General features: G+C 42.8%; 6 protein-coding genes, 2 non-coding genes and 1 pseudogene across 27 annotated transcripts; 2 read left to right on the plus strand and 7 right to left on the minus strand.

Annotated features, from left to right (window-relative positions):
• Positions 1 to 9762: 9762 nt before the first annotated feature.
• On the plus strand, positions 9763 to 76183 carry NFX1 (nuclear transcription factor, X-box binding 1). Of its 4 annotated transcripts, none has more exons than XM_019966408.2 (24): positions 9763 to 9914; positions 13428 to 14426; positions 24397 to 24555; positions 26224 to 26301; positions 29884 to 29989; positions 33102 to 33173; positions 34686 to 34825; positions 38294 to 38393; positions 38477 to 38694; positions 44185 to 44282; positions 48767 to 48839; positions 53197 to 53279; positions 54296 to 54404; positions 59180 to 59299; positions 61523 to 61602; positions 63856 to 64086; positions 64954 to 65027; positions 65823 to 65924; positions 66657 to 66698; positions 71715 to 71813; positions 72473 to 72539; positions 73948 to 74093; positions 74764 to 74865; positions 75907 to 76183. In XM_019966408.2, exons 1-24 carry the CDS (start codon positions 9890 to 9892, stop codon positions 75977 to 75979), a joined length of 3396 nt encoding a protein of 1131 aa, XP_019821967.2. In that variant the 5' UTR covers positions 9763 to 9889; the 3' UTR covers positions 75980 to 76183. The 4 variants fall into 4 exon arrangements, with proteins under 4 accessions (XP_019821967.2, XP_019821966.2, XP_070651087.1 ...); XM_019966407.2 differs by having other exon boundaries at positions 53200 to 53279; XM_070794986.1 differs by having other exon boundaries at positions 48767 to 48797.
• Positions 55532 to 58785, minus strand: LOC139184480 (heterogeneous nuclear ribonucleoprotein A1-like; annotated as a pseudogene).
• An 11477-nt stretch (positions 76184 to 87660) lies between the features above and the next one.
• AQP7 (aquaporin 7) lies at positions 87661 to 106099 on the minus strand. Of its 6 annotated transcripts, none has more exons than XM_019966411.2 (8): positions 105841 to 106099; positions 104623 to 104671; positions 99693 to 99797; positions 91430 to 91553; positions 90927 to 91064; positions 90601 to 90719; positions 90176 to 90393; positions 87661 to 89787 (listed from the first exon to the last, which is right to left on the minus strand). In XM_019966411.2, the coding sequence occupies exons 3-8, from the start codon at positions 99738 to 99740 to the stop codon at positions 89538 to 89540; spliced, it is 897 nt and encodes a 298-aa protein (XP_019821970.1). In that variant the 5' UTR covers positions 99741 to 99797; positions 104623 to 104671; positions 105841 to 106099; the 3' UTR covers positions 87661 to 89537. The 6 variants fall into 6 exon arrangements, with proteins under 6 accessions (XP_019821970.1, XP_070651093.1, XP_019821968.1 ...); XM_070794992.1 differs by having other exon boundaries at positions 105825 to 106099; XM_019966409.2 differs by having other exon boundaries at positions 99680 to 99797; positions 105841 to 106098.
• Positions 106100 to 146416: 40317 nt separating this feature from the next.
• On the minus strand, positions 146417 to 152396 carry AQP3 (aquaporin 3 (Gill blood group)). 2 transcript variants are annotated; one of them, XM_019966412.2, is made up of 6 exons: positions 152231 to 152396; positions 148913 to 149039; positions 148414 to 148551; positions 147956 to 148074; positions 147515 to 147732; positions 146417 to 147427 (listed from the first exon to the last, which is right to left on the minus strand). In XM_019966412.2, the coding sequence occupies exons 1-6, from the start codon at positions 152336 to 152338 to the stop codon at positions 147259 to 147261; spliced, it is 879 nt and encodes a 292-aa protein (XP_019821971.2). In that variant the 5' UTR covers positions 152339 to 152396; the 3' UTR covers positions 146417 to 147258. The 2 variants fall into 2 exon arrangements, with proteins under 2 accessions (XP_019821971.2, XP_070651095.1); XM_070794994.1 differs by lacking the exon at positions 147515 to 147732.
• Positions 152397 to 161682: 9286 nt separating this feature from the next.
• NOL6 (nucleolar protein 6) lies at positions 161683 to 190273 on the minus strand. Of its 2 annotated transcripts, none has more exons than XM_070794995.1 (26): positions 189956 to 190273; positions 172364 to 172570; positions 172160 to 172276; positions 170372 to 170551; positions 169878 to 170046; positions 169502 to 169636; positions 169251 to 169414; positions 169042 to 169162; positions 168778 to 168836; positions 168370 to 168471; positions 168063 to 168178; positions 167711 to 167888; positions 167431 to 167553; positions 167111 to 167259; positions 166886 to 166961; positions 166498 to 166638; positions 166270 to 166387; positions 166033 to 166187; positions 165778 to 165941; positions 165211 to 165363; positions 164888 to 164985; positions 164032 to 164156; positions 163819 to 163908; positions 163254 to 163448; positions 163037 to 163138; positions 161683 to 162859 (listed from the first exon to the last, which is right to left on the minus strand). In XM_070794995.1, exons 1-26 carry the CDS (start codon positions 190124 to 190126, stop codon positions 162710 to 162712), a joined length of 3558 nt encoding a protein of 1185 aa, XP_070651096.1. In that variant the 5' UTR covers positions 190127 to 190273; the 3' UTR covers positions 161683 to 162709. The 2 variants fall into 2 exon arrangements, with proteins under 2 accessions (XP_070651096.1, XP_019821973.2); XM_019966414.2 differs by lacking the exon at positions 189956 to 190273 and adding an exon at positions 173629 to 173847.
• On the plus strand, positions 188679 to 286116 carry UBE2R2 (ubiquitin conjugating enzyme E2 R2). The gene is made up of 5 exons (XM_019966415.2): positions 188679 to 189477; positions 258906 to 258992; positions 269251 to 269348; positions 279825 to 279959; positions 282888 to 286116. Exons 1-5 carry the CDS (start codon positions 189301 to 189303, stop codon positions 283105 to 283107), a joined length of 717 nt encoding a protein of 238 aa, XP_019821974.1. The 5' UTR covers positions 188679 to 189300; the 3' UTR covers positions 283108 to 286116.
• Positions 286117 to 287311: 1195 nt separating this feature from the next.
• On the minus strand, positions 287312 to 406577 carry UBAP2 (ubiquitin associated protein 2). Of its 10 annotated transcripts, none has more exons than XM_070794998.1 (29): positions 406459 to 406577; positions 374613 to 374752; positions 351658 to 351735; positions 349059 to 349169; positions 344329 to 344482; positions 342457 to 342534; positions 334108 to 334162; positions 332224 to 332327; positions 327067 to 327132; positions 323814 to 323866; positions 320675 to 320742; positions 318306 to 318495; positions 315276 to 315489; positions 307802 to 308082; positions 307031 to 307200; positions 304802 to 305015; positions 300837 to 300876; positions 298553 to 298736; positions 297596 to 297665; positions 293138 to 293333; positions 292485 to 292576; positions 292175 to 292222; positions 289802 to 289880; positions 289384 to 289589; positions 289016 to 289115; positions 288826 to 288933; positions 288600 to 288667; positions 288326 to 288517; positions 287312 to 288229 (listed from the first exon to the last, which is right to left on the minus strand). In XM_070794998.1, the coding sequence occupies exons 2-29, from the start codon at positions 374709 to 374711 to the stop codon at positions 288134 to 288136; spliced, it is 3414 nt and encodes a 1137-aa protein (XP_070651099.1). In that variant the 5' UTR covers positions 374712 to 374752; positions 406459 to 406577; the 3' UTR covers positions 287312 to 288133. The 10 variants fall into 10 exon arrangements, with proteins under 10 accessions (XP_070651099.1, XP_070651100.1, XP_070651097.1 ...); XM_070794999.1 differs by lacking the exon at positions 406459 to 406577 and adding an exon at positions 406264 to 406283; XM_070794996.1 differs by lacking the exon at positions 406459 to 406577 and adding an exon at positions 405935 to 406075.
• On the minus strand, positions 299398 to 299481 carry LOC139184719 (small nucleolar RNA SNORD121A). Its single transcript, XR_011568283.1, has one exon. It is a non-coding gene; the product is annotated as a small nucleolar RNA SNORD121A (small nucleolar RNA).
• LOC139184718 (small nucleolar RNA SNORD121A) lies at positions 318104 to 318184 on the minus strand. Its single transcript, XR_011568282.1, has one exon. It is a non-coding gene; the product is annotated as a small nucleolar RNA SNORD121A (small nucleolar RNA).
• Positions 406578 to 407654: the final 1077 nt, after the last annotated feature.

The raw sequence follows: 407654 nt of genomic DNA on the forward strand, positions 1-407654 counted from the left end.
ATGTTACCCTTTCCCACCCCCACCAACCTCACACTTGCAGAAACCTTCCAGTGGCACAGACATTACACTATTCATCATTACCTTCTTGAAACCTTCCTTGGCTTCCTGACTGAGAAGTTCTCACTCAGCCCTTTAAATATTTCTTCCATTGTCATTCCTGTCTTGGGCTTCTTAGTCTTCATAGTTTCCCTGAGATACCTCATGCCCATGATTTTAACTATTACCTATGAACTAATGACTGAAAATAACTCACTAACTTCAACCCCTTTACTTATTCTTATTTTCAATTCTGGGTATTCCTAATTAAATGTTCTACCACTACCTAGAACCTAACATCCAAGTTAAGCTCATTACTTTGAGCTCACACTCAGTCCGCATTCCTGCTGTATTGCTTATCTTGCCACTGTTCAATCTCTGACCCATATATTGCCAGTTTTAATGAGTGATATTTAGTCCTCCAGCTAGACTTCTTTAGTACATTGGATACCAGTGAACAATCATTCTATCAAAATCACTCTTCCCTTGGCTTTTGTGATGGTACTCTCTCTGGTTCTCCTGTTCTGACTATTCCACTATTCCTTCCAAGACTGCTGTCTGAAATCCTCAGCTTTCCAGCCCTGTAATGTTAGTGTTCCTCAGGAGTCTAGCCTTTATCCACCATACTTGTCTGCTCACTTATATTTAATAATAATCTCAACTATTCTCATGGCTTTAACTGTGGACTTAGAAGGCTATACAAATCTATACTTGTATCCCTGGTCTTGCCCCGGAGTTTCAGAATCCTATTTATATCCAGCTATCGCCTGACAGTTATTTGGATGTTCTAGAAGCCCACAGACACTTTACATTCAAATGGCCAAGACACCCATGGTCTCTCCCCCGAGACCTGACTCTCCCGTTTTGTGTGCCTCAACTAATGGAACCATTATCCTCCATCATTCAAAACAGAAAGCTCTTGAGTTGTCCTTGATGCCTACATTTTGCCTCATCCTACATATTCGATTATAATTATTAAACCCTGCTTTTAACCCCTTAAGTGAAAGTGAAGTCGCTCAGTCGTGTCCGACTCTTTGCCACCCCATGGACTGGGGCCTATCAGGGTCCTCCGTCCATGGGATTTTCCAGGCAAGAGTACTGGAGTGGATTGCCATTTCCTTCTCCAGGGGATTTTCCCGACCCAGGAATCGAACCTGGGTCTCCCACATTGCAGGCAGACGCTTTACTGTCTGAGCCACCAGGGAAGCCTATGTTTCTCAAATCCAATCCCTCCTTTCCTCTCACAGCTGTCTTTGGCTTGGACACCCCTCACGTAGTCTTTCCAAATAAATGACCTGCTTTCTCCTCTTGCATAATTTCACTTCCTGAGTCCATTCATCACACATAGCTGTACTGATCTTTCTAAAATACAAATCTGACCATATCATTCTCTTACTTAAAGTCATGGTTCCTGACACCTCCAACAAGACATAAAAAGCTGCCTATGAGTTGGCCCCTGTCTCTCAGTAATGGTTTATTGCGTAGTCTCTTCAGAACAGAATTCTCTTTCATATAGAGTAGCAGTCCCCAACCTTTTTGGCACCAGAAACCAGTTTGATGGAAGACAATTTTTTTTTTTTCCCCATGGACAGCATGGGGTAGGGGGGATGATTCAAGTCCATTACATTTATTTTTCACTTTATTCCTATTATTATTACATCAGCTCCACCTCAGATCATCAGGCATTATATCCCAAAGGTTGGGGACCCCTGATTTAAAGAACTGCCTCCCTGATTACAAATGAGTGATTATTGTGAAAATACCAATTAGAGTAGCCCTACTTTTATTTCTCTCCTATGGGAGTGTGCCGGGAGCCAGCATGAGGAACTCCACCCATGGCAAAGGTCATGAGGAAGGAGGCTTGGCATATGCAAAGGCGGGATCAAGCCTCAGGAGTCCCCCTGGAAATTCTCGAGCATCTACCCCCAAAACCAGAGTCTGCCTACTTTACTGCTTTGTGCTCTTACCTACTCCTCTGACAGTCACGGGGAGGGGGTCTGGGGGCAGCGGGGGGCTATCCCCAACCACCTTTTCTCTGAAGGAAATCAACTTAGATCTCTAGCTAATTAGCCTCCTGGGCATAATAGGAGTGTTTCAATCCAAACCCCTCAGATGGCTCTCTAACTTGCCTGACAGGCTTACCCAGACTCCTACAGCTATGCATATGATTGTTTACAGTCTCCCAACCGCAAGAGGCACAGGAAGCTTAAGATATTCAAATAGTATAGAGCCTCTGGGAGAGTTAGAAATTGTCAGAATATAACTAATAGAAGATTTCATGGTTGAGCCAATGCTTGCTGCCAAGTTTCCACATCCCCTGTTTTGTATCCTTGGAAGTGTGTTAATTAATATAGTTGGTATGTAGAAAAAATAAGTAGTGGCCTTGGTGTTAACAACTTTAGACCCTTAAGATAATAAATTCTTTCCTTTGTTGTAATCCCACTGCACCTTTGCCCTATAAGAATGCAACTTTGTCTAACACCTTCGGAGGATGGCGCCAAACTTTAAATAATTACTCTTAGAGAAAATAAGTCTTATGGTTGACAAACCTTTGTCAGAGTCATAAAATGTTAACAGGCCTTCTGGCCAGAAGATGATGTAAATCACCTAAACCATTTGTATATGATAAATTTGCAGAAAAGAAAGCCTGGTTTCGATAAGAATCAAAGACTGCTGACTCTGCAAGATTTCACACCCCCTATTATCCTCTATGTGCAACTTAGGGTATAAAAGCCCCTGTTGAAAATAAAGCTATGGGCCTTGCTCACCGAAGCTTGGTCTCCCCATGTCGTTCTTTTTCTCACCTTCTGGCTGAATTCCCATCTGGAGCGTGGAGGCTCGCCAAACCTACTAATTTTGCCTGGGCTTCTAAGATCTGACCGGGGAGGCTTTAGTGTCTCCTCTCCTTCAGGAGAACGGGAGGACGCCTGCAGCCTACATAGGTGGCACAAATTCCTTGTCTTGGGATTTTACTGGTTTTCCACGTAAACCAAGTTATTCAGCCTCTTTTCTCCACTGAATTTTCTCACTGAGCTATCCCTATTTAATCACTCTTTATATTTCTAGTTAATACTTAATCAAGCTATTAATTCCTGATTGCCGACGCCATGCCCCCTTCGAATTCCCTGGATCCACCAGGGCTGGACCCTGGTAGGAGTGGTCTTGTAACCAGGCTCTGCCTATTGAAGTTCATCTCCCAAATTTTATAAATGGAAACTAGGGGAAATGCTTACTTTTAAATCTATCTGTCTACCTACCTACCTATATATATATATCAATCTGATAAGTTTGAGATATTGAGTCTAGAGAGTAGCCAAGAGGCAGAATGAAAGAATCCTCATGCCACTGAGCCCTGACTTCTGATCCTTGAGATTCTCAGATGGCTTCAAGTCTCTGCAGCTCTTCCTTTAGTTCTGTGAGCTGAGAATTCTGCCAACAAACCCCCTTTTCTGTTTAAACTGATTGGACATGGGTTCCTGTCACTTGCTAGTAAGAGTCCTGAAAATTTTCTCTGTAGCATCTGCTTGTTATGCTCTTAATAACTGTTTCTAGTTCCCCTGAATCTGCCATACAGTCATGATTCCCTACCTCTGCTGATATAGTTTCCCCTCCCTGGAGCTGTATGTGAGCAATGGGCTCATGTGCCCTTGGCACAGAAAGTCAAACTGACAGCAGGTATTGGCAGCAAAATCAGGGTTTATTGCAGGGCCAAGCAAGGGAGTGGGAGACAAGCCTCAGATCCATTCCAGCTTGATCTTTGAGTTCCTTTTTAAGGGAGAAGAACAAAGAAGCTGGGGTTAGTCATCATTTTGTGACATTTTTTTGGCTGTGCTGCATAGCATGTGGGATCTAGGAAGCATGATCTTAAGCACTGGACCACCAGGGAAGTCCCTTGTGACAGGTCTTAACTGTAGTTTCAAAAGTCAGGATACCTATGGTTTATGAGTCTCTGGTCTGGTGGTCCATGACCTGGTGGGGTGGGGGCGGTGGGGTCTATTGGCTCATTTTGCCCTGGAAAAACAACCTGAGTCTGTATGTTAATGATGTTATCGACAACATCAATTTTAGTCATCTGACTCTGGTTGAATAGTGTTCAGTTAGCACAGGATTGAGGTCAAAGGGAACAATACAGAAACAAGGTTTTGGATAGAGAGGTTAATCATAAACTCAGTAGGGGAACTGGAGTCGGTTTCAGAGGTTCCTTAACACCTTTGTCATTCTCCTAATTCTTGCAGTACTGGAAAAGACCAAAAGCAAGGCCCTGGTCTTTGTCAATCCCAGTGAATTTATCTAAGTGGAGAGGATGAATGCTGTGGTAGAGGGCCCTCTGGTGGTCACTGCTGTAGTTCCCACCAATTAGCATCACTGTCAGTATCTTACCTGTTAACCATTACAAGCAGAATTGAGGGCAGATGGTCTCCTTACATTGTAATCTAGTAGCTCTGGGAGTTTAACAATGGTGGAGGAGATTGGAAGATCCAATAGAGAGAAGTTTGGCACTTCTACCCTTATTATCCATATCCCTTAGTTTTCTTTTTATACATTCTCTTATCACTTAAGGCAGGCTTCCATGGTGGCTCAGTGGTAAAGGGTCCGCTTGGCAAGCAGGAGACTCGGGTTCAGGCCCTGGGTTGGGAAGATCCCCTGGAGAAGGAAATGGCAACCCGCTCCAGTATTCTTGCCTGGAGAATTCCATGGACAGAGGATCCTGGCAGACTATAGTCTGTAGGGTTGCAAAGAATCAGACATAACAGCGAGTAAACAGCAGCAGCAGCATATCACCTATGGCAGCGGTCCCCAACCTTTTTGGCACCAGGGACTGGTTTTATGGGAGACAGTTTTTCCGGGGAGGGGGGTAGGGGGAGGTGGAATAGTTTTGGTTTTAACCTGCTGCTACTTCCTGCTGTGTGGCCTGGTTCCTGACAGGCCATGGACTAGTGGTGACCGGGGATCCAACCTAGGGAGCTTGTCTGTATGTTTGTTTTATTGCTGCCTGAGTCCTATCCCACAGGACATGTATCATGTAATACATCTAGATACAGTGTAGGCACCTGAAGTTTTAAAAGCTCCCCAGGTGTTCTTGTGTGTAGTCAGTGAACCACTGCCCAAGGGTGCCTGATTAGGCAGAACCTGTTTTCAGCAGTCTGATGCCATAAATTTCTGCAACAAAGAGATAGGCAGTAAATGATTGCCCTAAGGCAGAGTTTTCATCCAGAGGATGAGTTGGGAAGTATTATGTTCTCCTCTGTTCTTTGGAAGAGTTTTTGAAGGATTGGTGTCAATTTTTTTAACATTTGATAGAATTTACCCCAGAAGCTATCTGGGGATAGCTTTTGTGGGACATTTTTAAAATTATTACCAACTCAGTCTCTACTTGTTATAGGTATCTTTAGATTTTTTATTTATTTTGAGTCTGTTTTGATAGTTTGTGTATTTCTAGGAATTTTTCTGTTTCATCTAGGTGATCTGATTAGCTAGCATGTGTGTGTGTGTGTGTGTGTGTGTGTGACACAATTGTGTTTCTGTCAGTGGGGTTCCCAGGCAAGACTACTGGAGTGGGTAGCCATTCCCTTCTCCCAGGGTTCTTCCCCACCCAGGGATCAAACCTGGGTCTCCTGCATTACAGGTGGATTCTTGACCATCTGAGCCACAAGGGAAGCCCATTAGCTAGCATACACTTGTTCATAGTATTACCTATGCTTCTTTTTACTTTCATAAGCTGGGGAATAATGTCCCTTCTTTTATTCCTAATTTTAGTAATTTGAATTTTCTCTTTTTTTGTTTTTCTTGGTCAGTCTAGCTAAAAGTTGATCAATTTTTATGGTTTTGGTTAATGAGTCAACTTTGTTGATTTTTTGCTGTTGTTTTTTTTTATTTATTTCATTAATTCCTGCTCTTTTATTATTTCTTTCCTTGTACTTGTTTTGGTTTGGTTTGCTCTTCTTTTTCTAGATCCTTAAGGTAGAAGATTAGGCTTCTGATTTGAGATCTAATTTATTAATAAATTTTTTCAGAGCAGTTTAGGTTCACAACAGAATTGAGCAGGGAGTATGGACAGTTCCAGTATATGCCCCTGTCCCCACACACGCACAACCCCCCTACTATAGACATCCTGCACCAGAGTGGTACATTTGTTACCACCCATGAACCTACATTGACTCATCACCCTCAGTCCATGGTTTACATTAGTTTACTTTTGGTGTTGTACCCTCTATTGGTTTTGACAATGTATCCACTATTATAGTACCATGCAGAATTATTTCTCTTCCCTAAACATTCTCTGTGCTCTGTCTCTTCATCCTTTCCTGCCCTCTAATACCTGGAAACCACTGCTTTTTTTTTTTCCCACTGTCTCCATAGTTTTGCCTTTTCCAGAATGTCATATGTAATCGTGGAAAACATACAGTATGTGCTTTTTCACATTGCCTTCTTTCACTTATTATTTGCATTTAAGTTTCCTCTATGTGTTTTTCATGGCATGATTACTCGTTTCTATTTAGTGCAGAGTAATTTCCCATTGTTTGGATATCTTTTTTAATGTAAGTATTTATAGCTATAAATTTCCATCTGAGTATTGCTTTCGTTGCTTGTCCTAACTTTGTATGTTGTGCGAAGCAGTGTCTGTATAGGAAAGGCAAGATAAATGCTTGCTTACTTCCATTTGTTTACGAGTTTGGGGAATAATGAGTGGGTTCTCTAGTATGCCAGTTATGAACTATTGACCTTCAGTTCCAAATTTATCTTTTTTGCCTGCTCTGTGGAATGGATTTTGGCACTTTAAATATTTATCCTTTACCAGCTGGCAGGTATTAAGCTTTGTCAGTAGAGGGAAATAGAGAGAGAGGGTTGGACAGGCTAAGGTGCTGTGGGCAGCTTCCCCAGCGTCTGGTTCCTGTACCTGGTTCTTCAGTGTATAGTGGTCAAAAGCCAGCAACTTCTCCTGGCACCCTCCTCAAGTGGTTTCTAGGAGAGTGCCTCTTGTGAAACACCTCCCCATGAATGGCTTTCCCCAGCACCATATAAGGTAGATTTCTGACCACTTCCATGCAGCACCACAGCAGCTTCCCTATCTAGGCATCACAGGCACATCCCTTCTAACCAAGTCTGCACCTCAGCTCTGGGATGATTTTCACTGGACAAAGTCTTCAAAAAAAATTAAATGAAACCTTCCCTGATCAAATTACTGTATGATTCCTTCCTTCTACCTGACTTGGACTAATACAACTGGTAATTTCTGTAGGGGACAGTAAGGTTTTTGATGAACTGTCAAAATTAAGGATTTATGTTCAATAAAGGAATAAATTAATGGATGTAAGAGAAGGCAATTGAAATGTCTAAAACCGACAAAACATACAAGTCTTGTATATCTACAAAGTACAGAAAACCATCAGCAAGAAAAATACAGCAACCCCAACAGAGAAACGGCAAAGGATGTGACTAAGCAATCTAAAAAGAGAAACTCAAAAAGTCACTAAGAAATGTTCGGACTCAGTAATCAGATAAACTCAAATTAACAATAAGATAGCACATCATGACTTTTGGTTTAGAAAACATTTGGAAGCTGGATGAAGGTTGTCTCAAATATATCTTAGATCTGCTCTCTCCTCTCAATCACATTTGCTGTCGCTCTAGTTCAAAGCCACCATCATCTTCCATATTAGCATAATAGAAAAATGTAAATTTTCTCCCCACTTCTATTTTTGCTCCCCTACAATTCACTCTTCCCCTGGGAGTATGAGAAATCTTTAAGGGTAATTCAGATACTGAAACTGAGTGCCCCTAAAACCAAGTTCCCTTACCCAGTTTATGATTAATCTCTCTATCCAAAACTTTATTCAATTTCTTGTGTCCCCTCTGACCTCAATCCTGTGCTAACTGAACACTAATCAACCAGAATCAGAGGACTAAAATTGCTGTTGTCAATAACATTGTTAATGTACTAAAATTACTATTATATATCATTAAATACAAACTCAGGACAAGCTTAGCTCCCCAAGCCGTGGGCCACCGAGCCAGACACTTGTAAACCAGAAATGTTTTGACTCTGGAAACTATGATTAGGAAATGTCACAAGATGATGATTAATTCCAGCTTCTTTTATCTTTCCCTTTAAAAAACAAAAACTAACTCAAAGACCAAGTTGGAGTGGATCTAAGGCTTGTCTCTCACACTCTTGCTTGGCGCCCTGAAGTAAGCACTGTACTTCACCAAAGCCTGGTGTCAGTGGACCAACTTTGCTTTGCATTGCATTGCATGAGCAGACCTGTGTTCAGTTTGTTAACAGTACCATTCTTTGCTTAGAACCTTTTAACTTCCTGTTGCTCTTGGAATAAAATCCATTATCACGTGATCTAATTACCTTCCTCCAGTTTCATATTGTGCCACTCTCCTTGCTCATTGCTCTCCAGCAAATATTTCAATAACTTTAACACTTCGAGCCCTTTCCTTCCTCCATAGCTTCTGCACCTGCTTCCTTCTGCTATTCCCTCTGAATCTTCACATAGTTGATCATTCTCATCTATCCTTCTACTCAAAGAAGGCTGGCCACCTTTTCTGGAGCGGAACCTAGTAAGTCACTGTTACCCTGCTTATTTCTTTGACAACCCAAATCACCAGTTTGTAAATAAACTTAGTTTCAAAATATTTTTTATAATTATTTTTGGCCACAGGGCCGTCTTTCCTTCCTGCACCTTCCATTGCTACACCTGGGCTTTCTGTTTGGGGGAGGGTGGGGCTGCTCTCTTACTTCATTTGCTTGGGCTTCTCATTGCAGTGGCTTCTCTAGTTGCAGAGCACAGGCGACTAGGGCACACCAGCTTCAGTGGGTGCAGAACTCTGGTTCAGTAGTTGTGGTGCATCAGCTTAGTAGCCCAGAAGCATGTGGGATCTTCCTAGACCAGGGATCAAACCCATGTCCCCTGTGTTGGCAGGTGGATACTTAACCACTGAACCACCAGGGAAGTCCCACATTACTTAGATTTAACGTTCCCTACTAGTCAATGCACTTCATTGAAGGCAGGGACTTGTTTGTCTTTTTCACATTAACCTCCAGCAGTTAAAGCAATGCCTAAAAGTATACATTAGACTGTGAATGAATGACTCTTATTTTGTGTTCTTGGGGAAGTCTGGAGCAGTGAATTACTTTACAAATGCAGATGCTTAACACTTAAGTACTGTGTTCTCTTTAGTAGAGCAACAGCAAAACACACAAATGAAAAAATTCCACACACTGAAAACATTTTGTACTTAAAAAATAATCAGTACCCCCAAACCTACCCCCTCTCACATTGAGTCCCTCTGTAACTACTTTAGTATTGTCATCTGCCCTTTCAAGTCCTTTATCATTTCTAATAAATGGGTTTTTGTTTCTAAACTGATTTGTAAGAGCCTTTTATCGTTTGTTTTGCAGACATTTTTTCCCCTTTCTGCCTTTTGACTACTTCGTCTTTGTTTTAATCCTAAATCTGATCCACGCTAGTAAATAGGTGCGGTCTGTCCTGACTCCAGAAAATCAGGCGAGGCTGGTTGGGTGGGAGGGTTAAAGGACACGGTAGCAGTAGAGAACAGTGACTCTCAAAAGGAAAACAACTATTGATTGTGCAAGACCGGGCATGCTTACCCTCCCGGGATCTTGGCTACCTACAGCTACTAGTACCCTGCTTCAGCCCGGCGCCGGGCGCGTCTGTTTGACGTCACCGACGCTCCGCATAGTTGACTCAGGCCGCGCAAACTCCGTGGCCGTCTACCGCGCGCGCAGAAGCGAGTTTTCTCGCGGCGCCGGAAGTCCAGAGCACATGACCGGGTGACAGCGCTCGCTGGGCTGCAGGGCTCGCTTTAGGTGTTGCGGCAAGGGATGGCGGAGGCGCCTCCTGTCTCAGGTACTGTACCGGCCCTCGCAGGACTGGGCCCCTTTCGGGGAACGGAAATTGAGTCAGTGACGAGTCCTAGGGCACCGGCCATTCGTATCGCGAGAGTGGCACGTACAGGGGTTGGGGATAGTGGCTCGGAAGGGCCAAGCCACGCGCGTCGTGCGTCCGAGGTCTTAACCATCCTTGGTTGGTGATGAAGCCCGGCAGCTGGGTTTCCTAGGAGAGTCGGTTTGTCCCGCTGAGTCGATGCGGGTGTCCCGCCCTCTCCAGGGCTTTTCCCGGCCTTCCTGGGGCAGTGATATCCCACAGGCGGGCGTCGGCCCGTGACGGCGGCTAGCTCTCGACGCGCGGCGGGATTGCTCGCTGTGCTTGATATGCATTCGTGCGTCCTGGGGCAGCAGCGCGGGCGCGAGCCGAACACTCGTGGTTTCCAGTCTCAGCTTGCCATGAGCTCGCAATGTGAAGTCTCGTTTTCTTCATCTGTGATTTGGGAGTAAATAAGTCAATTAGTCTGAAGGTTCCCGCCGCTACTGTACGTGTTACACAATTGTTAGCTTACTTCTCCTCCCAGAGTTGTCTCAATGTGTAGAGACAGCCTCATATGGCTGTTAATGTAACACGATTTCCAGTTACTTCAGGGTACCTTAGATCTTTGTTTTCCCAACTCTTTGGACAGTGACGGAAAAGGAGCATTTTACATAGTGATCTCAGCGCACACAAATATAAAAACGAACCAAAAATTTCAGGAAGCAGTGGTTTTCCTTATTATCTCCAATACACTCTATACTACATATTTCGTTTGAAAAAATTCTTGTCACAACCCACTACATAATTTGATTTCATGATCCACTCTTTCGGAAAAACAGGGCAGCAATTTGCAGCATGAGGTTCGTGAACAGTCATTAATTTGAGTCTCAGTTCTGCTACCTACCAGCCTGTTGGGGCACCGAGAAACCTATATATGTATTTGTGTACTTGGTGGCAGGTAAAATATATTTGTTACCATGGATCTTGGTCAAAAACGTTGGCTAACACGCTGCATACCCTAGTCCATTTTTTGTTTGTTTACCCTAGTCCTGATTTAGGTATTAATTCATCTTGGAGAGTGGGGACCACGTTTAGCCTGGTGTTTTGTATTTCTCCCACTCATTCTTTTCCCAGATCCCCTGAATTGGATCCCTTGGTCTTCCTATCCTTAGGCTCATATCTGGCCCATTTCTGCACCATTCAGTGTTTGAAGCAGAAACGAATGAGTGGGGCTAGTTGTGAATCTTATTTTTGGCCTCTGGTGTTGCTCTCCAGGTTACAACCTCTGTCTCATCTATTGAGGCAAAGTCGGGTAATCCAAAGACCTCCCCACTTTGTCTCCTCTGCCTTAGTTCGCTTTGGCCTTAGTTCCTATTCCATGTTCTTATTTCAGCATTATCTCTAGCCCACACCTCCATCCTCACTCCAGTGTAATTCTCTTACCTGCTGTTTTCCTGAAACACCAAGGGGTGTCTTTCTACCCACGGATAGACTCTCCAGTGCCAATTTTGTCTCTGGACTTTATAATCTGCAGTTGGATTTTCCCCTTACTCTGCTCCACCCACCTGTAGGTCACCCACCATGGTGTTGTCTTGGATCTCTAGTACCACTTGCACTATAGCCAAGCCTTGGGGATGAGATATCCTATTTAGTAACTTCAGCTGCTCAAAATAGTGAAAAAATAAAGGTGTCTCAGATTTTTGAGTCCAGTTTCCTGTGCCCTTTTCCCCTTCCTCGTATCCGTGAATGATCTGAGGGCTTTGTCCACTACTTCACATTTGGTGGAACACATACTTTATATGAATAGATGCTGCTCTGTCTAGATTCTCAAGTTGAGTCAACCCTTTGCTGGTTAACATGAAACACCCTTTGTATCCTTTAACCTGGCTATTCTGGACTACTTTACTGACCTTTTTTCTGCCCCTCTTACAACCTTGCTTCTTAAAGCAGGAGAAAACTACACAATACCTACTTGGTCTAATTTACCCATTCCCCCTTAAGTTCTCTCTTATGTATCTGGAACACCTTCTCTGCCACCTTCTGAATTTGTCTAATCCTCTTGCCGTTTTGTAAGGCCCTCCAACCCCATCCTTAGAATCCTGCCTGTGTGAAAGCTTTCAGGACGAATCCTGGATTGAGTGAGAGGTTACCTTTATGATCTCGCTCAGTTCTTAAGTATATGTTTCTATGGTACCTGCTACTCAACTTCTGTCAATGGAGTGTAATTTAAGAGCATGGTCTCTAGGGTCACATGGCCTGAATCCTGAATCTGCTCTGGAATACCCCTGTGGCCTTGGGGAAGTTACTCTTTACCGAGTCTCAGTTTTCTCATCAGGAATGTAAGGATTAAATAAATTAACGTATGCAGAGTGTTTAGAATAGTGCCTGGCATGTGTTAAGTACCTAATAAATGTTAGGGCTTATTATTAAACCTGAAACTCGCAGGCTGTGCACTGCAGCCTTTTGCGGTCAGGTCTGTTTCAGATAGTCTGTAATCTTAACGGCAACAATAAAGCACTATTTTAACCACTTTATACTTGTTACTAACCTTGCTTTAATCTTCATAGCAACTCTTTGATGTAGGGATTCTTACTATTCCATTACTGGGATTAAATAACTTGCATAAAGACACAAGTGATGGACAGGGACTTAAATCCATCTCCCAGGCCCTGCTGATTCAGAGAATATTCTATACACTGCTCATAGTCTGACTTTGCTACTATCTGGTTTTGTGTCCTTAGGCGAATTGTTTTATCTTTGGACTTCAGGGACAAAGTTGACTACAAAGAAGCATGTGGCTGATGGAGGTGGGGGATGGATGAGTAGGTTGAAGGGGCATAGGCCTAATTTTTGAGACTCTGGGATTCTGACTGTATTAACAGAGGTTATGTATGGAAAACCTAAAATACATTCCAGGGGGGATGAGATGGGATGTATTCTTCCTGCTAAGTACGTCTATGTGAAGTCTTCACTTAAATTCCACAATGACCCTTTGAAATAGTATTATCAGCTTTTGTCATGTATGTGGAAACTCAGGCTAAAAGCAATCAAATGATTTTCCTGAGCTAATACTATAAACTGGAGGGTCAGGCTTTAAACTGATTTGGGCTGACTCCAAAGCCTGTTAACTTAATATTACACAATGCTACCGTAGAGTTTTGAAAGACCACACGGAACCTGCCGATTGATGTCTCATCCCTGAACTGTTCGCTGACCTTACATTTCTCAATAGAAATAAACACATTTATAACTAATGCCTGATAGCCCAGGTGAACGGTTTTACTTGGCAGTTCAGCAGTGGCTGTTGGTAAGGCTGCCAATCAGTCTTCCACAAGCAACTTGAACCCACCACCTTCACAGAAAACAGGCCTTGTGCGGAGACTATTTTATACAAAGTCCTTAGGAAGATAACTCTTAGGTCTGGCGTACAGTCTTTGGGGCTTCATGAGTGACCAATTAATTTCTTTACTTACGTGTCTATTTCTTATGTCCTAGGTGCTTTTAAGTTCAATACGGATGCTGCTGAGTTCATTCCTCAGGAGAGAAAAAATTCTGGTCTGTACTGTGGGAGTCAAAGGAGACTAGATTCTAATAGAATTGGTAGAAGAAATTACAGTTCACCACCTCCGTGTCACCTTTCCAGGCAAATCTCTTATGATGACATCTCTGCTGTTCATCAGCACAGTTTTTATCCTTCAGGAAGCAAACCTAAGAGTCAGCAGACTTCTTTCCAGTCCTCTGTTACTAACAAATCTCTCAAGAACCATGGCCTTCAGAATCAACCTTGGCAGAAATTGAGGAGTGAAAAGCAGCATATCAGAGTCAAGAGAGCACAGGGCCTCATTGACCAGACCTCAGATGCACCTGGCCTAGAAAACGTGGCCAAGTCAGAGAGTGGGACAAACCTCAGAGAGCACAGTCCTTCCGAGAGTGAGAAGGAAATTGTCGGTGCAGATCCAAGGGGAGCAAAACCCAAGAAAGCAACCCAATTTATATACAGCTATGGGAGAGGACCAAAAGTCAAGGGGAAACTCAAAAGTGAGTGGGGTCACAGAATGACTCCCAAACCTGAGGAGGCAGGACCTGAAAACACCAAACCAGCAGGGGTTATCCACCCTGACTCTTCAGATGCTTCCTCTAGAAAAGTGGTAGCAGATGGGGCCAGACGCGGCGAGCAGAGAAGACACCCACAGAAAAGGTCTCCCTGGGAAGTGGAGGGAGCCAGGCCACGACCAGGCAGGAACCCACCAAAACAGGAGGGCCAACGGCATACAAACGCAGGGTCCAGAGACAACATGGCCTCCATTCCAAAGGATGATCTTAATGAGAGGCCAGCAAAATCCACCTGTGACAGTGGGAACTTGGCAGTCGTCAGCAGGTCTTCTAGAAGGGCTGACCCGGAGAAATGTGCTGTAAGGAGGCAGGATCCCCAGGTAGCATCTTTTCCCCGAGGCAAACAGAACCACATGCTAAAGAATGTGGAAACACACACAGGTAAGCCTACCTAAATGGTTGGAAATGTTTTCTTTCTTCCTTTTTTTTTTTTAAAAATTTTAATTTCTGAATTGGTAATACACTCACACAATTTAGAAATCAGAAAATATAAAAAGGTACCAGTAGAAAGTCTTTCTGTTCTTGTTCATCCTCTGCTTGGGTCCTGCCACCACCTGCTCCTCTTCCCAGGAGATGTCCACTGACTTAGTTTTTATCTATCATAAAAGTGAAAGTGTTAGTTACTCCATTGTGTCCAACTCTTTGTGACCCCATGGATTGTAGCCTGCCAGGCTCCTCTGTCCATGGGATCACCCAGGCAAGAATACTGGAGTGGATTACCATTTCTTTCTCCATTATATATTATAAGCAAATACAAATAAGGAAAGTTTTTCTTAACAAATAAGGAAATTAGTAAGGGTTTTAAAAAGCACAGATACGGGTGATACAGATGTTTGGCTACAAGATTTTTTTGAGTTGTCAAAAAACACAAGTAGGGATGGTAACATCTCTACTACTTCTAGTTCCAGCCTGTGCATCATCTCTTGTCTCCTTGGTCGCAACAGTTCCTGACTAATCTTGCCATCTCCAGTTTCTCTCTTTTAGTTCACTTCTTACATTAGCATCAGAAGGTGGTATTTCTGGGACTTCCCTGTTGGTCCAGTGGTTAAGACTTTGAGTTTCCACTGCAGGGGGCATGGGTTTGCTCCCTGGTTAGGGAACTAAGATCCTGGATGCCATGCTACACAGTCCCCGCCAAAAGTGATATTTCTAAAACACTTATGGACCTGTGTCACTCCCTTGCTTGATTCTGTTCACTTTTTCTCATCACCTACAGATTCTGCCTTACACAACAGCCTCATCTGCTGCTGCTTCAGCCCCCACCACATTTTACTCCCTGGACTCTGGTACTGTCATCTTTCCACATGGTCACATATGTGGTCCCTTCTGTCTACACTAGCTACTAACTACTCAGCTCACTGGTGAATTCTTACTCATTGTTGCTCTATTGATTTATGGCTGTCCTGGGTCTTTGCTGCTGCTCAGGCTTTTCTCTAGTTGTGGAGAGCTGGGCTACTGCCTAGTCGCAGTGCTCGGGCTTCTCGTTGCGGTGGCTTCTCTTGTTGCAGAGCGCAGGCCCTAAGGTGTGCAGGCTTCACTAATTGCAGCTTCTGAGCTCTAGAGCACAGGCTCAACAGTTGTGGCACCTGGGCTTAGATGCTCCAAGGCATGTGATATCTTCCCAGACCAGGGATTGAACCCATGTCTCCTGCATTGACAGGTGGATTCTTTACCACTGAGCCATCAGGGAAGCCCCATACTCATTTTTCAAAAGCTATAGTTTAGTTACATGTCCAGAAAACCTTTTCTCACCCCCACAGATAGCACTGATCTTTGCTCGCCCTGTGATATGTCTTCCCCATCCACATACATGCTTCTCTTGTAGCACTTAGCTTCACCACTGGAAACCATCATTTGTTCACGTGTCAGTGCCCTCCACCAGTTGACATGTTCCTTGAAGGCAAAGAATGTACCTTTCCTTTCATTTTTATATCTCTCTTGCCTAACACAGGTCTTAGAACACAGTAGTTGCTCAGCTCTGACTGTTAGAGAGTTCTTCTTTGCATTAAACTGAAAACTTCTTTCTGGTAAATGCTTCCTATCCCCTCGTTTAGGTTCTGTCCTCTGGAGCTACACAGCAACTAGTCTCTCTCCTCTCCGCTTCCCTCCCACTTATGGCAAGTCAGCTCTTTGCAGTATTGAAGATACTTCTCATTTGCCCGGAGTATATATTTTTATCCAGGATCAGTAGGTTCATTCCTCCAGCTCTTCCTCATGGACCATCCTGGTCTCCCTCCAGTTTAATGTAACATACAGCCTAACACACGAAGCCACCACCTGCCCAGGCCTGTTTTTACACAAGCCTAGTGATGTAGTTCTTGTCTGCTTCATCAGGCACTCCTTGGGACTTTGAGTGTGAACCAAGGCAGTATTATACCAGATTTGTTTTTGAATTCTCAAGGCTGGTTAATAGTTTCCTATTGCTTCATAACGAATTGCCACAAATGTAATGGCCTAAGGTAACACAACTTTACTGTGTCACAGTTTCCATGGGTCAGAAGTCTGGATACGGGTTAGCTGAGTTTCTACTCAGGGTCTTAGAGGACTGCAGTTTGGCTAGGGACAGTGTTACCTGAGGGATGGGGTCTTCTTTGATGCTCACTGGTTGTTGATAGGATTTAGTTCTTTTTTTATATATATATATATATTTTTTTTATTTGACTGCATATGTCTCAGTTGCAGCACATGGGATCTAGTTCCCTAAACAGGGATCAAACCCCAGCCCCCTGCACTGGGAGTGTGGTATCTTAGCCCCTGGACCACAAGGGAAGTCCTGGTAGGATTTAGTTCTTCATGGGTGCAGGGTTGAGGTCCCCATTTCTTTTTTTTTTTTTGGCAGCACCACGTGGCATGCAGGATCTTAGTTCCCTAACCAGGGATCAAATCTGTGCCCCCTTCAGTGGAAGTACAGAGTCTTAATGCTGGACTGCCAGGGAAGTCCCAAGGTCCCCATTTTCTTGCTGGCTGTTGGCTGGGGGGTCACTCTGAGCTCTGAGGGCCGACCTGCAGTTCCTTACCATGTGGTTCTTTTCACATGGTAGTTTATTTCTTCAGGGCCTGCAGGAAGCCATCTGTTCCAGATTCTTTACATGACTTCTGTCTTTGATCACCAGACTCTTTAAAAAGCACTCAGTTGATTAGATCAGTTCCTCCCGTACTCAAGGGGTGATTATCCAGGGCATGCAAACCAGGGCTGGGAGTCTTGGAGGCCATCTCAGTTCTGCCTAATGAATCTCTCGTGGCGTCACATACCGTCATTTTCTTGAGACCTCTTTATTCATTTTTATTGAGTAAATGCTTTGTGCTAAGCACTGTTCTAGGTACTAGGAATACAGCACTAATGGCATTTACATTCCTGGCAGGGAAGACAGGCAGAAAGCACTTAAATATTCAGTCAGTCAGGTGATGATAAGAAATAAAATACAAGGCAGATAAAGAGGACAGAATAACAGGGGTGCCAGTTTACATAGGTCGGTCTCTTTGATGAGGAGGCATTTGAACAGAGACCGGAAGGAAGTGCAGAAGTGCGCCACATGGCTTTCTGGAGAAGAACATTTCAAGCAGAGAGAGAAGCAAGTGTAGATTGGGGTGGGAGGGACAGCGTTGTGAGCAGTGAAGAGGTGGGTAGGAGAGGAGGTCAGAGAAACTGCAGAGGCAGGGTTGTGTGAGGCTCTTAGATTTGGTTCTGAGTCAGAAGATGAGAAGCAGCTAGGAGGCTGGGAGGCTTTTTGGGGAAGAGATGATCTAAAATGATCACCCAGCCTGCTGTATAGGGAGTAGGCTCTAAGGATGCAAACTGGCGAGTTACGAGGCTTTTGCAGCAATTCAGGTACTTGATGGAGATGTGAATTAAGGTAATAGTGGTAGAAGAGGTCAGAATTGCTTAGTTTCTGGGTGTGTTTGGAAGATGAAGTGGACAGAATTTATAGATAGATTGGTTGTTGGATTGAGAAAAACGAGAGGAGTCCAGGATGTTGTGTCTGAGCAGCACAGAAGGCGAGATACCACTCACTGCGGTGGTAATGCTTGGGGAGAGAAAGCGGTGTTTTTTTTAAAGTTTTTAGTTTGGAATAATTATAGACCTATAGAAAGATTGCAAAGGTAGTAGAGAGAATTCCCATATATCCTTCACCTAGCTTCCTCTAATGTTAACATCTTTGTCGAAACTAAGAAATTAACACTAGTACCATGGTGTTAACTAAACTTCACACTTGGTGGGTTGTTTTTTTTTCTTTGCAAGGCTTGCAGGAGCTTAGTTCTCCAACCAGGGATTGGACCCAACCCTTAGGCAGTGAAGGCAGAGAGTCTTAACCACTGGACTGCCAAGGATTCCCCCAGACTTTATTTGGATTCACCAGTTTTTCCTTTAATATCCTTTTTCTGCTCCAGGATCCAATCCAGGATACCACATTGCACTTAATCAGGATGTGTCCTTTGCCTCCTCCAATCTATGACAATTTCTTGTTGGAAAAGGTGTTTTTGTATATCTCTTGTTTTGTCTCCTCCTTTTTCAGGAAAGATAAAGAATTTGGTTAAATTTGTTAGAATTAAATTGTCTACTGGACAATAGATCTGTTAGAGAGTCAGATATAAAATTCAGGGAAGAGATATGGACTAGAGACTTAAATTTGGGCATTGTCAGTGTACAGATGGTGTTTAATGGACTAGAGGAGGTCACCTAAGGTGTGAGTGCAGTTAGAAAAAGAGTGAGGATGGAGCCTACTTCATCCTGGCTGTAAAATGAGCATCCAGTAAAGGAAGTTGTAAAAGAGTAAACTGAACTAGGAGGTGAAACGTTCTAAACACCAAATAAACTCAAAGAGGAGGGAGTGATCAGTTGTGCGGAATGCTGTTGATCAGCACAGAAGGAAGACTGCATACTGACCGTTGTATTTGGCAATCTGAAGGGTGTTGGTCTTGCTAAGAGCAGTTTTAGTGGAGTAGTAGAGATGAAAGCTTGATTGGAATGGAAAGAGAGGCTCACCCCAGATATGCCTCCACGGCTCTTTGAGAGCCGCCTTTGTTCACTCTCACTCTGCTGAGAGAGCCCAGCACTGCCTAGTCCTCCCAGCTGTCTGGATCCCTCATTGCGGTAACGAAATCCCCTGTGTCCTTAAATTGTTTTAGCTGTGCCCCCTCTTAAATGACCCGTGGCCTCCTCTCTGGTGACGCCTTTCCTTACAACTTTAGAGCCTGCTCTTTTCACTTATCCCACTCGCCTTAGTTTCTGGAAGATAGGAAGAGCACACTCCTTCCCCAGGGTCATTTCTACACTATTTTTGTTCTACCTTTGTATCATTTGAAGCTAATGCTACAGAACCTTTTCTCTCCATCACCTTCCATGTCTCATCTTTGTCATCTATTAGCCTCTAAACCTCCCAACCCTCATTTATTAATGCATCCAGCCTCTATCTTTTCTCTGCCCCAGTGGTTTTCAAGGTATACTCCAGATCAGCAGCCATCAGCAACACCTGGGAACTTGTTAGAAATGCACATTTTTAGACCTCAGACTTAGTAAACAGAAATTGTGGGTGTGGGGCCCAATAATCTCTTCTTTTGAGAAGCCTCCAGGAGATTCTCATGCACTTTCGAGTTTGAGAACTACTGATGTACCATAAATCCTGCTGTTGTTCTGAGTGGCTTCAGTGGTCATGTGGGTTTTCTGATCTTGTCAGCTGAAGTGACCTGCACATCCGTTCCTCCTCCACATCCACCACCAGGGAAGTGACCCTGGGGATGCCCCGTCTCTGCAATCCCAAAGTCCTGTGTGCTGCCTTCTGACCACAGCCTCCTGTGCTTTTGGCTCTCCCAGTCTCTTCCACCCACTACCAGTTCTGCCAGTTTCCTCTCCTCCTTCATTCCCCTCTTCAGGCTGGACCTTACTGTATGCCATTTGAAGTGCTAACCCTTCGGCCAAGACATTTTGAGGAATCCCGACCCTGGCTGGTTGCTGCATCCAGCTTTTCTACCCTGTTTGGATGACAGAACGCTATTCCAGGAAATCGTGTAACAGCACAGACTTGGTGTTCAGTCACCCTCTGAGTGAAGCCTTTATTTCAAACTCTTGATACTGCCCCCACCCGCCTCTCGCTAATCTCTTTTCCTGGCTTATTTTTCTCCGTAGCACTTGTCACTATTTGATGATACTGCTCATTTTCAATATTTATTTGTTTATTGGCTGCCTTCCACCACAAGATGGTAAACTTCACGAGGGGAGAAGACTCTTTTCTGTTTTGTGCACTGTATATCCTTAGTGTCTAGTATTGGGTTGGCCAAAAAGTTCATTTGGGTTTTTCATAAGATGTTACAGAAAAACCCAAACAAACTTTTTGGCCACCCCAGTACATCGTTGGTTCTCAGTGAATATTTTTAAATAGTGGTCTCCAGCTTGGGCTTCCCCTGGTGGCTTGGTGGTAAAGAATTCATCTGCAGTGTGGCAGCCACAGGAGATGTGGGTTCCATCCCTGGGTCGGGAAGATCCCCTGTAGGAGGGCACAGCAATCCACTGCAGTACTCTTGCCTCGAGAATCCCATAGACAGAGGAGCCTTGCGGGCTACAGTCCATTTGGTTGCAAAGAGTCAGACACCAGTGAAGTGAAGGAGCACGCATGTACGCTCGCTCACTCCATCCAGCTCAGTTGGCTTTCATTGCCCACTTCCCCTTAAGTGACCTTGGGCAGCTGTCCTTTCCGTTTTCATTTAAGACTACTACAAACCCTTCCCACACTTATTCAGACCTCCCTGACATTCACTGATCTCCCGACCTCAGCGGACCTCCTTGCCTCTTTTACTTCGCTGAGGAAGGGGAGGTCATCACTTTAGAAAAGGCATACTTTTCTCAACGTTTTGCAACTTCAGAGACATCTGTGCCTGTTCTTCTTTTTCTTTCATTCTGAGATCTCCTTATTTCCTTTCATCAACCTTTGTACATCTGCTCCTCCAAGTTCTCTGCCTGAAGCTCTTCCCGAGTCTGGGGAGATTCCAAGGGAATCTTCGCGACCCAGCAATCGAACCCACATCTCCTGCATTAGTGCGCAGATTCTTTATCACTGAGCCACCTGGGAAGCCCGCCTCTGTGCTGTACTGACTTAAAAACCTTTACCTGCAGCCCCTAAACTCTGCCACAAGCCTTAGACTGACACAGATAAACGTGATTTCTGACATATGCTTCAGACTCAGCAAGACCATCATAAACACATTGATCATGCTTAACATTGTATCAGCTTTTTAAAAACAGCTGCTTTAAATAAGATGGCTTACTAAAGTTGATAGGTAAGTAATTTTACCTTTCTTTCCACCATCCAGATGTAATCAGCTCTGATCTTTTAATCTGTTTCCTTAAAGAATTTTTCAGTGCTCAGTTGTACATAGTTGAAACCATATAACGTAAGTTTTATCCTTTTTTGCTTATTATAATGTAGTATTTCCCACTCATTAAGAAATTTTGGTAAACTTTAACGTATATATGCCATAAATAGGTATGCATTAATATTTAAACAGTCTCCCTCCTTTTTTCTGATATATTTTAAACTAAATTCCAGATATCAGATTATTTCACCTTCATGTATTTTAGGTTACATCTGTTTTAATAATATAGCCATTTTCTTACTTAATCACAGTGCCATTATTGTGCTTAACAAAGTTAGTGATAATTCCTTGAAATCATATAATACCCAGTCTACAACTGAATTTCCCTGTTTGCCTCAAAAAAATGCCTTTTTACAATTGGATTTTTCAGGTTAGGATTGTTTTAGGTATTTTGTTTTTAATAATTTATTGGTGTATCTGAAAAGTTTGTAGTCACTTCTACAGAGAGGTCTCTGTTCTTCTGATTATTTCACTGGGCTGTCACTCTCTTTACTGACTTGCTGTCAAAGAATAAGTATAAAGTAGACACAGTCATGACTGAGGAATGGTGGAGAAGCCCTAGTGGGAGAGGGTTTAGGAGTGAAGAAGATCCAGTGGTCAGGATAGGGCTGCACCCAGCCTGGACAAGAGTCTTACACCTGAAATGTGACAGTTCACTGGCACAGAGCTATTCTTGGTTAGTGCCTTGTTTTACATATGTTACACATTTTGATAAAACTGAAATGTTGATGAAAGAATTGTACTGTCTCCCTTTCTAGTGTCTTTCTAGAACCTTTTACTGTCATTTATTACTTTTATTCATACAGCAAGTATTATTGAGTGCCTTCTATGCATAGAGTTAGGAAATAAGGTAAAATAAGTAAAATATATGATATTAGACCTAAGTGATATGAAGGAAGCTGAGAGAGATATGGAATGCTTAGGGGAGCGGGCTCCAGTTATGAAAGTGTGGCCAGAGACTGCCCTGTTGAGAAGATCATAGTTTGAGTAGACACCTGCAGGGGCTGAGGAACTGAGTTGTGCAAATGTCGGGGGAAAGTGTTCTCTAGGCAGAGGGAAGGACAAATTGTAAAAATCTCCCTGCAGGAATCTGCCTGCCAGTTTTGGGCTAGGAAGGAGGCTGATGTTGTCTCAGAGTAGTGGCCTGAGGAAAGAGGAGTCACAGGTGAGGACTGGAAGATGGTGAAGGGCATTGTAAAGATTTTGGCTTCCAGAGGCACGTGATGGAGGAACCTTTGACAAGTTCTGAACAGAAGAGTGTATCTTCTAATTTTTCATTTGATGGGCTCCCTCTGGTGGCTGTGGTGAGAATAGCCTGAAGTGGGCAAGGGCAGAATAGCCTGAAGTGGGAGGCCATTGTGATAATCCAGGTGAATGGATAGTGGCTTAGACCAGAGTGTTAGCAGCAGAGATTGGATTCTGGATCCGTTTTGAAGGTAGAACCAGCAGGATTTGTGAACATACTGAACATGGAATGAAACAGACATGGGAAAGGCTGGGATATGTAGGATATTCAAAGTCGACAACCGTCACCACGTAACTAAATGTTTGTGCATCCTAGTGGTCAGATTTCACTGTGACTGGACTTAGAAGCATCACAGTAGTGATTTCTTAACAAGCAATAAATTTAATGAATAAGAGAAACAGTAAAATAAAAAGACAGTCTTCAGGGTGAAAACTGTAGTGTTCTCAGGTATGCTCCATACTTCACTTAACCTTTCTGTGTGCTTTAATTCTAACTCAGCGCTGTTCTGGAATGGTCAGTAGGCATTTTCTATAAAATTCACCCTAAGTGTAAGTCTCACTGACCATTCCTCTGCCCCAATCAGCTTCATATATAAATGTCTCAAACTTAAATCTCGCTCTCTTATGGGCTTCCTCTTACCTCCAGAATCTTCCAAATGTAGCATGGTAACTGGTAGGAAATATAATTAACTTTGTTATTCAGAAATGTTAACCTATGCAAGGTAGGGTATCCCTACTTTTAAGAAAGAATCTGATTCCTTGGTTTTTATAATAGAATTCAGTTTTATAATGTATCCATCTGTGTCTAGAGCAGATCAATTTCCCTTTCATCAGTCAATCGCAGTATCTTCATTCCGGCTTTCTCCAGAGGAAAAGCGCTATCTCAGAAACTTTACTAAACTTTACTAAAGCCTAAAACTTTGCAAGGAGAGAAGTTATGAAACAGACTGGATGATACTCATTTATTCTTTGAGTCGTTCATTGAGAAGTATCCCTGAGCACCTGGCATGGGCCTGGGAGTACTACAGTCATCAGGGCCCTGGTCCTGCCTCCGGAGCTGACAGCGTTGTGTTCTGTGTTTAGAAAGATTTCACTGAAATCGTGTTCGAGGCAAAAGTCTGGAAGTGGGAGGATTCTTATGACATCAGACCCTGGTTTCTCTCATAGATGCTGAGCTTCTGGAACCAGAGACTGTGTCTCCTTCAGTCTAGTAACCCTACCGTGGCGCTTGTGGTAGGCACCAAGCCTGTCTTTGTTGAGTGAACAACGAAAGACTTCCAGGGTATCTACTAGAACTGTCTCACGACCATGGGTTGTTGAAACCTGTCTAGGTTTAGTTTTCTTGCACCCGACCACTGCAGCTTCGTGAGCCCCTCCCTAACGTAAATTCATGGATATGGTAAATTCAAAGAGGGCAAGGCATGGTGCCAGGAGTCTGTCCTATGAACTCTCTAGCCGTGTGTTAGGAGGAGATACTGGTGGGATCCTGGGCAGTTTCTGGGGAATGTTTCCTCAGATGTGTGAATCCCTTCCTGAGTCCCAGACCTGCTTCCTGAGTCCTCCATCTCAGCATACCCCTGCCCCTTCCCAGCCTGACACTCTGAACAACCACCTTGCTCAGAGCCAGACCTCCCTTAAAGTCTGTGTTTGCATTCTTCTCTCAGATGCCTTTCTGATCCTTGGTTGACTAAGGAATGTTTTTCTGTGTTTGAGTTTATCTGTTTTGTGTTTTAAACAGGCTCTCTGATTGAACAGCTCACCACAGAAAAATACGAGTGCATGGTGTGCTGTGAATTGGTTCGTGTCACAGCCCCAGTGTGGAGTTGTCAGAGCTGTTACCATGTGTTTCATTTGAACTGCATAAAGAAATGGGCCAGGTCTCCAGCATCTCAAGCAGGTCAGTCATTTCTGTCTTCTGAGTAGTTTTTCTCATCCATTTGGTATGTTCAGGTTTAATTCTCCTTGAGTATTTTATCTGCAGGGAGAGTATGTTGTCTTGACCACATATTTTGGATGACCATTATTAAGCTATAAATCTTAAACCAGCTAAACATAACACATTAAACAATAACCCTGTGTACGAGACAGCAAAAGAGACACTGATGTATAGATCAGTCTTATGGACTCTGTGGGAGAGGGAGAGGGTGGGGAGATTTGGGAGAATGGCATCGAAACATGTATAATATCATGTATGAAACGAGTCACCAGTCCAGGTTCGATGCATGATACTGGATGCTTGGGGCTGGTGCACTGGGACGACCCAGAGGGAGGGTATGGGGAGGGAGGAGGGAGGAGGGTTCAGGATGGGGAACACAGGTATACCTGTGGCAGATTCATTTCGATATTTGGCAAAACTAATACAATATTGTAAAAATAATAAAATATACTTAAGGTACAACATAATCAGTGACTTTTACTGAAAATGGTTGTTTTATCCAAATAGCAACTATAGAGAACAGCTTTTTAAAAATTGAGGTACAGTTTATGTACAATGTAACGTAACTTTCAGGTGTACAGCATAGCTATTCAGAATTTTCAAAGGTTATATTCTGTTTATAGTTACTATGAAATATTAGTATATTTCTTGTGTTGTACTGTAGATTCTTGTTTTGTACTATAGATCCTTGTAGCTTATTCATTAGAAACGATTTCTTGTATAGTTTGCTTTAGAAAATTTATAGAAAGAAATATTTAATTTACTTTTAGGATTTTGAGTTTGCTATAGCTTTAACAGATCTTCTCCATAGTATTTTGTGGGCTTTTCCTGAAGTTATAGTAATATTTAGGGATAATGCAAATATTATTAATTATATATGCTTTCTGAACTTTGGCTCTCCTAATTTAAAATATTTGGGTTTTCTTGCATGTACTCAAGTGTTTGGGGGCTTCCCTGGTAGCTCAGCTGGTAAAGAATCATCTAAAATGCAGGAGATCCCAGTTTGATTTCCTGGGTCAGGAAGATCCCCTGGAGAAGGGATAGGCTACCCACTCTAGTATTCTTGGGCAGGATAATGCAAGTATTATTAATAATATATGCTTTCTGAACTTGGGCACTTCTAATTGAAAACATTTGGGTTTTCCTGCATGTACTCAAGTATTTTATCCTACCTTTTTTTTCAAACCAAGGTTCAGATGATTACTTTGATATTAAAAGTAATAGAACATTCTCCCACAAAATAAAAAGTTAATTTTATGAAATGGTGGAAATGTTAACTAAGACTGTGGCGATAATCATACTGTAATATTTAAATGTGTCACATCAACGTGCTGTGCACCTTAAACTCACACAATGTTATGTGCTGATTTGATCTCAATTTTAAAAAGTAGGATGAAATGCATACCTACTTTATTCACAGTATCTGAAGTCCTTATAAATATAAGCCTAAATCCAGTATTTAAGCAAAGCATTCAGTATTGTGAACTCGTTTCTTTTAAGTCTGATCCTTAACATGGAAACTACTGCCACTGCTTAGGTATTAATGGCTTCCTATAGATTTAAAATGTTTTAAATTACACGTGCTTTTGTAAGGAAAGTATTTTGATTTCCTCTCATTTTTCTTGACAGATGGCCAGAGTGGTTGGAGGTGCCCCGCATGTCAGAATGTTTCTGCACATGTTCCTAATACCTATACTTGTTTCTGTGGTGAGTTTGTTTTACATACACTGGTGTGTGCTGCTTTCGCTCTGTGCATTGTGCCTTGTTTCCCAGCACAGGAGAGGCGGTGTGCTGGGCGTGCTTTAGAAGTTACTAACGAGACTTCAGAGCTACAGTGTCTGAGACATCACATGCATGTGGTGTGTACACAGCTAGAGTCACAGGCCTTGGTCTTCTCTTTAGAGCAGAGCTAATCAGATGGCAGAAGTGGGCACAGGCTGCTTCTCACCTCTAACTGTAACTCACTTTGAAATTCCAGATTTGGATAACGTGAGTGAAGGGTAGTGTGAAGTGTACTTTATTTAATTCAAGAAATCAGTCATTGGCCTTTATAATAAAGAGAGATTTTCTGTAAACCAGCATTACAAACTGTATCCTTGTGCTCTTCCTCTTTATGGAATACTGCTTCCTGTTTAGAAATAGCTTGGTTCTTCCATGTGTTAGGAAAAACGCTTTTTGTGATCCAGATGCTTGTATCTGTTGCTAACATATTTCCTACATGTCTTTTCTCTCTCTCTGTTTCCTGCCTGTCTTTAATGGCTAGACTTTACCACCTGATGGATAGGGAAGCCTGGTGTGCTGCAGTCCATGGGGTCGCAAAGAGTCATACACAACTGAACGACTGAACTGAACTTACCATCTGGCTGTTGATTTCTCAGATTATATTTCTTAACCATTTTTCTCCCTCCTTAAATTACTTCATTTTTACTCTGTCCTCATTACCTCTCTGAAACTGTATTCAGAAGTCATCGATGACTCCCTTCCTAACCAAATTCAGGGCTGATTTTATAAATTCTTAAATTTTTTGGCCACTCAGCAGCCCTTATTACTTTTGACCATTCGCTTCTTGAAATGACTAGCTCTGTTTCTTTTCTGCTTGCTGTCCTTTTTCTAACTAATTTGCTCACATTTCTCCTTTCTTGTTATTTAACTGCCAGCTTCCACCAAGAGTTGGTCACTGACCATCAACAGTTTTTAACTTCTAGACTCAACCTCTTTGTGAACTCAACTATCTTCTTTTCTTTAAATCCTCATCCATTGTTTCATTCAAGATCTTACCCCAACCGTCCTCTTCCAAAGAAAACTTCCCTTTCTTATCTCCACTCCCACTTTGGCCACTCTTATCCAAACTCTGCTGGTCTCATATGTTTCATTGCAGAAGTCTGAGGCTTAGTAGATACTGAATTAGTATTAGTTGAAGGAATGAATATTCTTGAATGTACTACTGAAAAGGCAGCAAGATATCAATTGTAAATTGGACAATAAGACCAATACCAAGGCTTAATTATTTTAAAGGATTTTTAAACATGAAGCACCATAATGAAATTTAAAATCTTGTTAAAGCCTTCACTGACAAACTGTATGTGAGAACCTAAGAAGGTAAAAGAATCTGGGGGTGAAGGTCAAGATGCTTGAGTGAGGTAGAGTGATGTGGCAGTGCGAATAATGGCCTTGTTGTACCTGAGGACTTTGCCCTACTCTGCTCTTCAGGGAGACCATAGGTTTAATGTACTTTATTGAGAACTTATTAATGTACCAGGCACCATGAAGAAACAGAGGAATGAGACTATTAATTGACTTCCCAGAGGTTAGAGGCTAAGATTTAAGACACAATTAAGTTGCTGTTCTACTTGAAGTACAGAGCCTGTGACTTCTGGCTGGATGATAAAAGGGGCCTTCATGAAGGAGGTGAAATTGAAATGGACTTGGAAACTAGGTTTAAAACCAATAAGGCTTAGAGTCTGTTGTGAGGAGTCATCCGGTTATGGAGCCCAGGGCCTATGAAGGTGGAGGAGTAAGAGATGACTGGAAAGATAGGGGTGACTTCTTCATGCCAGGCCTAGATGTTGGGACTTCATTTGTCAGGCTGTGGGAAGCCACTGAGGACATCAAAGTGATTCTTTATGAAGATCAGTCTGGCAGCAATGAGTAAAGTATTTTGGGACCTAAAGAGTTTGGGGACTTAGAGTAACTCAGGTGAAGAATACTGAAAGTCTGGAATGGGTTTTAGAGTAGGACAGAAAGGTAAGAGTGTAAAATTTCAAAGGTAAACAGGAATTAACAACAGTGGGAAAGGAAGGAACCCAAACGTGGCTCCAGAGTTCCACGCTTTTGGAAATGGTGATACCAAGAACAGAAATGGGCAGGTCAAGAGAACCAGGTTTGATGGAAACAAGTGAATTCAGTTTAGAAATGTTGAGTTGGAGGAGTAAGACAACCAGTGAAAGATGTTCTACAGGAAGTGAGGAATATTTGAAGAAAGATCAGGATTTAGAGATGATAGTCGCAGTTGAGAGCAATAGATGAGAGACGCTAGTAGGTGAAAGGGTAATGAGGGAAAAGAAGTCGATACTGCAGAACCCTGGCAGGTGAAGGGGAAAGAACCACCTTTTAGAGTCAGGGAAGGAGGTGGGGCCACTGAAAGATGGTAGGAGAAAACCTGGGCACCATGTTGAAGCAAGAGAGCAGAGTCAGGGAGGTTTTTCTGATAGTGTGGAGATGAGGTTCTGGCCAGTAGAGGAAGAGCAGGAGCTGAGGTGGAGGGAGACAAGGTGTGAGGTACACTATGTAGGAAAATTGACAAGATTTGGTGATTAAACAGAATATAGAAGAAAAAGGAGGATGACTCTAGTTTTTGAGTTTGTGAGACTCGACAGTGATGGTATCACTAACAGAAACAGGGAACCCTGAAGAAGCTGGGGCCTAAGAAAAAAGATGCTAACTTAATAGATACATAGGCAATTTGAAGTGGCTGAAACCTCAAGCACAGATGTTCAGCAGACAGTTAGACATGTGGGACTGAAACTGAGGGTTCAGGGCAATGTAGAAAATAAAGATTTAGGACTCATTGGCCTTTAGGTGTATGGAACCTCACAGAAATGAACAAGATTTCTGAAAGAGACAGGCAAGAGAGAAAAGCAGAGGCCAAGGATCAGGAATTGGCTTCATTTAGGGTGTAAATTGCCCGAGTGAGAATGAATTCCTCAAGGTTGAGGGGCAGTCCCATGCTCTCAGTTTTACTCTTCCTGCCCATGCACTGAGTTCATGAAGGAGGCTTACTAAAGATTTTTTGAGTGACTTGATTATAAAACTGTAACCCTTTTATGCCTATATTACAACTTTAGAGTAGGCAAGTTCCTACTATGCTGGGGAGCCTCTGTTCTTTCCATCACTGCTGCCTCCCCGCCAGTGCTGTCTTCGCTTATTTCCTCTATCTGGTTCTTAGATATTCCCCTGTCAATTCAAAGACCCATTTATAGAAGGACTTATTTTAAAGGATTATTTTTAAAATCTTAGATTAAATTAGTGAAAGTGACATTTTTGTAAGTAAAAATGACTAGTTTGTCTTTTCCAGGTAATCCCAACTTTATCATACTCGGTAAAGCTTTTGACAAGTAGCATTACATTCAACTTTTTATTTGAGGATAATGTGTTTATTGAACTAATGAAAACCTCACTTGTGTTTCATACTGTCTGGTTATATTGTATGATTTCACTGAAGTCTACGGGATAACAGTTGAAATTATTTAATTAATAAATTAATAACATCTCTGATCTAATATGTTTTAGGCAAGGTAAAGAATCCTGAATGGAGCAGAAATGAAATTCCACATAGTTGTGGTGAGGTCTGTAGAAGGAAACAGCCTGGCCAGGACTGCCCACATTCCTGTAACCTGTAAGTTGGAACCCTGGACTCCGGGGGATTCCTGGTGAACATGCTTTGCTTGTGGCTCTCAGTGCGCATATTTGGTTAGTGTGTAACAGGCCTGGGAGAAGGACAGCGTGGTATCATTCACTGAGCACTTGCTGTGTGCCAGGTACTCTACAAAAGTTGACTCGCTGAATCCCAACCACAGTCCGGTGATGTATAGGTATTTATCATCTCCATTTTACAGATGAGGAAAGAAATGAACCATAATAAACAGTTGATCAGTTACAAATAAATTTCTACAGACTGACTTCAGACATAGGTTTAATTCCTGTGTTCATCACTTAACAGTTATGTGATGTTGGACAAATTACTTCTCTGAGCCTCAGTGTCTGAACCTGCAAGGTAATAATGATATGATCAAAACTAGTTGCAGAATTCTACGAATATTAAATTAACACACTTAAGAGACTTGGCCCAGAGCCTGGCACATGGTAAGTGGTCAAAAAATGGTAATACTTGCTTTTATTACCCAAATCTAAGAGTAATACAGACACCAGAATGTTATAGTTGCTTCTGCTGTTATCTAGTTTCTGTTGCAGGAGCAGGAGTCGGATCAGAGGTCTTGTGATCAGCATGTGGGGGTGGTGCTGGGGACCGTCAGTGGGAGAGCTGTTCAGACTGGGCTAAACAGCATGGTCTGCCATCTGCTGGGCAGTCAGCCCCTCCTCTTCCTTTGACTGCTTTCATAGATCAGAATCCAGAAACTCATCTATTCCTTCCCTCAATTGGCATTTTGAGTAAATTCAGTAATAAGAAATTAACCCTTGCATGAGTTATCTTTCCGAAGCCTTCAATAGAAATGGGCCCCTGTTGTGACTATCAGAGGACACCAGCAGTGATGCAGACCAGATGGTCAGTCACTGAAGGAGCATTTTAAAACACAAGCGCCCAGTCACTGCCTCAGAGCAGTTAAATCAGAATTTCCTGCGGTTGGGTCTAAGCTTTGTAGTGTTTTTTTTTGTTTGTTTTTTAAAATTTTTATTTATTTTTAATTGAAGGATCGTTGCTTTACAGTATTGTGTTGGTTTCTGCCATACATCACCATGACTCAGTCATAGGTGTACATATGTCCCCTCCCCCTTGAACCTCCCTTCCTCCTCCCAACCCATCTGACCCCTCTAGATTGTCGGAGAGCACTGGTGTGAGCTCCCTGGGTCATACAGCAGATTCCCGCTGGCTGTCTGTTTCACTTGTGGTAGCGTATATATTTCCATGTTACCCTATCCATTTGTTCCACCCTCCCCTTCCTGCTCTGTCCACAAGTCTGGTCTCTGCATCTCCATTGCTGCCCTTGAAATAGATTCGTCAGTACCATCTTTCTAGATTCCATATATGCATTAATATACAGTATTTGTTTATCTCTCTCTAACTTACTTCACTCTGTGTAATAGGCTCTAGGGTCATCCATCTCACTGGAACTAACTCAAATGCATTCTAAGCATTGTAATTGTAAAAGCTTTCCAAGTGATTCTGATACATAGCAGTGTTGTGAATCATTACTCATTAAGTCCAGGTCTCAGGGATGTTTGAAATAACCTGGAATCATCCACACCTGACCAACAGTTTGTCTCTCAGTCTAAAGTTATTTAACTGTCCAGCCATGAAAATAATTTCTTCTGAAAGTGTTGAGGCGTGTCATATGGAATGTAGCTATTGAATAATGATACTCATCCTTAAAGAAGCACGCTTAATCTTAGTCTTCTGTGGGTCAGTCTGTCACATGGGTCACCTTAGGAGATTGGACACATGTTTCTAGATTGTTTTCAGTGTTTAAAACTGATTTAGTAATTATTATTACTAATTTAGGAGTTACATAAAAAAATCCACACAGGCACACCTGATGTTTATAGCAAATTCTGATACCTATTTGATGAATTCAACTCATCCCTGATTGGCTTGTAACTCCCAAAGGATTGTGATTTGCCATCACGCAGATGCTACCTCCCCCCGCCTCCCCCACCAAGTTCCCAAAATGTTTTAAATAGTGATATTTCTGTGTAATTACCAGGGGTGTCTGCTTTGAAGAGGGTAGTATTTGTTTAAATATATCCATTTTGTTATTTTTTTCCTTTGGTCTCTTTTTATCATAGCTCCTATAAAAAAAGTTCTGTTCAGAGGCCTGATTCTGACCTACAGCGTATCATTGAGCCCAGTCCTTTCCATGAGTTCCTCTTCCCTTTGTTACTCACCAGCATGCCTCCCCTCACCCCCGCCTTCTTTTCACTGTTCGAGTTGTTAGCCCATCACCTGTTAGCACTTCATTAGCAGATGAGAACATGTCTGTACTTCTCATGGACCTAGCAGATTTGAGGTCTGTTACACTGAACAGGGAAGCCTGGCATGCTGCAGTCCGTGGGGCCACAAAGAGTTGGACACGACTGAGTGACTGAACTGAACTGAACATTGATTGAGTTCTGATCTGCTGCTGCTGCTGCTGCTGCTGCTAAGTTGCTTCAGTCGTGTCCGACTCTGTGTGACCCCATAGACGGCAACCCACCAGGCTCCCCCATCCCTGGGATTCTCCAGGTAAGAGTACTGGAATGGGTTGCCATTTCCTTCTCCAATGCATGAAAGTGAAAAGTGAAAGTGAAGTCGCTCAGTCGTGCCCGACTCTTAGCAACCCCATGGACTGCAGCCTACTAGGCTTCTCCATCCATGGGATTTTCCAGGCAAGAGTACTGGAGTGGGTTGCTATTGCCTTCTCCTCTGATCTGCTAAAGGACTCTATTGACCATCCTGAGTGGCAACCTCTTTATCCCTACGCACTGCACTAAGTGGGCCAAGACCATATTTAGAAATGCTTTCTTTGACTGGTCAGACCCAAATAAGACCAGTATTTTGACTTGGGCTTTTCTTTTCTAGTTAAATATTCTAAAATGGTACTGCTATCAATCCTTTCTATATAAAAACATTATTGGTATCTTTGTTTAAATAGTTAATCAACTTTAGATAAATACTAAAACATGTCATAGTAAGTTTATTTGCTGCCATATTCACAGTCGGGGTCAGTTGGGACAGCTTTGTTCAGGTTTGGATACATAAATATGTTTTATTCATCAAAACTTTTCTTTTTTAGTCTGTGCCATCCAGGACCTTGCCCACCCTGCCCTGCCTTTATGACTAAAACATGTGAATGTGGACGGACCAGGTAAAGTTAGACTTGTACTCCAAAAGAGGCTTCAGTTTCCACATTGATGGTTTATGTATGAATTTCTAAAATGAAAGATTAGTAGGTAGGTGCAAATAGTATTTATTTACTGTCATTAATACATGGTAGGTATAAATAGTACTTTTCTGTAAATAGTAAATCCTGTGCTGCCTTAATCCTGTTTTGCAATCTTTTAAGTGATTAAAACGTTATAAAAAGTGAGATTATTGTGTTAGGTGAAATACTATGGGACTTTTTTCTTAACATGTCCAGTGGATGAAAGAACCAGGAGTTGAACCCCAGCCTGCTAAGGTTCGGGAAGCAAGGATCATTTATCTGTGCCTAGCGTAGTATCTGGTGTCTAGGAGGTTTTCAGTGAATATTGTTGAAAGAAAGAATAAGTGGCCCCCAGAGCCCGCCCTCTTTTCATAACAGTGCAAGTTATGCTTTATCAGTGCAGGGACCATTGGTAGCTGCAAAGCTGTGGAGTGCTTCTGAGGTCCAGTGAAAACCATACAGTGATTCCTGAACCACAAGACAAGATGAAATAGTGCAGATTTTTCAATGATAAACATTTTTTAAGTGTTTACTGAACTTACAAGAGTAGCAGTGTAGCCTGAGAATCACATGCAAGGCCTTCTGGTCAGAAAGCCCAGGTCACATTTGGGCTCTGCCACTAACTAGTTGTTGACCTGGGCAAGTTGCTTTCTCCTGCTGAGCCTCATTTTTCTTATCTTCTTATGGTAGAAATAATAATGTCTTCCTCAAGGGGTTGATATTAGCTGTGATGCTTAGCACTGGAAACTGATCATCTATGTATGTAACAGTGACTTTTTAAAACAAAATACACAGCTGAAGTGAGAGTAGTGGAATAGAGCAGAATTTTTTGTGGGAGAGTAGACTGCAAGCTCTAAACCATTACCCTGGAAAGAAACCTGAAGACAATTATGTAAGAGCAGTGGCCTCATATCCTTCTCTGGCTAATAGGTCAGCGAAATCAGGATGTTTATTAGAACAAAGCCAGAATTATTTCCCTTCCTGAATCAAAGTCACATACAGTATGTTCTTAAGTACAATATTATAGCTACCGAAAATGCCAGAGTGCAGGGTCCCAGGAGAATGCCATTGTGCTTTCATTGCAGGAATATTCATTAGAACTACATCTTCCAACTTCTCCACCCAGATCTGTAAGATACTGTGGGAGCTCCAGGCTCTTTACCCTCCTGCATGCTGCTTCAGCTCAGGGGAGAAATCACAGTGTAACAAATACTTAGGCCCTCAGTTCCTTTCTGGCCAGAAAATGGGGGACAGAGAAGCAAAGGAGGAAAAAGAAGAGTGGAGAAAGGAAGAGTAATTGAGGGAGTGATTGGAGGAGGGAAACAGAGAAGAAGTAGGAGAAATGGGGCCTAGAGAGGTTTAGTAGGTTTTGGGGAAGGGTTAGTTTAGCTGTCAAACAGGACCTCAATGTCCAACATTAGGCTAATGCCGTCTTTATGTTTTCTCTTTTTATAGGCACACAGTTCGCTGCGGTCAGGCTGTCTCAGTTCACTGTTCGAACCCTTGTGACAATATTTTGAATTGTGGTCAGCACCACTGTGCTGAGCTGTGCCATGGGGGTCCATGCCAACCTTGTCGGGTCATACTGAACCAGGGTAAGTGGTGAGCACACCAGCCAGCCCTACTTAGGGACTTTTTTGGAACCTTATTTACAGTTGTATTGATGACATGGATTTTTCTCAAGCCTGTATTCACAAAGACTCTATTAGGTCTGTTATCTTGGGTAGAAGAGCTGGAGATATATGAATGATTGGATGGTTTTCATTATTTTGGTCACATAATACCAATATAGGTCATTGTCCTATAGAATTTGGACAGTAGGGGTTTTTTTAATGCTGTTTAAAAGTAACTGCTTGGGAAATCTTTTTGCAGTGACTACTTGAAAAGGGCGCAGAAAAGGCCAAAGCAATCTTGAAGGAGAACAAATTTGAAAGACCTGATTTTAAGGCTTATAAAGTAATAGTAATCATGACATGTGGTTATCGGTATAAAGGTAGACTAGTAGATTCTAACAACAGAGTCCAGAAATGGACCTTGGTATATTGCAGTCAGTTTATTTCAGCCAAGATATTAAGTTAATTCAGTGGGGAAAGGAGTCTTTTTACAAATAGTCCTAGAACAACTGGATGTTTATATGGGAAAAAAGTGACCCTCAACCCCTGTCTCACTCTTTACACAAACATTAGTTCTATATGGATCTTGGACTTAAATGTAAAACCCAGGAACAGTTTCCAGAAGAAACTATAAAAGAATATTTTCATGACTTTGGGATCAGGCAAAGATTTCATAGAGCAACAAAAAATGTTAAATTGAACTTTATCACATTAAGAAATTTCTGTTCAACAAAAGACAACATTAAGAAAATGAATAGATAAATCACAGATTGTATGCAGAATATTTAAAATACTCCTTCTAAAGAAAAACAGAAAGATAGTCTCCTACAAATCAACTTGAAGAGGTACTTCACAAAAGAAAATCATTATAAATGGTCAATAAACACATAGAAGATGCTTGACACCTTTAAACACTAGAAAACTGTAAATTAAAGGCACAGTAAGAATAGAATAGTGTAACAGTCTAAGGACTCTTGCTGGTGGCCTGGTGGTTAGGATTCTGCGCTTTCACTGCCGTGGCCCAGGTTTAGTCCCTGGTCAGGGAACCTAGGTCTCACAAGCTGTGTGGTGCAGCCAAAAGGAAAAAGAAGATAGTGTAGTAGTTCCTTCTAAGGTTAAACATAGAGTTGCCATGTGACTGTGGTTCTACTCTTCGGCATATACCCAACAGAAGCTTCTAAATGGATGTTCATAGCAGCATTATTCGTAATAGTCAAAATGTGGCAATAACGCAAATACCTATCAACTGATAAAGGGAATAACGTGATATATCCATAAAAAGGTGTATTATTCAGCCGTGAAAAGGAATGCAATATTGATACATGCTATGAAGTGGATGAACCTCCAAAATATTATACTAAGTGAAAGAAGTGAGTCTCAAAAGACCACTTACTGTATGCTTTCTCTGTTTTTATGGCTGTCTTTAATCTGCAGAGATCCTGGGCTGCAATGCATTGGTCCTATAGTTTTAGTTTATTAAATTTTACTTTGATGTGATACTGTTGATCTATGTTGTCACTTAAAATAAGAAATAGCCCTATGAAATGTTTTGTGGTGTGCACTATAAGGATGTTACATAGGGAATTGTGCTGTATATTATTTAGTGTTTTGTTAATGGGTCCTCTGACAAGAAGGTCCTGTTTGTTCTTAGTTCCAAGAATAGTTGTTTTTCCTCAAAGATAATATCTTAGGAAGCTGATATAACTGACCTGATATAATGTCCATCTTTATAGTGTGTACTTTTTAGCTATGATTCATTCTGTATCCTTACCATTATTTTCCTTTTTATTTTCACATCTTTTATGTTCTCTTCATTTGTCTCATATATCCTTATATGCTGCATTAAACCTATTTTGAGATAAGGCAGGAGTAAATCTCTACTGGCAGTTTGGTCTTAGCAGTATAGATTGTCTTTGATCTGGACCATTTTTAGCTCTTGATTTATATTGGACTAAATGACACTTTTTTGTCAGATTTGTATGGATCCCAGTCTCTTCCTTTCTATTTTTGGGTATGTAGCTGATTTTTTCAAACCCAATTAAAGACTTTTTGTTTGTCCATATTATATATCTAGCAAAGTATTTAGGCCATCAGTATCAACTGAGTATCAATTAGGCTGTATCAACTTATATTCCCACCAACAGTGTAGATGGGTTCCATTTTCTCCACACCCTCTCCAGCATTTGTTTGTAGACTTTTTGTCTCAAGGTGTTTTTTAGTTTCTGTTTTGTTGAGGTTTGTTTTGTTCCCTAGTATTGTCATCAGTCCTAGAGAATGTTCGTGTGTACTTGAAAAGAATTGTCAATTTTCTGACCCTTGATTCTTTGGTTCATAGCTATCTTATACCTCTGGAAAAAAAAGAAGTCTGTTCTATTTGAGCAGACAGTAAAAAAAAAAAAAAGCCTGCTTGCACAGTCTGCCTGTTGCTAGGATTTTGTTTACCAATTTGTTGATTCTGCCAATCTTGATTGCATATCCTGCACCTATCATTCATCTAATAAGTAAATCTTTATTTAATGAGTTTTAGAATAGGGAATGAAACTGCCCATGTATTTATTGGGAGAGTAAATGTATATTTTAAAAAAATCAAGCATCTTGGTTAATATCTTAATTGACAAAAAAGTTTTCATTATAAACTAAAAATGTAAAGTGGCCCTTATCAGAAAAATTACCTAAATTGATGAAATTTAGTCCTTACCAGACTTTGTTACATATTAGTCAGAAACCAACTCTTTTCTTGTTTGCTTTGAAAATAACTCCTTAAGTGCAGCACATAAAGCAACCCATTATTTCTTCAACCCACAGAAAAATCTATAGATATTAGACTGAATTCTCTGTATAGTCAATAAAAGTCTCAAGTTCTTTGAAACACTTTTTACTCAGTGTCAAGACTCAGACATGATTACTTCAAATTTAACAATAGTAGAATACAAATTAATAAGGATTTTATATTGTATCTATCTTAAATTTTCTTTTAGCAGCAGACACTTTTCCTAAGCACTTTATGTGAACCCCAAGATACGAAGTATTACATCTATGCTGCTTGGTTGAAATGAGGGTGGAATCCAATCATCAGTGCCTCCATAATTACCCCGTTTAGCTTCCGTCTTGTGTGGCATCTCCATAGGACCCCAGGGAGCCTCATGATCCATGGTTTCCAACCATGGCCTTATGGACCAGAGACTAGTCTGTTTCACTTTAATGCTCACGTTGAGGTGTGCTGCAGGGGTACCATGAGATGTGTTAAAATTAACAAAACCTTCTAAATTTTTTTCCTATGGTAGAGCTCTTAGGTGGGGCTTAGAGCTGCTGTATATGCCACATTTATTTCTGTGCTGGGTCTGATCAACAGTGGTGAATAGGATTTTGTGTCTTCTTATAGATTGCCTAGAGTATTTTAAGCACTTGTGCAGATTACTAATCTTTCATTTTTGAAATTGTGTCTTCAAGTATGCTACTGTGGCAGCACCTCCCGAGATGTGTTATGTGGAACAGACATAGGAAAGTCTGATGGATTTGGGGACTTTGGCTGTTTAAAGATATGTGGCAAGTAAGGTTTTATGTTTTTCTCAGTTAGAATAAAGCTGTATTTAATGCAACAATTATGTAATAGTGTGTTGTTTTTCTTAACAGGGACTTGAAATGTGGGAACCATACGTGTTCTCAAGTGTGTCACCCTCAGCCCTGCCAGCCGTGCCCACGGCTTCCCCAGCTGGTGCGCTATTGCCCTTGTGGGCAAACTCCTCTCAGCCAGTTGCTGGAACTTGGAAGTAGTGGTCGGAAGACATGCATGGATCCTGTGCCTTCATGTGGAAAAGTGTGTGGCAAGCCTCTGCCATGTGGTTCCCTAGGTAACTAGTGGGCGGAAAGTTGTCTTTAAAAAAGTAAACGTAAATATTTGGCAGCAATGACTACTTAAACAAAATAGTATTTAATTCCAGTTACAGTATCAGAGGTTTTTCTAAATAATATGATCAGATTTGTGTGGTTACTTTTTCTTTCTTCTTAAAATATACCTGTGAAAGCTCACATTTGCCCGAATGATCTTTCTATTAGTAATTCAGGTATTGCCAAGTCAGTTGTGGTTAGATACTGTTTTGTTGGGGCGGGGCGGAGGGGAGAGGTTGTGGTGTTTATGATTTCTCTTAGCAGCCTATACTAGTATGAATGCCAGGTATCCTTTTAGTAATTTAGGGTTCGGCAAGTGTTTAGAAGCATTTTCGTATAATAGAAACATTTTAACTGGGTGAGGCATTTTAAGAACTGAAATTTTTTTTTTTTAATTTTATTTTATTTTTAAACTTTACAATACTGTATTAGTTTTGCCAAATATCAAAATGAATCCGCCACAGGTATACCTGTGTTCCCCCATCCTGAACCCTCCTCCCTCCTCCCTCCCCATACCCTCCCTCTGGGTCGTCCCAGTGCACCAGCCCCAAGCATCCAGTATCGTACATCGAACCTGGACTGGCGACTCGTTTCATACATGATATTATACATGTTTCAGTGCCATTCTCCCAAATGTCCCCACCCTCTCCCTCTAAGAACTGAAATTTTAAGTGCACTTAAACTTTATTCATTTGAACCACTCAAGAAACATCTTTCTCTTCAGATAGGTTTCCCATCTAACTGAGAATAACACCTCCTGAAAATCATTTTGAAGAGACATTTTTCAAAATTTACATTACCTTCTTTCTTTGAATAGAGGTTACCGAAGATAATTTCTTACCCCTTATTTGACTGAGAGTCATCATTTCCCTGAACCTCAGTTATTGTATTCTACTGAATACACTGATTCCCTCTGGGCTTGCTGAGTTTTCTCAGGTATTTCCCCATAGCAAGGTGCAGTTTGACTATTTTACTTATTTGTTAAACATTTTGGTTGTTTAATTTTCTTGTGAATGCTTTCAGTATGCCCATCTGCCTACCTTTAGTGACTCTCCTTTTCTTCTGACTTGTGGGCTTCTGATTACTTGGATATAGAAACCAGAAAAGTTTTGTTGAGATTAGCTGTAAAGCAATAGTCTGAGCTTCTGACTGATACTTTCTGAGGCAGTCCTTGGGATATGTGCATGTACAGTTTTACAGTGAGTTGGCAGAAAGCTGCATATTTAGAAAAATGAAACTGAGCAATTGGGTCTGTATAAAAGAGGTGTTCCTATAACTATCTGTGGTAAAGATAGACTCTTTTAAGTTTGGTTTCCATTTTTTCAAGCAGAAAGATTTCACATTTCTTCCAAGTACCAGTAGGAGCACCCTACCTAATTCCTTTTCTCAGTCTGACTTTAAAATTATGTAGAGAGAAGAAATGCCCTTTTCTCTTATTTTAATACATTTCAACCTCGTCAGGAAAATCGGTTGTCTGTTGCTTCTCTGTGCCTACCAGGAAAATGTATCTTCAGATAAGCCCTGTGAAACAGAGATCAAATGACTTGCAAATCCAGAGAGACAGTAAAGATCTTCCCATTTCAGAAAGCACATGGGTCAGTTTCGTAAGAGCTTCGTATATGACTAGATATACTGCTCTGATGCTCACGTAGCTCATTGGCATGGAGAGAAAGAGGAAATGTGAAATGGGTTACTGCAGAGGGCCTTGAGCAAGAGAAGGACAGTAGCTGTCAGTATGAACAGACCTCGGGATGGGACAAGACCTGCTCAGGAGTTTAAAGAGTAACTGCTATACTTCAGCAGAGTTTTAATCATGGAAAGCTTTTAAGGAGCTAAGGTGAGTTGGATTGAGAAGCTCAAAGAAAAGCCCATAACTAGCAGTAACAGTGGATCTCATGTTTATTCAGACCTGGCTTATCTATAGAAATCTTGTTTAGGTCCATTAGTATCTTACCCAGTAAGAAATTTCCATCCTAGTCACATAGCTTTAGTACAAAAGACTAGGTGGTATTCTGCTTTCGGGATGGTAGCCTGAGGAGCAAAACAAGCAAAGCTAGGGAAATCTATAAAAAAAAAAAGCAAGCAACCATTTAAAGTCTCTGGAAAGTGTCCTACACACATAACTCCAATGCAGAAATTTATATTGAAAAACCTACTAAAACTGAGTTAAGAACAGCAAGAGTCTGTGTTGTTTGAGTCACAACCTACTCCCTCCTTCCCTGCCCCTTCCCAAATCAGCTCAACTAAAGGATGGATGTGCCCAAGAAATCGGGGCTTCATCCACCCTCAGTTCCCAGTCGAGGGTTACTTGCTAGGAGGAGCAGACCATCAGCATTTCTTATCCCCCCAGTTCCAAGTTGAAAAGGCTAAATTTCTGGTAAGCACTACTGCCGGGTTTGGGGTTCCCTTCCTCCATACTGGTCACACATGGATTGGAGGCCCTGTTCCAGTCACAGCAGGCAGGAGTGCTGGGGCCTCAGTCACCCTCACCCCAGTTCACTTGTAGGGCAGAGGTTTCACAATGTGAGACATGAGCCAAGAAAACTAGAGGCTGTGGTCCCACCTAGCACCCAGTGACTGAGTGACCTTTTCCAGTGGGGAGAGACAGTCCATAAGGAAAGAGAGCTCCAAAATATTCCCTAAAGGAACTGAGTTTAATTTGAAAGAGAGTGTGGAGAAGTCAGACCTAAGGGCCCTTTAGAAAACAATAGTTCCTCTTAATTAAGAGCAACAAGCTAAACTATAGGCCACCTGGTTCACCAGAGAGAACCAGGGAAGGAAATACCAAGAGGAACCATCCTGGGATCAGAACAAACTTCATAGAGTTGCCTCAAAGACCTCTGCCCAAATTTTATTAGATCAGACTGCTGAGCAATTTATGCCCCAGGACGCTGCAGTCAACCAGCAATTAGTGAAGCCTCAGGACTGAATGTAATACTAAGAGAGGCAGACGACTTATCAGAAGGATCAGGGAAAGACAAAGAGTCCTGCTGACACCTTTGTCTTCCCAAGGTGACAGTGCACATGCTTAGGGTTGTGCCATCAAAAGAATGGCACCAGTGTCTTTGTACTGTGACAGAAATAGACTTCACTAAAATAGCCTAGTGAGCAACCAGACAGGCTGTGAGAGGAGGAAGCAGTATCCAGTTACTGCCAACAGCAGATTGCCAAAAATGTTCAGTTTCCAACAAAAAAATTACAAAGTATGCAAACAGAAAAAAAAACCCATGGGTAACAGAAACTTTCAGTTTTCTGTGACAGTGATCAGTGTCAGATTTAAAGCTGTCAAGGAAGCTGTTATGAATAGATTCAAAGAACTAAAGGAAACCATGCTTGAAGAGTTAAAGGAAGGTACAAAGGCAGTGTTTCATCAAATAGAGTATCAGTAAAGAGATAGAAATTATAAAAATAGAACCCAAAGGAAAATATGGAGTTGAAAAGTCCAGTAATTAAAATTAAAGATTCATCAAAGGTACTCAACAGTAAATTTGAGCTGGCAGAAGAAAGGATCAATAAATGTGAAGATAGATCTGTGTTATAGAGATAATATAATCCCCAAAACATAGAGAAAATGAAGTGAAAAAAAATGAATAGTGCCTCAGAGAAACATGGGACACCTTTAAACACATCAGGAGAATGGTGGAGCACCAGGAGAGGAGAAAGGAGCAGACAAATATTCAAATACTGGTGGGAAACATTTCACATTTATTGAAAGACATTAATTTGCACATCCAAGAAACTCAGAAACTCCATACGATAAATTCCAAGGCACATAGTAAAAGTGCTGAAGGCCAAAGACAAGGACAAAATTTGAAAGCAGCAAGAGAAAAATGACACATTACATACTAGGGAACCCCTATAAGACTCCCAGGTGACTGCTCATCAGAAACAGTGGAGAACACGATCACAAGAGGGAGACAGTGAGATGCCCTATCCAAAGTGCTGAAAGAAAAAATTACCAACCAGGAATCTTACATGCAGCAAGGCTTTCAAAAATGAAAAAATCAAGAGTTCTCTGCTAGCAGATCTACTTGACAGTAAATACTAAAGAGAGGTCTTCTGGCTGATACATGTAAATCCACAAGAAAAAACAAAGAGGAAAGTTAATTACATAATCATAAAAGAAAGTATAAGTGCATATTTCTTCATTCTCAACTGATTTAAAAAGTGATAGTATAAAATAATATAATTGTGTCGTTAGGCCTATAATATATAGAAATATATCTGACAGTAACAGCACAAAGGGAGTAGGTGGAATTAAGGTTGTATTGCAGTTAAAGAAGTGATATCAGATGGTAACTCAGATCTTCAGGAACAAATGAAGAAAACCAGTAACAGTAAATAAGATAAATATAACAAATTATGTTGTATACTTGCTCTCCTTTCTTTTTTCAGCTTCTTTAATAGGCATAACATTATATAAAGCAATAATTTTAACATTGTAGTGTTAAATTCGTAGCACATTTAGATGTAATATATATAACAGTAATAGCACAAAAGAGAAGAGAAAATAGAGCTGTATGGGTATAAGGCTTCTATATATCACAGGAATTGTTTGTACATATCTGAAGTCCACTCAGATGTGTACCACTGATAAGCTCTAGAGCAACCATTAAGAAGATAACTCAAAATATAGTGGAAAATGGTACTATTGGGGGAAAATGTTAACCGTGGAGAATATTCACTTAATGTAAAAGAAAACAATGAAGGAAGATTATATTAACAAAAAAGCCATGAGACATAAAACTAAAAGTAAAATGGCAGATATATATCCAACTATATCAATAACAACATTTATGTGAATGGATTAAACAATTAGACAAAAAGCAGAGATTATCAAAATGAATTTAAAAAGAAGCAACTATAATGCCATCTTCAGTTAGGCTGAAGGTAAAGGGATGGAAAAAAAGCATCATGTAAACAGCAGCCATGGAGAGAGACTATGGATGATCCCTGGGGAGTCCACGAAACAGGACTTGTTCTAAAACCTAGCTTAACAGAACAAGTGGCAGGCCACCTATCACCAGACATTCATCGAACTTAGTGAGATTATGGATCGTGGTTTCTGGTTATTGATGATCCCTAGATGATTTTGACTCCCTGGAGTCACGAGTACTTTAGTAAGTCACCCATGGCTACAATTTTAAGGAGATCCAAGTCTAATTTGGAGACTTGAGGTCTAATAAAGAGTCAGAAGATCTTTTCTTTGAGTACCTTGTGCCCCAAAGCATATTCCTGTGACTAATGCTGGGGCCTTTCCTTGCTGGAAAAGGCCCAGCTGGCCAGATGAGGGGAAGATAAAGCAAGAGACATTAACAGCATCCGTCTTCCCTCAGCTCTGGTGACGGAGTTACAGGACACAGAGGTGGAGAACCATTGTGGCTAGTGAATTTGGGAATCTGAAAATGAGTAGTTGCAATTTTCATCCCCAGCTCTTTTCATTTTTATTAAAGATTTCATTCATACCTGTGAAAAGCTCTGTCATGAAGGAGACTGTGGACCATGCTCTCGCACATCAGTTATTTCCTGCAGATGCTCTTTCAGAACAAAGGTAAATCCTTCACGATGCTAGAGTTGTTGCCACCAGTGCTTTTTGTTGATCAGTTGGTGATGATGGGAGGGAAGGAATCAAAATAACCTCAGGCTTATTCCTGTTCTATTGTGTATGATTCATTCAATCCAACCAGTATATACCGACACCTACTGTGGATCAGTTTTAGAATCGGTATGAAGGGGTCCAGCGTGCAAGACTCAGAGGCCACTGACAGGCTCAGGGCCCATATACAAGTAGCTCGACTAAATACAAGTGTGACAGTGCTAGATGCCAGAAGAGAAGAACATTAGCACCACTGAAAGCACTTAGCTCACTAAGAAGTTAAAGGGGACACAGTCCACAAGGTCTCCCTCACTTCTGACACGTTGTAGGAGTTTAGACAACTGCTGAATTAGTCCACATGACCACCTTCACCTCTGATACCGGCTGCAGTCCAGTGGTCCCCAAGGCTACCCTCAAGGTTTATTTGCTGCAAGAACTCACAGAACTCATTGAAAACTGCTATATGCTTGATTACAGTTTACTGCAGGGAAAGATTACAGATTAACATCAATCAAAGGAAGAAGTATGTAGGGCTGAATGCAAGACAGCACCAAATATGAAGCTTCCAGTTGTCCTCTCCCCATGGAGTTGGAACAGTGTTACTTTGTCACCACCAGTGTGTGACTGTATGTGTGGAGTATTGCCAACCAAGGAAGCTCACCCACCCAAGCATGGGTGTTCAGTTTTTACTGGGGCTCCATCATGTAGGTATGGTTGACTGTCCATGTAGCTAGTTTCAGCCTCCAGTCCCTCCAGAAGTCTGCTAACACTGTATGGCCAGCCTGCACCCTAACTCTTATCAGACTTTGTGGGGACCCAAGGCCCCAGGCAAACAGTGAGACTCCTATCAAGCATGATATTCCAAGATTATCTCCCAGAAGCCAGTAACAAAAGCCAAACCTCTCTTCAGGTAATGTTAATTCTTCACCATACAACTGTTTTGTCAATTTCTGCTTTCTGCCTGGGGCAACCTTGATTGGATCATGTGTTATAAAAAAGTCATCTTACCGTTTTGGAATTGATGCGTGTTTCTGTTTGTGTAACCAGAAGAGGCAGGAAACTTTCTGTGGAAATCTTTGGGTACTTTTACTCATGGAACATACTGAGTGTTGATCTGCCCGGATCTCTGACATACTTCTGGTCATTTCAGTGCATAATTAGCACCTGTCCCAGCAGAGCACAGGCTGGAGTAGAGACAGAATTCTGAGTCATTGATACTATTTGTTAAATACAGCCCACGGTCTGGATAGCAGCTGACCTGCAAATTGATTCTGAGGATATTGGCCATAAATTAGGAGCTAGCTTAATAGGTAAGCTTCAGAATTAAAGGAAAGAATGTCAGAGTAATTAGTGTAGTTTATATGAGACTAAAGTTGTGTGAAGATGCATGGGGTTTTCTTCTGAATGAAATCATATAATACATAGGATAGTAAAGATATGTTGAATGTCAGGTACAGGACCACTTTATGCTTTGTAGATACCAGCTTGAAGGCTGTGAGATACTTTGATTTAGGAATCATAAATTTAGTAATGCCTTGGAGATGCTCTTTGTGACCAAGAGTTACAAACAGGATGGGGATACACGAACTAGACATGACTCCTGTCAGTTTGCTTTTCTCCCAGCAATCTCTTTCTCTCTGTGCTTTTTAGCTTCTCATTCACTCTGTGACCTCACTCCCTCGAATAGTGGACCCCATGGCAGTGAGTGTACTTTTGAAAGTTTTGTGTAAATTAAATTTTTGCAAATAAAAGTCTTATTCTAAAATTGCTGGAGGAGCTCATCTGTTAAACAGTTTATTTAACAAAGTGAAAGATCTCTTGAATAATCACCTCATTGTTCAGCCAGATTTTTCCTGAAATGTCTTTTTTTTTTTTTTTAAACTTTACATAATTGTATTAGTTTTGCCAAATATCAAAATGAATCTGCCACAGGTATACATGTGTTCCCCATCCTGAACCCTCCTCCCTCCTCCCTCCCCATACCATCCCTCTGGGTCGTCCCAGTGCACCAGCCCCAAGCATCCAGTATCGTGTATCGTCCAGTATCGTGTATCGAACCTGGACTGGCAACTCGTTTCTTACATGATATTTTACATGTTTCAATGTCATTCTCCCAAATCTTCCCACCCTCTCCCTCTCCCACAGAGTCCATAAGACTGTTCTATACATCAGTGTCTCTTTTGCTGTCTCGTACACTGGGTTATTGTTACCATCTTTCTAAATTCCATATATATGCGTTAGTATACTGTATTTATGTTTTTCCTTCTGGCTTACTTCACTCTGTATAATAAGCTCCAGTTTCATCCACCTCATTAGAACTGATTCAAATGTATTCTTTTTAATGGCTGAGTAATACTCCATTGTGTATATGTACCACAGCTTTCTTATCCATTCATCTGCTGATGGACATCTAGGTTGCTTCCATGTCCTGGCTATTATAAACAGTGCTGCGATGAACATTGGGGTACACGTGTCTCTTTCCCTTCTGGTTTCCTCAGTGTGTATGCCCAGCAGTGGGATTGCTGGATCATAAGGCAGTTCTATTTCCAGTTTTTTAAGGAATCTCCACACTGTTCTCCATAGTGGCTGTACTAGTTTGCATTCCCACCAACAGTGTAAGAGGGTTCCCTTTTCTCCACACCCTCTCCAGCATTTATTATTTGTAGACTTTTGGATCGCAGCCATTCTGACTGGTGTGAAATGGTACTTCATAGTGGTTAAAGTTGCAGGATATAAAATCAACACACAGAAATCCCTTGCATTCCTATACACTAATAATGAGAAAACAGAAAGAGAAATTAAGGAAACAATTCCATTCACCATTGCAACGGAAAGAATAAAATACTTAGGAATATATCTACCTAAAGAAACTAAAGACCTATATATAGAAAACTATGAAATGTCTTTTGTAATGGAATGGGCTTTTCCATGGAAGTGAGTTTTCTAGGTAAATAAAAACTTAATTTCTTAAAGCTTCAAAGGTGGTTCTCTTTTAACCCCTTTGGTAGGAGTCTTTAAGAAATGTATGCTGTATCTTATTACCTCTTAACAAAGAATGCTGTATTTAAGTTTTTATTGAAATTCATACATATTGTAGGGAATTGTGGGAGCTCTGCTTTTCCCTACAGGTGTAGATACCACTCCAGCATATCATTTCTTTTTTTTCTCTCAGCTCTAAAGAGCCTCATGTCTTGGGGCGGCTGGCACCTGTCAGGGAGAATCCCTTCCCATTCCTTGGAATGACTCAGCTCTGGCAGCTGCTGGAGTCTCAGGGTGGGGGCTACCTCTGGCCAGGGTCATCGCACACCAGCACAGACTCCTAGGCCAGCTTCACCAAAATTGTTACCAAACACAAAGTCACGTCCCTGAGGCACAGTGAGACCAAACAATGAAACTAAGCACTTTGGAGCAGAGGGAGGTTTATTGTAGGGTCAAGCAAGAAGGATGGCCTGTGCTCAAAAACCCCAGACTCCTACCATGTCATTTCTTACGTTTTTCAGTGTTCATGTTAACTAAAGCACTCGCTCAAGCAGTTTCCTGAGTCATCTTTGCTTTATATCTCTAGAGAGCGTATGAGGAGTTTCTTCCTATCTTAGAACCCAGCCAACTCACTAATTTATTGAAAACGTTTTTCTAGCCAAGAAGCTTCAGTTTCTTAGACAGCTTCATGTCTGTTATCAACTCTAGCAGCTGCTCCTTTTTTTCGGGGTCATTTTCACAAAGAAGAAATGTTTTTATCATGTAACTTATTTCTGAGTATATAGCAGCCTGTCCATGACATTGAAGCCAAATTTGGACAGAGATGCTGGGCAGCCGGCCAGACACCCTGTCTCCCAAGTGACTGACTCGCTCTTCACACAGCAGCCTCACCATGCATGTTATTCAGGAACATGCATCAGTAAAATTACATGTGATAGACTTTTGAGGCTGTTCACACATAATTCAAACCAGGGTAATAAAATTTTGAATGGCCAAGGAGTTCTGCATTCCACTTTGTTAGAGTTCAGCAGCATTGCTGTGGTACTCCTGAGTGTGTAGAGCTGGTTGCCCCTGCATCATATGGTACTAATTGTTACATATTTTCAATTCTTATATCTTCTTTTTCTGTCTATACCCTTGCCAGACAGTTATTTCTCTTTGCTTTGCATACCCTTAGTAGTTTTTGTTTGCATTCAGATTTTATAATATGTAATCTACTGTGAGTTTGGAGGTCAGACCACAAAGAATGTTATAATTATATTTGCATGAAAAGTTGTTAGACCTGGGGACCTATTGTGAGTAAAGAATACAGGGACTGGGCTGACCCAGCTCCAGATAGTGACTGCCAGAGGGGTCCTGGGTATTTGGGGATATGCATGTTACATTCAGCATTGTACTGCAGTTGTGTTGTTTCATTTATTCCTAAAATAGTTACTATTCCCTTTTCTTTTTTTTTGTAGGAGCTTCCCTGTACCAGTCTCAAAAGTGAAGGTATGACTGGGAAGGGGTGTGATGGAACTTCTTGGGGTGAAGGTAATTTTTGCATCTTGACAGGGAGATGGGTTATGTGTTTGTTAGAATTCAGTGAAGGTACTTTGTACATGTGTGTAACTTGTTGTTGTTTAGTCACTAAATCTTGTGGGACTCTTTGCAACTCCATGGACTATAGCCCGCCAGGCTTATCTGTCCATGGGATTTCCCAAGCAAGAATACTGGGTTGAGTTGCCATTTCTTTCTCTAAGAGATCTTCCCAACCCAGGGATTGAACCTGCGTCTCCTGCTTGGCAGGCACATATCCTTACCACTGAGCCACCAGGGAAGCCATGTAACTTTTATCTCAAAAAAAACCAACAACAAACAAACATGAATTCTAGTTAAAGAAATGCTATAAAATATAAGGGAAATATATTCATGTATGTAGCTTGCTTTGAAAAACATCCAAAATTAAGATAAACTAATAGTTGAAGAATGAATGTGGAAAACTACGTGTAACTACTGGTAGAATCTAGGTAATAGGCATATGTATAGGTGTTCACTATAAATTTGTTTCAACTTTCTTATATGTTTGAAAGTTTTCATAATAAATTGTTGGTATAGGAAGAGAAGGTAAATAGCATCTAATGAAGCAAGCTTTGTAAAAACTGACTCCGATGCTTGATCTCCTTGTGGTTTGATAGGCCTGTTGGATACTTAGAACAGGGTGACTCAGCCAACAGCCTTCTCAGCCTTCAGACCTAGAATATTGTTTCTCCCTTTGTCTTTGATCCTGATATTCCACTTTATTATGGTTCTACCCTTGTTTTACTAACCATCATGTAATTTTTGTTTAAACCACCTTAGAACTGTTCTGGAAAAGTGATAGAAGATAAACTTACACAGAATAAAAGCTATTTTTCTGGTCAAGAAGAAAGCTGTACTGGTTAGGGTGCTCCTGGCTATAGGTATCATAAAACCCAAGGAAAAATGACTTTAGCTCTAAGGAGGTTTTACTGTTCCCCGTAATAGGAAGTGTACAGGCAGAACAAGTCCAAGGTTGGTTAAATCCAAACGCAATGATTCTAGGTCTCCAGTTCAGCTTCCTATGATTTTCTCGGTTTTGCCCTCATAGGTATAAGTGAGCTACAGCAATTTCATACATTATGTCCTCTCCCAATGCATCTAAAGGAAAGAAAGAGAGATTCTTAACCTTCTTTTCCTTCTTGAGAGCAAAGAAGACAGCCCTGAAAGACCCTCAGTGCACTTTATCATATGTTTCTGCCTAAACCCTTAGGTCACAAAGGGAATGGAATTACCATGATAGGCTAGACTATTCAGTATAATGGGGGAACACATGGGTGCCTAGTTTCTGAACAAAATGAAGTATCTGTTAGCCTGGGGAAGGTGGACAAGGGCTGAATATCTGCTTCAAATATCTGAATACTTGAAGTAACTAAAAGTAACTTCCTCAAAACCACAGTCAAAATTTTGGTGATTAAAAGGCATAATTTGAAAACTTACTATATTAGTACACTTTTTAGTAATTTAAAAAATTTAATAAGATGTTAAATATATGAAGTAAAAATACACCCTCACCCCCATTTTCCCCTCCTAGTTCTACTCCCCTGATAAAACTACCTCATTAATTTGTCAAGGATGAGTTCAGATCTTTTCTGTATTCATACCAATGTATACATGTGTTGGTATGGTTTTATTTTTTCCCTAAACTTAAGTTCTTAGTAAACATACTGTCTGGAACTTGCTCTTTTCCCCCTGCACAATGTTTCAAAGATATTCTTCCATGTCAGTATGTACAGCTCTCCCTCTTGAGGGCATTCTCTATGAGGATAAGCCATTTAAACACTTGAGCGCCTTCAACACCTTCACAAAGCATACAATGAAACATTTTAAAGTGTATTATACAATTCAGTGGCATTTAGTGCCTTCACAGTGTTGTAAAACCGTCATCTCTATCAATTCTAAAGTATGTTCAGCATCCTGAAAGGAAACCCTTTGTTTATTTCACTCCCCCTTACCCCAACTCCAGCCCCAGGCAACTGCTAATCTGCTTCCTATCTCTGGATTTAATTCTGAATTTTTGATACAATATGTAACCTTTACATATTGTCTCTAGCTTCTTTCACTTAGCGTGTTTTTTAGGTTCATCTGCCTTGTAGCACATATCAATGCTTCATTCCTCTTTATGACTGAATAATATTCTGTTGTATGTATATACCATAGTTTGTTTATCCATTCATCTGTTAATGGATGTTTAATTTTGTTTCCTTCTTTTTTTTATTTTATTTTTTAACTGTTTTCCTTCTTTTGACTATTGCGACTAGTACCACTATGAACATTGGTACATAAACTTTTATTTGAGTTGTTATTGTTGTTCAGTCACTAAGTCTTTGCGACCTCACGGACTACAGCACGCCAGGCTGCTCTGTCCTCCACTCTCTCCCAGAGTTTGCTCAAATTCATGTTCATTGAGTCGGTGATGCTATCTAACCATCTCTTTCTCTGCTACCTCCTTTACTTGAGTACCTGTTGTAAATTCTTTTGGGTATGTACCTAGGAGTGGAATTGCTGGGTTATGTGTTGATTAGAGGTAGAATTTTTAAAAGAACTGCCATCACACTATTTCACATTCCCACCAGTAATGTTTGAGGGTTTGTTTCTCCACATCCTCTCCAACACTTGGTATTTTCTGGGTTTTTTTTTTACTATTATTGTTATTACTGTTACTGTCATCCTAAGTGGGTATGAAATGATAAACCATTGTGGTTCTGATTTACATTCCCTAATAACTAATGATGTTGGACATCATTTCATGTATTTGGCCATTGATATGTCTTCTTTGGAAAAGTCTGTTCCTTTATTCCCTTTTTTATTGAGTTGTCTTTTTGTTATTGAGTTGAAAGAGTTCTTGATACATTTTGGACCCTAGACCCTTATGAGATAACTGATTTGCAAATATTTTTTCCCATTATTGTTGTTGTCTTTCCTTGATGGTGTCTTCTGATGCACAATAGCTTTTAATTTTGGTCAAGTTTAATTTATTTTTCTTTTGTTGCTTGTGCTTTTGGTGTCCTAGCTGCTTTCAGAAGTGTGTCTGTAGGGAGGACTCCTTAAAATGGAATTACCACTTTAAATTTTTTTTGGCTGAACCCAGCGGCCTGTGGGATCTGACCAGGAATTGAACCTGTGCCCCCTGCAGTGGAAGCCAGAGTCTTAACCACTGGACCACCAGGGAAGTCCCACCACTTAAATTTTTAATAGATACATATGTAGTCCAAAAGTTTATTCTCCCATCCACTGAGTGTACCTTTTCTCTACATCTTCACCCAGTCTTCCTAATTCCTTTTTTTCTTCCAGTTTTATTAAGATACAATTGATGTATAGCACTGTATAAATTTTAAGTATACAGCATAATAATTTGACTTACATACCTCATGAAATGATTATAATAAGTTTAATGAATATTCATCATCTCATATAGTTGCAAAATGAAAGAAATAGAAAACATTTTTTGTCTATGATGAGAACTCTTAGGGTTTACCCTTTAACAACTTTCGTATATAATATACAGTGGTGTTAATTCTGTTTATCATGTTGTACATCACATCCCTAATACTTAATGTATCTTGTAACTGGCAGTTTGTACCTTTTGACTCCCTTCATCCAGTTCCACCTCCCTCACCTCCTGCCTCTGATAACCACAAATAGGATCTCTTTTATGAGTTTGTTTTTGAAATATAATTTACCTACAACACTGTATTAGTGCCCATTACACACAATGTAGTGTTTTTTCTATACATTTCAAAAGGATTGCCACAATAAGATTAGTTTCAGTGTGCCCCCATACAAAGATATCACTTAGTTATTGACCATATTCCCTACACTATACATTTAATACCCATGAATCATTGGTTTTGTAACTGGAAGTTTCTCTTAATCTCACTCGCCTATTTTCTTTCTTCCCTCTACCCTTCTCTTGCAACCATCTGTTTTCTCTCTGTATCTATATTATTTCTGTTTTGTTATGTTTGTTCATTAGTTTCCACATATAAGTGAAATCATACAGTATTTGTCTTATTTCACCTAGTATAACTGTGTTCTAGAATCATCCATGTTGTCAAAAATGGCAAGATTTTTTTAATGACTGAGTAATATTCCACTGCATATATTCCACATCTTCTTTATCCATTCATCTATCAATGGACACTTGAATAGTCTTCCTGTTTTCTATTTTTTTGACTGACAAGTGAAAAATGATCTTATTTAAATATGCACTTTCACCATAACTAATTTGTTTACCTTGTTACATTTGTATTTCTTCAGCTTGTAGTCACACAGATACTTGTTGAATGAATGTTCATATCCTTTGACTTTTTTTCTTCTTAATTGTTCATAGCAGATGCTACATTTATGTGCGACAAGAGGTGTAACAAGAAGCGGTTATGTGGACGGCATAAATGTAATGAGATATGCTGTGTGGTAAGTGGATCGATCATTAGGTACAGTCAGATTGCATTCATCTAGGGACTGGGCTTCTGGAAGCCTTAGCCATCTAAGAATGCAGCCCAGATTTGGAAATCACTGGGAGAGGCCCCTGAGCAACAGTCAGAATGCTGCCAGAGGCACAGGCTGGGCCTTTTTAGTCCTCAGCCCGGTCAGGAAGTCGGCCTATGGCACCATGAAGGAAGAAGAAAGAGGGCCTCAGGCCCCAGAGCCCAAGACCGCTGGATGAGTGTGTAGTCATCTGCAAGAGACTGAGTACTGTCGCCGCACACAGACTCACCTGGTCTTAGTAACTCAGGATTCAAGTTTTGTATGTTCCTTGGGTCAGATCAGCGGGCACAGTGAGAGTGGCAGTTTTTAAAGGAACAAGTTTCAGTTATCTGAAATATTCACGTCTGTGAAACTAAATAGAGGAAGCATTACCTGGCAGTGGGTGCTGTGTTATTGTGGGTGTATGAACAAGGTAACACAGTTTACTAATAGTAAAGTACATATATATATACGCATATGTATATATATGTAATACACAATTGTTATTTTTGGCGTTTATATTGACAGTGTGAAGCGTGATAAAGACCTATTTATAAGCCAGTGTTTGAAAGTTTAAAGACTTCTTATTGAATACTCCAGACATATATAAAAGCTGAGAGAAGTATGTGTCATATATGCCCAACATCTGTCTTCAGTAGTGATCAGCTTATGACTAATCTTGTTTCATCCACATCCCCACCTACTGCCCCTCCCCTGATTATTTTGAAGCTAATTGCAGACCTCATGCAATCTTTAATTGTGGAGAGCTTCTTTGTTAATCTTGTTTATGGAAAATATAAAATGGAGATAATTTTGTAAGCAAGTATAAATAAATCTCTTAGGAATTCCCTGGCAGTCTAGTGGTTAGGACTCCACTGCAGGGGGCACAGGTTCTATCCCTGGTCTAGGAACTAAGATTCCAGCTTGCAAAAAAATATGTATGTATAAACCTCTTTTCCTAGGATAAGGAGCACAAGTGTCCTTTGATTTGTGGGAGGAAACTCCGCTGTGGCCTTCATAGATGTGAAGAACCTTGTCATCGTGGAAACTGCCAGACGTGCTGGCAAGCTAGTGAGTGTCTTCACTGTATACTTTATCATAAGAGTTTTCTAGAAAGTCAGGCATAATAGATCCTGGGCAGTCGACTTTCTTAGATTCTGAATTAATAAGCCTTAGTATTTCAGGTATACTGAGACCTTGGCTTTTTTTAAAAAAGAGTATTAAATCTTTTATTGATTACACATGATAATGGATGATACACAAGTTCATTCCCATCTAGAACTATCTGGTGCCATAATTCAGTTTAGACATACTACATTGGATGTGCCAACAATCATATTAATAACAAAAAAACTCCATTACTAACTCCAGGTCACAAAACAGTAACTGTCAGTTCACCTATACCAAGGTTTCTGAAGATAGTGGCTTCTCCACCCAAGCCAGTTATAAATAAATTTCTAATGGAACCTGGCATCACCCTAAAGGAATTCTAACTTCACGCTGTTTGGGTAGTTTACCAAAATGGCTTCAGAATAGACTAACTTTACACACACCATATTTTTTAAAAAGACATTTATTCAGCATCACAATCAGACTGTTAAATTTAGCAATCAACAGCATGGGTGCAAAAAAAAAAAATCTGCATTAAAATCCTTTGTTGGGGAAAAAAATATCCTTTGTTGGGATGCTTTACAGTTTCCACAGAACAGAAACTAAAATAACCTGTTATACAATTAGTCACAAATACAGTCCTTGGAGGTTTTTGCCCATATACATGAGTAGTATCTAAAATATGTTTTCTTTGTTGCAGCTAGGCCCTGTCACCACTGTGCTTGGCTGAGCTCACAAATCTGTTGTAACTTGTAGCTTTCCTGTCACTTCTCTGGCTCTGGCTCTCCTCCCCTGCTAAGGTTTGTTTCCTGGCAGTAATTAAAACCTCCTGCCACTGCAATGGCACCCCACTCCAGTACTCTTGCCTGGAAAATCCCATGGATGGAGGAGCCTGGTGGTCCGCAGTCCATGGGGTCCTTAAGAGTCGGACAAGACTCAGCGACTTCACTTTCACTTTTCACTTTCCTGCATTGGAGAAGGAAATGGCAACCCACTCCAGTGTTCTTGCCTGGAGAATCCCAGGGATGGGGGAGCCTCATGGGCTGCCGTCTATGGGGTCGCACAGAGTCGGACACGACTGAAGCGACTTAGCAGCAGCAGCAGCAGCCACTGTTATAGCTCCTGCTGCTGTTGAAACCACCATAGCCACCTTGGTTTCATGGTTTGGCTAGGTATTGGCTGCCACCACCACAGGGGCCAGAACTTCTGCCTCCAAAGTTTCCTTCTTTCATGGGTCCAAACTTTGAAGATTGATTCTTGTAATTGCCAAAATCACTGTAGCCTCTGCCACCTCCAGAATTGCTTCCATCATTATCAAATCTATTATAGCCATCCCCACTGCCACCATATCCACCACCAACATGGCTGCCACCAAAGCCACCTCCAGCACTAAAGTTTCCTCCATGACCAGAGTTGTTCCTACCAAAACTGTCTCCAAAACCACCACCAAAGGCTCCAGAACCACATCAACCTTTGACTGGATGAAACACTAGCCATCTCTTGCTTAGATAGGGCTTTCCATACTTCACAGATGTGACCATTCACAGTGTAGTATTTCTGAATGACTGTCTTGTCTACAGAGTCCTGGTTATCAAAGGTTATGAACGCAAAGCCTCTCTTTTTGCCACTGCCTCGGTCAGTCATGATTTCAGTCACTTCAGTTTTCCCATACTGTTCAAAATAATCTCTCAGGTAATGTTCTTCAATGTCTTCTTTAATGCCACCAACAAAAATCTTTTTCACAGTTGAGTGGGCACCAGGTCTTTGAGAATCTTCTCTCGAGACGGCCCTCTTGGGTTCCACAGCTCATCCATCCACCTTGTGCGGCCTTGCACTCATGGCTGCATCCACCCCCTCCGCAGGCATATGTGACAAACCAAAGCCTCTGGAGCACTTGGTATTTGGATCCCTCATTACCACACAGTCTGTGAGCATTCCCTGTTGCTCAGAATGGCTCCTCAGTCATTGGTTGTTTTAGTGCTCAAACCTCCAATGAAGAGCTTCCACAGCTGTTCAGGCTCTTTGGGAGACTCTGAGACATGATGGCAGTAGAAAGAGGAGACTTCAACAGTGCTTACTCGTGGAATCTATGGGCAGAAAAGCTGTTGAGACTTCAAAACAAGTAATTGCTCAGTTGTCCCTTAGTCTTGGGTTGTAGGCAGTGATTCTAAGATGGGTCTGTTTGTGTTATATTAAAAATTCACATCCCTTAATATACTACCAATCCCATCAGAAAAGTCTTAGGAAAAGTATTAGGAAGTTGTCAAGCTCTTAGTGGTAGTGCATATTTTCCAAAATTCTGTTTCCACTTGAAAGCTTGAATGTTATCATTGGCAACAGAGTTGGTTTTCTTGAAATGACAGGCTCACTGTTAATTTTTGATGAAGTATCTGCCAAAATAACCAAGTCTAAATAATCATAGTTTGTTTGTTACTTTTTCAGGAAAAATGGTGTGTTATGAAAAAAAGTTAATTCAGCTCAGAACTCAAAAAAGTGCAATTCTTTAAAACAAACAGTGGTCAGACAGCTGTCTATCTGTGGGCTCCACATCCATAGACTCAACCAACCATGGGTTGAAAACATTCAAGGGGAAAAAATTCTAGAATGTTCCAAAAATAAAACTTGAATGTGTTTTCTTCTGGCAGCTGTTTACATAGCATTTATATTGTATTGGATATTATAAGTAACCTAGAGATGATTTAAAATATACAGGGGAGCCATTATGCAACCTAAAAACGTAAGTGTTAATATGAATTTCATCTGCCTGTTTACACTTGGCTATCCTGTGCTTTCTCCTGGAGAAAACTGGTTGAACATTTAAATAGCTTGATAGTAGTAGTTTCTACACTACTGTAGAAAACCATATATGTCATTATTCTGACATGTGTGTGTAAGTCAAAAGCAGTATATGATCCAATTGTGCTTATGTTGAAATCCATAAAAATAATTCTGTTTATCTAGTCTTATAGGACATTTCTATTCAACATTATATTTTAAGATGCATCCATATTTTTGTAAATAGCTGGGTTTCATACATCTTCACTGCATTGTAATATTTGATTCAGTAAATATAATATCATTTATTGATCTGTTCCTTTGTCAAAGGACATTTGTATAGTTTCCAGCATTTTTTTACTGTTGGTGTTGCTGTTATGAACCTTTTACATGTGTCTTCTTGTACACTTATGTAATAATTTTTCTAAAATTTGTTCATAAGGGTAGAATTTTTGCTTTTCAGGGCATGTAGGCATCTAACTTTACAAGATAATGTCAACAGCTTTTCTGAAATAAATCCAAAATTATAGCCACCCAAAAAAAGTACACAGGAGGATGTGCATAGGTCATATGCAAATACTATGCCATATTATATAAGGGACTTGAGCATTCTTAGGTTTTGGTATCCATGGGAGTCCTGGAACCAGCCCCCTTCCCCACCCAGGACACTGAGGGATGACTGCATTTTTGTGTGCAACAAAAGTGCTTTAAGCAGATATCCTCCTTTGTTACACAGAATATTAGAAAGACATGTATTTAAGGGTTAAGATTTTTTTACTTCTTCAAGGACTTAAGTGAACCTTGCATTTTTTGTCTACTATAAAGTGGTTACAGTTTGGTGCTACTGCCTTGATTTGCATGAATGCCTTTGGCAGTATTTCCAACAGTTGCTTTTGTACCATCAGTGCAAATGTCAGCACAGTGAAAAAAGCAAATAGTATCTAAGTATTATGAAAACAGCTGACCTCCTGGACTCCCTGAAAGGATCTCAGGGAGTCGTAGGGGTCAACAGAACACACTTAGAGAACTGCTCCATTAAAAGATCAGCCTGGATCACGGTTCCCCAACATACTTTCTCAGGAAAATACTAGATCTACCATATTTTAAAAAGGAGTTGAGTCAGTGCTTTGTTATAAATCCCACACATGGAGTTCCATAAAGATATGTAGCCTCTTACTCTTTACCTAGCTGTTTCACATATTTTAGCCCTTGCCCACAATATGCTTTCCAAGTAGGTAGGTCAAAGTTTGGTATCCCCTTTTGACCAAAAGGAAGAAATCTCAGAGGTGTTAAGTTACCTACCTACAGTCCTTGTGTAAGTGAGAAGTAGGTTCAGGTCTAAAAGCCTCAATTTCCCACTGTATTTACAGGACCCTTTCCATCACATTATATAGCCTCTGTTTGTTGGAAGTACTGACTGGAGAAAAGCATTGAATGGAGGAGTCCTGGAGGGCCTGGGCTTCTGACTCTTGGTTCCTAATTGAGAACCATGGCCAAAGACCCAGCCTCCAACTTGGACCAGAGTTGAACTAACTTCCCTATGGGTCTGAGGGTTGGGAGAGCTCATGACACAGTCAGCTGCTTGTTGTCAGTCCCCTGTGAGTTTGCTGAACTTAACTATCTGTGGCTTTCATAATCTGTATCCATTTTCCTAACCAAAAGGATCTGTATCTCTGGTGGAAGTCTTCTGTTCTGTAGGTCATTTGTTTATAAAATACATGTAAAACTGTCTGGGATTACTCATGGACTTAAAAGATTGTTGCAAGTAAAAATCGAATGCTTCACTACCAGACAACTTTAATAAAATAAAAACCTTTTTTTTTTTTCTCCAGAAAAGGTGGCCCCTAAAAATTAGCCTCTAAAAATAGAAGTCCCCCCACCCAAAAAAAAAAGTGTGTTTGTAGTTATCTGTGTGCGAATCTCAAACTCATGAAGGTTTGTTTTACCTGCTGCTTCACCAGGTTTTGATGAATTAACCTGCCACTGTGGTGCATCAGTGATCTACCCTCCAGTTCCCTGTGGCACCAGGCCCCCTGAGTGTACCCAGACCTGTGCCAGAGTCCATGAATGTGACCATCCAGGTGGGTCCCATCTGCTTGCCTGCACACCTCACAGCCTGCTCACACTGTATCATTTAGGATGTTGCATGATGGTCTTCAGGGCTTCCCTGGTGGCTCAGCAGTAAAGAGTCTATCTGCAATGCAGGAGCCATGGGTTCGATCCCTGGGTGGGGAAGATTCCCTGGAGGAGAGCATGGCAACCCACTCCAGTATTCTTGCCTGGAGAATCCCATAGAAGAGCCTGGCGGGCTACAGTCCCTGGGGTCGCAGAGTCAGACATGACTGAGCGACTTAGCACAGCACGTGATAGTTTTCACTGCTTTCAGGTCACACTGTCATGGCTGCTCCTTGTTCCCTGTGCTCAGGACTGCTTCTGTGAAGATGGGTCTGTGATCTGGGCCACAGCTGGGAATGACAGTGCTTTTCATTGCTTTACCCTGTGGGTGTCAAACACACCCAGAATGTCGGGAGAAGCCCCAGCTGGTCTTGTCTTCCTTTTTGTGGCCTCCACTTTTGGTGCATATTTCAAAGTTAAGCATCTTTTTATAAAATTAAAAGTAACTTCAGTTTTGTTGTAGATGCAACATATATAAAAAGAAAGAAAAGTAAAATCAAAAGATTGAAATTAAATCTTATGTAACCTTTTAAGAATTATGCCTTCCTGTGTATTTTTCGGACTTCCTGGTGGCTCAGGTGGTGAAGAATCTGCAGTGCGGTAAATCCACCTGCAGTGCGGGAGACCTGGGTTCAGTCTCTGGGTCGGGATCTTCTCCAGGGAAGATCCCCTGGAGAAAAGGCATAGCAATCCACTCTAGTGTTCTTGCCTGGTGATTTTTCAGGGCCTTTTTCCATGGGTAAAAATATATATTTCCTTTTTTTCCCTAAAATAAAAGTGGAATTTTATTGAACTTATTTTAAGTAATAGATTTTTTTCTCTAATTACTATAATTTTAATCTGTCTCCTTATCAATAAATATTTTTTTAGATGATAGTGGGGTGTCCTGTTACATGGATAGGCCATAAGTGATTCAGTCAGTCTCATATTGCTGGACGTTGGTTTCCAGTTTTCCTGTGATAGACTGCTGTAGACACCAGACCAGTAGCTACTTGACATCACCCACTTGCCATCCAGTCTAGTCACTGGCTTTCCCCTCAGACTGTATCTAGCCCATCATTTCCTTTTTTGTCATGTCCCAGAGGCAAACCTGACATAACTTAAGTCATCAGATTTGATACTTACAGTAAATCTGGCCATATGATTGAGACTGACGAAACAACCAGTTCTTAATTTTTTTAAGAGTGAAGAAGAATTAAGTAAATTCCTTATGAAGTGAGAAGTCCCTCCTTCCCTGGAGACCTTAAGATGACCCTCCCAGCTTAGCCTGTGAGTGATGTCCATGCCACTGTGAAGTTAATATTCAAGCAGACACTCAGCACACTCGCTCGCACTCACTTCTTTCACCTGCAGATGTTAAGATGAAGTCCAGATCCTGCTGATGAATGTCCATAGTGAGAACTTAGCCATTTGTGATTTATTTTAGCCTGCTTTCATTCAGCATTAACTTTTCTTGAGCAATTGTTGTATATCCAGCATGGTATCAGACATAGAGGGAGGTTCAGAGGAAGAAAACAATAACCCAGGACCTGGAGGGGGCTCTGTTGTTTCTGGGAGGAAGAAGATGGGAGTTGAGTACATTTGCCAAAACCAGCGATTGCCTGAAGATGGGGCAGATAGCATGGCAACAAGCCTTCTGCCTCAGAACCAAGAGGTCAGGGAGAGCAAGAGAGCTCAGGGCAGGGAGGGGTCAGCCAAGGAAGGCTTCGTTTAGGGGATGAGTTTGAATGAACTGCGAGTAAAGAAATTGAAAGGAGGCAGAGGAAGCATGTTAGATGAGGTAAGTAACCAAGATGTCTGAACAGAGGGGAGCTGTGTACGGTAGGACCACAAGCATGACTGAGTAACGTGCACAGACCATGTGGCCATGCCTCAGGAGATGGGGTGGACCAGCTGCCCCCTTCTCTGCTTCTGTGTCTCTCCCCCCTCAGCTGGGTTTCTTTTTCTCATGCTCATCTTTCAGCCCTTTAATATAAAGCCAACTACTTTTACTTTCCAGTGACCATTTTAAAAAGTACTTTTAGCTCCTAAATTTAGAAGTTCCATGTCAAATGCTATTATAATATGTATAATAGTTTGTGTGGTATTATTTGAACATAATTCCAGATTTTGCCTTTCTCTTCCTCCAGTGTATCATTCATGTCATAGTGAGGACAAGTGCCCTCCTTGTACTTTCCTCACTCAGAAGTGGTGCATGGGCAAACACGAGGTAAGCTTTCTCTCAAGTGGTTCATCGTTCCAACCAGAGATTTATGGTTGGATTTCGTTAAGAGGATTAGCCTCATTGTTTCTCAAAGTAAATATGCTCCAAAGAAGCAGAGATTTGCTATTGCCACTTTTTTTTCCTTTTTTTAATCATTGAGGTATAGTTTGCATAAAATAAAATTTACTCTTTTTAGCATGCAAATCTATGAGTTTTGACACAAGCAGTCATACAGTCATGTCACCACCACCACAGTCAAGATGTGGAACAGGTCATTCATCCCCACATACTCCTTCATGTCCCTTCAGAATTACTCTCCACTTTCCTCCAGCGCCGGTAACCAGTTATCTGTTGCCTGTCCTAACAAAGTCTGTTGCCTTTTCCTGAGGTCACATAAACGGAACCATTCAGTCAGTAGCATTCTTAGACTGTTCTGCTCTCATTTTTAATCTGGTTACAATGAGGTGAGACTCAGCCAGTAGCCCCTGAGAACATGAGCTGTGTTCAGAGACAGCGTCCAGGTTAGCTAGCATGGGGAGGGCTTGCCAGTCTGGGAAAAGTGTTACAGTGAGAACATCCCAAGAGTGCAGGCGGGCTCCCTGCCAGTTACCACCAATCCTTCTCTCTACTCCCTTCACAGATTTCCATCCTGCTGATGGGCCAAACGCCTTCCTCCCCACTAACCTGCCCCTCCCCACTGCCACTACCATGAAGGATTTTCATCCTTATTCTTAGCATCTAAGCTGTATTTGGCACTGCTGATTATAGACCCTTTGAAACAATTTTAAAGTTTCTTTAATTTTAAAAAGGCATATTCATTGTAGACTGTTAATGTAGTTTTGCTACCCAAAAAGAAATACTCTTAAACATTCTGGTGTGTAGACTTCAGGCATGTGTATTACATATTCTCCTCTACTCTATGAAGATTATACTGTTTTGTAACCTGCTTTTTTTACTTCATAACATGTTGGCCAACATTTCTTGAAACTCTTGACAACTGTGACAACATGCTTTCAGCATTCTTATCTTGATGGACATTATTTCCTGTCAGAGGTTCTCAAGTCATAATCCTTAGTATTTATTCTTCCTCTGAAAACTCTTACTTCCTTTGAGAGTAACCATTCTGAGAGATCCATGTGTTATCCATATGTTGGACTTCAGTCAGCAAATATTTACTGCATGCCTGCTCTGTACCAGGTAACTGGCTGGGTTCAAGTGATTGAGAAATGAACCACAGGGGCTGGCCCTGCCCTGGTGGAGCCTTCACTGGGGCAGAAAGCAGATGAATGAGCAGTCGATTATAGGTACAACCGTGTGGGAAGTACAGAGCACTGAAGGGACCCCTGCCCAGGGAAGGTGTTCTTAAAGGAAGTAACATAAGTAACCTCCTGAAGGACGATGAGAAGATAGTAGGCAGATAATGTGGGCGGGAGCAGCACAGGGCACAGCGTGTGCACGAATTATCCCGGTGGTAATGGAGTGTTTAGTGACTGGGGATACCTTCCACTAAAATACCAAATCCAAAGCAGGTATGTACTAGACTCTGGGGCCCTCTTCAAGATTACAGGTTATGCCTCATCAGAGTCCAAGTATACTCCTCTCTTTGAGGGTTCTTAAAAGACTTTGAGTGGGTACATGAGAGTAATCTTTGGTCCCACAAAAGTAAAATCCCAGCATCTTTTTCCTAGAGTGAGGAATCCTGGATGAAGGCAATTTCTCAAGAAAAAATGGCGGTTCCATGGACTGTTGCTTCTAAATTTTTTTTAATGACAGAGCTATCTAAAATATGGAGACCAGAGGTTGGGAGATGTGAGGAGAGCTGAGTAATTACATAAAACTGCCCTGCCAGCAGTCCGGAAACCATGAGCCAAGGGTGCCCCCACCCCCGGGGTTTCTGTCAATTCAGTGCCCTAGCTGTTTGCAGACGTAGAAGATCCCCTGACCCTCCCAGTTAGTCATAGCATTTTCAGATACTCCCTAGTTATCTGGTTTCACATGCCTGTTACTCACCTTGTTTGTTGCAAGTCACACTCGGCTACTAAAACAAATCCTTTCAAACTGTAACAAGCATTGTTAAATAAAGCTCAGGTTTGTTTTCTTTTCAAACTAACCTTTCAGACTTCGAAAATCAGCCTGATTTTAAAAAAAAAAATTTTTTTTTAATATACTGATCGTGAACGTTCAGAAATGTTTAAGTAGGAAGTTAAAACCCACCCCAGATCCTGAATGGAGATGAGAACCCGGCTACTTCTCTCCTAGTTACGAAGCAACATTCCCTGTCACCTGGTTGATATCTCTTGTGGATTACCCTGTGGTGCCACGCTACCATGTGGGATGCACAAGTGTCAGAGGCTCTGTCACAAAGGAGAATGTCTGGGGGACGAGATCTGCAAGCAGCCCTGCACCACCTCCAGAGCCAACTGTGGCCACCCGTGTATGGCACCCTGCCACCTCAGCTTGCCCTGCCCAGTGACCACCTGCAAGGCCAAGGTACGTAGTCCTGGCTCCGGGTGGGGTGTTGGCTGTGGTCCTGGTGCTGCTAATGAGTCTAGAACTGTCTGCAGTGGCACCTTGGCACACATCCTAGTTGGGGGTCGTTGGTTACAAGGAACTTCAGGTTAACAGAGAGAAAGGTGGACTTCTGTCTGCCAAGCTTGAGATGGTCTTTTAGTTCAGAAAGTACCCACTGCCACCTGACCAGTCTCTGTCTCCCTTTGATCGAATTCTCAAGAGACTCTGATTGCCCACTCCATTCATCCAACAAGTATTTAAGTGTCTGTTTTGTATAAGATGTTATGCTGTATTGATGCTGGAGCTCTACCAGTGGACAGGAGACACATGGTTCCATTAATCAGATGGACAGATACTAACTGGTTACTCAGGTAATTACCCGTGACTCTGCTAAGGATTGTGAAGTAGTTACACCCTTGCAGGGGTTCCACGGGAACATGTGAGTGGGGGACTTAACTGTTCTGAGGGATGAAGCAAGGTCTCCCCCAAGGAGGTGAAAGTGGAGGGATGAAGTGGAGTCGATTAGACTTTGGCTGGTTCTGGGTCAAGTGTCTACCTCTGGTTTGGTGGTAGAAACTTCATTCTAGGCCTGCCCCTTCAGGCAGGATTAAGGACAGGAATAATTCCCAATAAGGGGCACTGTAAACCTGGCACTTCCATCCTAGCATGTCAGCCACCACGTTGTCAGTTTGCATGTGTGGTTAGCTCCCCCATCTTGGAGAGGAGCCTTTCCCTGTCTCTCTGTTCTCTGCCAAGGTTTGATTTGAGAGAGGCTTTAAAAATGAAACCTGCCCATTCACATGTTTTCCCTGGGCTGAACGCTGCTCCGTGTTCATCTTATTTCAGATAGAGCTGCAGTGTGAATGTGGACGAAGAAAAGAAATCATGGTTTGCTCAGAAGCATCCAGTACTTATCAAAGGTTAGTGCTACTTAAATGTTAACAATTGGTAGGTCTAGGTAAAGGATATACAGAAGTTTATTATAGGATCTTTTCAACTTTTAAGGAAAGTTTTTAAAATAAATTTTGAGTCTAGTTTTTCAGGTTCAAAGAAAAAGCACTGCTTTATGTACCTTATTACTTTCCCTAACCTTAATTTGTAAACCATTTTATTTCTCCTCCTTTCTCTCTCTCTACCTCTGGTCTTATTTCACCATGAGATCAGAAGGGAAGATGTCCTGAGGTTGCATGAATTGCTTTCATGTCCCACCATTTGTGGTGGCACAGCCAGGCCCTGTGCTCCTACTGGAGTGTGGGGGTTTCTGGCTGTTCTGTGGGTTGTCTTTACAGACTCCTGAAATCTTGGGACCTGTGTGGTTACATGGGGATCTGAGTACAGGAGTGGAGATGTTAGGATGGATGGACGAATAGATTCAGAGATAACATCTTGGAGATGCAGAGATGCTTAGATGTGTCATAGAGGTGGGACTTCAGGAGTATGCAACATCAGATTGACTGTGAATACCCACTGAGTGCCAGGCATTAGCCCAGATGTTCAAGGGAGTGCTAAGGAATTGATTACCTCATTTCCTATGGAGCTGTTTAGACTAATTGAGATACCTCGTAAATGTGTGATAGTTACAGTAAATGGGCTTCCAAGGCTACACAGATTGTCAAGAGGTAGATTTTTCTTGAAAGACATATTTTGTGTGCCTGGTGCGAGGAGATTCTTGTGAAACTGCAGTGCCTTTCTTCCCTTTCTTTTTTGTACTTCAGAATAGCTGCTATTTCCATGGCCTCCAAAATAACAGACATGCAGCTTGGAGATTCAGTGGAGATCAGCAAGTTGATTACCAAGAAGGAAATTCACCAAGCCAGGTAATTTAAAAAATGTGTAGCTGTGCCTTCTTTCCCGCATTAGACTTAATTTCCAGAGGGCAGGAACCATTCACTTGTGTCAGTCCCCAATAGTAAAGCCTTACACACACAGTATTCAACAGACCTCTGACATTAAGAGGCCACACCCACTCCAGTGCAGTGAATCCTACTCAGGACACAGCTAAGACCAGAGGAAGCATTTCTGGGCCTCACTCCAGATAGTAGCCAGAGAAAGCAGAGACCTGGGTATGTACTTTTAACCTGCAAGAGAACAGAGAGGTGGCTGTGTCAAGAGAGGGAGATGGGGCTGTCAGAGGGCTGCTGGGAGCATTTGGGGGGCTGAGCAGCCTTGGGACACTCTGAAGTCCTTCGAAGGCCTGCCCACCTGTCCTTGAGAGGGACCTCATCCAGCCATTGTCTGGCAAGAGTATGCTCAATCTCTAGGGTGACCATCCAAGAACTTATTGCTGAGTGGTGATGGTGGTTTAGTCACTAAGTCGTGTCTGACTCTTGTGACCCCATGGACTGTAGCCTGCCAGGCTCCTCTGTCCTTGGGAGTCACCAGGCAAGAATACTGGAGTGGGTTGCCATTTCCTTCTCCAGGGGATCTTTCTGACCCAGGAATCGAACCCCGGTCTCCTGCATTGCAGGCAGATTCTTTACCAACTGAGCTGCTCAGAGTAGGAGCTGTGAAACCTGCATTCTCACTTAATTTTTTCTTTGTTTCTCAAGGCTGGAGTGTGATGAGGAATGTTCAGCCTTGGAAAGGAAAAAGTAAGTAGTTTGAACTACGATTTATGTGATTGTCTTTGAGCTCTGTGAAGTTAGTGGGAGGGGGCAACCCTTCAAGCATTCATTCAGCACCTGCTCTGAGTCTTCTGCTGCTATTGGAGAGCAGAAGAAATTCAGTCATCAAGAATTGAAGTGCCTAAGGATAAACCAGTTAGGTGATCTCAGCATGTTTCTGAAACATGAGCTTAAGTGGTTTGGGGCAAGTATAAACATTACATGCCCCACAGCATACTAATTCGGGGACTGGCAGACTTCCTAATTCCAATGGAGATAAGAGGCTTAAAATTCTTTTAATGAACTTTTATGTTGAAGTATAACATACATATAGATCAAAACTATAGATCAGTGAGTCATCACAAATTGAATACATTGGTGTAATCAGCAATGAGGTCAAGATACAGAAAGTTTCCAGAAGCTGTTCTTACACTCCACTGAGATAACCTGTATCCTGACTTCTGACAGTTTAGATTATTTTGTCTGTTTTTGGACTTTAATGAAATCATGTGGGTGGTATTTTTGTCTGGTTTCTTTCATTATATTTGTGATACTCCTTTTGGTGCATGTGGCAGTATTTTGTTTATTTTCATTCCTGAACAATACTTATTTTATTTTAATGTATCATTACTTATCTATTCTATAGTTAATAGATTACATGTGTTGTTATTGGTATTGGGCTGTTACAAATAATGCTCTGTAAAGAACATCCTTGTACTAGCTTTGCTATATATATGTACTCATTCCTATTGGATAATAAACTCAGGAGTAGAATTGCTGATTAATAAGGTATGCGTATTTTCAGCTTCTGTTGATTCTGCCAGTGTTCAAAATGGTTGTACCAAGTTATACTCTTTAAACTTTAATCCATTTTTGTAGATGTATAACTGGATATCACTGAGCTTTTAATTTATGTTTCTCTGATGACTGGTGAGGTTGAACACCTTTTCGTATGTTTATTGGCCATTTGGATATCCTCTTTTGTGAAGTACCAGTTCAAGTCTTTGCTTATTTTTTCATTGTATCATCTGTCTTTTTCATATTGATTACTAGGAATTCTTTATATATTTTGGGAGTCCTTGGATATGAGTCCTTTGTTTTATTTGAGAAGGAAATGGCAACCCTCTCCAGTATTCTTGCTTGGGAAATCCCATGGACAGAGGATCCTGGTGGGCTACAGTCCATGGGGTCGCAAGAGTCAGTCATGACTTAGCAACTAAACCACCACCTTTATATATATATATATTTTTTTTTTTTTAATACATTTATTCTCCTTTAAAAAGATTTATTTATTTTTGGTTGTGCTGGGTCTTCATTGTTGCTTGTGAGCGTTGAGCTGTGGCCAGGAGGGGCTACTCTACATTGAATAAGAATAAGTTTGTTGCAGTGCATGTATTTCTCATTGCACAACTTCTCTTGTTGTGGATCACAGGCTCTAGGCACATGGTTTCAGTAGTTGCAGCTCACAGGCTCTAGAGCACAGGCTTGGTAATTGTGGCTCAAGGGCTTATCTGCTCTGAGGCATGTGGAATCTTTCCAGACCAAGGATTGAACCCATGTCCCCTGCATTGGCAGGCAGATTGCTATCTACTGTACCACCAGGGAAGTCCTGCTGTGTGGACTGTTGTTGCTCACATTCTGTGCATTCACTTTTCACTCTCCAAACGGTGTCTTAATAAACAAAAATTTCTAATTTTAATGTAGTTCAGTTTATCAGTCTTTTCCTTAGTTAATAGTACATTTTATAGCTTGTTTAAGAAGTATTTGTCTATCCTGAGGTCATAATGGTATTCTGTGTTATTGTCTAGGAACCTTATTTTACATTTCACATTTAGAACTATAGTTGACTTGGACCGATTTTTTTTTTTAAATCATAATATAAGGAGGGTTCATGATTCCATTATTTTTTTTTTTCCAAACAAATGTTCACTCGACCAGTATCATTTATCAAGAAATCCTTTTCTCAGTTCGCTGCAGTGCCACCTTTGTCTTAAAGCAAGTAGTCATGTTGCGTATGGGTTATTTCTGAGTTCATTCTGTTCCATCGTGTTAATATCACATTATCTGAATTACTGTACCTTTATAACAAGTCTTAAAAAGTGGTAGCATATCTCTTCAAACATGGTCCTTCTTTAAGACTGTCTTGGCTATTCTTGGCCATTTGCATTTCCATTTAAATTTTAGAAATAGGTTATCAATATCTGCAAAAAAAAAAACAAACTGGGATTTTGATTGAGCTAGTATTTATAGATCAGTCTGGGAAGATTTGATACTTTGTAATATTGAGGCTTCTCCTCCTTGAGCAAAGTATATCCTTATATTTAGTCATGTTTTCTTTTAATGATATTTTTTATAGTTTTCTGTATATAGATTTTGTACATCTTTAAGTAAATTTGTTCTTTGCTGTTTGATGTTTTTTGATGCTATTATAAATGGTATTTTTTTCTTGTTATCACTTTAAAATTTTAATTCTCTAATTGCTTGTTGCTGGCATGTAGGAATACAATTGATATTTGTTGACCAGTATTTACAACCTTGCTAAATTACTTATTTCTAATAGTTTATCTGTAGCTTCTTTTGGATTTTGCATGTACACAATCATGTCCCCTTCTAATTTATTTCTAATTCTTAACTTTTTTCTTTTTCTTGGCAAATCGCACTGGCTAGGCCTCCAGTACAGTATTGAATAGAAGGTAGTGATAATGGATATTTCACTACTGTCTGTGACGTTTGTTGTAAGTTATTTGAGTATATTCTTTATCAGATTAAGGGGCATTTATTCAGTGCCTGACAGACTTTCTAGTTCCAACAGAGATTAAAGGTATAGTTGTGTGAAAATGTTTATATTTGGAGAATTTGGGTGAAGAGTGTGTAGGAGCTTATTGTAATTTGTTTTTCGGCTGCACTGGGTCTTCGTTCTGTCTGTGGCCTTTCTCCAGTTGTGGCAAGCAGTGGCCTCTCTTGTTGCGGAGCACGGACTCTAGAGTGTGCAGGCTTCAGTAGTTGTGGGCCACAAGCTTAGCTGCCCGCAATGGCATCTTCCCGGACCAGCTTCGAAGCTGCTCTGGACCACTAAGGAAGTCCCATTGTAATATTCTTGTAACTTAACCGTTCTTTGAAATTTTTTCAAGATAGAGTTAAACAGAAACAGATACATGCAGACAAGTGCAGTTTTGTTTTACCTAGAAGTGCAACTTTGAACAATTGTTAACAATACCTTTTTAGGTGACTAAATGTGTAGATGGTAATATGATTAATAGCACTGCCCAAATTTCCTTTGGTTTGACTCTTATGGTAACTTTGTAATAATTGCTATTCAAAACTCTTGTCCTTTAAGAACTGTTGTCACGTTGTTCTCTGCCGCAGTCCAGAGATTCTAGAAATGCTGTAGTGAATGCGTAGAAGGCCTCCAGAACGTGGAAGTGCACCTTTGTGTAGTTGAGACAGTACTGTACAGCAGTTAGAGCCAGCCATAGCTCTAGAGTTAGATTGCTCGGAATTGAATCTTAGCTTCACTCACATAGCTGTGTGACCTTGGACAATACACATTATCCCTCTAAGCTTTAATTTTCCCACGTATCTGTGAATAGTGAGTGATAATAATAGTATCTACCTCCCTGAGTTGTTATAGGGTTAATACATTAAAACTAACCATACTATACGTAAAACTCTTGGCACAAGCCTAACACATAGTAGATGCTCAGTAAATTAAAGTTATTGATTAGAACTAGCTATTTCTGAAAGCCTTTTGAATTTCTCCTCAATATTTGAACAATGACATAATGACCCTCACTATATAAGGATTCTTTCTTACTCACAGACCTGAAAAAAAAAAAAAAAGACATGTGAATTTGAAAAGGAAAATGCCATCTAAAGTTGCAAATACATGCTCCATTGCAGAAATGGAAAACTGACAGACCAAATGCATCCCACAGTTATGTTTTATTGATGTGTACGTTTGAATTAGTGGCCAGCTAATCAAAACATCAAAAGATCTCCCCCTCTAGGAATTCTCTTGAAAATTTGAAAACTAAACTGCTGGTAAAAAATTAGAAAACCTAGCAACAATAAACCAAATTCTTATGGGCATTAAGCTTGTAAGAGATCCCTGTCTCCTTGTAAAGGAAAACTATAAATGCTAAACTGAATTTTAACTATCTTTAAAAAAAAAAAGACATAACCAGGTGTTGGTGAGATGCCACGAGACTCATACAGCTGCCGGTCAAAGCATAAACAGCATTGTGGAACCCTTAGACCATGATGATCTGGGTCTCAGGTCCATACTATTTAATGCAGTTATTGCCACACCTGGAGACATTTTCCAGAGAAATAATCTTAAAAGGTTTTTGCTCAGAGATATTGTGTTACTTATCATATTGAAAAACTGGGAGACTGTTACAGGAACCTAAATGGGGCATGCTTATGTAAGTTGTGGGACATATAAAATTAGAAGATTATGCAACTGTTAATACAGGGAGTGTGAAAATCAAACAGTAGTATGAGAAATGCTAAAAAAAAGATTCAGAGTTTCATGTACTACTTAAAATTACAGAAGAAAAGTATGAAAGGAAGTGCATTAAAATTAACACAGCGCTTATGTTGTTAATGGAGTTCTTCATTTTGTAGACTTTCTGTAGAGTGACGTTAATTTTAGTATTATCCTTCTACTTTATTCATCTGATGTTTGGGTGAAACCTCAGAGGAAATCCTTCCCACTGACCATCCCCAGTGCACGCCCTCCTCAGCCTTCTCTTCAGACAATCTGAGTCTCCAGTGTCAGCCTACAGCTTGCTCAGAACCATCTAGATGTATCTTACTTATTTTGTTCTGTGAAGACAATTCAATATCTTGTCCCAAGTTGTTCTTATTCTCCTGAATAATCAGGTTTACTGAAATGAGATGATTAATGTATAAAAAACGTAGAACCTGGTGGGCACTCTGTTACTATGAGATAATTTTCCTCCCCCTTCTTTCCTTTCATTTACATACTTTACTCTCTTTCAGGAGGTTAGCAGAGGCATTTCATATCAGTGATGATTCTGATCCTTTCAACGTACGTTCTTCAGGGTCAAAATTCAGTGACAGTTTGAAAGAAGATGCTAGGTATGTGACTTGATACCTACTTTCTTAAGTGTGGCTTACCAGATATTTGCTCTTTTAAGATATGCAGTCCTCTGTGGTTGAGTCAGTTTTTATATATATCTATATCTATCTATATATCTATATATCTATATCTATATCTATTATAAGAAATTATATGGTATTTAATAAGTCATTCTCTTGGTTTCTCAAAACTGTCCCATTGAAGAGTTGAACTTTGGAAGTGTGAGTGTGTGTGTGTGTGTGTGTGTGTGTGTGTGTGTGTGTGTTTAGTCCCTGTGATAGGAGCTGGGGCCCTTCAAGGGTTGGACTGGCTTGCAGTGAAGGGTCTCTGGCCATGTTCCACCTCTGCCCATCCAGGTCTCTGTCACATGGGTGGTCCTCACTTGGGTGGTAACAGGTCTTATTTTCCTCTTGTCTCCTGGCCCTCTGATGACTGTTTCTCTTTCTGTCTTCTCTCTTCTCATAATTGTTTTCTTATTACTTTCTCTTCCTTTGTTCTGTCACATTCAGCCTTCTGTTATCTGACAGTTCCTGCCTGGCCTCTGCAATTTTCCTGCCCACATTGTCCATTCTCTGCACTGTATAGGCAGAGGGTGGATGGAAAGGATCTCAAAAGAGCAGAAACAAACGCAATTAACTGTGGCTATTTCTCATTTCAGGAAGGACTTAAGGTTTGTCAGCGACATTGAGAAGGAAATGGAAGCCCTTGTGGAGGCTGTGAATAAGGTTGAAATCAAAATATCCAACTCTACATGTTTCTAAGGCCAACTTGATTAAAAAAAAAAAAAATCAAGTCCCAGAAACACTATCAGTGTAAAGTAGTTGTAGGAAAAAGTCAGAGCTGCCTTGAGGATCCTTACCTTTCTCCAGAGCCCAGCCATTATAGCTTCATGGAAGCTCTAGCCTGGCTCAAGAAAGATATCTGCAGTAATATTAAATGTAAATACACATCCTAGCCCTGTGCCCAAGAATGGGAGGAAACACTCTCGATGAAGGGGATTCAGTAGGGATACTTAGGAAGACATGCCAACTCCTCAGATCTCTGATGAGCTTCCCTGGTGGCTCAGTGGTAAAGAACCCGCCTGCCAATGCAGGAGATGGAGGTTCTCCCTGGGTCAGGCAGAACCCCTGGAGGAGGAAATGGCAACCCATTTTATTCTTGCCTGGGAAATCCTAGGGACTGAGGAGCCTGGTGGGCTACAGTCCATGGGGTTACAAAAGAGTCAGACATGACTGAGTGACTGAGTACGCACATACAGAGATCTCTGAAGGACTGTTGTATGATTGGACTCACTGGTTCTTATTACCCCAAAGGCAGGAAAGAATATGTTGGGCAAAGATATAAAGTTGAATGAGTAGAGTTGAACAGTAATGGTATCAGTTCCTTCAAGAGAGGGAAGCCTGTCCTGGAGGCAGCGGAGATGTCGAGGAGGTGGCTTTAATCAAAAAAGCCTCTCATGTAGTCAGCAATAGCCAGCCCTGCGGCGACTCCCTCTTCATTCAGAGGGCATGTGAGTGAGGGAGAGATGGCTCCTTTGGCTCCACATCTAATGAAAATAGGTTTCCTTCCTGCTGTCTACTCACCCTCTGCCCTGCCTCCCTTCTGTTCCTGCTTCCCAGCAGGATACTAGCACAAAGAAGAAAATGGAATCATTGTTCCCCTCCTAATTAGGAAACCTGAGCAGATGTAGTTCTCTGCTAGCCTGTCTCTATAAATTCACAATTTTTAGTGTGGAGTGTACAAGTGAGATTTTCTTGTTTTGTAACTCTTCAGTTTATTTAGTCATTTCTTAAAAACATCACTCACTCCCCAGTTAGAGGCCCTGTGGGAGCGACCATTGCAGTATCCACGTCAGGCTCAGTTCACTTGCCCACGGTCCCCCTGGCCCCAGCCAGCTGCTGCCACATGGCTCACAGAGGAGATGCAGGAAGTACATCCCATGCCCTTCCCCACGCCCCCCCACGCCCCGACCCTTGCCCCGCAGGCAGAGAGTTGCCATGCACCATGGGCCTCCCAAACTCCGTCACCTCTTTATTGACCCAGGCTGTTCCAGGAGAGTGGGAAGGACCTCTATAGGCATAGCCTTTTTTCAAAATGATGTTTACCAGTCAGTCTTCTTTTCCTTCCATACAGGGGAAAAGTAGTAAGAAGAGCCACTGCTTCCCTCCCATGAACAGAGACCACCGCCGGATCATCCACGATCTGGCCCAGGTGTACGGCCTGGAGAGCGTGAGCTATGACAGTGAGCCAAAGCGCAACGTCGTGGTCACTGCGGTCAGGTGGGTGCATCTTGCTGTCAGAGGGGAAACTGCTCGGTGAGGCACACTGGACCTGAGAAGCTGGGCTGGCCAGTGGCTAGTGCAGGAGCGCTGCACTAGTCGTTGGTGCTTCCTTGGGCCTGGCCTTGGGCTGTTGTTTTTCTTACTTCCTTCTTTGGAAGATTAGGTGAAGAGTCTGCCTCTGGGCCAGCCATTCTGACTGATCTAAGGCTCTGAACCAGAAAGTAAAGCCCATGCCTCAGACCTCAGAGCAGACACACCTAAAGCATATTTCACATCAGATCCATCCCTTGTCCCCTTGTGTCCTCCTGGCATCATGGAAACAGTGCTGGCCTGGGACTCAGGGCATCCTCTGTGAAGAGTGTTTGCCATTAGAGGAGACTGAAGCAGGAGTATGAGCGAGGAGGGGACTGCAAGACCTAGGATCACTATCCGAATCTGGGGGAATTGGAAGAACCTCCCAACAAAGAAGACTCAAGTGAGTTTAGAGGAAGAAGGTAGTGGGCTCAGCAGAGGTAGATGAAAGGGATGAGGATTAATCAAAGGTGACAGGTCATATCAGAGAGTGCCCTGCAGCATCACGTTAAGAGTCATGGACTGGATTTCCAGCTGTCTGCCTGTCTCCACAAACAGTTCTCACTTTTCAATACTTTGTGTTCTGACTTCACAGAGGGAAGTCCATTTGTCCTTCTACCACACTGACAGGTGTACTCGAAAAGGAGAATCAGTCACGGCCTCCGCCACCGATTGCTCATCACAGACAGACAGACAAGTAAGGATTCTTTAGCTGCTTCCCAAAGGGCCATGTCTGTTCGGAGATGCCACCGAGGAGTAAATTGCCCTGGGCTGCACTAGTCATTGGCACCTCATTGGGTCTGGCCTTGGGGTGTTGCATTCAGATATATGATGTTTGACTGAGATGCTGGACACACATTTGTTCATGCCAGAGGGGTCCCAGGTTTGCTGTTTGTAATGCCTACTTGCCCTCCAGGGAGCAAAGTCACTAGCCGTAATTTCCATGGTATAGATGGTGACACTGGGAAATGGATTCAGTCTGCCACACCAGGTGATGTGGGAACATCTCACAGTTCACAGCAGTTACTCTGGAGACAGAAGTGGGATTCTAGGCGGGCATTGGCAGTGAAGGGGGAAACTTGCGTGTTTTGCTCTGCTTACATATGGTTTGAATCATTTTTCCATATGCTAGTGATTAAAGAGGAAAGAAAATAGCACAAGCAAGCAGCAGGTCTGGCAGGTGTTTTCTCAGCCAGGAGCAGAGAGGGGTCGTCATCCTGCCTTCCCTTCCCAGGAGGGGACCAGCTGCCCTACAGAGCAAGGCCACCTAGCTGGAAGCTGTTGGGAACCCAGTGGGGTCTCTCCTCCTGCTCTGGCCTTCCACACAGAAGCTCTCCAGAGCCTCCTACACCTCTGGGAGGGTGGGTAGGGAAGTGTACAAGGTCACCAGGAGGGTCCTAGCCATCTCTGTTCCCTTGGAACTGGACGGGACAGATCAGTGTTGCCCACTGGGCACAGCGTCAGCCAGGAGCTCCTGGGGCCAAGTAGCTCTCAGGACCAGCCCCAGTCCTGCCCTGGGGAAGGTCTTTATTTTGGAAAAATTTTAGAATAGAATAGTGTTAATATAGACTCCTGTGTGCCCTTCACCAAATTCCAGCAGTTACTTGCTCGTGTGGACTGCACTGTCTTAGCAGAATCTCACACACAGTAAAGAAGCTGACCCTTCACTTTCTGAAACCTGCCTGAATCGGTTTCCCCCAAGCAAGAAAAGATTGCTCATTCTGTGTTTGCTTTTCAGGAATCCTGGGAGCAGCAATTTACAGAAGATAGCGAAGGAGCCCGTAATTGACTACTTTGATGTCCAGGACTGAGGAGATCATGACACACTTAGGAAAAAAAATCATTGGGTGTGATGGAGATTTTTTCCCCGCAGATAAATCATGCTTGTTCCCGACTGCCTGGTGGACTCACAGCTCACCTACTGTCTTGACCTTGATACTTGCAAACCACGATTGTGTCAGAAATCCCCTTGTCCGCTCTGCTGTGTGTAAAGTGTCTCACTGTGTCTCACTATTGCCATGTCTCTGACTGAATGATCACTAGTGATTCAGTTGAATTTGCACAGACTCCTCACACCATCACCATGATTGCTTTGAGGGTTGGGGGAACGTAGGACTTGATTTTAGTCAAACCGGAATTTTAACCTGAAAATGTCACTTAGGCATGGCCTCAGATGTCCATCCAGTTACCCATCCTCCTCCTGACAATGCCTTGCATTCTTAATCCAAAGTGATCACTATCTTCGGAAAGACAAAGGCTAAAACTTCGCAGTCCAAAGTCCCAAACAACGGCTTGGTACACCGTATCTGAAGTCAGGTGTGCGGTTAAACCCAGCTGTCTTTGCTGAGTCTTTTGCCAAAAGCTCTGCCTGGTCTACCTAGCTAAACTTATCTGAGTGGTCTTCAGTAGCATCAGTGCAGACCTAGGAGAGGGTTTGGGGGACCTGTCTTCCAGAATCCACAGAGGGCCTCTTAGCATTGATCCTGTGTGGTGACAGGTTCCCTCTCCACCATGATGATGGAGGACATAGCATGAGCTCCTCCTCCCACTGGTTCACACTGCGGCCTCTGTGCACTGACATGTGCAGGCATAACCCCTCCTGTCTGGTTGAGAAGGAGTCTCCTGGGCGCCTGCCTTTCCCATGTCACTTTCTTCCAGGCCTGCAGCAACCGTATTGGCTTTCCCTATCTCTGAGCTCTGGACTTCTGTTTGCATATTCAGAAAACCATGTGAACGGTCCAGGGCTTACGCCAGCACGCCCCCGAGGTATTCTTCAGGCTCCTGTAAGGCAGGTGCGGCTGCAGTCACATTAGTTCAGCCCTCTGCGTTGGTACCTCTTCAACATGGAGGCCAGACTTCAGCAACTTCGTTCTGCTCCAGAAAAGCCACAAACCCCAGAGCAACAGAAGGAGAAATGAGAAGTGATGTCACAAAACTGGCACTTAGTTTTACCAGGAAAAGCAGGGCTGCCCTTTGGTCCTGACCCAGGCACTCTGCCTCGAAAGACATCAGGTCCAGCAGGACGGGTGGGAGGGTGGGGACAGGTGACTGGAGGGAGGAGACAGAGCCACCTCTCCCGAGCCCGTTTAGCAGAGGGTCAGTGGCCCCACACCCGATAGGGGCCTCAAGCATCTGTTTCATCTTTGAAGCAGTGGGTTGAGTGGGTGAGCTGTACTGCGAGAGCCTCTCCACACCAGCAGGAGGTGGAGACCTGATCTTAGCTTCCAGCTCTGCCATGGGACACTCTGCAGCTGCCTGATGGAGTGGAGCTACCACCTTCCTCACCAGAGTCCTGAGGATTAAATGAGATAATGTACATGGAGGTGCCTGAACTGTTACACGTGCTGAAACTTGACAGCATTCGGAAAATATGTAGGCCTCTCTCTCCGTCATTCCCGCCAAGTAAAGGATTAGAATGCTAACCAGCCACTTATGGTGAACACGTGTGTCCCTGCCCGTGCTGGGCTGTGCTTGGCTGTGGGGAACAGACATGGCCTGCTCTTTTGCAGTTAGTAATCCAGAGCGGGGAACATACCAGAACAAATAGAGTGAGAGTGTTTGGTCTGGCACAGATAGGTCATCAGTCTGTTTATTAAAAGCTGAGGAGCCATACAAGGAGTTTTTTGTGGCATGCTGGGAGGGAGTCAGCCCTCATGCCTGGGGGAGCTACCCCTGGATGGGGAAGGAAAACAAGCATTTGAGCTGAGTCTTGAGATGGCAGACTGCCATTTGGAGGAGCGAGGCATTCCAAGTGAACGGCCTGAGACAAGCCCAGGGCTATGGTCTGTGGGAGTTTTGAGGAAGGATTGGTTGTCCGGAGTGGGCAGACAACTGGAGGGACAGGTGATGAAGCTGGAGAGGTAGACAGGAATCACTTTGTCGGGAGCCATAGAGGGTTTCTCAGCAGAGCATCACAGCTGGACTTAAAACAGGGCAGGAGGCGGCAGAGGTCTTTGTAGAGGCCCGGATACTGTAGGCTTTGTGAGTTTCTGGTGTGGCTACCCCAGGTCTACCCCTTTTGTGTGGACTAGCCCCAGACAATAAATACGGGCATGAGTGTGGCTCTCGTCTTGACACTTCATAGACCCTAAATCAGAACTTGATAGAATTCCAATGTGTCAGAAAATATTTTTATATTTTTCCAACCATTTAGAAATGAGAGAACTATTAACTCGTGGGTTGTATTCGGTATAGAAGTAGGCAGCAGGCTGGTTTTGGCCAGGACCTTAGTTTGCCCACCCTGTTCTGGAGTAGCCACTCAGAGGGTGTCAAAGGGTTGAGAGGGCTAACTGAGGCAAGAAAGCAGCCCAAAGCTGCCAGAGTGATGCAGATGAGAGGAGGAGGTGGTGGGAGCTGGTGCTGCAAAGGGGAGAGGTCAGGAGATCTAGGAGGGAGCACAGGCTGCTGGTCAGAAGGGAGCCAGACCCCCTCAGCAAAGGGGGGCTGGTTCTCATGGGTTTGGTGGATTCCCCACTAAACAGTGCCCTTAGACCAAACCTTGCAAATCTAAGTACATTACACTGTGTGTGGGCTAAAAGGAAAAACACCTCTACCTCTTACATGGAGGGGGCCTGTGGGTATCAGGACCCCACTTTTGCTCCCTGAGAATCCAGTGGTATCTTCCTGCCCCTCCAGCTCCAGTCTCCAATGGGAGTTTACTCTTGGGACCAGAGCTTTCCAGAGGCCACGTTCTGAACTCTGGAATTCCCTCTGGCTTGTCTGGCAGGGCTAGTTCCACTCAGCAGTGGTACCACTCTGGTGTGCTGTGAGAGGCTGTGTGCAGAATGGAGATGAAAGCCGTCCTCCTGATTGCGGGGTCTGGGGTTGCTCCTGGCCATGCCAGTGGTGGACAGGCCAGGGGAAGAAGGAATGTCAGTCCTAGGGATGCTGCTGCTGCTGCTAAGTCGCCTCAGTCGTGTCCGACTCTGTGCGACCCCATAGACAGCAACCCACCAGGCACCCCCGTCCCTGGGATTCTCCAGGCAAGAACACAAGTGGATTGCCATTTCTTTTTCCAATGCATGGGGGAGGCTCAAACAGTGGCCCTGAGGTTTAGGTTTGGGGGGTCCTTCCCAAGTGGTACCAGTGTTGCTTCATGCCTGGAGACCGTGTTCTCTAAGGAAAACCTGCCAGTTTGCCCTCTTCCAGAACTGGTGGGGCAAGGAGGGACAGGCCAGAACTGCTTCACTGTCACAGACCTGCCTTCCTTCCTCAGTCCCTCACGCGCCCTGCCACACCCATTGGGAAAGTTCCACAGATGTCCCATAGTATCTCCCGTGGCCTTTTAGCACTCACATATCCCAGGGTGTTCTCCAAGCCAGACCCACCCCAGTCTGAAAAGACCCAGCCAGAAGGGACAGGGCTCCAAGGGCTGTGTGCCAGACCAAGACAGGCCTGGGGTTCCCCAAGCTAGGCCAGCAGAGGGGGCTGGTTCTCAGAAAAAGAGGATCTGTTTTCCCGGAACAGAGTTCCTGTGGAGTCCTGCCCTCAGCCCCAGCTTCACGCGCACAGCCTCCCGGGACACCCACTGCAGAGAACTCGGCTGGACAGCCGGGCCCGATTGTCTCCCTCCGCTCACTCTGTTCCTGGGCAGTTTGCTTCCAGTGTCCAGGCACTGACTTTCCCACCTGTCAGCTGAGTAGTAGTAGTTCCTGCCTGTGTACTGCCCTGGGCCTTTGGAAGAAGAGTGGGTTGGCAGGGTCTGAGGGGTCAGGAGGGTCTCCCAGTGTCATGTGGCAGCTCAACATGGTCAAGCCTCTGGAGCCTGTCCTGGGACTGTCTCTCGGGCATAGGGAGGGAAGGGACAGCCGTCGTGAGGCTGCTCTGGCAAGGGCTGGGGTTTTCAGTCACCTGCCCCCTTACACCACTACCACCACTTGCCACATGGGTGAGGGAATCAGGAGTCTTTACCTACCCACACTTTCCCAAGACTCTCTTCTAATAGTGAAGAACTATTAGCTTCTAATAGCGGAAGCTTCTAAGTGAAAGCTGCTAGTAGCTATTGAGCACTTCTAATAGCTTTCAAGCACTTTTGATACACCAGGCACTGTGCTCGTATCTTTTACTCCCCAAAGCCCCATGAAGTGTGTATCGTTATTTTCTGTTTTACCTATGAGGAAACTGAAGGTTGGAGAAGTTAGGTCACTTGCCCAAGATCACTCAGTGAATTGGAGATCTGAAATCCCTACTAGCTCTGACTCCAAAACCTGTGTCTGCCAGCTCCACAGACAGAGCAGCAGCTGTTCACACAGCTCATTCTGAAGTCCCTGAGCCTGCACAGCCCAGCAGGTCAGGACAAGTGGGAGGGAAGCTTAGACCACGTCCCGGTGAGGCCTTTTTGTGCACTGGCCATGAGGGGGCAGTGTGTATCCCCAAACCAGGGCCAGGGGATTACTTACACTTTGCCTTAGGAAAACACTAAAACTTTTTAGATGAGTTTATAACCGGTATCTTTTAAGTTAATCACCTTTTCGTTTCCTTTTTTTTTTTTAATGCTGTTTCTCTCTGCTTATTGGTATACATAATATAAGCACAGGAGAAAAAACATCTAAAGTTTCAAACACCTGAAGGGAGACCCTCCCACACAGAACAGCCAAGGCAAATGCTCAGTGGTAGAAATATGCCATGTACCTTGAAGGGAACAGCAGAGCCACCAGGTAGTAGCGGGATGAGTAAAGGAGAGAGTAGCAGGGGCCTTTAAGTCACTGGAAACAGGGCTGAGGAGTGAATGATAAGATCTGTTTCGTTTCTGGAAAATGTCATACCAGCTGCTGTTTTAAGACTATACTGTATGAATGTTCATAGTCGCTCAGTCGTGTCCGACTCTTTCCAACCCCATGGACTGTACCCCGTCAGGCTCCTCAGTCCATAGAATTTTCCAGGCAAGAGTACTGGAGTGGGTTGCCATTTCCTACTCCAGGAGAATCTTCCTGACACAGGGATTGAACCCATGTCTCCTGCATCTCCTGCATTGGCCTTGGGATTCTTTACCACTGCTCCACACACAAGCTGGAATCAAGATTGCCGGGAGAAATATCAATAACCTCAGATATGCAGATGACACCACCCTTATGGCAGAAAGTGAAGAGGAACTAAAAAGCCTCTTGATGAGGGTGAAAGTGGAGAGTGAAAAAGTTGGCTTAAAGCTCAACATTTCAGAAAATGAAGATTATGGCATCCGGTCCCATCACTTCATGGGAAATAGATGGGGAAACAGTGGAAACAGTGTCAGACTTTATTTTTCTGGGCTCCAAAATCACTACAGATGGTGACTGCAGCCATGAAATTAAAAGACGCTTACTCCTTGGAAGGAAAGTTATGACCAACCTAGATAGCATATTCAAAAGCAGAGACATTACTTTGCCAACAAAGGTTCGTCTAGTCAAGGCTATGGTTTTTCCTGTGGTCATGTATGAATGTGAGAGTTGGACTGTGAAGAAGGCTGAGCGCCGAAGAATTGATGCTTTTGAACTGTGGTGTTGGAGAAGACTCTTGAGAATCCCTTGGACTGCAAGGAGATCCAACCAGTCCATTCTGAAGGAGATCAGCCCTGGGATTACTTTGGAAGGAATGATGCTAAAGCTGAAACTCCAGTACTTTGGCCACCTCATGTGAAGAGTTGACTCATTGGAAAAGACTCTGATGCTGGGAGGGATTGGGGGCAGGAGGAGAAGGGGACGACAGAGGATGAGATGGCTGGATGGCATCACTGACTCGATGGACGTGAGTCTGGGTGAACTCCGGGAGTTGGTGATGGACAGGGAGGCCTGGCGTGCTGCGATTCATGGGGTCGCAAAGAGTCTGACACAACTGAGCAACTGATCTGATATGATCTGATCTGACCACTGCGCCACCTGGGACTTGGAGAAGGCAACGGCAACCCACTCCAGTACTCTTGCCTGGAAAATCCCACGGACGGAGGAGCCTGGTAGGCTGCAGTCCATGGGGTTGCTAAGAGTCAGACGTGACTGAGTGACTTCACTCTCACTTTTCACTTTCCTGCATTGGAGAAGGATATGGCAACCCACTCCAGTGTTCTTGCCTGGAGAATCCCAGGGACGGGGGAGCCTGGTGGGCTGCCATCTATGGGGTCACACAGAGTCGGACACGACTGAAGCGACTTAGCAGCAGCAGCAGCACCTGGGACTAGACTGTAGGGCTGAGTCAGAACCAAAGAAGAGGCTGGGAAAAGTCAGAAGGCCACTGCTGTAATCCAAGAGCAAGGTGACAGTGACTCAAACCAAGGACTCTGAGAAGTCGTTGGATTCTAGACACAATTTGCAAATCATACCTAAAGGGTCTGTGGACAGATGGGATGTGGAGTGTGAGAGGAGGAGCCGAGATGACTTCAAAGTTTGGGGCCTGAGAAATGGGAAGATTGAATGTGCCTTTTACTGGGATAGGAAAATCTAGGAGGAGCAAGCTTGTGAGAGGAAAATCTGACCGGCAGGCAGTTGTCCATGAGACTCTGAAATCTGGAGACAGGATTGAGCTGGAGATCTAATTTGGGGAGCTGTTGGCATCCAGTGGTATTTAAAAAGCCGGTGAAGTCATATTGGGAGGGAAGGTGAAAGAGAAAAGTCCAAGGATTTTGCCATGGGCACTCTGTCATCTGGAGGGCAGGGAAATGAGGACAGGGCGAGTAGCAGAGACTGCCAGAGCCAGAGCTGGGCCCGAGCTGTGTGACTCAGTGCTACAGGGCAGTCCTGTAAGGCGAGCGTCTCTGGGGCATTTTTACACATTGCCGAGGAAGGTATGGGCTTCCCTCATTTGCCCTTACTTGTTTGAACCGCCTGAGGGAAGGGACTGGCCCCAAAACACAAGTTAGGTAAGGCCCCATAGAGTTCAGGTTCCTGGAGTCAGGGGAGATCACAGACCTTGGCTGCCTGCTCCCCTTCAGCCATCCCTGAAACACCGTTTTCAGAGGGGCTCCACCGTCTCTCCCTGGGCCACCTCGTCCACCTGCAAGCTCTTAACTGCCTCCCTCGGCTTAAAAGCTCCTTCTCTAGCCTGGGACCAGGCCTTTCCCTAGATAGCCCTCAAGTACCTCTAATTCAACACACCCAACCTCCAGACTGCCCCCTGGTGTCTCCACCAGCCAGTCTACCCGAGCCAGTCTCCCCTGCCCTGGGGCTGGGCCTCCATTAGGAGTTCATCTTCCTGTTAATGTCCCCTGACCTGGGACCAGAGGAACCAGGGCATACGTGGAGGAATGTGGGGGGCAGCAAGGGCAAGAACACGTCCTTGCAACAGGAACCCCCGTCTGAGGAATACTCTTTATCAGCCAGCAAGGGTTTTGCTTGGTCCCTGGAGTACTCAGCTCAGCGGTTAAAGCGTCTGCCCGCAATGCGGGAGACCTGGGTTCGATCCCCCGCTTGGGAAGATCCCCTGGAGAAGGAAATGGCAACCCACTCCAGTATTCTTGCCTGGAGAATCCCATGGACGGAGGAGCCTGGTGGGCTATAGTCCACGGGGTCGCAAAGAGTCGGACACGACTTCACTTTCACTTTCACTTTCACTTTGGAGGACTCAAAGGCTCAGCCTTGGACATATGACCTCAGCTGTGTGCCTGGGTGTACCTGCCTCTAAACTGTATGTCTCAGCCTCTGAGCATCCCCTCACACACCCTCTGGTATCCGCCCACTGCCACCCTGGCTTCTGAACACATACACAAGGGGAGACCATGAACTCTGGTAAACTCTGCCCAGCCTTGCTCCATCAATGCCAGTGGCAAACCTGAAACCTAAAGCACCTCACTCCTCTGGGCCACATGACCCCCATTCTGCAGATAAGGAAACTGAGACCCAGAGAGTTTCAATAACCTGCCAGAGCTGGGTCAGGGTACTTGAATGTTTGGGCTTTTCACTTATATAGAGTGTACTTATTTGTTTTTTGGTGTTTCACTGTTATTTTAACTGTGTTTTAAAAATAATTTCATTTTTGGCTGTCTGGGTCTTCATTGCTGCTCGGGCTTTTCTCTAGTCGCGGTGAGCGGGGACTACTCTCGAGTTGTGATGGCATGCTTCTCATCGTGGTGGCTTCTCTTGTGGCTCCCGGGCTCCAGAGCACAGGAACTCAATAGTTGGGGCTCACAGGCTTAGCTCCCCTGCAGCATGTGGGATCTTCCCAGATCAGGCATCTAACCCATGTTTCTTGCGTTGGCAGGCAGATTCTTGACCACTGAGCCACCAGGGAAGCCCTTAACTGTATGTTCTATTCACACAGAATATATATACAGAATATATCAGAATATATACAGAATATATTTCACAGTTTAAAGACCAAATAAAACCCAGTAGAGATCATATCAGCAAAGAACTAGAATCCCTACTCTGTACCCCTTGCTGAGCCAGCCTCCCCAGGCCCCAGATTCCTTGGGTGTCAGATGGGTGTGATGACATGAGGACCACGAGACAGTGTGGAGTGGTGACAGGATGCTCCCTCCCCACGTGCCAGGCTGAGCTCATTCCGTCATCCCAGCAGCCTGGGAGGTGAGTGCTGTTACGTCCTGACCTACCTAAGCTCATACAGCCCGTGAGTGGCAGAGCAGCTGTTTGAACCAGGAGGGCTGGCCTCATTGTCTGTGTTCGTAGATGCCATGGTTATGAGTCCTGCACATGGGAGGGTGGGTACAGAGCTCTAGACCTGCTCTGGGTTCAGCACAAGGGTGGGTACAGAGCCAGAGCAGGCTGTGTGGCCACAGCCTTCTCCCTCTGCAGTTGCCAGCATCAAGGTTCAGCCCAAGATGGCTCCTCCCACCTCTCCCAGATCTGCAGAACCTCATCTGAGGAGGAGACAGTGAGACCAGGCAGACCGAGGTGCCACCTGAGTGCAAGTGGGAGAGCGGCAGGCCAGGCAAGGAGTAAGAAGAGCCCTTCCCAAAGCCAGGACCACCAAACTGAGGACCAGGCCTTCATTGGCAAAGCCCTGGAGAAGCTTGGCCTGGAGCTGACGGTGTTGGGGGGGGTCCTTCTTGTCCCATCCGTGTCCCCATCTCAAACAGAGCCTCAGCCAGCCTGAGGCAGGGGGCAGTAATGAGGTTGTGATATGAAGCTTTGAAGTGCTGCAAGAAGTCAGAGCAGGTAGGCTCCTCAGATGCCAAGAGGTCCCAGCCTCACTCTACAGATAGGGAAGCTGAGGCCCAGAGCAGGGAAGGGTCATGTGTGGGTCACACAGCCAGTCCATGCCAGCCTAGGACTAGAAGAATGGGAGAGGAGCTAGGACTCCTATAGCTCACATCCCAGCCTGGCTCCCAGAGCTGAACAGATGTCCCTCAGGAGTCCAGCCAGGGAATACTTACAGGAGGGGCTGTGTGTGTGAGCAAAGCCAAGAGCAGGGATAAGGCACCATGACACCTGCCCCACCTCATCTTCCTGCTTCCCTTCCTGCCTCCCTCCCTTCTTTCCCTCCTGCCGTGTCACCTGCCTCTCTCCTCCAGAGACCTTCCTCACCTCTGGCACAAGCCTTGGCCTCACCTCTCTCCAGGCAGGGGCAATTCACCCTCCACTCACTTCTCTGACCTTGTCTTCTGCTGCTCCCCCACTCTTGCCATCCCAGCAAAGGCCTTTGCACTGGCCATTCCCTCAGCCTGGCACGCTCTTCCCCATGTCCGCATGGCTCACTCCTTCACCATCTTCAAGTCTTTACTCATTTACCTCCAGTCTTCACACCCACACACACTTCCTATCCTCCTCTTCCGCTTTTCCTGCTTAGCATGTATCACAAACACATGTTTTGCACAGAATATCGGCTCCAGGAGAACAAAGACTTTTTAAATGCTTATATCCTTAGCTCTAGGATGGTGTCTGGTTCTCTGCCAAGAGAATGAAGGGGTCTGCGCCGTGAGCCCAGAAGTGCTGTGACCAGGTCACCTGAGCCTGACACTGGGCTCAGCCTCAGCAGGAGGTTCCAGGCAGTGGGACGACTATAGGTCTGAGGCGTAGCTCCAGACAGCTGGAGGGGTTCTGGGTGGACCCCGTGGCTGGCCTGCCTCCAAAGCCACCTCCCTGGCACCTGAGGATGCCAGAAGCCTGCAGTGGTCAGTGGGGCAGAGGAGGGTCTGTATATGCCCCTCTCATCAATGACTGAGGTCTTAGGGTCACACTGCTCTGCAAGGAACACCAGGGAAGAAAGTGGCCACCCTCCTTGTGTTCACAGGGTCGCCGAGGCTGAGAGGGGAAGGGATGGGTCCAGGGTCACAGAGGGAGGCAGCTGACTGACACTTACAGCTGTGGGCGGCTCCCTAGACGCGCCCAGACCCAGGCCCTGGCTAGGTTCCTCCCACGTGGGATGTCAGACTCACTCACGTCTCTCCTCCCCCCTGTGCCCCCAGCCCACTAATCTCAGTGAGCCGCATCCCTGGCACTCTTCCCATCACCTGTTCTCATGCTATTGCTATTTCTTCTTCATCTTTTAAAATAAATGATACCTTTGAATGAATATGTATCACAGTTGTATAAGCACAATCACATAATGAACCCCCAAATTTTCCCCAACCCCAAAACTGGAAAATCATTACTAGCTTACCCTATGCCCATGCTCCTCCCCATCTTAGCACTGTCTCTGTCTCCATGAAGGAAGTATGCCTTTTTTTTTTTTAGTGAAAAGTTGGTCCCTTCTCTCAAGGAGTTTACTATCTTTTTTCAAATTTTTGGCTGTGCTGGGTCTTCGTTGCTGCATGTAGGCGTTCTGTAGTTGCGGCGAGCAGGACCACTCTCTAGTTGCAGCGTGCGGGCTTCTCTTTGCGACGGCTTCTAGAGCTTGGGCTCTAGGGCGCTCGGGTTTCAGTAGTTGCCTGCCGAAGGGCTTAGTTACCCTGCAGCATTCGGAATCTTCTTGAACCAGGGATTGAACCCATGTTCTCTGCATTGGCAGGTGGATCCTCAACCATTGGCCCATCAGGAAAGTCCCCCCCCCCTTTTTTTTTTAAGTAGTTTCATCACATGCGTGCATGCTCAGTCACTCAGTTGTGTCTGACTCTTTGAGACCCCATTAACTGTAGCCCACCAGGCTCCTCTGTTCATGGGATTCTCCAGGCAAGAACACTGGAGTAGGTTGCCATTCCCTTCTCCGGTGGATCTTCCCAACCCAGGGATCAAACCTGGGAGTTTTATCACATATGTACACCCAAAGAATATATTGCTGTTTGCTTGTTTTTAATGGTATAATGTACGACATCACTCTTTATGCCTGCACACTTTCTCCGTGTCATTACAGGTAGCTCTTGTACCTCACTTTTCACTGATGTATTGTATTCTGCCCTATGTGACTGGACTGAAATGTAAGTATGTCCCCTGTTGAGGGACATCTGGGGTGTTTCCTGTGTCCCCTGACCTTGTGCCCCTCATCAGCCAAACCTCTTGAGAGGCCCATTCCACCTCATCAGGACCCTGCTCGTTGGCCCTTCCTTCCCTCTTCCTCTGCCCCAGCTCTGTCCACACAACTGCAGTCTCCCCAGTCTCTATTTCAACTCTTCTGAGCTCTAGACCACACGAAAGGCATAATCATTTATTGAGCACTGACTCTGTGCCAAGCACCATCCTCAGCATTGTACATGTTTTGTTTCATCTAATCACATCAACACAAAAGGTAGGTATTTTGATACTTTACAAATGAGAAAACCGAGGCCCAGCAAGTCAGAGTAACTTGCCCAGGACTCTACACACCTATTGCCCAAGTCCCATAGGCAACTCAAAGTCGATGTGTCTTCAGTATAAATTATCATCTTCCTCTTCAAACCAGTGCCTTTCCCATTCTTCATGTTCAGTGGGGACATCTCCAATACTCCAGGCCCAAGCCAGCAACTGGAAGGCAGCCTTGGCCCCTGGCCCATCCTCACCCACTCCTCCCTCCAGTCTGAACCTAGCCTGAGGCTTTTACCTCCTTGGTGTCAGGCGAATCCTTTCTCTTCTGTCCACCCTCCAGCACTGACCTGTGAGCTGTCCTGCTGCCCCACCTGGAACAGCCTTGCCCCACACTTCCTTACAGGCCCCAGTCTCCCCCTTTTCCAGCATCCTGCAAACTGCAGCTCATGTGGGCTTTCTAAACCTCATCTCACCAGGTCCCCACCTCCAGAAGGAAAACCAGCGTCCTCTACCCACCCCCCACCCTGCCCTGTCTCCTCAAACCATGAAGTTCGGCATCCAGCCCCAGAAAGGACCACCCCACCACCCTTTGCTCTGTCTCATCCTCTAGGAAGCCATCTGTGGCCTCAGCTCAAGACTGAGCTGTGAGCCCCCTCTGAGCCCCACACGCAGCTCCTTCTTCACTCCTCAGCTCTTTCCTTGTGATCACCTGTCCTGAGTAGGGACTGTGCTCCTTGAAGACAGAGACCCAACCTTACCCGCAGAGCCTGTACACCGGAGGTGCTCAATGGCTGCTGAAAGGCTAAAAGCAGAAGCAGGGACAGAAGCCATGGGTGATGCTGCCTTCTGAGTCCCAGAAGCAGGATGATCCTCCCAGCCTGGGATCGGTGGACCCTGGCTGCCCCGGCTCTGCACCTGTTCCCCAAAACCTCATGAGACCATTTCCTGCCCCCTGCCTTTTGACAGGATTTTCCTCTCTGCTTCTTCCTTTCCAACTCTGGAATTCCCCACGGTGGGAGAGCTCTGCCCCCACGAAGAAGGCAGAGCCTGCCTCTTACCTCCTCTCATTCTACTTCAGGCATTTTCAAGGATGGGGTGATTATGCTCCCATGGGTGAAAAAATTGGATCCTTGAAAGGGAGAGATTTTTTAAAATCTTACTTTTTTTGTATAAAGCAAAGATATATGTACAGTACACAAACAGATATACGGTATATCTGTGGTATTAAAATATCATGCAATTAAGGGGAAAAAGTGCCTAAAAGGCTCCTGAGGAGGGGAGACTAAAGAAAACAAAAATGTTGAGAAACTCTGATCCACACACTGGGGTCTTGCCTTGCCTGGTCCAAGGACTGGCCAGGATTGAAGGAGAGTCCAGAGTCTTCTCCCAAGGCAGCTCAAGGTTCCTCCAGGGCTGAGCCCCCACCTGCCAGCTGGAATCCCTCCCCCATGCCATCCCCTCCCTGCCCTGTGCCTGGCAGCCCACCCTTCCATGTCCGGGCTCTTCTAATCTAGTCCTGTCTTAATGAGGCCACTGATCGGCCCTTCCACTTGCTCCCCTGGGGGCCACCCAGCTCCCAGGGCCGGCAGGAGTTGGAGGCCCCGCAGCTCCTGCCCAGCCTTGGGCTACAGCATAACCTGGGAGCTTCTGAGAGAACCCAGGAGGTAAGCCCCACCACAGGAGGCCCCCAAGAAGCGGGGTTGCCACTGTGGGACAAGGCTTTCTTTATTGGGGTGGATGTAGGGTCACAAATAGTCTTAGAGGGGCTCTAGGCAGATGGAGTCACTTAAGGGTGGTACAAGGCTGAGGGTCTATCTTCGGGGTACACGGAAACAGGGGTGAGGGAAGCGACCCCATGCTGGTGAGACGTGGTCTTGGGCAACACAGATATTTTGTGGTCTTCAAACGCCAAGGGATTCTCCAGGACCTGGGGCTCCTGTCGTTTGTTGGAGCCAATGAAGAACAAGTAGATGATGGCACCACAGTAGGCACCCAGGGGTGGTGCCACCACCGGCACCCACCACCAGTCCTTGGTTCTGCAGGCAAAAGGCAGAGACCTGCTTAGGGGGCCAGCACCCAGCATGGCACCTGCGTCTACCCCAGGCCAAGATGGGAGGAGGGGTGGCAGGGAGTGGAGAGTAGAGGGGGAACCCCCATCCTAGCCCGGGAGCTGGCCCTGAGCCTGGGACACTGATCAGCTTCAGCCTGATTCAGGGACAGCAGCGGGTCTGGGGCAGGGCTGACATTCAATCTAGGAGCAGGGTCTGGAGAAAGGTCAGGACCCATTCCTGCCTCCCAGGCCACTGCAAGGGGTGGCAGGGCAGTGGAGGGGGCGGATCTGCGGGGTGCTCCCGCAGCTTTTCCACCCTCCACATGCAGGGAACCCACAGGAAACTCCCAGGAGTGGGCTGGACCACGCAGTACCTGAAGACTTGTGAGCCCCAGCCAGCGAGGAAGGTGAAGAAGCGGGGAGGCAGGTCCCGGGATGGGTTGATGGCATATCCTGAGTTCATGCCCAGGGATATTCCGATGATGACAACAAGGATGCCAGTCACAATGGCCTGCGTCCCCAACAGTGTTGGGTTGTTCCCCTTGTCTGCGATGGCTAAGAGACACAGCTGAAGCATCCCAGTCACCACCACCTGGGGAGAGACACCGTGGCAGCACCTGGGGCCCCCGTTCGAGCCCAAGGGCCTCAGTAGCGCCCCCCACCCCTACCCGTGGCAGAGCCATGACTCTGTACTGTCCCATCCAGGGTTCTTGTCCACTCCACCACAGGGGGCTGCCTGCTGGCCCCTTCTTGAGTGGGGGAGGGCCTAAGGAGGGCCACCCGTGCCTGGACCACTGACCTCATCCAGGAAGCCCCTCCACAGTGTCATGTGGTCAGGAAGGTAGGTGGCAAAAATGTTAGCAGTGGCTGTGGGGCCGGTCGTCATCAGCTTTCCCCCCGAGAAGTCGATAATAGCGTCTGTGGGAATACAGACTGAGTGTGAACCTGCCCCCTGACTGAACCCCACCGCTATCCCAGAGATGAGGCGGTAGGATGGAGGGCAGGGAGCGCCTCCAAGACTCTTCTATCCCAGCGTGTTCACAGGCGAGGACACACTCAGATCTGCCCACATTTCAGGGGAGGAGGCGGAGGCTGGAGGTGGGCCGCCAGGGGCAGGACACTCACTGTAGAAGAGGCCGTAGATGGTGGCCGCCGCCACGAAGGAGCCCAGGAACTGACCCAGAACGTACACGGGAAACTTCTTCCAGGACATGCGGCCTAGCGCACAGCTGGTGAAGGTCAAGGCCGCATTCATATGGGCCCCTGCAGGGAGGGTCAAGGGTGTCGGCAAACAAACAATCAGTAATACCAAGAGCAATGACAGCAGCGATGATAATAGCGAGCATCTGTGAAGGGGCAGTCCTCACAGGGACCCTGCGAGGCAGAAACCACTGTCTCCATCTCCCCATGAAGCAAAGCAATGGGTGGAGAGTTCAGTCGCTTGCCTGAGAGAACCCAGCTTGTAAAAACGGTGGGTCAAGGGGGCTTGTGAAGTGTCTGGGCAGAGGAAAGTGGCCCGTGAGGGCAAGACACCAGCTGACTTGGAGAAGGGGCTGGCTGGAAGGGGGCTGGAGGAGCCCATGGGGGACACCCGGCCGGGCTTGTCGGCTGGGGCCCGGCCTACTCACCAGAGATGTTCCCCGCCATGTGCACACCTATGGTGACTCCGAAGCCAAAACCCAAATTGACAGCGAGGTAGCTCCCCATTTTACCTCCTAGAACCATGTGGGCCACGGCGCCGAGACCGAACACCTGTAGGAGAGGGCCTCTGAGGGGACTGCCCACCCAGACAGCCCAGCCTCAGAGGAGGGCTTGGAGCTCAGCTGGGGCTCCGTGCCTCCACACGCTAGGTCTCCCTGCATTGCCCTTGGGTACCCCCTTCTGCCGTACCCTCCTCCTCCAGAGACATGCCTCCTCGTGACCTCATCCCGTTGCCTCTGCCAAGGCCTGTCACAACTGACCAGTGGAAGCTGGGTGCGTGCTAAAGAAGGAGTCGGGTGAGGAGGGAGAGTCAGGCTCCCATGGACCTAGCCAGGTGCCTAGACTCCAAGTCCACCCGAAGGGCTTCCAGAAGGACAGGGCTGGTGTGGATTGGACCCCTCAGAGCTTCTCACTCGTCAGCATAGTCCAAAGGAAATTTCTTCAGGGACTCTGCAAACTTCCTTCTGGACTCTGCCAGGACGCACCACCAACCCTCATCATCTCCACACGCATCAGCCCTGGAAGCCCACCCTCAGGCATCACCTCTTAACTTCTCACCCATCCCTAACAACCAGATCTCATCAGATGACTCTCCCCACTGAGCCCGTTCACAGGGAGGTTAGAGACCTAAATGAAGGCCCTTACTCAACCTCCCCCTGGCCACTAACACCCCTCCCACTTGCGTCTGTACTGCCTTCCCCTCTTGTCTGTGTCTTCTACCCTCCCCTTGACTGGCTCCCACAGACTTGGGTCTCTTCCTTCTTTAAAGTAGAGCTTCCACCTCATCCCGGCCTCCCTGACCAGCTGTGGACTCCTGGATGCCTCCTCCCATGTGAGTCAGGCTCTAGGAAGGACCCATTCAGTTTCAGCTTAGTTGCTAAATCGTGTCCGACTCTTTGCAACCCCACAGACTGCAGCCACCAGGCTTCCCTGGCCTTCACCATATCCCGGAGTTGACTCATACTCATGTCCGTTGACTTGGTGATGCCATCCCACAGTCTCAGGCCCTTTTCCCCTTCCCTGTCCTCCCTCCCAGCCCGGCTTCTGCTTCCCCCGTCACAGACACCAGTTCCCTTGTCCAAGGGCTCCAGCCTCTGGATTTCCCAGTGGTCCCTTCAGACATGATCTCACGTGAGTGTGCTGACTTTCTCTCTCCTCACCACTCTGCTTCCAGAAAGGACCTCCTCGTTGGCTTCCGTGACATGTCTCTCTCCTGGTTTCCCTCTTTGCTCTGTAGCCTTTCCCTCTACACAGCTCCTTCCCACATTCTTCTTCATTCATCTGCCTCATAAATACAGATGATCCCTGTGTTCTATCCCTGGCCTTTTTCATAACCCACCTCAGTCACTCCTGGGTTTTCTTACCAGCTTCAGATAAGCCTGATGGATTAATTCCCAAAACCTGCACTTGAGAGCCAGATCTCTTTTTCCAAATACCTCCGAGAAGTCTCCAGGGTGTTCCACAGGCATCTCCAGCTCTAAAGCTCACCATCTCTCAGAAAATGTGATCTTCATTCCATGTTCCCCCATCCCAGCCAAGTCAGAAACTTGTATGTTCTCCACCGCACATGGTCAACTCTGGTTATAGTCTCCCCAGATCCTACCCAGTCTCCTTGCAGCCAGAGTGACCTAACACAAAAATCTGACCCTGTCTGTCTGCCTTTGGTCCAAACATTCCTGGCTCCCTTCCATTTCTAGGATAAAGTCCAAACTCAGTAAGTCACCATTTAAGATCCTTGATTTTCATGCCTTCTGCCTCTCAGTTTCATATTGGGTCTAGTATTCTCTATGTTGAACACTAATATTACCAATAATAGCATTATATGTGTTCTCAGTCACTCAGTGATGTCCGATTCTTTGCGACCCCATGGACCACAGCCTGCCAGGCTCCTCTGTCCATGGAATTTTTCAGACAAAAATACTGGAGCAAGTTGCCATTTCCTACTCCAGGGGATCTTCCCTATCCAGGGATTGAATCTGCATCTCTTGAGCCTCTTGCATTGGCAGGCAGATTCTTTACCACTGTGCCACCTGGGAAGTCAAATAACATTACTACTATTAAAGATAATAACCATTTTGGCTTCCTTGGTCCAGTGGTTAAGACTCCACACTTCCATGGCAGGGGGTGTGGGTTCCATCCTTGGTCAGAGAACTAAGGTCCCACATGTCACATGGTGGGCCAAAAACAAACAAACTTAAAGTAAAAAAGAATAATAACCATTTATTGAGCACTTACTATGTGCCAGGCACTGGTAAGCAAGTTCTACCTCTTACCTTCTTTAACCCTTAAACCTGTTTATGCATTAGGTATTATTATTCTCCCCATTTGACAGATGGGCAACCAGAGGTTTAGAGAAGTTGAGTGGCTTGTCTCAAGTACACATCTTGGGGCTTCCCTGGTGGTCTAGTGGTTAGGAATCCACCTGTCAATGCAGGGGACAGGGATTCGATCCCTGGGTTGGGAATATCCCACATGCTGCAGAGCAACTAAGCCCATGGGCTACAACTACTGAGCCCACACGCAGCAACTACCAAAGCCCATGTGCCTTAGAGTCTGCTCCACAATGAGAACACCTTTGCCTTCACCAGAGAGAGCAATGAGGACTCAGTGCACCAAAAATAATAAATAAATAAATAAATCTTTTAGAAACAAAACAAAACCTAAAGAAACAAACACATCTTGCACATGGTAAGCCAGTTTTTTAATCTAGGCAGTTGCGTAAGGCAGTCTCAGAGAAAACGACCGGATCGCTCCCTTCATGCCTTGCTTTCTCATGCCTCGGTGTTTTGCATATGCCTCTCCCTCCCTCTGGAGTACCTGATCCTAGGTCCTGAAAAACGAATACTCTACTTTAAGGCCACGTTCAGATGGCACCTCCTCTGAATACTCTCTGTTTTGGATGTATTGCCTCTGAGAGACCTCTAGGTGTCCAGACTGCTGGAAATCAGAGTCTAGATCTACCATCCAATATGATGGCCGTGAGCCACACATGGCTATTATGAACTTGAACTGAGATCTGTAAGTGTAAGGTACACAGCAGATTTCAAAGGCTTAGGAGGAAAAAGAAAATGTAAATCTTAAGTAATTATACATTGATTACATGTTGAGCTGGTAACATTATGGACATGTGGGTTAAATGACTTCCCTGGTGGCTCAGATGGTAAAGTGTCTGCCTACAATACAGGGGACCCGGGTTCCATCCCTGGGTCGGGAAAATCCCCTGGAGAAGGAAATGGCAACCCACTCCAGTATTCTTGCCTGGAAAATCCCATGGACAGAGGAGCCTGGTTGGCTACTGTTCATGGGGTCGCAAAGAGTAGGACACAACTGAGCAACTTCACTATCTATCTATTAAAACTAATTTCACCTGTCACTTTTTACCTTTTTAATGTGGCTACTAGAAAAATTTTACATTACATTTGTGACTCATATTGTATTTCCCTTGAAGAGTTCTGGAGGTTTTGAAAAAAGAAATATCTGAAGAATTGTGGACGTGAGTTGAAGCCATCAGGGAGGATATGAAGACCCCTGGGAGAGGATGAACCTAGGGCTGAACGTCAGCCCTCAGGGGTGGGCGTTAGAAACCCCAGCCAGAGCCACCGTTGAAATGGAAGAACAAGACTTCCCTGCTGGCACAGCGGATAGGAATCCGCCTGCCAATGCAGGGGACAGGAGTTCGACCCTGGTCCAGGAAGATTCTACATGCCTTGGGGCAACTAAGCCCATGCCCCACAACTACGGAGCCCGTTTGCTGCAATTACTGAGTCCAAGCGCCTAGAGCCCATGTTCTGCAACAAGAGAAGTCTCTGCAATGAGAAGCCTGTTCACCACAACTAGAGAAAGCCCACATACAGCAACAAAGACCCAGCACAATAAAAAATTAATAAATTTAAAAAAAATTAAGAAATGGAAGAACAAAGAGAGAATGTGCCCTATACCCCAGAAAGAAGCAGTTTCCCAAGGAGGGTGTGGCCCACATGGTCACGAGCTGCCTCTGGGTCAAGCGTGAGAAGGCCTGGAAAGCATCCCATTGGATGTGACAACCCAGGGTTCTTGAGTAGGTGGGGAACACTGTCTTATCAGGGCATGGGGTCAGAAGTCAGGTCCAGAGAGCGGGAGGGGAGGAGGTGGTAAGGAACAATTGAAGAGACCAGTGGAGACATCTCTTTGGGAACTTGCCTGAGAAGGGAGGGGGACTAAGTGTGATAAATGAAGCGGCTCACAGAGAGAAGGGAGGCGTGTTCTATGTTCTGCTGTTTTAGGGAGTCTTGAGTGTGCTAAGGTTGAGAGAGGGAGGGGCTGGAGATACAGAAGAGAGAAAAGAAGAAGCAAAGTGCCAGAGGAGCCTGGGGCAGGGGGTGGATGAAAAGGAGTGGAGGCTCCTGCCTAGGGGAGGGGGCATTTGTGGACTCACAGGGAGGGGAGTGTGATGGGTGAGGAGCCAGACACACCTGACAGTTCTCTGTCAGACTGGAGACCAAGCCATTTGCTGATGAAAAATGGCCGGTGAGTACACTAGATTTGGGACAGTCTGAGAACCAGTGCATTAGCCTGGAGAGCGGAGGGGAGAGGCCGCTGAGCAGGGCCTGCTGGGTCCCGCAGGAGCCCAGGACAGGTGCAGAGGAGCCCAGACACAGGCTGGCTTGGGGCCAAGGGTGGGGTGAGGATGAGAGGACAGGGGCAGAGGGGGCATGGGAGTGGGGAGTGAAGCCAGGCCAGGCTGACAGATTCGGAGTAAAGAGATGCAGGGACTGGAGCAGGCATGGAGGGTTTGAAGAGCAAGGTTCCCATTTCCAAGTAGGAGCTCAAAACCATTTACTAAAAACAATGAATGAGTGAGTAAACCCCCTCTGCGCCCCTGTGTGTCAGGGTTGCCAGCTGGCAGTCCCTGGACCTCATCTGTTCAGCACACGTTTTGTTTGATTCATTTGGTTTTGATGCACAGAAGTTTCAGCTTCTCTTGCAAAATCAGAATCTCTGATTCTGATGCAGAAAGCAGCCTGCATTCCAGGTGATGTGGCGACAGTCAGCCAGAGTGGTGGCAGCCATGTCCTCACAGGTCAGCACTCCGCCGTTAGCCACAGTCCCCACCTCCCTCGGTGATTCTCTCAGGGCCCGACAAGGTGAGTTTTGCAGCCCCTGCCCTGTTGCTCACAACCCCAGCTGGGTTTCCAGGGCACTGATAGCCCAGCTCCTCCCCTCCCTGGCCAGTGAACATGGCCCAGCCTGTCCAGGTGCTTCCAATAGCCACAGGCCCAGCCTGGAGGACAACACCCCCGGAGGCTAGAGTGGAACTGAGTAGAACAGTCTGCTTCCTTCAAGTTGCTGCAATAAATGGGGCCCAAGGTCACTCTAGCTTTTCTGGCGAAACCTTCACGCTGATGACTCATTGAGTTTCCTATCACCTGAGAAAGCCCCCACTTCTTGGCACAGGTCTGACACCTAAAAATAACAACACAATGTCCCCTGTGAGCTTACATCTCACAAAGTTCTTTTACACGTTACTTCCCTTCAATCCTCACGGCAACTGAGTGGCAAATGTTTCTGCTCCCAGGGAAAACCAAGGCCTGGAGAGGGGTCTTGAACTTTCCAAAGCCTGGACCTGAGGGCCTTCCCTCGGCTGGGAGAGAGTTAGAAATCCAGCTAAGGTAAGGGACAGAGCATGGAGATCAAGGGTCAAGATTAGGATATTAGGCTAGACTGGATTTAATCCTTAACTTAAAATGTGACTTTGTCTCACAAAGCCTTGGTTTCCCCATCTGTGAAATGGGGATAATAATAGCATCTCCCTTATAGGGCTGTTATGAGGATTTGGGAAGAAGGTGCACAGGAGGGCTTAGCATTATAGTGCCTGATATGCAGTAGTGTTCAATAACAACCTCAATAAAGGGAGGAGAACCGCCAACATGGGTAGTGGGCAGGCAGGAATGCATGTGGGTGGTGCCTGCTTTCCCTAGGATCTCCCAGGAGGCACCCTCCCACCTCCACAGTGCCAAGGTCTAACAACCCTCATGGGGCTGGAATGTCTTGTCAGCAATTAATTACTTTGCCCTGGATTAAGGCAAGAGAGGGTCCAGATGCTGTCTTCATGGCTCAGGAGGGCAGGTAATGGAGGAGAGGGAGACGGTGAGAGGCAGGGAGGGGAGAGCAGCTGAGAGAGTTTGTCAGCTTGAGAATCAACCAACACATATGAGCCACGTGTATGCTGGGTGTCCAGCTCCAAACCTTCTTCACACAAGTCAGCCAGCTCAATATTAGCATCGCACTCACCACTGAGAAAGCTCAAGTTCTTAACAGTTAAGATATTTATGTAAGATCATACAGCTAGAAGAGAGCAGAGCCAGCATTCACCCAGCTCCAAAGCTCATGGAGGCCCAGTTTCACACTGTTAATAATGTCTGGGGCCAGACTGGACATCAATCCAGTCAATCCTAAAGGAAATCAACCCTGAATATTCATGGGAAGGACTGATGCTGAAGCTGAAGCTCCAGTATTTTGGCCACCTGATGCGAAGAGCTGACTCACTGGAAATGACCCTGATGCTGGGAATGAGTGTGTGGAAGGCAGGAGAAGAGGGCGACAGAGGATGAGATGGTTGGATGGTATCACCGAAGCAATGGACATGAATTTGAGCAAACTCTGGGAGATGGTGAAGGCCAGGGAAGCCTGGCGTGCTGCAGTCCATGTGTCGCAAAGAGTCAGACACAACTGAGAGACCAAACAACAACAATAATAATGTCTGAGAAGACAGGCTCTGAGCACAGAGAGACCTGCCCAAGGCCAGCTGATGACTCAGTGGCAGAATGATCAGGATAAGAACCCAGGTGTCCAGAGTCCCCGGGGCAATTTGGGTCCCACTATCTCTCCTACACTGTGACTCAGTGCACAGACACTCACACGCGCGCACACACACTCATCCTCTCCCCTCCCCCCACCACCACCTCTGTTGTGCCCCTGAAGCCATTGTTCCCCTCCCCAGAGGCTAACCCTTCTTGTCACGGACCCGGGCCTTCATAAGGTACAAGCAAGAGTGGCCACAGCTTAAGGCAGAGGCTAGATGGGTGAGTGACTGGGCTGAGGCAGGACAGGGAGTCCCCAAGAAACCCCACATCCCACTTGCATCTGGATTCTCCCCTGTGATCCCCTTAAAGAGCCCTCCCCAGGTCCCCCAGGACCTCCCAGGTTGCCATACCCTACTACTCCGGGCTGTCCACAGCCCCCCACACTGCTGACTGCTCCCCTTTCTTCTGTAACCTGGTGTCCCCCCACCTTCCCCCTACCCCAGTCACCCAGTCCCTTCTGTGTGCTCTCTTCATTCTTCAGGCTCTGTCCTCAACTCAGTTCATTTTTCTTTCTATACGTTCTTATTGTACAAATTCCATAACCACTATTCATGTTCTGATGAAGTCTAAGTGTTTGTGTCAGCCCAGACCACGTTGCAGAGTTCCAGGCCTCTATACCCAGCCATCCCCACCCCTGAGATTCCCCCCACCCTCAGCAGCTCACCTGAACACAGGAAAGCTGACCTCACGCTGAAATGGCCCCCTCAGCATTTACCCCACATCTGTTGCTTGCAGTCTCCTTTGTTCTGTCTTCTCTAATTCCCCCGGATGTGTGCTTTCTTCTCCATCCCTGGACCAGACTGACCCTGGACCTCCCCACACTCTCTCTCTGTCCTAGGCCATCCCAACAGCTTCTTCTTGGGCTCCCCTCCCATCAGCATTGCCCACTCTGCTTAGGCACCACACGGAGCCCAGAATTTCTTCCTAAAACCCACATCTGGCCATATCACTCCCCTCCTGGAAAACCTTCAGTGTCTCTGCATCACCCTCAGGATTAATTCTCAAAGCCTCCACATCCTCTCCAATCTCTTTACTCTTTGTTTCCCTTCTCCTCACTCCCAGTCATGCCCACAATGCACCCACCCACCTGTAACTCAGGATTTCATTTCACCCACATATCGTGAGCCCTTTCTCTCCCAAAAAGACTTGGTGAGAAAGACAAGTCCTTGTTTTCCTATGCTTCTCCCTCAGAGGCTGGGGAAGGGACAGTGTGATCCAGGGCCCAGAGGTGGGGAGCAGGTCATGGGTTGCCCTTACGGAGCCCCGCCTTTCTGAGGCCCTTTCCTGAGACCCCTTCCTCAGAGTCTGCTCACCCTGTACCCCCCGCCCACTCACCATCATGACATACGTGCTGATGAACTCCGCCAGGAACTCTCGAACATTCTCGTTCTGCCATATGACTTGCATCTTTGTTGCTGTAGGTGTCGAGACCACCTTGGACACGCGGGTGGACCTGAAGCAGCAGCCGGAGGGCCCCATGGGCAGAAATGAGATCAGGTGAACTTACTGTCATGGCTGAGTTAATGGGTAACCCAGTGGCCTCTCCACACATGCCTGCTCTTGCCCAGGGCAGCTGGTACCTCGGGGGTCAGAGGCACATGAGAGCCCAGGGACGTGGAGAGGGACTGGGGTTGGACATCCAGGTCACGTCCCTTCTTCCTCCTGTGCCAGAGACTAGACCACTGGGAAGGTGCACCCATGAGGTCAGGGTGCAGAGGGGGCAGTTGGGGAGCCTGTAAGTGCCGTCTGTGGTGCCAAAGAGCCTTGCGGGAGAAGCAGGTGGGAGAGAGCAGGGGGAGAGTAGAGCTCAGCTGTCTGCCTGCCTGCCTGTCTGTCTGCCTGTCTGTCTGCCTGTTTGCTGGGGTCAGAGTTCTGGGGACACAGGTAAGGCATCAGGCAAGATCTGGCAACTGCGAGGCTCTGCAAACAGCACAGGGTGTGGCAGAGTTAGCTCCCGGGCTCTGTGAACAGCACTGAGGCCCAAAGCACACACCAGGTTCTGTCTTTGCAGCAAGGTCCGCATGAACAGATGCTTGTATGTGAATGAGTGAGTGAATGAGTGAGTGAATGAATGAACCAATGACAGGGAAGGAGGGAGGAGAAGATGGACTGTGTCTTACTCCCCAGTGTATTCTCAGTGTCCAGCATAGTGCCGGGCACGTAGTAGATGTGCAGAGTACACTCAAATGAAAAAACTGAGACGTCATCTGTTCAGTTCAGTTCAGTTCAGTTCAGCTGCTTAGTCACGTCCGACTCTTTGTGACCCCATGAACCGCAGGAGGCCTGTAACTCTCCCCTAGATCCCCAGCACTCCCACAGTGCCTGACACACGGTAGAACATTGATAAACATTTGTCTGGTAAATGGATGATTGGATGGACAAATGAAAGAGTGAGTTAGAGGCTCTATCTTCTGTTGGGGCTGGGGGGACAAGACTTGAGTTTGGGGAAGGAGACAGCCGGAGGTTCTGGAGGAGGAGGAGGAGATACCTGCTTGCAGCCTTAGTGCTTATTCAGACTGGTGACCCTCCCCTCTCCCATGCTGCCTATCCCTCGACTTCCTCACCCTGCTGGGGACTGCCACAGCACCCCCACCCCGCCACAGATTCCTGACTTTCCCCAGCCTCACAGCAGCAAAGAGTGAGCCCTGAGAGTGAGAAATGTAAGCCGGGCATGGATAAAGCACAATCTACGTTTCTGGCTGAGAACCCAAGTTCATTTCTCACCCACCCTAGTCCTTGTTCTGTCCTTACTTCAGGGAAACAAACCCAGGACTGAGCATATAGAGGGGGATGTAGCGCTGCCTGGACAGTCAGTCCAGTAGCGCCCACCCAACTGCCGCTGCCATGCAGCATCCCATAGGTGTTCCCATGCCCCTGTGACTGGCCTCCTTGGCGCTGAGGAAGAGCCTGAGGCAGCAGGAATTCAAGAACAGTCCTGGGGGCTTCCCTGATGGCTCAGAGGTAAAGAATCCACCTGCCAATGCAGAAGGCACAGGTTTGATCCCTGGTCCAGAAGATCCCATGTGCTGCTGAGCAACTAAGCCCATGTGTCACAGCTACTGATCCTGTGCTGTAGAGCCCAGGAGCCGCAACTGCTGAAGGCTTTGTATCGTAGAGCCCGTGCTCTGCAGCAAGAGAAGGCACCACCACGAGAAGCCCACAGACTGCAACTAGAGAAGAGCCTGTGCAGCCACAAAGACCCAGCACAACCAAAAGTGAGTAAATAAACAAATACTATTTTTAAAAGATAGAAGAACAGTCCCAGAAGGTTACACAGAGGCAGAGGAGAGGCAGACAAAGCAGGAAGTCAATGACACCAAGGGAGCCCTGGAACCCTGGCCCCTTCCTCCTCACCACACAGCAAGCAGGATTCAGTAAGTGACAACCACCAACAAACCAATGAACCAAAGATGTATTGAATGCCTAGACTGCCAACTGTGTTCAGTGCATGCGTGCTCAGTCGCTCACTCTTGTCCAACTCTGCAACCCCATGGACTGTTACCCATCAGACTCTTCTATCCATGGGATTTTCCAGGCAGGAACATGGGATTGGGTTGCCATTTCCTCCTCCAATGTGTTTGGGGACTGTAGTAAAGAACATTGGCATGATCCCTGCTCTTAGAAAGATGAACAATTTACTAAGCAATTACTTACAGTGTAAGGAGTGTTGCAATGCAAGGAGGACAGAGGAGCCTGGTGGGCTACAGTCCATGTGGTCACAAAGAGCTGGACATGACTTAGCAGCTGAACAACAACAAGGAGTGCTGCCCCAAGTGAATGCTGGATGCTATGGGGCTGCAGGGAGGAAGCAAATGACCCAGCAGAGGGAGGAGGAGGCTCTCCCAGAGGAAGGGAGATTTAGGTCGAGAATAGATGGATGGTCAGATGAAGGAGCATCAGGGAGGTCAGGGAAAGTCCTGGGCATTGGAATGGTTTGGACAAAGGCTTACAGTGACGACAATGTGTGAAGTGTAGAGGAATTCTGCAAGGACGGGCTGCAGAGAGAGGAGGCAAAGCGGCATGAGAGGGGCAGAGAGGGCAGATGGCCTCATAGCCCACGCTAAGGGGTCTGATCCCACAGGTGGAGGAGTTAGGCAGGAGCACTGCCTCCTGCTTGGAGGCAGAAATGTGGGAGCAGGAGTGGAGGATGTGTGAGCAATCACACGTTCAGCCCAGACAGGCTGAACGATAATGGCAGCCAGAGCCAAGAAGGTGCGTGGAGGTGGCCAGAGGAAGGCAGTCCTACGAACAGATGTGTGTCTCATTAGAGAGGAGGATGGAAAGGGGAGAGTCCGGGATGCCCCGGCTCTGGATGGAGCAGCACAATGGTGTGTGAGGCGCATGAGAGAAGCGGCAGGCCTAGGCAGAGGATGGAGTCACCTCTGGGTGTGCTGAGTTTGAGGAGCCCACTAGACAGCTAAGTGGAGGTGACCAGAAAGGAGCCTGCTGGTAACGTGGTCTGGTTTAGAGATACCCATTTGGAGGTCACCCAATCAGAGATGGTCATATCATCCAGGGGCAAAAATGAGAGAGCTCACAGAAGGGGAGTCAAAGAACACTTATCCTACAAACCAAGAAACCAACCATCAACCAGGTAACTACCTAAATACATGCATGCTCAGTTGCTTCAGTCATGTCCAACTCTTGGGATCCTATGGACTGTAGCCCACCAGACTCCTCTGTCCATGGGATTCTCCAAGCAAGAATACTGGAGTGGGTTGCCATGCCCTCCTCCAGAGGATTTTCCCAACCCAGGGATTGAACCGCATCTTTTATGTCTCTTGCATTGGCAGGCGGGTTCTTTATCACTCTGGGAAGCCCCAATTACCTAGTTCCTTGCTAATTAAGGAACTAAATATCTGACCACTTAGCAACCAACTCTTTGACTAATCAACCTAGCAACTTAACCAACTAACTGGTTCTCCTATTAGCCAACTCATTTAATTATCTAAGCAACCAACCAGCTGCAAACTACTCAATTAACCTCAAGCCAACCATTCAAGCTGCTAACTTGTATTCATCCATTTAACAAACATTTGTTGAGCATCTACTTAGGAGTCAGGCACAAGGGGTACAAATAAACCCTGCCCTCGGATGGGTTCTTCCATAAGGAGATGGGTAACTCCCTCAGAGCAAGCAGCCCCTGGGGGTGGGAGGAGGGCAGGTCAGCAGAGACTTTGGGAGAATGGGCACATGGTGGCTGTGAGGGAATAGGGAGGTGGAAGTGAGCACCTCTTATACTTTTTAGGAGAATGGTGGTTAGATGTGAGGCATGGGGGACAGACTTGTAAGGACAAGGCTGTGACTTCTGGCTGGAGCGCTGGGGGAGACGGGGATCCTTGACTGAGCTGAGACCACAGGAGGCAGGGGGGTTGGCAGGAAGAAGCCTGTCCTCAACTGGGGATAAGCTGTCTGGGCCACTAGAGGGTCTTGGCAAACAGGGTCCAAAGCCCTGGGAGAGTCTTGAGTGGGCACAGTGACGTTGACAGCACAGAGGCGACCCATGCATTCTGTCTATCCTGGAGCACACAAGCAGACCAACACCCATGCTCATGTGGAGCCGGCAGGCAGCAAGGAAAGGAAGCAAGTAGCACATACATTAGTGTGGTATTGAGATGTTCTACCTACTGTCCTACCTACATACCGGGAGCTAGAGCAGGGAAAAGGGAGAGGAAGGTCTTGGAACGGGCAGCCAGGTCCCTTCATTGAGAAAGAGGCATTTGAGCCAAGACAGGAAGGAGGTGAGGGAGCAAGCCACACGGGAAACTGCGGGGAGAATGTTCACGTAGAGGGGACGGTCACTGAAGGACTCTGAGCATGTTTGAAGGGAAGGAAAGGAGGGGAGAGTGGGTGGGTAGGATGAGGGAAGGTCAGAGAGGAAATAAGCACTGAATAGGCAGGGCCTTAGCCATTGCAAGGACTTTGGGTTTCATTTCACCTCGAAGAGACCTGAGCCTGAGCAGGTGGGAAGTAGTGAATTCAGTTCAGTTGAGCACAACCTGCGTAGGGGCAGCTGGAACCCCCTGCCCAGCCCCTTGACCCTCATCTGGGTCTTTCTGAGCCTCCCCTCACCCCAGGGCCCAGCCCATGCTTGGCTATGGGTGCAGGTGGGAGAAGCTCTTCTTCAGGGCCCCATGGCTGGAGCAGGGTGGGAAGGAGGGAGTCTTGGTGCATCAGCTGCCATGAGGGAGGAGCTAGGATGGGTCAGGGAGGGCCCTGGGGGTGTGTTGGGTGCCGGACCAGGAGGGCTGAGGTAGGGGAACATGTGGGATGCTTACCGCCTCTTCCTGTCTGACTGAGTCATACTGTCTTTGAGATTTTTAGATGCTGTAAAGCCAAAGAGAGGTCACTGGGGCTGGGGGCCACAGAACTTGGCCCCTCATTCCCATCAGACCTCAGTCCCCCAGGGGAGAAGCCACAGGGACAGCTCCTGCCAGTGCCAACACCTCAACCCAGCCAAGCTGGCAAGAAGGGAGAATGAGGGGTGTGTGTGCTTCAGCCAATAGGGAGAGGCCCTGGAGCCCCACCCCCACCCCTGCTGGCCTCAGGACCCCTGGCCCCCTAGGCCAGGGCCCTGCCAAGGTCCTCCTGACCTTCCCAAGCCTGCAGCCTAGCTCTGGACAATGGAGATGCCCCCAGGCTCCCTGCAGCCTTTCCACCCTCGCACAGGCAGGTATTACTGCCTTCAGTTGAACCTCAAACCCTCCTGTTGCTGACTTTCCAGGGCCTTATCTGCCTCCTCCTTGCACACACACACACACACACACACACACACGGGGACACACACACACACACGGGCATACACACACACGCACGCGCACATACACCCCACATAGTATGAGGTCCTGAAAATTCACTTAGTCCGTATCCCCACCTCAGAACAAAGTCTACCCTCTCACCTTTCCTGAAGACACCCACCCCTTTTATTCCCATTTTCCTTGAAAATGTCAGCACGAAGGTGAACCTGGACCTCCCTATCTTGCATGCTCCCTATTCTCCAGCCCCATTTCTTCCAACTGCCGTGCAAGCTCCCGCACCTCACCCTAACTGCAGAAACCCTCAGCCCTGGCCCAGGAGGGGCTCCAGAGGGAGAAACCACCCCAGCAAAGCCAGGAATCCACCCCCTACTCTGATCCACATTCCTCCCGCTTTGGTCCCTTGCCGCCAGTCTCTATTCGCTCCCCACCCCCACCCCACCCCAGGCCCTCCTGGCAGCCTAGCCCCACGCATGCTCCCAATCTCTGCTCCACCACTGGTCATCCCAACAGTCAATTTACAGGTAAGGAAGCCCAGAAAGAAAGTGTGACGTGCCTGTATGAGGCAGCAACTCAGGACTAAACCAGAACAAATATCCAGGCCTTCAACTCCTAGCTGGGTTCCTTCCCCAGCCACTCCCAAGGTCGTCCCGTGCCCATATGGTCCCCAGGAATGGCATCCCCGAAGCCTGAGTCCCAGGGGAGGCCCCCTGTCCCAGCCCTACCTGGGGCCCAACTCACTCTGCTGAAAGGCCTTATGCTCCCAGTTGCCTGCCTTGGGGCCTCTCAGTCACAGCAGCCCCTGGACAGCTTCCTCCATGACCGTCTCAGGCTCTGGCTGCAGCCCCTGCCAGGGCTCTGTGGTCCCTATGTCCCCAGCCAGAGCCCGCCTCTCAGCCCTCCTCAGGGCGACCCGAGTGCTGCTCTGCTCTGCTCCTCCAGGGAAGAGGTCAGTGGAGCAGGGGTTTGGCCCTTGTCACTCGAGCCAAGTGCAGACACACTGCCCAAAATAGCACCCCTTCTCCTGCCAACAGTGCCGTGGAGACGGGGTTCTGAGGCAGCCCTTGTGAGGTCAGAGGCGGAGCTCCCGGTGGGCACTCTGGGCCTCTCGGTTTCAGAAGAAGGGCCTGTTGTACCAAGCCAAGTGTCCAGCACAGAGCCAGAGGAAGTACCCCCCTGGGTCGTGGAGCTGGGGGAGACTCCGGAGGCCCCTGAATCCCCCTCTGTGGGCAGAACTGCACAGAATGGGGATTTGAGGTGGAAGATTCTGAAGATCAACAGCCAGGTGGAAGGGCTGGGAAGAAGACCCTGAGTCAGTCCTAAGGAAGCCTCCATCCCAAAGGAGGAAGAGGAGACTCAGGCCCTGGACTCTGAGGGGAAGAGACTAAAGCCATATTTGCAGGAAAACCTCAGTCCAAGAGGGGAGGTGGAAGCCAGCCTGGTTCTCTGGAGGCTCTTAGTCTGGTAGGGAGGAGAAAAAGCCTGGGCCTCGTCCTCTGGGAGCCCCCATTTTATTTTAGAGGGGAAAGCGGAAAGCTAGGCCCAGCCCTCAGGAAAACACCTCCCATGGGAACAGTAAGCAAGGCCTCTGGGAAGGAGCCAGGCTGGACCAGAGGGCATGCCCGAGGGTGGGTGGCCAAGGTAGGTCAGGAGCCAGCCAGGGGACCAGCCACCGTCTATGAGAGGACCTCCGGAGCCGGGGCATGCTGCTAAGTCTCTTCGGTCATGTCCGACTCTGTGCAACCCCATAGACGGCAGCCCACCAGGCTCCCCCGTCCCTGGGATTCTCCAGGCAAGAACACGAGTGAGTTGCCATTTCCTTCTCCAATGCATGAAAGTGAAAAGTGAAAGTGAAGTCTCTCAGTCGTGTCCGACTCTTCACGACCCCATGGACTGCAGCCTACCAGGCTCCTCTGTCCATGGGATTTTCCAGGCAAGAGTACTGGAGCCGGAGCATGGGAGCCTCCAAAGACAGGCAGTCTGGGATCTGAGCAGATGACTTGGTGCTGAGAAACAAGGGAGGGGTTGCTGGTCTGCAGACTGTAAAGAGACCTGCCAGGTGGAGTCGTGGAGGGTGGGCAGTGGGTCCAGAAGGTTCTGAGGCTGGCAGCCTCTTGTGGAGAGGGAGTGTAGGGTTCGGTTGCAAAGCCAACTCAGGTAATAGAACTGTCCTCTAGAGGGTGCCAATAGAACGAGTCTGGTCTGGAACTTGCCTTGCCCAGCCAAGCCACAACTACCCCCACCCCCCACCCCCTGCTCCCTGGCCCCTCACCCCCACCCCCACCCTGCTTCTGCCACTTTGGTTCAGTGGGTTAAAAATCTGCCTGCAATGCAGGAAATGCAGAAAATGCAGGTTCAAACCCTGGGTAGGCAAGATCCCCTGGAGGAGGGCATGGCTACTCACTCAAGTATTCCTAGAGAATCCCATGGACAGAAGAGCCTGACAGTCTACAGTCCATGGGGTCACAGAGTCAAACATGACTGAGTCGACTTAGCATGCACTTGCCCACACACCACCTCTCCTAGACCAGCAGGTCACTCACTCTGTAAGGAGCGACAGAGGTAGGCTGCCCAGTCAGAGACCATCGTTAAGGAGTGAACTCTACCACAGCAGCCCTGTGGCTGAGGCTCTGCCCCTCACCGCCTCTGCAGACTTGAATCCTTCCTTCAGGGAGGTAGAGATGCACCCCTCTACCTCCGAGATAGTGGCGATAGGACCGAGATAGTGGCGGATATCTGCCTTTTTTTTTTTAATAGAGTTTATTTATTTCATTTTTTGGTTGCACTGGGTCTTCGTTGCTGAGAGCAGGCTTTCTCTAGTTGCAGCTAGCAGGGACTAGTCTTCATTGCTGCGTGCGGGCTTCTCATTGTGGTGGCTTCTCTTGCTGCGAAGCACAGGCTCTAGGCACAGGAGCTTCAGTCGCTGTGGCGCACGGGCTTAGTTGTTCCACAAAGCATGTGGGATCTTCCCTGACCAGGGATTGAACCCTTGTCCCCTGTATGGGCAGGCATATTCCTATCCACTGTACCACCAGGGAAGTCTGACACCTGCCTTTATTCTTGTGTGTGCTATTGAGGCCAGGGTGAGGTTAAGAGTCAAAAGTGGAGCTCTGGGGTCTTGGATGAGATCGGGAACATGGGCAGAGTTGGAGTGGGCTGGGGTAGGGCTGGTGAGGGAGGGAGACCAGGATCCATCCTGGAGTCAGGGATCAAGCCCTGGGCTCATTTACTGGGCTGTTTGCTGAGACAGATAAATGGCAGGTGACTTAGGATACACCGTGTAAAGTGGAGGGAATACAGGAACCACTAAGCCAGACTGGAGGTGGGCAAGAATCTTCCAGAAGACATAAGATGGACACTGAGTCCTCTGAGGAAGGATGGGGCAGTCGTGGTCCTATTAAGTCATTTGAAGCCCAGTGGGACCGTGAGAAAACCTAACACATTCTGGAAATTGTCAGTGGTTTACAGAGGGCTGGAGAAGTGAGCAGGGACAGACCATGAGTTCTGTCTGCCAGGGCATGCAGTCAGACTTTATTCCAAGGGCCTGAGGCCCTCAGTGGGTTCTTTTCCTTGTGTACTTAGTCATGTCCGACTCTTTGAAATCCTTTGGACTGTAGCCCACCAGGTTCCTCCGTCCATGGGATCTTTCAGGCAAGAATACTGAAATGGGTTGCCATTTCCTTCTCCAGGGGATCTTCCCAACCCAGGTATCGAACCAGGGTTTCCTGTATCTCCTGTGTTGCAGGTGGATTCTTACCTGCTGAGCCCTCTGGGAAGCCCCTCCAAGGCTTCTAAGCAAAAAGAAGCATGAAGTAGTCAGTCTGGGGTCCCTGAGGCCTCGGGGCCACCAGCAGGCAGGGGCATGATTGGGCCCGGGCTCAGGCTGGAGAGAGAGAACCGACATCAGCCCCTGGGCATCTACTTTGGGGTCCATGAGATTGTCGGGAAGCACGAGGGTTGGGGTAAGGCCCAGGGCAGGATGCCGGGGACAGGAGGGTGACTGAGAAGGAGCAGGTGGGAGGAGGAGGGAGGAGATAGAAGCCCAGACACCAGCCTACCAAGAGAACGCACAAAGCTTGAGGAGGCTATGGCCCCAGAGGCAGGTGGAGGAGAAGCCAGCCTCGATGAACTGGTGGATGGAGGATGGCCACAGCTGAAGAGATGGGCTGAGGTGGCAGAAAGTTCAACTGTGGAGGGAACAGAGGCAGGAACGGGGGCTCTGAGGCTGAGCAAACTCTTTTTGCAAACTCTGATGTATCTTTGAGCATTTAGTCCCTCTTTCAGAAATTGTTCTGATATTCTAATTTTGCCTGCAGTACAGTACTTTTGCAGAATTATGAATCAGTGAATTATATATCACTATTAGCTGGGAAAGGTTGAGGGCAAGAGGACAAGGGGGCGACAGAGGATGAGATGGTTGGATGGTATCACTGACTCAATGGACATAGTTTGAGCAAACTCCAGGAGATAGTGAAGGACAGGGAGGCCTGGTGTGCTGCAGTTTATGGAGTCACAAAGAGTCAGACATGACTTAGTGACTGAACAACAATTAATGTTAAGGTTGGAAATAACCCAGTGCTCATCAGCCTCCCATTTCTCACTCATTACACTAAAAAGCTTTCAGTGTAAACTAGTAAGTGGGGACATTAATGTTCAACCTAACTGGAAATTTAAATATTTATGAACACATAGCCAAGCAAGTCAAGCAAATATAATTGTCCAACGTTGGAGTGGAAATTTTTAAAAAATAGAAAGCAAATAAAAAAATCTCAGCTCCTTTTAAGTTTTTTATTACCTAAAATACAAATAAGTCAAAAGAACATTTTTTCCCTCCATGACAACTACTGCAAACATTTTGGTAGGGTTCTTTCTAATCCTTTTTTTTTTTTTTAATGTGCACACATATACACATCCACCCCAATTTGTCAATAATAAGTAGAATGAAACTTGTATAAAATTTTGTAAAGTACTTTCTTCACTCAAATATTAAGAATTATCTTTTCCATGCCAGTAAGTCGATATCCATGTCACATATGTGGCTGGACAGCAGAGAATTGTCTCCAATTTTAAATGTATCCAACTATTCCCTATTATGAATAGCACGGGGCAGGCACAACTGGCTGAAACCTAGTTAGGAATAAAAACACAAATAGAAACTTTTTAAAATCAAAATGAAGAAAGAAAAATGCCCGAATATACTAAAACTAATCTGAACTTCCAAGTGCCCTCAAAGTACTGATGTGTAAAAAAATGAATCAACTATTTATTTCCACTGACATGTTATTTGATTAATGTATCATGTAAACTGCTTTCAATCAAATTGTTTTCCAGACTTTTTTTTTAATGGTGCCAAGCAGCATGTGGGAACTTAGTTCTCCAACCAGGGATCAAACCTGTGCCCCCTTGCACTGGAAGCATGGAATCCAAACTCTCTTGAGCCACAGAATCCTTTGTATAAACTCAGGTGTGCCATGGTATCAATCAGTAAGAAATGAGCAGCTTTGGTTGAGAGAGTAAAGAGGGGAGTTGGAGAACAGTATAGGTACCTCGATGAACCCTGGTCTCTGAAATCTCAGACTGCTCAAAAAAGAAAAGACCTTCCTCCCAAAAAAAGACCCTTAAGACTCACCCAGGTGAGTGTCCCTTTTCAAACTCATTTTTTAAGTAGGGAAACTGAGATTCAGAGCTAGGAAGCAACTTGCTTAAGATCACCCAGGCCTAGAACATCTGGATCTTCCCAGGAGACCAGGGACCCAAGCTAGGAGAACTGGGGTTCTAGTAGGTGGCTAGAACCTAGCAAGTGGCTGGGCTGGGGAGGGCTGGGGACACATGCAGGAGCCAGGATGGTCTTTAACCCTGACACTCTGTAGTGACCAGATCTCCCAGCAGCCCAAGCTTTCATCCTTCCTTCCCAGAGTCATAGGTGGACCTCCAGAAAAGAGTGAACAGAGCCTGAAGCAGACAGGGTCCAGAGGCACTGACGTTAGCCCAAGGGCAAACATCCTGTAAGTCATGGAACCAGAATTCAAACCCAGGTCTACTCCACTCTAAAACCTTCATCAGGCTGCCTAACTTGGCATCAGAAATCAGGCATGGAGCTCAGACCTGTCACTTTGTAGTATGAGCTGGATCTATCAGGTCCTGGAGGATGGTGTCTCATTGACAGAAAGAAGTTGGGAGATGACGCTGAAGAAATCTGCTTGTGTGAGAATCATTTATGTATATGTATGTGTGTATATGTGTTTGTATATTGTGTGTATGTATACAGATTTGTGTACATGAATGTGTGTATGTATGTGAATGTACATGTGAATGAGCTGATGTGTGTGCTCACGTCTGTGTCTCGTCTTGAATGTAAAAATCTCTCTGTGGACACTTTCTCTGTCTCTTTCACACACACATACACACGCACAGAATCACTGCACACATGAGCATGTGCCCATTCCTCTGGGTTAATATTTTCCTGCCTGCGTCAGCATGATGCCTGTCGGCAGGCAGCTCACTGAAGATACGTGCTTTATCTGATCTGGAACAGGGGCTCAGGGTGGGCAAAGAGCCCATCTCAGCAATCCTAGGGCAAGCTACTCTCTCTCCACTCTTGCTCAACCTGAAAAGGGAGGCACACCCAGAGGCCCTGGCAACCCCATGTGATGTGACTACTCGTCTCCCCACTCACTCTAGAGGCTTCCCAAATGGCGAAGGCTCCCCGCCTCCCTCCAGATGGGCAAGGTCAGTTGCTCCCAGAGGTATCTCCTCACTTCCAACATCGCTGCCCAAATCCTGAGTGCCCCAACACATATACCTTTCACTGAGGAGAAACGGAATAGAGGCCCTGAGGAAATGCTCACAAAGCACCCCTCTTCAGCAGGAAAGCAGCTTTGAAATGACCCGTGCTAGCCTGCGGGAAGGTGGGGTCTGATTTACAGCCTTCCAGGTACACAGTTTTAGCCCACGGGGCCAGTGCAGAGGTCTCCGTGGGCAGGGACTTGGGTCCAGGCAGCCATAGGCATTGAGCCCGGGAAGGCTTGATGGAACACAGGGGTTCCCCTGGTGGGATGGGTCATCCTTAGTTCCTGGGCCTCTCCCAGAATCAAAGAAGGGTCTGCCCATGCCCATGCTGGCCCCCTGGGGGGCAGGCTGAGCCAGACTGGACTGAGCAGGCAGACACAGTCTCTTCTGCTGTTGGCATAGCCCAGGGTTCAGGGTGAGTCAAGTCCAGATGTCCTGGCTCCTTGCCCAGCCTGAGGATGCCCTAACGCATCTCTGCATGGGAGAGACAAGGATGGGGAGACAAGGATGGAAGACCACCCCCAGCAGTGTTATTCCCCTCGATGCAGAATTAGCAGTGCTCACTGCAGGAGGGGTTGTTTGATAAGATGATGGCTGACTTTGCCATCGGATGGAACTGCAGGAAGGAAATGAGGACATGTCTATGGGGTCGCATAGCATCAGACACAACTGAAGTTACTTAGCAGCAGCAGCAGGTGCGTAAATTTAGAAGAGTCAGCAGAGGTTGGGGAGAGACCTTCCCGAGACAAACTACAGCTTGCTCAGCTCTGTTGATTGTCTAGGTATCTCTGTTGCCCTATCCCACACCAAGGAGGGAACCCAGAGAGCTGGCCTCACCTTCTGTGCCCCTTCTCATCTCATCTGGCTGGGGGCAGGAGCTCCGCCTTCACCTTCCCACCCCAATGCAACAGGACCAGGGCCTACCCCCCCCTTATGCCCACAACTCTGAGCTCTCCTCTTGATATCCCTCAGTCCCAAGACTGGACATCATTGGACAAGTTTCCATGGCAGGAGAGACGAGGATGGAGGTCAGGAAGGCTTCACTGATTACAGAGAGTAGAGCTGAAAGAGGGGCCACCTATGCCCGGTGAGGCTGACCCAGAGGGCCATTTCGAGGACAACACACTGTATTTCAGTTCGAAACAAGGCTTCCCACCAGCTACTCGGATGTCAGAGAAGCTGAGATGGAGGCACTAGACTGGACAGAGATGAATTTCCAGCTGTCAGACCAGCTCAGATACCCAACCTCAACATTTGGAGACAGGCTCCATACCCCTTTAAAGCATTTTAAATGAAAATTTCAAACATTACCAAAGTAGTATATGACCCTCCATATAACCATCATGCCATAAAATCATCAACCTTTTGGCACTCTGGTGTCACAGACTTTTTTTTTTCTTTTTTATGAAGTCTTTTAAAACATATTCCAGCTGGTATGTCATTTCACGTCTGCATTCTTCAGTATTCATCTCTAAAACCTAGAAACGTTTTCTTACATAATCACAATTCCATGCCTAACAAAATGAACAATTCCATGGAATTATCAAGTACCCACATTGTTTCCAAATGTCTTAATTTGTTGGTTTGTTTGAGTCAGGCTCCAAACAAGATCATGTGGCACTGGGGTAAATGTCATCCTAAACATGAGCAGTTCCCCTTTGTTTTGTTCACACTCTGTTCCCATCGCTGTCCCTGTTGAGTTAATATGGTTCAATAGGAAGTCACAGTTGAGGGTTTGTGTTTGCTTCCTTGTGGTGTCATTTAGCTCTTTCTCTTCTCTGTATTTTTTTTTTTTAAGAATATATAGGAAGCTCCATATTGTGTGATTTTATTTAGGATCAATTTAGCAGGGATTGACTCCTTTGTGGACAGTGCCATGTGGTACCCACTGTACCTCATCCAGAGGCATGTAATGTCTAGTTGTCCCAAGTTCACTGATGCTGACCAGTCAGTGGGTTTAGAGGGTGGCAGCTTGGTCCCACCACTGTTAAGTTCCCCATTTGCCTTCTGGTTCCATCCTTTAATTTCTACTTGAGTCAATATCAAAATCCTTTTACACTAAAGCATTTAAAAGGAGAAGCTCGGAGCAGCAAATTCTTAATCCACAGAAAACAAGAGTCTTAATTAATGTTGGTGGCTCAGTTACTGAGTTAATCAGAGCAAAGAGGGGAGTCAGAAAGAGGGACACTTCATGAGAAGATGAAAGAGTGAGGTGGTGGCAGAACAAGGCAGTGAAAAACCCAGGGACCTCCTGGCCAAGAGTCTGAGCATGGGGCTGGTGTGGGCTTTGGCTGTTCAGGGGTGGCTCCCCCTATCCACCTGGTGAGTTGTGATTCATAACTCAGACTTTATAGCCAGCAGTCCTGAGCTTGTATCCAGTTTGGCTTCTTAATTGGTACTGGGTGCTTCTGAGCAAGATATTTAATTGGGTGTCTTCCTCTGTATGATGAAGTTACCCGTCCTTACCTAGAAGGGTGGCTGGGAGAATAGACTGAGTTGGTGGTGAGTCCCTGCTGGGGAGTAAACACTCTGTGGGTGGTGGAGAGGATGTCTCTTTGAGGAAAGGGACCCTACACCCCACCCCTTCTGCCCTTATTGACTCTTGTCTGACTCCAGGGCCAAAGCCTGCAGAGCTATGGGCATGGGGATGGGATGGAGAAGGATACTATGCTCATTCTGCAGGCAGACAATAAGACCAAAGCCCACAGACTTCCACCCAGATCTCAAGTTGCTCCATCCAGCTCTTCCCATTAAATCTCGGCCTCTCAGCTCTCAACCAGGACTTGACTTCCTGGTTGCCAGCCCCCATTTCTCAACCCAGGGGAGGGATCGGGACTTGCCCCAGGCACTCGGCAATCGGCAATCGCTGGCTGGATCTACAGACAGCCATCTCTCTGAGAAGAGGGGGATGCAGGGGTGAGAGGTCTTGGGCAGGCAGCCTTCTGGGGATGCCCCAGCCTGCATAGCGTGCCCCGCAGAACAGGTGCACAATAAATGTACATCGAGGGAACAGAGCTCCCCCTGCCCCGAGTGGAAGAGAAATTAGGCTGTCAGGGAAGGTGACTATGCCTATGGGTGGAGTGGGATGAGGGGATGTCTTGGGCATCCCCAGGAATTCATGGCTCCAAGACCCCGAGCCCCGGGCCAAACAGCCAGGCAAGGCAAACAGCCAGGAGCTTCTCACTCCGGCTCCAGTGCCAGCCTATTCCACTCCTGCTCCACCCACAGCCCTGGCCCCCAGTTAGCCTCTAAGCTGCTTTCCACAGCAGCTGCAGCAGCCTAGCCTAGGCTTCAGTGGGGTTGGGTGGAGGGGGGGGCGGTATCTAACTCTGTCCCCCTCCCAATCACACGCTTTTAACGGGATTCATGAGACATGGCACTAACGGCCCTTGCTGGCGGCCTAAGCTAATTCCTTGGGCCTGAGTCCACTCGGGGTGCCACCCTGGAGCCCCCTCCTTCCACACCCAAGAGAGACTGGCTGGGCCAGCCTTAGCCCCAGGGTCTTGCTCTTAGGAGAGACACACGGCTCACTCCAGCTCAGCCCACACACCTTTATTGTGGCTTCCAAGTTTTCTTTTCCACCTCACCTGTGATGCTTCCTTTCTTGTTTTGTTGACTTTATGCTGTTTGCTGTGGCTAAGCCCCAGGATGAAAAGGTCCCGAGTTTGAGCCTGAAAGACACCAAGCTGGGAGTGGGTGGGGTGGGGTGGGGTGGGGGGATGGAGGGGAGAGGGGAGGGCTGTGAGCCTGTTCCCAGCCTCAGTCTGGGGGAATCTGCTGTTCATCCCCCCACCCCCTACCCCAGCTGGCAAGCAGGGCTGGGAGGGGCAAGGATGAGTAGACAGACATTCCCAGCCTCACCACAGGCAGGTCTTGGCCTGTAACATTAATTTGTTTTGAAGTTCAGCCCCAGAACTCTAAACATCTCACTTCTTTAAGAGGTTTGAATACCCCCTTTAAAGGCGGAAGGCAATTTCTCTGGAAATTGCTCCCTGCCTTCCACCTCTGGTCAATCAATTGAGTATTCCCCTTGTGAAGCCCCTAGAACCAAACCTTCCTGACCTCCCAAACACCTCCCTGAGAATCTTTCACTCTACAGCCTGTGAGGGGGCACCATAGGGATTATGGCCCCTCCACCTTTTACAAAGGACAACTTGAGCCCCAGAGAGAATAAAGGGACCTCTCCAGTCACTAAGAGCACTTGGGGTAGAACGCAGGCTTCCTGGCTCCCAGCCCAGGCTCCTTGCCTCACTTCAAGCATCTCTCAGATCGTGGAACTCAATGGGAAGGTGGCACTAGGCTCCAGGTGCCAGGACAGGGCCAGCACACCCAGACGTGGATACACACGCACGCTGCGTGCCAGTGCACACAGAACCACACACACGTGGGGCACGGGCAACCTGGGGTCGCTGTGCTTTCCCCACACCCCAGCAGACCAGACATCACTGGGATCTTCATGTCTCCCTCCCACATCAGGGGGGAGAGGAAGCCCCAGCTGGATGCTCACACTACCTGCCTCTTGCCTGCCTGTCGTCTGTGGAGGAGGGGTGTGTGCCCTCTTGGGGTTAGGATGGGGGAACCACCCTGGCCTGCAGTGAGGAGCTTAATGGATAAGCTCAGGGAAGCCACCACCATCATCACAGACTTAGAGTGCCTGGTGTCATCATCTAGCCCAGCCAGGCCATCCTCATGGGTGATGAGCCATTGCCTGGGAGCTTCCTCGCCTGCCACCACCCAGGCCACCTCCTCCAATGGCTCACCAGCCTCCAAAGATGCACCACCACCTGCACCCATGCTCATGTACTCTTGGAAGAGCTGTGTGTTCACCACCACCACCCCCCAACCTTCAAGGCACATCCTCTGCCCCTGTGGCCCACATCTTTGGACAGCCCACATGGCCTGGGTGCACCATCGGCCAGGACCACACACCTCAGACTCATGTACCCCCACGTGGATAAATACACAGTTCCATTTCACATACCCCCCCCACCCACCTCTACCAGGGTCATGTTAAGGTGAGGGTGAGTCACCTGTCACCCTGTGGGACCTGCTGAGCCAGCATGATGGGGAGCCCCTAGCTGACAATTGTGGCCTCAAGGAAGCAACACCCCATGTGGGGCCCGCCCTGACACCAACCTATAGTACCCCCCCAACACTCCACTGCCACCCTTTTTACCTCCTGCCCACACCCTGAGCCAGAACTCTTGCCAGGAAGACACCTCTAGGCCTTTGAAATGTGTGTATCTGCAGCTGAATTGGCTGTGTATCAAGGGCTCCATCAAACTCCTGCTGTTAAATACAGATGTCCAAGGAGAAAAACCACAATGGCAACAGGACCCATCTCCCCTCTCCATCCAAATCCCAAGCCACCTCCATGGAAGCCCTTCCTGCTGATGATAATTCACACCTCTTACTCCTCTGAGCTTGAGTACACTGGAGCCAAGAACCCCACTCTAGGCCCATTCAGGCTCTGTCCCACATGTGTGTGCCTGTCCAGAAATCTGTCCCTGAGACTGGGGGCTCCCTGAGGACAGAGGGAGGAACAGGAGGTCAGAGCAGCCCCAGTCAGTGTACTGTCCATGGGATGAAGGGAGCTGATAAGGTCCACTGACTCTGGCTCCTCATACCCCATTATCAGCAAGTCAAGTCTTGCTGGGTCTGAAGAATTTCCTCAAGTTCCTCCTATCTGCCAAGCATATCTGTAAATATTTATCAACTTTGTACATGCATTAAGAAACATCACTCCGAGTCTTGCTGTCTTTCTTGTCTGAACATATGTAGTGACTAAGATTGCGGGCTCTGAAATCAGACTCCTGGTTCAAATCTCAACTCTGCCACTTACTAGTTATTTAATCTCTCTGGGCCTCAGTTTCCTCATCTGGGAAAGGGAGGTAATAACACATACGAAGTGCTCGAGAGAGGGCCTGGTGTATAGTAAGTGCTGAGACTTTGCTGCTACTGTTCGCCCTCCCTCCACGAATCCAATGCCTTGAAAGCTGTCCCTAACATTCCAGTCTTCACACAGCTGATCAACATGATCTAAACACAAATCCAGTGGGATCTCTCTTGCACTCAAACTCTTTCTGTGGCTCCTCAAATGCCTCAGGATGGTGTCTGGCTCCCGAGCCCTGCTCACAAAGCCCCGCACATCTATCCCAGTGCTCGAGCCTCACCATCTCCCCTCTCATTCTGCCCTGAGCACCTGGTCTCCCTTGGACCTTTTCTGCCTGAACTCTCTGTCCCACCGTGTGCTGGTAAATGCCTAACACCTGGCTTTCTAAAAATAATGTGTATGTCTATATATGTACACAAATCTATTACAAATTTTATTGGTACAAAGTTATAAAATAGTACAAGACTTACATACTATTAAAGTATGCAGTGTTCTTTATTGAAAATTCTACAGCATCAATTGCTCGATAGAATGCTCTCTTTGATTTTTACCAACCCTCTATCTGTAGCTAACCTGTGGTTGCAATTCATTCAGGATCTGACAAAATCAGATCAGGAACAAAGGCTTGATTACAATTCAATTCTGCAAAAAGTCATTCACATCATTGACTAAGGAGCACAGTTTCATCATAAGTGTTGGTTGATAATTTTCATTTACATTAAAGAGAAGGACAAAAGTAAAAGAATAAAGATGTATTGAAGCATCAGTCATTCACCAGTGACATATGATCTTTTTTGCTGAATTGGATGGTGGTTTTCAGATACTGGAAGAATATATCCCTAGGATTTTGTGCTATTCACAACATAATGGCTTAGGACATGACAAACTTTCATGTTTCATCTGCATTAATGTTTTTTCTATCACTTTCTTAAGTCTAGACAAGGGATCAATAAACATTTTTGTTAAGGGTCAAATGATGAATATTTTAGGTTTTCTGGGTCGTACAATCCCTGTTCTACTACTCAGCTCTGCCATGACAGTGTGAAAACAGCCACGTATGCAAACAAATGCACGAGGCTGTGTTCCAACACAACTTCGTTTGTGACCACTGCAATTTGAATTTTCTCATGTTTCAAAATATTCTTAACCATCAAACAATATAAAAACCATTATTAGCTCACAGGATGGATTTGACCTGCAAGCTGCAGTGTGTTAACCTCTGGTCCATATAATCAACAAAATCGCAGATTAAGCCCTGCTGTATAGTGTCATTCAGTTTCAATGATGCAAGGAATCACCTGTTGGTCCAGTGGTTAGGGCTCCTTGTTCTCATTGCCAAGGACCCAGGTTCAATCCCTGGTTGGGGAACTAAGATCCCATAGGCTGCATGGTGTAGCCAAAGAATAAAAGTAAAATATTTTTTCAATGATGCAAATACTACGACCATGGCTGTTATCAAACTACTAATGTAGAGATGAGCAGCAGTACACCATTATGTAGCTCCTCCACTTTAAATATTCAACAGATATAAATAACCTCAAGAGCATAAAATGTGGACTTCTTTGATGGTGCAGTGGTTAAGAATCCACCTACCAAAGCAGGAACAGAGATTCAATCCCTGGTCCTGGAAAATCCCACATGCCACAGGGCAACTAAACTACTGAGCCTGTGCTCTAGAGCCCATGTACCACAACTACTGAAGTCCATGCACCCTGGAGCCGATGTTCTGCAACTTGAGAAGCCACTGCAATGAAAAACCTGAGCACTGCAACTGGAGAGTAGACCCCACTCCCCGCAACCTGAGAGAAGCCCTTGCATGGCAATGGAGACCCAGCGCAGGTTAAAAAAAAGGAAGAAGAAAAAAGTAAGATGTAATAATGATTAGTGTCATGCAAGTGTTATGTTCCTCGGCTCTTTGTCTCGTCACAACAAAGATTTGGAGTGACGGACATTAAAGCCCCCTCGGCGTGTCACAGCTCTCGGGTCTTGGATAGACCGTGTTATAGCTCTCAGGTCTCAAAAGGACCATGTTATAGCTCTTAGACAAATCGGTGTTACAGCTCAGTGTTACAGCTCTATTTTATTTAGAAGATAGCAGGAAAATCCATCTTCGAGGCGTGAGGGCATGTCGATCCAAAGACACGAGGAGAAGAGCGCCCCAGTGCGGGAGAGAGAGAGAGAGCTAGATTTGGCTCCTCTGTTTATATGTTTATCTCTCCCTGGGCCTGTCCTATGTAAATTGGGCCAGCCAGGAGTGTTGTTTGTTTTACCTGAGGTCCTCACTCTGGTCCTCGGATCTTCTTTTGTTCTATTTTCGCAGGCTTTTCCCTTCCTTGTCTTTTAGCCACCGCCATTTTGGACTCCTTTTCCCTATTCTACCTACCTAACGATTAGGAAGTAATGAGTTTGATTAGTTATTACTTTTGTTTTAAAAATAATTTCTGTGATTACACATTTATATAATTTAATTTTTAATAATGGCTGTGTTTAACAAGGGGTTTGCCAAATTCCTGACGATGTAACAATTGGCTCTTGTGAGCCTGCTGAAGTGGCTCCAGAACCCTCGCCTCCACCTCTGCTGTCCCCCACACCACAGCCTCCCTGGCAAACGCCCACTGACCCTTCCAGACTCAGGGTCCCTGATACCTTGGCCATAACTGCCCCCGGGCTGGATATGTGCCTTCTCTGAGTTCCCACAGCCATCTGGGCTCTCTCCCATAGCCAGTAAATCCTAAACTACCTCACTTTCCTGCTGTTTTACCCAAGGACCAACAATCTCATTCACCTCCAAATTCCAAGGGCTTAGAAAATACCTGGCAAATAACAGATGCTGGATAAATATTCATGGAAGGGAGCAGTGAGGGGCTGGGGAGCCTTGGGGAAGAACCCTGGAGCAAAGAAACAGGATTAGGAAAGAGGATTGATGAGAGAGGCTTAAGCCCTGGGTTCAGAATGTCTTATGGCAGAAAGTGAAGAGGAACTAAAAAGCCTCTTGATGAAAGTGAAAGTGGAGAGTGAAAAAGTTGGCTTAAAGCTCAACATTCAGAAAACGAAGATCATGGCATCCGGTCCCATCACTTCATGGGAAATAGATGGGGAAACAGTGGAAACAGTGTCAGACTTTATTTTTCTGGGCTCCAAAATCACTACAGATGGTGACTGCAGCCATGAAATTAAAAGATGCTTACTCCTTGGAAGGAAAGTTATGACCAACCTAGATAGCATATTCAAAAGCAGAGACATTACTTTGCCAACAAAGGTTCGTCTAGTCAAGGCTATGGTTTTTCCTGTGGTCATGTATGGATGTGAGAGTTGGACTGTGAAGAAGGCTGAACGCCGAAGAATTGATGCTTTTGAACTGTGGTGTTGGAGAAGACTCCTGAGAGTCCCTTGGACTGCAAGGAGATCCAACCAGTCCATTCTGAAGGAGATCAGCCCTGGGATTTCTTTGGAAGGAATGATGCTAAAGCTGAAACTCCAGTACTTTGGCCACCTCATGTGAAGAGTTGACTCATTGGAAAAGACTCTGATGCTGGGAAGGATTGGGGGCAAGAGAAGGGGACTACAGAGGATGAAATGGCTGGATGGCATCACTGACTCGATGGACGTGAGTCTGAGTGAACTCTGGGAGTTGGTGATGGACAGGGAGGCCTGGCGTGCTGCAATTCATGGGGTCGCAAAGAGTCAGACATGACTGAGCGACTGATCTGATCAGAATGTCTGGGAAGGCAGGATTAGAATGCTGCCTAGTTGTTGTGGAGGCTTTTGGGTTGGGATATCTCATCAGGCTACTTGTATTCTAAAGCATTCGGCTGCCCCAGTGGGTCCAGTCTCCCCATTCTCCATCTCACTCAGCCCAAATTTCAACTGAGTTTTCTCTCAGCTCCCCAAAACTTGAGAAGGAATTTATAAGAGAGACTCCCTGGTCTTTGATGACCAAGTCAGTGGATGCTTTGTCTTTGGTAGGCAAGTACCAAGGAGATTGTTCCCATTTCTCAGAGGAACAGCCAAGGTCCAGGCCTCGCAGGCATCTGAACCAAGCCTGAGGTGTCCCAGGGCTTCCTCTTCAACTTCGAGTCCCCCAAGCCCTGGCTCTGAGCTGCAGGCTACCTTGTCTCCCAGGTCATCCTGTCTAGCTCCCCTGCCTTCTAACAAGACAGTGCTCTCCCGGCAGGGCTGGGCGGGAGGAATTTTCCCCACCCTCCTGGGAAGCAGCCCAAGTAGAGACATTTCATCCTCCTTGATCCACCATCACCTGCCCCTCCTATAGTTGCACCTAAATCCCTTTTGCTTTCATGACACCACCTATGCTTCCCAGAAAGGGACCTTGGCTCCCACCCTAGAATTGACCTCACCCAAGGGGCTGTTCTCCATCCCCAGCCCCTCCCCAACTCCAGGGCAGAGCCAGGATCTAGCCCAGCCCAGCTAGTGTCTCTGCAGTTCCTGAAGGCTGTCACCAAGCAGGGTCAGCTGACCTGCTGGAGCCACCTCTCCCATCTTCGACCTTTGCCTGGGATCCACCCCTTCCCACCCCGCTCTGTGACACCTGCACACACACCCCATCCTGGGGCCCAGGCTCCACTGTCCACCTGTCCAGACTTGTCTTCTATCCTGTTGGCCAATACACCCAACGTAGCCAGTTCCCTGTGGTAGAATACTTCACTCAGGTCAGTGAGAGGAACAGGTCATCAAATGCCCCAGTTTTATGAGTGAGCAAAGTGAGGCCCCCCAGAGGGTCTTGAGAGTGTGGACCTTGAGAGCCAGCACAAGGCCTCAGGGTAGGCTGGCTAGTGGCAGGGACAAGACAAGATTCAGGGCTGGATCCTATGCAGAAAGGAGGCAGGAAGGGCCTCCCTGCCATGGACAGCCACTAGCCAGGAGACTCAGAGGGCTTCCCCGAAGAAGCTGGGGGTGACAGAGGAGTCACAGGCCAGAGTGAACCCTGGCAGAGGACCACCTTGCCCTGTAGAGTTTTGATAAGTTGGATACCTTTGACATCACTCCCAGTTCACTGTGGAGGGGAGGAAAATAAACCAGTTTACCCAGTAATCAGGGTTCTTACCAGTGGCATACTACTTGGGGGTGGGGTGGGAGCAGCCCTCCCTGGGGACAAACAATAGGGGGACGCATGACCCACTGGGAACTGAAAAGCAATCAAACTGACTAAAAGTCAGTATGCTTCTTATTATGAGCAGTAGCAACAATTCTGAACAATGTCAGTAATAAAATACTGCTGATGCTGAAGTTGAAGCTCCAATACTTTGGCCACCTGATGCAAAGAGCCAACTCATTGGAAAAGACCCTGATGCTGGTAAAGACTGAAGGCAGGAGAAGAAGGCAGTGACAGAGGATGAGGTGGTTGGATGGCATCACAGACTCAATGGACATGAGTTTGAGCAAACTCCAGGAGAGAGTGAAGGACAGGGAAGCCTGATGTGCTGCAGTCCTTGGGATCGCAAAGAGCTGGACATGACTTAGCAACTAAACAACAGAAGGGATCGGTTCAGTTCAGTTCAGTCGCTCAGTCGAGTCTGACTCTTTGCAGCCCCATGAATCACAGCACGCCAGACCTCCCTGTCCATCACCATCTCCCGGAGTTCACTCAAACTCACGTCCATCAAGTTGGTGATGCCATCCAGCCATCTCATCCTCTGTCATCCCCTTTTCCTCCTGCCCTGAATCCCTCCCAGCATCAGAGTCTTTTCCAATGAGTCAACTCTTTGCATGAGTGGCCAAAGTACTGGAGTTTCAGCTTTAGCATCATTCCTTCCAAAGAACACCCAGGGCTGATCTCCTTTAGAATAGACTAGTTGGATCTCCTTGCAGTCCAAGAGACTCTCAAGAGTCTTCCCAACACCACAGAAGGGATAGATTGCTCCCAATCCCCGCCTGCCCCTCCACCCAGTACACCACTCTTTCTAACTACACATTCACTCCCAAATTCTTGCCTATGAAATTCACATTATTTCTTAAATCATAAGACAATTTCATCCCCTTTGGAAAATTTATGGATCCTTCAAGGGCATCTTTTTTTTCTGAATGTCAACTTCTAAGCATCTTAAAAAGTATTAATCAGTTCCTGGGACTTTCCCAGTGGTCCAGTGGTTAAGAATTGGTCTTGCAATGCAGGGGACACGGGTTCAATCCCTGGTCAGGGAACTAAGATTCCACATGCCACAGAGCAACTAAGCCCGAGGGCCGCAACCATTAAAACCCAAGTGCTCTGGAGCCAGCAGGCCACTGCTACCAAGCACCGACGCCACAACTAGCAAGTCCGTGGGCCGCTACGAAAAATCCCACATGACTAATGAAGACCATAAGTACTGCAACTAAGATCTGATGTGAAGTGAAAGTCATTCGCATGTGAGTTAGTCGTGTCCAACTCTTTGCAACCCCATGGACTATACAGTCCATGGTATTCTCCAGGCCAAATACTGGAGTGGGTAACCATTCCCTTCTCCAGGGGATCTTCCCAACCCAGGGGTAAAACCCAGGTCTCTGCCATTGCAGGCAGATTCTGTACCAGCTGAGCCACAAGAGAAGCCTGATGCAGCCAAGTAATTAATAAATTTTTTTAAAAATCCGTTCCTTCAAGGGTACTTGATTCATTCATTATTCATTACTCATTTGTTCAACAGCCATGGAAGGCCTACCAGTTGTTGGGTATTGGACCTGCCATGGAAAACAAGTCATGGCCCGGCGCCAGAGAGCTTACAAGACTTGTAGGGTAGCTGATGGACAAACAAGAAGTGACAATGCAGGTATCAGAGGTAATAAGTACGAAAGCCCATTGGGGTTGAAAGGGGCACCTAATCAAGCTGGGGGGAGGATAGCACCAGGAAAGCCTTCCTGGAGGAAGGGACATTCACTTTAACAACTGAGACATGAGAAAGAGTTAGTTAGCCAGGCAAAGGAGTGTGGACCAGAAAAAGCATTATTTCCCCTGGAGAAGAGACAACTCATGCCAAGAACCAGAGGGAGCATGGGGAAATGCTAAGAGCAAAACTCTATGCAACTGGAGTAGACGGGAGTATGATGGTGGGAGAGAGGTGAGTCTGAGCCAGACTGTGAACTGCTTTCTACTTGTTCCTGAGAGTGATGGGAGCCACTGAAGGGCCGTAAACAGGAGAGTGGCATGCTTAGCGTAGTGTATTAGAAAGTTGAGCGTGACTAGAGCTCAGAAGGCATGAATTTGAGGTGGGAAGCAGAGAAACAGGTTAGGAGGCAGCTGCAGTAGTGAACTGAGCCACTGAGCAACCACACAGTACTGAAGGCAGGAGATGGTGGTGGTTGGAACAAAGGGAGTAGCATTAGGGACAGAAAAAGTGATCCAGCTTGTGAAAGACTGACTCTGAGGGTGTAGGAGCCTGAAGCCTGCAATGACTTTCATGTTTCTGGTGGGGGTGGTGTGCCTCTCTGAGATGGGAACAAAAGAGGAGGCATAGGCTCAGTGTATCATCAAGCCTTATTTTCATGTTTCTGATAAGAGTTTCTCAAATTCACATTGCTTTTTTTCTTTTTTTGGCTGTACTAGGTCTTTGCTATGCTCAGTCCTTCTCTAATTGTGGCAAGTTGGGGCTAATCTCTAGTTGCGTTGTGCAGACTTCTCGTTGCAATGGCTTCTCTTGTTGTGGAGCACAGAATCTAGGGCGTGAGGACTTCAGTAGTTGAGACATGTGGGCTTAGTTGCCCTGTAGCATCACATGTCTTCTTAAAAGTGCCATCACACGTATGAAGGTTTTTTGGTTTTGTTGATCAAGGCAACCCCCGCCCCAAACACTCTTTTTGTGTAAGGAGGGGTTACTCTGAAGAATTAAAGTGAAAATTAGTGATGTAGCAGGGAAGAACAAATCTGACTCCATACGGGATATGTTTATTTTACATTAAATAAAATATAATTTTATTACATTTTATTTTATTTACATTTTATTACATTTATTACATTTGTATTCTGAATCAGATCAGGTCAGATCAGTCGCTCAGTCATGTCCAACTCTTTGTGACCCCATGAATCGCAGCACGCCAGGCCTCCCTGTCCATCACCAGCTCCCGGAGTTCACTCAGACTCACGTCCATCGAGTCAGTGATGCCATCCAGCCATCTCATCCTCTGGCGTCCCCTTCTCCTCCTGCCCCCAATCCCTCCCAGCATCAGAGTCTTTTCCAATGAGTCAACTCTTCGCATGAGGTGGCCAAAGTACTGGAGTTTCAGCTTTAGCATCATTCCTTCCAAAGAAATCCCAGGGCTGATCTCCTTCAGAATGGACTGGTTGGTTCTCCTTGCAGTCCAAGGGACTCTCAAGAGTCTTCTCCAACACCACAGTTCAAAAGCATCAATTCTTCGGTGCTCAGCCTTCTTCACGGTCCAACTCTCACATCCATACATGACCACAAGAAAAACCATAGCCTTGACTAGACGAACCTTTGTTGGCAAAGTAATGTCTCTGCTTTTGAATATGCTATCTAGGTTGGTCATAACTTTCCTTCCAAGGAGTAAGCGTCTTTTAATTTCATGGCTGCAGTCACCATCTGTAGTGATTTTGGAGCCCAGAAAAATAAAGTCTGACACTGTTTCCACTGTTTCCCCATCTATTTCCCATGAAGTGGTGGGACCGGATGGGCTTCCCTGGTGGCTCAGGGGTGAAGAATCCACCTGCCAATGCAGGAGATGCGAGTTTGATTCCTGGGTCCGGAAGATCCTCTGGTGAAGGATATGACAACCCGCTCCAGTATTCTTGCCTGAAAAAATCCCACGGACAGAGGAGCCTGGTGGTCCTTGGGGTCACAAAGAGTCACGACTTAGTGACTAAGCGACAACAATCACTAAAACGATGGCACCTATAGCTTAAAGTATATATAATGACCCATCTCTGAGAACATTGCCTTCCTGCCTGAGTTTAAGCTAAAATATCTTTGTTTAGCTCACAGGAAGCATCCCATCCTGACCAGGCCTACCTGTGAATAGCTGCAGGAAAGAAGAAATTAACACATCACCTCTAGAGTCTGGCTGGAATGAGGAAATATTTATAACAACTCATCACCTTTTTTAAATTTTACCTCCTCACCTCCTCCTTTTTGCCCCATGAAAGAAACTAGCATCCAATCCCAGGCAAGGTGGTTCTTTGGGACACTAGTCCACCATCTTCTCTGTCTGCTGGCTTTCCAAATAAAGTTGCTGCTTGTCTCTTGATTGATCGGCCTGTCGTGTGGCAAATAGTACAGCCTTGGAATCAGTAACAAATTTTGGCAAAGTCGAACAGGAACCTTGCTGCTCTCGGCCAGTCAGCCCCAGTAGGGGAATTTTCAAGTAAGGCTCAACAGCTACTGGGATCACTTGCCCTGAGGATTTTCCCTTCAGAATTCTCTGAAGCAGCTGTAACTGCCCCAGTGCCTGACAGTTGGAACAAGGAAGGGCTCCGGACGGTAGGGTAAACTACTCTGCTGTTTACAGCTAGAAACTTTATTCCTCTCTGTTTGGGGCTTTTTTCTCAGAAATTAGCCAGCCTGTTTGTATTTGAGTGGAGTACTCTGTCGGAGAGAGGAAATAATTGCTGGACATACACCATATTTGTGGACCAGTTCCTATTTTTCTTTTTGGGGCTTCCCAGGTGTTGCTAGTAGTAAAGAACCCACCTGCCAATGCAGGAGACATAAAAGACATGGGTTCAATCCCTGAGTCGGGAAGATCCCTGATGGATGGCATGGCAACCCACTCCAGTATTCTTGCCTGGAGAATTCGACGAACAGAGGAGCCCAGCAGGCTATAGTCCATAGGGTTGCACAGAGTCAGATGTGACTGAAGCGACTCAGCACGCACACCTTTTGTTTCTTTAGATGCTAGCGTTTGTGTGCACCATTTGTGTTTCGTGCATTTCCATCTTTACAAGATGGGGAATGTTTCATCTATCCCTAAAGAAAGTCCTCTGGGGTGCATTGTGGATAAGTGGTTTGGTTTCAGCTATGAACCCAATCCATGACTCAGAGGAAGATGAATAACGCGTGGTCACAGTCCATATTAGGAGCTCCGCGTTTATGTAGGATTATCCTGGGCCCCTGCGTACCATGTACTGTCACCCTTGCTGTGTTAATTATGTTCTTTGCAGTCTCCCGTGTCACTGATCTGGATCCAACAGCTCTCTAAGGAGTCACATTGCAAGGGGTTGGGTTGATAGGTAAAACCACAAGTGCAAACTTGAGAGTTTATTTAGGGTTTTCTTTTGTCCTTTGGGTTTTTAATTTCATTCTGTTTTGGTACTGTTTCTCCATTTATAGCCAAATCAGTTTAATGATGTTGAAAACTTTCATGATATCAAATGGAGGAAAGGAACGGAAAAGAACAACAGCAAAAACAACCATCTGTGCTCTTGTCCAAAAGTGGGACATTCCCAGGGAGAAAAGAAAGGTTATGCTTGGTTCCCAAAATCACCAAAATGTCCAGCCCAGAATTCAGCCTGGTTGGTTGATACCAAGGCAAAAAAGGCATTCTTTTAATGGTTAGAGAGGATCAATCATTTTACAATAAAACACGGAGGAATGGTGGCATTTGAATGGCTCCATACAATCTTGCAAATAGAACTATTCTGTGGTTAAGAGAATTCCGGGGTAGGGGCCCAGGTTTAAACCCTGGTCAGGGAACTAAGATCCCACAAACTATGCAAAATGATACCTCCCCCCAAAAAACTATTCTATTATTAAAATTAAAAAAGGAATGAGATGAGAGTGAGGATTTGTTACTATCCTAGCCACTCCAGCCACTATGCCCAGATATCCACCCCTTCTACTGCTTCTGGTTTCTATACTCAATTCCCAGCACTGGGGCTTGGTAGATGACCAAACTCGCATTGTTTCTTTGTGGTTTGCTTACCTCTTTGACCATCTGATGTAGAGGCATAGACAGAAACAAAATGGACTGTTTTAATCTCCTCAAATAGCTCACTCTGGTAATTCCCTGGCTGTCCAGTGGTTAGGACTCTGTGCTTTCACTGCCAAGGGCTTGTGTTCAATCCCTGATTGGGAAACAAAGATCCCACAAGATGCGCGGTGTGGGAAAAAAAGAAGAAAAGCTTGTTTTGCCAACATCATTTATTGACATCATTTTCCCTTTCCTGTTGATTTGTGTTATTTCCTTTATCAAATTTTAACTACCTCTGCTATGCTAAGTTGCTTCAGCCGTGTCCGACTCTGTGCGACCCCACAGACGGCAGCCCACCAGGCTCCCCTGTCCCTGGGATTCTCCAGGCAAGAACACTGGAGTGGGTTGCCATTTCCTTCTCCAATGCATGAAAGTGAAAAGTGAAAGTGAAAGTGAAGTCGTGTCCAACTCTTGGCAACCCCATGGACTGCAGCCCACCAGGCTCCTCCACCCATGGGATTTTCCAGGCAAGAGTACTGGAGTGGGTAGCCATTGCCTTCTCCATAACTACCTCTAGCCCCAGGTAACTACTAATCTGTTTTCTTTCTCTATAGTTTTGCCTTTTCCAAAATGTCTTATAAATGGAATTAAACAATGTGTAGCCTTTCTCACTTGGCATAGTAATAGATTTATCCATGTTTTTGTGCCTATCAGTGATTTATTGCTGAGTTAAATTTCATGGTATATTTATCTGTTCCCTAGTTGATCTGAATTGTTTCCTAGGTTTGGGAATAAAACCACAAGTTACAAATTTTGTGTGCGCAGAAGCTTTCATTTCACTTGGTTAACAGTGAAGAGCAGGGTTGCTGGATCATGTGTTTCGTCTATGTTTACACTAAAGAGAGCATTGCTGAAATATGTCAGGAGACTAATTTAACTTGGATAAGCCCTTGCCAGTTGCCCTGTTATGGATTAGAGTGGCTCCAAGAAGCAAACTTAAATTAATCCCTCTTGAAATATTGTATGGTAGGCCATTCTGGAATGTCTACTCAGGCAGGGGAGTCTGAATGTCTTTTAAAGGACTCAGCAGTAGCCAACTATGTTAAAACATTAGGGACTATACTAACTTCTGCCTGTGATTTTGTTTCCTATAGATTTGCCTGCCCAACTAAGGTGGTGCTACAACCCTTCCAACCCAGGGATAGTCTCCTCAAAACCTGGAGAAAACAAGGACCTGAACATCCTGGGGGAGGGCATGGCAACCCACTCCAATATTCTTGCCTGGAGCATCCCTTGGACAGAGGAACTTAGTGGGCTACAGTCCATGAAGTCACAAAGAGTTGGACACTACTGAAGTGACTTAGCACAAACATCAGCTTGCTGCTAAGTGGACAGAACGATATGAGGCCCTGATGAACATTCACTCCTCTATTAAATTAGCTGGGATAAGACGAGGGATTCACCACACCCAAGTAAAACTCACTCCTCTAGAAACTGGATGGAGCAAAGAAAAATAGACTTGATTTTGTGATCATAAATTGCTGTTTTGGCCAAGCCTCTTACCAAATAAGTAATGATGACTTTTGCTCTTCTCTTTAGTTTCACTATACTGGTGACAGCCACTTTTTGAAAAGAACCAAAGAAGAAAATAGCCCCCCACTTTCTATAAAATTTTGGCAGGGTATAAAGCTAGCATAAGGCAGAACATCCTAGAGTTTATGTGGGTATTCAAGTGCTTATCTAAGTGTTGGGAACCACAAAAAGAAAAGCCATGTATGCCCAACTAGAGATTCAGGAATACTTCCAGTCCTAAGCTGATCAATTCCGTTCCACAATCATCCCATCAGTGCCCCTGTTCAGCAGGAAATAGAGCAGCTGCCACCCCTTTCCCACAAGGATGAGGAATGGACATTGACAGTGGGGAATTGTAATAGGGAAGAACAAATCTGACTCCATATTGATTGACTCCATTACATTGAGAGATGATGCAAAAGAAACTCATTAACTCACACTTTATTAATCATTCTTTCATTCAGGCCTGATGCTGAGAGATAGACAAGAAGAAGAAGAGCCTGGCCTCATAGAATTTACAATCTAGTGAATGAAAAAATAATGTAAGGAAAAAATAAAGAAAATTTAAGGAAAAAGAAAAGTAATCTAAAAAAAAAAAGAAAAGTAATCTAGGGACTTCTCTGGTGGTCCAGTGGCTAAGACTCTGTACTCCCAATACAAGGGGCCTGAGTTCAATCCCTGGTCAGGGAACTAGATCCCGCATGCTTCAACTAAAGAGCCTGCATGCTACAATGAAGACGGAAGATCCTACATGCTGCAACTAAGACCTGGTACAGCCAAATAAATAAATATTAAAAAATAATAAAAATCTAAGATTGTAAAATACACATTCACATAAAACATTATTTTTGCCTTTCTGTTGTTGTTTTCTTTTACAAACATAGAGCTTTTATTATAAAAGTAGTAATAATTTCCATCATAAAAATTAATTCTCACAATTCAGAATCAACAAATACCTATTGATTCTTTAATTGTTCTAAGTAATCTGTTGACATAAACTGAAAACAATTCTGGACACGTCTGTTTGTATAAAGCCTTTTTCACCTAATGCCATGATTATAGAATAATTTTCAACTCTTCAGAACCATGATTTTAATAACAAAGAGGCAAACCATACTTTATTTAATCTATTCTCTATCATTAGGTATTCAGTTTGTTTTCAGCTTTTTAAATTTTATATTTTTTTTCCATTGGTACATATATATTTGTATTTCAATGTTTCAATAGTAAAAATAACATTGCAGTGAAGATTTGGGGGCAAAGGCTTTGTCTACATCTTCAATTATTTTCCCAAGGATAAATTCCCAAAAATGAACTAACAGGGACAAATAATATGAGAAACATCCAAGTTTACTTTAACTCTTTGTATATTTACCTCTAAAAACCATCATTTTTTTTTTAATTTTGTTTTTATTTTGTTTTATTGGCCAGGTCACACAGCCTGCAGGATCTTAGTTCCCCGTGGTGGTTTAGTTGCTAAGTCGTGTCCAACTCTTTCAACCCCATGGACTGTAGCCGGTCAAGCTTCTCTGTCCATGGGATTTTCTAGGCAAGAGTACTGGCCATTTCCTTCTCCAGGGATCTCCCCAACCCAGGGATCAAATCCAGGTCTCCTGCACTGCAGGCAGATTCTTTACTGACTGAGCTACCAGCGAAGCTCTTGCATTGTAACCACTGGACCACCAGGGAATTCCCTCAAAAACCATTAGTTTCTGATGTGAGGAGAGGATCTAATTTTTGCTCTCCAGAGATCAGAAGTGATCTTCTTGTGGTACCCTCCTCCCATCAGTCCCTTGCTTCTTCCACCTCCTTTGGAGAGCAGAAAGATGAAATCAAGAGGTGACATTACAAGCAGCGGTTTTCTTTGCCCTGCTCTGGGAGTAACAGACTTTCTCTGTGTCCTCACTTTCTGATGAGTAACAGGAAATGTGCTTCTCTGCTTGAACTTTGTCAGAAGCACTTGTGCCAAATCAGCTAAAAAGCTCTTGAAGTGCTCAAAAGTAAACAAAATTAAAAGGGACACTGAACATACAACAGGGAATGAACAAGTTCATGGATATGTACATACTTAGCACAGTGCCTGTAGCTAAGTGCTCAATAAACAGTATTTATTCAGTCAGCAGACATTCATTGTGTCCCTACAAGAAGCCAGTCGTTGTACTGGACTTTGGGGACCTGGCAATGACCAAGACAAACACAGCTACCACCCTGCCAGGGCGTCCTGTCTGGTGGGCAAGACTATCTGATACACAAATGATTATACGAAGAAGTAGTTGATCACAAGTATTACATATCAAAGTACTGGGGCATATAGTGTATCATGGGGGTTAGGTAATAGTCTGAGGTATAGGACATCAAGGAATTTAAAAAGGGAAATAGTCTAGTTAGTTTTTTTATTTTTGGACACTCCATGTGGCTTGTGAGATCTTAGCTCCCCAACCAGGGATTCAACTCAGGCCCATGGCAGTGAAAGCACCAAGTCCTAACCATTTGACTGCCAGGGAATTCCCAATAGTCAATTTAATACATGGAAATTTTAGGCGTAGGCTGAGTGGAAGGAACTGCCAAGTGACATAGGTGCAGACAGAGAAGACTCATGGCTTCCTGGCACGGCCTCTACCTAGTACTCTGGGAATAAGCACCTGGCCCCAGGGTCCAGACACACAGTGAAATGAAGCTCCCATGGCTAAAGCAGGGAGCAAAGGTAAGGAGCTTGGCAATTCCAGATACAGAAGCCCAGAGGAGACCAGAGGCCAGAAAGGCAGGGGCAAAGGCTCAGAGTGGGCGTATGATGAGAAGGTCTACAGCAGAGGGGAAAGCCCATTTTGAGACTTAGATGAGGGGTGGGAGACAGGAGGATGGTGATGTTCGTGATGGGGGCAGACAGAAATGGATAGTGCCGGTGAACTAACAGGGGCTGGGGAAAGGAGGTGACAGTCCCGAGGACTCAGAGGTGACACGAACTGGGTCAAGTGACAGCATGGTTAAGAAAGAGCAGTAGTAGTTGGGATGCAGGGATGTGAGGAGGGTGGCAAGTAAATGACAGGGTGGGAGATGAGTGATAACCATAAAGGTGACCGGGGCATAACAGGAAGTGTGGGTGGTGATGTCTGTGCTGATGGCAAACTACAGATATCCACCCTGCCCCCTTCTCTGGGTCTGTTTCAACATCAGAACTCTTTCCTAGGCTTCAGGTCCCATGAGTCAGTACCGACCCATCAGTCAGACTCAGATAAGATCTCTGGGCACAGCCAAATCTCCTGGGGCTGGCTGGGTGCCCTTCTTGGCTATGCCCAGACTCATCAAGTAACCTCTGTGTCATCGCGGCCTCCTCCTTCCTGGGTACACATCCAGCCCCATCTGAGACCCACCAAGAATCCCCAGCCTCCCTTTCCTTGGAGAATGCAACTTTTGCCACAACTGTCATAGCCAAGGATTTGTTGCTTCCACTGGTTTTTTCCACAGCTAACTCTTCTAATACTTTGACATAACCGTTCCCTGGAAGGAGAAAGAAAAGAACATGGCCTGCAAGGGGCGGTCTGGATAATCCCATTCACTCATCCTGCAAATATTTATGGAGCCTCTTGCAACAAATGAGGGGCTAGCTTTTACAACAAAACCTGTGTTTCCTGTCTCCATGATGCTGAGTCTCAAGGACAGACAAGTAAATGGCAGTCACAATGGAGAGAGAGCTCTGTTCCCTTTTAATGAAGGAGCATGTGTGCTAAGTCACTTCAGTGGTGTCTGACTCTTTGAGACCCCAAAGACTGTAGCCCGACAGGCTCCTCTGTCCATGGGATTCTCCAGGCAAGAATACTGGAGTGGGTTGCCATGCCCTCCTCTAGGGAATTTTCCCAACCCAGGGATTGAACCTGCGTCTCTTATGTCTCCTGCACTGGCAGACTTGTTCTTTTACCACTAACTAGCGACACCTGGGAACACCCTTAATGGAGGAGGGCAGACTACTTTTTAAAACCTGAGGAGAGTGAGTTCCATTAAAGCAAAGTGCAGAATCTATGCTAGTGATTTTTTGCTCAGCTGAATGCCAAAAATGTTTAGAGTACAGTGAGCAATCTAGAGGGAGAACGTGAGGAGGGAAGGTAAGAAGGGAAAGAAACCCATGATGTGGCCAGAGGCTAGGCTGCCAAGTAGGATAAAGGGCCAGTGAGAAATCACCATTGGGGAGGAGCCAATGTGGTTTCCAAGAACAAGAATGTCTGATACCCAACTTGCATGCATTTGTGCAAAGTAAACTCCCTCCATCTCCCCAAGCCTTCAGCAGTGTTTTACTAACATAAAGACCTGCTACAAAAAGGGGATTTCTTTCTCTTTCTTTCTCCCCTTCCTTCCTCCCTCCCTTCCTGTCTCCTTCCCTCCCTCCCTTCCTTTCTGCCTTCCTTCCATCATCTAAGACTGTTAAGAACCCCAGAAGAGAATCACAGAATCCTAGAGCTAGAGAGGAATTTAAGACCCAAATAATCTCATGCAACACCTTCTGTGGTCTTGAGGGGTAACTGAGGCAGGGTGGTGGTGGAACTTGCTTTGGATCTCTGAGCAGCCTGATCCTCTTGACACCCAGGCCTCTCATCATGCTTCCTTTACTTTCCTGATCTGTTTGCTGTGCATCTGAACTCCATCCAAGGCAGGGTCTGGCACCCACCTGGCTCCTCCTTGTCCCCTAACTTGGTGATGGATAGGCTTACAGAGACCACTAAGCAATAGCCTTAGGAAGCTTCAGTTTCCCAGATACGTCATGACCAGGCTCCTACCCGGCCCCAGCTCCACCCACTTTCCAATCTCATCTGGCACTCTAAGCTCCAGCCACAACTGAATTCCTTCCAACTTTTCCAGGGAACTTGACCTCCTGCCTCCAGGGTTTTGCACAAGCTGTTACCTCTACCCAGAATACCCCATCTGGCTGATTCCTTCTCTCCTTCAGGTTTCAATAGAGAGGAATTGGGCTGTCTTTAAGGACAGGTGACTCAGGCCTTAGAAGGGCCCTGTATTTGATTTAATACTGCTGCTGTCTTGAAATTCTAAATAATTCTTTAATAAGGGGCCCTGCATTTTCCTTTTAGAATAGGCCCCACAAATTATGTATCCAGTCCTGTAGAAGTGTTTTGTTCTGGTATATGTGCATGCTAAGTCACTTCAATCATGTCCAACTCTTTGCAACCCTGTGCACTGTAGCCTACCAGACTCCTCTGTCCATGGGATTCTCCCGGCAAGAATAGTGGAGTGGGTTGCCATGCCCTTCTTCAGGAGATCTTCCTGAACCAGAGATTGAACTTGTGTCTCCTGCATTGGCAGGTGAGTTCTTTACCACTAGCGCCACCTGGGAAGCCCTTTGTTCTGGTAAAATGTCCCAAATCCCAATTTCATCTGTTCAATTATATGTGTAGTCTCCTCCATTAATTAGTCTTTACGTTCCATGAGGATAGGAACTATTTAGTAGGCCCTGGTTTCTCTTTTCCTAAGAGTCTTCGTTTCCATTTGGGAATCCATTTTGTTCAGATGGAGCCAACATCTCTTTTGAGGCCAGAGATGGAATATATGAGTTAAACTGATCTAATCAGCTGAGCCATGCTTGTGACTCAGGGCTGGGTATGACACCAAGCAGGTCCAATCAGAGTGTGCCTCTGGATATTTGCTGCAACTGCCATGAAAGAGATGCTCCCTCTAGCCTGCTCCTGCCAGGTATTTTGAAACCATAGGAGAACCCAGGCCTAGGATGAGGCTGACACCATGGAAAGAGGAGAGGAAAAGCAGAGTGAATGTGAGTGCTGGATGAAGCCTCACCTGAAGTTTCCCCCTGATTTTTCAGAGCCAATGAATCACCACAGTTGCTCAAACCAGATCGAGTTAGATTTCCTTTTTTGTGCATCGAGACTTCCTATCTGATCTTGCATATGTATCTTATTCATTATAGTAATCCTGGTACCTATCACAACCTGGCATGAAAAAAATCCTCAATAGATATTTGATGAAATAATATGCAAACAAATAAATGAATTAAATGTAACTCCTCTGGCAGAAAAACCAGAGGTACTACATTACACATGAGACCTTTCTAGGAGCTTTTCTGCAGAGTTTCTATATATCTCCTTGACCTTCTATACCTTAAAGGACCTCAGCAGGTCCCCCTGTTTCCTGGTTAGAGCCCAAATCCCCGGGACAGGCCAGAATTTACTCACTTCCCATTCATTCCCAGGCAGTTTATTGTTGGCTTCTCTGCGGTCAGGTATCCCTGGGCTTAGAATTTATCCCCTGAGGCTGGGATCTAGGTCTGTACTGGCACTATCTGACCCAGGAGTTTCATGCAAGTCACCTGTGTTTATTTATTCATTTATTTTCTTACTTCAACAATAAATATTTATTTCTCACAGTCTGAAAGCTGGGAAATACAAAACTTTTAAAAATATTTCTTTATTTGCACCAGGTCTCTGCTGTGGCACATGCGATCTTCTTTACGTCAGGCAGGATCCTCCCTTGAGGTGCACAGACTCTCTGGTTGTAGCACACAGGCTCCCTGGTTGTGGCCCACAGGCTCTGGAGCTCATAGACTCAGTAGTTGCTGCACATGTGCTTGGATTCTCTGAGGCATGTGGGATCTTAACTCCCTGATCAGGGATCCAACCACATCCCCTACATTGCAAGGCAGATTCTTAACCGCTGGACCACCAGGGAAGTCCCCAGGAAAATACAAATGCTTTTAAAAAATTATTTTCCATAATGGTTTATCTTAGGATATTGAATATAGTTCCCTGTCTGATGCAGTAGGACTTTTTTGTTTATCATCCTATATATATAATAGTTTGCATCTGCCAACCCCAAACTCCCACTCCATCCCTTCCTCTCCCCTGTCCCCCTGGGAAACCGCAAGTCCGTTCTCCATGTCTGCAGCCACCTGCATTTGAGACTCAGCCTCTGGCTCTGCAGGATGGCAGTGAGAATGTGGAGCCACTGAGTTCAGACGGGGAGATGGCCCTGACTCTCTGGTTGCCCAAGATTCTAAACCTCTGTGAAACAGACAGGCAGCTCTACCAGCTGGAAATGGGGAGTTTTAGTCTGTCCTGCTGTTCTCTCTTTCAGCAAGTATTTGCCAGGAGTTACTGGGTGCCCTGCCCAGCCACTGAGACTCTCATTCACATGCTCTAAAGCTCCTGCTTCCTAATCCCTTGCCCTGAATGTCTGGGTTGTGACCTCAACACCTAAAGGCTCCCCCAAGCCCACACCCTGACCTCCATGATGTCCACCTCTTTACTCCTTATCTCTACACTCAGCACCACCCACATCAGACTCAGTGCACAGTGTAGCTTCTGGCAGCCTGCAAACAGGAGGGTATTCAAGCTGGGTAAATGTGTATTCAAGTGTGAGTGAGTGTGTTGATGTGTGCTTAAGCATGCATGGCTGAAAGTGTATGTGTGTGTGAGGTCATGGGGTGAAGGTGTGTGTCAGAGCTTGCATGTGGATGTGCTGGGTGCACAGGAGTGTATCTAGGCGTGTTTGAGCACCTGAGTGTGGATGAGTCACCGTCAGAGTTTGAGAGTGCATGTATGAGTATAGGTGGATTGAACGTGAAGTGAGTGTGCCTCAGTGTGTTAGTCAGTGAGCGAGTGAGCATGTAAATGTGCATGTGTGAATATGACCACCCCCACCCCCCACCCCCCTGGAATTCCCTGCCAGTCCACTGCCTTTGTGGCATGCTGAGCTTTCACTACTGAGAGTGCAGGTTCAATCCTCGGTCAGGGAACTAAAAAAAATGAACATGTCCCTCCAGTCTGTCACCAGCTATGACAGACACACCCTCATGTGTATGTGGTCACACTCTCATCTCTTAGAGCCAAAGGGAGCTCAAGCTATCAACCTTTAGTCCAATCAAGGGGAGACTTTGTCCACAGGCCGGGGTCAATTTCCCTTCTCCATCCTTGATGTGGAACTGGGGATTCCCCTGCTAAAGGCTACCTTTCCTGGGAAACAGCTTCCTCAGATGAGGACCGCAGCCTGCCTCCCTGCTTAAACCAGTCCCCACCCCACTTCTCCGCCTTCATCCGCTTCTGTCCAGGCCCTGGCAGTGACCCTGAGCAGAGAGGCAAAGGATGAGGGTGGTAGGCAGGACATTCCTGGTACCTCCTTGGCTATGGGAGGACATCTCCATGGAGATGAGTGGTGGACCATGTCCAGATGATTATCGGGATTCCCAGAGTCCTCCCTCCCCTCACCCAGTCAGGCCTGCTTGACTCTGAGTGCAGTGAGGAAGACTGCCGAAATAAGCCCGTCACTCCCCACGGGGGCATCCAGAAAAAAGGCAGGGGCTTCTCTGGTGGCTCAGATGGTAAAGAATCTGCTTGCAATGTGGGAGACCTGGATTTGAACCCTGGGTTGGGAAGATCCCCTGGTGAAGGGAATGGCAACCCACTCCAGTATTCTTGCCTGAAAAAAATCCCATGGACAGAGAAGCCTGGTGGGCTACAGTCCATGGGGTTGCAAAGAGTAGGATACGACTGAGCGACTAAGCACAGCACAGCACAGAGGATAGTGGGCCAAAAAGGCTTCCCAGAGCAAGGATCAGAGAAGCTGGTTGAGATGACTGCATCTGGTTTAAGCCTTCATCCCCAGAGACCTCTGGAGACAGAGATGAGTGACTCACACCCCTTCTCTACACCACATCGTGTCTGACCTGAAGGTGTGACCAAGGGTCCAGGCAGGTGTCAGGTTTGCCAGTTTTCAGTCCCTTCATAAGCTCACCTCACTGGCAAACTCAAGCTGATCCATAAGACATCAGTGACCCTCAGGCCTCCTCTTCTTTGGCCATATGCAGAGTTGGCAGGGGGCACACAGACTCTTTTCTTCCTCCCAAAGCTGCTGGAACTCCCAGTGTGTTGGTGAGAGCTGGAGAAGACCCCTCAGTGTCATGGTAATTGTCCTGGGATCTGAAGCAGGAAGGCAGTGAGCCCTGAGTAAGGGCTTCCTGGTTAGCAAAGAGACCAGATTTGGAAACACACAGACTAGGCTTTTTGCTTCTGTTTTCAACCTCCCTGGAATTAACTCTCTCCTTCTAAACCCCTAATGCATCACCACACCATTCTCAACCTCTACTGGATCCCCAGAGTCCCACAAAATGTGGGGTATCTACTTTGCCTTTTCTCAGGAGCCTGAGGTTTCTGGAGAAGAGCCAGTATGGCAAAGGGTCTCTGGTTTCATCTCCCCTGGCCCCAGTCTTCCTAGGGAAAGTTGGCTCCACTTGAATTGGAGAGATTGAGGCTAAACAACCAGGCTAACCAAGGCCCCATGAAAGCACCAAGCAGCCTGGAGCTGGAGGAGACAGTCTTGGACAGTCAGGCATCTCTCTCCAAGTCTGGCTTCACACTTTCCCTCCCCACAGTGCACTGGAGCTCGCAAGGAAGGAGGCATGACAGTTACTATTATTCAATCACCAAATCGTGTCCGACTCTTTGGGACCCCATGGACTGCAGCAGGCCAGGCTTCCCTGTCCTTCACCATCTCCCGGTGTTTGCCCAAGTTCATGTCCTTTGAGTTGGTGAAGCCATCCAGCCATCTCATCCTCTGTCGTACCCTTCTCCTCCTGTCCTCAATCTTTCCCAGCAACAGGGTCTTTTCCAATGACTCAGCTCTTCGCATCAGGTAGCCAAAGTATTGGAGCCTGAGCTTCAGCATCAGTCCTTCCCATGAGTATTCAGGGTTGATTTCCCTTAAGATTGATTGGTTTGATCTCTTTGCTGTCCAAGGGACTCTCAAGAGTCTTCTCCAGCACCACAGTTCAAAAGCATCGATTCTTCGGCACTCTGCCTTCCTTATTGTCCAACTCTCACATCCAAGCATGACTACTGGAAAAACCATAGCTTTGACTCTATGGACTTTTGTCAGCAAAGTAATGTCTTCACTTTTTAATACACTGTCTAGGTTTGTCATAGTTTTCCTGCCAAGAAGCATGACAGTAATAGTATTATTACTATTCTATATTCTACAGCACTTACTGCTGCCTTGGCACTGTTCCATACATGTGTTAACTCACTCAATCCTCACCTTGTACAACTTAATAACGTATGTCTATTACTATCCGCACTTTACAGATGAAGAAACTAAAGAGCAGAGATGTGGAATCTGTCAGGAAACCAGCAGAAATGGTATATCCAGGAGGGCTTCACTGAAGAGAACTTGTGAAAGGATTATTTACAGAGGCGGGGCAGGGACAGGGGGTGGCCTGGGCATGAGGAGTAAGCAGCCACTCCCCCCTCAGTCAGAGGAGACAAGAGGTGAGAGCAGGGTTACTGGGTGCAGTGAAAGCTTTCCTCCCCTGGAAAAAGCAGGAATACCTTTCTCCCTCACCCTCACCACACACTGCCTTCCAATTTCCTAGTCATGCCCCACAACTGACCAAATCCACCTGAACACCAGAGGGCAAGAGGGCCCAGGGGAGGCCGCCTACACACTTTAACCTCCTAGAGGCACAGAGCAGGTAGAGATGGGATCTGGAGGAAATGGAGACCACATGCCCAAGGGCCCAGGTCTGGGAAGGGCTGGTTTGTGGAACTTAGGTGATCTGGACTGGGAGTCCTGCTCCCCGAGATGTTGCAAAGTGCTGCCTGGGAAAGCGGTTGAGGGGAGCCAGGTTGGGGGCAGTAAGCCGAGTTCTAGTCCAGGCTTTGCTGCACTGCTCTGTGACCCTGAAAGAGACTCCAGGCCTCAGTTTCCCCTTTGTGCAAGGTGGGTGCCACTCTGGGACAGCCACAGTTCCTAGACCGGGTGGAGTCTCTGTCTCCCCTGCCATCCTCCTTCTTATCTCAAATAAGCCTGGCACCAAAAGCCGAGGCCCCAAGCAAAGAGACACTGAGTGCCTGAGGGGGCCACCCCAGCTGCTGGGCCACAGCACCCACTCCTCTGCCTGCTTAGGACTCAGACGTTCTACTCAGTGTTCCAAGGTGAGCCGTCTGAGAGCCCCAGTATCTTTTCTTATTAAAAAAAAATTTTTTTTTTTTTAGTTTAGTCTGTATTTTTAATTGAAGTATAGTTGATGCACAATTTTATATGTTGCATGGAGGAGGAAATGATGGCCCACTCTAGTATTCTTGCCTGGGAAATCCCATGGACCAAGGAACCTGGCAGGCTACAGTCCATGGAGTTGCAAAGAGTCAAACATGACTGAGGAGTGACTAACACTAACATTTTCACGCTCAGGATGGATTTTCTAGCTCCAAGTCACCCTTTGAAGAACTGCCTCATTTTTTACTGCTTTATTTTATGTAAAAATAAAAACTATTTTTAAGAAAAAAATATTATGCTACAGGTATATAGAAAAAAATTTTCACAATTTTTTTACAATGTTATTTATTTTTTTTTAATTGATGGATAATTGCTTTACAGAATTTTATGGTTTTCTGTCAAACATCAACAAGAATCAGCCATAGCTGCACCCATGTCCCCTCCCTTCCATCCCCCTCCCCATCCCACCCTTCTAGATGGTCACAGAGCCCCTGTTTGAGTTCCCTGAGTAAACATAATTCACAATTTTTAGAAAAGATTTATTGACTTATTTTTGGCTGTGCTGGGTCTTTGTTGCTTTGCAGGCTTTCTCAAGCTGTGGTGAGCAGGCTTCTCATTTCGGTGGCTTCTCTTATTGTGAAGCATGGGCTCTGGACGCATGGGCTTCAGTTGCAGTACATGGGCTCAGTAGTTGTGGCTCACAGGCTTAGTTGCTCCTCAGCTTACAGCATCTTCCCGGAGCAGGGATCGAACGCACCTCCCCGGCATTGGCAGACAGATTCTCAACCACTGGACCACCAGGGAAGACTCAATTCCCAATTTTTAAAGGTTATACTCCATTTATAGTTATTATAAAATATTGTATATATTCCCTGTGTTTTGTGTATGTGTATGTGTGTGTGGGGGGGTGCTTTTTGTTTGTTTGTTTTTGGCCACACTGTGTGTCATGTGGGATCTTAGTTCCCCAACTAGGAATTGAACCTGTGCCCCCTGAAATGTAAGCACAGAATCTTAACCACTGGACTGCCAGTGGAGTCCATGTTTTATTGTACAACATATCCTTATAGCTTATTTTATACATAATAGTTTGTCCCTCTTAATCCCCTGCCTCTACATTACCCTTCCCCCATTCCCTCTCCCCTCTGGTAAACACATTTGTTCTCTATATCTGTGAGTCTGTTTCTTTTTTGTTATATTCACTAGTTTGTTACAGTTATTAGATTTCACGTATAAGTGATATACAGTATTTTTCTCTGTCTGACATTTCACTTAGCACAATACCCTCCAAATTCATCAAAGAGTGGTCTGCCTGTTTTCCTCTAGGAGTTTTATGGTCTCTGGTCTTACATTTAGGTCTTTAATACATTTTTAATTTATTTTTGTATATAGTGTTGGAGAATGTTCTAATTTCATTGGTTCACTTGTAGCTCTCCAGCTTTCCCAGCACCGCTTATTCAAGAGACTATCTTTTCTCCATTGTATATTCTTGTCTCCCTTGTCATAGATTAATTGACAAAAAGTGCCTAAGTTTATTTCTGGGCTCTCTATTCTATTCCATTGATGTATGTGTCTGTTTTTGTACCATTACCATACTCTTTTGATTACTGTAGCTTTGTAGTTTAGCCTGAAGTCAGGAGAGGCATGATTCCTCCAGATTTGCTCTTCTTTCTTAAGATTATTTTAGCTACTCAGCGTCTTTTGTGTTCCCATGCAAATTTTAAGATTGTTTGCTAAAGATTATTTATTCTGTGAAGAATATCATTGGCATTTTATAGGGATTTCATTGATCTGTAGATTCCTGTAGGTAGTATGGCCATTGTAACAATATTAATTCTTCCAGTCCAAGAACACAGTATATCTTTCTATCTGTGTCATCTTTGATTTCTTTTATCAGTGTCTTGTAGTTTTCCAAGTACAGGTCTTTTCCCTCCTTAGGTAGATTTATCCCTAGATATCTTATTCTTTCTGATGTGATGATAAATGAGATTTCTCTTTCTGATAGTTCATTGTTAATGTATAGAAAAGGAATAGATTTCTGTATGTAAATTTTGTATCCCACAACTTTAGAGAATTCATCGATAAGCTCCCCAGTTCCTCCTCTCCTTCCTTTGCACTGACAGCATTCCCAGGCCCACAACTCAGGGTCACCACCTCAGGACAGGCTCCCTTCTCCCAGTGAGGAAGCCAGTACTTTCACAGATCCTCCCTTGGGGGATCAAGGGTGTCTCTAGCCTCTGGGGTCTTTCCACAGGGTGGAGTAGTCCCTCCTCGCCCCTTCCCACTCCACCCAACTCTACCTCACCCATGCTTCCCCAAGCCTTGGGGAGGCCCCACCCAGATCTTTAGACAAACAAAATCAAGGGGAAAGAGTTAGCAAGGAGGAGGGAGCTCATTACCAGGAATTAAGGAGGAGGAATGCCCTGGGAACTAGGTTGGCAGGAGAGACACTTAGACTCTCTTAAGTACTTGAGTACATGAGATGTTCACTTAGAAGTACACATAGAATGACCCAGACAAAAGCAGGAGACAGGGACATGGCCAGCCAGGGGCACAGACCCAGAGCCATAACCAGACAGACTGAGAGAAGGACAGGCACACCTAGCAACACTGAGAGGTGCACACTTGCATGTGAGCACACAGAGACAGGCACACAAGAAAACAGAAACCAAGCTCAGGTTTCAGGGAGGCTGATTTCAATGCAAACAGGTCAGAGCTTTAAGGAACGGAGAGCTCCTCCAGAGTGTACTGTGGGGAGGATTAGCTCAGGATGAAGGCACAGGAGAAGAGTTCTAGGGTCTTGATTCTCTAAGTCCACCCTGGAAAAAGGATTGGGATACTTTCCTGAAGGAGATAAAGAGATTTCATTTTAGAACCAGACAGAACTCCTTGTGAGAGGCATAACTTAGAAGGGAGTGGGGGAGGCGGGCCACCTCGCTCCTGCCCCCAGGGGTCAAGCTGCTATTGGCTCCTGTCACTGGTCGGCCAGGCCTTCCCCTTTCTCACTCAATGTAAACTTCCATCCAGCTTGCTCCCTGGGCTGCATGATCCTCTGTCCTCTATGCCTGCGGTGATCTCCCTCTTGTGTCTCCCTTCAGTTCCTCCCAAAGCTTCCTCAAATTAGGGCACAGCAAGCCATAACCCCACTCTTTTTCACCACCCTCCACCACTCAAGAACTTCAGAATCATGGATGGAATCTGAGGCAGAAGAGGATATTAAATTCAAATGACCTTTAAAAAACAGCCTTCAGTATCTCTCCACAACCAACCTTCCTCCCTCGGTTCAGCAGAAAAAAAATCACCAAGTGACATTTATTGGCTAATATCTTCCATACTTCCTCCTTTCAATGTCTCCCAATTTACAGATGAAGAAACTGAGATTCAGGGAAAGAAGATGACCACGCCAGTACCACATAGCTAGAGACAGGCCAGGCTGGGCCTGGAAGCCAGGTCTGACCATTTGTTCACCACTGGGCCAGAAGGCCTCCCACCCTCCCCCCCGGGCTGACTGGTAAGGGTCAACTACAGATTTTGAGAGGAAGCAATGACAAAGGACATGGGGCAGGCAGGGGAGGATAGCAGGGTGGGGGGTACCTGTGTGGCTGGAATAAATCTCTTTAGCCCTCATTCTCCTCCTGAGGTTTGCCCTTCCTCCCCCAGGGCTTGAGAAGGGACACTCCCTCTGGCTCAGATCCCTTCAACATTCCAGACACGCCTCTTGGGAGTTGGGGACAATGATTAGGTGCAGACTTAAGATGGAACTGCCTTCTCCCACCCCTACCAGCCCAGGGTCCAGGCTGTGTGACCATGCATTTGCCACTCACTCTCTCTGAGTCACGTTCTCCTCTTCTGTGAAGGAGCTGGCAAGCAAGAGATGGCTTATTTAAAATCCACAGTTCTCCTCCAGACCAAGGGATCCTCTGCCTCTCAGCGCAGTTAACTTGGCAGGAGAGCTTGAGTTGGGGCTGCCTTTCCTTTTTATTCCCAGTGAAATTTGAGGACTTCCCTGTAGCTCAAGGGCTTCCCTTGTGGCTCAGCTGGTAAAGAATCTGCTGGCAATGCAGGAGACCAGGGTTCATCCCCTGGGTCAGGAAGATCCTCTGGGGAAGGAATGGCAACCCACTCCAGTATTCTTGCCTGGAGAATCCCATGGACAGAGGAGCCTGGCCGGTTACAGCCCAGAGGGTCTCAAAGAGTTGGACAAGACTGAATCGACTTAGCATGCACGCACACAGTAAGGGAGGAAAAGGAGGAGAGAAGGGGCACGTGATCTCCCAACAGAACCGCCCAGGCCCAAATGTTGGGAGTCCTTTGCCTCTCTAGGCAAAGTCAGGGTGTCAGAGTCAGTCCAACCCCTGCCTTACAGGAGATGGGGGTGCCTCAAACTGAAGAACTGAAGCCAGCAAGAGGAATGAGTGCAGCTGTGGTCTCTGGGTTCAGACAGCTGACTGTAGAAATGGAGGAGTGGGTAAGGGCAGGGATGACTTCCTGGAGGAAGTGTTGCAGCAGATCAGGAGGGTTTTAGTGACTGGTCAGTGAGGTAGGAAGACACAGGGGTGCACAGAATAGTCCTGAGTGGATGGAGCATTGTGAGAGGAGGGGTGGGGACCAGGGCCAGGTCCTGGGGGGGCCTGAATACAGGATGGAGGGATTTGAATTGTCTCCAGATGGCGTGGGGAGAGCCATGGAATGAGGCCACTTCCATCAGGGCTTTCAGAAAGATCCCTCTGGCTGCTGTATGGACTGACCGATCCAGACTGGAGTCAGGGAAACTGCTGCTAAAGGGGTGGGGCCAAGGTCTGGTTGTAGGTGATGAAGCCCAAACAATTGCGAGGTGTCGAAGGCAACAGTAGGTTCCCAGTATGATTGGTCTCTTCCAGAAACAGGGAGCTCACTACTCCCTGGAGAGCAGTCTTCTCCTTTAAAAGGAAGTTCCTCCCCCCGGGCCAGGCTTCTGTCTGCCTTCCGGGGGTAGTGGGTGGGTGCAGGGCTCCGGAAGGAGATACGGTTCACCAACTGGGGGTTCCTGGGAGGATGGAAGCTTGGAGGAAGGTGTGGGACCACCGAGTTCAAGCTGAGATGAAGGACTCTCGGACCCATGAGACTGACCTCTGCCTCCAGGACAGGTTCAAGTACAACCCTCAGGGTGCCCTGTGGCCAGACTCACTGAAGCTCTTCGGCGCCAGAAAAACAGCAGAGCAGGCAGAGAGCTATTTACACAATTGGCATACATTTTATTGTTTTTTTATAAAAGGCAAAAATACATGTGTTGAGTGGAGGATTAAAGGAGGGCAGACCATGGAGTCTCCCAATCCCCATCCCTGAAACTGTAACATCTACTACATATATGTATTAATACACATATATTAACATATATTTTTAAGAGCAAACATGAAATTGTGACCTGGACTTCACCCCCACTCCCCTCATGCCTCCACTGTGACATGAACACATCACTCTGCTGCTCCTTATTTATGAATAGACAGAGCTCCACAACTGGGCTACGGCCCCCTCCTCCTAGCCCTACTTATATTCCCACCCTACTGAAGCCTATAAGAGCCCCCTGAATAGAAGAAAGGGCAGACACGCACATACTGAGAAATGCCTGTACCTGGACCCTCCTCCACATGGAGCCCCTGAAACGTTCTTTTCTCATTCACAGATAGACACCACACCTTCCCCTCTCTTCCTCTGGACCCCCACCCAACTCCACCGACAGAATCTTTTCCACTCGGTCTTTTGCCCTGAATATCTGGAAAACCACGCACACGTACCTGCACACACACTCACACACCTGCTGCCTACTGTCTCCCTCTGGGAGATGAGGGGCTAGATCGGCCAGGCTCCCTGTGCCACCACCGCTTACAGGCTGAAGGTCCTGCTGGGTCCTATTTCCTTCAGGATGGAAAAGCCTGGAGGGGGCTGTCTAGTGGGAGGTGGTGGACAAGAAGCTTCCTAGTCCAGGAGGGGAGTCATGAAGAGGGCTTCTGGGGAGCAGCCCCTGCACAGTCAATGGACGCTCATGGGAGGGCGTGGGGGGTGCCCCCGCCCATTCACATCTGCTCCTTGTGCTTCACGTGGGACAACTTCACATTCTCCTCGTCCGTGGAGGGTGGGGGCGGCTCCAGGTGGCAGCCGATCATGAGCTGGTACACGAAGACACCGGCGATGGAACCCAGGAGCGGAGAGACAATGGGCACCCACCACCAGTGGCGGCCCGTCCTGGGGGCAGAGAGATGTGGTCAGGGGTGGGTGGGGCAGACCAAAGCAGAGAATGGGCTGGGGCACGCAGGTGGGGACTGCACTCACGTGAAGACTTCTGAGCCCCAGCCGGCGATGGCGGTGAAAAGGCGGGGGCCGAAGTCCCGGGCGGGGTTGACGGCGTAGCCAGAGTTGAAGCCCATTGAGGTACCGATGACCAAGACCACCAGGCCCACGGTGAAGGCCTCTAGGCCTCGGGGGACGGGGTTGTTGTAGGGATCCACAATGGCCAGCACACACACGATGAGGGAGGCTGTGCCAATGAACTGGGGAGTGGGGAGAACACCATGAGGGGAGAACCCCCACCTTCCACCCTCTGGCTTCCCTCTAAGAGTCTTGACATCTCCAGTGTTCTGCTCCTCAGGGCAGTGGTGCTAAGATTTTTGCTGGTTAACTAGCAGAGTCCTAGGAGTCTGCTCTAGACAGAGAGTCCTGTCCCCCAGCCAGCCCATGAGCAACCCAAGCCCCTCACCCAACCCCAGCCCATACCTGGTCGAAGAAGCCATTGACCATGTCCAAGTGTCCAGAGGGGTAGGTGGCAAAGATGCCAGCTGTGCCATTGGGGCCCGAAACAATAAGCTGGTTGTTGGCGAAGGCCCAGATCGCATCTGGTGACAGTTTAGATACCGCATGTGTGAGAGAGAGGCCTGAGCCCTGTCTTCCCCATCAAGCTGTGCCCACCCTCCCAGGGGTCTCAGGTGAGCGTAATCACTGCTTTATCACTCTGGAGATGGGGTGGGAAGATGGAGGGTGGAGGGCTTGACTCCACGGTTGCCCAGCTCATTTCTTTCCTCTCACGGCCCCAACCTGGGGCCTGTGCATGAATGAGTCATAAGCCCGGGGCCTGGGCAGGTCCCTGGTATTCATCATGGAAAGGCCTGGTGCCAGTAGGTCAGTCCTAAGCAGAGGGAGGGGGTCGTGGAGGACAGCAGGGTGGGAATACTCACCGTAATACAACCCGAAGATAATTCCAGCGCCCAGGAAGGCTCCCAGAGTCTGAGCCAAGGTGTACACAGGCAGCTTGATCCAGGGCTCGCGCGCCAGGAAGCACATAGCAAATGTCACGGCAGGGTTCAGGTGGGCCCCTGGGCAGAGGGAGATGGGGCCTATTAGTCCCTGCCTGCCACAGTGGGGAGGCCAGGATCTCCCCCACCCCCACTCCCCCTCTTTGACTCTGGTGAACAAGGATGCAGAGAAGGGTTTATTGCACAGAATGGCGGGTTGGACTATGTAGTAGACCCACTCTGCTAGTCTGATTCCGAGGTGAGAGTCGAAGTTTCTTACGTATCAAGTCCCTTCGTCACTCTTCTCTTTCAAGGGCCCACAGCTAGGGCATGGCTGTGCCCTGCCCTGTGAAGAACACTCCCGCCCCCACCCCATTCCCCAGTGGGACACCATGTTGGGTAGCTGGAGGGCTGATGGCTGAGGGTGGGGACAAGGCCTTACCAGAGACCTGGCCAGCAATAAGGATGCCTAGGGTCACGGCGAAGCCAAAGGCCAGGTTGATGGTGAGGAAACCACCGTGGGTGCCCCGGCTGAGCACGACCTGGGCCACAGAGCCACAGCCAAACATCTGTGTCAGGAAACAGAACAAAACAGGGAGAGTGAGGACCAATGACTCTCACTCCAGAGGAAAGGGATGAAGCCAGCCACCTCCCGCTGCCTTCGTGCGGAAACAGAAGCCCTTTCCTGGAATCAAACCCCTCCCCTCCTGCTGCAGTCATAAGCAGACAGGCCCTCCCAGCCCCAGGGTCCCAGCTCCACTCTAACAGGGTCCTGTGGAAGGGACTGGAAACAGAGTTTGCAACTGTGAGCCCAGAAGGTAGCGGAACCATCTCCATTGATTTGTCTCGATTCTCAATAAGAGCCAGGGGAAGGGGACACTCCCACCTGAGCAGTTCCTCCCCCAGCCCTTCAGGCCTGGTCCCTAGGGGTGGGACGGTTCTCACTCAGCCCCCACCTGCAGCTGCCTTTCTCTCTGCCCCAAAGAAGAGCTGGCAGGGAGAGGGCACAGAGAAAGGGCAGAGGCCGGAAGTTAGGCTGAATCCACTTCTCCTTAATCTGGGGTGTCAGAGCCCCTGGCCTCCCTCTCAGAACCCTCAGCTTCCCTGACACGTCCGTGACCCAGAGCCTCCTCTCTCCCCTCACCTTGACCTCCCTACCCTCAGAGGCCTAGGTTCCCCACCCAGATTTGGAGGTCCTAAAGACAGAGGTCTCTGTCTCCTCGCATTAGCCAGTCAGGGACCCTCAGGCCAGTGCAAGTGGGGAGATTGGTTCTAAGCTTTCTGCCAGAAATGGGGGGATTCAAGAGGCTAAAGTCCCTGATGTCCTGCAAGTACAGAGCATGCTGTATGTCAGTTCCCCTTGTTCAGATATAAAAATGCTCCTGTGTATGTTTGCTAAGTCACTTAGTCGCGTCCAACTCTTTGCGACCCCATGGACCATAGCCCGCCAGGTTCCTCTGTCCATGGGATTCTTCAGGTAAAAATACTGGAGTGGGTTGCCATGCCCTCCTCCAGGGCATCTTCCCAATCCAGGGATCAAACCTGTGTCTCCAGCCACTCCTGCATTGGCAGGCAGATTCTTTATGGCTAAACCACCAGGAAGCCCCCAGAATGCTCCTGCACTAGCTGTAAAGAGCTATTACTCTGAGCCCCCAGGGGGCCCCCCAAAGCTGCTCCAGCCCTGCCCCAGCTCTCCTTTCCCATCTCCCCATAACTAAATTCTGAGGCCTATTCAGCAGAAATTTTACAAGATCTGTGCTCAGGGCCCTTGTTCATTCTGATGGCTCCGTGTTCTGCTGCACTGGGTGGTTATGAATTTTGGTTATCACCTTTCAGGAGGACGAAGAGATAGGAAACCTGAGGCAGCAATGCAGGGCAAAGGTGGGCAGGCAGGTGAGAGCAAAGGTCCAAGATTGTAAGTATCTGTGTGTGTGCTGAAACAGGCATGTGAGGGTCTGGGGCACCCTGCCCAGCTTGGCAGGCCTTGGCCTCAGCTCCTTGCCTACCCGGGGCACAAACCTGGCTCCATCCCAAGAAGCCTTGGAGGGAGAAGCTGTCAGAGCCAGTTCCACCACCTTGAGACTAATCTTCCTCTTCCTCCTGCCTCCTTCTCCCTCTCCTCACCTTACTAGGCGCCCCAGAGAAAGGGGCTTCCCCAGCCTTAAAGCCAGCCCTGATTCTGACACTGCACGCCCTAGGTCCCCAACCCCCAGAGGGGTGCAGGCAAGCCCTCACCCACCACTCAGGGGTCTTCCTGGCCTGGCCCCTCCTCTTCAGGCACTGATACCCAATGCCTCTCAACCACCTGAGCCTGAAAGCCTTCACAAACATAACACCCTCCTTCTGTGGTCAGGGATAAGCCAAGTGATCCTGAGGCTCAGCGGGAGGCCCGACTGCTCCTTTAGGGGAAGGCAAACTGAGAGAAGGGAGAAGTTAGGGAGGCCCCTCTGTGAAAGGAAGACAATGTCCCCTGTCCTGGCTGCTCTCCAACAGGGGACTGGACTGTCAGTCAGATGGAGACGGGGGACACAAGGCTCTGGGCAGGGTGATGATAAGCACCTGTCCTATTCCCTTCCTGGGAGAGAAGAGATACGGATGACTGGAAGGACCACTAGTCTGGGGGGTGGGGGCTGTGGATAAACAGCCCTACCTAGCTTCCTCCCTTCCTGTTTCTGGAAGCCAAAGGTGAGTCCCAGCTTTCCTCTCTCTATAGAACCTGCTCCACCACCACCACCCATGGTAGGGAGCCACCCAGCTCTCCTTCCCCCTAGTTAATCTCACTAGTCCACAGGGGGCTACCTAGGGTTGGAACTGGGGCATAAACGGAGTATCCCATCCCCTGCAATGAAGCAACTGAACCCAGAAGTAACCAAGAGGGAAACAGGTGTAACCACAAACGTGGCCGAAAATCTGAGACTAACTGGGACAGGAAACGGAGCCCATAACTGATCTGTCTGCCAGGTCCAAGAAGTACAAACAGTCACCCAGAAACAACCCAGACTGAAACTCGCATGACCAGGGAGTCACTGGGACTGGGGAGTAACCCGTAGAGTAACTCAGATCCTGGAGACCCATGCACACCGGTGTGCTTGTGCACGGAAGCTGACCGCATCTGTCTGGGTAACTGTCCCGGAGTTGCCCAGCACTCAAGGACAGATGTTAGTGACTTCACGTCCCTTGTGCCTGGGGCAAAGCTGCCTTCCACAGCCTCTTATCTTCAGGATCCTCCTTCCTTCCTTGCTTGCTGTGTGCTTCATGGCCTCTGCCCTCTGCCCCCACCTGAAGCAAACTGTCTTCACATCAGGGGAACTTTTAGACTTTCTGAGGGTTAATTATTCATTAGGGGCCAGGCACCCAGGACCCAAATAACTCAATAGGGGCCCATTTGCCACTGCCCCCCACCACCCTCCCCTGCCGGGGCTGGGACTCCAGGAACCTGTTGCACCCAGACAGGGCTGGAGGTCCCAGACTGCAGGGGTGACCAACTCCCACAGCCTGTGGGCTGGCCCACTGGTGACAGGGTGAAGCTCAGAGCTGTCATTGGGGTGTAACAGCTGTCATTCTGGCAAGAGTCAGAGCTGTCACAGAGGGGGTTAGAGCTATAAGCAAAGAGGACCCTGGAGGGGGTCAAGGTGGGGGGCTGGGGGAGAGTGTCAGAGCTGAGAGAGGGGTCGAGGCTGTCTTAAACACAGCCCCTCAGTGAATAGAGGTACTGGGGAGGTGGGGCTGGCAAGAGGCTTCTGCGGGTCCCGCCACTCACCACGAGGATGAGGGTCCCCAGGCACTCAGCCAGCGCCTGGCGGAGCAGCCGGTAGCGGATGTGCAGCATCTCCCCGCAGCGGTTCATCAGCTCCTTCTGTCGACCCATGGCGGTGGCAGGCGACGGCGCTTCGGGCGGGCAGGCGAAAGGACGGCGGCGGCAGCAGAGTGGCCGCCAGCGCCGGGTGGCGCCCTTTTATAGAGCCGAAGGCACGTGCCCCGCCCGCCCGCAAGCAACCCCGCCCGCCCCGTCCGCGCCGGCCTCAAGGTGGGCGGCCGCCCCCACCGCTGAAGGGGCCGCTGGGTTGCGGGGGAGGCTGGGGGAGGCTGGTGAGGAAGGTAGAGGTACAGGGTGGGGTGAGGAGCCCTTAGGGCTAGGATTGCCCCCGGGAGAACTGCGGGATGATGGAGGCAGAGAGCCGATGCGGGGATGAAGGCACATACAGGACCAGGGCCACTGGGGAGAAAGGAACTGCGGAAGAGACCTCCCGGGCCCACTCACAGCGAGCCTCCCTGCCATCCCCACCACGGTGGGAGTGAGAGCAGACTCCCACCGAGTTAGGAAAGGAACTGGCCCCAGCTCATGGGCCTCCCATGGCTCAGACCATAAAGAATTCTCCTGCAATGCGGGAGACCTGGGTTCGATTCATGGGGTGGGACGATTCCCTGGAGGAGGGCATGACAACCCACTCCAGTATTCTTGCCTGGAGAATCCCATAGACAGAGGAGCCTGGCGGGCTACAGTCCATGGGGTTGCAAAGAGTCCAACAGGGCTGAGCAACTAAGCACTAAACCATGGCTAGACATCTCCTGTCTTCAGTTAGGGGCCTGGAGGGAGGAGACTGCAGTGGGGAGGGGGCAAGGGAGAAGAGACCCAGGTGGACACAGTCCAGACCTAGGTGGACTCACAGAACACATGGGCTGAGTTCCAGCCAGAGCTCAGGGGCCTTGCTTCTTGTCTGGTTAGTTCATGTCACATGTTGCCTGTCCTGACAGCTCTGTTCTCAGCTGTGTCCACACATGACATCTCCCATGTGATTGATCATACTTTTGGGGCATCATGGCTGTGCTCTTGGCAGTGGAACATGTCTGGGTTAACAGAGCTTGTCACACGTGCGTAGTATTGCACACGGCTCCAGGAGCCCAGCTGCAGTTGTCCAGACATGCCACCGGCCATATACTTGCCCGCAGGTTGAGTTCCAGCTGTTTTTAATCCTCTCCTCTCCCACCCTGGCTGATCCCTAGCCAGGGGCAAGTCTATTCCTTTGAGAGGTGAAGCTGTCTGAGTTGTGGGGGTGTCAGACCCATCAGAGGTAGGGGGTCATGGGGCAATTTTGCTCCCTGTGCTGCATCTAATAACTGGTGAGCTGAGGTCTGGTCACCTGGACCTGACTCCCACAGGACTGGCAGCAAATATGCCCTCACCCTGGTCTCTAAGGCAGCTTTGCCAGGGAGACCTCATTTCCAGAAGGGACTTAATCCAGGTAGGCTGGGGACCCTGGGGACTTGTCCTTTGAGCAGCGGCTGTCAGAAATGAGGGCTCCAGAGGTGACTCATGCCCAAAGAGATGGGGTTTAGCAACACACATAGAGTCACACGTGTCGTGCAGGCGTGCGCACTCACTATACCCTGGGGCTGGCAGCCATATTCACCTATAGACCCTGAGGTTTGTTCATGCACTCCTGAGATGGCATTCCCATGAAAGCCTGGCCATAGGCTCACACAGATATGTAACCCCCACATGGGAGGTCTCCCAGGGCCTGTGGCCCAGAAAGAAGCACCCCGCCCCCTGAACCTCAAGGGCTGGGAGGCCCCATGGTGAGTCAGGGAGCCCCCATGGTGAGTCAGGGAGCCATCACCCAGTGCCTGCCTGTGGCCCCACTGCCTATCCGTGACTCAAGACAAAACCCCAGAGTCCTGGTGCCAGAACCCAGAGTGTGGGAAGAGGGGAACACCCCCCCACCGGGCAGTCCTCTCTTCTCCCCACTCCCTGGTATGTTTCTCAGCCCCTCGCTGCCCCAGGTGGAGCTGCACAGGGCAGAACTGGCAAAGGGGCTCCTCAACGCTGAGAGAAAGTAGGGAACCCCAGCTCACAGCACCCTGTCCCCACCCCTGCCTGATCCCAGGCCTGCCAGCAGCCAAGCCCAGCCCAGAAACCAAAGCAGGGGAGTGAAACAGGGGACAGCTCTGCTCTCAGTGGGCAGAGCACCCTCCCCTCCCCATATACACATGTGTTTGCAGGTAGAGCACTGCCCTCCCCTCATTCACAAACATGTGTTTGCAGATAAAGTACCCTCCCCCCATACACACAACTGTTTGCAGGTAGAGCACTGCCCCCCATGCTTACATGTATTTGCTGTCAGTTCACATAGGTGTTCACAGTGCTCCACCTTGAGGGAGCAGGTTGCACATATAACTGTAGAATTGTGTATCTTGTAAGTAGTATCTGTTTACACGTGTGCACCTGTGTGTACTCACACATGTGTGTTTGTGCTCACCTGTAACTCTGGGCCTGCAGCTCATTGTAGAGCACGTTTGTGACCCCTTCTCCCCTAGTGGGTGCAGCCCCGTGCAGAGGCACACGGCTGGGCATGTGGAACAGGACCTGGATCCCAGTGCCCCCTGGTCGCAAATCAGAGTCTCTGGTGGTCTAGTGGTTAAGAATCCGACTGCCAGTATAGGGGACAAGGGTTCGATTCCTGGTCCAGGAAGATCCCACATGCCCTGGAGCAACTGAGCCCATGCACCACAACTACTGAGCCTGTGCTTTATAGACTGTGCTTGGCAACAAGAGAAGCCACCGCTATGAGAAGCCTGTGCACAGCAACAAAGAGTAGCCCCTGCTTACCGCAACTAGAGAAAGCCCATAGGCAGCAACAATGACCCAGAATAGCCATAAATAAATAAACAAAAAATCTTTAAAAAGCCCATCCTTCAGAATTATGACCCCATATACTCCCACCAAACTTGTTGCTGTCTATAACTGGTTTTTACACACGGGTCCACACACGTGTATGCAGCATGCACACGGGGATGGGTTAGAGTTGGAGCTGAGAAGGTATGGTCAGGGCTTCATGGTTCTTAGTGGAAGACGTCTTCTTCCTGAGAGGACCCTGTCTGGAAGAGGGAGAAGGATGCAATGCCTTCCAAGGGCCCCTAATTCCTGTCAGCCCTCCTTGGGTCATCTGGGGATAAGACGGGTCAGGGCCTGAGAATGCTTCTACAGAAGGCCCGGACTGTCTGGCCTCGAGTTTGAGGGGCAGAAGCAGACCTCATTGCACAGCTGGATGCAGGCAATGGGGGTCGTGGGGGGCTCATTCTCACTGTAGGCTATGAATGGCGCCCCCTGGAGGCAAAGAGCCCCTGGAGCTTGGCTCTTGGAGCTCTTCAGGAAGAGCCTGAGCTTGGTGAGACAGGCCCTGACCCTGAGTCATGCAGCTTATCCAGGCCCTCTGGGCTCCCTCCTGCTCTTCTGGAAGGAAAGCCAGGCTGAGTACAGGCTGCGAGCCAGCCCACCTGCTTGGGAGCTCCAGGACAAGGCACATGAGGAGGCCCCACCTACCCTCAAGGCATCTTGAGCAAGGTCTGTGTCTCACCTGGGCGGGAGGGCTGAGCCCAGGAAGGGGCCTCCGATTCACCCTGTGGGAGGCTGTGACTCCTTGAGGTCAGAGCTGGGGGAGTGGGTTCCCAGGCAAGGGAAGGGCTGAAGACTCAAGTCCCAGCCTGTTGGACCAGAGGGGCGAGCTAGGGCCCTGTAAGGGGGAGGGCCAGCACGCCCTTCATTTCCTACCCCCCAAACTCTTTTTGCCTGAAAGGGAGTAGCTTGAACCAACAGAGGAGACATGGGCCTTGCTGTCAGCAAGCAGAGAAGAGTGTAAACATAGAAAATAAATCACGCTACCTTCCCTCACAGCCTCCCTAAACCCCCTAACCTCTTCCCCTGCATTGGAGTGTGGTGAGGGGGGCGCAGACCAAAACAGACATACAGACATTTTTCAAGTATAGAAAGTACTTCCTCCAGTTTGCGAAAAACCCTCAGAGGTGAGTGTACAATCTCCCCTTCCACAAATGACAAAACTGACGTTTGGAGAGAAGTCGCCTGGTGACTCAGATGGTAAAGAATCCATCTGCAGTGTGGGAGACCCAGGTTCAATCCCTGAATTGGGAAGATCCCCTGGAGAAGGGACTGGCAACCCACTCCAGTATTCTTGCCTGGAGAACCCCATGGACAGACGAATCGGCAGGCTATAGTCCATTGGGGTCACAAAGAGTCAGACACTACTGAAGCAACTTAGCACGCATGCAAACACCTGCTAAGACCTCACTCAGCCGTTAAGTGTTGAGCTGGATACATCCCGCGGGGATGGGTAGGAGCCAGGAAGAGGGCAGGGAGGCCAGGGAGCCACAGGTCTCCCCATGCTTCAGCCTTGCGCCCCTCTCTTAGGCCACCGCTGGATGCTCTCCCTGCTTCTGAGTCTTGAGAGTTGGGGGCTGGCTCTGGACAGGAATGGGGAGTGGACAGCAGAGATGAATCACCCGATTATGAGCATCCCCAGACTGGGGGCCGGGCAGGCAGTTCTTCCTCCTGTGTCAACAATCACCCCCTGTCTCCAGACGGATGAGATGGTGGAGAATCCATGAACATAAACCTTCCTTCCACTCCCCCCAGGGTACTGGTCAGGTGTCCAGCTGGAACTTGAGAAAATCTATCTCAAGATAGATTTTGACCCATAGTTTCCCTTCTGTTGTCCCTGGGCTGCCTTCAGCACCCTTTGAGGACAGCAGACGGTCACAGAGAGGAGGTGGAAGAATGCGATAGGCGCTAGAGCCTGCTCTGAGGAAGAGCCCAGAGTCCCAGGGGCAGGGCTGATGGGGCAAGCCCTCTTGCCAACCCAGAAGCTCAGCTCCAAGCCTCACTTGACCACTGATCAGTCAGGCGGCCGAGCCAGCTCCCTTCCCCCACCTCTCAGTTTCAGTTTCCTCATCAGTCACATGCAGGTTTCAGGTGGAGTCCCCCGACACACACACACACACACACACCACACACCCACACACACACACACACACACACACACACACACACTCAGGGCCTCTGTAAGGATTTGAAAACTGTAATTCAGTCAACGTAGAAGGAAAGGTTCGATTCCAGAAGCTCCCTCCTTAATCAGAGTCAGGTTTCTTCCTGTATGCATATCATGTCCATCCATGTGTGTTCTGGGCTCTGTGTATGTGTGTACCTGTGGAGGTCTGTGTGTACATGTGAGCAACCCTGGGAGTCTGCGTGTGTATCTCTGTGTGTCCCCATCTGGGCTTGGCTGTGGACCTGGGTTCGGTGTTTAGGAAAGTCAGGGATAGGAGGTGGGGATCTGTAGAGGAGTCTGGAGATGAAGTGACCTGGTCCAACATGATGAGAGTAGGGTTTGGGATTTAGAAGGAAGAGGGGGGCAGGGCGGTAGGCAAGAAGCTGAAGGCAGGCAGAAAAGGGGACACAGGAACGTGACCCTGGGTGGGGCCCAGGACAACTGCTCTCTGAGAGGTCTGTGGTGTGAAAGGGGTGGGGGCGGGGGACAGGTGGTGGAAGGCTCTGCATCCGGTGTTCCAGAAAGGTGATGGGTGTGTGAGCCCCAGTATACTTTCCCCTCATCCCAGCCCAGTCTGAGTGCTAAGTACAGGGCAGCCACCAGTGCCGGCCATATGGGCGGAGTCACAGGAGAAGGAGCCAGAGGAGGGGACAAGCTGTGGCAAGAGATTCTGCAGTCAGACTTCAAAAAGGACTTCCTGAGGGTCTCCAGACCTTGGGGCAGTCGGAGCTGGGCTCCAAGGAGACCCCATTCGTTGGGAGACAGGGATGTGGGTGTGGTAGAGGGAGACTGGAGAAGGCCAGGGTGCTGTATTTGGTCATCAGGTGGAACAGGGGCTGCATCTCAGTGCCCCTCAGTGATCCCTTGGTCAGTGTCCAAGCTTGGCCTTGTCAGTCTCTAGGAGACCCCAGCTCTGTCCTGTGCAAGTCTCTAGCCTGGGAGAACAGAGGAGACTCCCAGCCAGGGGAACAGAGATGTAGGCTTGAACTGAGGTAGACCAGAGTGTACGTGCTCCCACCCGCTACACTTATCCTTGACCCTGCTTCCCTGGGTCTAATAACAGCTTCATTCTGCTTCCTTGGGCAGAATGGAAGGGGCAAGGCTGGCAGGCAGCCCAGGAAAGGGGAGGGGGCTTGGCTTTTCACTCCTCTCCACCTTACTGGAGACATCCAGAGCTCTGGCCTTTCTACTCTTTTATTCCTCATCACCTGACTCTTAAAAGTGAAAGTGAAGTCGCTCAGTCCTGTCCGACTCTTTTCGACCCCATAGACTGTAGCCTACCAGGCTCCTCTGTCCATGGGATTTTCCAGGCAATAGTACTGGAGTGGATTGCCATTTCCTTCTCCAGGGAATCTTCCCAACCCAGGGCTCGAACACGGGTCTCCCGCATTGTAGACAGCCGCTTTACCGTCTGAGCCACCAGGGAAGTCTTGGGCCCCAGGAAAGCCCAGCTCAGAAGCAAGGCCTGGTGCCAGGATACATAGATTCTCTGTAGCTCCCTGTGTGACACTGGTCAAGTTCCTACACCTCTCTGGGCTTCTTGCAAACCAGAAAAATGATCCTCTCCATCCCTCTTCCAGAAACTGAAGTGGGAGAGGGAAGTGAATCTCCCTTCGGGTTTGGAACACCATGGTCCCCCTTAGTTCCCTGGGGCAGTCCAAGATGCTGCCTTCTGTCTGCAACAGAGGGACGGGCAGGCTGACCTTCCCTGAGCAAGATGGGGGTGACTCACGTGCCCCAGGCTTCCCCTCCCCTTTATCGCTCACTTAGATTTTAATTTGTGACTCACAAAGCAAGGACCGGAAGTTGAGGAACCCCCTCAACATGAGGTACATATTTATTGGGGTGGAAGTGGAGGGGCTCAGACCAGCCCAGTCTGACTTACCAGGTCAGGGACTGAGCAGCCTCAGGATTTTGCTGAAATGTAACCTGCTGTAAGGAGCCCTAGGCTTTGGGATCTGTCTCTTTTCCTCCAAAGTTAGGAGCTGGGCAGAGGAAAACAGGGTCTTCAGTTAAAAGGGTTTTGGTTTAAAGGAGGTTGTCAGCACCACCTGAAGGGATGACCCTTTGAGAATTCACTAAATGTGACAACAAAGAGAGGCTTAGGAGGTCTGACAGAACCAGGGAAACTGAAGCCCCCAAAAGGGGAAGGCTTTATTTAAAGCCACTTAACATTTATCGGGGGCTTCTCCAGTGTCTCAGCAGTAAAGAATCTGTCTACAATGCAGAAGCCACAGGAGACTTGGGTTTGATCCCTGGGTTGGGACGATCCCCTGGAGGAGGGCATGACAACCCACTCCAGTATTCTTGCCTAGAGAATCCTATGGACAGAGGAGCCTGCTGAGCTACAAGTCCATAGGGTCACACAGACTTGGAGATGACTGAAGCAATTTAGCACATACACACACACACATTTGCAGGAAAGGATCCAGAGTTCCTGCCTCCTGGGAGCTTTTCCTCCTCTTTAAAAATAGAACAGATCTTGCCTTTAACACCACCTTGGAGCCGGAGGCAAAAACCTGCTCTCACAGACTAGTGTATAGAGATGTGCACAAGCCCCACTCCACCACCCCAACCAACACATAGAGAGCATCACACCATACGTGAGACACAGCCTCCTACCCCATCCATGTCTACCTGCAAGCCCAGAGGCCCACAGGGGCAGATGTACCCATGGGTTGCACCATAACACACATTCCCCCCACCCCACCCTACACACCCTCGCTATCAGAGGTCCTCCTAGACGCTTCTCCTTCTCTTTCCCTGACATTCCAGTTCCAGCTTCTTGTGTCCCTCCCCTCCCCCAAGGTCACATTAGTACACACCAGCCTCCTTACCTACTTCCGGGAGAGAAAATCCTGAGGAAACAGGTTGGAGCAGGCCTTGAAATTAGAGCCCAGGGCTCGAGCTCCCTCACCCGCTACACCAAGCTGAAGCAGAGAGTGCAGAAAGCATGGTGTACGTACCTCCTTGGCTTTCTGAGTGACCTACCCTCTTCTCTTGTCACACTGGGCACTTGAGAAAACCATCATTGAGGCTTTTTCTGTTTTAGTTCCCTAACTGGGAATCAAACCCGTGTCCCCTGCAGAGGAAGGGTGAATCCTAACCACTGGACCGCCAGGGGAAGTCCCTATTGTGCCCAATTTAAGGATGGGGAGGCTGAGCCCAGCAAGGGTGACTTGCCTAGGACCACGTGGCAAGGTAGCAGGCCCAAGCTCGTCCCCCTGATGGAGGAACGGTGTCTGCACTTCCTGGAGCCATGGGCTTCCTGGGAGCAGATTCCACCCCCTCCCCGCACTGGGTTTGTGAAAGAAGCCATAGGCCTGAAGCCGCCCCTGGAATGATGCAGGATTGTTTGAAACAGCCGGCATCCCATGCCCCTCCCCAGAGCCCATGGAGAGGCTATGGAGAAAGCACATGAAGGACCAAAGGAAAGGGAAGCTGAAAAGCCAGGGACAACCACAGACTGCGGGGCTCTGTGAGGGCTAGGACTGCGTCTCTGGCATCTCCCTGAAAATCCAGCCTGGTGCACTGAGGTCTGGAGTTCATGAATGGCACAGGGAGGGAGATGGACACAGACCTCAGTCCATACAGCCCATCAGTGTATTCCCTATGCTAGTTTCAACCCCCGACCAAGCTGTCCCACGCCAGTGACAGGCAGGGATCGACAGATTCACAAAGACTGACAGAACTGGGACAAAATCGGAAATCAGAGTTCCCGTACGTGGTTAAGCACCTTGAGGATAAAGCCAGCTAGCCAAGCATCAAAGTCCCTCTACAAACAGGCCCCTGCCTGTTGCTGAACCTGTTCCCTCACTCAGAATATGAGGATAATGAGGAAAAGCAGTACTTCATAGGGCTGGTATGATTGTATAATCAATTTCCTTATGTAAGATATGGAAAATAACAAAGCACACCCAGCCCTTATTAGGTAGACACTCAATAAACATCAACTTTTTTTTTCTTGGCCGCACTGCGCAACTCTTGAGATTTTAGTTCCCTGCCTGACCAGGGATTGAACCTGGGCCCTTGGCTGTAAGACCTGTGGAGTCCTAAGCACTGGACCAATCAGGGAAGTCCCAACATCAACTTTTTATTACTTCTCAGGCCTTTCACCATCAAAACCTTACCCATTCTAGGCAGAGATCACAAATCAGGATTCTCTTTTTCCTTGAAGTCTTCTGGAGGCCTGCCCTGCCCTCCATCTGCCTGAGCCAGGGGCCCCTTCTGCCCACACCTGCGTCCTGCGTGGGCAGAGCACTGTACTAGCTGTCATGAAATCTGTTCAAATACGTTTCCTGCCCCCAAAGAGCTGACCTGCAGGAGACAAGGTCGAAACCACGTGGAAAAGGCAAAAAAGCTGAAGCCATGGGGAACTTAAAACGATTTAATTTTAAATCAGAATTTAAGACGAGAAGAGTTTATGCCACTGTACGTGACTGTGAAGAGAAGTGAATGGACAGTAATTGCTCTGATGTTTCAGAGGAAGAGCACCTTAGGCTGAGGGCAAGGGAAGGGTTTAAGGAGGAGTCACTGTTTGAGCTGAATCTGGAAAAACAGCCAGGATTAGGGAGAAGCTGCTGGGAGGGGGGTGTGGACCAGGCTGAAAGGAAGCAGCACCCCCTCCCTCAGGGCACTGGAGCTTCTGGAGAGCAGGTCTTGGTCCCACTCGCCTCTGCACCCCCAAGGTGGGAGCATAGAGCCTCTAACACCAGAGGCCAGGGCAGCATTCAGTGCTTTTTGCATCTCTCCTGGATGGGGGACTACCAGTCCCTCTTGCCACTTCGCCCACCCAGCCCCTTCCTGTTTTCTGTGCTTTTCCACGTCCCCACCCTGGGAAGCAGCGGAACCAACACAAGAGGGCACTGTGCCCCTTCAGTGCAGTCTCTTCATCCCGTGAAGCCCCCTCTCCTCTGCTCAGTGCTGCCGCCCTATGACCCTCAGGCAGTGCCACACCTTCTCTGGGCCCCATTTAAAAGCCTGACGCTGCAGCAAAGAGCATACTGAGGTCAAGGCCCACATCCTGGCACAGGGGTGGGGACAGAGCCTCAGCCCTGGGCACACAGTCTCTTCTCTGGACTTCTAGGAGCAACCTGAGAAGGAACAAAAGGCCCAGGCCAAGCTGACAAGTAGCTGGATTTCCTGGGTTCATTCGGTGTCCCCTCTGAGCTGACCCCCAGTTCTCCTCTGGTCAGGTCCAGGGGACTGCACGGGCCACCATGGCCCCTGTCCCAGTGCTGGGGCATCAGATAGGAAATCAGGACGGGGATTTGTTGGGGACAGTCAGCATGCTCGGGCCAGCAAGCCCTCTTTGGAGGGTCTATCCACAGTGAGGGTGGTCATGCCACTGACATCTTGCTCCAAAGGTCTGTCCATCTAGCTTGCTCCTAGGCTGGAGGTCACACGGTCCACCTCTCACTTCGGGCCTCCACAGCCTGGACCAGGCCTTCGCCCAGGATGGCAAAGTCCTCCAGGATGGCTTCGACATTGGGCACCATCACTGGCTCCCCGCCTTGAGACACCACTATGCGTCCCTTTGTGTTGGAGACCTGGGAGAGCCAGAGACATATGGATTAAAGTGTCATGAGAGGCATACGCAGAGACACCAAGACAGACACACTTCACACCTGACACAGGGTCACTTGTGGAGCCACACGCAGGCACACACGCCCACACGGAACACACGTGCACACTCACGAACAGACAACTGTCACCAGCCAGCTCACCTTGAAGGGCTGGGGCTGGAAGCTGGTGGGCTTCCAGAGGACACCGATCACCTCTCCGCCATGCTGGTCATAGAAGAAAAGAGCCAGGTGTCCGAAGGCCTCCTAGGAAAGGGCAGGACAGGAAAAAGACTACAGGTGGGAACCTGATAGCCAACGCCACGGCCCCAACTCACCTGGAAGCCTCCTCCCAAGGGCCAGCCAGCCCTCAAGGACCTACCCTGAGCTGTGCCAGGTAGAGCTGAGGCGGATCATAGCCCAGCACGGGCATAAGGGAGGAGGGCCCTGGCTCACTGAGCAGGCCCCGGCAGAAGGAGGCAGCTGGTGAGTCCACGGCCTGGCGGTGCCGGGGGATGTGGCGGGGAGCCAGGCGGATCAGCACGTCGTACATGTCCAATGGTGGCCGGAACACGGTCTGAAGAAGGGCAGGGAGGGCTCAGCAGTGCCCACTGGGGAGCTGGAAACTGGACCACAAACCCCTCCACAGGCCCACTCTGCTTCCTTCTTTCCCTTAGGTCTGACCCCCCATCAGGGCCCAAATGCTCATTTCAAGGTGGGAACACCAGGGCCTAGATGGTGGCAGCTTGGGTTCCACACAAGGATTGCGCGCTACAAGAGCAAAGCTGGGGCCACAGTTCTCCAGCCTCCATAGCCAGGCACCATGGAAGCTATGGTGCCTTCTCTGAATTCAGTCTCACCGAACAAGGGCCCGAGAACTCTGGGCTTCCATGGCTCAAAGGCAGAGCCCCATGAGCCCCCAGAGTCAGTCTGGGTCAGGGGCTTACCCTGATGTCTCCAGGCCCCCGGGGATCCATAAGCTGCTTCTCTAGGACAGGCAAGGCCTCAGCTGCCAGGATCACCAGCTGGTGGAGGATCTGGGGAGGCACACACAGGTCATGCAGGTCAGACCTGACCATGGGCCTCTCTTAGCTCAGGCTGGGCCTACTTTTTCCTTGAGGGAGAAAACTACACATTTGGGAGCAGGAATGCAATGAAACCTGGGGCGAGGGTCCGTCTTGTGTCCACACGGAGCTTTTGCGATCTTGGGGGGTAACGATGACCATGACGGGGAGCTTTGCCCGGGTTGCCAGGAAGACACTGCGGATCTCCACCTGCTCTTCCACTGTGAATTAGAGGGGGTCCTGGGTCAGCTGACCCCTCTCCCCAGACACCCCCTACTGCTCCAAGTCCTCGCACTATGCCCACCACAGGGAGTCTCCAACATCCCCCACATGGCGTAAGTGATGAAAGGGACACCGCATCTGCCTCAATCGGGCAGGGTGGTAAACTCCCAGCCTGGGCTCAGAAGCAGAATTTTCCACTGCCTGGAATCCTGGTCTGGTTTCCGGGCCTGCACAAGCTGAGGCCTGCCCCTGGTCCCCCTCCTCCCCTGGGCTCCCACACACCTGGGGAATTAGAAAGCGGACACCCTCCTCTCTGCTGGGACCAGGAGCTCCTCACGTTACAAACAGAAGTCATCACTCACACTCTGAGGCCTGGGCGCCTACCCCCACCTGCACAGTTCCCTGCTCCCCCACCTTAAGACTTCCGACCTGGGCTGCAGAGTCCCTCTTCTCTCCTCTTCCCTCCACAGTCCCCTAGGTAGCCTGCTCACTGCCCCCAGTGGGTTCTGTTTCTGATCGTCACGTGGGCAAACCACATCTCTACAGTCTCAGAGCTCCCTGAAGGCTGGATCTGGTCCTCTTCCTCCTTAACATTTCCCCACCCCTAGGCAGCCAGAATCAGGAGTAGACATTCCAGGTTGGGTAAGCAGAGAGAAACCCTTGCCTGCCCGCCTCTGCAACCCACAAGGGGTAGTTCTTTCGGTAGTCTGACTTTCATCGTACCACTTACCAGTGAGCTCATTGTTGAGATTGACAATTAGGGGGTTGTTCTTCCAATCGAAGGTTGATATCAGGAAAAGGAACCGAAGGAAGCCCACCTGGGGGGAGCTGAGAGGGAGGAGTGAGCAAAGTGTCAGGGGCCCAGCCACATGTGCCCAGCCCCCCACAGTCTGGGGAGCCTAGAGCCCTTAGTCTGGACTGCGGGGGATGGGGGTGGCTTAGAACCCCTTCTGCCCCTAGTTTCGGCCACCTCTCCCATGTGGACTGAAGCAGGAAGGATGACAGCTGACCCCAGGGGAACTTCCTGGCTAGGGGAAACGTGGAGGCCATCACCTGGGAGGGCTGAAGGGCTCAGGGTGCAGGAAAAGGGCAGCAGCCACCAGGTCCAGGCTCTCATCAGTGAGCTCCCCACCCAGGAGCTGGGCACGCACCCAGCGCTTGGCCAGCCGAGCCACACCTGAAAAGGCTGGGTGCTGCTGCTGGAGCCTGTGGGAAGAAGAGGGTAGAGGCAGTGAGGCGCAGGCACCTGGGCCCAAGGACAGACTTTCAGCCTGACTGCAACTGTTCACTCAACTTTCACCCAACACTGGCCTCTGTGTTAACGTGCTAAATAATGATACACGTATGATCTCATGTCTTCCTAACTAATACCCCAAGAGGTTGTTCCTAGCATGATTACCATTTTACAGATGAGAAAAATCAGGTGTGTGTGTGTGGGGGATTTGGGCTCAAGGGACAAAGCCAGGTAAGTGGCAGGGCCAGAATCCTAGCACTTCTAGTGCTTGCCTGACTCCAGCCTGGCACTCATATCCCTAATTGGCCTAACTCTCCAGACAGATGGCCAGGAGAGCAGGATGGGACTGGGAGAGGGTCTAGGAGAGCCTGTACAGGTGGGCCTACCCATGCAAGGCGCTGGTGAGCAGGGGCAACTGCCTCGTGTCCCTCTCGAGGCGGAGGGAGGCGGGGGTGTCCCTCAGCGAGATCATCCCCTCGGGGCTCCGCGTCTCTTTCAGGATCTGCGGCTCCCGCTGGTAGGCCACACGGATCCGGAACACAAACCCATCCTGTTGGAAGAGGGGAGGGGATGGGAGATGGGGCACCCTGACACCCCTGTCCCTTCCTCCCCCCCGTATCCCTGCCCAGTGCCCGCCTAACCTTGAGGACGTCGGTGTGTGTGGCTGTGGCGCGGCATGGCAGCCCATGCTGCTGAGTCAGCAGCTCTGCCAGGCGCAGCTGGAAGGCAGCACGGACCCTGCGAATGGCCTCGGCATCCTGGGGCCACTGCCCACTGCCCTCCAGGTGACACACCACTGCAAAGAAGAGGGAGAGGCCTCAGTCTACGGCTGGGGATAGAGAGCAGTCCCTTTCAGCCCCTTGCAAGAGTTCCCTCACCAGTCATGGGCTCCACATAGGCTGGGCAGGGCTTGTCAGGCCGGGGCAACAGTGAGGCCCGCTCTCGCAGCTGCTCATAGAAGGAGTGGGCTGGACGGACTGGGGTTGGCGGGAACACCTGTGGGAGAAGGGAGGCTAAGGAAGAGGACGGGGAGCTGGAAGAGAGAGTACTGGGTGAGTGAGGCAGAGTGGGGTGTCACCCAGTGGAAAGGGCTCCCTGCTCCTGACCTCAGTATAGCGCAGCACAGGGTGAGCTCCCTGCACAGCAGACACGGTCAGCGGAAGACCATCCAGGCCCCACAGCAGGCGGCTGAGGTCATCGTAGCAACGCACTGCAGCTGCCAGGGCCTCCTCACCGGTGCTGGAGGTCTGAGGGGAGAAAAGACAATCAGGAGGGCAGGACCTTACAGGAGAGCCGGACCAACTGGGATACAGCCTTGGCTCAGGCTGCTGCTGCAGAGCCAGAGGGCCCCCTGCTGGACACTCAGGGAAGTGCAGCCTGGCTAAGGTGGTGGGGCCTGTCCAGCCCCATTCCAGCCCTCCCCAAATCCAGCCACACAGGCTACTCGCCCAACCGTCTCTAGCCTTGACCCCAGCCCTGAACCAGGGCCCTCACCTCTTTCAGGCCTTGGATCAATGCGTCCAGGAGGCCCCCCGTATAGTGGACACAGGTATCTGGAATGTCAGCGTGGCTGGAAAAGGGGCACAGAGAGCGTGGGCACTGGGGGCCAGGGAGACAGCTGCTAGATGTGAGCAGCTCACACCAAAACCTTGGGCCAGAGCCTCCTAAAAGGCTCCACAGCCCATGCCCACCTCCTGGCATTCAGATGCTAACACTCACAGTGCCAAGAGATGAGTGACCACTTGGTGGGGAATGAGACGCTTCTGAGCCATAGAGGCAGCCTCCCAGACTACAGCTTCCCGGATGGCTCCATCCTGGAAACGCCGAAGCTCGGAGTGAGAGCCCCAGAACTGGCGGAAGTCGGCAGCCTAGGGAGAAGACGATGGTGGGAGAGATCAACAAGGAAGGGGTTCTGTCAGAAATCTCACGACAGGCCTCGAGTCAGGTGGCAAGAGGATAGTCCACCCCACTCCTGCCAGTACACACGCTGAGCTTCCCAAGACAGGGAAAAATCACCCCTGAGACCCCCAGCTGCTCACCTCAGGCTGGTCAGCCTCAGGACCCAGCTCAAGAACACTGGTCAGCCCCTCAGGCCGGAGGAGCAATCCCAGGGTCAGGACGCCTGGATCTCTGTGCTTCGGTGGCTCCTGGCTGATGTCCCACTGCAGGGTGTAGAGAGGCTGAGCTCAGTCCAAGTGCCCCCCAGCTAAGTCAGGAAATCCCCTTTCTAGTTAGAGGGATGGGGTGCCTTGTGTATCCCCTGGGCCCCAGGGTCCTCCTCTCTCAGTCCCACAAACTCCCCAACCCACCCCACCTCACCTCTGAGACTGGGGGCCGAGAGTGGGCCAGCAGCTGTACCCGGGACCCCAGGCCCTGCTCCAGGAGGGTGGTGAGTGGGCCCAAAGCCGCTGAGACATAGTCCCCACCGAGATCCTGTAGCTCTGGCCACAGCTTCAGCCGGTGACACGCTGCCTGCAGGCGACTCAGTGGACGGAGGCTGGGGGGTGGGGGGGCAGGGAAGGACAAAGGTGGGGGGCATTAGGTACTGCTGGCCCCAGGTATTACCCCCGCCATCACTAGGGAGATCGATCAGAGTACCAGTCTGAAGATCTCGGCCCCCTCACTAGCCCTGAGGCAACAGGATTCACTGACGTATCACCCTGAAACTCACTGCACAATGTGGTCAAAAGCCCGGATCATGGGTTTGGGAGTCATCAGGAGCAGCTGGAACCCATCGTCAGCTTTGCTGTCCAGCAGTGCCATAGACAGCCGAGCCTCGTGCTGCACCTGGGGTCATGGAGCAAGCAAGGAACCCGCCATGTGAGACCACCAGCACTGCTCTCTCCCCTACTGGACCCAGGGCCCAGACGCAGAGACATGCTCTAGAGAGGAGTTGCTGGTGTCCTGGTGCTGGCAGAAGGGACAGGGGCTGGGCTGGGACACTGGGGGAACTCAGGACAGTGGGAGACAACTGGTACCTGGTGGTAAGTGGAGGCAGTGATGTCAGCACAGAGGTTGAGACGGCCCGAGGAGTCCAGGAAGACAACAGGGAAGGCCTGGTGGAAGTCAGCCAGGGCCGGCTGGGAGAGGGAGAGAGAAGCCAGTCAGGGCTGGGCCTTAACTTCAGGGCTCCGGGCACAGACATGTGTGCGTGCTAAGTCGCTTCAGTCACGTCCGACTCTTCGTGACCTGTGGACTAGCCCACCAGGCTCCTCTGTCCATGGGATTCTCCAGGCAAGAATACTGGAGTGGGTTGCCATGGCCTCCTCCAGGGGATCTTCTAGACCCAGGGATCGAACCCTCGTCTCATGTTTCCTGTATTGGCAGGTGGGTTCTTTACCACTAGTGCCACCTTGGAAGACCAGACTCAGCACCACCCTACTCACCAGGGAGGGATCTGAGCTGAAGCATAAACTGATCCCATTGACGGTCAGATCTGTACTGGCTGAAATGAACCAGAGAAGGTGGTTGTGTCAGAAGGAATCCCCCTTTCTAAGGACCCAGTCCCCGTGACACCCACCCTCCAGACAGGTGACTGCAACTGTCTGCCTCTGAGGTTCGCTTTACTCCTCTGTCTGAGGACAATAAAGCAAATGATCCCTGATGGGGATGATCAGGACCCTTGGCCTTTCCGAGTCCAGCTGCCTCACCCAGAAACTGCAGGGTGCTTCTCAGCACCTGGTAGCCGCTCATGGTGGTGTGGATCTTGCGTGTGGACACGAGGAAGGCCACCACCATGGAGACAAGGAACCCGCTGAATCCTCCCAGGCCCTGAGGGAGAAACAGATGGAGAGGCCGATGCTCAGAACCAGCCCACCACTCAGCGAGACCCAGGGAAACCGGGCCACTTCCAGCTCACCTTGTCCAGTTCCCGCTGCCGCAGCCAGACCTTCAGAAGTGCCACCCCATCCTTCAGTCCTGAGGCTGAGCCCAGCACAGCTGACAGCAGCTGCACGTGGGATTCAAGGGCTGTGTCCTGCAGGAGCCATGTGTTATAGTGGGGGGTGGGGGGTTCTGGGCTACCTGCAGGAGGAAAGGGGAAGCCGTGAGAGGAGAGGGCCCCATAATACCCTTTCCTCCAACCCAGCCTTGACATCACCATCTACTCACCATCCCCAGAAGGACTTTGCCCTTGGTACCAGGCAGAGCGCACATTGCTCTTGGACGGCAGCAGGCGGCACGGGCGGAAGAAGTCAGGTGGAGGGCAGGGATGCAGACGAACGGTGACCAAACGCTCATCCTTCCCTGGGGGGAGACAGGTGATGCTGAGACCCTGCAGCCACCCTGGAGTCAGAGAAGCCCCTGCACTACCCTCCCACATAAAGGCCCCATGCCTGTCCACCTCAGAATTGGAGGTCCCAATACCCTTCCCCTGAGACTTGAGGCCCAGGTCTTCTCTCGCCATGGACTTAAGGCCCCTGTGCCTCCCCTACCAGATCTGTCCATCACCCCACACTGTGCCTTCCACCCGGTGTGTGCCTCTCACCGTGAGGCCGCAGCAGCAGCGAGGGTTTCAGGTGGCAGCCGTTGGTGTAGGAAAAGCGAACACTGCCGAAGAGTGGGTCCTTGGCCAGGTGGTGAGCCACGTGGGCCAGGTAGAGGGCACGCTTGCGGAAGTAGCGCTGGTTCAGCCCATCCTTGTCCTGTAGGATCTCCTGGAGGCGGTCAGGAGAAGAGAGAGAGACAGCCAAGTTGCTTAATTGTTGATGGAGGACTTGGGGGCCAAGATGAAGCCAAAGTGAGAGCAAAGCTTGGCAACCCCATCTGCTGGCGAGGATGCCAAAGTCAAGGCCAGCAACACCATATCTTGGATGAGGAAGGCAAAGTGCTGCTCCTTCAGGACAACTGCAGTGGTCTGTTCTTTGGATTCAAAATTCAGATTTCAATCCTCTGGCAAGTGGGAGGTGGGAAAAAGAAAAGGATCCAGGATTTGTAGGTGGTGAAATGGCAGACCTCTCCATCCCAAACTCTGGATCTTACCCTGGGTATGGTCAGTGCCACATCCACATTGATGTCCGGCCGGATGCAGGTGCCCAGAAGGTAACTTCCCACAACAGTGACCTGGGCTGGGGGCAGGAAATGGAAATGGCCCTTCACAGTATAGGGTACTTGGTGGATAGGGACTTGAACCCCATCTGGGAGCCATGCCTGGTTGGTCAGCTGCGGGGACAGAGACAGTGACACATATTTGATTACCTTCCTAACATGTCCCCTTAATGTCTAGTAGACATCTCAAATTCAACACGTCAAAACGTCTGAAACCAAGCTCCTGATCTTTCTATAAATATGTCTTCCCCATTAAGGCAACTCCATACTAGCTGCTCAGGCTAAAAATCTTTAAATCACCTTGACTCATCTCTGTTAAGAACTCCCATTTTGGGACTTCCCTGATGGTCCAGTGGCTAAGATTCTGCACTCCCAATGCAGGGGGTGTGGGTTCAATCCCTGGTCAGGGAACTAGATCTCACATGCTGCGACTAAGAGTGAGCATGCCACAACTAAGACCCAGTGCAGCCAAATAAATAAATACAGGTTAAGAGGGAACAAACACCCATTCCACTTTCAAAAGGTATCCAGACACTGATCACTTCTCTACTCTATCCTAATCTGAGCCATTTTTCAGTGGATCACTGCACAACAGGTTTCTAACTAGTCTCCCTGATTTCATCTTTGTTTCCCTCCATTCTACTTTTAATAGTCTGGGTGAACTTCTTAAAACTGAAGTTAGATCACAGAATCACTTTACAGAACAACAACAAAACAAAACAAAAATGCTGTAGTTATCCCCATCTCACCCAAAGTGTTAATCCCTCAGTTGTATCCAACTCTTTGCAACCCGTGGACCGTAGCCCTGCCAGGCCCCTTTGTCCATGGAATCCTCCAGGCAAGAATACTGAAGTGGGTTGCCATTCCCTTCTCCAGGCGACCTTCCTGAAGCAGGGATCAAACTCAGGTATCCTGCATTGCAGGCAGATTTTTTACTGTTTGAACCACCAGGGAAGCCCCAAAGCAACAGCTCAAAGTCCTCGTTCTGGTGCACAAGGCCCTGCATGATATACCTACTTCCTCCATTACCTTTCTAAACTGACCTCCTTCTATCTCCCTTCACTCATTCCAAAGAAGTACTAGACCTATTCTTGCCTTTGAGCCTCTGTGTTGGCTGTTTCCCCTTCCTGGAATGTTCTTCTTCCCTTAAATATCTACATGGCTGACTCACTTTCTTGACACAAATGTCACTTTAGTAAGGTCTACCTCAACCACCCTATTTAAAGTTGCCAACCACTCTCATCCTCTGATATTCCCATGATCCCCTTAATGTGTCCTTCCTTTTTCCATAGTGCTTACCACCACTTTCTAACACTGCCATACAGTTTACTTGTCATGTTCATTATAATACTGTCCATATTCCAACACCAGAACACAGGCTGCTTTGTTCACTGATATATCCTAAGAACCCCTGGAGGGGGGCATGGCAACCCACTCCAGTATTCTAGCCTGGAGAATCCCCATGGACAGAGGAGCTTGGTAGGCTACAGTCCATGGGGTCACAAAGAATTGGACACGACTGAGCGCCTAAGCACAACACATCCGAAAAACACAACTACTGCAGGGCACATAAGTGTTTGCTGAATGAACAAATAAGTGTGCTCCCAGCTGAGCCTCCTGGCAGTGAGAATGAGCTCCCTAGCACCCCATCCCCTTCAAAGAATAGCAAGGTCCCTGAGGACCTTTTCTGGGCTTTCCAGTTCCCTCCACTACTTGACTTACCTCTGTCTCAGGGGTTGAGGGCACCCTCATGATCCGCTGGTTGACCTCCCGTAGGAAAGCGTCAATCCGCTCTTTCTTCTTCTCTGACAGCCTCACTTCCTTTAGTAACTCCTCTACCTGTAAGATGGTGCAGGAGAGAGTAGTACTTCAGCCTCAGAGTCTCAGCCCATCCCTCTAACCCAAGCCCCAATCACCCAACAGTACCTGTAAACGAAGCAAGCTGGAATGGAACAGACTCTCAGTCTCCCGAAGGCGACTGAGCTCCTCATTGGTAGGTTCTTTGTACAGTTCTGCCCGGCTGAGCTTCACGGGCTGCAGGAGGCCCTCCCCCGGAGACCCAGCCATCTTACGTTTCTTTAAGGATTCCTTCTTCCCCTCTTTGCCTGTGCCTTCCAGAGCTGACTCCATCACCTGTGGCCAATGAGAGGGAGAAGCCAGGGTGACATCACAGACATCCAGCATCCACTGCCTGACGTGCCACCAGGACCAGATGCAAGTAAAGGCTTCACCTGCTCCTGGTCTCTCTTGAACAGGAATCAGATTGTGTAAAACTCAGAACAATTTTTAGTTAAAAGAACTTACTGAGCTCTAGACTGAAAACTCCTTGAATTGAGGGTTCCCATCTATCTAACAGCACAAGCATGTAGCTCTGCTTGGAGTCAGTAGGGGTAGCAGCAGAATGGGCCCTGGAAGCAATGCCTGAGCTCCTTGTACTTCCAAGTAACAAGACCTTCTCTTCTGCTGAGTTAGTTCTGGAACGTCGCAAATGCCAACTCCACTCTTGTTCTATCCAAATCCTACCAGGTCACACACACGCACCCCTTGCCCCAGCAAGCCCTGACTATAGGCTATATCAGTATACATTAAGTGCTCAGTGATGGAGCCTACTGGCTCTGAAGGATATACTCAATAAATCATTCAATCCTTATAATAATCCTAACAGAAAACAAACACCTGAACGGAGCTCCGTTGAGCTTATGGTTCCAGTTGGTATGATTAAACTGTGAGCAGGCTTCAAACCCTGGTCTGCGGGATCCGAAACCTCTACCCTGCAGCCCTGGGCTCCGCCCCGCTCCATGGTTCCACAGCCGATAGAGCCTTACTGTAGCGCACCAGGACTGCCACCACGTGGGGAGCACAAAACTAGACACAGGAGGGGAGAAAATCCTGCACAAGGTCCAGAAGGACTTAGGGAAAAGACCCAAGCCGCAGAAGGGAATGGGGCGGGTCTCCTCAATTTCAAGGTGTAGAGCTAACGAACAGAGACGGTCCATAGGCTTTACTACTTTGCAGGTAAAGCCAAGTTCTATCTCCCTTAGCAAGCCCTGTCTCGGTATCCTAAGCTGGAAGCATCGGGGGAAATGAGGATCTTCCCTAAAGGGCCACTCTCGTGCCCCTCGCTAGCAAGCTGTTAGGTTCTGCTGTCTCCGGCACGCTGCGCATCCCTTCCTCCCAGGCCGCTCGCCCACCTCCGGCTCCCCAGCAGTTCCGCGATGCTCCGCTCTCGCAGGTGCGGGGCCCATCCCTCACGTATTGCTCTCGCACTTTGGGTTTAAAGTCCACTTGCTCTGAAGAGATTCTACCCACGTTGGCAGAAATGCCCAAACCACGGCAGAAATGCGGGTACCGGCGTTAACAAGCCTCATGGCAAAGAACCCCGCCCAGTTCCAGAGCCATTGGGTAAATGCCCGACGAGTCGCTCGCCATTGGTTTCTGTCACTCTCCAGGACCGCCCATCACGGGGGAGGGGCCAAACAGAGTTCTCCGATTTACGGCCTCTTTGCGACGCCAGACCGGAAGCTTGCCGGCAACTTGGCGGTTGCTTCCGTTTCCTCACTTCCTCCTCTTAAAACGCCAGGGAAAGGGCGGGGCTAGCTTGGGCCTTCTGGGGAGGGTTTGTTTACGTAAGTGATTCCTCTTGTGGCTTTATCAATGAACCAATCTCGTCAGTTCTACTTACAAAATATGTCTTGAGTTTATTCATTTTGTGTGTGTGTGTATGTGTGTTAAGTCACTTCAGTCTTGTCCCATTCTTTGCGACCGTACTGACTGTAGCCTGCCAGACTCCTGTGTTACTGGGATTCTCTGGGCAAGAATACTGGAGTGGGTTGCCATGCCCACCTCCAGGGGATCTTCCTGTCTCAGGGATCAAACCTGCCTCTCTTAGGTCTCCTGCCCGTTGGTAGCCTGGTTCTTGACCACTAGCACCACCCGGGAAGCCCCAGGACTATCTCTTCAGTTCAGTTCAGTTCAGTCGCTCAGTCGTGTCCGACTCTGCGACCATGGATTGGAGCACGCAAGGGTTCCCTGTCCTTTATGTGGTCATAATTCAATTATAAAATTCAAGAAATGTAACTTTCATTCAATCATTCAATACTATCATATAAAGTCCATATTCAAATTTTGCCAGTTATCTCAATAATACCCTTTACATAGTAGCGTTTTATTTCCTGGTTCAAGATCAGGCATCTGTTTAGGCATCTTTCTTTTCCCTCTCAGTCTGAATTAATCTGGAACATATTCTCTCCCTTTTTTGTTTTTCGTTGTGTGTGTGTATGTGTTGATTTTTGGTTTTGCCACGCTGTGCAGCATGTGGGATCTTAGTTCTCTGATCAGGGATGGTACCCTTGCCCTGTGCATTGGAAGTGCAGAATCTTAACTGCTGGACTGCCAGGGAAGTCCATTTTCCCCCCCTAATATCAGTTTTGAAGAATATAGCATAGTTTCATTCGATAGATTTTTCTTTAAATCTTTTTTTATTGAAGTATGCAATGGTAAAGACTCTGCCTGCCAAGGCAAAAGACATAAGAGATCTGGGTTCAATCCCTGTGTCAGGAAGATCTCCTGGAGTAGGAAAAGGCAACCCCCTTCAGTATTCTTGCCTGGAAAATTCCATGGACAGAGGTGCCTGGCGGGCTACAATCCATGTGGTCGCAGAGTCAGACACCACTGAGCACCCATGCACAGCACATGTATGGAAAAACTCACATATCTCAAGGATACACCTTGGATAGTCACAAACTAAACATACATATGTACTCACAGGAAAAGAAAAAAAAAAGCAGGGACTTCCCTCGTGGTCCAGTGGTTAAGAATCTGCTTGCCAATTCAGGGGACACAGGTTCAATTCCTGGTCCAGGAAGATCCCACACGCCACGGAGCCACTAAGCATGTGCACCCTAACTACTGAGCTCGAACTCTGGAACTCGCGAGCCACAACTATATGAAGCCCACATGTTCTAGAGCCAGTACTCCACAACCAGAGAAGCCACCAAAATGAGAAGTCCACGCACCACAATGAAGAATAGACCCTACTCACTGCAACAAGAGAAAGCCCAGAAGCAGTAATGAAGACCCAGTGAGGCCAAAAATAAACACAAAAATAAGTTTTAATTTAAAAAAACATTTTCTGCACCTTTCCAATCTCCCCTCATGCTTCCTTTTAGTCACTGCCCCGGAAAAATAACCACTGTCCTGACTTCTAATAGCATAGGTTAACTTATGCAATGCTTTTAAAGGAATTTTCACAAAAATGGCCTTGTCCTTCTTCAATATATTTTCACATGCTTGCCAGAATGAGTATTCTGCAACTGAAACCCTATCATGTCGCTCCTTTTATTTTATTTTTTTTTTTCATGTCGCTCCTTTTAAAAACTCATCAGTGGCTGGCTACCTTGCACTTAGAATGAAATACAGACTTCTACAAGGCCATGATCAATATATTCCCTCGCTGCTGCTGCTGCTAAGTCGTTTCAGTTGTGTCCGACTCTGTGCGACCCCATAGACGGCAGCCTGCCAGGCTCCGCCATCCCTGGGATTCTCCAGGCAAGAACACCGGAGTGGGTTGCCATTTCCTTCTCCAGTGCATGAAAGTGAAAGGTGAAAGTGAAGTCGCTCAGTCGTGTCCGACTCTTAGCAACCCCATGGACTGCAGCCTACCAGGCTTCTCCGTCCATGGGATTCTCCAAGCAAGAGTACTGGAGTGGGGTGCCATTGCCTTCTCCGCCTCACTTGCTAGCCCATCTTTTTTCTCAATATTCTACCCCTTCATCACTGAGCTCCAGCAATATCCACCTTCTTTCAATTCCTTGGTTGTATCAAGTTCTCTCTTATCTCAGAGACTTGAGCCAAGCTGTTTGCTCTGCCTGGAATGCCTCTCTGAAAAATTTCCCCTTTCATCCCCCAGCTTTAAGTGTAAATAACATGTCTATAGTTAGGCCTTCACTGATCACCCAACCTGAAATATGTTTTCCCTTATCTCTTCACCCCATTGATTCCCTTTTTTAGCACTTTAAAAAATGATTTTTTGTTGTTTATCAATTGTCTATCTCTCCATCCTTGACTGTAAGTCTGTGAAAACAAGGATCAGGTGTACATGTCCAGTACCCAGTACACTGTACATCCTCAGTAAGTGTTTACTGACTGTATGATATGACCACTGTCAACCTTCCAAGCTTGTCTGTCATCATTGTCTCCTTCAAACATTAAGGCCCAGCTATACTAACATACTTGGGAGTTTCCCTACTCTATCTTGCTTTCTTGTCCTGGGCTTTTGAGCTTACCACCTTCTTTGCTACCAATGTTTTGATATTTTTTTTCACAGCCTTATTGAGATAAAATTGACATATAACTGTTTAAGTTGTACAATGTGATGACATGTTGCACACATATTGCAAAATGGTTACCTCAGTAAGATTAGTTAACACATTTAACATATCCTCACCTCACCTAATTACCATTGGTTGTTTTGATGAGAACATTTAAGATCTACTCTTATAGCTATTTTCAAATATTCAGTTCAGTTCAGTTGTTCAGTCATGTCCAACTCTTTGCAACCCCATGGACTGCAGCACACCAGGCCTTCCTGTCCATCACCAACTCTCAAGGTTTACTCAAATTCATGTCCATTGAGTCAGTGATGCCATCCAACCATCTCATCCTCTGTTGTCCCCTTCTCCTGCCACCCTCAATCTTTCCCAGCATCAGGGTCTTTTCAAATGAGTTAGTTCTTTGCATCAGGTGGCCAAAGTATTGGAGTTTCAGCCTCAGCATCAGTCCTTCCAATGAATATTCAGGACTGATTTCCTTTAGGATGGACTGGTTGGATCTCCTTGCTGTCCAAGGGTCTTCTCTAACACCACAGTTCAAAAGCATCAGTGCTTCGGTGCTGTGCTTTCTTTATAGTCCAACTCTCATATCCATACATGACTACTAGAAAAACCACAGCTTTGACTAGATGGACCTTTGTTGGCAAAGTAATGTCTCTGCTTTTTAATATGCTGTCTACAATACAATATTTTAAACTATAGTCATCATGCTGTACACTAGATCCCTAGAACTTATTCCTCTATAACTGGAAGCTGGTACCCTTTAACCAATATCTCATTTCCCCTACCCACCAGGGCCTGGCAAACACCAATCTACTTTCTGTTTCTGAGTCTGACTTTTCTGGATTCTGCATGTCAGTGAGATACTACAGTGTTTGTTTCTTTTTGACCAGGCCACGCAGCTTACAGGATCTCAGTTCCCTGATAAGAGATTGAACCCAGGCCATGGCAGTGAAAGTTTGGATCCTAACCGCTAAGCCATCAGGGACTCCCAGACACTACAGTATTTGTCTTTCTCTGATTTATTTCACTCAGCATAATTCCCTCAGTGTTCATCCATGTTGTCCCAAATGGCAAAATTTCCTTCTTTATAGTTGAAGAGTATTTTGATTGTTAAGTAAGGTTTCCTGGAGGATATGGGACTGGTGCTGAGTCCAGAAGTATGATTTGAGTTTGAACTGATCAAGGGAGGATATGCCATCCTGGCAGTCTGAGGAAGACCAAAAGGGCCAGAGATTAGTCAACTTTTCATTCCACAACATCAAGGCCTGTGCTATGTCAAGGATAAAAATAAATAAGACATAATGATCACAAGCCAGAAATCTGGAATAATGCTCTTGCCTTTACATTTCACAGGCTGATGATCCCTGTATTAATTTAAACATAACCTCAGAGAGGTTTCTTCTGACCCTGTCTCCATTTAAAATTGCATCCACCCCGGTGGTTTCAGTCTTGGATGTCCACTTTAATCACCTTCATTAGTACTCACCAAAACTTGCAATAATCTTATTTGTCTACTAATTACTTGCTTTTGTCAGTTTCTGTCTCAACCATTAGAATATAAACTCCTTGAGGGCAGAACCCAGTCATTTCTGTCTCATTCACTACTGTATCCTTGGCATTAAGCACAGGGCCTGCCATATAGCAGGTATTCAATAAATATTTGTTGAATGAGTGAATGACTTTTTAAAAATATAAATACAAATTTTATTATTTCCTCAATGTGGGAAGTATCTAAATCACAGAATTGAGGAAAATCAAATTTGTTTTACAAATCTTTGTCAAAGATCAACCAAAGTCATGTTCATAAAATGAGCAATTTTAAATTAGAAGCCAATGTATAATGTTTGTCTTTCAGAGAAGCCCTGGATATATAATAATTTTTAGCTACCTTTTCTTTTATTAACAGTGTTTTGGCAAAATAATTTTATCTTTTTTAATGCTATTTTTAAAGAAATGACAGAGGTAAGAAAATATCCTATACTCTTGAAAATATTGTTAGCATGGTCTTGTTTAGTTGCTAAGTCATATCTGACTCTTTTGCAACCCCATGGCCTATATCCCACCAGGCTCCCCTGTCCATGAGATTTCCCACGCAAGAATACTGGAGTGGATTGCCATTTCCTCCTCTATGAATGTCTCTTTCTTAGGAGCACCTTAGAGGCTGAGAGAAAGACATAAACAAACAGCTGCAGTAGAGCATATATGTACAGATTGTTGTGGGCACATTAGACTAGGAACAGCACGGTGGTTACAAGCAGTCACACCAAAGTGGGATGGTCAAGGTTCAACTTCAGGTTCTACCAGTCACTCACTGGGTAATCTTTAAAACTGTTCACCTCACATTAGGACTTGAACCCATGTACCAGGGCTCAAACATGGCCAGACCCCACAGTCTTCCTACTGATATCACACACCTGATTTCAGGACTTAATGAAGCTCATCGCAGAAAGAATTATGAGTGAAAAAGTGATAGGTAAGAAGTGGATTTACTTAGAGAGAGAAACACACTCTACAGACAGAGGGTAGACCATTTCAAAATGTGAGACTGGCCTCAAAATATGATGTGGTTAGCTTTTATAATCTGGGTAATTTCATAGGCTAATGAGCAGGAGGATTATCCCAACTATTTTAGGGAAGGGGCAAAGATTTCCAGGAATTGGTCAACCATACACTTTTTGGTCTTTAATGGTCAGCCTAAGTTTCATGGCACCCATGGGAGTGTCATTTAGCTTGCAGATATGTTACAATGAGTATATACTGAGGCTCAACGTCTAGTGGAACTTGACTCATCCACTATGTTGGGCCCATTTGGTTCTAGTCAGTTTATACCATGTCCTTGGGCTACATCATTCTTTTAAAGTTTGTGCCTTGCCCACCTCTCTCCTGTTTCACCTTGAGTAATTTTCTTAACATCCCTAAGCCTTGGATATTTCTCTGTGCATTAGTTGCTCCCTCAGTCAGATCTGACTCACCGTGACCCCACAGATGGTAGCCTGCCAGGCTCCTCTGTCCATGGGATTCTCCAGGCAATAATACTGGAATGGGTTGCCATTCCCTTCTCCAGAGGATCTTCCCAACCCAGGAACTGAACCCAGGTCTCCCGCATCGCAGGAAGATTCTTTACTGTCTGAGCCACCAGGGAAACCCTAGATATTTCTAGTAATGATCATGTCATGGATTCTTGTCAGAATTAAGTGAGATTAACCAATACAGAATGAAGCATGGCAAAGACTAATAGAGTTTTGACAAGAAAATGCACTGGTCATAACAAACACCCTCTTCCAACAACACAAGAGAAGACTCTATACATGGACATCACTGGATGGTCAACACCAAAATCAGATTGATTATATTCTTTGCAGCCAAAGATGGAGAAGCTCTATACAGTCAGCAAAAACAAGACCAGGAGCTGACTGTGGCTCAGACCATGAACTCCTTATTGCCAAATTCAGACTTAAATTGAAGAAAGTAGGGAAAACCACTAGACCATTCAGGTATGACCTAAATCAAATCCCTTATGATTATACAGTGGAAGTGAGAAATAGATTTAAGGGCCTAGATCTGATAGATAGAGTGCCTGATGAACTATGGAATGAGGTTCGTGACGTTGTACAGGAGACAGGGATCAAGACCATTCCCATAGAAAAGAAATGTAAAAAAGCAAAATGGCTGTCTGGGGAGGCCTTACAAATAGCTGTGAAAAGAAGAGAAGTGAAAAGCAAAGGAGAAAAGGAAAGATATAAACATCTGAATGCAGAGTTCCAAAGAATAGCAAGAAGAGATAAGAAAGCCTTCTTCAGCGATCAATGCAAAGAAATAGAGGAAAACAACAGAATGGGAAAGACTAGGGATCTCTTCAAGAAAATCAGAGATACCAAAGGAACATTTCATGCAAAGATGAGCTCGATAAAGGACAGAAATGGTATGGACCTAACAGAAGCAGAAGATATTAAGAAGAGATGGCAAGAATACACAGAAGAACTGTACAAAAAAGATCTTCACGACACAGATAATCACGATGGTGTGATCACTGACCTAGAGCCAGACATCCTGGAATGTGAAGTCAAGTGGGCCTTAGAAAGCATCACTATGAACAAAGCTAGTGGAGGTGATGGAATTCCAGTTGAGCTATTCCAAATCCTGAAAGATGATGCTGTGAAAGTGCTGCACTCGATATGCCAGCAAATTTGGAAAACTCAGCAGTGGCCACAAGACTGGAAAAGGTCAGTTTTCATTCCAATCCCAAAGAAAGGCAATGCCAAAGAATGCTCAAACTACTGCACAATTGCACTCATCTCACACGCTAGTAAAGTAATGCTCAAAATTCTCCAAGCCAGGCTTCAGCAATATGTGAACCGTGAATTTACTGATGTTCAAGCTGGTTTTAGAAAAGACAGAGGAACCAGAGATCAAATTGCCAACATCCGCTGGATCACAGAAAAAAGCAAGAGAGTTCCAGAAAAACATCTATTTCTGCTTTATTGACTATGCCAAAGCCTTTGACTGTGTCGATCACAATAAACTGCGGAAAATTCTTCAATAGATGGGAATACCAGACCACCTGACCTGCCTCTTGAGAAATTTGTATGCAGGTCAGGAAGCAACAGTTAGAACTGGACATGGAACAACAGACTGGTTCCAAATAGGAAAAGGAGTTCATCAAGGCTGTATATTGTCACCCTGTTTATTTAACTTATATGCAGAGTACATCATGAGAAATGCTGGACTGGAAGAAACATAAATTGGAATCAAGATTGCCGGGAGAAATATCAATAACCTCAGATATGCAGATGACACCACCCTTATGGCAGAAAGTGAAGAGGAACTCAAAAGCCTCTTGATGAAAGTGAAAGAGGAGAGTGAAAAAGTTGGCTTAAAGCTCAACATTCAGAAAACGAAGATCACGGCATCCGGTCCCACCACTTCCTGGGAAATAGATGGGGAAACAGTGGAAACAGTGTCAGACTTTATTTTTCTGGGCTCCAAAATCACTGCAGATGGTGACTGCAGCCATGAAATTAAAAGACGCTTACTCCTTGGAAGGAAAGTTATGACCAACCTAGATAGCATATTCAAAAGCAGAGACATTACTTTGCCAACAAAGGTTCGTCTAGTCAAGGCTATGGTTTTTCCTGTGGTCATGTATAGATGTGAGAGTTGGACTGTGAAGAAGGCTGAGCGCCGAAGAATTGATGCTTTTGAACTGTGGTGTTGGAGAAGACTCTTGAGAGTCCCTTGTACTGCAAGGAGATCCAACCAGTCCATTCTGAAGGAGATCAGCCCCGGGATTTCTTTGGAAGGAATGATGCTAAAGCTGAAACTCCAGTACTTTGGCCACCTCATGCGAAGAGTTGACTCATTGGAAAAGACTCTGATGCTGGGAGGGATTGGGGGCAGGAGGAGAAGGGGACAACAGAGGATGAAATGGCTGGATGGCATCACTGACTTGATGGACGTGAGTCTGAGTGAACTCCGGGAATTGGTGATGGACAGGGAGGCCTGGCATGCTGCAATTCATGGGGTCACAAAGAGTCAGACATGACTGAGGGACTGATCTGATCTGACCACATGTGGAGAGCCTGTCATATACTGATGCACAGCAAATCTTAGCTGTTGTTTTTAAAGGAAGATTGTGCCTCCTTAGAAGCACCATTTAAGACTTACATGTATTAACATATGCAAAATGAAACAAAATAGTGGCCTCTTTAAAACAGTCATTCTAGGGAGTTCCTTGGTGGCCTAATGATTAAGATTCTGCGCTTTCACTGAATGGTCCAGGTTCAATCCCTGACCAAGGAAACAATTTCCCCAAAGCCATGCAGTTCAGTTCAGTCACTCAGTCATGTCTGACTTGGCAACCCCATGAACTGCAGCAGGCCAGGCTTCCCTGTCCATCACCACCAACTCCCAGAGCTTACTCAAACTCATGTGTCTATGGCATCACCTAGTACTCTCTAGCCAGGGCTCCTCTAAAGAATCTATTACCTTTCTTACAAAGAGAAAAGATGTGGAAATAAATGAGAGGGAGGGTCTTTGCTTTAGAAAAGTTAATTCTGACTTTACAGAAAAACTTTTTTTTTTTTGCCGCACTGCATGGCACTGCAGCCATGAAAGTCAGTGATGCTGACTTTGAGTCAGTGATGCTATCCAACCATCTCATCCTCTGTCATCCCCTTCTCCTCCCACCTTCAATCTTTCCTACCATCATGGTCTTTTCCAATGAGTCAGGTCTTTGCATCAGGTGGCCAAAGTATTGGAGCAGCACCAGCTTCAGCATCAGTCCTTCTAATGAATATTCAGGACTGATTTCCTTTAGGATTGACTGCTTTGATCTCCTTGCAGTCCAAGGGACTCTCAAGAGTCTTCTCCAACACCACAGTTCAAAAGCATCAATTCTTCGGCACTCAGCATCTTTATAGTCCAACGCTCACATCCATACATGACTACTGGAAAAACCACAGCCTTGACTAGATGGACCTTTGTTGGCAAAGTAATGTCTCTGATTTTAAATATTCTACCTAGGTTGGTCATAGCTTTTCTTCCAAGGAGCAAGCATCTTTTAATTTCATGGCTGCAGTGCCATGCAGTGTGGCAAAAAAAGAAGTTATTCTGTAAAGTCATAATTAACTTTTCTAAAGCAAAGACCCTCCCTCTCATTTATTTCCACATCTTTTCTCTTTGTAAGAAAGGTAATAGATTTTTTTAGAGGAGCCCTGGCTAAAGAGTTCTATGCTATGCTATGCTAAGTCACTTCAGTCGTGTCGGATTCTGTGACCCTACTAGGTGATGCCATAGACACTAGGGATAAACATCCTGTTTTCTTTGCCACCAGAGGGCACCAGTCAGTCAAGTCAATCTCTACCTGTCATGAAACTAAGAAAGCTCTAAGAAGCTGTTTCTGCCATTCATTATTTGTGCTGTAAAGTAGCCAAACATTATAGTAGCTTGAATACGGTTATGTATAGCTGACAAAAGAAGAGAATTTAAAGACAAAGGAGAAAAGGAAAGATATACCCATCTGAATGCAGAGTTCCAAAGAATAGCAAGGAGAGATAAGAAAGCCTTCCTCAGTGATCAATGCAAAGAAATAGAGGAAAACAATAGAATGGGAAAGACTAGAGATCTCTTCAAGAAAATTAGAACATTTTATGCAAAGGGAACATTATGAAAAAAGGGAACATTTCATGCAAAGATGGGCACAATAAAGGACAGAAATGCTATAAACCTAACAGAAACAGAAGATATTAAGAGGTGGGAAGAATGCACAGAAGAACTATACAAAAGAAGATCTTCATGACCCAGATAACCATGATGGTGTGATCATTCATGTAGAGCCAGACATCCTGGAATATGAAGTCAAGTGGGCCTTAGGAAGCATCACTGTGAAGAAAGCTAGTGGAGGTGATGGAATTCCAGTTGAGCTATTTCAAATCCTAAAAGATGATGCTGTTAAAGTGCTGCCCTTAATATTCTAGCAAACTTGGAAAACTCAGCAATGGCCACAGTACTGGAAAAAGTCAGTTTTCATTCCAATCCCAAAGAAAGGCAATGACAAAGAATGTCCAAACTACCACACAATTGCACTCATCTCATACACTAGCAAAATAATGCTCAAAATTCTCCAAGCTAGGCTTCAACAGTATGTGAATCATGAACTTCCAGATGTTCAAGCTGGATTTGGAAAAGGCAGAGGAACCAGAGATCAAATTGCCAACATCCGCTGGATCATCGAAAAAGCAAGAGAAACATCTGCTTTTTGACTAGGCCAAAGCCTTTGACCGTGTGGATCACAACAAACTGTGGAAAATTCTTCAAGAGGTGGGAATACCAGACTACCTTACCTGCCTCCTGAGAAATCTGTATGCAGGTCAAGAAGCAACAGTTAGAACCGGACAAGGCACAACAGACTGGTTCCAAATCGGGAAAGGAGTACATCAAGGCTGTGTACTGTCACCCTGCTTATTTGACTTCTATGCAGAGTACATCATGTGAAATGCTGGGCTGGATGAAGCACAAGGTGGAATCAAGGTTGCCGGGAGAAATATCAATAACCTCAGATACGCAGATGACACCACTCTTATGGCAGAAAGCAAAGAAAAACTAAAGAACCTCTTGATGAAAGTGAAAGAGGAGCATGAAAAAGCTGGCTTAAAACTCAACATTCAGAAAACTAAGATCATGGCATCTGGTCCCATCACTTCATGGTAAATAGATGGGTAAACAATGGGAACAGTGACACACTTTATTTTCTTGGGCTCCAAAATCACTGCAGATGCTGACTGAAGTCATGAAATTAAAAGATGCTTGCTCCTTGGAAGAAAAACGATGGCAAACCTGAATAGCATATTAAAAAGCAGAGACATTACTTTGCCAACAAAGGTCCGTCTAGTCAATGCCATGGTTTTTCTAGTAGTCATGTATGGATGTGAGAGTTCGACAATACAGAAGGCTGAGTGCCAAAAAAATTGATATTTTTGAACTGTGGTGTTGAAAAGACTCTTGAGAGTCACTTGGACTGCAAGGACATCAAAACAGTCAATCCTAAAGGAAATCAGTACTTAAATTTGGGAAGGACTGATACTGAAGCTGAAACTCCAATACTTTGGCCACCTGATGAGAACTCACTCATTGGAAAAGACCATGATGCTGGGAAAGATTGAGGGTGGGAAGAGAAGGGGATGACAGAGGATGAGATGGTTGGATGGCATCACTGACTCGATGAACATGAGTTTGAGCAAGCTCCGGGAGTTAGCAAGAGACAGAGAAGCCTGGCATGCTGCAGTCCATGGGGTTGCAAAGAGTCAGACACAACTGAGGGACTGAACTGATATGGATATGAGCAAGACCTGCTGTCCTTACAGAACAGGGCAGCTACTACATGTCTGAGAGACCCTATTAGACTGCAGAGGTGGAGGGTGAGGCTTAATTTGTGATTCATTGTTGTTATTGTTGTTGTTACTGATTATATTCCTGCCTTTGGCTGTGGGCCCTTGAGAACAACTACTTAGTATCTATTTTGTGTCAGAGAATGTCCTAGTTGCTGAGGATCCAGAGATGAATAAGACACAGTTGCAACCTACTAATAAACGATGTCTCACCTTCTAAGATAAAAAGGCATGATAGAAGTCCTGTGGAATTTGACTTCCTCTGACCTGAGGATGGAGTCTTTAGACAGCTCATTAAGACACTAGGCTGTGAGCTTCCTTGATAGGTATATGTTTATTAGTCACCCATCTTAGGGTCATGGCATTGTGAATACTTAGTATGAGTTTGTGAGTTGATTTGAGTCCAGGGAGCGGCATTTGGTCTGGGTGCCAGGTGTATGTTCCAGTGACGTAAGACTAGGGATCTGCCATCTTTTGGGTAAGGGTGGGGCTATGATGAGTTTATGTGGGTAAAATGCTTTGAAGATGAACTTTCTGCCTGTTTGTCTACTCATAGCCTTGCTATTAAAAGTGTCAACATCACCACCTGTTTCTAGGTCAGCAATCTTCTTGTCCTTAAACTGAGTAGTGGGGAGGAGGAGAAGTCAGAATCAGTCATACTCCATCCTTTGGGAAGGAGGGGCTACACTGACTAAGATGCGCTCTAATGCCAGTGAAGTTTGGTCTCAAGACCAAGAGAATAGAGTTGGGAGCTAAGGAATGATTATTTAAAATATTGAGGCTTTGTGTCTGAGAAAAAAAATAACACCAACAACAAAATGAAGGGGCTCTTTCCTTGTGGATAGTGCATAGTAACTTCCTTCTTAAGAGGACAGAAACGAGGTAAAAAGAGTAACTTTACAGTGGAGAAACCTGACACACTAGGTCAGCCAGGTGACTGAGGTCAATATCAGCATATCAACACAGCATTGTTGATATTATGTGCTCTTGATATACATCATTTTCATCACATCAATGAAAATATTTTTCTCCTGGGATCTCTTCCCCTGTGGGCATGCTCAGTTGCTCAGTCATGTCAGACTCTTTGCCACCCCACAGACTGTAGCCAGCCAGGCTCCTTTGTCTATGGAATTTTCCAGGCAAGAATACTGGGGTAGGCTGCCCTTTCCTCCTCCAGGGGATATTCCTGACCTGGGGATTGAACCAGCATCTCCTGCATTCGCAGGCAGATTAGGATTCTTTACCACTGAGCCACCTGGGAAGCCCCAGGATCTCTCCCCAAACTCCAGTTTAATCATGAGAAAAACATCACAAATTCTAGCTGAGGGATATTCTAAAGTATACTTGACCAGTACTGTTCAAAACTTCCGAAGTCATCAAAAACAAGGAAAGTCTGAGAAACTTTCATAGTTAAGAGGAGCCTTAATGAAAACTAAATATAGTATCTAGGATGGGATCCTGGAACAGAATAGGGACATTAGGTAAAATCTAAGGAAATGTGAGTAACCAAGATTTTAGTTAATAATATATCAACATTGGTTCATTAATTGTAATAAATGTACTACACTAATGTAAGATGTTAATAAGGGGAAATTGGATGCCAGGTATATGGAAACTATCTGTACTATTTTCTCTGGTGCTTTTTTTTTTTTTTACGTCTATTAAAAAATGGAGGGGGTGGTATCCAGAATATAACTATGCCTTGAAAAAAATTTTTTTTCTTATTTTAAAGTTCCTATTTATGGAGCATTTACCATATGCAGGTCATTGTGCTAAACTCTGTACATGGATGATTTCATTTAATTTTTATAATTGTTTATATATTAGGCATAATTAACCTCTTTTACAGACGCTGATGAAAAAGGAAGAGGTAATATAATATAAATGGTGGAGCCAGGATTGGAACCAGGGATGTTTCTGATCCCAGAATTCTAAGTGTGTGGAACTCATTTTCATAGGACAGGCCTTCCACAGAGAAACGGGGCCTAAATTATGGGGATTGCAGACCATTTCCACATCTCACTCCACTCATGATTTTAAAAGAACCCCAGTTCTAAGATCTGCAGGGGGTCAAAGTTCAACCAAGTACCTCATTTTACAAATGGGTAAATGGAGGATAGCCACAGCATTTGTCCCAAATCACACAGAAAAGGGCCAAGAACCCAGGTTCAGTCTGTATGATTATTTCTCTTTTTATTTCCCACAACTTCCTCTTTGTAGTTAAGAAGGGAAGTAGAAACTGACCTATCTGCTTTCCCATTTCTCGGATGGGAAACTGCACTTCAACCCCCTAAGTTGGTAACACGCTGCTCTCCAAGGACACAATGGCATGAGGACTGGACCTGCAGAAATGTCAGGACGCTTGTTCCCACCGACAAAACCCGCATTGTCAGCACATCCTTGTCAAGCACCTACTGAGTGCTGGGAGGACAGACCGTGTGTCATGGCGGGGTGGGGAGGGGACGTTAGGCCTGCAGAGGATCAGGGCTCTTAGGAGGACAACTGCGGGAGGCCTGAGGATACAAGTAGGGGGAGGAGGGCGATGACAGCTCTAGGACAGAGGTCCCTTCCCGGGCGCGCCTTTGGAAACGTAGCGTCAAGCCGCACAACCGTCATTTTGGGGACAAGGGCATCCCCAGGGGCCACCCTCAAACCCCGGCCCCCACCGTCACCCCCCACTGCCGCTTGGCCCTTTAAGGGCGGGGGACGCGCGCCGGCGTCACAAAGCGCCGCCACCTGGCGGGGCGGCGGAGAGGAGGCGGGGAAGTGGGAGGAGGAGGAGGGGAAGGAGGGAGAGGAGGGCGGGGGTGGGGGGAGGAGGGAGAGGAGGGCAGGGGGGGGAGGAGGGCGAGAAGGGCGGGGGGGAGGAGGGCGAGAAGGGCGGGGGGAAGGGCGGGAGGAGGGCGAGGAGGGCGGGGGGAGGGAGAGGAGGGATAGGCGGGCGGGACGCGCGCAGGCGCGTCGCGTCGGGCCGCTTGCCGCCTAGAGCCGCTCTCCGCCAAGAGCCGCCCTCCCTCCCGACGCGCGCCCCTCCTCCCTCCCTTCTTCTTCTCAGCTTCGTCGCTCCCGCGGCGCGAGGCGCTCTCGCTCTTCTCCTCCTCCTCCTCCGCCGTCACCCCTCCCCCCGCGCAGCCGCCGCCGCCGCCGCCGCAGCCGCGAGACCCCCGCGTGTCGCGCTTCCCCCGCCCTTCGGCCCCGCGCGCCCTTCGGCCCCGGCGGCCCCCGAGGAGAACAAGAGAGCGAGCGAGCGCGGCGCTCCCGGGCCATCACGGCCCGGTCTCTTCACCGTCGCCGGCCTTTCGCCGCCTTCCTCCGCTTCCACCTCTTCTCCCCCCCCCGCGCCAACCAAGTTGAGGCCCCCTCCGGGGGGGGGAGGCCCGAGACCCGGAGCGAATTTCTTTAACTCTCTCCACCCCTCCCCCCACCCCGGCCCGAGTGTGAGGAGAAGGGCCCGGTCCGGCCCGCGTCGTGTGTGAGGAGGAACCGGGCCGGCCCACGGGCCGTGTGGGGCCTGGTCCGGGCCGCCGGGTGTGTGAAGACAGGGGCCCGGAGCGGCCCGGCAGAGGGCGAGCGGAGGGGAGGGGCCTGGTCCGGCCCGGCTGGTGCGTGAGGACTGGGGCCCCGGCCCGGCGCCGCCGCCGCCGCGATGGCCCAGCAGCAGATGACCAGTTCGCAGAAGGCCCTGATGCTCGAGCTGAAATCCCTGCAGGAGGAACCGGTGGAGGGCTTCCGGATCACCCTGGTGGATGAATCCGACCTCTACAACTGGGAGGTTGCCATCTTCGGACCCCCTAACACGCTCTACGAAGGCGGCTACTTCAAGGTACCCTCACCCCCTCTCAGGCTTCCCCCGGCGGAGGCCGCGGTTTTGGGCTGTTTTCCCGGCCGAGAGTGGGAGCGCGGGGGAGCGGAGGGGGCTCCTCACCTCGGCAGCCCCCTCCCCCCATCCGTGGAGGCAGGAAGGCCTCGCTTGCTCACCCGGTGCCTTTTCTTTGTCATGGGGGCGGGGGCGGGAGGCCAGCCTGCACCGGGAAATAGGAAAGCCTCTGTGGCTAGGGTAGTGGCTACCGGAGGAGGAGGGGGGAGGTCTTTGTTTTGTTTCCCCCGCCGAGGGTTTACGGAGAGAAAGGTGGTCTGTCCCCCCACGGCCTCCCATCAGAACCATCTCTGCGCCGGCTGGAACTACCCCAGAGGGCAGAGTGACCTGCACTTATGGGATTGGACCTTTTTTGGGGGTGGGGGTGGGGGTAGAAGGGTGGGGGAGGGGTATCGGGCTGTCATTCCAGAGGCTGCCTACTGACCTGACATTTTGGGGATTTGAGGGCTTCTTGCATATAGTGGTGGTTCCAACTTCGCATTCCAGTGGGTGGTAATGGAGAATAGGACCCTAGGGGTGGTAAACAAGGGCGCCTGCGTTTTCTTGCCATCAGCCACTTGAGGGAACTCGAATTTAGCCCTCTTTCTGTCCTCATTTTCTGTTTACTTCAGTGCTGTTTCAAAATGCCCTTTGTCCTCACCCTGCCACCAACTTTACTGCACTCACCCCTGCCTTCCCTGGCCTCCCGTGTAGAAATATCCACTGAGGGCGGAACATGTTATATAGGGAGATTGATAATTTCCCACTTTAGGGAGACAAAATTGAAACCTTTTGCTCAGATGGCTAACTGTAGCAAACGGGGAGGGGGGTGGTCTCACAGGTGAAGAGTAACATCTGCGGTGGGATGGTTTCACAAAGTAGGACCGCTCCTTAGCGACCGTAGATATACTTTCTATTGTTTTCCAGGATGTTAGAACAGTGGTTATTATCATTCCTGAATCCAGTAGTTTTTTCAGTTCCCAAATAGATAGTTGGAAATATTGAGGGTCTTTAGTTTTTGTTTTTATTTAACCATTTTTTAAGGGGAAAATCACAGATTGAAGGTCGACGTTTTAAATGGTGGGGGACAGGAGGAAATGAGTGCTTAGGAATTCTTTTAAGTTAATTTTTTTTAATTTCCAGAATTAAGTAAAATAGGTCTGTGAGTCAGTCTTAGTTTGTTTTGAAGGGAGGGGCTATCTTGGCATAAGTTTTAAATGAGTATCTTAGTCATGCAATTACGTGTATTTTTAAGGACTGCCCAAGTACTTTAGTTTCTACTCTTCTAAAGGTAGAAGCCTCAGTTTCAGGCTTGAGATTGGGTCTATTTTGTAGAAAACGTGAAGAATTGATTGGGGAATGTTTACTATTCATGTCTGTGATAGTCACTTAATGCCTGTTTAAAAGCATGCGTTTAGTATTTAGAGTACTGTATATACCAACCATACACTGTACTCTTCAGAGGAAAATACTTGCAAAATCTACTGGCTAACTTTAGTGAAATGAAGTTTAATTTCTAAAAAGTATTATTATTTGGGACAATCACTTGTCAGGATAAATGTTTACTAGCTAGAATTATCTTACTCCTGTGCAGTGCATTAAAAACAAACAACAAACAAAGGAAATAATGGGTTTAAAATGGTAATAATTTTGCTTAGGTAATTGAGAATGGAGTGTGGTGAACCCTCTCAGTTTGGCATAGGTAATATGGAAGGAGGATTTTTTGAAGCATGCACTGATTTAAATTAACTGCTTTTTAAATTCAGTCTTATTTAAAAAGAATCTCGTTTTGTTGTATGTTTTAGATATATTTTTTTTAACTTTTGTGACGTAAAAAATGTATGAAAATTCTTAAACAGATTTAGTGTTTTAGTCTTATGTGAGAATTTTGTTCAATTTTGTTCTCTTCTGCTTTTTTTTTTTTTTCTTTATTAAATGGCTTTTTATTCCAAAGTCCTTCATTGGAAAAGGCAAATTTATGGTCGTGAGCAGTTAACACTGGTGACAGGTTTAAAACTATTGTTTTTTATTTCACTGCTTTTGTGAAACAAGGCTTTTAGTGTGTCCACTACAGCTGCAGTTAAAAGTTGGCACAGATCTTTCTGTACTATTATTCTCCCTGATCAAATGGTGGTTCTTGAACATTTAATATAATTTATTTTCAAGTGAAACTATTTTCTTTATGGTGTGTTATAGTTTCCAAAGGCAGTGGGCTTCCAGTCATTTTATATTTTTCATAATTTAACTCCTTTACCTTTTACATATTAATATACTTCTAACTGATCTTATTCACCATGAAATAGTTGACCCTAGTCTGTTTTAACTGTGGCATCTGTTGTAGTAGAGACTTGTGAAACCTGTATTTCAAAATTTGTTTTTTCAACTTATTTTTCAAATATCTTGAATCTGTATGATTCTTAGCTTGGGTTGGGGATCGAGAGGAATATAGATGTATGGTGGGCAAAAGTAGTTTCTTGTGTCTGATTTTCTACATGTTATAAACTCTTCTTTGGCCTCATTATCTTTTTTGTCCAGTTTCTTTAATTTAAAATTTTTTTTTTTTTATTTTATAATATTTGTTTTTATTTATTTCTTTGACCATGCTAGGTCTTAGTTGCAGCATGTGGGATCTACTTCCCTGACCAGAGATCCAACCCCTGGCCCCCTGCTTTGGGAGCATGGAGCCTTAGCCACTGGACCACCAGGGAAATCCCCTAAAATTTTTTTATTTTTATTTTATTTTTTTGGCTGCCCTGAGTGGCATGTAGGATCTTAGTTCTCCCACCAGGGATCAAACCCTGGTAACCCTGCTTTGGAATCCAGGAGCTTTAACCGCTGGACCTCCAGGGGAGTCCTTTGTCCAGTTTCTTGATCTCATTGATTCACAGGGTGAATTTCTTTGCTGCTTCAAATTTTCTCTCTTGGGTCAGTCATTGTAGAACACAAAGTAGGAGATGACTTAGAATACCCAGAACACTTCTGATCTTAATTTTGCTAATGTGGAGCGAGTTGGAATTCTATTCTGTTACTGGAAGAGGAACTTGTTGATCACGTGAGCAGTAGTAATGACTTTTAACAAGTTTACCCCTATTCTTTTTGAAACAATTATTTTTTCAAATAACTGATAATGATCATAACTTAGTGTGGCTGCTTTTGTATAGAACCTCCTTGTAACTCCTGCATTATTTATATAAATACAAGATAGCAATGAGTCTGGAGATCAGAAAGAGTGACTCTTTCATGATAGGCATAACATTTAAGTGTTACAGAATCCTTAAAGTATTGCAGATTTTGTAGTTTTGATTTTATTCAGTAATGTATGGGAATGAAATACAGGTGTGTTCCATTTTTGGATAACTCCCAGCAGATAAAATTTAGGAAGTATTTGTTACATTTTCAGAGTTTTCCTTAATAGGATATGCTTTATCAAATGTAACACTTCATTTTATATTAAAGAAACTCTTCAATAGTAATTGTTTAAGATAAAGGACATACATTATTTTCATTTGTTCTGGAATCTGTTCTTCAGGTACCACCCCTCCCTGCCCCATAAAAACTATTTTATGACTCTGAAATTTTTCATATATAGTTGAAACAATTTTTCTAAGTAGCTTTGTCTTTTTGGTGTAGGGATCCTTTTGAGAACTTTATAAATTTTCTTCAGAAGACAGAACACGAACTAGCTTGTATGTAGGAGGGTTAACTGAATCCTTGTTTTAAGGGATTTGGATCATCAGCCTTAAAAACAAAATTAAATTCCTTTAACGTTGTAAAAAAAATGCTGCTTTTTTAAAAAAAATTTATGAAAAATCTTTCAGTCAGTTAAAATTTTCTTAGTTTAAAATTCTTTCTCAGTCAGTTTAAGAACACCTCTTATGACTCTTAGCTGTACCCTTTTCTGGAAGCTGAACTTGTCTTGAGTGCTGGGTGAACTAAGGGAACATTTTAAGTGGAAACATGGATAATGTACATTGATTTGGGACACTGAGTGCAATTTTAGTCCCCAGCCTGCATCCCTGGCAAATGCAGCATTCCAGTATTTCATAGATTATACTTTTACCATATTAAGTTGATTCCAAGATGCATATTTTTCTAGTTTCACATCTCAAATTTGGAATGAGTCCAGGACTTCTTAGAATTGGCATCAGCTAGGTGGCACTTGTGACCTAGCTATGAGAGACCCTTGCATTGAAATCATCTGATAAAATTTTTTTAAATGCCAGCATCAGTGTCTTAAATTTGATCAATAAGAATTATTTCTTTTTGAATAAAGGATTTGTTTCCTTAGTACTTTTTTGCTGCATGTTGATTCCTCTTTTTCAGAGATTTGTGTTAGTAAACAATAATTATTGAACACACACCAAAGGCAAAGCACTATAGGAAGTGTCACTACTTTTCAGATAGTAAGGAAAAGTATTAGGACATTGATAACCTTAGAACTTTTATGAATAATCCTCATAAAAGTCTTTGTGCAGAAATGTGAGGGATAGGTGTTACTGACAGAATTGTAATGGTAATTAAAATCAAAGTTTTAAGGCCAATTAGTGCATTGGTCAACATAACCACAGTCTGTCATGATTAAATATTCTGCTCCATTTTTAAAACTTCGTGGTCCTAGGCTAAGTAAGGTTCCAAAAGAATCTGTCTGTTGGAGACAGGTGAAATAAAAGAGGTTATCTAGGAAATTGGCCCACCTCCGCTAATATAGTTTGGGAAAATAACAGTTATAAATTCAGGATTAAGACAACAGAACTCCTATCTTGCTGAAAGGTCATATTTAAACATTTTAATTCTTTCATGTTCCTGAAATTCTTTTGGATGTTCGTCATATACAGCTACGTCATATACAGCTATCTGAATAAGACTAAGCTGAACCTCTTTGAAAGTGTTTTGTCAGCACAGAATTAATTCATTTCAGCTTGGTTCAGTGAGAAATTATTATTGAGTTAATGCTTAAGTATCTTTAAACGAATTGATTCTGAAATTTTGGGATGATAAATACTTAACTGAAGAGAAAATTTTAGTTTGGATTGCTAAGGTTTGATTTGACATAAATTTTCCTCCATATAAGAATTGAAATATTCAGGGGAAAAAAAAGAATTGGAATATTCAGATTTGGGGATATGTATTTAACATAGAAAGTGAATATCCACTTTAAGCACCTTTAGTTGATTTGTTTTAATAACAAATTAAATATGTTTTTGTTACAACACAGTAAATTACTGTTGTAAACTTGTTGGCAGGGTAATTTAAAATATGCAAAACTCTGTCATGTCTAATTGCAGATACATGCTACTATCCTTATTACAGTAATGTAGATGTTAGTAGCTAACGTGTATTGAGTACTTACTATGTGCCATGTACTTTATATAGATTATTTCATACAATTCTCCTGTGAGGTGTGCTGCTATTACTCTCATGTATATAGAGAAACAATCACAGAGCTTATTTAACTTGCTCTGCGGGGTCCTCAGCTAGGAAGTTGTAATATCAAGATGGATTTTCAGACTGCTTGGTTCTAAAGCCTGTGTATTCTCTTGGTGAGATCTTTTATCATTTTGGATGATGTTTGAAGGTACAGAAATGGAGCTTTAAGAAAATAAAATTTATGGACGGGACTTCCCTAGTGGTCCAGTGGTTCAGACTCTACTTTGTCTGCAGAAGGTTGCGGATTTGATCCCAGGTTGGGGATCTAAGATTCCACATGTTGCATGGTGTAGTCAAAAACGTAAATAAATAAACTTTGGGAACATTTGAAAAGGAACTTTTTAAATTGTAAACTTTTTAAATTGTACAAGTTTAAAGGTCACAAGGGTAATTTGTTCCTTCAAATTTCAGGGAGATTATTGCAACTTCTGCTTATAAGTCTTAAATTGACTGAAGAATTGGATTTTGATGTTGTTCTTGGACCACTTGGATTAGAGAGTGACAAGTCATATTACAGAAGGATTTCTTTTTTTTAGTTAGCAAATTGACTCCTTTGATAGCAACTTTTTCATTATGGGAAGAGTGGGATGGTACTAGAGTTCAGAAATATAAATCTTAAAAAGCTACTTTTGGGATTAGAGATGATGGTAAACATCTTTGAAGTCATACTGGATCATAGAGGAAGTTAAATTTATTAGTACAGTGTTGCATTATGCTTTAAAATAATGTCAGTACTTTTCCAAGTATATTTAAACGTCATAAGAAACTTGAGCAGTGTAAAGTTGAGATTTTATTGTTTTTTCAGTTGAGTTTTAACTGGTATTCCTTATCTCTATTACAGCATCTTTTTTTTTTTTTAATTATTGATATAAATAATTTGAATGAAGATTACACTGAGTGAAAAAGTCAATCTCAAAGGTTACATGGTCCCACTTGTTTAACATTCTTAAAATGTCAAAAGTATAAAGATTAAAACAAACCATTGAGTGTGGGGCGGGGAGTGGGGGAAGGGAGGAGGGGTTAGAGATGTTTGGGTTATGGGAACAAGGTGGATGTGACTATGAAGGAGGAGCATGAGATCTTTGTGGATGGAATAGTTCTATATCTTAATTGTGTTGGTAGTTACACAGATCTACACAGGCCATAAAATGATGCAGAACTGCACTCATATATTGTACCAGTGTCAAATTCCTAGTTCTAATATGGGACATTAATTATGTAAGACGCAACCATTAGGGGAAATTTAGTGAAAAATAGATTTCTGTGTACTATCTTTGCAAATATATGTTGTGAATCTGTAAGTATTCCAAAATAAGATGTTAAAAAATTAATCATCAGAGGAAGCCATATATTCATGCATTTTATAGCATCTTGAGATCATTGCCATAGTTTCAGTCTATGTGTATTTGGATTTTCAGATTTCACAAACAAAGTGAAGGTGAAGTCCCTCAGTCCTGTCCGACTCTTTGAGACCCCGTGGACTGTAGCCAACCAGTCTCCTCCGTCCAGGGGATTCTCCAGGCCAGAATACTGGAGTGGGTTGCCATTTCCTTCTCCAGAGGATCTTCTTGATCTGGGGATCGAACCTGGGTCTCCTGCATTGTAGGCAGACGCTTTACCGTCTAAGCCACCAGGGAAGTCAGATTTCACAGTTATTTAGTTATCTGCTTTGCTGTATTTGCTGCACGGACAGCTGATGCTTAGTTTGAGGGATAAATCCCTTGAAATAATTTGGATTATGTGACTTACTTAGTAGCATACATAGTAATTCAGATTGTAAACATTGAATGTTTATTATCTCATTGAAAATAACCATTTATAAGATAATATTGGCAAAGTCACAAAAAGTTGGACAATATTTAGTGATTCTTTATAGAAGAGTAATTTAAAGCTTAGAATACAGATTTTTAAGTTTACTGGAAATCATACTTCATACTATATATGGCGAAACAAAAAAATGTCATTATTCAAAAAAATATCCTTCATATGATTTGAAACTTTTGAAATTGTTGGTAGAGGCACAGGTAAAATTTCTGTAATACTTCATATTCATATTTGATTTTTTAAAAAATTTATTTAGTTTTGACTGTGCTGGCTCTTCATAGCTATGTGGGCTTTTCTCTAGTTGTGGTGCACAAACTTCTCACTGTGGTGGTGTCTCTTGTTGAGCACATGCTCTAGGGCGCTCTGTCTAAAGGATTTGTGGCACATAGGCCCAGTAGTTGTGGATTCCAGACCCTAGAGCATAACACTCAGCAGTTGTGGTACACAGGCTTAGTTGCCCTGTGGCATGCAGGATCTTCCTGGATTGGCTATCGACCCCATGTCCTGCATTGGCATGCAGATTTTTTTTACTACTGAGCAACGAGGGAAGCCGCACATTTGTTTTTGACTAAAATATAGTATTACTCAGATTATTTTCCTCCTTTACCAAGTTGAATCTGAATCACCTTTGGATATTAAAAATAAGGTCCACAAGAAGCAAAGGTTTGTCGCTAATAAGGACATTAAGAAGTTGTACAATGGATTCTGAGGGCAGTTCTCAAAGAAGAGTTTTGAACAGTGGCAGTCTAGCACTGTTGGAGTGGTATATAGCCAACCTTCTGAGGTGTTTGCTTTGAAGGGGACAAAGCTCATTTGAGTTCTGTGGTAGTTGAGTTTAAAACAAACAAAAACCTTATTACTTAAGGCTCATCTTGGTCTTGTCACATAACTGCTCTTTCTCCCATTGGCTAAATAGGGAAAGGAACAATATAAGCTAATCCTTGTGGAAAACTTCCACAACTTCCCTAAAATTAAAAAAAAGAAGGGAAAAAACACCAACAAGGTCCTACTGGATAATATAGGGAACCATTGAATGTACTGTAATAAGCCATAATGGAAAAGAATATGAAAAAGAATATATATGCATATAACTGAGTCACTTTGCTGTACAGCAGAAATTAACACAACATTGTAAATCAACTGTACTTCAATAAAACTTAAAGGGAAAAAATATATAGTAACTGTCCTCAGGGTTTTTACCCTGAGTTCTTTTGCTTTGTTAATCATGTTTCAACATTTACTCTAAGAATGAAGGAAAAATAGCTAGACAAAAAAAGAGACGTCTTAAACTGAAGATATGGAAATTCTGTTGAATTTAGATTGTATCTAAGGAATCTTATGTTAAAAGGGTTTTAAGGGGAGTGCACTTCTGAGTTTGGATTTGATGAATTACTATGTTTTTTATATAACCATTTTTTAAAAGTTTTTTTTTTAATTGATAAATTGTTGAATAAGTAATGTACAGAGAGTTTCCTTAAATAAAAATGATGTAAAACTGAAAGTGTAAGTGGTAAAACTGAAAAAGTTACTTGAGGTCATGTATTATACTAAGAAAATAAGATATTTTTAGCTTAAATTTTTTTTTTCCCTATTGTGTCCAAACCTAGTAGTGTGAGAGTCTGTCTAAATTCTTAGATTATGGGCTTCTTAAGAAATGACTAGATCTTACTTCAGTCTGAAATTCCTTAGCATTTGGCATAGGACTTAAAAGAGTAATACTTAATCTTTTGGCAGAGGTCACATCTTTTATGAATGACCCCCTGCCCAGTTCTCTGGGCAGTTTCAAGAAATAACTGATACCTGAGTTTCTTCATAGATCTTAGGTGATTAGTCCCTTGTCTTGAATATAGTGGTAAGACTAGTGGCTCAGTATTTGGACTGCTTAGTTCCTCTAGTTGTGCTTTCCCTTTTTGGAGAACTTTGATTTTATTTGGATTTTTCCATCAATGACCTTTTTCTGTAGTTGCTGGGTTGCCTCAGTTAAATCTAATTTTCTTAGTGACTGAGGTTAGCTAAAAATTAATTAAGATTGAAACCTTGGTTATAGTAATATAGGAAATTAGGATCTTTGTAAAGGGCTCCTCTTATAATTTTAAGTATTAGAAAACTTACTTGAGAGAGGTTAAGAATTTTGGAGCAGTGATAACGAGAGGCACTGGGAAAACCGGCTAGAAATAGCAACTTTGACTTTTGTAGTCCCATGAAGATAAAGATTGCTTAACTTCATTTGGAAATCTACTGAATAAAGCAAAATAATTAAATCAAGTTGTTTTAGCCTTTTAAAGAATATCTGAAGACATAAGATATTTTATTATTTTTTTGAATCATTAAAAAAATTTTATTTATTATTATTTTCTAAATTTGGCTGCACTGGGTCTTTGTTGCTTTGCATGGGCTTTCTGTAATGGCAGTGTGATCGGGGACTACTCTTCCTTGTGGTGCTTGGGCTTCTCATTACGGTGGCTTCTCTTGTGGAGCTCAGGCTCTAGGCACTCGGGCTTCATTAGTTGCAGCACACGGGCTCGGTAGCTGTGGCACATGGGCTTAGTTGCCCCATGGCATGTGGAATTTTCCCAGACCAGGGATTGAACCCACGTCCCCTGTATTGGCAGGCAGATAGATTCTCCACCAGGGAAGAATCTAGTCGCCACCAGGGAAGTTCGACATAAGATCTTTTAAAAGCAGACTAGAAGGGCATTTTAGAAGTGCAGAATTTTTTATACAGTGGAGGATTTTTAAATATTGATTGTAAATGTTATGAATATTTTAAATGTCCTTGATACATTAAAGGAATCAGAATAATTAGAAAAGTACATTTTTATAGCTGTTCTTTGAAAATACGCTGCATGTGTGCAATTTGTTAAAGAATAATTTTGATGGCTTTTAGCCAAATGTGTTTATGTTCTTCTTTCTCCTGTATCTATACCTATATAGTTCAGTTCAGTCACTCAGTCACGTCTGACTCTGTGACCCCATGGACTGCAGCACGCCAGGCTTCCCTGTCTCTCACCAACTCCTGCAGCTTGCTCAAACTCATGTCCATCAAGTCAGTGATGCCATCCAACCATCTCATCCTCTGTCGTCCTCTTCTCCTCCTGCTTTCAATATATAGTCTAAATATAAAATTAACACATCTTGATCATTCTGTTTACATAAACACTTTAAAATAATTAATTTTTAACAAGGTGGAGTAGGGAAGGAGCTTTTGTTGTTCAGTTGCCAAGCTGTGTCCGACTCTTTGCAACCTCGTGAGCTGCAGCACGCCAGGCCTCCTGTCCCTCACGATCTCCTGGAGTTTGCCCAAATTCAGGTTAAATTTCTGTGTTGTGTCAGTTGTAACAAACTCTCCTTGGTTATTGTTCCAGCTACCAAATATGTTCTAAAGATTTTTACGTCTATATTTTCTAATTAGCCCTCTCTTGAGTTTTTGCATATTAACACATTTCCACCAGTATGTCCTTTTACACTGAACACTAAGCTGAACTCTACCTTTTTCCTTAATCCTCTTCTATGTTCACTTTCCTGTATATTGAACATTGTCTACCTAGTTGCACAAGCCTACATGCTAGAAATCAGGTCAGATGGTCTCTGCTCCCTCTTTCCGTATATTCAATTATTTTTAGTATCTCATATCTCAGGTTTTAGCCTCTAATCTTTATTTCTGCTCCCACCATATGAGTTCCCATTCAGTTGTCACTCCCCTGGACTGTGACAGTAGCCTCTCTACTCTGTTTTGTGCCCCTTTAATCTGTAATGCCATCAGAGTAACCTGTCTAAAGCTCTAATCTGACCTGTCCCCACCAAGAAAAAAAAAGAAAGCAGTCCGTCTTCCATAAAATTAAATAAAAATTCCTTGTATGGCATGTAAGACTCTTCATGATCTGGTTGTTCCTTACTTTTCTGTGTTTTTTGTTCTTGTCCCATAGGTGGTCTTTGATAGTGCCATTTCTTAAGCTGTTACCTGTCTTTTTCATTTCTTCTCATGCCCTCTTTAGTCCTTGAACTCTAATTTATATCTTTAAGACCCAATTCACTTGTGAATGACCTCTTAGGTTCTCTCCCGTTAATTCCTACTCTTTCCAATTAGATTATTTTAAAGTAAATTCCAGACATGTCCTTTCACCCCTAATTACTGGAGTCCCTAAAAGATAAGGAATCTTTTTAAAAAAATATTGTTCTTATACTTACTGAATAATAATTCCTTAATATTATCTGATATCCAGTGTTCATATTCTCCCAGTTGTGTCATAGATACACTTGTAAGTTCATTTGAATCAAGATCCCCAGTTGCTTTTGGTGATGTGCCTCTTAAGACTGTAATTGATTTCTCTTCTTCCTTTAAAAAAAAAACAACTTTATTGAGATATTACATATACAATACAATTTATCCATTTAAATGTACAAAACCATTACCACAGTTTTAGAACATTTTCACTCCAAAATTAAACCCCATACCCATCAGTAGTCACTTCCCATTTCTCCCACACTCTAGGCAACTTGTCTGCTTCCTGGGACTATAAATTTGCCTCTTCTGTAAATGTGTAGATTTGTATTTCATATAAATGTAATCATTTAATATATGGCCTTTCACTTAGCATGTTGTTTTCAAAGTTCATATATGTTGTGGCATGTATCAATAGTTCATTCTTTTTCATTATTAAATAATCTTCCATTTAATGGACCTTTTATTTATCTATTCATCAGTTGATGAGCATTTGGGTTGTTTTCCACTATTTGGCAATTATAAACAATGCTGATATGAACATTTGTGTACAAGTTTCACTGTGGACATATGTTTTCATTTCTCTTGAGTACTTACCTAGGAATAGAATTACTAGGTCATCTGATAACTCTGCGTGTAACTATTTGAGGAACTGCTAGACTGTTTTCCAAAATACATTCCCAATAGTAGAAAGAGGGTTCTAGTTTCTCTATATCTGCACGAACACTTGTTCTCTCTCCAAAAATTATTTGTTGGCAATTGAATATATTTAACTGCTGAACTCCTGTCTTCAGTTTTAAGACTTTGAAATTGGACTGATTATATTTTATTCCAAACTAAAGATACTTTTATAGTACTAAAAGTAAAGGAAAGTTATTATGTTTCTAACTCTGGAGGTCACCATACATTTGTTATAAAGTAATTATGGTAAGCTCTGGCCCCAAATCTAGTTGTTGTTTAGTTGCTAAGTCCTGTTGGACTCTTTGTGACCATGTGAACTGCAGCAGGCCAGGCTTCTGTGTCCTTCACTATCTCCTGGAGTTTGCTCAAACTCACGACTGTAGATTCATTATACCATCCGAACAACTAATCCTCTGTTGCCCGCTTCTCCTGCTCTCAGTCTTAGCATCAGGGTCTTTTCCAATGAATCAGCTCTTGGCATCAGGTGGCCAAAGTATTGGAGCTTCAGCTTGAGCATCAGTCCTTCCAATGGATATTCAGGATTGATTTCCTTTAGGATTGACTGATTTGATCTCCTGCTGTCCAAGGGACTTTCAAGAGTCTTCTCCAGCACCAAATCTAGTTAGCTACCTAATTTTTCCACATTATTTCTTAACCCAGTTTAATTCATAAACCACCTCATGTAGGACCTTGTCATATCTCAGCTTCAACATGGAGCCACTTAAATTTAGTATAGTAGGTTTGCTGGGGGAAAATACTAAGTTCATGATGGATTAATTTATCATGTGGGTGTTATATAGGAATATATATTTCCTAACATTAAAAGATGTAATATGTTCGAGTTAGTCATTCAGTTGTATCTGACTCTTTGTGACCTCAGGGACTGTAGCGCACCAGGTTCCTCTGTCCATGGGATTTTCCTGGTAAGGATACTGGACTGGGCTGCCATTGCCTTCTCCAGGGGATCTTCCCAACCCAGGAATCGAACCAGGCTCTTCTGCATTGCAGGCGGATTGTTTACCAGCTGAACTATCAGGGAAGCCCAAAAGATGTAATGAGGGATATTATTAAGGTTGTTGATTTAATAATTTTTCTTAAAATCAGTCTAGATAAACAATTCAAGCAGTAAGAAAGTCTTGCCCCTGAAAATCACTTAACTGTTTGAATGTAATCCTCCAGAAATATTCCATTTACCTACAGGCACATCTAAGCATTTTAAAACTATGAGTGTAGTTAGACTACAAGTATTTTTCTGCATCTTTTTAAAAAAACTTTATCTTGGAGATCTTTCCATTATTAATATTTATGAATTATGTTATAATTTGTAACTGCTGTACAATATTCCAGTTGTTAAGGAAGTACTTTTTTTATTCCCCTATTGATGAAAAATCAATTATTTTCAGCTTTTTACTCTGATAAGTGAAGCTGAATGGGGCAGTTTTTCATACGTCTACTTTTTTGAGTGCATTTGCTGAATTAAAGTGTTTGTGTATTTAAATTTTACTAGATAGTCAAATTACCCTTCAAAAATATTAATTTATTTTCTGTAGTGTAACATAGGGATTGTCAAATATGAAGTTTACAGTCATGATAAATCGGTCTTTATGATGGTTGTTTCTTTTAATCATGAATGAAATCTAACTTACTTTCACATCACTGGCCATTTGTAATATTTATGCAAGTTATCTATATTTGTCCTTTGCCTATTTTTCTTTTTTTAATAGATAAAAGCTGTTTGTATAAAGGAAGTTAGTCATTGGTTAGATGTATTGCATGTTGCAAATACCTGTGTGTCATTTATTAATAATGTAATTAAAATAACATATTTAGAATTCTGTCCAAAGTTAAACATGGAGTCAAGCATAGAGAAAATTGTGTTGTAACTGTTGTGACAGCAGAGAAGAATTTACAGTTTAAACTCTCTTAACTTGTCATGTGGGTTATTCATACATTATGAACAAGCTCGATACTGATAATGTACAGGGTGATACAGAGGTGCTTGGATTTTTCTGTGTAAGTGGCAATAACCATTTTTTTAACTCAGTATTATCTCCAGTTATAAATCAACATGTGTTCACGGTAGAAAGTTTTTAAAGTTCTTTAAACTGTGAAGAAAAAAGTCACTTATAATGATGCTATCCAAAAATACTTTAATATATATTTTTTCTGAAATACCATATTTCATCTAAAAAGTTGAATACTGTGTATCCATTTTTTTAAAAGCAACATGTTTTGACCATTTCCTCAGCTAGTTTTTATTTAACCTTTCCCCTTTTGTTGGACCAGGAGATTTGGTTTCTAAACAAGACTATGTTGAACACATTTTTATATCTATATTTGGGTTTTCCACATAAGTTTCCTAGTACTGGATATGTTGGGTCGAAAGTTCTGGGTGCCTACATGTTATATTTTGAACCTAGATAAAAGGCAACAGTAAAAATTGCCAGTTTTCTAGGGGGCAAAGAAACCATTTAAGAGGTAGCTATTATGGCTTTAGTTTTAAACAATTATGTATAGAAAAGTTAAAGGAACTAGAAGACTCAGTGTCCAATTTTAAGATGTTCTGTAAAGCTACACTTATCAAGACAGTGTGGTGTATTGACCAAAGGCACAGAATAGAGAGCCCAGAAATAGACTTCTTGGATATAGTCAAGTGGTTTTTTGACAGAGGTGCAAACATACTTCCATGGAGAAAGGATAGTCTTTTCAAATATATGATGTTGGAAAACTGGGTATCCATGGATGTATAGTGAGCCTCAACCCATCCAACATATCTTATACAAAAATTAACTCAAGATGGATCATAAACCTAAACGTAAAACATAAAGTAGTAAAACTCTTAGAAGAGAGCATTGGAAAGTCTTCTTGACCTTGGGTTGGCAAGGAGCTCTTGGATACGGTACCAAAAGCATGATCCATGAAAGAAGAAATTGATGAAGTGAAATTCATCAAAATTTAAAACTTTCCTGTGAAGGACACTATGAACTGGGAGAATATATTTACAAACCACGTATCTGAGAAAGGACTTAACCATAATTTATGAAGAGCTTTCAAAACTCAACATAGTGGGGGAGAAACCCTAAAGAACCAGCATCCCAATTTTAAAAATGGGTGAAAGATTTGAACAGATAGTTCAGAGATGTTTGGATGGCTTATAAGCACATAAAGATGTTCATCTTTAGTCATTATACCACAGTGAGGTACCATTTACATACCTTTTATTTATTTATTTTTTAATTGACAGCACTGGGTCTCTGCTGCTATGCAGGCTTTTCTCTAGTTGCAGCAAGTGGGGCCTCCTCTTCAGTTGCAGTACACAGGCTTCTCATTGTGGTGGCCCCTCTTATTGTGGAGCATGGGCTTCAGTAGTTGTGGTGCATGGAGTTACTTGCCTGAGGCACATAGGATCTTCCCAGATCAGGGATTAAACCTCTGTCTCCCACATTGGCAGATGATTCTTTACTACTGAGCCACCAGGGGAGCCATCAGTTGAGTTCAGTTGCTCAGTCGTGTCCGACTCTTTTGAGACCTCATAGACGGCAGCACGCCAGACTTCTCTATCCTTCACCAGCTGCTGGAGCTTGCTCAAACTCATGTCCATCGAGTCAGTGATGACCCTCTGTCGTCCTCTTCTCCTCCTGCCTTCAATCTTTCCCAGCATCAGGGTCTTTTCCAATGAGTCAGTTCTTTGCATCAGGTGGCCAAAGTATTGGAGCTTCAGCTTTAGCATCAGTCCTTCCCATGAATATTCAGGGTTGCTTTCCTTTAGGATTGATTGGTTGGATCTCCTTGCAGTCCAAGGGACTCTCAAGAGTCTTCTTCAACACCACAGTTCAAAAGCATCAATTCTTCAGCACTCAGCTTTCTTTTATAGTCCAGCTCACACATCCATACATGCCTACTGGAAAAACCATAGCTTTGCCTAGTTGGACCTTCGTCAACAGTCATGTCTCTGTTTTTTAATATGCTGTCTAGATTTGTCATACCTTTTCTTCCAAGGAGCAAGTGTCTTTTAATTTCATGGTTGCAATCACCATCTGCAGTAATTTTGGAGCCCCCCAAAATAAAGTCTGTCACTGTTGCCATTGTTTCCCCATCTATTTGCCGTGAAGTGATGGGACCGGATGCCATGATCTTGGTTTTCTTATTGTTGAGTTTTAAAGCCAACTTCTCTCTCCTCTTTCATTTTCATCAACAGGCTCTTTGCTTTCTGCCATAGGAGTGGTGTCATCTGCATATCTGAGGTTATTGATATTTCTCCCGGCAGTCTTGATTCCAGCTTGTGCTTGATCCAGACTGGCATTTCGCATGATGTACTCTGCATAGAAGTTAAATAAGCAAGGTGACAATATACAGCTTTGATGTACTCCTTTCCCAGTTTGGAACCAGTCTCTTGTTCCATATTCAGTTCTAACTGTTGCTTCTTGACCTGCATACAGATTTCTCAGAAGGCAGGTAAGGTGGTCTGGTATTACCATCTCTTGAAGAATTTTCCACAGTTGTGATCCACACAGTCAAAGGCTTTGGCCTTGTCAATAAAGCAGAAGTAGATGTTTTTTTTGAAACTCTCTTGTTTTTCAGTGATCCAACACTTGTTGGCAATTTGATCTCTGGGAATCATACATACCTTTTAGAATGGCTAAAATAATAGAAAATATTATACTGACACTACTGAGTATTGCTGAGGATGAGGATTAACTGAAACTCTGGTGAGAATGCAAACTCTGGGTAAATCTGTCAGTTTGTTACAAAGTATACAGTTAACATGGGTTTCATTCAACAAGCCCACTTCTAGGGATATGTCTTAGGGCAATATAAACTTACTGTTTACACTAAAATATGTGTATGTATGTTTGTAGCAGCACTATTCCTAATTACCCCAAACTGGAAACAACATAAGTGTCCTTCAGTGGGTAAATGGATAATGGATAAACTTATAAATCTATATTATGGAATACTATTTAGCAATTAAAAGGGATCAACTGTTGACATACCAGTAATACAGATAAGTATCAATGGCATAATAGCAGTTCCTTAAAATTATATTCTAAATGGGCCTGTTTACATGATATTCTTAAAAAAAACAAAGCTATAGGCATAGAGAACAGATCATTGGTTACCAAGGTTTAGGGTTGGAGGTAAGAGGTTTAACTACAGAGAGGTAGACGGAATTCTTCGTGAATATTGGAAGTATTTTGTATTCTGTTTATGGTGGTTTTTACAGGAATCTGTGTACATGCTAAAACTTATAATAGTGTGTGCTGAGAAAATGAATACTGCTAGATGTAATTTAAAATGTAAAAAAATTATAAATTTAATCATAATTTTATTTGCCTATTATACCTCAATAAGGCTGAAAAAATAAGATACAGTAAAAATTTTAAAGAAATAAAAGTACCTTTGTTTAAAAAGGATGCAAAAATTACTTTGTTACAAATAAGAGTGCCATATCTGAGTAGCTTATAAACAGCAGAAATATATTTCTCTCACTTCTGAAGCCTTGAACTCTGAGATCAGGTTGCCATCATGGTCAGGTTAGATTTACTGTATATGGTATAATAAGTATGGTAAGAAAAGGGCTAGAGAGCGCTCTGGGTTTCCTTATTTTAAGGGTGCTGATCCCATTCACGAGGATTCTGTGCTCAAAGACCTTGCTTCCTATATCATCACATTTGGGGTTAGGATTTCAACATCGGTTTTGTGGGCAACATAAACTCAGTCCATTGCAACCAACATTCAGTTTCGGCACAAAATACTGTAAATACAGTTTAGTTGTATCTTTAGGATAAATTCCTAAGAATAGATTTTATGGATCAAATATGTTCACATCTAAAGATATCTGTTACAAATTTAATATTCACAAAAATTAGTTTGATGCAAGTTGCTGAAGTGTATTTAGATTTTAATTTTCTTTTCTGAGTGATAGCCAATGCCTGAGCAGTATTGGTAGTGAATACTAACAACTTTCAGTTTAATAACCAGTTACATAGAAACTGGAGGAGGAAAACAAATAAAGGGAGGCAGATGATATTTCACCATAAGATTCCCCAAATTTAGTGCTTTCCATTAGAAGTCAGTATTTGAGAAGGTGGTGAATTTTTTGTCTCTGGGGGTAGTCAAATGCATATTGGATGACTCTGAAGGACAGTGTTCTAAGAGGATGTTAATTATCTGGATGAATGATTAAGCTGCTTTAGAATCATGTTAGAAACTTTTAGAAATAAAGATGCCTGTCTCTATTCTCACACTGTTTGGTAGAATCAGAATCTTTTATTTGGCTCTGTCTTCCGGCATGAAGAATCTCCACCAGAATTGAACCCATCCCCTGCAGTGGAACCGTGGAATATTAACCATTGGACCTTCAGGAAAGTCCCTAGAATCAGAGTCTTTTGAGGTGGAACTAGGGACGCTGATGGGCATCTCCAGGTGATTCTAATGTAAAGCAAGATTCCTGTCCTGTTCCTGAGATTCAGTATGATGCTATGTTTTGCTTTAGTTTGTGGCTAGAATGCATTTATGTTCCAAAGGTACTATAAGCTCTTTATTAGCCAAAAAAAAAGAGAATACTTAAAATTCATTATTATGTGGCTTCTCTCTAATTGCCAAATACTATCTTCCCCTCCTACTGTGAAAGACACAACTGTGAAATTGTAGTTTTCTTAAGCTTTGGAATTTTTGTTAATAGCTTGCATAATTTTATTCCAGTGATTTTTGTGTATGATTTTAAAAAATAGAAGTACAGTTAATTTACAGCGTTGTGTATATTTTTAATGAGTAGTTGACAGTTTTGATTTTTGTTCAGATGTAGAAGTTGTTTCATAGCATATCTAATATATTTTTGAGTCAGTAATACATCTATTTGGCTTAAAGCTCAACATTCAGAAAACTAAGATCATGACATCTGGTCCTATCACTTCATGGGAAATAGATGGGGAAACAGTGGAAACAGTGTCAGATTTTATTTTGGGGGGCTCCAAATTCACTGCAGATGATGATTGCAGCCATGAAATTAAAAGACACTTACTCCTTGGAAGGAAAGTTATGACTAACCTAGATAGCATATTCAAAAGCAGAGACATTACTTTGCCAACAAAGGTCTGTCTAGTCAAGGCTATGGTTTTTCCAGTAGTCATGTGTGGATGTGAGAGTTGGACTGTGAAGAAAGCTGAGCACCAAAGAATTGATGCTTTTGAACTGTGGTGTTGGAAAAGACTCTTGAGAGTCCCTTAGACTGCAAGGAGATCCAACCCAGTCCATTCTAAGGAGATCAGTCCTGGGTGTTCTTTGGAAGGAATGATGCTAAAGCTGAAACTCCAGTACTTTGGCCACCTCATGCAAAGAGTTGACTCATTGGAAAAGACTCTGATGCTGGGAGGGATTGGGGGCAGGAGGAGAAGGGGACGACAGAGGATGAGATGGCTGGATGGCATCACTGACTCGATGGACGTGAGTCTGAGTGAACTCCGGGAGTTGGTGATGGACAGGGAGGCCTGGCATGCTGTAGTTCATGAGGTTGCAAAGAGTTGGACTCGACTGAGCGACTGAACTGAACTGAACACATCTCCTTAGTAAATGGGAACATGGGTAGAAACTATTGCTAAACTGAATATTTTAGCTTCTTAGGTAATTGTTTACCACTTATGGAAGAATTTGGGGTCTAAGTAAACCATCAATATGTTCTTTCTCATATATAATTAAAACTGTTAGTATTAGAAATATGGAGAACATTTATTTTAAAGTTTGTTATTTTTATTGGTAGTTTCATCATCAAAGATTTATTGAGCACTTACTCTGTGTCAGGCACTCTTGTTGATGCTGAGGATACAGTGACTCAAAACCAAAAATTTTCTACTTCATGGAGCATTGAATGGGAGAGACAGGCAATGAACAAAAAAAGTATGTGACATCTTAGAAGTGGTAAGTTCTCTAGTGAAAAAACGGGTGAAGTGGCGAGGTAGAGTCTGAAGTTGGGAAGAGGTTATAAAAAATCTTTGTCGCATTTTAGACCTCTCTGAAGAAAAGTGAAGGTGACTTGGAGTAAAATCATAAGGAAGGGATGGGGCTAACCATGAGGATCCATGAAAGAGCATCTTACTGGAGAGCTAAAGAGTGTTATTCTTCAGTGTATGTGATCCTGGGGTTAATCAAGTAGAAGGCAGTGAGTAAAAGTTGAATTTTTTTTTTTTTTTTTTCTGTTGCAAAGGTTTGTGGTAAGATTTTTTAAAGTGCTGTTTATTGTAGCTAATTTATTGGTTTTTTTTTTTATGGGTTATGATTTTAGAGTCTGCAAGCAACTTTAGAGATTATAGCTTCAAGGTTGCCACTGGGAAAAAACTAATATTATTTCTCAGTGGAGTAAAAGAGTAGGCATTATGTATTTTAGTGATCCTTTGAGTTTTGTGCTAAATCTCATTCTTTTGTTTATTTAGGTTTGGTTCCCCTGGGTCTTTGTTGCTGTGGGAAGGCTTTCTCTAGTTGCAGCAGGCAGGGGCTGCTCTTCGTTGTGGTGCATCGGCTTCTCATCACGGTGGCTTCTCTTGTTGGGGAGCGCAGGCTCTAGGCATATGGGCTTCAACAGTTGTGGTCCACAGGCTTAGTTGGTCCATGGCATATGGGATCTTCCCAGACCAGGGATTGAACCCATTCCCCTGGCAGATGGATTCTTATCCACTATACCACCAGGAAAGTCCTAAATCTCATTCTTAATGTTAAAGAACAGAGAGGCAGTATAGGATAGTGGTTTAAATGTGAACTCTGGAGTTGGAGAGCTAGGTTCCAGTTCAGGGTCTATGACTATGATATTGGGCAGATTATTTATCCTGTTTGTCTTTGTTTCATCTGTAAAATGGAGGAAAGTATGGCATCTACTCTGTTAAGGATCATGTGAGAATTAAATACTGTATGTTAGTACATGTAGAAGTACCTAGAATGTGCCTGCTATATAAAAAGCACCCAGTGTTAGCTGCTGCTAGTGTTAGCTACACTGTTTTGAATGTTACTTTTCACTTTATAAATTAATATATGTGCAAGGTAAAAATATAATCTTCTAGAGGTTTTTCTTTCTTTTTAATTTAATTTAAAAGTTGTGGTAAAGTATACGTAACATAAATTTTTTTAGTTTTGACCATTTAACAAAAGTGTGTAGCTCATTGCTTAATACCATTGATTTTTGTGTTTTATTTATAAACGCTATTTTTTGGCTGCATCACATGATTTGTAGGATCTTAATTCATCGACCAGGGATCGACTTGGGCCCTTGGCAGTGAATATGTAGTCTTAACTATTGTACCACCAGGGAATTCCCACTAGTTTTTGCTTTTAAAATTTTATTCATTATATATGATAGCTCCCTATGGAAGATAAGGATTTCATTATTTTCCCTCCATGTCTTCCTTTCTCCCTCCAGCATACATGTACATACTTTCACACATACATGCACATAGATTTCTCCAGTCTCCCAGTAAAGTTATGTCATAATTATATGATTTTCAGTGCATACAATCTTAAGGTGTAATTATATGTTTTTCATTTCTCATGTAATACTTTGTTTTCCGTGTAGTTAATTTTTTTCCCCTTAGTTTTCTATTTGCTTACTACTGCTGCTGCTGCTAAGTCGCTTCAGTCGTGTCCGACTCTGTGCGACCCCATAGACGGCAGCCCACCAGGCTCCTCTGTCCATGGGATTCTCCAGGCAAGAACACTGGAGTGGGTTGCCGTTTCCTCCTCCAGTGTATGAAAGTGAAAAGTCAAAGTGAAGTCGCTCAGTCGTGTCCGACTCTTAGTGACCCTATGGACTGCAGCCTACCAGGCTCCTCCGTCCATGGGATTTTCCAGGCAAGAGTACTGGAGTGGGGTGCCATTGCCTTCTCTGCTGCTTACTACTAAGAACTTTTAATAACAGCTTCGTTGCAATATAATTCACATTATCATGCTATGCTATGCTATGCTAAGTCACTTCAGTTGTGTCTGACTCTGTGCGACCCCATAGATGGCAGCCACCAGGCTCCTCCATCCATGGGATTTTCCAGGCAAGAGTACTGGAGTGGTACTCAGTACCACCTCACATTATCATATAATTCACCAATTTGTATAATTTACTGGTTTTAACATATTTAGACTTGTGTAGCCATTATTACCGGAGAAGGCAATGGCACCCCACTCCAGTACTCTTGCCTGGAAAACCCCATGGACGGAGGAGCCTGGTGGGCTGCAGTCCACGGGGTCGATACGAGTCGGACACGACTGAGCGACTTCACTTTCACTTTTCACTTTCATGCATTGGAGAAGAAAATATCAACCCACTCCAGTGTTCTTGCCTGGAGAATCCCAGGGACGGCGGAGGCTGGTGGGCTGCTGTCTCGGGTCGCACAGAGTCGGACACGACTGAAGCGATTTAGCAGCCTGCCCCAGTTTTCATTTTCAGTGGTTACCTTGGATCAGAATTTTTCAGTCTTAGCACTATTGACATTTGGGGCCAGATGATTTTTTGTTTTGGGATGGAGAGGGCTGTGCTGTGTATTATAGGATGTTTAGCAGCATCCCTGGTCACAATCCACTAGATACTAGTAGCATCCCCCAATTTACCAGTTTTGATGACCAAAAATGTTTTCAGATAATACCAAATGTCCTCCTGGCGGCAAAAATACCCCCTGGTTAAGAACCATGGGCCTACATATTTCAGTCTGCAGTGTTAATTTATTACAGTTTAAGTTAACGCTTTTCAAAGAATGCAAGAAATCGTGTAACAATTTAACTCTATCCCACCCCCACCTCTGGCCCTTTGTGCTATCAATGCTGTTGTATATTTTAGTTTCACATATTGTATAAACCTCTAAGGCAATAGTGTTGTTGTTTTACATAGTTTATAATTTTAACCTTTGTGTTGTAAGCAGAAAATCTCACTCACACACAAACTTATTTTACTATAAAGCAGACATCCTTGTAACCATACTGCTAGATCAAGAAATAGAACTTTTTGTAGATGGGAATAGAAATTGTCATACTGAGTGAAGTAAGTCAGACAGTTGAGAATCGTATGACATCCCTTATAAGTGGAATCTAAAAAGAAATGATACAGGACTTCTCCAGTGGTTAAGAATCTGCCTGCTGATGCAGGGAGACACCGGTTTGATCCTTGACCTGGAACAATTTCCACATGCTGAGGGGCAGTTAAGCTCCTGCCCTACAGTTACTGAGCTGGTGTGTTTAGAGCCTGTGCTCTACAACAAGAGAAGCCACCTTGATGAGAAGCCTGTACACCAGAACTAGAGAGTAGCCCTCACTTGCTTGCGACCAGAAAAAGCCCTCATGCAGCAACAAAGACCCAGCACAGGCAAAAATAATTAATAAGATAGAAATGATATAAATGAATTTATTTACAAAACAGAAAAAGACTCACAAACTTAGAGAAAGAACTTATGAAAAAAAAAAAGAAAGGTTGCCAGGAAAGGACGGGAGGAAGAGATAGTTAGGGAGTTTGGGATTGACATATATACACTGCTGTATTTAAATGGATAACCAACAGGAACCTATTGTAATAGCACAGAGAACACTACTCAATGTTATGTGGTGGCCTGGATGGTAGGGGAGTTTGGGGAAGAATGAATAGCTGTATGTTATGGCTGAATCCTTTTGCTGTCCCCCTGGACTGCAGCATGCCAAGCTTCCCTGTCCATCACTAACTCCTGGAGATTGCTCAAACTCATGTCTATCGAGTTGGTGATGCCATCCAACCATCTCATCTTCTGTCGTCCCCTTCTCCTCCTCCTCGCAGTCTTTGCCAGCATCAGGGTCTTTGACAATGAGTCAGTTCTTTACATCGGGTGACCAAAGTATTGGAGCTTCAGCTTTAGCATCAGTCCTTCCAGTGAATATTCAGGGTTGCTTTCCTTTGGGATTGATTGTTTGGATCTCCTTGTAGTCCAAGGGACTCTCAAGAGTCTTCTTTAACACCATAGTTCAAAATCATCAATTCTTCAGCACTCAGCTTTACTTATAGTCCACCTCTCATATCCATACATGACTCCTGGAAAAACCATAGCTTTGACTAATTGGACCTTTGTCAACAGTCATGTCTCTGCTTTTTAATATGCTATCTAGATTTGTCATACCTTTTCTTCCAAGGAGCAAGTGTCTTTTAATTTCATGGCTTCAGTCATCATCTGCAGTAATTTTGGAGCCCCCCAAAATAAAGTCTGTCACTGTTGGCATTGTTTCCCTGTCTATTTGCCATGAAGTGATGGGACTGGATGCCATGATCTTAGTTTTCTTATTGTTGAGTTTTAAGCCAACTTTTTCACTCTCCTCTTTCACTTTCATCAAGAGGCTCTTTAGTTCTTCTTTGCTTTCTGCCGTAAGGGTGGTGTCATCTGTGTATCTGAGGTTATTGATACTTCTCCTGGCAATCTTGATTCCAGCTTATGCTTCATCTAGCCCAGCATTTCACATGATGTACTCTGCATAGAAGTTAAATAAGCAGGGTCACGATATACAGCCTTGGTGTATACTCCTTTCCCGATTTGGCCTTGTCCGGTTCTAACTGTTGCCTCCTGACCTGCATACAGATTTCTCAAGAGGCAGGTAAGGTGGTCTGGCATTCACATCTCTTGAAGAATTTTCCACAGTTTGTTGTGATCCACACAGTCAAAGGCTTTGGCATAGTCAATAAAGCAGATGTTTTTCTGGAACTCTCTTGCTTTTTCAATGATCCAACAGATGTTGGCAATTTGATCTCTGGTTCTTCTGCCTATTCCATATTCAGCTTGAACATCTGGAAGTTCGTGGTTCACACACTGTTGAAGCTTGGCTTGGAGAATTTTGAGCATTATTTTGCTAGCATGTGAGATGAGTACAATTGTGCGGTAGTTTAAGCATTCTTTGGTATTGCCCTTCTTTGGGATTAGGATGAAAACTGACCTTTTCTAGTCCTGTGGCCATTCCTGAGTTTTCCAAATTTGCTAGCATATTGAGTGCAGCACTGTAAGAGCATCATCTTTTAGGATTTGAAAGAGCTCGATTGGAGCTTTGTTCGTAGTGATGCTTCTGAAGGTCCACTTCGCATTCCAGGATGTCTGGCTCTACGTGGGTGATGACACCATCGTGGTTATCTGGGTCACGAAGATCTTTTTTCTATAGTTCTTCTGTGTATTCTTGCTGCCTCTTATTAATATCTTCTGCTACTGTTAGGTGCATACCATTTCTGTCCTTTATTGAGCCCATCTTTGCATGAAATGTTCCCTTGGTATCTCTAATTTTCTTGAAGAGATCTCTAGTCTTTCCCATTCTGTTGTTTTCCTCTATTTCTTTGCACTGATCACTGAGGAAGGCTTTGGAACTCTTCATTCAGATGGGTATCTCTTTCCTTTTCTCCTTTGCGTTTAACTTCTTTTCTCAGCTATTTGTAATCAGCTATACTATAATACAAAATAAAAAAGTTAACCCCTTTCAGTTATAACCCCCTCCCTCCCTGCTCCCATAGTTACTGTTCTAACTCTTACAGTAATTCATTTCCTTTTTTTTTTTAAGTTTTATCACAAGTGTGCATTCCTAGACACTGTAATGTTACTCAGTTTTTAAAATTTGATTTCTTATAAATACCTTTTAGTGTACAATTTACCTCTCTCTCCCTTTCTTTTCCTTAGTTTTTTTGTTGAAGAACCCTTGCCAAAATTTGAATTTTACTGACTACTTATCTACTACAGTTGATCCTTATACAACATGGATTTGAACTCTGTGGGTCACTCATTTGTGGATTTTTTCCAATAAATATGTACTAGAGTATTACCCAGTCCACTGTTGTTTGAATTCATGGATGCAAAATGATATATGTGGAGAGCTAACTATAAAGTTGTATGCAGATTTCAGCCGCATGTAGAGTCAGTACCGTAACCCGAATGTTGTTCAACTGTAGTTACTCTGAAGTAGAGGTTATATAGGAAAGGTAGGATAGATGCTTGATTCTTTGGTTTTATTACTTTTCAGGATAGCAAATTAGTTCTTACTAGTTCTCCTCTAAGAGAAAGTTGTGTTTTGTTTTGTTTTTTTTTTTTTGCTGTGCTGCAGTTTGTGGAATCTTAGTTCCTTGACCAAGGATTGAATCCGGGCCCTTGCCAGTGAAAGTGTGGAGTCCTTAACCACTGGACAACTAGGGAATTCTTGAAAAACAGCTATTTTTTAAAATATCAATGTGAATTCAGGGATTTAGACATATTTGATCCCATGGACGGAGGAGCCTGGTAGGCTGCAGTCCTTGGCGTCGCTAGGAGTCGGACACGGCTGAATGACTTCACTTTCACTTTTCACTTTCATGCATTGGAGAAGGAAATGGCAACCCACTCCAGTGTTCTTGCCTGGAGAATCCCAGGGACGGGGGAGCCTGGTGGGCTGCCGTCTATGGGGTCGCACAGAGTCAGACACGACTGACGCGACTTAGCAGCAGCAGATGGTTTTTAATCAAAGTCAGTTATTATTATTTATGCTAAAATTGTTATATCTTTGGTCAGTTGGAGCCTCAAGTTCGTTTCTAAATAACTTGATCCACTCCAGGTAGTCTTTGTAGCATCCTTGTTATCTGTTATGACCAAGTGTTCTAGGCTTATCTTTTATATTTACAGCTCCAAAGTTGTATCCAGCTAGTTTCTCCAAGAAGTCCTGGTTTAAGTGGGAAATGGTGTTTGAGGATGTAATCTGGGCATTGAGTGTGCTCATTGCTGTGGGTTACTGTGTCTTGGACAGAGTTAAGGGTGATACAGGTACATCTGTATATCTATATATACATACCTCCACTCATAAAAGATTTTAAAATTTTACTCTCTTCTATGCTACATCTATAGCTCTTTTTTTCCATAACAAAAATTCTGGTTCTCAAGGATATAGGGGATAATGAATTAGACTTAATAATCATTATTAATTAGTCACTTGTTTTATTCTACTTTATACAATAGTCTCAGAATAGCAATACTAATGTTACCATTTCCAATATGATCACTGAAAGCAGTTACAAAAAACATTTTGCACGTTATCCTCATTTCCTTCTCACTTTATATCCGTACTATATCTGTATTATCAGATTATATTGCCATTACATAGTATATGGTGGGCTTCCCTTGTAGCTCAGTTGGTAAAGAATCTGGCTACAATGCAGGAGACCTGGGTTTGATTGCTGGGTTGGGAAGATCCCCTGGAGAAGGAGAGGCTACCCGCTCTAGTGTTCTTGCCTGGAGAATCTGTGGACAGAGGAGCCTGGCGGGCTACAGTCCACGCGGTCACAACAGTCGGACATGACTTAGCAACTACACCACCACCACCACCACCACCACCACCACTATATAGTAGTCACTCCTTTTCTGTGAGGAATATGTTCTAAGATCTTTAGTGGATGCCTGAAAATGTGGATAGTACTGAACCCTATGTATGGTGGTTGTTGAGTCATGTCCAGCTCTTTGCGACCCTGTGGACTGCAGCACACCAGGCTTCCCTGTCCTTCACCATCTGCCAGAGTTTGCTCAAACTCTTGTCCATTGAATTGGTGATGCCATCCAACCATCTCAGCCTCTGTTGTCCCCTTCTCTTGCTCTCAGTCTTTGCTAGCATCAGGGTCTTCTCCAGTGAGTTGCCTCATCATATACATAAAATAAAGTTTAATTTATAAATTAGGCACAGTGAGAGAACATCTGAATTGCTAGCATCACTACTCTTGTGCTTTGGGGCCATTGTTTAGTAAAGTAAGGATTACTTGAATACAAGCACTGTGGTACGGTGACAGTTGATCCTCATAACCCAGACAACTACTAAGTGACTAACAGGTGGGTAGCATGTACAGCCAGAGAAGGCGATGGCACCCCACTCCAGTACTCTTGCCTGGAAAATCCCATGGACAGAGAAGCCTGATAGGCTGCAGTCCATGGGGTCGCTAAGAGTTGGATACAACTGAGCGACTTCACTTTGACTTTTCACTTTGATGCATTGGAGAAGGAAATGGCAACCCGCTCCAGTGTTCTTGCCTAGAGAATCCCAGGGACAGGGGAGCCTGGTGGGCTTCCGTCTATGGGGTCACACAGTCAGACATGACTGAAGTGACTTAGCAGCATGTACAGCATGGATACACTGGACAAAGAGATGATCCATATCTAAGGCAAGATGGAGAGGATGGTGTGAGATTTCATCATGCTACAATTGAATTGCTTATTTCTGGAATTTTCCTTGCAATGTGTTTGGACTCCTTGCCCTCAGGAAAGTAAATCTGTGGATAAGGGGGCACTGCTGTACTCTTTTAACCTTCATTTATTTTTAGCAAGTAATTAATATATAGTATAGGGGAACTAGCTAGTTCAGAGATTGACATACTTTTTCTGTAAAAGTTAGAGCAGATATTTTGGGCTTCGTGGGCCAAAATGCAAACTCAAAGATACTGTTTAGTTATATAATGAGAAATTTCTATAAATCTTTATTGAAAAGTTTTAAAGTACAAGTAATTGAATATAGTTTTCTTTAATACAGGTTTGCTAATGAGAAGAATGGAATTAATTTGGGAGGGTTAGATAATGCTTCACTTAATTTGGGTTCAGTTGTTACTCATTATCATTAAACTTGATTGTAAATGTTCATCTTTGTTGATCTCTAATGAGGTTTCCTCTTTGAAATGTCTTTTCACAGATTGGTGCTACCAATAACAGGTATCAGTCCACCAGAATATGATTTTAATTGGGATATTGATTACTAGGAAGTCATTTGTAAAATTCTGTTAGATTTCTCCTCTTGACATTTGTCTTTTAGCATGTTGTTACAATGCAGATTAATCACTTTCAATCGAAGGGTTTCACCTTCAATTGAAGGTCCAATCACTTCAGATTGCACAGTTGAATGAATTTAAGAATATGTAAATTTCTCTTATACTTTGCTCAGAGTTTAGAAACACTACTGAAACTATCCTTTGAGCTCAGAAAATGTATCTGTTGCAAATTTTTATGGGAATGGTGACCTCACTTGTTTTAAACTTTGACTGTTTAGGAAGTGAATAAAGCATTATTCACTTAACATTAAAAACGTTCAACATTACAGGTGTTTCCAACCGGCTTTAGTTGTCATCAGAATATTTTAAGCTTTACTACTGTGTAAGTTTTGCATATAAGCTGTATTTTACCTTATAATTTTATTAAGATACATTATCATGTTTGTAAGCAAAAGTTCCAAAGCCATTTTAGTATTTTGTAATAATGATTGAGGCTAGCTCTTTTCCTTTAGAAAAAATTTGTGCTCATACCTGAGCTCAGAAGATGAAAATAAAACATTATCAACATAATCTGCTCTGTAGTGGCAAGTCAGGATATTTGGCTTCTGTTTTGGAACAGAAGATGGCTAAATCCATGAAAGCAAATGAAATATATATCTTTTGGCACTATCGGTAAAAAAGACATGATTAATTCAAATATTTTCCACAAAGTACCTGCTGATGAATAACTATAAGCTTGCAAGACCTTACATATTTTACATTTTCACAGGTTTTGTTAATTTGTCCAATAAGCCCTTTTCTGTTCTACACATATTTTTTGCCACCATCACTTGTAATATTCTTCAGCAGATTCTACTTCAGGTTATACTGACTTGGTATTTTCTCAAGTTTGAAAATACTGTTTCCTGTTGTGGTTTCACATAGACCTTCTTAGAGGCTAATTCTGTAGTTGCTTCAAACTCTGTATTGACTGCTCAAACAACTGGGCAGTGATCAGTAACATCTTTGTCTCCTCTAGAGTCAAGGAAACCCAGTGAAAACCATTTGTCTTGTTTTTTAATTTAAAAAAATTTTTTGGCCGTACCAAGCAGCATGTGGGATCATACTTGCACCAGGGATCAAATCTGCACCCCTTGCATTGGAAGTGGGGAGGCTTAACCACTGGATCACCAGGAACATTCCCTTTGTTGATTGTTGATGTTGTTGCCAATAATCTCAACTTGGTTGAATGACCATTCTCACCAAAAAGCTCGTTCTTTTTTTTTTTTTTTTTAGTATTCATTTATTTGGCTATACCAGGTCTTAGTTGTGGCATGCAGGATCTAGTTCCTGACCAGGGATTGAATCCCTGCACCCTACATTGGGAGCACCGGGTCCTAGACAGTGGAACCACCAGGGAAGTCCCAAAGCTAATAATCTTGAACAAGTTTATTTTCTCTGGATTCATTTCTTTGACTAGTGTGTAATCCAACACTTTGACTACTTTCTGTGTAATCAAGCACAATTTAATTAACTTATGAATAGTAAATGGGTTTTCTTGCTAGGCTGACCAATGAGCCACTCACTCACCTACTTTATTTGCAGTTGCATTTTTTGTTTTATGAAAAAATTCCACTACAGTATAAATTTTCTAATTTTTCTGACTGTAGCTTTCCTGTCAGTTTGGGGGTTGTGGTGAGCGCTGTCTAGTAACATCTATGTATATTGTATTCTTCAGCATAGTGTCGGAGAAGGCAATGGCAACCCACTCCTGTACTCTTGCCTGGAAAATCCCATGGATGGAGGAGCCTGGAAGGCTGCAGTCCGTGGGGTCGCTGAGGGTCAGGCATGACTGAGCGACTTCACTTTCACTTTTCACTCTCATGCGTTTGAGAAGGAAATGGCAACCCACTCCAGTGTTCTTGCCTGCAGACTCCCAGGGACAGCGGAGCCTGGTGGGCTGCCGTCTGTGGGGTCGCACAGAGTCAGACACGACTGAAGCGACTTAGCAGCAGCAGCATAGTGTAGCGTTATTGCATAGTAAAGACAAGGCTATGCCATTTAATTTGATGACAAAACACACTCCACTGTGCCTTAATGTGTGGCATTTGAAGTGCACTTTTCTTGTTTTGACATGATGGGTTATGTACTCATAAATAAAATTGTCGGTGCAGCAGCATTTGTGACAATCAAAATGCTGTTGGCTGTATCTGTATCACTGCAGTTTCTAGTGTACCATGATGCAGCAGTACGAAGCAGTAAGGGCACTGCACATAGTCTCTGTTGCAACTACTCATGTTACCATTAGCATTAAAGCAGCCACAGACAAGTCATAAATAAACATGACTGTGTTCCAATAAAATTTTATCTTACAGATACTGAGATTTGAATTTCATATATATCTATAGTTTATTTATTTATTTGGCTGTGTCAGGTCTTAGTTTCAGGTCTTGGTTGCTCGGCAGCATGTGGGATCTTAGTTCCCCAACCAGGGCTCAGACCCTTGTCCCCTGCATTGTAGGGCAGATTTTTAACCACTGGACCACCAGGGAAGTTCCTGAATTTTATATATCTTTTCATGTGTCACACATGTTCTTTCGTATTTACGTATTTCCCTTGCCAGTTTTTAATTTTTCATTCCTTCCTGCAGTGGTACTTTTGTCTAAGATATTTTCCTTCAGTCTACAGAACCTTTCTGTGCAGCACCCTCTTTCAGATTTTGTTTGCCTGAAAGCATCTATTTTTTGAAAGTTTTTTTGGCTAGATGTAGATTTCTAAATTGGCTTTTTTTTTTCATTGTCTTTCCTTTCTGCACTTCCAAGTTGTCATTCAACTGTCTTCTGACTTCCTTAATTTCTTTTTTCTAGCATTATTGAGTTGTAATGGACGTGTAACCTTGTGTAAATTTAAGTATGATAATTTTGATATATGTATTGCAAACTGATTATCATAATAAAGTTTTTTAACTCATCCTTCATCTCACATAATTACCATATTGTGGTAACATTTAACACTTACTTAGTAATTTTTGAGTATTACAATACATTGTTGTTAACTGTAATCACTGTGCTGTACATTAGGTTCCCATTCGTATTCCTCTTGTAACTGGAAGTTCGTACCCTTTGACCACATCTCTTCATTTCTCCCATCCTACCTCCGGGACAACCACCAGTCTACGCTCTAGTTTCTGTGACTTTTAGATTCCATATGGATAAGTGAGATCATACAGTATTTCTGTTTCTCTAACTTATTTCACTTAGCATTATGGTCTTAGGGTTCATCCATACTGTCCCAAGCGGCAGGATTCCCCCCTCCCCCTGTTCTTAAATGGCTGAGTTATATTCCACTGTGTGTACTTAGACACACACACACTCTCTTCCTTATTTTCTTTTGACCAGTCAGCCATCAGTACTGTTACTGCTTATTGTTCGGTTGCTAATTTGTGTCCTGTTCTTTGTGACCCCATGGACTGTAGCATTACTAGGCTTCCCTGTCCTTCACCATCTCCCAGAGTTTGCTCAAACTTACGTACATTGAGTCGGTGATTCTATCCAATCATCTAATCCTCTTTCATCCCCTTCTCTTACCCTTGATCTTTCCCAGCATCAGAGTCTTTTCTAGTGAATCGACTCTTCACATCAGATGGCCAGGGTGTTGGAGCTTGGGCTTCAGCATCAGTCCTTCCAATGAATGTTGAGGGTTGGTTTTCTTTAGGATTGACTAGTTTGAGCTCCTTGATGATAGTTAGGGACTTTGGGAATGTCATGTACACACTGCTGTATTTAAAATGGATAACCAATGTTCATGTCTTTTAGTGTCTTGATATCTTGTGTCTACTTATCACTTGATAATACTCCATTGCTTAGATGTATCAAAATTTGCTCATCCATCACCTATTGAAAGACATCTTGGCTGCTTCCAAGTTTTGGCAGTTATGAATAAGGTTGTTATATAAATATTCATGTATGGGTTTTTATGTGGACATAAGTTTTGAACTGATTGGGTTTTAAATACCAAGGAACACAATTGCTGGATTATATGGGAAGAGTATGTTTAATTTTGTAAGAGACTGCCAACTGTCTTTCAGAGTGGCTGTATCATTTTGCATTCCCTCCAGCAATAAATAAGAGTTCTGTTTGCACTTTATCCTCATCAGCATTTGGTGTTTGTCCTTGTTTTTTATCTAATAGATATGTAGTGAAATCTCATTGTTTTAATTTGAAATTTCTATGATGTGTAATGTTGAAAATATTTTCATATGCTTATTTGCCATCTGTATATGTTCCTTAGTGAGATATCTGTTTCTTAGTGAGATGTCTGTTCAGATATTTTGCCCATTTTAAAATTAAGGTTATTTTCTTACTGTTGAGCTTTAAGAGGTTTTTGTATATTTTTGATAAGTCTTTTATCAGATGTATCTTGCACAAATATTTTCTCTACTCTGTGGCTTGTCTTTTCATTTTCTTGGTAGTGTCTTCCATAGAGGATGTATTTAATTTTAACAAAGTCCACCTGATCAATTCTTTTGTGCTTTTGGCATTGTATCTGAAAAGTTATCAGCAAATCCAAGGTCATTTGAAAGTTTTCCTATGTTACATTCTAGGGGTTTTGTGGGTTTATGTTTTATTTTAGATCTGTGATACATTTTGAGTTAATTTTTGTGAAGGGTGTAAGGCCTGTGTCTAGATTCCTTTTTCTGCACAGTTAATTTGCAGCACCCTTTTTTTTCACTTAATGCATACTTTCCATATTGTTAAAGAGTATCCTCATTCTTTTTCTTTAGTTATTAATTTTTGCACATTTCAGTTTTATTGCTAAGTAATTAATTTTTATTGTTATTTCAAACACAGGTGTACTTGCTTTTATTTTCTAAATAGATATATGTATGTGGGGGTACTGTTTAATTTATTGCTGTTAATTTGTACCAGCACCTAACTGGATTCTGTTACCATTGAAATAATCTTCCAGCTGATTCTTTATAGATTTCCAAGTAAATCATATCACTGAAAATCCTGATAGTTTTCTGATTTTTGCACTTTTATTTCTCCTATTTTAATTATATTGACTGGTACATGCAGAATAATGTAAAAACTTTTAATAGTAAAGAATATCCTTTTTTCTGACTTTTGCTGAGAATGCTTGTGAGCACTTAGCAAAGATTGTTGGGTTTTGGGTTAGACATAATATGCTTTACTATACTATTGAAGTATCTTGTTTTAAAAAAAAAATAGTCAAGAATGAATGTTGAATTCTGTTGCATGCCTTTTTTAGGATCTTTGAGGATGATCATCTGATTTTTTACTCCCAGTTCTATTAATCATTAAATGATTTGATAAATAAATAAACCTGGTGGTGGATGGTTATTATTTAGAACCAGATAAGAAAGGTGGAGAAGGGTCTAGACTTGCCCACTTGTTTGAACTAAGACTGCCTGGAATTGAACCAACCTCACACATGTAGAAAAATAGTCCAATCTGATGGACTGGGCAATTTTCAGGCCAAGATGAGTCTAATCTGAGATGAGTATATTATCTTAACAGAGAATTACAAAGTTAATACTAGGCAGTGTTTATTGAGTGATTGACATGTGCCCTGCTCTGTGCTAAGTGCAAGTAAAAATTATATACAGTACAATATATTAATATATATTAGTATCTCCACTCCACTAGTTACTAGATATGTGACCTGATGGAAATTTCTAAAATTCTTTTTATTTATCTTCCTCTTTTTAATAGAGGTTTGATAATAATACCTACCTCATAGGTGGTTTTAATAATTAAATGAGTTAAGGGGATTCCCTGGCAGTCCAGTGATTAGGACTCCATGCTTTCACTGTCTTGAGGCCCCAGGTGGAATTCCTAGTTGGGCAACTAAGATCCTGCAAAGTTGCACGGTGTGGCCAATAAATAAACAAAATTAAATGAGTTAATAGATGTAGAAAATGTAGAAACAGTGCCTGGAACATAGTAAGCAGTCGGTAAGTGAGAGCTGCTGCTCCTGTCTTTATTCCTTACAGCACCCCCATGAGGTTAGTTTTACTGAGCCAGTTTCTCTGTCTCTCATTTTATGTACGTACGTATGTATGTATGTATGTATCAGTTCAGTTAGTCGTTTAGTCGTCTCTTTGCAACCCCATGGACTGCCCCACACCAGGCTTCCCTGTCCATCACCAACTCCCATAACTTGTTCAAACTCATGTCCATCGAGTCGGTGATGCCATCCAACCATCTCATCCTCTGTCATCCTCTTTTGCCTTCAGTCTTTCCCAGCATCAGGGTCTTTTCAGATGAGTCAGTTCTTTGCATCAGGTGGCCAGAGTATTGGAGTTTCAGCTTTAGCGTCCCTCCTTCCAATGAATATTGAGGACTGACTTCCTTTAGGATTGACTAGTTGGATCTCCTTGCAGTCCAAGGGACTCTCAAAGAGTCTTCTTCAACACCACAGTTCAAAAACATCAATTCTTCGACCCTCAGCTTTGTTTATAGTCCATCTCTCACATCCATACATGACTGCTGGAAAAACCATAGCTTTGACTAGACAGAACTTTGTTGGCAAAGTGATGTCTCTGCTTTTTAATATGCTGTGTAGGTTTATTGTAGTTTTTCTTCCAAGGAGCAAGTGTCTTTTAATTTCATGGCTGCAGTCACCATCTGCAGTGATGTTGGAGCCCAAGAAAACAGTCTGTCACTGTTGCCATTGTTTCCCCATCTGTTTGCCATAAAGTGATGGGACTGGATGCCATGATCTAGTTTTTTGAATGTTGAGTTTTAAGCCAACTTTTTCGCACCCCTCTTTCACTTTCAAGAGGCTCTTTAGTTCTTCTTTGCTTTCTGCCATAAGGGTGGTGTCATCTGCATATCGGAGGTTATTAATATTTCTCCTGGCAATCTTGATTCCATGTATATATATACATTTTTTTTTTTTTTTACTATGCTATTGAAGTATCTGTCTTGTTAAAAAAAATAGTCAAGAATGGATGTTGAATTCTGTTGTATGCCTCTGTGTGTGTGTGTGTAAACTAAGGCTTGCAGAGAGTTTGAGTCTAGGGTTACACAGATTCCTGGTTCTTTAGCTTATCAAGTCTGTCTGCCTTAATTTTGCCCTGGCTCCCAAAGCAGGATACTTGGATGTTCAGAAAGAGGTTTTCCAGGAAATTGTTTGGTTAGAGGACCAGATAGATTCCTGCTACTGGAGTTTGGACAGATACAGCCTTTAGTAAGATACTGGCCATAACAGAAACTGAATATACTTTTAGAACAAGAACTTCAGCAGTAGAGTTGGCATACTTTGGCATTTGAGCTGAATGAAATAGGTTGGAGTCTAGACCATTCAGGATTCAACTGAGTCTGAGGATTGAGGGCTTTAAATAGTAATCAAGTCAGAGTTGTCCCTGGGAGTTAAGGATTCCCTGATTCTCTGGGTGTTGAAAGTGGCAGTGGCCAGCTATAAGTACCATTAAAGGGGAAACTGGGAACAAGGCCATCATTAGTTACTTCATTTCTAAGTTACCAGTATTTACTTTCTTCTCATGATACCAGATTGGCTGTGCCCTGATATCAGCTGGATTCGTGAGCTGCTGAACTCATGGTATAGATGCCCTTTGCAATAACAAGTTTAACCTGTGTCCTGATGGCTGGCAACTTAACTGACCTGCCTAATCTGGATTCCTGACTTCTGGCTTACTCTTGATCCTTCAAATCCTAATTTAGATTCTTTACTACCTTCTCATTACTGATATGATGCTTGCTCCTTTTTTTTTAAATTTCTCATTTATAAAAATAACTCACATATATAGGTTTAAAAGTCAAACATGCTATAAAATTTATAAAGAAACATTAGTTCCTTACTACTAGTCCCCCGCTACTCAAAAGTAATGTCTTGCAGCTGTTTTAGAAATGGAGAGAAAGTGAGTCTTAGGTTACTTCCTGTGCTGTTTCTAGCATAAAGCCACACATTAGGTGAGCCCTACCCCCAGACTGAATCACATATTTATTTAAACCATTTTTTTTGTTACTGTTCCTAGGATTGAAGTAATCATACTCCTCAATTCAAAGCTCTTTATATTATTTTGCCTATACTAGACCTTTTCTTTTGATGATTGATATGTCTATATGTATCCATTTCTTTTTATTCTCATTCCCATTTTTCTCCCTCGGGCAACCATTCTAGCAACTTTATGAATATCCTTTGGTAGGTACTTTTTTTTTCAATGATACAAATTTTTTTTTCAATAGTTACAGACTTACAGCTTTCTTTCTGAACCATTTGAGAGTAAGTTGCCAATCTCTGATGTCCCACCATTCCTCAGAATATTTTAGAATTTATTTCCTATAGACTGGATCCTTCTACATAATCATAATTGTCAACAGTAACAAAATTAAGATTGGGACATTACTGGCATCTAATCCTCAAGCTCCATTCTATTTTGTGAATTATCTTGATGTTATTCTTTGTAGCGGAAGGATCCAGTTCATAATCATGTGTTGCTTTTAGTAGTTGCCCGTCTCTTATAATCTCTTGCAGACTGTAATCATTCCTTAGTCTTTTCTGGACTTGCATGCCCTTTATAGGTTTGACAGTATTCTATTTGTAGAATATCCTAGAATATCCTTCAGTTTGAGTTAGGAAAATTTCCTCATGTTTATTTAAGGTGGCACATGGTTTTGATTTGTCTCATTACTGATGATGTCCACTTTGGTTACTTACGAGAGATCTGGTAACTTAGAAGGGTTCTATAAAGTTTTACCCTTCCCCTTTTAATTAATAAGTATTTTGTTGGAAGCTATTATGAAAGTGCATACATTCTCACTTCCTGTTGTTATTCAGTTGCTAAGTCGTGTCCAACTCTTTGCAACCCTAGAACACACCAGGCTTCCTTGTATCTCCCGGGGTTTGCTCAGACTCATGGTCATTGAGTCAGTGATGTCATCAACCCCCTCATCTTCTGTCTCCCCATTCTGCTGTTGCCCTCAATCTTTCCCATCCGGGTCTTTTCCAAAGAGATGGCTCTTCACAGCAGGTGGCCAAAGTATTAGAGTTTCATCATCAGTCCTTCGAATGAATAGTCAGGGTTGATTTCCTTTAGGATTGATGGGTTTGATCTCCTTGCTTTCCAAGGAACTCTCAAGAGTCTTATCCAGCAACACATTGAGTTGTGTTCTGGCACTGAGTTCTTTGGCACTCAGCCCTTCTTAGGGTCCAACTCTCACATCCATCCATGACTACTGGAAAAAACCATAGCTTTGACTATACAGGCCTTTGTCGACAAAGGAGTGTCTCTGGTTTTTACTATGCTGTCTAGATTGGTCATAGCTTTTCTTCCAAGGAGCAAGCATCTTTTAATTTCATAGTTGCAGTCACTGTCTGCAGTGAATTTGGACCCAAGAAAATAAAATCTGCCACTGTTTCCACTTTTCCCCTATTCTCCATGAAGTAATGGGACCCCAGAAGTCATGATCTTAGTTTTTAGAATGTTGAGTTTTAAGCCAGCTTTTTCACTCTCCTCTTTCACCCTCATCAAGAGGCTCTTTAGTTCCTCTTCGCTTTCTGCCATTAGAGTGGTATCATCTGCATATGGGATGTTGTTGATATTTTTCCCACCAGTCTTGATTCTAGCTTGTGATTCATCCAGCCTGACATTTCACATGATGTACTTTTCATGTAAGTTAAATAATAAGCAGGGTGACAATATACAGCCTTGATTTATTCCTTCCCCAATTTTGAACCAGTCTCAATTCCTACTCAACTTTGAATTTATTAATATTTATGTCTGTATGGATTCATAGTTTTGTGTTTTATTCAGGGGGTAATGGTATGCATTCAGATAAAATATGCATTTATATGCATGCATATTAAAATGATATAAATGATACTATTTAATTTTATTTTAGTATATAGCAGCATATTAAAGTATTAAAATGGGATGTGAATCCAGAAGGTCATATTCTAGAATATTCAGAATCCGAATATCTGGTTGGTAGTGAGTAGAACTCCACCATAGTTAGATAGATGGAGTTCCAAAAATTTCATCATACAAGATATGAGCCTAGTGTTATTTCTCTCTGGCCTGTGAAAGTCGCTCAGTTGTGTCCAACTCTGTGACCCCATGGACTATACAGTCCATGAAATTGTCCAGGCCAGAATACCGGAGTGGGTAACCTTTCCCTTCTCCAGAGGATCTTCCCAACCCAGGGATCAAACCCAGGTCTCCCACATTGCATGTGGATTCTTTACTAGCTGAGCCAAGAGAGATGCCTCTAGCTGGCCTGGAGTTAAAAAAATCCAGCTGCTTGATGCTGATCTGATCCGATCATGACTGCAGTTTGGTGCCACCTGGTGGCATTTGTCCACTTCAAGCTAAATATAAACAGAGACAATTTGGCTGGCTAGGACTTCTGGTGTCGGCCCCAGTTTTAGGTGTGGATAGCTGTTGCCAGGTTCTTTGACAAAATCTTAGAAGACTGGGCCAGGCAAATACTGAGAATGAGAAGACTGTTTTCTCCCTCCTTGCTTTCTGAGACAGATGGCCTGGTTTTCTCTTCCAGGCCTCACTGTTGTCTTTTTTAGGGCAGAGGTGAATGGTAGGTGAATATATTTACTGTAGTATCAGTGGTTTTAATTTTCTCTTTTAATATCTATACTTTGTGATAAGTTGACATGTATGAAATGAGGCAAGTGAGTAGGTAATTTATGTAGAAACTTTTCCAGCACTGCAAAAGATTCTTTCAAGTAGTATTTATTTAAGGCCTACTCTCAGGACTTGTTCTGGCTATGTAAAAGAATTCTCTCTTCCAAAGCAAGTCATGGTGTCTTCGACTTTTCTATTTGAATTCTATTATGTATTATTGCCACTCTTGAATTATTTTCAAATTTCTGTTGATTATTCACCACAAACAATTTTCTTTTTGTATCTTTGATGCAGATTAATGGAGAATGAATCACAATCCTTAGTTTATAGCCATTGTTGTCACTGGTTTGTGCAAATTTTACTTCTCTTGCCATATCTTTCCTTTTATCTCCAAACTCCACTTTCATTTGGCAGCTGTGCTACTTTGCTTAAAGTTCTTGTTCCTATAAAATGTGTTTTCTTCATGTATATGTACTTTATGTATTCTTTATGTTAATTTTTTCCCTCCTAAGTAGTTTGTTTTAATGATCCATCCATGCTGCATGCTATGTGTACACCTAATTGCTCAGTTAATATTGTAGTATGCTTCAGCTTCATGCTTCTCAGTTGTGTCAGACTCTTTGGTTCCCCAGGGACTGCAGCCCACCAGGCTCCTCTGTACATGAACTTTTTCCAGGCAAGAATACGGAAGTGGGTTGCCATTTCCTCCTCTAGGGGATCTTCCTGATCCAGGGATTGGACTTGTGTTTCTTGCATTGGCAGGCAGATTCTTTACCAGTGAGCCATCTGAGAAGCCCAAATATATATTTATTTATCTGGCTGGGCCAGTTCTTAGCTGTGGCATGTGGGACTCTTAGTTGCAGCATGTGGGATCTAGTTCTCTGACCAGAGATCAAACAGGTTCCCTGCATCGGGAGCATAGAGTCTTAGCCACTGGACCATCAGGGACGTCCCCATTATAGTATGAGTCCATCATAATTTGGCTGTTCATTTTCAGTGATAATCATCCAGATTGACTTTTTACTTTGTGATCGATACTGCTGTAGTGAACATCCAAATATGGGTCTTGTTGCCTACCTTTTTGAGAATTTCTTTGGAATATAGAACAAGGAGCAGAATTGCTGGATTATAAGGGATGCCAACTTAACTTTACTGAAGAGTGTAGGATTTTTCTCTAGCAAATAGAATAGGGAAAAAATGAATCTGCACTCTTAAGTAGCAGTACATAATGTTTCTTTTATCTTTGCCAACACTTAACAATATGCAGCTTTCTTGTTTTGGCCAATCTATAAACATATATACTTTTAGTCTTTTAAAGGCATTTTTTGGTCTTAAATTGCATTTTATCAGATTGCTTCTCAACTTTTAGCATGTGTTTTCTTAGTACATTATTCTATCCTTTTGTTTTTTCCAGTATTTTTTAATCTTATAGTTAACAAATTGTTGGATTTTGAAATAGATCGAGAATTTAAAATAAGCATGATAATTTTGGGGGGGTATAGAGTACTTTATTGATGGCACTCAAGAAGGTAGGGCTCCCTAAGCCCCTTCCCTTCCTCAGGGCGTCTGGGATGGAATCTGGGATGGAAACTGTGTGGACGATCGTAATATTTTTAAGGAAATAAAGGATTGAAGTAGTATTGTTGCCTGGTTCTATCTGTCTGTTATAGTTGTATGTATTTTTCAGGTGATTGTTTTGTTTCATGAGCATCTTTTTTCTGAGGTTTTTAGCTACTGTGTTTGTTAGTTCTCAGCTATTAAAACTATTTTGGGGAATGGAAATAATGAAAGTCCAGGTCCAAGTCTGTGTACATTTCTAGAGAAAGAATGAGCCCTAGGCACCATAAAATCAGTGTTAGTCATTCCTGTTTGCTGCTACACAACAACATTGGGCAGGGTTTTACTTTGAGACTTACAGGGAAAAGTGGAAGGAAGCCTTAGATTATAGTCTATCTTTCCTGGGGATCTGGGGGAGGAATGGGAGAAAGGCTTGGAAGATGAATGCTGAGGGGAAGGTAATCACCTTCTTTGCATTTTTGTCAGTGCCTTACAGTAGCAAGGCTTTTGCACTGTCCTGACTTTACACTGAAGACACTTGCAAAGTGAGATTAAACTGTAGATTTATTTGGAGAAAGAGACAGGTGGTCATTATCCCAAAGCATAAATAGGGGAGAACTAAGAATGAAAACATAAAACCTCTCACTATCCTCTTGTTTCATCACTGCTTCCATTAGGCAGTCTTTTTCTCCCAGGTAGCACTCAGCAAAGCACTATTTTCTATAGTTTTGGGGTTTTACCCCCCACTCTTATCAAAGTGATGTGTATATATAGTTGTGGGTGTTTTTTGTGTGTGTGTGTGTGTGTGGTAACTGTATACACATTGAACATCAACTTCCCTATTTCCCCTCCCCGCCATTCCCTGGCAGCCACCATTCTATTCTCTGCTTCTGGGGGTTTGACTGTTTTAGATACCTCATATAGTAGAATCATGCAGTATTTGTCCTTCTGTGACTGACTGACTTCACTTAGTTCAGTGCCATCCATGTTGTCACAAATGGTGGGATTTCCTTCTTTTTTAAGGATGAATAATATTCTGTTGTATGTATATACCACATTTTCTTTTGTCCATTAGTCTGTTGATGGATATTTGAGTTATTGGGATATTTTGTCTGTTGTGAACAATTATGTACATAGTTAAAAAAAAATGCTCCTAGATTTATGATAGCAGTTAAAGAAAGTGAAAGTTAAGTCGCTCAGTCGTGTCTGACTCTTTGTGACCCCATGGACTGTAGCCCACCAGGCTCCTCCATCCATCAGATTTTCCAGGCAAGAATACTGGAGTGGATTGCCATTTCCTTCTCCAGGGTATCTTCCCGACCCAGGGATCGAACCCAGGTCTCCCGCATTGCAGGCAGACGCTTTAACCTCTGAGCCACCAGGGAAGCCCCATGATAGCGGTTAAATAGCAGTTAAATATGATATTGTTAAATAGCAGTACACTGCGTTACCTATCTCTCCCACATTTTCTTTCTTCAGTCTTGTTTTCTTATATGGTTTTTTCCTCCAGATTTCTAAATGGTGTGCTAATACTATAAATGACTGTGAACTTTTAATATTTTCTTTTGAATTTTTGTTATAGAATCTGTTAGTCATCTTATACCACTGCCCCTTATCACCATTTCCCCTTCCTTTGTCTTTCCTAATATGGTTATAGCAATGTCTAGTTTACTTTTCATTTGATGCGTACATATTTCTTATTTTTAATACAGCTGACCCTCTGCATCTGTGGGCTCCACATCAGCAGATTGATCCAACCAAAGATTGAAAATATTCAGGGAAAAAAAAATTCCAGAAAGTTCTAAAAAGCAAAACTTGAGTTTGCCATGTGCTGGCAATGGTTTACATTGTATTAGGCATTTTAAGTAGTCTAGAGATGATTTAAAGTATATGGGAGGATGTGTGTGGGTTAATGCAAATACTATGTCATTTTATATAAGGGACTTGAGGATTCTCAGATTTTGGAATTCATGGGGGTTCTGAAACCAGTCCCCCGCCATGGATATCGAGGGACGGCTCTACATGTAAGTATTATGTTAACTGTGTCCCCAGTGTGTAGTATGATTACATTTCCTTTCTTAGAAATTCTGTAATTTTTCCTGGACTTAATAGTTGTCTTGCTTTTCCATTTTACTTGGTTTCCTTTGGCACTCTTCATTTATGATTCCAAATTCTCTAATATTGTATTATTGTAAAACCCCCTTGAATACTATTTTCTACATGGTCAAATAAATTATTCTTGGTTTCATTTTAAATCTTTTATAATGTATTATACTTATCTTGGGGAAGATCCCTTGGAGGAAGGCACTGCAAACCATTCCAGTATTCTTGCCTGGAGAATCCCATGGACAGAGGAGCCTGGTGGGTGGCAGTCCATAGGGTTGCACAGAGTTGGACAGGACTGAAGTGAGTTAGCTGCACGAATGCACACCTCTAAGATGTTTACCTTAGAGGCTTCTTTCTGTCTGGAAACTCTAGTCCTTTAGTTCTGGGAAATTTTATTAACTTCTTTAATTCTCTTTTTAACATTTTCTTTGCTCTCTTTCTGAAACTCCTGTATTACTTGCCTGATGAGTTAGAGTAATTCTTTAATTTTTATACTCTTATTTTCTACATTTTTGTCTGCTCAATGATTTTCTCAGCTTTAATCTTCACAGTTTTATGAATTGTTTTTTTAAAATTTTGTCATTTAAAAAACTTTATTACTGAAACTGTAAACAAAAAGGTGGAGATAGAATCTTAAAACTGTGATGCACCTATCATTCAGTTTAGTGATTAACTTTTTACCAATATTTCATTTCTCTGTAGTTTCTGAGAGCAGATTTAGATATCATGCCATGTTACCCATAAATAACTGAATATGCTTCTCTAACTATGATTGTCTTATTAACTGGGGGACTTTGTTTTTCTGAGTTTTCCCATTCATGTTACTGTTTTGGGAAATAAAAATTATCTGAAGATATTAATTACAGTGTTGTTTTTCTTTTCATTTCTCTATCTTAGTTGCTTTTTACTTTTTCTTTTTATTTTGCCTCTCATCTGGAGTTTTTCTTCAAATTTCTAGTTTTCTTTTGCTCTTGGTTTGTATTTACAAGTGAGTCACTAAGAAGCTGCAAGTGGGAAACTGAATGTACCTTGTTGATTTGTGAGGCTCAACAAATTTAGATTAGAGCATTAGCCTTTTTATGGGGAACCCACAAGCATCAGTATCTGTAGGCCTTTTCTCTTAGTAGTTTCTCTGGAGAAGAATCCTCTAATCTTCCACCTGAGAGAGAGAAGACTAGTGTTTGGATTGGGTAGATGAATGAAACAAGCCTGTGGTTTTAGTGTTCAGTTATAGAATTTTATTTAATCTCCTTGTTTTTCAATAAATCTTAATTCTGTTGTCAGCTAGAGGTTCTCTTGTTTAACCTTCCCATAGTACAAACCTTCTGCCTTATAAGGGTAGTCACCTGACTGAAGAGCTAGAGGAAGAGATATAACTGTCTTTTTTTAAACCTTTCATCCTTTTTTTCCAGCCCCATCTCACACCTTGACTTTCAAACTGTTTGGATCCTAAGCCTTTACAGGTTTACCTGTACACAAGAGTTTGCTTCAGCCCCTCATTCTGCACCGCCCCCCCCCCCCCCCCCCCCGCCGCCCCCTGTTAGGTTTCAGCCTTCTACCAGTCTGCTAACTTCATCTTTTTCATATTGCAAAATTCTCTCAATATCTGGTCTACTGTCCTCTTCCATTTTCTTTATCCTTTTGAGGTTATATGTATTTTTATTCTTCTTACGAACTTTTTGTTAGGGTTTTAGAATTTTAAGTTCTTTCTTTTGTGTTCAAACCACAATTAGTATTGACTTAAATTATTTTAGGTTACAAAGTATTGTTTCCTATGATAATATACTTGAAAGTCACATTAGGCTTTATTTATTTATTTATTTATTTTGGCATTTTTTAATTTATAAGGTAATAATATTTAGCTTTGAGAAACAACTCAGCTAGCTGATTAGACTGATAAGATTGTTAGCCTTTTATGCTTTATGCAAAAGATTGACTAATTGTTGAAAGTCAGGCAAGCTATTTTGCTTGTAATATACAGTGACTTAAGGAATTGTTGGGAGTAGCTATTTTCATTTTTTACATGTAAGTTAGGAAGCCTTGGGTTGTATTCTGTTTTCTACTACTATAAGGCTAAGACACTTTGTAAGGCACTAATTATGCTCATTTGAATTTTTTTTTTGAACTCATGGAATAATTGCATGTAATAAAAGCTAACCTATTTTTTCTTGAACTTTTCTTGCATTTTTCTTGCACGTAAAATAGGCACTTTCACATACCTACCTAAGTACATTATTGAGTAATATAAATAATAGTTTTGATGTAGTTTCCTGAAGTTTCAGAACCCTCTCAGGAAGGCTAAATTAGATTTAGAAAGATGGCTTAGCATTATCATGAGATAGTTCTCTTTATTCTATAAAATGCCTTCTTACTGTTCTGTTACCAGGGGAACAGGTGAAGGCAATAATTATATTTTGTTAAGCTTAGGTTTTTGGAAATTGATGATCTATGATAATAACAGTATAAATGTTAAGTTTCTAATTATAATCATTACTAAATGATTGCATTCCACTCTGGACTATGCCATGTAATAGTCTGTTTTCTTTACATTTCAGTTTATGGAAGAGTTCATTTTATTGTCTTTTAAAAACACACTGTAAGTTACGGTTTCTGTATTTGGGAGCAGAAATGCAAATACTTTGAAAACCATGTAGCCTTTGTAAATTCTTCGAAAATGTTCATTATCCATCGGTATATGTAATTGCTACTGTAATGTATTTTTGTGTGTCTTATCTCTTGGTAGATTAATATCTGCCCTAAGTTGACACACTGGGATCCTCATGAAAACAGCAGAACCAGCAATGACAATTTATGTTTAAATTTGTTTAGGCTCATTGCCTAAGTTTAATTTAGAATTCCTGCCCTACCTGATAGTTTTACACCCTTTAGAATATCCTTGTTTTAACATGGAAGGTCATCATTTTCAGAGTGCCCACAGAATGACTTGTGTAAATTATTAAAACAGACTCATAAAATCGTAAGACTGGGATAGATTTGTAGATACTGTTTTTCTTAGAACTAGGATTTTTTCCCCTGTGCTTGTGTGTGACACAGGAGACCTTGTTTTTTTGTTTTGTTTCACAGGATGATTTTTGTAGTCAAGAAAACACAATTTGATTATTCAGAAGTAAATTTAGTGTTTAGCATATAATCCTTGTGATGGGAGTTTAAGCTATTTTATTTTAATATTGCATTTTAGGAACACACATTTTCCAAGTAATGTTTTGAAAGGAAATTCTCTTAATTGGGCATAACACTTCCTGACATGTCAGATATTGGTACATAAGTCTCTTTTTCTCCTGCCATCTTAGCCTTTGGTATAAGTTTGTATTTTATTGCCTTCTGATTCCTAGTTCAGTTGCTCAGTTGTGTCCAACTTTTTGCGACCGCATGGACTGCAGCACTCCAGGCTTCCCTGTCCTTCACTGTCACTGGAGCAAACTCATGTCCATTGAGTCGGTGACGATATCCAACCATCTCATCCTCTGTTGCCCCCTTCTCTTTTTGCCCTCAATCTTACCCAGCATCAGGGTCTTTTACAGAGTGAGTTGTCTCTTCACGTCAGGTGACCAAATAGTAGAGCTTCAGCATCAGTCTTAGTGGCTTCGCTCTAACCTTTTTCTATGATTAATTAGCTTGCAAACAATAAGTACCATTTTGAGAGCGTGAGGATGCAACACCTTGTTATGTTGGCATGGCATAATATTCCATAGCACTGTTCCAGTCACTTTTTGTCAAAGTAAAACCTTTGCTGCTGGTATCTTTTCGAATAAATGAGTTCCTCCTTCGTCATTTGTTCACTGTTGAGAAATCATGTGTGTTTGAAATCAGAGTTTCACGGATCCATGATTGTATAACATCAGATACCCATTTTTTACTTGTTTATCATGTCTGACACCTACTTTTTTTTCCTTGGGGTGGTCTGGTAAAGAATATGAGTTAACTCAGTGTTACAAAGTATTCTTCAGTAATTAAATAATTTAAGATAAGATCTAGGTTTCCTCCTCTGCAGTTTTAGTGAGGATCTATTTTCTTTCCTTTTTTTTTTAATTTAAATTAATTAATTTATTTTAGTTGGAGGCTAATTACTTGATAATATTGTAGTGGTTTTTGCCAAACATTGACATGAATCAGCCACGGGTGCACATGTGTTCCCCATCCAGAACCCCTCTCCCAGAAGATCTATTTTTCTGTACCTGAGAAATTACTGATTTAGAAAAAAGGTGACATATATTATTTGACAGTAAAATATGAATTAGTGAAGAAAGGGTTTTAAATCTTTTCATTCTTTTGTTTCAAAGGAGGTATCCTTTGTTGATATGCTTTTATCTTTGGTAATAGAATGCTATGCTTGTCATTTGATAAGAGAAGCAGAGCCAAGAATTAGCAATTTGTTCCTTTTTCTCTTTTGTCATTGCCACTATTAAAATTTAGATTTTTCCCCCCTCCTTTCTGGTAAGTTAATTTAACCCCCTTCAGGTGTCATGCATACCCTTATCAAATACCTCCTCGCTCCTTCTGTTAGCCTCCTACTCAGGAAACTTGTATTTAGTTAGGTAGGAATGCAGAAGACAGTATATAGGCAGAATATTGTTAGATTCCTTTTCTTATTTTGATAAAGTTGATTCTTGGCATGTATTTCTCTGCTTGGCTGACTTATATGTTGTATTGTGTACTTTCATTTCCCACTGGTATACTTAAAAAATATCCTATATTTGTAAAAGTTGCTGACTCATTTTGCATATAGGAGTGGCTTTCTATCTCAATTTCTCAGTCTTGGAGAGTTCATGAAAAGGCTGCTAAGAATGTATTTCTCTGTTTTGGCTTGTTCATGTCCTTTACCTGTTTTCCTATAGATAGTTTTATCTTTATGCTTTATGCATAAGTCTATATATTTTTGTCAGAAGTTATATATCTGCCCCAGTTTGTGCTTTTGCTTTTATCCATATTTATGGTATATTTGCTGTATTATATGGAATTAATTTTCATGTTATAAAATTCATCAGGGTTTTTAACTTTTGGTGTCATGATGGAATTAAAGTTTTTCATGAAAAATTTAGAAAGAATATAATCAATCTTTTTGGCCGTGTAGCTTGGAATCTTCATTCCTCCAACCAAGGACTGAACCCTGGCCTTGCCAGTGAGAATGCTGAATCCCAACCACTGCACCGCCAGGGAATTCCCTATAACTGATCTTTATTTTTTATCTTACAGTACCATTTTAGGATTGTTTACGTATAATCATTTTTTACTTGTCTTAGGTATGCTCTCCTAGTTCAGCATCAAAACTGGTTAGTAATTTTATCTGCCATTTGTTCACATATGTAAATATATGAGGTGCTAAAAGATACCTTGTTAATAAAGGCAGAGAGAGCTGAGAGGAAAAATCCCTTAGCAGTAGAATGCCGTTTCTTGTGACTGAAAGCATTTTGTTGTTGTTGTTGTTTTGTTTTTAGCTTTGAGCTTGTGTTCAGATCAGGAACCCAGGATGTCTTATCCTGGCTGCCAAGAGTTTCATCATTCTTAAGTTAGCCATAACAAATCATTCATGGATAACGTGTAACACATAGTTATATAGTAGGAACTCTGTGAGATGCCAAAATGCTACATGATTGGTAACAACAGTTAAATCTATTTTTTTTTTAAGTTGTTGTCAAATTAATACATGTAGGTAGTGTGAAGAGTCTGATAATCCTACAAGAGCTGCACTGTCCATTTCCTACCCCTGAATACTTCTCCCCCAAGAAAGCTACTTTGAATCTTCTCAACCTTATCTTCTGGCATTTGCCCCCATATTTCTAAATGTGCTTTTATTGCTATTTATTTACCAACAGTTTTCTAAATTGGTATATATTTGTACAAGCACTGTGTGAGAGTTACTGTACTTCTGTATCATTGCCTTGCCAGTCTCTTTCATTTGAGGTATTGTGTTTTAAGCTTGCATTTCTCTAATGACTAATGGGGTTGAATATCTTTTTTTATTTTATCCTTGGGATTTGGATATTCTCTTTTATGGTATACCTGTTTAAGTCTTTTGCCCATTTTTATTCATTTTCCTTTTTCTTATTAATTTTTAGGAGTTATTTATATAGTTTGGATACAGATAATTTGTTGGATATATGTATTGTGAATTTTCTTCTGCTTGTGCTTGTTCAGTCTTGATGTCTTTTGATGAACCAGAAGTTCTTAGTTTTAATGGAGTCAAATTTAACAGTATTTTCTTTTGTGGTTCGTGCTTTTTGTGTCTTATTTGAGAACTTTTATCTTCTCCAGTATCATGAAGATATTCTGTGTGTGTGTGATAACATATATTTAAATTTACAGTTAAGTGGCATTGTAAGTGCATTCATGTTGTTGAGTAATCATCACCAACATCTATCTCCAGACTGTGACCATCTTAAACTGAACCATGAAATAAAATAATAACTCTTCACCCCCACCCCTCTTTCTAGCTCCTGGCAACCACCATTCTGCTTTTTGTCCCTGAATTATTAACTATTCTAGGGAACTTATATAAGTAGAGTCATATAGTATGTGTCCTATGACTGGTCTAACTTGGGATTCCCTGCTGGCTCAGACCGTAAAGAGTCTGCCTGCAATGCCGGAGACCCGGGTTTGATCCCTGGGTCGGGAAGATCCCTTGGAGAAGGAAATGGCAACCCATTCCAGTATTCTTGCCTGGAAAATCCCATGGATGGAGGAGCCTGGCAGGCTATAGTCCATGGGGTTGCAAAGAGTTAGACACGACTGAGCGACTTCACTTTAACTGAGCATAATATCTTTAAGGGTTCTCCATGTTCATAGCATGTGTTAGAATTTTCTTCCTTTTAGAAACTAAATAAATATTTCATTCTATGTGTATACCACATTTTATCTACTTGTCTTTTGTCTGATTTTTAATCCTATTGTTGAGTTGTATATAGTTCACTATATATTCTGGATATTAGTTCCTTATCAGATATATGATTTGAAGATAATTTCTCCTATTCTGTGGATTGCCTTTTCACTCTGTTGATAGTGTCATTTGATGGATAAATATTTTAAATTTTGATGTAGCCCAGTTTATATTTTTTTCCTTCTGTTACTATACTTCTGTTGTCACCTACATGTCACCATGTAGAAATCATTACCAAAGCCAGTGTCATGAAGCTTTTCCTGTTTTCTTCTTTTATAAATTTAGGTGTTATATTTAGGTCTTTGATCCATTTTGAGTTAATATTTGTATATGGTGTAAGGTAAGGGTCAGTTTCATTCTCTTCTATGTGTATGTCCATTTTTTCTATCATTTGTTGAAAAGACTGTACCTTCCCCATTGACTGTCTCAGCAGCCTTGTCAAAAATTATTTGATCACATGTGTGAGGGTTTATTTCTGGGCTTTCTAGAATTATAGTCCATTAGTGTCTTTGCTTTATGCCTTTGTCACGTTGTTTGATTACTGTAGCTTTTTATTAAGTTTTGATATCAGGAAGTGTATATTCCATTAGTGTCTTTGCTTTATGCCTTTGTCATGTTGTTTGATTACTGTAGCTTTTTATTAAGTTTTGATATCAGGAAGTGTCAGACCTCCAAACTTTGTTCTTGGAAAAGATGATTTTGGCTATTCGGAGTCCATTGAGATCCCGTTTGACTTTTAGAATGAATTTTTCTGTTTCCCCAAAAGTTATAATTGGGATTTTGCTAAGGATTGCATTGAATCTGTAGATCACTTTGGGTAGTATTGAATATATTAACAGCATTAAGTCTTCAAACCCATGAACATGGGTTGTCGGGCCATTTGTTTGTGTCATCTTTAATTTCTTTGAGTCATGATTTGTAGTTATTAGTGTGAAAATCTTTCACCTTTAGTTAAGTTTATGCCTAAGCATTTTATTCTTTATATATGTGTGTGTGTGTGTGTATTTGTGTGTATAATATATGTAAATACTTTATTATAGAAATACCTGTAATGATGGAGCATCCTCTGTCAACAAGGGGGCTTCCATGGTGGCTCAGCAGTAAATAAATAAAAAGAGTATTTATTTTATTTCTTCCTTTCTTTTTGTTTTGGCTGCGCCATGCGGCACATGAGATCTTAGTTCCCTGACCAGGAGTCAAATAGTGCCTCTTGCAGTGGAAGTGTCAAGTCCTAACCACTGGACCACCAGAGAATTCCATATGCCTAAATATTTTATTCTTACTGATATGGTTGTAAACAGAATTATTTTCTTAACTTTCCTCTTTGAATCCGTTGCCCTTTTTTTTTTTTTTTTTTTTTTTTTTAAGTTTTTTGGCCTTGCCACAAGGCATGGGATCTTGGTTCTCTGACCAGGGATCGAACTTGAGTCCTCTGCATTGAAAGTGCAGAGTCTTAACCACTGGATTGCTAGGGAGCTCCCAGTCTTATAATCTAGTAGTGTATTTTGGGAATAATAAGGCTTTACTTTCTAAGCAGAGAGGAACATTTTTATATTACTCTGTTAAAAAAAATAAGACTATCAGCATTAATACTGAGAGTTACTTCTCCTTAACTGTCAGTGGTTTACTTTTAAGAGTCCAGGAAACTTCCTGGCAGTCCAGAAGTTAGGACTGTATGCTTCCACTGCAGGGCACAGGTTTGATCCCTGGTCCAGGAACTAGGGTCCCACATGCCACACAGTGCAACCCCCAAAAAAGAGTCCAGTAAGAGCACCATGGGTTTACTGCTATTTATTATTTCATCTTTAGAATAATTACATTAAGTATTATAGTAATTGTAAATTCACTTTTTATATTGAGATTTATAATCAGTAAAGGGGCTTCCATTGTGGCTCAGTGGTAAAGAATCTGCCTGCCAATGCAGGAGGTGTGGATTCAGTTCAATCCCTGAATTGAGGATGTCCTCTGGAGAGGAAATGGCAACCCGCTCTAGTTTTCTTGTCTGGGAAATCCAATGGACAAGGAGCCTGGTGGGCTGCAGTCCATGGGGTCACAAAGAATTGGACATGACTTAGCAACTAAACAACAACAAATAAAGACATAATTTCTTGATTTTGAAAGTCTGTGGCATATATTAATAGCATCACTGGGTATATGTTTTTCACATACTATTAATGGACAATTTAAGTTTGTTCTGATAATTGACAGATTTTTGAAACTTTCAACAAGTTAATAAGAAAATATGTTTAGATTGCTTTTGCTGTCATGTTGGAAACATATCTTATAGCAGATGTGAGCTGATGACATAGCAGAAAAACTCAGTAGTGGGAGTGTCCTCATTTCACACTATCTTCAGGCACTAATCCAAAAGCAGCAGCAACTCTGCATTTGCAGTCAACTGACTTACTACCAAATATAGTTAGGTTTAGAACTGGAAACTTTTTCCTCACTTATTTAATAGTATGTTAATAACAAGGTAACAGGAATAATTAGAATATGTATCACTCTTCATATTTGTTTTTTGTTATGTTATAGCTGAAATTCCCTCTGTATAGAAATCAGATCAGATCAGATCAGTCGCTCAGTCATGTCCGACTCTTTGCGACCCCATGAATCGCAGCACACTAGGCCTCCCTGTCCATCACCAACTCCCGGAGTTCACTCAGACTCACGTACATTGAGTCAGTGATGCCATCCAGCCATCTCATCCTCTGTCGTCCCCTTCTCCTCCTGCCCCCAATCCCTCCCAGCATCAGAGTCTTTTCCAATGAGTCAGCTCTTCGCATGAGGTGGCCAAAGTATTGGAGTTTCAGCTTTAGCATCATTCCTTCCAAAGAAATCCCAGGGCTGATCTCCTTCAGAATGGACTGGTTGGAATAGGGGGTAACAAAATTAATGTTGCACATTGGGGTTAGCAAAATTTTGTCCCAAGCAGATGTATACTTCATATAGTAATGTTATCTAAATTGTTTTTTGGTGTTGTGCATTGTAGGGTTTCTTTTTCTTTGCCCAGAAGTTTTTGGTTTTTGTAATGTGTCACATTTGGGGTGAATAAAGAACCCGGGAAAAGTTATAATGAGAGCACATCAAATTAAAAAGCAGACAAGAGGAGCTAAGGAGTGTGATAAAGAATGGACATAAAAGAGAGAGCATGAGGAGACAATGGAATTGGTGAAGCCCAGGAAATAGATGTGAAGAGCCTACTCATTGGATAAGTCCTAATACTGGGAAAGATTGAGGGCAGAAGAACGGGGCAACGGGATAAGATGGTTGGATGGCATCATTGACTCAGTGGACCTGAGTTTGAGCAAACTCTGGGAGGTAGTGAAGGACAGGGAAGCCTGGCATGTCACAGTCCATGCGGTCACAGAGAGTCGGACACAACTTAGTGGCTGAATAACAACAACAGAAAATAGATCGTGAAACAAAATGATAAACATGGAGAGATGCTTTTTGGTAGTCAGAAATATGGACTGGAAATAATATATTCCTCAGTTAAAAGTCATCTGCGTTTGTGGGTGTATGTACATCTCACCTTTTGATTTTACAACTGAGTAATGAAATGATACATATGAAACATTTAGTTCAGTGACTGCCATTTAGTACATACTTTGTAATGATTATTTATTAGCAGTTCCAGCTAGTGTCACCCATTTCCTCAATCCAGAAAACATCAAAAGAGTCATCCTTATCCTGTTTTTACCTTTCTTTCAATCCCAGAATCAAATCAATTACTAGATCTCATTGATTATATTTCTGGATGTCTTGAAAGTCCTTGAGGACTTCCCTTGTGGACCAGTGGTTTAAAATCTGCTGGCCAATGCGGGGGACTCGTGTTTGATCCCTGGTCTGGGACGATTCCACGTACTGCAGAGCAGCTAAGCCCGTGCACCACAAGTACTGAGCCTGTGCTCTGCAGCAAGAGAGTCCACCACAATGAGAAGCCCACGCACCACAATCAGGGAGTAGCCCTTGCTCGCAGCAATTAGAGAAAGCTGGCATCCAGCAACAAAGACCCAGTGCAACCAAAAATAAATAAATAGTATTTTAAAAAAAATAGAACTTTCATGGTGGTCCCCAGGGTAAAACTCTGCTTCCAATGCAGGAGTGTGAATTTGATCCCTGGTTGGGGAACCGCAGCCAAAAAAAACTCAAAAAATTCAGTCTTGTTATTTTCACTCCTACTGTCTCTGCCTTTCCTCTCATGCATAAACCTTTCTGCATTCTTTTCCCTCTGCCTTTAAGGTTCTTTTTTGCTTTGGCCTCAATTTAGCTCACGTTTCATCCTTTAGGAAATCTTTCTTTACTTTCTCAGGCAGAGGCAGAGATTTGTTCACAGTGCTCTTTTAGCACCTATAGATATCTCTCTTAAGGCACTTAATTTGTGATCATTTATTTGCCTATCTGTGTTTTCAGTTAGTTCACAGCCATTCTGGGGTAGGGATATAAGCAAATTGTTGTTATTATTGGCTATGTTGTGTGGCATGTGTGGCCCCGTGGCATGCAGGATCTTAGGTCCCCAATCAGGGGTGGAGCTCATGCCCCCTGCAGGAGTCTTAACCCCTGGACCATCAGGGAAGCCCCTAAATAAGTTTATTATGCATCTGGCAGCATGATTGATTTTCAACAGTGATGTATTGAATGATTGCCTAAACGAAAATATTAACATAAATGCTCAATGTGTGAATAACTAATCATAGATTAGTGAGTTCAGTGATTTCATTAAGGATAGAGTTAGGAGTAGCTTGAGCATTTTAGAGAAGACATATATTGTAATGGTACAGAAAATATTTTGGAGATACTTGACTTTATGAGTTTGCAAGTTAGCCAAGAAAAATATGAGGAGTTGCCTACAAAGAGAGAGTTTAAATTACTTGTAAAACAATTGTAGGTGTGATTTTTCACGTTTATTTCCTGTATCTCTTGATATAGTTATATATGAAATTTAAAACTGTACTTTATGAATTAATTTGTTAAAGGTATAACAGACCTTAGTATTTAAACCCCAAACCACAAGCTCAGTTTATTGCTTATTTAAGTAAAGAGAGCTTCGCTGGTCAGTCATAATCTCTCCATGTAGAACAGACGGCTGACCTTATTATAGGGCATTTGAAAAGTGTGAAGTTTAGAGATTAGTGGATTTTTCACAGTTGTGTGGTTGGCATTAGCTGTGGAAGCATGGGTACTTGGCTGAGAGCATTACTGATTGGTATTCAGAAGTGTGTTTGTTGACAGGAGTGTGTTGCCAGTTGGCTGGCTTTCAGAAGCAAGGGACTGTTACTGATAGGTTGGCTTGCAAAAATATACTCACTGATGAAAGTTGTTTAAAAGGGCTTAAAGTTGGTTCTTACTGCATGCCTGTAGAACTGTCAGGTATTACTTAGCAATTTAAATCCGATTCTAATTATACATAGAATGGATAAAACAGAGTCCTACTGTATAAAGTACAAGGAACTATATTCAGTATCCTGTGACAAACCATAATGGAAAAAAATATAAAAATGTGTGTAATCTCAGGGAAGCACTATAGCAGACTAGTCCCCTTGATTTTTTTTTTAATTTAATTTTATTTTTAAACTTTACAATATTGTATTAGTTTTGCCAAATATCGAAATGAATCCACCACAGGTATACCTGTGTTCCTCATCCTGAACCCTCCTCCCTCCTCCGTCCCCATACCATCCCTCTGGGTCGTCCCAGTGCACCAGCCCCAAGCATCCAGTATCATGCATCGAACCTGGACTGGTGACTTGTTTCATACATGATTTTATACATGTTTCAATGCCATTCTCCCAAATCTCCCCACCCTCTCCCTCTCCCACAAAGTCCATAAGACTGATCTATACATCAGTGTCTCTTTTGCTGTCTCATACACAGGGTTATTGTTACCATCTTTCTAAATTCCATATATATGCGTTAGTATACTGTATTGGTGTTTTTCTCTCTGGCTTACTTCACTCTGTATAATAGGTTCCAGTTTCATCCATCGCATTAGAACTGATTCAAATGTATTCTTTTTAATGGTTGAGTAATACTCCATTGTGTATATGTACCACAGCTTTCTTATCCATTCATCTGCTGATGGGCATCTAGGTTGCTTCCATGTCCTGGCTATTATAAACAGTGCTGTGATGAACATTGGGGTACATGTGTCTCTTTCCCTTCTGGTTTCCTCAGTGTGTATGCCCAGCAGTGGGATTGCTGGATCATAAGGCAGTTCTATTTCCAGTTTTTTAAGGAATCTCCCCCCTTGATTTTTAACTTCAGTTAAACTCTTTAGCATTGTAAATTTCATTGAAAGAGTTCTTATAAGAACTTTAGATAGCCATGCGGGGGTACACCATCCAATGTTAACCTTTTTCAGTTGTAATGTAAGCATAATTTAGGCATAATACTTCCTTTTGGCTGCACCACTCAGCTTCCGTGATCTTAACTGCCTGACCAGGGATTGAACCCAGGCCACAGCAGTGAAAACACCAAGTCCTAACCACTGGACTGCCAGTGAATGCTCCAGCATGATACTTTTAAAAATCAGTCAACAGTAGTTTAAACTTGACTTTAGCCTGGAGATGTTACTTTTAAAATTTTTGCAGAGAAAACTAGTGTTCAAGGTAGAGATTGCTTACAGGTGAAAGTTCAAAAGAAATAATTCAAAATATTAGTTGATGTGTAGAGGAAATAGAGAAACCCAATTAAAATATTAAGTAATTGACATTTGTTAATTATATTTAAGTAAAAAGTAATTAGGATTGGTGAAGCTCTAAGAAACTGGTTCCATAAAATTCAGGTTGGGAAGCATCTCTCCAGTTGACTTTTCTAAAGCTGGTAGTGTTAGAATCAAAAGGCAGGTAAGTAAAAGAGATAAAACAAAGTGAAAATGAGTAGTCTGTTAAAGACACTTTTTATAAAAAAGAGATTTCATGACATAACCCTTCACAGTTTAATTTGCAAACAAACCCTTACATACCTCTTATTATATGTTAGTGAAAGTGACAGTCACTTAGTCGTGTCAGACTCATTATGACCGCAAGGACTATATCAGTTCAATTCAGTTCAGTTGCTCAGTCGTGTCCGACTCTTTGCGACTCCATCAACCGCAGAACGCCAGGCCTCCCTGTCCATCACCAATTCCTGGAGTTTACCCAAACTCATGTCCATTGAGTCAGTGATACCATCCAGCCATCTTATCCTCTGTCGTCCCCTTCTCCTCCTGCCCCCAATCCCTCCCAGCATCAGAGTCTTTTCCAGTGAGTCAACTCTTCGCATGAGGTGGCCAAAGTACTGGAGTTTCAGCTTTAGCATCATTCTTTCCAAAGAACACCCAGGACTGATCTTCTTTAGAATGGACTGGTTGGACCTCCTTGCAGTCCGAGGGACTCCTCAAGAGTCTTTTCCAACACCACAGTTCAAAAGCATCAATTCTTTGGCACTCAGCTTTCTTCACAGTCCAACTCTCACATTCATACATGACTACTGGAAAAACCATAGCCTTGACTAGATGGACCTTTGTTGGCAAAGTAATGTCTCTGCTTTTGAATATGCTATCTAGGTTGGTCATAACTTTCCTTCCAAGGAGTAAGAGTCTTTTAATTTCATGGCTGCAGTCACCATCTGCAGTGATTTTGGAGCCCCCAAAAATAAAGTCTGACACTGTTTCCACGGTTTCACCATCTATTTCCCATGTAGTGATGGGACAAGATGCCATGATCTTCGTTTTCTGAATGTTGAGCTTTAAGCCAACTTTTTCACTCTCCTCTTTCACTTTCATCAAGAGGCTCTTTAGCTCCTCTTCATATTCTGCCATAAGGGTGGTGTCATCTGCATATCGGAGGTTATTGATATTTCTCCTGGCAGTCTTGATTCCAGCTTGTGCTTCTTCCAACCCAGTGTTTCTCATGATGTACTCTGCATATAAGTTAAATAAGCAGGGTGACAATATACAGCCTTGACGTACTCCTTTTCCTATTTGAGGTATGACCTAAATCAAATCCCTTATGACTACACAGTGGAAGTGAGAAGTAGATTTAAGGGACTAGATCTGATAGAGTGCCTGATGAACTATGGACGGAGGTTCATGACATTGTACGGGGGACAGGGATCAAGACCATCCTCATGGAAAAGAAATGCAAAAAAGCAGAATGGCTGTTTGAGGAGGCTTACAAATAGCTGTGGAAAGGACTATATAGTCCATGGAATTTTCCAGGCCAGAATACTGGAGTGGGTAGCCTTTCCCTTCTCCAGGGAATCTTCCCAACCCAGGGTTCGAACCCAGGTCTCCCGCATTGCAGGCGGATTCTTTACCAGCTGAGCCACAAAGGGAAGCCCTATTATATGTTAAGCACTGTTCTAATGCATTTTACAAGCATTTACTCACTCCTTATACCAAGCCATTTAATAAGTACTGTAATCTTTATTTTATTTTATTTGCATTTCTTTTCCATGGGGATGGTCTTGATCCCTGTCTCCTGTACAGTGTCACAAACCTCCGTCCATAGTTCATCAGGCACTCTATCAGATCTAGTCCCTTAAATCTATTTCTCACTTCCACTGTATAATCATAAGGGATTTGATTTAGGTCATACCTGAATGGTCTAGTGGTTTTCCCTAATTTCTTCAATTTAAGTCTGAATTTGGCAACAAGGAGTTCATGATCTGAGCCACAGTCAGCTCCTGGTCTTGTTTTTGCTGACCATATAGAGCTTCTCCATCTTTGGCTGCAAAGAATATAATCAGTCTGATTTCGGTGTTGACCATCTGGTGATGTCCATGAGTAGAGTCTTCTCTTGTGTTGGAAGAGGGTGTTTGCTAGACCAGTGCGTTTTCTTGGTAAAACTCTATATTAGCCTTTGCCCTGCTTCATTTCTTATTCCAAGGCCAAATTTGCCTGTTACTCCAGGTGTTTCTTAACTTCCTACTTTTGCATTCCAGTCCCCTATAATGAAAAGAACATCTTTTTTGTGTGTTAGTTCTAAAAGGTCTTGTAGGTCTTCATAGAACCGTTCAACTTCAGCTTCTTCAGCGTTACTGGTTGGGGCATAGGCTTGGATTACTGTGGTATTGAATGGTTTGCCTTGGAAACGAACAGAGATCGTTTGTTTTTGAGATTGCATCCAAGTACTGCATTTCGGACTCTTGTTGACCACGATGGCTGCTCCATTTCTTCTGAGGGATTCCTGCCCGCAGTAGTATATATAGTGGTCATCTGAGTTAAATTCACCCATTCCAGTCCATTTTAGTTTGCTGATTCCTAGAATGTGGACGTTCACTCTTGCCATCTCTTGTTTGACCACTTCCAATTTGCCTTGAAAATTGAAAAGCAGAGACATTATGTTGCCAACAAAGGTCCCTCTAGTCAAGGCTATGGTTTTTCCAGTGGTCGTGTATGGATGTGAGAGTTGGACTGTGAAGAAGGCTGAGCACCAAAGAATTGATGCTGTTGAACTGTGGTGTTGGAGAAGACTCTTGAGAGTCCCTTGGACTGCAAGGAGATCCAACCAGTCCATTCTGAAGGAGATCAGCCCTGGGATTTCTGTGGAAGGAATGATGCTAAAGCTGAAACTCCAATACTTTGGCCACCTCATGCAAAGAGTTGACTCATTGGAAAAGACTCTGATGCTGGGAGGGATTGGGGGCAGGAGGAGAAGGGGACGACAGAGGATGAGATGGCTGGATGGCATCACTGACTCGATGGACGTGAGTCTGAGTGAACTCCGGGAGTTGGTGATGGACAGGGAGGCCTGGCGTTCTGTGATTCATGGGGTTGCAAAAAGTCGGACACGACTGAGTGACTGAACTGAACTGATAAACTTTATTTTATTGATGAGGAAATTAGAGACACAAATAACTTACTTCGAAAAACACCTAGTAAGTGGGAGAGCCAGGATTCAAACCCAGGTGGTCTAGCTTCTTGAGCGGATGTTCTTTACTATTCTTTCATGCTGTTGCATTGGTGAATTTCATACATTCTTTATAAATTTTCATACTGCCATACTTAGTTACTCTGGAAGAATTTCTTTTAATATAGTAGTAGTCTAGGAAAACATTTTGGGGGACCTCAAGATTTTGACTAACTACTAAATTTTATAATTTTTAGAAAGGATAATCTAATTTCTCATAGAAATATGATAAGGAGGCTACATTTTCAAGCACCAGAGTTCCAGTCTTTTATGAAAATTTTTATAATCCTGTTTTATTCAAACATGCATTATATAACTGAGTGTGTGCTGTGTGTGCTTAGTTGCTTAGTCGTGTCTGACTCCTTGTGACCCCATGGACTATACCCTTCCAGGCTCTTTTGTCCTTGGGAATTCTCCAGGCAGGAATACTGGAGTGGGTTGACATGCCTTCCTCCAGGAGATCTTTCCAACCCGGGGATTGAACCCAGATCTCCCACATTGCAGGTGGTTTCTTTACTGTCTGAGTCACCAGGGAACCCCATATAACTATGTAATAAATACTAAAGCTTTCTAAAGTATATACAGATCTGGGAGATGAAACAGATAAAATGAAAAAGAAAAGAAACCACTTCTAACTTATGTCTGTTTTTTTATCCCATTCAGTTCATCTTTTACAGTGCTGTCCTAGAGTCATTTTTCTAGAATGCACATCTGGCCTTTTCTCTCTGTATGTATGGAAACCAACTGCAGTATTCTTGCCTAGAAAATTCGATGGACAGAGGAGCCTGGCAGACTATGCCCATAGGATCGCATAGAGTCGGAGATGATTGAGTTACTGAGCATGCGTGTACAGCTTTCCCCTGAAACCCCTAAACATGGCCTCAGCCTGCCTTCATCCAGTCTCCTGTAGTCAATCCACCAGCATCTCACTGCTGCACCTGCAGCTCCTTATTCTGTGCATTGGTGCCTTCTTGCTGTTTCCTCTGCTCTAATCTACTCAGGGAATTCCTTAAGACAACACCTAGCCATAGTACCAGTATGTTGTAGGCTTTCAAAGTATACAGTTTATTGGATTTTTAAAAATTCACAAGGTCATACAGCCATCATCACCATCTAACTCCAGTTTATTTCATCAACTCCAAAAGAAATCTCATATCCATTAGCAGTCAGGCTCAATTCTACTCTACCACCCGTAACTGCCTTTTATTATTCCTGGATACACTTCAGAATACTGTATTGCATTTAGTTGTCATGTCTTCTTTATAGTTTCCTCCAGTATTTGATGATTTCTCCATCTTTCTTTGTTTTTCATGACAGTTTTGAAAAGAACTGGTCAGATATTTTGTAGGATGTCCCTCCATTTGGGTTTGTTTAATGTTTTTCTCATGATTAGAAGGGTTATGGGTTTTGGGGTAAGAGCATCACCAAGATGGGCTGCATTTCTCATCACATCTTATCAGGAGGTCATGATTTCAATGATTTGACACCAGTGATGTTAATCTTATTCACTTGATTAAGGTGTTTTCTGCCAGGTTTCTCTACTGTAAAGTTAGTATTTCTTCCTTGCCCTACTGTATTCCTAGGAAGTGAGTCATTCAGTCCAGCCCACACTCCAGGGGGAGGGGAACTAAACTCCACCTCCTTAATGGGATATACCTATATATATATTATCTGGAGTGCTGCTGTAAGGAAGATTTGTCCCTTCCCTAATATTTTTTCACTCAATAATTTATACCAACATGCACTCATTTAAATTTATTTTTTACCTTGGTTTATCACCCAGTACTATAAATTGCTTTACATTTGGCCAGTAGGGGCTCTTTCAGGTTGGCTTCTATGGTGTTTGTTTTTGCTTTTTCTTTCAGGCACTGTAAGATGCTCCATGCTCATGCTGTATTTCACTCTCCCAGATCCAGTATCAAGTATTCCTCCAAATAGCCTTGATTCTTTTTATTAGAAAATGGTATTTTAGGAACTGCGTATTCTTGTTGCTATTAGGATGTGACTGCATTTGGGCTCCAGGTTTATTTTTGGCTGTGCTGGGCTTTCTCACCTTGCGGCGAGCAGGGACTATTCTCTAATTGAGGTGCACAGACTTCTTGTGGCAGTGGCTTCTCTCATTGCAGAGCACGGGCTCTAGTAGTTGTGGCGCATGGTCTTATTTGGGGCTTCCCAGGTGGCACTAATGGTAAAGAATCTGCCTGCCAGTGCAGGAGTCATGGGTTCAATCCCTGGGTCAGGAAGATGGCCTGGAGAAGGAAATGGCAACCCACTTCAGTATTCTTGCCAGGAGAATCCCACGGACAGAGGATCCTGGCGGGCTGCAGTCCATGGAGTCACAAAGAGTTGGATACAACTGAGCACAGCACAGTACAGCACAGGCTTACTTGCCCTGCAGCATGTGGGATCTCCCTGGACCGGGGATTGAACTGGTGTCCCCTGCGTTACAAATAATGGCAGATTCTTAAACCAGTGGACCACCAGGAACACCCCCCCCCCCCAGGAAACCTGCCCCCTTTTTAAAAATAAGCAGCTTTTTTTGTGATTTTAATGTACATATACTGTTCACCCATTTAAAGTACACAATTCAGCTGTTTCTAATATATTCATAAAATTTTGCAACCATAACCGTAAACAATTTTAGAACATTTTCCTCATCCCAAAAGTTCATGCGTCTATTTCCTCCCAATTTACCCTAGGCAACCACTAATCTCTCGTTTCATAAATATGTGGTCTTTTGTGACTGTCTTACTTCACATAGCTAATGTTTTTGTGGTTCATCTACATTGTAGTATGTGTCAGTACTTCATTCCTCTTTTCCTCTGCAGGGAAGCTGAGTCCTAACAACTGGACCACCAGGGAACTTCTGTATGTCATTCCTTTTAATTGTCATATAATATGCTAATGTATGGATATATAATGCCTTTTGTACATTCATTCCTCAGGTAATGGACACTTGGGGTTGTTCTACATTTTGTCTGTTATGCTGCTATGTACATTTCTGTACAAGTTCTTATGTAGTTCATTTCTCTTGGTCATATACCTGGTAGCGGATTTGCTCTGGCACAAGTTTATTCTTTCTAGGAACTGCTAGATTGTTTTTCAAAGTGACTACCATTTAGTATCCCCTTCAGCAATGTATAAAGCATTCTAATTTCATGACATCCTGGCCAACATTTTTTTTTTTATTATCTCTCTAACTATAGCCAGTAGTCAAATGATATCTCATTCTACTTTAAGAATGCACTTCCCTGATGGCTGATGATGATGAGTATCTCTTCATATGCATATTAGCCGTTTGTTTATATTCTTTGGAGAAATGTCTGTTCAGATACTGTGCCCATTTTTAAATTGAGTTCTTTCTCTTTATTACTGAGTTACAAGCATTCTTTATGTTTTCTAGGTATGTGTCCTTTATCAGATTTGCAAGTATTTACCTCCATTCTGTAGGTTGGTTGTCTTTTCATTTTCCTAATGATGGTTTTCATTCCTTCTGGTGTTCCTATTACATGTATCTCATACTTTTTGCATTTCCCACAGTCCTTGGATAGTCTGTTCTGGTCCATCCCACCCCAATTCTTTGTTCTCTTTGCTTTTCTGTTTTCAGGGATTCCATGCGTAATATCCTATAGTTCAGAGGGTTTTTTCCCTCAACCATGTCCAGTGTTAGAAAGCAGCCCATTAAGGCATTCTTCAGTGTTTTTATCTCTAGCATTTGACTTTGGTTCTTTCTTAGGATTTCCATCTCTCTGCTTATGTTGCCTATCTGTTTTTGCATACTGTCTACTTTGTCCATTGGAATCCTTAGAATATTAATCATAGTTGTTTTAAATTCTGATAATGCCTACATCCCTGTCATATCTGGTTGTGATAATTTGCTCTGTTTCTTCTTGTGTGATATATCCTTTTGTTATGCCTTGTAATTTTTTCTTGTAACTTAGCTGTGATATACTCTGTAAAGGAATATTCTGTAAGTATCTCAGTAATATAGTGGTGGGATGTGAGGCGAGGGGAAAGAGTTGTGTACTTCTGGGATTAGGTTTCAGCCTTTTAACGAGGCTTTGCCTCTGGACTATGAACTTTCAAGAGTTTCTCAATTTTTCTTTGCCCATGAGGTGGGATATTAGGGTTGGAGTTCTGTGTTTTTCTTCCCCTAGGTTAGTTATGCTTTGACAATAATCCTTCCAAGTTAGGTTCTAAGTAGTTTCTCCTGAGGGCAGGCCTGGTTAAAAGCAGAATCCTCTGGTGTATGTAAAAGGATTTAACTTCACTCCTTTGCGTGTGGATATCTAGTTGTCTTAGCATAATTTGTTGACAAGGCCTTTTCCGCATTGAATTGTCCTTATGTTATTACCAAACTGTCTTGATCACTATAGGTGTGTAGTATACTGGGGTTGGGAAGTATGAGTTGTCTCACTTTGTTTTTCTTTTTCAAGATTGTGTTAGCTATTCTGGATCCCCCAAGTGCCAATTTTGCCATTTCTGTAAAGGAGGTAGTGAAAAAGTTGACTTAAAATTCAACATTGAAAACTAAGATCATGGCATCCAGTCCCATCACTTCATGGCAAATAGATAATAGATGGGGAAACAATGGAAACAGTGACAGACTTTATTTTCTTGGGCTCCAGCATCACTGCAGATGGTGACTGCAGCCATGAAATTAAAAGATGTGCTTGCTCCTTGGAAGAGAGGCTATGACCAACCTAGATAGCATATAAAAAGCAGAGACATTACTTTGCTGACAAAGGTCCACCTAGTCAAAGCTTTGGTTTTTCCAGTAGTCACAAATGGATGTGAGAGTTGGACTACAGAGAAAGCTGAGTGCTGAAGACTCGATGCTTTTGAACTGTGGTGCTGGAGAAGACTCTTCAGAGTCCCTTGGACTCCAAGAGATGAAACCAGTCAATCCCTAAAGGAAATTAACCCTGAATATTCATTGGAAGGACTGATTTTGAAGCTGAAACTCCAATACTTTGGCCACCTGATGTGACTAACTGATCCACTAGAAAAGACTCTGATGCTGGGAAAGATTGAAGACTAGAGAAGAAGGGATGACAGAGGATGAGATGGTTGGATGGCATCACTGACTCATTGGACATGAGTTTGAGCAAGCTCCGGGAGTTGGTGATGGACGGGAAGCCTAGTGTGCTGCAGTCCATGGGGTTGCAAATAGTCAGACACAATTGAGCAACTGAACTGAAAAGAAGGTAGCAGAGATTTCCATACAGTCATGTTGAATGTGTAGATCAACTTGGGCAGGATTACCATCTTAAGAATATTAAAGCTTGCAATCCATGAACATGTGTGTGTGTGTATTTGCTCAGGCGTCTCCAGCCCTTTGTGACCCCGTGGACTGTAGCCCGCCAAGCTCCTCTGTCCATGGAATTTTCCAGGCAAGAATACTGGAGTGGGTTGCTATTTTCTTCTCTAAGGGAACTTCCCGACCCAGGCATCAAATTCATGTCTCCTGGGTCGCCTACATTGGCAGGCAGATTCTTTATCACTGTGCCATCTGGGAAACTACATGAACATGGATATTTAATATTTACTTAAGTCTTTAATTTCTTTTAAAAATGTTTTGTACTTTTTAGAGTGTGAGTTTTGCACACATTTTTGTTAAAGATTTTTTTGTTTTTATGTGAACCATTTTTAAAGTCTTTATTCTGGGTTTTTTGTTTATTTTTTAAGTATTTTGGGTTTTTTGGCCATGAGGCACATGGGATCTTACCTCCTCCATCAGGGATTGAACCCACACCCCCTGCATTGGAGGGTGAAGTCTTAACCACTGGACTGCCAGGGAAGTCCCAAGTTTTATACTTCTTGTTATTAAATTCATTCCTAAGTATTTATTATTTTTGTTGCTATTATAAATAGAATTTTCTTAATTTGATTTTGTTCAGGGATGCTGTATAGAAATATAATTGATGCTGATATTATAAATTTCATCTTGCAACTTTACTGATTTGCTATTCTAATATATTTATATTCTTTTGATTTTTTTGTATACAGGATTGTGTAGTTTACAAATAGAAATAACTTTGCTTCTTACTTTCTAACCAAGATGCCTTTTATTTCATTTGCTTGCCAGTTGCCCTGGCTAGCATCTCCTATACAGTGTTGAATACACGTGATCAGAGTGGACATTCCTGTATAATTTCTGAAATTCCTTAACCATTAAGTATAATATTAGTTGCAGTTTTGTTTACTAGATGTCCTTTGTTAAAGCAAGGAATTTCCCTTGTATTTCTAGTTTGTTGGGTATTTTCAGTCATGAAGGGGTGTTGAATTTTTGGAGTTATTTTCTATAATCAACATCATATAACTATACAGTTCAATTATTTATTGGTATAGAAATTACTTCTTTGTGTTCTTTAGTAGATTTATAATTATTATGCTGTGTATTTTTTAAATTTAATTTATTTATTTTTGACTGTGATGGCTCTTCACATCCAAATCACATTGGGATTTTCTCTAGTTGTGGGGAGTGGGGGCTACTCTCTAGTTGCTATGTGCATTGCAGTATCTTATCTTGTTGTGGAGCACAGGCTCTAGGGCATGTTGCCTTCAATAGTTGTGGCCAGTGGGCTAAGTAGTTGTAGCTCCCAGGCTCTAGAGCACAGGCTCAATAGTTGTGGCATATAGACTTAATTTCTTCATGCTGTGTGGGATCTTCTCAGATCAGGGATCAAACTTATGTCTCCTGCATTGGCAGGCAGATTCTTTACCACTGAGCCACCAGGGAAGCTCTTTTTTAAATTGGGAGGAAAAAGTTATAAACAAAAGGAACATTTATTGTATCTTCTGTATCTATCCTGTACTATATATTTATTTGTGCCCTTTCTTCATCTTGTTTCACATGGTAGTCAGTGTCCTTTCCTTTCAGCCTAAAGGACTCCCTTTAGTATTTCTTGCAGGTGACGTCTGCTAGTCATCATCTGCTAGTTCTCAGTTTTTGTTTACCTAGGAATGTTTTAATTTGCCTGTTTGAGTTTTGAGGAACAGTTTTGCTGGATATAGAATTCTCAATTGACAGATTTTGTTCTTTGTACTTTGAATGTTATTCCACTGCCTTCTGGCTTCCTAGTTTCTGGTGAGACAGCGTCTGTTTGTCAAAGGATTCTGTTTGATGGATCGTTTCTTTCTTGCTGCTTTTAAGATTCATTCTTTAGTTTTGAACAGTTTGATTATGATATATAGATAGATAGATAGATAGATGTGTATCTCTCTGAGTTTTTTCTCTTGGGAGTTTGTTGAGCTTTTGATTGTTAGAGTCATTGTTTTAATCAAATTTGGCAAATTTTTGGCCATTATTTCATTAAATGCTCTTTTTGCCTCTTTTGTTTCCTCTTCTGAGACTCTTAATATGTATATATTGATAACCTGGTGTCCCATAGGTCTCTGTTAGTTGCTTTTTATTTCTCTTAACTCAGACTGGTTAATCTAAACAGAGCTTGCTTCAGTTTCACTGATTCTTTTTTCTGTTTCATCAAATCTGCTGTTCAGCCTATCTAGCAGATTTTTAAAATTTCAGTTATTGTATTTTGCAGCTTTGTGGTTTATATTTGGTTCTTTTCCTCCAATGCTTTTTTTTTTGCTTGTTTTTTACAGTTTCTTCATGCTGATATGCTGAAAGATTTTCCATATACATTTCCTTATTTCTTTAGCCACGGTTTCTTTTAGTCTTTGAAATATATTTAATACAGCTGATTTAAAGTCTTTTTTCTAATAAATATTTTGACCTTCCAGTTTCTGTTGGTTGCTGTTTTTACCCTTTGTATGTGCCATACTTTCTTTTCATGTTTTGTAATATTTTGTTGAAAACTGGATGCTTAAAATAATATATTGTGGCAACAAGATTTTGGTTGTTGTTGTTTGTTGTAGTTGCTTCCTTATGTAATGACTTTTCTGACCTAATTCTGAAACGTCTGTGTTTTTGGTTGTGTGTGGCCAGTAAAGTCTTCACTTGGTTAGCTTAGTGGTCACCCAGTGATTGGGCAGAAGTTTCCCTTATTAAGTGAAATGCAATTATATTCCTGGAATCAACAAACCTCCTTGGCATTTTAGAGGAGCTCTGTGTGCATTTGGGGGCATGCCTTTAACACTCAGCTAGGTAGTTGCAAATTCAGTCTAGCCCTCACTTCCTGCTCGTGCAGATCTCAGGTTCACCAGAGATGCTAGTTGAAGGCCATCTAATGACCTCTCGTGACTTTTCTGAGCGTATGCATAGCTGAGGCATATTCATGGCCCTATACATTGGCCTGATCTTCTAGTTAGAAATTGGTCAGAGATTTTCAAAGCCATACAGGCATTTCATATCCCACCCTTTTCCTATTAAAATAGTTGTTGAATCTGTTTGACCTGCTGAGTCCCTGGTGGCTCAGATGGTAAAGAATCCACCTGCAATGTAGGAGACTTGGGTTTGATCCCTGGGTTGGGACAATCTTCTGGAGATCTTTTAACTAGAGCAAGTTAAAATACCACAAAGTTTACTATAAAAACCAGTTCAGCTATTTTCCTTGAATAGATCCTCCCTGAATTGCTACAAGCCTCACATGATTTTGTAGATTTTGAAGAAGTTGATTCTTAAAATTTTTGCTATTTTTCTCATTGCTTTTATTGAAGACAGAAGTTTTGAGGATCCTTACTGCCATTTTCACTGCTTATCCTCAGCTGTACTCTCAGCTTGTCCTTTCATTCCCGTCCTCATTCCCTTTTACTGGTACAGTTAGATGAGACTTTGTTTGAATTTATTCATATTTGAAATGTGGGATTCTACTGAGGACATTCACTGTAACTGTATTTACAATAGCAAAAGAGTGCAAAACCAATATGTTCCAAAATAAGGAAATAGGTTTTTTAAAATGGTTCGTCTATATATCCATATGATGGAAACATCTTGCAAATACTAACAATCATACATACAAAGGAAAATGTTTATGATATAATACAGATGGAAAGAAACAGTATAAATACAATAATTGAAAATAAGCTTTGTAAAAAGATAAGCATACTTGAGCATGAAAAACTCCTGGAAGAGCCGTATCAAAATGATAGCATTTGTTACTCCTTGGTGGTAGGTAAATGGTGTTAAGTAAAACAAATTATCTTTGTTCTATATTATACCATAGGTCATATTAATTGTTACTAATATAAAATGCAGCCATTAATGTGACACATATTAAACTTATTCATGTTTATTCAATTAAAAATTATATAACTGTTGAGCATTGGCAATTTAACATAAATTTTTATAAATATTTAAAGAGATAGTTGTAAAAACATGCTAATAACCCTAGCATTGGGGCTAACAAAATATATATGAACTATTTTAATCTCCAGAATTTATGGTGTAGAAAGATGTTCAGTTTCATTGGAGTATATTAGGGTGAATTGTTAGGCAGATAAGTAACCTGTAGTCTTACTTATTAGCATTTCATTTTTTTTCTTTTTAGGCGCATATTAAATTTCCTATTGACTACCCATATTCACCACCTACCTTCAGATTCTTGACCAAAATGTGGCACCCCAACATTTATGAGGTAAGAGATGTCTATCATGAATTTCTTTGAAGATTTGACTTTTTGATACTGTCCTTTAAAATACCTCCATAGCTCAGTATACTGTGGTGACAAAGAACTATTCGTGGCTTTTATTATACCAGTGTATATTATGGTTAGGGCTTTCCAGGTGTCTCAGTGGTAAAGAATCCTCCTGCCAGGACAGGGGACTCAGGAGCCACAAGTTCAATCTCTGGGTTGGGAAGTTCCCCTGCAGTAGGAAATGGCAATCCACTCCAGTATTCCTGCCTGGAGAATTCCATGGACAGAGGAACCTGCCGGTCTACTGTCCATGGGGTTGCAAAGAGCTGGACATGACTGAGCACACACTGTTCCATATTACGGTTAATTTAAGATTGAGACTTTAACCAGCTTTGCTGCTCATTGCTAAGATTATAATTCCTATGTGTTTACTAATTTAAAATTTAGTAAAGTTATACAAATTTATTTGTGTACCTGTTCCCTAGCTTCACAGACTCTAGCTTCACAATTTGTCACTTTGATCAGAGATTCAGCTTTTGGGTGAAGGGAGTGGGAATCATTTGTACTGGTCTCCTTTAAGGAGTTGCTGCATACCAGTTGAGTCTCTTCTGAAATAAATTCAAGGTTAGGGTCTTCTGTTGGACAAGTGCACATGCCTGGGAAAACAATTTCTAGCTTTTTTGATGAAATGTACTTAGCTTTGTGCTAAGTTTTAAGGATCCTGAAATGATTCCTTATGTTTCTTGGGGTATATGTCAAGGCCCACTGATAAATCCTTTGAGTTTACTCCTTTACCATTCTGTAGTCTGTTTCATTACAGTAGGGCTCTGAAGTTGTAGCTGAGGCCCAAGCATTAAATTTGTTTTTTAAAATTTGCAACTTTAGTAATATAGTTTTGGGGGGGGTGGTTTGGTCACGTGTATATTGGCAAGCTCCTGTGCTCCAGAAATAGAGCTATAAGGCCTTTACTTATTCTATAGTGCTGAATTTTGGATCTCAATCTATATAAAGAACACCTTGGAGCAGCATTATTGTTTTTCACAATCTGCTTTTTTCTGTAAGTCATTATCTTCATTTTTCTTTTCTTAAAACAGGACAGAGAGTGCTCAAAAGGTGATAGATTGTAGCATTTCCAGAAATAAGCTCTCAGAATATTGTTTTCTTTAGTATCTTTAGTATTCGACATAACCATAATACAAACAACATTGAATGTGTTATACCATTCTGTATGACAAAGTTATCCTGTTGCAGGAGAGAGACTATAGAAACATTTCACTCACTGTTTCATAAGTTAAAACTGAGTTCAGTTAATACCGAAATATTTTTGTATCTGTCTCCATTTAATAATCAGAAATTCTTGCCTTCAAAACTAGGTGGTATATATAGGCTTTAGATAATAAAAGAGAAATGAAAACAACATTGAATGTGTCATACTGTTTATGCAACAAATATATACCTTGTCTTGCCACTGAGAATGCATTCATGTTAGAGCCACACACTTGCCTGTTTCCATCTCATTTATCTAATTCTCAAACTTTTGTCAAAAAAGAAAAAAAGCATGATAAAGGAACCAAAGCTTTTTCAGAAGAAAGTGTAGGTAGATATAGTCCCCTTTCCATTGCTTTTTCACCACTTAGGTAGGCAATCTGGAGAAGGCAATAGCACCCCACTCCAGTACTCTTGGCTAGAAAAGCCCATGGATGGAAGAGCTTGGTAAGCTGCAGTCCATGGGGTCGCTAAGAGTCGGACCTGACTGAGCGACTTCACTTTCACTTTTCACTTTCATGCATTGGAGAAGGAAATGGCAACCCACTCCAGTGTTCTTGCCTGGAGAATCCCAGGGATGGGGGAGCCTGGTGGGCTTCCGTCTATGGGGTCTCATAGAGTCGGACACAACTGAAGCGACTTAGCAGCAGCAGCAGCAGCAGCAGCAGGTAGGCAGTCTAGTTCTGTCTCTTAAGATTTAGCATTGGATCATTATTTTTAGAAATATTTTTCATATTCATAAAAATTTTAGCAGTAAAATAATGTATGCATATCTTATGAATATGCAGTTGTTTACCATGCTGTATAAGTTGTTTGTAAACAAGTGTTAGGATAGTTAAGCATTAAATTTGATGTAATCAAATGAGTCACAAGAGACTTTTGCTCACATTTGTTAATTTACTTTGCTACATTCTGGAAAGGTATCAGAATTGAACTTGGGGGCCCAAGTATGTATTTGTGATTTTAGACATTAGAGCTCATGGTTCTTAGCCAAAGGGATGGGATATTCTTGGAGATTGCTCTCTACTCATCCATCTATGTTGTCACCTAGAAACACAACAGACCTCATTGTCAAATTATTCTAGTCACCAAATTGTTTACTACAGAATTATTTTTAATAGAACTGGGGTTGAAATGGGGGAATAGTGACAACAATATCAACAGCAACAAAACAATACTAAAGCAAAAGCCTACTCAAATACTAAAATATATGAATTGATGAGTTTTTTATGTATTAACTTTGTGAGCATTAAAAATATCGTAAGGACTATTTTTAGTAGAAAATAGTTTATCAGGTTTTTAAAAACTAGAGCTTTGGTACAGTTTTGTTAAATACATTCACAGATATTACTGTAGCCCCCAAATTTATAAATAAACTGCTGTGTTATCAATTGCAACATTTCTTTTATCATTGCCACATTTGTGAAATTTATAAATACCAAGGGGAAACTTGGAGAACAAAAGAAATTTAATATGAACTTGTCAGCAATGACCATGCTGCACAGTTGACTCCTTTTTACTTTATATAATATGTTGAGTGATCTCAGTAACAGTTTGCCTGGTTACATGTGTTGTGTGTGTTCAGAAGTAGATAACCAGTGAAGCCCATTTGCTTCACAAATCATGTATTCAAATGAAGTTTTTGTACACAAACTCTTCAGTATGAACTTCACAGCTATGGCAACTCAAAATCTCACTGCTCTTAGTATTTATTATTCATTTTACTTCTCAGAACTGCCTTTCTCAAAGCTTAGAACTTCTCCCTCCCCCCTCCTTTTTTTTTTTTTTTTTTTTAAAGATTTATTTATTTTTGGCTGTGGTGGGTCTTTGTTGTTGGCACCTAGACTTTCTCTAGTTGCAACAGGCAGTGGCTACTTTTTGTTGTGATGCGCAGGCTCCTCACTGGGGTGGCTTCTCCAGCTTCAGTAGTTGTGGTTTGCAGGCTCTAGTGCACTGGCTCAGTAGTTGTGGCTTATGGGCTTAGTTGCTTCACAGAATGTGGAATTTTCCCGGCCCGGGGATCAAACCCTTGTCACCTCCTCATAACCTGCAAATATTTCCTCTCATATGTATCGATTGTTTTTTTTCCATTTTCTTTGATAATGTCCTTTGCACAAAAGTGCTTAATTTTGATGGAGAGATCTAGTTTATCTTGTTTATGTATGCTTTTGGTGTCATACCTAAAAGTCCATTGCTAAATCCAAGGTCATGAAGATTTTAAACACACACATAGACAGAAACAGACACACTTTTATAAAAAGACTTTATGATTTAGGCTCTTGGATCTTTGTTCCATTTTGAGTTAATTTTGTATATGGTATGAGGTAGGAGTTCAACTTCATTCTTTTTGAAATCCAGTCCCAGCATCATTTGCTAAAGAGACTGTTCTTTCCCCATTGGATGAGCTTACCATCTTATCAGAAATCAATTGGTCATGTTGTATGAATCTGTGTAGACTCTCATTTCTGTTGCCTTGACTCTCATTTCTGTTGCCTTGATCTATATATCTGTCATGCCAGTCCTAAACTGTCTTATTCTCTGTAGCTCTATAGTAAGTTTTGAAATCAGGAAGTATGAATCCTTCAACTTTATTATTATTTTCCAAGATTGTTTTGGCTTTTGTGAGTCCCTTAAATTTCCTTATAAATTTTATGGGCAGTTTGTCAGTTTCTACAAAAAGGGAAGCTAGGGTTTTGATTGGGATTGGATTGAATCTGTAGATCATACTGGGGAATATTGCCAACATTAAGTCTTCCTACCCATGAATATAGACTGTTTTTCTTTTTTTTTTAAGGTCGTCTTTAATTTCTTTGAGCAGTGTTTTGTAATTTTCTTTGTACAGGACTTTCACCTCCCTGGTTAGATTTATTGCTAAGATGTTTTATTCTTTTAGAGGCCATTGTAAATGGAATTTTTTGCTTAACTTGTTTTTTAGATTGTTCATCACCAGTGTGTAAAAATGAAACTGATTAAAAAATTTTTGTTTTATTTATTTTTGCCATGCTACAAGGCTTGTGAAATCTTAGTTCCCTTACCAGGGATTGAACCCAGGTCCTAGGCAGTGAAAGTGCAGAGTCCTAACCTTTGTCCATGGGATTTTTCAGGCAAGAGTACTGGAGTGGGTTCCCATGCCCTCCTCCAGAGATGCCTCCACTGAAATTTCAAAAATCCCAAAATGAACTGATTTGAGTGTTGATCTTGTATCCTACAACTTTGTTGAATTGATTATCTCTAGTAATTTTCTTGTGAGTTCTTTGGAATTTTCTTTGACTTTTACAATAGAAATGGATTTACTTCTTCCTTTTCAATTTGTATACTTGCAGAATTTTTCTTACTTGGCTCTGGCTACTACTTCCAGTACATTGTAAATAGCAGTGGTAAAAGTGGGTGCCCTTTGTCTTATTTCTGATCTTAGGAAAGTTTTCACCATTGAGGATGTTAGCTGTGGGTTGGTTTTTTGTTTTCTTAAATTTATCATCTTAATATAACTCCCTTTTACAGTTTTAAGATAGCTGGGAAGTATGATTTTCTGAGTGTGTTTATTGTGAGTGAGTGAGTGTTGGGTCTTGTCAAGTGCTTTGCCTGAATCAGTTGAGATACCCATCTTTTTTTTTTTTTTTAATGGAAACAAGGGCATTTTGTTTATTCTTAACCATATTTTTATTCCAAGTTAAATCCAGCAGGTGAAACTGATTGCTCTCTTCCAGTGATCTGGGCTCAAAAGACAAACACAACTGCTCACGTCTTCATTGAATTCACTGATGATGAGACTTTACTGGAACTGTCCATCCTGCTGTTGCTCTTTTAGGGTTGTTGTAAAATTGGTGCTATTGTTTAGTCACTGAGTTGTGTCCGACTCTTGCGACCCCATGGACTGTAGCCCTCCAGGCTCCTTTGTCCATGAGATTTTTCAGGCAAGAATAATGGAGTGGGTTACCATGTCCTCCTCCAGAGATGCTCATCTTTTGATATGTCATTTCTACGTACATGACTGTTTATATCATTTCACTACTCAGAAATTTTACTTAACACACACACTAAACTGTGAACAAAGTAACATACTCCTCTGTTCTATTTTTCATTCAAACTGTGTTCTTCACTCCTGTGGTAGGTAGAACAATGCTCCCACAGAGATGTCTGCATTGTAATCCCTGGAATCTGTGATATGCACCTTCACATGTTAAGAAGACTTAGGCTTGCTTATCAGGTGACCTTGAACTGAGATTATTCTGGATAATCTAGGTGGTCCCAGTGTAATCACAAGTTCCATTAAAGAAGGGGTCCCCAATCCCTGGGCCTTTTAGGAACCAGGCCACAGAGCAGGAGGTGGGTGAGCAAGCCCCCACGTGATGGGCAAGCAAGCCAAGCTTCATCTGTATTTACAGCTGCTCCCCATTGCTCACATTATTGCTCGAGCATTAGATTCTCATAGGAGTGCAGAGCCTACTGTGCTTGAGTCATTCCAAAATCACCCGTCACCCCCACCCCTTTGAAATTGAAGTCATTCAGTCATGTCCGACTCTTTGCAACCCACTTTAGCCTGCCAGGATCCTCTGTCCATGGGATTTTCCAGGCAAGAATACTGGAGTGGGTTGCCATTTCGTTCTCCAGGAGATCTTTCCAACCCAGGGATTGAACCCAGGTCTCTTGCATTGTAGGGAGACACTTTACCATCTGACCCACCAGGGAAGTCTAAATATTTCTTTGAACCCCTTTTTTTGGAGGGGAGGGTGGCAGCAAGAATACTGGAGTGATCTTCCCCACCCAGGGATTGAACCCGGGTCTCCCGCATTGTAGGCAGATGCCTTACCGTTGGAACCACCAGGGAAGTTTCCCCACCCCTGGTCATGGAAAATTGTCTTCCGCCAAACCAGTTCCAGGTGTCAAAAAAGTTGGGGAACACTGCCTTAAAGTGGCGGAGAAGACAATGGCACCCCACTCCAGTACTCTTGCCTGGCAAATCTCATGGACGGAGGAGTCTGGTAGGCTGCAGTCCATGGGGTCGCTAGGAGTCGGATACGACTGAGAGACTTCACTTTCACTTTTCACTTTCATGCATTGGAGAAGGAAATGGCAACCCACTCCAATGTTCTTGCCTAGAGAATCCCAGGGACGGGGGGGGGAGCCTGGTGGGCTGCCATCTCTGGGATCGCAGAGTCGGACACGACTGAAGTGACTTAGCAGCAGCAGCAGCCTTAAAGTGGAAGAGGTAGGGTAGAAAGAAAATCAGTGAGAAGGACATGTGACTTTAGAAGAAAGGCTCCAAAAATGCAGCATTGCTTCCTTTTGAGGATTAGAGGAAGAGGGCCAAGAACAAAAGAATGTGGGTGGCCTTTAGAAGCCAGAAAGGGCAAGGAAAGGGATTCTTCCCTGGAGCCCCCAGTAAGGAATGTGTTGCTACCCACACAGTTGACTTTAACCCTGTGGAGAGCAGTGTCAAGCTTAGACCTACAAGACTGTAAAATAATAAATTTGTGTTGTTTTCAGCTAATTTTGTGGTAATTGGTGTAATAGTACAAAATAAATATAACTACCCAAACATATTTCTGATGTTGGTTTATTTTTTCAGGCAATCTCATGTCTAAATTTCCTTTAGGTTATTAAAATTGAAATCATTATTGAAAGCTTCTTACAACCTTTAAGCCTTTCATTTTTCTTCCAAAGCACCTCCTAGGTGTCCTCTCCAAATATGTCTAGTTTCTCTCTCCTCGTTTCTATAGTGTTTTTTTTTTTTTTAACTTTTTCATGTTACTAACATTAATACAAAGTTTTGGAATATAGTACTTGACATTGATGTTATTGAAATTTTATTCTGCTTTTTAAAATGTTCTGTTATCGTGGTGTGTGTGTGTGCATGTATGTAAATTTGGTTTATATATAAGATTTATTCTACTTTATATGATTATACCTCTCTTTTTAAACATTTGAATCTTTTATTTTAAACCAATAGGCTACTACATCTTTCTCAGTGTTTTCTGTTAACAGTCTCTATTGCATATGAGAGAGTCCATGTGTGTTTTAACTTAGCACTTGTGAATTAGATCCTATAATTTAAATTTATGAACCAGAATATTATACATAGTGGTGAGTTCTTCTATCCATATACCAAGGGAGTTATATATAATTGTTAGGAGGCATGTATCAATTTATATAAACCATACTTATTGAAGCCAGTCATTGATATTAAAGGTGATGATTATAGCTTCTCTGTAGACAGGTTATAGGCAGATTTTCTTTTTTAAAAAAATTGGGGTATATTTGCTTCACAACATTGTGTTAATTTCTGCTGCACAATGAAGTGAATCAGCTATATATAAACATATATTCCCTCCCTCTTGGACCTCCCTTCCTTTTTCCACACCCTCTACCCCCATCCCACCCATCCAGGTCACCATAGAGCACCCAGCTAAGCTTCCTGCACTATTACAGCAGGTTCCCACTAGTGATCTATTTTACACATGGTAGGGTATCTATGTCAGTTCCAATCTCTCAATTCATTCCTCCCTTCCCCCACCCATGTTCACACATCCATTTTCTTCATCTGTCTCTGTTCCTGCCCTGCAAATATGTACAATTTTTCTACATTCCACATATATGCATTAATATATGGTATTTTTCTCTGACTTCATTCTTTGTGACAGTCTCTAAATCCATCCACATCTCTACAAATGACCCAATTTCATTCTTTTTTTATGACCAAATAATATTCTATTGTGTGTGTGTGTGTATGTGTGTGTGTGTGTGTGTGTATATATATATATAAAATATATATATGTGGTGGTGGTGTTTAGTCACTAAGTTGTGTCTAACTCTTGCGACCTCTTGGACCCACCAGACTCCTCTGTCCATGGGGTTTTTAAGGCAAGAATACTGGAGTGGGTTGCCATTTCCCTTTCCCAACCCAGGGATCAAACCTGTGTTTCCTACATTGACAAGTGGATTCTTTACCACTGAGCCACGTATATATATATATATATATACCACATCTTTTTAAATCCATTTATCTGTTGATGGACATCTAGTTTGCTTGCATGTTGTGACTATTGTAAATAGTGTGCTGCAGTGAACATGGGGTTGCCTGTGTCTTTTTGAATTATGGTGTTCTCAGGGTATTTGCCCAGTAGTGGGGTTGCTGGGTCGTATGGTAGTTCTATTTTCAGTTTTTTTTAAGGAACCTCCATACTGTTCTCTATAGCGGCTGTATCAATTTACATTCCCACCAATAGTGCAAAAGTGTTCCCTTTTTCTCCACACCCTTTTTAGCATTTATTATTTGTAGATTTTTTGATGATGGTTGTTCTGACTGGTGTGAAGTGATACCTCATTGCAGTTTTGATCTGAATTTCTCTAATAATTAGTGATGTTGAGCATCTTTTCATGTGCCTCTTGGCCATTTGTATGTCTTTTTGAGAGAAATGTCTATTTAGGTCTTCTGCCCATTTTTTGATTGGGTTGTTTAGGGTTTGTTTTTCTTTTGATATTGAGCTACATGAGCTGTTTGTATATTCTGGAGTAATCCCTTGTCAGTTGCTTTGTTTGCAAATATTTTTTACCATTCTCAAGGTTGTCTTTTCATCTTGTTTATGGTTTCCTTTGCTCTGTGAAAGCTTTTAAGTTTAATTAGATTTGTTTAGTTTTTGTTTCATTATTCTAGGGAGTGGATACAAAAAAATCTTCTGTGATTTGTACCCAAGAGTGTTCTTCCTATGTTTTCCTTTAAGAGTTTTATAGTGTACCATCTTACATTTAGGTCTATAATCCGTTTTGAGTTTATTTTTGTGAATGGTGTTAGTGTTCTAATTACATTCTTTTACATGTAGCTATCCGGTTTTTCCAGGAGCATTTACCAAAAAGACTGTCTTTTCTCTGTTGTATATTCTTAGCCCCTTTGTCACAGATTACGTGACCCTGACCATAGGTACATGGGTTTATCTCTGGGCTTTCTCTCCTGTTCATTGATCTATAGGTCTATTTTTGTGCTAGTTCCATACCATCTTGATTACTGTAACCTTGTAGTATAGTCTGAAATCAGGGAGCCTGATTCCTCCAACTTCGCTTTTTCTCAAAATTGCTTTGACTATTTGGGATCTATTTTGTTTCCATACAAATTATAAAGTTTGTGTTCTAATTCTGTGAAAAATGCCATTGGTATATTTGATAGGGATTACATTGAATTTGTAAATTGTTTTAGGGTAGTATAATCATTTTCACAGTATTGATTCTTCCTATCCACGAACATGGTATATCTTTCCATCTGTTTGTGTTATCTTTGATTTCTTTCATCATTGTCTTCTTGTTTTCTGAGTACAGGTCTTTTGCCTCCTTAGGTAGGTTTATTTCTAGTTATTTTATTCTTTTTTGTTGCGATGGTAAATGGAATTGTTTTCTTAATTTCTCTTTCTGATCTTTCATTGTTAGTATTATAGGAATGCAAGAGATTTCTGTGCATTAATTTTATATCCTGCAACTTTACCAAATTCATTGATTAGCTCTAGTAGTTTTCTCGTGGCATCTTTAGGATTTTCTATGTATAGTATCATGTCATTTGCAAACAGTGACAATTTTACTTCTTTTCCAATTTGGACTCCTTTTATTTATTTTTCTTTCTAATTGCTGTGGCTCGGGCTTCCAAAACTGTGTTGAATAATAGTGGCAAGAGTGAACATTCTTGTCTTGTTCCTGATCTTAGAAGAAATGCTCTTAGTTCTTCACCAGTGAGAATGGTGTTTGCTGTAGGTTTGTCACATATGCTGTCTCCAGGCAGATTTTAGGCAAAAGTAAGAAAAGTATTTTGGAGATTGGTCAAAATGAATATTTGTAATATAAAAATGCTTAATTCTTCTTTATCATTGGATCTAAACATGAAGAAAAAGGAGTTTACTCCCCAGCAGTAAGAAAACATGTTTTCTAGGAATAAAAGAAATTTCAGCAGAATTGTTTTTTTATATCATACTTTTGAGTATTTACTGAATGTGTTATTTGTGTCTTGTAGAATGGAGATGTATGCATTTCAATTCTTCATCCACCTGTAGATGACCCACAGAGTGGAGAACTGCCCTCTGAAAGGTGGAATCCTACTCAAAATGTCAGGTAAGGAATTACATAAGGAATAATCTGGTTTCTAGGTGGCTCTTAACATTGGATATAATCTTTTAACAAGTACAAAAGAATCCTTTTTATATATGATTGCTTTGTTTTATGCTAGAGCTTTATGTAGCATGCATGCATCATTTTGAAGAGTTGTATTTATGAACTAATAATCCATATGTTGCTCATCTCTGTTCACTTTGGAAGAATTATTCTACTCTTAGTTCTTCTTCCTCTTGCATTATCTGAGTTCCACCCTGCTGCTTTAGATTTCATGACTTCCGTGTTTGAATTGGTTGCTTCTGTATTCTAGGACACTTACTACTTTTTGCTGAAAAGTCTTAGTCTTTACACTTTTTTTTTTATCCATTCATCAGTTGATAGGACATTTCAGTTGTTTCCACTCATTGGCTATTATAAATAATGCTACTGTGAACATTATGTGCAAGTTTTTATGTGCACATATGTTTTCATTTCTTTGGAGTTATTCCTGGAAATGGAATTGTGGGGTCATAACTCAGTGTTTAGCTTTTCAAGGAACTGCCATGTTTTCCAACATGCCTGCACTAAATTTTTAGTGCATTCCCACCAGCAGTGTGTGAGAATTCAAATTTCTCCAGATCTTTGCTAGCACTTGTTATTTTCCATGTTTCTTATTATAACTATCCCAGAAGGTTGACTGGGTATTCTTATTTTAGTTTTATCATCAGTGTGTTTCTTTTAAAATAACTTTAAAAAACTTATAATGATTTTAGACTATCAGAAAAATTATGAAGTACAGATAGTACCCATGTTTCCCACACCTGCCAGTTTTCTTTGTTACTAACATCTAACATTAGTATGGCTCATGTATTACAATTAGTGAACTTGTATTAGTACATTATGATTGATCAAAGTCCATATTCTTTCATGTTTCCTTAATTTTTACCTAATGTCATTTTTTCTGCTCTAAGATCCTACATATTATAGAGAGCACATTACATTTAATAGATGTTTCTTCTTAGACAACTGCAACAGTTTCTTCAACTTTTCCTTGGTTTTGATGACCTTGGCAATTTTGAAGGGTGTTTTATAGAATGTCCCCCAACTGGGATTTGTTTGATGCTTTTTTCTGCTTATTATACTGGAGTTATGAGTGTTGGGAGAAATTAAGGTAAAGTACATTTTCATCATGTCATATCAAGGGTACATACTATCAGCATGACTTATCACTCTTGATGGTAACATTCATCACCTGGCTGAGACTTGTTTTTAGGATTTCTCCACTGTAAAATTCCTCATTTTCTACTTTCTGTTCTGTATAAAGGAAGTTAAAGGTGCAGCCCACACTAAGGAGTGGGGAATTATATCCCCAGGAGGCTGGGATATCTGTTTAAGTTATTTCAGGTTCTTCTGTATAAGAAATTAATCTGCTCTCCCACTTGTTAATCTTTTTTAATGATCTGGAAGCTAGTAATTCAATTAGAATCTCCATTTTTGTCAAAAGCAAAGAATTGGAAGCTTCCTGATATATGCAAGACTCTCTTACCTGTTTCTTCAAGTTATGTATTTGCTTCCCACTCTCTGTAATGAGTGTACCTAAAAGACTGTTCAAGACATATGAGATACTTTTGATTATGCTAGTTACTCACTTCTTTTTAGGTACTTTGTTCTATCCCATATACAGGATTGGGAAAAATGGGTATATTTTGGATTTCACCACATCTTGCAAGTATATTTTCTTAATCAGAAAAAAATGGCTTCCCTTTTTAATTCAACTAAATGTGTTGATACACCTCACCTTGACAAGCATCATGCCTATGAATAATTCTCAGATCAGGCATTAAGACTTGCCATAAGTTTATAATGTCTACGAAATAAAGAATCATTACACATTTCCTATACTTTCTGCTTTGCTTTAATGGGATTCTCCCTTGGGGTTGAAGCATTTCTCAACAGTATTCAGAGATGGAATTACTGAGTTTGTTTTAGTGAAGATGTAATTCCAGCAGCCCCAATCTATACATAACTGAGTTTATTATACTCCACCAATAGCAAAATACTCTTAAAAAAAATCACTCTGTGCTTTTAACAAAATTATTTATGAGGAAGGAAAAACATCTCTATTTGTAAATTTCTCTTTGTTTTGCACTTCTGATGTTTCATCCCCACTAGACAAAGCACCATAGAAATACTTGGGATGTTTGGGAAATATGCATTTCTTGTGAAGGGCAATCCTGAAAAGGGAAGCTGGAAAGAACTGACGTGATATTTTATATTATCTCCAGGGTCGCATGTATATTAGTTTCAAGACCATTGCTTTACACAGGATCTTTTAGGATCATTAGGAAAATTAGTATATTTCTGCCTCATCCCCTCGTACCTAAGCATCATACCACTGTTAGCTGAGTTTTTGTACCGTTAGCTCATACATACTTTATTACTTGAATTTTCAGCATCAAATAATACACTGACACTTGGATGTAAAAGAAAAGGAAATCTTCTGCTTCCCCCTTATAGCTTTTAAGTATTATTGTTTCTGTATTGTCAGGGTTATAAAACTTACAGTCTGTACTATAATGTGACATAATCCCAGTTTTTAAAATTTCTTATTCCTGTTGTTAGATCAGGTCACTATTTGCTGCTCATTATTTTACTTCCTTTGGTCTATTAATTGGCTGAAATTTGTTCATTAGTAATTTCTCAAGGGATTGCTCCTAGGAGCCTTATTTCATTCCCTGAATTCTCACACATGCAAAATACTATGTGCATGTGTATATGTGTATATTAGAGCGTACTAGTGTATTTGCCATTATATTTCAAATGACAGATTTTGACTAGATGTAAGATTTCAGGATCATGCTTTCTTTCCTTGAGGATATTATTGGCATTACTCTATGGTTGCTGTGGAAAAGTTTGGCTACCCTGTTTCTCATCTTTTTCGAGAAAAGGATTCAAATATTTGGGAAGATTTGTTGAAAAATTGGACCAAAACTGCAGAGTTGTTCTTTAAGTGATTTTGGTGCTTGTTTTTCAGGACTAGCTTTAACCCTAGACTAGAAGAAGGAGTTCTGAGGTGTTAGTGATTCTTGCTTTTGGAGGCTGAATGTTGAATTGGATGCTTCCCATACCACCCCACCCACCCTTTGAGAAAGCAAGCCTTCTTTCTCTCTCTCTCTCTTTTTTTTTTTTTTTTTGTGGCTTAAACAGTAGAAATTTATTTTTTCACACTTTTGGATACGCACCACCCTTATGGCAGAAAGTGAAGAGGAACTAAAAAGTCTCTTGATGAAAGAGGAGAGTGAAAAAGTTGGCTTAAAGCTCAACATTCAGAAAACTAAGATCATGGCATCTGGTCCCATCACTACATGGGAAATAGATGGGGAAACAGTGACAGACTTTATTTTTGGGGGCTCCAAAAATCACTGCAGATGGTGACTGCAGCCATGAAATTAAAAGACACTTACTCCTTGGAAGGAAAGTTAGGACCAACCTAGATAGCATATTCAAAAGCAGAGACATTACTCTGCCAACAAAGGTCCTTCTAGTCAAGGCTATGGTTTTTCCAGTGGTCATGTATGGATGTGAGAGTTGGACTGTGAAGAAAGCTGAGTGCCAAAGAATCGATGCTTTTGAACTGTGGTGTTGGAGAAGACTCTGGAGAGTCCCTTGGACTGCAAGGAGATCCAACCAGTCCATTCTAAAGGAGAGATCGGTCCTGGGTGTTTTTTGGAAGGAATGATGCGAAAGCTGAAACTCCAATACTTTGGCCACCTCATGCGAAGAGTTGACTCATTGAAAAAGACTCTGAACCACTATGAGGTACCATTTCACGCCAGTCAGAATGGCTGCGATCCAAAAGTCTACAAGCAATAAATGCTGGAGAGGGTGTAGAGAAAAGGGAACCCTCTTACACTGTTGGTGGGAATGCAAACCAGTACAGCCACTATGGAGAACAGTGTGGAGATTCCTTAAAAAACTGGAAATAGAACTGCCTTATGACCCAGCAGTCCCACTGCTGGGTATACACACTGAGGAACCCAGAATTGAAAGAGACACGTGTACCCCAATGTTCATCGCAGCACTGTTTATAACAGCCAGGACATGGAAGCAAACTAGATGTCCATCAGCAGATGAATGGATAAGAAAGCTGTCGTACATATATACAATGGAGTATTACTCAGCCATTAAAAAGAATGCATTTGAGTCAGTTCTAATGAGGTGGATGAAATACAGAGTGAAGTAAGCCAGAAAGAAAAACACCAATACAGTATACAAACGCATATATATGGAATTTAGAAAGATGGTAACAATAACCCTGTATACAAGACAGCAAAAGAGACACAGATGTATAGAACAGTCTTTTGGACTCTGTGGGAGAGGAAGAGGGTGGGATGATTTGGGAGAATGGCATTGAAACATGTATAATATCATATTTGAAACAATTCGCCAGTCCAGGTTTGATGCACGATACTGGATGCTTGGGGCTGGTACACTGGGACGACCCAGAGGGATGGTACAGGGAGGGAATGAGGGTTCAGGATGGGGAACACGTGTATACCTGTGGCGGATTCATGTTGATATATGGCAAAATCAATACAATATTGTAAAGTTAAAAAATAAAATAAATTTTAAAAAAAAAGAAAGAAAATTAAGCAAAAAAAAAGACTCTGATGCTGGGAGGGATTGGGGGCAGGAGGAGAAGGGGACGACAGAGGATGAGATGGCTGGATGACATCACTGACTCGATGGACGTGAGTCTTAGTGAACTCTGGGAGTCGGTGATGGACAGGGAGGCCTGGCGTGCTGCGATTCATGGGGTCGTGAAGAGTCGGACACGACTGAGCCACTGAACTGAACTGAAGGTGTTGGCAAGGTTGGTTTCTTCCGAGGCTTCTGTCCTCAGTTTATCTCCACATGGTCTTCCCTCTGTTCATATCTGTGTCCTAATTGCCCCTTCTTTAAGGGCATTAGTCATATTGAATTAAGACCTGTTCTGAGGACCTTATTTTAACTTGATTACTTCTCTAGAGACTCTGCTCCACATATAGTTTGAAGTACTGGGGATTAAAACTACAGCATAGAATCTGAAGCCTTCCCATTCTTCAGATTCAAAGCCCAAAACAAGATTTTTCTCATTGTGCTGCCTAGATGGAAAACCTATTACCATTGCCCACAGCAATTCAAATTTTTTGCCTCTACTACTGTGCAAATATACAAAGACTGTATTTGCCTTGTCTCAGCTTAAAATATTATAAACTTTTTTTTTTCACCCAAAAGAAGGCCTGTTTGGGGAGTTCCCTGTTGGTCCACTGGTTAGGACTCAGCACTTCAATGCCTTAGCAGGGTTTAATCCCTGGTCAGGGAACTAAGATCCTGCAAACCACGCAGCGTGGCCAAAAGAAAGAAGAGAAGGGCCTGTCTCTCATTTAATTCAATCCTTTGGGGGCAACAACTCCTTGTGTATTACTCTGCACTCAAACTACCTTAACTACTTTGGGTACCAGCATCAGTATTTTTTCTCTCTGAACCCTGAGATAACCTGAGCCCCAGTTTAGAACTGGGACTTCACATCAGAGATTGCTTTCCTTGCCTTTATGCTTTCTTATTTAGAGGCTTTACAGGCAAAACTTAGTTATCTTCAGATTGTCCCCTTGATCGTTACCCACTGCTCCAAAAGGTATTTGCATTGGAAGTCATTAGTCAACTTCTCGGACCTTTTTGTTTCTTCATTCCATTATTGGATGATTCTTCAATGTAGTGATCTTGGAGTGGGCAAGTAATGGGAGTTTTGGTGTTTGTGTATTTCTAGAGAGGTCATGGTGTTTTGTATGACTTGTAGAACCTCATCTGGAACTCCTGGTGATGCCCAGAACTCCAAAAAGTCAGAAAAGCACTACCTGATGTGAAACACGTCACATTTGTCAGTGTGTTATTTGTTTTAAGACAAAGGAGTTCCTTAAGGTAGTAAATTGTATGTATTTCTCATAGGTTATTTATGGCACTGAAATATCAAGAGGCAAGATATGAGGTACCAAAGGTTATTGTTGATATCTGCTTGTTGCTAAATTATCTAAAGTCAGCACTTGTCTGCCTCAGGATTCTAAGCTCCATATCGAGTTTATGGCTGTAGCAAGACAGCAGTGGAGGCAGCAAAAGGTTCATTTCAGCCTGTTGTAGGGTCTTGACTGCTGAATGGCTCTGTTATCTGAAAGTGGTTCCATGTTCACATGTGTTTGGACTTCTTCATGACCACGTGCACTAGTCTTTGATTTAGCACCTCAGTGAACATACTCAGAAGATAAAAGTTTTGCAGGCTTTTGTAACCTGAGGAAGAAGAAGGAATTCCAGTTACCTTTGCAAGCCTAAGTCGATTTATATAACAAGACCTGTTGAGTAGTGAGAGTGGCTAAAGGAGAAAGCAAGGAAAATGTGCTGTGCTACAGTTGTAGGGATCCAGAGCATCAGCCAACTAGTTTCCACTAAGAGCTCAGTAGTTTCCTCCTCTTAGAGGAAGCCGGCATACTTTCTGGAAGAAGAGATCCACAGCCCTGTCCTCAGATGTTTAGAGGACGGGAGTTCCTTACAGAATTGGGAAGTTTTGGAGAAGTAGGCATTAGTCAACAAAAAATGAAGTTGGGAGGGTTGGGACCCCTGATGCTGCCACATGTTTGTGATTAGGGGCCCACAGCACCATGCCTCCTCTTCTCAGTGGAAGAAACAAAGTGTGCCTTAATTTGTATTCTCTCAAGAACCAAATGAGAGCTTTCTGTGGGTGGGTGGGGGTTCTCTTAGACTTTGCAGTAGGATTCACAAGTGCTTTCTCTGAGGAACCACCCTCAGAACTACCTGCCATATCTACTGCAGGCTCTTGGATAGGAAAGTGGTCTTTGTTAAGGATTTGCTTTCCTCCGAAGGATAGAAAAGTGTTTTCTTTGCCATGGGACCAGATTTATGGATCCACTTCAGAGGACACACGTCACGTACAAGGGTCTCTCAGGAGTAGGCTAGGATGTTCTCCGGTCTCGTCTTCTCTACAACCCACTGAAAGGGAAGGGAGCTAGTGGCACAAGTGCTGGACAGCTTAAACTGTGTGTATAATATACTTGCCAACCTTTTTGAGTCACAGTACATAGGAAAAATGAAATTCTATTATTTGTAGATCACAGTGTATTAAACTGAAGATGCTCCTTTGGCCAGAAGTTACCATTCCAGAGGCTCAGGTTGTCCCAGGTCCTCCCCACCCATCTGCCTAAGGGGAATCACATACAACTTTTCTGTAACCCAGTCACAACATACTGGTTGGGAAACTTTGAATAGGATATTGCAAATGGAATTGCATCAGAATTCTTCCTTAGTGTTGAGTCCTTTGCTAGCACTTAGTTGTATGTCTTCTGCTGTGGGTGGGTTGTTTTTATGAAGGTGTGGCGTTGTTGTTTGAAGGTGTACTAGATGAAGAAGATTAACCCCATCTGAACCAGTGGCATGGATTCCATGTACCCAAAATAAAAAGATGATTTCTGCTCTCCAGACAAAGGGAGGAAGTGAAAACATGCTGGATTAATAACTGTTACTAACAAATATTATCACAGTGTACTGTAGTTAGCGCCTGGTGCTTCTGAAAGCATCATGGATTTCAATTTAGGGAGTCTATGGTACTGGAAGTGATTTTCTTTTCATAGAGATGGATGATTTACCATTTTTTAAATTGTACTTTCCAATTTGGTGTTTCAATATGGTATTTACATTGCAACATATACAAAATCTACTTGGTGAACACTCCTGGGAAAAGTCTCCTTTTTAATTCTATATTAATTCTGTTAATATAATTCATCTGGACCTGTGTTGTCCAATAGCCACTGTTGTATTGGATAACACAGATTATATGTTTCCATCATCACAGAAAGTTGTGAAGATACAGTACTGATCAGGACCATTAATCTATACCAAAGTTTGTCCTTATTCTGCTTATTTTTTAAACAGATTTTGTATATGTTTTCTTCTGAAACAATTCTTACAGAATTTTCTACCCGTATTTTTCTTTTGCTTCTAGGATATTGTCAGTCCATTTCCCATTTTTGGCAATGATGAGTTTCTTTGAATCTTCTTACTGTAACTACTGAAGAAATCCGGAAGGATGGGTTTGGGAGTTACAACAAGGAGTTAACCTAATAGAAAGGGGGACATATTAATATATGTGATAAATTGACTTTAACTAGATGGGAAAGTTTTCTTTGAAAGTGCCTTTGTGGTAATCTTGTATAATCACGTAACAGAAACTCTTTACCCTTTTAAGGAGAAGGTTTCATCAAATCAAACATCTAATTGCCCGGTTCCCTCCCTTTATTTTTTGCTTGGAGTCAGGAGCAAAAGGCTATTTTGCAACAACACAATCTGTAACCTCGCACCAGTGAGAAAAGGTAGAGAAATTTAATTTTTCATCCCATGTTTCTTAACTTCATGCACATAGCTTTTAGGGGAGAAAAAAGCATGAGAACTATTTCAGACATTTTTGGATCTTACTGAGTTTATTTTATCTAACAGAAACTTCATTCCCTGTAATTAAAGGTATCTAGTTTTATCTGTGGATGAAAAATTTTCACAGAATTTCTGAGCCCTAAGAGATCAGGGATGGCATCTAACTCTCTCACAGTTGTACATTCAGCATCTCACTTAGTGCCTCTGGTACAATAGTAAGTGCTTAGTAAGTATTTTTGAATAAGATTTCTATTATTAAGAAATTAGTTCTTCCATGTTAAGGCTGTTGCTTTTTCTCCATTCTCCTGCTTAATTCTTACTTGCTTCCCTTACAAGTATGGGAAAGAAATACAATTGTATGTAATACTGGTTTTCAGATCTTCTAAGCAGCCATGATACAAATTAGATATATGGAGTCTAGCATCATTTTTACCCTTTACTGTGAAAAGATTGCCTTCAAGCTAAGTATTTTTTGCTTCTGCTTTTTCCTTTTGCTCTTAACTAGAGTAATGGAAATAAAAACAAAAATAAACAAATGGGGCCTGATTAAACTTAAAAGCTTTTGCACAGTAAAGGAAACAGTAAACAAGATTAAAAGAATGGGAGAACATATTGCAGATGAAATAACTAACAAAGGATTAATCTCCAGAATATATAAGCAGCTCATACAGCTCAACATTAGGAAAACAGCCCAATCAAAAAATGGGCAGACCCAAACATTTCTCCAAAGAAGATATGTAGATGGCCAATAAACATATGAAAAGATGTTCAACATCACTAATTATTAGAGAAATGCAAATCAAAACTACAATGAGGTCTCACCTCAGACCGGTCAGAATGGCCATCATCCAAAAATTTACAAACAATAAATGTTGGAGAGAATGTAGAGAAGAGGGAACCTCCTATACTGTTGGTGGGAATATAAAATGATACAGCCATTATGGAGAACAGTTTGGAGATTCCTTAAAAAACTAGGAATAGATCTACCATATGACCCAGCAACCCCCCTGCTGGGTATATACCCACCCCCCATCCCGAGAAAACCATAACTGAAAAAGACACATGTACCCGAATGTTGATAGCAGCTCTGTTTACAGTAGCCAGGACACGGAAGCAACAGATGTCCATCGACAGATGAATGGATAACAAAACTGTGGTACAGCTATACAAAGGAATATTATTCAGTCATAACAGAATGAATTTGAGTCAGTTCTAGTGAGGTATAACCTAGAGCCTGTTATACAGAATGAAGTAAGTCAGAAAGAAAAAAAACAAATACAGCATTAACACATATATGGAATATAGAAAAACAATGATGAACCTATTTGCAGGGAAGGAATGGAGACGCAGATGTAGAGAGTGGACTTGTAGACACAGTAGGGGAGGGAGAGAGTGAGACTAATGGAGAAATTAGCATCAACATATATATACTATCAGGCGTAAGGTGAGAAGTTACTGTGTAGCACAGGAAGCCCAGTGTGGCCCTCTGAGATGACCTAGAAGGGGAGATGGGGGGAGGAGAGGGAGCTAGGGAGGGAGGGAATGTAAGTATAATTATGGCTGATTTGCGTTGTTGTATGGCAGAAACCAGCACATCATTGTAAAAGTTAAAAAAATATATATATATATACACATACTCATATAAAAACTGTATGGCATTTAAAAAATAAGACACTGCAATAAAAAAAATTTTAAACCTTAAAAAAGAAAACTTTTCATTTTTAAAATGTTATTTGAAAAGCTTCCAGACGTCCAATTTTTGTAGATTGGAACATGTTGCCAGCTAAGACAGTACCTTCTACAGAATTCATGTTTTGGCCTGCAAACCAACCTTCATGCTAAACTCAGATTCCCTCTGCATTGTCTTCTAGATAGCAACTTATTCCTAGTCTAACCAATACTGGAAACAAAATTTTGATACTCCCCTAAAGCCTTAAATATTATAGTCTTAGATTTAAAACAAAAACTTTTGAATACTGTGAATGTGAATATTCATAGCTGACCCTTTTTTCCTGTTTCTAGGACTATCCTGTTAAGTGTAATCTCATTGCTTAATGAGCCCAACACCTTCTCCCCAGCCAATGTGGATGCTTCGGTTATGTTCAGGAAATGGAGGGACAGTAAAGGAAAAGACAAAGAATATGCTGAGATCATTAGGTAAGGTGTTCTGTTTTGTCTTCTGTTTGCTTCAAGTCTTCATACAAAATCAAAGTATATCCTGGAACCAAGGGCTTAAATTGAACTTAAATGTCGACTCTGTGTTTGCCAATTAGATTTATTGTTTGGGAAGAGATTTGTGCCTGAGCCTAATGATACTGGCTTTTGAGAGAACAGCAGATCTGATTTCCAGAACTTCCATGTTCTTTTTTTTTTTTTTTTTACTTTACAATACCGTATTGGTTTTGCCATACATTGACTTGAATCTGCCATGGGTGTACATGTGAGAACTTCCATGTTCTGGCTAGTCGAGTTTGCAAACTCTTCCTCCTGATCAGTTTAGGGACACTGTTCTAGGCTTTCAACATGCCCTTTAAGTGTAGCAAACACCCAAGGTATTCCAGATGTCTATTCCAGATATTTTTGTTTTCAAATTTTTATTAATGAAATCCTATAAATTATTGACGTTTTTAACCACAGCAGCGTCTTCCAAGAATCATCCTCGCCTAACTCCCTTACCCTACAATCGTTATCAGCAACTGTAGTACATGATTTAACAGAATGGAATAAGAATCAGGAGACTTGGAGTATACTCCTAGCTCTGCCATGCCTCACATGACCTTTTATAAGTTAACTTTATATATATAGTTATTTATTTATTTATGTAGCTGCCCCGGGTCTTAGTTATGGCGTGCGGGATCTTTAGTTGCAGCCTGTGGGATCTTAGTTCCCAAACCAGGGATCAAACCCATGTCCCCTGCACCGAAAGTGTGAAGTCTTAGCTGCTAGACCACCAGGGAAGCCCCTATCAGTTAACTTTTGAGGGTCTTTAATTTTCCCATCTGTAGAAGGAAATAAAAAGGTAGATGGTATTAGGCTCAGCCATTCATTTCTAGTTATATCCTGCATAGAATAAAAGGTTTTCCTAACAGTACTTAAGGATTGGTAGAGCCCCAGGGACAATTCCAGCCCATTCTGTGTATATGAATTTTAGTAAGCACTAGAATTTATTTAAAAAGTCCCTCTCTATAAATCTAGTTGGCACAATACCATGTGATTTTTTTTTTAATGCATGTCATCTGACAGTTGAATAAGTTATCTGTAAATCACCTCCAGACCCTCTCTCTAATCCACAGTCATTTAATGAAATTGCAAGGATAGAATCTGGGCATCTGTATTTTGTTTTTACCAGCCACTTAGGTGACTGGTTTATACCAAAGATTGAAGATAACTAGTGTAAGTAGTAAGAAGTTGAGTGTGGAAGTGGACTGAGGATTGGAAAATGGGAATTCTTCATAAAATTGTCAGATGGAAGTCTGATGTTCATGGGAAGGTTGGATGTCAGGCATAGTCTTTTTCCTTAAGGGAATTCATACTTCTGTTTGTAAACAAACAAATGACTGTGTAATAGGATAAGTGCAACTACAGAAACACAAACAAGATACAGTGGAAGGAATGTATAATATGTTTCTAGGAGAGAGTCTTAACCAAGAATTTTTCAGAGAGAGGGAGAAACATGTTTACTGAAACACAGGTGTATGACAGCATGACATGTCAAGAGAATGGTGAATTCTAATTTGAGAATTGATGGGAAATTAAGAAAAGCATCAGGTCTTAAAAGACAGTGAAGTCAGAAGGAGGTGACAGAGTGTCACTTAAAGACTGTGTGTGAAAGGATAATCCTATTTGAGTTCCAAAGGAAAGTGATTGACCAGGAGACCAGCTGAGATCTGAGGAGGCAGAGATGAAGACGAAACTGACAAAGTGACAAACAAGAATGAGAAAACAGATTTGAAAATATTTAGGACTTTGAAATAAGGAGGTGAGAGAAGAAAGATGGGAGAAACTGGCCACAGAGGTGGACAGTGACAGACCAGACAGATGAAGACTTGCGCGTTAGGATTCCATCAGCACGGAGAAGGGAATAGGGTTCAGAAGAGAGAGAAGTCTAGGCTGGACCCTGATGATTTGAGTGCTGTCAGTATGAAGGGTTAGAACCATGGGAATGGATAAGGTGGTCCCAGGAGGAGATTGTGAGAAGACAGATTCAAGCCTGAAAGCCTCAACACCAGCATGCAAGGCAGCAAGATCAACCGAGAGGAGTCTAATTAAAAGGAAGACGGGGAGAATAGTGGTTTGATGTTTTAAGTTCAGTTTCTCTAACCCGTTGAGGGATCAAATTTTCATACTTATTGAAGGAAACAACCTTCATGCATTCATACAATCAGTATTTGTCACACAGCTGTGTATGACAGACTGCACTCTAAGCAGCAAGGGAACAGAATTAACTAAGATAGACAAGGTCTTTGCTCACATTCAGGGGAGAAAATGACAGAAAGGTGAACAAGTGAGGAAGTAGGATAATATGAAGGAATGACAAGATGGCTCCTTTTCTGTCAGAACAAGCCTCCTCTCAGATGACATATGTTCAAAAGTTCATATGTGTAGGGCAGAACAGCTGATCCACACAGAAAAACTAGGTGTGTTTGAAGGTACTAAAAAATACCCCAGAGTGGTCTGAATGTTTTGGAATTGGAGAAAGCAGTGAAATGGTAGGCAGGTGGATCATGCAGGACTTTGAATTTAACATGAGATATTTGGATTTTACTCCAAGTAGGAGGATTATTGAGTTGTTGGGGCCTGCATTCTAGGTTTAGTGTGAGACCAACTGGAAAAAAAATGTGAGGTGATTTCCAGCTAACCAGTATTTGAGATCCATGGCTTCAAACACCCTTCAGAAGGGTCATTATCCTTCAGACGGGTACCTGATGGGCTGGAACTTCTGGTGTAGTAGAGGGTATTTGTCAAAGATGCTTTTAAGTAGACAGGTTCTAAAGTTCAAAACCCCAAGTCACAAAGACGTTTGGATTATTTTGGCCAATTATAAATCCATGTTCCAGAGACTTACATAAACTATCCTGTCTTCAGGAAACAGGTGTCAGCCACTAAAGCCGAAGCAGAAAAGGATGGAGTGAAGGTCCCTACGACCCTGGCGGAATACTGCATCAAAACTAAAGTGCCTTCCAATGACAACAGCTCAGATTTGCTTTATGACGACTTGTACGACGATGACATTGATGATGAAGATGAGGAGGAGGAAGATGCCGACTGTTACGATGATGACGATTCTGGAAATGAGGAGTCGTGACGTGCTCCTTCAAGGCCCCTGTACTGCCCTGCCGTCTCAGGCCAAAGGGAGGGGAGCAAGTGGGGACCTAGCAGTGGCCCCTCAGCAAAAAGCTATCACGGGGGTGGGGAAAACAAACACGGCTCCTGCTGATCCCCTTATGGATCTCAGTTTGCTCCTTTTTACGGACCTCTTAATGGAGAGAAAGTAGTCCTCCACAGAATGTCTGAATTCTTGCATTCTTTACCCTTCCATCACTGTATTGATTCTTTTTTTTCCCCTTTCTTTAAATCCAAACTCGCCTCACTTCGTCTCTACAAAGCGTTCACAGCAAAACACGTTTGGTCCATTTTTAGATTCTTGAAGAATTAGTCTTTCACCAAGACGTTTAATGTGTTTAAAGCTGGGAACCCATTGGGAGTTCACAAGTGCTGCATATGCTGGGTAGCAAAAGAAAACAACCACAAAACCCCCAGAAAACAAACTTTTTTTTTTTTTAAGCAGATTTGCCAAGGTTTAGCTGCTCATTTACGTGTGTGTGCATTTGTTCAGCCCCATGATGGTGAGTTTTGTTTCTTAAGGCTGGGGTACAGTGGGCGTCAGGGACTTTGTTCTGAACCTGATGAGACATGTTCCTAAGGGCACAGAACCGTCAGCCTCCAGGAAATCCTCCTCACACAGAAGAGAGGAATCAGATTTTGTTTTTTGAAATTGGGATCTAAACCCTGAAATAAATATTCATACTTTACATAGAACTGATTGCTATTTATTTTGAAGGCAGAGTTATTTTTGCCCCGCAGGGAGTGGGGGGAGAGAGGGGGGATTAGCGTGAGTGTGTGGAGACTTAGTGATGGGAACAGAGATTTAAAATCACTATGCCAGTTTTGGTTGATGCTGCTGGGGGAAAGTCAAACTGCTGGTGACCACTGTTGGGAGAGAAAACATCTGTTTCATATATGTAACACGGCCTTTCCCTGAAAGATACACTCTCACGAGCATTTTTTTTTTAAGTAGCGAGGTTTTAATTACTCAGTATTAATACTAGGTGCATGTGTTTAAGATTTTGGTTTTCATTGAGCTGCTTATACTGATAGTGGTAACTGTGGATATATGTGAGACCTGAGTGACTGGTTCCCGCTTTCCTCATTGGATGTGACCCCGACTTTTGTCTCCTTTTGATGTACTCGGGCTGCGGACTACAAGCAGAAGTTGTGCATGGAGCTTTCCCCTGAGCTGCTTTGTCTCTTCTGTCAGGGCCAGGGGAGTTGGCTGCAGGCAGTGTCCAGGCAACACTACATCTTCCTGCCGCACAATTACTGCAGCTTTGATTTCCCTTGTGCCGATCGTGTGTTACTTCAATCAATATCAAGTTCCATCAGCCTTCACCAACCAGGGACTTCTGTACGTGGCGATGATTTTTGTTTCTTGTGGGGGCGGGCCAGTGCGTAAGAGGGCAGTGTTCTTTTCAGTGGGAAAAATACCGCTATGAACTTACTTCAGATCCCTGTGCGCTAGCATCAACTCCTTTTCTTCAGATCGTACAGCTCAGAAAGAATGAAAGGGTTGATGAGGGACAGGGGTAGGATGGATCCTAGGACAGAGTAAGTGATGCTTAGGTCCTTAGTTCCTCCTTCCTTTCTGATCTCAGGGTTTTCATTCGCTCTTCAGACTCTCCAAACATTTGCTGACTAATTCCCAGCAGCCCTCTTTGGAATCTTAGGTTTGGTCTAGTATTAAATCGGGAACGTTAAACATGCTAAGGTTCATGTGGGACAATGTTGAGCCTGGTCCCAGAATCTGTCCAAACTCCATGGGGCTACCTGCACCTCTGAATCAACAACTGTGGTCAGATTCAGAAAACAAAGCAGCTCTCTTGTGATGAATAGTGACGCTGAAAGTAGCTTTTTACGCCCCACGTGTACTCTCACCCTCCACTACTACACACACACACACCCCACCCCCGCCCCCCACGTTTACAGCCAGTAGCTTGGTCTTACTCTTGGAACCTTAAAACTAAGCCTTTCCCCTTCCTGCTGAAGCATTTCTCTCCCAGGGCAGGCCAGACACTTTGGCATTGTGGGAGGTGCTGTCCCATTAGGCCCTGTGGCCTCTGTTGCACATTGACTCAGGGAGCCAGAGAGCCAGGTGGAGGTTGTACCTCTTAGCCCTTTGGGGTTTACTTTTGAGGGCTAGGTTTGCCACTGATGAGAGTACAATCAATTCCAGAAAAGACGGGTGTGTGTTGATTTGCCAGAATTGCTAGAAGGTGGACGTTCGGATAGCTCTGACTTGTAAACCCAGGTGCTGGTTCCAGAGCTCTGTCCTGAGAACACCAGACACAGGAGACCTTGAGCATGTGGTTGCCTTTGGGAGTGGAGATCTCGGGCTCAGGCCGCAAACTTGGGAGTACAGTTGTGCTGTTTGGTGTAACATGAATTCAGAAACCACCCTGCAATTTGAGGTTCCTTCAGATTCTAGCGGAGGCCTCTGGATGCTCTTCAGGTCTGTGTATTTTGAGGCTGGGTGGACAAAGTGTATCATCGTGATTTTGTTGTTGCTTCTCACAGTCTTCCCCACTTTCATTTCACATCATTCCAGAGTTCTTTTCTGTTAGCCAAACTTTTTTGTAGTCCCTTCTTCTTTCCTGGTAATTATTTGCTTCTTTATTTGCTGGTTTCCTTACGTTTGGAAAATACATAGTAAGTGATTGAAGGGGAAAATGTGTAGTTCTCCATTGAAAATTAACCCTCCACCCCACCCCACCCCCATCCTGATTTTTAAAAAAAGGTTTACATTTACAAAGATTCAGATGCAATTTTCAACTCTTCTGAAACCAGCAGGACACACCTGACTTTAATAGTTTTCTTAGCTGAAATTGTAGATGTTTTTCTTCAGTTTAACTTATGAGAAAAGATTATCTGATGCATTTTGTGTTCAACTTCCCCTTTAGTGGTTTATTTTTGTCTTTTTCTGCCCATCTGTCTACTAATAAAATGTGAAATAAAATATACCTGTATTGCTACTTCCCCATGGAATGACCCTTTTCTTTTTTGTGTGTTAAAAGGTGATCTTAATACTTCCTGTGTTCCAGATTATACACAGGACTCAGCTGAAAAATTTAAAAAAAAAAAAAAAAAAACAAATCCTTACTAGTTTAAGAAAGGTTACTAAAGACATGTTAACCTTAATTCTGAAATAGGGCACAATCTGCTGGTACAAGTAGGTCGATGACTGACGGACGGGTGCTCCACTGCCCTCCTTAGGCAAGTTTTTTGTTTTTCTTGTCGCTTGTCATCTTAACTTCCTGCTGTTAAAATCAAGTGATTAGGAGGCAATAGGTGCCATGATAGTGATAAGTTTCAGTTGTGGACACTTAACCTTTTAAGCCAGCCAGCAGTGCTCAACATATCTGACGAATGACCGTTGATTTTAGAGGTCAAAAGCAGCGGAAATGAGGACTGTGCCCCCGGGCTGGTTCCCATCCAGCCTGCTGACCTGAAACCAGACGCTATAATGTAATGCTCTGGGAAACAGCTCAGGGCCCTGAACTAGCTGCCAGGTTGAACTACATCTATGCCTCGACAAGCATGGAGATTTGCCTCCTGGCAAGACACATGGATAGTTTTATGGCCCCGGTTCCTTCTGCACTGGTGGCCTGGAATCAAGAGGGAGGAGCTTAAGGGAAGTCAGACTCCTGGCCTCAGGTGAATAGTTCCTTGGGACCTTGTAGAGCAATCCTTGGGACCTTGTAGAGCAATTTAGCTCAGGACCCACTTACCAACTTCACAGCACTTTGACTGACTTGTTACAGCTATCAGTCAAGATGGCATTTGGCTGATGAAAAGCAAAGGACAGACAGCTTAATTATGCAAACTCTCTCACAGGCCTAGAACTAAGAACTAAAGAACTTAAGAACTCAGCTCTTAACTTTGGTTGGAAAACAAATTACCCTGCTTGTCCCCTAGGTCTGTTACAGAGTTGCAAGCAAAGCAAAGGTAATGGGCAATGTCTGTGCGATGTCAGGGGGGTTAGCTACCTTGTCAGCTGTATCCTTTACCTTTGCCATCTCCCTGTAATACCCAAATACCTACTGAAGCCCTGATGACCTCTTACTATAAGACATTGAGTTCTGCTTCAACCCTGTGAAGTCCAGGGTACCCGGCACTGTAATGAAGACACCTCTGCCCTGAGCCCTCCCTTCAGTCACACCATACAAGAGACCAAGCATGCTCTCAGAACTTTATTAGGTGGAGTTTGGGCAAAAGAGAAAACCTCCGAAATAGTCACCCTCCTGGTTCAGGACAACTGGAATAGAGGAGCCTTTGCTGAAGATGTGCTCTCACCGAAATGAAAACATTTCTGATTTTTTTTTTTTAAGGGGGGAGCTGACTGGCTGACTGAGCGCAAATTCAGAATTAAGAATGGTCAGCCAGAGGAAGGCAAGTCTGGGGACAAAACCAGACGCCCCTGCTCTCTATGGAGACAAATAGGTGCCACTTTCATGTTGGGTGGGGGATATATCTCTGCTATTCCCAGATCAAGATTTGGAGGGAGGGGAACATGACAAATGACAGAAGGACCAGTTTCTCAAAAAGTGAGGGAGAAAGTAATTACACAGGGACAAAAACTCAAATGATGGTTTACAAGGGAGATAAATCGTGATTCTTCATTGGTACCAGACCCTAGTATCCAAACTGCCCTAAGCCAGCCCCTCCAGACACTGCCCGTGCAGGGGGCTAGGGAGAAGGCCTGAGGCAGAGGGGAAGGGGGCTTCTTTTGCTACAGCAAGAAGGGGCTTCAGTGGGGAGAGTAGCAGCTGCTCCCCACTCCCCTAAGACTTGTATCACATTTACAAATACATACATAAATACATTACATACAATAGCGAGTCTGGGAGGCAGGCTCCCCCACAGAGGCTCGGCTGACACAGTTACATGTCTCAGGAATTCTAGGAAAGGGCGCCGGGCTCCCAGAGAAATGGGCTCCATGTGTTTTCTCCTCCCCAGGGAAAGCCCGCCCAGCCCGCCCCGCTTGCCCCGCTCAGGGTTCAGTTTGTCCAGTATGGAGAGTTGCCGTAGGCAGGTTTGGAGGCTTGCGACTTGGGCTGCAGTGAGCTGGGCTGGTTGCGCTGACCGGAGCCGCTCTGAGGAGGAGAGAAGGTGGTCAAGGCTGAAGCGGACCACCATCAACCCCCACCTGGGTGTACAGGGCCAGGTGGCCTCTGCCTCCAACAGCTCACCTGAGCATCCTGCGGAAGATGGTGGTGCAGCAGCTGCGAGGGAGCCTGCTGGTGGGCCGGCAGGATGTGCAGGAACGGCGGGGGCGCGTACCCGGGCGCCGCTCCAGGGGCCAGGGGCCCGGTGGAGCCCAAGGCCGAGGGCAGGCCGAACGGGGGTGGAGTCCCTGCATGAAATCCCTGCTTGTCAAACGTCTGCAGGGCAGAGAGACAACAGTGAGGGCCAGCCGGGCGGCAGCTGCCCCAGCCTGGCCCCTCAGCGCCAGGCCCCCCTCACCTGAGTCTTGTTGTAGACAGACCCGGTCATATCAGGGAGGCCAGAGGTGCTCGAAGTCGCCGACACTCCTGGAAGGGAAAGCGGTGGGTGGTTCCCATAGCAGCAGGGCCCAGCTCCAGTCTCCCCAACCTCCAGGGGCCCTCTGGGACGGCCTCGCCTGAGAAGGAGTCAGGGTGGCAGACAACTGCTTTGGGCCTCAATCCTGGACGTAAGGGGGTGATGCTACCTTTGCCAGGCCCAGAGCCTGCAGCCTTGTTCTGTGTCTGTGATGATCCACCATAGCCACCCTTGCTGTAGTCTCCGGCTGCGGTGCCCGGGGTCAGGTCGTCATAACCTAGCATGGCGGGGACAAGAGGCGTGTGTGAGCTCGGTGAGCCAGTCCTGCCCGTGCCTCTCTGGGCTGGGAGCACCCTCACCTGTGCCGTAGCTGTGCTGGCCGTAACCGCTGGCCTGCTGGAAAGGGGTGCTGGGGGTGCTGAGGCTCACACCATGCTGCTTGGCTGAGGCCGGAGGGACCTGGGGGAGGGACAAGCAGGAGGCATTAGTGGAGAACAGAGTGAGGGGAGCAGGTTGCCCCAGCTCAGCCTCGGGCAGCAGGTGGCACCACCACCAGGGATGTGTCTTTACTAGTGCCATGCCTGCTAGGTCTCCAAGCAGATGAAACAGGAACATCGCCCCCAGCCTTGACCCATTCTTCAAGGCCAGGTGAGCCCGAGTGGGGACCTGTCCCCCCCTCCCTGCTTCTGCTCCCTGGAGCTGGAGGAACACCCCCACCGATACTCACAAACATGGTGGGCCCATACTGGAAGGCACTGGGCACGCCTGTGTAGTAGGGGAGGCCAGTGTAGCTGTAGCCAGGCGGCAGGGCGGGACTCAGAAAGGGCTGCTGAGCCGTGTGGTGGGCCTGGGACTGGCTCTGCTGTGGCTGAGCCAGGGTGGTGGGGGGTGCAGGGGACGCAGAGTCACCTCGGCCAAACTTGGTGACATCACCTAGGGGAACAGGGGCACTGATGCAGTCCCCACCCTTCATCCCAGCAGGAGGAAAAAGTCAGACAGGCCCCTGCAAATAGGAACAGGGCTGGCTCAACAACAGGAAGCTGGCAGGTCTCTGCAGCCCTTCCGTTTGTTTCCAGGCTCCTGGGATGGGTCACAGGCCAGTCCTTTGAGCAGCCCCTACTCCTAACCCCCTGAAGATGACTAACCTGAATACGGGTTATTAGTGAGGCTCCCATCTCGACTGGCGAGGGCTGGGGGTGTAGCAAAAGGGATCCCATAGTAATCCTAGGAGAGACCAGAGACTCGGTCAGCAGAATGGCTTCACCCACTCCTAGGACAGAGGGCCTTGCAGGCAGCTGGGTACTCCAGGGAAGGCCACGTTCCTGACTGGACCACCAGAGGGCAGCACTCGGAAAATTCAAAACAAACGGTGCCCTTCAGAGTTGTGGCAGCCACATAGCATGTAGACACACTGACCAGTCCCTCAGCCTTCAGGGGCAGAGCCACTGGATCCCAATCACACACATCTTCCTGGGCTGACGATGCTATGGATTTCTTGGGAGATTTCCTGGCAATGAAGCCAAAGTGGATCCAGAGGGTGTGGGTGCTTTTCTGGGAGACTGCTGCCCACGAGGAAAGCAGGAGGGCTTCCCCTCGGCTCAGAGGCCCCAGGTGCAGTATGTCGAGGCCTGGCAAGCCCTGGGTAGTAAGGGGCAGGGCAGGCCTCCCCTTCTCCACGGGGCTTCACTGTGTCTCACCTCTGCACACACACTTCTCCCAGCTCTTGTGCAGCGTCAGGGCTGTTTGGGTAGAGGGCTGGTCTCCTAGCTCAGGACTGACGTGTGCCTACTGGTAATTGCTGCCCTGACCTGTTAAACCCTTGAGGCTCCTCCTCCTCCTCAGGTTTCTACTTGTCCAGGTAACTTTCCTAGCTGTCCCTTAGAGTCCCTCTCACTGGAGAAGGCACTGGAATTCATTTGGCCCATGACCCTCACCAGCATCCACCTGTGACATAAAATGCCTGAGAGGAGGGCTGCTAGGGAAGCACAGCTGGCAGGGTTCAAGTGGGGACCGGCCTGCAGGAAGCCCAAGGGGGCTACTCCTTCACGGAGGAAAACCCCAAGGTGGAAACGAGCAGACGCACCAGAGGCTAGGAAACGACCCCTGTCTCCAAAGACAGGCTCACAAGTGATTTCTTCTAAGGCACAAAAAGATGAACAGAGTATGAAGCAGGACGACCCCCGGGCCTGGAATCCCACCAAGTCACTCTGAGGGGCCCAACCAGGCACCACCACAGACTCGTCTTTCAGAACCAGCTCCCACATTCCACCTCTGAGGCCCTGGGGCTGCGAGGTTTCCTGAGTGTCAGGAGGACCTGGGTCGCGCTTCCTTGTTTCCCTGCAAAGCCTAGGGCTTAAGGCATCCCCAGAGACCCTGAGTTCTGTTTTACACCATAGAAATCTGCCAGTACATCCTCAATACCTTCCTGGGCCCTCCAGGGATGTGGGCAGAAAGCCCCACAGGCCCTCGGGCAGTAGTATGGGTTTGCAGTGGCTGCTGGTTTGCACCCTGGGGAAGAGCAGCCCAGCTACAAGCCTCTGGAAATACTCCAGCAGATGAAAGAGTCTCCCAAGAGAAACAAGCTTCAGCCACTGGGCCCGGTGCCCACAGCTCCCTGAGCTCTCTGCGGTCAGCCCAGAGCGGGCAACACTACTTGTGGAGGCCACCTCGCTGCCCTGCACGAAGAGGGGCCGGGGCGGGGGGCCCTCCACTCCAGTCTTCAGTCTGACAAAGGACACCTCACCTTCACTTGGGGAAAAGGAAAGCCTGTGCCCAACAGAGCTGGTATCAGTGTCCAAATAGCTATTACTCTCTGACAATGTGACAGATGCCCCAGACTGCTGAAAATGATCAGGAGTCTGCTAAACAGCAGACCAAGAAGGAAGCGGCAGGATAGGAGCCTGCAGGCTGTCGAGGCAGGGTGCATGCCTCCTTACGTCCCACTCCTGCACTGCGTCCTGTTCATGCGGCCACATCCCAGAGAAGGCCCAGTGCCTCGTCCTGGGAGCAAGGGCCAAAACAGGCAACACTGACCTCAGCAATCAGAGAGATCCCAGGGCCAGCAATCTTACAAACAGATGGCAGGCTAAACCTGGAAGGGCCCTTCAAGACTGTCTGCTCCAGCCACTCACTCCAAAGAACAACGCTGCCATCACTGATGGCCACTGCAGAAGCCAGACACTAGATGGATGGCACTTTGAAGGACAGGACTTTATTAAAAGCCTAGGGGCAGACAAGTAACCCCATGTCCTGGTCGGTTGTTTTATTTTTTAATGGGGGGAGGCTTAAGGGAAGAGAAGGACCCACATTTGCTAGAGAAACTGCCTACTGGGGCCCCAGGTGCCAAAGAACTTCAAGGTCCTCAGGCTACAGCTGCACCAGCAGCACCATCACAGCAGCTTTCCCGGCTGCGTGCTGAGGGCGTCCTCAGGTGGGATGTGTCCTGAAGGCCAGACAGCAGGTGGGATGCGTGAGACTCAGAGCCTGAAGCCTCCCAGCCTCACCCAAACCCCACTCACCATTGGCAGCCGTGACTGCAGCATCTGGAGCTCGTCATAGCCGTAAATCTGCGTGAGGACACAAAAGCTGTGAGAGACCACACGCCACCCCTGGGGACCCCGGCCCACATGGGGCCAAAAACAAGGCTGGAGGCGGAGGACACGTGCAGGAAGGAGACGGGGATGAGCTGCTGTGGGCAGACGCCCTGCCTTGACTGAGTCCAGCTAGAGAAGGGCCCAGGGTGTAAGGGCAGAGCTGCCCTCAGGGGGAGCGGAGGCAACTCAAGACCGCCCAAGGCCAGCTGGGCTGAGGGGAGCCAGGTGTGCTCACCGGGTAGGCAGGAAGCAGTCCTCCGGGGCCCACGAGGTACTGGTTGTGCAGCAGGGGAGGCACCCCCTGGGGCAGGTTAGGGGGCGCTTTGCCTGGAGGGCAAAAATCAAATGGAGTGACGTGGCCCCCACACGAGTACAATTCCTCAGCTACTGGGGCACAGCAGAACGCAGCAGACCGGGTAGCCCCAGGACAGGGACAGGCTGGGCCACAGGGGGTGAGCTGCTAGCAAACCACAGTTGGCTGGGCCCACACAGCCTGCCCAGGTCTGGCTGATGGGCAGTCACACAAAGTGACCAGGAGCAGCCCATGAGAGCTGCCCCGTCACCTCAGCTGCAGGGATGAGCAAGGACAGAAAAGAACGGAGAGCTCCAAGCAGAAAGGCTGCCGGGAATCCTGTCCAGGGAGCATCCTCCCCCGCAAAACCGATTTCACCATCAGCCAGGATCTGGCCCCCACCCCAATCCCAGCTCTGGAAGAACCAGGCCTCAGGAGGTCAGTGGGACAGAGAAGCCCGTAGGGGCAGAGCCGGACACAGCTGTGCGCTTTCAATGCCCGTGAACCCCCATGGCTGCCCACCGGGGCCTGCTCCCAGGAAGCCAGGCTATACTCTTGACGGGGGGAGGAGGGCTGGCCAGGCCACGGGAACACACCTGAGGTCATCAAAGGCGCAGCCCTGGCGCTGCTGCTGGGGGCACTCCCGGGGGCATTGCCCAGGCACAGGCTGCTGACCGTGTTCATGCCGCTCGGCAAGCTGAGCCCTGAGGACACGGCGCTCGAGGCTGAAGTTGCTGCCGTTGAGAAGGTGGCCGAGGGCTGTAGGGAAGGGGCGCTGTCCACGCTGGCGTGCTGGCAAAACAGAAAAGCCAGGGCACATGGATCTAGGGGCAGAGCAGAGAATGCACGAGGACTGGCCTGGGCTGTGCGCCCACGGCCTCAGGCTGACCTGTGTGCTCGCCCTGGCCCCTCACTGAAGCCATGGGGACACAACTGGTCAGCTGAGTATCTGACCACCACAACTGAGATTTATGACCAAAAATCCTCCTAAAAATTGCTCAAGTTGCTCATGCTCTGGTAACTGAAACAGGCACAGAAACCTCAAGTAAACCTTAGTTTATAGATGAACACAGAGAATCTCAATAGGAGGTGAAAACCCACCTCATAAAACAGGAGGGTGGAGCCCGGGCCACGGCAGCCCAGCCCAAGGCAAGGCCTCCTGGGCACCTCTGACCTGAAGCCGCAGGTGGCCTTTGCTCCAGCATGTGAGGATATTCTGTAGGTCCTCAGGGTCTACACCAGGAAGGGCATGGCCTGGCCCTAGGCCTGCCCGAGAAGAGCCACCAAGGAAAGAAGGGCAAAGCCCAGCGAAAGCTTTGAAGAGCCTGAGAGCCAAGGGCCCCACCCAGCTGCCAGTACCAAGGTGGCAAAAAGGGTTTCGAGGGTTGAGAGGAGGCTAGACGAGATACACCTGGTTGGGCAAAGTGAGGGCCGAAGACAGAAGAAAAGGTTCTGTAAGACTGAACGTGTGCACCACAAAGAAGCCGGGAAACTGACGCCAAGCTGAAGAACAGGAAAGACCAGGAGAAGGGACACCATGCACTGTCTTCCAGGGCCCAGACGACTGTGCAGGCCCCAGCCCCACAGGCTGCCCTGCCCACCCAGGCACTAGCAACCAGATCCGGTTCAGCAAGTGCAGACTCCGAAAATTCTGGTCTCCTGGGGCTCCCCAGGACTTCTGCCCCTTCTACCGAGATGGAGAGACAGACCAGCCAGAGAAGGGCCCAGAGTGGGGCTGAGGCTGCCCACTACCCACACTTCACAATCCCCTGCACAGAGCCCAGCATCCACCCAAGGACACCAGCCAGAGTCAGAAACAGGTCTGACCACTGCACTGTGATGTCACTGGCCACCCAACCTTTCAACCACAGGATTAAAAAAAAAACACTGGCAGTGTGGGGAGTGGGGGGAATCCATAGGCACTCAGGAGTCATCCAGAGAGCCTCTCCTGCCTTGAGTGGGCCCTGAAAGGGTCCCTGAATCTGCCCTTCCACCTCTCGAATCCGTGAAGAAGACAAGCTGCTGGCCCGCTTAGTCCATGTAATGGGGCCGTCACTCAGCTCTCCAGATGGGCCCAGGAGAGCACAGCTGACCACACCTTCCACAGATCACGAGGGGTAGGAGAAAAGACGAGATCCTTTACAAAGTGGGAGAGACCTGGCTCTAACAGATTATGATATACCTGACTATTTAAAAGTCAGAACGATTTCTAAAACAACAAACCTAGGAAAAATATTTGCACTTCCCATCACAAAGGGCTACTTACTAGTCTCCCAACTATAGAAATAAATACCACAGACTGGACAGAAAAATGTAAACATCTCAGCCTAAAGGAAATGTAATGGTTTACCAATGTATAAAATAGATGTTCAAGCTCTTTCAGTTAAACACTATACTGACAGGTCATTCTTCTATTAACACATTAGAAAAATACAAATATTTGATAACATCATTTTAGGAGGCAGTGGAGAAAGAAGACACGTCACTGTTTGCCAATGAGAGGTACGTGGGCTGAAATCACTACGCAGAGCCATGTGTGTAACATGACAGATGCCTGCAATTCCACCCCGGAGTCTATCCTGCAGACACAGCGTGTGCAGAAGGCTGTACACCACTGTCTGCACAGCTCCGTCTCTCGTTCTTGTGCTTTGCAGATACTGCGTTTCCTACAAAGTGAAGGTCCAAGGCAACTGGGGGGTCAAGCAGGTCTATTGGTGCCAATTTTCCAACAGCGCTGGCTTACTTTTCGTCTCTGTGTCACATTTTAGTAATTCTCACAATATTTCAAAACTTTTCATAATATTTGTTATGATGATCAGTGACCTCTGACGTTACAAATGCAAAAAGATTACAACCTGCTCGAAGGCTCAGGTGATAGCCGGCATTTTTAGCTAATGTATTTACTAACTAAGATACTTATATTGGGGGACTTCCCTGGCAGTCTGCTGGTGAAAACCCCCATGCTTCCACTGCAGGGGTCATGGGTTGGATTTCTGGTTGGGGAATTAAGATCTTGCATGCCACAGGATCAGTGAGTGAAAAAGAAAAATATGTTGTATTTTTTAGACGTAATGTTACTGCAGCAAGGCAGAAGGAAAAAAAGATGAATATGTTGTATTTTTTGGACATAATGTTATTGCACACATAATAGACTAGAGTGTGAACAAAACTTCTATGCACTAAAAAAATCAAAAGATTTCTGCGACCGACTCTCCCACATTATTCACTTTATAGCAGTGGTCTAGAACCAAACCCGCAATATTTCTGGGATATCAAAACTGAAAATGGCCCTCAAGTTCCATCAGAGGAGGACTACTAAATAATCCAATGCAGCAGAGCTGTGAAAAAAGAACAAAGAACTCTGATCCAACACAGAAACCTCCTAAAGATACACTGTTGAGTGAGGGGGAAAGATATAGGGAACTGTATAGAATGTTCCTATTTACATTACAGGACAAGGAAAAGAGCAGAAAGGAAAATGACCGTGTACGCATTTGACAGGTTAAGAAAACAAAGTCTAGAAGATCAAGAAAATAATAGGAAAAGGGGCAAAGCCAAGCAGAAAAGAGACAAAAGCTTTTCAGTGTGTGTCTTTTACGTCTTTTGTTACTGAGTCCTGTGACTCAGTGACCACCTTAGCAACTGCACGAGGCAGTTCTGGTGGCGGCCACTGGGACCGTATGACACAGTTCCTGCCAAGACAGGGTGCAGCGGACCACGAGAGCAACAGCGCCCAGGATGGGAGGCCAGCGCTCCAGGGCTCACAAAGGGGACATCGCAGGGCACCCACTGGCCAAACACAAGGCATAGGTGGTGGGCAGGCAGCTTACTCCAAGGACAGAGACAGTCACACCAATCTCTGCTAGGAAGACAGTGATCTGTGTGTTTCAAGCAAAGAATTACGTATAAACCGATTTCACTTAAGCTAGAATAGGGATGCCACAATGTTGGCCAGATACTGATGAAAGACAGGACTGAACCTTTTCCACCACTTCATTCTACGGCAAAAGATTTGACGTCTTCTTCAGAAGAAACTAATTTGCCAATTTCCCAACTCCCCCATTCACCTGGGCCCAAAACTTCCCTCCCTGCTTGAAGACCACCTACTCCCACCTTGTGGAAGCCTGCTGTCTCCTGGGAGGGGGCACTTGGTTCTTTCCTGGAGCCTTTCCTTCCATGTTCCAATCTCTCCCAGCTTTTGGAACTGTCTCCACCCCCTACGCTGCCTCATCCCACAGTGTAGACTGAGCCCCGAGACCATGCTCCCAGCTTCAAGCTTAGATGCCGAGACTTCCGTAACCACGATCTAGGGTCACCCTTCAACACATCGGGACCTCCCCAGCTGGCACCCTGCCCGCACTTCTATTCTTGCCTCTCTACGCTCCACACATGCTTCTGCAACAGGACCTTCCCAAAGCCCCCACCCCTGAGCTGGAGAAGACGGCCTGAGCTGGCGGGAGTGAAGGCCCCATGACCACACACACTGGATGCGGTAACACTGGCTGGACCATCTGTCCGTCTCAAAGACTCTTCCTTTCCCTTCACACACTCTCTCTACAATGGACTTCACAAAGTACCAGAGTGTTCTCCAGAAGCATTGCTCTTGATAAAACTGGACTTTTAGCACAGCCCAGTCCACGGGGTCACAGAGAGTCGGACATGACATGCAATAGGTGCCAAGCAGAAGTTAGCAACAAGTCGACTTTCCTCTAAAAAGCTTGCAAAGAAGTCCTAGAAAATAAAACCAACCCTGCCAGGCAGAAAGGTCTCCTAGAATGAATACTGAATTCTGGGAAACAAATTCACCACCCAACAGCCCTGCCCATCGTATCAGGTCTGGAGAACTGATTTCACCACAGAGGCATGAACCACATGTCCTCCGTGGGGCCTAGGAAATTATCCGTTCAAACCATGAACCTAGATGAGACATCACAGCCAAGTGATTAGAGTATCCGGATATTCGGATTCACAAACCACAGCCTCCCCCCACTCTGCCCAAGCCTAGGCCCCAAGCCAGCTAAGGAGGGAGTGGGTGGGGGAGCAGGAACACTTACTGTGTGGGATGTGCTGGCGGAGAGCGGCATGTGCGTGGAGGCGAGGCTGCTCTGGTGGCTGGAGAGGGAGCTGGAAGACAAGACGGCACCACGTGTCCACCACGGCCCTCTGTACCAGGGGCCACTTGGCCAGGCAGGCTATCCACGAGCTCGCCTTATCCCCCCATGGGAAGGCCTGGCTGGACACCCTTCATTCTGCATCACCTCGGACAGGTGTTCTGTGGTTAGAAATGACCTAAAGGCTTGCTCACTCGCCATGAGGATCCAGGACATCCTTCCCTGGGAACCTACAGAGCCCGCTTCAGGCAGCTCTAACCATCTGCTCTGAGACTGTAAATGGTAAGAACAGGATTGTACTAAGAACAGCCAGCCTTGGAGACCCCCTTAAATCTGTGTGTGTGGGAAGAAAGTTCCTACGTCGGCCCCACACGCTGGAGCTTGAATGCCCATCAAACGTAGAATTCAAGAAGCCTGGCTTCTGCTCCAGGCTGCATGAGGCAAGAGGAGAATTCTGCTCAGAAGGTAGGTGAGGACCCACCAGTCCGGTCCTCCCATGCCTGTGTTGACCACTCATCTTTGAACCCACAGCAAGTGCCACACAAGAGACCTGCTCAGAAATCCCCCGGCACTTTCACCCCACATCACAGTGATGGGGCCCAGAATGTGGGGCAGGGCTGAGGCACGGGGTCCCCTCCTGAGGGCTAAAGAGGAGCAGAAGCGACCCTCTGGCCCCACCCCATTCCCAAAGACCCAGGGCTGTGTGACAGCAGAGGCGTTACAGGCGGCAAGACTTTCACACCGGGCGCCTGAGACCCCACCCCCGCCACACAGCATTACTGCGAAAGGCCAGGACGACAGGCAGGGGCAAGTGTGGGCTCTGTCCCTGGACACAGCCGTCCAGAAGCTTCAGGACTTGGCCTTGGTGCCTCGGACTCTGGGTCCCTGTTGTCCCCGTACCTGCTGAGCTGAGAGAGGGGACTGCTGGACAGGTCCCCAGGCTGGGACAGGGAAGGCAGAGTGGCAGTGTGCTGGGATGCAGGGGGCAGAAGCGGAGCGCAGGAGGTGGTGCTGGGCAAGGAGGCCACAGATGGGAGGGCAGAAGGAGGGTCTGTTGTCTTTGGAGCTGGAACGGATGAAGTAGCTGTAAGAAACAGATCAGTTTAGCTCCAGAACCAACCGTGAGTATCGGAGAAATGCTCAATGTTTTGTGACAGGTTGGCTGGGCTGTGACATACACAGTGACGCCCCGGGGGACAGTGCGTGAGCAGGCTGCAGGCGGGCCCTGCCCGGGCTGCGGTGATGGTGCGAAGGATGGTTGGAACACAGGCCCCAGGCGAGGAGGGGGATACATCTTTACCATCACACACAGCCCCGATGTGGGGGTCAAATCCTCCCGACTAAAGGAATCTGACCCTGAGCTACACCCAGACACGGAAAGAGGCTCAGAGACTGACAAATACGGTCACAGCGTGAACACAAGGGACAGTGAGCACGTGGTGGGGGAACCACCCAGGGGTTAGGTCTGCTTCTATCAAATGAGTATCACAGCAGGCTGACCTCAGGAAAGTTCACTGCCAGTAGAGGGGAGGAACAGTACATACAATACATACTCATACACACAATTCTCCAGGGTACATACAATGGAGAATCACACACACCTAAAACCTGAGGAAGACACTCCTGCCCTCCACAGCTACTTCCAAAAGTGAGCATTTTCTTTGCACACACTTCAACAGAACAGACCTCAGAGCACATAAATGCATGCATTAGGCTTTCAGAAGAATAAGAATGCGATCAATCAGCTGCAGAGAAGACTCAGTTTTAGTGCCATCCACATATACAACTCAGATATGTGCTTGGACATAAAGCATCATTGTCTTCTGCAGTTAAGAGGGGGCAGCACCTTGCTTCGGGAGGCCCTGAGAGTCCAGGCGACGTGAGCTAGTCTCCGAAAGGGAGGACAGCTCGACAGCCAGCACCAGCAGTGACAGGGCAACACTGGGCATGGTCAGTTCTTAGAGTGGTCCTCACACCCCTGAGGCTTTTCACTGACAGGCCTTCCCAAATGGCGCCTGTTCTTCCAGAAATCAGATAAAGACACCACAGATGTCCCTGGCCCAAAACTCACCTCCCTGGGTGTTGGATCACATCAATGACAGGTTCACAGAAAGTGTGTGGTGAATGTGAGTGTGACGGTGTGTGTGTGTGTGTGTGTGTGAGAGAGAGAGATGGTTGGAGAAGAGCACATGGGAGATAAAAACCTACCTAAAATGCACACTGTTTTATGGACATCTCACATCTCATTATCTCACTTGAAATCTCCAAATAAAATCTCTAAGTAAACCTCTGTGTGTTCTCGACCCCACACGTGGGCCAAAGAAACTTTCCACCACAGATTGAGTAATTCACACTTCCTGTGACATCTAGTGTTCTCAGATGTACCAACGTTATTTGTTGCTCTGGCAGTCCCTCAACACCAAATCCAACTCTGGGTAAATCAATGTGTCATTTCAATTCCAACTGAGACCTATTCCTGGTCTGGCAAATTTCCACAGCCACACTCCCAAAAATTTCTAAATAAAAAGAGGGTCTTTCTGGCTTCCATACCCAATAGATATCCAGTTGCTTCACTGAATGATCAATGAAAATCGGTTTCATTTTAGATTATGACCATAATCATTGATAAACAAGCCAAGAACAAAGGGAACAACTAATGTGTTCCCTTTGTACACTAACTCCAGTGATCACTGAGCTGTACTAGATTTGGTGGGCTTTCCCTCCATTTCTCCCAAGTATTTGTAGTGAGCAACATTTTCTCTCTCTCCTAAACCAGCATGCCAATTTCTGCTTTAAACATCTTTCACATTACTGAAGTGAAAGCCCTCTTAAACTTCCTGGAATCTGGGCCTCTGAGAAAAGCATATTTTAAATCCAACCTACACTCCACACTTGAGATGCGGTCTTAAGACAGCAGAATGATGCAAGACCCCCTTCACGCTGTAGATGTATTTCTAGTAATACTGTCACCTACAGTCTGGTCACAGGGCCTCTCTAGCTCAGCTCTAAACTGAAAGAAATGTTGCCAATGATGAGTCAGAGACAGCTATCAGAAAAGATGGAAAAGGACTACTTTTGCAGAATTAGCCATTGGCCAATCATTTACCCCACCACATCAGCTATGCTCTTTTTCTGTCTGTGGTTTCCACCAGCCACAACAAGGATAGTTAGCTCATATACTTACTGTCTACTGTCTGCTGACTTCGACTACCACCATGTCCATTCTATAAGAAAGAGAAAATAAAGTAAGTAAACCCTCCATTGAATGACAACCTAGGTTGGGATTTAACCACAAACATATGAAGATTATGAATTAAGCAAAGAACTATGACCTGTTTTATTTTGTTTCTTAAGAAAAGGAGAGGCAATACAACAAATTCTTAATAAATCCCAGCAAGCTGACCTTATTTACACCAAACTGGTTATTTAAGGAAGTAATAAGAATAAAAAATAAGACCAAAAGCACAGGAAGCAATGAAACAGTCCTAAAAATTATTAAGCCATAGGCAGGACTTGGGAACTCTCACTATATTGAAATCACCACAAGCCTTTCTATCTCATGGACATTCTGTCTCCTGAATACCCCACATACTAGAAAGTAAGTGTTTCCAAACTATAACGAAGATAACTTTCATGCAAGGAATTATCGTATTTTATATGATTCAGTTGGTCTGAGTTAACCATGAAGCACTTTCCCAGAACTTTCAAACAGAAGGAGGCATCCTCACAAAGAAAACTTTACTTCCATAGATGGGGTGTAGAGACCTGGTAGAGAGATTGAGGGCTTCGCTGGTGGCTCACTGGTAAAGAGCCACTCCTGCCAAGGCAGGAGATGCAGGTTTGAGTCGATCCAGGAAGACCCCACACACAGTAGAGCAACTAAGCCCGTGTGCCACATTTACTGAGCTAGTGCTCTAGAGCCTGGGAGGCAACTACTAAAGTTTGTGTGCCCAGAAGCCCGTGCTCAGAAACAAGAGAAGCCTGCAGTGAGAAGCCCATGCATCCCAACTAGAGAATAGCCCCTGCTCGCCACAACTAGAGAAAAGCCTCTGCAGCAGGGAAGACCCAGCACAGCCAATAAGTAAAAAAATAAACTTACTATTGGAAAAAAAAAAAAAAAAGTGACTGACAGTGGAGCCTGCAGGGCTCGGACAGGCTCTGGATGGGACAAGGAAGCTGAGGAGATGATCTCAGAACAGAAATTCACTTTCTTTTCATAAAATCCTACATACATTTTATTCTTAAAACAATTTGAGATTATTTACAAGAAATGTAGACAATAAAACAGAACTGCTAGGGAAAAACAAAGCAAAACAAGAGCTAAAAGACTCAGAGAAGGGAAAATCAGTATAAAGGGCACATGGAGAGCAATCAAAGTTCTGTTGCTCTGCCTCCCTCTCAACGATGGTTCACTGTTCGGTAAATATACACACATGACATCAAGCATATTCCTCCAAGACAGCACAAAACCAACATACAAAGTCTTCTCAAAACTGTATCAGGGCTTCCCTAGTGGCTCAGTGGTAAAGTATCCACCTATCAATGCAGGAAACATGGGTTCAATCCCTGATCCAGGAAGATCCCACATGCCTTGGAGCAACTAACCCCATACCCTACAACTATTAATTAAGCCTGTGCTCTAGAGCCTGAGAGCCACAACTACTGAAGTCCCTGTGCCTTAGAGCCTAGGCCCTGCAACAGGACAAGCTACCATGAGAAAATGGTACACCACAACCAGATACAGTCCTTGCAGGAAGGAAGACCCGGAGAGCCAAAAAAACTCACTAGACAAAAAGAGAGGAAAAGATGAATCAAATAGCTGCCATCACATCTTGGGGACACTTGATTTCACCTAGAAAATCATTTTAAAAATACAAACCCTGGACTACATGTAAAAATAGACAGCCATTGGGAATTTGTTGTATGATGCAGGAAGCTCAAACTGCTGCTCTGTGACAACCTAGAGGGGTGGGATGGGGTGGGAGGTGGGAGGGAGGTTCAAGTGGGAGGGGATACATGTGTATGTAAAAGTGAAAGTGTTAGTGGTTCAGTCCTGTCCAACTCTTTGCAACCCCATGGACTGTAGCCCTCCAGGCTCCTCTGTCCATGGAATTCTCCAGGCAAGAATACTAGAGTGGGTTGCCATTCCCTTCTCCAGAGGATCTTCCCGACCCAGACACTGAATGTGGGTCTCCTGCATTGCAGGCAGATTCTTTCCATCTGAGCCACCAGGGAAGCCCCAGGCTGACTCATGTTGATATATGGCAGAAACCAACACAAAATTATAAAGCAATATACTTGAATTATAAATAAATAAACCTTAAAAAAATACAAATATTCGAACAGTAAGGTCCTACTATATATCACAGTGAACTATGTTCCATATCTTATAACCTACAGTGGAAAGGAATCTGAAAAAGAATATATACATATAACTGAATCACTTTGCTGCACATGTGAAAGTAACACATTGTAAATTAACTACAATTAATTTAAATTAAATTAATTAAATAACTTCGAATTTAAAACTATTAAAAACAGAAACAAAAATTTCACAAGCAATGGACAAACTGACACAATAAAGAAGCCACGTTATTCGGGATGAAGGAAATTCTAGGCAGAAGCATGCTGGGGACAAAAATACCATCAAATGGTCAAAAGAGATCAGAAATCTGGTTCGATTAGCTGAGCAAGAAATGAGTTGAACAGTGATATGGACAAGAACAAGACGTCAAGTTAGAGCTGGAACTGAGATGTTGTGCAGATGACAGAGATTTAAAGAAATGGTCTGATTTATATCTTACACACTAAAGACCAGCAATTTCCAAGGGAACAGAATATTTTGCAATAGTGGAAATACTGTCTGTCTGTACTTGGTCGTGTACTATAGTGACTGACCAACCATATCTAGACAGACAACATTTAAATCGTGGTGTGTCAGAGAAGCTGAACTTTTAATTGTATATTTAATTTAAACTACCACATGTGGCTAGTGGTTACCATGCTGGAAATCACAAAAATAAACTTCTTACAGAATATATATTGAAAATACATGGCTTTTTAAAACGGTGTCAACCCAGAAAGAGAAATACAGGTGGAAAATGAGAGCAACAAGACTTTATACAGTAGAAAGCAGATGCCAGATAGTAATTGACTTAGCTGACCTGGTAAAGCCAAAGCCTAAGCAAGTAGTTGAGAAAACCAGAAAACCGCTCAACTTATATCCAAGAACCATACCAAGCAACTCAGTACTAATATATATCACATAACTTTGGAACTGGGTGTCAAGGCAGGGCTAAATGTTAGAGAATTTTTTAAACTCTGCACAGCAGGGTGAATGCCCCCTTCCACCTTCTCCCTCAAGCTCTAAACTTCATCAATGAATATTTAACGGCAGCCTTCTCTTCACACTAGGTTTTTAAGACACTGACAGACAGGTATAGGTCCTACAGGGAAGAGACTGGAAGAAGAGCCCCTGAAGAATCCAAACAAACCCAACAGGAAAGGCCCATAGGGCTGATGAAGGAGCTCCCACCCCTACAGAAATGGCCAACCACACTGTCCCTCACTGAAGCCCATGTCCAACAACCTACCCCTATAGACAGTTTTAGTGTTAAGTGGGCACAATGGATTCATCAGACATTTGAGGAAAACATCCAACATGAAAGATGGAAAAGAAAGGGAGGAAAAAACTCTTAAGTCAATACATGCAAATATTTCCTCACAATCTTAGAAGGAAACTTAAGGGAAAAAAATGTATCCAAATGTCTGCTATGCCAATTCAACTGTTTCTATTATGTTCATGTTCTCGCCACTCTAAAGTAGCTCTCACTAGTAATGCTTGAATGTCTGCCTTACAAGACAGTGAAACATTAGACTAGAGTCCCCACTCACCCCACCGAAGCCACTGCACAACTCAGGGTGTATCCTGACACTATCCGTATACCAGGCGTCTGGGTCCATTCACACAATCCCTGTGTACAGGTGCGTGAAACACAGGTTTCAAACGAGATGGCCACAAACTATATGGATTCCTCTCAAAAGGTTAGCCGATTTCTAAAATGAAATTTTCTAAAAGGAAATTTCCCAAACTACATCTCGAGCTCCAACTGGAATCTCCTGTAAGAATAAACCTGAAAGACCACTTGCCGTGACGGTTCCTGGAGCTGACTCCGACGGACTCACAGAGCTTTGGTATGCGATCCTGTTATGCACAGAACTCTGGTCGTAGGAGGAAGACGTTGTTACTGGACTAGTGGAGCTCAAAGAGGAGCTGGTCAGACTGGACGAGGTAATGACGGAAGTTGTGTAGGTGGAGTTCTGTACTGCACTGGTCATTGGTAGGGAGGTATTCAAAGAATCACTACAGAGAATAAAAGACATGAGACATAAATCTGTGTCACTTCACTGTTTTCATGAGGCAGAACAATTTCATCTCGTCATATTTTAAATTAAATAAACGTATCTAACTATAAAATTTATACTGCTGCATCATTTATATCATGCAAATGAAGATTAAAAGAACAATTAATCCCTCCTCCCAAATTAGAGCAACCTAATTTAACTGACAGTTCAAAACTGGGAAGAGTACGCAAAAGACTATATACTGTCACCCTGCTAATTTAACTTATATACAGAAGACATCACGAGAAACAACGGGTCAGACAAAGCTCAAGTTGGAATCAAGATTGCTGGGAGAGATATCAACAACCTCAGATATGCAGATAACATCACCCTAAGGGCAGAACATGAAGAGGAACTTAAGACCCTCTTGAGTGAAAAAGGAGAGTGAAAAACCTGGCACAAAACTCAACATTCAAAAAACTTTGAACGTTCAAAGAGACACAGCATCCGGTCCCATCACTTTGTGGCAAACAGAAAGGGGAAAAGTGGAAACAGTGGCAGATTTTCTTTTCCTGGGTTCTAAAAATCACTGCAGACCATGACTTCAGCCATGAAATTAAAAGATACGTGCTTCTTGGAAGAAAAGCTATGAAAAACCTAGACAGCATATTAAAAGCAGAGATATCACTGCCAACAAAGATCCATATAGTCAAAGCTATGGTTTTTCCAGTAGTCATGTATGGATGTGAGAGTTGGCCCATAAAGAAGACTGGGCACCAAAGAATTGATACTTGTGAACTGTGGTGTTGAAGACTATTGTGAGTCCCTTGGACTGCAAGGAGATCAAACCATTCATTCAATCCTAAAGGAAATCAACTCTGAATATTCTATTGCATGGACTAATGCTGAAGCTCCAATACTTTGGCCACCCAATGCAAAAAGCTGACTCACTGGAAAAGACCCTGATGCTGGGAAAGACTGAAGGCAAAAGAAGGAAGCAGCAGAGGATGAGATGGTTAGATAGCATCACTGATTCAATGGACATGAATGTGAGCAAACTCTGGGAGACAGTGAAGGACAAAGAAGTCTGGCATACTGCAGCCCATGGGTTGCAGAGTTGGACACGACTTAGCAACTGAACAACAAATTTAACTAATAGGCAGCGTGACATTATTAAGAATTCTTAAGAAACTTTAAGGAATCTAAATGTCCTGAGTCTGTCCTTAGAAAGGGAACTCAAGCAAATATCAGATTTTGGCTCTAGAAGGTAAAAAATGTAGTAAAATAAATTCTAAAATTTGAGATTTTAGAATTTCAAGATTCCTCTTGAATCTTGATTCCTCTATTTATAAAATATTCCATTGAAAGAAAATAAGTGTTAGCAAAGATGTATACACACTGAATCCCTCATAGATTACTGGTAGGAATGTATTTCAGCCACTAGGGCGAAAGCCTGATAGATCCTCAAATGGTTAAATACAAGAGTTATCAAAGGATCCAGCAATTCCCAGGTACAGCTCCAAAGCAAATGAAAGCACACAAAACTTAACTGAATTTTCACATCAGTATGATTCATAACAGCCAAAAAGTGGATGTAAGCCAAATATCTAATGACTGGATAAACAAAATGTGATGTACCTGCACAATGAAATACTATTTGGAAAAGAAAATGCACACACACTGTAAAATGGATGAACCTTGAAAACACTATGCTAAATAAAAGAAGTCAGAAACAAAAGGCCACTTATTGCATTTTCCTAGTTATATGCAATCCCACAACAGGCAAATCAGGAGACAAATTAATGGTTTTCAAGGGATGGAGTGAGGGGGAAAGCTGGGCATGACTGCTAACAGGCACAGGATTTCTTTTTAGGGGGATGGAAGACACATTCTAGAGTTAGCCACTGGTGATGGTGATACAAACCCATCACTATAGGGTTTATTTTCTCCACCAGGTGATTTCTTAGACTCTACTGTGTTTTACTTTGCAAAGGAGTTAATCAAAACTAGAAAGAGAAGTGGGAAACTGTATACCTTAAAGATTTTGAATACAAGCTAATGGGAATCTGGCTACTATTTTCACTGCTTGCAGATGATCCAAATTCAGAGACAGAAGGTTCTGATCCAAATTCCAAGGCGCCAAACTGGACATTTAATCCTGTGACATCTGCTGATCCAGGCATTTCCACTGCAGAAGCTGGGATCTGTAAAAGCAAAACCATGATGTTAGCAATGGAAGTGAGAGATTCCCAGCCCCAAAGGTCTGCAGAGCTAACAAGCACTGGGTTCCCTGGGCCCTTTGGGGAGTCCTGAGGAACAAGGAGTGAAAGGCAGGAAAAAGAAATAGGATTTTTTTTTTTTTTAAAGAGAAAGGAACAGAGCCAAGAAAAATTAAAAAGTTAACGGAATGGTCAGTTCCACCAAATGCTTCTTAGGATTGGGGATGGGAGCTGGGGGGAAGGGGGGGGGGGTGTGACACGGGATTGTGGTGATGGATGAGTGAGGAAGAGGGGCCTCTAATGAAAGCATTGCCTGGTCAAGGAACCACTCCTACCTCTACAGAACAGAGCTAAGTAAGTGCAGAAGAACACCAGATTCTCTTCCCTAAACGCACAAGATCATCAGGTTTCCTGAGCAAGATCTGTAATTTGAATGGACAGTCCTGTCTCTTAGCACAAACCCATTAGTCACTCAGAAGTGACCGATGCTCATAAATCAAGAGACTATGTACTTGAATATACCCCATGAACTAAGTGTTAAAATGCATCCACCTTTGGCACTATGACTTCCTGATAAAAGACTCACCTTAGAAGCTGGAGGTATTCGCCGAGACTTAGGGAGTTTGATGTGTTTGGGCTGTGGTTGGTGAGCAGACACAGCGATGTTTTCGACAGTCATGCTGGGAAGTTGCAAAAGTTTGTTCACAGTGGAGGTACTGCTGTCTCTGGGCGCTGCCTCTCGGAGCTTCACCTGGGAAGGAAAGGACTCCAACCCAGGAGGAGGAACAGTGACGGCCTGAGTCTGGTGCTGCTGTCGTTGGCTCAACTGGCTAAGAACAGGGGATGGTTCAGGCTGAGATTTGAAGTCTAAGAAGCGGGGTGGGGGTGGGGGGAGGCAACAATCAATCATTTAGGCACATGAGCTCACAGCTCCCTATTCCGCAGCCCCTGACGGTGGAGGGCTGCTGACACCACTGCTTTCTCCCAACCACCTTCTACTTCAATCCCAAACATGGTGTGTGCGTGTGTCTATAATATTTTAACAACTGGTCTGTGGGAAATGGAAAAGGATACCTGAATGAGTTTGTAGCTAATGTCTTATGCAGAGAGGAGATTCAGTTTATGCTAAAGCATATGGGGTGGAGAATGGGTATTCATATTTTATATTAACTTTTGAAAATTATTATTTCAATAACATACGTGATACTGCAAAATCCAAAATATACAAAAATATATATGATGAATAAAAATCACCCTCCACCCTGTTCCCAGAAGCAGACATTTGTACTCAGTTTCTTAAATAAAAATATCAAAGATATTTAGTTTTCAGAGACTGTGCCCCATTAATGTATGAAGAACTACTTCATTTTTATGATTACAAAGTCAGATATGGTACACAAACCAGTATTATATTAATAAACTTTGAAGTTTTCCAATTTCTTGCTACAAAAAGCAATGCTGCAATAAATATATTTTTATGTAAGACATTTTGGTCAAGTGTAAGTACACCTGCAGGATCAACTGCTAGAACAGAGTTGCTGGTTCAAAGAGTAACTTGATACTTTTTATATTAAGGAAGTTCACCCTTTGCCTATAAATTGATTTTTTTTTTTCATAGTTTGTCTCCTTTTTCATTTGGTTATGATACTTCCTATCACATCCAGACAGGTAGGTCTACCTCACACAGAGTACATAAAAATCTTCCTATGTTTTTCTGTTATTGTTATTCATTATCTACGTTTAGGTATTTCACCCATTTGGCACTTTGCTGAACAGTAGGAGTTAGGGATCCAACTTCATTTTCCAGCTAGATACCCAAAAGAAACAAACCATCTCTCCACTGTGGATTTGCAGTGCTACCTCTATCATAAAGAGAATCTTTTTCTGCAAAGAACCAGACAGTAAATATTTTAGGCCCTGAAGGTCATCTCTTAGCAACTATTCAACTCTGCCTTTGCAGACTGAAAGTAGTTACAGATAAAAACATAAATAAATGGCTGTGTTCCAATAAAACTGTACTTCCACAAATAGGTAGCAAATCCAGTCAAAGGTTTGCCATCCCATGTCTTAGTCTCTTTCCATCATAGTTGAATCTATTTTCGTCTTGACATTAGAGGAAAGTACAAAGAGGACAGACTTTTAAAGAATGGGAATAGCATGCTCAGATCTAAAAACTCATACCACTCAGTAGTTAAATGTGCAGAAAAAAGTTAACATACACAGGAGGCCTATATTAGAAACATCAGCTTCTGTCAAGGAACATGAAATTTTTGGTATGTTCCAAAGGACGCCAATGCTCTAACTGATAAAAGGGACTCTCTTTACCTTGATTATTTATACAATTTGGTTTATGTTGAATGTTCTCTCTCTTTCTGGGATTCTACAGTTTGGGTTTATACTAGGTAGACAGTGCCCATGTGACCAGTCCCCCAATAAAAACCTTGGACATTGTGTCTTTAATGAATGCTTTGGTAAAAAGACTTCAAACCTAGAGTAGTCTCAGGTACTTCTGTAACAGTAAACCATTTCATTCAGCAGAAAAACGTGTTTCCGTGTCTCTCAGTATACCCTAAACATAAACCAGACAGCCAACCCTATGATTAAAGTAAACCTCTGCTATTATGGCATGTGTATTGGTGGGAAATGGAGAGTTAATGTCACAAAGTCTATGGGTGTACAGCTTGGAAAACATCTAACTTAGAAAATATTTATCATACAAACCACAGACATTAAGGCTAGACAAAATTATGGCAGATACACACATGTTAGAATCAGAAAACAAGAGAGAATATGATTTAAAGTATTGTCCACATTTCACCTTCTTATTCTAATAAAGCTCAAAAAAAAAAAAAATCTGTCTAGGTATTTATTCAAAGTGTTGTTTCCTTATATCTGCTTGACTACTATCATGCTTTTGCACATCTGTTCAAGGTATGTACTACTACTACTATTAATATTAACAAACAAATATAGGTATTTATACAATGCCAACCTGAAGGATTTAATTCAGAAACTGCAGAAGTTCTACTAAAAAGAAATATGCCTGGTCAAGACAGAACCCGTAAACACTAACAATTGACATTCACCTCAAAGTCACCCCTGGTGACTCAGATGGTAAAGCGTCTACCTACAATGTGGGAGACCCAGGTTCGATCCCTGGGTCGAGAAAATCCTCTGGAGAAGGAAATGGCAATCCACTCCAGTACTCTTGCCTGGAAAATCCCATGGACAGAGGAGCGTGGTAGGCTTCAGTCCATGGGGTTGCAAAGAGTCAGGACTGGGCGACTTCACTTTCATTTCCACAGTCTCCTGCTTCTGAATTGGTTGGTGGGGTGTAGTGGCTAAGAGTGCTGGGTGGCTGTGGTTTGGAGCAGTGGTGGTCAGGACCAGAGGGGTAGTCTCTGGCTGACTTATCAGGGTGGACCAAAGGTGGAGTGACTTTATCTTGGCATTTGTTGGTGGTAATAACTGCTTCCCAGTTTCTGCTGAGTCAGAGACCTACGTTGTGTTCTTGTGCTCTGGCTTTTGGAACTCAAGTAAAGGCCCTTTCGTTTCAGGTGAAATTCCTCTTGGTAGATTGGACCTAGCCTGGTCTTTGGAGACAGAGCAAGCCCTGAGCGTTTGGAGTGGGAGGACTGACTCCAAGAGCCTAGACAATCAGAGAACTAACCCTCAGTTCAGTTTAGTTGCTCAGTCGTGTCCGACTCTTTGCGACCCCATGAACTGCAGCACGCCAGGCCTCCCTGTCCATCACCAACTCCCAGAGTTCACTCAAACTCATGTGCATCGAGTTGGTGATGCCATCCAGCCATCTCATCCTCTGTCGTCCCCTTCTCCTCCTGCCCCCAATCCCTCCCAGCATCAGAGTCTTTTCCAATGAGTCAACTCTTCGCATGAGGTGGCCAAAGTATTGGAGTTTCAGCTTTGCATCGGTCCTTCCAAAGAACACCCAGGACTGATCTCCTTCAGAATGGACTGGTTGGATCTCCTTGCAGTCCAAGGGACTCTCAAGAGTCTTCTCCAACACCACAGCATCAATTCTTTGGCACTCAGCTTTCTTCACAGTCCAACTCTCATATCCATACATGACCACTGGAAAAACCATAGCCTTGACTAGACGAACCTTTGTTGGCAAAGTAATGTCTCTGCTTTTCAATATGCCATCTAGGTTGGTCATAACTTTCCTTCCAAGGAGTAAGCATCTTTTAATTTCATGGCTGCAGTCACTATCTGCAGTGATTTTGGAGTCCAGAGAAATAAAGTCTGCCACTCTTTCCACTGTTTCCCCATCTATTTCCCATGAAGTGATGGGACCAGATGCCATGATCTTAGTTTTCTGAATGTTCAGCTTTAAGCCAACTTTTTCACTCTCCTCTTTCATTTTCATCAAGAGGCTCTTTAGCTCCTCTTCACTTTCTGCCGTAAGGGTGGTGTCATCTGCATATATGAGGTTATTGATATTTCTCCCCACAATCTTGATTCCAGCTTGTGCTTCTTCCAGCCCAGCGTTTCTCATGATGTACTCTGCATATAAGTTAAATAAGCAGGGTGACAGTATACAGCCTTGACGTACTCCTTTTCCTATTTGGAACCAGTCTGTTGTTCCATGTCCAGTTTTAACTGTTGCTTCCTGACCTGCATACAGGTTTCTCAAGAGGCAGGTCAGGTGGTCTGGTATTCCCATCTCTTTCAGAATTTTCCAGAGTTTATATCAAATAGTGAAAACTCACACAAAGGAAACCACTTGAATACAAGACTTGGCATCACCCAACCACCAGAAGCACCCTGTGCAGGATGCCTCATCTAAACAACAAATAAAGAAAAATACTAACCCAACACTCAGCCTTGCCCATCAGAGGAAAAACACACAAACAAAAACTCGGCACAAATCTCACCCTATATAAAGCTTACATAAACCACTGGATCAAACTTAGAAGGGCAGAAACCAAAAGGAAGAAAGAATTCAACATTGAAGCCTGGGAAAAGGAGACCTCAAATACATAAGTTAAAAAAAATAATAATGAAAAGGCAGAGAAATACTACACAAATGAAGGAACAAACTAGAAACATAGAAGTCCAAATAAATGAAGAGGAAATAGGCAAACTACCTCAAAAAGAATTCAGAATAATGATAGTAAAAATGATCAAAACCCTAGAAAACAAAATGGAGAAAAATGCAAGAACCAATTAACAAAGATCTAGAAGAATTAAAGAATAAACATACAAACAAACAACACAATTACTGAAATTAAAAATACTCTAGAAGGAATCAATAGCAGAATATCTGAAGCAGAAGAATGAATCAGTGAGGTGGAAAATAAAATGGTGGAAATAACTTCTGAAGCGCAGAATAAAGTAAAAAGAATGAAAAGAACTGAGGATAGTTTCTTTTCATCATATCACATCAAAAAGCTCATACACCATGATCAAGTTGGGTTTATTCCAAGAATGCAAGGATTCTTCAATATATGCACATCAAACAATGTGATACACTGTATCAACAAACTGAAAGATAAAAACTATATGCTAACCTCTACAGATGCAGAAAACGCCTTTGACAAAATCCAGCACCCCATTTATGATTAAAACTCTCAAAAAAAATGGACATAGAAGGAACCTACTTCAACAAGTAAAGGCCATATATGATAAACCTACAGCAAACATTATTCTCAATGAAGAAAAGCTGAAAGCATTCCCCCTAAGATCAAGAACAAGGAAGAAGACAAGGTTGTTCACTTTCACCACTATTATTAAACAGTTCTGGAAGTCCTAGCTACAGCAATCAGAGAAGAAAAAGAAATAAAAGGAATCCAGATCAGAAAAGAAGTAAAATGGATTAAAGACCTAAATGTAAGGCCAGAAACTATAAAACTCTTTGAGGAAAACATAGGCAGAACACTCACTGTTTGCAGATGACAGGATACTGTACATAGAAAACCCTAAAGATCAGAAAATTACTAATTAGTGAATTTAGCAAAGTTGCAGGACACAAAATACACAGAAATCACTTGCATTTCTATATATTAACAGTGAAAAATCAGAAAGAGAAATTAAAGAGTCAATCCCATTCACCATTGCAACAAAAATAAATATCTAGAAATAAACTTACCTAAGGAGACAAAAGAACTGTACACAGAAAATCGTAAGACACTAATGAAAGAAATCAAAGATGACATAAACAGATAGATAGATATTCCATGTTCCTGGGTAGAAAGGTCAATATTATGAAAATTGATAGTATGACTATACTATCAAATGTAATCTACAGATTCAATGCAACCCCTATCTAATTACCAATGGCATTTTTCACAGAACTAGAACAAAATATTTCACAATTCATATGGAAACACAAAAGCCCCCAAATAGCCAAAGCAGTCTTGACAAAGAATGGAGCTGGAAGAATCAACCTTCCTGACTTCAGGTTATACTACAAAGCTACAGTCATCAAGACAGTATGGTACTGGCACAAAAACAGAAATACAGACCAAGGAAACAAGATAGAAAGCCCAGAAATAAACCCATGCAAATATGGGTACCTTATTTTTGACAAAGGATGCAAGAATATACAATGGGGCAAAGACAGCCTCTTCAATAAATGGCGCTGGGAAAACTGGACAGCTACATGTAAAAGAATGAAATTAGAATATCTCCTACACCATACACAAAGATAAACTCAAAATGGATTAAACACCTAAATATAAGATCAGAACTATAAAACTCTTAGAGGAAAACAAACGCAGACCACTTGATATAAATCAAAGCAAGATCCTCTATGACCCATCTTCTAGAGTAACGGAAATAAAAACAAAAGTAAACAAGTGGGACCTGATCAAACTTAAAAGCTTTTGCACAGCAAAGGAAACTATAAGCAAGGTGAAAAGACAACCCTCAGAATGGGAGAAAATAATAGCAAATGAAACAACAGACAAAGGATTAATTTCTAAAATATACAAGCAGTTCATATAACTCAATGCCAGAGAAACAAACAACCCAATCAAAAAGGGGGAAAAAAGACTTAAACAGACATTTCTCCAAAGAAGACATACAGATGGTTAACAGACACATGAAACATCGCTCATTATGAGAGAAATGCAAATCAAAACCACAATGAGATATCACCTCACACCGTTCAGAATGGCCATCATCAAAATGTCTACAAACAATAAATGCTGAAGAGGATATGGAGAAAAGGGAACGCTCTTGCACTGTTGGGGGGAACATAAATGGATACAGCCACTATGGAAGACTTACAGAGATTCCTTAAAAAACTAGGAATAAAAATACCATATGACCCAGCAATCCCACTCCTAGGCATATACCCTAAGGAAACCAAAACTGAAAAAGACACATGTATCCCACTGTTCACTGCAGCACTATTTACAATAGCTAGGAAATGGAAGCAACCTAGATGTCCATCAACAGATGAATGGATAAAGTAGTTGTGGTACATATACACAATGGAATATTACTCAGCCATAAAAAGGAACACATGAGTCAGTTCTGTTGAGATGGATGAACCTAGAATCTATTATACAGAGTGAAGTTGAGTCAGAAAGTGAAAGATACAATATCATATTCTAACACATATATACAGAATCTGGAAAAATGGTACTGAAGAATTTATTTTCAGGGCAGCAATGGAGAAACAGACATAGAGAATAGACTTATGGACATAGGGAGAGGGTGAGATGTATGGAAAGAGTAACGTGGAAACTTACATTACCATATGTACAATAGATAGCCAATGGGAATTTGCTATATGGCTCAGGAAACTCAAACAGGGGCTCTGTATCAATCTAGAGGGGTGGGATGGGGTAGGAGATTGGAGGGAGGTTCAAGAGGGAGGAGATATTTGTATACCTATGGCTGATTCATGTTGAGGTTTGACAGAAAACAACAAAATTCTGTAAAGCAATTATCCTTCAACAAAAAAATTATTTAAAAAAAATGAAAGAAATATGCCTGGTCAAACCCACATTAGTATCCAAAAGTCAACCTTCTCTGCCAGTGTTTGGCATGTCCTCACTAGGGGCAAACCACCATAGAAAATGCACACTTACCAAAATGACTAAGGACTGAGGACTGGGAGGCTGGAGGCTTGAGGTCCCAAGAAGAAGTGGTTGTAGGAGAACTCGTACTACTTTGCTGTGAACTTGAGGTGGTGGTAAACTGGCCCAAACTCGGAGCTTTCAACTGGTCCAAAATCTGGGAGCTGGTGATGTTCGCCATTTTTGAAGGGGCAAGCTCTCCAAATCCTGAACCAAGGACGGATGACTTTAAAGGGAAAGAAAAACAAAAATCCTCAGCAATACAGAATTTCTACATGCCATTGTATTTTCACAAGGATTTTTAAAATTATAGCCTAGAACATTCTGAATTAGTATGACTCATCTGAATAAACACTACACAAAAATATTACCAAGTAACAAGATCTGACTAAATAAATCTAACAATCCTTCCTGCTTCTGATACAAGAGCTTCGAGGGAAGAGGAATAGTTTCCCTAGATTTTAATAAATTTATTTTTATTCAAAAAGTGGTATCATTTAAGCTTAGAAACAAATACTTTTTTAAAAGTAGAGAGAAATACCATTAATCAAATGACAAAGACAAGGTTGAAAACAAAATACAGTATTTTCTTAATGTGTGGAATGGTAATCACCTTTAACTTTGCCAAGTTTTTACTAGGGTTAGTCACAGAGAGATCAGCCATCAGATCATCCTGCAAGGTTAAAGGCACATCACAGTACTTAACAGTTGTATTCCAGAATCAGACACTGAATTACAAGGATATATGTGTGTACTGAGCAGATGCCCTGGACACTGCTGTGTTTATTTCAAGGTGTTCTGATGACTAAGTACACCAAATACACTTCAAGAGCAAATGACCAGCCACCTAAGAGTGGCGGATCAAGTGCATTTTTACTTATCAATATCATTCAATTACTGAAAAGATTAAGTCAAAACGTAACTCCACAACCACCATAAAGGTTAAAAATAGAAATGATCTACATTCCATCAAGAGGCCTGATCTAGAAAGCTGAATCAATTATTTCTGGTATCAATTTCCAAAGCCATGGGCTATCTGTCCCAGTTGTTTTTAAAGATATTCAAATTCTCCAATGTGAGCAAAAAACTTCAGGCTGTGGGCAATTACTGCACTTCCAACACAGAATCTGCTTCTATTAAAACAGCTGTGATAACATTACTCACCACTGCTCCTGACTCTGTGCTCATGCCACCCACTACACCACTCTTAAGTCGCTTATAAATGCATCAAAACCCAGCTCAAGCCTACTTGCTCAAAAAAAGGCATCTTCTTCTTTTCTTACCTAATCTCTATCCTGCATCAGCTAATTTAATTGTAACGCACTTTCTGTGTGTTTCACAACACAATGACCTCACTGCATCAATGACTTAAAACCTTGCTTTAGGTAATACCTATTACCTAAAGGCTTCAATTCCACCTACACATTTCAATCAATGGGGACAGTTTACAAACGTGCCTACGGGTACACTTGTGCACATGCATTCACATACATACATACAAATGCTCAACTTCCAATGCCAAAGATCCTGACCAGTCTTGTGTAGAATCTGGCTTAATCTAATTACTATCTGGCATATTTAGTTATTATAACTGAAGTTTCCCAATGATAGTAAAAGCATAGTAGGGCTCAGAATCACTGCTCTCAGATGCAAAACAAACAATCTGTACTCTGGTTTCTCAAGATGTTGTCCACAACAAAAAGCAACATGCCTGAAGGATGTTGTTAAAATAAAAACCCTAATGTCCTATCTACATTCTCAAGTAGCCTGACTATGATTCCAGCAAGTAAGCAAGGACATCACATCAATGTACCACTGGCAGATGGAGGAAAGGAACTGGATGGTTCAATCAAACTCAGGGGTATCAATGGGCCCTCTCCAAACAGAGTCTGCCTTGGGTCCGTCTGTCTTCAAGCAGTGACACCCTCTCAAATGCTATCAACAATGACGCTAAAAATGCCAAGTTCCCAAGCTAGTTATACTTGCCATGACATGACCATGCAGAGGAGAAGATGACAATGGAAGTTCTCATATTCAAGCCTCCAATTTTTAGGGAACAGCAAAGAATTCTGAATCAAGGTGGGGGGGGGGTGTGATTATCATAGATCATATTCATAAGAAATTCCATTTTCAACTGTAGATTTCAGATTAAACACAACAAAGAATGAACCAAAGTATCATCACTAGTGAAAGCTGTGGATTTGTGTCTATAGTCCTTTCAACCTCTAGTTTTGCAACTCAGAACAGCCCACACTTGGACAGAGACCTGAGTTTACCATTCTACAGCTACATTCTTTTACTCCCATCACCTATCTTCATTTGCTTCACTAACAATTCCTGAGCTTTTCTCTCAGAGAAGTTAGTTCTCTTTTTTGTCTATGCTGCAAAGTATGAGGTATCTTAGTTCCCTGAACCCTCACCTCTGCAGTGGAAGCACAGAGCCTTAACCACTGGATCACTAGTGAAGACCCGGGAGCTGAACTGTTACAGAAGCCAAAGTCATATACGCAGCAGCAGATGATGCTGTTCCAATAAAAACATATTCAATTTTTAAGGGCCTCTACTATACAACTGTTTGGAATAACAAAACCAAAATGCTAAAAATTTAAGAACCTAGGCAGATCTAGAAATAACTGTTTGCAGATTAGCAAACCAATGCTGACAAACATTAGCATTTAAGTAAACTGGAAAACAAATGAAAATTTAACATCTTAAGTATAAAGACAGACTCTGAAACAAACCCAAGGAAAAAAATCATCCTTCTTACTAGAAGGATCCCTAAGTTGATTATGACTGAACTAATTCATAATTCTAATCATAAAGAAGTACTTTTTATCTTCATCCAGAAAACTCAGTGGTTGAATTCTGCACAGAACTGTCAGATATGTGCTTGGAAATTATGACATCATTGTTTTCTGGACTGAGATCTAGTGTAGAGATTTTTATATGCAAAAAAATAATGATAAGGCAAGTGCCATTCAATAATACATTTATTCATGGGACCATTCCTTAAAATCCCATACTGAGAGAAAAGTGAGTTACCAAACTCTGAGGTGGATAGGAGTTGACAGCATCAGAGCTGCCAGTCCCTGGTGCCATCTGATTGTTGTGCTGAGAGTTCGTGAAGACAAGGGCTTGGCCAAAGCTCTGCTGTTGAGAAGTTTCAAAGGAGTTGACTTCTGGGGCTTGACTGGGAGGAACAGGCTTCTGGAGCAAGGCTACCAGATCAACACTAAGCAGACAAAAAGCAAATGAAAGAATGAGTCAGAGGCAAATCTTACCAAAAAATAAACTTGAGAAATGAACCACTATAAATAAGTTCATGCTAAAAATAATCCCAGGGAGGAAAATCTTTGGAAACTGGAGTTTAAGAGCAGCAAAGGGAGATTATCAATCATCCCCCAACATGCCTACCCTACCAAGAAAGCACACCAAGCCACCGAGACCCAAATAGGGCTTTGCAGAGAAGAGAAAAGAAAGGTGCATTGAGATGTTTCCACGGAAATGGCACAATGACAACTGATTCGAAAACCTGGAGCCACTGAGTACACCTCAACAGTTTTCTTGGCTTGTTTCCTTTAGAATATTTAGCCCTCTTCATTACTTAAAACCAGTCTCTCTTAAACTTTCCCAAAGCAAAGTAAACCCATATTTTTGAGAAATGAGGACCAAAGCCGTGCTAGACCATTCAAGCAGTTTTGACATTTACCATAAATATTCCTATAAGTTTTGTGTTCTAACCCATGATATATTTAGGTTTATATAAATCTCATAATTTCTCTCAAATATTTAGGGGAAAAAATGCACAACATATTAACAAATACTCTGTTAATCAGACTTCTTATAATGTCCCTAGGAAGACTGAGATTCCAAGTTCAGAATCATGGCCTTAAAACCTGAAAGCATGAGGAAGAAATGATCTTTCAGATAATATATTTCTTGACATGAGAATGAGCTACTAATTTCTCCACAGAATGACCTAACGTGGTAATCTGCTCCATTAAATCCTTTTAAAGGGCAGTTCCCAAGCAGTTCTCCTAACGGAAACTCACCATGCCAATGAGGCAGATTCTGGAAGGTCAAATAATTCAAACCTCACTCATGATATACAGCCAAGTTCCTAGGCTTGAGTTCCTCTCCTTACGCACTACCCACTCTCATGTCCCCGTAACTGAGAAACAGTTATGGGATCTAGTATTATGGACCCCAAGGAATGTTCTAGCTTATGATAACCTAATTCCAGGGATACAAATTCATGGTAATTATATTACATATGACCCATCTCAAAAGTTCCATAACTACAAAAACCAGAAGTTCTATTCCAAACGATTAATGAAATATATATATGAAGAACACTGCAGCACTACTGTCTGAAAAATAATCCTTAAAAGGTCCACTTATTTTTTAAATGAAAATGATGCTATGCAATTCATCAAATACTAAATACAATGAAGAAGATACATCTATTTAAGGAAAAATTCTGAGCAAGTCACAAAATAATATATTATAAGACATAACCTTTGATTTTTATTTCCCTGTAATGAAGTCTTATCACCACCTCATTTAGCAAGAGATTGAGCATGTTAGGTTCAAAACTGCCTTCAATGCTTAGGTATTATATATATCAAGGCTCTCATCCTTCTAGATCACTACTTTTTGAAACCATAATCAAAGATTTTTAGAGTTATTGTTAAACTGAGAATGTAAATAAATACTTTTCAATAATTCAATTCTGCACACACTCTAACAATGTTTCTATCATCCCAAAAGCTCCTCCTTGTCTGTAATCTATGAAATTAGTAGATTGAAACTATTAGAACCCATATAAAATGAGAACTTTGTACTATCCTAAGATCTAAATAAACGGCATTATATGAAGAAACCAAAAGAGATTTCTGTTACATTTATCTGTCAAAAAAATAGTTACGAAAGTAAAAAAACCAAATTGTTAGATTTAACATTATCGCTGCCATGCGTGTGACCACGTTCTCAGTCACGTTGACTCTCTGCAACCCTCCTGGATTGTAGCCCGCCAGGCTCCTCTGTCCATGGAATTCTCCAGGCAAGAATACTGGAGTGGGTTGCCACTTCCTAATTCAGGGGATCTTCCCAACCCAGGGGTCGAACTCACGTCTCCTGCAGTGGCAGGCAATTCTTTATCGTCTGAGCCACCTGGGAAACCCGTAACTGCTATTTTAATTCAACAGCAGACACAACAAATTAGGAGATTATGGAGGCTCTGTCAGCTTACCAGATAAGGGATAAAACAAGTCTTAGACAGAAAAGAGAAAAACAGAAAGAGATTCAAGAAAAGGGTAAAAAATAAAGAGATATGAGGAAGAAAACCACTCTCCTACAGCAAGAAATTTTAATTCTGCTCTGAATTAAAAAAGGTGGGGAAAACCGTTTACCTTTGCCCAGGTGTGACATGATTCTCTGCTGGAACAGATGAGGAAGTGAAGACCTTTGTTTCAGAAAGCTGTAACAAAAGGATTAAAAATATTTTAATCTTATTTTATATAAAACCAAAAAATGTAACAAATTCCTGATAATTTCTAGTCATCAGTATTCTTCTTCTAGTTCACCCAAAAGGCAGTCTAAAGGAAAAGAAAGAAACAAGTGATCATGGCATGTAATTTTCTTAAGGTGAAGATAATTTTAGATGGATAATTCCACAATAAGGATTCCACGTCAGGGACAAGAAAGTGAAGTAAAGTCAGATCATAGTGTAAGTCCCAGTCTCACTATTCTACTTCACATTATACTAAATGAGAACCCCTATAAAAACTACCACTAATGTTACTATAAACACCAAAAAGGAGTAGGAAAAGTTTGAAAAGGTAAATTACTGACATTCTCTTTTCCCAAAGACAGGTGGCTTTAGTATTTTATTAGTAATAGATTTACTAGTCATAGATTTCCTTACTGCTTTTATCAAAATATTATTGAGGTATAACACAAATAATAAACTGAATATTCAAACCGAATAACTGAATAAGGTGTGTCATATATATACTCCATCACAAAATCAATATCTATTACCCCAAAAGTTTGCTCCTGTCCCTGTGTAATCAATTCTTTGAGTACTCACTTTTGTCCCCAGGCAACCAGGGTGTGTTTTCTGTCATTATAGCTTAAGCTGTATTTTCAGGAATTTTAAGTGGAATTTTTAAACATACAATCTTTTTTGTGATTTTTTTTTTCCACTGAACATAATCATTTTGAGATTCATGCATGTTGTTTTAAGGCACACAGAATACAATTTCTTGAAACCTCAACTGACACTGCTGAAAGGCAGACTTATATTTTCAAAATGGGGCACGGTCTTGTAAAGGTTAATACTGTTGATGTAATGACAATGTTGAAAACTAATGAAAATGCTATTCTTAACAATGCTAAGTGTCTCAGACTTAAAATCAGACTTCCTCAGACATTAATATTAAGGTAGGGGCAGAGTAAACAGTTAGGTGTTCACTTTCCATAAAAACAAAAAGTGCTGAATTCATTATACTGTTTCAACAAGAAAGGTTTATACTATGCACTGCACTCTCTTTCAAGATAGTATCTTAAGAATTCCAAGGAATCTATTTTTGCCTCAAAGAATCTTATGAACTAAATTAAGACAGAGAGAAGCAATTAAGGAGTAATTCATTAAAAGTAGTAACAGATGATCTAAAGCCTTAAAATATACAATATTAAGTTCAAGGTAAATAAGAACTATTATACATTTATCACTGAAATCCTATCTAATCCGCTAGAGAACAGAAAATTTGCACTGTTTTCTCCTCCTAAGCTCTAGAAGGAACTCGGGGTCTGCGTTTTAGATTACTCACCATTCAATCACTATTACTTTGTAAATGTCAGAAACTTTTAAGTAATTTTGGTATTTTCTGGAAAAGAAGATGTCCACTATTTTATAGCACATGGAACTCTACTCAGTGATACATCCTAGCCTGGATGGGAAGGGGGTTTGGGAGAGAATGGATATATGTATATGTATGGCTGAGTCTCTTCACTGTTCACCTGAAACCACCACAATACTGTTAATTGGCTATATACCCCAATAGAAAATAAAAAGTTTAAAGTTTGGGGGAAAAATTTTTAAAAAGATGTCTAAATTCCCTACTGTAATTCTTTTCAGTAATTCTATTGTGATACAATACAGCCTACACAGCAGAGTATTACTACCTATATGTGAGTGCATTTGAACTGCTTATTAGACGACTTACATCTTACGACCTCACCTGAAGCACAGAAAAACCCCATCAGTTAGGCAGGATGGTTATTATGATAATCATTTCAGGGATGAAAAATAGGAGGCTCAGAAAGGTAAGTAAGATGCCTCATCTAAGGTCAATAGGTCAACCCAGCTAGAATATGAATACAAGTCATCCACCCTCTGATAGCTGGTTGGCTTTCTATCCTGCCTGCTGCCCCAGACAAAGCTTTTAGCTCTGGAAGTCTTTTTTTCCTCCCAACAAACTCTTAGCAAAAATTCTAGTAACACAAAGCATGTAAAACTAGGACAGATCTATTTGAAATAAGGTATGGTACCCACAGGTTCCTCACTCTGACTTCCTCTTATCACTGGTACCATCCCTCCACTGACTCTATTATCCACCCATCTCGTCCACTCTCCTCAGATTACAGGTAACAGAAAACCTGATGACATCATACCCCAAGGTCTTATGGTTAGTATGTGGGATAAGTAAATAAAAAACCCTAAGTCTCTGAAGTTCCAAAGCAGTATATCCTTCTCCTTTCTTACACCCTATCCAGCTTACTCCCCTAATAAGTCAGATAAAATAGTGATAAAAGAAAGCTCAAGTGCAGTTTTGTTTCTTTTTTTAAAAAAATGTAAGTACAAATGGGGGGAGGGAGGATAATCTCAAAAAGAAAAATAAAATCCAAAACTCTGGGTCATATTATGCAATTTTGAAGGTCAGTACTTGTAAACCTTTTATTCTCTCCCACCCAGTGTCAGCTGTAACTCTAACATGTACATACTTCTGTTCTGGACCTTAAGAGTGAAACAGAAAAATAGTTAAGAGTATCTTATGCTGAACACAGAACTTAAAGATCAATACTACTAATACCAAGAAGCTAGTACAGTATACTCGAAAATGTCTGTGGAATAAATGAATACAAAAAGATCCAGTCTAGTTGAAAGGGGAATTGCTTGGCCCTAGAACCAGAATGATTTATTGAGGTTAATTTCAACTGTAGACCTAAAACATAGACTCTCTCCTTCAATAAAAAGGTTATAAAGAGTAAATAATCATTCACAGGCCAGGGTAAAAGCATCAGCTGGTTATTGGGCCAAATAAAACAAAGATAGTGAAAAAATGACATCACTCCTATTTAATGCCTGGTCATCTTTAAACAGATGCTTTAAAACCAAGTTTCTCAAAAATCTGGAAACACCAACATCTTTCTGAAAATCATCTGCTTAAAAAAAAAAATTGAGATATCTCGAGGTTTCCTCAAAAGTACATGTGTTCCCACCAGAATCCAAAAGAAAGATAGTCACATCTGATGCTAAACACTTACGTCTTCAGTCCAGTCTTCCGCTGTCCACTCTTCCACAGAATTCTTCCAGGCCCCTGTTGACAATCACAGTTTACACCATAAAGTCAAATAAGGTCTGATTCCAAATGATTCTCCATTGTGTACAGCACAAGATATATCATGTATCTCATTAGCAATATAGTTTATAATCCAAGAAATATGAGGCTCTTAACCTATCTCAAGAAAATCAGTCATGTTTTCAAATGCAGCTTGGCTAAGTACTAAACACACACACACAAGCCATGTCTCAAATTGCTTTTGGTTAATATCCACTGCCTTAAGAAACTATGGCACAGCAAAATAAATATATTTAACAAGGAGATCCTTATGATACATTATTTAAAAAAGAACACAATTCAATATAAGGCAGCTCTGCTTTGGACCCTCATTTCAGGCAGATTATCAGATTTAGAGAAGTGTTTTTTATATTAGCTCCACTGTATCATTTCCTAACAGGTCTCCAGCAAAGCTGAGCATTAGTCCTGTTCACATAAAGTCTGTTGCTATACCCCTGATAAGTAGGAACAGAAAATGTGTTCACACAGTTCTTACAGAATAATCATCTATATAGAAAACATCTATATAGAAAACTTTGAAGAAGGAAAGTATATGAATTCAGATATGCTGATATTAGTGCTTAGTGATCCTGTGTCCATTCCCATTGTTTTAAAACATATGTACAAACACATACCCAGATAAAACAGTTTTAAAAGGAAACACACCAAGAAACTGACTGTAACCACCATCAGGAAGCAGGAGTGTGAATGTTTTCAGTTCCTTCAATAGGAGGAAATAATTGAGCATCTGACCTGCAATGAGGTTTGTGTGTGGGAAGAGGAAGGGCACACCTCTGGAAAAAAGGCAGTTGAACAGATCTAACTACCTTATCATGTCAGTAACCTATTAACTAAACTGATGCTGTAAACCTAAGAGGGCTTCTCTGTGGAAGGCTTTCAACAGATGTCCCTAATTTAAGACTGATTATTGCAAACAAAAGTAGAATCTATGGATTTATGGAACATGACTTCTTATAAAATATTACCCCCAAAATGCTATTTTGTGTCTATAAAAAGGGAGATGTTTCAAACGTGAACACATTCCCTGGTGTGAGAGAAATCCACACACATCTCACCAACACTGTGGATCATGGGGCACGTGCATTACAGGAAAGCACTCCCTACTCTTCTGTCCCTCTCTATTGCATGCACCCTTGTAATAATAGTAAAACTTGATAGAGGAATGTTTTAATATTTGAAATGATAATCTGATCTACTGCTTTGGCTAACTTATCTTTAAATGGTTTCCATAATTTCTCCAGAAATGTCACAAAGCAAGTATCAACTTCTGTGTCCCCAAAACATCTCTTTGAATTAAAATATTTTATAAACAAAAGCAGAAAGATATAATAGCTTAAGCTAAAAAACACAAGGTACAATTAGTCCTAAGTGGAAATCAGTACCAGAACTTAGATCTCTAGAGCATGCTTTACATGAAGTTAAAGGGATCCAAGGCAAGCCATCCACCTACACTTCACTATCATCATGGTTTCTTAAGTACTAACTAGTGCCTTTCTTAAGTACTAACACATAAATCTCCAACCTTCTAATGTATTTCCTGCCAGACTTTTGTCTCAGTACATGTATATTTTAAAAGTTCACTGGGATGACCTAGAGGGATGGTATGGGGAGGGAGGTGGGAAGGGGGTTCAGGATGGGGAACACATGTTCACTCGTGGCAGATTCATATCAATGTATGGCAAAACCAATACAATATTGTAAAGTAATTAGCCTCCAATTAAAATAAATAAATTTATATTTTTAAAAAAGTTCATAAAGTGGGCTAGTTTTGAAGCAGGTCAGTACATAGTGTTCTCGGTGCCACCTCCATCCCACCTACCCCAAATTCATGCTGTCACATTCATCACAGGAGACAACACTCCAAAAACTGCAAACTCTACAAAAAACTGAGGCTCAATCTAAGCAGATTTAGGAACACTTTGCCTCAAAAATCATTCCTAAAACTTTCACCTTCAAAGCAACTAAGATTTTATAATAGGAAACAATGTATGATGGAATTGTTCTTAGGATCTCCTTCATCATCAGTCATCAACCAAATAATACTGGGTTAAAAGCCTACACATAAAGCATTGATGCTAGATATCGAACATCTCACTGAAAAGACCATTAAAAATTTAGTGAGTGACGTGAATGATAAATTACATGAATTTGATTAATACACTGGAAATTTGCAGGACACAGAAGTTAAGGAAAGCTAGAATGCTAACGGAAAGTTTATGGGGAAGATGAATCACAGCAAAAATCCTGAAGGCTGAATAGCCAGATATATAATGAAAGGATATTCCAGAAGAGAGAAACAGTGATGAGAAATTACAAAGAACTAAAATATATTAAAATTAACCTTAAGTTCAGAATATGTCTTTTTTCCCCAAAAAAACAATATAAGTTGTGGCAAGATGTTTTAAGTGTACAATTCAGTAATTAATAATTTAAAACACACATTCTTATATATGATATGTAAAGAGACTGGCCTACCACTTTAGAAGTATTATGAAAATAATTAAAACACAAACTAAGCCATCCAGAAGAGGATGAGAAGCTGCGTATATTCAAAAGCAGGCAGAAGACAATGAATGAAGTTGTAGGCAGACATCCTACATGGTAAGGTGTTATGTCCGGCAACAGAGAGGAATGCCCATATCAGCAGCCAGGGCGAAACTGTTGCAGTGATCCACCCTAAATACACAGACTGTAAAAACTACATGACATTAGATAGAGAAGACCATAGAATCAGGTCCTAATCTTACTATGGAATATTAAAATTTTTACAGGAAGACCTTATTCCGCATTGTAGACCTATAAAGCTTCACCTCAAACTATGAGAAAAATTCAATGACATTCATTTATTTTCAGCTTAAGACAATAATCTGAAATGTATGCTTTGTGTTCAGTTTAACTTGATGTTAGTCCTCTACCAAAAACACATATAAGGCAGACTTAAAGGAAAAGGAGCAACAATGATCCAAACTCCGCACTGCCCTAAAGGCCAGTGTGAAAAACACTTTCATTATCAAAAGCTGATTATTTTATCAAGAAATTGTAGAAATAGTTTACAAACACTCACCTGATGAATTATTAGCTAGCCTTGATAAAAATGGAAATTATTGAAAAGAATTGTATAAGAATATTAACTAAGGAATTTTTTAAAAAATCCATACCTTTGATTCCAAAAGAATTTTTGTTTGATAGATTCTGAGCTACATTTTGAGCATCTGATGCCAGTTCTGTGGATCAATGTAAAATGTAAGTTTTTAACTATCATCAGATGACAGAAGGAATTCATCAGAAGAGAAATTAGTAAGTAAATTAAACAATGAGGGGACAGCCTCACAGCTAAGTATATGCTGTGTGTCCAGAGAAAAAGAAACTTCTGTTAGCCATGCTATGACAGACTGCTGTGGCCCAACTATGAATCTTAGCAGCCAGACAGATCTCAAATATTCAATTTGCATCAATTATGCTTGTTCTCATTCCCATGTTCACCAAGTTCCCTTCCCACTTGTCAAAGAAAACATTACAATCTGTTTAAATGGTATGTTTTTAGTATATTTATAAATTTGCATTTTGACTATCCTTCAGTCTTTCTTTTTTGGTCAATCTCGAGTCTGACCCTAAGGATGGATTTGATTATCATCCTGTCAAGTCAGGCTTCTGATTCTATGAAGCTATGGGCTAGACTCAGAACATTGTGTTATCAACAAGACAATACCAGTCTGTGAGGCTTCTAGCGAAACAGCCAGAATCCCATCAGATGACAACATCTTTCATTGTATTTTGCATCAAACATATTTTGCTTATCTAAATGTTTTCCAGGAAGGAATCTGCTACTCTAAATGAAAACCAGAGGGATGAGAGGGAAGAAATAAAGACAAAAGGAAAAGGAAGAAGAGGAGGAGGAATAAGAAAACAGAAAAGTAGCAGTTAATGGATTAATTCAATATTGTTTCAAACATCCAATTTAAAACTCAGTGGAGGTTCTAAGTAAAGCCACTATAAACATCACAGGCAGGTCTTAGTATGGATGTGTTTTCATTTCTTTTCAGTAAAAACCCAGGGTTGAGATTTTAAGACTGTATAGCATCTCTATGTATGCTTTCACACCAGGAATAAGTTCGAATTACACCGTCACCTTCACTAACACTTGGTACTGTCAGTTTCAAAGCTATTTTAGTGGATGAATGGAGGTAGCCTACTTAGCATGCACACTCACTGTAAATTTGTATTTCCCCAATGACATCCCCAATGATGATGAGCACATTTTTGTTTGCTTATTGCAATCCATGTGTCTTCCTTTATGAAGCATCTGTTCCAATCTTTTGCTCATTTTTTATTATTTTGAAATAATTACAGATTCATAAGACGTTATCCTCGCTTCAGTTTTCCCGATGATTACACCTCAAATAATTCCAGTAAAATTTAATAGCAAAACAACTGCCATAGATACAAAATGTGTATACTATTCTATGTCAGTTTTTTACTGTGGTAAAAGAGTGTGCATGTGGTAAAGAGTATTTACTATTTACCTAATGCTAATCTTTTTTAGGGTTACCATGCTAACTAACCCTGAAGGACAGGGAAGCCTGGTGTGCTATAATCCATGGGGTCACAAAAAGTCGAACACAACTGAGCAACTGAACAACAAACCTTTCCCAAGTGTACAATTCACTGCTATTGAGTAATCACAATGTGGTATAGCCATCATCACCATCCATTTTCACAACTTTTTCATCTGCTGTTGTTTTAATTGCTATTTTCATTGGGTTACTTGTTTTCTTCTTAATGACTTCTGAGAATTCTTTATACATTCTGTAATACAAGTCCCTTTTCAAGTAGAGGTTTTAAATAAATATTTCCTCCTAAACTATGCCTTGGTCTTCCATTCTGCTTTCTTCTGAATAACCATGTTTTTCTTTTAGACTCATGCTTATTATGTCCTATATAAGAAATTTTTCCTTAATCCAAGGTGGCTAAGATTTGCCCCAGTATTTTCTTTTGAAGTTGTGGTTTCAGCTTTCACATCTATAGCTATTATCCACTTTTGATTATTTTTTTAATATACAGTATAATGTATGCTGTATTGAATTGTCTTGGAACATCTGTCCAAAACCAATTGTATCTGTGGGTTTATTTCTAGATTTGCTATTATGTAATTGATCTATCTCTATGCTTTTTCCAATTCCACAGTCTTGATTACTGTAACTTTAGGGTAATTTCTTGAAATCATGGAGTGTGAGTCTTTGAATGCTGTTAGTTTTCAAAACTGTTTGGACTATGTTCACACCTATACTTTACTATAAAAATTTCAGAATCAAGTTTAGAATCAACTGACACAAAAAAATCCTACTACGATTTTGAACAAACGTGTATGTTCAAACCTATGTATCAATATGGGGAGAAATGCCGTATCAATAACAATATCAATGATGTATCAGTAACATATCAATAACATTTATGAGTCTTCCAACTCAAAAACACCTCTGAGTTATCTCACCTCCTTTATAGATCATCTTTGATATTTATCTTCATGTTGCATAATTTTTGACATACAAATCTTACACATACTTTGTCAGATTTAGACCAAGGAGCTTCATGCTTTTGTATTACTATAAATGGTAGTTCTTCTGCTCATTAATGTTTCTTCAGACACTCAATTTTTACATTTTACTGTAAGATTTTATATTTTGCATTTGCATAGATAGAAGTCTTATTTTGCATATCATTAGACTTCACAGGCATTTGACGTTTTTTGAAGCTACTTCCCCCCCCCATTTTCTCTGTTGATTATAGAAATATTACCTGTTAAGTGAACTAGCTACATCATTTAAAGCTTTCTAACTAATTTCATTAATTTTTCTATAGATTATTTGTATCAGTGCCAGAGATGACAGGTTTTTCCCTTCCTTTCCAATCCTTTTCTTTTTCATTCTTTATTTCAATGGTTCAGAAATAATGAGGGCAATCCTCCTGTTTCTCTTCAGTTTTGACTAAATCTTTTGCCTTTATTTAAAAGAAAAAAAAAAGTAAGCCCCTTGAATTTGCTCAATGACTCAGGGAACTCAAATTGGGACCCTGTAACAACCTAAAGGGCTGGGATGGGGAGAGAGGTTGAAGGGAGGGAATATATGCATACCGATGGCTGATTCATGTTGATGTTTGGCAGAAACCAACACAATACTATAAAACAATTATCCTTCAATTAAAAATAAATATTTTTTAAAAAGTTAAGGTCCTTTATCTTGTTACAAAAGGATATTCTATACTTCACTAATTATTGTGAAGTTTGCTGTGACTTTTGAATCCACCCTTTTAAGGCACAGGACTGATTAGTTTTCAGTCTATTCACAAGGTGTACAACAATCACAACTACCTATTCCAGAATACTTTCATCACTCCAAAAAAACTCTAGAACCCATTCGCAGCCACCCCCATTTCTCCCAACATTCCCAGCCATCAGCAACTACCAATCTACTTCTGCTTCTATCTGACTAATCTGGATAATTTTTCTTTCTCATTCATCCATTGAAGAACATGTGGCTTTTATGTGAACCTGTATCTTCCATTCTCTCCGGTATGTATCTAGGAGTAGTTTTATTTTTTAAATGTTAAAATATCAAGTTTAAACTTAACATGGCCATGATATATCCTTTTTCTAGTTTACTGAATTGTTTTCCAATATTGTGATTTAAAATTTTTACATTTGTGCTGAAGAATATGATTAATCTATAATTTCAAATGTTGGAAAGAAACTTATCAACAAAATATCTTGACAATTTTAATAGCTATGATATTAATTATAATAGATTATAATAATATCAATATTCCTTTTCTCATTCCTACAACCAATTATGTTTCTTCTGCTTTCCTTGATCAGTCTCATGATAAACTTATCAATTTTACTAGTATTTTCAAACTACTGAGAGGGTAACAGGCAGGAAGGCCAGGGGGTCTCCAAAAAGAGGAAATAGACTGCAAGTGTCAGACGTTTTTCTCTCCCTTAAGCGACAGGAGGCAACAAACAAGTCTAAGACTTTTTTTTCTCTTAAAATTCTGTGTTGCCATGACGACACCTGGTTCCACCTGAACTTAACTTTTCTCAAACGTTGAGCTAACCAATGCAATTTTTTATGGAAATGTTTTTCTTAAGCTATGTTAATGAAACTAGGTATTTGCTCTGGAATTTGCCTTTCTTCAAAATGGTTCCACCTAAGACTAAGTTTTGGCTGATACAGATCAACAAACCAGTATTCATATCAATTGTTTTATGGCTGGGGGATGACACACCTCGTGCCATCCTATCTCAAAAATGCATGTTGTAGGAGAGGGGCTGGTGAAACTCCATCAGCCTTGAGGTGTCTCTATTATCTGATTAGTAACTTTCTAACAGACATAAAACACCTGGCTAAAGACTTAGCAGGGGGCACTCTTTCTGCCCCCTTCTGATGTCTATGTCAGAAGCTTTCTGTATCTCTTTTATACTTTAATAAAACTTTATTACACAAAAGCTCTGAGCGATCAAGCCTCATCATTGGCCCCAGCTTGAATTCCTCTCCTCCGGAGGCCAAGAATCCCAGCGTCTTTCACAGCTCAACAACAACCTTTCACTCCCATTTTTATAACTTTTGTTGGTCCTCTCCATGGTATATTTGATTCCTAGTTTTCCGTGCTCCTGTGATGGTGCCACTGTCTTTTTCAGGTAATTACTGAGCTATGATTTTATATATGGGATTATAATTCATGAAGTATCAAAGTATGTTTTTACAAATATAATCACAGCAATTAATATATATTATCAACATATATTATCAGGAATATTCAAAAGAGTTCTATTAAATAAATAAGCCAATTAACAAGTATTTATCTATGAACTTCAGTAAACAAATAACCCTAAAGTTTTAGGATACAAAAAAACCTGCAAAAGCAACTATTACCCTGAACTCACCTACCACCATCAACCTCTTAATCTGGCCATACTTGTGTTCACCGCTATGAAGAGTGAATACTTTGTTTGAAGTCTGCCACTAAGAAATTATTCTCTGTATCTCTGACACCAAGATCTGAGTGTGGGTTTGTACTGCCTTACACAGGTTTGTTACAGCATCTTCTTCAGAGTGCAAAAGAGGAAAAAAACCACATACCTTATCATCAAGAAGCTTTGTAAATGAGAAACTTTGGAGCTAAGGACCAGCTAAGAGTAGCCTCAGAGGAAGAATAGCTGCCTGTTTTTCATTTTTCTCCACCAGCACACTTGGATGTCATCTTTGGTTATTAAGAGCTCAAATAATTAAAATACATCTCTGGTGAGGACAGACACTTACCAGTTCCCTCATCTGCACCATTCTGAGCAGCTTCCCAAACTACTGGTTTTGTCCCACACCCATCTATAGATGGAGAATCTGAATAGTCCGCAGGATTAAATGTCCTTGGGTTTGAAATAAAAAATAAAGGCAAATGAAATAATCACAAAATTAACTGTATATCATCTTCCCTGACCACTGTAAGAGACTTCATCTTCCTTCTCCTATTTAACCATAAGCCAATTCTTCTGGCCATTGGAATCTAGAGCTTTAAAAAGCAGAGGCTGACTAGGGACTTCCATACACTCTTATATGATGCTTCTACTCGCCTAAATTGTTGTCCTCTGCATCCTAAAGCAGGCGTGGAGACCTATAATAGTTCTAGGCAGGGTAAAGGCTCTAACGAAAAACCCACCCACCCCATGCCAACTAAGCCTAGACCTAAATAGGCAACAGGTCTTTTCTTCCCAAGTCAAAATCCAAATTGGCTTTGAACCTTTTACAATAAATGACTCATTTTGTTTAGATGGATACAAATAAAAAGAAAACATTTTGCTCAGTGCTTCTTTTTAAATAAAAACCCTAAATACCCATGATTCAGATGCCTGTGCTGTGTTTAGTTGCTCATGTCCAACTCTACGCGACTTCATGGACTGTAGCCTGCCAGGCTCCTCTGTCCATGGGGATTCTCCAGGCAAGCATACTGGAGTGGGTTGCCACGCACTCCTCCAGGGAATCTTCCCAACCCAGGGATCGAACCCAGGTCTCCCACACTGCAGATTCTTTACCATCTGAGCCACCAAGGAAGCCCAAGAAAACTGGAGTGGGTAGCCTATCCCTTCTCTAGGGGATCTTTCCAAGCCAGGAATTGAACCACGGTCTCCTGCATGAGATGCCTAACTACAATCAAATTAAATAACATCGCCAAAATTTTCACAACTTATAAAAAAATATTTTAGCATTATTGGGGTGTCACTGACAAAAAGAATCACAACAGCACTTTTTCTGAAGTGGAGGACAAAATCTACAAAATCCTTCAAAGCTACGAGGCTGGGCATATATGTCCAAATGTTCCAGCCAATTTGCTTCCTGCATTTTCATCCTTCTTTTGTCCACAGGGAGCTCAGGCAGAAAAGAGATGGCAAGAGTCACCATCTCTAGGCAGTGACCCAAAACAGTACTGCCGGGAAGCTATGGACAAACAAAGGACTTTTCGTTTCTTGACTATCATCTACCTATGGCGTCTATAAGATGCTTAAATACTTTTTATAATGGGGGGTGGCAGCTAATGCTTTAGATAACAGGAAAAAGTGAAAGAATAACCAGAAACAATGAATAAATAACTGACTATACCATCTATTTAAAAATAATATATTCATCTTTCAGTATTACAATTCAAGATAAAAATGATTGTTCTTCATTAAAAAAAAAAAAAAAACATTGCATTTACTTACCATTCAAAGACAACTGCTGGATTTACCAACATAATTCTTAAGCAATGGTTTTCAACTGGGGTGGTTGTGCACCTCCCTCCCAGGGAACATTTGGCGATGTCTGGAGAAATTTTTGACTGTCACAACTTGAGGAGGGGTGCTACTGGGATCTAGTAGGGAGAGGCCAGGGACGTTGCTAAACATCCTACAATGTAAAGGGAACCCCACCACCTCAATAAACTATTATCCAATCCAAAATGTCAATAAACCCAGGACTAAAAAATCACTCTAAGGCTTACTGCAATACAATCTCATTTGTTCTATTTCATTTTTTTAGTATTTTCTCTTTTTAAATATAGAAAACATCTGACTCACCAGGACGGTTAATCGGGTACAGGATAGGGGAAGGAAAGCCTTAGAGATAACAAAAAGAGAAGGTAGCAAATTCAAAAACAGGATAGCTAAGACTTACCCCATGCCTTGGGTTGAGAATCTTCCTGCCCCTCTCCCTCTGCCACGCCCAAATCCTTTAAAAACAAAAAAGTATAAAAATAATATTTACGTTCCACACAACTATAACTCTACTAACTTCATCCCTTACACACTTGCCCAAACATTACTGACGTTGCTCCTAACAGCACCAACATTCCCAACCAGTACACGCAATCTGCAGGTCCCTGATGACACAAATGCCTATTGAGCTCAAAGGAGAGAAAAGAATTTAATTCTGCTTGTACAACATTTGTCATATACTTCAGCTTAACATAGGCAGGTTATACTTTTAAAAATTCTGGATCTTTTTGAACACATCTAGTGTAAACACCATGGCATCATAAGCCTCTACTATAAAATGAAAGGAAAAACAAAAAGAGGATCTACTAAGGAAGCTGAAGGTATATTAAATACCATTTTTAATAGTAAGATTTTTGATAAATGACCAAGAGGGCAGCAAACAAGACAGCAAGCAAGCAAAAGAAATAGTTTTATTCAGTGACTCTTTGGTTTTTCTTAATTGAATCCTAAATTGTGTATTAATGAACTAAACCCAAGAGTTAAAACTATACAACCCTTAGAAGAAAATATACAGCAAAAGCTTATTACAGTGAATTTTGTAATAATTTCTTAGATATGACCCCCAGAATCAAAGGCGAGAGGAAAAAATTAGATTTTAAACAGGTGAATCAAAAGACATGAACAGAGTAAACAGGCAACCCAAAGAATATCTGCATATTATACATTTGATAAGGAAGTAACATCGCGAATACATAACAAAATTCTACTACTAACAAATAACCAGATTAAAAAATGCATAAGGGGGCTCTTCCCTGGTGGTTCAGTGGTAAAGAATCTGCCTGCCAATGCAGGAGACAAACATTTGATACCTGATCTGGGAGGATCCCGAATGTCATGGAGCAACTAAGCCTGTGTGCCACAACTTTTGAGCCCAAGGGCCGCAACTACTCAAGCTTACATGCCCTAGAGCCTGTGCTCTGCAACAAGAGAAGCCATCGCAATAAGAAGCCCATGCATGGCAACCAGAGGTGTAGCCCCACCCAGAGAAAAGCACTCTCAGCAATGAAGATCCAGAACAGTCAAAAATAAACCAAATTCTTAAAAAAAAAAAAAAAAAAAAAAGGCGTGGTGGGTGGGGAATGGACTTGAATAGATATTTCTTCAGAGATGATGTAAAAATGGTCAATAAGCACATGAAAATATTGTCACCATCACTAATCATTATGTAAACGCAGCACCAATTACAATGGCTGAGGTGGGGGTGTGGAGGAGACAGAAAATAGCAAGTGTTGGCAAGAACACAGAGAAATTGAAGCCTCTGTATAATGTTTGATGGGAATGTACAATAGTGTAGCCACTGTGGAAAACAGTACGTTTGGCAACTCCCCTCAAAATTAAAAATAGAATTATATGATCCTTATAGCATAGGGAACTCTCAATATTCTGTAATAACCTAAACGGGAGGAAAATTGGAAAAAGAATAGATATATGTATAACTGAATCACTCTGCTGTATGCCTGAAATAACACAGCATTGTAAATCAACTGTTGTTGTTTAGTTGCTAAGTGGTATCAGACTCTTTATGACCTCATGGACTATAGATCACCAGGCTTCTCTGTCCATGGGATTTTCCAGGCAAGAAGACTGGAGTGAGTTACCATTTTCTTCTCCAGGGGATTATCCTGACCCAGGGATGGAACCTGTTTCCCCTGCAGGCAGGTTCTTTACCACTGAGCCACCAGGAAAGCCCAAATCAACTGTGGTCCGATGTAGAATAAAAAAAAATTTAAGGGAAAAAAAAAGTGTATGATTCTGTAATTCTGCTTCTGGGGGTGTGTGTGTGTGTGTATGTGTGTGTATATCTCTCTGTGTGTGTGTGTATATATCTGTGTGTGTGTGTGTGTGTGTGTGTATGTATATATATCTCTCCAAGAGAATTGAAAGCAGAGTGTTGAAGAGAGATCTGTACACCCATGTTCACATTGCAGGAAACACAGGTTCCATCCCTGGTCCAGGGAAATCCCACATACTGTGGAGCAACTAAGTTCGTGCACCACAACTATTGAGCCTGTGCTCTAGAGCCGGGAGCTGCAACTACTGAAGCCTACAACTTAGAACCCAGAAGCCCATGCACCACAACTACAGAGTACCCCCAGCTTGCCCCAACTAGAGAAAGCCCTCACAGCAACAAAGACCTAGCCTAGCCAAAATAAGTAATTCTTTTTCAAAAAAGGAAAGAAATCTTGATAAATGCTACAATATGACTGAAACTTGTGGATATTTTGCTATGTGAAAACAGGCCAGTCACAAAAGGACAAATATTTCATGATTCCATTTAGTACTTACTGCTAAGTCACTTTGGAGAAGGCAATGGTAACCCACTCCAGTTCTCTTGCCTGGAAAATCCCATGGACGGGGGAGCCTGGTGGGCTGCCGTCTATGGGGTCAAATAGAGTCGGACACGACTGAAGTGACTTAGCAGAAGCAGCAGTGCCCCTCTGTGATGGGGGCGTGTCCGACTCTGTGCGACCCCATAGACGGCAGCCCACCAGGCTCCCCCGTCCCTGGGATTCTCCAGGCAAGAACACTGGAATGGGTTGCCATTTCCTTCTCCAATGAATGCGTGAAAGTGAAAAGTGAAAGTGAAGTCGATCAGTCGTGTCCGACCCTCAGCGACCCCATGGACTGCAGCCCTCCAGGCTCCTCCGTCCATGGGATTTTCCAGGCAAGAGTACTGGAGTAGGCTGCCACTGCCTTCTCATTTAGTACTTAAGAGTACTCAAATTCAGAGAAAAGTTGTTGTCAAGGGATATATTCACCATACTAATACAATTAAATGTATATTTAATCATGTACAGTTAACTTATCCAGTAGTCCAAGGTAAACTATTAAAAAATATGGTCTTGACAAAAATCTACAAGAGTCAGGGGAACAGAGGGAAATGTCCTAAAAAGTAGAATTCTAATAATGCCTATTATTAGAAATGTCTATTTTAATATCATCAAAAGGCAAAGTTAAGACTTTACACAGCATACCACAGTCTAAAAGAAGGTCAGAAACTGGAGTTAAAAAAAAGAAAGCTTTCAATGTACAAGTTTGGGCAAGATTACAACCCAAAATTTAGGAATAAGATAATTTATCCTTAAAGTTAAGGACGATAAGATGGGAAGAGGAGAGTCACCATATAAGCTTTAAAAAAAAAAAAAAAAAGGCAAATCTTAGTATATAATAAAATGGAATATTATTTGGCTATAAAAAGAAATGAAGTGCTTACACATGCTACAAAATTGTGCTGATATGAAGTAGAACATCAATGAACCTTTAAAACATTACATTAGGTCAAAGAAGCCAGTCAGAAAGGGCACATATTACGAGATTCCATTTACATTGTATGTCCAGAACAGACAAATCTATAAACACAGAAAGCAGATTACCAGTTGTTTATTGCTGGGATTGGAGTGGTGAGGAAGAGGAAGGAATTGGGAATCAATAGTTTTGATTATGGTGATGGCTGCATAATTGTATTGTTGTTGTTGTTCAGTCACTAAGTCCTGTCCAACTCTTTGCGACCCCGTGAACTGCAGCATGCCAGGCTTCCTTCCTGTCCTTCACTATCTCCAGGAGTTTGCACAGACTCATGTCTGTTGAGTTGCTGAAGCAATCCAATCATTCCATTCTCTGTCGCCCCTGCTCCTCCTGCCCTCAATCTTTCCCAACATCAGGGTCTTTTCCAATGAGCAGCCTCTTTGCATCAGGTGGCCAAAGTACTGGAGCTTCATCATCAGTCATTCCAATGAATAATCAGGGTGATTTCCTTTAGGATTGACTGATTTGGTTTCCTTGCTGTCCAAGGGACTCTCAAGAGTGTTCTCCAGCACAATTTGAAACCATCAGTTCTTTGGCGCTCAGCCTTCTTTTGCTCCAACTCTCACATCCGTACAGAAATGTGGAAAAACCACAGCTTTCACTATAGTTGACCTTTGTCAGCAAAGTGATGTCTCTGCTTTTTAATACACTGTCTAGATTTGTATAGCTTTTCTTCCAAGGAGCGTCTTTTTATTTCATGGCTGCAGTCACTGTCCACAGTGACTTTGGAGCCCAAGAAAATAAAACCTGCCTCTAGCATAATTCTATAAATATACTAAAACCCACTGAAATATGTAATTTAAATGGGTGAGTTGTAGAGTATGTAAAACATTTTAGGCTACAATAAACACTGTTACCAGTGAAGAAATCTAAACAATACAACTGCTCTTGATAAGTGCACCCATTCAATGGCATACTGTGTGACAAAAGGTACCAACAAGTGGTTAAATATTAATAGTGGTAAATTTTAAAAAAATGATTCTGCTAAGACATCATTAAATAATATCTAATCTTTGAGCCAGAAAGCAATATGTACATGAAAGAAAAGAAAGAAATTTATAAAAGAAAAACATAATCTAAGGACCAAAACTCAAGAAATCCTGCGAGTTCCCTGGAAAAAGTCAATACCAACTACATATCTCCATGTCCCCAGACAGCAGCAGCCGTACCCAACTACAAAACAGGTACAACCCAAATATCTTCAGCAGATTTTCAAAAATCAAATCCAGGACTTCCCCAGTGGTTCAGAGGCTAAGACACCATACTTGCAATTCAGGGGCCTGGGTTCCATCCCTGGTCAGGGAACTAGAGCCCACGTGCTGCAGCTAAAGATTTGCATGCTGCAACTAAAAGAACCCGCACGCCACAATGAAGATGTAAGGTCCCACATGCTGCGAAGACCTAGTGCAGCCAAATTAAATAGAAACACATTTAAAAAATACAAATAAAATCCATATTCACGTACATTTTAACAAGCTAACAAAACTGTTCTCTCCTTTTCACCTGGCTAGTAATGCTACTAGCAATATTGTTTTTGATATGTATACATTTCCCTTTATCGTGACCTGGTACAAATACCTGTTTTCATCTAACAGCTCAGAAGACAGACCTGGGTTCATAAAATAGAGAAAAACAAGATTAAAGTAGATAATCATAAAGAATAAATCAACGTTATGATAAATGCTAAAACTTTACTCATATAGGTCTCTCTAGGGACTCTATACTACATCTATGTTGAATAACTGCTCAAATTTTTAATTGTTTAATATTATGTATTACACTGAGAACCAGAGTAAAAAAGTTGCTCACTTTCCTTGAAAAAAGCCAAAACACAGAGGACACCTAATCATCTTTACTAGAAGAGGCAAATCCAAATAACAGATATTCCCCCAGGACCAAACATGTGCAACCTAAAGAAAAATAAGTAGAAAGCAATCCCTCTCTCATCCCCAGGAGACTGTAAGCAGGGCTTTGATAACAGCCAAATCTGCCAGAAACTGTGTGGACTTGAATTTATCACTGCACACTCCAGGTCATGATCTTTAAGATGTTAAAGATTTTAAAGTTTAAAGTTAGTTCTAAAGTTTTTTGTACTGGCAAAAGTTCCCAGATTTTCAGAGCTGGTTCAATGATAAAGATGGCTGCTGTGTTGACGATGAGCTGGCCACCTGCCCAGAGACCAGTTCAGCCCAACAGGGCATCTCTGGGGATTATTTCACTCAGAGACTTAGGACTCAGGCAAGTTGTCCCTGGTTCAGGCTTCATCTACAGAAAGATAGGAATAATCTTCCCCAACTGTAAAGTAGCATAAATGAGTCAAATGACAACAGCAAATGCCCCAGGAATTCAAAGAGGAAGAAATCACAGAGTCTACCATCATGTCTCATATATTAGCTTTTCTTTAGCAAAAAAGTCTGATTATAAATGTGCCACAATAATTATTTCAGGAAAAAATTAATGGATTCTAATACCAGTGAAGAAAAGTCTGATGGGAAAATGGTCATTTACAGTCTCAGAGCACTCCCCTGAAAAAAATATGTATTAATTACAAGGAAGGAAGGAGTAACTTTACAAAGGAGAAACTTGGCAGAAACCACTTTCCTTAAGTAATCAAAGCTAACATCACTAGTAATGAGATAAATCTGTATCGTGTACCCTCTAATATGATGTACTGAGAAAGATAGCTATATCATTCTGTGGCATTCCTACCAAAAACCAGTAACATGAATCTAATCATAAGGAAACTTCTCAGATTGTTAATGAAGGTCTTTTTACAAAAGAGATGCTCCAAAGTGTCATCAAGGCCATGAAAGACAAAGGAAGACTATTCCAGACAGATAAACTGTTCTAGATTGAACAGTAAACAGACATGGGAAATAAAAGCTGTGTGTGATCTTGGCTGGATACTGGACCAGAATATTTGCTTGCTACTAAGGACATTAGCAGGATAACTGGAAAGTTTTGAATAAGGCCAAATAGATTGTAACAACAGTAATTTCCTGATTTTATAATTTTAAGGTAGTTCTATAAGCAGTATCTTTTTTCTTAGGAGTTTACACACTGAAATATTTAGGGGTAAAATGGCATTATGTTTGAAATGCACACACAATGGTTTCAGGAAAAAAAATAGTATGTACATAGAGAGAAAATGACAATGCAAATGCAGCAAAATATTAAAAAGTTTGGGGACTCTGGGTAAACACTCTACAAAATTCTGCTGTTTTTTTGTTTTAAAATAAAATGTCAAAACCATACCCTGAGCACTTCTGTGTATATTGTGTAATCCAGTAACTATTAGGTTGGTAGAAAAGTAATTGTGGTTTTAGACCATGAATTTTAAATCACTGTAACTAGGCTCAAACACATCTTTATTAATCACAATAGGAACTATTACAGTCAACATGTTTTTGCCATGAGAAATAAATTTATTACTGTAGCGTAAAAATCCATGTTTCAGAATTTGATGAACTCTTGGGAATCATTTTCTGCCTCGTGTTGATTGTGGAAGCATTTTCCCTGCAAAAAGTTGTCGAGGTGCTTGAAGAAGTGGTAGTCGATTGGCGAGAGGTCAGTGAGTATGGAGCATGAGGCAAAACTTCAGAGCCCAATTTGTTCAACTTTTGAAGCACTGGTTGTGCAACATGTGATAAGGCAGCTAAACTCGCATCACGTTAACTACTGAGGCTGAGCACTCTGGAGTCAGAGCACCACAATTAGAGAGGGAAGCCCACACACTGCAAAGAAAGATCCCCCTTGCTCTCAAATAAGACCTGATACTGCCAAATAAAAAAACTTTTTTAAGAAAAATAAATCAATTACAAAGTCATTTTTAAAATAATCAGGAAACTTTGTGTACAGATTATTAGATAATATTTTTAAGTGTGAAAACAGCATCATGGTTACATATAAAATCACATACATTTTTTAGAGGTGCTTACCACAATAATATATGATAAAATATCCACAAAAATCTACTTTAAATATTTCTACAGACAAGAAAGGTAGAGATATATAGAGCATATATGGCTAAAATCCTTAAACATTACTGACTAAACATGAAGGGCCTCGGGGTTCATTTACTCTCTCCATTTTTCTCTGTGCTTGAAATAAGAAAAAATCTAGAAAAGGGAATTACAATTGAAATCTGTTTTTAAAGCACAACCTTCTTTTCACTGTGCCCAACAAATTAGTATAATTCTGCCCTTTTCTGATCTCTGAAAATTATTTACTTTTGGCCCAGATAGTAGAAATTTAGTAAATGATAACTGGATGAATAGCCAAGGGAATTCATAGCATATGCAGTATACCTACATTAATTTCTATCCCTAATATTTCTGATTAAAAGAAATTCTGCCACTGTAAAATGCACATTTGGAGAACAGTCACAACTGAGTGGAACAATGGATCAAACAAAATATCGGTCAATTCAGGTAGCTTTACTGAACCAAAACAAGATATTCCTATTACATTATGTATCTTGATTTTTAGAGCCCTAAGAAAATTCAGTTACAACTCTAAATATGTGGAACTACATTCTTGAAGTGGCTTAATGACATCCCAAATTAATAAATGCAAAGAAATGATCACTAACAGAAAACACTGGATGGGGGTAATCAATGGGCAAATGATTTTAAAACTATTACCATATGGGTAAAACACATCTGTTAAAGTCCAACACAGGAGAACTTAATAACTTTTTGGTCAGAGGTTCAAATTTTAAATTATTCACACAAAGGGCCTTTCTCAGCTCATCTGAAAACAACCAATAGGGTTCCTCAAAATTATATAATTCAAACATTTCACTTATAGGCATCAGTAAATGAATCAAAAGATTTCACATCAACCGTTCTTTCACAGTACACTGCCCTCAGTGAACTGAGCATATGAACAGCCTGCCTCCTTCTCCCTATCACAAGTGTCTCCTTCCTCCTCATTCTCTTACCTCTACCACGAGCTCGCTTGCCTCGATCTGAAGGCTTGTCCCCTTGATTGCAATCAATTCCGTTCTCTTCACCTCTAACTAAAGTGAAAAAGAGCAAACAGCTACTAAAGACAAGGACAAAAAGACTCCTCCTGCCCCTCAACAACAACAACAAAAAGGTGTTTTAAAAAAGGTTAAAATTTAACCAAAGGGTTTGGAAAATATGATAAACAAAACCAAGCCAGAGTGGCTCAAAAAACTGACAGCAGAACTTGCTTAATTTGTAGGTGAAAATTCAAAAAGAAATCAAAATGACATACTACTTTTTTTTTGTTTGGACTTTCCATCACATAAGGTTAAGTTTACTTCCAAAAAATTACCTTTGTTATGCAACGATATGCAAGAAAATTTGCTCACTGGTCAAGTTCAAAGCCTGGAAAGGCAAAGACTAGCCAACTGCAATACCAAGGGAATACTGAGTTCTTGGGGAAGTTAACTGTTAACACAGTCTTTTCTTCTCCTCGTTCCTATATTGGCATTAGTGACTCTATATAATATAGAATCTTTATGAACAATACTGGCACAGCTTGCTCCCCTCTTTCAGGGCTTAACTCTGCAAGCTGTTAGTGAGGCTTTCCATGGCTACTCTCTAAATTTGTCAAACCCCTATTTGTAATTCCCATCTCTCTCCCTTTGTTTTTCCCCAGAACATAATTTCTACATAACGCCATTAAAATACTGTCATATTAACATAAAATGTTACTCTTCTTTTTTATTATTACATCTCACACTGCTGCTGCTAAGTCGCTTCAGTCGTGTCCAACTCTGTGCTACCCCATAGACGACAGCCCACCAGGCTCCCCCGTCCCTGGGATTCTCCAGGCAAGAACACTGGAGTGGGTTGCCATTTCCTTCTCCAATGCATGAAAGTGAAAAAATAAAGTGAAGTCGCCCGGTCGTGTCCGACTCTGAGCGACCCCATGGACTGCAGCCCAACAGGCCCCTCTGTCAATGGGATTTTCCAGGCAAGAGTACCAGAGTGGGGTGCCATCACCTTCTCCACATCTCACACTACCTCCCTGCAAAGTCTTAGAAGGGCAGGGGCTTTCCTGTGGTCCAGTGGCTAAGATTCTGTGCTCCCAATGCAGGGGCCCCAGATTCAATCCCTGGTCAGGGAACTAGATCCCACATGCCTGCAACTAAAGATCTGGAATGCCACAACTAGGACCCAGCACAGCCTAATAAATACATAAATAAAAGTATATATATTTTTAAAAAGTCTTAGAAGGGCAAAGATTTCTGTATTCTTCATTGCTGTACACCTTTAAGAATATCTTCTACATTGTAGACACTCGATAAACATCTGTGGAATAAATAAACTAGCGAAAGTTTGTAAGCGGACATGTTAAATATTTATATTCTATTCATCCATAATTTAGCTACTTTGGTATGCCTGCACAGAAGGTAGTGTTGTTCTGGGTGAATGATGCCAAAACCTGAGTTGAATGGAAGGTATTGAGAAAAATCTTCCTATTCAACAACTTTCCTCTTAAACTCTGCAAATACCATGAATATCCATAAGTAGGGAAGAATAAATAGCTTTATCTATCAGCCAACAAAAAAACCCTTCTTTAAAATTAGGAGATGCACTAGATTAGAGGAGGCAGTCTTAAGACACAACAGAACTACCTACAGCCCAGGTCAGTGCTAATATGAAACTGCATTAGCTGGGTTTCTAACAAACTACTCAGTTGTAGCTAAGTGTTACTTATATTAACAAATATTGCATTAAGGAAATGGATTTATGGGCATTCATTGAATCATTCTCACAGCTTTTTAGTATGCATGAAAATTTTCATAAAGCAAAGCTGAGGCTAAAAGGTCTGTACTTACACTCTCTCCCACGATTGCCACCTCTTACTTTCCGGTTGTTGTTTCCACGTCCACGGCTCACTTCTCTCTCACTTCTCTTCTCTCTATTCTCTTTGTTTTCTGAACTTTCTTTTCCAAAATTCTTCTTCTTCCCTCCTACAGTCTCCCATGAAGTCTACCGAAAATAAGAGCATTTATTCAGAGCTGTCACTTAAACTGTGTACAATCATCAAGGGTATGTGCATTTATCTTTTGAACCTAATTACCCCTATCTCACACCTTGCATGCCTACCATTCTAATTCTTCTCCATAAACATACTGTACTTTCTGATGACAAAGACAGCAAATCTCTTGCTAGGTTCCTACTGCTTGGAGAGCACAAAAGATTACATCACTAGCTTAACTGACAACATACTGTATGTTGTCCCACGACAGAGCCTTTTCCTATACTGATAAGAATAAAGCAAATGTTATTTCCCCAAGCTCCCACTCTATACCATCCCCACCTACCTCAGTAGTTGGCCAAACACCTATTAATATACAGAACTAGTTCAAAGACTGTAAGATTTTACCCTAAAATCTCAGGAATACAATTTTCCCTATTCATTGTCTAAGATAACCATCTTAAAGAATTTAGTGGTTGACAAATTTGAGGTTAGTTTTTAAATACGGAAAATTTCAGCCCCCAAAGACCTGTTCTAATGAGAAGTTAAATGATTTATGTAACCTCCTTTCTCCCACAAATCAAATCATTTGCAGAAAAATCGTGGTGAAAAGAACGAAACACTATGTTCCTACAGATATGAGTATTAGGATATCCATCAGGATGTTGCTGGGAGATCCCAAAACTGACCCATTCGTTTCTATTTATTTTTCCATAATTTACTCACAAGGGATTTGAAGTGATTCAATTTCAAACTAAGCCATAACTATTTTAAACTTAAAAAAAAAATTGTTATCCAAAAAACCTAAGTGCATAAAATGATTGGATGTGGAAAAAAATACAAATTAAAACGAGTCATTTTCCACCTCTAAGCTTTGATAAATTTTTAAAAAAATCAACAGCCAATAGTTATGGTAGAATAATCAGGTATTCTCAGTTCTGATGAACATCCATCCATTCTAACCTTCCAGAAAGCCTACCTGGCAATAGTGTCCAAATTTTATATTGGTTCAAAACTTCTGGCCCAGTAATTCTATTTTTTGGTTTTTATTCAGAGAAAATAATCTGATAATTGTACAAACATTTATATGCAGACAATGAACCACAGAACAGAAGGATGGAAAATTTCCCAAATATTTAGCTTAACAGACTACCTGCTCTAGAACATTCATAAAGTGAGAAATACATAGCTAGTTAACGAGTAATCCACGTGTTCATAGAAAGAGAGCCATAATATATAAGCGACACAAGCTATCAGCAAACTGTATAAAATAGGATTACATTTTTAAGCTCAAATAGGAGCTTGTGTATCGCTGGAAAAAGTAGTAGTTATCCAAGTGAGGGCCTTTTAAGATGATTTACCTTTTTATTGTTCTGCATTGTTTTTTAATTGACAAAAACAATAAAGCTTATTTATTCCAGAAAAGAAATTCCACAACATATAAACTCCATCTATTATGTTCGCTGATATGAATAAACATGACAAATATGTAAGATTTCTATATAATACATTTGAGAGACAGTAACATCTTACCCTATTTTCATTCAGCAAAGGATACCCCTAAGCAAGTCTTGGCTTGTGATCAAAAACTAACGAGAACTTACATGGGGAGGAAAGCAGGGCAAGGAACTTTTAAGGGGCAAATGGACTAACACCACAGTGAATCCTAAAGGGAATACAACTGCACATTTTGCAAAACAGTCTACATGCATGCACACAGGCTTTCAAAGAAAACCAAATAATTACAAAAGATTTTCAACAGAACTTCTGGCAACCTTTGTCATCTATATTTTGCTACCTGTATAATAGATTTGAAGAAATGTTAACAGAAACTGTCTTCCAAAATACCATATTTAGCAATCAGAAAAGCAGCTGTCTAGACCAGTTCATTCAAAATCACTCTCCTACCCCTTTATATTTGCCAAGAACTAAACAATACAAACAGGTTTCCCAAGTGGCTCAGTGGAAAGAATCCCCCTGCCAATGCAGGCAACACAGGAGAGGCAGGTTCAATCCCTGGGTCGGAAACTTCCCCTGGAGAGGGAAATGGCAACCCAATCCAGTATTCTTGCCTGGAAAATCCCATGGACAGAAAAGCCTGGCAGGCTACAGCCCGTAGGATCACAAAGTGTTGGACACAACTGAGCACGCACCATACATACATACATATAAGAAATACAAACATATATATATATATATTTTTATTTTTTTTTTTTTTAAGCACACTAATGCAAGTGACTTAAACTTCAAAACTATTTTGTCACACAAACAAAACAGCACTTTAATGAAAGGAAAAGTTCAGTACTTAAGATTTTGTTCAGTGGTTTCCTTTGACAACTACTCTATTAGATAGACAAATGCACCCCTACAAATAGTGAAGACAATTCCACTATTTTTTCAAAGTAACCATTTTCTTTCAGAAGGCCTTGTTACAGAACAAGATTAGCCAATAGGATAAGATTTGTTTGCTTTCACAGTTTATTTTGAACAGTTCCTGCTCCTACCAATCAAGCCTACTATGTTCACATTCTCTAACTGCCCACTCCAAATAATCTACCACAGGCAGGGGAAGATACTCCTTACAGCTGGTTACCCATGGCTGCTGCAGACAACAAAGTAAGAACAAGGCAAACAGGATGAAGGATGGACCACAGAATGATCCTAAACAAACCAGGGTTTCAAAAGGACTTTCCTTCTGCCTCTCCATTTCCCCTATAGCCCTCTCACCTCCAAACAGGCAAAGGTCTTTTGTCGTGTCTGTGTTCAGGCCCTAATTCGCAAGCTTCCAATCTTTTAAGAAAACAACATGGCAGATCTACCCCCCAACTGTGTGATTTCTAAGTTCTAGAGGTAATCAGAGACTTTTATAACTTTCAGCCCAGAACCACCTCCTTTGAGTTCAGTTCCAAATGAGAAAAGGAAAGTTGAAACTCTTTATTGAGATAGAACTGGATGTTCATTTAAGACTTAAAAGATTAACCCAGCCACCACAGAAAATGAATGATGAATCTGTGGGAGCTAAAGGAAAGGCAAGAGAAAACAGCATCCAGGCCTATCTCTACCATATAAAAGAAAACAGGCCCCTCAAATTAACAATCTGGAAATATTTCATTTATTCAGTGCTTTTTTTTTGAAAAAAATAAATAAATAAGAGCAATTCAGTCCTTCAGGTCATTTTAAAAAATGAGACCCATTCTACACTGCATTCATTAGCAATGGGCCGACCATTCCCCATATGTTATAAAATCCCGAAATACATGCCTGCTACTGCTGTTGCTGCTGCTGCTAAGTTGCTTCAGTCGTGTCCGACTCTGTGCGACCCCATAGACAGCAGCCCACCAGGCTCCGCCCTCCCTGGGATTCTCCAGGCAAGAACACTGGAGTGGGTTGCCATTTCCTTCTCCAATGCATGAAAGTGAAAAGTGAAAGTGAAGTTGCTCAGTCAGGTCCAACTCTTAGCGACCCCATGGACTGCAGCCTACCAGGCTCCTCCGTCCATGGGATTCTCCAGGCAAGAGTACTGGAGTGGGGTGCCATTGCCTTCTCCAAATACATGCCTAAGTGTTAGCAAATAAGAACTCTTCAAAATTTGATTTCCTCACTTAACATCATGCATTTTCCTGACAAACTGACGTATTTGGTAGTTTTATCATGTTGGACCAGTGTTATCTTGCACAGAATTTTAGCCAGATACTGCTATACTCAAATAATGAAGTATTTTCCCAATTATCTGATGTTTATAATTATAAATTTCATTCCACCTGCTTTCCTATTAAATAAAAAGATACTCATTTCAGTTTTGAGCTTGTCACAGTAGTTCATTTTAATACAGCCTATGCCTAACAAAGTCTACCTGTAAAAATGAGAACCTGATTAAACCTAAACAATAAGGAAGGCACTTTTTGATGTGCTCATCTTTATACTCCACTTAGGTGAATGACTGTTTTAATCTGCTCTGAAATTTATTTCCTCAATGAAAAAATACAAATGAAATACTGTGTAATTTCTATTTAGAAATCAAAAGATCAGAACTGACACCTGCTTCTGGTGTGGCTTTAGCAGCACCCTTTCTAAAATACAAAGGGAGGAGCTTTAGTGTGCCATGTGCATTCCTCAAACTTTACAAAGCTTAAAAAAATTTTTTTTTCTTATTTTATATAGCTGTCAGGCTGTCATGAAAAAGTGTCGACACATAAGCAAATAGATATAACAGCAAATCCTGATTTTCTGTTAACCTAGAGATATAAGGAGTAGAGAGAGGTGATGATTGAGATGAAGGAACATAAGCAGTGGAGCCAGAAGTTTTTCAGGTAGTGAAATGTCCACAGGCTCAGAGAATTTTGGCAACTGTGTAAGGCCGGACTAGATGACCAAGTTCTCTTTAGAGTCTTCAGATTCTACAACGTCATGAAGAAACCATACGTATATAACAAACAGACATTTCTCGTTAGTGTTCTTTCTGGTTCTAAAATATATATGGAATGGCACCCATAATTCCCTCTACCTCCACCAAGTAAGGTAAAGCTGAAAATGCAATATGAAACTAGAGACAAAGTTTAGCAATGCAAATCAATTAATAATACTTACAGTGTCTGAATTCCCCTCCAGCAATACGTTGATAGCTTTGTTGACATCTCCATTACAGTCATGGAGAGCCACTATGCATTCATCCTGATTTTTTCCTGTCACCTCCATAAGCTGTTGAAATTATAAGAAAATGATTAGGGGAACCCAAAATTGGCACTTGATATTAATTTTAAGATTCTACTATATAAAGACAAAGATTATGCAATCCTTCCATATGCAGATGGCCTCTTCCAGACTCCGAGTGTACAATCTAATATCAGGTTTACCTGCTTTTTTGGTGACTCCATGTCTTTCCACCAAAACTGGCAAAGTCAAGCTACAAATCAACCTTCCTCCAAGCTGACCAAGCATCAGATTCTTAATCAGCAGCATATACATACATACATACCAACATTCTCAGAACATTCAGGATCAGTTTTATGACTGCTCAAACTAGTTCACAGGCCTGGGATTCCCAAGTTTCTAAACTGCTCAAATGTTAAGCGGGACTATATATACTTCAAAAAATACTGGAGTGGGTCGCTGTTTCCTTCTCCAGGGGATCTTCCTGACCCAGGGATCGAACCTGGGTTTCCCACACTGCTGGCAGAATCTTTGCAGTATAAGCCATCAGAGAAGCCCTCCCAAAGACCAAGTATGAGTATATGGCCACAACTGCCAAACATCCAGTCCAACTGCTTGCATTGTACAATAGTCTAGCAGTCTCTGACAACATTCCCTACATGGGCTATCACTGCTTGGTTTAGAACATTCCACATACAAAATAATTTATAACACTTTAGTGAAAGTCACTCAGTCGTGTCCGACTCTTTGCAACCCCCTGGACTGAGCCTACCAGGCTCCTCTGTCCATAGAATTCTCCAGGCAAGAATACTGGAGTGTTGCCATGCCCTTCTCCAGGGGATCTTCCCAACCCAGAGATCGAACCCAATTCTCCTGCATTGCAGATGGATTCTTTACTGCCTGAGCCACCAGAGAAGCCCTATAACACTCTAAGGTCTCACAATTAGAATTTGGCAGCTATCTAGGGTACTATTGTTTGAAATTAAATAAATCTCCTTGATGGACTCCCTACAAGAGATATTAAGCTATTTAATATGTTTAACACAAGGAACAACCACAGATTAGGCACAATATAGGTTTCTCAATTATTAGTGAGCAAATGTACGATCTAAATATCTGTTTGTTTAACTACATTTAACTATTTCAATATGCACCAATATCAGCTGCATTTCAAAATACTTTGACCCCAATATCTGAAATGATTTCTCTGTGGTCATAAAACAATTAGCCTATCAAAAAGGTAGGTCTCCTGATCTAAATACAGCTCTTTACACCACCCCATTCCACCTGATTTCCTTCCTGTGTTACCCAGCAAGGCTGTATACACTCTATAGCTTTCCATTGCTTCAGTCTTTGGATGTCTACTAATGAGGTTAGAGTTTTATCAAGAATCTATAGTGGCCCAACACCCATCACATGCAGTTATTAAGACGCACAGTTACTGTTGAAATTCCCCCAGTGACTGGATTAGTAAAAGAGAGAACCATCGTTAAAACTTAAAGCTCTGAACTGTACCAGTGCTCTTGTTTGTGTCTCTGCCATGCTCTTCAGATAAATATGTAGAAGCATGTCTCAAGTAATTCATAAACCTCACTCCAGTGAATGGGTTCTATGACTTTTTAAGAAATCCTTTCTATGGCTTTCCAAAAATATCACTTTAAGTCTGATGACAGCAACTTAGGTAAGAACAGAGTAAAAGGTTCACCAAGGGACTTATAAGGAATTATTGAAAGGAATTACAGGATTATTGGGAGACGTCTACCAAGGTAAGGTAAGGGTTATAGCTTGGTTTCTAGAATCTTGGATGGAAAGAAACTCTTATCAAAAAAGAATAGCATGAAATTAATGTTATCTCACTGAAATTCTAAATGAAGACATCACCCTAAAATTTAATAACTTTTCCAATCTATGGTTGCAATCATCACAATATGTGAAAAGGCAATTCAGCTCTTCCTTAACATCAAACAAAATTTTCTGAAAATTTGTCAAATACTAAATGTACTCTCTATGCACAAGTATATACAATGTCCGCCTGCTTTCACAAATGCTCATTGTTCACACGTAACACTTACTCAGAAAGGTTCTCCTGCTAAAATTGCTTCATTCTAGGCACCCCACTCCAATACTCTTGCCTGGAAAATCTCATGGTTTAGAGGAGAGGAGCCTGGTAGGCTGCAGTCCATGGGGTCGCTAAGAGTGGGACCTGACTGAGCCACTTCACTTTCACTTTTCACTTTCACGCACTGGAGAAGGAAATGGCAACCCACTCCAGTGTTCTTGCCTGGAGAATCCCAGGGACGGGGGAGCCTGGTGGGCTGCCGTCTATGGGGTCACACAGAGTCGGACACGACTGAAGTGACTTAGCAGCTGTAGCAGCAGCAGCCACCAACACAGGTATTTAATCACTGGTTCAAAATCCAATTATTTGCAACTAAGCAAAAAACGTAATTTAAAATACGAATCTCTAGTGAAATTACCTTTTAAAGCACAGTAAAATAGATTACAAAAATAACAGTATCCTTTGCCAGAAACATACCTGTTTAACTTTAGCTTCAAACTCTGAATCATTTTTATCAAAGATCACTTGAGCAAGACGCATCTGTTCAGCTGTCGCCTGGAAAAGCAAATACAATTGTTATAGATTTAATGCCAAAACCTGGTGCAAACAGATAAAAGTTCTCAATCACTATGGTTACAGAAATACTGATTAACTAAAAAAACAAAAGGACTCTGCATTTAGACCTCTTAAGTGTATATAATGTGTTCCCATAAAGTAAATAAGTACCAAATTAAATAGCATAAAGGTCCCATTCCTTTGGCCAAATGACCTAAATAAAGTCCTGTTCATTTTCATTAGCCATGTGACTCATTTAAATTTTCTTTTTTGAATTTTTTTTCCCTTGAGGAGATGAAGTTACAGCATAACAGAAACTGGAAGAACAGGAAGCAGTGCAAACTTCCAGAATACAGGCTTAAACACAGCCTTGCAGTCAAAAAGCAAAAGAGCTTTGCTATCAACTCCAAAAAAACCAGTTCTGAAGAGAACTCTGTACTTACCTAAATGAAAACTTTTAAGTTACATTTTTAGCCACAGTTTTTTTAACGATTTCATTTAACAGAATTTTAAAAGAACCAACTTTCAAACACTAAAATTAGTCAGCTACAGAGAAAATTCTTTTCCAGCTGCTTTTTTCACTCAAAACCATTTTTCTAAAAAAAAAAAAAAAAAAAAAACCCAAGTTACTGAATTTTTGAGGTTTACTTTTGTAGTATTTCTGCCAATTAGAAATTTAGAAAGGCATTAAGAAAAAAAAAAAAAAAAGTAATTCTTGGGAATTCCCTGGCAGTCCAATAGTTAACACTGCACTTTACTACCGAGGGCATGGATTCAATCCCTGGTCAAGAAACTAAGATCCCACAAGCTTCATGATACAACAAAAATAAATAAACAAAAATTAAAAGATTTTTTTAAAAACTTGAAAGAAAATCTGAAAAGGTAACTCTTGTGCAGTGAGTTAACAGCAACATACCAATCTGGTTCCTTGGCTCTGGCAAAGGTACCATAATTGTGACAATAAAACCAGATGAGGGATATACAGGAAATCTCTGGTGTCTCGGCAACATTCTAATAAATCTGAAATTATTCCAAGGCTTCCTTGGTGGCTCAGTTGTGAAGAATCTGCCAGCCAATGCAGGAGACACAGGTTTGATCCCTGGTCCAGGAAGATTCCACATGCAGCAGAGCAACCACAACTATTGAGCCTGTGCTCTAGAGCCTGGGAGCCACAACTACTGAGTCCACAGACCCTAGAGCCCGTGATCCTCAACTAGAGAGTAGCCCCCACAGCTAGGAAAAAACCCATGCAGCAATGAAGACCCAGCACAGACAAAATAAATAATAAACTATTTTGGAGTAATTTTATTTAAGTAAAGTTACTACTGCCAGCTAAAATCTCTACTAACTCCTAACATAAACATTTTTAAAGTTAAATCATTTAAATTATTGAATGAGCTTGGGGTGGGGGCTTCACTAAATGCTAATAATAAACAGCTTTTCATCTTTGCTTTTAATATGAAAAGAAAAGAAAGTGAAGTTGCTCAGTCGTGTCCAATTCTTTGCGACCCCGTGGACTGTAGCCCACCAGGCTCCTCCGTCCATGGGATTCTCCACATTGCAGGCAGATGCTTTAACCTCTGAGCCACCAGGGAAGCCCGCTTTAAATATAGATTCATAATAATCTTGACAAGCGGGGATGAGGGGGATGTTAGTATTTTTTACAATGTAAAAACACTTTTCATAAGACCTTTCCAGTTCATGTGTGTGGCTGATTATTCAAGCTCCAGATAGCTTTGGCCAGTTCCCTCCAACCAAATGGCCAATCCTTTGATCCCAACCTATGCCTGCTGTGATCTCAGCTGAAGTGCTAGTACATTACACAAAGATGTTTACATTACAGAAACACTGTCTACACATATGGCCAATTTTACCTCAATCCTCATCAGTATACATAAGGGCCTTCTTTACATACACCCTCAAAGGAGAAGTCCCAGTGCTGCAGCCTAAAGAACCAAGGTATGAAATAAGTAAATGAGGTAAAAGGGAAAACCAAAGGGGAAAATGAGTTCTGGAAAGATGGCACTTCCACATTATATATCTGAGTTTTGGGTAGTGGCAACCACTTATGAGTCAAAGTAAACCACTGGGACAGGGTTCCCTGGTGGTCCAATAGTTAAGAATATGCCTCACAATGCAGAGGACACAGGTTCAATCCTTGGTATGGGAAGATCTCACATGCCACGGAGCAACTAAGCCCATGCACCACAACTACTGAGCCTCCACTCTAGAGCCCTTAAGCCACAACTACTAAGCCCATGTGACATGTAGCTAGAACCCATGCTCAACAAGAGAAGCTTCTGCAACAAGAAGCCCACACACCACAACCAGAGAGTAGCCCCTACTCACTACAACTAGAGCAAAGCCTGAGCACAGCAACAAAGACCCAGTGCAGTCAAAAATAAAAATAAACAATTTTTAAAAACCCACTAGGATAAAAAATATATATATACTATATAAATATATGAATCATTTTGCTGTAGAGCAGCAATTAACACATTATAAATCAACTATACTTCTATAAAAATAAATAATAAAATTAAAAATACATTTGGGGCTCTTGGTGCTAAAATCCCACATGATTAATTTCTGTCCATTTTCCCTAATACCAAGCCCTCCTAGTCTCTGAACTTCAAGTCTAAAAATCATGCTTCACTCATATTCACTCAGCCTTGCTCCAATCCAAACATATGAATGCTCATCGCTTCTTAACATAAATTTCCTTAAATAACAAAATTTACACACAGCCCACAAGAAAATCACAGTGACTCATAAGGTAACTACCTAATACCAAAAACTACTTACTTGGCACTTACATAATTTTCTCTGATATCAAAAGCAAAATATTAACCATTACTACTTTGTAGGGTCACATTATCGACTGTAAACACCTGTATTATGTTTATTGGCTGCATAAAAATCTACTAGATAGGTCTTGCATTTTACTCTATAAACTTTCATTACAATCTAAACACTACAGGAGTCATTATTACACTTAATCTTCTATATATATATATATCCAGGATAGCTTCCTTAGAATACATACAAAGATGGGTCAAACTACTATCTAGAAAAACGTTAAAAGAAGTTTCATACATCTGCTCAAAAATGCTCCTCACAAAGGCTGCAAAAATTTATAATTAACAGTGTAAAGGGTCTGCTTTCTCAAAATTCAGTTTTTAAAAAATGCAAATTTAACCAATTGAAAATAAAGATGATCTCTATTTGGTTTCATTTTACTTTGTAGATCATTAGTAAGAGTAATCTTTAAAAAAATAAACTTACTAATATGATAAAAAAGACTATGAAACAAGAGTGTAGGAGAGCTGAAACATCTTCATTTTGCAACCACCACAGGAAAAATTAATTCAAATAAGAATCATCAACGAATGCTCATTCTAAAGGGGAAAGTTCAATGAGGAAGAGGTTATTTACACAGGGTCTCAAAGTGTCTCCAGAAAGATTATTTCTTAGTTGTTGGCAAAGACATCATAACAATAAGGGAAATGGGCAAAACCTTGACTGAGTGATCAAAATTAACATCCCCAGTGAGGGCAGAAACATCATGTGGTGCTACACATGGGACTCAGAAATACTCCATGTGAGTTAAACAGCATTCCAAATAGACATCTATAACCTAAATCTACTCATAAGGAAACACCAAACAAATTCAAACTGAACATTTTTTATAATAACTGGCATTCTTCAAAATTGCTATTATTTCAGAAGACCAAGAAAGGCTGAGAACGGTTCCAAATTAATGACTTGTCAAGCAAATAGGATATAATGATTTTGTACTGGAAAGAAACATGATATAAAAGACATTATTGGAGTAAATGACTTTATTGGAATAAATGAAAGTTCCACATTGACAAAATTGGAATATTAACTGTAGAGAACACTGCAGCAATGATAAATTTATGAAATTTGATAGTGAAACTGTGTCTGCACAAAGAAACATCTTTGTTCTAACTTTACAGCAAAACTAAAATCCCAGGGACAGGACTCCTCTGGTGGTCCAGTGGCTAAGACTCTGTGCTCTCAATGCAGGGCGCCCAGGCTTGATCCCTGGTCAGGGAACAAGATCTCAAATGCAACAACTAATAATTTGTATGCCACAACTAAAAGATCCCTTGTGTCTCAATTAAGCCCCAGTACAGCCAAATAAATAAATATATTTTTTTTTAAATCCCAGGGATAACAACAACATAAAACTAGGTGGCAAGGTATCTCTTACAAACCTCAAAATACAAACATGACAAGAAAAAAAACAACAGTTACAACATCTGCATGGAATTAACTGTGGCAGAGGCCAGCACTGGGGTGTCTGACTAGTCGAAGAACAGGAAACCCCATGTAGCCAAGTGGCATTTACTTGAAAGTAAGGTTGGCCAATTTGTGCACAGCACCTGGTACTATAGGGTTTTGACAACTCCAATAGCAAACTAAGTTACAGAATTGCAGAAAGGTTGAAATAGGCAGGAGTAGTACCATCATAAACTACTGAAACTGACCAGCAGCCATGAAATTAAAAGACGCTTACTCCTTGGAAGGAAAGTTATGACCAACCTAGACAGCATATTAAAAAGCAGAGACATTACTTTGCAAACAAAGGTCCATCTAGTCAAAGCTATGGTTTTTCCAGTGGTCATGTATGGATGTGAGAGTTGGACTGTGAAGAAGGCTGAGCGCCGAAGAATTGATGCTTTTGAACTGTGGTGTTGGAGAATACTCTTGAGAGTCCCTTGGACTGCAAGGACATCCAACCAGTCCATCCTAAAGGAGATCAGTCCTGGGTGTTCATTGGAAGGACTGATGTTGAAGCTGAAACTCCAATACTTTGGCCACCTGATGCGAAGAGCTGACTCATTTGAAAAGACCCTGGGGCTGGGAAAGATTGAAGGCAGGAGGAGAAGGGGACGACAGAGGATGAGATGGTTGGATGGCATCACCAACTCAATGGACATGAGTTTGGGTAGGCTCCAGGAGTTGGTGATGGACAGGGAGGCCTGGAGTGCTGCAGTTCATGGGGTCGCAAAGAGCAACACGACTGAGCAACTGAATTGAACTGAACTGACCAGCTAAAGTTCCATTGAGAGAAAATACTGGAAGTAGAATCAAAATTGGGCCACATATACAGAAAATTCAAAAAAAAGTCCACACTGGGGGAACAGAACAAAGCCAGGAAATCTCAGAAAGCAAGCCAACATAACTACATAGGTAAAGAGGAAACACTGACATGAGAAAAGCCACTCTGAATCATGATGCCATGTAGAAGTTCAAGACTCAGTTCACATAAAAATGAGCTATCTAAAAATAAAGGTCAAACCCAATACAAAGTTAGTATAAGAGAAAAAGAATAAGCAAGGTAATATCCCCCATAACCAATTACAGTACACCAAAAAGGTGCCTAGGGAAAAAAGTAAAACAGCTATCTTCTGTTTCAGTATGTACTAAAAGACTGAGCATGAAGAAAAAGATAAAAACATAAAAGAATAACATTTTATGTCTACATTTTTCTAATTTAGAAATGAAAGTAAAAACTAAACTGAAAAGAACACAAAAATAAACTTAACAACTAATGCTATAAGAGAAATAAAAGACAAAAGAGGAAAAATACTTAAAAGTAAAAACTAAATTTAAAAAAGGAAAAAGATAAAGGAATGGGAGAAAAGAAAGTGTCAAATGTTGAATGTAGGCAAAAGACAACCCAACCTCAATCTGTGGAGAATACAAGTCTCTGAAGATGACAAGGACAGAAAAGGAACAGTACAAAGATTTAAAACTAAAATTCAAGAAAAATGTGTGGAAAGCAAATAGAATAATGTTTAAATTTTTGAAGAAAAACACACCATACTTAAGAATATCAATGCATAACAATCCACACTAGGATATTTTCTAGTAAAATAGCTGGACTTTAAAACAAAAATATCCATGTGTATGTAGGCAGAAATAATAAGACTTCTAAGGGAAAGAAATCAGAGTTATCAATAAACTTGTCAAAAGCAATGCTTTAATGCAAAAAGAAAATAAACATTTTAAGATACTCAAGTAGAGGAAGTAAGAGCCAAACATGTATAGCCCAAAAAAATGACTTTAAAGGGCATAAATAATTACCAGCACCATAGAACACTGGAATGATTATTCCCATGAGCCTTTCCTGGGGAATCAACAACAGCATTGGCTTCAGATAAATAATATAAATGACTAGAGATACTGACCTAAGTACATGCTTAACAGTCACAATATTTATTGTAGAAGTAAAACTAAATGATGTCTCAAATGGAGAAAGTACAGTATACAACTAACTGGCACATGAACAGGGCATGTAGGTATAGGATACTATTTGAAGAGGGATAGAAGGGGACTCCCACAAGTTCCAGATGGAGCTTATCGGCTGATTCAGGTGCCATGAATACCAAAGGCTGTACCCTGAAACAGTGAGTGCACCAATCTGTCCTTTGTGCTGGCGTTAGCAGTCACATCAATTTTTTCACTTGAGGGCTACCTCTATCAAGTAAAATATGCTTTCAAGGCTGTTAATAAGGCTGTCATAGCGAAAAACCATGTAGTGACCCTCGTAAAAGAGAGCAGATGACAAATTACTGAAGTCTAGCAGAGTGACTATTCAAGATAACCATAAACGTTGGCCGTGTCAAGAAATAACAGAATGACAGCTGACAATGGCTCCGCATTAGGAGTCACATTATGAGACAGCAAATGGCAAAAACAAGTGTGGCTATGAGACCCCTGTTGTGTTCAAGAACTGGAGACACTTATTTCCCAGGTCTATACACAGAGTGCCTCTTAGTTGTTGAACAGTTTTCACCAATACTAATAAAAACCAAGGCACTCAGATGTACAAGTGTGATTATCCTGCAAATTAATGCTGTTAATTTAAAAGCTGCTACAACAGAAGGAGCTGAAGCAAATAAGCTAAGCAGTTTCACTGAAATTCCACATCTGAAGAAACTATTCAATTAGACATTTCTTCTATCAACTGACTTCAAGGTAAAGCTGAAAATTCTAAATTCAAAAAAATTTTTTTACAGAATCAGAACTGATACACACATTGTTGCTCCAGCAAAGAATGTAAACATTTATATTCAGTATGTTGAAATCTGATGCCAATGACCAAGATATTACATAAAAACAAGGTAATGTTTATGGAGGCCCCTGGAATGAAAAAGGACAAGTTCCCTAAGTTGAAAACTGTGTATAAATAAAAATAGCACTGGGCACAGGAGAGATGGTGTAAAATGGGGAAGACATGGTAGTAGTTTTAGCACTGTTATTTTAAAGGCTGTTTTAAAGGCTGTATATACACATAATCGGAGAAGGCAATGGCACCCCACTCCAGTACTCTTGCCTGGAAAATCCCATGGATGGAGGAGCCTGGTGGGCTGCAGTCCATGGGGTGGCTAAGAGTCGGACCTGACTGAGCGACTTCACTTTCACTTTTCACTTTCATGCATTGGAGAAGGAAATGGCAACCCACTCCAGTGTTCTTGCCTGGAGAATCCCAGGGACAGGGGAGCCTGGTGGGCTGACGTCTATGGGGTCGCACAGAGTCGGACACGACTGAGGCAACTTAGCAGCAGCAGCAGCATACACATCATGTGAGATAAAGCAAACGAGTAATTTGGGGATATTCAAATTACGCCAACCCCTGGGTTCTGAAGAAACCAGGATTCTCAGTGTAGAAGTAATGAAAATGCTATATAAAAAATGAAAATGAAAATTCTGTAGTCCTGAATTTGAGCTATCAGCATTATTAACTCATGAGGCATTTTCACTTTTCAATCTGTCCACTGGAGAGACCTATAAACAATGACAAACCCAAATCCGTTACCGGATGGAGGTCTCTAAGTGCGATTTCCACTAAAAGACGCCAGGATACCCTAGTGCAATGTCTGATCAAGGTATGCAGCAGAAATTATACAAGAGAAGTCTGGAGTAATTTGTATGCCAGTTTATGAAGAAACTATCAAAGATTACTAAAACCAAGTCAAAAAGTCCTCAGGATCCAATTTCAAGAGACCTGGATAAAGATGGGATAATTTCAACTTTAAGGGAAAAAAACAACTAGGAATAACTAAAACCCTTTAAATGGTAAAACTCATAAGTTCATAATATTTTTAATATTAAGTATTCACTTTTGGAGGATAGGTAACCAAGTAATTATTTTAAAAATGTATCAATATACTCTTCAAATGCGTAAACGGTCATGAAAAACTGCTGCAGATCAGAAGAGACTAAGGAGACATGACAACAAATTGGATCGGATCCTGGAACAGAAAAGAGACCTTAGTGGAAAAACTATAGAGAAGTCCAAATAAAGTCTGTATTTATTTAATAATATTGTGCCAATGTTATCTTCCTCTTGACAAATAATTACATAGGACAGAAATCAGTAAACTATAGTCTAAGATCTGATTTTGTATGGTGTGCCAGCTAAGAAAGGTTTTTAGCATTTTAAAAATGTTGTAATACAACAAAACCAAAGAAAGAACATGCAACAGAGACTGTGTGTGGCCTGTAGACCAGAAAGTATTTGTCATCTGGCCTTTCTGGAAAAACTTTGCCAATACTTAATATAAAATGCTAGGATTAAGGGAAGCTGGGTAAATGTAGAGACCTCTATCATTTTCCAACTTTTTTTTTTTCAAATCTTAAAATTATAAACCTCTTAGCTAGAACAACCAAGAAAAAAGACAGAAGTCTCAAATATTAAAATTAGGAATGAAATGAGAAACATCACTACAAACTTCAGAAGAATTAAAAGGATTATAAGAAAATAACCATGTCCAAGTTTATGCCATCTAGCTGAATAACCTAGACAGAAGTCAACAATTCTGTCTAAAAGGCAAATTCCTAAAAAGACACAAACTCCTGAAACTGACTTAAGAAAGACTGAAAATCTGTAACAGTGATTGAATTAGTCAAAAAGAAGCTCCCACAGAGAAACTCAGGCCCAGATGACTTCACTGGTAAATCCTATCAAACAATGAATGAACACCAATCATCAATTTTCACAAACTTTTCCAAAACACAGAGAAGGGAACCATCCTAATGCATTCTATAAGGCCAGTATTACCCTGATATCAAAAGCAAAGACATCACAAGAAAACAAAACTACAGAAAAATATCCCCCCACAAAATCATAGCAAACCCTAGCATACCAGCAACACACAAAAAAGAATATATACTGTGACCAAGTTAAGTTTACCTCAAGAATGCAAGGTTGTTTAACATCTTAACGTAATATATCATATTAAGAGAATAACAGACAAAACATGATTATTTCAGTAGACACAGAAAAAGAATTTAATAAGATCCAGCACCCCTTCAGGCTTAAAGCTCAACACTCAGAAAACTAAGATCATGGCATCCAGTCCCGTCACTTCATGGCAGATAAATGGGGAAACAGTGGCTGACTTTATTTTTATGGGCTCCAAAGATCACTGCAGATGGTGACTGCAGCCATGAAATTAAAAGACACTTACTCCTTGGAAGGAAAGTTATGACCAACCAAGACAGCACATTAAAAAGCAGAGACATTACTTTGCCAACAAAGGTCCATCTAGTCAAAGCTATGGTTTTTCCAGTAGTCATGTATGGATGTGAGAGCTGGATTATAAAGAAAGCTGAGCGCAGAAGAACTGATGCTTTTGAACTGTGGTGTTGGAGAAGACTCTTGAGAGTCCCTTGGACTGCAAGGACATCCAACCAGTCCATCCTAAAGGAGATCAGTCCTGGGTGTTCATTGGAAGGACTGATGTTGAAGCTGAAACTCCAATACTTTGGCCACCTGCTGTGAAGAGCTGATTCATTTGAAAAGACCCTGATGCTGGGAAAGATTGAGGGCAGGAGGAGAAGGGGATAACAGAGGATGACATGGTTCGACGGCAACACCGACTCAATGGACACCAGTTTGGGTAGGCTCCAGGAGTTGGTGATGGACAGGGAAGCCTGGCATGCTGTGGTTCATGGGGTCGCAAAGAGTCAAACACGACTGAGTGACTGAAATGAACTGAACTGAACTGAACCCCTTTAAGATAAACAAACTCCAACAAATCAGAAATAGAAGGGAACTTCCTCAACTTAATAACAACTTTAACTTAAACCAACAACTTTAACAATCTACTTACTGGTGAAAGACAACTGAAAGCTTTCCTCCTAACATCAAGAACAAAATAAGGATGTTTGTTCCAGCCATTTGTACTGGAGGGTCTAAACAGACAAAGTCTTTCAACAATTAAGTGAGGAAAGTAGAATATATGCATGAACTAAATTCTTATGGCTAAAATGCCAACACACACATGCACACACATACACTCACTCAATCTCTCTCTCTCAGGAAAATGCCCAAACTTGAGAAAAACATAGTACAAGTATTATACAGTATAGGGCCTACAGTAGTTTGGTAAATAACCATCATGAAACTGTTCATCAATGAAGAATTATCTTCCTATAAGATCCAAAAGTTTCTATTATAAAAATTAATAAATCACAAAGTACATCTTCTGTTTTATGGCTAGGAAGATCTCAGAGGTAGTAATCCAGTTCAACTCCATACTGCACCCCTATGTAATTTACTCATGCTTTATGCTGGGTGTTACTGGCACAGGCCTCCTAACTACCAGAGGTGTGGGGTATCCAGTGTTAAAAATCATGCTGCCTCCCAACTAGGGAAGAAGCTATTTGAACAGTCTAAGAAAGCAGTCATGAGAGTCCAGGCTAGTGTGGCCAAGAGAAGGAAGGGATGTAAAAGACGTTTCTTTTATCACTTTGTACTTGCAGTCTGAGAAAAGTGACCACAACAAGTGCAAGATCTGGGAGAACTCTGCCTACATTCGTCCTAAGAAACCTGTGAGAATCCAATGAAAAGAGGCACACAGAATGAGAGAAACGAGAATGGAGGGCAAAGTGGAAAGCAGTCAATAGTACATAAAATCACCAGAACCCTAAAGCAGGTGTCTATACCAAGAAAATAAAATGAGCACAACTTTCTGGGATGAAGGTGATGTTCTGTATCTTGATAGGAGACTGGGTTACTCAAAATGTATACAAAAAATATATTTTAAAATATATTTAAGTGATCTGATACATTTAAATGCACCTGTATGTAAATTTCACCTAAAAAAAAAAAAAAAAAAAGAGAGAAACCTAGACAAATATTAAGCTCTAGTTTATGACACATAAGCAAGTGTGTCCAGGGGTATATCATATAAATGTATTTGAAATGCATAAAAAAATAAGATAACATGATGGATAGCTAGTCTAATGTGATAAAAACAAATAGAGCAAAAAGGTAATTGTGAGGGGGCTGTCTGGGTGGTGTGTGGTTAGATCCACCTGCCAATGCAGGCAACACCGGTTTGATTCCTGATCCAGGAAGATTCCACATGTCGCAAGGCAACTAAACCCATGCACCACAACTATGGAGCCTGCACTCCCTAGAGCCTGTGCTCTGCAACAGTGAGAAGCCACCACAATGAGAAGCCTGCACACCACGACTAGAGAGTAGCTCCCAGCTCTCTCTAACTAGAGAAAGCCCAGAACACCAACGAAGACCCAGGGTAGACAAATAAATACATAAACGATTTTTTTAAAGGTAATTGTGAACTTATGGGTGTTGGCTGTACAAGTCTTTCACCTTCTCTTTATATTTGAACATTTTCATAATAAAATATTAGCAGGGGGGAATTTCAGCAGACCAGAAAAGAAGGCCTGGAAGAAGGTAAAAAATAAAAGACCAAGGAAAAGAAGGGGGAAAAACAGATGTTAAACAGGAGCTAAAATTAAAAATATAAATGAAATCAGACAGAGAAAGACAAGTACTATTCAATATCACTTATATATGAAATCTAATAAATAATACCAATGAACGTATATACAAAACAGAAACAAGACCCACAGACATAGAAAACAAAAGTGACCGTTAAAAAGGGGAAAGGACGTGGAGGCAGGATAGATTAGGACTATGGGATTAATGATACAAACTACTATACAAAATATAGTTAAGGTACAAGGAATTACTAAATAACAAAGGGATCTGTATTCAGTATCTTTTAATAACTATAATGGTAAATAATCTGAAATACATACATATAACTGAGTCACTCCGCTGTATACTTGAAACAATGTTGTACATCAACTAGACTTCAATTAAAAAATAAACACACACACACACAATAAATGGGGGGAAATATCCAAGAAAGTGAACCACAGACCAGTTGGAAAAATTCACTCACTGTATGATGTTCATTAGCAGAATATGCCTAGTTCAAGACATTTCACAGAGAAAAATACGGCATACAACAATTTTACAGAGTATATGATACACCAAGGACAGGGACTCTGGCTATAGTATCTTTCTGAAAAGGGATGTGGGATCAATTAAAATAGGGCAGGGAGGGAAATAGCCACAATAATACCTCTAAAGGCAGCAATATTTAAACTTAAAAATTGCTAGAGAATTGTCTGTGCTTCCTTAATATACACAAGTTACAAAGAACGCTCCTCTATTAAAATATCTTATAAAATATTAGTAAGAAAAACTCAAGTTGATGAACTTTCACTAAAGACTATAAGCAGAAAAGTTACTGCCAATAGCATTTTGCTGCAGGCAATAGTCTAGGGCTTCTATATATTTCCTTATTTTCATTTTGATATTTTTGCATCCATACATTTCTAACCATAAAATCATTCTTCAGTACCATATGTAAGGTAAATACTAATCACTAATTTATTCAGACTCAGCTTTTTCAGCTTAAATACTATGACTAAAATATTCTTTGTACTTCTCTTCAGTGGTATCATCATTTTATCCCTAAGATTATGGACCATCTAGACACAACACAGCTGATGCACTTAACAGGAGTCCAGTATTGCAACACTAGCACAGCATATTGATGAAACATAAAGCATTTTAAATCAGAACCTTAAATATTCTTTTCCTTTGCTGACTACCCTAGTCAAGAGAAAATTACTTTAAATATTCAATAACCAAAGCACCAAATTAAGAGTATGATAGGCAAGTTGCCAGGCTGAGCTCTAGAATGTGTCAAGAGATCTGTTCAGCTTCTGAAATCAGAGGGCAAAAGCAGAATCAAGGGGTAAGTTAACAAGGTTACACACCCTCCCCTACAACAAACATTAGTGAAATCCACCACACAACTGTTGAGTGGAAAAATAAAAGTCTTGCCAAGAAAAACAGCATTACTAACTCTCTACCTCTGGATTTCTCTTCCATTCACTTGGCTCATAATGAGCTAAAGCTACTTTCACAATGAACAATGTGTTCACAGCTTTCCTAGTGCAGCCAAAAGTTTTGGGCTGGATCTGTCACCTAGTTGATTTGGAAAATACAATGAAGTCAGATTTTGTTTTATAAAACAGCCTTATGCCTACCATCTAAAGATAAGTATTGTTAGTTATAATTAATTACTTAGAAGATGTTTGCTTCTTGGAAGGAAAGCTATGACTAACCTAGACAATGTAAAGCAAAGATACCACTTTACCAACAAGGTCTGTATATTCAAAACTATGGTCTTTCCAGTAGTCACGTACAGATGTGAGAGTTGGACCATAAAGAAGGCTGAACACCAAAGAATTAACACTTTCAAACTGTGGTGCTAGAGAAGACTCTTGAGAATCCCTTGGACAGCAAGATAAAACCAGTCAATCCTAAAGGAAATCAACCCTGAATATTCACTGGAAGGACTGATGCTGAAGCTCCAATACTTTGGCCACTGGAAAAGACTCTGATACTGGGAAAGACTGAAGGCAAAAGGAGAAGAGGGCAACAGAGGATGAAAAGGTTGGATGGCATCACCGATTCAATGGACATGAACTTGAGCAAACTCTGTGAGATAGTGAGGGACAAGGAGGCCTGGTGTGCTGCAGTCCATGGGGTGGTAAACGGTCGGGCATGACTTAGCGACTGAACAACAATTAAGAACTATTCTTTTTGCTTAAATGTTTTAACAGTTGCGTTATAAGCAAAATACTGGGTTCCTTCAGTAACCAGGCCTTTTTCATTAAAATTTCAATTATTATTATAATCACTTCATAACATATGCAGAATACACAATAATAGTAAAAGCTACCATTTCCTGAATAGAACTTAAATAATTTCTAATTCCTTCCAAGCATTCTGTAAAGTAAATATTGTGAAATTAATAAAGGGAAAATTCACTAAAATGTAATCAGGAGACCAGAAGGGGAAACTCTCAGCTGTACCACTAAAGGTCAATTACAGGAAAAACTAACATGGCAGGTAGGCCCCAATGGGAAAAGATGTACATTGCATCCCTATAAGAAATCAACTATTTCAGCAACTCAGTTAATGAGAAACTCTTATTACCCTATACCTCACTTTTCTCTAATGGACTTTTGTTCACAACAACCCCTTCCAACTTCCTCATTTTTCTCTATAAAATAAGGTTCCTCTGTTTCTGAGACTTGACTATGGTTTCTGCAATGGCTTGCTTATTCTGAATTGCAATTCTCTACTATTCCCAAATAAGCCCATTTTTCCTCATAAAATAAATTTTTTAAGTTTAACATTATCACACTCCATTTTACATTTTTTAAAACTAGAGTGTTTTTCTATCTCCTCACATGATAGTAGATAATCAAGTGACAAAATTACCAGTTTATAAGACAAACCTATGTTCTATACATCATATATGATACATTAAGTACAGATCATCATTTCTGTGGTACTTCTACCAAAAATGCATAAACTCCCTTTAATCATGAAAAAGTATCAGACAAACTAAAACTGGAAGACATTCTATAAAATAAATGGCACGTATTCTTCAAATACATCAGTGTCATGAAACAGAGGAAGTCCTACATTAAAAGAGACTAAAGAGGGACTTCCCTGGTGGTCCAGTGGCTAAGACTCCGTGCTCCCAATGCAGGCGGCTGGGTCTACGCCCTGGTCGGGGAACTAGATCTCATGTACCACAACTAAGACCCATAGCAGCCAAATAAATAAATGATATTTCAAAAAAGAAAGACTAAAGAGAACTGACACCTAAATACAATGTATGATCAAGGACTTAATTAGCTAAAAAGGACACTATTGGGACAATTGGGGAAATATGAATACAATGTACAGGTTACATTAGATGAGCTGATTTTCTGATTTTTGATAATTGTTTTGTGTCTACATAAAATAAGATCCTTGTTTTTAAAAAAAAAAAAAAAAAAAACGAGGGCTTCCCTGGTGTCTCAGATGGTAAAGTGTCTGCCTGCAATGCAGGAGACCCAGGTTTGATCCCTGGGTCAGGAAGATCCCCTGGAGAAGGAAATGGCAACCCACTCCAGTGCTCTCGCCTGGAAAATTCCATGGACGGAGGAGCCTCGTGGGCTACAGTCCATGGGGTCGTAAAGAGTCGGACAAGACTGAATGACTTCACTTCACTTTTTTAAAAATTACATACTGCAATATTTAGGGGTAGAGACGCACCATATCTGCAATTTATTCTCAAAAAGTTTGAAGGAAAAGTTGTGTGTAGGTTCTCCTTTGTAGAAGGAGAGAGAACAGGATAAATTAGCAAACATGGCAAAAATGTTAAAATCTGGGAGAAATCCAGAAGAAGGATATTCAGAAATTATATGTACCACTCTCAAAATGTTTCTCTAACTCTCCAAGCAATTTTTCTTTTATTTATTTTTTTATTTTTTATTTTTTCCATCCTGAACCCTCCTCCCTCCTCCCTCCCCATACCATCCCTCTGGGTCGTCCCACTGCACGAGCCCCAAGCATCCAGCATCGTGCATTGAACCTGGACTGGCATCTCGTTTCATACATGACATTTCACATGTTTCAATGCCATTCTCCCAAATCTTCCCACCCTCTCCCTCTCCCACAGAGTCCATAAATGTGTTCTATACATCAGTGTCTCTTTTGCTGTCTCATATACAGGGTTATCGTTACCATCTTTCTAAATTCCATATATATGCATTAGTATACTGTATTGGTGTTTTTCCTTCTGGCTTACTTCACTCTGTATAATAGGCTCCAGTTTCATCCACCTCATTAGAACTGATTCAAATGTATTCTTTTTAATGGCTGAGTAATACTCCATTGTGTATATGTACCACAGCTTTCTTATCCATTCATCTGCTGATGGACATCTAGGTTGCTTCCATGTCCTGGCTATTATAAACAGTGCTGCGATGAACACTGGGGTACACGTGTCTCTTTCCCTTCTGGTTTCCTCAGTGTGTATGCCCAGCAGTGGGATTGCTGGATCATAAGGCAGTTCTATTTCCAGTTTTTTAAGGAATCTCCACACTGTTCTCCATAGTGGCTGTACTAGTTTGCATTCCCACCAACAGTGTAAGAGGGTTCCCTTTTCTCCACACCCTCTCCAGCATTTATTATTTGTAGACTTTTGGATCGCAGCCATTCTGACTGGTGTGAAATGGTATCTCATAGTGGTTTTGATTTGCATTTCTCTGATAATGAGTGATGTTGAGCATCTTTTCATGTGTTTGTTAGCCATCTGTATGTCTTCTTTGGAGAAATGTCTATTTAGATCTTTGGCCCATTTTTTGATTGGGTCATTTATTTTTCTGGAGTTGAGCTGTAGGAGTTGCTTGTATGTTTTTGAGATTAGTTGTTTGTCGGTTGCTTCATTTGCTATTATTTTCTCCCATTCTGAAGGCTGTCTTTTCACCTTGCTAATAGTTTCCTTTGATGTGCAGAAGCTTTTAAGTTTAATTAGGTCCCATTTGTTTATTTTTGCTTTTATTTCCAATATTCTGGGAGGTGGGTCATAGAGGATCCTGCTGTGATGTATGTCAGAGAGTGTTTTGCCTATGTTCTCCTCTAGGAGTTTTATAGTTTCTGGTCTTACGTTGAGATCTTTAATCCATTTTGAGTTTATTTTTGTATATGGTGTTAGAAAGTGTTCTAGTTCCATTCTTTTACAAGTGGTTGACCAGATTTCCCAGCACCACTTGTTAAAGAGATTGTCTTTAATCCATTGTATATTCTTGCCTCCTTTGTCAAAGATAAGGTGTCCATAGGTGCGTGGATTTATCTCTGGGCTTTCTATTTTGTTCCATTGATCTATATTTCTGTCTTTGTGCCAGTACCATACTGTCTTGATAACTGTGGCTTTGTAGTAGAGCCTGAAGTCAGGTAGGTTGATTCCTCCAGTTCCATTTTTCCTTCTCAAGATCGCTTTGGCTATTCGAGGTTTTTTGTATTTCCATACAAATTGTGAAATTATTTGTTCTAGCTCTGTGAAGAATACTGTTGGTAGCTTGATAGGGACTGCATTGAATCTATAAATTGCTTTGGGTAGTATACTCATTTTCACTATATTGATTCTTCCAATCCATGAACATGGTATATTTCTCCATCTATTAGTGTCCTCTTTGATTTCTTTCACCAGTGTTTTATAGTTTTCTATATATAGTTCTTTAGTTTCTTTAGGTAGATATATTCCTAAGTATTTTATTCTTTTCGTTGCAATGGTGAATGGAATTGTTTCCTTAATTTCTCTTTCTGTTTTCTCATTATTAGTGTATAGGAATGCAAGGGATTTCTGTGTGTTGATTTTATATCCTGCAACTTTACTATAATCATTGATTAGTTCTAGTAATTTTCTGGTAGAGTCTTTAGGGTTTTCTATGTAGAGGATCAGTCATCTGCAAATAGTGAGAGTTTTACTTCTTCTTTTCCAATTTGGATTCCTTTTATTTCTTTTTCTGCTCTGATTGCTGTGGCCAAAACTTCCAAAACTATATTGAATAGTAATGGTGAAAGTGGGCACCCTTGTCTTGTTCCTGACTTTAGAGGAAATGCTTTCAATTTTTCACCATTGAGAATAATGTTTGCTGTGGGTTTATCATATATAGCTTTTATTATGTTGAGGTATGTTCCTTCTATTCCTGCTTTCTGGAGAGTTTTTATCATAAATGGGTGTTGAATTTTGTCAAAGGCTTTCTCTGCATCTATTGAGATAATCATATGGTTTTTGTTTTTCAATTTGTTAATGTGGTGTATTACATTGATTGATTTGTGGATATTGAAGAATCCTTGCATCCCTGGGATAAAGCCCACTTGGTCATGGTGTATGATCTTTTTAATGTGTTGTTGGATTCTGATTGCTAGAATTTTGTTTAGGATTTTTGCATCTATATTCATCAGTGATATTGGCCTGTAGTTTTCTTTTTTTGTGGGATCTTTGTCAGGTTTTGGTATTAGGGTGATGGTGGCCTCATAGAATGAGTTTGGAAGTTTACCTTCCTCTGCAATTTTCTGGAAGAGTTTGAGCAGGATAGGTGTTAGCTCTTCTCTAAATTTTTGGTAGAATTCAGCTGTGAAGCCATCTGGACCTGGGCTTTTGTTTGCTGGAAGATTTTTGATTACAGTTTCAATTTCCGTGCTTGTGATGGGTCTGTTAAGGTTTTCTATTTCTTCCTGGTCGAGTTTTGGAAAGTTGTACTTTTCTAAGAATTTGTCCATTTCTTCCTCGTTGTCCATTTTATTGGCATATAATTGTTGATAATAGTCTCTTATGATCCTTTGTATTTCTATGTTGTCTGTTGTGATCTCTCCATTTTCGTTTCTAATTTTATTGATTTGATTTTTCTCCCTTTGTTTCTTGATGAGTCTGGCTAATGGTTTATCAATTTTATTTATCCTTTCAAAGAACCAGCTTTTGGCTTTGTTGATTTTTGCTATGGTCTCTTTTGTTTCTTTTGCATTTATTTCTGCTCTAATTTTTAAGATTTCTTTCCTTCTACTAACCCTGGGGTTCTTCATTTCTTCCTTTTCTAGTTGCTTTAGGTGTAGAGTTAGGTTATTTATTTGACTTTTTTCTTGTTTCTTGAGGTGTGCCTGTATTGCTATGAACTTTCCCCTTAGGACTGCTTTTACTGTGTCCCACAGGTTTTGGGTTGTTGTGTTTTCATTTTCATTCGTTTCTATGCAAATTTTGATTTCTTTTTTGATTTCTTCTGTGATTTGTTGGTTATTCAGCAGGGTGTTGTTCATCCTCCATATGTTGGAATTTTTAATAGTTTTTCTCCTGTAATTGAGATCTAATCTTACTGCATTGTGGTCAGAAAAGATGCTTGGAATGATTTCTATTTTTTTGAATTTACCAAGGCTAGCTTTATGGCCCAGGATGTGATCTATCCTGGAGAAGGTTCCATGTGCGCTTGAAAAAAAGGTGAAATTCATTGTTTTGGGATGAAATGTCCTATAGATATCAATTAGGTCTAACTGGTCTATTGTATCATTTAAAGTTTGTGTTTCCTTGTTAATTTTCTGTTTAGTTGATCTATCCATAGGTGTGAGTGGGGTATTAAAGTCTCCCACTATTATTGTGTTATTGTTAATTTCTCCTTTCATACTTGTTAGCATTTGTCTTACATACTGCGGTGCTCCCGTGTTGGGTGCATATATATTTATAATTGTTATATCTTCTTCTTGGATTGATCCTTTGATCATTATGTAGTGACCTTCTTTGTCTCTTTTCACAGCCTTTGTTTTAAAGTCTATTTTATCTGATATGAGTATTGCTACTCCTGCTTTCTTTTGGTCCCTATTTGCATGGAAAATCTTTTTCCAGCCCTTCACTTTTAGTCTGTATGTGTCCCCTGTTTTGAGGTGGGTCTCCTGTAGACAACATATGTAAGGGTCTTGTTTTTGTATCCATTCAGCCAGTCTTTGTCTTTTGGTTGGGGCATTCAACCCCTTTACGTTTAAGGTAATTACTGATAAGTATGATCCCGTTGCCATTTACTTTATTGTTTGGGGTTCGAATTTATACACCATTTTTGTGTTTCCTGTCTAGAGAATATCCTTTAGTATTTGTTGGAGAGCTGGTTTGGTGGTGCAGAATTCTCTCAGCTTTTGCTTGTCTGAGAAGCTTTTGATTTCTCCTTCATACTTGAATGAAATCCTTGCTGGGTACAATAATCTGGGCTGTAGGTTATTTTCGTTCATCATTTTAAGTATGTCTTGCCATTCCCTCCTGGCTTGAAGAGTTTCTATTAAAAGATCAGCTGTTATCCTTACGGGAATTCCCTTGTGTGTTATTTGTTGTTTTTCCCTTGCTGCTTTTAATATTTGTTCTTTGTGTTTGATCTTTGTTAATTTGATTAATATGTGTCTTGGGGTATTTCGCCTTGGGTTTATCCTGTTTGGGATTCTCTGGGTTTCTTGGACTTGGGTGATTATTTCCTTCCCCAGTTTAGGGAAGTTTTCAACTATTATCTCCTCTAGTATTTTCTCATGGTCTTTCTTTTTGTCTTCTTCTTCTGGAACCCCTATGATTCGAATGTTGTAGCGTTTAATATTGTCCTGGAGGTCTCTGAGATTGTCCTCATTTCTTTTAATTCGTTTTTCTTTTATTCTCTCTGATTCATTTATTTCTACCATTCTATCTTCTAATTCACTAATCCTATCTTCTGCCTCTGTTATTCTACTATTTGTTGCCTCCAGAGTGTTTTTAATTTCATTTATTGCATTATTCATTATATATTGACTCTTTTTTATTTCTTCTAGGTCCTTGTTAAACCTTTCTTGCATCTTCTCAATCCTTGTCTCCAGGCTATTTATCTGTGATTCCATTTTAATTTCAAGATTTTGGATCAATTTCACTATCATTATTCAGAATTCTTTATCAGGTAGATTCCCTATCTCTTCCTCTTTTGTTTGGTTTGGTGGGCATTTATCCTGTTCCTTTATCTGCTGGCTATTCCTCTGTCTCTTCATCTTGTTTAAATTGCTGAGTTTGGGGTGTCCTTTCTGTATTCTGGCAGTTTGTGGAGTTCTCTTTATTGTGGCTTTTCCTCGCTGTGTGTGGGTTTGTACAGGTGGCTTGTCAAGGTTTCCTGGTTAGGGAAGCTTGTGTCGGTGTTCTGATGGGTGGAGCTGTATTTCTTCTCTTTGTTCAGTCGCGCTCCTTTCGAAGAGTTGGATTGCTTTTCTGGGTGCCTGATGTCCTCTGCCGGCATTCAGAAGTTGTTTTGTGGAATTTACTCGATGTTTAAATGCTCTTTTGATGAATTTGTGGGGGAGAAAGTGTTCTCCCCGTCCTACTCCTCCGCCATCTTGGCTCCTCCCCTTTGCAAATCTGCGTGATATTTGAGAAAGCCTGGCAATGTCTTCAAGATCCAGGTAAGAAATGATATTCAGCAGCAAACTGTCTGAGAGCCGTTCAAGGAAGTCAAATTTACCTTCACATAAATTGAAGACACAGTCTAATATTCTTGAACCAAATATTAAGGCAATTTGAACCTGAAGATGTGACTTCTCTAGGAAGTCTTCATGAGTTTCTTTTGTTTCTCCAGGTTTTGTTGATCGATACTCACTCCTCAGAGAGATCTTCCACCATCTAAAAATTACCTGGAGAATCCCAGGGACAGGGGAGCCTGATGGGCTGCCGTCTATGGGGTCACACAGAGTTCGCAATTTTTCTTTTAAACTGAGCTTCAAAAAGACTTAAGTAATAACATCTCAATGGTAAAGCAGCAAACTTAGGTCCCAAACCCAGGTTTACTCAGATTCAAAAGAGTTCATGTTCTTACACCCTGCCGCCTCGATAGGGTGTCTCAGTGCGCCTCTACCATTAGACATTTAGATTGGGCAGGAAGTATCTTCTGGAATGAGGGACACACGTTCTACCCCCAATTTCAGGTTGCTCCCTTAAGAAACACTTTCCAGAATAGGGTTAAGGATTTTACTGTTTTGAGAAATTCTCACCGAATGTTTTTTTATAAGGAAAGTCAGAAATCTAAGTGTCTAGGAATCCTTCTCAAAGTTCAGTGGGCAGCTTTTTTCTTCTATAAAATGAGCCACACTTAAAGGGCCAATGGAAAAGCTAGTAGAGACAATACTTGGCAGTCCACCTTCCTCCATTCTGTAGACTTTGATTCTCTGGAAATCAGAAATCTAAGGGTCTAGAAATCCTTTTCAAAGCTCAATGGGCGGCTTTCCAAAAATTTTATTTGGGTGGGAGATGGAGACAGTTTCCATTCCCAACAACTCACTTTTTTTTTTTGGCCACACTGCACATTATGTGGGATCTCAGCTCCCCAACCAGGTATCATACTCATGCCTGTGCAGTGGAAGCATGGAGTCCCAACTCCTAAACCACCCGGGGAAGTCCCAGAAAAGACAGCAGTTTAAAAAATCTCTTGTAATCAGATTTCTCTCTACTTCAGAGTATTGTTTTCCACTTGAGATTTTCATATTACATTCCAGGGACACACCTAGATTAATAACAAAAAGGAGATGGCCTAGGTGCTAATAAAGTAGCAGGAAAAAGTTCAGGATTAAACGGTTAAGGAACAACTTTACCTGAATCTGTACTTCCTCTTTCCTATTACAGACTATTTACTTATTTAAAAAATTCAATCTATCTTTTTCTTTAAAAAAAAAAAATTATTTTACTTTTGGCTGCACTCAGTCTCGGTTGTTGGTGAAGGTTTTCTCTAACTGTGGCGAGTGGGGCTACTGCCTAGTTGTGGTGGGTAGGCTTTCATTGTGGTGACTTCTCTCATTGTGGTGACTTCTCTCATTGTGGTGACTTCTCTCATTGTGGTAACTTCTCTTACTGTGGAGCCTCTAAGGTTGGGGCCTCAGTACTCGTGGCATACAGGGTTAGTTGCTCCATGGCATGTAGAACCTTCCCAGACCAGGGATTGAACCTGTGTTCCCTGCTTTGGCAGTGGATTCTTAACCACTGGACCACCAGAGAAATCCCTAAACTATCTTTTTAAAAACAAGTTTCAAAATCCTGGGTTTCCTACAAAGGAGAACATGAACGCATATACGCCCCTTAATTTCTGTAATTTTAAACAAAGAAAACAAGAGTTCCACAAAAACTTACCTGTACCACTTGTTTCTGTAGTTGTGTTGCCTGTGTCGCTGAAATCTGTGGTTTTTCCCGAGCACCTCTAGACCGGTCACTGCTCACCGAAGTCATCATATACAGTATATACAAAATAACGTATGCACAAAATAGAAAATCTGCAAGAAATCAGACATGGTAAGCAAAACTTCCAGATTACAAAAAAACAGCAAGGATAAAATTCAGGGATATGGAAGAAATATGAGATAAAACAAAGATTCTCTAGAAAGGAAATTCTCAAGAAACTACCCACTAAGGATTTTAGATTCCCCTGGTAGCTTTTAAGCCAATTTTACTAAGGCAGTCTAAATGTCTAGGGTTTACGATTACAGCAATTTAAAAAATTAACTTATTTTTAATTGGGAGATAACTGATTTACAGTATTGCGTTGGTTCTGCCATACATCAACATCAATCGGCCAAAGGTATACATATGTGCCCTCCCTCTTGAAACTCCCTCCCACCTCCTATCCAATCGCACCCCTCTGGGTTGTTATAAAATACTGGTTTGAGCTCCCTGAGTCATACAGCAAATTCCTACTGGCTATCTGTTTTACATGATAGTGTATATGTTTCCATGCTACTCTCTCCATTCATCCCATCCTCTCCTTTCTCTCCTCCCCTCCCCCACCTCCATATCTGTAAGTCTGTTCTCTATGTCTGCATCTCCACTGCTGCCCTGCAAGTAGGAGCACCAGTATCACCTTTCTAGATTCCATATATATGCATTAATATACATATATGTTTTTCTTTCTGACTTACTTCACTCTATGTAATAGGCTCCAGGTTCATCTCTTTAGACAAATTCTTAGAAAAGTATAATCTTTCAAAACTGAACCAGGAAGAAACAGAACTTATGAATAAACCAATCACAAGCACGGAAATCAAAACTGTAATCAAAAGTCTTCCAACAAACAAAAGCCCAGGGCCAATGGCTTCACAGGTGAATTCTATCAAAAATTTAGAGAACAGCTAACACCTATCCTGCTCAATTGTTCCAGAAAATTGCAGGAGGAAAACTCCCAAATTCATTCTCTGAAGCAACCATCACTCTGATACTAAAACCCAGACAAAGATGCCACAAAAAAGAAAATTACAGGCCAATATCACTGATGAACATAGATGCAAAAATCCTCAACAAAATTTTAGCAAAGAGAATATAACACATTAAAAAGGTCATAGATCATGATCAAGTGGGCTTTATCCCAGGGATGCAAGGATTCTTCAACATAACAAATCAATGTGATACCCCATATTAACAAATTGAAAGATAAAAGCTATATGATCATCTCAATAGATTCAGAGAAAGCTTTTTACAAAATGCAACATTTGTTAAAGATAAAAACTCCCTAGAAAGTAGACGAAGGAACATACCTCAACATAGTAAAGGCCATGTACAACAAATACTACTCTCAATGATGATTATAGCAATTCTAAACAAAAATATAAAATATCTCAATTTTAACCAGCAATTAGTTTACCACTATATAGTTGGCCCTCTGCATCCACAGATTCAACCAACCACAAATAGAAAATATTAGAAAAACATTTTTTTCAGGAAGTTCCAAAAAGCAAAACTTCAAGTTTGCCACACTATGGCAACTATTTACATAGCATTTACATTGTATTAGGTATTATAAGTAACCCAGAGATGACTTAAAGTATACAGCATGACGCGTGTAGGTTATATTCAAGAAATATTATTTGCCATATTTTTTTTTGGCATGGGGGATCTTAGTTCCCTGACCAGGGATCAAACCCATGTCCTCTGCAGTGAAAGCATACAGTCAAACACTAAACCACCAGAGAAGTCCCAATTATGCAATTTCTATAAGGGAGATAAGCATGCACAAAATTCTGGTATCTGAGGGAGGTGCAAGATGCCAAGGGACAAGTGTATATAGTTACTACTATTTATATATGTAGTTTTAGCTGCCTGTTTCCCTTTGCAGTCGGTATCTGAACCCAAAGGCAATATTATGTCCAGCAGAGACTTTACTGCCAATAATCTAATTCAAAATGTGATGTCTAGGAGCAAGCTATACCTTAAGGCAAAAACCACTTATAAATATAACAAATCTTCCAATGAGACAAAAACAACTGTAATTTTCCTTTATTTACTCAACACTTACTCAATAGCAACTAAGTGCCAGGCACATAATTCAATATGCCATCAAAACACAATTACAACAACAAAACACCACTTCACACTGAATAGCATGGCTACTATGATTTACAAAAAAAAATTTAACAGAATATAAGTTTAGAGAAGATGCAGAAAAACTGGAATCCTGAATACCACTGGTAAGAATATAAAATGGTGCAGCCACTATGGAAAACAGTATTGTGTTCCTATAAAGTACAACTACCATCCCATTCAATAATTCCACTTCTGGGTAGAAACCAAAGAAATTAAAAGCAGGGTCTCAAAGAGATAACTGTACACCCATGTTCATAGCTAGAAACAGTTAACAACAGCTCAGAAGTGGAAGCAACCCAGGTTTCTATCTACAGATAAAAGGTTAAGCACATAAGGAGTATAAATATAAAATGGAATATTATTCGGCCTTAAAAAGGAATTTCTGACACATGCAACAAACATGAATGAACCTTGAGGACATTATGCTATGCAAAATTAGCCAGCCACAAAAGGACAAATATCCTATGACTACTTATATGAGTTACTTGGAGTAGTCCAATTCATACTCAAAGTTGAATAATAGTTACCAGAGGTTGGGAGCTTGGGGAAATGGGGAGCTATTGTTTAATGGGTATGGAATTTTTGTTGAGGAAGAATGTAAAAAGTTCTGAAGATGGATGGCCACAATACCATGTGAATGTACTTAACATAAAGTATACAAAAAGTACACTTAAAAAATGGTTAAAATGGTAAATTCTGTATACTTTACCTCAATTTAAAAAACAGTGCAACAATGCCTTAAGAGCATAATTTCCAACCTAGAATCCTATATTCAGCAAAGATTCCAATCAATGTGAAGACAGAAACAGGTTGCGGACCTCATACTCAGGAAGCTCCTGGAACAAACAAAACCTCTGAAACAGCATACCAAGAAAAGGCCATTTGCAACTGACACCATGAATTACCTACCAAAATCCCTTTACAACATATTTTTTCTCTCGCAGTCCTCTTGCAAAGAGGGTGAAAGCTAAATATTCAATTTCTCAGCCTCCCTTGTAGTTCGGGATGGCCACAGGCCACTTTTCTCAAAAATAATCTGAAAAGTCACAGCACCTTTATTCACGGTCCCCCAAACTGGAAATATGCCAAATGTGTTCAAAGAGTGAGCACATGTAGCATATCTATACAGCTATTAATTAGCAATAAAAAGAAACCAACTGTTGAACATGAATGAATCTCAAATACATTATACTGAACAAAAGCAGCCAGATTTAAAAAGCTACATACTGTATGATTCCATTTTTATGACATTTTAGAAAAGACAAAACTAGAGAAAGTAGATCAGTGATTGCCAAAGACTAGGGGATAAGAAGGAGGTCTAACACAGGAGACAGGAGAGGTGGCTCCCTCAGATGACTGAAAAATTATCAAGATGACATCTTGACTACAGGACGCCTACAGAGCAATCAAATCTAATCAGAGCAGGAAAACAGAGAGACACCAAAGAGAAGCCTCCAAGAAAATGTTTTTGACCATCTTAAGAAGTGAATTTGTATATATGATAAAGTATAATCAGTGGTGGGTCCACAGAAACATAAACAACAGTGAGGGGGAAAAAAACCAATTACTATTCCCCATAAAAGGTAATATGGCTCAACTGTAATGTTTATATAGTGACAGCAACTTTTTATTTAAATTTATTACATGCTGAACAACAAGCTAAATGTTTTATTTAAATTACTCACTGTAATACTCAACACTCTATAGAGTTCGGCATAATCCCCATTTTAAGAATCAGAAATAAAACTTGAAAAGGTTTTACAGACCAATGAGATCCAACACAGTGAGCCCCAGTTGCTTATTTCCTAGGGTACAGAGCCTACAAATCAAACCAGTGAGTAACTCTTGCCTTCATATCCTATACTAGCAAAACAGTAGCCCAATGTCAAGGATGGAGGAGACAGAACTCTCATTTATGTAAACAAGCTACACAACACCCACCATAACTTGCAGCCCACCTTAGCACCATCTCCCTAACTTTTCCTGACAGTCATATACGCTCAGAAAAATAGCAAAGTTATTTGCTAAAAAATAGCAAACAACATGAACATTTAAAATAAAAAAGTAAACCCTTTAATATTTTCAAGAATTTAAAAAATCACTGTGTGAATCGAAGGTCCACTGGAACTCTGAAACTAGGAGGTCACTGGTGACCACTGCCAACAGAGCTTAGAACCCTGGAGTGGAAAAAGCCAAGATGAATGAGGGAGAGGGACAGTAAATTAACTAATCATACTTGCAAGTAGTAACCAGAAGGAGATACAGAACAAAGTAGAATTTTGTAAGGATGAGGTACACTGAGCAATTCTAATATACTGTAAGCACCATGAGGACAGTGATTACATCCATCCTGTCACTTTGTTCTTCCAAATACATATTTACTGAATAAAAGAGGCCTATCCATAAGCCAAAGAGGAGATAACTGAGAGGCATTAAACTGAAATAGCAATAAAAAGTCTCCCTTGGACAAGAAGAGGGAGCCCTCTCTCAGGCCAACAGAATGAATAAAAGGGCGGGTGCAACATCAGCCAAATTTTTCGAAAATTAGGAGAGACAGTCAACAGAGTTGGTTTTATCAATCTTTACTTTTTTAGTAAAAGAGACATACTAGATGAGTGGGGGGTGGAGGAACAAAAGAACGGCAAAGTTTTTAACTGCTATGAATATGAGAGGAAGCCGAAAGAAGTCATAAAAAAGAATTTAAAAATGATACTGATGATCCACATGTTACCATGAAAGTAATTAGAATGTCACAACTCAACTCAGTAATTAAAGTAGACGTGTAGACGTGAGTTAAGATGAATAGATCCTTTGCTGAAACATCCCACAAAATAAAAAGAACTTGGATTTTAAACAAGAGTCCACTTAAGTCATACATGATGTCACTAGGTAAAGAGCTGCTAACTCTGGTGCCTTTCTCATATACTTTAAGCTTCAATACATATGTGAAAACATACCTTCCTAAAGAATGTTCTCTCTCCAGTTTATTACAGTCTCAGATGCCAGATTTGCAACCTCATTAAAGGTAAAAACAACACTTTCATGTCTGTCATTAAACATGTGTTTCACTCTAATATAATACGGTGACTCAAGCTTTTGGGCCATTAAGCACTTAGACAAACTGATAAAAACTATGGCCCCTCCCCTCAGAAAAAGGCACATCCACAGAAATTTCTGCCTGAAATTTCAAGAGAATTACATCTCATCTTCACTCCTTCTCCCGTCAAAACCCATTCAGGAACAACCCACTCCACCTGCTCAATGATGATGGATGTCCAGGCTAAAAACCTGCTCTAAGAATTTAGCAGAACTCTAAAATGTATTTACAGCTTAAGGGTATTCCTTTCCAGGAAAAATGCAGACTATAACTGTTTTAATTCACACACTGTTTTAATAGGCTCTATGCTTCCTTAAGAACAAAAGGTACCTGCTTGTTCCCAAAGAAACTATTAGGAGAAAATGCTGACCCTCAATAAACTTACACGTGGTATTTAATCAGCATACTACCTATGTTCTTTCTGAACAAACTTATTGTTTTCAAGATCTGCTGAGATGGTATAAACCCAATCAACTAATTGTAGTGTTAAAATAGTCTGCTGTAGGACTTCCCTGATGGTCCAATTGTTGGTTGGATCCCTGGTCCGGGAGGATCCCACATGCTTTAAGGCAACTAAGCGCCACAACCAATTGTGCCTGCCAAGCCTCAACTACTGAGGCCCACGCTCCCAGAGCTCATGATCTACAAGAGAAGCTACTGCAACGAGAAGCCCATGCTCTGCAACTGGAGGGGAGACCCTGCTTGCTGCAACTAGAGAAAGCCCAAGCATAGCAATGAAGACTCAGCATGGCCAAAAATAAATAAAGATTCTATATTAAAATTACAATATTTTTTACAAGTCTGCTGTTTCAGGTGAATATAATTAACTGGAAAACACATGCATCTTCCCCTCTGAACCACACCACTTAAGGAGCATGAACTGGAAATAGACTAATCATCTATGGCCTACAAATATCTGCTTGACTCAGCTGGCCTAAATGCGGCACATAGAAAATTATGTACTTCAATGGAACATTACTGAGCCATGAAAAAGAATAAAATATTGCCACTTGTAGTAACATAGAGATCATAGTGAATGAAGCAGGCCAAAGACAAAGACAACATCATCTATATGTAGAATCTAAAAAAAAAAAAAAAAAATGAACTTCTTTACAGACACACGGACACAGAAACTTACGGTTACCAAGTGGGAAGCTGGGGGAAGATAAACTAGGAATCTGGAATTAACAGATACTCATCACTGTAATTAAAATAGCTAAGCAACAAGGATTTACTGTATAGCAGGAAACTATAGTCAATATCTTATAGTAACCTGTAATGGAATATCACCAGGAAAAACATATATAACTGAATCACTGTGCCGTACACCTGAAACAAACACAGGATTTTAAATCAACTAGTCTTCAATTTAAAAAAAATAAAAATAAAATACTCCCTGGAAAAGTATAAAATAATAATAATAATGTACTTGATATTAAATTTTAATGTTAAGCCTACTCAGTTGAAAATTTAAACTGAGATTTAACTGTTTCTGCCACTTAAAAGATGATTCAATGAATGAGATGTCCAAGCAAAAGAATACTACAATGCCCTAACTGATCCAACCTATCTCCTGATCCAACCTATCTCGTTTAGACTGAATCATATCCGTCCGCTCAGGGAAGCCTAGAAACTCATTATCAGCCTTCTCAAGGTCCCCTTTTTAAAAAGCCAGAGTTCTCTCTCTGCTGCCACGGTTTGATCCCTGGTCCGGGAAGATTCCACTTGCTGCAGGGCAACTAAGCCCTTGCACTGCAATTAGAGTCTGTGCACCACAAAGAAAGATCCCATGGACCACAAGTAAGACCCAACCCAGTCAAATAAGTAAATAAATATTAAAAAGAGAGAAAACAGCAAAACAAATCCAATTCCAATAACTACACATAAAAAGCTTTATCAAATTAAATAAAAAGCTGGAAATGGAGAGTGGAAATATATATGGCAAAATAATGTAGAATGGTCATATTATTTCATGTTTAGGGAACATGTTAAAAGTCTGTAAGAATCTATTTTAGTGACAAAGCATTTCTACAAAAAGGTGGCAGTAAAACAAGAATATCCAGTTGGAAATAATTTTCTTAGTATTCTTTTCGTCAAGAACTTCCCCGGAGATCCAATAGTGAACACGAGTCCAATCACCAGTCCAGTTCCATCCCACGTGCCATGCAGCAACCAGGCCTGTGTGCCACAACTACTGAGTCCAGTGCTCTGGAGCCCGTGAGCCACAACTGCTGAGTACACTCACCCTAGAGCCCTTGTCCCACAAGAGAGAAACCCGTGCAGAGCAACTAGAAAGTAGCCCCCACTCGCCAGAACTAGAAAAAACCCACGTGCAGCAATGATGACTCAGCACAGCCAAAAATAAATTCAAAAAATAAAAAAAAATCACAGTTCCCGAAAAAAAGTGTAAACACCTGAAACACTGTAAACCAACTATACTTTAATAAAAAATATAAAGAATCTTCAGATACATTGTTATAATAAGTTCAGCAAAATTTTACATACAAAATAAAAATAAATGTACAAAGATTACACCTAAGTACCAGCTAACAAAAAAAAAATTCTACATAAGTTGTCTATGGCTGCTTTTGCACTACAATGGCAGTACTGAATAGTTAAGTTACAACACAGGCAAAGCAGAAAAGATTTACTATCTGGTCCTTGAAAAAAAGTGCTCTAACTCCTATTTTAAAAGGTTCACTCAGTAAAAGTGATCATTCTTCCTCAACTAGATTTTCCAACAAAAGTCTAACAAGGGTTTTGTTCTCAAACCTGACAAGGTGATTCTAAAATGACACAGGGAACAAATAGTCAACAGAAGATGCTTCTTAAAACAGCAAGGCACAAGACTGACCATCCAGGTATCAAGGATTATAAGCTACAGTATTTACCACAGTACACAACTGGGACAGGGCAGACAATCCATGCAACAGATCAGAAGAGAAAGCCCAGAAAATGATTTCCAACAGGATGCATGTGGTCAGGAAACGATGGACTTTCAAAGAGGCTAAAAGAACTGGTTGAGTATAGTTTTTAAAATGTCTTTTCCTAAACCATACATTATAAAAGTTACTTTACAGGTACTCTGCTGCTGCTGCTAAGTCGCTTCAGTCGTGTCCGACTCTGTGTGACCCCATAGACGGCAGCCCACCAGGCTCCCCTGTCCCTGGGATTCTCCAGGCAAGAACACTGGAGTGGGTTGCCATTTCCTTCTCCAATGCATGAAAGTGAAAAGTGAAAGTGAAGTCGCTCAGTCGTGTCTGACTCTTACACAAAGAGCAAAACTACTGATTTCAGAAGAAAATAAGGCTAATTTTTTTAACCCCATAAAAGGAATTTTTATCGCATGAAAGTAATTGTTTTCTTAAGAGTCAAAAGGTGTTAAAATTGCAAAGATTAATAACTTTTTTTTTGGCCTCACCATATGGCATACAGGTTCTCAGTTCCCCAGCCAGGGATCAAACCCATGCCCTGTGCAGTGGAAATGTGGAGTGCTAACCACTGAACCACCAGGGAAGTCCCAAAGATTAATAACTAAAAATTAAAACTTCTGTTCACAAAAAGGCAGCTGGCCCTGTGAAAATACAAGCCATAAACTAGGAAATTTTTTTATCAACATACATCTGATAAGTAGTAGTATTTGGATTTTATTAAATACTAAGATGGATAAACAACAAGGTCCTACTGTATAGCACAGGGAACTATATTCAATATCCTGTAATAAACCATAATGGAAGAAATATTAATATATATATATAAGTAAAACTGAATCACTTTACTGTACACCAGAAACTAACATTATAAATCAACTATATTTCAATTAAAGAGAAAGGAGAGAAGGAAGAAACACTAAGAGAAATGCCCTAGCAGTCCCATGGTTAGGACTCTGAGCTTTCACTGCTGAGGGCCTAGGTTCAATCCCTGGTAGGGGAACTAAGATCCCACAAACCACTGAGTACAGCCAAGAAAAAAGAAAGAAATACTATGAAACAAGAAGCAATAGAAAACTATCCAATAGGAAAACCAGCAAGAGTTGACCAGAAGTTTACAGCAGATAACCTAAACCACCCTTAAGTTTCTATCAAAGTCCATTTAAAATATTCCAAAACAGCCTACAGATTTCTAGGATTTTATTTCCTAATGCCTTTTATCTACTGACTTTCCTCTGAATTCTAAAGTATATACATGCAATTCATATTTCAGCTTATAAATTCTCTATTTCTTCTATATTTAACTTGCCTTCCCAGACTTAAATCATAAACAAGACCAGAAACTCATTTTGTTTTGCTCCCTTTACTACTCTGTAGGTGTCAACAGAAGAGACATTTTTACAAATGTGTTGAAATGACATGTGATAGAAGCTGGTATCTTTTTTTATTGGTGTATAATTGCTTTCCAATGTTGTATTCGTTTATGCTGTACAACAAAGTGAGTATGTACATGTATATCCCAACTGTAAAAATTAAGAATTACCTAAGAAAGACCAAATCATAAGAGTCAATGATTCCAAAAAAGAACAATACATAAATTGAATTGTTTTCTAAAACAATCAGTTATGGAGACCCCAAAGCAAGCACTCCCATGATGTGAAACAATGTACCTCTATTTATAAATCTTACACATCTCAGGTTAATGAAATGACATTAAACAAGTATTTCTAGTTATCTTTAGGACCTGTGTATCTGAAACTCCAGTACTTTGGCCACCTCATGCAAAGAGTTGACTCACTGGAAAAGACTCTGATGCTGGGAGGGATTGGGGGCAGGAGGAGAAGGGGACGACAGAGGATGAGATGGCTGGATGGCATCACTGACTCGATGGACGTGAGTCTCAGTGAACTCCGGGAGTTGGTGATGGACAGGAAGGCCTGGCGTGATGCAATTCACAGGGTTGCAAAGAGTCGGACACGACTAAGCGACTGATCTGATCTGATCTTAAATTTAAAGAGAGGAGACATCATAACTCAGGATACCATTTCAGGCATCACAAGGAAAATTATGTCCCTGAAAACGATTTTAGCTAAAAAAGGTTTCACAAGATTTGTACTGAACTAGGTGTCCTAACATCATTTATTGATTTTCTTAATAGGTCCTCTGTCAACTGGAATGCTTAAGGCTACAGGCATGTTACTGCACTCTTTTGCATACACTATAATAGCAAATAACCAATTAATGAGAACATCTATGTGTCTATTATGGTTTAAAACTTTTTCCTCTATTTGAATCTCTCACTGTCAGTACGAATAACACACTTTGCATCCTTTTTTGAGATAAACAATTTGAAGATTTTGTTGGTTTGGGTTTATTCTTTTGGTTGTATTATATAAACAAGGTTGTTATGTCAAAATTATCTTAAAAGCTTTCCTTGAGTTTAGTATTCTCAGCTATGAAAACATACATACAAATACTTTAACTATCAGGCATCATACAAATGTGAAACATACTAGTATTTCTGAAATAAAGAGATTACTTATTTCTAAAATCACTTTCAGCATTAATACCCTGTAATTCTTCACTCCATAATTCTATGCTAAATATCTAAAGTTAAGCATCCAACCAAAATCTGCCTGGCTGAGTGGGTATTCCAAGGGTAAAACCTTTTAAAAAAATCTTTTGTTTATCCACAGAGTTCAGAACAGTTATTTTTTAAATTGAATAATGTGATTCTTTTCTCACTTTATTTATCCCTCAGTGCCTCTACTTATGAAAATAAACTAGGTACATTAAAAATAACAAAATGAAACTTTCTTCTTACAGCAGTGCCATCTGGTGATGAAAATCTGCAAGTACAGAAATAGGCTAAACTGAATGGATTAAGACTGAGTTTTTTTTATTTACAAAAGACTTTTATAATAACCTTGCTATTACAACCAAACATTTTGATGGAGTATATCCAAATTCTCAGTTGTCAATCAGATTAACCATAAGCTCCTTATGTTTCAAACTATAAAAAATTTACTAATTCACTGTCTCAATATATAAACATTAAGACTTTCTATCTCCATGTGTGTGTGCTAAGTTGCTTCAATCGTGTCCGACTCTTTGTGACCCTATGGACTGTAGCTTGCTGGCTCCTCTGACCAGGGGATTCTCCAGGCAAGAATACTGAAGTGGGTTGCCATGCCCTCCTCCAGGGGATCTTCCCTACACAGCAATCAAATCCGCAGTCTCTTATATCTGCTTCATAGGCAGAAGAGTTCTTCACCGCTAGCGCCATCTTCTATCTCCATTCCAATCATCAATTCTTAATCCACATTCAACAATGAATAGGTGATTAGGCTTCTGCTCCATAGCTAAACCAAAATAACTGCTTTGTAAAACATGAAAAGTACATTGCTTAGTTTATGTTTAAATATTGTTGTTTGGAAATAACCGTTTGCAATATTTATGCCAAAGGTCTTTCGTAGCAATAGTTTATGAATAACCTGGAGCAGTAAATCTTAATTAAAAGAGAAAAATGGTTATTTCTAAACCACAATATTTAAATATAATGGAATCCTCTGGGAAAAGAAAACAGAGCTCAGAAAATGCAAAGTTAACAGAATGTATGATTCAACAGACAAATTTTCTTATATTTTACATAAAGGTTCTGGAGTCAGTGTATTCTTAAAGCAAAGTAAAAAGCCTAAGTTACCAAAATTACTACCAATATCCTTAAAAATTACCACCAATGAATTATGAAAATGAGTAAGGCATGGAAATTAGATGTAAAAATCAACACCTTCAGCATACTCTCACATGGGGAAATTCTGTTTCCTTTTCTGGAAAAAGAGCTCTGTGTAGTAAATGACAGTACTTCTCCAATAAGCACCCAGTTGCCAGAACACAGGAATTCAGTTTACACTTGTGTTCCATCCCCTCTATCACTCTCCACCCCCAAGAACTACTACCATGGAACAGGTTCCAAGAGAATTCTTAGAATAGAAACAGCCAAGAGCAAGAGATTCTAAAAATAATGCAGTAGAAACTCAAACATACATATCTCAGGTTCTCAAGTGGCAGGAAGCACTAAGTTATTTCAATCCATACAACCAAATTTTAAAAACCATATTTACTTCACCTCAAAGTAAATTAAAGATGTGATAGATTTTAACAGGGATAAAAAATGCTACTACATCTGTAAAACAAAAACAAAATCAGCAAATACCACATAAAGCTCCTAGATTATCTTAAAGTCCAAGAATAGTCTAAAATTACTTGCAATATAAAGAAAGTAAAACAGAATAAACCAACTTGATTAAAGTACAAAGATTTTCTCTGTAGTGGGTCATTTTTAGAAAACGGTTTATTAACTGTTATTTTTTTTTCAAGGACCTTTTGTAGATAAGATATCTCAGCTGCATTTTCAAGTGTTCCAGAATTTCAGAATGAACTCAAAATGGTTAACAGCCACCTGTACTTCTATTAAAGTTTACATGAGCAATACCACAAATTCACCATAAGAAGATGGTAACTAAAATTAGACATAAAAAAGACATTAAAAAAAAATAGGTAAAAATTTATCAAAAACCATATAAACCCTAAAAGAAAAACAAGGGTACAGTTGGTCATTCTGAGGAGTTACAGAACACTTGCTGATAACATGCCGATAACTGTGAAGATGTTGGTGAAAGCACCAAGGGCTTGAAGACAGTATTACAAAGTGTCAGCACTGGAAGATACCTCTGAAACCAGGAGGTTCACAGAGTATTTCATCTACTGACTGCATCAAGAAAAAATTATATTCCAGAAACAGCAAAATCAATGTCTTTTTTTCCCCTCAAACAGAAGATAATACACCCACACAACATGAATTATGTAATCAGCTAAGGGCTCAACTACTAAGAACAGAAGCAAGCCTCCATCAAGAATGCTCACAAACGAACTTCCCTGGCAGTCGAGTAGTTAAGACTGTGCTTCCACTGCGATGGCGGGGCGGGGGGGGGCGTAAGTGCAGGTTTGATCCCTGGTCAGGGAACTAAGATCCCACAGGCCATGCATTAAGGCCAAAATAAAAAAAAGAAAGCTCACAGACATGCTGTTCACTCAGTCCTGAGGCCAGCAGTGCCAGAGCTATCTTAGACTGGCAAGGCTGGGTCGGTCAGGGGTCCTTCATCTGTATCAGACTCATTCACTCATTCCCAATATCCTGAAACCATTAAGCTATGACAATAACAACAGCAGCAAATGCAAACTGTTTATCATGTACCAGATACCGCTGAAGTACTTTATACATACAGAATTGTCATTACCTTCCCAACAACACTCTGAAATACATACTAACACTACTCCCATTTTACAGACAAGAAGAAACTAAGACAAAGATTCAAGTGGTAAAGCCAAGATTCAAAACCAGGCCATCTGGCTCCACAGTCTGTGCTCTTCCCCACTATTTTATGCAGCAAGCATATGTATCAATTATAGATAAACAACACATTCCAAGTCAGCTTCCCTGTCTTGAAGACAGCATTACTACTGTTAGTGCCACCTTAATAACTCACCTCTGATGCAAAAAGATCTGGGTTGGTTCTGGGTCCAAATCTCATCTAACTTCCCAGCCTTTCAGATACCCAGAGGGGCTCCCTTAGCTCTCTATTGTAATGATATGCTAATCGGATCTGTTTTATTATTTTTACTTAACTTCCAATATGTGTTCCTGCTTTTTCTATCAAGAAAATATCCATTATTCTCAACCTTTTTCTGCAGAGGAAATTCATCTTTTCATTCCTGCAGAAAACAACACTGATTTACATTAAGGACCTCAACAAATTTGGAAGGCCCAAAGCAGCCAGCAAGGGGAAGTCTACAACCCCAACTCAGGGGAGAGTAAGGCAGCTACAGTGCCAAGGAACTCCAGTGTGAGACCCAATTCCACACAGCTAAACTGCTTGTGCCATGCGTGCCAGGAGCTGACCAAGCTGGTACTTTTTTATTCTCCGCAGCTGCTGAGGGCAGGGTCAGGCCTCAAGCAGTTGGTAGACAAGGTTAACTCCCCTACACCAAGGCGTCACACACAATGTTACCTGCTATTCTGTACATATAATCTGCCCACAGAAAAGATGAGTGCTGGTGAACCCCTGAATATTATGGGACATCAAAAAGTATTTGGCATAGTCATATTTCTCTTTGCAATTATCTAAGGTCAGTCAAGAAAAAGTATTTAATTGCCTAATAGCTGCTTCCATACATCTGTCCCACTCCTCCACTGCTAATTTCTTGGCTCTAAACCCTGGCTTTTAACTAAGATCTTAGTTCAGCAGCCACCTCATGATGATTTGCCCTCCTATCCCTTGAAAAGCCCCTAGGTATTCATGAGCAGTCTTAATCCTTTCAGGTCTTTTCTCTTAAAAAAAAAAAAAAAAAAAAGGGCAGGAGAGAGGGTTTCAGACTTTGCTGACGGTCCAGTGGTTGAGACTCTGCATTTCCATCCCTGGTCGGGGAACTAAAATCCCATACACCTCACAGCATGGGGAAAAAAAAAAAAAAAGTTCTTAAAAATAAAAATCTTTTTAAAAAAGAGGAGATGTTGGAGGGGGTCCCTATACTATACAGCATTTTAAAAGATCTACAAGTTATAGTACTGTACTTTTTATTTACATTGCATTCAAACAAGCACTCCCCAAATAATACCAGGATGTTACCTTCAGTAGAGGGTTACTACACCACAGACAAAGACTAGTAAAGAGTTCAGTTTTCTTTTTTAATTAAAAAAAAAAAAAAAAAAACTTACACTGGAACTAGATTAAAATAGAATTTCTATAAATCATCCACTTACCAGAATATAATATTAACAGCTTTATCATAAATCCATAATAATTCTTGCTAAACAGACACTCGCTTTTTTTTTCTTGCTCTACTTATAGCAGATTCTGTTCCTCTTCCTACATTATATACTCTGGTCTTGCTCTCCCAGAATTAGTACTCACCCACATAAACAGTGACACATCTAGAGTCTGCTTTCAACCTCCATTCTAAACCTATCTACCTCCACAGGCTGTGGCTACAAGGAATTATTCTATACCCATTATCTTCTAATGACCTATAATGAAATATAATCTGAAAAGATACTGAATCACTATGTTGAAATTAACACAACATTGTAAAGCTACTATACTTCAAAATTTAAAAACAAGTACTAGATAACTATGCCATTATCTCCTGCCCTGTTCTGATCCTGTCGTTGCACAATGGGCCTAAGGAACCAACAGAACAGTGAAACAAGTAAAGCAGGAGCCCAGAAAAACTCTACTCTGCAAAAATGCTAGAAAGTCAACCCAGGTTTGTCAACTTACTCATGACCTAATGTGGCTTTCCAACCATGTCTAAATCTCCACTCTTAAGTGGTGATACTTCCAGAAGCATCAGGAATTTCCCATCATCAAATAAACAAAGTTTAAGACTCTGGAATAGTGAGTGGATCACCATCCATCACCACCCCTAGTTGCGTAGTACAATCACTTGAGCAATTTCTAAAAAATGAAACCAGGTCCTATTACATCAGGCTCAAAATAGTTAAGACCCAGACAGCAATACTGTTTTTTAAAAGTTCTCCAAGCAGTTCTTAAAAAATTAAACAAAGAGTTACCATATGACCAAGCAATTCCAATCCTAGGTACATACTCAGGAGAACTGAGAACAAATATTTACTCAGAAATTCACACATGGAATGTCCATAAGGAGCATCGGTCATAATAGCCAAAAAGTAGAAACAATCCAGTGATGAATGGATAAATAAAATGTGATATAACCATACAATGATTAGTCAAGTACTGAAAGGAACAAACTTCTGATAAAAACTACAACATGGATGAACATTGAAACCGTTAAGTGAAAGAAGCCAGTCACAAAAGACCAGATATGTATACTGTATTACTCCATTTACATGTAATGTCCAGAAAAGGCAAATCCACACAGACAGAAAGTATATTAGTGGATGGGATCAGGAAAGAATGGGCAAACTGGTCGTGAGAATGGGGGGGCGCCTTCTTTTTGGGGTGATGAAAATGTACTAGAAATACTGATACACAACTTTGTGAATATGCTAAAAATACTGAACTGCATACTTTAAAATGATGAATTTTATGATATATAAATCATATATCATTTTTTTAAAAAAAACAAGCTCTGCAGATTTCTAATGTGCAGCCAGGATGTCACACCAACTACTTAGCAGCAGTGATTCTCAAAAGTGTGTTATCCAGACCGGCAGCATCAGCACTAAGAACCTGTCACAAATGCACATGCCAAAGGTCACCCCAGATCTGGTGCATCAGAAATGTTTAAACAAGACTTGATCCACAATAAAGTTTGAGAATTGCTGCCCTCAAAAGAACCTTAGATGAAAACGTTCCTGTTGGTTCCAATTGAAAGGTGAGAAAACGACAAAAAACATAATTTCACTTTATTATTTTACCCATAATAGTCATTCAGTCATACAAAGTTCCAAAAAAAAACAATGAAAAGTGGAAAAAAATAAAACCACCACCTACACTTCCATCACCCCAAAATAACTACTGTTAACAGTTTAGTGAATAGCCTTCCACTGTTTTTATTTGTCTTACATCATTGTAATTCACGAGAAATTACTATATCACGCTTTTATCACAGAACATTAACATATAAACTATTATGTAAAAGCAAGGTAGCAATATAATTATAGCACCTCGATTACCCTAGTCAGTTGAGAAATCAGGTATATTACAAGAATATGAAAGAAAATTCTTTAGGTGCCAAAATGTTTTTGGCTCCAAGCCTTTTTGATATAATTGCCTCCTAAAATGCAGTATTTCTCTTCATTGGCAAATACAGTACAATAAACATGATTTAACTTTTACTGATTCTACATCAGTTATTCTAACCATGTGATGGGTAAATGTGAGGAATTAGTTTGAATCTATTCTAAATCCAGGGCATGCCCAGGAACTTGCTTTCCTAAATAAATTCATCATATCATTATCTTTCCTGTCTTGGCCTCTTTGTCAAATTGGCAGCATTTACACATCTGCATGACTTCTGGGCAGCATGGTATGGCCACGTTCCAAAAATATTTCTGAACCCAAGGACAACAGGATCTTTCAGGCTGTTTCCTTGTTTGTTTTAAAATCATCTGCATTGTTTCACTGTCTTGAGGGGGAGAGGAGGCGAGACAACCACATTCCACCTTTAAACATTCTTGTGAGAAGCCCTCAAATGTTTCCTCACTTTGTGCAGGTTGTTCTATGGTAGCCTGAAAGATTAAGAGGCAACCTTACCTACCTGTAAGCATCCACTGAGCCGTTGATGTCAACGTACATTACATCAGGCACCAAAAAAAAACACGAGGCCTATTTCCTGGGTATTAAAAAGTCATAATAAATTGCCAGCTGGATGGTCCCATCTCAAATTCGCCTATCCACATCCTAGTTTGACTTGGCTCTTCCCCAACCACATTCAGCTGCATTTATCCCCACCTACCCTCTCAAGAGAATCTAGTGAAGTCTCAGAGCCATTGGAACACAACAGACATAATGCCAACAGTAGTCTTAGTCTGTGATGAAGACTGAGACATATTTTTGTAAATTTTTTGCCTTCACACCCTCACTCCCATTTTGCCACCACCCTCCATCGGAGAAAGATGAACTTCTCACTAGTTGCTCATTCCCAAGGCCTTTATAGCGAAGAGGATAAGCAAGGAAAAGCCACCTTCTTCCTTTGGGTTATTTTCTCTTCCTGAGACCCACTGAGAAAGGGTAGGCTAACCTACCTCCCTATTCTTGGGGATACAAGTTCAATACGCCAAATCTTTGTTTTAGTCAAGTCATATTGACCAGAACCAGTTACAAAGATAACGCTAGGCCAAAACATTATCTTAAACTGTAATGCCAGTTTAATTCTTGCCTCTTATTTTCAAGAACAGAAAAGTCATAACAATACCCAACACAGGAAAATCTCCAAACTCCTCAAGATGTGAAAAGAACTTCAGGAAATATACCTATTCAACCGCACTCAAAATATTACCCAGTTTAACCCATAATCACTTAAAAAGTTTTAATCCATTCAGTTCAGTTCAGTCGCTCAGTCAGTCTGACTCTTTGCAACCCCATGAGCTGCAGCACGCCAGGCCTCCCTGTCCATCAACCAACTCCTGGAGTTCACCCAAACTCATGTCCATCGAGTCGGTGATGCCATCCAGCCATCTCATCCTCTGTCGTCCCCTTCTCCTCCTGCCCCCAATCCCTCCCAGCTTCAGAGTCTTTTCCAATGAGGCAACTCTTTGCATGAGGTGGCCAAAGTATTGGAGTTTCAGCTGCAGCATCACCTTCCAATGAACACCCAGGACTGATCTCCTTTAGGATGAACTTTAACCCATTATCTCACATTAATTTATTGTTTCGGTTTTTGGGCAAAGCGGCATCTCTGCTAACCACTCTCATACAGTAAACTGGATATTAGTGTTCAAAGTGATTAAATCCCTACTATACTTCAATAGATAAAACTTTACAAATCTTCAGTTCTTTTTACTTTTTAATTGAATTTTAGTTGATTTACTATATTACATTACAAATCTCTATTAATTACAAATCTTCAATACTTACTGAAAACAGATAACAAAATATTTCAAGTTACTCTCATTTTTCACAAATCATTTAAACATTTGGCACTCAATTGTTACAAATACATAAACATTTTACAATTGATTTAAAGGTTCAGTATATTCATTGTTAAGCTATTTAAAAACAACTCTATCATAAGCCAAAAATATAAACACTAATTTTTTAAGTACTTCATACCCACAGCTTTTCCTTACAGTTTTTCAACTTTCCTCATATACCTCAGGATACACAGTCCTGAATTGCTTGACTTTTTTTCCTTTCTTTAAAGCATATTTGTATATTTATTCTAACAGCATGTTTATTACTGTTTCGCTCATGCCAAAAGCAACTTTTTAAAAAATGTCAGTTACCTGAAGAATGTACCTACCAAAACAGAGTCATGCAATTCATGTAAATCTTAACACACCTGTCACTTACGTACCAGGCTCAGTTTTCATTCAAACCAAAGAGAAAATGCCTTAGTGAGGAAATTTCCAACAGCTACACTGAGAAAATATTCCATATTCTTTTAGTTCTCACAAGAATGTGCACAAAAACCTGTTCAACTATTCTCTACATCCAGATTTTCAAAAACAATGGCTTAGAAAAATTACCTTCTCAGTCCTCAGAAACTACATGTTCTATCTCGCAAGCAGTGACTACATACGCTGTTTTTCTAAAAAAGAATACACTCACTGCCTCCATTTCCTCACCAAACATCTTAACTTTCAGTCTGGTTTCCACCACCTTAACACTCCAACAAAAGGAAAGCTACTATTCCACCAAGTCATCACTGACTCCTAGTAATTGTCAAACTTCTCTCGTTCTCATCAGTCTTTCACCTATCTCTGGCATGTGACACACTGTATAACTTTTTCTCTTGGTTTCTCAGATACTACACCATCTTAGTTCTCTCTTGTCTTCAAATCCTCAGCGGCATCACATCTTTCTCCCACCTCTGAAAGAATATTGTTCAATTCTTAAGCACGTTCTCCCTTCCCACAGAAATGTTATGCCCTACTAGCATCAATTATTACCTTTAACTTCAAAGCAAAAGCTAAAGACTATGTCTCTCCAGAGATTCAGCCTCCAAGTAACTGCCTATTAGACAGTTACACATATAATGGAGTTCATCCAAAACGATCTTACTTGAAGATTTCCAAAATTTTCCAAGTAGCCAACAGCATTTTCCAGGTGTTCCAGAGCTCAAAACCTTTAAGCCATTCTTTTAATGAACTCCTTCCTATACCCATTTAAGGATTTAAGGCCTTAAATCTATGCCTTCCTTTACATTCTCTGCCATCAACTTACAACAGGTACCTGATTAAGGGTTACTGTTTGTACTTAAAGTCTCTAACGTTCTAAGCAGTTCTAAGGCATCTTTATCAACTAGAGTATCAGTAATTGCCTCTTCTCTACTTCACTGAAATGACATACCCCTATTTACCTGTCTGAACTATCTTAATTATGAAACTAATGCCAAAGTGGATCAAAATGTTTAATCTTTCAGAATACTGCTAAACTCTATCAAACAACAATATCACTTCGGTTTCCCTGGTGGCTCAACAGTAAAGAATCCACCTGCCCATAGGAAGAAGCCCTAGAGAAGGAAATGGCAAAGCACTCCACTATTCTTGCCAGGGAAATCCCATGGACAGAGGAGCATGGCCAGTTACAGTGCATGGGGTCACAAAGAGCAGGACACAACTGAGCAACTAAACGACAACAAACTTCATTAACTTCTGTTCACAGACCATGAATTATCACAAATACAAGGTCTTTATTCCACTCTGATCCCTACACTTTGATCAAATCGGCCTTGTCATTCTTCCAAACTGCACCTGGTTTTGGTTTTGTTTTGGCTGCACTGGATCTTAGTTGCAGCATGTGGGATCTAGCTCCCTGACCAGGGATCGAACCCAGGCCCCCTGAATTGGGAGCATGGAGTCTTAGCCACTGGACCACTACGAAAGTTCCTATTTTGCTTTTTGCATCAACCCTTCATAAGACATATTTTCTCAACAGCATACTGAACATATCTCCATTTTCTCATTTTCTGTCCTTCAATGTAAACAGCAATTAGTCTTTACTTGATGTCCATAATAACTATGATTATTTTACTGTTTCTTAACAATATACTCGGAGAAGGCGATGGCACCCCACTCCAGTACTCTTGCCTGGAAAATCCCATGGATGGAGGAGCCTGGTAGGCTGCAGTCCATGGGGTCACTAATAGTCTGACACGACTGAGTGACTTCACTTTCACTTTTCACTTTCATGCATTGGAGAAGGAAATGGCAACCCACTCCAGTGTTCTTGCCTGGAGAATCCCAGGGATAGGGGAGCCTGGTGGGCTGCCGTTTATGGGGTTGCACAGAGTTGGACATGACTGAAGCGACGCAGCAGCAGCAGCAGCAGCAACAATATACTAAACAGCCCTACTTAACAGCAGCTTGAGTTCTTAAGCGTAATTTTTACACCCTTCCTGTCGTTCTTAGGATGTGCCAGTGTGCTATCAATGGCCGCTTCTCAGTGCTGTGTGCCTCACCTTCCTCAAAGGACGCACCTAAACTGGCAGAGACCAGACCAGCTTACAGACCAGCTCACCATGCTGATGAGAACAGCTACTAAAATCAGAATGGAAAACCCAAGCAAAAGCAAGTGTGTTGCTTTGCTTTTAAACCACAGAAACCAAGTCCAACCAAACCAGTGACTAAATCCTAACACATAAAGCAGATAAAGTGAAATAGGTCTAGAGGAACTAGAGACAGGAGTTCAAGGGCCCCACCTGCATATATCCATTCCTCATTCCCCGTCCATTACAAAATCCCAGCCTTACGTACCACAAATGTGGACATTGTTTGACTTATCAGCTAGCACTTGGCTGTACTCCTGACAGAAGTATTTCAGACAGATAAAGTAGTATAGTATTATGATTAGGAGTACAGGCTTGGAAGTCGCACAAATTACTAGATTAAGTAACCTTGAGCATTTTACTCTTTCGCAAGTCTGTAAGGAGCACCACACAAGATAATGTACCTCACTCAAATGGTTAAACTAGATCATAACTGGTAGCAACTATAGGATTAAAGGACACTGACCACTTTCTTTGTTAAGTGTTTCAAAATATTGTCGATTTATTCAAACAATTTACATAACTTTACTGAGGTATAATGAGTATTGTATAGTCCACTCTTAAGTGTACAATTCAGTGATTTTTAGTATTTATGAAGCTGTACAACTATCACTACAGGCCTGAAGTCACTGCAACAAAATCCTTTGTGACCCTGGTCATTTCTTTGTCCCACAGATGTCTAGACCAAAGTATATAAATTGGTTCAGGGTATGCCAGCTACATCCCATTACAGCTGGGATCTTTTGGTAAAGTGAGATAAGCACTAGAACAATTAAACAGCTCAAACTGCCTTTAAAAAAATGAAAGTTGAAAGTTCTTTGATTAAAATAGTAAATGGCCTCCTCTAGCTAACAAGAATTTTATTCCTGTCACCACTACCTGGAATGTTCTGTACAGGGGTATTTTTTCCACCATTAACTTAGTACTCCCAATCACAAGGAATTAAAAGGATACTAAATAAGGTGAAGTACCTAAACTAAGAATTTTTTTAAGAGGTCATCTGATCTTCAACAATTCAAAGAAGCATTCACCAAGTAACTGATATTACAGGAAATTTCTCATCAAAATAAAATGAGATCTTGATTGGAGGAGAAATGTTGAAACATCCAGTAAGTTCCAATAAAACACTTACCCAAAAAAATGTTGAAAGCTACTAACTTACATTAAGAATAACTTTCTTTTTTACTGCTGCTGCTGGCTACAAATAAACTACCAAGTCAAAGCCAAACAAAAGATACAATAAGATGGTAACCCAAATAACACCAAATTCCAATAAAACTTCATTATGATGAAATTCAAAATGTTTTAACAAAAGAAACAATTTTAACTTCAGGAATTTGGGAAGAACCCAGGATAAGTAAGGCTCAAACTCCTAATACTTCAAGGAAGCCTTGGCCAATACCTGGAATCAGCTGACAGTGTGTTCCTCTGTCACTCTCAACAGCATCCTGATACCTAACTGCACTGTCTTCCCACTGGAATTAAGCACCAAAAGAACAGGGACAGTGCATTATTCACCTATATCCCTAGCACCTAACAACTGCCAACAAGTAGCAGTAAACGTTTGTTCAACTGAACAGCTGTACAGTAGCATATACCAGTAACATCAAAAAACTGTTATTCAGACCTAATCTGGATTAACCTACATTCTGAGCATTCCAGAGAATTGTCATGAGAATATACTATCTAAAAGTTTTTATAAATATAATATTTTGGCTTCATTCTCACACATTAAAAAGGGAACTTTAATCAGTGTTTCAAAACTTGGGGTGGGCAAAGGACTAACAGGATACACTTTGAGCCTTCTAAGAGTCAAAAAAGTTACACTTATCCTACAATAAAATGAAATTTACTTAACATTTACAAGAATTAACTAAGTAACAGTGTCAAAGATATGGTTTTTCCTATAGTCATGTACGGACATGAAAGTTAAACCATAAAGAAGGCTGAGCACTGAAGAATCGATGCTTTCGAACTGTGGTGCTGGAGAAGACTCTTGAGAGTCCCTTGGGCTGCAACATCAAACCAGTCAGTCCTAAAGGAAATCAACCGTGAATGAATATTCACTGAAAGGACTGATGCTGTAGCTCCAATACTTTACCCACCTGAGGCAAAGAGCTGACTCACTAGAAAAGACCCTCATGCTGGGAAAAACTGACAACAAAAGGAGAAGGGGACACCAGAGGATAAGATGGTTGGATTAAGTTATCACTGACTCAATGGACACGAGTTTGAGCAAACTCAGGAACACAGTGAAGGACAGAGAATCCTGGCGTGCTGCAGTCCATAGGGTCACAAAGAGACAGGACTTAGCTACTAAACAAGTAACAGCAATAGTTAACTCTTGCTTATCAGATGATTTTCTGACTGGCAGTTACATCTGATAAATAATTGAGAAAATAATCACTGAAGAAATGGATTATTATTCAGTAATGTACTTCAGTGACAATAACTAAATAGGGTAAAAAGAAACAGAAACCCTGATTGAATAGGGAGGTTATTTTGTGAACAGTTGGGAAAATCTGAATGTGGATGTCAAATTTTATTGACATTATACATTATATTTTAAATAAGCATTCCCTTTCCTAGGTGTAAAGCTGTTATTGTGGCTATTTATGAGAAGTTTTTATTGTGAAGAAACACTTGCTAAGGAAACATTTAGGCATAAATGTCAAGATATTTGCATTTTACTTTCAAATCACTTAGACTCAAAAGATAACACATGGAGTATATACAGAAAAAACTCAATGTGAATATTAAGTAATAACTCTTGTTCAAAGGTATACAGTATACTCCTTCAGCTTTTACAAATTTGAAAAATGTCTTTAAATTGGAGGAAGCCCAACAACAAAAAAGAATTAAAACTGCAAAAACGACAGAAAAACAATAAAGACAAGTACAGGACTATATGGCAGAAATGTACCTGAAACATCCATAATTACCAAAAACATGAATGGTCTCCATGCTCCAGTTTTTAAAAGAGAAGTTGGCAGGTTGCAATAAGGAAGCAAAATCCAGCTGTGTGTTGTTCATAAAAGATCTATCTAAAACATCCCACTAGAATTGGCTAAAACAAAAAATTAAAGCAATACCAAATGTTAGCAAGAATGTGGCACTCTCACCAATTCAGTCTTTAAGAATTAAGCTCCAATGTCAAACATACCCGTTGTATGCACGAATTATATTTTCCTATAGGTATCTAGAATGAGACTAGCTATGTAACATCCTCAAGAGAACTGAGAAAATAGTCACTTTCTATATTCTGTGGTTCAAATGGTGGCTCAGATGGTAAAGAATCCACCTGGAATGCAGCAGGAGACCTGGGTTCGATCCCTGGGTTGGGAAGATCCCCTGGAAGAGGGTATGGCAACCCACTCCAGTATTCCTGTCTGGAGAATCCCATGGACAGAGGATAGGTGGGCTACAGTCCCACTCTGGTGGCTACAGTCCATGGAGTCGCAAAGAGCTGGACTGAATGACTAAGCCCAGCACACAGTGGTTCAAATGAGCCTAGTTAAGAATGACTATATAACACTGGGCTTCCCAGGTGGCTCAGTGGTAAAGAGATGCAGGAGACACAGGTCTGATCCGTGATCCAGGAAGATCCCTCATGCCGTGGAGCAACTAGGCCCATGTGCCACAACTACTGGAGCCTGTGTTCCAGAGCCCAGTAACTGCAACTACTTAGCCCAAGTGCCACAACTACTAAAACCCAAAAGCCCTAGAGCCTATGCTCCACAAGAGAAGCCATTGCAATGAAAAGCCCATGCACCACAACTAAGGAAAGCTCATGCACAGCAACAAAGACCAAGCACAGTCAAAAATGAATAAATAAAAACTTTTTTCTTAATTTCCCCTTAAAAAAAAAAATCCACCTGCAATGCAGGAGATTCGATCCCCGGGTTAGAGAGACCCCTGGATAACGAAATGGCAACTCACTCCTGTATTCCTGCCTAGGAAATCCCAAGGACAGAGGAGCCTGGGGGGCCACAGTCCATGGGGTAGCAAAGGGTCAGACTTAGCGACCAAAACGACGCTAATAATCTGGGATTACCTGTTAAAATTACACATACCCTACACACAACCCCAAAATTCCACTCTCAGTCATACAATCTCAGCAAACTAGTTTACTCATTTTGAGGTGGGGTGCAAATGGAGACATGGAGAATAAGTATAATTTGTAATCAGGAAAAAAAAAAAAAAAAAAAACTGGAAATGAGACAAACATTCACCACAATAAAATAAGATGCACCATATCCTTACAATGGAGTAACATACTACTGAAAATGATGGAGAAGAATCAATATGGATGAATCTAAAACATGTGAAGTATCCAGAGAATCACACAATCCCATTTAGATCAAGACTGAAAACGGGCAATACTAAACTATATATTATTTATGGATACATAGCGAGTAAAATTTATTCTTAAAAATAGTAAGACCAAAATAATCGGGTAATGGTAACCTCCCCCCGCCCCCCCAAGGAAAAAGTAACTTAGGAGACGGAATACACAAGGGAGTTTAAGGTGGCATTAATGTTCCATTTCTTGGTCATTTTATTTTTGGCTTTGAAAACTCCACGTTTTTTTCTACTTCATATACCTCCTTTGGCATGTAGCTTATATTCTTCAATTTAAAAAAAAGTATGCAAGGTATGATCTCATTCTTTTCAAAGTGTACACTTTAGGGAAAAAAAAAAAGATTTATACTAAAATGTTAAACAATGGTAAGTCACTTTTTTTCCCCAAATTTTCTAAAATGCATTTTCTTATGTAAAACAGTCCCAGCCAACCTGACCCAAAAACCAATCTTAAAATGGAAATTTGTAAATTAACTTGAAAAAAGAGAGGGGAAGAACTGGTTTGGTCTAGGAAACAAGTTAGGCTTGTCGATAAATCCTAAAGACAGTTACTTTTTCCCTAGACCTTATTTCAGTTAAATTTGTATTTTTTAAGCCCACTTATTCTCTTGTTTCAGAGAAGGCAATGGCACCCCACTCCAGTACTCTTGCCTGGAAAATCCCATGGACGGAGAAGCCTGGTAGGCTGCAGTCCATGAGGTCACTAAGATTCGGACAAGACTGAGCGACTTCACTTTCACTTTTCACTTTCATGCATTGGAGAAGGAAATGGCAACCCACTCCAGTGTTCTTGCCTGGAGAATCCCAGGGACGGGAAGCCTCGTGGGCTGCCGTCTATGGGGTCGCACAGAGTTGGACACGACTAAATCGACGTAGCAGCAGCAGCAGCATTCTCTTGTTTATGATCTGACAACAAACATTATTATCAAATGAAAAATCCCACCTTCCAAACCACACACATTCCAGCTGAGTAGACATGTACAATACAGACAGCACTATACACCTTCCCCAAGCCGGTGAGACTGCAAAGACATTTCAAGTTTTCATCTGCTTGCTTAGGAAGCAGCAATGTTATGGTGGCAGAGTCAGAAGGAATACAACCTCCTCAGCTGAGACTTGCGTGTTGAGTGTTTTTGTATGTGGCTGAAGGAACAGAAGGCAAAAAAGAGAGAGAAAACAAGGGAAAGAGAAAGAAGAGGAAAACAGGAGGACAGGAATGGAAAGAATTCAAGAAGACAAAGAGGGAGAAAGACATTAATAGCAAGAAGGAACACTGAGCTTCTCAAAGTCTCCACAGGTATACCTAGAGCTGATTTGATGAGAAGATTGAGACATGGCAACCCACTCCAGTACTCTTGTCTGGAAAATCCCATGACCAGAGGGGCCTGGTCAGCTACAGTCCATGGGTTTGCAAAGAGTCGGATACAACTGGACAACTTCTCTTTCTTTCTTTTCCTTCTTTCTTTTGCGACGTGTAAAAATTTTTGAGTAAAGAACAAAGCATTAAAGTATTGGGGGAACTCCCTGGCAGTCCAGTGGTTAGGACTCCACAATTCCACTGCAGAAGGCATGGGTTTGGTCCCTGGTCAGGGAACAAACACCCCAGATATCATGACGTGGAAATACAAATAAAGTATTAGTGGATTATGTATGTATATCATAACTTAAAATGAGTAAGCTCCTATGTGACAACTTACGTAAAAAGTTAATAACAAAAGAAATGAAGGTATAGCAACAAGTCTAAATCCAAATAAAATTCTCTCCTCTATAAATCCTTGAAAATAATCAAAGTTCAATCTAATCAAACATATGTTCTATTATTTTTAGAGTTCCAAATGAAAAAAAAAAACAATCAACGCATTGCTAACACCCTTTAAAAGTAGAGCATTGCCTAGTCTTAAATGAAACACCTACCCCTTGGTCCAAGCCTCATTTCATAAATTAATTCCAAACAGTGAACTGGGTTTCAATTTAATTGAGCTCAAAACTCCAGTATGAAAATGAGTTTTCTGAAAACTGAAACACACTATAATACACATGCTATGTCAGCCAGAATTTCACAAGCCTGTTCTTCAAAACCTAGGCCAAGAAATTTCAAAACTAAAATAACTTTAAAAAGTACAGAACAAGCATCTTTGAGAAAAACACTGTCAGGAAAATATACAGAGTAGGAGAGGGACTTCCCTGACAGTCCAATGATTAAGACTCTGCACTTCCACTGTAGGGGGCATGGGTTCAATCCCTGGTGGAGAAACTTAAGATCCCACGCACCACTCAACGTGGCCAAAAAAATAAAATTTTTAAAAGTAGGAAATTTCAGCATACATAGTTGACGTTATAATTGTCAAAACAAAACCAACTAATTTGATTCTTGGACTTAAAAAAAGGAGTCCACTTGATCAGTTCAGTTTAGTCGCTCAGTCGTGTCTGACTCTTTGAGACCCCACGGACTGCAGCACGCCAGGCTTCCCTGTCCATCACCAGCTCCCAGAGCTTGCTCAAACTCATGTCCGTTGACTCGGTGATGCCATCCAACCATCTCATCTTCTGTCGTCCCCTTCTCTTCCCTCCTTCAATCTTTCCCAGCATCAGGGTCTTTGCCAATGAGTCAGTCCTTTGCATCAGATGGCCAGAGTATTGGAGCTTGACTTCAGCATCGGTCCTTCCAATAAATATTCAGGACTGATTTCCTTTAAAATGGATGGGCTGGATCTTCCTGCAGCCCAAGGGACTCTCAATAATTGGTCAAAAATATTTCAAAACCTACCACAGGTTTATAAGGTGATATTCCCTCTCTTTACCTTACTTCAAGTTATATTCCCTCTCTCCTTTTGGGGAAAAGAAAAAAGAGAAAACAATGGTTTCTAAGCTCTATCAGAGATCCACCTTCTCACTAGTCAAACAGCACTAGTGCCATACTACTTAGCTTTTAAAGGACACTGCATATACTCAAGTTAACAACTAAGAGCTAACTGATCATTGCTGACTTATAGCTGCCTCACAAGAAGAAATAAAAGATAGGTTTGTTAAAATCAAAGGAGGACTTTTTTCCCTATTGGTCAGTGGTTAAGAATCTGACTGTCAATGCAGGGGACACAAGTGTGATCCCTGGATCAGGTTTGATCCTGCATGCCACAGGGCAACTAAGCCTGTGTGCCAGTACTATCAAAGCCTGTGCACCCTAGAGCCTGTGCTCCACAACAAGAGAAGCCACCGCTCACCCCAACAAGAGAAAGCTCTCACGCAGCAATAAAGACCCATCAAAACCAAATAAATAAAATAATTTTTTAAAAATAAAACCAAAGGAACGTCACAACCTGTGAATTCATGCAGACCACTTCTTCTGAGCAGGCATTAATCCTTTATAATGCACTTACACACACACCCCACAAAAAGTTTCTTATGACAACAACAAAATCTTAACAGTAAGTTTTCATTTTTAAAGAGGACTGGGGAATCAACACTTCAAAAGTACAGGCTAAACTTCAGACCAGTTCAAACCTTCAAGACTGGTTTATACTCTCTATATGCAGTTTATACTCATGGGAACAGAGTTAGCAACCAGTTTCTGTCAAAACACAAATCCTGAAATAAACCCATCCTCCTCCTGGTTCTCCTACCATTTCTCACCAAACAATACCAAGAGACACACTGATGAGCAGTGCACAGGCTGACCAGTTACCAGGAAAGGGAAGCAGAGATGTTACCGCTGTTCTAGCCCAGTTCTAAAGGCAGCTCTCTGAGAGCTGGTCCAGCCCACATATAAAGAGAGAGGCCAGAGGAAACCAGAGCAGCAGGAAACAGGCAGGAGGGGCAATTACCACAAACCTTTCCCATGGCCTCATTCCCATGCCACCACTTCCAGTCATATTTCAATCATAACAAAAACCTCCGTTCTTTCAATCATTTTCTTAATTACTGAAGGTCAGAAACAATGAAGCAGACAGAGGAAATCAGAGCTGTGGGAAACAAGGAGGACAGGAGTGGAGGAAAAAAATCTCACCACACATGTGAACTATCCTTAAGGAGACAAACTCAGGAGGAACACACTGGAAGCAAGCAGAAAAGTAGTGTAGGAGAAACTAATCACTTTTGCCTGGATAAGCAACAATGAGAGGGCAGTCCTAGCCAAGGTCTCTGCAAATAAGAGATGCTGGGGTACGGGAAGACCCTTCATCTCCAGCGAGTGAATTTATTCCCTTTCCTGAGACAGACAGATCCCACCCCAAGAGTCACCCAATCCTTAGGATTACATTCACTTTCCTTCCACTTTTATTAGACAAACTACAACTAAAAATTATGAATGTACAACTCATAACGGAAAAGTGAGGAACACACTAATTACTGACACTTTTGATTTTAAAAGTACTATCATAATCAAAGAGAAAATACGCAGTAATTGGGCTCACTCAAAAAGTGAATTATATGCCCTTCAAATAAAAGATGATCTTTAGGTACCCTGTGAAGACCTTTAAAAGTTCTCAATTGTTACGGCACACAAGGGCAGAACACAGCAAGCCCAAATACTGGCGGAGACACCTTGAATACACGCAGAAACAATATCCAACAGAGGTGGAAGTAAACTGCAGGATTAGGTCAAACAGGAAATAACAGGAATGATGATGGAATCAACTAACTCCTAGAGATAACAAGGAAGAGATCAGAGTGGTGAGAACAGTGATGGTACCTGAGATACCTGGACAACTAATCAGATTGAAAACCCAGGGGAAAAGGTGGGAATGCCGAGTGGGAAAAGTGATTCAGCGGCAAAGAAAACTGAGAGGCAATGCACCAATAAAAAGAATAAGATTTGGAATAAGAGAGCGTTTTAGTTTACAAAACCCTTCTCAAACCTACACACTAAAGAACAACCGTGACACAGCCAGCCCACAGGAACTAGGACCGAAGAGGAAAACTGAATCCCAAGAGTCTGGCACCAAAGCTTTCCAGAATGAGGAGGAGAAGTAGAACTGAACTACGCCTCCGGGCTGCCAGGAAAGCCTAGAGAGTACAGAAGTTGGGCTCTGAGATGTCCAGTTCCAGGACTAGCGACAGGCGTGAACGCGGAAAGGTGGTCATTGACAGCGTGGCGCGGGAGCTCGAGCGGACAGGCAGGAAGGGACAACGGTGGGAGAGAAAAACCACACCCTCCAGGACAGAAACCCGAAGGGGGGAGGGGTAGGCGCCCCCTGGGGCTGGGTGGGGCTGGGCTGACGAGGAAGGGGTTGGCAGAAAGGAGCGCAGGACAACCAGCGGTGGAGAGGAAGGACAGCACCCAGGCCTGGGCAAACTGAGGACGCACGAAACCGGCGAAGGAAGCTCGGCCCAACCTCAGGGTGGACGCTGGGGCAGTAGGAAGGGCTCTGGAGGAAAGAAGAGCTGAACCCTGGTCTACTGAGCGCAAGCTGTAGCGGTCAAGGAGCTGGAACGGGGAAGGAGAGAGAGAAGGTGCCAATTACCGCTGCTGCTCTCGCTGGACTCGGGACCCGCCGCCGCCGCCGCCGCCGCTCGTTACCTGCCAATGTGCCTCTTACAAAGCGGCGGCGGCGGCAGAGGCGGCCCGGCCCGTCACGTGACCCCGCGTCACGGCCGAAGGAGGAGCCAACACACGTAGCTCGCCGCGCGGCTCATCAGCCCGCCTACGGAGCGCGTTGTTTCCTTTAGCCACCCAACTCCCGCCCCGAGAGGCCAACAGCTGCGGGTCAAGGGAAGGCACGCAGATGGAGTCAACGAGGGATATTTTATGGAGTTTCTCGAACTCGGGAGTTCTCAGAGACGTACTACCCACCGCGTCCAGGATGCCCAAGAACAGCTCGTCGTCACCGTGTGATGACCTCACAAGGCACCACAGGTCGCTCCCCTGCCTACGGCCGCCTTTCCGTCATCACGTGATGTGGTCCGACCACTCAAGACAAACCCAGCCTCCCAAACCTTGTGCGAGGGGACTACGACTCCCAAACTGCTGTACAGCAAAGGCACCCACCACCACATCCTTTCCCTCCTGAGTTCGTTAGATGGTGCGCCTGTGACTTCGGTACGAGGGAAGGCCAAGGCGGAAAGTTGACAGGGCTACCACCTGAGACTAATAACAGTGGGCGCCGCCTGCCAGGTGGCTGAGCGACCCTCCTCCTGGGAGATGTAGTTCTGGCGAGGCGTCGGGTTCGGCGAACACGTTCCCGGGCTCGCGCTCCGCCCCGCCCCCTGCGCGGGAAAACGCCAACGGCTCGAAAAGGTAGCCGCTGCGCACGGCGGGATTCAGAAGCACCTCCACGGGGCGGACGGACCTCGCAGGTTGTGCCCTGTTCAATGCGGGCTTGAATTCTGCATTCCCAAGCCTCTAAGGCCTGAAAAGACTAGCATTTGTTGAAAAGCCTACTCGTTGTCGGTCGTCATACAACTTCATTTATTAAGTCATAGAATCAACCCTTTGAGGCAGGAATTGTCCGGGTTTTAAGCGTAGAGAAAGAATTCCGTTTCCCAGCTGCACTGACCCAAATCCAAGTTTTCTATCTCCAAACAGTGGATAACCTGCCTCTCAAAATGACCTCACCTGTTTTAACTCCACGAATTACGCGTAAAGAAGACAGATCAGATCAGTCGCTCAGTCGTCTCCGACTCTTTGCGACCCCATGGACTGCAGCACGCCAGGCTTCCCTGTCCATCACCAACTTCCGGAGCTTACTCAAACTGATGTCCATTGAGTCAGTGATGCCATCCAACCATCTCATCCTCTGTTCTTCCCTTCTCCTTCTGCCTTCAATCTTGACCAGCATCAGGGTCTTTTCCAGTGAGTCATTTCTTCGAATCATGTGGCCAAAGTACTGGAGTTTCAGCTTCAGCATCAGTCCTTCCAGTGAATATTCGGGACTGATTTTCTTTAGGATTGACTGGTCGGATCTCCTTGCAGTCCAAGGGGCTCTCCAGTCTTCTCCAACACACCACCATTCAAAAGCATCAATTCTTCGGCGCTCAGCTTTCTTTAGTCCATCTCTCACATCCATACATGACTACTGGAAAAACCATTGCTTTGACTAGATGGACCTTTGTTGGCAAAGTAATATCTCTGCTTTTTAATATGCTGTCTAGGTTGGTTATAGTTTTTCTTCCAAGGAGCAAGCATATTTTAATTTCATGGCTGCAGTCACCACCTGCAGTGATTCTGGAGGCCCCCCCCCAAAA

The sequence above is a fragment of the Bos indicus genome, chromosome 8, assembly GCF_029378745.1.
Source record: "Bos indicus isolate NIAB-ARS_2022 breed Sahiwal x Tharparkar chromosome 8, NIAB-ARS_B.indTharparkar_mat_pri_1.0, whole genome shotgun sequence".
Taxonomy (NCBI): Eukaryota; Metazoa; Chordata; class Mammalia; order Artiodactyla; family Bovidae; genus Bos; species Bos indicus.

Excerpts from the sequence above, each read along its gene's own strand:
- NFX1 (XM_019966408.2), top strand. The coding sequence starts at position 9,890 with ATGGCGGAGGCGCCTCCTGTCTCAG. Across the intron at positions 38,394-38,476 it reads TGTTTAAAGATATGTGGCAA|GGACTTGAAATGTGGGAACC; the intron begins GTAAGGTTTTAT and ends TTTTCTTAACAG. Across the intron at positions 38,695-44,184 it reads TCTGCCATGTGGTTCCCTAG|ATTTCATTCATACCTGTGAA; the intron begins GTAACTAGTGGG and ends TTTTTATTAAAG.
- AQP7 (XM_019966409.2), bottom strand. The coding sequence starts at position 104,648 with ATGACTCAGTCAGACAGGAAGAGGCG. Across the intron at positions 90,720-90,926 it reads CATCTACGGCCTCTTCTACA|ACGCTATTATCGACTTCTCG; the intron begins GTGAGTGTCCTG and ends GTATTCCCACAG. Across the intron at positions 90,394-90,600 it reads GGAGGGGCTTCCTGGATGAG|GTGGTGGTGACTGGGATGCT; the intron begins GTCAGTGGTCCA and ends GTCTCTCCCCAG.
- AQP3 (XM_019966412.2), bottom strand. The coding sequence starts at position 152,338 with ATGGGTCGACAGAAGGAGCTGATGAACCGCTGCGGGGAGATGCTGCAC. Across the intron at positions 148,552-148,912 it reads TATTGCTGGCCAGGTCTCTG|GGGCCCACCTGAACCCTGCC; the intron begins GTAAGGCCTTGT and ends CCCTCTGCCCAG. Across the intron at positions 147,428-147,514 it reads TGGGGCTCAGAAGTCTTCAC|GACGGGCCGCCACTGGTGGT; the intron begins GTGAGTGCAGTC and ends CTCTGCCCCCAG.
- UBE2R2 (XM_019966415.2), top strand. The coding sequence starts at position 189,301 with ATGGCCCAGCAGCAGATGACCAGTTCGCAGAAGGCCCTGATGCTCGAG. Across the intron at positions 189,478-258,905 it reads ACGAAGGCGGCTACTTCAAG|GCGCATATTAAATTTCCTAT; the intron begins GTACCCTCACCC and ends TTTTCTTTTTAG. Across the intron at positions 279,960-282,887 it reads GAATATGCTGAGATCATTAG|GAAACAGGTGTCAGCCACTA; the intron begins GTAAGGTGTTCT and ends TCCTGTCTTCAG.
- NOL6 (XM_070794995.1), bottom strand. The coding sequence starts at position 190,126 with ATGAGGACAGAAAGAGGGCTAAATTCGAGTTCCCTCAAGTGGCTGATG. Across the intron at positions 167,889-168,062 it reads GCTTTTGACCACATTGTGCA|CCTCCGTCCACTGAGTCGCC; the intron begins GTGAGTTTCAGG and ends CCCACCCCCCAG. Across the intron at positions 167,554-167,710 it reads CTCGGCCCCCAGTCTCAGAG|TGGGACATCAGCCAGGAGCC; the intron begins GTGAGGTGGGGT and ends TACACCCTGCAG.
- UBAP2 (XM_070794998.1), bottom strand. The coding sequence starts at position 374,711 with ATGATGACTTCGGTGAGCAGTGACCGGTCTAGAGGTGCTCGGGAAAAA. Across the intron at positions 318,496-320,674 it reads CATGTCACACCTGGGCAAAG|TGTTGATCTGGTAGCCTTGC; the intron begins GTAAACGGTTTT and ends TTGTCTGCTTAG. Across the intron at positions 288,934-289,015 it reads CCAGCACAGCTACGGCACAG|GTTATGACGACCTGACCCCG; the intron begins GTGAGGGTGCTC and ends CCGCCATGCTAG.